The sequence below is a fragment of the Mastigoproctus giganteus genome, chromosome 4, assembly GCF_048544385.1.
Source record: "Mastigoproctus giganteus isolate SK-2022 chromosome 4, ASM4854438v1, whole genome shotgun sequence".
NCBI lineage: Eukaryota > Metazoa > Arthropoda > Arachnida > Uropygi > Thelyphonidae > Mastigoproctus > Mastigoproctus giganteus.
The window spans coordinates 12580773-13157488 of NC_143578.1; the positions used below are offsets into that span (position 1 = coordinate 12580773).

Below are 576716 nucleotides of genomic sequence, written 5' to 3' on the forward strand. Positions count from 1 at the left end.
TAAGAACGACGAGTTTAGCATATATAGAACCGTGACCAGTAAGTAAAAACGTTCTGTATAGGCTTGGCTAGAACCACGGTGTGGAGATTTATCGGACTTTGATAAGGACAGATTGTGGATGCTCGACCAGATGGTTCCTCGATTTTCCAAACTGCTGAACTGGTGGGGTTTTCGAAAGCCGCCGTAGTTAAAGTGTACCAGGACTGGCATCAAAATGGTCAAACAACGATCCGACAGCAAAACTGCAAAGGTCAGCAAAAGGTTTACGTTAGAGATGAGGGCCGGGTCCGACAACTCGTACCGGCGTAGCACTGTTGAAGAGATGACTACATAATACAACATGGGCCAACCCAGAACAATATCTGGCATGACCATGCGTCACACGCTCGCACGTATGAGCTATACCAGCAGACGATGCTTATGGCATCTTCTCCTGACCAAGGTTCATCGGAGTAAAAAATTCGCCTGGTGCGAAGAGCATGCAAGTTGGACGCTAGAAAACTAGAAGAAGGTGTGCTGGTCGGATGAGTCACTTTATTTACTCCACACCGTGGATGGTCGTGTACGGATTTGGCATCAACATGATCTCTTGATCCATCATGCATGGTATCAAAAGTTCAGGCCTGTGGAGGCGGTTGTATGGTGTGGGGAATATTTCACTGGCAGGAACTACAATCCCTGGTGCATATGGAACAACTTCTCAGTGGTCTCCACTATACTATTATTTTTAGGCCACCCGAATAATTAAATTCATCTGCCGTGCTGTGTGTCTTATGTCTGCTAATTACGCGTGTTCTACGGTCAATTTGCCTGTTTTGCTGGACAAAAAAACTCCAGATTCTGGTGAAAAAAAATCTTGCTATCTACACCTGAGACCGAATAACTCAGCCACGGAGTGAAAAAAAGCCCATTAAAGTTCCTCGCGTCATCGATGGGATTCGAACCCGGCCTTTTCCACCCGGTGTGGGGGAGGACGGTGACGATACCACTGTTCTACCCCCGCAGACAGTGGTCTCCACTATTGTCAACTGCTTGCTGACTGTGTACTGACAATGCGCCGAGTCATCGGGCACTTGTGCAGGAATGGTTTGAGGAACACAGTTCTGAATTTTAGCATATCGATTGGCCTCCGGACTCTCGCCGGTATGAATCCCAGAGAGCACTTGTTGGACACTATGGAAAGGCATATCAGGGGTTTGGATACACCAATCACATCCACACCTGTATTGCTGACTGCATTACACAAAGCTTAGTTGGCCGTACCTCCTGAAAGCCTCCGACTTCTTATTGAATCAATGTCACGTCGGATAGCTGCTTATTGAGGTCAAAATGAGGACCTACGAAGTAGGTAGTCGAAGTAGGTAGGTGGTCATAATTTAGTGATCACTCAGTGTTATATGTAAATTAAAATAGGTCAGCATAATGTAGGTTCTGCGAGAAGTGAAAACTACTATATAAACATAGAAACATTGATATTATTATTATTAACATTTATAATTATAAACATTAATATAAACATTTATGAATATAAATATTTATTATTATTTTATTTATTTATTTTTTTTCTTGTATTTTCAACAATTCGGGGAATGGTTTCGAAAATGTTGTGGCGCTGTTGGTTGTCTAGCGTTTGTTACCTGACGGCACCCGCATTTGTTAACTGTCTTTGCAACTGCTCACCTGTTGTATAGGTAGATTGTCAGGTGATTCGTAGTAACGAGTTAAATGTTGACGCTTGTTTTAAGGTTTTTAATATAAAATAAATAATTTCATGTAGTTGTCAAGTGCATCTTTTCCTCTAGCAACATAATATTATTAATAGGACAATCATTAGTCATGATACAAGGATTTCCGCCAATAATTCAGACATTTCTAGGGACGCTGGTTACTTGGGGTTTGACAGCTGCTGGGGCTGGATTGGTGTTTGTTTTTACTTCAAATCAGGTAATTTGGCTTTCTTACTTTCAAGTATGTGATGAAAAAAAAACAAGATGAGGTAAGTATCAGAACAGCATAATTGATGTAAAGGAAATTAAATATACATAATCGTAAATATTAGCCTGCATTTTAACCTATTAAACATACGTAATGTAATCATAAAGGTTATTCTCCAGATTATGGATACACTTCAAGAGGAAGTGGCTTCTTTTTCTTGAATTCGTCCCCGGTTACTGGCTGCAAAATGTAGGCAGTCTACGAACAAAAGTTTATTTTTGTTGTTGTTGTTTCTGCGTACTTACTCTACAATAGGAATTCGATGTTGAAAATTCTACGAATCTGTAAATACCAGTGATTAGAAGAATTTGAACCCACCGTGGGGGATATAAAACAGGCGGCTACGTTCAAATGGAAAGAGGCTGTCTCTTCCAAGAAGAGTCCATAGAATTTGTATCCGCAAAGAGCACCGAGATAACTTTCATCAAGTGAATTTTTTTTTTTTTTTACACTGTTAATGTTGCTAAAGCATCTTTTAACTTTTTATACTGAAGAAATATCCCGGTTAATTAAATAATAGAGAAAAATTTTATACGAATAATTTATTATTTTTTTTTTTTATAAATTAAAAAAAGTTACATTCTGGATTAAAGAAACGAAATTGTACATTGCTTCTTGAAAATTTATTCCAGCTATTTTATTTTATGTCAATATTTGGTAATACAAAATGCGAAAGTAATGGCATAATTTGAAGATATATATATATCTTCAAATTATGCTTATATATATATATATATGTAATGATTTACTTATTTTCATTGTATTAAAGATACTTTTTAACTTTTTCATCTCCGTTACAACCACAAAGTTCTAATTTTTTTTTTTTTTTTTTTGAGAATGATATTTAAAATATATATACATGTTGCAAAATCGATTATATATATATATATATATATATATATATATATATATATAGGGTGATTGAAAAAGAAATGAACACTTTCAAAAATGTATTACTCAGTAACTAGATTATATATGAACGTGTAGTCAAAATCAATTTGTGAAGGAACTATCACAGTTATTTCTATACTTTTACAAATGCCAAATATGCACCCCTCGTGTCACACGGCACACATCAATCCTGTAGTCTAATTCATCCCAGACCAATATTTGAAAGTGTTCAGTTCTTTTTTGAATCACCCTGTATGTATATTAAAGGCCTCCATAGCCAATTGATCAGGATTGGGAGTGCAGTAGCATGTGCTCTTTGAGTAGACTAGGGTTCAAGCCCCTGACTGCTAAATATGGTCGATTTGCCAACCTGCACTGGGCCAGTGTGGCTATGGGCCATTTCCCTCAAAATGACTTGTTGTTATTATTATTATTACTAGCCACATAGTACAAGGAAGCCTAAGGCTTATGCTGCACCAGCCAAAAAAAAATTTCTGAGTCACCCTGAGAGAGAGAGAGTGTCAGAAGTAGATGGGAATCACCAAGAAAGAGAAGAATGATGATATCCAGCTCAGAACCCTGGGTGTGCAAGCCCATACTCACCAGATGTGAGCCCCTGGGGGTGTTGAAGAGGTCTCCATCCTGAGTGTATTGGCTATGGCTGCAATTTATATATATACACATACACATTTTTTTTTTTTTTTTGTAAATATCATTCTCAGAAAACAATTTTAGGGAACAATATTACAACTGAGATTAAAGTTAAAAATATTCTCAAAGAAGTGCTCCTGGCAAACTATTTTTTTCAGTGGTTCCAGCATGCACCATATTTTGTAGTGTCAGAAATAAATATAATGTATCATAGCACTGTTTTAAGTATCACTTCAGTTCCCGTAACTTAAATTATATTAATGAAGTATATTCTTAATGTATTATGAAAAGGTCATTTTATTGTACTTCAAGAAATAGCATTTGAAGTTGGAGAAAATCACTAATTTGTTTTATAGAAAACAGTTGTATTTATAAATGTGAACCATTATGCCAGTACAATTTTTTTTTTTTTTTTTTTAAATATATCCATTGGGACTAATTATATGGCAGGAAATAAGACTGAAATTATTAAAATATTATGGCTGTTTAAACTTATAATATCACTGGGTTTACCCCTGAATTTTTACCTTTATTAGACAGTTACAGGTTTACACAGACAGATCTGACAAAATTGATGGTTCCTGCAAATTTGCCTATGTTGCAGTCCAAAACTGGCATATTTACAAAATATGCTGTTTCTTATTTTATTTTATTTTATAATTTTTTTTTTTTTGGATGCTGGAACCTTGTGTTTCTGACACAATTATGATCTGTTAAATGAAATCCTTGTTAATTCCATTATATATTTTTAATTTTATGCTATTATTTATCTTTTGATAGTTTATTTAACAAATTCAGCTTGAAAGCATGCCATAAAGGAGATAAACATTGTCTCAGAGAGTTTAGGTCACTTTTCTTATTTCAATCTGAAAATGAGTGTAGTGTTAAGGAATCTAACTGACGTTATCAGTTAGATTCCTTTCACTGTAATTTTTTTTTTTTTTTTTTTTTCATTTCAAATGATTTCCATAATCAATTTTTCTGATAATTGAAATAATTGATTATGGAAATCATCAGATTATGGCTATCACTCCATGTAATCAAAAAACTACCTGCTCTAAAATATAGATATTTTAGGTTATTTTTTTTTAACAAATTTAATCTACCTTGTATACTTGTCAACTATTGACATAATTGTACTTTTCCCATCTCCTATTAGGTAGAAAAGATTATTTTCAGCGATGTTGTAGTTGCAGTGGCAAATGATGGCAGAAAGCAAGCTTATATAGCATCAGCCAACACACACAAACACACACACCCCCTTACCCTCCAAGAATTTGCCTAAGTTTTTCATTGAATTTATTTAAACCATCCACTTCCACAACAGCAGATGGAAACCCATTCCAACGATCAACCACTCGCTGGTTGATTGTAGATAAGGCAAACTTCTCTCTACATCTATCCTGAGGCGCCTCCGTGGGCAGGAGCAGCAGTGCGTAGCACACACTTCTTGATTAGACTAGGGTTTGAGCCCGTGCCCACCAAATACGGAGGATGCGGAAAGGTCAGAGAATGACCACCGCATATCCCCAGAGCAATATGGCCTTAGTTGCTAATGCTCCTAAAAACCAAATAACAAACAAACAACAAACATCTATCCTGAAACCAACCTTCATCAACTTAAATTTATGCCCCTTCATGTGCATAGTCTCAACAGGAGGAAGAATGCCATTCACATTCAGCTTACTCTAAGAGTGAAGCTGAATGTGAATGGCATTCTTCCTTCTGTTGAAGCTGTTACTCTAAGGGTGGCTCTAAGAGTGAAGTGGGAAATTATCGACCTGTCAGTCTGACTTCAGTGGTAGGGAAAATCATGGAGGCAATGATCAAGGGTGGAATTCAGGATCATTTGGATCGAATTGAAATTCTCAAGGATACTCAGCATGGTTTTGTAAAGGGAAAATCATGTTTAACAAATCTGGTTCGCTATTTTGAAATGGTCACTCACGAGCTGGATTTAGGGAATAATTTCGACATTGTTTATTTAGATTTCAGCAAAGCTTTTGACTCAGTCCCACATGAGCAGTTGCTTTATAAGCTGGAACAGGTTGGAATCACTGGGAAAATCCTTAGATGGATAGCAGGATGGCTTCAGGGCAGGAGGCAGAGGGTTGTGATAAATGGCTATTCCTCAGATTGGGTTGATGTAAGAAGTGGGGTTCCCCAAGGATTGGCACCTCCGTAGCCAGGTGGGCAGGAGCAACAGTGCGTAGCACACACTTCTTGATCAGACCAGGGTTCGAGCCCGTGACCACCAAATACGGAGGATGCTGACAGGTCAGGGAATGACCACCGCATATTCCCGGAGCAATATGGTCTTAGTTGCTAATGCTCCTAAAAAACCAAATAACAACAACACTTCCAAAACTTCATGTATCTACTATGATCATCTTTACTTGATACCTGAAGAATTTAGTTTTTAAGGATGCCATTGATTTCTCTTCCAGGTGCAGTGAATACTAGATTTTGATAACCCAATTTCTCTATAAATGTGGCACAGAGATTTGTTTGGGTCAACTGCAAATCATCCAAGCAATGCTGTTATTATTGCTTCATCAGACTCTTTGTGATGGTTTACTGCATTTTGCTATGTGAAAGTCATAGTCAGTTAGAAGTTGGAAACATGTTCAATGCATATCATTCAAAATGGTCCCCACCAACCCCATATCCTTGAATTTTGTTGATATGGCTTTCATGCAGTGGAATTACCATGTACTTTTATTTCTTCAGTGCCATTCACAACAATGACAAAAAAAAAAAAAAAACTATAAACAAACTGTATAACCTTAAAAGCCAAACTCTATATTAAAATGGCAGTCTCAGTTCCAAGTTTATCGATATCAATAAAATTTGCTAATGTTCCTGTTTGTGGCTTAGGTAGAAATAGGAGCAATATGACATACTTAGTGAAGAACTGATACTTTTGCTTTTACACTTTAATGCAGTGGCATCTTCGGGGATTCAAGGTGCCGTTATTTCAATTTTTCTGTTATCTAGAAAGTTTTATTTTTAATATACAGGGTGTTTATAAATGGTGAGAACACTTTCAGTGACTTATTGCACAAATACTAGGACAGATATCAGTGTCATATACATACCTTGTGAAAGAGAAAATATCAGTTTTTTTTTTACATCACATCACTTCACAACGATTCAATGTGGGAACCATCTACGACACGGCAAATATCCACATGGTAATCGAACTCTTGACACACCCTGTACAGCATATCCTGTGTGACCATGGTGGTAGCTTCTTGAATTCTCTGTTTTAGTTCCTGTATGTCATGTGGCAAAGGTGGTACATAAACACAATCCTTTATGTAGCCCCACAAGAAGAAATCACATGGCATTAAGTCCTGTGGTCTCGGTGGCCATTTCAAGAAACATTCGTCCCTTTCTCTAGCATGTCCGATCCAGTGCTTGTGTAGCTCGGTGTTAAGGTAGGCCCTAACGTAATTATTAACGTAAATAACGTAAATAATTATTATTATTATTTATTTTTTTTATCATTGTTTTAATCGGTTTTTTTTTTTTTTTTTGGCTGGTGCAGCATAAGCCATAGGCTTTCTTACACCATGCGGCCATTACTAATATTAATGCAATTTTATTAATTGCACATAAAAAACATAAACATGTCGATGATCCAATGTTATATTCTGCCATTAATATGCCCCATTCTATTTTCTTTATTATATCAAGTTTAGTCTGTGCGGGTAGCACAGTGGTATCGTCACTGTCCTCCCCACACCTGACAGAAATGCTCCTGATTCAAATCCTGTCGGTGACATGAGGAAGTTGTATGGGCTTTTTTCACTCTGTGGTTGAGTTAGTCGGTCTCAGGAGTAGATAGCAAGGCTTTTTCCCCAGATACGGGTTTTTCATCCAACAAAACAGGCAAATCGACCCGAGAACACATGCAATTTACAGGCACAATACACATGGGTATATGAATTAACTTTCCGGGTGACCCTAATGAAATAGTTTGGATTATATCACATTTGTCACTAAGCTTTAATGTTATTCTTCTTTTCTGCTCTGTATGAGGTTTATTAATTTTAGGAGCCATAGCGAAGGGTTTTTAATTTAAAATAAAAATAAAACAACAGTATAATCCATGATATCACTACAGAATTCACTTTTAGAATGGCGAATATAAACAAATACAGTAATCACGGGCCGCCTCCGTAGCCAGGTGGGCAGGAGCAGCAGTGTGTAGCACACCCTTCTTGATTAGACTGGGGTTCGAGTTCGTGACCACCAAATATGGAGGATGCGGAAAGGTCAGGGAATGACCACCGCATATCCCTGGAGCAATATGGCCTTAGTTGCTAATGCTCCTAAAAACCAAATAACAACAGTAATCATGTGACTTGCCGTTGTCGTTTTTTCCGCACTGCAAGACATCTGCGCTGTATGTAAACATCTGATCTCAATGTGCCATTAACTCGAATGTTCTGTTATTTAGGGTGCAGTTATTTCAACAGTTTATTGTATAAAATAAAAACAAAACTATGTATCAAGTTTACCTGAGTTTACTGAAGTTTACTGATGTTTCTGGTGAGTTGCCCATTTTTCCTTGTACTTACTTTTCTTACTTTCCTCCTCACCTAATTTATCTAAATGATACAGCTATGTCTGGTTAGTTTAAGAAAATGGAGATCAGTTAATAAAATTATTTCTAATTTTCATTTAAAAGAGGACAGTTCAGGAAAATATTTCCTTCTATATTCTTTGATCATCTGTTTTGTGCTTTAAGAGTAATTGCCATTACCAATCTCTAAAATGCTGCAGTTTGAATTTAATCCCGCATGCCAAAATGAAATGGTTGTATAAATAACTGCATTGTTCATTGGCAGATTTCAATGTATGAAGCAGTGTTGACAGACAAATGGTATGTTATGTACTTGAAGGTATTGGTCATATTGTTCCTTTACTCAAAAGTGAAATTCTTATTTACATTTTTTATTCATAAAATGCTTCTTTATACATAATAAACATTAGAAATAAAATGTCACTGAAAATGCTCTACCAAAAAAAAAAAATAATGGCTGCTATTTTTTTAATATTTCAGAGACGAATTCTAGATGGAAGTTTGGGTTTTGCTGCTGGGGTAAGTTTAATGATATAATGTGCAGTTTCATTTTCTTAAAATTATTCTTTATGCAATTATAAGAGTTGGTCTAATGTCTTCTTCCCATTCATTATAATTAGTGAGTAATTTAACTACCATTATTTTATTATACAGATCGTATTTATTTTGTACATGCATATTGTATATGTAACTGATGTATACAAATAAAAATTTTAGAGTAAGGCATTTGTTTAAATTATTCAAAATCAATTCAAAAGAATTAAGATTGAATAATTTCAAGAAATTTAAAATGAACTTAATGGAATTTGAAAGAAATGTTTCATTTTGTGAAATAATTGAAGCTATATATAAAAATGAATTTACATAATTGATTGACATAAAGGTAACTGCACTTTTATCCATTTAGTAAAAATAGGCATGTTTGCAAGTCAGACTTACAATGAAATGGTCAAATACTTTTCATAGTTGCATAGACTTCTAATTATGAAATGCTAGTTATTTCATATGTAACACTTGGAGGTAACCAGCATTTTTTGAGACTAGCTAACGAAGTATAACTGACATTGATTTGTGATGTTAGACCCATCACCCTGAGAGCAATTTTGATTCTTTTGCTGAGAGTTTAGTTTTCTGACATTACTGTCGCACTTGGAAATTTAGTGGAAAATGAAGTTGAAAAATTAAATTAATTTTGTACAACTTTGTGCTTTTTCTCCCCCCCCCCCCCCAGAACAGTCACCACTCCTGATTTGTCTAAAAAAAATTGGGTTTCATGCATATTAATGCTTGTAATTTAATATTATGTTTATTTTATTTTAAAATAATGAAATGTATGCTAGATCAGAAATATTTCAAGTACTTGTGATATATACATGTATATATTGCTCTCCAGATAAAGTATTTGGACTTGCCATGATGGTGATGTATAAGTGAGGTAGGAAATACAATAGGTCTCTAACACTTCTCGTACAAAAGTGTGACATCTTAAACATTGATTGTTTTAAGTTGTCCATTTTTTGTTGCATTAATCATTAGAAAACTTTGCTCAAAATTTAACTTGGATTTTATTATTGAATCCTATTTGATGGCATTTAAGCATTGTTAATTTCAAGGATATTTGAACAAGTTAGTTTTGGAATATGGAGATGTTTTTGATATAACATGAGATGGTTAATTAGAGAAAGTGTCTGCAATTATTTTTGGAGCTTACTTGACTTATATAGAACGTCTACCTCATAATTATTTGATTCTAATTGGTGTGTTGGGCCTTATAATAACCAAATATATTGAAGTAAACGCTTCAAGGAGAAAACAGTACACATTATTAATATTATAGATTTGATGATATGTAATAAGTTGATGTTCCACTTGAAATATTAGGAAAGACAACTTCAGAAATTTGACCCAATGTATTTTCCACAACTAACAATTCTGTTTCATTTAAAATAAGAATTTAATAAAATATTTAGATCCTGTGAAAACACTGGCATTCAGACCTAGATTTGAAGAAATATCCATAAAGTATTTAAAATTTTTGTTTTTCCATATGATGTTGTTGGATGTATAGTATTTTCTGGAGATAACTGATCTGAAATACAGCTAAATTAAAATTAATTTTTTTGTCAAGAATGGAATATAATTCAATTATACACGAAATTCATTGAAAAATCATTTCTAATTGTGAGAAATAGTCCTATGAAAACAGTTGGTGCTTTTTTTATTCCCTAAGAATGAATGTCAAAGTTCTTTTGATATGAGTTAATTTTGATTTAGTTTTAAATATAGGAATTGCTTACACAAGAACTTGATGAAATAAGTCAGTCACAAAGAAAAGCAGATTTCTTATTAATATATTGAGCAGTTTCTTTGACCCCATTTTTAGGTGTTTGGTTATAGAGGTGTAAAGCACCTCTATAACCAAACACCTAAACATGCATAATTATGTGAAACCTCTCTAAACTTCACCATATATTCACACCCATCCATTTGTCTGCCTGCATATAATAAACACTCCTCCTAATGCAGCGGTTCCCAAAGTGTGTTCCGCGAACCCCAGTGTTCCATGATAAAATTCAGGGGTTCCGCGAGACAAGGTGCCCCTTATATCTTTCTTGTTTCATAAAAATGGGTAGCTATTTTAAAAAAATGAAAGAATTTAAGTTATGTAAAAAGTTACTCAAGAAAAATACAAAAAAATTACGTTATTCATTATTTAAATGCATGAAATACGTTTCGTTATGGAATCTGAAATATGTACTGCAAAATAAGTAAGATCAATTTTAATAAATTGAGAGGTAATGGAGAAAAATTTGACAAGACAGCTGAGGAAATGTGCGTAAATACATTAAAAATTATTGTAGGCGGCCCATCGTCTACTGACTGTGACGTCACTGTACCAGCAGCATGGTTGTAAAACATTTTTATCCAAATAATTTTTTTTTTTAATATAATAACTATATATATAGTTAGGGTTCCGTAATTTTTGAAACAGCGTATAGGGATTCCGCGACAAAAAAAGTTTGAGAACCACTGTCCTAATGAATGGAATGTCAAAAAAAATTTGTGCTCATTCATTAAGCTGTTACAAATTTCATTAAAACTGGGCAAGCAGAAATCTGATAATTAATCATAATTCTTCGTACATATCAAGGTTATTATTATTATTATTATTAGCTATATGGTGCAAGGAAGCCTGAGGCTTATGTTGCACCAGCCAAAAAATTTTTCTGAATTACCCTGAGAGAGAGAGAACAAGAATTAGAAGTAGAAAGGAATCACCAAGAAAGAGAAGAATGATGATACCCAGCTCAGGACCCTGGGTGTGCCAAGCCCATACTCACCAGATGTGAGCCCCTTGGGGTGTTGAAGAGGTCTCTATCCTGAGTGGATTGGCTATGGCTGCAATTTCCAACCCTCAAAAAAAAAAAAAAAGATTTGAAAGGACAGAAATTTGTCAGTGATAATGCTATAATGGCTGCAATAAACAATTGGTTTGAGTCAGGATCTTCTGAATTTTATTTAAGTGAGTTATTACAAAAGCTAGTTGATCATGTCAGAAAGTGTAAGGTAAGGTATGTTAGTGTCTAATGGCTACTGGGATTTCTCCCACCTCTGCGGATGTACACTGTATCGGGCCAGAGATTTGAAGGTGTGTAGGGGTCATGTGCCCTTTGTTCCTCCGGTCTATTAGCTGCCAAGCCCCTAGTGGGACCTGACATTACCAGACCGTGCCATGGGGAGGCTGACCAAGTGTACCACTGATGCTAGAGTACTCTGGTGGGTCCTGCCACCTACTTTCCTGGGATTTCAAGAAACAGCGATGTCCAGATGATCGCTGTTTCTTGAGCAATGGTAGTAATTTTAAGAGCGTAGGGTTGTTCTCTGATAACTTTTTTCTAGGGCCAAATAGGTCGGGCAATAATTTTGATGTATTAGCATTAGCATTAGCAGAGGCATATGATGCAAGAAAGCAAGCTTATTCAGCATCAGCCAAAAAAAAAAAAAAAAAAACACACACACCACTCCCATTTCACCCCTCCGTTCGTTCGAAATACCTGTCCAGTTGAGCTTTAAATTTGTTTAGGCTATCAACTTCAACAACAAGTGATGGAAGTCGGTTCCACCAACCAACCACCCGCTGGCCAAAGGCAAATTTCCGCACATCTATCCGACATCCGTCCTTCCTCAATTTGAATTTATGCCCTCTGAGGTGATTATTCTGAGCAAGATGAAGAATCCCATTGGCATTGAGCATGCTCAAACCATTCAAAGCCTTATACACCTCTATTAGATCACCTCGCCGGTGCCTAGTCTCCAGACTCTGTAATTTGCAAAACTTAAGCCTTTCTTCGTAAGAGCAACCCTTTGTTCCATTCACTAATCTTGTTGCCCTTCTCTGTACCCGTTCCAGCAGCTCTACATCCTTCTTGAAATGAGGCCTCCAGACCTGTATACAGTACTCAAGATGTGGCCTAACCATTGCCTTATACAAGGGAATAATCACCTCCTTATCCCTGCTAGAAAAATTCCTGTATATCATTGACAAGACACCATGAGCTACTCTTGCAGCTCGTCTGCACTGCTCAGAGAACTTCATATCTGCCTGCACAATTACCCCCAGGTCCTTTTCATTCTCCACCACTGTCAGTGTAGTACCGCAGAGTTGATACGTTGCTCTGGGGTTACTGTTTCCCATATGTAGTACTTTACATTTGTCAATGTTAAACTTCATTTGCCACCTCTCAGCCCATCTGTTCAACCTTTCCAGATCCTGTTGCAGCAGCATAGCGTCAGTAGTGTCCTTAACAACCCTGCCAACCTTTGTATCATCTGCAAACTTGGACATTAAACTTGATATCCCATCATCAATATCATTCATAAACACCGAAAACAACAACGGACCCAACACTGAACCCTGAGGAACTCCACTAATAACATTAGTCCACGTTGAGCAGTGTCCATTGATTACCACTCTCTGTCTTCTGCCACTCAACCATCCCCTTATCCATAGCAGCAATTTGCCTCCAATGCCACACTGCTCCAATTTGTGCAGCAGTCTTCCATGTGCAACAGTATCAAAAGCCTTTCTAAGATCCAAATATATAATATCAAAGTTATTCCCTGCATCCAGTTCTTTTGTGACTACATCATAGTATCCAATCAAATTGGTCAGGCAAGACCTGCCCTTAACAAAACCATGCTGCGTCTGAGCTATGTATTTAGATTTAGACCTGTGGGCCATATATACATATATATACATATATACATGTGTAAAAAAAAAAAAACCATTGTGTAAGAGAAAAGTAAGAAAAGTAATATATATGTATACATATATACACACATATATAAAAAAAAAAAACCCGTTGTGTAAGAGAAAAGTAAAGGAGGAAGGCAGAAGATTGGAAGGTAGGAAGCAGAAGGAAGGGGCCGACAGGGAAGATGGCCCCTACTAACAGTGTGGCATGCCCACTGCCTCACCAGAGGGAAGAGTGGGATGGATGAAAAACCACCCCCACATGAATCAAAAAAATATTAATAACAAAAAAAAAAAAAGCATTGTGTAAGAGAAAAATAAAGGGGGATAAAAGGCCAGATGGTAGGAAACAAGAGAAAGAGGCTGATAGAGAAGATTGACCCTGCTGACCATGTAGCATGCCCAATGCTTCACCAAAGGGAAGAGTGGGTTGGTGTGTGTGTGGGGGGGGGGGTTGAAGCCCACCCAAAAAAAAAAAAAAAGAGAGAGAGAGGGAGAGATACCCCGCAAGTGCAGGGTAGGTACAGCTAGCACAGCCAGTCAGTAATATCCGACAACTTGGTGGAAATCCGGCAGCGTGAGTGCTGCTATGGTGGATGGATCGTGTTAGCATTAGCATTGGTAGAGGCATTTGATGCAAGAAAGCAAGCTTATTCAGCATCAGCCAAAAAAAAATAAAAGTAAAATAAATAAATAAAAAATAACCACTTCCACTTCACCCCTCTGTTCGTTCGAAATACCTGTCCAGCTGAGCCTTAAACTTATTTAGGCTATCAACTTCCACGACAAGGGATGGAAGTCTGTTCCACCTACCAACCACCTGCTGGCTAAAGGCAAATTTCTGCACATCTATCCTACAGGGAAGATGGCCCCTACTGACAGTGTGGCATGCCCACTGCCTCACCAGAGGGAAGAGTGGGGTGGATGAAAAACCACCCCCACATGAATTAAAAAAATAATAATAACAAAAAAAAAGCATTGTGTAAGAGAAAAATAAAGGGGGATAAAAGGCCAGATGGTAGAAAACAAGAGAAAGAGGCTGATAGAGAAGATTGACCCTGCTGACCGTGTAGCATGCCCAATGCTTCACCAGAGGGAAGAGTGGGTTGGTGTTGGGGGGGGGTTGAAGACCACCCAAAAAAAAAAAAAAAAAAAGAGAGAGAGAGAGAGATACCCCGCAAGTGCAGGGTAGGTACAGCCAGTCAGTAATATCCGACAACTTGGTGGAAATCTGGCAGCGTGAGTGCTGCTATGGTGGATGGATCGTATTAGCATTAGTAGAGGCATTTGATGCAAGAAAGACCACCCAAAAAAAAAGAGAGAGAGAGAGATACCCCGCAAGTGCAGGGTAGGTACAGCCAGTCAGTAATATCCGACAACTTGGTGGAAATCCTGCAGCGTGAGTGCTGCTATGGTGGATGGATCGTATTAGCATTAGTAGAGGCATTTGATGCAAGAAAGCAAGCTTATGCAGCATCAGCCAAAAAAAAATAAAGTAAAACAAATAAATAAGAAATAACCACTTCCACTTCACCCCTCTGTTCATTCGAAATACCTGTCCAGCTGAGCCTTAAACTTATTTAGGCTATCAACTTCCACAACAAGGGATGGAAGTCTGTTCCACCTACCAACCACCTGCTGGCTAAAGGCAAATTTCCGCACATCTATCCTACATCTGTCTTTCCTCAATTTGAATTTATGCCCTCTCAGGTGATTATTCTGAGCAAGAGGAAGAATCCCATCAGCATTGAGCATGCTCAAACCATTCAAGGCTTTGTGTACACATCTATCAGATCACCTCGCTGGTGCCTAGTCTCCAGACACTGTAATTTGCAAAACTTAAGCCTTTCTTCGTAAGAGCACCCCTTTGTTCCATTCACTAATCTTGTTGCCCTTCTCTGTACTCGTTCCAGCAGCTCTACATCCTTCTTGAAATGAGGCCTCCATGCCTGTATACAGTACTCTAGGTGTTTCCTGACCATTGCCTTATACAAGGCGCCTCCGTAGCCAGGTGGGAAGGAGCAGCAGTGCGTAGCACACGCTTCTTGATTAGACCGGGGTTCGAGCCCGTCACCACCAAATACGGAGGATGCGGAAAGGTCAGGGAATGACCACCGCATATCCCGGAGCAATATGGCCTTAGTTGCTAATACTCCTAAAAAAAAAAAAAACCAAATAACAAATAACAAAGCCTTATACAAGGGAATAATCACCTCCTTGTCCCTGCTAGAAAAATTCCTATATATCATTGACAATACACCATGAGCTACTCTTGCAGCCCGTCTGCACTGATCAGAGAACTTCATATCTGCCTGCACAACCACCCCCAGGTCCCTTTCATTCTCTGCCACTGTCAGTGTAGTACCACGAAGTTGATACGTTGCTCTGGGGTTGCTGTTTCCCCATATGTAGTACTTTACATTTGTCAATGTTAAACTTCATTTGCCACCTCTCAGCCCATCTGCTCAACCTTTCCAGATCCTGTTGCAGCAGCATAGCGTCAGTAGTGTCCTTGACAACCCTGCCAACCTTTGTATCGTCTGCGAACTTGGACATTAAGCTTGATATACCATCATCAATATCATTTATAAATACAGAAAACAATAAAGGACCCAATACCGAACCCTGAGGGACTCCACTAATAACATTAGTCCACGATGAGCAGTGTCCATTGATTACCACTCTCTGTCTTCTCCCCCTCAACCACCCCTTTATCCATAGCAGCAATTTGCCTCCAATGCCACACTGCTCCAATTTGTGCAACAGTATCAAAAGCCTTTCTAAGATCCAAGTATATAATATCAAAGTTATTCCCTGCATCCAGTTCTTTTGTAACTGCATCATAGTATCCAATCAAATTGGTCAGGCAAGACTTCCCCTTAACAAAACCATGCTGTGTCCAAGCTATAACTGAAGTCTTGTCTAGATGATCCTGCAGTGCGCGCCTCCGTAGCCAGGTGGGAAGGAGCAGCAGTGCGTAGCACACGCTTCTTGATTAGACCGGGGTTCGAGCCTGTCACCACCAAATACGGAGCATGCGGAAAGGTCAGGGAATGACCACCGCACCGGAGCAATATGGCCTTAGTTGCTAATGCTCCTAAAAACCAAATAACAACAACAATCCTGCAGTGCTTCTTTAACCAGTGCCTCCATTAATTTTCCAGGAACAGAAGTTAAACTCGCAGGTCTATAATTACTTGTGTCCGCCTTTGATCCTCCTTTGTGAATTGGGGTCACATTTGCACATCTCCAGTCCATGGGTACCTCCCCTGAGTCCAAGGAAGCTCTCATAATTATGGCTAAGGGTTTGCTTACTTCCTTTGCTGCCTCCTTTAATATAACTGGATAGATCCCATCCACCCCAGGTGCCTTTCTTGTGTTTATCTTCAACAATTTCTCCTCCACTTTACTCTCAGTTATTACAAGATTCTCTAGCTTACTGCCAGAGTTGAATACACCTCTGGCATTCCCCTCGCTGAATAACTCCTCATGTGTGAATGTCGATGCAAAATATTCACTTAGTTTGTTAGCTACCTGAGCAGGATCATCAACAGTTGACCCATCGATATCAAGTGGACCAATCTGATTCATCCCCTTCCTTCTAGAGTTTACATAAGTAAAGAACTCTTTGCGGTTTTTCTTCGCATCCCTTGCCAAGGATTTCTCGTAATCTGCCTTCACCTGCCTAACCTCCTTTGTAACTTGGTTACAGATCAACTTGTATCTATCATAGGCTTCTGTGTCATGTGTTAATTTGTATGTAATCCCTTGCATTTTTCTTCTCTGCCATATGCCTCCTTAGTTCATCTGACATCCACTTAGCCCTAAACCTTGAACAATATTTCTTAGTTGGTATGTAAAGCCTAGTAGCTTCCAAGATAAGTTCTTTGAATGCTTCCCATTCTGAATTTGCTGTTGGTAACATCATCAGTTGGTCCCACTGTATAGAATTTAAATGCTGTCTCAGTCCATTGTAGTCGCCTTTACGAAAGGAATAACCCTTCCCTTTACCCCTAATGGTAGTTACCTCTTTGAGTAAATCCGATTTCAGCACACTGTGGTCACTGCCACCTTGTGGTTCATTTACCTGCAGATTCTTAATGCATGAAGAATCACTACTGATAATCAAATCAAGAGTATTACTCCCTCTAGTTGCCTCCCGAACATGCTGATGTAGAAAACAATCATCCAATAAATCCACAAAAGCCTTGCTAGTGTGTGAGTGACCAACCCACAAATTCCAGTCAATATTTTTACTGGCCCACTCTATTTCCCTGTACAGTTTCTTATTATACTCATCAGAGTCATTAGGCCTATAGCACACTCCTACTCTCAATTTTGATCTCCCAATGCTTATGTCACACCAAACTGACTCGACACTGCACTGTCCAGCAATGTCGACTGGCTTCACTTCCTTGGATTTTATGTATTTCTTAACTAATAGCATAACCCCTCCTCCCTTCCTATCCTGTCTATCCTTTCTGTAGACATTGTACTCCCCAAATTTCTGTTCTGCATTCCTTATATCTGTGTGACACCACGTCTCTGAAATCCCTACAATATCTGTCTTTGATGTTTTGAGCAATACCTCAAATTCATCAAATTTATTTACTAAACTCCTAGCATTGGTGTACACGCAAGTATACATGCAGCTGTTCTTTTTCTTAGCTACCCTAACACAACCTATGTGTTGATTTGTACCCCAATGATTCCCAGCAGTCTCTGGAATATCCTGCATCTTATTTTCCAGGCTTCGGCTCATTCCAATAGAAGCAGTGCAAGAATCACTTTCACCTCTGTCAGTGGCTACTGTTAATCTATTAGTCCTTGTACCCCCCCAATCTAGCAGTTTTCCGACCCACCTAACACTGCCTCGATAGGGGAGGCAGACCTTCCCGTGTTTGGGAAGGTCTAGTCCAGGTGTTGTCATTGGGACTCCATTTGGTGAGTCTGTGTCACATCCAGACTGAAGGCTGGTCCAGTATTCCATGATAGCGAATAGTGGGGAGGTCTAAGCTGGGAGTCCAAGATCGGATAGTCAAGTCCAGGGATCAATGTTAAGTCTCTTCTTGATGAGATGTGGCACGTCTGGTGGAGAGAAGTTGGTTCAGGAGTCAATAATGAGGAATTTGTCAAGGTATGTGTCTTTGATTACACCGCTAGTATTGTCACAAACAGGTGGGGAGATGACTACTCGAGATGTGAGAGATCAAGTTGGGTTATGTACTCCAGATGGTTTGTTGGTCAAGTCTTGTGTAAGTTGGTCCAAGGCATTAGCATCCATGGCTCAGCGATGCGCAGCAAAGTCGCCTCCGTAGCCAGGTGGGAAGGAGCACCAGTGCGTAGCACACACTCCTTGATTAGACTGGGGTTCGAGCCCGTCACCACCAAATGCGGAGGATGCCTAAAGGTCAGGGAATGACCACTGCATATCCCAGAGCAATATGGTCTTAGTTGCTAATGCTCCTAAAAACCAAATAACAAACAAACAATAACAACAAATGATGCGCAGCAACTGTTGGCAGCCATGGTTGTTTTGACCTATTGATTCGGATTCAATGGTGGTGGTAGCACTTTCTGCCTGGTAAATAGGTCCACTGCAAATTGAGCCAGGGCTCGGTAAGTTTCTTCATTCTGTAGGGTGAGGTGTTCTTGGTTTTGATAGTTGAATCGTAGTTTCGTTATTAGGATCCTCTTGAAGTCCTCGTAGATTTCACAGCTGTGGGCAAGGTGCTCCCATGTCTGATCCTCTCCACAGTGGCAACGGGGTGAGTCTGAAATTCCGAAGTCATGTAGTTTTTTCTGGAAGGAGCCATGTCCAGTGAGAAGGTAGGTAGCATAGAGTCCCGGTGAAAACCAGCCAGGTGTGTGGGGGCTAAGAGGCCCTGACATCTGGGAGGAATCTTTTGGTGACAGCGCCTTTAGTTGAGGCCTGCCATCTTTCTTGCCAAGTGTCTGTTAGATGTTCATCAAGTCTCTTCTTTTCAATGTTTCTATTATTTGCTGGGTCAGTGGTGAAATCGGCACAGGTAACTGTTCTGCCTTTGGCTAATTGGTAGAGCAGCCCATGACGAACAATCTCCAGATCCAGTGAGGACCTGGAGCACATGGGTGCTGGCAGTGTGACAGGCATGCGAGGAGAAGAGAGCACTGGATAGTTCCTAGTGCAATCTGTTTACAACTGTATTGGCCTTCTTGTACCAGCCTCCAGAGGCATAAGCGATAACCGGGATGAAGACTGCCTTATAGAAGAGGGAGAGCGTTCTCTTCTTCAAGCCCCAGTCCTTTTGGGCAACTCTTGAGACTTGGGCAGCATACTTCCTGATCGTAATCCTGCGTTGGTCTAGATGAGGGGTGAAGGAAAGGTTTTTGTCTAAGATCAAACCTAGATATTTAAGCTCTGTTTTTAGTTTGACTGTAACACCATTGACCTTGATTTGGTGTGTTCTTCTCAGATCAAGGGTACCTTTTAGTAGGATCGAATTGGTTTTCTCCGGGGAGATCTTTAGGTTGTTATGATCTACCCAAGCTTGAAGGATAGAGATGGGCTGTTTGGCAGTCATTTCCAGTTGGGCTCTGTTATTGGCAGAAAAGAGCATGACCAGGTCATCCGCATAGGCCTGGGTCTGTACATTGTTGAGTTTGGTGTTTAAAAAATCATCCAGCACCAGATTCCAGAGGAGAGGCCCCAGGACAGACCCCTGAGGGCATCCCCTGAAGACTGGTCATGAGACACTGCAGTGGGGAGCAGACACAACAACTCACTGGTCCTGGAGATAAGTCTTGATGCATCTATATAAGTTTACTGGGACTTGCACCCTCCGGAGCCTGTCCAGGACGCTGGGCCACCAGTTGGAATCGAAGGCACCAGCAAAGTCAAAGGAGATTAGTAGAAAGTATTTGGAGTTGCATTTGGTAGCAGCTTCAATGATTATTTCCAGTTCATCTACCATGGAGCGTCCTTTCTGGAAACCATAGTGGTTAGGCGAGGAGACACCAGTGTCATTGTAGTGGATTTCTATTCTATGGGAGATCATCCGTTCGAGAAGTTTGCTGAAAACTGGCAGTAGGTTTTTTTTTTTTTTTTTTATGTGAACCCCAAACACGAGAGGTATTAGAACCTATAGTACTTAGTAGCGTGCTTGGGTTGGAGGTTGAGAAGACGAAAGAAGATATTTGTGGACATTGAACTTGAACTTCTGTAGATTGTAATTTTCAGGAAATACGTATGAAGGAAGGTTGTTCCAGAAAACGGCAGTTGAATGAATAAATGAGGAAGATGAAAAGTTGGTTTTGTGGGTTTGAAGTTGGACAGTAAATGGATGTTGGCTGGTGGCGGCACGCGTTTGGACTGTTTTGAAAGAGAGAGCGGGAATTATAGAAGCCAATTCAGAAGAACAGTGCCCATGGAAGTATCTGTAGAAGAGGCATGCAGCAGAAACAGTACGTCTATGAGAAAGCAAGTGGAGAGACTCTGTTAGAGATGAATCATGAATTAACCTAACTGCCCTCTTCTGAATGGAATCAAGAAGCCTGAGAGAGGTTTTGGGGGCACCACCCCAGATGTGGGAACAATATTCCATGACAGGGCGGATTTGTGATTTATACAGAGTGAGCAGCTGTTTGGAAGAAAAGTAGTGCCGAGAGCGAAAGAGAAAACCAAGTTTTTTAGATGCAGAGGAAGCAATATTTGTAATGTGCTTGTGCCAAGAGAGATTAGAAGTCAGGGTAATCCCCAAAAGAGATATCATTTTGCCTAGAAATCGGAGTGTCACTAAAGATAAGCATAGGAGCAGAAGAATCCTTTTTGCGAGATATAAGACAAGACTGAGTTTTAGAAGGGTTGAAATCAACTAAGTTGTCTTTGCTCCACTGGAGAATGGCATTTAAGGAATTGGTAGCCGATTTTCGACAAGTTGAACTGATTGAGCAGGACAAGGTTTCTCAAAATGGAAAGTGGAATGCAATGTGCTATCATCGGCAAAACTATGGATAGGATTTCCAGTCAATGGAAGAAGGTCATTAATATACAAGAGGAAAAGAGTGGGGCAAAGAACTGAACCTTGGGGGACACCCGCATTAGTGGAGAAGTTAGAAGACAGAGAGCCATCTACCATCACCCTCAGTGAGCGATCGGAGAGAAAACTGGATAACCAATTACTAAAAACAGTTGGCAAACCATAAGATGGAAGCTTGTTTAGAAGCCTTTATGCCAAACACGATCAAAAGCCTTTGAGATGTCAAGAGCAACTACTTGCGTTTCACCGAACCTTTCCATTGAATTAGTCCATAAATGGGTAACATAAGCCAGAATATCACCAGTGGATCGACACTGACGGAATCCATACTGGTTTCTAGGTAGTTTAAGAGTTGGCAGTTAATTGATTTCTCCATTACTTTAGAAAGAGTAGAAGTAATTGCAATGGGACGATAATTGAATGGGAGGGATTTATCACCCTTTTTTGGAACTGGCTGGATATGAGCAAATTTCCAAGCAGAAGGAAAAACACCTTTGGAATAAGAAAGTGTAAAAAGGCGGCAAAGAATAGGAGTAAGTTCAGGAACACAGGTTTTGAGAACAAGTGGAGAAATACCATCAGGACCTGGAGCTTTCTTAGCATCAAGATTCTTCAAAATCCTTCTGATATCCTTTTGACGGAAGACCACAGGAGGCATTGAATGGAGCGTGTTTGGAATAGTGGGAGGTGTTTTTCCAAGATCATTAATACATGAGCTGGAAGAAAAATGGGATGCTAGCAGGTCAGCTTGGCTGAAGTGACAACAGAACCATCTGGTTTGGACAGAGTTGGGAGCAGAGATGGGCAAAAGTTGTGGCCAATAGCTTTCGCAAGAGACCAGAATGCTCGGCTACCATTAGGGCAAGAAGCAAGTTTTCTACTCTTAGCCTGTTCAAACTCTAGTTTGGACTGATTAATAACTGCTTTACAATTGTTGCGAGCTTTGGTGTAGGCAGAAAATGACACTGAAGAATTAGAAACAAGCCAATCACGATATGCAACATTCTTCTCTTGAACATCCTTAGCACATTTATTGGAAAACCAAAGTTTAGATAAAGGACGAGATTTTAAAGTGGAGTGTGGGATAAAGGATTCCATTCCTGCTAGAATAATTTCACTGACATGATCTGAGCAAAAGTTGACATCAGAAGTTTTGAAACAGTAATCCGACCAAGGAAAAGAAGAAAAGAAGTCTCGCAGATCATCCCATTTTGCATTCTTGTAATGCCAAACAACACGAGGTTGTGAATAGCCATGAGATAAAGGTTCCATTGGAGAAGAGACAATCACCAAGTGCCTGAAGGAGCTCTCACTTCAACCGTGTACTTAGAAGGATTGTTTGTGAGAAAAAGATCAAGCGTATTGGCTGTATGATTAGGATTGTCCGGTATTCTTGTAGGTAAATGAACAATCTGTGCTAAGTCATTAGTAATTGCAAAAGCCTCAGCATCACGACCTGCTGTGTCGGTGTGACTAGAAAATGGAAGCCAGCTGGAGTTGTGAACATTAAAATCATTAAGGAAAATTACCTCACTCTTAGAAAAGTTGGACTGGAGAAAGTCAAGTTGCAAAGAGAGGAAGCCAAAGAGCTCCAAGTGATTAGTGGAGTTGGGAGAACGGTAGAGACAACAGATGAATTTGACACAGTGAGGTAGAGAGATTTTAAGTCAGAGAAGATCAAAGAGAGGAGATTCCAAATTGCCAAGTCTCTGGCAGGGAATTTCAGAACAGACATATGCACAAGTACCACCTTTGAGGCGAAAGGAATCATACAGCGAATAATTTTGGCATCTGAGATGAGTAGTAGTTGAATCAACCGATAACTGAGATTCTGTCAGAAAAAGTACATGGGGTTTGGCAGACTGCAAGTGAAAATGGACATCGTTGAGATTAGAATTGAGACCACGTATATTTGTGAAATGAATTAGGAAGTGCTTGGGAGGTTTAGATCTTTTCGCCGATAAGCTTGCTCTATTAGTTTGACAATTCAATGGTAAGAAAAAGTGAGTGGGACATGCTGTATGAAGTAATGAAATTTTTGGATATGGCGTGTACGTGGTAAGTATATACCCAGATCCTCGACATAACATGGCCTCGACAATGCACCCTGCATACACTACTCGGACTCCCTCCAGTCACTATCTGGCAGAGTAGAGGTAGCAAGATTATACACTAGCTGATCCGGAAGCCTCCTAGAGAGTTACCAATAGGTTCGGTCCTATGTACTAACTAGCGGCCGGCCTGCGAACACCGTTTTAGAGCTGTACCCTCGAAATGTAAGGAATATTGGATCTCGCCACGACGTTCATCATAACCTCAAAAGTAATCAATCATACTGCATGATGGAAGAGATAGGGAAGGGTTGACCGGAACTTAGCTCTAGAGACTAAACATGGGTTCCACCACTTCAAGCCTCCAATAAGCAAAGTGGTGGTATTTCACCGGTTGATGAGAGTCATCTACCACCTAGTAACGTTGCACGGTTGAACCTTGCACGTTGATAGCGTTTTCGTTGGTAAATGACTTCACGTCTAAGAGGCTGGAGTTCTCGAGACCACCAGCGGACAGCACCAGGTGTGAATCTCTTCTTTTTGATAGCGTTGTTTGCAGCATTGATGCTGGTCTGGGCTCAGGCTGCTAGGATCGAAGCAGCTGGCTGCACTGGTCAATTCCTCTTTAAAAATGTTTCAGTCAGCCTTATTCAGGGCATATCTTCTTTGTTGAGTTTGGTTGAGTGACTAGTGAACGGTGTAGTTGGAAGGTTAGGAGTAGTAGTGGCATGTGATGCAAGAAAGCAAGTGTATGAGCTTATGCAGCATCAGCCAAAAAAAAAAAAATCACACCATTCCCTCCAAATGCCTGTCCAGTTCCTCCTTAAATTTATTCAACGTATCAACTTCCACAATGACAGATGGAAGTTTGTTCCAGCAATTAACTACCCGCTGGCTAAAGGCAAATTTCCACACATATATTTGACATCTGTCCTTTCTTAATTTGAATTTATACCCCCTTAGGTTCGTAATCTGAACAAGTGGAAGGATCCCATCAGAATTCAGCATGCTCAACCCATTCAAGGCCTTATATACCTCAATCAGATCACCGTGCAGGTGCCTAGTCTCCAGCCACTGCAATTTGCAGAACTTAAGCCTCTCTTGATAAGAGGATCCCTTCATTCCCCTCACCAATCTTGTCCTTCTCTGTACACGCTCAAGTAAATCTACATCTTTCCTAAAATGAGGCCTCCGCACCTGTACGCAGTACTCAAGGTGTGGCCTGACCATTGCCTTATACAGAGGGACAATCACCTCCTTTTCCCTGCTAGCAAAATTCTTATATATCATTGACAAAACCCCAAGACCTGCCCTGGCAGCCTGTCTGCATTGCTTAGAAAACTGCATATCTGACTGCACAATTACTCCCAAGTCTTTTTCATTTTCTACCACCTTAAGTGTAGTACCACACAGTTGGTACGTTTCTCTGGGATTACATCTACCCATATGCAGTACTTTGCATTTGTCAAGGTTAAACTTCAGTTGCCACTTCTCAGACCATCTGCCCAAATTATCTAGATCCTGTTGCAGTAGCACACTGCCATTACTGTCATTAACAACCCTACCAACCTTTGTATCATCTGCAAACTTCAACATTAAGCCTGATATACCTTCATTAATATCATTGATAAATATACAAAACAACAGTGGACCCAACACCAAACCCTGTGGAACTCCACTAATAACAATAGTCCACGAAGAGCAGCACCCATTGATTACCACCCTCTATCTTCTCCCACTTAACCATCCTTTTATCCATTGTAGCAACTTACCCTTAATACCATTCTGCTCCAATTTGTACAATAGTCTTCCATGCGCAAAAGTATCAAAAGCTTTCCTGAAATCCAAATATATGATATCAAAATTATTTTTTGCATCCAGTTCCTTTGTAACCACATCATAATATCCTATCAAATTTGTCAGACAAGACTTTCCCTTAACAAACCCATGCTGTGTCTGAATTATTGCTGCAGTCTTGTCTAGATGATCCTGCAATGCATCTTGAACCAGTGACTCCATTATTTTTCCCTGAACAGAAGTTAAACTAACTGGTCTGTAATTACTCGTGTCACCCTTCGATCCCCATTTGTGAATTGGGGATACATTTGCACATCTCCAGTCCATGGGAAACTCCCCTGAGTCCAAGGATGGTTTCATAATTATAGCTAAGGGTTTGCTTAGTTGCTTTGCCACCTCCTTTAATATAACTGGATAGATCCCATCCACCCCAGGTGCTTTTCTTATGTTTAACTTCAACAATTTCTCCTCCACTTTGCTCTCAGTTATTACAAAATCATTAAGTATCCTGCTACAATTTGATAATCTTCTGCCATTTTCAAACCTTAATAATTCCTCATGTGTGAATGTAGATGCAAAATACTCATTCAGTTTGTTTGCTATCTGAGCAGGATCATCAACAGTCGAACCAACGATGTCAAGTGGACCAATCAGATTGATCCCCTTCCTTTTAGAGTTTATATAAATCCTTGCTATTTTTCTTAGCATCTTTTGCTAAGGATTTCTCGTAATCTGCCTTCGCCTGCCTAATCTCCTTTGTGACCTGATTACAGACTAGCTTATATCTGCCATAGGCTTCTGTCACTTGATAATTTATATGCATCCCATGCATTTTTCTTCTTTGTTACGAGTCTCATTAGTTCATTAGATAACCATTTAGGCCTAAACCTTGAACAGTATTTCTTAATAGGTATGAAACTTTTAGTAGTATCCACGATTAATTCCTTGAATGCTTCCCACTTAGAATATACTGTTGGTAACATCGTCAGTTGATCCCACTGTACAGAATTTAAAAACTTTCTGAGACCACTGTACTCACCTTTACGGAAGCAAAAACCCTTTCCTTTACCCCTGATGGTAATCAAATCTTTAAGTAAATCTCACATCAGTACATTGTGATCATTGCCACCTAGTGGTTCCTTTATCTGCAAATTCTTAATACACGAATGATCACTGCTGATAACCAGATCAAGAGTATTACTCTCTCTGGTTGCCTCTCGAATATGCTTCTGCAGAAAACAATCATCCAATAAATTCACAAAAGTCTGACTAGCGCGTGAGTGACCAACCCACAAGTTCCAGTCAATATCTGGGAAGTTAAAATCCCCCATTATAAGATATTCTGATTTACTAGCTCACTCTATTTCTCTGTACAATTGTTCATTGTACTCATTCGAGTCATTAGGCCTATAACATACTCCTACTCTTATTTTTGTTTTCGCAGTGCTTATGTCTCACCAAACTGACTCAACAGTGCACTGTTCATCTATATAAACTGGGTACCACTGTGGTCAGAGGTGGTCCAGTCCTCGCGCACTATCCAGGCAGCAAGGTGCTGGGCAATGGAGCTTGAGGCTAAGTTCACATCTATGGTAGCTTCCCACAGGGTATTGGAGAAAGTGTAAGGTAAGGTGTATTTAGTGTCAGACGGCACCAGGGGTTTCCCCCATCTCCGCGTAGTTTTCATTGTGGGTGTACCAGTTCACTGGAAATGCCAGAGATTTAAAAGTGTATGGATATTGTATATGTGTAGTGCCATGTACCGTTGTTCATCTGGTCGTTTAGCCGCTGGACCCCTGCTGAGGCCCAACGTTGCCCCACCTTCGCCCCGTGGAGGCAGACCAGGAACCCAGTAGACTTAAGTTACTCTGGCAGGTCTTGCCACCTAATTTCCTGAGATTTCAGTGGCTAGGACCTTAAAAAGTAAATAAAGAAATAAAATAATAATAAAAAAAGATAAATAAATAAAATCATAATAAGAAAGATAAATAAATAAAATAAAATAAATAATAATAAAATAAAATAAAAAATAAAATAAAAAAATTTATATTGTATTTATATTGCATGCATACAAGCACATATATACTCACATGCACATATGTACACACAACATGCATACACATACCAACGTCAGTCATGGGGTTGATGTCGCTTGAGTTGGGCTAGAACGTGGGTGAAGATATTTTGGATGTATTTAAATTTAGGTGTGTGGGGCTTCGCTAGCGTGAAGATAGAGAGGGAGGGAGCTGAAGACTTGGGGGAGAAAGACAGAAGTATGGAGCCAATAGGGAAGACAGCCCCAAGTTTCAGTGTGGCATGCCCATGCCCCACCAGAGTAGAAATGAGGGGGGGATGAGAGAATCGTCTCCCCGGGGGAGTGGGGGGGAGAAAGTGTGTTGACATATGGGATTATGTTTTACAACATTCCAGAATTCCTTCTGTGAGAGGCTAGATACTTTTCAACCTCCCCTCGTAATTAGCCAAAGTGCTGGAAATTCCATTTATAGCAGTATGCTGATTGAAGGATTGAATGGGCCTTAGATGTGTAGAAAAGAAAAATTCTCAGTTCAACCACTGCATATATTCAAGTAGCTATTTTTTGAAATGTTTGTTTTTTGATATTAATGTACTGAATATAATGGTAATACTATTTACCATATAGTGCAAGAGAGCCGCAGTCTTTTGCTGCACTGGCAAAAAACAAACAAACAACCAAGTAGTAAGAAAACACAAATTATATGCTTCCCTTCTCACACAGGTCACTATCCAGTTGACCTTTGAATTTATTCAAAATTTCAGCCAACTACCTGTGAAGGCAACCTATTCCAGCAATCAATAACTCGCTGGCTAAAAGAAAACTTCCTACAATTTAGTCTAAACCTCTTCCCTGTAATTTTAATTTATACCCCCGAGTTCTCACCATTTGAGTTGCCTGTCTTTTGACCCTTTCCAGAAGTACAATATCTTTTTTCAGATGAGGTCTCCATACTTGGACACAGTATTCCAAATATGGTCTTACAATTGCCTTATACATTGGGATTATGACCTTCCTGTCTCTACAGGTGAGCATTTGATAAATCATCGATAGGACACCGTGGCTTTCTTGGCTGGCTGTTTACATTGTAACTCTCAGATCCATTTCCTTCCTCGCTGTTTTTAATTCAACCCCACCAAGTGTATACAGGCAGTTCTCGCTTTACGAGTTCCCGGGTTTACGAGTTTTTTTCACCAAGTATCAAGTATCAACAAAATTGAAAATATGAACATTAATTGCAAAAAATGAATGTTAAACATTCATAAATACCATATTCCAAACCATGTGCGTAGCTATGCAATACAGTGTACCCACTTTATGATATTAATCAGTTCCAGATGTCCACGTATCGTTAAAATATCTTAATGTGAACCAAATAACACATTGTTTTTTGGTAATTTGTTTCAAGATCTCGGAAGTTTTTTTTTTTTTTTTTTTTTTTTTTTTTTATGTGTACCCCAAACACGAGTTGAAATTTTCGCTGTATAACTAAGCTATTTATCTCTCTAAAATGCCATTTTGTGGTCACAAGCATGACCTTAAGGCCATATAAAAGGTTGTGAGCGTGGTTTGTAAATGGAATTAGTTACCAATTCAAATCATTAAAATGCACTACCCTTCCTCGTTATTATATGTTCCGTTATAAAAACCAATTTTGAGCGGCTTTGTGATATTTTCCTAAAGCACATTTCTGTAGGTCACAACCATAAAACAATAAAAACAATTTGCAATTTCCAGTTTATTGGTCTTTTCTGTTACTGCAAGCAATTGTAAATGGGTAGTAAACTGATATCTTCTTGCATTTGTGAAAATACCGACAGCTGGAATTGTGTGGTTTTTTACGTTATTATGGTGAAATGTGTTTCCCTTTACTGAAATCTTCAATCATATAAAAAACATAAATTTTCAGAATCTTCTCTTCATCCTTTTTTTTTTTTTTTTTTTTTTTTTTTTTTTTTTTAAGCTTCATAAACTTGTTACTACAGGCGAATTGTGTTAGTTGCAATTTGTGTATGCCGTTAAAAAATGCTTATGCATGCAATCGTGAAATTTATAATTAAAAGTTGGCCGACCGGGCTAGCCGAGTGGGTAAAGTACCTGCCCGGCAACCCAAAGGTCGCGGGTTCGATTCCCGCCTCGGGCTTGGATCAAAGTACTGCAAAAACCTTGGGAGGTGCAATATGGCCACAGAAGCCGATGCGCCAATAACTACCAAATCAAAAAAAAAAAAAAAAAAAAAAAAAAAATAATTAAAAGAGAAGATTATCTTGGAAACAAGCACCTCTTGAAGCATTTCTGAAGAAGACAACTCCTTGTGCAACAAACCAATGAGCGCCGAGCCAATAATGAGTGATCAACGAGTGTGCATTTAGTCGATGATGAAGAATAAATATTCTTTGACATTTGTAAGTTGTAAATAATTTCTCTATTATTATAATTTGCTTGATTTTACAGGCTACCTTTTCATTTCTTTCAAGAAATCAATCATTGTTTAAACATAAACTAATTAGCTAACTAATTTCATTGTTGAGAACATAACCCCTATTTTTAACCTTTTGTCTATGGGAAATAAATTCTCGCTTTACGAGCGCACGCTAGGAACAAATTAACTCGTAAAGTCAAGAACTACCTGTAATTTATTTGTGAGTTGCTGTTCCCCAAGTGTAAGACCTTGCATTTAGCAGCATTAAAACATAGCTGCCACTTCTCTGACCTTCTAGATTAGACCGGGGTTCGAGCCCGTCACCACCAAATATGGAGGATGCGGAAATGTCAGGGAATGACCACCGCATATCCCGGAGCAATATGGCCTTAGTTGCTAATGCTCCTAAAAACCAAACAACAACTTCTCTGACCATCTTTGAAATCTGTTCAAGTCATCCTGAAGGAGAGTCATCCCTCCCCCTCTCATATAGTACACAGTATATGAATAACCTTTGATATGTATGAAGAACTATGATTAATTATCAGATTTCTGCTTGGAACTGATCATTATCGACTCTGCCAATCTTTACATCATCTGCATATTTTGACATTACACCTTCTATTCCTTTGTCGATGTCATTTATGAAAATTAGAAACAACAGTTTTCCAAGAACTGACCCTTGAGGGACCCACTCCTGATGTTACACCAATCTGAAGAATACTCATTTATCACAAACCTCTGCAGGGCAGAAGGCAGAATAGTGTAGTAATGAATTACACTACTTTGCATTTAGAAAAAAAAAAAAATCAGTGATGTGTTCTCAGAAAGAGGTTTTTCTGAATCATTTTCTACTGCTGATTTCAAAAATGACTTTCATTTGTTTCCATCACATCAGGTTTCTTCAAAACTCATGAAGCAAATGATTTTTTACAAATATTTATTAATTTTGGCAGAATTTATGCACTGATATTATAATAAAATGCCAATGTTGCCAGACTTATATTACTTTTAGTAGAGGCATATGATGCAAGAAAGCAAACTTATAGAGCATCAGCCAAAAAAAAAAAAAAAAAAAAAAATTCTTATTTCACCCATCAATTCTCTACAAATGTTTGTCTAGCTATGCCTTGAATTTATTTAAGCTGCGAACTTTCACAACAACAGATGGAAGTTTGTTCCAGTGGTCAACTGCCCACTGGCTGAAGGCAAATTTCCGTATATCTATTCTACAACTGTCTTTCCTCAACGAAGTTATGCTCCCTCAGGTGTGCAATATGAGCAAGAGGAAGAATCCTATCAGTGTTGAGCTTGCTCAAACCATTTAAGGCCTTATACTCCTCAATCAGATCACCCCCCACAGGTTTCTAGTCTCCAGATGCTACAGTTTGCTGAACTTAAGCCATTCTTGGTAAGAGCAACCCTATGTTCTCCCTCACCAGTCTCATTGCCCTTCTTTGTACCTGTTCCAGTAGCTCTGCATCCTTCCTAAAATGAGGCCTCCAGACCTGTATGCAGTACTTGAAGATTACTTGTGCCACCCTTTGAACACATTGAATAGGTTGAACATGCTGAATTGTGATTGGATCCTTCCACTTGTTTAGATTACGAACCTAAGGGGGCATAAATTCAAATTAAGAAAAGACAGATGTAGAATAGATGTGCGGAAATTTGCCTTTAGCCAGCGGGTGGTTAATTGCTGGAACAAACTTCCATCCGTCATTGTGGAAGTTGATAGGTTAAATAAATTTAAGGAGGAACTGGACAGGCATTTGGAGGGAATGGTGGGATTTTTTTTTTTTTTTTGGCTGATGCTGCATAAGCTCATACACTTGCTTTTTTGCATTACATGCCACTACTACTACTACCTTTTGTGAATAGGGGATACATTTGCACATCTCCAGTCTGTGGGGGCCTCCCCTGAATCTAAGGATATTCTCATAATTGTGTCTTAAGGATTTGCTTACTTCTTTTGCTGCCTCCTTTAATATAACTTGATAGATCCCATCCATGCCTTTCTTATGTTTAACTTCAGTTTATCCTCCACTTTACGCTCAGTTATTACAAAATCCTTTAGCTCCCTGTTAGAGTTTGATAAAAGTTTGGTATTCCTCTCCCTAAATAATCCATCCTCCACTTTGCTGATTCATCCCTTTCCTTCTATAGTTTACACAAGTAAAGAAGTTTTTGCAGTTTTTCTTTGCATCCTTTGCCAAAGGTTTCTCGTAATCTGCCTTCACTTGCCTAACCTCCTCTCTGACTTGATTACAGACCAGCTTATTTCTACCATAAGTTTCTGTCTCCTGATACTTTATATGCATCACATTCGTTTTTCTTCTCTGCCATGAGTCTCGTTAGTTCATCTGACGTCCATTTTGGCCCAAACCATGAACAGTATTTCCTAGTTGGAACAAAAAAAAGTCGCCCCAGGGGCTCACATCTTGTGAGTATGGGTTTGGCACACCCAGGATCCTGAGCTGGATATCATCATTCTTCTCTTTCTTGGTGATTCCTTTCTTCTTTTCTCTCTCTCTCTCTCTCTCTCTCTCTCTCTCTCTCTCTCTCTCTCTCAGGGTAACTCAGAAATTTTTTTTGGCTGGTGCATAAGCCTCAGGCTTCCTTGCACCATGTGGCTAATAATAATAATAATAATAATAAAAAGCCTATTAGCTTCCAAGATTGATTCCCTGAATGCTTCGTTGGTAACATCATCAGTTGGTCCCACTGTATAGAATTTAAAAACTGTCTGAGACCACTGTAGTCACCTTTATGAAAGCAAAAACTCTTCCCTTTACCCCTGATGGTATGTACACCTTTAAGTAAATCCCTCGTCAGTATTCTGTGATCACTGCCACCAAGTGGTTCCTTTATTTGCAGATTCTTAATGCATGAGTAATCACTGCTGATAATCAGATCGAGTATTTCTTCCGCTTGTTTCCTCTCAAACATGCTGCTGTAGAAAACAGTCATCCAATATATCCACTAAAGTCTGGCTAGTGTGCGAGTGACCAACCCACAAGTTCCAGTCTATATCCGGGAAGTTAAGCATCATTTTAGTTCATAGTAAATCACCAAATTAGGTGAAATGGCATCATTTTTGTTATATTTTATATTTTAGATTTTTATATTTAAATACTTTATTTTATAAAATTTTAACTATATTAAAATTTTATATTTATAATTAATAGTTTTAATTTATTTAATTTATATTTAATTCAGACTTTTATATTTAAATACAGTTGAGAATACTATTAAAAAGGTAAAATGTGTGGTAAAAAGTCCACTAAACACACCCCTCATTTTAAAAACTGATCTGTGATGGGTCAAATTTTCGTTTCTTTTGATTTTCTTGCAGATCCTTCAACTTTACAGCTTCTTAACAACTTTACTTCAGAATCCAGCAATAGTCGGCCATCATTCCGACATTCCTGGTACATAATCTCCATGTCTTTAATGTCCTGGCAAAATCTCTCACTGTGTTCTTCACTAGCACTGCCTGAATTTTTTGGAAAGTAGTCAGTGTGGGAGTGTAAAAAATCCCTTGACACTCATGTTGCAGCCCAGCTTCTTGAAGTTTGCTAACATATTTTCAACTATATTCTTGTTGTCTGGGTCCTTGTTGTTCCCTAAGAAGTTCTCAGCAACAGACCTGAAGCTAATCCACGCTGTTTTTCTCTTTTATTTATAGGTCCCTTATCAATTTGTGAATTTGAGATCCAGCAAAAATACCTTGTTTCAGCTTCTCTTGGGTGAACAATAAGAAGGTAAAGCTTTCACAGACTATTTCATCAAACCAAGTTTGAAGTGCAAGGTGGGAGGAAGACAGTTTTGGGGTCTACCTGTGGTTTATGAACTAATTTTAATCCAAGCAACAAACTGTTCCCTTTGGCTAGATCTTGACAACCCAGTGCTTACCTCCTTGCCTGACTGCCCCACTCACACACAAAAACCCAAGGCATATCTGCGTAGCCAGATTACTGTCCAAGTAACATGCCTGTCACTTTAAAGTCAATAAAAGGCTCAACTGTGTAGGATTGTAACTAATTCCTAAATAAATAAAATTCATAAGTCATTTATATTACTGCATAAAACCAAAGAATCATCCTCAGAAAAATAGGGAACTAGTTCCCTCTCTCTCTCTCTCTGTCTGTACCACGAGAAAAACATCCCATGTGTTAGTTTTTTTGACTTAAGTCTGGAACCAAGGAGTTCTACAGATTCCTTTGGTAAATTTAAATCTCTTACCAGATCATTGACTTCAAGTTGTGAAAACAGTTAAGCACTGGACTCGGTGTCGCCATTCATGTAAACTTCATTTTCAGAACTCTACTGCTAGATCTTCAGGTAATTCTCCAGTGGGGCAAAGACAACTTAGTTGATTTCAACCCTTCTAAAACTCAGTCTTGTCTTATATCTCGCAAAAAGGATTCTTTTGCTCCTATGCTAATCTTTAGTGACACTCCAATTTCTAGACAAAATGATATATCTCTTTTGGGGATTACCCTGACTTCTAATCTCTCTTGGCACAAGCACATTACAAATATTGCTTCCTCTGCATCTAAAAAATTTGGTTTTCTCTTTCACTCTCGGCATTACTTTTCTTCCAAACAGCTGATCACTCTGTATAAATCGCAAATCCGCCCTGCTATGGAATATTGTTCCCACATCTGGGGTGGTGCCCCCAAAACCTCTCTCAGGCTTCTTGATTCCATTCAGAAGAGGGCAGTTAAGTTAATTAATGATTCATCTCTAACAGAGTCTCTCCACTCGCTGTCTCATAGACGTACTGTTTCTGCTGCATGCCTCTTCTACAGATACTTCCATGGGCACTGTTCTTTTGAATTGGCTTCTATAATTCCCACTCTCTCTTTCAAAACAGTCCAAACACGTGCCGCCACCAGCCAACATCCATTTACTGTCCAACTTCAAACCCACAGAACCAACTTTTCATCTTCCTCATTTATTCATTCAACTGCCGTTTTCTGGAACAACCTTCCTTCATACGTATTTCCTGAAAATTACAATCTACAGAAGTTCAAGTTCAATGTCCACAAATACCTTTTTTCATCTTCTCAACCCCCAACCCAAGCACGGTACTAAGTACTATAGGTTCTAATACCTCTCGTGTTTGGGGTTTACATAAAAAAAAAAAAAAAAATCTCCAATAAAAGTGGAGAGCATGGAATTGCAGATTATCTCCATGTCAGACTGGTCTAATGGTATATGGAATATTTTAAATACATAATGGCCTTATTATCCTTGCATTATATCTTGCTATATTAACTAAATAAAAGTAACAGTCATCACAGTGATTTGTAGGCTCCCACCAAATCATGGCAGTTGCAAAATAGCCTTCTTTTTACCATTTTTACACACTCTAAGTGCTTCAACATAGTTTCGGCAAATTTTATGTGGAGCCCATTTATCTTGGTTCCAGAGTTTCACCCAAAATAAACACAATACAAATTCTGTAATATGTTGTCTTTGCTTGATGATTGCATAACTTCCACAAATATCACAAAATAAGTTTGGATTATTCAGACTTAGGTGAAGAAATTTTGCTCACTTTTCAGCACAAGTTTGACACAATAACCTTAAAAATAAACTGAGCTCATATTGATAAACACTGCTGCATGGAACTTTCAATGTTAAGAAACAAATGACTAAAGGCAGTGTTGCCAATATGTGAAGATTTAAGTTAAAAATTTTCAGAATTTACTCCTAAAATAATACATTCAGTAATACAATTCATGACATCAACTTAAGTGATTTGTAAAAAACGCAATTTTAACACAATTTTTAATTGCGTTAAAATTGATTTTTAATTGTGTTCATTTGATTTTTAATTATTGTTAATTATTTTTAGTGTAATGTAAGATTTTCAATTATTTTTTTTTAATTGTTTTCATTTTAATTTCTGGAGAGTATCATATGGAAGTGTTCTATGTATGATATTGAGGTAAACTTCTCTTATTCTTTTACAAATATTGATATCAACATAGAAGGTATTAAGAAGCTCTGGTTCATGCTAACAACTGAGTTATAAACAGCTATTAGTTTACAAACATCAAAAACCATGCAGAGTGCTGTTATTATTTTTTCCTGTTTAATCAGAGATCACTGAAATCCAAGAGTAAATTTGCTTTTGCTTCTGTAAATTGCAGATAATGGAAATTTTCAAATTAATTCAGAAAGATATCAAATGGGCCTGAAATGCAATGCCATAAAATAAGTTACTTAACTTCACCTGAAAACCACTCTCTTCACTCATGAATAACTAACAGTACTTTCCAAGATAATTTTTGACAGTTTTTCTGTTGAAAATTCATGATGTCTCTATCGAGTGGGATAAAAATATTCTAGATCAGCGGTTCCTAACCAGTAGTTCACGAACCCCCAGGGGTTGACGAAAGTGTTTCAGGGGGTTTGCACTAAAAATTCTGTAATGATGTCTGCTTAGATTCACATAGATATATTTTTGTAAACTACAGAATAGTTTAATGCAGTTTTTTGCTGTTTGGTTCAAAATTTATATTTAGTTGTGGTTCAGGTCATGCACCCTTACATAGCGAGTATGCATGACAGGATGTTGGTGGAGGGGTTGAGTGTGAATGTGCTGATATCTGTCGCACCATTCAGCTGTGGTAAAAGAGTTATAAAAATTATAATTAATTATAAACAAAGATAGAATAAAGTAAAATAAAATTAAATATAAAGTAAAGAATTGTCAACAAAAGAAACCACATCTCCTACAGTTCCTTATAATTAGTTTACTATCTTACAGTATATCGTGTTAAATAAATGTTTTCCATACTAATTTTTTTTTTCATTCTCAAAGACCATTGTTATGTATTGGTATTTAATAATAATTTTATATTATTATGCAATATCACATATAAAAAGGTAGTACTGGAAATATTTTATAATAAAAATTCGGAACTATTATATGATTTCAGAGAATATAGGCTTAATGGTTCGCGATAAAAATATTATGTTGAAAGGGGTTCGTGAGTCAAAAAAGGTTAGGAACTGCTGTTCTAGGTGGTTGTCAGTATTTTGTATATTTCACTTGACTGCCAACAAGGTTAAATAAATATTTCTTTAAAAATCACAATTTTTGTGCTCTTGAAAAATTTTGCCTTTTTTGACTTTGATTTTAGAGAATAATTTTAGTAGCTGTCACCAACTTAAATTTTTTTCTTTTTATGTACTTTTTTAATTGTATTTGTGCTAAATCTAATCATAATCAATTCATGATATGATTTTTTTTTTTTTTTTTTTTTATTATACACAGGTGATGATAGCTGCTTCGTACTGGTCTCTTTTAAAGCCAGCTATTGAAATAGCTGAAGCCTCTGGGATTTATGGCAAAGAGGGGCAATTTGCAATTTTACCTGTAGCATTGGGGTTCTTTCTGGGAGCACTCTTTGTATATATCACAGATGTATTCTTACCTTACTTGGTAAGTTCTGTTTATTCACATATGGAAGTTGATATATGATCTTGAAAATATTTAGTTGCTGTTAATGTAACAGAGTAGTTTTTTCCCTCCCATGTCTGATATTCAGATTCAGAGTGAGCAAGAGTTGATAAAAGGAAGAAAATAAAATACTGTATTATGATTACTTAAATCTAAATAGACCCACTAGACTACTTCATTAGTACCAAAGTACTCTTCTGTGTTTTCTGCTGAAGGCACAGAAGATCACAGTTGAATTGAATGTACATTCTGAAGTGTCTTAAGCAAAGACTTGCATCTTTGTACCTAGGCCTCATTTTTAGAAGGATATAGATCTCTGGAATGCATGCATAGAATTGTAATGAGATTATTGTAGGGAACAAAAAGGTAGTCTTAACAAGAAAGGCATCAAATTACAGTGTCTGGAGACTTGGCACCTGCGAGGAGATCTGATTGTGGTGTTTTAAGGCTCTGAATTGAGTGAGCTCAATGTTGATGGCATTCTTCTTCTTGCTAAAACTAAGCACATGAGGGAGCGAAAATTCAGAGGAGGGATGGTTGCAGGATAGATATGCGACAGTTTGCATTCAGTCAATGGGTCGTTGATCGATGGATCACACTTCCATATGTTGTGGAAGTGGATAGTTTGAATAAATTCAAGTGAAGAGCCAGAGAAATTCTTGGAGGGAATGGACAGGTGAGGTGGGTAGCGTTTTTTTTTTTTTTTTTATGGCTGATGCTCTATAAGCTTGATTTCTTGCATCATTTGCCAGTACTAATAGTAATAATACATATAGTTATATTTCCTGAATATATTTCCATGTACTTGTCATACATTAATAGTTATTGGTTATTATGAACAGATTATAAATTAAACTTGACTTAATATTACTTCTATAACTGTACCAAACCTTATCTGTAGACAGTGTAATATTTTATTTATGAAAAAAAAAATTGTATAATGTATAAGACTTGCGCATCATTATACACAATGCGCAAAAAAATCAGCTTCCTTCATCTTTTAGCTTTACACAAATAATCCATTGCTAATCAGCATATCTTCTGTGTGAAGAGAATGCAAATTTAAAAGAGAAGAGTTATGGGTCTATTGCTTTTTTGCTAAGTATTGATCATTGCCCAAACCTAGTACACTGCAAGTTCCAAAGTTTGAAAATTTCTGTAGGAATGAATGTGTCCAGCATGTCACAAATGGACTGTGGAATCCTTACAGTATATAATAAATATTTAAATGCATTGTAACAACAACTTTATGTGACTTCATTTTGATTATAAACAACGTGGATGATTTCTAAAGTAAGCAATTTAAATTAAAGATGCAATCCTGCATTCTGGCTAAATTGAATATATTAATTTAGAATTTGAATATAATTTTTATGTAGCCTAATGTATTGGACACTAAATCCACTTTCTTCTTTAAAGAGGTGAAAATAAAGTTAACTTGAAACTGTTAACTATACTTGGTGACAAAATATAATCTACAATAAAAATAAAATACAATAATGTTTAGCCATGTCTGCTTACACACACACAGAGCCTCTGTAGCTGAGTGATCAGGAGCAATAGTGCAATAGCACACGCTCTGAGGGTTGAAGCAGCTGACTGCTAAATACGGTTGATCTGCCAACCTGCACTGAACCATCATGGCAGATCATGGTTCATTCCCTCAACCTGACTTGCTAAGGAGGCTTCCATCTTGCAGTGGATTGACAATGGCTGCAGATTTGTTTATTATTTATTTTTTATATATATATTCTATTATAATGGTGATCTTTAATTTTCTCCTTTAATATTTTTTGTTTTCTTTTAATGGCTGTTATTCTGATCTTTTTTGCTCAAAAATACTTTTTGTTTTAATATAAGTACAGGCTGTCCTCAGTTAACACGATTAATTCGTCCCACGAGTGCATCTCACAAAACGGAAATGCATTAATCGAATATAATAATCAATAGGATAGTGTATAGCAGTGCTACTCAAAGTGTGGTCCATGGACTGGTGTCGGTCTGCGAACTGTTTGTTACCACGACTAGATAAGTACATAAATTGAGAATAAGCATTTAGAAACTTTTATAGCAAATTTACATTGCTACAACATCTAGGCGCGTGATCAGTGGACTCATCTCGTCGTACAGGATATAAACCAGTTTGGGTGTGTCGAATTGGTGTGGTGAGTCACATGTGGTGTGACCTGCGGATAGGTCATGCACAGTAGGACCATGATGATCCGCAGTGGATTGTATCGGTCCGTGACGGATTGAAAATAAAAGAAACTGGTCCTTCGCCACAGATAGTTTGAGAAGCACTGGTGTATAGGAGCTTAAGAGAGGTTTTGGAGACACCATCTTAGAGGGAGAACAATATTCCATGATATGATACAGAGATAGTAGCTATTTAGAAGTAATTCTGAGAATGAAAAAGTTAACCCCCCTTTATTTTTTGATAGCAGAAAAAGCAATATTTGTGGTATGCTTATGTCAAAAGAGAATATAAGTCAGTAATCCCCAGTAGAGATAAGTGATCTTATCTATAAATCTGAGGGTTACTGAAGATGAGAATGGAAAAAGCAGACTGTTTTTTTTTTTTTTTTTGTGAGAAAAAAAAAAAAAAAAAAATTTAGAAGGAATGAAGGAAGTTCAGTAGCGGCATTGATAGAGGTGGGATATATCATAGAGGCAACAACTGAATTTGAAAGAATGTGGTAAAGAGAATTTCAGCCAGAGGAGATTCTGGATTAGGAATTCTCTGACAAGGAATTTTGGACCAAACAGAGTGAATAATAGCATAAATGTGGTGGTTGAAGTAGCCAGTAATTGAGCTACTGTCTGAAAAAGTAAGTAGCAGATTGTAGATGGAAATGGATAACATTGAAATCTGAAGTGATCAAACCATCTGAAGTCAGATGTATGTGATAGGAATTAGGAATTTTTGGGAAGGTTAATTGTTTTTGCAGATGACTTTGTTCCATTAGTTTGTTATTCATAAGGCATTGATATAGATCAGGTAAAAGTTTGAAGGGGATGCTACTGTAGTGCAGTGGCTAAAGGTTGCAATGAAGTGAATTTATTTTGCATTAGCCAGAAAAAATAAAAAAATTCCAAATCACTCATGTTCTCAATGTCAAAACATGTTCATATATTTCTATCTTGAATATTGATAAACTTTCTGCTTTGCCACCTTAAAAAAAAGATAATTTATTTCAATTAACTACAACACATCACCCAAAGTTCAAATCTCATGAAATTTATCTAATCTTCTATCTCCCTGGGACTGTACATGTGTACTCTGGTTCTGTGTCAATTTCCAGTGAGCTGATACATCCCTCATTAATTTTATTGATTCCCTTTATAGCCTTATACACCTGAGTCACATCCCCCTTCCTCCACGATATCTTATCAAACTTTGAAGAGACCACCCCTTCCTCCACGATATCTTATCAAACTTTGAAGAGACCAGTCTTGTAATCTTTCTTTGAATCTAGAACTTTAGAAGTTCTGTCTATTTTTGGAGGCAAAGTGTGATCTCACCCTCATACAAGTACAGTGGATTCCGGTTATTTGGGCCACCAGTTAATCGGGCAGCCATTTATTTGGGGCAAATCTTAAAAAAACAGAACCCAATCGAGAAAATAGCCAGAGTTACTTCGCTTAATTGGGACAAAATGCCGTTTAATCGGGGCAGGAGACCGCAGCACTGAAGATTACCCTACGATTATCTCCGACCATACCACGTAGTTCTGTCAGATTTCTGGAGGTCACAACCAAAAAACAATTAGCAGTCACCTGTTTATTGGGCTTTTCTGTTAATGCAATCTATCACAAATGGATAGTAAACTCGATCTTATTGAATTTGCGATAATACTGACAGCTGGAATACTGTGGGTTATTTATGGTAAAATGTGTTTACACTTCCATGAAATCTTCAATCATATAAAAAAATTAATTTTCAGATCTTCTCTTCATTCCTATTTTTAAAACTTTGTAACTCGTTACTCCGTTCCTATTTGCACATATTGTGTTACTTGCAATTTGTGTGTGACGTGTTTTTTGTTATTGATTGCTTATCTTTTTACTGTTTTAAATTTTAACCCCCACCCACAAATGTCAGTGAACAGAAATGTCAACTAATTTACTTAGTATGTACATATTACAGTACGTATTAATTATTCCGATTATCACGTATATTCTTCCGAATTTCACGTATCATTTAATTTTTTAAATGGTAAGGTAATAAAGGGTAAATTTGTGCTTAATATATCTTTACTTTTATAGCATGTGGATAATATTCCTCCTATTTTCGCTAATTAGAATCGCTGTTTAATAGAATTAAAATTCAATTCACAAACATGATCACAATGACTGGCGCTTACTGCACATCGTATAGTGAACGGTACTTTACTATGGTGAGTTCGTCGTAACGTGATTTGATTGTACAGTGAATCAATTGTAAAGGGGGGGTACATTGTATTTTTAACTATTTACATGAAACTTTGGATAATTGGGGCAGCCGCTTAATTGGGCCAAAATGCACTAGTCCTGATGTGTCCCAAATAACCGGAATCGACTGTATAGAGGATAACCTTCTTATTTGCAAGTAAAAAGAAAGATAACCTTCTTCTTACTTGCAAATATATGGTTATTTTTATACTATATGGAAAACTATTTATTTGCATTATAATCCTTTAGTCTTTCTTCTCCACGATCACCTTTATCTTTTCCCATCCACTCCCCTCACCTCCACAAACCAAAATTTATAGGTTGTGCTTGGGTTTTTGTTCCTTATGTGCAAGATCGTACATTTAATATCATTATAACTTAATTGCCATTTTTCATGCCATGTTTACATGTTGAAAAAATAGCAAAAAAAAAAGGAGACTGGTTAAAAACAACTGCTGCAAGTAATACTGCAGCAGCATAACCTGGTGTACCGGTTATCTGCCTTCCCAACCTTCAAATCATAAGAAAACTCCCCCATGTCACTGTCATGAAAGAAGATTAAATTCCAGTCCATGAGGAACCCCTTACTATACTGGTCTACCATGAAGTGTGCCCATTTATGACTACTGGCTCTGTCCTCTCCTTCAACATGCTCTAACATTCTTTCCTGTAATTTCGGCTCACTCCAGTTTATACAGTGATCTCTTGTGATGAGCCATATCGAAAGCTTTGCTTTACTTTACCTTAAAATCCAGGTATGTAATGTCATAGTCGTTTCTTGCATCCATCTATTTTATGATCTCATTTGAGTAAATAACCAGATTGGTCTGGTAAGATTGCCTCTTCTTGAACCTGTGCTGTAATCTCCCTAAAGACTATTCTTTTCAAAGTGGTTCTGCATTATGCTGTTAACCACAGACTTCGTGTAATTGCCCACTAAAATCAAACTTGCATATTTAAGATTGCTTATCACCTCCCTTATTGATTAGGAAGATATCAGTGCTGCTTCTCCAGTCCATGGGATCATCCTAGAATCTTCTAATGATCTCAGTAACATTCCAGGTGGTTTGATAACCACACATGCTAATTTTTTCATTATAACTGGGTGCATACCTTATGGGGAGAAACTCTTCCACAGCCCTGGTATTTGTTATAATAGACACTTCTCCATGATCACTATACTGTTTATTTTTGCATGCTTTGAATTGTAATAATTGTCACACTTGTGCAATTTGTCTGATACTTCAATTCATTCATTGCTTTCATCTTGTAAAGGGCTTGTCTAATTTATCCTGCTTTTTTTTTTTTTTTTTTTTAATCTATGTATAGGTATTTTTTTTCACTAATGAATTTTCTTACACTTAAATTTAGATTATTTCACTCCATGTGTGGTTTTGTTGCATATATCCTGCCCTTCTCTTGTCACCCATTTTGGCATTCTTTTTTGGTAGACCTCTCCCACTAGACAAATGTGTTTGTAGTGTCCATAATAATTTCCTTATTCTTATAATGCATTTGTATCCAAACATGTTTTATGAAATTTTTAATGATATAACCAACTCCCTAACATACTTGGATTTGGTAGTACCACTACCCAACATATACATTCAGACTATATAGACTACATAGTAGAGGGCATAAATTCAAATTGAGGTTGATTGCAGGATAAATGTGTGAATGTTTTCTTTCAGCCAGAAGTTGTTCAATTGTTGGAACAAACTTCAATCTGTTGTTGTGGAGGTATTCATAAGTAGTTTGAATAAATTCAAAGAACTAGACAAATTGTTTAAGGAGATGGATAGATGATAATGGAAGTTTTTTGTTTTTTGTGCTGATGCTTTATAAGCTTGTTTTCTTGTCTCGTTTGCCACCATTAATACTAATACTCCACCACTTGGCTGACAAACATACCACTTATGAACCAATGATAGGATGACCTTTAGTATACACTAACTGACCTTTCAACAGCATAACTCCTTGAAATATACTACTTTTAGGCAAATAATATTATTGAAAGATTATTGTGTTCACTAAAATATAAATTAAATGTGCTGTAATCAATAATGATTTACAAAGTTAAACACTATTATATCATAGTAAGGGAATTTGAAATTGTTGTGAACTGTAACAAGTAGTGGTAACTGCTGCCTTCATACCAGCAAAAATTAAATTAAAAATCTGACCACCAAATAAAAAAAAAATGGAGAATAGATAATCAGGAATCCATGTTCCTCTATGCAAGTGGTAGATGACACCTCTTCAGCACTGCTTGTTGCAGTTTATGCTTCCTTTAATGTGGTATAATAATATTTAATTTTGTAGGTTTTTCTGTTATTTGTTTAAACTGCCATGATAGCCTGTTTCGAGATTTGCACCTGCTGATGAAAGGTCAGTAATTTTTATTTGATTAATTTGCTAAATTTATTTCTGAGCTTGTATAGTTTTTGCTCTATTAGTTATTTAGTTTTAAGAATTGTTTTTTTTTCCCTGTCATTTCTGACTGGCTTCTAAGTGTGCGTGCGTGTGTGTGTGCGTAATTGATTAAACAAATCTATTTATACTTTGAGAGATAGAAAAAGAGGGCTTACTTCATCTACTCATAAATGTGGCAATAGTCTTTTAGTCTTTGTATTCTGTCTGTTTACCTTGTGAACTTCCCTGACCCTATGTGGCCATCTCAGAGTATAAATAGAAGTTCATTTATTTATCTTTCCTACACAGAAATAAAAATAATATATAAATAAATAATGATATGCATTAGTTCTGTTAATAATTATATATTATGTATACTATTCATATAATTTATTTCTTAACAGGGTATTAAATCACCAGAAATTCCTATAATTAGGCATGAGGAGTCACGAGCAGAGGTGAATAGTCATTATACTTATGAAATGAATGGTGACATAACAGAACTAAATTATACATCATTATCCTCTCATACAGGTGAGCGTGTTAATAGATCTGTTTTTATAGCCAGCTCTACTTTTTGAAGTGCTGTAGAAGGATAAATGCATGTTTTCCATTATATGTATATGAAATAACTAATTTGTTAATTTTCATATGAAATGTAATATGCTTCAGTTAGACAGTATTTTTGTAAAAAGTAGTACAGTAGTTTTCTACTTTAATCTAAAATGTGTGCATATTTGTAGGTGAATAGTATAAATAAAAAACAGAGCTATGATGCTGAATGAGTTCTATATTTGTACACTAATATATAGAAATAAAGAGGAATTAACCTCAATGCTTTTTGTAGAATACTTCAACACGATGCACTCCTGAATTCAATCGAACATAAAACTATTTTTTAATGGCTTCCTAACCTCAAAGACATATGAATGGCCCAACATATCTGTGATCAATAGCTAAGGTCCCCCAACCCAACCACCAACACACAACCTCGAGTGCCAGAAGACATCATATCTAATAATAAAATCAATAAAATGATTGCAGTATATGATAGTTTAAATAATTTAAACCAATTTTGAACAACTTCCTTCCCAAAGCGGACCGGGGCTTTTCAACGTTATGTCTTGGTCACAGGATAGAAGTAATGCAAAGTAAGTTAGTGGGACTTTTTTAAAATAGAGATTATTTAATATCTTGGTGCATGTGCACAAATGACTACAAATCCAAGATGAGATATGAGCAATGTACATTAATGGAATTTTTGTGTAATTTGATTTCCAGAGTTTCAGCGATTTAGTGTAGTTCCGCTGTATACTAAGTATTTTGGACTCATCAAATAAAAAGGTATGATTTTTTTGTTTAGGGCAAGAAAAGCTAATTCCAATGCACCTGCCCTAGAAGCACATACTGAGGCTAAATGTTGTTTCACACTCACTTACGTGGTACACCACATTGAGCCTTGATAAGGTGAATCACATTCCCTACATGGAATGTTACATACTATGTTACTATGTCATTTATCTGTGTCGAAAATGATGAAAGTATTGATTGATTGCTTAGTTCAGTATGTGATTTCCGTGTGGATCTAGACACAATTTTAAATTCCATATCCCCGATAAGCCTGTTAAGTTGTTTGTGCCATTGTTTCTATGTGCAGAATGGAAATAAAGTATTTCTTGGTATTATTGCTATTGACTAGATTCTCACTTGTAACTTATTTTTAGCCTGTATTTTAATTTGGTCAATGATGGAAAGAGGATAGCCTATATTTAAAAATCTATCAGTTAGTGTTTGGATATCAGTGGTTAATGATAAATCCGATGCTTGAGTGCCAGAAGATTGTCTTGTAGCACTCAAGGTTGTGGTTGGGTTGGGGGACCTTAGCTATTGATCACAGATATGTCGGATCATTCTTATGTCTTTGAGGAAAGGAAACCATTAAAAAATAGTTTTATGTTCAATTCAATTCAAGAGTGTGTCATGTTGAAGTATTCTACGAAAAACATTGAGGTAAATTCCTCTTTGTTTCTATATACACCGATGAGCCAAAACATTGTGACCAGCAAGTTGTTATGCAAATCGAAGCAACTGCAGGTGAACTACGGCGAGTGCGCGGGTTGGGACATGATACAAAAAACACCTGATACTGAGCTCTGTTAATCAGTGTTACTCTTGTTCTTTAGATGGGAAAGGCAGCGGACTTAAGCAAGCTTGACAAAGGCCAAATTGTAATGGCCAGACGACTGACTCAGAGCATATCCGAAACGGCACAGCCGGTGGTGTGCTCACTGTCAGCTGTGGTTAGTACCTACTGAAAGTGGTCAGAGGAGGGGTAACCTATGAACCGCCAGTGAGGTGTTGGACGACCACAGCTCATCGATGCTCGAGGTGAGCAAAGGCTCTCTTGGATGGTACGTGGCGACTGTGGCGCAACTCGCTGGTAATTGGAATGCTGGTGACGGGAGTAATGTGTCACAACACACAGTACATCGAACCCTGCTGAAAATGGGGCTGTGTAGCCGCAGGCTGCTCCATGCTATCCATGGTTCAACAGCGACAGCGCCTACAATGGGCATGCAAGCATTAAAACTGAACCTTGAGTGATTGGAAGAAGGTCGCCTGGTCCGATGAATCACGTTTCCTGTTGCACCATATGGACAGCTGGGTGTGTGTGTGTGTTGTTTACCTGGGGAAGTGATTGCGCCTGGATGCACCGTGGGATGAAAACAAGCCAGTGACGGCAGTGTCATGCTTTGGGCAATGTTCTGCTGGGATACCCTTGGTCTAGTCATCCATGTGCCGGGCACTCTGACATCTACCACTTACCTAAACATCATTGCTGACCAGGCGCACTCTTTCATGGCAACTTGGAAATTGGATCTTAGAAAGGCTTTTGATACTGTTGCACATGGAAGACTGCTGCACAAATTGGAGCAGTGTGGCATTGGAGGCAAATTGCTGCTATGGATAAAGGGGTGGTTGAGGGAGAGAAGACAGAGAGTGGTAAAACGGTCTTTCCCCCTCTCCGGTGGTTCTGTCTTTCAGCAGGATAATGCCACACTGCCTGGATTGTTCGAGACTGGTTCGTGGAACATGAGGAAGACTTCCAGGTATTGTCCTGGCCTCTAAATTCCCCAGACATCAATCGCATCGAGCATCTGTGGTTTGTGTTGGAACAGCAACTCCAATCTGCGGCATCTCAACCACAGACCTTACAGAAGTTAAAGGATCTGCTGGTTACTTGTTGGTACCAGATACCACAAGACATATTTAGAAATCCTGTAGCGTCCATGCCTCACCAGGTAAGAGCTGTATTGGCTGCACGTGGAGGACCAACATCATATTAGGTAGGTGGTCATAATGTTTTGGCTCATCGGTGTATATAGTAGGTGAATAATGGAATGAAAGTGAAAAATTCATGAAGAGGTGACAGAAGTCTTGAGCTTAATTAAAAAAAGTTAGGGTGTAGAATCCTTAAATACATTTTACTGTGAAAAAATATACATTACCAGACAATTTAAATTCTGTTCCAATTTTATGTAACTTTCCTTTTCAAAATTTCCTTGATTTAAGATATAGAAATCTTGTTCCTAAGACTAATCTTAAATGGTGATTCTACAGCATATTTGCCAGGAAAAAGGAAAGAAAACACAAATATTTGTTTACATTTATGCTTGAAGTTTGATATTGTGATGATTTATCCCACCCCCACTCTGCCATTTGGATTATTTTTTCAATTACTGTTGGACCTCTATATAACGAAATGGATCGTTCCCTTGAAAAAATTCATTATACAGAAATTTCTTTATAAAGAAATATGACCTTTCAACAATGAAAAATACTGTAAATTCAGAAATATAGTAAAAGGTGGGAATGAATAAATATTCTAACATTTTAAAACAATTTATTAATACATACATATTAAGCAATGCCTACTCACATGATGTCCACAATTTATTAGTACACTTTTAAGAATTACGTCATAAAATATTTGGTTATTTTTTGTTGTACACTGGATTCTACTGTATGCCATTCATAAAAATGTTCCCATTTGTTTAAACTTTAAACACTCAGATATATTTTGTTACATTTTATTCCCACTGAAGGCCTCAATGCAAAATTTCAAATGCTGCCAACATTTCTTGTTTGGAATGTTTAATATTGCCCTCATTTTCATCCAAATTATCGTCGATATTGTCACTAGTTCTTTAAATACGCTCCAAAATGTTGGAGTCACTCAGATATTCAGCTACTATGACATCATTATCTACTAAAAATTTGTCAAGAACAATTTCTCCACTAATCAAACCTTGCTTGGAACTCTTCCCAAGATTGCTCAATGTCTTCTAGTAGTTCAACCCTCTCATTTCTGTTAATTAGTGTTTTAGCAAAACCTGCTTTTGTGAAACAATACTTAATCACTGTTTCTGTCACATCTGGACCTCACACTTTTACCAACTTTGATATGCACATCCCCAAATCTATAATAGAATCTATAGGTTGGTTGGATTCTATTCTCAGTATAATTTTTTTCAGTATACACCTTTGGTAGTGCATTTTCAAATTCTTGATAATGCCTTGGTCCGTTGGCTACAGTTAAGACAAATTATGGCAAGAAAACAAGCTTTACACTTGCAAGTTTCGAAATTACCGAGTGAAGGTGGGTAGGGCAATTATCGACAATCAACACAGATTTTTCTGTTTTCATTCGTCATTTTTCTATTGAAATTTAAAATCCACTGCTCAAAAATTTCACTTGTCATTCATGGTTTTTTGTTGCAGTTGTAGTCCAAGTAACTCCTTTGAAACAGTGGGGTTATTTACTTTTGCCTATTACCAAAAGCTTCAGGTTTTCATTACCAGCCATATTTGCAACCAAGAGTGTAATTCTCTCCTTACTATTTTTACCACCTAAACATTTATCATCTTTAAAAGTCAGTGTCTTGTTCAGCAAACATTTAAAAAATAGATATGTTTCATCAATGTTTGTCTTTGGACTCGTAGCCCTCCATAATTTTTTTCAAGACTTTCTTTCCAATGGGTATAGTCTTCTTTGATTGCTTCTTTGACTGCATTTTTATCAGAGATAACTTTTTCGAGTAAGCCATGACGCTCTTTAAATTTGTCCAGCCAACCAGAACTGGTTGGAATGTTTTGTGCCCCAGAAAAGATGCATACTCCATAGCCTTTTCTTTTATTAATAGCACTGATATCGGCATGTTTTGGTCTCAAATCAACTTCATCCACTTAAAAACTGCTTCATCTACATCTTCCCAAAGGCATAATTTTGCATGCGTCCCGTTTCCTCAAACAGTTTAAGAATCAAAACAGGGTTTTTCAGAATGGTTGAGACACTACCTGGCAGAGACATCAAATTTTAAAGCAATTTCTTTTTTTTTTTTTTAATGCTGCAATCTACACTCTAAACACTTTCACTTTTTCACACTACACTCAAGGATTCTCTTAGACTTTGCAAGGTTACTTGCACAGCAGTTAAAACAAAGCTGAAATTAGGGACCACTTGTAGCTACCATGTAAACAGAGACAAGTGAAATTTAGTGAAAGTGTGGATGACTCATTTCTTCGAAACACCAGATGAATTTCTGCGATAAAGGAAAATCACTCTCTCCTAATTCTCTAATAGGATGCTTACAGTAGAAAATAGGTTGACCAGAGCCAATGCCCGCGTCAGGAATATGCCTTAATCTTTGCCAATGGCTATGGACAGTTGACCAATGGGACTTCTCGGCATAGTAGTGTATAAGTTGTATAGGTTTTACTTCTTTTTAGCCATTGCTGACCCGCTGTTGGGTCTCTCCCAAACGAGGTTGCCATCTTTTTCTATTCCGTGCCGTGGTTGGCCAGTTTCCTCCTGCAGGGAAACTGGCACCATTAAATTGTAAAATGTTTTAGCTCTTAATTAGTGGAATTAAAGCCTTCAGCTATTAAAAGCTAAAGGGATTAATGCTTAATCCTTTAGCTCTTAATTCGTGCTTTCTATAGCATTAATTTTATTGCCTAAAGGCCAGAGGTGTGAACAATGAGTACTCAGGTCTGTCCAAATCAGTTCATTATATCGAAATTTTCTGCATTATATAGAAACTATTTTCAATGTAATGACCAGGGGGAAATCAAAAAAGTTCACTACATAGAAAATTTTGCTATATGAAAGTTTGTTAAAGAGAGGTTCAACTGTAAATATTACCATGATAAACAGATAAGATGCAATTTTTATTGTCTGGATAGTAATGTGGTGAGGGATTAGATAGACCCTTTAATAAAACTTTTAAATAAACAAACGTAGTAAGTTGCATAGTACCCGTGTCAGTTTTTGTTGCATAGTTCATTCATATTTTCTATGGACTTATAATTTTCTAATTTATTATTGTTTGCAAAATGCTTTAAATTTAAATGGAAAAACTTTTCCTAGAAGATTTTTGGAAGTAGTCTTTTATGTTCTGTGGAAAATATAACAGTTATATTTATAGGTATTTTTCAAATACTTATAATTATATTTTCAGATATGGACCTACCAAATTTATCAGTGTGGACTCAACCTCTTTGTTAGATGACTGTGTTCATATTTAGAGTAGAGCTAAAAAAAAAAAAAAAATATATATATATATATATATACACACCAAATGCAAACACATGACATATTTCATGTGTGTTGTGCAGTATAAGCTGTGTGTTCTATTAGATAATAGTGGCAATCTTAACTCCATCTTTTCTGCAATTCATTTGTGCCCTTGGATGCTTGTCTAGTTTTTCTAAAATGTTTAAGTTAATATAAAATATGTACCCTATATATGATACCCAACATAATTTTCCTAATTGTTTGCTCATGAAAAATACTGAGAGAATGCAGATGACTTGAGGATTAATTTATTTTCTATGAGTGTTGTTTTCAACAAATGTAATAATTTCATCCACCTACTCCAGAATGAAATTTCTTTCATTTTATACATAAAGTTATTTTTAAATTCAATTCAGTTTTTCTTTGTCTATTACTCATTATAATTTAATAAAAAAAAAAAATAATAATAGTGAAAAAGCCAAATTCATTTTGGTTTCTTTTGATTGACCAAATATCCAAAATATCTCATTACAGACTTGCACAGTTGCATATTTCTGATAATATTTGTTCTTGTAAACTTTATTTATATTAATTATGCAATTTTGTGTCATTGTGATAAAGCAAGATCACCATTAAATTTTTTTTTTCAATCAACAATGAGTTAACAGAAGAAAGGTATGTACTATTTTCAAGAGTGGAATTCACTAGATCCTATTTTACCCTCTTTTGTGGCAACACCCAAACATAAAAGGCTATTAGTACTAATAATACTCAAGTACCACATGTAAGCTGAGAAGATAGGTACTATGATATTATGAACAGACTTTTAATGCAGATTTCCTGGAAAAAAAATTAAGAAAGCAACTATTATGCCTTTAACCCTTGTATACCGAATAGGGATAGAATATTGACCACAGCCAAATTTTTTTTCTTGTTGTAGTTTGGTTTTTTTCTAAATTTTCTTCATTTAGCTATGTCAGTTTCATGTTGACAGATATATCTGGTATTTGTTTTGAAACATATTTGGTTTTTGGTTATAAAATTATGAGGTTAGAGTCAGACCTGATCACGTTAATCAACTTGGGTCACTTGTGACCCCAGTCGATTTAACATGTTGCCAAAGAGAGTTTGTATGCAGGAGTAATAGTATTTAACATCACGTTAGTAGGTGAAGAAATGAATCTCATATTTTGCACATGCTTTCTAGGTAACATGTCAGCTTTTCAGGTAACAGGTGACAACTCAGCATTGTTATGGGCCTATATGAGAGATTGAAGGACAGGGTAGATGCCCACGAAGGATCTAAATTGAGGGACCCATCAAGCTCTCAGCTGCCCACATCAATGCTAGAGCTTGCACTTGAACATCATGTAACACAGTGGCAACCCCCAAGGCAGAAGGCGCTGGTCCCACAGGAACTAGTAGTTGTCGGTGACTATTGTCAGGAAAACAGGGAACATATTGTGCAAAAAGGATAGGTGCAACAGGACCAGGGTATGTCTGCCAGGGGGCAAAGGTTGATGATGTTGTAGAGCAGATATCATCTTTTAAAGGCAAAAAAGGTGATATTGTTGTACATGTTGGAATTAATGATATTAAGAGTAGGAGACCAGAAGAATTACTTAACAAGTACAGGTCACTGTTGAAAAAAAAACTGTGAATTAGGGTTGAATTTGAAAGTGTCTGCAATTCTGCCCAGACATGATAGGACAGAGTATATGATGAGAGCCTTGTCGATCAATTCGGCCCTGGAAAGATTGTGCAAGGCTCAAGGGGTAGAATTTTTCTTAGCCTGGTCTGTGCTTGCTAACAGGAGAGACTGCTTCTACAGCGATGGGATACATTTAAATAGAAAGGGTGGAAGAATATTTGCTTATGCTATCAAGGCAGTGTTAGGTGGGTCGGAAAACTGCTAGCTTGGGGGGGTTATAGGGACTAATAGATTAACAATAGCCGCTGGCAGAGGTGAAAGTGATTCTCACACTACTTCTATTGGAATGAGCAGCAGCCTGGAAAACAAGATGCAGGTGATTTCAGAGACTGCTGGGAGTTATTGCGGTACAAGTAAACACATGGGCTGTGTTGGGGTAGCTAAGAATAGGAACAGGTGCATGTATACTTGTGTATACACCAATGCTAGGAGTTTGGTAACTAAATTTGATGAATTTGAAGTATTGGTCAAAACATTGTTGGGATATCAGAGATGTGGTGTCACACAGATATAAGGAATGCAGAAATAGAATTTGGGGAGTACAATGTGTAGAGGAAGGATAGACAGGATAAGAAGGGAGGAGGGGTCATGCTATTAGTTAAGAAACACATAAAATCGAAGGAAGTACAGCCAGTCGACATGGCTGGATGGTGCAGTGTCGAGTCAGTTTGGTGTGACATAAGCACTGGGAGATCAAAATTGACATGAGGAGTGTGTTATAGGCCTAATGACTCTGATGAGTATAATAAGAAACTGTACAGGGAAATAGAGTTGGCCAGTAAATCAGAAAGTCTTATAATGGGAGATTTTAATTTCCCAGATATTGACTGGAATTTGTGGATTGCTCACTCACACACTAGCAAGGTTTTTGTGGATTTATTGGATGATTGTTTTCTTGAGCAGCATGTTTGGGAGGCAACTAGAGGGTGTAATACTCTTGATCTGATTATCAGTAGTGATTCTTCATGCATTATGAATCTACAGATAAAGGAACCACTAGGTGGCAGTGATCATAGTGTGCTGAAGTGAGATTTACTCAAAGAGGTAACTACCATCAGGGGTAAAGGGAAGGGTTTTTGGTTTCGTAAAGGTAACTACACAGGTCTGAGACAGTATTTAAATTCTATACGGTGGGTCCAAATAATGATGTTACCAACAGCAAATTCAAAATGGGAAGCATTCAAAAAAGAATTAATCTTGGCTTTTCATAACAACTAAGAAATATTGTTCAAGGTTAAGGCCTAAATGGATGTTTGATGAACTAATGAGACATGTGGCAGAGAAGAAAAATGCATGGGATAAATATAAATTACGGGTGACATGGAAGCCTGTGGTAGATATAAGCTGGTCTGTAACAAAGTCACAAAGGAGGTTAGGCAGGCAAAGGCAGATTACGAGAAATCATTGGCAAAGGATGCAAAGAAAAACAGCAAAGAGTTCTTTATTTATGTAAACTCTAAAAGGAAGGGGATGAATCAAATTGGTCCACTGGATATCGATGGTTCAACTGTTGATGATCCTGCTCAGGTAGCTAACAAACTAAATGAGTATTTTGCATCTACATTCACACACATGAGGAGTTATTCAGGGAGGGGAATGACAGAGGGGAATTAAACTCTGGCAGTAAGCTGGATGATGTAATAACTGAAAGCAAAGTGGAGGAGAAATTGTTGAAGATAAACATAAGAAAGGCACCTGGGGTGGATGAGATCTATCCAGTTATATTAACGGAGGCAGCAAAGGAAGTCAGCAAACCGTTCCTCAGCCATAATTATGTGAGCTTCCTTGGACTCGGGAGGTACCCATGGACTGGAGATGTGCAAATGTGACCCCAACCTACAAAGGAGGATCAAAGGGCAACACAAGTAATTACAGACCTGTTAGTTTAACTTCTGTTCCAGGGAAATTAATGGAGGCACTGATTAAAGAAGCACTGCAGGATCATCTAGACCAGACTTCAGTTATAGCTCAGACACAGCATGGTTTTGTTAAGGGGAAGTCTTGTCTGACCCTTTTGATTGGATACTATGATATGGCCACAAAGGAACTTGGATGCAGGGAATAACTTTGATATATATTTGGATCTTAGAAAGGCTTTTGATACTGTTGCACATGGAAGACTGCTGCACAAATTGGAGCAGTGTGGCATTGGAGGCAAATTGCTTCTATGGATAAATGGAGGGCTGAGTGGGAGAAGACAGAGAGTGGTAATCAATGGACACTGCTCATCGTGGACTAATGTTATTAGTGGAGTCCCTCAGGGTTCGGTGATGGGTCCATTGTTGCTTTCTGTATTAATGATACTGGAATTATTAATGATATTGATGATGGTATGTCAGGCTGAATGTCCAAGCTTGCAGACGATATGAAGGTTTGCAGGGTTGTTAATGACACTAATGACAGTACGCTGCTGCAAAAGGATCTAGAAAAGTTGAGCAGATGGGCTGAGAGGTGGCAACTGAAGTTTAATATTGACAAATGTAAAGTACTGCATATGGGAAGCAGTAACCCCAGAGTAATGTATCAATTGTGTGGTACTACACTGACAGTGGTAGAGAAAGAAAAGGACTTGGGGGTAATTGTGTATGCAGATATGAAGTTTTCTGAACAGTGCAGAATGCAAGAGTAGCTCATGGTATACTGGAATTTTTCTAGCTGGGATAAGGAGGTAATTGTCCCCTTGTATAAGACAATGGTCAGGCTACACCTTTGAGTATTGTATACAGGTCTGGAGGCCTCATTTTGGGAAGGATGTAGAGCTGCTGGAACGAGTGCTGAGAAGGGCAACAAGATTAGTGAATGGAACAAAGGGGTGCTCTTATGAAGAAAGGCTTACATTTTGCAAATTACCGTGTCTGGAGACTAAGCACCTGCGAGGTGATCTGATTGAGGTGTATAAATCCATCCCTTGTTGTGGAAGTTGATAGCCTAAATAAATTTAAGGCTCAGCTGGACAGGTATTTCAAACGAACGGACGGGTGAAATGGGAGTGGGTTTTTTTTTTTTTTTTTTGGCTGATGCTGCATAAGCTTGCTTTCTTGCATCATATGTCTCTACTAATGCTAATGCTAATAAAGCCTTGAATGGTTTGAGTATGCTCAATGCTGATGGGATTCTTCCTCTTGCTCAGAATAATCGCCTAGGTGGGCATAAATTCAAATTGAGGAAAGACAGTTGTAGGATAGATGTGCGGAAGAGTGCCTTTAGCCAGCATGTGGTTGATTGCTGGAACAAACTTCCATGTGTCTTAGTAGAAGTTGATAGCTTAAATAGATTCAAGGCAGAACGAGACACCTTTGGAGCGAGTGGATGGATGAAATTAGAAGTTTTTTTTTTTTTTTTTTGGCTGTTGCTATGTAAACTTGCTTTCTTGCAATGTTAATTAATCATTTTGGAGTATTTACATTCTGTGTGCAAATTGGCCATATATGAGTCGACTATTGACAGTGGAGATAAAAGTTTTGATAATCTACTGAGAAGTAAATAGATTAAATAATTTTAAATAATCTACTTCTCAGTAGATTATTTAAAATGGTTTTAACATTTCAATTTTAAGATTCCATAAATAACATCATATAAATGTGAAGTATAATATTGGTATTAATAGAATAATAGGACATGAAATTAACTTCAAGATTAAATTTTAAAAATTATTTCTCAGTAAACTGATGGGGCCCACTCTGTATATTTATAGAACTTTCATCCCATAATTGGGGGGGGGGGATGGTGTCTGAATGGAAAATTTTCATATCCAATTTATACTATGCAATTGAACAAATGGGAACCAAAAAAAAAAAAAAGTACTTTAGGACATAAACAAAGAAAATTTTAAAATGTAGCTTATTGTATTTCATGATTAACATGTTTAATTTTCCAGTTACATTCTGTGTTAATTTGGAGGAAATGTCACTGTTCTAGTATGTTCCAACTGGAAGACAGATCTGCATTAAAAGTTTTTTTGGATTCTGATTTCCAAAAGTTAGTAGGTATGAGTATGGCATTATGCCATCCCAGAAAGGGTTACATCAGTTGTGTTTCAAATACTCTGAGGCAACTCTTCATATATTGCAAGAAATGAGAAAAGAGATAATTTGTACTTCATAAATGAACAATATCATATTGAGCATTTCTGTGCTGTGTTAGTTGCAATGCTATGAAACATTTTAGCTAACAAAAGGCATCATAGATTGCACATGCAACTTTAAGATTGCCTTTTATAAAAGGTAGCATACAATAATATGTAAAATAAATACAATGTCATAAGCATTATTAAAAGGAAGATGATAAAAATATGAGTGAAATAGCTAAGGTTAAATTTCTCTATATACAGTGCAAAATATAAGAAATTCACCTTGAGAAAAGTCACCTCTGGTTCATTCTTGAACACTTTACCCACAATATAACATTGTCTATGGGACCTGATAGGAATATTTTAAGCAGACTAGTCTGTAGCACTTGGCCATGTTGAATGGGTAATTCATGTTTTGCTCCAGCACAGAAATGGAAGCAAAAAATGATCTTGACATGGGATTGGTAGTGGAAGGAAGAGAGAGAGAGAGAGAGAGAGAGAGAGAGACTACTTTGACATTATTGATAGATAGCAGCCAGTGAAAATTAGCAGATTTGAGGTAAAAATGGAGTGGAGGGAATCCAGCAACCCTAGTAAAGATGGTTCAAGGTTTTCGCAAAATGTTTCTGTCAGTGTCAAAAGATGCAAAAAAGCAAGTTTATACAGAATCAGCAAATAAAAATAAATCCCACATTACTTATCCATTCCTTCTAATAATTTGTTTAATCCTTCCTTTAATATATTCAAACTACCCACTTCCATAACACCAGATGGAAGTTTGTTTTGACTGGAATACCCTCTGGCCAAAAGCAAACTTCTGCACATTTATCCTCAACCATCCTTCCTCAGGTTAAATTTATTCCCCCTTATTTGTGTGTTGCCTGAACAAGAGTAAAGTTACCATCAACATTTAGCTTACTCAGTCCATTCAAAGCTTTAAATCTAAGTGATTTTTATCAGAAACTGAACTTTCTAAGTGATTTTTATCGGAAACTGATCTTTCTACCTGCCAAGGTCAAGGAACTTTATTTGAAGATTAATTTGAAAATTACGTTTTTTTCAAAAATGGTTTTACGATTTTGATGAAATTTTATATTTAGTTTTTTCCTTAAATAGTTGAGTTAATTGAAAAAAATGCTGACTGGCTTGTATGTAACTGGCCCCCTTATGCTTAAGGCAGTACAGTAGCAGGAAGGAGGTAGCCACGATCTTATCAACCAATCTTGACTGAATGTCCAAGCAGAACTTAGGTGCAGTGGAATAATTCAGCAGTTTATGATTTTAATGAGTGTAAGAAACATAAAAAATGAGTGTAAAAACATTAAATATTGAGTGACAGAAGAAGAACATGGAGAGCTGAATTAAGTTCAGCTCTCCGTGTTCTATCATTCAGTGGCTGTGCCAAGCCATTTTAGTGCCTGAGGCAAGAGTAAAAATTGCGCACTCCCCTAAAATATTTAAAAAAAATTTAATTAAAAAATATGACTTATTTAAAATACATTTCTGGTACAAGTTTTAATAAAAAAAATTAAAATTGAGGTTATAAAAATGACAAGCAGTGGTGCGACAACCATGGAGGCGCACCAGAAAGCGCTGGCGTGCAGAGCTCGGTATCTGTACAGTGGCACGACAAAGATTTTTGTCTTGCAAAAGCAAAATGATAAACGGATTTGAATAATCAAAACAAAATCAAAAACATTGCCAATTATTTAATCTTTCTTTTGCCACCCCTTTCAGCTTTTAACCTGAGGCAAGAGCCTCATTCGCCTCACACTCTGCACAACTCTGACTCAATATTTAATATTGATGGGTCCCCCAAATTCTATTTTGCTTTGGGGCCCATGAAGGTATAACGCACCTCTGCTTGTTGCTCTTCCCAACATCTGTTCCAGAAATCATTCCAGCTGAAATGATTACCTTCTTATTCCTGCTTACAAAAATTCTGTATATCATCGACAAAGCCCCATGAGTTTTCCTAGCACCTGTCTGCACTGCTCAGAGAATATGCCTGATGGTGCAATTATCCTTGAGGTTGTAGCAGACATTCTCTCAGATATGCCAGACAAGCTGTGCTTGCTACCTGAGAGTCTAAAACATTGACGAAACTGATTATTCGGGTGACACTCAAGTAAAATGGACCCAATTTCGGTGAAGTCCAGATGTGCTATAATAACCGAATCCTCTGTTTGCACCTTCGTGATGATGGGAATGTTAGTAATCCTGGGTATAACCCCCATGAGCAAGCACACTGGGGGTGACCACCAGGTGTGAACCAACATTCGCAGCAGGGGCTGAGGTGTAGCGCCCACACCACATGGAGGAGTGTGCCCCCCCACCCCCCGTGTTACCAGGCAATGCCTCCGCAGCCGAGTGGTCAGGAGTGGGAGTGCAGTAGCACACGCTCTTTGAGTAGACCGGGTTCAAGGCCCTGACTGCTAAATACTGTCGATCTGCCAACCTGCACTGGACCAGCAGGACAGATTATGGTCCATTTCCCTTAGCATGAATTGTTGAGGAGGCTTCCATCCTGCAGTGGGTTGATAATGGCTGCAGTTTACCTTTTTTTTTTACCAGGTGGTTGATGATTCAACCACTCTCGTTATCTTACATCAACCGGTGCAATATCACCACTTTGCTTATTGGAAGCTATGGCTTACACATGGTAAGAATATACTCAGATCCTAGACATAACGTGACCTCGACAATGCTCCTCACATGCACACTACTCGGACTCCCTCCAGTCACTGTCTGGCAGAGTAGAGGTAGCAAGATTATACACTAGCTGATCCGGAAGCCTCCTAGAGAACCAATAGGTTCGGTCCAGTGTACTAACTAGCTGCTGGCCTGCAAACACCATTTTAGAGCTGTACCCTCTAAAACGGTACCTAAATGTAAGGAAGATTGCACCTCACCATGGTGTACACCTTAACCTCAAAAGACATCAGTAATACTGCATGATGGAAGAGATGGGGAAGGGTTGACTGGAACTTAGCCATGTTTAATCTCCAGAGCTAAGTTCCAGTCAACCTTTCCCCATCTCTTAAATCATGCAGTATTATTGATGTCTTTTGAGGTTAAGGTGAACACCATGGTGAGGTGCAGTCTTCCTTACATTTCGAGGGTTCAGCTCTAAAACGGTGTTTGCAGGCCGGCCACTAGTTAGTACACCGGACCGAACCTATTGGTAACTCTCTAGGAGGCTTCCGGATCAACTTGCTATCTCTACTCTGCCAGATAGTGACTGGAGGGAGAGAGTCCGAGTAGTGTGTATATGAGGAGCATTGTCGAGGCCACGTTATGTCAAGGATCTGGGTATATTCTTACCATGTGTAAGCCATATCCAAAAATTTCATTACTTCATACAACATGTCCCCCTCACTCACTTTTTCTTACTGTTGAATATACCATAAATTGTCAAACTAATAGAGCAAACTTATCTGTGAAAAGATCTAAACATCCCAAACACTTCCTAGTTCATTTCACAAATATATGTGGCCTCAGCTCTAATCTCAACGATGTCCATTTACAGTCTGCCAAACCCCATATACTTTTTCTGACAAAATCTCATTTATCAGTTGATTCAACTACTGCTCATCTCAGTTGCCCAAATTATTCACTGTATGATTCCTTTTGCCTCAAAGGTGGTACTAGTGCATATGTCCGTTCCAATATTCCCTGTCAGAGACTTGGTAATTTGGAATCTTCTGTTTTCACTCTTCTCTGGCTTAAAATCTCTCTACCTCATTCTGTCCAATTCATCTGTTGTCTCTACCGTTCTCCCAACTCCACTAACCACTTGGAACTATTTGACTTAATTTCTTTGTAACTTGACTTTCTCCAGTCCAACTTTCCTAACAGTGAGGTAATGTTCACAACTCCAGCTGGCTTCCTTTTTCTAGTCACACAGACCCAGCTGCTAGTGATGATGAGGCTTTTGCGATTACTAATGAATTTCCCCAGATTGTTCATTTACCTACAAGAATACTGGACAATCCTAACCATACAGCCAACACTCTTGATCATTTTCTCACAAAGAGCACTTCTAAGTACACGGTTGAAATTAGTGGTCCTTTAGGCACCTCAGATCACAACTTGGTGATTGTCTCTTCTCCAGTGGAGTCTTTATCTCGTGACTATTCCCTCGTGTTGTTTGGCATTACAAGAATGCAAAATGGAATGACCCGTGAGATTTTTTTTTCTTGTTTTCCTTGATCAGATTACTGTTTCAAAACTTATGTCAACATTTACTCAGATCGTGTCGGTGAAATTATTCTTGTAGGAATGGAATCCTTTATTCCATACTAGACTTTAAAATCTCATCCTTTATCTAAACCTTGGTTATTCAATAAATGTGCTAAGGCTGTTCAAGAGAAGAATGTTGCATATCATAATTGGCTTGTTTCGAATTCTTCAGTTTCATTTTCTTCCTACACCAAATCTCGCAACAATTGTAAAGTAGTTATTAATCAGGCCAAAATAGATTTTGAACAGGCTGAGTAGAAAACTTGCTTCTTTCCCTGATAGTAGCTGAGCATTTTGGTTTCTTGCCAGAGATATTGGCCGCAACTTTTGCTCATCTCTGCTCTCACCTCTGTCAAAACCAGATGATTCTATTGTCACTTCACCCAAGGATAAAGCTGACCTGCTAACATCCCATTTTTCTTCCAAATCGTGTATTAATGATCTTGGAAAACACCTCCAACCATTCCCAAACCGCTCCATTTAATGCCTCTTCTGGTCTTCTGTCAAAAGGATGTCAGAAGGATTTTGACGAATCTTGATGCTAAGAAAGCTCCAGGTCCTGACAGTGTATCTCCACTTGTTCTCAAAACCTGTGCTCTTGAAGTTACTCCTGTTCCTTGCCGTCTTTTTTCACTTTTTATTCCAAAGGTGTTTTTCCTTCTGCTTGGAAATTTGCTCATATCCAGCCAGTTCCTAAAAAGGGTAACCAATTATCATCCCATTGCAATTACTTATACTCTTTCTAAAGTAATGGAGAAATCAATTAACCGCCAACTCTTAAACTACCTAGAAACCTTCCATCTGATCAGCGATCACCAGTATGGATTCAGTCAGTGTCGATCCAATGGTGATATTCTGGCTTATGTTACCCATTTATGGACAAATTCAGTGGAAAAGTTCGGTGAAATGCAAGCAGTTGCTCTTGACATCTCAAAGGCTATTTCATGTTTGGCATAAAGTTCTTCTAAACAAGCTTCCATCTTCTGGTTTACCAACTGTGTTTTGCAATTGGTTATTCAGTTTTCTCTCTGACCACTCATTATGGGTGATGGTAGACGGCTCTCTGTTCTAACTTCTCCACTAATGCTGATGTCCTGCAAGGTTCAGTTCTTTCCCCCCTCTTTTGCTCTTGTATATTAATGACCTTCTTCCATTGACCGTAAATCCTATTCATAGTTTTGCTGATGATAGTACATTGCATTCCACTTTCCAATTTGAGAAACCTCGCCCTGCTCAATCAGCTACAACTTCTTGAATATTTGCTACCAATTCCTTAAATGCCATCTCCCGGTAATTTTCCAGTGGGGCAAAGACATCTTAGTTGATTTTAATCCTTCTAAAACTCAGTCCTGTTTTATATCTCACAAAAAGGATTCTTCTGCTCCTATGCTTAGCTTTGGTGACACTCTGATTTTTAGGCAAGATGATATATCTCTTTTGGGGATTACCCTGACTTAATCTTTCTTGGCACAAGCACATTACAAATATTGCTTCCTCTGCATCTAAGAAACTTGGTTTTCTCTTTCACTCTTGGAATTACTTTTCTTCCAAACAGCTGTTCACTCTGTACAAATCGCAAATCTGTCCTACCATGGAATATTGTTCCCACATCTGGGGCGGTGTCCCCCAAAACCTTTCTCGGGCTTCTAGATTCCATTCTGAAGAGGACAGTTAGGTTAATTAATGAATCATCTCTAACAGAGTCTCTCTGTCTCATAGACTTTCTGTTTCTGCTGTGTGCCTTTTCTACGGATACTTCCATGGGAACTGATCTTCTGAATTGGCTTCTGTAATTCCCGCTGTATTTCAAAACAATCCGAACACGTGCCTCCACCAACCAACATCCATTTACTGTTCAACTTCAAACTCACACTACCAACTTTTCATCTTCCTCGTTTATTCATTCAAATGCCGTTTTCTGGAACAACCTTCCTTCATACGTATTTCCTGATAATCACAATCTACAGGAGTTCAAGTCTAATGTCAACAGATATCTTCTTTTGTCTTCTCAATCTCCAACCCATGCATGGTACTAAGTACTGTAGGTTCTAATACCTCTCTGAAAGTCAACAAATATCTTCTTTCATCTTCTCAACCTCTAACCCATGCACATTACTAAGTACTATAGGTTCTAATACCTCTCATGTTTGAGGTTTTCATTAAAAAAAAAAAAAAGTCCCCAGGTCTTTTTTTCCACTACCTTGGGTGTGATACAACAGAGTTGGTATGCAAAATTCGATTACTGCTACTTAAACTTTATTTTGTATTTTTCATTGTTAAACTTCAATTGCCACTTTTCAGCTCATGTGCCTAATATTTCTAGATATTGTTGCAGTAGCATACCTTGATTACTATCATTCCCCACCCTGCTTACCTCTGTTTTTTGAAGAACATTTACCATCCAACCCTTTGTGCTATCAAGTTCAATGCCTAGATAGAGTCAAACCTCGTAGAGGTTTGACTTTACCTTCTCCACTTCCTCCTGTTGAAGCTGGAGGTTAAAGGTTTTATCTAGGTGGTAAGTGAGTTGTAATGGTCTAGAATTTTGGATATTTTCACTACTAATGAGTAGTGAAAAGAACCAAAATGCAGACTGATTTACAGCTGTGTTCATATCTAAATCCATACTATTTCTCAATGGTTTTGAATGAAGAAATTTAGTAAACTGGCCTTTCACCAAATTCTGAAAATTTTCATGATTTCTTGGCATTGGAATATGCTAAGTCCATTAAAAAACTTATAATTAACATATATTTATGCTTTTCTGAAGTTCTAACCATTTCCCTTACACATTTCCTCAGAATTTGCTTGCATCACCTTCTTGTACTGCATGTACTTTGCAAGAGAAATAAAATAACTAACATGATTTTTGTAAATTACTTTTATATAATAATTTTTCTTGTGTAAAATTGTGTTTCCTGATTTAACTTGGAATAATTTGTTTCTATAAATTGCAAACCTGAGAAAACTTATGATGATTGGTGAGGTAGTTAATATACGTCAGATTCTACAAGGACACATTAAAGGATCTGTTCTATATGGAGTTGCAAATTGGTTAAAAGAAAATGTTGATTAATTTTGTGGTTATGATTACCAGAAGTAAAGGATTCCACAGCACCTTAGTTTTAAAATTCCATAACTTCTTAATAACTAAAGCCACACTAAATTACTCTTATAGGATTTTAATATTTTATCGCAATCCACTATATACTTATTGGCAATTAGACATAGGACGAAGGAGTAGACAGGATTGTAATAAAAAGTTAACAATAGTTTATGTATGTATGTCCTTTTGTCCTCTAAATAGAGCACATGAGAAGTAGGCTTTTCCTGTAAGCACAGCAATTTTGCTTAAATCACTAAGAAGTTATGAAGTTTCAGTATGACCCAGAATGTTGTGAATACCTTGAAGCATGTATAATTAACTCTAATAATAGAATTAATGATAATAACTTCTTAAAGATTTCTTTAGAAATCAGATATAAGAAAAATCTGAACACTAAAATTCTCTGTTTGTTTCATTGTATCTCTGCATTGAAAGAAGTGGTAATAGATCCATACTTGACACCCGGACTACCTAGAGATTCCTTTGAAACAGGGAAATGTGGCATTTGGGACCCCCTCCCCATCTCCATTGTGTGGCCCTCATCATACAGAAGAGGGTTCCCCCATAATTACCTTCTCTCATCATCTCAGCCTGATCCAGGTAAATCAACGAGTTTGTGTCAGAAAATAAAGAAAAAATACATTCTCTTGTGGAGTTTGTTTATGCACATACTATTCTTGCAGGAAATTTCCATGGGCGGGTAATGTTAGGTAATCTTGGGTAATGTTAGAATAGTAACCAAATAGTACTTAATAAATAAATAAATAAATTTAAAACCAAACCCTGTAATTCATTCTTAAGAATAATGGACCTTGGAGCTAATTAGTTAGTGAGGAAGCCAGCTGTAGTCATAGTGACAGTTTCTCAAGTCTTAATCCAACAAAAATAAAAAAAAAAAAAAGCTTACGTCTCTCTGCACTCTTTTTAAATTCAGATAGAAAATCTAGGTCTCAGAATTTAAAGTACATGTTTTCTATCTGAAATTAAAGTTTAACTTCCTTTTGACTGTACATTCAACATTAATTGGGACCACAGTCATGATAATTGCTTTCTGTAGCAGTATAAGTTCCAGCTTTCCCAGCCAAAGTTATGTAATATAGGAGGCGCCTCCGTAGCCAGGTGGGAAGGAGCAGCAGTGCATAGCACACGCTTCTTGATTAGACCGGGGTTCGAGCCCGTCGCCACCAAATATGAAGGATGCGGAAAGGTCAGGGAATGACCACCGCATATCCCGGAGCAATATGGCCTTAGTTGCTAATGCTCCTAAAAACCAAACAACAATGTAATATAGGAACATTTGCATGGGCAGATTTTCAAACAGTACTAAATGATGATGAGTAAAAAGGAGTCCTTGGACTTTTGGACTAATTTTGGTTCTTAGGTGAAGCATTGGGTGTATGAGTATGTGGCAGTAGTGATGATGGATGAGACAAGATGTGGAATGAATGTAAACTGTTAGTGGGTACCAACCTTTTTTTTTTTTTATCTTTTACAAGTGAACCACATTGAGTAGTCAAATGCATAGTGAGAGTTGTACCTTGAAAAAGAAATTTGAATACACTTAATTCCTAATGCAATTATCAAAATTAAATTATTACATGAATTTTGAAAAATTCAATATTAAGGGGGGAAAAATGTGTTAATCAAAAGCTTTTGACAACAGAAGTGAAGTGCATTTGACTTTTTTCATAGTGACATGTGAGTCAAGTTTTTCTTTCCATTAAAATAAAATAATCAGTTGTTCCTCTATCATTGCACACACAGTTCTTGTTTAAATTTAGCTAATAATAATACACTTATCATACCACAATAATTACCTTTAACTGTGTCACATTCTGAAGCCCTATTTTCAGTATACATGTGTATTTTGGAATTAGCTTTAAATAAAGCTGTTTCAGTTACTATGTGGAACACAAACTACTGCATTCTGTATTTCATTTTTTCTGGCATTTTGCCCATATACTTTTTGAAGTATCTGTAAAGGAGGACTGTTTAAAATGCTTTTCAGATAGAAAGCATAATGTAAAATTAAATTTGCTAATTTAGTCAGTTTCCTTAAAATTTAGTGTTAATATTTCCTTTCAGGAAAATTAGAAACCTGTAGCTGTAAGTACCAAATCATGTACAGCATAGCTACAAAGTTCTTTTGCAGTCAGATAATGGCATATCATATGTTGCTTTCTATTCTCCATATGTCTGATATGTTTCCATGTTCTGTTAAACATTTTTTCCACTCTGAAGGTTGAATATCGTAAAAGCATTCACTGATGGCTATGTTTAGATTTTGAGCAGTTGTTAGCCACAGTTCAGAAATATTTTGCTTTAGAATGCCATAAAGTGTATTGTGGCATGTTTGCAAGTCAAGACTTTGAGGTGACCGTGCTATGTTTGTTTTGGTCCAATCCATCATTCACTGAATGTGTTATTGAAATTTTTTGAAGCTGGGATTGTGCTACTGCTGCCACCCTGTGCTGTCCCCCCCCCCCCTCTCTCTCTCTGTCACACACACATACACACACACACCATGTACGGTTCCCTGAATTAGATTATATCCAATTTTTGCAATAGTGCTGTCATAATTACTGTAATCTTGGTGTTAATATTTTTACTGTTATTTTTTTAAGTCATCTTTAAAGCATAGTTTTATTAGTTATGTGAACATTTTAAAGCATATCTAGTTTTACTGGTATTTTCTGTAAAAGAAAAACAATTCTGTACTTTGCTTTTTGTTCTTTCAGCATCTTAAGCATTGAATGGCTTATTAAGTTGCTTCTTAAACGTCCTTAAAGCTCATAATAAAATTATTATGTTAATAATTTAAAATTATTAACAATAATTTTAAATAGTTCTACCGTCTGAAAGAACAGTTACAGGGCTATAAAAAATTCTGCAATTGAAGGAAATGCAGCTGCCTTATATAAGGATAGGATATATGAATTTCTAAGTGTGATGTTTGTTTATTTCAACTATGTTTTATTAGTGGTTTTAAAAAATTTAAATGGCTTCCTTGGCTTAATTTATTTGAAAGCACTTTTCTCACCCCAAACAAATGACAGAAACTTCTAAAATTATAAAATAGCAGTAACATGTCATATCTAATATTTTTTTCATTATTTAGACATGTAATTCATGTAAGACATGTAATTCATTTAAAATCAATTTTTCAAATGTGTTTTAAGGATAGTTAGAGCATATTCAAAAAAAAAAAATTCAAAAGGTTTATTTTGATAAGAATTTTAGCTTAGAAATATCTCAAGGATACATAATCTTATCAGAAAGAGAATCCACTCATCCAAAGTTCATGATGTCACTTGTTGATTTTTCACTTTTGTCGCTTTTGTAAATAAGAAGTTTTTTTTTTTTTTTTTTAAATTGTCTGAAGAGTCATTTTCTGTGTGTGTGTGTTGCTATATTATACTTGAAGTGTGCAGTTTCCCATTTTATAATGTGCTACTGTTAATACATTGCTAATAAAATTTAAAAAATCTATTAATAATAAATCGTGTATTTTAATCTAGTGATTATACATTATAAATTTCACTACTCAGAAATGGTTATAAAATGATAGATGCACCAGTAGATAACGTTTTTAATATTCCAAGAAACATTTTTTGTTTGGAGTTTATTATAAGCCTGAGGTTTATTTTAAAATGCTTGGGAAATAAAATGAATTTCATAAAAATTGTTTCCCCCCATAAATATCCTTGAAATATACACATATTGTATTATTTGTGTGAATGTATAAATTAAGGGAAAAAGTGAAGTGCATCAGATTACACTTACATAGCTGTTTGTAAGTGTAATCTGATTAGAATAGTGTAACCACATATTTGGAGAATAAAGATTAAAACAGCCAAAAGGAATTTTTATCACTGATGTATATAACAACCTTCTTGCGTGTAACATGTGGTTGTTACATAATAGAGTTCTGGATAAAGTTGTTTCTAATTATGAATGCATCATGTTAAAAGAGTGAAACTTAAATGAGAGAGTAAAGCTGAAATGTCTTTTGCAGTTGCTTGTTTTATAATTAAATGAGCAATTAATTCACACAATATCTATAGGATTTTCTTTAACCTCTTATAACTTTGATCATGCATTATGCAATTGATTTTCTCCTACATTTTTCCAACTTTAGTAAGGCTTTTATGGGGCTGTTTTCTTGAAGATTGTTTTGTTACAAATTGTGTTCTGAATTTAAACTTAAAATTCTTCATAGAGCTGCACATTGTTAAACAACCATCTTCACTTTATTTTAGAATAATTGAACTTCTATTAAATTATTTTGTAAATTTTATGTATGTTCTTATTATTACTAAAGTAATAGATAAGAAATGGCTGTTTTAAAATGTTGATTGATTTTTTAGTGTGGAATGTTAGTGTGGATTTTTACTGTGGAATGGTAGTCAAATTTTGTTGTAAAATTTCTACCCATAAGTTTCTCATTTGAAATATTTAAAATTAGTATTAATAAAAGAAAATTGATGCAGAGCAATCTTAGTAACAAAAAGGGAGTGGGGAGAGGCAGTTGGTTCAGTCTAGGTTATTTACATAAGTTTCTATTATTCTTCTACCTTTGGTGGTAACCCTTTGGCTAAAAGAGAATTTCTTATATCCAATCTAGAACTATCCTTTCTTAATTTATGTTCTTTAGTTCGTAAAACCAGGTTAAAAAAACAAAAAATCCTCATTATTTAATTTATTAAAGCCTTTCAAAGCTTTATATACTTAAGTCACCATGCAAACGTCTAGTATCCACGAGTTTGTAAACCACAAAACTGAAATCTCTTTAGTAAGTTTATGTTAGTAGCTTAGCTTATTGCTCTTCACTGTACCTTTTCCAGCAGATCCACATTCCCTCTTAAATTGGTGGGACGGGATCAAACTTTTATTTTGTAATTTTATTAGAAGAGACAGTGGTAATTATCCCATTGTATGAAACCTGGTCAAAGCTCAATATAATGGAATAATTACCACTTTGTCCATACTTGCAAATTCCTGTATGTCATAGAACAGGGGTGGGGAACCTTTTTACATTAGAAGGCCATATTTTATTTAACCAAGATACTATTAGGTTACATGCTGAGAATTAAATATATACAAAAAAAATTTATATTTTTGTAGGCATAGTTACAATTTTAATTACAGCCTGTTGTTGTATGAGGAATTTAAACAAAAAAATTAGCTAAGATATTTATTTGGTTTAGCAAATTGTGGTTTAGCAAAGATGATAAAACTAAAAATGGATGAAATTAGACAAACCATGTAATGACTTTTTTGCGATTGCTTAATGCCAGTCGCAAAAAAGTCATTAAATGGTTTGCGACTGCTTAATGCCAATCGCAAAAAAGTCATTAAATGGTTTGCGACTGCTTAATGCCAGTCAAACCAAATAGCAGTTAGTAGTTTGCTATTTAGTTCCAACATCCTTGAGCATAGTTTTAATTGGTCCTCCAAGTGAATATCTGTCATCTGAGATCTCAAGCTTGTTTTAATTTGTGTCATATATGAAAATGTTGATTACAACAGTAAGTTGTGCCAAAACAAGATAGCATTCAACGAGCATGTTGACGTAGACGTGGGTATTCAACAGCGTGGGTATTCCATATTTGAAGAGGATCCTTCTTTTTGTCAAATAGAGACTTCAACTTCAGAATATTATCTTCTGATAGCTCAATTAATTCCATCTGCAAGTCATCAGGAGGTTTGGAGACATCGGTCAGGTGTGGTTGAAAAGCTAGTTTCAATGTGGATCATGTTTCTCAAAATCAGCAAACTTTTCATTGTATTCATCAATCAGGGAGTCTAGAACAGTTGTGTATTCTTTCATGTTGTATTTCCTTAATGATTTGTTTGTATCCTGTTCATTAATTACTTTTGCCGGTTCAGGAAAGTGTTCAGCTGAAAGTTCTGATCGGGTAAGCAAGGTTTTGAAAAAGGTCAGCTTTTTCCGAAATGCCTGTATTTTAAGCCACATATCATATATAGATTTGGTTTTATCGTGCAAAAAATATTCAGTTCATTTTGCTTTGACATTACACACAAATATATCACACAAAAATGCAACATCTCTGCAGAATTCCACTTTTGACAATTCACGCTGTTGATTCAGTTCCTCAAAAAGTTTGTGATTTGTTTTCGCAAAGATAAACGTTTGACAAGTATTTGTCCTTGGGACAACCAGTGCACTTTAGAATGATATGGCAGATCCACACTGAATGTTTCATCATCAAGCTGAAGCACGTTGCGATGTATTTGCTCGAATGTGGTTTACAATACATATAACTTTATTTAATGTGTCACTTAAAACACTAGATCTGGCCCACAGATTCTGCTGATGAAGAATACAGTGAAAGGAAATCAAAGTATCTGGATCTGGCAGTTCTTTCTGTAGTAATGCAACAAATCCCCTTCATGTTTTCCTCTCATGGAAGGTATGCCATCTGTGCATACACTTACTAAATTGCATAAATTCAGTTTCACTTCACAGGATTTTTCTTTGAAGATGGTGAAAATGTTAATTTCACGTGTCCTGACATAAGGATACCCAAAGCCAGTAACTCCTTGTGATAATGAAAATCTGCTGTTATAACACAAATAAAAAATAACATCTGTGCTGAGTCAGTAATATTGGTGGATTCATCCAAGGTGATCGAATATTAAATGTCTTCACTTTGGCATATTGCATGAAGCTGTTTTGTTATATTACAGGCTAATTCATGTTGCTTGATCAGTTATGATCCTCCTTGAAATATTATCTTCTTATAGCTTATTGTTGCTGCTGCTGCTGCTTTCCATCTTTCATTTTCTTAAGTGCAATCTTTCGAGGTTCTCCATCTAGTTTAGCATATTTGTTGTCCTTATGAGTCGCATAATGCTGATATGCGACTGCTGATAATGCTGATATGCATTGTATTCCTTCACTGTTGCCAGTATGGCATCACAGAGCAAACACATCATTTTATTGTTCACTACAACAACATAATACTTCAATTCCCATTCTTCATTGAATACTTGTTTTTCTTATTTCTTGACATAATCGGGTTACCAGTAAAAATTAAAAATGAAATGCACAGATTGATTGAAGATTCAATTTTAAAGGAAACAAGCACTGGAAACCAATGGCACTGGGGAGAATGACCAGAATGTCAACTGATCCTGATAGCATCAGCAAGATAAGTCGTTGCCGATAAGAAAGGCAATGTGCCAAATGAAGTTCAGTTTCAAGTGGAAGTGATGGGAAACACTAATATTCTGTAAAGTGAATTAGAATAAATTAGTGAATTAGAATAAATGCTTTATTTTGTATTTACTTTAATATATAATTCACTATTATTTTCCTTAACTAGAAAAATCAATGCATACATTTTAGGCATGCATTTTCTTTAACATGTTACAGTTCTTTCTTAAGAAATTCACAAGCCTGTAATGCAAATCACTGAGTGGTTTCCAGTTCGCCAATTACCAAGGGAGCACTGACAGGCCTCTTGCTAACTACACAGTTCTCGATATAAATAATTTTGCCACTTCACTTTGTTTTGCATAGATCACTCTATTGATCTATGTAATATTTTTATGCCGTTTATGTTTCTTTTGGTAATGTATGGTGTAAATGTAAACTAATTTATATAAGGAGAATAACAATATATAAAAAAGAGAATAGATAAAATTTACCTTAAAAATATTTTGAGTTTGGTATTATTCATGAAATAAAAGGCAGATTTTGCATTTGAGCGAAATAGACAAAAGGCCACAACTGGTACCCCAAAAGACCGCAGGTTCCTCACCCCTGTCATAGAAGATAACACCATGAGCTGCTCCAGCAGCCATCTACACCGTTGAAAGAACTGCACAGATTGTACTCCTGTCTTTTTCAATAGCCATAAGTTTGTTGCATTTTAAAGTAATAAGATAATCTGGGAATACTATTACTTAAGTGTGGAGCTTTGCATTTCTCAGTATTTTCCTATGTAAAAATTATTTGCACCTCATTTTACAAACTCATAATAGCATATCAGATTATTATTATACATGATTTTCCCTTTAATAAACTTATGCTGTGTTTCTTGTATAATTCCATTCCTTACCTGATGATCCTGCAGTATAGCCATAATTATGAAAGCACCTTGGATTCAGGGAGGTCTCTATGGACTGGGGATGTGCAAATGTATCCCCAGTTCAAAGGGGGGAGGGAAATCAAAGGGTGACATGAATAATTACAGACCTGTTAGTTTCACTTCCGGTACCAGGGAAATAATGTAGTCACTGAATAAAGTAATGTAGGCCATATAGACAGGAATGTATTTATACTGCAATCACAGCATATAGGGGGCAGTCTTGGCTGAATTTGAATATGACGCTGACAAAGGAACTGGATAAAAAAAAAAACTGACATCATATACTTGGATTTCAGGAAAGCTTTTGATATTGTTGCATGTAAAAGGCTACTATACAAATTGTAACAGTGTAGCATTAAGAGCAAAGCAAGTTGCTAATATGGATAAAGCAGTGGTCGAGTGGGAGGAGACAGTTATCAATGGGCACTGCTCTCTTCTTGGATAAATGTTATGTCTCTCTCTCTCTCTCTCAAAGTTCAGTGCTTCGCTGATTGTTGTTTTCAGTATTTCTTAATGCTATTGATGAAGCCATATCAGGCCTAATGTATAAGTTTACAGATGATATGAAGGTTGGCAGACTAGCTAATCATAGTAATGAGGGTATCAGCTGCAACAAGATCTAGATAAATCAGACAGATAGGCTGAGAAGTGGCAGTTGAAGTTTAACATTGACTAATGTAAGGTACTTCATATTTTTAGCTGTAATCCCAAAGTAATATACCAAATGTGTGGTACTGCATTCATGGTAGTGGAGAATGAAAAAGACTTGGGATAATTGTGCCATCAGATATGAAGTTCTCTAAACTGTGCAGATGGAAGTTTTGCCAGTAGGGTAAGAAGGTGACTATGTCACTATATAAGACAATGATTAGGCCACATCTTGGGTATCTTGTAGAGGTCTTGGAAGCCTCATTTGAAGAAGGATGTGGATCTGTTGGAGCAGGTGCAGAAAAGAGCAACAAGATTAGTGAGGGGAACAAAGGGGTGTTCTTACCAGGAAAGCCTTTAGTTCTGTAAATTACAGCATCTGGAGACTGTACCTGATTAAGGTGTTAAGGCTCTAAGTGGATTGAGTAAGCTCATTGCTGATAGACTCTTCCTCCTACTCAAACTATGCACATGAAGGGACATGAATTCAAGCTGAGTAAATATGGTTGCCAGATAGATGTGTGGAAATTTGTCTTCAACCAGCAGGTTATTCATTGTTGGAACAAACTTCCATCTGACATTGTGAAAGAGGGTAGTGTGAATAAATTCAAGAAAGGACTAGACAGACTGTTAGAGGAGATGGACAGGTGGTATAGGAAGTGTTCTGAAACAGAACTTCCCATACTTCCACAGTCTGTTGGCTATTTTGTCTTTTACCCCTCCCCCCAATCTTTCATGATCTGCATTGGTTTGTTGTTGCACATGCATATATGTTGCACCTCTGAGGAATATAATGATGTACGTCCCTTGTCTTCAAAGTTGATAAAGTGGCACACCATTCAGAAAGCTACTTAATGAATGTATTTTGTTTTTATTCTTGTTGCTTTTTGTACTTCCATCACTTTTTGCATTTATTTATGTATGTTTTAGTGCTATTTTTAATAACTTTCCATACATTGTATTTTATTTTTACTGTATTTTTAATAAATATATTTTATTTTATTTTACATTTTATGTTTCATTGGTAGTGACAAGATTTGTTTCAGTATGCATTTTCCTGATGCCGAGGCCTTTTTGCTGATATGGGAGGCGTACATATATATATATATATATATTTTGATTTTTTTTAAATATTTTTTTGGCTGATGCTATTATAAGCTTGCTGTCTTGCATCATTTCGCACTAATAATACTAGATCATGGATTCCATAATTTTCCTTGCCACATTGGTGTTAACTTTACAGGTCTGTAATTCTATAATTACCCATTTCACCCCTTTGTAAACTGGAGAGATGTTTGTCTATTCCCAATCTCTTGGGAATTGGAGTGCAGCAATGATGGCTACAACAGATAGATAGGAATTTGGCAGCCTGCCTTGCTGCTTTTTCAATATGATGGAATTAATCCCATCAGCACCTTGGGCCTTTTCCACATTGAAGCAAGACAATTTTTCTACCAATCCGTTTTCAGTGATCACACAATCATAGAAGAAGACAAACTCTTTATTGTATATACGGAAGGCACGTTGCTGTTCACAACACCCTTCATGGCTACAAGCCAGAGGTTGTAGTTTCAATACCTGTTATCTGGCGAGTGGTACCGGCAAGCCAAAAAAAAGCCACATTTTGGTGCAAAAATTTTTTAGCTAATCAATATATCCATATAGGGTCATCAACCACATTACTAAAACTATTTTGTGGTCAACCAGAATGGTTCAGTCTCCCTTCTATCTAATATTCATGTGTGCAAAAAGTATATTTTTTGTAGTCTGATTTAGCATTTCCTGCTGCCTTCTTAGTTTTTTTTATTTAACAACAAACACCAAAGGTATTAGAACCTAAAGTACTTATGGGTTAAAGGCCAAGAAGATTGAGGATACTTGTTGTCATTAGACTTATATTTCTGTAGATTGCAATTTTCGAGAAATACATGAAGAAAAGTTTGTCCATGAAAGTGAAGTAGAAGGGATAAACGAGGAAAAATGTAAGGTACAGTAGGGCTCCGCTTTTTTTGGCATTCCGCTAATACAGCAGTTTTCAATTATATCCATGTTCTTTATGTTCGGTATTTTTCGCATGACACAGCAGCCAAGTCCAAAAAGGCATTCAGTCTGTTTACAGCATATGATAGTGTAAACATGGCATTTATATGCATAAATATTAGATGTTTATATGTGCATTCGTAAGTGAAAAAAGCTATATTCCACTTTTCGCTTTTCAACGGGGGTCTGGTGGGGCCTAACCCACCGTATGAGTGGGCCCTACTGTATATTGTATCTCTCATGATGACCAGGCTTATAATTATTAGTGCTGACTGCAGTCTTGATAATGGAAACATGTACAGATTGAGATTGAACTCTATTCACAGTCCATAACAAATGGGGACTGTGAATGTGGTTCAATCTTAATCTGTTTGCACTGGTTTATCTGTTGCATTAAAATAATGATAATGAAATTGTAAACTCCTCTGGCTGTGTGTCCATACAAAATATAAGTGGAAATTTTTTTTTATTTTTATTTATTTAGGGAATCTCAGTATATACACATTGACTTTTTGAATGGCTCTCCCTTTCTCTCTCTGTCATACATTTGGAATGATGCTACCAACACAAAAAGTGTTCCTTTAGTGCATTTACAGGGGGATGAATAAAAAATATCTATGACCTGGAACTGTAACCCCCCCCCACACACACAGGTTAAGAAATTCATAACAATGCCATTAACATAGAAGGGCAGCCATTTACAAGGGTGTTTCAAGAATTAGGTAATAAATACTTCTATGTGAAGGGGTTGATCTTACATAGATAAATGTGTGGTACATTAAAAGACTTTGCTATACATCACTTTTCTACAACCACCACATTTAAGCATTTGTTCCACTATGATACCAAGTCTTTCCTGATAAAGAAGAAATTTGTGTTTTGGCAACAGTGTTATGAGATCATAGCATGTGTTTTTTGTTAATTCCTTAACTGAGATGATGCTAAACCTTAACAGTGAGTTGCCATGTACATAATCAGTTATGGATGGCTGTTCATCACAAATAACCCAGTTGCTGCAGAATATCACCAGCCCACATTCAATATGAGCTGTTACAGCACCAGAATTCTGCGGTTTTTGAGCATGCATCACAGTCTCAATCTTGCAATAACTAATTTCTATCTTTGGACCCCAGAAGGAGCAGCTGACTGGTGAGTGATTTGCAACTGACATTGATGTGCAGCATGCTGTCATTGTTTCCTGGCTGAAGTTACTTGATATAGATTTCTTCCATGCTGGAATAGGCGTCTTGGCCGACTGGGCTAGCTGGGTGGATAAAGTGCCTGCCTGGCAACCCAAAGGTCGCGGGTTTTGAATCCCGCCTCTGGCTTGGATCAGAGTAGAAATTGCAAAACTTTGGGAAGTGCATTATGGCCATAGAAGCCAATGCGCCAACAACTAACAAAAAAAAAAAAAAAAAAAAAAAAAGGTGCCTCTGTATCATAGGGGCAAATGCTTGTCTCATTGTGATACCAAGGCACTATATGAAAGTCTTCTTGTGTATCATACATGTATCTATGTAAGATAAACTTTTTCACATAGAAGTATTTGTTATCTTTATTATTTTTTTAAACACCCTTGTAATTGTCAAAAGTTGTCAGCATGATTTATTTCAGAAATTCTTTTCATTATATTATTAAAGAAAGTTTTTAAGTTATTTCTGTTTTTAGAAAAGATCTTTAAATTACCTCACTGTTTCTTGTAATTGTGTGAATTGTTTTTGGTTTTTCAGGTAGTGCATTGCGTCGAAGAAGACTTTCTTCTACAAGCAAAGATATTTTGTATAATATAGAAAAAGCACCTAGTGCACAGTTTCAGCAGTGTTGGAAAAGAGTTTTACTCCTCATCTTTGCCATTACTGTACATAATATACCTGGTAAGTTTTCTCCATGTTAAATGAGTTTTATTATACTTTTTTTAACCGATAAATTTTAATTTTCTTCTCTAAAAAAATAGAAGAATCTTCACTATGAAAAGTTATGCATGTTATCTAAAAAAATGTTCTATTGCACAGCAATATCTCCTATTACATATTTCCATAGTATACATGTCACTGCATCTTTCCTTCTTTAATTTTTTATGTCTGCGACATTTGAATGCTTCATTGTATCTGCCATTAAACTTCTATTTTCTTATCTCATTAACTGTTCTACCACTCTATAAACCTTTAAATATTTCACACTTGAGGAATTCTTTAGGGAAGGGAATGCCAGAAGTTTATCAAGCTCTAACGAGGAGCTAAATGGTGTTGTGATAACTGAAAGGAAAGAGAATGAGAAATTGTTGAAGACGAACATAAAAAAAGCACCTAAGGTGGATGGAATCTATCCGATTATATTAAGGAAGGCAACGGAGGAGGTAAGCAAACCCTTAGCCATAATTATGAGAGCATCTTTGGACTCAGGAGAGTTCTCTATGGACAGGAGATGTGCAAATGTATCTCCAATTCACAAAGGGGGAATCAAAAGGTGACAAGTATTTACCGACCTGTTAGCTTAACCTCTGTTCCAGAGAATATAATTGAGCCTCTGGTGAAAGAAGTAATGTAGGACCATCTAGACAGGAATGCAATTATACTGCAGTCACAGCATCGATTTGTTAAGGGATGATCTTGTCTGACCAGTCTAATTGAATACTGTGATGTAGTAACAAAGGTAACTGGATGCAAAAAATAATTTTTGCATCATATATTTGGATTTCAGGAAGACTTTTGATACTGTTGCACATAAAATATAAAATAATGCTGTACAAACTGAATCAATGTGGCATTAAGGGCAAGTTATTGCTATGGATAAAGAGATGGTTAAGTGGAAGAAGACAAAGTAGTTATCAATGGGCACTGCTCTTCGTGAACTAATGTTATTAGTGGAATTCCCCAGAGTTTAGTGCTGTGCCTATTGTTGTTTTCAATATTTATTAATGATATTGATGAAAGTATATAAGGCTTAATGTCTCTGTTTGCAGATGATAAAAAGGCTGGCAGGGTGGTTAACCACAGTCATCAGGGTGAGCAACTGCAACAAGATCTAGGAAAACTGGCTTGAAGGGCTGAGAAATGGCAGTTGAAGTTTAACTTTGACAAATGCAAGGTAGTGTATATGGGTAGCAGTAACCCCAGAGTAACTTATCAGCTGTGTGGTACTACACTTAGGGTAGTGGACAATAAAAAAGACCTGTGGGTAACTGTGAAGTCAGACATGAAATTCTCTGACCAGTGCAGAAATGCTGCCAGGACAGCTCATGGGGTTTGTCAATGATATACAGAAACATTTCTTGCGGGGATAAGGAGGTGATTATACTTTTGTATAAGACCATGGTTAGGTCACATCATGAGTATGTATATACAGGTCTGGAGGTCTCACTTTGGGAGGGATGTAGATATGGTGGAATGGGTACAGAGAAGGGCAACCTGGTGAAGGGTACAAAACGGTGCTTGGCGAAGGTAAAGAAAGGCAACACAAGAATGATGAGAAACGTCGGATAACTTACATGGAAAATTAGTTTCCCAATACGGTACTCTAGCGCAGCTCGCTCGGTAAACAGACGTTAGGTGTTATCGGTCTGGAGCAAAGTTAAGAATGATATATTGATTGACAGGTAGGCATGGCAAACGATGTTCTGATTGGTGCGCGAACACAACACACGATAACATCGGTTTAGTAGCACTCAGAAGCACTAATGGTAACTTGCCGTAATGAACACTTTCCATAATGGTGAAAAAAGGTCAGGTTACCTCCACTTGAATCCCATGGGAGCTTGAATCCCTCTCGAAATGGAGGGATAACCTAACCTTTTTTATTTAGAATCATGGGTGGACTAGCACATAAATTGTTTATTAACAAAATATTAATTTTTTATTACTGTACAGCACTTTTATTTTTAAAGAGACACTCGTGCGGATACACACGTATCATAACGTCAATCGACACCTCAATAGCTATTCACTATATATATATATATATATATATATATATATATATAAAGAATCTTTCTTTCTTTTCCTATTATTTCCTAACCTAACGTTTAGGGTTAGGTCACAAAATATATAGAAACCTTTTCTGTTATTTCCTAACCTACCATTTAAGGTCAGGTTACGAAAAATAAAGAAACCTTTTCCTTTTTTCGTAACAAAACCTAAATCAACAGTATAGTAAAAACACTCATGAACTCCAAAAATCTGCTTTTAATAATGAGAAAAAACCTAACGAAGAACATAAAAATGAACAGAACGAAACTTTTATTAATTTAGTTTTCATCAAAAAATCAACCAACGTTTTATTTTCCTTACAAATTTCTTCCATCTTTAAAAGATTCATCACTACTATTACCTGTTTACCGTTCATCACAAAACTGTTATGCACTGTTCTTTACTCATAAATACACATTATAATGCCAACCAATGACTACGCAGTAGCTTGTCTTCTATCGCGCCCACCACCAATCATTTCATCATTTGCCACGCCTACCTGTCAATCAATATATCCTAATCGATTTCGGCTCCAGACCGATAACACTTACCATCTGTTTACCGATCGAGCGAGCAGCGCTAGAGTCCGGTGTTGGGAAACTAATTTTCCATGTAAGTTATCCGACTTTTCTCATCATTTTCATGTTGGCTTTCTTTACCTTAGCCAGGTGCTCTTACCTAGACAGGTTTCGCTCTTCAAATTGCAGCATATCAAGATTAGTTGAGGAAGGATGGTTGCAGGATAGATGTGCAGCCATTTGCCTTCAGCTAGTGGTGGTTGATTGTTGGAATAGGCTTCTATCTGTTGTTGTGGAAGTGGATGGGTTAAATAAATTCATGTAATAACTAGACATATTTTTGGAGGCTATGGAATGATAAACTGTGTAAGTTTTTTTTGGCTGATGCTATATAAACTTTCTTTCTTGCATCATTTGCCATTACTACTACTACTACTACCACCACCACTGCTACTACTACTACTACTACCACCACCACTGCTACTACTACTACTGCTACCAGTTTGTGCTATCAGACATCTACCTACTTTTTGTTAGGATAACAGTACTTTCAGAATTGCTGCTAGAGCAGTGATACCTTTTAAATAAATACTTATTTTTTGGAAAGGGCTGTTTGTTTGAGGTAGTGTATTACCAGGACAAATTGCACAAAAAGGTGAAATTGGCTTTAAGTGGGAGAACTGAGATCATGTCAAAAAGTTCCTTTACCCCCTCTTCTTTTCCCCCACAGCTTATAATAGAAAGATAAGGATATCAGAGTTTCCTTTTGTTTTACTAATTTCATGGTATTGACATCATCTGTATCACTGAACTTTAAATTTTGGAGTTGCAATTATACTATAACTGTTAACATATTAGGATAATATCAGTACTACATATTTGGATAATACCAGTACACATCTTCTCTGGGCTGTAAATCACATTTACTTCCATGACACAAACTTCCATCTGTTCTTGTGGAAGTGGATAGTTTGAATAAATTCAACAAAAAATTAAGACAAATTATTGGAGGGGATAGGCATGTTGATGTAGGAATTTTTTTTTTTGGCTGATGCTTTCTATGTTTGCTTTCTTGCATCATTTCCCAATACTAACACTAAATCAGATTTGGGGATGCACATACTGTAGATGACAGGGAAGATGATGTTATTACTGCTTCAGAGGAATCAAGAATTTGTGTTGACATTTGTGCAAGTAGTACATTAAAAACAGATGACTCTCTTCATAGATCTTTGCTATCGGAAAAAAAAAATCAAAAATGTGTAATCATTAAAAGGATGAAGGATCATTCTGTTTTTGTTCTTCCTCTTCTTATCATCCACAGCTTCAGGGGCCTACTGGAGTAATAGGTAAGATGGAACGGGGTCAACATCATGAGAGGATTGCAGATCTGCATGTCTGTGAACCAGGAGTTAAAACTTCTACAAAAATATGTCCTGCAGACATTTTTAAGAAGGTTGTAAACACTCTTAGTCAAATCGCTTTTAAAAATTAAAATTTTAATCAGGTGCTCTTTTCTCAATGCGAAAGTTTTCTCTGTCTTCGGTTTAATCTAAAACAGTGGTTCCCAACCCTTTTCGAGTCACAACCCCCTTTTGTAATAGCCAAATAACCTGTGACCCCCACCACATTTGCATAAAAAGGCATTTTTAATAGGGTAAAGAAAACACATTAAAAATAGATTTTTCAGAATATAATTCTAGCCTAATATTTAATGTGATGGTTGTACTTGCATGTGGGCAACCAGCTTCAAAATTTGCTGCTGAGTGTTTGTTAAAGCCAACCTCATGTCATCCTCAACATTCAGTCTGTTTCTTGCCTTTGTTTTGATATGAAGAAGTATTGAAAATCCACTCTTGCAGAGATGTGTAGTGGCAATTGGAAGTAAAACTCGAAACGCAAGCATGATGACATTTGAATATGACAGATACATAGCACGCCAGAACTAAGTCAGCAATTTTTCATAAAACAAATTACGTGCCGAGGAATCATTCTGGATCCAATAATTCATCAGGAATGCTGGCTACATTCAGGGAAGCAGAGAATGGGTTTTGTACCAGTGCAGCATCTTCTTCTGTAAGCTCAGGGAAGTACTGTTGAAATTCGTTTTCAAGGGATTCAAGGTGCCCAGTAATCTCTTCCTTCAGATTCTCATCCAGTTCGCCTTCAGATTCCTCTACCACACTGCAGATTTTTTCAAACATGGCAATGTTTCCAAGATTCACTTTCCGATGCCAGTTTTGCAGCTTTGACACAAATGCCTGAAGATTGTCTTGAAATTGGATAATGTGTGTTTCCTTTCCCTGAAGTTTCAGGTTCAGCTTATTTAGCTGGTCTAAAATGTCTGCTAAGTAAGCAAATCTTTTCTTCCAAGCGTCATTATTAAAGTAAGCCACAAGGTGATGTTTCCCTTGCACTTCCAGGAACAACTTGATTTCATCTTTCAACTCAAAGACACGATTGACATTTCCTTTTGACAACCAGCGTACAGTGTGTAGAAAAGAACCTCGTGATCAGATTTCATGTCTTTACAGAGTTCTTTAAACAGACTGGTGTTGAGGGCTCCAGATTTGATATAATTCACTTTTGATCAGAGAATCAAGTAAAATAATGGAGTCGCTGGTTAAAGATGCATTGCAGGATCATCTAGACAAGACTGCAGCAATAATTCAGACACAGCATGGGTTTGTTAAGGGAAAGTCTTGTCTGACAAATTTGATAGGATATTATGATGTGGTTACAAAGGAACTGGATGCAAAAAATAATTTTGATATCATATATTTGGATTTTAGGAAAGCTTTTGACACTGTTGCGCATGGAAGACTATTGTACAAATTGGAGCAGAATGGTATTAAGGGTAAGTTGCTACAACTGATAAAAGGATGGTTAAGTGCGAGAAGACAGAGGGTGGTAATCAATGGGTGCTGCTCTTCTTGGACTAATGTTATTAGTGGAGTTCCACAGGGTTCGGTGTTGGGTCCACTGTTGTTTTGTATATTTATCAATGATATTGATGAAGGTATATCAGGCTTAGTGCAGATGATACAAAGGTTGGCAGGGTTGTTAATGACATTAATGGCAGTGTGCTACTGCAACAGGATCTAGATAATTTGGGCAGATGGGCTAAGAAGTGGCAACCGAAGTTTAATCTTGACAAATGCAAAGCACTGCATATGGGTAGAAGTAACCCCAGAGAAACGTACCAACTGTGTGGGTGGTAGAAAATGAAAAAGACCTGGGAGTAATTGTGCAGGCAGATATGAAGTTTTCTGAGCAATGCAGATAGGCTGCCAGAGCAGGTCATGGGGTTTTGTCAATGATATATAGGAATTTTGCTAGCAGGGAAAAGGAGGTGATTATCCCTCTGTATAAGGCAATGGTCAGGCCACGCCTTGAGTACTGCGTACAGGTCTGGAGGCCTCATTTTAGGAAGGATGTAGATTTACTTGAGCATGTACAGAGAAGGGCAACAAGACTGGTGAGGGGAATGAAGGGATCCTCTTATCAAGAGAGGCTTAAGTTCTGCAAATTGCAGTGGCTGGAGACTAGGCACCTGCGCGGTGATCTGATTGAGGTGTATAAGGCCTTGAATGGGTTCAGCACGCTGAATTCTGATGGGATCCTTCCACTTGTTCAGATTACGAACCTAAGGGGGCATAAATTCAAATTAAGAAAGGACAGATGTAGAATAGATGTGCGGAAATTTGCCTTTAGCCAGCGGGTGGTTAATTGCTGGAACAAACTTCCATCTGTCATTGTGGAAGGTGATAGGTTGAATAAATTTAAGGAGGAACTGGACAGGCATTTGGAGGGAATGGTGTGATTTTTTTTTTTTTTTTTTTTTGGCTGATGCTGCATAAGCTCATACATTTGCTTTCTTGCATCACATGCCACTACTACTACCTCTTGCAGAGGAGCTGGAAGAGTCTTACTGGCAAGAGCATATCGGTGAATCATGCAGGGAATGTACTTTGCTTGGGGAGCAAGTTCTTTCGCTTTTGTCTGAAAGCCTGACTTTGACCCTATCATAGCTGGTGCTCCATTTGTACAAACCCCACAGACATTTCTCCACTATAGTCCTCCAGTTTCAAAAAAGGTATTTATCTTCTCCATAATATATTTTCACCTTTTGTGGTAGTTTCAAGTGCACTACAAAACAGGAACTCTTCTTTGGTGTCATCTGAATGAATATATTTCATGAAGCAAAGCAACTGAGAACACGACCTTACATCCGTTGATTCATCAATTGAAAATAAAATAATGGAGAAGCTTTGATTTCTTTCAAAACCTGCTCTTTCACGTCTACGGACATATCTGAAATTCCCCTCTGAATAGTGTTATTGGACAGATATTTGTTGCAACTTTATCTCGCTGGCTTCCCCAAGGATTAACTTCACCATCTTCAACATGCAGGGTTTGAATACTGTTTCTCCAATCATGTAAGGTTTTTTTTTTTTTTTTTTGGCAATTTCCAATGTGACTTCATATGATGCTTGCACTGCTGCTGTGCTCTGTTGCTAAAAACTTCCTGTAGGGTCAAGTCTCTGATGTCTGAGACCACCAGTTTCATGGCATCGAAAGAACTCCAAATCCTTTTTTAGTATGTTCTGAATGCTTTGTCTCTAAGTGACGTTTCAATTTTGAAGGTTTCATAGATTCAGCACTGAGAATGACATTGCACAAAATGCATTGTGGCTTCTCTATGCCATTGCTGATCAAGGTGGTAAAGCTAAATTTTAGATAGTCTTCTGAATATTTACGTTTTTTCTCCATGGGTACAGATTTAGCACAGACAGCATGAACTGATGATGACCTACTGACACTCTTTAGATTTTAGAAAGTGCAAGCAGTAGCTAACCCGTGCTCGACAGCGAGTGGCTGGTTTCTATCGTGGCACCAACTAAAGGCGGTTGACTATTGGCAAACTAAGTTCGCGCCAGTTTGCATTAGACAGCCCATTGCGGACATAGTTGAATTACATCATTGCAAACATGGCGGTGTCAGCAAAACATACAGGGTGATCTTCAACTGCGTTAAGAGAGCAACTCACCTTTATTCGATGGTCCGTATTCAACAGTCTGTTATTCACACACGAGACACCGATTAAAAATGAATCTTGATATTGAATTTTGCATCATAGTGAATATTTTTTTCAGTTTACTATTTGTAACATAGTATTTTATTCTAATGTAACACTGCATTTGTATATTTTATTTTTAGGGCAAAAATTTGAAAAAATATTAAAGGCCCACCATAGCAAATAATTAAAATAATATAAAATGTTTAATATGTATGAACACAGCGGGGTTTTAATATTTTTTAAGTATCCACTACGGTGGACCTTAAGTCACTTCCTTTCATTTATCAAAAATCAGTGTTACAACCACTAGTAGAATGTTGCAGTGTAGCCATATGCCATATTGAATAAGTGTTGAAAATAAATAAGTGTTGAAAACCTTCGTGGTGAAATTTCCTATAAAAATAATTGCAACTAAAAATAACCACAGCGACCCCCCAGAAAACATTTTGCAACCCTCTTGGGAGTTTGACCCACAGCTTGGAAACCTGAGCTCTTATACATCATAACCTGTACATTCTGAAATGAATGTAAACCAATGTTATTAGAATTACAATTTTTTTTTTTTTTTTTTATGTAAACCCCAAACACGAGAGGTATTAAAACCTATAGTACTTAGTACCATGCTTGGGCTGGAGGTTTAAAAGACGAAAGAAGATATTTGTTGACATTGGACTTGAACTTCTGTAGACTGCAATTTTCAGGAAATATGTATGAAAGAAGGTTGTTCCAGAAAACGGTAGGTGAATGATTAAACGAGGAAGATGAAAAGTTGGTTCTGTGAGTTTGAAGTCGGACAGTAAATGGATGTTGGCTGGTAGCAGCACGTGTTAGAACTGTTTTGAAAGAGACGGCGGGAATTATAGAAACCAATTCAGAAGAACAGTGCGCATGGAAATATCTGTAGAAGAGGCATGCAGCAGAAACAGTATATCTTTGAGACAGCGAGTGGAGAGACTCTGTTAGAGATGAATCATTAATTAACCTAACAGCCCTCTTCTGAACAGAATCAAGAAGACTGAGGGAGGTTTTAGGGACACCACCCCAGATGTGTGAGCAATATTCCATGGTAGGGCGGATTTGCGATTTGTACAGAGTGAACAGCTATTTGGAAGAAAAGTAATGCCCAAAGTGAAAGAGAAAACCAAGTTTTTTAGATGCAGAGGAAGCAATATTTGTAATGTGCTTGTGCCAAGAGAGATTAGAAGTCAGGGTAATCCCCAAAAGAGATATATCATTTTGCCTAGAAATCGGAGTGTCACTAAAGATAAGCATAGGAGCAGAAGAATCCTTTCTGCGAGATATAAGACAAGACTGAGTTTTAGAAGGATTGAAATCAACTAAGTTGTCTTTGCACGACTGGAGAATTACCTGGAGATCGGCATTTAAGGAATTGGTAGCTGATTTTCGAGAAGTTGAAGCTGAATTGAGCTGGGCAAGGTTTCTCAAAATGGAAAGCGGAATGCAATGTGCTATCATCGGCAAAACTATGGATAGGATTTCTAGTCAATGGAAGAAGGTCATTAATATACAAGAGGAAAAGAGTGGGGGAAAGAACTGAACCTTGGGGGACACCCGCATTAGTGGAGAAGTTAGAACACACAGAGCCATCTACCATCACCCTCAGTGAGCGATCAGAGAGAAAACTGGATAACCAATTACAAAAAACATTGCCAAACCATAAGATGGAAGCTTGTTTAGAAAACCTTTATGCCAAACGTGATTGAAAGCCTTTGAGATGTCAAGAGCAACTGCTTGTGAGTAGAAGTAATTACAATGGGATTATAAATGGTTAGGAGGGATTTGTCACATTTTTAAAAACTGGCTGGATATGAACAAATTTCCAAGCAGAAGGAAAAACACCTTTGGAATAAGAAAGTGAAAAAAGGCGGCAAAGAACAGGAGTAAGTTCAGGAGCACAGGTTTTGAGAACAAGTGGAGAAATACCATCAGGGCCTGGAGCTTTCTTAGCATCAAAATTTGTCAAAGTCCTTCTGACATCCTTTTGACGGAAGACCACAGGAGCATTGAATGGAGTGTGTTGGGATTAGTGGTAAGTGTTTTACCAAGATCATTAATACATGAGTTCGAAGAAAAATGGAATGCTAGCAGGTCAGCTTTATCCTTGGCTGAAGTGACAACAGAATCATTTGGTTTTGACAGAGGTGGGAGCAGAGATGGGCAAAAGTCGCGGCCAATAGCTTTGGCAAGAGACCAGAATGCTCGGCTACCATTAGGGCAAGAAGCAAGTTTTCTATTCTTAGCCTGTTCAAACTCTAGTTTGGACTGATTAATAACTGCTTTACAATTGTTGCGAGCTTTGGTGTAGGCAGAAAATGAAACTGAAGAATTAGAAACAAGCCAATTATGATATGCAACGTTCTTCTCTTGAACAGCCTTAGCACTTTTATTGGAAATCTAAGATTTAGATAAAGGATGAGATTTTAAAGTGGAGTGTGGGATAAAGGATTCCATTCCTGTAAGAATAATTTCACTGACACGATCTGAGCAAGCATTGACATCAGATGTTTTGAAACATTAATCCGACCAAGGAAAAGAAGAAAATAAATCTCTCAGGTCATCCCATTTTGCATTCTTGTAATGCCAAACAACACGAGGTTGGGAATAGCCATGAGATAAAGGCTCCATTGTAGAAGGGACAATCACCAAGTTGTGATCTGAGGTGCCTAAAGGGCCACTAATTTCAACCGTGTACTTAGAAGTGCTCTTTGTGAGAAAATGATCAAGCATGTCAGCTGTATGGTTAGGATTGTCCTGTATTCTTATAGGTAAATGAACAATCTGTTCAAGTTCATTAGTAATTGCAAAAGCCTCAGCATCTCGACCAGAAGAAGCCAGCTGGAGTTGTGAACATTAAAACCAAGAAAAATTAACTCACTGTTAGGAAAGTTGGACTGGAGAAAGTCAAGTTGCAAAGAGAGGAAGTCAAAGAGCTCCAAGTGGAGTCGGGAGATGAATTTGACAGAATGAGGTAGAGAGATTTTAAGCCAGAGAAGATCAAAAAGAGGAGATTCCAAATTATCAAGTCTCTGACAGGGAATATAGGAATCCACATATGCACAAGTACCACCTTTGAGGCGAAAGGAATCATACAGCAAATAATTTGGGCAGTTGAGATGGAAATGAGTAGTAGTTGAATCAACCTATAACTGAGATTCTGTCAGAAAAAGTACATGAGGTTTGGCAGACTGCAAGTGGAAATGGACATCGTTGAGATTAGAATTCAAACCGCATATATTTGCGAAATTAATTAGGAAGTGTTTGGGAGGTTTAGATCTTTTCGCAGATAAGCTTACTCTGTTAGTTTGACAATTCATGGTGTATTCAATAGTAAGAAAAAGTGAGTGGGGTGGACATGCTGTACGAAGTAATGAAATTTTTGGATATGGCGTACACGTGGTAAGAATATACCCAGATCCTTGACATAACGTTGTCTTGACAATGCCCCACGCATGCACACTACTCGGACTCCCTCCAGTCACTATCTGGCAGAGTAGAGGTAGCAAGATTATACACTAGCTGATCCAGAAACCTCCTAGAGAGTTACCACTAGGTTCGGTCTGGTGTACTAACTAGCGGCCGGCCTGCGAACACCGTTTTAGAGCTGTACCCTCAAAATGTAAGGAAGATTAGATCTCTCCACGATGTTCATCATAACCTCAAAAGTCATCAATCATACTGCATGATGGAAGAGATGGGGATGGGTTGACCGGAACTTAGCTCTGGAGACTAAACATTGGTTCCACCACTTCAAGCCTCCAATAAGCAAAGTGGTGGTATTGCACCGATTGATCAGAGTCATCTACTACCTAGTACTGCCTGGTAACACAGAGGGGCGGCATTCCTCCATGTGGTGTGGGTGCCACACCTCGACCCCTGCTTACGTTGGTTCACACCTGGGTGGTCACCCACCATGTGCTTGTGACCCACCATCGTGAAGGTGCAAGCAGAGGAGTTGGCCGACAGAGACTGTCTGGACTTTGCCAAAATTGGGTCCACTTGACTTGAATGTCACCCGAATATCAGTTCCATCAGCGTTTTAGACTCCCAGGTAGCAAGTACAGCTTGTCTGGCCTATCTGAGAGAATGTCTGTGACAACCTCAAGGACAAGAAGACAAATAGAACAAACACAAAGTTGTATATGAGTGACGTTCACGCTTCATATAACAAAATGATATCAAAAAGCCTAAACTTAAAAATAAATGAGATATGGTCCAATTATTATTTTTCGTGATATTTCACACAGTTTGGTCTTGGTGCCATCAAGGGGTGCTGCTAATATCATGTTACTTCGCATTTATTTAAAATTATTTTTAGAACATATTCCTTGCCATACTGATGACATTTTCTTAATTTACATATTTTATTTGCTTTATATTCTGGCAACATGTGGTAATGCTTTGCTGCTGCTGTTTGTCTTACTTTCCTTTTGTGTTTTTTCTTTTTCTTTACCATTTATTTAAGTTAAAATTATTTTGTGTGTATACAGAAATATATATGTTATTATATATTCTTTTATGAATATATGCGGCACCTCCGTAGCCAGGTGGGAAGGAGCAGCAGTGCGTAGCACACGCTTCTTGATTAGAGTGGGGTTTGAGCCCGTCACCACCAAATACGGAGGATGCGGAAAGGTCAGGGAATGACCACCACATATTCCCGGAGCAATATGGCCTTAGTTGCTAATGCTCCTAAAAAAAAAAAAAAAACAAATAAATAAATGAATATATGCAGTTCTGTATAATAACAACACTACTTTGCTGGTCTTAATGAGTTTATTATTCTGTATATCATCATGATATGTTCTCTACCATGTGGTGAGCTCATAACAGCCAGAATTCCATGTTTCTATCATCTCCTCCTTTCTGTCATCTCAGCTCAGCCATCAGCCTTTATCAGTTTCTATTTCTCCATCTTTTTAGTTTCTTGCTCAATTTTTTCTTTGAACTACATCTATTAGCAAACTCTTCGCCCTTTGTACATGCCCAGTCCAATTCCTCTTTTTTTGCCTTATAGCCTTTATCATACTTCTGTTTTCTCCTATTCATTACCTCCTCATTTTTAACCCTATCTGTCTATTTTACCCTTTCAGTCCTCCTCCTCCTCCTCTTTTTCCCATGTCTCAGTGCCACAAAGGGGATCATATCCATTCATCCTATAAATAGCTGCTTCCTCTTGCAAATCTCATTCCATTTCTCCATCACTCGTCAGCAGACTGCTTAGATAGATCTGTATTTATCCACTTGTAACATCTTTTTATCATCCATTTTAATAGTTTTCCTTTTCATCCTTTCTCATCTTCATAAATTTAATCTAATCATAATATATTCTCAATCCATATTCTTCACCGCTTTCCCAAAATCTGTAATCCCTCTTCTGTATCAGATGTCAACAATATATGAGCTGCAGACCACAGTCTCTTACAGTTTTATCTTTTACCTTTACACTCTCTTTCTCCATCTTTACTTCCATCACCACCGTCTCTCTTACTATTACTTCTACACAGGGCTTTTTTGTGACGGTACGCAATGGTACGGCGTACCGGCACCTTTTTTACAGCGTGCAAGCACGGGGTGACACGGCTGGCATGCAGTGGGTGTCAGCCATGCCAGCTGCTTCCGTCTATTAAGGAGATCACGTGACAATGGGCGGAGTCAGCACCCGTCAATCACAGCCGTATTGCTAGCAGTCTGGAAGGGGTACCCGTTTCTGAATCTCTACCAAAATTTCATTATGAAATAATTTTTACTTATTTTTTTACTTGGTACTTATTTTTACATTTTACTTATTATTTTTTATTTATAAATAAGACTCACCTTTGACTTATTTTTTATATACTTGTACAATAAATTTATGCTTAATAAACTGTGTGTTAATAAAATTAGTGGTCGAGATTCAGTATTAGATACAGCGTTCCGACTGCTAGCGATACGGCCGTGATTGATGGGTGCTGACTCCGCCCAGTGTCACATGATCTCCTTAACATACGGAAGCAGCTGGCATGGCTGACACCCACTGCATGCCAACCGTGTCACCCGTGCCGGCACAGAATTTTTCCTAATAGCAAAGAATGAGTACCAGCACCTATTTTTTTTTTTTTTTTTTTTTTACAAAAAAAGCACTGCTTCTACATATATATTGAACGGAGTTGGGGAGAGGCAATATACCCTTGTCTCATTTCTCTGTGTATTTCCATTTTCCTTGTATTATTATTCTCACCCATTCTCAATGTAACCTTTGATCCCAATATAATTATTCTATCACTCTTCTAGCTCTCCAGTTGATTCCTATATCCTTCAATACCTTGAACTTTTTTTAAATTTATCCCGTTAAATACTTTTTTCAAAGCCATAAACCAACCAAACAAACGTTATTCATCTCTATATTTTTTTTTCCATTAAAATTTTTATATTGCATTATTTGTTGTTTTGTACCCTTTATGGAATCCATATTGTTCCTTTCCTATCGTTTCCCTTCAATCTTCTGTTCATTAAATCATAAATCTGAACAATTAAATCATAATATTCTTTGTTTCCATACTGTATATTTCTCTGCTGATTTCATAACCATACCTCTCTTGATTCATATATTCAGATTTCTTAAAAATCTTCTAAGCTGTGTTTTGATGCAGCAGAATGTAAGGTCTTACACTTTTGGGGGGGGAATAGCAACCCCAAAATAACTTGTACACTTGGTGGAGCTGTATTAAAAACCACGAAGAAAGGAACCTGGCAGTTACCATTATAATGGATATGAAGTTCTCTGAGCAGTGTAGACCACCATCAGGGAAGCCCCACGATAACATGTAGAGTGATATATTGAATGTTTGCTTGTAGAAATAGGGAGGTCACTATTTCCCTCTACAGGCAGTCATAAGCACCCCTGGAATAATGTGTTCAAGTATTGAGACTGGACCAAAAAAAAAAGAAAAGACATTTGCGCTTCTTGAAGAGAGGACACCTGCTTGGATGAGACCTGCAAAAAAGTGCCCTTATAAGGAAAGAATTCAAATATGGAGACTACAGAACTTGGTAACCAGGTACCTCTAAGGGACCTTATTGAGGTCTATAAGGTTCTGAGAGGGGATAGTAAAATGAATGAAGGCAAGAATTTTTACTGTTATAAATGATTACAGAAATAAAGACCATATATTCAAATTATGGGGAAAAATATTTAGACCGGATTGTAGAAAATTTTCTTTTAGCATAGACCAGCGTTTCCAAAACTGGGGTCCATAAACCAGTTCCAAGAGGTCTGCGAAATGTTCAGAAGGTATCAAGTAATATGTGTTTATTTTCTTAAAAAATATACTGACAGAATCGCAATGAACTTTGTCATAGAACATTACTTATTTTCATTTTCGATATGATTAGTTTATATAATTGTATCCATATTTCAAATTATTTGTTCTATGTATAGCAAATTGATGATAAAGTTATTATTATGTATTTGTATAAAAATAAGAATAAAGTTGAGTTGTTTCACACATTAAACTTAATTTTCTTTTCAGAAAACCCAGTGTTTTCTTTTTTGAAGGGGGTCTGCAAACTTGTTTTCATTTTTGTAGGGGTCTGTAGATCTTAGTAGTTTGAGAACCGCTGGCATAGACAATTAACTTTTCAACAGAGTTGTCAATTATTGGAATAAGTTACCTCACTGGGTATTTTGTATAGTTGAGACTGATAGTGTGGAAATTCAAAGGAAGGAGGAAACATGTCTTGTTTGTGTTCTTTTATTTTTTATAAAATTATTTTTATTTTTTATTATTATTATGTTTTTTTGACCAGTGCAGCAGATGCCTATGGCTCTCTTGTACTAATAGCTAATACAACTTTCAGCAAAGTTATAATTGCTGAAAGCAAAATTATTAGCCATATCATACAAGATATAATCCCTATATATCTATATGTCCTTTTGTCCTCTTAATTTATTTGCTTATTATTTAATTAACAGTGTAAATTAAATAATAAGGTATTACAATCTGTTAAGAGTAATAACAGATTGATAATACCTTGTATTTAAAAAATATGCGTTACCTAGAGCACTTAAAGAACATCCACATTTATATTCTCATTTAGTTCGTTTTCTTTAAAAAAAGATTCTTAGTCATTAAATATATTTTAAGGGTAGCAATGTTAAGCAGGACTACCCTGTAAGTTAAGTATTTCTACCACCTGTGACTGTATTGTTGTTGCTGTTGTTGTTGTTGTCTTGTCTACTGTATCTATTTAACATAGGTTAAGAGATATCGACACCTTAATTTCAACAGAGGCACTTTAATTTTTCATTAAAAATGGAAGTGCCTCTTTTGAAATTATTTCTGTCAACCATATAATATAGTATTATATACGGTTGATTATATTAAAATATAATATAATGGTTGGTAGAAATGAAATAAATATTCATCTTATGAAAAAGAATAGTTAAGCTTTATTTATTTAAAATTTAAGTTTTTAGTAAATTTATTTAACATTCTCAGTAACATTTCAATATTTAATACACATTTTTTAGCATTAGCATTAGTAGAGGCATATGATGCAAGAAAGCAAGCTTATGCAGCATCAGCCAAGAAAAAAAAAAAAAAACACTTCAATTTCACCCTTCCGTACGTTCAAAATACCTGTCCAGCTGAGCCTTAAATTTATTTAGGCTATCAACTTCCACAACAAGGGATGGAAGTCTGTTCCACCAACCAACTACCCGCTGGCTAAACGCAAATTTCCGCACATCTATCCTACATCTGTCTTTCCTCAATCTGAATTTATGCCCTCTCAGGTGATTATTCTGGGCAAGAATCCCATCGGCTTTGAGCATGCTCAAACCATTCAAGGCTTTATACACCTCTATCATATCATCTCGCCGGTGCCTAGTCTCCTGACACTGTAATTTGCAAAACTTAAGCCTTTCTTCGTAAGAGCAACCCTTTGTTCCATTCACTAATCTTGTTGCCCTTCTCTGTACTCGTTCCAGCAGCTCTACATCCTTCTTGAAGGGAGACCTCCAGACCTGTATACAGTACTCAAGGTGTGGCCTGACCAATGCCTTATACAAGGGAATAATCACATCCTTATCCCTGCCAGAAAAATTACTGTATATCATTGACACGACACCATTAGCTACTCTTGCAGCACGTCTGCACTGCTCAGAGAACTTCATATCTGCCTGCACAATTACCCCCATGTCCTTTTCATTCTCTAACACTGTCAGTGTAGTACCAAAGAGTTGATACGTTGCTCTGGGGTTACTGTTTCCCATATGTAGTACTTTACATTTGTCAATGTTAAACTTCATTTGCCACCTCTCAGCCCATCTGCTCAACCTTTCCAGATCCTGTTGCAGCAGCAGCAGCATAGCGTCAGTAGTGTCCTTAACAACCCTGCCAACCTTTGTATCGTCTGTAAACTTGGACATTAAGCTTGATATACCATCATCAATATCATTTATAAATACAGAAAACAATAATGGACCCAACACTAAACCCTGAGGGACTCCACTAATAACATTAGTCCAAGATGAGCAGTGTCCATTGATTTCCATTCTGTCTTCTCTCCTTCAACCATTCCTTTATCTTTATCCATAGCAGCAATTTGCCTCCAATGCCACACTGCTCCAATTTGTGCAGCAGTCTTCCATGTGCAACAGTATCAAAAGCCTTTCTAAGATCCAAATATTTTTGGATATTTTATACTTTCTAATATCAAAGTTATTCCCTGCATCCAGTTCTTTTGTAACTGCATCATAGTATCCAATCAAATTGGTCAGGCAAGACTTTCCCTTAACAAATCCATGCTGTGTCTGAGCTATAACTGAAGTCTTGTCTAGATGATCCTGCAGTACTTCTTTAACCATTGCCTCCATTAATTTTCCTGGAACAGAAGTTAAACTCACAGGTCTATAATTACGTGTGTCAGCCTTTGATCCTCCTTTGTGAATTGGGGTCACATTTGCACATTTCCAGTCTATGGGTACCTCCCCTGAGTCCAAGGAAGCTCTCATAATTATGGCTAAGGATTTGCTTACTTCCTTTGCTGCCTCCTTTAATATAACTGGATAGACCCCATCCAATCCACCCCAGGTGTCTTTCATGTGTTTATCTTCAATAATTTCTCCTCCACTTTACTCTCAGTTATTACAAGATTATCTAGCTTACTGCAAAGTGGAATACACCTCTGGCATTCCCATCGCTGAATAACTCCTCATGTGTGAATGCTGATGCAAAATATTCATTTAGTTTGTTAGCTACCTCAGCAGGATCATCAACAGTTGAACCATCGATATCAAGTGGACCAATCTGATTCATCCCCTTCCTTCTAGAGTTTACTTAACTAAAGAACTCTTTGCTGTTTTTCTTTGCATCCTTTGCCAAAGATTTCTCGTAATCTGCCTTCGCCTGCCTAACCTCCTTTGTAACTTGGTTACAGATCAGCTTATATCTATCATAGGCTTCTGTGTCGCATGTTAATTTATATGTATCCCATGCATTTTTCTTCTCTGCCATATGTCTCATTAGTTCATGTGACATCCGTTTAGGCCTAAACTTTGAACAATATTTCTTAGTTGGTATGTAAAGCCTAGTAGCTTCCAAGGTAAGTTCTTTGAATGCTTCCCATTTTGAATTTGCTGTTGGTAACATCATCAGTTGGTTCCACCGTATAGAATTTAAATACTGTCTCAGACCATCATAGTCGCCTTTATGAAAGCAAAAACCCTTCCCTTTACCCCTGATGGTAGTTACCTCTTTGAGTAAATCCCACTTCAGCACACTGTGATCACTGCCACCTAGTGGTTCCTTTATCTGCAGATTCTTAATGAATGAAGAATCATTGCTGATAATCAGATCAAGAGTATAATAGTCTCTGGTTGCCTCCCGAACATGCTGATGTAGAAAACAATCATCCAATAAATCCACAAAAGCCTTGCTAGTGTGTGAGTGATCAACCCACAAATTCCAGTCAATATCTGGGAAATTAAAATCCCCCATTATAAGACTCTGTGATTTACTGGCTCACTCTATTTCCCTGTACAGTTTCTTATTATACTCATCAGAGTCATTAGGCCTATAACACACTCCTCATGTCAATTTTGATCTCCCAATGCTTATGTCACACCAAACTGACTCGACACTGCACTGTCCAGCGATGTCGACTGGCTTCACGTCCTTGAATTTTATGTGTTTCTTACCTAATAGCATAACCCCTCCTCCCTTCCTATCCTGTCTATCCTTCCTGTACACATTGTACTCCATAAATTCCAGTTCTGCTTTCCTTATATCTGTGTGATACCATGTCTCTGATATCCCAACAATATCTGCCTTTGATGTTGTGAGCAATACCTCAAATTCATCAAATTTATTTACCAAACTCCTAGCATTGGTGTACACGCAAGTATACATGCACCTGTTCTTAGCTACCCTAACACATGTGTTTACTTGTACCGCAATGAATCCCAGCAGTCTCTGAAATATCCTGCATCTTGTTTTCTAGGCTGCTGCTCATTCCAATAGAAGCAGTGCAAGAATCACTTTCACCTCTGCCAGTGGCTACTGTTAATCTATTAGTCCTTGTACCCCCCAAACTAGCAGTTTTCCCACCCACCTAACATTGCCTTGATAGCATCAGCAAATATTCTTGCACCTTTTCTATTTAAGTGCATCCCTTCCCTGTAGAAGCAGTCTCTCCTGTTAACAAGTACAGACCAGGCTGAAAAAAATTCTACCCATTGAGCCTTGCACAATCTTTCCAGGGCTGAATTGATCGACAAGGCTCTCATCATATACTCCCTCCTATCGTGTCTGGGCAGAATTGCAGACACATTTTAAAATTCAACCCTAATTCACGGCTTTTTTCAACAGTAATCTGTACTTGTTAAGTAATTCTGCCGGTCTCCTACTCTTAATATCGTTAGTGCCAACATGTACAACTGTATCACCTTTTGTGCCCTTAAAAGATGATATCCGCTGTACAATGTTATCAACCTTTGCCCCTGGCAGACATACCCTGGTTCTGTTCCACCTATCCTTTTTACAAAGCATGTTCCCCGTTTCCCTGACAATAGTCACCAACAACTACTAGTTCCTGTGGGACCAGCACATTCTGCCTTGGGGGTTGCCACTGTGTTGCATGATGATCAAGTGCAAGCTGTGGAGTTGATGTTGGCAGCTGAGAGCTTGATGGGTCCCTCAATTTAGATCCTTCTTGGGCATCCACCCTGTCCTTCAAGCTCTCATATAGGCCCATAACAACGCTGAGTTGTCGCCTGATTTCGTTACTCTTTGCTTCGCGCGCACACAAAAACATCCCCCCATGGCAATATCATGTCCTGTACCCGATTGCTCCACAAACATCATGCAAGCAGTGAATTTTAAAAGGCTGTGATTTAGAGGGCAACTGTGCCCCTCAGTTCTCCCCTGAGCCACAGCACTCCCGTTAGCTTGAGCCTTTTGCTTTGCTGATCTGGTCTGAGTCATGATTTCGATTTAATTTCAATAAAATATCAATTTCAGTACAAAATTAAAACCCTAAACTTGTATCCCAACACGGTTATAATGCTATATATATTTTTCAGTATCGAATATTATCTATGCGTTCCATTTATATAACTTCCATATCAAGTTATGTATTAATTAATTATGTTACGTTTGTAATCTAAGTCGTTATATGTATTTAGTTATAAGTACAATTTAATTGACAACGAATTTGAACAAAATTAATAGATTTTTCTGATTAATTGACAATATTATATTATATACTGTACTATACTAAGCTTACGCTATCTAGTTTGGGATAATGTTGTATCGTATAACAATGGTGGCAAGTTATGAACGGTAAATCTACGGACACTTAAGTATTAATTAACTTCCAAATCTCGCTGTCTCAATTCAGAATAAACTCTGGATTCTGACTAGGTCTATAAGCTACTTTAGAAAATAATTTGTAACAGTTGGTCCAGAAAGCAGCTAAATATGGCTAAAAAACTTCTCGTTCAGCAGACCTGCAACTTGTAACACATGGATTTGATACCCTTACCGATACTTTTATGCAATTACAAGGCCGAGTAAAGAATAAATACACCAGATTAATCAGAAAATCACAAAATAATGCTATACTACTAAATTTAAATCAAAAGTTTTAGAAAAACAATAATTTCAAATCAATCAATAATAAAATCCACTTAGCGGTTTTGAAAACTTCTGACTCCCACTAGCTTCGTCAGTAGATCGTCAGTAATATCTACTGACGATCTACTGATGAAAGTTTGTCCAGTTCTTCCTTGAATTTATGTATCAACTTCCACAACAACTGATGGAAGTCTGTTCCAGCAATCAACAATTTAGTGCAATTTAGTGCTATAGTGGCAAGTTATGCAGGAAAGCAGGCTCATACAGCATCAGACAAAAAAATAATAATAAGAATAAAATTAATTCAAATTACCAAATTCCACAACACCACATCGAAATTTTTTTTTACTAACAATCGACTACCCACTTGCTGAAAGCAAAATTTCCTCACATCTCTCCTGCGACCATCCATCCTCAATTCAAATTTATGTCATGTTCCTTCATGCCTGTATTATCTGGGAAAGAGAAAAGATCCTGTCAGCATTTGGCTTAATCAGTCAATTCAAAACCTTAAACACTTTCAGTTGCCTAGTTTCCAAGCATTGCAATATGTAGAACCCAAGTTTTTTGTGATAAGAATTACCCTTTCCGTTCTTGACTAATCCTGACAAATCTTCCCTAATCATGTTGTTCTTCTCTATACCTGTTCCAAGAGATCAACACCTTTCTTAAAATGAGGCTTCCAGACCTGTGTACAGTACACAAGATATGGCCTGACCATTGCCTTATAAAATAGGATAATCACCTCCTTATTCCTATTGGCAAAATTCCTGTCTCTCATTGAAAAAACCCATGAGCTGTCCGGTAGCCTGTCTGCAGTGTTATTTTGTGAATTGGGAATACATTTGCATATCTCTGGTCTATAGGTACTTCCCCAAACATTTTGCCATAATTATTAGAGAACCAAAGGATACTCTGATAATTATCGCTAAAGGTTTGCTGACTCTCTCAATATCCTTGAGGTTATCACAGACATTCTCTCAGATATGCCAGACAAGCTGTACTTGCTACCTGGGAGTCTAAAACGCTGATGGAACTGATATTCGGGTGACACTCAAGTCAAGTGGACCCAATTTCGGCGAAGTCCGGACGGTCTGTGTCAGCCAAATCCTCTGCTTGCACCTTCACGATGGTGGGACTGTTAGTAATCCTGGGTATAACCTCCATGCACAAGTACATGGTGGGTGACCACCTAGGTGTGAACCAACGTAAGCAGGGGTCGAGGTGTGGCGCCCACACCACATGGAGGACCGCCGCCCCTCTATGTTACCAGGCAGTACTAGGTGGTAGATGACTCTTATCAACCGGTGAAATACCACCACTTTGCTTATTGGAGGCTTGAAGTGGTGGAACCCATGTATAGTCTCTAGAGCTAAGTTCTGGTCAACCCTTCCCTATCTCTTCCATCATGCAGTATGATTGATGACTTTTTAGGTTATGATGAACACCGTGGCGAGATCCAATATTCCTTACATTTCGAGGGTACAGCTCTAAAACGGTGTTCGCAGGCCGGCCGCTAGTTAGTACACCGGACCGAACCTATTGGTAACTCTCTAGGAGGCTTCCGGATCAGCTAGTGTATAATCTTGCTACCTCTACTGTGCCAGATAGTGACTGGAGGGAGTCCGAGTAATGTGTATGCGGGGAGCATTGTCGACGCCACGTTATGTCAAGGATCTGGGTATATTCTTACCACATGTATGCCATATCCAAAAATTTCATTACTTCATACAGCATGTCCCACCACTTTTTCTTACTATTGAATACACAATGAATTGTCAAACTAATAGAGCAAGCTTATCTGCGAAAAGATCTAAACCTCCCAAGGACTTCCTAATTCATTTCACAAATATACGTGGTCTCAATTCTAATCTCAACGATGTCCATTTCCACTTGCAGTCTGCCAAACCCTATGTACTTTTTCTGACAGAATCTCAGTTATCGGTTGATTCAACTACTGCTCATCTCAGATGCCCAAATTATTCGCTGTACGATTCCTTTCGCCTCAAAGGTGGTACTTGTGCATATGTCCGTTCTGATATTCCCTGTCAGAGACTTGGCAATTTGGAATCTCCTCTCTTTGATCTTCTCTGGCTTAAAATCTCTCTACTTCATTGTGTCAAATTCATCTGTTGTCTCTACCGTTCTCCCAACTCCGCTAATCACTTGGAGCTCTTTGATTTCCTCTCTTTGCAACTTGACTTTCTCCAGTCCAACTTTCCTAACAGTGAGGTATTTTCCTTGGTGATTTTAATGTTCACAACTCCAGCTGGCTTCCGTTTTCTAGTCACACGGACCCAGCAGGTCGAGATGCTGAGGCTTTTGCAATTACTAATGACCTAGCCCAGATTGTTCATTTACCTACAAGAATACCGGACAATCCTAATCATACAGCCAATACGCTTGATCTTTTTCTCACAAACAACCCTTCTAAGTACACAGTCGAAGTGAGAGGTCCTTTAGGCACTTTAGATCACAACTTGGTGATTGTCTCTTCTCCAATGGAACCTTTATCTCATGGCTATTCCCAACCTCGTGTTGTTTGGCATTACAAGAATGCAAAATGGGATGACCTGCGAGACTTCTTTTCTTCTTTTCCTTGGTCGGATTACTGTTTCAAAACTTGTGATGTCAACGTTTGCTCAGATCGTGTCAGTGAAATTATTCTTGAAGGAATGGAATCCTTTATCCCACACTCCACTTTAAAATCTCGCCCTTTATCTAAACCTTGGTTTTCCAATAAATGTGCTAAGACTGTCCAAGAGAAGAACGTTGCATATCGTAATTGGCTTGTTTCTAATTCTTCAGATTCATTTTCTGCCTACACCAAAGCTCGCAACAATTGTAAAGCAGTTGTTAATCAGTCCAAACTAGAGTTTGAACAGGCTAAGAGTAGAAAACTTGCTTCTTGCCCTAATGGTAGCCGAGCATTCTGGTCTTTTGCTAAAGCTATTGGCCGCAACTTTTGCTCATCTCTGCTCCCACCTCTGTCCAAACCAGATGGTTCTGTTGTCACTTCAGCCAAGGATAAAGCTGACCTGCTAGCATCCCATTTTTCTTCCAGCTCATGTATTAATGATCTTGGTAAAACACCTCCCACCATTCCCAACACGCTCCATTCAATGCCTCCTGTGGTCTTCTGTTAAAAGGATATTAGAAGGATTTTGATGAATCTTGATGCTAAGAAAGCTCCAGGTCCCGATGGTATTTCTCCACTTGTTCTCAAAACCTGTGCTCCTGAACTTACTCCTATTCTTTGCCGCCTTTTTTCACTTTCTTATTCCAAAGGTGTTTTTCCTTCTGCTTGGAAATTTGCTCATATCCAGCCAGTTCCTAAAAAGGGTGACAAATCCTTCCCATCCAATTATCGTCCCATTGCAATTACTTCTACTCTTTCTAAAGTAATGGAGAAATCAATTAACCGCCAACTCTTAAACCACCTAGAAACCGTCCGTATGATCAACAATCGCCAGTATGGATTCCGTCAGTGTCGATCCACTGGTGATATTCTGGCTTATGTTACCCATTTATGGACTAATTCAATATAAAGGTTCGGTGAAACACAAGTAGTTGCTCTTGACATCTCAAAGGCTTTTGATCGTGTTTGGCATAAAGGTCTTCTAAACAAGCTTCCATCTTATGGTTTGCCAACTGTTTTTAGTAATTGGTTATCCAGTTTTCTCACTGATCGCTCACTGAGGGTGATGGTAGATGGCTCTCTGTGTTCTAACTTCTCCACTAATGCGGGTGTCCCCCAAGGTTCAGTTCTTTCCCCCACTCTTTTCCTCTTGTATATCAATGACCTTCTTCCATTGACTGGAAATCCTATCCATAGTTTTGCCGATGATAGCACATTGCATTCAACTTTCCATTTTGAGAAACCTTGTCCTGCTCAATCAGCTTTAACTTCTCGAAAATCTGCTACCAATTCCTTAAATGCCGATCTTCAGGTAATTCTCCAGTGGGGCAAAGACAACTTAGTTGATTTCAGCCCTTCTAAAACTCAGTCTTGTCTTATATCTCGCAAAAAGGATTCTTCTGCTCCTATGCTTATGTTTAGTGACACTCCGATTTCTAGGCAAAATGATATATCTCTTTTGGGGATTACCCCAACTTCTAATCTCTCTTGGCACAAGCACATTACAAATATTGCTTCCTCTGCATCTAAAAAACTTGGTTTTCTCTTTCGCTCTCGGCGTTATTTTTCTTCCAAACAGTTGCTCACTCTGTATAAATCGCAAATCCGCCCTGCCATGGAATATTGTTCCCACATCTGGGGTGGTGCCCCCAAAACCTCTCTCAGGCTTCTTGATTCCATTCAGAAGAGGGCAGTTAGGTTAATTAATGATTCATCTCTAACAGAGTTTCTCCACTCGCTTTTGCATAGACGCACTGTTTCTGCTGCATGCCTCTTCTACAGATACTTCCATGGGCACTGTTCTTCTGAATTGGCTTCTATAATTCCCGCTCTCTCTTTCAAAACAATCCGAACACGTGCCGCCACCAGCCAACATCCATTTACTGTCCAACTTCAAACCCACAGAACCAACTTTTCATCTTCGTCATTTATTCATTCAACTGCCATTTTCTGGAACAACCTTCCTTCATATGTATTTCCTGAAAATTACAATCTACAGAAGTTCAAGTCCAATGTCAACAAATATCTTCTTTCGTCTTCTCAACCTTCAACCCAAGCACGGTACTAAGTACTATAGGTTCTAATACCTCTCGTGTTTGGGGTTCACATAAAAAAAAAAAAAAAATATATATATAATTGGATAGATCTCTTCTGTCCCAGATGCTTTATTTATGTTTAGCTTCAGTTTCTTTTCCAATTTACTCTTGGTTATAACAAAAACATATTGCTTCTGTAGTTTAATATACAGTGGCGGACAAAAAAACTGCATCACCTTAAAAAAGGAACATTTATAGTGAAACGTATAAGCTATTCTTTGATTACAGTAATTTTGTTTGTCGCAAAGCAAAGGTATTGCGTTAGATAATGCTTCTGTTGCATCAGACTGTAATTGCGAGGTATTGCATCAACTGTTTCTATAAATACAGCATTGGAAGGGTATACTTGCTCATTAGTATCCTGTTTTGCAGAGGTGTAAGCATGGCTCCATATGTTCAGTTGACAGCAAGAAAAAAAAGTGTACCTGTTGCACTGTCCCAGGAAGGGCTTTCTACACGTGCTATCGCTGATAAAATAGGCTGCCACCAGTCAACAATGTCCCAGGTGCTGAAATTAAAGCAGGAAACTGGTGATGGGAAGAGAAGACCTGGATCAGGCCATAAGAGAGTTACTATGCCTTCCCAAGATTGATTTATGCCTTTGTAATCGCCATGCTAGTGCTCCTGACTTTGAGATGGCCTCTGGCATTGAAACAAGTGCACAACCTATCCAAAGATGACTTTCAGAATGTGGTCTGCATGCCTATCGGCCCAAGAAGAAGCCTTTGTTGACCCAACAAATGAGGAAGAAGCGACTTGCTTGGGCTAAAATGCATATTTCATGGACAAAAGAGCAATGGGACACCGTCATCTTTTCTGATGAATCGAAATTCAACCTGCATGGCTTGGATGGGAAGTGATATGTCAAAAGACAATCGGAGGCATACCATCTTGACTGCATAACACTGGCTGTAAAGTTCCCCACTGATCAGATGGTCTGGGGATGCATAACAAGCAAAGAGGTGGGGCAGATTAAGTTTATTAACGAAATGGTGAATGCAGAAACCTACACTGCTATCTTGGAGGAGTGCCTGAAACCCGTTATTAGGGATCACCACACAGATGTCCAAAACTGCATTTTTCAACAGGACTCAGCACCTTGGCACACAGCAAAATTGGTAGGTTTTATGCTATTTAGATTTAATGATGAGTTTGTCTTCTTGTCTCATAAGGTTAAAAATATACATACACCAATGTTTTCCCTTGTGTTTCTCCCTTAAGGTGCAGTCATACATTAGCATTAGTAGAGGCATATGATGCAAGAAAGCAAGCTTATGCAGCATCAGCCAAAAAAAAAAAAAATGCACCCATTTCACCCCTCCATTCGTTCCAAATACCTGTCCAGCTCAGCCTTAAATTTATTTAGGCTATCAACTTCCACACAAAGGATGGAAGTCTGTTCCACCAACCAACTATCCGCTGACTAAAGGCAAACTTCTGCTTATCTATCCTACATCTGTCTTTCCTCAATTTGAATTTATGCCCTCTCAGGTGATTATTCTGAGCAAGAGGAAGAATCCCATCATCACTGAGCATGCTCAAACCATTCAAGGCTTTATACACCTCAATCAGATCACCTCGCAGGTGCCTAGTCTCCAGACACTAATTTGCAAACTTAAGCCTTCCTTCGTAAGAGCATCCCTTTGTTCCATTCACTAATCTTGTTGCCCTTCTCTGTACTCATTGAAACAGCTCTACATCCTTCTTAAAATGAGGCTTCCAGACCTGTATACAGTACTCAAGGTGTGGCCTGACCATTGCCTTATGCAAGGAGAATCACCACCTTATCTCTGTGGCGCCTCCATAGCCAGGTGGGCAAGAGCAACAATGCGTAGCACACGCTTCTTGATTAGACCAGGGTTCGAGCCCGTGACCACCAAATACGGAGGATGCAGAAAGGTCGGAATGACCACCGCATATCCCCGGAACAATATGGCCTAAAAACCAAATAACAAAAACCTTATCTCTGCTAGAAAAATTTCTGTATATCGTTGACAAGACACCATGAGCTACTCTTGCAGACCATCTGCCCTGCTCAGAAAAGGATCTGGGGTTAATTTTCAGGCTTCTTACCAATACCCATCATCTGATGATGGGTATTGGTAAGAAGCCTGAAATGTCACTTTATGTATAGTAATTTAGGCAAATAGCTTAATAAACTATATTATTAATTTCACTTGGTATATGAATGGTGTTAAATGTAGTAATAATCTTAATGGAAAACAATCAAGTAACGTACTTCCCCAACTATATGCAAGACGTTTATCAAACTAACAGGGAGCTAAATAATTTTTTAATAACTGAGAGGAAAGTGGAAGAGAAATTGTTGAAGCTAAATACAAAAAAGACACCTTGAGCTGGATTGGATCTATACAGTTAGCATTAGCAGAGGCATATGATGCAAGAAAGTAAGCTTATGCAGCATCAGCCAAAATTCATACCAAATGACTGTCCAGCCATTCATACCAAATGACTGTCCAGCTCAGCCTTAAATTTATTTAGGCTATCAACTTCCACAACAGCAAAAATGAAAGTCTGTTCCACCAATCAACTACCCGCTGGCTAAAGGCAAATTTCCGCACATCTATTCTACAACTGTCTTTCCTCAATTTGAAACTGTGTCCTCTCAGGTTCTTAATCTGAGCAAGAGGAAGAATCCCATCAGCATTCAGCTTGCTCAACCCATTCAAGGCCTTAAACACCTCAATCAGATCACCTTGCAGGTGCTGCAATTTGCAGAACTTAAGCCTTTCTTGGTAAGAGCACCCCTTTGTTTCCCTCACCAATCTTGTTGCCCTTCTTTGTACTCATTCTAGAAATTCTACATCCTTCCTAAAATGAGGCCTCCAGACCTGTACACAGTACTCTAGGTGTGGCCTGACCATTGCCTTGAACAATGGGATAATCACCTCCTTGTCCCTGCTATTTATCATTGATAAGACTCCATGACCTGCCCTGGCAGCCCGTCTGCTTCACTGAACTTCATATCTGACTGCACAATTATCCCCAGGTCTCTTTCACTTTCCACTTCCCTAAGTATAGTACCACACAGTTGGTATGTTTCTCTTGGGTTATTCAGTAGTTTGCAGTACTTTGTATTTGTCAATGTTAAACTTCAGTTGCCACTTCTCAGCCCATTTTCCCAACTTATCTAGATCCAGTTGGAGTAGCATACTGTCTTTATTGTCAACAACCCTGACAACCTTTGTATCATCTGCAAACTTAGACATTATGCCTGATATACCTTCATCAATATCATTGATAAATACACAAAACAACAATGGGCTGAGCACCAAACCCTGGGGAGCACCACTAATAACATTTTTCCACGAAGAGCAGTGTCCATTGATTACCACACTCTGTCGTCTGCCACTCAACCATCCCTTTATCCATTGTAGCAACTTATCCTTAATGCCATACCACTCCAATTTGTACAGCAGTCTTCCATGTGCAACGGTATCAAAAGCTTTCCTGAAATCCAAGTATATGATATCAAAATTATTTTTTGCATCCAGTTCCTTTGTGACCACATCATTGTATCCATTAAAGTTGGTCATACAAGGCTTCCCCCTTAACAAACCCATGCTGTGTCTGAACTGTTACTGCAGACTTGTCTAGGCGATCCTGCATCACTTCTTTAACTGGTGACTCCATTATTTTCTCTGGAACAGAAGTTAAACTAACAGGTCTATAGTTACTTGTGACACCTTTTGAACCCACTTTGAATTGGTGATACATTTGCACTCCTACAGTCCATGGGGACCTTCCCTGAGTCAAAGGAAACTCTCATAATTATGGCTAAGGGTTTGCTTACTTCTTTTGCTGCCTCCTTTAATATAACTGGATAGATCCCGTCCACCCCAGGTGCCTTCCTTAGGTTTAACTTCAACAATTTCTCCTCCACATTGCTCTCAGTTATTACAAAATCAGTTACTCAGCATGATCATTAATAGTCAACCCACCTACATTAAGCATTCCAGTCTGATTCATCTCTTTCCTTCTAGAGTTCACATAAGTAAAGAACTCTTTGCTGTTTTTCTTTGCACCCTTTGCCAAAGGTTTCTCATAATCTGCCTTCGCCTTCCTAACCTCCTTTGTGACTTGATTACAGACATATTTTATATGTGCCATAGGCTTCTGCGTCACCTGATAATTTATATGCATTCCATACATTTTTCCTCTCTACCACGAGCTTCATTAATTCATCTGACATCCATTTAGGCCTAAACCTTGAACAGTATTTCTTAGTTGGTATGAAAAACCTAGTAGCCTCCAAAATTAAGTCCCTGAAGGCTTCCCATTTAGAATTCAACACTCGTAACATCATCAGTTGATACCACTGTATTGATTTTAAAACTGTCTGAGACCCTAGTAGTCACCTTTACGAAAGAAAAACCCCTTCCCTTTATGCTTGATGATAGTTATATCTTTAAGTAAAGGCGCCTCGGTAGCCAGGTGGGAAGGAGCAGCAGTGCGTAGACCTGCTTCTTGATTAGACCGGGGTTCGAGCCCGTCACCACCAAATACGGAGGATGCGGAAAGGTCAGGGAATGACCACCGCATATCCCGGAGCAATATGGCCTTAGTTGCTAATGCTCCTAAAAAATCCAAATAACAAAATAATCTTTAAGTAAATCCCACGTCAGTACATTGTGATCACTGTCACCCAGTGGTTCCTTTATCTGCAAATTCTTAATGCCAGAATAATCACTGCTGATTATCAGATCAAGAGTATTACTCTCTCTGGTTGCCTTTCGAACATGTTGCTTTAGAAAACAGCTGTCCAATAAATCCACAAAAGGCTTGCTAGTGTGCAAGTGACCATCCCACAAGTTCCACTCAATATCTGGACAGTTAATATCCCCAATTATAAGACATTCTAATTTACTGGCCCACTCTGTTTCTCTGCACAATTGCTTATTATACTCATCAGTTTCATTAGGCCTATAACACACACATACTCACATTTTCCCTTTCCCAGTGCTTATGTCACACCAAACTGACTCAACAGTGCATTGTCCACCAATGTCAATTGTATGCACTTCCTTAGATTTGAAGTGTTTCTTTACTAACAGCATAATCCCTCCTCCCTTCCTGTCCTGTCTATCCTTTCTGTACACATTGTACTCACCAAATTCCAATTCTGCACTGCTTATATCTGTTTGACACCTTGTCTCTGATATCCCATCAATATCCACCTTTGATGTCTTGAACAGCCCTTCAAACTCATCAAATACATTAACTATACTCCTCTCATTGGTATACATGCACCTGTTTCTACTTTGTTTCCCTAACACAGCCCATGTATTTACTTGTTCCACAATCACTCCCAGCAGTCCTGGAAATCTCCAGCACTTTGCTTTCCACGTTGCTGCTCATTCTAATAGACGCAGTGCAAGAATCACTTTTGCCTCTTCCTGCGGCCACTGTTAATCTTTTAGTCTGTGTATCTCTCCAAGACTTGCGCTTACATTCAACTCGAGACAAATACCATCATCCACAATTCCAGCAGTATTATTCTGTTTGCATCATGTTGAAAGCTGCACACACACACACACACACACACACACACACACACACACACACACACACACACACACACACACACACACACACACACACACACACACACACCATTAAAAATAAAAGCATTTAAAATCAAGCACTCACTAGCTGAGTGCAGATAAATAACAGGATTGTGTTAGACTTTGTATGTTATTGGGTTCAGCATATTAATTGCAGAAATTTTGAAATAATGTCGCCAAACCTCAAACAAATAGTACCATCTGCTTTAATTTTGATTGCAATTTTTTTACATTATGGCAGTAGGTAAAAACATTCTATTATATATTGTAGTCTGGTAAGTAAATACATTAGAGCAATCAAAGCATTCTCTAAAATAATAATATAAAACCATGATGTACATTGAGAACTGCAAATTAAACAGTTTATTGAAATATAATAGGAGGAATTATTCCAATGCATCCAATACACTGAATTAATTTGCTATTTAATGACATTTTCAGATCCAGTTTTGGTATCTGTTATCAAATCTATATTAGGAAACAAAGAAAAGGAAATTATAGTTTAACAAGAATATTTTCACTTTATATTTTCAAAATAACTCTAGTGTATAAGGCAGAATTTGTAAAGTAACTAAATAGAGAAAACCTAGATTTTTACCTGAAAAGAAACTAGTTATAAAGTTTGATTTTGAATTAACTATAGAAATATTTGCTCTAGATGATCAGTAACACTTTAATTAATTAAAAGTACATTAGAGTGGTATTGATATTACATTTAAAAAAATTTTTAAGGTTGATGTTAGGGATGAATCTGGAAAGGGTCCAAAATAAATATAGGAATTGGTTTCCTGTATTAGGAAGAAATTTCATGATTGTACCATCACCTAAAGGAAATCATCTAGCCAACAGGAAATAAATAGTGGCCATTGGCGGGTACAGGTTTCTATCAATTGGCTTTTATCCAGAAACATTAATTAGGAAGATTGCTACTGTAATTTAGTAAATAGAGTATTTAAGGTATTTGCAATACTATAATTCTATGGAAAGTGGATTAGTTTCATTGCAGTATTTTCAGTAATATTAAATATAAGTTTTAATTCTGTATGGTACAAGGTTATCATTTTCATTATTTCAGAGGGACTTGCTGTAGGAGTAGGATTTGGTGCTATTAATAAAACAGAATCAGCAACTTTTGAAAATGCAAGGTAAGATTTTTTTTAAATTTATTAATTTAATAAAATAATAAAAATAATAAAAGATAAATACAGAAATTTTCTTTAATAGATATATATAGCAATCTTCTTTAATAAATATATATATAGCAATCTTCTTTAATAGATATATATAGCAATTTTCTTTTGGATAGTATTTTATTTTAAAGTAATTTGTTTATTTTATATAACATAGATGTATAATTTGTTTATTAACAAGTTAATGATTAAAGAGCAGCTTAAAATATAAAAATTATTTCAAATTACTCCCTAACTAAATTAGTATTAGAACCAGCAAAATGATGCAAAGAAACTAGACTTATGGACCATTATAAAAATGAAATACTGCTTGAAATAAAAAAAATTATCACTTGAGGTTCTTTTGTATTATAAGAGATTATTTTTAATGAAATGCAGGGAACTCTCTTGGATTGTTTTGAAAGTAGTAAGCAATATAACTTTTTTTTAACGTTTTCATCTTAAGGGAAGCATCTTAATTGGATGGGCATTTTTTTCTTTTCCTGTTTTATGACCAAATAATTTTGAAATTTTTAGGGCAGAGCATAGAATATACTCTTGTTGAAAGTGTCACTAGTTATATGCTCCCACATCAATCGACAATATTTCTTATTATATATATTTTTTTGGATTTACAACAAAACTGTATTGCAGATGAATATTGAAATGAGAAACCTTTCTTTTTGATTTTGTCTCTCTGGATTAATTATATGTTTATTCGAAAATTGTAGATCTCTTAAAGTACCATTTATAACTGACACAATATAATAGCGTAGCTTAATTTGTTTATTTGTTTTTTTAATATGTTTATTATTTAAAAAGTATATAATATTTTTTTAATAAAATTAACTCTTCATGATTGATTGCAGTAGCAAAACTACCATATTGTCAGGTTTCCTGTTGTGTAGGGACAGGCGGAATCAGGGGCTATGTAGCTGTTATGGTATAGTATAGATGTTGAACAGCATGGCATGGGGCTTTCAAAAATCTAGTTGAGGATTTAGTTTCACTTGCAAAGTTTGATCGTCTGGTATCATTGTCCTAATTTCCTCATCTTAAAATGATGTACAGCTTAGAAAAAATAAGAAACAAAGCATCTAGTGTGGATTTCATTAACCCTTTCATGAGCTATTTGTTCAATTTGATTATGATGGACTCTGCAGGCTGAGTTTCTTCATGAAATTTGAAGTTTTGTAAATATAAAAGTTTTGTACATAAATTTTAAATAATTCTTTGGTTTGGCTTTGGTTGCCCATCATTAGAATAAAATTATTGTTAAAAATCAAACTAGAGAAAAGCAAAGAAAAGTTAATAATAAATAAATAAAATAACCTTATTGTTACTTTTTATATCCTCTTTATCCATTTATGTACCATTTGATTTAATTTCCTCTATTTGTTCATCGGAATTCCTGAACATTTCTTCAGTTCCAGCTTTTTTTGCCCAAATCAGATTGATGTCCTCCTCCAATTTTCACAGTTATTTTCTTACTGCCATTGCTTATCTTTGTTTTCAACTATAGTAGACAATTGTTAATAATTTTAACAGATTTTAGAATTCCAGAAAACAGAGTTAAGAAATATAAGGGGTGGGGGGGAATGTAAGTTAACTGAAAGCCATATTCAAGTGGAGAATTAAATATCAGATACATTCAAATTGAGCACTGGTAAACATGAATTTTAGCTAGACAGTAGTAGTTGTAGCTCCCAGCAATTTCTATTAACGTGTATTTTCTAAGTGAAATGTCTATGGTCTAAACCTGGTATAAACCTAATAAAGAGTTTTATATGGCATTAGTTTATGGGCAACAGCCATTATGGCATTTATGGTACATTGATATTTTCCATAATGCAAACTTAGCTTAAACTAATTACCATGTTTATATGTTAATATCCTACCCATTGGACTGTTTTATGTTTGATACATAGTAGCCCCTCTCTCTCTCAGGGGGGGGAGAGTAGTTATCAGTGACCAATCCACCTCCCTAGTTAGTTTGGAAATAATGCTTTATACAGTTCTGTCATAAATATTCCAAGGCATTAGTTAAAAGGAGCCAGATACACCATTGTTAAATAAACAGTAATTTATTATCATTGACAGTATTAGAAATAATAATGCAACCCTATTCTCAGAATGGCTGAAGGGTATTCAGGATTACAATTTGCCTTTATAAAGTAGCATCACAGCTTCATCCTAAAAACATATGGGAAAGCAAGAAATCACTTTGCAGTTTGTGTTTTGAATGCCTTGAAAATTGTTTTGTTAAAAGGAGAAGGGAATGTGTAACATTAAACTTCAAGTGTATCTGTAATGCAAAATTCAGAGGGAATTAATAGTGTTTTGAGACTTATGTGGAGGGAGGGAAAAACACTAACAGATACTAGGTGATATTTAAAAATCCCTAACATATATGCTAAAAATGACAATTGAAGGAAGACATGCTACTTTACACAAACCGTTATATACAGAAATGACTACAAATGAATGAGGGGAATTACCTCGGTACTGGAATGCTTCGATGCTAACTTCTCCTTAGTTTACATGAATTTAAAATTAATTTAAACAAATTCTCCACACTCGGAGAGGAAACATTAATGATCAAATGTACCCAGAATCAGTGGTTCAAGCGCTCTAAACCCGACTTCAAAACACATCAAACCATCAACCAATATCAGCAAGCAAAAGGAGATATTATGTCTATATTATAAAAATGAATACGAATAAGTTAAAAAAAATTATTTACTTTCCTTAAGTGGACTAAACTTTTCGATGTATGTCTTGATCACAGGATAGTAAAGCACAAAATTAATGAATGACAGAATTTTAAAGCAGAGAGATCAGTTGTCTTACACGCGCATGTAAAAAAACAAAAAATCTGAAGTAGGATAGGAGCGATGCACATTGATGGAATTCCGGGGCAATTTAATTTCAAGGGTTTCCACTATTAATAATTAAAGATTTTGAATATTAAGAATTTTGGCCTTGTTAAACAAGAAAAGGTGCCCATTGCTAACAGCGTGGAAGCTAATTCTGAAGCTGCAGAACGGGAAGCAAGGACAGAAGCCATGTGTTGTTTAACCCTCGTATTCAAATTACAACATGTTCATTCCTGATATGATGAGTCACAGTCTCTGCAAGATATGTTGTAAACTAAATCATTTGTTTGAAACGTAAAGGAAGATTGGATAGAATGATTATTTAGGACTGCCTTTAATTTCCTCATGGGTTTTTGAAACTATTTTGAATTCTGTGTCTTTGAAATTTTGATTCAACTGTTTATGCCATTGTTCAATGTATGGAAAAGAAATAAAATATATTTTTTTACCATATTATTATTATTAGCTGGTATGGTTTGTTGTAACTGATTTTTTGCTTGTACTTTTATATGGTTAGGGTATCCTCAGTTTTGAAATCTGTTTGTTAATATTTGTATTTCAGTATTTAAAGCAGATATAGACTGGAACTTGTGGTTTGGCCACTCACACACTAGCAAGGCTTTTGTAGATTTATTGGATGATTGTTTTCTACAGCAGCATGTTTGGGAGTCAACCGGGAAGGAGGGGAGTAATACTCTTGATCTGATTATCGGCAGTGATTATTCATTCATTAAGAATCTGCAGGTAAAGGAACCACTAGGTGGCAATGATCACAGTCTACTGATGTGGGATTTACTCAAAGATGTGACTACCATCGGGGGGTAAAGGGAAGGGATTTTGCTTTCATAGAAGTGACTATGGTGGTCTCAGACAGTTTAAATTCTATATAGTGGGACAAACTGATGATACCAACAGCAAATTCTAAATGGGAAGCATTCAAGGAAGTTATCTTGGAAGCTACCAGGCTTTTCATACCAACTAAGAAATACTTTTCAAAGTTTAGGTTTAAATGGATGTCAGATGAACTAATGAGACCCTTGGCAGAGAAGAAAAATTCATGGAATGCATATAAATTATCAGGTAACAGAGAAGCCTATAGCAGATATAAGCTTGTCTGTATAGTAAGTCACAAAAGAGGTTAGGCAAGCAAAGGCTGATTATGAAACATCCTTGGCAAAGGATGCAAAGAGTAATGGCAAAGACTTCTTTACTTATGTAAACTTTAGCAGGAAGGGGATGAATCAGATTGGTTCACTTGATATCGATGGTTCAGCTGTTGGTGATCTTACTCAGGTGGCTGACAAACTGATGAGTATTTTGCATCTGCATTCATACATGAGGAGTTATTAATGGAGGAGAATGCAGAAGTTTATCAAACTGTAACAGGGAGCTAAAGAATTTTGTAATAACTGAGAGCAAAGTGGAGTAGAAATTGTTGAAGTTAAACATAAGAAAGACACGTGTGGTGGATGAAATCCCTCCAGTTATATTAGAGGAGGCAGCAAAGAAAGTAAGCAAACCCTTAGCCATGATTATGAGAGCATTGTTGGACTCAGGGGAGGTCCCCACAGACTGGAGATTTGTTGTTAAAGTATCCCCAATTCACAAAGGGGGATCAAAGGGTGACACTAGTAATAGTAATTACAGACCTATTAGTTTAACTTCTGTTCTGGGGGAAATAATGGAGTCATTGATTAAAGAAGCACTGCTGTTCGTGGACTAATATTAGTGGCCCCGGATGCCAAGCGTTTTCCGTGGCCAAGCGATTTTCTGAGCTCTATAAAGCGATTCAAAGCGTTCTCCTTTAAAGGAATCACTCTTCTTTTAAGTTCCCCGTTAGTTTCTCTTAAGGTCTTAAAAAAAGCACTGTAGACTTCATCTTACAAGTTGTAAGTTAAGTCAGGAAAGAAAAGACAACTTTCCTTTTAATTTTATTAGAGTTACTAACCCAACTAACCTAACAACCGCTTGGCCACTCGTGGCATTACTCCTGCCTCCCTGTGGCGGGGCCGGTAACCTGAGTGGGAAAGCCAACCCTCAGGGCCAAAAGGAGTATAAAATGGACAAAGAAACCTTTCCCTCACTTGATCAGTTGAGATCACCTACTGATCAAGACCAACCCGATCATGACTCTTATCAAAATAAAAGAAAAAAAACAGATCTATGTCAACAAGATCACCCAGCCTTTCTCCTTATTCATTCTGTATCAGATTCTCCTGTTAGCAAATTATCCCCATTTCTAATCCAGAAATGCTTGGAAAATGCTGCAGGATCACCGAAGATGGTAAAGCGATTACAGTCTGGAGATCTGCTGGTAGAGACAATGAAGCCAAAACACTCAGAATTATTATTGAAACTGACTACTTTTGGTGGAATTCCCGTGAAAATAACGCCCCATGCCACTCTGAATACATCAAAAGGAGTTATAGCAGAGTGGGATCTGATTAACATCTCAGAGGATGAAATTGTACAAGAATTGACAGATCAAAGAGTAATACATGCAAAAGAATATTAATCTGGAAAGATGGAGAATTAAAGCCAACAAGGAACATAATACTGACCTTTAGTACCCCAAACTTACCAACAATGGTTAAAGCAGGGTATCTGAATTGTCGTATACGTCCATATATACCGAATCCCATCAGGTGTTACAAATGCCAGAAATATGGACACTCCCAGGTAGCATGCCGTGGCACTATGATTTGCCCAAACTGTGGTTCAACAGAACACACTCAAGCTGATTGTACCGTAACCTCCTTCACCTGTCCCAATTGCAAAGGTAACCATCCGACATATTCAAAAAATTGTGAAATGTGGAAAGTGGGGAAAGAAATACAGAAATGCAAAACAGGAAACAAAGTAACATATCAGAAAGCCAAAAAGCACATCATGCAGTTTATGCCGAAACGCACGTATGCACAAGCAACCCAACACAATCATTCTATTGCTACTCAAACTGACATTGCAGTCCCTCCAAACATTTCTTTTGCAGATTGGGCCAGGTCCGTGCTTAATGCTAAGCCACAACCTGCCAAACACAAGCAACTGGAATAAGGAATTAATACTTCAATTTCAGTTCCGCCTAAGATGCCTGAAACTACAAAAAAAGCAGAAAAAACAGTACCTACAGATCATGCTCAGACCAAGAAACAATTCCCTATACATATGGATGTTGACAACAAAACTGACCAAGAAGAAACTATATTAGAACTTCATGCAGAAGAACACATGGATACAGAGAGACCGGTTTTCCCCAAAAAAGACATAAATAAATCAGATCGTTACAAACAAACTGCTTCAAAAAAACAGACAGATCAAAACATAACTCCTAAAAGCAAGTAATGCAGCACATACTTCAATGGAATTGCAGAGGCATACAAGCCAATATTGATGATATATGACCTGATTAATAAGTACAATCCAGGGAGTGTTTGTCTGCAAGAAACAAATTTAACACCACAGGTAACTCTCTCAGTTAGAAACTTCACAATGTACAGAAAAGACAGGAATTCTGCAAAATCCGCACATGGAGGAGTAGCAATACTAGTTAACTCTAAAATCCCAGTTCGACATATCTCTCTACAGACTAACTTAGAAGCTGTTGCTGTGCGTATTGCGCTTGGAATAACACTAACTCTTGTTTCAATATACCTCCCACCAAACAGACTTTTCATGCTTAAAGAACTAGAAGATCTTATAGCACAATTGCCAAAACCTTTCTGCCTTTTTTGAGATTTCAATGGGCATCACTCGTTGTGGGGATCTTCAAGCATGGATAAAAGAGGACATATGATAGAGACATTACTGAATCAACAGCAGTTAACCTTGCTAAATACTGGCCATCACACTTATGTCCATCTACCCACAGGCTCCACTTCAGCAATTGATCTGTCAATCTGTTCTCCCATACTGTTCCCCAGTATGGAGTGGTCAACCTTATATGATCCACACAACAGCAATCATTTTCCAATTATATGTAAAATACAAACAAAACAATCCCACTCTCCAGATTACAGAGTAAAATGGAAATTCACAAAAGCGAACTGGACAAAATATTCATTCTGTGTTTATTTTGATGATCAATTTATTAAAACACAACCAATAGATAAAGTTCACAGAGCACATCACCGCACAAATTTTGGCAGCAGCTTCTGAGGCAATTCCTCAATCCTCTGAAAACCAAAAAAGACATGCAAAAAACACTGGTGGAATGAGGCCTGTAACAGTGCAAAACGAGAAAAAAATAAAGCTTGGAACCTATTTCGTAGATTTCCTACAACAGCCAACCTCATTTTATATAAAAAACAAAAGGCAAGGGCACGACAAATCAGGAAACAAGCCAAAAAAGAAGCGTGGATAACATTTGCTAGTACCATCACGAAGGACACTAGCAGTCGGGTAATATGGAAGAAAATCCAACAATTAAATAATAAGTACATTCCCTTTTCTGCTCTAATCTTGATTAAGAATGGACGAGAACTGTCCTCCCCAAAGGAAATAGGCGATTTCCTTGGAGAGACGTTCAGTCAAATATCATCAGCTTCTGCATACGACAATCCTTTCCTGAAAATCAAAACCTCTGCAGAAAAATATAAATTAAATTTCAACACCACCCAATCCCTTCCTTATAATCAACCATTCATTCTAGCTGAACTTCAAGAAGCTCTGAACAGATCAGCAAACAGCTCAGCAGGACCGGACGGAATCTACTATATAATGCTTAAACACCTAAATAATACAGCATTAAGATTATTACTAGTATTCTACAACCGGATATTTCTTGAATGTGTTTATCCTTCCTCATGGCATCATTCTGTAATTCTTGCCTTTCCAAAACCAGGAAAGGATCAATCGCTTCCACAAAACTACCGACCAATTTCCTTAACCAGCTGTTTGAGTAAAACACTAGAAAAAATGATACATAGGAGATTAAAATGGATACTAGAAAGCAAAATGCTACCAAATATCAACCAATATGGTTTCCGACAAAACAGATCCTGCTTGGACCTTATGGTAAGAGCCGAAACTAACATTCGGAATGCATATGTTAAAAATGAACATTTGGTAATGGTGAGTTTAGATATTGAAAAGGCATTCGATACCACGTGGAGGTATGGAATTCTTCGAGAGCTGTATACCCTAGGGTTGAGAGGACACATACCTCAATTCATCCAGAACTTTCTCAAGTGCAGAACTTTTCAAGTTCATTACCAGAATGTACTTTCACAATATTTTATTGAAGAAGAAGGGGTGCCTCAAGGGTCCATATTTAGTCCTACCCTCTTCGCAATTAGACTAAATACCATGATGCAGAATATTCCCAAAACCGTAGAAATATATATGTATGTCGACGATCTTGCTATATCATGCCATTCACCAACCATTAACAGCATAGAGAGACAGTTACAACTTTCCATAAATAAGTTAGAGACATGGACTGTACAAAGTGCAGAACTTTTCAAGTTCATTACCAGAATGTACTTTCACAATATTTTATTGAAGAAGAAGGGGTGCCTCAAGGGTCCATATTTAGTCCTACCCTCTTCGCAATTAGACTAAATACCATGATGCAGAATATTCCCAAAACCGTAGAAATATATATGTATGTCGACGATCTTGCTATATCATGCCATTCACCAACCATTAACAGCATAGAGAGACAGTTACAACTTTCCATAAATAAGTTAGAGACATGGACTGTACAAAATGGTTATCGCCTGTCAAAACAAAAGACAATTGCAGTTCATTTCTGTAAAAAGTGCATATTACATCCAGAGCCTGAACTTAAATTAAAAAACCAACCAATCCCTCTTGCCAACAATATCCGCTTTTTAGGTTTAATTTTAGATACTAAACTTAATTTTTCCATGCACATAACTTATCTCAGAAACTCTCTGCTTGAAAAAACTCAATATACTCATAGCCATCTCTGCCATGGCATGGGGTGCAGATAGATGCACTCTCCTGCATTTGTATCGTTCGCTCATCAGGTCCCGTCTAGATTATGGTTCAATAGTATACGACTCAGCTAGGAAAACTGTACTTACAAGACTGAATACAATACAGCACAGTGCTCTTCGCACTGCTCTTGGAGCTTTTCGAACATCTCCGGTCCAAAGTCTCTATATAGAGGCAAATGAACCACCACTCCACCTCAGAAGGAAAATGTTACTCACCTATGCAGCCAGGATTAAAAGCCTTCCGGATCATCCTAATCAACCGCTACTTTTCAATCGTGAAAGGGTAACATTCTATAACAATAAACCCACTGAAAATAGACCAACTAGTATTAGACTACAAGATTTGATGCATTGCTGGAATGTTCATTTTGAAAACATGCTCAAAGAAACCAAAATATCTGATCTGTCTTGGTCCTCAAACCCACCTTACTGTGATACCTATTTCCAACAATGGGGAAAAAAGTCCATGGAAAGCTGTTACATCAAGCAACTGCATGAAGGACATGCCGCTAGCAATGTGCAGAGCTGCTTAATATATACTGATGGCATCAAAATCAGATGATGCCGTAGGTGCTGCAGCAGTCTTTCCCACATTTACAGTATCTGTATCTCTCCTGACTGAATGTAACGGTTATACTGCAGAACTTTATGCAATCCACCTAGCTATATACAATATCAATATCTGTCTCAACACTAATAGTTTAATATATACAGGCTCCATGAGTGCACTTTCCGCATTAAGTAACAATTTCTCAACCCCACATCCCTTAGTAAAAGAAATCCGGTCTCGTCTAAATCATTTGAGGAATCTGAATCATACCGTAAGTTTCTGTTGGATTCCAGGGCATGCTGGAATCACAGGTAACGAAACAGCAGACCAGGCAGCCAAGCACCCAAGCACCCAAAGAGCAACGCACCTCCATCTTACCAAGTACCCTATATAGATTTATTAAAACATATCCAACGTATCTGTAGGGACCAATGGTTAAACATTTGGAAGACACAGACAAACAATAAATTATTTGAAATTAAACAAGAACCACAAATATGGAGCTCGAGCTTGAGGAAAGACAGGCACGAAGAAGTAATACTGGCAAGATTGCGCATAGGGCACACACACCTGACTCACTTGTTCCTGCTCATGGGCGATGACCCTCCTGTATGCATGCATTGCTCATCACAACTTACAGTTCGACATATTCTGTTAGATTGTTCGTATTATTCCCATATCAGAAATACTACCTTCCTTTCTCTGACACAAATGCAAGAACCTTTATCACTAACCCACCTATTGGGAAACAATGCCAATCTGGATGAGCTTTGCGCTTATCTCAAACAAATTAGACTTTATGAATATATCTAATAACAAATAAGGCAAACTACAGTACCATTCCAAATATTTGAATAGGCACATTTTGGCCTCAGTTGCCCTTGTGCCGAAAAACCTCTACACCAACAACTAATATTAGTGGAATACCTCAGGGTTCACTGTTATGCCCATTTTTGTTTTCTGTATTTATTAATGATATTGATGAAGACTATATCGGGCTTAATATCCAAGTTTTCAGATAATACGAAGTTCGGCGGGGTTGTTAATGACAGTAATGACAGTACGCTACTGCAAAAGGATCTACAAAAGTTGGGAAAATGGGCTGATAGGTGGCAACTGAAGTTTAACATTGACAAATGCAAAGTACTACATATAGGTTGCAGTAACCCCAGGGTAACATACCAACTGTTCATTACTACACACAGGGAAGTGTAGAATGAAAAAGACTTGGGGGGTAATTGTGCAGTCAGATATGAAGTTTTCTGAGCAGTGCAGACAGGCTGCAAGTAGCTCATGGGGGTCTTGCCAATGATATACAGGGATTGTGCTAGCAGGAATAAGGAGGTGATTATCTCCTTGTATAAGGCAATGGTCAGGGTACACCTTGAGTACTGCATACAGGTCCTTCCTAAAATGAGGCCTCCAGACCTCATTTTAGGAAGGATGTAGAGCTGCTGGAACGAGTACAGAGTAGGGCAACGAGATTGTTGAGTGGAACAAAGGTTTTCTCTTACTGAGAAAGGTAAGGCACATGCACTAGGCACATGCAAGGTGATCTGCTTGAGGTGTACAAGTGGTTTGAGCAACCTGAATGCTGATGGGATTCTTCCTCTTGCTCAGAATATACACCTGAGGGAGCATAAATTCAAATTGAGGAAAGACATTTGTAGAATAAATGTGTGGAAATTTGCGTTTAGCCAGTGGGTGGTTGATTGCTGGAACAAGCTTCCATCTGTTGTTGTGGATGTTGACAGCTTAAATGAATTGAAGGCAGAACTAGACAAACTTTTGGAGTGATTGGGTGGGTGAAATTGGAAGGGTTTGTGTTTTTTTTTTTTTGGCTGATGCTGTATAAGCTTTCTTTCTTTCATCATATGCCTCTACTAATTCTACTGCTAAGAATATTTAAATGTATTGAGGAACTGGTTTAAAATATCGACCTTTTATAAGTAAAAGGTGGTAGCTATTGTAATGTAAAAACATGCCATCATATCTGTCCATTCTGTAATTAATTTTAATTAAGTACAGAAAAAACGTATGGAGGGGGAAGATTGCTACTTGTTTGGTTAAGCACATAGATTCTAAAATAGTAAAGTCAGTAGATGTGGTATGTCAGTATAATAATGGAATCAGTTTAGTGACTTTATTATATATGAGATCATGCATGACTAGTCTGATTAATCACCATGGTGTGGTTATAGAAGAACTGGATGCAAAGAATAATTTTGGCTTCATATACTTATATTTTAGTAGAAATTTTTGATACTGTGTTGCATGAACAATTATATAAATTGGAGCACATTGTGACATTAGGGACAACTTACTGCCATGGATAAAGGGATTATTAAGTGGTAGAAGACAAAGAGTAGTTATAAATGCATGTTTCTTGTGTGAGATCCTGTATGATTCATTGTTACAGTCCCCCCCTTACTGTTTTTACTATTTATTTATCATTTGATGTAGGTTATTTCGATTTTAATGGCTATGTTTGCTGATAATACAAAGGTGGGCACTTTAATTAATCAGAATAGTTATTGTACCCACAGGGTGGTATCAACATGATTAATGACATTAATCAGTTGTTTTAATGGTTTGATAGTAATAGCCATATAGTGTAAGGAAGGCACCAGCTTTTGCTGCACTGGCTGAGGATGAAAAAATATAAAGTAAAGTTTAAAGTATGTGTCTGATGAATTGTGGCAGTTGGAACATCAGTTCAACTTTGCAGTGTTTTGCTGTAGTGATAGAGGATATGCCTGTAGGTAGAAAAACAGAACTAAACATGAAAGAAACCATTTCAGGTGAAATCAGGGATTCAAATTGAAGTAAATTTTGTTTGGAGTTAGAATTTTAAAATGGGGGAAACATTTAGAGATAGATAACCTGAAAAATAGTTGACCACTCAACTGTTTGCAAGAAAAGGAATTATACAGAAAATTACACAATCTTAAATAGTTACACAAACTGTTTGCATCAAAAGATATTATACAGAAAATTTACAAAATTATACAAACATACAAAAATGTACAGATTATACAAATATACAAATAATCATACAAAGAAATTATGTATTCTGAGAGGCACCTCAAATTATGTATTCTGTCTTTTAGGCACCGCAGATCACAACTTAGTGATTGTCTCTTCTCCAATGGAGCCTTTATCTCATGGCTATTCACAACCTTGTATTGTTTGGCATTACAAGAATGCAAAATGGGATGACCTGTGAAATTTATTTTCTTCTTTTCCTTGGTCGGATTAATGTTTCAAAACATCTGATGTCAACATTTGCTCAGATCGTGTCAGTGAAATTATTCTTACAGGAATGGAATCCTTTATCCCACACTCCACTTTAAAATCTCATTCTTTATTTAAACCTTGGGTTTCTAATAATAGTGCTAAGGCTGTTCAAGAGAAGAACGTTGCATATCGTAATTGGCTTGTTTCTAATTCTTCAGTTTCATTTTCTGCCTACACCAAAGCTCGCAACAATTGTAAAGCAGTTATTAATCAGTCCAAACTAGAGTTTGAACAGGCTAAGAGTAGAAAACTTGCTTCTTGCCCTAATGGTAGCCGAGCATTCTGGTCTCTTGCCAAAGCTATTGGCCGCAACTTTTGCCCATCTCTGCTCCCACCTCTGTCAAAACCAAATGGTTCTGCTGTCACTTCAGCCAAGGATAAAGCTGACCTGCTAGCATTCCATTTTTCTTCGAACTCGTGTATTAATGATCTTGGAAAAACACCTCCCACCATTCCCAACACGTTCCATTCAATTCCTCCTGTGGTCTTCTGTCAAAAGGATGTCAGAAGGACTTTGACAGATTTTGATGCTAAGAAAGCTCCAGGTCCCCAGAATATTGTTCCCAAATCTGGGGTGGAGCCACCAAAACCTCCCTCAGTCTTCTTGATTCTGTTCAGAAGAGGGCTGTTAGGTTAATTAATGATTCATCTCTAACAGAGTCTCTACACTCGCTGTCTCATAGACGTACTGTTCCTGCTGCATGTCTCTTCTACAGATATTTCCATAGGCACTGTTCTTCCGAATTGGCTTCTATAATTCCCGCTCTCTCTTTCAACATGTACCGCCATCAGCCAACATCCATTTACTGTCCAACTTAAAACTCACAGAACCAGCTTTTCATCTTCCTCGTTTATTCATCCAACTGCCGTTTTCTGGAACAATATTCCTTCATACGTATTTCCTGAAAATTACAGTCTACAGAAGTTCAAGTCCAATGTCAACAAATATCTTTTTTTGTCTTCTCAACCTCCAAACCAAGCACAGTACTAAAGTACTATAGGTTCTAATACCTCTCATGTTTGGGGTTTACATAAAAAAAAAAAAAAAAAATTCAGAAAAAAAATGTAAGGAATTAACCATTAAAGATAATAAGTGTCCAATCAATTCAAGACATGAACAGGTGTTCAAACAATAAATTTTACAAGATAATGACATAAATTATGTTATTGTCCATGAGATTTCATAATGTTCAAGTTGTGATTAGAATCAAGTAAGCAATGACAAATTTCAGGATAAAAGATATGGAGGAAATAGTTGAGGTGAATGTTATAGCTTATACAATTTATGTTACCAGGCAACAAGTAAGTTTTTGGATATTTAAAATATATCCAAATAATTTAACAAATTTAGGGTAGGAGCTTGGTGAAGTTTTGAAAGAATTTGGGAATTATGAATGAATTTAAGAAAGTTAAATATAGATCGATAAATGCAAAACGGGTTTATAATTCGGACAATAACTGCATATAGGCATACCCCATAGTTACAACAGGTTTGGTTCCTGGCCTTTGCCATAAAGCGGAAATCATCATAAAGTTGATCACTACCTTTTTTCACTCTCAGATGCCTGTGATGCTCGAAAGTCACAAAAAATTAAACATAGCACTTACCGTTAATACGCCAATTAAATATTAATGCAACCACTTACAAAATTGTGAAAGAAAGTCCTTCCACTCTGCATTTACATAAAGGCTTGTGACCTTCAAACATAAAATGTAAAATGTAAACACTTCATGTTTGGCAGTGTTAATGGGATGAAAAAATTAATAATAGTAAAAGATAGGAAAATTTAAACAGTAGGAGGTTGCAGATACGATTAGAGGGGATTGATCATTTTAAAACCCTTATTTTGACAAAATAAATGATAAAAACCTGCTTCTGCATGAAGCAGGTTTTTATCATTTATCTTTGATTCACTTTGTCTGTACACCTTACTAGGAGTACACTAAAAATTTATTGAAGGAAATTTGAAGTGGATGGCACAAATTCTACATTCCCCCAGGAGCTCACATCTGGTGAGTATGGGCTTGGCACACCCAGGGTACTGAGCTTTATATCATTATTCTTCTTTCTTGGTGATTCCTTTCTACTTCTCTCTCTCTCTCTCTCTCTCTCTCTCTCTCTCTCTCTCTCTCTCTCTCTCTCAGGGTAACCTGGGAAATTTTTTGGCTGGTGCAGCATAAGCCTCAGGTTTCCTTGCACCATATGGCTAATAATAATAATAATAATAATCTACAGCTACCACTTAAACATCCCTTTATCTATAATAGTAACTTCTCTCTAATGCAACCTTGCTCCAATTTATTCAACAATCATATATGAGGTACAGCATCAAAGACTGAAATGAAATCTAAGTAGATTATATCAAAATTATTTTTGCATCTAGTTCATTTGTGACAACCTCATAATAGCTAATCAGATCAGATTTTTGAGGCATGGTCTGCCTTTAACAAGCCTGTACTATGATTGTCTTATGACTCACTCCTATCAAAATTATACTGCATTACTTCTTTAACAAATTCCATTATTTTCCCTGGCACAGAGGTCAGACTGGCAAGTGTGTTACCCACTTCACTCTTTTAGCCACTCAAAAGGCAAAGTGGGTATCCCTTGTAAATAGGATATACATTTGCACATTTCCAATATACAGGTACTTCCCCTGAATCTAAGAATGTTCTCATTACAGTAGGTTTTCAGAATAGTGGCACTTTTGTGGATTGAAAGTGCCATTATTTTGATTTTTCCATTATCTAGAAAGTTTTATTTTTAATATATTTAATACAGAAATAATGAGGCTAAATAAGAAATAGAGAGGTTAAGAATACAAGTTTATTAACTGCACATAAAAAACATAAACATCCTGTAATATGTAAACATAGAAAAACTAACATAAAAAACATAAATGTACTGAAGTACGTTTATGTTTTTCTATGTTTACATGTTAAATTTTTAGGAAAAAATTTTCTATTCTATCTGATCCCCTTTGAATATAGCTTTAGATATAGAGGGTGCCATTTATTCTAATAGTAACTGCTTTTTCCAAAAATTTTCTTATATCACTTTGTTTTATTGATGCTTATTTTCACGGCGTTTCACAGCATAGGTGCTTGTATTACTTCTTCTTCCATAGTGAAGCTTGGATTTTGTTCAAAAATATTAAGAATGTTTTCCATGCTTGATTCTGCAACAGCTCAAGTTATCTTTTCAGTTGTGTCAATGTCCTCTTCTTCTACATCTTGAACAAAGTGCATTATGTAGTTTCTCAGGAGTAATGACACTAGCAATGATTTCTTCATTTGAGAATGATTGTGATAATTCAACCTCAATATCAACAGAAAGTCAAGCATCAGTATCTCCAACTTCAAGAGTATGTAAAGGATTTTCTGTTGTGGTGGATTGAACTGTTTGCATTATTTCTTCAATATTGCTTTGCCTTGTCCTTATGTTAAAACCATCAATATCATCTTCATCAGATAGTAAGTCAGCAGATGTGAAATTTTGCCATAATTTTTTTCCACGCTCTCACAAGAGTGACAGGTTTCACAGTATTCCAAGCAATTACTATAGATTATATTGCATCTTTAATTGTGAAGCCCTGTTGAAAGTTGAGAATTGAGATATCCTTGCTGATCATTTTTTTCATAAAATCACACTTCTGTAATGGCATTTAAAATTTTGATAACTCCTTAATCCATGGGTTGAATGAGAGAAGTGACACTGGATGGTAAATAGCAGGAGAAAATATTTCCACAATCAGAAACTAATTTGGATTCATAAGGATAAGCCCTGCAGTTATCAAGAAGTAAGACACATTTAGAATTTGGACTCTTCCCCACATCACGTAAATTCTTTCAAACTTCTGGAACAAATTTATGAGTGACCCAATGTTGAAAAATTTCCTTATCCATCTAAGCATTTTTGGGCCTTATAAGTCGCCGGTAAATGCATAATTGCCTTTAAAGCTTGTGGACGATGATATTTACCAATTACTAAAGACTAAATTCTGTGCTGGCCCGATACATAAGAACTGTCGCTCTTTCTTTATTTTGCTTGAACCACTTCACTTTTTTCTTTGCAATCTGCCAATGTTTTTTGTGGCAAACATTTCTAATAGAGACCAGTTTTGTCAGCATTGTATATTTGGTTAGGTGTAAGGTTGTCATTAGCATTAGTTATGGCATATGTGATGCAAGAAAGAAAGCTTATAGAGCATCAACCAAAAAAAAAAAAAAAAAAACCTTCCTATTTCACCCAACTGTCACTCCAAATGTTTGTCTAGTTTAGCTTTAAATTTATTTAAACTATCAACTTCCGCAACAACAGATGGAAGTCTGTTCCAGCAATTAACTACCTGCTGGCTAAAGGTAAGCTTCTGCACATCTATTCTACAACTTTCTTTCCTCAATTTGAATCTATGCCCCCTCAGGTTCTTAATCTGAGCAAGCAGAACTATCCCATCAGCATTGAGCCTGTTCAAACCATTCAAGGCCTTATACACCTCAATCAGATTACCTCACAGGTGCCTAGTCTCCAAATGCTGCAACTTGCAGAATTTAAGCCTCTCTTGGTAAGAGAACCCCTTTGTTCCTCTCACCAATCTTGTTGCCCTTCTCTGTAATCATTCCAGAAACTCTACATCCATCCTAAAATGAGACCTCCAGATCTGTACACAGTACTCAACGTGTGACCTGACCATTGCCTTATATAAAGGTATAATCACCACCGTGTCTCTGCTAGCAAAATTCCTATATATCATTGACAAATCTCAATGACCTGCCCTAGATGCCCATCTGCACTGCTCAGAGAACTTCATAACCAACTACACAATTACCCCAAGGTCTTTTTCATTCTCCACCTCCCTGAGTGTAGTACCACACAGTTGGTACATTTCTCTTGGGTTACTGCTACCCATATGCAGTACTTTGCATTTGTCAATATTAGACTTCAGTTGCCACTTCTCAATCCATCTGCCTAACTTTTCTAGATCCTGTTGCAGTAGCATACTATCTTTACTGTCATTAACAACCTTGCCAACCTTTGTATTGTCTGCAAACTTGGACGTTAAGCCTGATATACCTTCATCAATATCATCAATAAGTACACAAAACAACAGTGGGCCCAGCACTGAAACCTGGGGACTCCACTAATAACATTAGTCCACATAGAGCAGTATCCATTTATTACCACTCTCTGGCATTTCCCACTCAACCATCCCTTTATCCATTGCAGCAACTTGTCCTTAATGCCATACCACTCCAATTTATATAGCAGTCTTCCATGTGCAACAGTATCAAAAGCTTTTCTAAAATCCAAGTATATGATATCAAAATTATTTTTTTCATCCTGTTCCTTTGTGACCACATCGTAATATCCAATTAAATTGGTCAAACAAGACTTCCTCTTAACAAACCCATGCTGTGTCTGAACTATTACTTCAGTCTTGTGTAGGTGATCCTGCATCACTACTTTAACTAAGGACTCCATTGTTTTCCCCGGAACAGAAGGTGTCACCCTTGGAACCCCCTTTGTGAATTGGGGATACATTTGCACATTCCCTCGCCGCCTCCTTCAATATAACTGGATAGATTCCATCTGCCCCAGGTGCCCTTTGTGTGTTTAATTCAACAATTTCTCCTCCACTTTGCTTTCCGTTATTACAAAATCATTTAGCTACCTGTTAGAGTTTTTTAAACTTCTGTTCCCCCCTTCCTGACAGAATTCTTCATGTGTGAATGTAGATGCAAAACACTTATTCAGTTTGTCAGCTATCTGATCTGAGCAGGATCATCAGCAGTTGAACCACCAACATCAAGTGGACGAATCTTATTCATCCCCTTCCTTCTAGAGTTTACATAAGTAAAGAAGTCTTTGTTGTTTTTCTTTGCATCCTTTGTCAAGGATTTCTCATAATCAGCCTTCACTTGCCTAACCTCCTTTGTGACTTGATTACAGCCAAGCTTATATCTGCTGTAGGCTTCTTCTGTGTCACCTGATAATTTAAATGCATCCCACACATTTTTCTTCTCTGCCATGAGCCTCATTAGTTCATCCAACATCCATTTAGGTCTAAATCTTGAACAATATTTCTTAGTTGGTATGAAAAGCCTAGTAGCTTCCCAGATTAATTCCTTGAAAGTATCCCATTTAGACTTTGCTGTTTTTAACATCAGTTGATCTCACTATAGCAAACTTCTTTATAGCAATTTTTTAAAAAATTCCCCTTGGTAATTGCATTTAAAATAGTTTCCGTAGAACCAACGGATTACGACAGACAACTTTATATGCATTGTTCTCACCTCTGGCCTTTAAGCAATTTAGGTAATTAGAAAGTGCAAATTAAGGGTGAAAGGGATTGCTGTTCCACAATGTTAGTGGTATCCGTAAAACCTATGCAGCCCCATTCCGAGAAGTCTCACTAGTTAATATGCTTTCCATATCCAGTCAGAGGATTAAGAGGATTCCTGACACGGATAATAGCCTCTGGTCAACCTGTGTTGTGGTTCCCCTTTACTCCGATAAAAAGTCATCTGTTTTTGGAAAAGTGAGTAATCCACACCTTCCGTTAAATTTCTCCTGTCTCCTGTTTATGTGGTCACAGTAGCTGAATATCCGAGTGATTTTGATATTTTGCACAGTATTCAAAGAACTAGTGATGGTAGAGATGTCGGGGGAGGGGGGGGGGATGAGGCAACTAAGATATTAAGTAAACTTTCTGGAGATGAAACGTTGGCAGATTTGGAAACTGTGTTGAGGCTTTCACTGTGAAGGAAACGTTACAAAATATAATGGCATACAGGCAATAATTAAAAAAATAAAACTGTGTGCATTATATCGCTAATCTCCAAAAAACCAGTGCGAATTAAAGATGATTTCTAAAGAACTTGATGTGGAAACAAACTATAAAGATTGGTTGTGTATTCGGGCCACGATGTGCAGCTTGTAGCTTGTGGACGGCAATTGAGGGTTGGAGGAATTATCCTGCTTTTGTGCAAAACATTTTGAATCAGAAGTTAAATATTCTGGATTATTAAACTGACTTTTCAGTCTGGAATTTCTTAACGATTTAGCACTAATGATCGACATCCTGCTGGAGCTTTCTTACCTTTCAGAAGATTTACAAAGTCAGCATCACTGTAGTGAAAGCAGATAAATTAATTATTCTATCTATCAATGTTATTGCTAATATGTAAAATTCTGAAGGAAATTAGGAAGCTAAAATTGAGAGCATGTTGAAGGAATCAAAATCGAAAGTAAGAACACATTTAACTTATCCTTGATAAGGATAAGTTATTAATGCAATTGAGTAATTTTAAATTAAATAAAGAAAATAATGATACCATTAACAATGAGGAATTGAAAGAAATTTTAAACATGTGCTACCCGGAATCGTGGAATATGAAAGAACTTTCGTCTCCGTGGCAAAACGATGAAAAACGAATAAGAAATGTGTTTTCTGATAATGAAATAAAAATTAATGATTTTAGAGAATTGGTCAAAGACAGTTTATCTTTAAAATCGAGTGAAATTCCCTCTTCAATTAAGAAAGCCAGAAATATCTTTGAAACCATTGCGATTAGCAGTTCCAAAGCTGAGCGAGCTTTCAGCATAATGAATAATATTGTGACTATTAAACACGTTGCAAATTATGATGACGATACATCTAAATGGAAAACTATTGCTTCAATTTGAACCGGATCGTTCAAATCATCCCTCTGTAATCATCACTCAGCTGTTGAGCAAAGCAGATCAACAACAAATATTAATAAAGAAGTAAATTCTATATGGAAATTTTTAGAATAAATTTTTCTTGAATATTTGTATAATAATTTTTGTGTACCTTTTCTAAAGGAATTTGTTTTTTATGTAATATTCGTTTTTATATTGTAGAATGTTTTGTGATAGTTTTTGTTATTTGTGATATGGGAAATATTTTGTGTTATTTTTTATTCGCAATATTAAAATTTTATCATGAAAAAAAAGGTATCAATTATATTCCCCTTGTTGTTAAAAAAAGAAAAGAAAGACAAATAAAAAAGTGGCACCTGTGCCGATCACGTGCAGTAGATGGTTTTATGTGAATCCTTCGTGTTTCTTTTAGGTATTTTGATAAATAAACGAAATGAAAGAGCTTTTGTGTTGTAAATATTTTATTGAACATTCGCAAATATTTATAATTTCTGGAAGACAAGATACAATGGATTTATGATAACTAAAGTAAGAGATGTATATTTGCAATTGCAATGTATCTAAATGTCTCTAGAAAACAGCATCAATTGAAGTACCGATCTTGTAGGTGAAACGACAAGTGCAGCTGCTAGAGACACCTAACAATGGAATGTAATGAAAATGTGAGACGAAAAAATAAATTGTTGACAAATATTTCTATTGTTGCAGTCATATGACAAATACTTGTATTGTTGCAATCATACTTACTTCAGGAAGTAAGTATGATTGCAACACTTCTGTGACAGATCAGATTTACTTGGCAGGAATCCCTAAGGATGTTTCACATCAAAGTCTGCAGAACTGCAAGCCCATTGTTAAAATATTCACAGCTCACCACTGGTTACATCTTTAAGTCGTTTGTTTGTTATTTGGTTTTTTAGGAGCATTAGCAACTAAGGCCATATTGCTTTGGGGATATGTGGTGGTCATTCCCTGACCTTTCCACATCCTCCGTATTTGGCGGTCATAGGCTCAAACCCCGGTCTAATCAAGAAGCGTGTGCTACGCACTGCTGCTCCTGTCCACCTGGCTACGGAGGCACCTACATCTTTAAGTAAATCCCACATCAGTAGACTGTGATCACTGTCACTTGGTGGTTCCTTTATCTGCAAATTCCTAATTCATGAATCATCACTGCTGATAATCAGATCAAGTGTATTATTCCCTCTGGTTGCCCCTCGAACATGTTGCTGTAGAAAACAATCCTCCAGTAAATCCACAAATGTTTTGCTAGCATGCTAGTGACCAACCCACAAGTTCCAGTCAATATCTGGAAAGTTGAAATCCTCCATTACAAGACATTCTGATTTACTGACCCATTCTATTTCTCTGCACAATTGTTCTTTGTGCTCATCAGAGTCATTAGGCCTATAACACACTCCTACTCTCATTTTCCCTTTTATCGGTGTTTATGTCACACCAAACTGATTCAACACTGCTTGTATTGTAATGGCAACTGGATGCACTTCCTTAGATTTTATGTGTTTCTTAACTAATAGCATAATCCCTCCTCACTTCCTACCCTGTCTATCCTTTCTGCATACTACTTCCCAAATTCCAATTCTGCACTGCTTATATCTGTGTGACACCATGTCTCTGATATCTGCCTTTGATGCCTTGATCAGCACTTCAAATTCATCAAATTTATTTACTATACTTCTAGCATTGGTGTACATGCAAGTATACATGCACTTGTTCTTGCTCTTAGTTACTCTAACACAGCCCATGTATTTACTTGTTCCATGACGACTCCCAGCAGCTCTTGAAATCCCTAGCAACTTGCTCTCTAGGCTGCTGCTCATTACAGTAGAAGCAGTGCAAGAATCTCTTTCGCCTCTGCCTGCGGCTACTGTTGATCTTTTAGTCTGTGAATCCGACCCACCTAACTCTGCTTCAGTAGCATCAGCAAATATTCTTGCACCATTTCTATTTAAGTGTATCCCATCCCTGTAGAAGCAAGCATTAAACAAACTTCTCAAAATGTCACACTGTATTCTTTAGCTGCCTGTGTGAAATGTGTGCCAGCAGACTGTTTTTCTCCCATAATGTTTAATTTTCTAATTTTGTGTCTTATCTTAAATTTAGTTAACCATCTATCAGTAAAAGCAATTGTTATATCAATGCCCATTTTTTCTTTGGCAATAATTATTGAACGCTTTAATAAAACCGCTCATGCAGCATTTTCTAATTAGAAAGTTTTTCGATTTTGGCTTGTGTAAATTTTTTCTATCTGCTATCTTGTTGTTAGGTTCTGAACATGCAGTAAATTCTAAAAGTTTGTGCTTTAAATGTTTAATATTCTACAATGTTGACAATCCAATGTTATATTCTGCCATTAATACACTCCTACTTGTTACGCCCCTTTCTATTTTCTTTATTATATCAAGTTTGTCACTAAGCTTTAATGTTGTTCTTTTTTTCTTCTCTGTATGAGATTTATAACTTTAGGAGCCATAGTGAGGGGTTTTTAATTTAAAATAAATATAAAACAATGGTATAATCCATGATATTAGTACAGAATTCACTTTCAAAATGGTGAACGTAAACAAATACAGTAATCATGTGACTTGCCGTTTTCTTTTTTCGCCACTGCATGACATCTGTGCTATATGAAAACATTCGATCTGAATGTGCCGTTACCTTTAAACCTTGAATGTTCCATTATTTGGGATGCTGTTATTTTGACAGTTTACTGTATTATGGTGAAAGGTGAAATTCTGTTAGCCCAAGTGTTTTGTTTACTTTTAGCTACAGCAACTTCTCTACAACCTTACTTTCTGTTATTATAAAATTATTTAAATCCAAGTGAGTATTTGATAGATTGTTACTAACCTCCTCTAAACTTCATATGTGAATATAGATGCTGAGTATATATTCAGTGTCACCAGTGCTTTACTCTTCTAGCCAAGAACTTATCATAACTTGCCTTAGGCTGCCTATTCCCCGCTGCCTCCGTAGCCAGGTGGGAAGGAGCAGCAGTGCGCAGTACACGCTTCTTGATTAGACCGGGGTTCGCGCCCGTCACCACCAAATACGGAGGATGCGGAAAGGTCAAGGAATGACCACCGCATATCCCGGAGCAATATGGCCTTAGTTGCTAATGCTCCTAAAAACCAACAAAACAAACAAACAAACAAGCCTATTCCCCCCACCCTAAATAACTTGGTTACAGATTAGTTTGTACTTATTGTAGAAACTCTGGTCATCATCATCATCAGCCATTATCAATCCACTACAGGATGAAGGCCTCTCCAGCAACTTTTCAGTTCCTTCTGTTTTGTGCAATGGCCATCCATTTACTACCCACAAACTCATGAATTTCATCTGTCCATCTCCGTCTCATTGTCTTCCAGGTTTTCTTCTAGCTCCTCTTGGGTACCATTCTGTTATGCTCTTAGTTCATCTGTCATCATGTCTTCGAGCTACGTGTCCTGCCCAAGACCATTTTAGTTCTATAGTTTTGATAAGAATGTCCTTTACTTAAGTTTGCTGCCTAATCCATGTGTTTCTCTTCTTATCTAACAGTCTGATTCCCAACATAATTTGTTCCATTCTTCGCTGTATCATTCTCAGCTTTTCTTCCATTCTTTTGGTGAGTGCCCAAGTTTCACTTCCATAAGTCATGGTGGGTAGTATACATTGGTTCATTATTTTACATTTCAGACAAATTGGGATATTGCTCCTCAGTATGTGACTATATTTCCTGAATGGTATCCATCCAAAATTTATTCTTCTCTTGACTTCCAGCCATTTATCATTATTACAGCTGATGACTTGTCCCTGATAAGTATATGACTCCACCTTTTCAATTACTGCTCCTTTAATCATTATATCCCCTTCTATGGCATACTTGTTCATCATTACTTTTGTTTTAGCCATATTCATCTTTTGTCCAAAATCCTTACTAACTCTGCATAATTGATTAAGATTTTCCTCTAATTCTTTTGGATCATGGCTTATGACCACAATGTCATCTGCAAATCGTAAATGGTTTAGGTACTCTCCATTCACATCAACTCCTTTCTGCGATCAGCCTAATCCTGAAGGGAAGCAGTAAATAACTTTGGAGATATTGTGTTTCCTTGTCGAACATCTTTCTCAATTTTAAATTTGCTACTATCTTTGTCTAGTCTAATAAAGGAGGTAGCATTCTCATATATTTTCTTCAAAATCATAATATATGGGTTATCTGTGCCTTGTATTTCCAATGCCCGAAACATTGCCTTATGCTGTATGGAGTCAAATGCCTTTTCATAATCCACAAATGCCAGGCATAGTGGTGTTTTATATTCATTTGCTTTCTCCATTAGCTGTAATATTACATGAAGGTGATCCATAATTGAGAATCCTGTCCTAAAGCCAGCTTGCTCTTTCGGTTGATTCTCATCAAGTATTCTTTCTAATCTGTTAGTAATGACCCTTGTGAACAACTAGTAGATGTGGGATAACAAGCTAATTGGTCTATAATTTCCAATTTCTGATTTATCTCCTTTCTTATGCAGCAAAACTATGGTTGCATTATTCCACTCCTTAGGCATCATACCTTTTCTAATCCATTTTGTGAAGAGTCTTGCCAGTTTTTGTGCCATGTCTCTTCCTCCCAATTTTAACAACTGTACAGTAACTCCATCTTTCCCCGGGGCTTTCTGATTCTTCATTTTCTTCAACGTATGTTCTATCTCATCAAAAGGATATCGGGTATGTCGTATGTGTTACAAATATTCGATCCATCTTCTCCACTGCTGGCATCATTCCCTTGCTCCTTGTATAATTCTCTATAGTAGTCTTCTGCTATTTGAATTATGCCTTCTCTGCTATTTATAAGTATAGTCAGTCCTCATATAACACGTGTTTACACTACACAAATTCGATTATACACGATTTATAAATAGGTGAACGATATCGTGTATAGCACGAACCGAATTCGCTTATGCACTATTCACCTTTGTCTTTACAAGAAATGGCAGTTGAACGCGGAATCACCCCAACTGAACGCAACACGATAGGAATGAAGAGAAGATTCTGAAAATTATTTGTTTTTTATATCAGTGAAGGGGGAAACACATTTCACCATAATAACGTAAAAACCCGCACAATTCCAGCTATCAGTATTATCGCAAATGCAATTAGATCGAGTTTACTACCCATTTATAGCAGATTCCACTAGCAGGAACACAACTGGAAATTGTTTTTATTGTTTTATGGTAATAACCCAAGAAATGTACTTTAGTAAAATGTGAACTAGTGAGGCGTTAATAGTGTGTTTCTGCCTTTTTGGTGTTGTTTATTGAGTTGCTACACATGCTCAGCTTTGTTTATGTGTATCAAGCATGCCTCCTCATTTTGTAATTGTGCTTTGTTCCCTAAAAATGAGTAAAATTCTTAAAAGGTGTGAAAAGGAAACATCCTGGTGAAGACACTACAGATTCAGAGAGAAAAAGTAAAATTCTTAAAAGGTGTGAAAAGGAAACATCCTGGTGAAGACACTACAGATTCAGAGAGAAAAAGAAAAGCCATACCGATAGACGGACTGAGTCAAAAATTCTTACCCGGGAAAATTTGTAGTGGCCTCATACTAGTGTTTATGGCCAAAATCACACTGGCCTCCAGCCCACCGGGATTTCCTCGGTAAGGCTTATGACCAGTCCGGCTCTGTCGATAGAAAAAAAAAATGAAATTGTGAAACACCTTGAGCGAAATGAAAGACCATGTGATATTGCAAGTGCTACAGGCCTAAATGAGAAACGCCGAGAATTAGAAAGAATGCAGAGAAAATAAAAACAGTTTTCATAGCAGAAACAATTCAAAGTGTAATAAAATCCGTTAGATCAAGACACACAAAGAATTGAAATGGCTGTCATCTGTTTGGATAGAAAATCAAACAAAGAACAAGTTTGCTTACGATAAAAGCAAAAGCATTAGCAATATTTTATTACGTAATAGTCGTAATAAAATACGTATTTTATTACGAATTTGTTCTACTTTTCTTGTGTTAAATCTTCTTATGTCCTCTCTGAGTCTCTTTCTAATGGCTTTGCATGACTCTGTATACTCAATTTTCTCCTTGTCGGTGTTTATCTTGCTCTTCATTTATCGTCGCCGACCGGGCTAGCAAGGTGGGTAAAGTGCCTGCCTGCCTGGCAACCCCAAGGTCGTGGGTTCGAATCCCGCCTTGGGCTTGGATCAAAGTACTACAAAAACTTTGGGAGGTGCACTATGGCCACAGAAGCTGATGCGCCAACAACTACCAAAAAAAAAAAAAAAAAAAAAATCATTTATCGTCTTCGGTTCATCATGATAAGTGTTTCTTGACTAATTTTTTCTTCTTTGGATTTCTTTTTACCTATAGGTTTCTTAGGCTTTATCACTACAGAAAGTTGTAATATTCCTCATCGATATCTTGGTCCTGAGCAGTCTGCAGAAGCTCAGACTTGTTCTTAAGTTCCAGTGCATACTGCTTTTTCTTCTCTTCTGTTATCTCAAAGACCTTCGTATTTTTACTCAAGTCAGTTTTTTCCTTTCTTTTCTTACATCTACAAATGTGCATCTTACCATTCTGTGATCACTTCCAACATTTACCTTGTTCAGGACAGTAACATTATTCCCAATATATCTTCTGTTAGTGTGGTTGAAGTTGATTTCATTAGTTGTTAATCCATTTAGACTCTTCCATGTCCACTTTCTGTTCACCCTTTACTTGAAAAAAGTGTTCATTACTGACAATCCTCTAGATTCTGCAAATTCCACAAGTCTTTCACCTCTTTCAATACTTTCACCAATTCCAAAATTTCATATAGTTCCCCTTTCTGCACTGTCTTGTCTCTTTCCAACCTTAGCATTGAAGTCCCCCATAATGATAGTGTAGTGGGTTTTCTGCTCATCTAGAAGACTCAATTTCAGTGTACATTTCTTCAACCTCTTCATCATCATGGCTCGATGTTGGTGCATAAATCATTATGACCTTTAGCTTGTACCTCTTAGAAATCCTGAGTGGTAGTCTTGACACCCTTGGTGATGTACTTTTGAATTCCAAAATGTTGTTTTTTTATATCTTTATGGACCAGAAAGCCAACTCCACCTTCGCTCCTTTCACTGTTTCCATTGGTGTACAGAAGATTTACACTTGATAAACTTATAAGTGATTCATTTCTTCTTGTTTCAGCCAAACCGATGATATTCCAATTCACATTTTCTAATTCCTTTTCCAGCTCTAATATCCTGTCTTCATCGATGAGCGATCTTATGTTGTAACAGGCCAAGTTCAGTTTCCGTGCATGGCAGCCTGGTCGTACCCAGAGATTCTTAGCACCCTCTGCTTACACTCTGATCCTCTCACTGCCGTAAGAGGGGGAGTGAAAGCTGCTGGGGACTGAGGGCCATTTGTTTCGTTGTGCTGTCATGTGCTGGAGGGTTTGGTCTTTTCCTCTTCATGCTGACCAGGCGTCTTGAAGAGAACCACTCTACACGTTCATTGCCACCTAAGTGACATAACAGGGCTTATCCTCGAGAAGGTGTGCGTGAGTGGATTTTAAGGAGGCAGGCCAACCGGACTTCTAAATCTTCTGAGATAGAAAGATATATTGGATCCATAAGTGTTTTAGACTGAGTGTCAGATAACACACAGAATGCCTCTTTCCCTCTAAGCCCCTAGTAAACTCTGGTATCTCCTGACAATTTTTAATTGTCCCATGCATTTTTTAGGCACATTTGCATATATATGCTAAGTGCTTATTGTCTTCACCATGCCCATCCCCAATGTAATGACTCAACTCTCAGTGGATAGATTTTCATGAAATTTTATATTTGGGCCTTTTGAAATTATTTGTTGAGCCATTCCAAATTTAATTAAAATCAGACAAATAGAAATCTGGCAATTTCTTTTTTCCACATACACTTTGCATGTGGAAAAAAAAAAATTCATAGATTAAATGTAGTTTGAATTCAGTACAGGTAACCCTCTTATAACACTGTAGTTAGGTTCCTATAAAATGTCATGTTATGTGAAACAGTGTTATACGGGACTAAAAAAAAGTACAAAAAGGGGAGTTATGTTCCAAAAGATAATAAAAATGCTATATTTCGTTAACAAAAATACACCATTCTAGATTTCATGTATCTTCTATTCTCTATAAAAAAATCAGTAATCTGAGTTTGTTTGCTTTTGCTTGATAAATCTTTATGATTTTCATTGTATGGAACTAAGTATTTTTTGAAGCTCCTTTCATTCAAGAATCAATCTGCATTCAAAAAATAAGATTCTAATTGCTTGGCTAACTTTATGCCTTCCTGTATGCTTTTTAGTGTAAAATTTGGAAGTTTAGAATTTTCATCTGCACTATCATCCTCTGAATTGATTTGGTTTTATCTCCGATGCCATTTCCACCAAATCTGCTTTGCCAGTCTCTTTTTCTACCAGTAATTCTTGAAAATCTTCGGTAATGATATCTTATGTTTTAATTTTTTTAGGAGCATAGGCGACTAAGGCCATGTAGGCTCTGTGTACATTTTATATTTAAAATGTCCCGAGGTCGATTTTCTGTTTTGCTGGATGAAAAACCTGAGATTCCGGGAGAAAAAACCATGCTACCCTTGCCTGAGCTCGACTAACTCGTCCAAGTTGTGAAAAAGACCCATAAAAATTCCTCCCATCATCGACAGATTTGAACTTTTCCAACCGGTGTGGGGAGGAGGGAGATTCTATCAAGTGTGCTACCCACGAGGGCTTCAGTAGTCATATCATTAAAACCTTCCCCCTCCTACCGACATAGCAAGTTCTACTATTGCACCGATTCCATTTTCTGCCTTTTCGACCATATTTCCTGAATGAACTGACTCTGGCTATACATTTTTCCAACACGTACCTGTTGACAGTTTTACTTCTTTCAGCGATAAAACTATGATTCTGATACTGTCCACAATTGAGAAATGTTTCCATGCCTCCATTACTTCAATAGATTTGGAATAAGTTTTTTTTCCAAAATCCATTGTAACAATTTTCTGATGGAATGAGTTTTAAAGATGGATTAATGCCTTGATCTAATGGCTGAATGAAAGAAGTTGTATTAACCTAGTGAAACTGTGGTAGTAGGAACAAAACTCCAATATTTGGATGATTTAAGTCTTTTGGATGGCCAGATGTGCTATCCAATAGTGATAAAACTTTTAAATCTAGATTTTTCCACACGTTCAATAGCACACAGAACATAAAATGGGGATTTCTCAATATTTTTTTTTTTTGACTAATGAGTCAACAATAGGGATTCAAAAAGAGTGGAAATGTTGAAAAATTGCATCCAACATAATAGCAGGGTTTCCCCCACTCAAAATCTTAAAAATACCTTGTTGTGCGAGATTTACCGAAATCCTCTAATCATGTTGTGCGAGGACTGCTGCAATTTATCAATCATGTTAGAGCGAAACCATGTTGTAGATGTACCGTATTATATGGGGGTTGCCTGTATTATTGGATTTAGAGAGTCTGTGCATGCTTCACATACACTGTGCTGCCACTTTATTAGGTACACCTACCTAGTAGTGTGTTGAACCTCCTTTAGCCTTCAAAACAGCCTGAATTCGTCTAGGCATGGATTGAACAAGATGTTGAAAATGTTGTGCAGGAATGGGGCACCATGCAGACATGAGCGTGTCACGCAGTTCCTTGAGATTCGACGGAGGTGTAGGCCTGCAGCGAACAGTCCTTTCCAGTTCATCCCAAAGATGTTCAATAGGATTGAGATCCGTTTATTGAGCGAGCCATTGCACCAAAGAAAAGAGATTGTCATGTTCCTGGAACCATTCCATAATGATTCAGGCTTTGTGCATTGGCACATTATCCTGCTGGAATTAACCATCTGACTGAGGATAAACTGTCAACATGAACGGATGCACTTGGTCAGCAATGATGTTTAGGTACGATGTGGTATTCAGACGTGAATCTGTGGGTATCAATGGACCCAACATGTGCCAAGAAAACATTTCCCACACCATAACACTGCCCCCACTACCTTTCTCAGTAGTTGTCAGGAGACATGATGGGTCCATCAATTCATGTTGTTTTCGCCAAATTCTGAGCCTTCCATCAACATGATGCACCAGGAACTTCAACTCTTCAGACCAAGAAACTGTTTTCCAATCCTCGATAGTCCAGTGCTGGTGTTGCTGTGCCCACACGAGGTGTGCTCTCTTGTTCTTCATTGATAACAAAGGTACGCGATGTGGCCGTTGGTTGTTGTAGCCCATTTGCAACAAAGTGAATAGTGGTCCGTTACAATATTTTGTTCTGCACACCAAGGTTGTATTCTGACGTGATGTGCAACATTGTGGCCCGTCTGTTTGCTTGCACAATTCTAGCCATCCTCCTCTGACCTCTCTCATCAACAAGCTGCACAGTGCCCTCCCCCTTGACCTGGAGATTGTCTGGACAGGCCTAATGTATAACCTCAAAAAAGGCAGAACAGTAACCTGCCTTGCCTATACCACGGACCCAACAAACACCCTCACGATAGAGAAAAGATGACTTGATACTCACCTAATGCAGATATGGCAGGACCGCTGGACCAATTCCACCAAGGGAAACATCACCAGGAAATTCATACCCAATGTTGAAAGGACCTACCCAAAGTCGCCACATTGGTTTTTCACGGGTCTACATGCTACCTTCCTGCTAACAGACACGGATCCATTAGGGAGAAACTCTCCATCCCAGGCATCACTAACAATCCACTATGTCACTGTGGACTCCCTGAAAGTTGGGAGCACCTAATGTACAGATTGGAACTATATGAAGATCTCAGCTGCCAACTAATAACAAAAATATATTACCTGCTGTTAGACCAGGAACATCACATTCTGAGTGATGAAAGTCACTACGATGCCTTCAAGATATTTGCCCACGATCTCTTCGAGAGATGAAAAACCTTCCCGCTCAGTTAAGACATAATTCTGACGTTGAATGTCCCTCCAGTAGCAGCCGAGGTATACATTCACCCACAACCAAACTAAGCCTGGCAACAAAACTGATAGTACAACCTGGACGTGACCTGTGTGCCAGGAACGATGTCTTCACCAGATACAACACTTACGTGATCTGGACCCTGCAGCTCTGCCACCAGCGCCATCTGGCAATTTGTATCATGCTCCATTGCTTGGTACCTGTAACCCCTCCCCCCGCCAGGGGTGAATTGACTGATCGAGGTCACCTTCCCTAACGAACCCATACTTCTGTCTTTTCTCCCCAGTCTTCAGTCTACCTCCCCACTCTATCTATGTGCAAGCGAATGCCCCACACGTCTAAATTTAAACATGTCAAATTAACCACGAACTCCAGTTTTTGGCTTTTCTAACTTCAGCGTTCCCCTATGTTTTTTTTTTTTTTTTTTTTTTGTCCTTGCCACTGAAATCTCAGGAAATTAGGTGGCAAGACCTGCCAGAGTAAATAACTATAATAATGGTGTACCTGGTCGGCCTCCACGGGGCAGAGTGGGGCAACGTTGGGTCACATTAGGGGCCCAGTGGCTAAATGACCAGAGGAACAACGGTACACGACACTACACATTTACAATATCCATAGACTTTTAAACCTCTGACATTGACAGTGTTGTTTCATACCCACAATGTATAGTACGCGGAGATGGGGGTAACCCCTGGTGCTGTTTGACACTAAACACACTACACTCTCTCTCATCAACAAGCAATTTTCTTCCACAGGAGTGCCGTTGTGAGGATGTTTTCTGTTGTTTGCACCATTCTCAATACACCCTTGAAACTGTGGTGCATGAAAAGTTCAGGAGAATTGCCATTTCAGAGATGCTATGCCCAGCATGACTTGCACTTACTACCATGCCACGTTTGAAGTCTGTTAGATCACTCCTTTTCCCCATTCTTGTTACGGTTTATACCCTTAACTGATACTAGATAGGTTGTTCTGCTGCATTTATATCCATAACTGTGGTCATGTGACTTACAATGTTGTGGGACAAACCATTTGTGTGCACAGCAGCAGTGTACCTAAGAAAGTGGCAGCACAGTGTATATTGTTATTTAAGACTTGTGAAGAATATATAAACAGAAAGGGAAAAGCAATTATAATAAAGGGGTCAGTTTAGAGAACAGAAACACTGTAATATAGTTTATTAAGTGTTCTGTAACGTTATGATCTTAGTAATTAATTGATTAAAAAATAACACTATTTGCTTTTCACTTTTAATCACAGAAAAAGAAAAAAAATCAAATGCACCCTGAAATATTAATGCACTGCTACATTAACTAACTTTTTTTTTTTTTCTGCTGCTAAGCTCAGTTCATCAGTTCAGTGGGACCAACTGATGTTGGTCCCACTGAACACTGAACACTTTTCAGTGGTCCAACATCAGTTGGTCCCACTGAAAAGAACCATTATAATCACCTTTGTGAAAACAAAATCCCTTTCTTCTACCCTTGACTGTAGTTATTTCTCATATTAATGTGCAGTGAACATTGCCATTTTTTAACCTGAAGGTTCATAATGCATGATGAATCATTATTATTATTATTAGCCATATGGTGCAAGGAAGCCTGAGGCTTATGCTGCACCAGCCAAAAGAAATTTCTGAGTTACCCTGTGTGTGTGTGTGTGTGTGAGAGAGAGAGAGAGAGAGAGAGAGAGAGGTAGAAGGAAATCACCAAGAAAAGAGAAGACTGATGATATACAGTTGAGGACCCTGGGTGTGCCAAGCCCATACTCAGCAGATGTAGCCCCTGGGGTTAAATCACTGTTGGTAACCAGATCAAGAATATTGCTTTCCCTTGTTACCTTTCTAACATGTTGGTGGAGAAAGCAGTTGTTCGACAAATTGAGAAATCATTATTATTAATAGTAGTAGTACTGGCAAATGATGCAAGGAAGCAAGTTTATATAGCATCAACCAAAAAAAAAAAAAAAAAAAAAAGAAACATCTCATTTGTACCCCTCTAATAATATGACTAATTCTTCTTTAAATTTGTTCAAACTACCCACTTCCACAATACCAGATGATAATTTGTCCCATCAATCAATTACTCTCTGGCTAAGAGCAAATTTTCACATATCTGTCCTGTAGCCAGCCTTTTTCAGTTTAAATTTATGTCCCCTTGTAAGTGTTGTCTGAGAAAGAGTTAAAAGAATACCATCATCAATAAGTTTACTCAATCCATTTAAAGCCTTGAAAAACAAAGCTTTAAATGGATTGAGCAAACTAGTATGGAAGTTTATGTTGTAAGAGTCTACCTTTGCATCTTCACCAATCTCGTTGCTCTTCTCTGTAGCCCTTTTAAGAGATTCACAAAATGAGGCTTTCAGACTTATATGCAGTATTAAAGATTTTGGCTAACCACTGCCTTACTACAATGGGATAATCCTCTCCCTGCTGAACAAGTTCCTGTACATCATTGACAGAACCCCATGAATTGTTCTAGTAGCCTCTCTGCACTGCTCAGAAAACTTCATGTCAGACTGTACAGCTAGCCCCCTTGCCTCTTTCATTCTTCACCAGCTTGAGTGTGGTACCACCTAATTGTTATGGTAATCTGGGATTACTGATGCCCATACCTTGCATTTACAAATATTAAACCTCAGTTGCCACTTCTCGCTTATCTACCCTCTTTTCCAAGGTCTTGCTGCAATAGTATGCCTTGATTCTTATCATTAACCACCCTGACAACATTTGTATCATCTTCAAAATTATAAGAGTATCCATGTGCTAGTCAAAGAATTTTCAGCTCCAGGAAATGGATGTCTTTTTAAAAATTTTGGCATTTTATTGACCATACTATCATATTAAAACGTACTGTATAAGTAGCTTTTGTCCTAGTCACGCATGTTAGTTTATTTTTTAATTTAGCTAGAGATTTTGTAGGTTACTACTGAATATACATAGAACCTTTATATCATTCGAATCTTGCTGCCATTGTTATAGCTATAGAGTGAGTGGTAGAGGAATTTTAATTTTTTAATAGTAAATAGGTAGCCCTAAAGTTTGAATCATGTAGGTTGGCATTAGTTGAATAATTTCGTTATATTATAATTAACTTATATCTGTGAAGCATAAAAGTAGAGCCTAATACAGAGGTTCCCAACCTTTCTCGGCTCACGGCACCCCTAGCGTCCCAGTAATTTTTTCACGGCACCCCTAGGCCAAAAGAAATACCTAACGCAGTGGTTTTCGACCTTTTAATATATACCTATATAATAATTTTATTCTTTATATAGAGGTACTAAATAAAGATCAATTAATATATCACCAATGTAATTAATGTAACCCCAATTCACAAAGGAGGATCAAAGGCTGACACAAGTAATTATAGACCTGTTAGTTTAACTTCTGTTCCAGGAAAATTAATGGAGGCACTGGTTAAAGATGCACTGCAGGATCATCTAGACAAGAATTCAGTTATAGCTCAGATGCAGCATGGTTTTGTTAAGGGCAGGTCTTGCCTGACCAATTTGATTGGATACTATGATGTAGTCACAAAAGAACTGGATGCAGGGAATAACTTTGATATTATATATTTGGATCTTAGAAAGGCTTTTGATACTGTTGCACATGGAAGACTGCTGCACAAATTGGAGCAGTGTGGCATTGGAGGCAAATTGCTGCTATGGATAAGGGGATGGTTGAGTGGCAGAAGACAGAGAGTGGTAATCAATGGACACTGCTCAACGTGGACTAATGTTATTAGTGGAGTTCCTCAGGGTTCAGTGTTGGGTCCGTTGTTGTTTTCGGTGTTTATGAATGATATTGATGATGGTATATCAAGTTTAATGTCCAAGTTTGCAGATGATACAAAGGTAGGCAGGGTTGTTAAGGACACTACTGACGCTATGCTGCTGCAACAGGATCTGGAAAGGTTGAACAGATTGGCTGAGAGGTGGCAAATGAAGTTTAACATTGACAAATGTAAAGTACTACATATGGGAAACAGTAACCCCAGAGCAATGTATCAACTCTGCGGTACTACACTGACAGTGTTGGAGAATGAAAAGGACCTGGGGGTAATTGTGCAGGCAGATATGAAGTTCTCTGAGCAGTGCAGATGAGCTGCAAGAGTAGCTCATGGTGTCTTGTCAATGATATACAGGAATTTTTCTAGCAGGGATAAGGAGGTGATTATTCCCTTGTATAAAGCAATGGTTAGGCCACATCTCGAGTACTGTATACAGGTCTGGAAGCCTAATTTCAAGAAGGATGTAGAGCTGCTGGAACGGGTACAGAGAAGGGCAACAAGATTAGTGAATGGAACAAAGGGTTGCTCTTACGAAGAAAGGCTTAAGTTTTGCAAATTACAGAGTCTGGAGACTAGGCACCGGCGAGGTGATCTGATAGAGGTGTATAAGGCTTTGAATGGTTTGAGCATGCTCAATGCCAATGGGATTCTTCCTCTTGCTCAGAATAATCACCTCAGAGGGCATAAATTCAAATTGAGGAAGGACAGATGTCGGATAGATGTGCGGAAATTTGCCTTTGGCCAGCGGGTGGTTGGTTGGTGGAACCGACTTCCATCATTTGTTGTTGAAGTTGATAGCCTAAACAAATTTAAGGCTCAACTGGACAGGTATTTCGAACGAACGGAGGGGTGAAATGGGAGTGGTGTGTTTTTTTGGTTTTTTTTGGCTGATGCTGAATAAGCTTGCATCATATGCCTCTACTAATGCTAATGCTAATATCACCACAAAATTAAAAAGATACGGTACAATGGATATTGTACCGTATATTTTGTACCCTTTTATAATGAAATAAATATATAAATTTCAAAATAATAATAATAACTTTAAGTAACTTAAACCCAAATTACACGGCACCCCAGTTGAAAACCACTGGCCTAATACATATATTATGCAAACTTGGTAACATGGTAGTATTGCTGCATAACTAGTGAATTGGAGTAGGATTGTTATGGCATATAACTTTTCATTTAGAATTAGAAGTGTAGTTATTATTTGTGATTCTCTGATTGAGTTGGTGAATTTGTTTGTTACTTATCATTTATTAATTACTTAAGGAACCACAGTTGACTTCTGCTGCTGTTTTTTTGTATCGATAAGAATATTAGAATTTTAATTATATATAATTAATAATGTAAACTTCATAGCAAAACCATTGCATAGTGTTATTACTGCATTAGCATTAGTAGAGGCATGTGATGCAAGAAAGCAAGCTTATGCAGCATCAGCCAAAAAAAAACCGCTCCCTTTTCACCCATCCGTTCGTTCGAAGTACCTGTCCAGCTCAGCCTTAAATTTATTTAGGCTATCAACTTCCACAACAAAGAATGGAAGTCTGTTCCACCAACCTACTACACGCCGGGTGAAGGCATATACAGTATAGTGTTATATATATGCCGCAGAAGTTTGCCTAAAGGCATATATAGTGTTACAACTGCGTTGGGATACAAGCTTAGGGTTATAATTTTGTACTGAAATTGAATCGAAATCATGACTCAGACCAAAGGCTCAAGCTAAAAGGAGTGCTATGGCTCAGGGGGGTAACTGGGGGAGGGGGAGTTGCCCTCTGAATCACAGCCTTTTAAAATGCACTGCTTGCTTGATGTTTGTGGGGTAATCAGGTACGGGACATGATATTGCCAAGGGGGATGTCTTTGTGTGTGTGTGCGCGATGCAAGGAGTGTGAGGAAATGAGGCAACAACTCAGCGTTGTTATGGCATATATGAGAGCTTGAAGGACAGGGTGGATGCCCTGGAAGGCTGTGATTCAGGAGGCAGTTGCCCTCTGAATCACAGCCTTTTAAAATGCACTGCTTGCTTGATGTTTGTGGAGCAATCAGGTGCGGGACATGATATTGCCAAGGGGGATGTCTTTGTGTGTGTGTGATGTAAGGAGTGTGAGGAAATGAGGCAACAACTCAGCGTTGTTATGAGCCTATATGAGAGCTTGAAGGACAGGGTGGATGCCCTCGAAGTATCAAAATTGAGGGCCCATCAAGCTCTCAGCTGCCCACATCAACTCCACAGCTTGCACTTGGTCATCATGCAACAGAGCAGCAACCCCCAAGGCAGAATGCGCTGGTCCCACAGGAACTAGTAGTTGTTGGTGACTCTATTGTCAGGGAGATGGGGAACATGCTATGTAAAAAGGATAGGTGGAACAGGACCAGGGTATGTCTGCCAGGGGCAACAGTTGATGGCGTCGTAGAGTGGTTATCATCTTTTAAGGGCACAAAAGGTGATATTGTTGTACATGTTGCCACTAATGATATTAAGAGTAGGAGACTGGCAGAATTACTTAACAAGTATAGGTCACTGTTGAAAAAAAGCCGTGAATTAGGGTTGAATTTGAAAGTGTCTGCAATTCTGCCCAGACACGATAGGAGGGAGTGTATGATTAGAGCCTTGTCGATCAATTCGGCCCTGAAAATATTGCGCAAGGCTCAGGGGGTAGAATTTTTTTCAGTCGGGTCTGTACTTGTTAACAGGAGAGACTGCTTCTACAGGGATAGTATACACTTAAATAGAAAGGGTGCAAGAATATTTGCGGATGCTATCAAGGCAGTGTTAGGTGGGTCGGAAAACTGATAGCTTGTGGGGATACAAGGACGAATAGATTAACAGCAGCCACTGGCAGAGGTGAAAGTGATTCTTGCACCGCTTCTATTGGAATGAGTAGCAGCCTGGAAAACAAGATGCAGGGTATTTCAGAGACTGCTGGGAGTCATTGTGGTACAAGTAAACACATGGGTTGTGTTAGGGTAGCTAACAATAGGAACAGGTGCATGTATACTTGCATGTACACCAATGCTAGGAGTTTGGTAAATAAATTTGATGAATTTGAGGTATTACTCAGAACATCAAAGGCAGATATTGTTGGGATATCAGAGACATGGTATCACACAGATATAAGGAAAGCAGAACTGGAATTTATGGAGTACAATGTGTACAGGAAGGATAGACAGGATAGGAAGGGAGGAGGGGTTATGCTATTAGGTAAGAAACGCATAAAATCCAAGGACGTGAAGCCAGTCGACATCGCTGGACAGTGCAGTGTCGAGTCAGTTTGGTGTGACATAAGCACTGGGAGATCAAAATTGAGAGTAGGAGTGTGTTATAGGCCCAATGACTCTGATGAGTATAATAAGAAACTGTACAGGGAAATAGAGTGGGCCAGTAAATCAGAGAGTCTTATAATAGTTGATTTTAATTTCCCAGATATTGACTGGAATTTGTGGGTTGGTCACACACAAACTAGCAAGGCTTTTGTGGATTTATTGGATGATTGTTTTCTACATCAGCATATTTGGGAGGCAACTAGAGGGAGTAGTACTCTTGATCTCATTATCAGTAGTGATTCCTCATGCATTAAGAATCTGCGATAAAGGAACCACTAGGTGGCAGTGATCACAGTGTGCCAAAGTGGGATCTACTCAAAGAGGTAACTACCATCAGGGATAAAGGGAAGGGTTTTTGTTTTCGTAAAGGCGACTACGGTGGTCTGAGACCGTATTTAAATTCTATACGGTGGAACCAACTGATGATGTTTCCAACAGCAATTTCAAAATGCGAAGCATTCAAAGAACTTACCTTGGAAGCTACTAGGCTTTACATACCAACTAAGAAATATTGTTCAAGGTTTAGGCCTAAATGGATGTCAGATGAACTAATGAAACGTATGGCAGAGAAGAAAAATGCATGGGATACATATAAATTAATGGGTGACATGGAAGCCTATGATAGATATAAGCTGGTCTGTAACCAAGTCACAAAGGAGGTTAGGCAGGCAAAGGCAGGTTATGAGAAATCCTTGGAAAAGGATGCAAAGAAAAACAACAAAGAGTTTTTTACCTATGTAAACTCTAGAAGGAAAGGGATGAATCAGATTGGTCCACTGGATATTGATGGTTCAACTGTTGATGATCCTGCTCAGGTCGCTAACAAACTAAATGAGTATTTTGCATCTACATTCACCCGTGAGGAGTTATTCAGAGAGGGGAATGCCAGTGGTGAGTTAAACTCTGGCAGTGAGCTAGATGATTTTGTAATAACTGAGAGGAAAGTGGAGGAGAAATTGTTGAAGATAAACATAAAAAAGGCACCCGGAGTGGATGGGATATATCCAGTTATATTAAAGGAGGCAGCAAAGGAAGTAAGCTAACCCTTAGCCATAATTATGAGAGCTTCTTTGGCCATAATTATGAGAGCATCTCCAGTCCATGGGCACCTCCCCTGGAGGTACCCATGGACTGGAGATGTGCAAATGTGACCCCATTTCACAAAGGAGGATCAAAGGGTGACACAAGTAATTATAGACCTGTTAGTTTAACTTCTGTTCCAGGAAAATTAATGGATGCACTGGTTAAAGAAGCACTGCAGGATCATCTACACAAGACTTCAGTTATAGCTCGGACACAGCATGTTTTTGTTAAGGGAAAGTCTTGCCTGACCAATTTGATTGGGTACTATGATGTGGTCACAAAGGAACTGGATGCAGGGAATAATTTGATATCATATATTTGGATCTTAGAAAGGATTTTGATACCGTTGCACATGGAAGACTGCTGCACAAATTGGAGCAGTGTAGCATTGGAGGCAAATTGCTGCTATGAATAAAGGGGTGGTTGAGGGTGAGAAGACAGATAGTGGTAATCAATGGACACTGCTCATCGTGGACTAATGTTATTAGTGGAGTCCCTCAGGGTTCAGTGTTGGGTCCATTATTGTTTTCGGTATTTATAAATGATATTGATGATGGTATATCAAGCGTAATGTCCAAGTTTGCAGACAATACAAAGGTTGGCAGGGTTGTTAAGGACAGTAATGACAGTACACTGCTGCAACAGGATCTAGAAAAATTTGAGCAGATGGGCTGAGAGGTAGCAAATGAAGTTTAACATTGACAAATGTAAAGTGCTACATATGGGAAGCAGCAACCCCAGAGTGACTTATAAACTCTGTGGTACTACACTGACGGTGGTAGAGAACAAAAAGGACCTGGGGTAATTGTGCAGGCAGATATGAAGTTTTCTGACCAGTTCAGACGGTCTGCAAGAGTAGCTCATAGTGTCTTGTCAATGATATATACAGGAATTTTTCTCCTTATCTCTCCTTATAGCAGGGATAAGGAGGTGCTTATCCCCTTGTATACTATATACGGGTCTGGAGGCCTCATTTTAAGAAGGATGTAGAGCTTTTGGAATGAGTAGAGAAGGGCAACAAGATTAGTGAATGGAACAAAGGGTTGCTCTTATGAAGAAAGGCTTAAATTTTGCAAATTACAGTGTCTGGAGACTAGGCACCTGAGCGGTGATCTGCTTGAGGTGTATAAAGCCTTGAATTGTTTGAGCATGCTCAATGCAGATGGATTTCTACCTCTTGCTCAGAATAATCATCTGTGAGGGCATAAATTCAAATTGAGGAAAGACAGATGTAGGATAGATGTGCAGAAGTTATAAGAGCTTGAAGAGCAGGGTGGATGCCCTCTAAGGAATTAAATTGTGGAAGCCTATAAAGCTCTCAGCTGCCCTCATCAATGCTAGAGCAATTAGATATATTTTAGTGTAGTATTTTTAATTAGATTGAATTTTAACGAAAATCATGCCTCAGACCAGAGCAGCAAAGCAAACTGTGCAAACTAGTGGGAGAACTGAGGGAACAGTTTTTCCCATGGGCTTATGAAATGTATGGCTTGTTTGTGCTCGATGTAAGGAGTGTGAGAATATTAGGTGCCAACCCAGTGTGATTATGAGCCTTTATAAGAACTTGAAGAACATGGTGGATGCCCTCTAAGGAATTAAATTGTGGAAGCCCATAAAGCTCTCAGCTGCCAACATCAATGCTAGAGCTTGCGCTTCATCTGGCAACTCCCAAGGCAGAATGCACTGGTCCAACAGGAGCTGTTGATGCCTCTATTGTCAGGGAAATGGGAAATACATTGTGCAAAAAGGATAGGGGGAATAGGACATGTTATGTCTGCCACTGGCAGATATACCCTTGTTGATGGTGTTGCAGAGCAGATATCTTTTAAGGGCACAAAAGGTGATGTTCTTGTACATGTTGGCACTAATGACATTAGGAGTAGATCTGCAGATGTACTTAAAAAGTGCAGGCAATATTGAAAAAAAAAGTTGCAAGTTAAGGTTAAATTTTAAATATATATCTGTAATTATGATAGGAGTGAGTACATGATGAGAGCCTTGTCAATCAGATCAGCCCCGGATAGGTTGTGCAAGGCTCATTGGGTAGAATTTTTCTCAGTGTGGTCTTTGCTTGTTACCAGGAGAGACAGGGATGGGATACACTTAAATAGAAAAGGATGGAAGATTATTTGCTGATACTATCAAGGCAGTGTTAGGTGGGTTGGAAAACTGCTAGCTTTGGGGGGGGGGGAGACACACAAACTAATAGATAAACACTAGCTTCAGGCAGAAATGAGAGCGATTCTTTCATTGCTTCTATTAAAATGAGTAGCAGCCTGAAAGTAAGGTGCTGGGGATTTCAAGGACTGCTGAAGATCATCATGAAACAAGTAAATACATGGCCGTATTAGGGTAATTAAGAGTAAGAAGAGGTGCATGTATATTTGCATGTACACCAATGTGTACATGCAAATATACATGCATAGTAAATAAATTTGAAGTGCTCGTCAAGATATCAAATGCAGACATTGAGATATCAGACATGTGCCGTCACTCAGATATAAAGGATGAAGAATTTCAATATGGGGGAAGTACAATGTATACAGAAAGGACATACAGGGTAGAGGCAGATATGCTCTTAGTTAAGATGCACATAAAATCTAAGGCAGTGCAGCCAGTTGACATGGTTGGCCAGTGCAATGTTCAGTCAGTGTTGTGTGACATAAGCACTGGAAAAGTAAAAATGAGAGTAGGAGTGTGCTATAGGCCTGATGAGTGCAACAAACAACTGTACAGAGGAGTAGTGGACCAGTAAGTCAGAATGTTTTATAATGGGGGATTTTAAATTTCCAGATATTGAATGGAACTTGTGGTCCAGTCACTCACAGACAAACAAGACTGTTGTAGATTTATTGGATGACTGTTTTCTACAGAAGCATATAGAGGCAACAGGAGGGAGTAATAGTATTGATCTGATTATTAGCAGTGATTATTTGTGCATTAAGAATCTGCAGATAAAAGAGCCATTAGGTGGTAGTGATCAGCGTATTGATCTAGAATTTACTTAAAGATGTTAACTATCAGCAAGGTTAAGGGAAGAGTTTTTGCTTTTGTAAAGGTGACTTCACTTGTCTCAGACAGTTTTTAAATTGTATACAGTGGGAACAATTGAAGATGTTACAATCGGCAAATTCTAAATGGGAAGCATTCAAGGAATTAATCAAAGAAGCTACTAGGCTTTTCATACTAACTAAGGAATACTCTTCAAAGTATAGGCTTAAATGGATACCATATGATGAGATTCGTGGCAGAGAAGAAAAATGCATGGGATGCATAAAATTTATCAAGAAACACAGAAACCTATGGTAGATATAAACTAGTGTGTAATCAAGTCACAAAAGAGGTTAGGCAAGTGAAGGTAGATTATGGGAAATCTTTGGTGAAGGAAGTAAAGAAAAACAGCAAAGACTTCTTTATTTATGTAAACACTAGAAGGAAGCATATGAATCAAATTGATCCACTTGATATCAATGATTTTACTGTTAATGATCCTAATCAGGTTGAGAAACTGAATAAGTATTTTGCATCTACATTTGCACATGAAGAATTCTTCAGGGAAGGGGATGCCAGAAGTTTATCAAACTCTAATAGAAAGCTAAATGATTTTGTAATAACTGAGAGGAAAGTGGAAGAGAAATTGTTGAAGTTGAACATAAGAAACATAAGACAGCTGGGGTGGATGAGATCTATCCAATTATATTAAGGGAAGCAGCAAAGGAAGTAAAACTCTTAGCCATAATTATGAGAATATCTGTGGATTCGGAGGTTCCTGCAGACTGGAGATGTGCAAATGTATCCCCTATTCACAAGGGGGGGGGGAGAGATCAAAGGGCGAGACTAATAATTACAGACCTATTAGTTTAACTTCTGTTCCAGGGAAAGTAATGGAGTTACTGGTAAAAGTAGTAATGCAGGTTCATCTAGACAAGACTGCAATTATAATTCAGACACAGCCTGGGTTTGTTAAGGAGAAATCTTGTCTGACCTATTTGATTGGATAGTATGATGTGGTCACAAAGGAACTGGATGCAAAAAAATAATTTTGATTTCATATACTTGGATTTCATCAAAGCTTTTGATACTGTTGCACATACATCTGCAGTACAAGTTTGAGCTATGTGGCATTAAGGGCAGGTTGCTGCTATGGATAAAGGGATGGTTGAGTGGGAGAAGACAGGATGGTAATCAATGGATGCTGCTCTTCATGGACCAATGCTAGGAGTTTGGTAAATGAATTTGAGGTATTGCTCAAAGCATCAAAGGCAGATATTGTTGGGATATCAGCGACGTGGTGTCACACAGATATAAGGAATGCAGAAATAGAATTTGGGGAGTACAGTGTGTACTGGAAGGATAGACAGGATAAGAAGGGAGGAGGAGGGGTCATGCTATTAGTTAAGAAACACATAAAATCCAAGGAAGTACAGCCAGTCAACATGGCTGGATGGTGCAGTGTCGAGTCAGTTTGGGGTGACATAAGCACTGGGAGATCAAAATTGACATGAGGAGTGTGTTATAGGCCTAATGACTCTGATGAGTATAATAAGAAACTGTACAGGGAAATAGAGTTGGCCAGTAAATCAGAAAGTCTTATAATGGGAGATTTTAATTTCCCAGATATTGACTGGAATTTGTGGATTGCTCACTCACACACTAGCAAGGCTTTTGTGGATTTATTGGATGATTGTTTTCTTGAGCAGCATGTTTGGGAGGCAACTAGAGGGAGTAATACTCTTGATTTGATTATCAGTAGTGATTCTTCATGCATTAAGAATCTGCAGATAAAGGAACCACTAGATGGCAGTGATCACAGTGTTCTGAAGTGGGATTTACTCAAAGAGGTAACTACCATCAGGGGTAGAGGGAAGAGTTATTACTTTCATAAAGGCGACTACGATGGTTTGAGACAGTATTCAAATTCTATACAGTGGGACCAACTGAAGATGTTACCAACAGCAAATTCAAAATGGGAAGCATTCAAAGAACTTATTTTGGAAGCTACTAGGCTTTACATACCAACTAAGAAATATTGTTCATGTCAGATGAACTAATGAGACATATGACAGAGAAGAAAAATGCATGGGATACATATAAATTAACACATGACACAGAAGCCTATGATAGATACAAGTTGATCTGTAACCAAGTTACAAAGGAGGTTAGGCAGGCGAAGGCAGATTACGAGAAATCCTTGGCAAGGGATGCAAAGAAAAACAGCAAAGAGTTTTTTACTTATGTAAACTCTAGAAGGAAGGGGATGAATCAGATTGGTCCACTTGATATTGATGGGTCAACTGTTGATGATCCTGCTCAGGTAGCTAACAAACTAAATGAATATTTTGCATCGACATTCACACATGAGGAGTTATTCAGCAAGGGGAATGCCAGAGGTGTATTCAACTCTAGCAGTAAGCTACAGAATCTTGAAATAACTGGGAGTAAAGTGGAGGAGAAACTGTTGAAGATAAACACAAGAAAGGCACCCGGGGTGGATGGGATCTATCCAGTTATATTAAAGGAAGCAGCAAAGGAAGTAAGCAAACCCTTAGCCATAATTATGAGAGCTTCCTTGGACTCAGAGGAGGTACCCATAGACTGGAAATGTGCAAATGTGACCCCAATTCACAAAGGAGGATCAAAGGCTGACACAAGTAATTATAGACCTGTGAGCTTAACTTCTGTTCCAGGAAAATTAATGGAGGCACTAGTTAAAGAAGCACTGCAGGATCATTTAGACAAGACTTCAGTTATAGCTTGGACACAGCATGGTTTTGTTAAGGGGAAGTCTTGCCTGACCAATTTGATTGGATACTATGATGCAGTCACAAAAGAACTGGATGCAGGGAATAACTTTGATATTATATACTTGGATCTTAGAAAGGCTTTTGATATACTGTTGCACATGGAAGACTGCTGCACAAATTGGAGCAGTGTGGCATTGGAGGCAAATTGCTGCTATGGATAAAGGGGTGGTTGAGGGGAAGAAGACAGATTGGTAATCAATGGACACCGCTCATCGTGGACTAATGTTGTTAGTGGAGTCCCTCAGGGTTCAGTGTTGGGTCCATTATTGTTTTCTGTATTTATAAATGATATTGATGATGGTATATCAAGCTTAATGTCCAAGTTTGCAGACGATACAAAGGTTGGCAGGGTTGTTAAGGACACTATGCTGCTGCAACAGGATCTGGAAAGGTTGAGCAGATGGGCTGAGAGGTGGCAAATGAAGTTTAACATTGACAAATGTAAAGTGTTACATATGAGGAAACAGCAACCCCAGAGCAACGTAGTACCAACTCTGTGGTACTACACTGACAATGGTAGAGAATGAAAAGGAACTAGGGATAATTGTGCAGGCAGATATGAAGTTCTCTGAGCAGTGCAGATGGGCTGCAAGTGTAGCTCATGGTGTATTGTCAATGATATATAGGAATTTTTCTAGCAGAGATAAGGAGGTGATTATTCCCTTGTATAAGGCAATGGTCAGGCCACACCTTGAGTACTGTATACAAGTCTGGAGGCCTCATTTCAAGAAGGATGTAGAGCTGCTGGAACGAGTACAGAGAAGGGCAACAAGATTAGTGAATGGAACAAAGTTGTACTCTTACAAAGAAAGGCTTAAGTTTTGCAAATTACAGTGTCTGGAGACTAGGCACCTGTGAGGTTATCTGATTGAGGTGTATAAAGCCTTGAATGATTTGAGCAAGCTCAATGCTGATGGAATTCTTCCTCTTGCTTAGATTATACACCTGAGGGCATATAAATTGATATGGAGGAAAGACAGTTGTAGAATATGCAGAAATTTAGCCAGTGTGTGGTTGATTGCTGGAACAAACTGCCATCTGTCATTATGTTAGTTGGTAGCTTAAATAAATTCTAGGAAGAACTGGAAAAACCTTTGGAGCGAATGGATGGATAAAATGGTAATTTTTTTTTCACTGATGCTGTATAAGCTTGCTTTCTTGCATCATATGCTTCTCCTAATGCTATTAATTTTCATAATTTTTACTTGTCTGATGGTTAATACAAGATTGAGCTCTAATACTGCAACACAGATGTTTAAACAGGTTTCCAAAGAAGCTGTGCAAAAATTCAGTTCAAAATATAGTATGCTTGAGGCACCAGCACCTTTTTTGTGGAGATCACTTGTGTTATGCAGAGCAAATCACAAAAAAATTTCAAAGTTTTAAGTGTTACTGTTGTACAACATTGAGAGGTTGTGCTCTGAAACTTGGTATACCTGGTTAACTTTTGGCAGAGAATGCAAAACTTTTGGTGTCCACACTCAAAAACCTTCATTTTTTACAATGCGGTCTAAAACTGGCACCAAAAATTTAAGCAAGAGTTTTGAAAATCATAACTTTGAAAAAAAAAAAAAAAAAAAAAACCCTTTGGTACCTTCTTCTTTGGACATTCCATTTAACATCTGCATGAATTCAGCCTAACTAAATATGATCTCTTAAACTTGTTTGCTGGCTGAGATATTTTCCTTCAAAGATAGAATCAAAATTTGACTTATCTTTATGGGCAAATATCATAACGTGGGATACCTTCAATTCTCTCATTTTCCACCATTGGAAAGAGCAGGTTTTAAGCAACAAGAATCGTGGGTTTTCAGTTTTGTATCTTGCTACTTAAGGCCTAAGAAATGGCCTTAAACATTTTATGTTTTCCACCTAATATTTGTATACTTATTTGATGGTGAAGTTTCACATCTCAATGAGGACAGAACTGTTATATTTACAAGAGTAAAATTTTCTGCAATTACTCTGCCCTTTGGTTTAAGGAGAAAGGATGGTGGGGGAACCAAACTTCGGGTCATCACATTGGGGCTTAGAGGGGGGGGGAACAGGCATTGTGTGTGTTATCAGGATTCCAAGCATAAAGATGATGTTCTATTGGTTTCTAAGCTTGAAAGAAGTTAACTATAACAAAATTTATTTAAAACACAATACAATTTGAAATAAGCAAGCGAGTGTGAAGATATTGAATCACTGCTTCATAATGGACTGGAATTTTTCATTGATAGTTGATATTACTTCCTGAGGCAATCTATATTGTCATCCCATTGTTGTTTTTGGAGCTGGAAGATTGGCAATAATTTGTTGTTCAAGAATCCAGCAGACATCTTGTCTAGCAGACCAGTGAAATGAGCGAGCTGCTCCATGAGGATGCACGAAATTTACCAATACATCATGTTCTTCAAATGAAATTTCACAAATATTTCCAATCCACCAATTATTGTATTGGCCAGGTTGTAAATTAACAATTGGCACATACTGAATATCAGTTTCACTAGTCTGATCTACATGAGCTACAAATGATGATGGTGTGTCATTTGATACTCTGTAAACACAAATCTGTCTTGCATCAATAGGAATGAAGTGATGATTTTCTCTTGTTCCAGAAATAGTATGACCATCTATGAATCTTTTCTCTTGAAATGGCGGTACTTGCTCAATTTCCTCTTTAGAAACAAAACAGAATTTTATTCCAGTCACATGCTTGTCACAAAATTCAAACATGTTTCTTGGTGTCAGGATTTGGTTTTCAGTTGGGCATTGGAGACTTGCATGTGCTGCCAATCGTTTTATTGTTCCACCAATTCCATCACATGGTGACTTGCCATGACTAGTGCCAAAGAAATTCCATTCAGCACTGATATCAAAATCCATCTGATGATGACACAAGTTAATGAAATTCTTGTATTGAGCTGCAGAACCATCACTGAAGTAGTTAATGTGCCTGATTTCTGTCATGAAATTCTTCAAATATTCAATTAAGTTGGTTAGAAAAACATGCACTGCAATTGTTATGTTGAAGGCAGTCACTGATTATACAGAAACTTATATTCTTAAGTTTAACATCCTTGTAATAAATGACACATGGATGCAATGTAGCCTGGCTATTCTCCCAGTGGAACCCTTGAACAGCATCTTGCACAACGAATGAATAATTTTCTGCAAAATACATCAAGATGACCAATTCTCCCGTCATTAGGCTTTCCTTTGTTGACTTCAAATGGTAGCTTTGATGTTTAGCAATGTAGTGATGACAGGAAAGGTTAAATATCTTTGTACTCAACTCTTCAATAAAATCTTCTGTTGTTAATTGCTTTGTGTCCAGTGTACTCTGTCAGTGTGTGTATCCATTGCTTGAATTCAATAATATCTTCTGGTTCATTGTTTTCAAAAATATTCTCTAGAAACTTTTTTAATTCATCTATTCCCGGACATTTTTCACACCGATGAAGCATACAATCTTTTGACTCCAAATCACAGACTGTTTTACCAATGAGAACCTTGTAATCACATTCAACAGGACTTGCTGCTAGCATTAACTTGACATTTTGATGGATTGTGCATACACATACAGAATGTGTTCCTGGTGCACCAACTGTGACACACCACTCGGGTCGAAGTTTGGTAGGGAAACCAAACTTTGGGTCATCACATTGGGGCTTGGAGGGGGAACAGGCATTGTGTGCGTTATCAGACACTCAGTCCAAAACAGTGATGGATCCAATATCTTTCTATTTCAGAAGATTTAGGAGAAGTCCGGGTTGGCCTTCCTCCCTAAAATCCACTCATGCACACCTCGATGGTAAGCCCTGTTACATTAGCATTGGCACGTGATGCAAGAAAGCAAGCTTATACTGCATCAGCCAGAAAAAAACTCCCTTCCCATTTCACTGATCCGTTCATTCCAAATGTTTGTCTAGTTCTGCCTTGAATTTATTTAAGCTATCAACTTCCACAAAAACAGATAGAAGTTTGTTCCAGCAATCAACTACCCGCTAGCTAAAGGCAAACTTCTGCACATCTATTCTACAACTGTCTCTCCTCAATTTGAATCTATGCCCCCCTCAGGTTCTTAATCTGAGCAAGTGGAAGTATCCCATCAGCATTGAGCCTGCTCAAATCATTCAAGGCCTTATACACCTTGATCAGATCATTGTAAATAAATTTGAATAATTTGGGCATTGTAAATAAATTTGAATAATATGGGCATTGTAAATAAATTTGAATAATTTGGGCATTGTAAATAAATTTGATGAATTTGAAATACTGATTAAATCATCGAATGTAGACATTATAGGAATAGTGGATACATGCTGTCACTCAGACATAAATGAAGCTGAATTTGAATATGGGAGTACAATGTATATAGGAAGGACAGTACAGATGGAGGGGTTATGCTCTTAGCTAAGAAGAATATTAAATCTAAGAGAAGTGGCATTCAGTTGACATGGTTGAGAAGTGAAACGCTGAGTCAGTTTGGTGTGATATAAGCACTGGAAAAACAAAATTGAGAGTAGGAGTGTATTATAGGCCCAATGACTGTGATGAGTATATCGAACAGCTATACAGGGAAATAGAGTGGGCCAGCAAATCAGAATGTCTCATAATGGGGGATTTTAACTTTCTAGATGTTGAGTGAAATTTGTGGGTTGGTCACTCATGAACTAGCAAGACATTTTGGATTTCTTGATTGACTGTTTCCTACAGCAGCATGTTAGAAAAGTAACAAGAGGAATCAATACTTCTGATCTGGTTATCAGCAGTGATTCCTCATGCATTAAGAATCCGCAGGTAAAGGCCCAGTAGGTGGCAGCGATCATAGTGTACTGATATAGAATTTAATTAAAAATATAACTACTGGCAAGGGTAAAGGGAAAGGCTTTCGTAAGAGTGACTACAGAGGTCTCAGCAGTTTTTAAATTGTGTGCAGTGGGATCAACTGATGATGTTACCAACAGCAAATTCTAAATGGGAAGTGTTCAGAGAAATACCGTATTTGTCGGCTTATAAGACGTACTTTTTCCTTATAAATACCTTAAAAAATCGCCCTACGTCTTAGAAGCCGAAAGTGGCGATAAAGCACATGCACAAAACTGAGAGTTAACGGTTAGTTAACTACTGTATGTTAGTACACTTTTCAGTAATCACCTGGCTCTTTTTGGAGTAACAAGTGAATTCCAGTTATACACTTAAGCCCTAATCAATAGCAGGCTCATCAAGAAGGCAAAATTATACTATTGGGTTTAAGCTAAAAGTAGTACAATATGCCAAAGAACATGGGAGCAGAACGAAATTTCAGAGCACCACCTACTGAGAAGATGATTTGTCAATGAGGAAGCAGGAAGTTTTATTACAAGAAGCTGATAAAACAAAGCACAGCTTTCGTCAAATTCCTCCTAAATGACCAAATTTGGAAGAAAACTTGTGCAGTTAGATAAGTGTAAAGTATTTAGGGTCTAACGGCACCAGGGATTCCCCCATCTCTGCGTTGTATGCATTGTTTGTGAAACACAGTACTCTGCAGAGGCCAGAGATTTAAAAAGTATATGGGTATTGTTCTGTAGTGTAATGTCGTAGTGAGTTATATCTTCTGACCTTTTAGCCGTTGGGCCCCTAATGGGACCCACCAATGCCCAGTGTAGTTGGATAATGGAACTTAGAGCCGTCGGTATTGCAGTGATTACTAAAATGATAATAGTAGAACAGGGAAACGAGCAGCTGATATTGAGATACACTCAATGGCAGATCCAGAAAAAAATGACAGGAGTGGCACTGTTTTGTGCACTAAAATGGTGATCACATTAGCATCAGTGTTGAAAATAGCTGAGCCAAAATGCAAAAATAGATAAAATCCTATGTTAACAATGAAAAAAAAAAAAAAAAAAAAAATGTAGCTAAAGGGAATTTAAACGATTGGTATATATTTTCCAAAAAACGAAAGGGGGCACGTGCCCCTACCCTGAATCTGCTATTGGATATACGACTTTAAAGGAACTGAATCTTGGTGTTATCACATCATGAAAAGAACGAGTTAAGTTTACGCACAAGAACTAGAATTACCCAGAGAATGCCTGCTGAATACGAACAGAAAATATTAGATTTCCATAAATTTGTCCTTAATTCTAGAAAACGAAGAAACTAAGAACTTAGCGAAATCAGGAATATGATGAAATTCCATTCTTTTGATGTGTCATCCAATAAAACCTTAAATCTGAGAAGGCAAAAATCTATTAACTATTAAAACCACTGGACATGAAAAGACACGCTGCACCGCAGTTTTAACTTGTTGTGCTGATGGAACCAAACTTCCGTTAATGTTAATTTTTAAAAGAAAAACTTTACTGAAAGATAATCTACCAAATGGAATTCACGTACTTGTACAACTGAAGAGATGGATGGATGAAGAATGTATCAAGGATTGGTTTGTAAAAGTTTGGTCCAAGGTGGACTACTGCATAAAAATGCACTACTAGTATGGGATCAGTTAAGAGCACATAGGACTGGAAACATCAAACAACTGGCTGAAATAATGAATACAGAATTGACGCTAATTCTGGACGGCTCAACTTTCCAGTTAGATGGCAGTATAAATAAGCCATTCAAGAATAACATGCGCGAGCAATGGAATAAATAAATGGATGGTGGGGGAAACCATGATACGACACCTAGGGGAAGGATGAAACCTCCGTCAATAGCCCAAGTGTGTGAATGGGTGCTGAAGTCATGGCATGATGTAAGACTGAAATTGTGGTCAAGTACTTTAAATATTGGTATAAGTAATGCAGTGGATTGCACTGAAGATCATTTGTTGTATGAGTGTGACAGTGATACTAGTGATGATGATCAAGTTAGTAATGAATCTGAAGTTGAATAATACTAAAATATTAAGGGTAATAATCCTTTACCTTTCTTTATTGGGTTTTATTGAATTTTAAATTTCCATTGTATTAACAATAATTTGTTTTTTCTTAAATTTACCGTTCCAAAATTAGGGTGCATCTTCCTCACCTCAGCGTCTTATAAGCCGACAAATATGGTAATTAAAGAAGCTACTAGGCTTTCCATACCAACAAAGAAATACTGTTCAAGGCTTAGACCTAAATGGATGTCAGATGAACTACTGAGACATGTGGCAGAGAAGAAAAGTGCATGTGATGCATATAAATTGTCAGGTCATACAGAAGCCAATGGTAAATATAAATTAGTCTATAATCAAGTCACAAACGAGGTTAGGCAAACTAAGGCAGCTTATGAGACATCTTTGGCAAAGAATACAAAGAAAAACGGCAAAGACTTCTATGCTTATATTACCACTAGAAGGAAGGGTTTGAATCACATTGGGCCACTTCATATTCATTGGTTAAATGTTGATGACCCTGCTCAGGTTGCAGACAAATTGAATAGGTATTTTGCATCTACATTCACACAAGGAACATCTTTATACTCTTCCACCATGTCCTCTATGCGAGAGTAATGTTACATTATTTATTTAGACAGTGATTACAATTAGTATCCATATTTAGCAGTCACACGATGTTGAACCATTGTCCACTCAAAGCAGGTGCTTCTGCCCTCCTTTGACTCAGATACAGTGTGTCAGAAACCTTGTGAAATGGATTGTGTCACATTGATGACATGGAATTTACCAGTCATAATTTACTGGCACACTCTGTCTGTACAGTTGTCAGTGTTCATTATACTGTTCATAGTCGTTACACCTATAACACCCTCCTCTCATTTTTGTTTTCCCAATGTTTGCACCAAACATTGCATTGGCCGCCCATGTTAGCTGGATGCACTGCCTTAGATTTTGTGTTTTGTAGCTAAGCACAACTCCTCTACCAAGTGCTGTAGTCAGAAAATTAGCAGAAGCTATACTCTGTGCATGTTACGTATGCAGAGAGTATACTGTGCTTATTAATCGAATTCCAGAGAGTATACAACGTATACCTCTGCGTGTGTAAAAAAATCCAGAAGGTATACCCTCCACTACAGCCCTGCCTCTATCACTCCTGTCTTGTCCTTCCTTTCTGTACACATCCCTTATCTCTTGAGTGACACGAAGTCTCTGAGTTCACTATAATAAACACATTCTGTGGCTTAAGTACTTCATTCATCGAATTTATCTGCTGTACATGTAAGTACGTATGTATGCACCTGTTTTCACTCGTATTAACACTAACAGAGCCCATATATTTGCATAATCACAAGATCAGATTTTGCTGGATCTCAGGCCATACAGGAATAACTGGAAATGAAAGAGCAGACAAAGCGGCAAGAGAAGCTGCTGCCTCTGACTATGTCTTTCCCTCAATACCATATACCGATAGCCCTCTCTGCTTCTGTGGAGAGGCAGGGACCTGGCATCATTTGATGCATAGATGCGAATACCACGAGGATCTACGATGCCACCTAATTACCAGGATTAGACATACGCTGCAGGACCAGGAGATATATCTCCTAGACACGGAGGAGGAATACAGGGCACTTTCGAAGTGATTTGCCCAGGACTTACTTGTTCTCCAGAAGAAGAACACTTCTTGCGATTCACGGACCAGACTAATTAAAACAAGACAGTCAACACCTCATAACTTGGATGCTGGGTTGACTTCATCCTTAGATCTCCCACGACTTGAGACTGCAGCTCTGCTGCCACCACCAAAGAACCAAGAACATCATCTCCTGGACACAGAAGATGAGCATACATCATTCAGCCAATATGCACAAAATGCCTACAGCTGAAGAAGAACTGAACTTGCCTTCCACAACGACCGACAAACCAGGACATTGACTTTACCCGACCAAAACTGAAAGGAACAGGAGAAAACCCAAATTAATGAGGAAAACATACCCACTTAAATGGACCAAGAACGAGCGAGACTGAAAACCCACTAGGACAAGAGCGAACGGAGGATATCCCAAATGATGTTGGATGGAGTGCAAACTCCAACCCTGTGTCTCAGAGTCCGATTGCACCCTGGGACACAGGGTTCGACTTGGGCTCATATCTAGAACTGAGATAACCAGACTTGATCCTGAAACTGACTGAAATAACCTTTAAAAAAACAAAACATAAGCCAACCAAGTGGATTGGAAACCCAAACGTCACAACTGAACGTTCAGCAACAATTGCTGCCACATACCCTATTGGCAACCTATGCTGGGCTCTAGCCTAACACACTTTCATTCCCTTCCCTGGAGGGGGGAGGCTGCTGTCCCCTCCTCTCCCCACCACCCTCTATTGCTTTTCCTGGTGGGGCACGGGCATGCCCCACTATTCTGCCTTGGGAACTTAGGTCGCAGGACCTGCCAAGTAAATCTTAGTCGACTGGTGTTTCCTGGTCTGCCTCAACGGTGCGAAAGTGGGGCAACGTTGGGCCTCAGTAGGGGTCCAGTGGCTAAATGACCAGGTGAACAACCGTACACGACATTACACATGTACAATATCCATACATGTTTGAATCTGTGGCATTTCCAGTAAACTGGCACACCCATCACAATACAAGCAACGCAGAGATGGAGGAAACCCCTGGTGCCGCTTGACACCAAACACACTTTACACTTTATTCTGCCTTGCCCTTTATTCTGCCTTTACTCTAGCCCCCTTCACCTTTATACCTACTTCCTTGGGGGGACGTTTTCGTCCTCCCCTCTTCTCCATCCCATATCTTCTACTCTGGTGGGCAGGGGCATGCCCCACTGAAAACTGGGGCTACCTACTCTATTGGCCCCGTATTTCTGTCTTCCTCCCCCCTCTACCTATACGCTAGCGAAAGCCCTACACACCAAAAACTTAACATGTCTAAATTACCTTACGCTCATAACTTGGCCTATCAAAACTAAGCGATTCTACCCCTACGTCGACGCGTTTCTTTTCTCTCTCTCTCTCTTTTTTTTTTTTTTTTTTTTTTTTTTTTAGAGGGCCTAGCCGCCGAAATCTCAGGAAATTAAGCGGCAGAGTGAAACAGACTACTGGGTTCCTGGTCTGCCTCCACGGGCGTAAGTGGGGCAACGTTGGGCCTCAGTAGGGGCCCAGCGGCTAATTGACCAGATGAACAACGGTACAAGGCATCACACATATACAAAGTCCATACACTTTTAAATCTCTGGCTTTTCCAGTCAACTGGTTCCCCCACAATGTAAACTACGCGGAGATGGGGGAAACCCCTGGTGTAAAGTGTGTTTAACCCTAAACACACTTTACACTTTATTCTGCCTTGGGGTCGCCTTCTCTATCGTTCCCACACTTCTGTCTCCCCCAGTCTTCAGTCTCCCTCCCTACTCTGCCTATATTGCCAGCGAACGCCCCACACAATGAAAAATTTTTAAGTGTTCAAATTCTCACCGTACATGAACCCCTTTCGGCCTAACTAGATTCTAGCGTCCATTACCCCCTATGTTTTTTTTATTATTTATTATTTTTTTCCATAGGTCCTAGCCACTGTAATCTCAGGAAACTAGGCAGGGCCTGCCAGAGTAAATAATTTCTTAATACTGGTGTACCTGGTCTGCCTCCATTGGGGCCAAGTGTGGGCAACGTTGGGCTCCAGCAGGGGTCTAGCCGCTAAATGGCCAGAAGAACACAACACTACACTCATACAATATCCATACACTTTTAAATCGCTGGCCTTCCCTGTGAACTACAATGAAAGCAAAGCGGATATGGGGGGGGGAAGACCCTGGTGCCATTTGACACTAAATACACTTTACGCTTTACTATACTGATTACCAGTCATTAATCCACCAAAGCAGTTCAAAACAATGGCAACAACACTGGCAAGATCAAACTAACAACAAACTTCGTGTAATTAAACAAACACTTCGACCATGGACTACTAGCAGCCGATCCAACAGACACGAAGAAGTGATCCTTGCTCGATTGCGAATCGGGCATACCCATATGACTCATTTTTACCTACTCAGAGGTGAAGACCCTCCTCAATGCCAAAACTGTCAAGTTCGCTCACTGTACATTAATTCATAGTGAACTGTCCAAGATTTAACAGAGAACGTATAAGAGCCTTTCAAACAATAGTGAATGCACAAAACAACCTAATGCTTAAAACAATTTTAGATGACCGGCCAAATATTAACGACGTTTTCTTTTTCCTTAAGTTAATCGGACACCACCAGAACATATAAAACTAATAGTATAACATTTACGAAAATGCTACATAATTATAAAACAAAATCTTGGCTTCCTTCTAAACAACATCAAGAAAAATGTCGAAATATGAAACTCCCAAACCTAGACTAGGCGCATTATAGCCTAAGCTGCTCTTGCGTCAATAGCTCTCAAACAACAACAGCCCATATATTTGCATGGGGATCTTCTGCAAGCATTGAAATACCTGACACCTTACTTTCTAGGCTACTGCATGTTCTAATAGAAGCAGTGCAAGAATCATTTACGCCTTTGTCTGCATCTGCTTTTAATGTATTAGTCCGTGTATTACCCCCCACACACTAGTAGTTTCTTACCCACCGAACACTACATTAGTGTCATCAAATAATCTTGCACCCCTTCTATTTAACTGTTTCATCTCAGTACAAACAGTCTCTTCCATTAACATGCATAGACCGTGCTGTGAAAAATTCTACCCCATGAGCCTTGCATCCTCTCCAGCACTGAATTGATTGGAAAGGCTTATTAAGTACTGTTACAATTATGTTTGTGCAGAATTGTAGACAATTTCAAATTTAATCCTGACTTGTCACTTTTTCTCAACATTGCCTTAGACTTAAGTAAATTACTATCTTAATATCATTATTTAGCAATAGCTTTTGATTGCAGTGCTTGCCTCTAAATCTGTAAATTAAGAAATTGAATTCATAGAAGGTGAAAAGAATGAAAATTAAACTATTTAAAACAAAGGAAGAAAAGAAGTTCTTGCCTTCTTTTAAATAGTTTAATTTTAATTCTTTTCACCTTTCACCTTCTATGAATTCAATTTCTGAATTTACGGATTTAGAGGTGAGTACTGCAATGATAAGCTATTGCTAAATAATTTAATGGAAAACTTACAGTACTTCAAGCTGTAGCTAAACAATTCAATTATCTTAATATCATTTGTTCTAACGTGCATAACGAAACTCATCTTTTATAAGAGAGAAAATTGAAATTAAAAGAGAGAAATTAGAATTAGAAAAGTGTCTGTCCGTACGATTGGGGGCCGGGAGATACGTTTCTTTTTGAAAGTCGTAGAAACATGCTGTTCGTATTCAAACGGAGAAAGGAATATTGAAGTTCTGTGCGTACCTTTTCTACTAGATTTTGACAGACTGAAAGATGGATGAAAAATTGTTTGAATATATATTGCCCTACCAGCTATAGGACAGTCACATAAACATGTATAGTTATGAACAACATGTTCATAACTATACATGTTATTCAAAGAATCATGTTTGCGCTTGATCACTGTTTAAGTGCATAATACTTTCAATTAATCTGTTAAAGCTAGGGATACCGTGCTCCGCTTCTTCTTTAAAGCATTCGTGAACTTCACTAACGAAGTTGTTGTCTTGGCTTTGCCTGAATTTTGCATTCCAGGTCGTCGAAAGGATGTTAGTTTTGTTTGAGGTTGTGCTGACCACAGCGAGCACAACTTTGTTATAAAAACCACGCTCTGTGACATGGAGTGTTTGAATACCAACATGTTATATACATGTTATACCAACATGATGATGTTACCAACAGCAAATTCAAAATGGGAAGCATTCAAAGAACTTATCTTGGAAGCTACTAGGCTTTACATACCAACTAAGAGATATTGTTCAAGGTTTAGGCCAAAATGGATGTCAGATGAACTAATGAGGCATATGGCAGAGAAGAAAAATGCATGGGATACTTACAAATTAACACATGACACAGAAGCCTATGATAGATACAAGTTGATATGCAACCAAGTTACAAAGGAGGTTAGGCAGGCGAAGGCAGATTACGAGAAATCCTTGGCAAGGGATGCAAAGAAAAACAGCAAAGAGTTCTTTACTTATGTAAACTCTAGAAGGAAGGGGATGAATCAGATTGGTCCACTTGATATTGATGGGTCAACTGTTGATGATCCTGCTCAGGTAGCTAACAAACTAAATGAATATTTTGCATCGACATTCACACATGAGGAGTTATTTAGCAAGGGGAATGCCAGAGGTGTATTCAACTCTAGCAGTAAGCTACAGAATCTTGAAATAACTGGGAGTAAAGTGGAGGAGAAACTGTTGAAGATAAACACAAGAAAGGCACCCGGGGTGGATGGGATCTATCCAGTTATATTAAAGGAGGCAGCAAAGGAAGTAAGCAAACCCTTAGCCATAATTATGAGAGCTTCCTTGGACTCAGGGGAGGTACCCATAGACTGGAAATGTGCAAATGTGACCCCAATTCACAGAGGAGGATCAAAGGCTGACACAAGTAATTATAGACCTGTGAGCTTAACTTCTGTTCCAGGAAAATTAATGGAGGCACTGGTTAAAGAAGCACTGCAGGATCATTTAGACAAGACTTCAGTTATAGCTCAGACACAGCATGGTTTTGTTAAGGGGAAGTCTTGCCTGACCAACTTGATTGGATACTATGATGCAGTCACAAAAGAACTGGATGCAGGGAATAACTTTGACATTATATACTTGGATCTTAGAAAGGCTTTTGATACTGTTGCACATGGAAGACTGCTACACAAATTGGAGCAGTGTGACATTGGAGGCAAATTGCTGCTATGGATAAAGGGGTGGTTGAGGGGGAGAAGACAGAGAGTGGTAATCAATGGACACTGCTCATCGTGGACTAATGTTATTAGTGGAGTCCCTCAGGGCTCAGTGTTGGGTCCATTATTGTTTTCTGTATTTATAAATGATATTGATGATGGTATATCAAGCTTAATGTCCAAGTTTGCAGACGATACAAAGGTTGGCAGGGTTGTCAAGGACACTACTGACACTATGCTGCTGCAACAGGATCTGGAAAGGTTGAGCAGATGGGCTGAGAGGTGGCAAATGAAGTTTAACATTGACAAATGTAAAGTACTACACATGGGAAACAGCAACCCCAGAGCAACGTATCAACTCTGTGGTACTACACTGACAGTGGTAGAGAATGAAAGGGACTTGGGGGTGGTTGTGCAGGCAGATATGAAGTTCTCTGAGCAGTCAGACGGGCTGCAAGAGTAGCTCATGGTGTATTGTCAATGATATACAGGAATTTTTCCAGCAGGGATAAGGAGGTGATTATTCCATTGTATAAGGCAATGGTCAGGCCACACCTAGAGTACTGTATACAGGTCTGGAGGCCTCATTTCATGTAGAGCTGCTGGAACGAGTACAGAGAAGGGCAACAAGATTAGTGAATGGAACAAAGGGGTGCTCTTACGAAGAAAGGCTTAAGTTTTGCAAATTACAGTGTCTGGAGACTAGGCACCAGCGAGGTGATCTGATAGAGGTGTATAAAGCCTTGAATGGTTTGAGCATGCTCAATGCTGATGGGATTCTTCCTCTAGCTCAGAAAAATCACCTGAGAGGGCATAAATTCAAATTGAGGAAAGACAGATGTAGGATAGACGTGCGGAAATTTGCCTTTAGCCAGCGGGTGGTTGGTTGGTGGAACAGACTTCCATCCCTTGTGGTGGAGGTTGATAGCCTAAATAAGTTTAAGGCTCAGCTGACACAGGTATTTTGAATGAACAGAGGGGTGAAGTGGAAGTGGGTTTTTTTTTTTTTTTTTTTTGGCTGATGCTGCATAAGCTCGCTTTCTTGCATCAAATGCCTCTACTAATGCTAATGCTAATACTGTTCCCTAAAGTTTCGACGGTATAGGCCACACAGAATTGTCAGAACATCAACGCAGGATGCAGCATTTATGGTTCTATGCCCTGCAGCCAGACCTAGTCCATACCACAAGGTACACCTCACCCCTTCTGAAAGTTAGGACAACGTACTCAAATCTTCTGGCTTCCACCATACGTTGATTAAACTGAAAAGAGCTTCTGTAGCGTGACTTGCTGCTCCTTGGGATCTATTTGTTGTTTCACGGTTCAGGTTCGGTTGTACCTGGCTGATTTGTTTTTATTTTGAAGGGCTTGCGGGTAACAGCCTTCCTAAAATTCATGGCGTGAAACTCTCTGCGTATCGTGAAAATACTTGGGTTCGTCTATGGCGTTTGCATCTGCAGACTTAGATTATCTGGGGTCTTATGGTGAGATAAGATTACCAGCCATCTCAAGGCACCTCGGCACTTGTGAGTCAACATTTTACGCCTGATCGTTTTTTGGGTCCTGTATCACCTCTACTTAGTCTTAGCATGTTGCCAGTTATTGGCTTGGGAACATTTAATTCCTAAGCAATAGCGCTCACATTTTTTCTATATGGCATCCAACTATCAATTCTCTATGAGACTGTTAGCTCATTCTCCGTGCCCATCGTTCGGTGTACACTTTTAAAATGAATTTAGGGCTATTTCGTAGTCACAAATAATTTTCTGCAATTAGAGGGGCGTCTTCCTTGACTTTTGGTATGACAATATAGCATAAGTAGAAGAAGGTGGAAACTCGGTTTTTGCACCATTACACGGTTATATCAACGCATCTAGCCTTATTTGCTTTGGCGTTTAACAAACACCACCACCATGTGTGCGTGTTCATGACGTGCATTGCTCTAGACCCGCGTTTCCCAAACTGGGGTCCGCGAAACGTTCAGATGGGTGTATCAATATGTGTGTGTATATATAGGGGTCCGCAGATCTCAGTAGTTTGGGAGCCGCTGCCCTAGACAATTACTTAGCGGATTCAGTAAAGCGGACACTTGTCATTGAGATAAAATTCGAGAAAAATACTGGGTATTAACCGTGAATAATTGGCTGAATATATAAAGTGCGCAAACACGGTGAGATTGGAAATAGTGAATGTTTTAGGAAGAAAGCTGCATTGGCGACGATAAAAGGATGACGTAAGCAATAGATTTTTGGATTTTTTCCCCCTTAATCTGGAACATAAAATTTGTAAAAGGGCTCATCTTATGCTAAAATAATTCTGAAAAATGTATTCTGTTGCAGTTGGTCGTAAGTAATTGTACGTACAGTACCTTACTGGCCACGAAGACATTTAACTGTTCTTGGTTTTTGAGGATGTTGCATTTTCTGAAACTATCCAGTACGTAATGTCAGTGGTGTGGTCTTTACCCAATGCAGTGCAAAACTGTATAATTGTATTTTCCAAAATTTTAAGTAAGGCTGGTTTGTAGTAATTAGCCAAATTTAATGGCGTGGGATTTTGAGAATTAATTCCTACCCTTCTGTTCTTAAGACACTGGTTACAGAACCATAGGAATTCTTTTATCGGCATCAATAATCCCAATAAACACTTGTTTATTGGGAAGATTAATACCTTTATAAGATGCTGCGTAATAATCTGTGATTTCAAACAATCCTTTCTTTTCTGTTTATAAAGAAAATGGGTGTAGTCTGATATTACTTTATTTTGTTAAATGTAAACAGTGGCGTATCCAGGTATCAGCGAGGGGGGGGGGGGTGGAACATGGCGACAAGGCTTTTTTTTTTTTGTAGAACCCCTTCTGCGTTCTTTTTCTTTCATTTCAAAATTTTGGTTAAGGTAGGGCATATTCCCCCTCTGCCCACCCCTGAATACGCCCCTGAAAATGTAATTAATGTGTATTGTGTGATGCAGTTGTTTTCGACAACGAAATTTAATTCCTCGAACAATTAGTAACGAAGGCAGATTTTTTTCTGCACGTTGGCAGGTTAGATTATAGAGTAAAATCAAAAAAATAGTCGAACAGACTTTCTTTTTTTTTTTTTTTTCTTTTTTTTTAAACTGAGTTGCCCGAGTTAGCTAACTTCTTATTAACAGTCGCCTTCTTTACCTTTCCATGTCATACTTTCTCTTTACCTTTGTTTCCTTTTCTTGTGCACGCACCTTTTCTGTTTATTTTGCCAATTTCTAATTGTCACATGTTTGCATTTTTCTGTTCTTCCATTCCCTACCCACCCTCTTACTTTTTTTTTTTTTCCCCTGCATTTATATATTTCTTCTCATCTGTATTTTGCTGTAAAAGTCACGGCCATGCCAATTTGTGGAAACCACCTGGTTAACCTGTTGGTCACAATTGAACGAAGGTTGCTGTTGAAGAGCGAAAAGAGACAGACAGACACCTGTTAACGTTTCAGGGAAACCTTTCTGTAATGACCGGTAGGTGGCGGGACAAGAAGTTTTTTAAAACAGATATAGTGCGCTGACCGCGTCCGTGAACTTGGCCGAATCACCAGGCCAAGAATGCGCAGTTCCTGGACGACTGGCACGTGAAGAATGCGGGCTTACGGCGGAGAAATGTGAGTCTTCACGTGGGGTCCGTGGACCGAGCATCGACCTGGCCCGGCTGCCACCATTTGCCGTATGTAACCTGCTGGCGCGGCTTTGTCTTTGATGTCGGAGGAGGTTGATGTTGACTGTTAGGTAGGTTGCCATCTGATCAGGATGCTGACCCTCCCCTCATTCCCAGGAAGCCTGCTACCAAGTGCCCCAAGAGCTGTGGGACGCCGTAACTGTCGCTGTCGCGTGGGCCTTGGCTGGGATTTAATTAAGGAGATGAAGGGTTTTGTTCCCAGCTGTTTCTTCTCACTTTTTTTTTTCTCTCTCTCGCCTTCTAAGGAATGTGCCTGTTTTAACACCTCAAGTCTCACTGTGTTCTGTATTTTCAGTCCCTCCTCCTCGAGCATTTAAAATGCCTGCAGCTTGACCTGAGTGGGAAGTGCTTAGTAATGCAACAGGTCCTCCACCACCACCTTTGCAAATGTGAATGAAGCCGGCAAACCAAAACAGCTTGAAATCTTTAGGAACGCTGGACTTATTTGCTCTACCCTTTCGTAAACATCACGGCGAACATTTTAGTGTAGTATACACTAAAGTTTCAAAACTAGGGGGGGGGGGGAGAACGCATCCTTAAGTTGCATAAGGAGCGAGCGTGCTATTTCCAACAAGTCTGAAAAACTAAACCGATCCTATTAATCTAGACCAGAAGTTCAAAAAATCAATAGTATCAAAAAATCAATAGTATCAAAAAATATACTATTGATTTTTTTTTCTTGCTAGCTAAAGTACCAGATTTCGCACCAGTTGCACTAATCAAAATTATGTGTATTTATTTAATTACCCTTTTACCTGTGCGACGCAGTTCTGTGTGTCAACGCAGTTCTGTATCACACAGAACTGCTTGTCTTTAGTTTTATGTTGATCATAATTTTATTCTTTTATTTAAATTTTATTACCTGTTTATGTAAATTTAAGCTCCATTTTTAACTACTAATTCTTGAATTAAAATTTTTATTCTTTTATTGAATAGAAAAGGATTTGTATTCTAATCAGCATATGAGTTTTGTAATTAGTATATTTATGACAGTTGTCTTACACCTTGTAAAAGGGACAAACTGTAATGTGTGATGATAATAATAAAATACAATGAATAATAAAAGATTGAGCAAAATTATTATTATTTTTTTTTTATTTGTTTGTTTTTGTACCAAAGTTGCTCAGTATGAGGCGTCTGTGTGTTTTGCCTTTAAATGGCTTGTATTCTTTCTTCAGTTTTCTTATTTTGTTGAAGGAAAGGCCCGAGTTTCCTTGCTCCTGGCAGGATTCAAACTCTGGTGTTTTTTTTCCTCACGGTGCGGGAACCTCCAGTTATAACCGTTGTGCTGCCCACGAGGGTAACTTATCACTCCACGTTTTATTAGTGTCTGATAATATTTTATTAATGTATAAAATCTGCAAAGGCAGTGCTGCATGGTTTACCATTTGAGACCAAGATGAAAAGGTTTTTGCCGTTACCATAGCCTTGCACTTGAGGAAACCATTGTATCTGCTGGTTGAGACTAACATTTTTGAATGTTTGTCACTGTGCCTTGTTGATGCATATGGAAAAATTATGCGCACAGGGAATTGGAATACGTAGAATGAATAGTTGTAGCTTGCTGTGTGGCCAGTTATGGTGTGGTGAATTCAGTGATATGCGGAATGAGCCTCTTGACAGCTGTTCGTGTTGGTGAGTCTAAATTCCTATGAAACATGATGAGAGCATCAATCTTGAGCTTCAGGTTATGCGAAGGCATGCCCTAGTAGCTCAGAAATTCTGTTGGGTGGTTTTGTTTCATTGATGTTTTGGTGCAGTGTGTAATTCTGCAGCGCAACTGAGAAAGCGCTGTGGTAAAGTGTCGATGTCAAGCGGCACCGGGGGTTTCCCCCATCTCCCCGTTGCTTTCATTGTGGGTTTGCCAGTTTGACTGGGAATGACAGAGATTTAAGTGTGGGAATTGTATTTGTGTTGTTCATCTGGTCATTCAGCCGCTGGACCCCTGCTGAGGTCCAACGTTGCGCCACTTTCTCCCCGTGGAGGCAGACCAGGAACCCAAGTAGACTTACGGTAAGTTACTCTGGCAGGTCCTGCCGCTTAATTTCCTGAGATTTCGGCGACTAGGACCTATAAAAAAAAAAAAAAAAAAAAGTTGAAAATATACATATATAAGTATATATATCCATGCAGTTGTAATTACTTTGAATGTTTGCATACAGCGCGTAGTGTGCATGCATTCATACGGCAGGAGTGTAATAGTTTATATTATATATCATACTGCGTGTAATAGTTTATTATTATTATTAGTTGTATGGTGCGAGGAAGCCTGAGGCTTATGCTGCACCAACCAAAAAAAAAAAACATCCCGAGTTATCCTGAGAGAGAGAGAGAGAAAGAGAGTCAAAAGTAGAAGGGAATCACCAAGAAATGATGATATCCAGCTCAGGACCCAGGGTGTGCCAAGCCCATACTCACCAGATGTGAGCCCTAGGCCGAAACTGAGCGAAGATTATTTTTGGACTAGATTAAATTTAGTGTGTAGGGCGTTCGCGTCATGTATAGTATAGTAGAGTGGGGGAGGGGAGGCAGAAGGCTGGGGTTAAAAGTAGAAGTATGGGAGCGGCAGAGTAGATGTCTCCAGGTGGTCAGTGAGGCATGCCCATACCTCACCAGAAGGAAAAGGAGGGTCGGCGGTGAGACAGGGTGTCTCCCGCCTGGTTTTGGGTTAAAACCAATCAGGCGCTCGATTTTGTTCGTCAATATGGCTTGGTGGCAGCGAAGCTGCACAGTCCAGGTCGGTGTGTTCTTTTGACAAGGCCAGGGTTGAGGTCATTCATACGGTTGTAAGCCGTTCCTTTATTCTTAGTAAAGTCGGTTTCCTTGTAGGTTCCACCGATGCAGCGGTCATAATACCTAGTCGTTATTAGTTCTGTTGCATACTCAGCTTGAATTTGGCCTGTCTTCGAAGGTTTCTTCCGTTTTGTTTTATTGCTGTTGGTCAAGGTTTGGTTGTTATACGATGAGGGTATGTCTCCTCTTATAGAGGTCTTCTGCGAATTTGAAGAATGCAATGTATTCCTCTTTACTGTCGAGTATGTGCTTTTCCCTGTCTCTGGGCATGAAGGTGATCCTGGAGATGAGCCGGCAGCGAAGGTCATCGTAGAGCTGGCAATCATGGATGAGGTGCTGCCAGCTCTCAGACTCTCCACAGCAGCAGGCAGGGTCCTCTGTGATGCCCATGGCTGTGAGTTTTGCCTGGAATGCTCCGCGTCCAGTAAGTATAAAGGTTGTATAGAGGCCCGGGTGAGAACCACAGCAGGGTCTTCGGGTGTAATTTCTCTACGTTGGGGAGGAATTTCCTAGTGATCTCACCCTTGGGAGAGTTGTCCCACCTAGATTGCCATATTTGCGTGAGGTGGACAGTGAGTCTTTTCTGCTCGGTTAGCAGTGAGATCTGCATTGAAGCCCATGAAGGTGCGGGCGTTCCCCATAGATAATTCGTAGAGGATTCCGATTCTGGCCAATTCCAGGTCGAGTGGAAGGGTTCTAGCCAGCGTATGTGTGCTCACTGTGCTGCGGGCCCGTGTGACGGCTAATGGCTCTGTGGATGGAGTCGAGTAACCTGTGGTTAACTGCCATGGTGACTTTAGAGTACCGTGCTCCCGAAGCATAGGTTGCTATCGGTATAAAGGATGTTTTGTATACAAGCTTGAGGTTTTACTGTTTAGCAAGCGCTGTGGTATTGACTATCATTGCTAGCTCTTTGACAAAGCCACTTTTGTCCATGGAAGTGATAGGTAACATCTGTAAATACTGCTTTCACTCCGCGAAAGCAGTATTTTCAAATGTATTTATTTTAACACATTAAGTGTTTTCTCAGAAATTTTAAATATATTAGACTTTTGATTGACTTGGTTACTTTGGTTACAAGTAATCAAGGGTCTAAGATTTGATGGAAAAAAAAAAAAAAAGAAATACTTGGAATCTGTTGTTAGGTGTTCTTTGTTTATATTTTGTACTGTTCTTGTAGACAAGACCCTTGGCTTTTTCAGGCACTTCATTCCACTTTTGAGTGCATATTTCAGTAATTAGATGACTCTCATCAACCGGTGCAATACCACCACTTTGCTTATTGGAGGCTTGAAGTGGTGGAACCCATGTTTAGTCTCTAGAGCTAAGTTCAGGTCAACCCTTCCCCATCTCTTCTATCATGCAGTATGATTGACAACCTTTGAGGTTATGATGAACATCGTGGCGAGATCCAATGTTCCTTACATTTCGAGGGTAGAGCTCTAAAATGATTGTTCGCAAGCCGTTAGTACACCGGACCGAACCTATTGGTAACTCTCTAGGAAACTTCCGGATCAGCTAGTGTATAATTTTGCTACCTCTGCTCTGCCAGATAGTGACTGGAGAGAGTCCGAGTAGTGTGTATGCGGGGAGCATTGTTGAGGCCACGTTATGTCAAGGATCTGGGTATACTCTTACCATGTGTACGCCATATCCAAAAATTTCATTACTTCATACAGCACGTCCCATCCACTTTTTCTTACTATTGAATACACCATGAATTGTCAGACTAATAGAGCAAGCTTATCTGCGAAAAGATCTAAACCTCCCAAACACTTCCTAATTCATTTCACAAATATACGTGGACTCAATTCTAATCTCAACGATGTCCATTTCCACTTGCAGTCTGCCAAACCCCATGTACTTTTTCTGACAGAATCTCAGTTATCGTTTGATTCAACTCCTGCTCAAATCAGATCCCCAAATTATTCACTGTATGATTCCTTTCGCCTCAAAGGTGGTACTTGTGCATATGTCCGTTCTGGTATTACCTGTCAGAGACTTGGTGATTTGGAATCTCCTCTCTTTGATCTTCTTTGGCATAAAATCTCTCTCTACCTCATTGTGTCAAATTCATCTGTCGTCTCTAACGTTCTTTCAAATCCACTAATCACTGGGAGCTCTTTGACTCCTCTTTTTGCAACTTGACTTTCTCCAGTCAAACTTTCCTAACAGTGAGGTAAAATTCCTTGGTGATTTTAATGTTCACAACTCCAGCTGGCTTCCATTTTCTAGTCACACCGACCCAGCTGGTCGAGATGCTGAGGCTTTTGCAATTACTAATGACCTTGCACAGATTGTTCATTTACCTACAAGAATACCCGACAATCCTAACCATACAGCCAACACACTTTATCTTTTTCTCACAAACAACCCTTTTAGGTACACGGTCGAAGTGAGAGGTCCTTTAGGCACTTCAGATCACAATTTGGTGATTGTCTCTTCTCCTATGGAGCCTTTATCTCATGGCTATTCACAACGTCGTATTGTTTGGCATTACAAGAATGCAAAATGGGATGCCCTGCGAGATTTCTTTTCCTTGGTCGGATTATTGTTTCAAATAATCCGACGAAGATCGTGTCAGTGAAATTATTCTTGCAGGAATGGAATTCTTTATCCCACACTCCACTTTAAAATCTCGTCTTTTATCTAAACCTTGGTTTTCCAATAAATGTGCTAAGGTTGTTCAAGAGAAGAACGTTGCATATCGTAATTGGCTTGATTCTAATTCTTCAGTTTTATTTTCTGCCTACACCAAAGTTCGCAACAATTGTAAAGCAGTTATTAATCAGTCTAAACTAGAGTTTGAACAGGCTAAGAGTAGAAAACTTGCTTCTTGCCCTAATAATAGCCGAGCATTCTGATCTCTTGCCAAAGCTGTTGTCTGCAACTTTTGCCCATCTCTGCTCCCACCTCTGTCCAAACCAGATGGTTCTGTTGTCACTTCAGCCAAGGATAAAGCTGACCTGCTAACATCCCATTTTTCTTTCAACTCATGTATTAATGATCTTGGTAAAACACCTCCCACAATTCCCAACACGGTCCATTCAATGCTTCCTGTGGTTTTCCATCAAAAGGATGTCAGAAGGACTTTGACAAATTTTGATGCTAAGAAAGCTCCAAGTCCTGATGGTATTTCTCCACTTGTTCTCAAAACCTGTGCTCCTGAATTTACTCCTATTCTTTGCCGCCTTTTTCCACTTTCTTATTCCAAAGGTGTTTTTCCTTCTGCTTGGAAATTTGCTCATATCCAGCCAGTTCCTAAAAAGGGTGACAAATCCCTCCCAACCAATTATCGTCCCATTGCAATTACTTCTACTCTTTCTAAAGTAATGGAGAAATCAATTAACCGCCAACTCTTAAACTACCTAGAAACCTTCCGTCTGATCAACGATCGCCAGTATGGATTCCGTCAGTGTCGATCCACTGGTGATATTCTGGCTTATGTTACCCATTTATGGACTAATTCAATGGAAAGGTTCGGTGAAACACAAGTAGCTGCTCTTGACATCTCAAAGGCTTTCGATCGTATTTGGCATAAAGGTCTTCTAAACAATTTTCCATCTTATGGTTTTTCCAACTGTTTTTTTGTAATTGGTTATCCAGTTTTCTCTCTGATCGCTCACTGAGGGTGATGGTAGACGGCTCTCTGTCTTCTAACTTCTCCACTAATGCCGGTGTCTCCCAAGGTTCAGTTCTTTCCCCCACTCTTTTCCTCTTGTATATTAATGACCTTCTTCCATTGACTGGAAATCCTATCCATAGTTTTGCTGATGATAGCACAGTGCATTCCACTTTCCATTTTGAGAAACCTTGCGCTGCTCAATCAACTTCAACTTCTCGAAAATCTGCTACCAATTCCTTAAATGCCGATCTTCAGGTAATTCTCCAGTGGGGCAAAGACAACTCAGTTGATTTCAATCCTTCTAAAGCTCAGTCCTGTCTTATATCTCGCAAAAAGGATTCTTCTGCTGCTATGCTTATCTTTGGTGACAGTCCGATTTCTAGGCAAAATGATATATCTCTTTTGGGGATTACCCTGATTTCTAATCTCCCTTGACACAAGCACATTATAAATATTGCTTCCTCTACATCTAAAAAACTTGGTTTTCTCTTTCGGCGTTACTTTTCTTCCAAACATCTGCTCACTCTGTGTAAGTCGCAAATCCGCCCTATCATGGAATATTGTTCCCCCATCTGGGGTGATGCGCCCAACACCTCTCTCAAGCTTCTTGATTCCATTCAGAAGAGGGCAGTTAGGTTAATTAATGATTCATCTCTAACAGAGTCTCTCCACTCGCTGTCTCATCGACGTACTGTTTCTGCTGCATGCCTTTTTTTCTACAGATACTTCCATGGGCACTGTTATTCTGAATTGGCTTCTATAATTCCTGCTCTGTCTTTCAAAACAGTCCGAACACGTGCAGCCACCAGCCAACATCCATTTACTGTCCAGCTTCAAGCTCACAGAACCAACTTTTCATCTTCCTCGTTTATTCATTCAACTGCCGTTTTCTGAAACAACCTTCCTTCGTACGTATTTCCTGAAAATTACAGTCTACAGAAGTTCAAGTCCAATGTCAACAAATATCTTTTTTCATCTTCTCAACCTCTAACCCCAGCACGGTGCTAAGTACTATAGGTTCTAATACCTCTCGTGTTTGGAGTTTACATAAAAAAAAAAAAAAATTCTTAAGATTTACTACTGTACAGTTAATTTTTACCTTCTCGGAGTCCTGAGTCCGTGCGCGTACATCATGGAACACACACGCGAATATCATTATTCTTTCTATTAAACAAAAACGTCGGTTAATTAATAAACATGAGAAGGTGCTAATGTGTACTTTAATGAGTTTCTATATGGAGCAACAAGGACTCGCTATTCTCCTTGACCAAATGATGCTTTGAAATTAATGTGGTTCCATTCGCCGGGAGGCAAACCAAGGGAAAAAACAAACTTCATTGTTCTTTACCTTCCAGATTTAAGAGTAACTTGACTGATTAAGCTGTTGTATATTACCTCCTGTTAGCCATGCGACAGTAATGCCAAATTATGCCACTCCAATGGTAATTATTTTTCTAGCACTTTGATTTAAGACAGGGAAGTGCAACCCCTCAAACTTAAAATTGACGTTCCGCAGTGTGCAGTTTCACATTGAATTTAAAATATCCGTTTTGGTAATATTCGATTTTTTGTTTTGTTTTCTTATGATGTTTTTTGTGTCTTCATCAATATTTAAAAATCTTTATTACAACCAGAGGTTCTTAACCTTTTGCTTTAAGCAAAATCTCGCTTAAAGCAAGATTTTGCAGCTTACAATACGTGCGAGCATCATATATTAAAATATAAATTTAACGATTAAAAATGCATTTTTTAAATTAATTTTTAGCTGTATTTACGCATACAAGAATTATATTTCGCAATTAAAATTTTTGGTTGCTAATATTTATTACCTTATCAGTGTGAACCTTGAGTTTGAAGGGATGATGCCAAACCTTTGAAATTAATTTCGCCATTGTGAAGAGATAATCGCAAATTTTCTTTCAAGTGTGATGTTCATATTCAAATCTTTTTTTGGAATTGGTCACTAAGGTCTTTGGTTACATTCATTACAAGTGATGGGCACTCCCCAGCAGTTTCGTCCAGACATTTTTTAAGAGTAGGAAAAGGAAACAAATTTCCTTTTAAAACTTGATTCTGAAACACTTGAAGTTTTTTTCTCAAATGAAATAATCTCCTCGTATAAAACTACCACAAATTTATCTTTTCCCTGTAGCCTCAAATTTAACTAATTTAAATGGCTGAAGATGTCAACCATGAACCAAAGTGAAATCTTCAGTAAAAATTTCATTAAAACGGTTTTCTTTATTGCTTTTTATCAGAAAAGCTTTTACCTCTTCAAACACCTCCTAAATTCTCTCTCTCTCTCTCTCTCTCTCTCTCTCTCTCTCTCTCTCTCTCTCTCTCTCTCAGGGTAATTCAGAATTTTTTTTTTTTTACTGGTGCAGCATACGCCTCAGGCTTCCTTGCACCATATGGCTAATAATAATAATTCTGGAGAGCGCCTTTCCATGACTGAGCCAGTGAACCTTTGTATGGGTAATAAAATCAGAATGCGGTACTTGAAGATCTTCCAAAAATATTTTTAGAAGTCGCTTATTTAGGGATTTAGCAATAAAATAGTTGATAACTTTAACAATGGCTTTAAGACATCCTATAATTTCTTTTTGATCTTTCATTCGTGAACACCAGGCCTCATGCACAGTACCTAGTGCATTAGAATACCTAATGCACAAAATTAAGTATCCTTTCATCTCTATTAAGATAAGCTATAAGGTCTTTGTTTTTACCTATCATGGAAGGCGCGCCATCGGTAACAATTGATACAAGTTTACTCAGATCAATTTTGTGCACTGTTAAGAATTTCATAAGTGCGTCATATACATCTTTTCCAGTTGTATGACTAAGCGGCAAAATAGCCAAAAAATCTTCACAGCCGCCATCATATTGAATCAAACGAACAAAGCACATGGGTTGTGATATGCTCGAAACATCAATCCACTCATCAAGTGCCAGTGAAAAAAATACACAACTTTCGATTCTACCTAATAATTCACTGAATATTATATCTGCCATTTTATGAACTCGATTTGAAACTGTATCATTACTCAAAGGAATATTTTTGGTGGAGCTAATCAAGGTAACTTTCGGTTTTTCTAGTAAGACGCTAGTGTAAGGCAATGAATTCTTTGCAATTATATTTGATAAATGAAAAATAAAATAAATGAAACTTCATTCGCTAACACTTTACTACTGTTAGCGTGACCCAAATTTAAAATATTATTTTGTCTTTCAAGTTTATTTTTTTTCTTCTTGAAGTTTAGCTTTTCTAATACTGTATCACTAAATTTGAGAAAAGCTTCATGAAAATTCCTATGGCATCTTTCACAGTTCGTCTTCCGATAGTCAGCCAAACATGCCCGACATAATGAGCAAATAACACCAGTTCCACTACTATTATCTATTACCAAATAATCATATTTTCAAGAGGACTAAAGTGCATATGTTTTAATTTTGTGTTTCTCTGCATTTGAAACGTATAGGTCTAAATCAGACTACTGCGACGGTAGTGTTAATGCATCATATATTTTCTCATCATGTTCGTTTCGGTTTCTTTTTTGAAAACTTATCCATTTTGAAGGGAGTTAGTAACTTTAGTTAAATCTCTTAAAAGAAAATACATTTTACCATTTGTATATAAAATCAAAAGATTTTCTCCTATAACACTTAGTGATTAAAGTCAGCACTATACATATACGGTGCCTATTGCAGAAACCTGTTCAAACCAGAAACTGAGAATCGCATGAGGCAGTATCTTCGGTCTTTAGCGACACTACGGCAACAATAATCGTACTCTCAACAAAGTATTTTGTAAAAAATTTTCTTACTGAATAAATGTCAAATTAACAATAATTAATAAGAAAAAATTAAGAATACAATCAGTGTCAAACTTTTTTGACCTGTTTTGAGATTAAAACGTCGCGAAATATATAATTTTTCTTTAATCAAAAGAAAGGATTTTCTAGCGAAGATTGGCATGGATTTTTGTAGAATATTGCAGAAAGTTGAGAAATAGAAAGAACCTTTTTTAAATACAAAGATTTATATATAATTTTTTTAGATTAACGAAGGTGCTTGCGAGCACCAGGTTAAGAACCCCTGATTACAACCATATAATAAGAATGTTATTGGTGTTATCTCTCTGTACATTAAAAAAGTTTTCCCCCTAGTGATATTTATTTGAGCCAATGGGAGAAGAGAGCGAGGCAACTATGTCACTACAAATGCAATTAATTATTGACAACTGCCTTCAATAACGTTCACCAACCTCGTGCACGTGCTTTGCTGTCTAACATTTGATGTTCCATTGTAACGTTTTTTTTTTGAATATTAGTGAATATTGTATATTTGTAAATAGCTTATATTACAAATATTTTAAATATTTGTATAGTTTGTAAATATTTTAGGCCTGCTTTTTCGGATGCAACAATACGCCCCACGTATTGTTGGACAGGCATTTGGAGGGAATAGTGTGATTTTTTTTTTTTTTTTTTTTGGCTGATGCTGCATAAGCTCATACATTTGCTTTCTTGCATCACATGCCACTACTACTACTACTACGTATTATGGAAACCCGAAGCAAAAGGCCTTTTCCTAAGTGACCTATGTAAATGCAGGTAAAAAATTTAAAAAAAAATCATTTCCTGATTAGATATCGATCATAGTGACATAGTATTTTTTTTTGTCTGGTGACAATGGGGGTCTCCCCCAACTCTGCGCTTTTACTCTGTGTAGAATACAATACTCTGAATAAGGCCAGGGTGTGTGTTTTGTGAAGTGTTAGTGTGGGTTGTGTTGTTCCTCTGGCCACTTAGCCTGGTGGCCTGTGGAGGGCCGACCGGGCTAGCCGAGTGGGTAAAGTACCTGCCCGGCAACCCAAAGGTCGCGGGTTCGATTCCCGCCTTGGGCTTGGATCAAAGTACTGCAAAAACCTTGGGAGGTGCAATATGGCCACAGAAGCCGATGCGCCAACAACTACCAAATCAAAATCAAAATCAATCAACCTGTGGAGAGCCACTATGACCCCCAGTTTCTGTAACCACCCCGGAGAGGCGGGCCAGGACACATTAGAAGAAAGCTCTGGTGGGGTGAACCCTAGGGTAGCCTAGGCCTCCAAGGAGAGCCAAAAATATTATTATTATTATTATTAGCCATATGGGCAAGGAAGCCTGGGGCTTATGCTGCACCAGCAAAAAAAAAAAATTCTCGAGTTACCGAGAGAGAGAGAGAGAGAGAGAAGTAGAAAGGAATCACCAAGAAAGAGAAGAATGTTATCCAGCTCAGGACCCTGGGTTTGCCAAGCTCTTACTCACCAGATGTAAGCCCCTGGGGTTGAATAATATTACAGAAAGTTGAGAAATAGAAAGCATCTTTTTTTTAAATACAAAGATTTATATACAGGGTGTTTCAGTTAAACGTTTCAGAACTTCTAAGAGGGGTAGGGTACATCCTGACAACTCGAAATCATATAGCAATGTGGGGTCGGAAATGCTTTCCTGAAGCGGTGTTGTACACAGAAGCACCATAAAAAGAAAAGAGACCGTAAGTGAGAAATCATTTTAATAATACATGAAAAGAAGCAAAAGGTACATGGATTAAAGTAAGTGTTCGAAGTTTCTTCAACCTCGTATTGCTTTCGCACAGTGGTACCTTGGAAAATGTGCTACAAATCCCCCTTTTCCTGCTGAAGTGTTGTTTTCCGATGAGGCATCCTTCACAAGGGAAGGAATTTTCAACACGCATAACGACCATATCTGGGCGGTCGAGAACCCGCATGCAATACGACGTCGTGCAGCACAGATTCGATTTTCGGTCAATGTATGGGCCGGTATTATGGGAGATCACCTCATCGGACCTTACCTGTTACCGTGTCGTCTAACCGGACCTATCTACTTGATCTTTCTGCAGCAAGTATTGCCACAACTTTTGAGAGATGAACAGATTTCTGCATCGACGCAACAGACAATGTGGTTCCAACACGATGGAGCCCCTGCCCATTATAGCGGAGATGTTCGTAACTACCTGGATGTCACATTTGGTCAACAGTGGATCGGACGTGGTGGTCCCGTGCGTTGGCCTGCTCGGTCACCCGACCTATCATGTCTTGATTTTTATTTCTGGGGTCATATGAAATCGCTAGTTTATGACACCCCTGTTGACAATGCTGAGGAGCTGGTTGCAAGAATCGCAGTAGCTGCCGAAGAAATTCGAAATTCGCCTGGAGTATTCCAGAATGTTCGGATGTCCATGCGTCGGAGATGTGAGGTGTGCATTGTAGCCCGTGGAAGAAACTTCGAACACTTACTTTAATCCATGTACCTTTTGCTTCTTTTCATGTATTATTAAAATGATTTCTCACTTACGGTCTCTTTTCTTTTTATGGTGCTTCTGTGTACAACACCGCTTCAGGAAAGCATTTCCGACCCCACATTGCTATATGATTTCGAGTTGTCAGGATGTACCCTACCCCTCTTAGAAGTTCTGAAACGTTTAACTGAAACACCCTGTATAAATTTTTTAGATTAAGCAAAGGTGCTCGCAAACACCCATTTCACGATTGGTCACGAGCAAAATTTATTTTTTAAAGGGCACAATGGTGCTCCCCATTATCTCCTTACCAATTTTTTATTGAAAAGGAGATAATGGGGAGATAGGAAGAGAGTTGGATAAAAGAGGTAGAGAACAGAGGAGGAAGTAGTTGACACACTCGCCTGATTTAAATGGGGAGACAGGGGACCCCTGGTACAGATTGCCCATCCTGGTCCAGAGGGTGGGAGTTGAAAGTGGGTGGTGCTGTGAACCACCAGGCAAAAGGGGGTAGGGCCACACATGGGGAGAAGGGGATTGGGAGAAGGAGACTGAACCACCCCAGGTGGTAGGAATAAAAGAATATAGGGAAAGAGATTCCTATGGTGGTGCATGCTTTTTGCAGCTCTGTCCCACACTCACCTGGGAGTTACCCTAATGGCCAATGTCAGCATCCCACACCATGCTAGCTAGGAAAAGCTACAGCATGGTGTCAGCTTGGATAACCCTGAGGGCCTGCATAGCCATCAGTCTGTCTGGTGAAGAGGCTACGGTAGAACATGCGATTAATAATAACTTTCATTCATTCAACATTCACACAATTATACTTTTTATAGTTTTTCTTACACTTTCTATTTTCTTTTACATATTAGATTAGATATCGATCAGTGCAGTTCAACAGTGGGTTGGGGATCTCTAGTATGGCCTTGGGTTCGTACTTGAAATGCAGTACACTTTCTTTGATCAACTGATCAGTCTTTTACATAGAAAATATTTGACTTACTCCATCATACCTCTACATATTATGTAGAAAAGCGTGCGCAGATTGGCGAGCAGAGGGCAGAGCCTCCTAGTGTAATATTAATTTTGGATTTTCGTATCTATGTAATAATTTACTTAAGTCTCCTTCGGGAACTCTCTTTGAACTTGAATAACGCAAAGACTAAACAGGATTTTGACCTGATTCCTTTTTTGCATTAGGTTTTATCCAGTAATAATTTATACAATATTATTTTTTGTCCTGGCTCTTTTAGAGTTGAGAGGATCACACCAAATTATTTAATGCTCTTACATTCCTTTAACTCTTGTAGCTCCTTTTCTGTTTGCATCTCCAATACCATACAATTATTCCTAACCTTCCAAAGCCTCCTAATCCTAATTTTCGTTAAGCTGCTTTTTAGCTCTTTAGTTACTTTTAAATGCAACTCATCATTATTTTTCAATCTTGATCCACCAGCTGCTTTCACTATCAGAATATGTCCTCCTGTCACTATTAGTATCTTTATAGTTCTTCAATTATGTGTTTGTATTTCTCCAATTTCACCTCCAGGGAATGTAATGCTATCCTTTAAGCATTTATTTTCTGCTCCCACCAAGGAAGCATTAAACAATTCCTTAGTAAGCCAGTCTTCGTTGATCTGCAGCTTCCTCAGTTGTTTCACATTGATATCTAGTACCCTCTCTAAGCCACTGACCTCCTTTAGGCATTCATTTTCAATGCCAACATCATGTAGGGCACTTTCAAGTATGCACCATCGTTAAATCCCATCCTCATACCCACACCTTTTTTCTCCTGAAAAAGAAATTCTTCCAAGTCCTTGTGCAGGCAGAAAGAAAGCTCACTAAACATTTTTAAAAGATATTTTCTCAGCTAAATCTACAGGTTCTCTCGCATGATACAGATAAAATTCCTCTTGATCTAGCACACTCTGTGTTCCATCGCATGGAGACACACCAAGGGAAACAAGTGGTATTCATTTCATTGACTTCTCCAAATTCCTATTTGCCTTGGCTAAGTCAAGATCCTTCTTAAGGCACCAGTTTTGATGAGCCCTGCAGTGGTTTGGGGTTAGAAATGTTTTCACCTGTGGTCACAGCAACCTCAAGAAACATTAGCATTAGTAAAGGGATATGATGTAAGAAAGAAAGCTTATACAGCATCAGCCAAAAAAGAAAAAAAAAAAGCAAAAAACATTCTCATTTTACCCATCCACTCACTCCAAATGTTTGTCTAGTTCTGCCTTGAATCTATTTAAGCTATCAACTTCTACAACTACAGATGGAAGTTTGTTCCAGCAATCAACCACTCGCTGGCTAAAGGCAGCGAGTGGTTGATTGCTGGAACAACCACTCGCTGGCTAACGGCAAACTTCTGCACATCTATCCTACAACTGTCTTTTGTCAATTTGAATTTATGCTGTCTGAGGCAATTATTCTGAGCAAGAGGAAGAATCCCATCAGCATTGAGCATGCTCAATCCATTCAAGGCCTTATACACCTCAATCAGATCACCTTGCAGGTGCCTAGTCTTCAGACACTGTAATTTGCAAAACTTAAGCCTTTCTTCATAAGAGCAACCCTTTGTTTCATTCATTAATCTTGTTGCCCTTCTCTGTACTCGTTCAGCAGCTCTACATCCTTCTTGAAACGAGGCCTCTAGATCTGTATACCTTGGTCAGGCCTCAAGGTGTGGCCTGACCATTGCCTTATATAAGGGGATAATCACCTCCTTATACTTACTTACTTACTCCACAGCACTACGGTCCTTGTAGAACCTTGGCCTCCTCAATGATTTTTCTCCAGCTGTCTCTTTCCTTGGCCATTGTTGTCCATCATCTCACCCTAAGCTGTCGTAGGTCGTTCTCTATGTCGTCCACCCACCTCCTTCTCAGTCTTCCTCCCAGTTGCCCTTCTATTGCTTTCCATGGCCATCTGTTTCCCTCCATTCGTATCACTTGGCCTGCCCATTTAAGTCGAGTTCTTTATCACTCCCACGGTATCTGGTTTGCCACACAATTCCTTCAGCTCTTAGTTTGTCCTTATTTTCCACTCTTTCCCGGCTTTTACCGGGCCAGAGATTTTCCTTAATATCTTTCTTTCATTTAAAGATTTTTCGTCCTTTTTATAAAGCACCCAAGTTTCACTAGCATAAATCACAATAAGTTTTACCACTGTTTTATATAACACTAATTTTGTTCTTCTAGAGAGCAGCTTTGATTGAAAGTGTTTCTGCAGGGAAAAGTAGCATCTATTACCAGCATTAAGATGAGTCTGGATTTCTGGGGTGTTACTACTGTCAGGTTGAATCATAGCTCCCAGATATTTGAAGGATTCTGTTCTGTTGAAATTATGCTTTGCTGTTTGCCAGATCTGTTGGGTACTCTGGCTCTCCTTCCTACTTGTAATCATAAACCCTTTCTGCTTCTTTCTCAAACCCTTCAAAAGCTGTCCTCAGAATACGTGGATTTCTTTAAGTCATCACTACATCATCTGCATAGGCTAAGTGCTGGTAGAGTCTGTTATATATGATCCCATTGGAGGTGGCTGATACTTTCCTCATAATCCTCTCCAACACCAAGTTAAAAAGGACAGGTGATAAAGGGTCCCCCCATCTCAGCCCTCTCCTCACTTCGAAGGACTCAGAGAGATTCCTTACACCTTGCACTTGCTTCCAGCATGACGAAGATCATGCTGGAAGCAAGTGCCATGCTGAAATCAATCAAGAGATGGTGCAGATCTACATTATATTCGTAGCACTTCTCCAAGATCTGTCTGAAGGTGGAGATATGGTCAACAGTCGACCTCTCTGCACAGAACCACTTTAATATTCACCAACTATACCTTCTGCTAGACTTGCTATTCTTCTAGTCAGGATGAAGGATAAAATCTTATATGTTGTACTAAGTAGGGCAACTCCTTTGTAGTTTCCGCACATTAGTTTATCTCACTTCTTGTGGATTGGGATGATTATCACTGTCTTCCAGTCATTTGGCAATTCTTCTCTTTCCCATATGTCCGATATAAGCTGATGTAATTTTTGGATCAGTTTCTCGCCACCTACCTTTATGCATTCTGCTGGGATGTTATCTTCTCCGGATGCTTTGTTATTTTTTAGCCTTTTGGACTGCATCCTATACCTCTTCTATTGTTGGGTCCAAGATACCTTCAACATTATCTGTTTCTTCTTTCTCTTCTACAGTTTCTTCTGGGCATGCCTGTTCTTTATCAAGTAAGGAATTAAAATGCTCCTTCCAAACTTCTGTGATCTCCACTATTTCTCCTTTCTTATTCTTACACAGGTTAAGATGAGGCTGGAAACCTTTTTTTACGTTTACTACTTCTTTATAGAATTTCTTGATCTGCCCTCTGTTGTATTCTTCTTGCATTTTTTCTATTCTCTTCTTTTCCCATTCTCTTTTCTTTTGTCTACATACTGACGTTGCTTCGGCTCTTTTGACCCTGTAATCCTCAGTATTCTTTCTAGTTCCTCTCTGTAACATTTTCTTCCAGGATCTTCTCACAGTCGTGATCGATCCAGTCATTTCTCACTCTTTTTTTGTTCCACTCCAAGTGCTTCTCCTGCTGCTACACTCAGTGCTTCCTTAATATCTTCCCATTTTTTTATTGATGTGTTCACCATCCTGTTGTTGGTGTTTCTCCAGTTGTTCCTTCACTTTCATTCTAAATCTTTCTCTAGTATCTTCATCTTCTTTAAGCTTATCTTATTGATATCTTTTCTTTGTTGTCTCTCCTTTCCCTCTTATATACCTTTTGAAGCCTATTTTTCAGACGGCACCATACCATAAAATGGTCTGAATCGCAATTCCCCCTCCTCCGTAACTCGTCACGTCCATTACATCTGTAGCATGATGGGTATTAATGAGGATGTGATCTATTTGATTACATGCGACACCATCAGGTGCTATCCAAGTTTCTTTGTGGATATTCTTATATGAAAAATTTGTGCTACCAATGCTCAAGCCTTGCCCTCTTGCAAAGTCTATCCCCGTTTTCATTACTTGTTTCATGTAAGCTGTTTCTTCCTGTAGTTGGTATGTGCACTTCCTCTCTCCCTACTTTGGCATTCAAATTTCCAAGGATGAGTTTAATATCGTGTCTTGGGGCCTCATCTAATGTTCTCCCCTGTGCTTGTAAAAGGCATCCTTTGCTTCATCCTCTGCATCTTGTGTCGGAGCATGTACACTGATCATGAATGTGTTAAAAAAAGACCCCTCTAAGACTTAGAGTTTTTTTTTTTTTTTTTATGTGAACCCCAAACACGAGAGGTATTAGAACCTATAGTACTTAGTACCGTGCTTGGGTTGGAGATTGAGAAGACGAAAGAAGATATTTGTTGACATTGGACTTGAACTTCTGTAGATTGTAATTTTCAGGAAATACATATGAAGGAAGGTTGTTCCAGAAAACGGCAGTTGAATGAATAAATGAGGAAGATGAAAAGTTGGTTCTGTGGGTTTGAAGTTGGACAGTAAATGGATGTTGGCTGGTGGCGGCACGTGTTCGGACTGTTTTGAAAGAGAGAGCGGGAATTATAGAAGCTAATTCAGAAGAACAGTGCCCATGGAAGTATCTGTAGAAGAGGCATGCAGCAGAAACAGTGCGTCTATGAGACAGCGAATGGAGAGACTCTGTTAGAGATGAATCATTAATTAACCTAACTGCCCTCTTCTGAATGGAATCAAGAAGCCTGAGAGAGGTTTTGGGGGCACCACCCCAGATGTGGGAACAATATTCCATGGCAGGGCGGATTTGCGATTTATACAGAGTGAGCAGCTGTTTGGAAGAAAAGTAACGCCGAGAGCGAAAGAGAAAACCAAGTTTTTTAGATGCAGAGGAAGCAATATTTGTAATGTGCTTGTGCCAAGAGAGATTAGAAGTCAGGGTAATCCCCAAAAGAGATATATCCTTTTGCCTAGAAATTGGAGTGTCACTAAAGATAAGCATAGGAGCAGAAGAATCCTTTTTTGCGAGATATGAGACAAGACTGAGTTTTAGAAGGGTTGAAATCAACTAAGTTGTCTTTGCCCCACTGGAGAATTACCTGAAGATCGGGATTTAAGGAATTGGTAGCAGATTTTCGAGAGGTTGAAGCTGATTGAGCAGGACAAGGTTTCTCAAAATGGAAAGTTGAATGCAATGTGCTATCATCGGCAAAACTATGGATAGGATTTCCAGTCAATGGAAGAAGGTCATTGATATACAAGAGGAAAAGAGTGGGGGAAAGAACTGAACCTTGGGGGACACCGGCATTAGTGGAGAAGTTAGAAGACAGAGAGCCATCAACCATCACCCTCAGTGAGCTATCAGAGAGAAAACTGGATAACCAATTACTAAAAACAGTTGGCAAACCATAAGATGGAAGCTTGTTTAGAAGACCTTTATGCCAAACACGATCAAAAGCCTTTGAGATGTCAAGAGCAACTACTTGTGTTTCACCGAACCTTTCCTTTGAATTAGTCTATAAATCGGTAACATAAGCCAGAATATCACCAGTGGATCGACACTGACGGAATCCATACTGGTGATCGTTGATCAGACGGAAGGTTTCTAGGTAGTTTAAGAGTTGGCGGTTAATTGATTTCTCCATTACTTTAGAAAGAGTAGAAGTAATTGCAATGGGACGATAATTGGATGGGAGGGATTTGTCACCCTTTTTAGGAACTGGCTGGATATGAGCAAATTTCCAAGCAGAAGGAAAAACACCTTTAGAATAAGAAAGTGAAAAAAGGCGGCAAAGAATAGGAGTAAGTTCAGGAGCACAGGTTTTGAGAACAAGTGGAGAAATACCATCAGGACCTGGAGCTTTCTTAGCATCGAGATTCATCAAAATCCTTCTGATATCCTTTTGACGGAAGACCACAGGAGGCATTGAATGGAGTGTGTTGGGAATGGTGGGAGGTGTTTTACCAAGATCATTAATACATGAGCTGGAAGAAAAATGGGATGCTAGCAGGTCAGCTTTATCCTTGGCTGAAGTGACAACAGAACCATCTGGTTTGGACAGAGGTGGGAGCAGAGATGGGCAAAAGTTGCGGCCAATAGCTTTGGCAAGAGACCAGAATGCTCAGCTACCATTAGGGCAAGAAGCAAGTTTTCTACTCTTAGCCTGTTCAAACTCTAGTTTGGACTGATTAATAACTGCTTTACAATTGTTGCGAGCTTTGGTGTAAGCAGAAAATGAAACTGAAGAATTAGAAACAAGCCAATTACGATATGCAACATTCTTCTCTTGGACAGCCTTAGCACATTTATTGGAAAACCAAGGTTTAGATAAAGGACGAGATTTTAAAGTGGAGTGTGGGATAAAGGATTCCATTCCTGCAAGAATAATTTCACTGACACGATCTGAGCAAACGTTGACATCAGAACTTTTGAAACAGTAATCTGACCAAGGAAAAGAAGAAAAGAAGTCTCGCAGGTCATCCCATTTTGCATTCTTGTAATGCCAAACAACACGAGGTTGGGAATAGCCATGAGATAAAGGTTCCATTGGAGAAGAGACAATCACCAAGTTGTGATCTGAAGTGCCTAAAGGAGCTCTCACTTCGACCGTGTACTTAGAAGGGTTGTTTGTGAGAAAAAGATCAAGCGTATTGGCTGTATGATTAGGATTGTCCGGTATTCTTGTAGGTAAATGAACAATCTGTGCTAGGTCATTAGTAATTGCAAAAGCCTCAGCATCTCGACCTGCTGGGTCGGTGTTACTAGAAAACCGAAGCCAGCTGGGGTTGTGAACATTAAAATCACCAAGGAAAATTACCTCACTGTTAGGAGAGTTGGACTGGACAAAGTCAAGTTGCAACGAGAGGAAGTCAAAGAGCTCCAAGTGATTAGTCGAATTGGGAGAACGGTAGAGACAACAGATGAATTTGTCACAATGAGGTAGAGAGATTTTAAGCCAGAAAAGATCAAAGAGAGGAGATTCCAAATTGCCAAGTCTCTGACAGGGAATATCAGAACGGACATATGCACAAGTACCACCTTTGAGGCGAAAGGAATCGTACAGCGAATAATTTGGGCATCTGAGATGAGCAGTAGTTGAATCAACCGATAACTGAGATTCTGTCAGAAAAAGTACATGAGGTTTGGCAGACTGCAAGTGGAAATGGACATCATTGAGATTAGAATTGAGACCACGTATATTTGTGAAATGAATTAGGAAGTCCTTTGGAGGTTTAGATCTTTTTGCAGATAAGCTTGCTCTATTAGTTTGACAATTCATGGTGTATTCAATAGTAAGAAAAAGTGGGTGGGACATGCTGTATGAAGTAATGAAATTTTTGGATATGGCGTACATGTGGTAAGAATATACCCAGATCCTTGACATAACGTGGCCTCGACAATGCTCCCCGCATACACACTACTCGGACTCCCTCCAGTCACTATCTGGCAGAGTAGAGGTAGCAAGATTATACACTAGCTGATCCGGAAGCCTCCTAGAGAGTTACCAATAGGTCCGGTCCGGTGTACTAACTAGCGGCCGGCCTGCGAAAACCGTTTTAGAGCTGTACCCTCGAAATGTAAGGAATATTGGATCTCGCCACAACGTTCATCATAACCTCAAAAGTCATCAATCATACTGCATGATGGAAGAGATAGGGAAGGGTTGACTGGAACTTAGCTCTAGAGACTAAACATGGGTTCCACCACTTCAAGCCTCCAATAAGCAAAGAGGTGGTATTTCACCGGTTGATAAGAGTCATCTTCCACCTAGTACTGCCTGGTAACATAGAGGGGCTGCGTTCCTCCATGTGGTGTGGGCGCCAGGTTCACACCTGGGTGGTCACCCACCATGTACCCACCATGTCACCCAGGATTACTAACAGTCCCACCATCGTGAAGGTGCAAGCAGAGGATTTGGCTGTCACAGACCGTCCGGACTTCGCCGAAATTGGGTCCACTTGACTTGAGTGTCACCCGAATATCAGTTCCATCAGCGTTTTAGACTCCCAGGTAGCAAGTACAGCTTGTCTGGCATATCTGAGAGAATGTCTGTGACAACCTCAAGGACCAGAGTACATATTCTTTCATTGATTACACTGTAAGTTATCATTCGTGCTTTAGTGTCCTTCTTAATCATAAAGCTTGTTTTCAAAATGTTGTCTCTGCTTCCACCATTTAATAGGGTGTAGTCTTGGAGGACTATAATTTCTAAGTTTCCCCATCTTACCTCTTATAATGCTGCTACACCTATAACTCTTCAATTCTTTCTCCAATTTCCTGCTTGTTCCTGGTTGGTACAAACTTCGGACGTTCCACATAGCTAAAAAAATCTCTTTAATCCTTTTGGCATGCTTGGGTTGAATTCCATTTGAGACAGTCCAGCTATTTCTTTGAGGTTTCGTAACATTATGTTTATTTTCTGGGGTTGGTTTGTTAGCCCCACCCAAACCTCCAACCTGGAGGACCAGGATATCTCTCTTAGTCTGAGTCATCACCTGTAACCTATCCGGCATGGAACACCCTGGTGGTAGTAAGGATACTTCCATTTTAGCTGACAGGATCATTTGGCCTCACAAGCCCCACTACTACGACAAAGAGGAGATACCTTCGGGAGGGGGATCACCTCCTTATCCCTGCTAGAAAAGTTCCTGTGTATCATTGACAACACACCGTGAGCTACTCTTGCAGACTGTCTGCACTGCTAAGAAAATTTCATATCTGCCTGCACAATTATACCCAGGTCCTTTTCATTCTCTACTATTGTCAGCGTAGTACCACAGAGTTGATACGTTGCTCTGGGGTTGCTGTTTCCCATATGCAGTACTTTACATTTGTCCATGTTAAACTTCAGTTGCCACCTCTCAGCCCATCTGCTCAACTTTTCTAGATCCTGTTGCATCACCATACTGTCATTAGTGTCATTGACAACCTTGCCGACCTTCATATTGTCTGCAAACTTGGACATTAAGCCTGATATACCATCATCAGTATCATTAATAAATACAGAAAACAACAATGGACCCAGCAATGAACCCTTGTGGACTCCACTAATAACATTAGTCCACAAAGAGCAGTGTCCATTGATTACCACTCTCTGTCTTCTCCCAATCAACTGTCCCTTTATCATAGCAGCAATTGCCTCCAGTGCCACACTGCTCCAATTTGTGTAGCAGCCTTCCATGTGCAACAGTATCAAAAGCCTTTCTAAGATTCAAATATAGGATATCAAAATTATTCTTTGCATTCAATTCCTTTGTGACCACATCATAGTATCCAATCAAATTGGTCAAACAAGACTTCCCCTTAACAAACCCATGCTGAATCTGAGCTATAACTGAAGTCTTGTCTAGATGATTCTGTAGTGCTTTTTTAACCAGTGCTTCCATTAATTTCCCTGGAACAGATGTTAAACTAACAGGTCTGTAATTACTTGTCGCCCTTTGATCCTCCTTTGTGAATTAATGTCAGGTTTGCACATCCCTAGTCCATGGGTACCTCCACCGAGTCCTAGGAAGCTCTCATAGTTATGGCTAAGGATTTGCTTACTTCCTTTGCTGCCTCCTTTAATATAACTGGATAGACCCATCCACCCAGATGCCTTTCTTATGTTTATCTTCAACGATTTCTCCTCCACTTTACTCCCAGTTATTTCAAGATTCTGTAGCTTACTGCTAGAGTTGAATACACCTCTGGCATTCCCCTCGCTGAATAACTCCTCATGTGTGAATGTCGATGCAAAATATTCATTTAGTTTGTTAGCTACTGAGCAGGATCATCAACAGATGAACCATCGATATCAAGTGGACCAATCTGATTCATCCCCTTCCTTCTAGAGTTTACATAAATAAAGAACTCTTTCCTGTTTTTCTTTGCATCCCTTGCCAAAGATTTCTCATAATCTGCCTTCGCCTGCCTAACCTCCTTTGTAACTTGGTTACAGATCAACTTATGTCTATCATAGGCTTCTGTGTCATGTGTTAATTTATTTGTATCCCATGCATTTTTCTTCTCTGCCATATGTCTCATTAGTTCATCTGACATCCATTTAGGCCTAAACCTTGAACAATATTTCTTAGTTGGTATGTAAAGCCTTGTAGCTTTCAAGATAAGATCTTTGAATGCTTCCCATTTTGAATTTGTTGTTGGTAACATCATCAGTTGGTCCCACTGTATAGAATTTAAATACTGTCTCAGACCATCGTAGTCGCCTTTACGAAAACAATAACCCTTCCCTTTACCCCTGATCGTAGTTACCTCTTTGAGTAAATCCCACTTCAGCCCACTGTGATCACTTCCACCTAGTGGTTCCTTTATCTGCAGATTCTTAATGCACGAAGAATCACTACTGATAATCAAATCAAGAGTATTACTCCCTCTAGTTGCCTCCCGAACATGCTGATGTAGAAAACAATCATCCACTAAATCCACAAAAACCTTGCTAGTGTGTGAGTGGCCAACCCACAAATTCCAGTCATTATCTGGGAAATTAAAATCCCCTATTATAAGACATGGAACAGGTGACATGGAAGCCTATGATACATATAAGCTGGTCTGTAACCAAGTCGCAAATGTAAATTATGAGAAATCTTTGGCAAAGGAAGCAAAGAAAAACAGCAAAGAGTTCTTTAGTTATGTAAACCTTAAAAGGAAGGGGATGAATCAGATTGGTCCACTTGATATCAGTAATTCAGCTGTTGATGATCCTGTTCAGGAAGCTAACAAACTAAATGAGTATTTTGCAGCTACATTTACACATGAGGAGTTATTCAGGAAGCAGAATGCCAGAGGTAAATTAAACTCTGGCGGTGAGCTATACGATTTCGTAATAACTAAGATTCAGAAGGAGGAGAAATTGGTGAAGATATATCTAAGAAAAGCACCTGGGGTGGATGGGCCTATCCAGTTATATTAAAGGAGGCAGCAAAGGAAGTAAGCAAACCCCTAGCCATAATGCTGAGAGCTTCCTTGGACTCGGGACGGTACCCATAGACTGGAGATGTGCAAATGTGACCCCAATTCACAAAGGACAATTAAAGGGCTACACAAGTAATTACAGACCTGTTAGTTTAACTTCTCTTCCAGGGAAATTAATGGAGACACTGGTTAATGAAGCATTGTAGGATTATCATGGCAAGCCTTCTGTTATAGCTCGGACACAGCATAGGTTTGTTAAGGGCAAGTCTTGTCTGACCAATTTAATTGGATACTATGATGTCGTCACAAAGGAACTGGATGCAAAGAATAATTTTGATATCATAATATTTGGATCTTATAAACGCTTTTGATACTGTTGCACATGGAAGGCTGCTGCTATAGATATAGGGCTGGTTGAGTGGGAGAAGACAGAGAGTGGTAATCAATGGACACTGCTCTTAGTGGACTAATTTTGTTAGTGGAGTCTCCCAGGGTTCCCAGTTGGGTCCATTGTTGTTTTCTGTATTTATAAATGATACTGATGATAGTATATCAAGCTTAATGTCTAATTTGCAGACGATACGAAGGTCGGAAGGGTTGTTAATGACACTAATGACAGTACACTGCTGCAAGAGGATCTAGAAAGGTTGAGTGTTGGCGACTGAAGGTTAACATTGAAAAATGTAAAGTACAGTACTGCATATGGGAAGCAGTAACCCCAGAGTAACATATCAACTGTGTGGTGCTACACTGACAGTGGTAGAGAATGAAAAGGACTTTGGGATAATTGTGCAGGCAGATATGAAATTTTCTGAGCAGTGCAGACAGTCTGCAAGAGTACTCATGGTGTCTTGTCAGTGATATGCAGGAATTTTTCTAGCAGGGATAAGGAGGTGATTATCCCCTTGTATAAGGGAATGGTCAGGCCACACCTTGAGTACTGTATACAGGTCTGGAGGCCTCATTTTAAGAAGGATGTAGAGCTGCTGGAATGAGTGCAGAGAAGGGCAGGAAGATTAGTGAATGAAACAAAGGGTTCCTCTTACGAAGAAAAGCTTAAGTTTTGCAAATTAGTTTCTGGAGACTTGTGCACCTGCGAAGTAATCTGATAGAGGTGTATAAACCCTTGAATGGTTTGAGCATGCTCAATGCTGGAGGGATTCTTTCTCAGAATAATCACCTCAGAGGGCATAAATTCAAATTGAGGAAAGACAGTTGTAGGATAGAGATGCGGAAGTTTTAGCCAGTGAGTTGTTGATTGCTGGAACAAACTTCCATTTGTCGTAGAATTTGATGGCTTGAATAGACTCGAGGCAGAACTAGACAAACATTTGGAGCGAGTGGATGGGTGAAATGAGAAGGGATTTTTTTTTTTTTTTTTTTTGGCTGATGCTATATAAGCTTGCTTTCTTGCATCATCTGCCTTTACTAATGCTAATGTCCATCATCAAGGTCATTCTGTACAATCATTTCATGCTTTCAGTCACCCCCTGCTCCATTGGTTGTACCAGTGGTGTGACGTTGGGTGGAAGATAAATGGTGACAATATCACCATTTTCTACAGATAGTTTTTCCAATGGAGGATGGATTGAAGTGTTATCTAATAACAAAATTGCTTTGTGGGGGAGACATTTATGAGGCATAAATTTTTTAATGAGTGGAAAGAATTTATATGTCTACCACTTTTCGAATTTATCCCTAGTTATCCATGCAGATCGGTGATTATAATAATCTGTTGGAATATTAGTCGTGTCCTTTAAACTAGGAGATTTTGAGTTTCCCACTACGATTAATTTTAATTTTTCATCCCCTGAAGCGTTTGCACATCATAAAGTTATTATCCTGTCTTTGCTAAGTTTTTTCCCTGGTGCATTTCTTTCTTCTACAGATGCCAACGTGCGATTGGGCATTGCTCACCAATAAAGTCCCGTCTCATCTGTGTTGTAAATTTGCGATGGAACAAGACCCTTTTCTTTAATAATCATAGCTAATTCATCACATAATAAAGTTGCTCCCACGTTATCTGCACTGCACTTTTCACCCTATATCTCTAACTCGCTTATACCATGCCTGTCTTTAAATCATTTCAATCAGCCAGATGAAAATGTAGGTGTTCCAGGCATTTCTAATTTGTCAAAAAAATATTTTTCCTTGCTTAAAATTCAGTCCAGATATTGGAGTTCCTTCAGCTCTTTGTTGTGAGAAACACTTTATCATTACACTTTCGTGTTGTCATTTGTAGCAACTTTGAGCAATTTTCTTTGTGAAACACAATCAGATGTTGCATTTAGAAACCAATTTATCTATATTGGACTGGTTTTTAATGATGTCCTGTACAGTTTACTGGCCAGTTCCAAATTCGTCTGCAAGCTTTGAAATACCTTTTTCACCTTTTTCACGTCTTTTCAATTTCAAGTTTCTTTTCCACTGTAAAAACAACTCATTTTCGTTTACCTGACATTTTTAGTGGTTGAAGTGTGAGATAAATATTATGTACAAACATAGCAAGCACAGGAACAATTACACCACGTGTTTAGTAGACAAATGCAAATAGATTACATTTGTATGTTATTTGGCGTTAGAAATGCAGCAGGTGTTTCAAGACACTTGACTGCGGATCTGTGGTGTAAAAACATCTGATGTGATTTACCACGTGGCAAAATGAGAGATGCAACAGTGACTTCTTATATATACTTTACGAATCCACTCACACAGATAAATAATATTCTTTAAATGTCTGTTAAAAATAAAACTGCATACATACAGAGGACCACGGTTAATCTGACACTACAGATAATTGAACCCCAGGTAACTGACAATTTTACTGTACTCAAAATTTATTTTCAAAAATTTTAGAAGTTGTCTGTTTAATTATATGTGCTGGATTCAGATTTTCTTTCTACATCATGACCCTTTTAAAAGCATTGCACTTGAGCAGATTTAATTCTGCACAGTTTTCTAGTGTTCCTATTGCAATGAAAGGCAACTAAATATTCTGAAATTTTTTTACAGTAAAAAAAAATAATAAGTGGTGGAATGATCAAAACAAAACCAAATGAAGACAACCACGTGACATTGCACTTATATAAGTAGCTTTGTTTATCCGAGCATATTTTTGTCTCTGTTTAGGGTACTATAGTGTACATTGGTTTTTCTAGTAGCGTGTGTGTTCACTATAAGAAACTGACAACTGTTTAATTTTGTTTTACAAACCCAGAAGTGAAATATTTCTGTTTCCATTTTGGATTTTTCTACTCTTCACTCGGGATGCCTGCCTACTCACCAACTGAAGAGGGGACAATTAACCTTGAAATGGTGCCATTGGTGGCCCTCTGCTGAATATAGGCAACAGTAGTCTTCTCTATTTGGGAAGCATTGCTTATTCCAATTTGCAAAGTTAGGCAACTTTTTGTGAAGGATTTCACAATGTGTATTATATTACATTGCTTTGAATCATAATGATGCTGTCTTTTTTTTTTAGCTTTAAACTTTTTATGATGTTTAGCACATGGAAGGAACTAGAGGAAAATTAATGCAAATCCAAAGTTGCGGTGGAAGAATATACATTTATGACTTTCAGTTTGACTTCCAGCAGTAATATGGCATATATCCTAATAATGATAAGCCTTTTACCAGATGTGTGGTAAAGTGTATGTGTATCATTGGCGAATCTTCTCTTCAATTCATTCGCTTTGATTAGTGGTGGGGTTGGGGGGCTTGCACATCTGTTTCTCAATGTAACTTCGTCAAAAGAGGTCTCTGGTTGTGAGAGGTCCTGCAAATGAGCTAACCACAAAATTGGGCGTATGTACCCTACCCATTGACCTGGAAAGTGGAGTTTCAAAAAACCTTTAAATACCCTTATGGAAGTGAGAGTACTGCACCTTTTTATTGGAACAGCGGATTATTGCTGGGATCATCCTGAGCAATTTGTAGATCTTGTAATTCTCTAGCATGTCTTTGATGCACAGGGCTGGTGATTGTGCTTTGTGTGAAGGATGGACCATACACCATTCTGCAACTTGCAGCACAAGATATGTTAACTTTGGAACTCTCTCTCAGATGTTTTTCAAAACTATGTTGGGTTTTTCACTTTCCCACACTCACATTCCACATCACTGTGCCTGTGATGTGCAATGCCCAACACAAAATGTTTCAGCAATTCTTCATGTTCTGCCATCTTAAGGAAATATGTCCACACAGATTGTGTGATGTGTCATCTTGTCATTAGTCATAATGGCTTTTACCATTTTCTACTGTTGTGGTTTTAGATGCAGCCGCTTACACAGCACTCTTCACACTATTTGATGTGGCGCAGAGTTTTATGCTGGGTTGATTTGTTGATTTTTGTGAACTATAGATGAAACTCCTTACTTACAGTAGGCCTGCTGGTATTCTCACCATAGCACACAGAATATCTGGTAGTTACAGTCTTATGCCAATTGTAGAATGAATGTCTGTTTGGAATTTTTGCTGAGTCTTATAGGAAATTTTCATTTGACTTGCATTGTAGGTATGTTCCTTTCATCCAGAAAATAAAAATGCATTGTAGAAAACGTTTTGCATTTGTAATTATAATTGTACTTTCATGTGGTAAGCGTTTTTTTTTTCTTTCATTTCCTTTTCTTTTTTTGGAATGTATAGTCATCAAAAAAACAAATTTCTGGGTGCATCACTGATTTGGTTTCCATAATGTGTAGTACGATTGAAATATTAGAAACTATAATGTGAAAGCCTTCTCTAGTGGTATGTCTTCATTATTAATATTGCATAAGCAGAATAAAGACTTACTTGGCATTGTCTATATGAAGCAAGAAAGAAAGAATGAATGAATGTAAGCGTTTACTGTTCACTAAAAATGGAAAATAATTATGAACACTAGTATGTACCTAGCTTGGTTTCCTTAGGCATTAAAACTAAGTTCAGACTGTGTAAACAAAGAGTAGGAAATCAGACTGACTTCATCTGTTAGTGATATTTTAAGATGAAACAAAGTATAAATATCTGTGATCAGTGGTGTAACTAGAATTTTTTATCAGCAGGTACATTCACAAAAAAAATGCTAATCTATTATTTTTGTTCTTGTGTTATTTTTGGTTTTAAATAAGATGTGCCCGAATATGATTGTATTACAACAAAATTATATTAAACATGTAAATAACAACAACAAACTATTTTATAAATGATTATTTTATTAATATATTTAGTAGGTAAGTTTAATAATATATTTAGTAGGTAAGTTTAAGTTTTTTTATTCATTACATACATATGATATCATATGTATAAAATATAAGTAATACTTATATAATTACGAAAATAAACGCGTGAAAACAAAAACTGCAAAAATGATACTTAAATAAAATATTACAAGAAAAAAAAACAGTAGATATACAAAAAGTTTTAAAACAGGAAGTTTTAAAGAAATAATTATTTAAAATTTTTATCTTTTTTTCATACTTGAACTTTTCCAGAATTTTATCTTAATTTAACTCTAATGATAAATCTTGCTCAATGCTTAAATGAGCTAAAAAAGATAATCTCTCTTCTCCCATTGTGCTTCAAAGATAATTTTTAATAATTTTCAATTTGTTGAAACTTCTTTCAGCTGATGCACTTATAACAGGGATTGTTAGAAAAATTTTATATAATATTAATAAATTATTATATACTACATTAAAATTATTTACCAAAAGTTAATAAATATAAAACTTAATATTTTTAAAAACATTGAATAAATACTTAAGTAAGTTGTACACTGTATATCGTGGTATTACTTTTTGAAAAATGCATCACAATACTAGATTTTGGCATCAGGGTTACAGCGTACCTACTGAGCTACCAAATCCTGGCTATGCCACTGTCTGTGTTCCATTATTATAGCAAGTAATATTCCATGAAATCAAGTCATAAATGAAGAAGGAAAATCCTGGTTGTTCCTTTGGAACATGTAAACAGAGAAGACACTGATATTATAACAGATTCTTTCAGTGGCAGATGGTTATTTGAAAATAGATGAAGCTGCCAATGATATACTGATAATTGTTAATAAGAAAACAAGAGGAATGATAGTAAACAACATTTTACAAAGGAAACATTTTACAGAATTTGTAGTCAGTTTTTCCCTGATATACTTAAGGCCAAATGATATTTGACCTTGAGTATATTATATTAGGGAATTATCATCTGTGTGGTATTTTTGCCAGTCTTCAGTGATATCATGGGATCAGTGATTCAAGATGAAAAAGACTTTAGGAGTTCCATAACTCCTATGTTTTTTTTTAGAATGTTGTATTTTGAATATTTTTACATTTGGAATATTGTATTCAAATCTGGAAGACACAGCACCTCCAGAGAGTTTTCAGAGGACTGCAAAAGGACTTCATATGGACACCTATTGGTAAGAAGCACTAGTTGCTGTCCATATGGAGAATGTTTTAGATGATGTGGAATGTAAGCTTGGAAACCATTTATCATATGGGGTGTAAGGCACTTAAACAGGGGATTAGGAAAATACATGAGAGCAGTACATTTTTGTTGTTAGGAGAGACAAGGAGCCAGGAGGCACAAATATAAAATCATCAGGACTAAAGTAGTCTGGATCTTACAGGTTTATCTTCTAGTAGCATGTTGATCTCTGGAATAAATTACTTACCCAAGGTCAAGAGTTTTATAACGTTCAACGAAGATTATATGGCCACTTTTTAGTGATGAGGAAAAGGGTGAATGACTAGGGAGGTGGTTTTTTTTTGTTTCTTTTTTTGTTTCTTTTTTTTTTTTTTTTTTTTTTTTTGACAGATAAACTAAAAGTTTGCTTCATTACATCATTATTTAGCCATTCTAATACTAACAATCATTCCGATATTTTAATCTGTTAAATCATTTCTTTTATAGTGTATTTTTTTATTATGATTTCATAACTGACTTATTTATTTTGATGAGGTCAACCCTCAGATACTTAAAAATGAATTAAAAATAAACCTCCTACAAACAAAGGTGATACAATTTTATGGAATTATTATTTTCATCTTTAGGAATTTGGCAATAGGTATTGCAATCCAGAACTTTCCCGAAGGCCTTGCTGTTAGTCTTCCATTGAGGGGTGCTGGAGTGTCAAAATGGAAGAGCTTCTGGTAAGTTTTATTCATTTTGTAATTTATAATAATGAGGTGAAAATATCATGCATATGCATGAAAATGATGAACATATAGTACAAGTATTGTAGGCGAAGGTAAAGAAAGCCTGCACGAGAAGCAAGCAAAAGTTCAATGAAATTTACCGGTAAAAATACTTTACCGTAACGGCATTTGTATTGTTGCTCGCTCAGTAAACATACAGTGGGTGTTATCAGTCAGGAGTAGAAATTGAATCCCATGGGAGATTGAAACCCTCCCAAAAGTGGAGGGGGTAACCTGACCTTTTTTCTTTAGAATCACTAGTGGGTAAATTGTTTATTAAGGGGGAAAAAAAAGGCAAAGGAGAAGCCCACATGAGAAGCATGGCAAACTTCGAAAACGTTTACCGATGAAACTACATTGCGAAAATTTTTTCCGATGCCAGAACTTCCAATATGATTCTGTTCGTGATTCAATTAGGGATTCTAAAGAAAAAAAGGTCAGGTTACACCCCTCCACTTCCGGAGGGTTTCAAGTTCCCATGGGATTCAACTTCTACTCCAGACCGATAACACACACCGTCTATTTACCGAGCAAGCAACAATACAAATGCCATTACGGAAAAGTACTTTTACTGGTAAATTTCATCGAACTTTTGCATGCTTCTCGTGCACGCTTTCTTTACCTTAGCCGTATTGTACTATATACAGGATGTCTTTTTAAAGTTGAATAGTATTATCTTGATTATCAGTTAGGGATCTCACTATATAACCATTCCATGAAAGTATAGCCAACTTTAGATTGTTTAGGTGGTTTTTAAGTTAAATCTTTTATGAATATAGATCAAATTCTCAAGTGTTACAGAGCTGTGATCATTTAAATTTAAGCTTAGGATCACTGCTGAAAGATAAATAAATCAAAGAGATATCATAGTAATTCAAAATAAAAATCATGGAATAAGAGAAAACTTTTGCATTGAACCACAAATGCTGCTGCTTATACGTATGGGGAAATACCGAAAGCCTGGAAATGCACAAGGCAAGTCTTTGCAGCATTTAAAAAATCATGAAATTAATTTTCAGTTCGACTTATTCACAGAGTATAAAAAAATCCTAAAATTGAATTAAAGGCTTGGGGAAAGGGGGTTAGAAAGATATGAATTAATATTGATATATTTACAATTTGTTACAATACATATTTTTACACAAATATGCATTGTTTTTCATTTGTTAATACTCCAGGATTCATTTCTTATTAAACGAAAACAGTGTCTGGAATTAGTCAATAGTTATGTTTGCAGGTTTTAATTTTTGAGCTCTTGAAAAGTACACTTTTGAGATTGTACAATTTTGTGATTGCATTACAGTACCAAACAGGCAACAAGGAATGACCCGGGTACATAGTCAAAGTATCCCATGTACACACAGTATCAATAATGAAGTAACATCATCTATGCCTATGGGTTTGGTTTTATAACCATTTATATAGGAGAGTACTGTATATGCTTAGTTTTCTTTATAGTTTACGGCAACATAATAAAATGTCACAATATAAACTTTTAAAAAGTTTGATTGTAAATGTTGAGAAATCATTACCAATTACCAATGTGCAACACTCCAAATGATTTCAGAAGATCTGTGCATTATTAAGGAAACCATTCAACAAATAATAACCCAGGATTTGAAGAAAACGAAAGTCTGTGCACTGTTTGTTCCACATTTATTAACAGATGATCAATGGCAGGTGCAAGCTGAACTCTATTGAGGCTGCTGAAAGAAAACAACTTCCTGAATTCAGTTGTTACGTGTGATGAGATGTGTTGTTTTCAGTACAACCCTTCAATGAAGTGACTGAGTGCAGAATGGAAGTTGGCAAACTCTCCCAAAGCCAAAAAAGTTCATCATGAAAGGTCAAAAATCAAAACCATGCTTATCACTTTCTACGATAGCAAGAAAATTGTGCACAAAGGGTTTGTGCCCAGTGCCCAAAGTGTTACTGCTGCCTACTATTTGGATGTTTGAAACATTTGTTGCAGCGAATCCATTGTATGCAATCTCAGTATGGAGAAGACAGCAGTTGGTTCCCCTTGCACAACAATGCACCAAGTCACAAGGCTCTCATTGTTTGGAAGTTTTCGGCTAGCAAAAAATTCTGCATAGTGATGCACCCACCGTATTCATCAGACTTAGCCCTGTGCAACTTCTTTTTGTTCTTGAAACTCAAGCACCACTGAAAGGCTGTTATTTTTATGATGTTGACACCATTCAAAGAGTTGTGACAAGAACATTGAACAGTATACCAGTCATGGCTTTCCACCAGGCATTCCAGTCACTTCACGATCATTGCATGCAGTGTGTGGATGTGGGAGGAAGTTACTTTGAATTATCCAAGGTTAATTTCTCATACATGGGGTCATTATTTTTTCTAGCATCAGTCTCATTTTTCAGTTGCCATACTGTACTGTGTAGAACACTGTATATGACAACAATATATATATATTTATCAAAATTTATCCAACATGTTTATCCATAAACCATCAAAACACATATACAGTTTGATGGTTTATGGCCAGAAGTTATATCTTATTTTAACGTATCAAATTATAATTGTGAATAAGGACAAAAAATTACTTAGTTTTGAACAGTTCTCATTGATCCTGCCATTCAGATGCAATAATTAATTATAAATATGTTTGAATTACTAATAGACAATGTTCATCTGAAATTTTCAAGTTAACTTGAACATTTGGCTATTTTAGAAAAGTAAACTTATGAACTGGAAGTGTTGCCGAATTAAAGTGCTGGATATATGTATTTAACATTTTTTTGATACAAAAATCACCTAATTAACAAAATTGTGAAGTTTGGTCATTGTTTTGTGGAACTTCCTATTGCAATCACACACACACCAAAAAAAAAAAAAAAAACTTCATTGAGAAATACCACTGAAAAGCATAGTAATCAATTGATGCTATTATTAACATCTGGTACTGAGCTCCATTAATTAGTGTTACCCTTGTTCTTCAGATGGGAAAGGCAGCGGATTTATGTGAGTTTGACAAAGGCCAAATTGTAATGGCCAGACAACTGGGTCAGAGCATATCCAAAATGGCACAGCTAGTGGGGTGCTCACAGTCAGCCGTGGTTGATACCTACTGAAAGTGGTCCAAGGAGGGGAAACCCACAAACCGCCGCTGGCAAAGTGTTGGATGACTCCAGCTCATCAATGCTTGAGGTGAGTGAAGGCTCTCTTGGATGGTATGTGGCAACAGAAGGGCGACTGGGGCGCAACTTGCCAGTAATTGGAATGCTGGTGCTGGGCGTAATGTGTCACAACACGCAGTACATCGAACCCTGCTGAAAATGGGGCTGCGTAGCCACAGGCCACTCCAAGTGCCCATTCTAACCATGGTTCACTGGCAACAGCACCTACAATGGGCACGCGAGCATCGAAACTGGACCTTGAGTGATTGGAAGAAGGTTGTCTGGTCTGATGAATCACATTTCCTGTTGCACCATGTGGACAGCTGGGTACGTGTGCATCGTTTACCTTTGGAAGTGATGGTACCTGGATGCACTGTGGGACGAAAACAAGCTGGTGGTAGCGGTGTCATGCTTTGGGCGATGTTCTGCTGAGATACCTTGGGTCCAGTCATCCACGTGCCAGGCACTCTGACATCTACCACCTACCTAAGCATCATTGCTGACCAGCTACACCCTTTCATGGCAACAGTCTTCCCCTCTGGCAGTGCCATCTTTCAGCAGGATAATGCATCATGCCACACTACCCAGATTGTTCGAAACTGGTTCGCAGAACATGAGGAAGACTTCCAGGTATTGCCCTGGCCTCCAAATTCCCCAGACATCAATCCCCTCTGCACTGTCTCAACTGCGATCACTCCGATCTGCACTGTCTCAACCATGGACTTTACAGGAGTTAAAGGATCTGCTGGATACGTGTTGGTACCAGATACCACAAGATACATTTAGAAATCCTGTAGCGTCATCCATGCCTTGCCGGGTACAAGCTGTTTTGGCTGCACATGGAGGACCAACATCATGTTAGGTAGGTGGTCATATTATTTTGGCTCATCGGTGTATATGAGCAAATTAATATGTCTTATGGTATCATATGATCCCAAATTTCCATTCTTTGAACAATCGTTCTCATGTCCCAATTTGTGGTATGCAAAGGAATCCATAAATCAATTAGAACATGTTTACTGAAATTAAATGTTTCCTGTCAGAAATTATTTGCTCTTTGACAAAATATTCAAAAAGTAAATCAGAGTGCTTCTTTGCCTTTATGTAGAGAATCCTGTGTCCAAAGATTCACTATGGACAAGGGTAAAATATTACTTAGTTTTAAACAGTTGTTTAACCCTCGATTGAGAGTGCTTCAGATTAAGTATGCTAGTAGAGCTGTTTTTTTTTTTTTTTTTTTTTTTTTTCTCTCTCTCTAATTTAAACAAAATCTATATGAGTGACATCAGCACCAATTGATGTCAATAATATAGATTTTATTGATCAACAAAACAGTTACTGTTTTTCTGATCATATGCATCATTAATAGTTTTGTTATAAAAAAAATTTAGCCATAAAAATAAAATAAAAACCATGCAATTTCTTAAGTCTGTTCATGCATATTAATTATCTCATGCTGAAAAAATGAGAATTTAAAACTGTCTATCTCGTCCAATTACCAACCCATGCTATTGTCATGTTCGATCCATGCATTTCCCAACAGAAGCTTTTATTTTCTTCAGATGTTGTTCACACCTCTCAGTGGCAGAGCATTCACTGCAGCACACATGATATTTGATTTTAGTTTCTTTCAAGACACTAACACTGACAGCAAAGGTATTGCCGAAATGTGGAGTTTTTTAATGTGAGATAAATGTCCAAAGCATCGTGGAGGGGCTTATTTAAAAAAAAATAATTAAAAATATATGTTTTTAATATAAAAAATTGATTTTTCATAATCATATTCATAATAGATAAAATAAAGGATGGCATCAAAAAAGTGCACAATTTAAAATTTTTTTCATGCTGATTTTAAGGTTATAAAATGGGATACCTGACCTGATCCCAAGGTACATCAATTAATTAGAAGGAAATTTGCATGCCCTTCTGAGGGTTAATATATAGGTTAGTTTCTGTATTGGATTTTTAAAAAAAAAAAATTTATTTTCACAGTGATTATAGTACTGTTGACCATTAACAAAAAAAAAAAAAAAAAATCAGAAATATTTGTGTGTGGTAGTATTATATGCTTCTGATTACGAAGGTTGTATTGTAAAATCAGACCAACCAACTAACTATTTAAGACTGGAAGGTTGTTTTTCATTCTCAACTGGACATTCCATTTTTCATAACACTACTTTTTGGAATAGGAAAGAAATAGTTTTGAATTATGTACTCTGTAATGTCACTTTTTATTGACATTATAAGGCGTATAAGTATAAACAAATTTTTTAAAATTGCAAACTTAGATTTTTAAATAAATTTTAAAATTAAAGGAGCCTCTACCATACTTTGTATAGGGCATACCCATGCATTAACCCTCTTTAATTAAAGCTTAATTCAGTGGGCATACAAGATATTTTGTGTGGCATTCAATATTTTTGGAATAAATCCAAATAGTCTAAAATTGTGACTTTGATATTCTTCTTTCTTTTGAAAAATAATAGATACAAATACACACTAGAAGTGAAACAAAGACTAAAGGAGTGAGAGAAAGCAGTGCTCTTGATCTGATTATTAGCAGCAACCCTTTATGCATTAAGAATTGGAGATAAAAGATCCACTAGTGGCAGTGATCATGGTGTATTGATATGAGATTTACTTAAAGGTGTAGTTACTGTCAAATGCAAAAGGAAGGGCTTGTGATTTTGTAAAGGTGACTGCAGTGGGACAAACTAATGAAGTTACCATCAGCAAATTCTGAATGGGAAGCTTTCTAATTGTAATGTCTAGCATTCAGAGATGAAATCATAGAAGCTACTAGGTGTTTTATACCAACTGATAGATATTGACACATTCTGAGATATTATCATAGAAGCTATTAGGCTTTTATACCAACACTTAGATGCTTAAATGGATGTCAGATGAACTGATGAGGCTCATGCTAGATAAGAAAAATGCATGGGGTGCATATAAGTTATCAGGCGATACAGAAGCCTACAATAGATATATACTAGTCTGCAATCAAGTCAGGAAGGATGTTAGACATGCAAAGGCAGATTATGAGACATCTCTGGCAAAGAATGCAAAGATAATTAGCAAATACTTTATGTGAACGGAGATGAATCATTTTCTGATATGGAAATATTCATATCAAGTAGCACAGTCCACTAGATATGAACAAGTTAACTATTGATGATCCTGCTCAGGTTGCTGACAAACTGAATAGGTATTTTGCATCTACATTCCACATAAGAAATTTTTTATGGTTGGGGAAGCCAGAAGTATATCAAATTCTAACAGACAGCTGAATCATTTTTTGATAACTAAGAGAAAAGTGAAAGAGAGATTGTTGAAACTAAACATAAGGTACTTGGCTGATGGAATGGAATCTATCCAATTGTATTAAAAGAAGCAGAAAAAGAGAGGTTAGTAAACTTTTAGCCATAATTGTGAGAACACCCTTGGATTCACAGATGGTCCCTATGGAATATAGATTGAAAATGTTTTGTCCATTCATAAAGGACAAAACATTCCATTCCAGGAAAAATAATGGAGTCAGTGATCAAAAAAGTAATACAGGACCATCTTAACAGGAAAGCAACTATACTGGTCACAGCATGGATTTGTTAAGTGGGTAGGTAGTCTTGTCTGACTGGTTTGGTTGTATACTCAGAAAAACTTTTGACACTGTTGCACATAAAAGACTGCCATACAAATTGGAGAGTGTGGCATTAAAGCCAAGTTACTGTTATGGATAAAGGGATAGCTGAATGGGAAAAGGCAGAGTGGTTATCAATGGGCACTGCTCTTTTTGGATTAATGTTATTAGTGGAGTCCTTCAGGGCTGGGCCCATTGTTTTCAATATTTATTAATGATATTGATGAAAGCATATCAGACTTAATGCCTAAGTTTGTAGGTGATACTTCCTAGTTGGTAGATGATGCTGCAACCGGTGAAATACAACCGCTTTGGAATAGAAGAGGAGGCTTGAAGTGGTGAAACCCATGTTTGGTCTCCAAAGCAAAGTTCCAGCAACCTTAAATCCTTCATCATGCAGAATGATTGATGTCTTTTGAAGTTATGATGGGTGTTATGACGAGATCCAATCTTCTTTACATTTTGAGGTTACAAGTCTAAAATGATGTTCACAGGTTGGCCTCTAGATAGTCCATCAGACCAAACCTTTTGATAACTCTCTAGAAAATATCTGGATCAGCTAGTGTATATTTCGCTACTTTCTACTCTGCAAGATAGTGACTGGTGGGAATCCAAGTAATGTGTATACTGGGTGGGCAGGGGCATTGTCAAGACCATGCTATGTCAAGGAGCTGGACATATTCTTGCTGTGTGTATGCCATATCCAGAAATTGCGTTACCTTCAAACATGTCCCCCTCCTTTTCATTTCTACTGAATACATCATGAATAGTTCAACTAATAGAACAAAACGGCCTCTGTAGCCGAGTGGGCAGGAGCGGGAGTGCAGTAGCACACGCTCTTTGAGTAGACCGGGGTTCAAGCCCCTGACTGCTGAATACGGTCGATCTGCCAACCCGCACTGGACCAGCGTGGCAGATTATGGTCCATTTCCCTCAGCATGAATTGTTGAGGAGGCTTCCACCCTGCAGTGGGTTGATAATGGCTGCACTTTACTTTTTTTTTAATAGAACAAACTTATCTGCAGAAAGATCTAAACCTCCCAAACACTTTTCCTTGTTCATTTCACAAATATACGTGGTCTCAATTCCAATCTCAGTGGTGTCCATTTCCACTTGGTCTGTCAAACCCCATTACTTTTTCTGACAGATACCCAGTTATTGGTTGATTCAACCACTGCTCATCTCAATTGTCCTAATTATTCACTGTATGATTCCTTTCGTTTCAAAGGTGGTACTTCTTCATATGTCCACTCTGATATTCCCTCTTAGAGACCTAGTGATTTGGGATCTTTTTGATCTTCTCTGGCTTAAAATCTTTCTGTCCCATTTTGATCTGTTGCCTATATTGATCTCCCAATTAGACTAATAACTTGTAACTCTTTGACTTCCTTTCTTTGAAACTACTTTCTCCAATCTAAATTTCCTAACAGTAAACTAATTTTCCTTGGCAATTTTAATGTTCACAACTCCATCTACTTCAGTTTTCCAGTCATATGGACCGATGGTGAGGCTTTTGCAATTACTAGTGACCTCGCATAGATTGTATATATACCTATCAGATACCAGACAATCCTAACCACACAGCCAACACTCTTGACCTTTTTCTCATGAACAACTGTTCAAAGTACATGGTTGAGGCAAATGGTCCTCAAAGCACTGCAGATCACAACTTGTGGTGGTGGTCTCTTCTCCACTGGAACCATTCTCTTGTAGCCTTTCTCAGCCTCATGTTGTTTGGCATTAGAGGAATATAAAATATGATGATCTGTGAGATTTTTATTCTTCTTTTCCTTGTTGGATTACTATTTTAAATCTTCTGATAACAATGTTTGCTCAGATCGTGTCAGTGAAATTATTCTTGTACAGATGAAAACATTTATTCCCCACTCCCCCATAAAATCGTGTCATTTATCAAAACCTTGGTTTTCAGATAAATGTGCTAAGGCTGTTCAAGATAAAAATGTTTCAAATTGCAATTGGCATGCATCCTAATCCCCATGTTCATTTTTTGTTTACACTATAAAGCTCACAACAATTGTAAAGCAGTTATTAATATGTTCAAACTGATTTTGAACAAGCTAAGAGTAGAAAACTTGCTTCTTATCCAAATAGTAATCAATCATTCTCGTCTTTTGCTAAAGCTAATAGCTGCAACTTTTGCCCATCTCTCTTATACCACCATCTGTTAAAACCTGATGGTTCTGTTGCCTCCTCAGCTAAAGATAAAGACTACTTACTACCAGTGCTTTTTTTGGGACGGTACGGCGTACCGGCACCTTTATTAACAGTGACATGTGACATTTGGATGCAGTGCGCTTCGAAATTTGTAATATTCCGTAAATTTTTTTCACATGTTTACCTACTATTCAAATAAGCTTAAAATGATTTAACTAAATTTACATTTTTCACTGTCTATTGTTAAGATATTTTCTACATAAAGCTGTATAACCATTTTTATAATTCTAAATTATTCAGTCAGACCTCTGTTTAATGATGTCCTTTTATAGTGAATTATTTTGAATTCCCCTTGGAAGTTACATTTAAAATACTTTCCGTTGAGCAAAGAAAATTTTCATATAGTGAACGGACAATTAACTCGGTACGCACTGTTCGCATTTCTGGCCTTCAGGCAATTAGTGCTGCGAATTACCATTGTGATCATTAGTGCTGTGATTACCATTCTACAACTTAGTGGTACCTGGTAAAACCTATCCGACCACCTGTCCCACATATGGAGAAGTCGCGCTGGTCAACAGTGAGCAGATCAAGGGGTATTCCCAATGGGCTCTGGTCCACCTTCTACTGGCACCTCCATAGCCAGGTGGGCAGGAGCAACAGTGCACACGCTTTTTTCTTGATTAGACCGGGGTTCCAGCCCGTGACCACCAAATACGGGGATGCAAAAAGGTCAGGGAATGACCACCTCATATCCTTGGAGCAATATGGCCTTAGTTGCTAATGCTCCTAAAAACCAAAATAACAACACCTACTGCAGTGGTGTCCAAACTTTTCCCATACAGGGACCATTTTCAAAAAAAATTCAAAGTTAGATTTCTTTATGCTGTTTTAGTTGACTTTCCGGGCGGGCCGTAAGTTGGACACCGCTGTGAATCAACTGTAAGTGCCCCGTTCGAGAATTAGGAGAGTGATTTTCTTTTACCCCGAAAAATAATCATCTGTTCTTTTGCGGAAGTGCGTTATCGACATTTTTCTGTAAATTTTCCCTATGTCTGTTTACATGGTCACAGTACCTGAATATCCGAATGACACTGACATTTTGGACAGTTTCAAAAAAAAAAAAAAAAAAGAAAGAAAGAAAGAAAGAAAAAAGAAAAAATTCAAATTTAAGAACTAATGACAACATTGACAAGAGAAGGAAAACGAGGACAATGAAGATATTAAACCTTCTAAATATGAATTGTTGCCATTTGGTGAAAATGAAATTAGAAAATTGTCAATTACAGTTAAATGAAAGAGATGCAATTCGTGGATTTTGGGAATACCTAATTGAAAAGATGGTTTCAGAAGAATTGAAGCATTTGATGGACGCTCTGAGTACGATACCAATTTGATCGAGTCAATGTGAACGAGGATTTTCACAAATGAATCTGATCGCCAGCCCAACAAGAGCTTTATGACAAAAACAGTTTCTTCGCTACTGTTTCTTAAAATTGTAGGCTGCCACTGACCCGCTTCGATTCAGCAAATATGTCGATTCGTGGCTGCTTTGGACAACAACCGACACACACAAAGAGGAAGAAAAGAAGTCGGAATAGGGTGTCGGATGAGAACTTAATAAAAATTTGAATATTCTACAAAAAAACTTTATTATGGAATTATTTTTACTTATTATTTTTAGAGTCCGTAGTCTAACGAAGGACTCTTATAATGTCACTCGGTTGTCTGTCTGTCTGTCCGTCTGTCACAGCATTGTATCTCTGGAACCACTCAGCCTATTCACTCGAAATTTTGCATGGGTTTGTACATCATGTGGGCCAACATAACGCTATATTGATTGTTGTTGACAAAAATTTGTCTGAGAAATGGAGGGGTAAAATGTGGGGGGATAAAAAATGTCGACAACCTACAGCTTATTATACACCGTTGGAAAGAGCTCAACGAGTAGGTTTAAAACATGATTTTAAAATAATTTTAAAATTAAAAATGGCGGTACCAGACAGGGAAATGTGACCAATTTTCTTGTCCCCCCCCCATTTCCGTCGCTAATGGAGCTAAAAATTTAAAAATCAGATTAGCTATGTGTTATTCGATGCTTATCAAGGGAAAACTATTCCCATTGAAATCCATCATTTACTTTTTATGTTAAAAAAAATTTATTGTACTTCGATAGCACGCTTCTTTGTACTAAGTAACTCTCCTTTTCGTGACAAAAAGGTTTCTAAATAGTTAGCTAATAAATGGCCTCCATAGCCGAATGGTCAGGAGCGGGAGTAGCACACGCTCCTTGAGTAGACCGGGGCTCAAGCCCCTGACTGCTAAATATGGTTGAACTGCCAACCAGCGTGGCAGATTATGGTCCATTTCCCTCAACATGAATTGTTGAGGAAGCTTCCATCCTGCAGTGGGTTGATAATGGCTGCAGTTTTTTATTTTAGTTAATAAATGATCTTTATAGGTCATTTATAAATTTTGCGACGAGAAGTATTTTTTAACCACGTAGGGGAGGAAGATGTTAAAAATTTTCGAAGCTGGAGTTGTCCCAGCAAGGAGGTACTCAGAGAGCCAGTGTTGAGGTGCCGGTGGTGGGTAGGCACCTGAGCGGAGTATTGCATGGCCCTCACCTGCCAGTCACTTCTCCCACCCTTGTCATTCACAACAACTGGAAAGACTCAAATAGACAACATTTTCATTAATTCCTCAGTTTTAGGTCACGCCAGGGGGTACTAGAAACTTTTTTCAGTTACCATAAAGCTCTCTAATTGAGATATTATGCTAACGACCTTTAGTGACTACAACCCTTCATCCTGAGTGTCCAGAACTCAGTAGTTGACCGATTTATTTACTTATTTTACTCACATTTTACTTATTTTTTTATATACCTGAATAATAAATTTATGCTTAATAAACTTAATGTACTAAATTTGTTGTTCTTAATCCAAATTACCACTAAAGTAACAATATCAGAGAAAAAAAAAATTTTAGAGTACTTTTCATATCCTTTTAATTTTCAATTTTTCCTGATAGCAAAGAATGAGCACCGGCAACTATTCTTTTACAAAAAAAGCACTGCCTACTACCATCCTGCTTTTCTTCTAACTCTTGTATTGGTGATCTTGGAAAATTACCTCCTACCATTCCAGTATACTGGACTCAATATTTCCCATGTTCTTCCATCAAAAAGGAAGTCAGAAGAATTTTGAACAGTCATGATGCCAAGAAAGCTCTAGGTGCTGATGGTATTTTTCCACTTGTTCTCAAAACCTGTGCTCCTGAGCTTACTCCTGTTCTGTGTTGCCTTTTTACCCTTTATTTATTCCACTGCTGTTTTCCTTCTGCTTGGAAATTTGCTCATTTTCGGTCAGTTGCTATAAAGGAGACAAATCCTTCCCATCCAGTTATCATCCCATTGCACTTAGCTCCTAAAAACTGTCAGGATAGCAGTATTCTGCACCCTGACAGAAACCTGACATGACAAACCTCCCCAGGACTACCCTGCCATGTGTAGGAACCTGGGGGCCCCATGCCAAATAAGTAACCACGTAGGGGAGGAAGATGTACAGGGAGCAGATTAGCTGAAAAATATCAGTAGGCTAGTAGCAAAGGGGTGTAATGTAGAATGAATGAATGAGAATGAAAGACAATGAACAGGCTGGGAACTGAGTGAACTAGGAATTATAAATGGCAGTTTTGGTGAAAGAAAGAGTGACCTAGCATGAGGGAAAGAGAGAGTGAATGGGAATGAGTGGAAGAGCAAATGTAATTGGCCGAAAGACTACAAAGTTAAAAATAACTTAAATCACTTTATATATACTGTACTAACAAACATTTACTAACCACATAAACACTATCACTGCATTCTCCCCTGGCCTGCAAAAAAAAAAAAAAAAAAAAACTTGTGCCTAGGCCTGCACCACAACTGAAGAATAACAGTAAGTTGAGGTGCCCAGAGAGTGTAGTGCAGAAAGTAAGAGTCAAATAAATGAGATGAGAGCTAGAAGAATGAATAAAAGTGTAAGCGTGTGAGAAAAAGAACACAAACCATAAATGCTACAGTTAAGTACACACTAACCCTAGTTTTAATTAGTATTTAAATTTACACTACACATCATTGCATCCCCTCCTGGTGTGTGAGAAAAAGATGAATGAGTTGAGTAAAAAAAAAATAAAAAATAAATATATATATATATATATATAAAAAACTTGGAAAAAAATTATAAAATAAGAAAAAAGTATTTAAAAAAATAATAATAAAAATAAATAAATAAATAAATAAAAAAAAGAATGCAAGTAGAGTGAGAATGCAGATTATGAATGAAGTAAATGTGTGTCTCATCCCCTTGCCTGGTGGGATGGGCAGCTTAACCTTCATACCGGATTCGACACTCCTTGGACATGACACCGACGAAGACATTCTGCGGCTTTGCTGCCAACGGCGATCTGAATTGGGTACTCTAACCTGGTTCCCTTTAAAACCCCATCCCCAGACAGGGGAGGGAGGAGACGGATCTCTGTCTCCTCTCCTCCCTGCCTACCCCCCATACTTTGCCTGGTGGGGCTCGTCTCCACTGACCTCTTTGGGGATGCCTACTCTATCGTCCCTATTCTTCTATATGTTTTCCCCCCAGTCTTCAGTCTCCCTCCCTCTCTCACTAAATCAACCGAGTACACATTTAACAATGCCCCCAAATTCTAATCAAGGTCTAAATTCTACTGGTTTCCTGTAAATCTCTAAGACAACTAACACTATTAGCTAGCGTATAGCCTCACATGTCTAAATTTAATAACATCAAAATTTTGCCTGACCTATTTGGCCTTTAACACATCTCTTTAGCATTCAACACCAACCAGCGATTTCCTAACAGCAAAATTCCATTAAGCATTAATGTCAAACGCAATTTTTTTTTTCTTTTCTTTTTTTTTTTTTTTAATAGGTCCTAGCCACTGAAATCCCAGAAAACTAGGTGGCAGGACCTGCCAGAGTAATTTGTTGTGATACTGGATACACCCGGCTAGCCTCCATGTGGCAGGGTATGGGCAACGTCGGGCCCCACTAGGGGCCTGGCGGCCAATAAGCCGGATAAACAATGGGTACAACATATCACACTGCACAGACACGGCCCACACACTTTCAAGTCTCTGGCTTGAGAGTGTACTGTCCTCGATACAGTGAAACACACGCGGAGATGGGAGAAATCCCAGGTGCCGTCTGACACGACCATACCTTATACCTTAGGCACTTAGCTCCACTCTTTCTAATGTAATGGAGAAATCCATTAGCTGGCAACTTCTAAACTGTCGTGAAACCTTCCATCTGATCAATGATTGCCAATATGGATTCCATTAGTGTCAATCCACTGGTGATATTTTAATTTGTTATCTATCTATGAACAAATTCAAAGGAGAACTTTGATGAAATTCAAACAGTTTTTCTTTACATTTAAAAGGATTTTAATCATTTTTGGCATAAAAGTCTTATAAATAATCTTTCATCTTGTGGTTTTTTGCAATTGGACAAGTTTTCTCTCTGATCGCTCATTGTGGTGATGGTAGATGGCTCTCTTCTAACTTCTCCACTAATGTTGGGTTTTAGCATTAGCATTAGTAGAGGCATATGATGCAAGAAAGCAAGCTTATTCAGCATCAGCCAAAAAAAAAAAAAAAAAACACACCACTCCCATTTCACCCCTCCGTTCGTTCGAAATACCTGTCCAGTTGAGCCTTAAATTTGTTTAGGCTATCAAATTCAACAACAAATGATGGAAGTCGGTTCCACCAACCAACCACCCGCTGGCCAAAGGCAAATTTCCGCACATCTATCCGACATCCGTCCTTCCTCAATTTGAATTTATGCCCTCTGAGGTGATTATTCTGAGCAAGAGGAAGAATCCCATTGGCATTGAGCATGCTCAAACCATTCAAAGCCTTATACACCTCTATCAGATCACCTCGCCGGTGCCTAGTCTCCAGACTCTGTAATTTGCAAAACTTAAGCCTTTTTTCGTAAGAGCAACCCTTTGTTCCATTCACTAATCTTGTTGCCCTTCTCTGTATCCGTTCCAGCAGCTCTACATCCTTCTTGAAATGAGGCTTCCAGACCTGTATACAGTACTCAAGATGTGGCCTAACCATTGCCTCATACAAGGGAATAATCACCTCCTTATCCCTGCTAGAAAAATTCCTGTATATCATTGACAAGACACCATGAGCTACTCTTGCAGCTCGTCTGCACTGTTCAGAGAACTTCATATCTGCCTGCACAATTACCCCCAGGTCCTTTTCATTCTCCACCACTGTCAGTGTAGTACCGCAGAGTTGATACGTTGCTCTGGGGTTACTGTTTCCCATATGTAGTACTTTACATTTGTCAATGTTAAACTTCATTTGTCACCTCTCAGCCCATCTGTTCAACCTTTCCAGATCCTGTTGCAGCAGCATAGCGTCAGTAGTGTCCTTAACAACCCTGCCAAACTTTGTATCATCTGCAAACTTGGACATTAAACTTGATATACCATCATCAATATCATTCATAAACACCGAAAACAACAACGGACCCAACACTGAACCCTGAGGAACTCCACTAATAACATTAGTCCACGTTGAGCAGTGTCCATTGATTACCACTCTCTGTCTTCTGCCACTCAACCATCCCCTTATCCATAGCAGCAATTTGCCTCCAATGCCACACTGCTCCAATTTATGCAGCAGTCTTCCATGTGCAACAGTATCAAAAGCCTTTCTAAGATCCAAATATATAATATCAAAGTTATTCCCTGCATCCAGTTCTTTTGTGACTACATCATAGTATCCAATCAAATTGGTCAGGCAAGACCTGCCCTTAACAAAACCATGCTGTGTCTGAGCTATAACTGAATTCTTGTCTAGATGATCCTGCAGTGCTTCTTTAACCAGTGCCTCCATTAATTTTCCTGGAACAGAAGTTAAACTAACAGGTCTATAATTACTTGTGTCAGCCTTTGATCCTCCTTTGTGAATTGGGGTTACATTTGCACATCTCCAGTCTATGGGTACCTCCCCTGAGTCCAAAGAAGCTCTCATAATTATGGCTAGGGGTTTGCTTACTTCCTTTGCTGCCTACTTTAATATAACTGGATAGATCCCATCCACCCCAGGTGCCTTTTTTATGTTTATCCTCAACAATCTCTCCTCCACTTTCCTCTCAGTTATTACAAAATCATCTAGCTCACTGCCAATGTCTACTTTACCTACGTCATTCTCCTTCCTGAATAACTCCTCATGCGTGAATGTAGATGCAAAATACTCGTTTAGATTGTTAGCCACCTGAGCAGGATCCTCAACTGTTGAACCATCAATATCCAGTGGACCAATCTGATTCATCCCTTTCCTTCTTGAGTTTAAATAGGTAAAGAACTCTTTTCTGTTTTTCTTTGCATCCTTTGCCAAAGATTTTTCGTAGTCTGCCTTTGCCCTCCTAATCTCCTTTGTGACTTGGTTACAGACCAACTTATATCTATCATAGGCTTCCATGTCGCCCATTAATTTGTATGTATTCCATGCATTTTTCTTCTCTGCCACATGTCTCATTAGTTCATCTGACAACCATTTAGGCCTAAACCTTGAACAATATTTCTTAGTTGGTATGTAAAGCCTGGTAGCTTCCAAGATTAGTTCCTTGAATGTTTCCCATTTTGAGTTTGCTGTTGGTAACATCATCAGTTGGTCCCACTGTATAGAATTTAAATACTGTCTCAGACCATCATAGTCGCCTTTACGAAAACAAAAACACTTCCCTTTACCTCCGATGGTAGTTACCTCCTTGAGTAAATCCCACTTCAACACACTGTGATCACTGCCACCTAGTGGTTCATTTATCTGCAGATTCTTAATGCATGAAGAATCACTACTGATAATCAGATCAAGAGTATTGCTCCCTCTTGTTGCCTCACGAACATGCTGATGTAGAAAACAATCATCCAATAAATCCACAAAAGCCTGGCTAGTGTGTGAGTGACCAACCCACAAATTCCAGTCAATATCTGGGAAATTAAAATCCCCCATTATAAGACTCTCTGATTTACTGGCCCACTCCATTTCCCTGTACAATATCTTATTATACTCATCAGAGTCATTAGGCCTATAGCACACTCCTACTCTCAATTTTGATTTCCCTATGCTTATGTCACACCAAACTGACTCGACACTGCCCTGTCCATCGATGTCGACTGGCTTCACTTCCTTGGATTTTGTGTGTTTCTTAACTAATAGCATAACCCCTCCTCCCCTCCTGTCCTGTCTATCCTTTCTATACACATTGTATTTCCCAAATTCCAGTTCCGCATTCCTTATATCTGTGTGACACCACGTCTCTGATATCCCAACAATATCTGCCTTTGATGTTTTGAGCAATACCTCAAATTCATCAAATTTATTTACCAAACTCCTAGCATTGGTGTACACGCAAGTATGCATGCACCTGTTTCTATTCTTAGCTACCCTAACACAACCCATGTGTTTACTTGTACCACAATGACTCCCAGCATCTCTGAAATATCCTGCATCTTGTTTTTCAGGCTTCTGCTCATTTCAATAGAAGCAGTGCAAGAATCACTTCCACCTCTGCCAGTGGCTACTGTTAATCTATTAGTCCTTGTATCCTCCCCAACTAGCAGTTTTCCGACCCACCTAACACTGCCTCGACAGCATCAGCAAAAATTCTTGTACCCTTTCTATTTAAGTGTATCCCATCCCTGTAGAAGCAATCTCTCCTGTTAACAAGTACAGACCAGGCTGAAAAAAATTCTACCCCTTGAGCCTTGCACAATCCCTCCAGGGCCGAATTGATCGACAAGGCTCTCATCATATACTCCCTCCTATCGTGTCTGGGCAGTATTGCAGACACTTTCAAATTCAACCCTAATTCACGGCTTTTTTTCAACAGTGACCTGTACTTGCTAAGTAATTCCGCCGGTCTCCTACTCTTAATATCATTAGTGCCAACGTGTACAACTATATCACCTTTTGTGCCCTTAAAAGATGATATCCGCTCTACAACGTCATCAACCTTTGCCCCTGGCAGACATACCCTGGTCCTATTCCACCTATCCTTTTTACAAAGGATAGGTGGAATAGGACCAGGGTGGAATAGGTGGAATATTTTCCCAGGGTTCAGTGCTTTCTTTTGCACGTGTATATTAATGACCTTCTTTCACTGACTGGAAATGCTACCCATAGTTTTTCTGATGATTGGACATTGCATTCCACCTTCCTGTTTGAGAAACCTTGCCCTGCACAAACAACTTAAAGTTATGGAATATCCACTACCAGCTCCTACATCTGTCTTTCCTCAATTTGAATTTATGCCCTCTCAGGTGATTATTCTGAGCAAGAGGAAGAATCCCATCAGCATTGAGCATGCTCAAACCATTCAAGGCTTTATACACTTCTACCAGATCACCTCACTGGTGCCTAGTCTCCAGACACTATAATTTGCAAAACTTAGCCTTTCTTCGTAACAGTACCGGTTTGTTCCATTCACTAATCTTGTTGACCTTCTCTGTACTCGTTCCAGCAGCTATACATCCTTCTTGAAATGAGGTCTCCAGACCTGTATACAGTACTCAAGGTGTGGCCTGACCATGGCCTTATACAAGGGAATAATTGCCTCCTTATCCCTGCTAGAAAAATTCCTGTATATCATTGACAAGACACCATGAGCTACTCTTGCAGCCCGTCTGCACTGCTCAGAGAACTTCATATCTGCCTGAACAATTACCCCCGGGTCCTTTTCATTCTCTACCACTGTCAGTGTCGTACCACAGAGTTGATACGTTGCTCTGGGATTGCTGTTTCCCATATGTAGTACTTTACATTTGTCAATGTTAAATTTCATTTGCCACCTCTCAGCCCATCTGCTCAACCTTTCCAGATCCTGTTGCAGCAGCATAGTGTCAGTAGTGTCCTTGACAACCCTGCAACCTGTGTATCGTCTGCAAACTTGGACATTAAGCTTGATATACCATCATCAATATCATTTATAAATACCGAAAACAATAATGGACCCAACACTGAACCCTGAGGGACTCCACTAATAACATTAGTCCACGATGAGCAGTGTCCATTGATTACCACTCTCTGTCTTCCCCCACCTCAACCACCCCTTTATTCATAGCAGCAATTTGCCTCCAATGCCACACTGCTCCAATTTGTGCAACAGTCTTCCATGTGCAACAGTATCAAAAGCCTTTCTAAGATCCAAACATTAAATATCAAAGTTATTCTCTGCATCCAGTTCTTTTGTGACTGCATCATAGTATCCAATCAAATTGGTCAGGCAAGACTTTCTCTAAACAAAACCATGCTGTGTCCAAGCTATAACTGAAGTCTTGTCTAGATGATCCTGCAGTGCTTCTTTAACCAGTGCCTCGATTAATTTTCCTGGAACAGAAGTTAAACTAACAGGTCTATAATTACTTGTGTCGGCCTTTGATCCTCCTTTGTGAATTGGGGTCACATTTGCACGTCTCCAGTCTGTGGGTACCTCCCCTGAGTCCAAGAAAGTTCTCATAATTATGGCTAAGGGTTTGCCTACTTCCTTTGCTGCCTCCTTTAATATAACTAGATAGATCCCATCCACCCCAGGTGCCTTTCTTGTGTTTATCTTCAACAATTTCTTCGATGCAAAATATTCATTTAGTTTGTTAGCTACCTGAGCAGGATCATCAACGGTTGACCCATCGATATCAAGTGGACCAATCTGATTCATCCAATTCCTTCTAGAGTTTACATAAGTAAAGAACTCTTTGCTGTTTTTCTTTGCATCCCTTGCCAAAGATTTCTCATAATCTGCCTTTGCCTGCCTAACCTCCTTTGTAACTTGGTTACAGATCAACTTGTATCTATCATAGGCTTCTGTGTCACTTGTTAATTTATATGTATCCCATGCATTTTTCTTCTCTGTCATATGTCTCATTAGTTCATCTGACATCCATATAGGCCTAAACTTTGAACAATATTTCTTAATTGGTATAAAGCCTAGTAGCTTCCAAGATAAGTTCTTTGAATGCTTCCCATTTTGAATTTGCTTTTGGTAACATCTTCAGTTGGTCCCACTGTATAGTATTTAAATACTCTCTCAGACCATTGTAGTCGCCTTTACGAAGCATAACCCTTCCCTTTACCCCTGATGGTAGTTACCTCTTTGAGTAAATCCCACTTCAGCACATTGTGATCACTGCCACCTAGTGATTCCTTTATCTGCAGATTCTTAATGCATGAAGAATCACTACTGATAATCAAATCAAGAGTATTACTCCCTCTACTTGCCTCCCGAACATGCTGATTTAGAAAACAATCATCCAATAAATCCACCAAAGCCTTGCTAGTGTGTGAGTGACCAACCCACAAATTCCAGTTAATATTTGGGAAATTAAAATCCCCCATTATAAGACTCTCTGAAGTACTGGCCCACTCTATTTCCCTGTATAGTTTCTTATTATACTCATCAGAGTCATTAGGCCTATAGCACACTCCTACCCTCAATTTTGATCTCCCAATGCTTATGTCACACCAAACTGACTCGACACTGCACTGTCCAGCGATGTCGACTGGCTTCACTTCCTTGGATTTTGTGTGTTTCTTAACTAATAGCATAACCCCTCCTCCCTTCCTATCCTGTCTATCCTTTCTGTAGACGTACTCCCCAAATTCCAGTTCTGCATTCCTTATATCTGTGTGACACCACGTGTCTGATATCCCAACAATATTGCCTTTGATGCTTTAAGCAATACCTGAAATTCATCAAATTTATTTACCAAACTCCTAGCATTGGTGTACATGCAAGTATACATGCACCTGTTTCTATTCTTAGCAACCCTAACACAACCCATGTGTTTACTTGTACCGCAATGACTCCCAGCAGTCTCTGAAATATCCGCATCTTGTTTTCCAGGCTTCTGCTCATTCCAATAGAAGCAGTGCAAGAATCACTTTCACCTCTGCCAGTGGCTACTGTTAATCTATTAGTCTTTGTATCCCACCCAAGCTAGCAATTTTTCGAACCACCTAACACTGCCTCGATAGCATCAGTAAATACTCTTGCACCCTTTCTATTTAAGTGTATCCCATCCCTGTAGAAGCAGTCTCTCCTGTTAACAAGTACAGTCCAGGCTGAAAAAAATTCTACCACTTGAGCTTTGCACAATCTTTCCAGGGCCGAATTGATATGTGTGGGGTTTTAATAAATAAATAAAAAAAAGAGATATGAAGGTTGGCAGGGTAGTTAATGAAGATATTAGGATATGCTACTGAAACAAGATTAGGTTTTCTGCCCTCACTAATGATATTAGTATTAGTAGTGGTAAATAATGCAAGAAAGCAAGCTTGTACAGCATCACCCAAAATTAGTGAGGGGAACACAAAAGTGCTCTTACAGAAAAGGCTTTATTTGTGCAAATTTTAGAAACTAGACATTAAAGGGATGTTTAAAGCATTGAATGAATTGAAAAGCTCAGTGCCAATGTAATACTTCTTCCTCGGACTAAGCACGAGGGCCATAAATACTACCCTCAGAATAGTGTAAAGTGTTTAGTGTCAAGCGGCACCAGGGGTTTCCCCCATTTCCGCATTGCTTGCATTGTGATGGGTGTGCCAGTTTACTGGAAATGCCAGAGATTCAAAAGTGTATGGATATTGTACATGTGTAGTGTCGTGTACCGTTGTTCATCCGGTCATTTAGCCGCTGGACCCCTACTGAGGCCCAACGTTGCCGTTGCCCCACTTTCGCCCTGTGGAGGCAGACCAGGAAACACCAGTAGGCTAAGATTTACTCTGGCAGGTCCTGCCACCTAATTTCCTGAGATTTCAGTGGCTATATATATATATATATATATACCCTTTATGCGCTTGCATGGAAGGGAGGTGCTAGGAATGAGAGGCCGAAAGTAGTGGGCGAAGGTGATTTTAGATAGTTTAATTTAGATTGTGTGGGCATTCGCTTGCGTACAGGTAGAGTGGGGGGTGAATAGATTGAAGACTGGGGGGAAAGGCAGAGATATGGAGCCGATAGAGAAGACAGCTGCAGTTTACAGTGGGCATGCCCATGCCCCACCAGAGAGTAAGAATGGGGGTGACACGTGGGGGGACGGTGGAACTGTCACACTCCCCCACCTGCCGGGGAGGGGTGGAAAAGGTGAGCCAGACAAGAGAGCTGGCTCAGGTCGCCAATACGGTGCTGCGTGCAGAGACTGCGATTTGTCCATGTGGCATTTGGTATAGACCAGTAGGATTGAGTCTCTTCTAGGATTTAACTCCTCTTCTCTGATGTCTGTGTGTGTGTGCCAAGTTTTGCCGCCAATTTGGAGGTCGCTCATTGGAACTGGGACCCGTCCAGTTAAATCATATTTTAGCATCAAAAGGATAATGTATAGAGAGCTGCTTGCCGTTTTTGGTGCATACTCCGTCTGAAAGTCAGGATTGAGTATTCTAGATGCAAGTCTAGGTCCATTTGATGCTGGAAATGTAGGATCAATAAATCCAAGTCAATACAGTACAGTTTATGCAGCAATTTATGTTGCTGAGACTAAATTCAAATTGAGGAAGGGTGGTTGTGTCGGATAGATGAGCAGAAATTGGCCTTCAGCGTGTGGGTAGTTGATTGTTGGAGCAAACTTCCATCTGTTGTTATAGAGGTAGCTGGTTTGAATAAATTTAAGGAAGAATAGACAGACTGTTAGAGGGAATGGACAGATGATGCAGGGTTTTCTTTTTTTTTTTTTCTCATGCTGTATAACCTTGTTGTTTTGTCTCATTTTTCTCTATTAATAGTAATACCAATGTTGATTTCCCTCTAGCTTGCCAGGATTTGTGTGAAATTCTGAAATATGTCATATACAAACAGTGCATCTTAATTGTGTAGCCATCATGTCAGTTGCTTTTTTTTCAGTAAGCAGTCTCATACTGGGGGGGGGGGGCATTTTATAACCTGCAATATCAGCAAGCAATAATTTAAAATTGTTTACTTTTTAAAAATTCCACCCGGATTTTCATTCTGTTATAAACCAACCTGAAAAAAATCCTCTTTTCTTTTGTTCTTTTTTTTTTTTTTTTTTTTTTTTAAATAAAAACCCTTTGTCACACTCTGACATGTACATATGCTAATATTCTTATATGACCACCTGCATTTCGGTGTTTTCTTCACTGTTGCTGTCTGGAAAATAAATGTATTGCTATAGCTATGTTGCCCCCACTAGCCGAGAGTGAAAAATGCCAGCCAGATGCTACAGTAAAATGTGAAGACAGCACACTTCAACAGTTAGACACAGGAGATGCCATAAATTTAAAGTTTTGTTTTTGAACATTTGCATGTAATTACCATTTAATTATTTGTGTATATATTTCATATTTTATTTTATGCTATTTTATATTTTGTGGCCAAACTTCTATTAAAAAACAGTGATGCAGATCAGTATCCAGACCAATGATGATGGAATACAAAATTCACATTTGTGTCACTTTAATAGATGTTTTACTTTTTAAATTTAACTTTTTTGGTGAATTAAATTCACTAAGCATGTTCAGTAGATGGTTAAAATCCTTGATCTCACTGAAGGATTTTCTCTCTCTCTCTCATCATTATAATGCTTTGATCTATGTAACATTAAAATATCATAATGGCAGTACATTTGTTTAAACCTATGTTCTGATTTTCACATCATTCTCCACAAAGCTTTTGAAGCTGCCATCTGTAAAAATTTTTTCCCTAGTATTCAATAAGTTAAAAAAATAATAATAATTAATTCTCCAATGTGCAGTAGGCTATCAATAACTTGATTGTAAATAATTCAAAACCTTCAAACTCTATCGGCCTCTGTCTATCTCAATAGGAATAATGCTTTAAAATTCTTGTTAACTCAAACTGCATTTAATGTATTTCTTGATAACTCACTGGTGATTTGATCTATAAAACTAGGATAAAATAATGTTTCTGTGCTAAATCTAAGTTTCTTACTTCCCAAACAGTATTTTCAGTGTGACAAAGTTCTGCTTGGGAGAACTGCTTAATTAGGTTCTGACTGGGTGTTGTGTACGATCAAAGTTACAGTACCATACATATGTACTAGAAGTGACATAATTTTGTTATGTGAACTGGTGCAGTGAGTGTTGTTAGCATATTTTCTATTTATCCTGTTTTGGTTTTGATTTCATTTTGATGGTAAATGTATGTAGTGGTAACTTTTAGTATTGTACAGGATGGCACACCAAAGAGAAAACTGAAGATGCTGTTAACTGCTGTCAAAATTAAATAATTTAATCTGTAAAAAAGATTTAAGCCTGCTGATGAATTCAGGATTTCTCCTCTTTTAAACAAAGGAGGTAAGCAAACCCTTAGCCATAATTATGAGAGCTTCCTTGGACTCAGGGGAGGTACCCATTGACTGGAGATGTGCAAATGTGACCCCAATTCACAAAGGGGGATCAAAGGCTGACACAAGTAATTATAGACCTGTGAGTTTAACTTCTGTTCCCGGAAAATTAATGGAGGCACTGGTGAAAGAAGCACTGCAGGATCATCTAGACAAGACTTCAGTTATAGCTAGGACACAGCATGGTTTTGTTAAGGGGAAGTCTTGCCTGACCAATTTGATTGGATACTATGATGCAGTCACAAAAGAACTGGATGCAGGGAATAACTTTGATATTATATACTTGGATCTTAGAAAGGCTTTTGATACTGTTGCACATGGAAGACTGCTGCACAAATTGGAGCAGTGTGGCATTGGAGGCAAGTTGCTGCTATGGATAAAGGGGTGGTTGAGGGGGAGAAGACAGAGAGTGGTAATCAATGGACACTGCTCATCGTGGACTAATGTTATTAGTGGAGTCCCTCAGGGTTCAGTATTGGGGCCTTTATTGTTTTCTGTATTTATAAATGATATTGATGATGGTATATCAGGCTTAATGTCCAAGTTTGCAGACGATACGAAGGTTGGCAGGGTTGTCAAGGACACTACTGACACTATGCTGCTGCAACAGGATTTGGAAAGGTTGAGCAGATGGGCTTCGAGGTGGCAAATGAAGTTTAACATTGACAAATGTAAAGTACTACATATGGGAAACAGCAACCCCAGAGCAACGTATCAACTCTGTGGTACTACACTGACAGTGGTAGAGAATGAAAGGGACCTGGGGGTGGTGGTGCAGGCAGATATGAAGTTCTCTGAGCAGTGCAGACGAGCTGCAAGAGTAGCTCATGGTGTATTGTCAATGATATATAGGAATTTTTCTAGCAGGGATAAGGAGGTGATTATTCCCTTGTATAAGGCAATGGTCAGGCCACACCTAGAGTACTGTATACAGGCCTGGAGGCCTCATTTCAGGAAGGATGTAGAGCTGCTGGAACGAGTACAGAGAAGGGCAACTAGATTGGTGAATGGGACAAAGGGGTTCTCTTACGAAGAAAGGCTTAAGTTTTGCAAATTACAGTGTCTGGAAACTAGGCACCAGCGGGGTGATCTGATAGAGGTGTACAAAGCCTTGAATGGTTTGAGCATGCTCAATGCTGATGGGATTCTTCCTCTAGCTCAGAAAAATCACCTGAGAGGGCATAAATTCAAATTGAGGAAAGACAGATGTAGGATAGATGTGCGGAAATTTGCCTTTAGCCAGCGGGTGGTTGGTGGGTGGAACAGACTTCCATCCCTTGTCGTGGAAGTTGATAGCCTAAATAAGTTTAAGGCTCAGCTGGACAGGTATTTCGAACGAACAGAGGGGTGAAGTGGAAGTGGTTATTTTTATTTATTTATGTTACTTTTTTTTTTTTTTTTTTTTTTTTTGGCTGATGCTGCATAAGCTTGCTTTCTTGCATCAAATGCCTCTACTAATGCTAATGCTAATGCTAATTAAAGCAGCTTATGAAGCAGGTAGAACATGCCCAATTACTTAGAATAGACCAATTCCTTGTGTTTGTTCCTTATGAACATTGTATGATGAACATTTAATATGGTGGTTATGAAATGCAGCATGTAACATGACATACATTTTTTTTATCCCTCGCTCACTAAAATGGATTTAATTTAGATTTTAGCTATATTTACTAATAATTATATACTGTATAAGTTTAATGACCATCTGAATCTGAATGGGAAAGTCGGCAATGTTATTATGTAGGAGTTGAGTAGTTTTACATTCATAGGAGTACAGCAGTGCCATATTGTCTAAGTTTTTTTTTTTTTTTTGAATTAAAAAAAAAAAAAAATTGTGGCTCCACAAATTTGGGCCACAAATTTTTTTACAATTCTCTAACCACCCTAACAGGAGAGACTGCTTCTACAGGGATGGGATACACTTAAATAGAAAGGGTGCAAAAATATTTGCTGATGCAATCGAGGCAGTGTTAGATGGGTCGGAAAACTGCTAGCTTGGGGGGAGACAAAGACTAATAGATTAACAGTAGCCACTGGCAGAGGTGAAAGTGATTCTTGCACTGCTTCTGTTGGAATGAGCAGAAGCCTGAAAAACAAGATGCAGGATATTTCGGCGCCTCCGTAGCCAGGTGGGAAGGAGCAGCAGTGCATAGCACACGCTTCTTGATTAGACCGGGGTTCGAGCCCATCACCACCAAATACGGAGGATGCGGAAAGGTCAGGGAATGACCACCACATATCCCGGAGCAATATGGCCTTAGTTGCTAATGCTCCTAAAAACCAAATAAAAAGCAAACAACAACAGGCAAGCAGTATATTTCAGATACTGCTGGGAGTCATTGCGGTACAAGTAAACACATGGGTTGTGTTAGGGTAGCTAAGAATAGAAACAGGTGCATGCATACTTGCAGGTACACCAATGCTAGGAGTTTAGTAAATAAATTTGATGAATTTGAGGTATTGTTCAAAACATCAAAGGCAGATATTGTTGGGATATCAGAGACATGGTGTCACACAGATATAAGGAAGGCAGAACTGGAATTTTGGGAGTACAATATCTACAGAAAGGACAGACAGGATAGGAAGGGAGGAGGAGTTATGCTATTAGTTAAGAAACACATAAAATCCAAGGAAGTGAAGCCAGTCGACATCGTTGGACAGTTCAGTGTCGAGTCAGTTTGGTGTGACATAAGCATTGGGAGATCAAAATTGAGAGTAGGAGTGTGCTTTAGGCCTAATGACTCTGATGAGTATTATAAGAATCTGTACAGGGAAATAGAGTGGGCCAGTAAATCAGAGAGTCTTATAATGGGGGATTTTAATTTCCCACATATTGACTGGAATTTGTGGGCTGGTCACCCACACACTAGCAAGGCTTTTGTGGATTTATTGGATGATTATTTTCTACATCAGCATGTTCGGGAGGCAACTAGAGGGAGTAATACTCTTGATTTGATTATCAGTAGTGATTCTTCATGCATTAAGAATCTGCAGATAAATGAACCACTAGGTGGCAGTGATCACAGTGTGCTGAAGTTGGATTTACTCAAAGAGGTAACTACTATTAGGGGTAAAGGGAAGGGTTATTGCTTTCGTAAAGGCGACTATGATGGACTGAGACAGTATTTAAATTCTATACAGTGGGACCAACTGATGATGTTACCAACAGCAAATTCAAAATGGGAAGCATTCAAAGAACTTATCTTGGAAGCTACTAGGCTTTACATACCAACTAAGAAATATTGTTCAAGGTTTAGGCCTAAATGGATGTCAGATGAACTAATGAGACATATGACAGAGAAGAAAAATGCATGGGATACATACAAATTAACACATGACACAGAAGCCTGTGATAGATACAAGTTGATCTGTAACCAAGTTACAAAGGAGGTTAGGCAGGCGAAGGCAGATTACGAGAAATCTTTGGCAAGGGATGCAAAGAAAAACATCAAAGAGTTCTTTATTTATGTAAACTCTAGAAGGAAGGGGATCAATCAAATTGGTCCACTTGATATCGATGGGTCAACTGTTGATGATCCTTCTCAGGTAGCTAACAAACTAAGTGAATATTTTGCATCGACATTCACGCATGAGGAGTTATTCAGCATGGGGAATGCCAGAGGTGTATTCAACTCTGGCAGTAAGCTAGAGAATCTTGTAATAACTGAGAGTAAAGTGGAGGAGAAATTGTTGAAGATAAACACAAGAAAGGTACCTGGGGGTGGATGGGATCTATTCAGTTATATTAGTGGAGGCAGCAAAGTTAGTAAGCAAACCCTTAGCCATAATTATGAGAGCTTCCTTGGACTCAGGGGAGGTACCCACAGATTGGAGATGTGCAATTGTGACCCCAATTCACAAAGGAGGATCAAAGGCTGACACAAGTAATTATAGACCTGTGAGTTTAACTTCTGTTCCAGGAAAATTAATGGAGCCACTGGTTAAAGAAGCACTGCAGGATCATCTTGACAAGAATTCAGTTATAGCTCAGACACAGCATGGTTTTGTTAAGGGGAAGTCTTGCCTGACCAATTTGATTGGATACTGTGATGCAGTCACAAAAGAACTGGATGCAGGGAATAACTTTGATATTATATACTTGGATCTTAGAAAGGCTTTTGATACTGTTGCACATGGAAGACTGCTGCACAAATTGGATCAGTGTGGCATTGGAGGCAAATTTCTGCTATGGATAAAAGGGGTGGTTGAGGGGGAGAAGACAGAGAGTGGTAATCAATGGACACTGCTCATCGTGGACTAACGTTATTAGTGGAGTCCCTCAGGGTCAGTGTTTGGTCCATTATTGTTTTCTGTATTTATAAATTATATTGTTAATGCTATATCAAGCTTAATGTCCAAGTTTGCAGACGATATGAAGGTTGGAAGGGTTGTCACTATGCTGCTGCAACAGGATCTGGAAAGGTTGAGCAGATGGGCTGAGAGGTGGCGAATGAAGTTTAACATTGACAAATGTAAAGTACTACATATGGGAAACAGAAACCCCAGAGCAACGTATCAACTCTGTGTTACTACACTGACAGTGGTAGAGAATGAAAGGGACCTGGGGGTGGTTGTGCAGGCAGATATGAAGTTCTCTGAGCAGTGCAGATGGGCTGCAGGAGTAGCTCGTGGTGTATTGTCAATGATATATAGGAATTTTTCTAGCAGAGATAAGGATGTGATTATTCCCTTGTTTAAGGCAATGGTCAGGCCACACCTAGAGTACTGTATACAGGTCTGGAGGCCTCATTTCAAGAAAGATGTAGAGCTGCTGGTACAAGTACAGAGAAGGGCAACAAGATTAGTGAATGGAACAAAGTGGTGTTCTTACGAAGAAAGGCTTAAATTTTGCAAATTACAGTGTCTGGAGACTAGGCACCAGTGAGGTGATCTGGTGGAGGTGTATAAAGCCTTGAATGGTTTGAGCATGCTCAATGCTGATGGGATTCTTCCTCTTGCTCAGAATAATCACCTGAGAGGGCAAAAATTCAAATTTAGGAAAGACAGATGTGTAGGATAGATGTGCGGAAATTTGCCTTTAGCCAGCGGGTGGTTGGTTGGTGGAACAGACTTCCATCCCTTGTCATGGAAGTTGATAGCCTAAATAAGTTTAAGGCTCAGCTGGACAGGTATTTCGAACAAACAGAGTGAAGTGGAAGTGGTTTTTTTTTTTTTTTTTGGCTGATGCTGCATAAGCTTGCTTTCTTGCATCAGATGCCTCTACTAATGCTAACGTTAGTATTAGGCTGAAGTCCCTGAACGCTAAACATATAGTCAGTCTCACGTGTTTTAAAATGAAATCTTAACACATTTGCTTCCAGAATGCAAAGTTGTGTCCAAATGAACTGCAAGTTTTATACCTTAAGGCAAATATGTGTCTGTTCAATTGCAATGAATAAATGAGCACTGTAAAAGGAAAGGCACATGGAATGAACAGCTGAGCGATATTGCCACACTGATTGAACCATGGACTATTGCAATAACGGCTGGGATTTTGCTTAGTGTCAATTGCACTGTTTAGAGAGCACTATAAAAGTTGCATACTTTGTTCACAGTTTCATATGTTCTTTACTTACGTTGAAGTTATTTTATCTAGTTTGGTATTTTCCACAAGAAGAAAGGTAAAATTTTTATGAAGATTATGCTTGCTGAATTTTAATTTTTTAGTTTGTGAAAAACAAAATATCATCCTTAGTGTATGCCTAGTAATAAAATAATGTGTAAAAAGCATTTTCCTATAAAATTTTATCCTAAAGGGTAAAATTTTATAATGGCTCCACAGCCTTGGTCATCAGGAATGAAAAGGAACAGGGATGGACAGTATGTTGAAGCTGATGACATTGAATCAACTCTTTATAATGTCTGATACTGAAACAGAATCCTGTTCAAGTGATGTGGATTCTTTTGAATCCCGTTCAAATACATTTGTTGATGTTAGAAGGCTACAACAGATGTCAGCATTATTTGGAGTGATGATTCTTCACAAATAAAATGAAACTTTCTAACTGAACCATTTACTAAAAGTACTGCCTACTTGTTCCAGCATTGCAGAGAGGTGCTCCACAGAAGCACCCCAGGGCACAGATAAAGGACCCTTACATGTAGTTGGTTTAATTAACTTGAACTAATATTATCAGGCAGTTATATTACAAAAACTGCACATGCTAGAAAAACACAAAAATGAGAACATATTTGAAATCAGTGTGCAGAACTGTTGTAGAAAAGTGGGTTTACATCTTTGATGCCAAAAACATTTCATTTTCTTGACCAGCGTAATTTATCTAATCTTTTGTTAAATTATTCAAACTACCCACCTTTCACAATACCAGATAGAAGTTTGATTTCAACAATCAGTTATTCTCTGGCTGAAAGCAAATTTTTGCACCCTATTTTGTAACCAACCCCTTTTCAATTTAAATCTATATCCCTTTATGTTTGTCATTCAAGACAGAATAAGGATGCTTCCAGCATTTAGTTTACTCAATCCATTTAAAGCCTTAAACACTTCCACCAGGTCTCCGTAGGCAGGAGCAGCACTGCATAGCACACGCTTCTTGATTAGACCAGGGTTCAAGCACATGACCACCGCATATCCCCGGAGCAATATGGCCTTAGTTGCTAATGCTCCTAAAAACCAAATAACAAACAAAACAAACAATCCTTGCAGGTGCCTAGTTTTCAGGTTCTGCAATTTACAGAATCAAAGTTTTTCTTAGTGAGAGTACCCTTTGCACCCCGATTAATTACGTTGCTCTTTTCTGCAGCCATTCCCACAGATCCATATCCTTCACAAAATGAAGCATCCAGACTTGGATGCCTCATTTGAATAATCTTCATTTATTTTTGTTTTCACCAGCTAGCAGATTTTTGTTACTGAACACCCAGATAATCAAATCCTACTGTATTTATTTGTTCTAACTCTTCTTATTGCTTGCTTAAAACAATAACTTCACATAAAATGAGTAGCTCACACAGTCTTCTCTAAAAGAAATCAAAAGGAAAATTAAACTTTTTCAGTAGCCAAGTTGAGTGTTTTGCTGTGAAAGAAACCAAAAATACCCATGGTTTTATGTCGTATTTATCCTTGCGAGAGATCCCCATTTCGGTTGGAAACTGAGCATCTTTGTTGCAAATGATATACTGCACTGTGAGAAGTAACCAAACCTGTTTGCTGTAGTCAAGTGCCATATTTCACTTAAGTGACCGGGCCTGCTTATTAAGTGCCAGAGATTGAAAGACAGTTTCAGTATTAAAAGCAGGTGATGTGGGTAATTGCCTGGGGCACAAATGTGTCAGAGCACCACTGCTGGCCTTGGTGAGAGAATTAATTTACATGTAATCAGTACATATAAAACTCAAGAAAATTAACACTGGTCATCATCACAAAGTATGAGATCCCAGTTCAGCCCTGATTTCATAATACGGAAGAAATCTCAGGCCATTGGAAATATCATAATCCAGTTACAATATGTTAATATGGTATGAATTATATGTGTCAACAAAGGGAATTATTGGGAAAATCCATCACATAAGCAAATAAAAAGTATCAACAAATTCTCTTAAAAATCTGCAGACATCCTACCATCTATCAATTGTGTTTACAAGTAATAATAGTCATTCTGTATTTACAATAGTTTAGAAAATTGGTGGAGGTATACATATCCTTTCATCATGATTTGAAATGGTGTGGACTTACACAAGTCAAAATTGAAGAAATTCTCTGATACGGTAGGAATTAATTAAATTGCATCAAATTGATGTAATTTAATCAATATGATTTAACTGAAATTAAATCAAATAATATATATATATATATAAACATAGAATATTATTGCAAAAAAAAAAGTAATGATTGGTTTCTCGTTTCTATTATTTTTTATGATTTTTTAAATAATGTTTTATAATTAAAAAATCTTTTATATATACAAAATTTTGATTTATAAAAAGAAATTACAGTAATCCTATTATAATGTCTGGATATAAAGTCAAAATTTTTACAAAGAATTTATGTACCTAATTTTTCAATTTTTATACACTTCCAAATTCCTCAAAAAATTTCACTCTGAGTTGTCATGTGCATACATTCCTGAAATCCTCTCACATAAGTTTAAGTTAATTTGATTGTTTATTCCTAGGGGAATAAACAGTCAAACAAAATAAACAATCCCCCACCCAGGAGGCTTGGGTAACCATGGAGACAATGTACAATATAAAGATCATATTATAATATTATTATTATTATTAAGTTATGAATTGCCACACACCCTGTTTTTCAACAAAGGGATAACTTTAATTCCTGCACTGAAAAAAACATTTGTAATTTCATAACAGATAATCAAATTTGACATTTGGGACAAATTATGATGTTATTTGCGCAGTTGTGGAATGGTTAAAGGTTCAAGACAATAGATCCCACATAAGAAGTTTGGACTCTTCCTATTGCAGATACAGGCTTTCAAATTGCTTACACCAATTAAAATTGAGTTAAGTTGGGATTAATTTCTTTTGCACTGTATCAACATTTCAATCTAGTTATTGAATTTATCTTTGCAAACCAGATGAGACAAAATGCTTTTTCCAGTAAAGAAGCTATTTTAACATGTGCCCCCCTGTCAGCCATGACAGAAATTACATTTCTATCAGGAATTTAAGGGGAAAAAAAATTCAGTTTTTCTAACATTTGGTATTTGAGAATTTACTATTATTTTAAATCACTCTGTTGATAACTGTAAAAATAATTGATCCAGAATGTTCATTGATAGCTTCCTTGTAAGTACCTAAAAATGTAACTAAAATTAGGCAGTATTTCATTTGTATGAAATTTTCAAAGAATTAGAAATGAGTGGTAGATTTTTTAAAATAAGAGAGTAAGTGCTGCAGTCATATGTTTTAATGTTTACAGGTATGGCCAATTAAGTGGTATGGTAGAGCCTTTAGCAGGACTTGTGGGGTGTGCAGCTGTCACAAAGGCTGAATCTATACTTCCATATGCCTTGGCCTTTGCTGCTGGAGCAATGATTTATGTTGTGGTAGATGATATCATTCCAGAGGCTCAGACTCAGTAAGCTCTGCATGCTTATTTGTTAGAGATGTCTGTGTTGTTTTTGTACTGTTTTTCACAATAATTGTAATCTTAAAGTTTCCTTTCAAGGTTGACTATGGTGCATAGTATATGTATTAATAAAATTGAAAGTTTATCTGTCAGATTAAATTGGAAGATACTTTACTTTAAGAAGTTTAAACAAAATAAAATAAAATAGGCACTGTTCCAAAATTCAGTGAAGAAAAAATTAGAAAAACTCCAAAGTTTTGAGTTTGTGATCTCAACAAATTTGTTAATTTTAAGACCACATGTAATTTAAGCAGCAATACGAAACAATTTAAATAATGGGCCAAAAATAAGCCCATAGTCAATCACTAAAAGTTGCTAGTGTCAATTTACATGTACGTTGCTTTTCTTGTGTTAAGTGGTATGGTAGAGCCTTTAGTTTAAAATGTTCTCAAGGGTCAGTAACTGGAATAATTTGTATATTCTTTTACTATGCGACAAGGCCTCAAATAAAATTTCAGTACAGTAAGTTGGTAAGTTTTTTGTATTTTTTTTTTTGAAAGTTGCCGACATATGTAAGCCTGAGTTGTGTAATCTCTGACTTACGTATTTTTTTTTTTTTTTTAAGGATTGTAAAATTTAAAACAGTAAAAAAAAATAATAATAATAAAAAATAAGCAATCAATAACGATGAACACGGAATGCACAAGTGAGATACGGAGTAACAAGTATACGAAGCTTAAAAAATAGAAATGAACAGAAAATTTCAGTGAAGGGGACATATTTCACCATAGTAACCTAAAAACTCACAGATGTCCAGGTATCCGTATTATTGCATATGCAATAAGATCGAGTTTACTACCTGTTTATAATAGATTACATTAACAGGAAAGCCCAGTAAACCAGAAACTGCAAATTGTTTTATGGTCCTCCTGAAATGTGCTTTAGTAAAATGTGAGCTCACGTGAGGTGATAATTGTGTTTCCGCCTTAAACCCATGATGTTCTTTACAGAAAATTTCATTTTGACCATTATCATGGTGTGGACTAAGAGAATAATTGACAGCAGTACTAGTAAATCTACCAAGAAAAGGAAAGTGATCAATTTGAATCAGAAAATTAAAATAATAAGGATGTATGAAAATGGTTAAACATTAACAAGTATTGCGCGGAATTTAGGTTTGTCGGTGTCAACCGTGAACACAATAATAAAGGACAAAGACAGAATACGAGAAGTGGTGAAGGGATCGACACCAATGAAATCAACTATAATAACCAAGCTATGAAATACATATCAGTTTTTATTGTACAACAACGTGTTTTTTTCTTCCTTTTATGTTTTCTTTTCTTATGTGCCACTCCGGCTACTTCACTGCTGTTCCCACATAGTTTTTAATTGAACTAATTAAAAATTGAATTTAATTGAAATATACATAGAAAAATATAACTATTTTTCTATGTATATAACTAATATATAAAAAATATATAATAATTAATTGAAAAATATATATCTATTTTTCTTCATTCTTCTGAGAATATTATGTGGTTTTTGTAATTTTGGTATATCAGGGATATAGTAGCAATATTTTATTAGTCATTCCCGAGTTACGTAAAACTCTACTTATTCAAGAAGTCCTGGAACGTATCCCTTACGCAAATCGGAGACTTACTGTATTTTTTTCAAACTCATGTGGGTTTTAATAACAGTTAATACTATGTAATAACAGTAATAAATAATTGAGCAAGATGAAATATATCTGACTAGTTAGGTTTGGTAATAAAACCTCTTGGTTCAATAAAATATTAAAGATAGCTGATGGTTGGCTAAACTGAATTAATAATGTAATGGTAAAAATTCCAGTGGGAGAATGCAGGGGTTTAAAATCCATGCTTTCCTCATGGTGTTTTGACCATTTCCTCCACCTTGGGGATGGGTGGGGGGGATTGGTCAGTTTTCAAAAAACGATAAAATAATGGTAATAAATATATACTCACATATAAACATACCTTTATAGTGATACTTTATGTATTTAGTATAAGAGATGTTAGAAGTTTTCACAGGTTGCACTAGTGTGTACACAATAAACATATATAATATCGGTGTAAATACACCATAGTTAACCCATATATTTGAGCTACGATTGTAGCGTAGAAGGCATAGTTTTAATTGTATCTCATAATGTGGTTGCCTTCACAACAAGATATTGAATTACTTCAAATAAATAACGCTTCTCTAGTAGAGAAGACTACTGTTATTTATTTTCAGCGTACCACCACCCAGACGATCGTTTCGAAGCTTTTTGGCTTCGTCATCAGTGGGCGGGTAGGTAATACAATATGCCATCTCAGTTGCGAAGTTATATCCACATTATGAGAGATGCCAGAAGAGTGTGGTGGTAATGTATTTGGAAAATTAAATGCACTAGGCATAATCCTTATGGGTTTTGATAATTAACTATATAATATCGGTGTAAATACACCATAGTTAACCCATATATTTGAGCTACGATTGTAGCGTAGAAGGCATCGTTTTAATTGTATCTCATAATGTGGTTGCCTTCACAACAAGATAGCTACTATTAAATTACTTCAAATAAATAACGCTTCTCTAGTAGAGAAGACTACTGTTATTTATTTTCAGCATACCACCACCCAGACGATCGTTTCAAAGCTTTTTGGCTTCGTCATCAGTGGGCGGGTAGGTAATACAATATGCCATCTCAGTTGCGAAGTTATATCCACATTATAAGAGATGCCAGAAGGGGGTGGTGGTAATGTATTTGGAAAATTAAATGCACTAGGCATAATCCTTATGGGTTTTGATAATTAACTATATAATATCGGTGTAAATACACCATAGTTAACCCATATATTTGAGCTACGATTGTAGCGTAGAAGGCATCGTTTTAATTGTATCTCATAATGTGGTTGCCTTCACAACAAGATAGCTACTATTGAATTACTTCAAATAAATAACGCTTCTCTAGTAGAGAAGACTACTGTTATTTATTTTCAGCGTACCACCACCCAGACGATCGTTTCGAAGCTTTTTGGCTTCGTCATCAGTGGGCGGGTAGGTAATACAATATGCCATCTCAGTTGCGAAGTTATATCCACATTATGAGAGATGCCAGAAGGGTGTGGTGGTAATGTATTTGGAAAAGTAAATGCACTAGGCATAATCCTTATGGGTTTTGATAATTAACTATACTGACATAAGACTATAATGACATAAGCATTGGGAGATCAAAATTGAGAGTAGGAGTGTGCTATAGGCCTAATGACTCTGATGAGTATAATAAGAAACTGTACAGGGAAATAGAGTGGGCCAGTAAATCAGAGAGTCTTATAATGGGAGATTTTAATTTCCCAGATATTGACTGGAATTTGGGGGCTGGTCACTCACACACTAGCAGGGCTTTTGTGGATTTATTGGATGATTGTTTTCTACATCAGCATGTTCGGGAGGCAACTAGAGGGAGTAATACTCTTGATTTGATTATCAGCAGTGATTCTTCATGCATTAAGAATCTGCAGATAAATGAACCACTAGGTGGCAGTGATCACAGTGTGCTGAAGTGGGATTTACTCAAAGAGGTAACTACCATTAGGGGTAAAGGGAAGGGTTATTGCTTCCGTAAAGGCGACTACGATGGACTGAGACAGTATTTAAATTCTATACAGTGGGACCAACTGATGATGTTACCAACAGCAAATTCAAAATGGGAAGCATTCAAAGAACTTATCTTGGAAGCTACTAGGCTTTACATACCAACTAAGAAATATTGTTCAAGGTTTAGGCCAAAATGGATGTCAGATGAACTAATGAGGCATATGGCAGAGAAGAAAAATGCATGGGATACTTACAAATTAACACATGACACAGAAGCCTATGATAGATACAAGTTGATATGCAACCAAGTTACAAAGGAGGTTAGGCAGGCGAAGGCAGATTACGAGAAATCCTTGGCAAGGGATGCAAAGAAAAACAGCAAAGAGTTCTTTACTTATGTAAACTCTAGAAGGAAGGGGATGAATCAGATTGGTCCACTTGATATTGATGGGTCAACTGTTGATGATCCTGCTCAGGTAGCTAACAAACTAAATGAATATTTTGCATCGACATTCACACATGAGGAGTTATTCAGCAAGGGGAATGCCAGAGGTGTATTCAACTCTAGCAGTAAGCTACAGAATCTTGAAATAACTGGGAGTAAAGTGGAGGAGAAACTGTTGAAGATAAACACAAGAAAGGCACCCGGGGTGGATGGGATCTATCCAGTTATATTAAAGGAAGCAGCAAAGGAAGTAAGCAAACCCTTAGCCATAATTATGAGAGCTTCCTTGGACTCAGAGGAGGTACCCATAGACTGGAAATGTGCAAATGTGACCCCAATTCACAAAGGAGGATCAAAGGCTGACACAAGTAATTATAGACCTGTGAGCTTAACTTCTGTTCCAGGAAAATTAATGGAGGCACTAGTTAAAGAAGCACTGCAGGATCATTTAGACAAGACTTCAGTTATAGTTCGGACACAGCATGGTTTTGTTAAGGGGAAGTCTTGCCTGACCAATTTGATTGGATACTATGATGCAGTCACAAAAGAACTGGATGCAGGAAATAGCTTTGATATTATATACTTGGATCTTAGAAAGGCTTTTGATACTGTTGCACATGGAAGACTGCTACACAAATTGGAGCAGTGTGACATTGGAGGCAAATTGCTGCTATGGATAAAGGGGTGGTTGAGGGGGAGAAGACAGAGAGTGTAATCAATGGACACTGCTCATCGTGGACTAATTTTATTAGTGGAGTCCCTCAGGGCTCAGTGTTGGGTCCATTATTGTTTTCTGTATTTATAAATGATATTGATGATGGTATATCAAGCTTAATGTCCAAGTTTGCAGACGATACAAAGGTTGGCAGGGTTGTCAAGGACACTACTGACACTATGCTGCTGCAACAGGATCTGGAAAGGTTGAGCAGATGGGCTGAGAGGTGGCAAATGAGGTTTAACATTGACAAATGTAAAGTACTACACATGGGAAACAGCAACCCCAGATCAACGTATCAACTCTGTGGTACTACACTGACAGAGGTAGAGAATGAAAGGGACTTGGGGGTGGTTGTGCAGGCAGATATGAAGTTCTCTGAGCAGTGCAGACGGGTTGCAAGAGTAGCTCATGGAGTATTGTCAATGATATACAGGAATTTTTCCAGCAGGGATAAGGAGGTGATTATTCCCTTGTATAAGGCAATGGTCAGGCCACACCTAGAGTACTGTATACAGGTCTGGAGGCCTCATTTCAAGAAGGATGTAGAGCTGCTGGAACGAGTACAGAGAAGGGCAACAAGATTAGTGAATGGAACAAAGGGGTGCTCTTACGAAGAAAGGCTTAAGTTTTGCAAATTACAGTGTCTGGAGACTAGGCACCAGCGAGGTGATCTGATAGAGGTGTATAAAGCCTTGAATGGTTTGAGCATGCTCAATGCTGATGGGATTCTTCCTCTAGCTCAGAAAAATCACCTGAGAGGGTATAAATTCAAATTGAGGAAAGACAGATGTAGGATAGATGTGCAGAAATTTGCCTTTAGCCAGCGGGTGGTTGGTTGGTGGAACAGACTTCCATCCCTTGTGGTGGAGGTTGATAGCCTAAATAAGTTTAAGGCTCAGCTGGACAGGTATTTTGAACGAACAGAGGGGTGAAGTGGAAGTGGGTTTTTTTTTTTTTTTTGGCTGATGCTGCATGAGCTTGCTTTCTTGCATCAAATGCCTCTACTAATGCTAATGCTAAAAAAAAAAAAAAAACAAATAAATAAATAAATAAATAGAAAATAACCACTTCCACGTCACCCCTCTGTTCGTTTGAAATACCTGTCCAGCTGAGCCTTAAACTTATTTAGGCTATCAACTTCCACGACAAGGGATGCAAGTCTATTCCAGCAACCAACCACCCGCTGGCTAAAGGAAAATTTCCTCACGTCTATCCTACATCTGTCTTTCCTCAATTTGAATTTATGCCCTCTCGGGTGATTATTCTTCGTATTCTGAGCAAGAGGAAGAATCTCATCAGCATTGAGCATGCTCAAACCATTCAAGGCTTTATACACCTCTATCAGATCACCTCGCCGGTGCCTAGTCTCTAGAGACTGTAATTTGCAAAACGTAAGCCTTTCTTCGTAAGAGCACCCCTTTGTTCCATTCACTAATCTTGTTGCCCTTCTCTGTACTCGTTCCAGCAGCTCTACATCCTTCTTGAAATGAGGCCTCCAGACCAGTATACAGTACTCTAGGTGCGGTCTGACCATTGCCTTATACAAGGGAATAATTGCCTCCTTATCCCTGCTAGAAAAATTCCTATATATCATCAACAATACACCATGAGCTACTCTTGCAGCTCGTCTGCACTGCTCAGAAAACTTCATATCTGCCTGCACAACCATCCCCAGGTCCCTTTCATTCTCTACCACTGTCAGTGTAGTACCACAGAGTTGATACGCTGCTCTGGGGTTGCTGTTTCCCATAGGTAGTACTTTACATTTGTCAATGTTAAACTTCATTTGCCACCTCTCAGCCCATCTGCTCAACCTTTCCAGATCCTGTTGCAGTAGCATAGGGTCAGTAGTGTCCTTGACAACCCTGCCAACCTTCGTATTGTCTGCAAACTTGGACATTAAGCTTGATATACCATCATCAATATCATTTATAAATACAGAGAACAATAATGGACCCAATACTGAACCCTGAGGGACTCCAATAATAACATTAGCCCACGATGAGCAGTGTCCATTGATTACCTCTCTCTGTCTTCTCCCCCTCAACCACCCCTTTTATCCATAGCAGCAATTTGCCTCCAATGCCAAACTGCTCCAATTTGTGCAGCAGTCTTCCATGTGCAACAGTATCAAAAGCCTTTCTAAGATCCAAGTATATAATATCAAAGTTATTCCCTGCATCCAGTTCTTTTGTGACTGCATCATAGTATCCAATCAAATTGGCCAGGCAAGACTTCCCCTTAACAAAACCATGCTGTGTCTGAGCTATAACTGAAGTCTTGTCTAGATGATCCTGCAGTGCTTCTTTAACCAGTGCCTCCATTAATTTTCCAGGAACAGAAGTTAAACTAACAGGTCTATAATTACTTGTGTCGCCCTTTGATCCTCCTTTGTGAATTGGGGTCAAATTTGCATATTTCCAGTCTATGGGTACCTCCCCTGAGTCCAAGGAAGCTCTCATAATTATGGCTAAGGGTTTGCTTGCTTCCTTTAATATAACTGGATAGATCCCATCCACCCCAGGTGCCTTTCTTGTATTTATCTTCAACAATTTCTCCTCCACTTTACTCTCAGTTATTACAAGATTCTCTAGCTTACTGCCAGAGTTGAATACACCTCTGGCATTACCCTCGCTGAATAATTCCTCATGTGTGAATGTCGGTGCAAAATATTCATTCAGTTTGTTAGCTACCTGAGCAGGATCATCAACAGTTAACCCATCGATATCAAGTGGACCAATCTGATTCATCCCTTCCTTCTAGAGTTTACGTAAGTTGAGAACTCTTTGCTGTTTTTCTTTGCATCCCTTGCCAAAGATTTCTCATAATCTGCCTTCGCCTGCCTAACCTCCTTTGTAACTTGGTTACAGATCAACTTATATCTATCATATTCTTCTGTGTCATGTGTTAATTTGTATGTATCCCATGCATTTTTCTTCTCTGCCATATGTCTCATTAGTTCATCTGACATCCACTTAGGCCTAAACCTTGAACAATATTTCTTAGTTGGTATGTAAAGCCTAGTAGCTTCCAAGATAAGTTCTTTGAATGCTTCCCATTTTGAATTTGCTGTTGGTAACATCATCAGTTGGTCCCACTGTATAGAATTTAAATACTGTCTCAGTCCATCGTAGTCGCCTTTACGAAAGCAATAACCCTTCCCTTTATCCCTAATTGTAGTTACCTCTTTGAGTAAATCCCACTTCAGAACACTGTGATCACTGCCACCTAGTGGTTCATTTATCTGCAGATTCTTAATGCATGAAGAATCACTACTGATAATCAAATCAAGAGTATTACTCCCTCTAGTTGCCTCCTGAACATGCTGATGTAGAAAACAATCATCCAATAAATCCACAAAAGTCTTGCTAGTGTGTGAGTGACCAGCCCTCAAAGGTTGGCAGGGTTGTTAAGGACACTACTGATGCTATGCTGCTGCTGCTGCTGCTGCTGCTGCTGCTGCAGCAGGATCTGGAAAGGTTGAGCAGATGGGCTGAGAGGTAGCAAATGAAGTTTAACATTGACAAATGTAAAGTAGAGTCAGTCCTCGTATAGCACGATAGTTGTGTTCCTAGAAACCCTCGTGCAATGCAAAATCGTGCAAAATAAACAACAGGCCCTATGGAAAAATAGGGTTAGGTGCCGACCACCCAAGATTGAACAAACATTTGTAACGAAATGATTACCAAACACAATAAATAATGGTAATAAAATACTTGCGTATTTTATTACGACTATTACGTAATAAAATATTGCTGATGCTTTTGCGTCTATCGTAAGCAAACTTGTTTTTTTGTTTGATTTTCTGTCGAAACAGATGACAGTCGTTCCATCTCTTCCAATTCTTTGTGTATTAATCTGATGCATTTTAATTACACTTTGAGTTGTTCCTGCTATGAAAGTTGTTTTTATGCATCTTTCTAATTCTCGGTATTGCCTCATTTAGGCCTGTAGCATGTGCAATATCACACGGTCTCTCATTTCGCTCAAAGCATTTCACAATTTCATATTTTTCTCTATCGACAGAGGCGGACTGGCCATAAGCCTTACCGGGGAAACCTTGGTGGGCCGAAGGCCGCTGTGATTTTGGCCATAAACGCTGGTATCAGGCCACTACATATTTTCCCGGGTAAGAATTTTTGACCCAGTCCGCCTCTGTTTATCGATATTGCTTTTCTTTTTCTCTCTGAATCTGTAGGGTCTTCACCACGACGCTTCCTTTTCACATCTTTTAAGTATTTTACTCATTTTTAGGGAATAAAGCACAATTACAAAATGAGGAGGCATGCTTGATACACATAAAGCTGCGTGCGTGTAGCAACTGAATAAACAACACCGTAAAGGCAGAGACACACTATTAACACCTCACATTTTACTAAAGCACATTTCTGCGGGTTACTACCATAAAACAATAAAAATAATTTGCAGTTGCAATTCTGCTAGTGGAATCTGTTATAAACTGATAATAAACTCGATCTAATTGAATTTGCGATAATACCGATAGCTGGAATTGTGTGGGTTTTTACGTTATTATGGTTAAATGTGTTTCCCCTTCACTGATATAAAAAACATAAATACATTTTCAGAATCTTCTCTTCATTCCTATCGTGTTGCGTTCAGTTGGGGTGATTCCGTGTTCGACTGCCATTTCTTGTAAACACAAAGGCGAATCGTGCATAAGCTAATTCGGTTCGTGTTATATAAGATATCGTTCCCCTATTTATAAATCGTGTATGATCGAATTCATGTAGTGTAAACACGTGTTATACAAGGACTGACTGTACTACATATGGGAAACAGTAACCCCAGAGCAACGTATCAACTCTGTGTTACTACACTGACAGTGGTAGAGAATGAAAAGGACTTGGGGGTTATTATGCAGGCAGATATGACGTTTTCTGAGCAGTGCAGACGGGTGCAAGAGTAGCTCATGGTGTCTTGTCAATGATATACAGGAATATTTCTAGCAGGGATAAGGAGTTGATTATTCCCTTGTATAAGGTAATGGTCAGGCCACGCCTTGAGTACTGTATACAGGTCTGGAGGTCTCATTTCAAGAAGGATGTAGAGTTGCTGGAACGAGTACAGAGAAGGACAACAAGATTAGTGAATGGAACAAAGGGTTGCTCTTATGAAGAAAGGCTGAAGTTTTGCAAATTATAGTGTCTGGAGGTTAGGCACTGGCGAGGTGATACAGGTGTATAAAGCCTTGAATGGTTTGAGTATGTTCAATGCCGATGGGATTCTTCCTCTTGCTCAGAATAATCACCTGAGAGGGTATAAATTCAAATTGAGGAAAGACAGATGTAGGATAGATGTGCAGAAATTTGCCTTTAGCCAGCGGATAGTTGGTTGGTGGAATAGACTTCCTTCCCTTGTTGTGGAAGTTGATAGCCTAAATAAATTTAAGGCTCAGCTGGACAGGTATTTCAAATGAGCGGAGGGGTGAAATTGGAGTGGGTTTTTTTTTTTTTTTTTTTTGGCTGATGCTGCATAAGCTTGCTTTCTTGCATCGTATGCCTCTACTATTGATAATGCTATATATATATATATATATAATGAAAAGAAGAACATAGGTGAAAATATAAATCAAAGAATATATAGATGAAACTATTATAATATTTGAAACATTTTTTAAACTTTATGGGGAATGTCTTCTCCCTTCTTCAAACCAAGTAAGAAAAGTTAAAAAGGGTGCAGTTATTCTCTTGCATTCCCTCTCATGTGGGCCACTTCTGTATATATAAAGTTTGCTATATCTAGAGGGAGAGTTAGACCCTTGGTATTCAGCTCCATTAGTATGCTGCGTCTGTCAATGATACATGATAACTGAATCCACGAGATTCAGTGTAACTTAACTGGCATGTTCTTGGTAACTCAGACATCATACCAGTATCTTGAAGTTATGCTGGAATATTTTTCACATGATAAATCTTTTTACTTAGTTGGTTCCACATGCAGCTTATAGGTTTTTTTCACTGAGTTCTTGTTTGGTTACATATCTATTAGCACTGAAGGCAACCAAGGTGCGAGTACAATAGAAGATATTTTATTTTTATCTGAAGTTCGGAACCACAAAAATGTTCAAACAAGAAAAGAAACTGAGCACAGTGGTTATGGTCCCAGAAAATGCCACTGTAGCAAGTAGTTCTGCTGCTGCTCTTATATTTTGTAAATTTTGTGAGTTCATGAAATAGTTCACCATTTACTATTTGAGGAAATCCATGATAATTATATTCATATTAATATATTAGTTTATATTAATAATTAATATATTAGTTTATATTAATAATTAATATTAATATTTTATATTAAATAACTTACCTGATTTATGGTAAATTTTGTTAATAAAAGGTTGAAATAAGTATCCATATACAAGTTAAATATAATATTCTTATTATTATATTTTTTTGACAGGATGTAGTATAAATATTTATAAAAAATAAAAAGGTATATGATAACCATGCACACCACACACCCACGCACTTATTGTACATAACATAACTGCAACTTGTGAGAAGTTAGCCACTGCACTGTTTTGGCATGTGAGAATGCTGCAAGTTTGACATTTTATGATAACTAACAGCTGAGTTACCCAGCCTTTGGAAGTATTCATAACATTGGTGAACAGAGGACTCTGAAATATAGAGTTTAACATCAGAACATAGAACATTAGGAGAATTTTTAATACAGTAATACTTTTAACTGAAAAATGGGGGAACCTGTGGGTGGGGGGAAGAACTGTATAGAGAGAGAGAGAGAGAGAGAGGTTAATTTTTAAGTTCCCCACCAGCACATTTACACTATATTGTTTATTAATACCATGATGTCATATATTTTTGATAAATAAAAAATTCACCATGCTTATTTCATTTATAAAAGCATTTGTTTTTGCTATTATATGGATTAAAAAAAAAGAAAGAAAGAAAAGTTATAGTTGTGCATTTTGAGACTTTTTTTTTTGGTTACATTTAAAATCATCTGGATTATAAATTTCTGTTCTCAGTATACCATTCTATAACAGTCTTTTGGTTTATGAAGTGCAACCTTGTGCTCATTCATGATCCAATCACAATATAGAAATAATTTGCCATCTTTTATTCTACTTTTTTTTCTCTATGCATCACTAATCTGGTTTTTTCATCTCAAAATCCACCCTTCAGTCTGTTCATGTTAGCCAAATATTTTCTCATCAGGTGGTTGAGTGCATGGATACAGAAGCACATGTGCTTTGAGTGGACTGTGGTTAAAGACAGTGTGACTGCTAAGTACAGTTATTGATTGTATTAGTTGCAAAATAATTAATATAAACTCCTCTGACCTATTGCCAGGTATAAACAAGAAAATTTTTTTTGAATACCGAACATTCATGAAATCTCTTACCATTTGCTAGCCAAAGTGAGACAACTCTGGGATCTTCCTCATTGGCAGATTCCATCCAACATCTTAGATGGAATCTGCCACTGAAGAATCTCGATGTTGATGAATGAAAGACGAGCCTCTCTGTTCCTTCATTCATCAACATCTTGGTTATGGTAGCCACTCATTTTGATTTTGTCCCTGATTTCTGGCTCCATAGAGTGTAGAAAATCATTTTAGATCCAGTAATATCAAACTTCTGACTCTACCAGATCTGTTATTATTGCCAATTTCAGTGAGATTTTTTATTTTATTTTATTTCTTTGCCTGTTGCCTGTTTTATGTTATTATTAGGTGTTTATCCAAATTGGTTTTTTGCCCTTACTTTTTTTTTTTTTGGTAGGTAATACATGATTTTATATATATCTGTAAATTTCATGTGTATTGTTGAAAACACTTGAAAATGTAAAAAAATTATACTGCTTACTCCAGACCAGCTGACTTTTGAAAAGGGGTTTAGCAAGTTTCTCATATAATTATTGGAATTATTAACTGAACCTTTCCAAATGGGTAAATAACAAATTGACTATGAAATCCCTTTTTTTTATGGGAAATCCTAATGACTTTACCTACAAAAACAACCTTTACATCATATTACTATGGAAATGGTTCAGATAATGACAAATCCTGACTTTATTGTTCTTTGTGCTGGTATAATTAATCAGCTAATGAATATAAATATACAAATGAAATTATTGTCATGGTCTTTGAGTAAGTATAACAATGTTGGTTCATTTTGTTAGTTGAGAATTTTTTAATGAGTTGACTATTTTGGCTATAGTGTGCCAGTTTATACGATTTATCACAGGAGTGATATGCCTCCCAATTTGATAAAAAAAGAAATGTAAAAAAATTATACAACTGATTTGCAAATCAGAAATGAAGCCAACCACATTCCACTTTTATTGCCAGAAATTATGACACTAGTTTCAACATGGTGGGAACCTATGGTTCATATTTATTGCCTTTTATCGTTAATTAAGCACAGATAAGTAGGGGCACTGGTGATCTCACGACTTTAATTCTATAAAGAAGGACATTCATTTGTCAACCTATTGCCCTTACTTTTTTTTTTTCTTTTCTTTTTTTGATAGGCAATAAATGATTTTATATATATATGTAAATTTCATGTGTATTGTTGGGCCCAAATTTACTTTATAAACTTGTTTTATTATTTTTTTATTACAAGCCTTAGCTTAAAAAATTCCTTTTCACAGTCAGTAAAAACATTTGGCAGCACTAGATGCAAATCTGTTGGGGATATTGATTCTGGTAGCCTCTGGATCTGCCCATAGGTAGAACATAATGCATTTCCAATGTTACATATGGAAAGCTGCTGGAAAATGTTGGTCACCCCAAGTTTATTATGTAGGATTTTTGTAACAGCATGTATTTATAATCAGGTTTCATTTTGTGCAAGCTAAATAACCTGAATACTTCATTGGAGGAACACTACTCCCACAGTCTGACTAGGCATTAGTAGTGGGAAATGATATGAGAAAGCAGGCTTATACAGCATCAGCCAAAAAAAAAAAAAACACGCAGCACCTCCTATTTCACCTATATCAGCATTGAGCTTGCTATCCGTTCAAAGCTTTAAACGACTCAATCAGATCACTTTCAGGAACCTAGTCTCCAGATGCTGCAATTTGCAGAACTGAAGCCTTTCTTGGGAAGAGCAACCTTTGTTTCTCTCACCAATTGCATTGCCCTTCTCTGTACTTGCTCCAGCAGCTTTACATCCTTCCTAAAATGAGGCTTCCACGCCTGTATGCAGTACTAAAGATGTAGCCTGACCATTGCTTTATACAATGGGATAATCATCTCCTTATCCCTGCTGGCAAAATTCCTGTATATCATTGACAAAACCCCATGAGCTGTCCTGGTAGCCTGTCAGTATTGCTCAGAGAACTTCATTTCCAAGTGTACAATTTCTCCCAGGTATTTTTCATTTTCCACTACCCTGAGTGTAGTACAACACAGTTGGTACATTACTCTGGGGTTATTGCTACCCATACACAGTACTTTTCATTTGCCAATGTTAAACTTCAATTACCATTTCTCAGACCATCTGCCTAATTTTTCTAGATCCTGTTGCAGTAGCATACCATCATTACTGTCATTAATCACCTTGCCAACCTTTGTATCATCTGTGCAAACTTGGATATTAAGCCTGATATGCCTTCATCAATATTATTATTACTATTATTATTATTGTTGTTGTTGCTGCTGCTCTTATATTATTTCTCCCTGATTGGGGGATTCCACTCCATGACGGGTACTGCTACCAAGTACACAAGGTGGTTGTAAAGTCTGACGTTACTGTTGGTCGAGGAACTCTCTGACTATCCTACAGGTGCTCAGGATTGCAACTTTCTGGAGTTAAGGTAAGCAGCAGCCATTATCAATGCACTGCAGGATGGAGGCCTCCTCAACAATTCATGTTGAGGGAAATGGACCATAATTTTCCACGCTAGTCCAGTGCAGGTTGGTATATTGACCATATTTAGCAGTCAGGGGCATGAACCCCAGTCCACTCAAAGAGCATGTGCTACTGCACTCTCGCTTCTGACCACTCAGCTACTAAGGGGGCATAAATTCAAATTGAGGAAAGACTGTTGTAGAATAGATGTGCAAACGTTTGCCTTTAGTGAGCGGGTAGTTGATTGCTGGAGCAAACGTCCATCTGTTGTACTGGAATTTGAAAGCTTAAATAAATTCAAGGAAGAACTGGAAAATTTTAGAGTAAATGGATGTGTGAAATGTGATTTTTTTTTTTTTTTTTTAATTTTCTTTCTTTGTTTTTTTGTTTTTTTTTAATTTATTTTCTTTCTTTCTTTCTTTATTTATTTTATTTTTTTGGCTGATTCTCTATAAGCTTGCTGTCTTGCATCATATGCCTCTGCAAATGCTAATGTCCCATTCCTTATAGGTGTGTAAACATGAAATAAGTTGTACATTGGCTGACTGCAGTGCCGATTGACAGTGGCATATACTTGTGTGTGATCATACTGTCCTTGAGTGACTTTGTATTTGTGATGCTATTTCATCCTAGAAGGGTATTTCTTATAATCATCTCCAATGGAGCCTTTATTTCATGGCTATTCCCAATCTCGTGTTGTTTGGCATTACAAGAATGCAAAATGGGATGACCTGCGAGATTTCTTTTCTACTTTTCTTTGGTCGGATTACTGTTTCAAATCTTCTGATGTCAACATATGCTCAGATTATGTCAGTGAAATTATTCTTGTAGGAATGGAATCCTTTATTTCACACTCCTCGTTAAAATCTCATCTTTTATCTAAACCTTGGTTTTCCAATAAATGTGCTAAGGCTGTTCAAGAGAAGAATGTTGCATATCGTAATCGGCTTCTTTCCAATTCTTCAGTTTCATTTTCTGCCTACACCAAAGCTCACAAAAATTGTAAAGCAGTTATTAATCAGTCCAAACTAGATTTTGAACAGGCTAAGAGTAGAAAACTCGCTTCTTGCCCTAATGGTACCTGAGCATTCTGGTCTCTTGCCAAAGCTATTGGCCACAACTATTGCCCATCTCTGCTCCCACCTCTGTCAAAATCAGATGGTTCTATTGTCACTTCAGCCAAAGATAAAGCTGACCTACTAGCATCCAATTTTAATTCCAACTCATGTATTAATGATCTTGGTAAAACACCTCCCACCATTCCCAGCACACTCCATTCAATGCCTTCCATGGTCTTCCATCAAAAGGATGTCAGAAGGAGTTTGATGAATCTTGATGCTAAGAAAGCTCCAGGTCCTGATAGTATTTCTCCACTTGTTCTCAAAACCTGTGCTCCTGAACTTACTCCTGTTCTTTGCCGCCTTTTTTCACTTTCCTATTCCAAAAGTGTTTTTCCTTCTGCTTAGAAATTTGCTCATATCCAGCCATTTCCTAAAAAGGGTGACAAATCCCTCCCATTCATTTATCGTCCTATTGCAATTACTTCTACTCTTTCTAAAGTAATGGAGAAATCAATTAATCGCCAACTCTTAAACTATCTAGAAACCTTCTGTTTAATCAGCAATCACCAGTATGGATTCCATCAGTGTCAATCCACTGGTGATATTCTGGCTTATGTTACCCATTTACCTACAAATTCAATGGAAAAGTTCGGTGAAACACAAGCAGTTGCTCTTGACACCTCAAAGGCTGTCAGTTGTGTTTGGCATAAAGGTCTGTTAAACAAGCTTCCGTCTTTTGGTTTGCCAACTATTTTTTGTAATTGTTTATCCAGTTTTTTCTCTGACTGCTCACTGAGGATGATGGTAGATGGCTCTCTGTCTTGTAACTTCTCCGTTAATGCTAGTGTCCCCCAAGGTTCAGTTCTTTCCCACACTCTTTTCCTCTTGTATATTAATGACCTTCTTTCATTGACCGGAAATCCTATCTATAGTTTTGCTGATGATAGCACATTGCATTCCACTTTCCAGTTTGAGAAATCAAACTGGAAAGTGGAATGCAATCAGCTTCAACTTCTCAAATATCCTCTACAAATTCCTTAAATGCTGATCTCTAGGTAATTCTCCAGCAGGGCAAAGACAACTTAGTAGATTTCAATCCTTCTAAAACTTAATCCTGTCTTATATCTTGCAAAAAGATTCTTCTGCTCCTATGCTTATCTTTGGCGATACTCCAATTTCTAGGCATGATGATATATCTCTTTTGGGGATTACTCCAACTTCTAATCTCTCTTGGCACAAGCACATTACAAATATTGCTTCCTCTGCATCTAAAAAACTTGGTTTTCTCTTTCGCTCTTGTTGTTACTTTTCTTCCAAACAGCTGTTCACTTTGTACAAATCGCAAATCTGCCCTACCATGGAATATTGTTCCCAAATCTGAGGCAGTGCCCCCAAAACCTCTCTCATTCCATTCAGAAGAGGGCAGTTAGGCTAATTAATGACTCACCTCTAACAGAGTCTCTCCACTCTGTCTCATAGACATACTGTTTCTGCTGCATGCCTTTTCTACAGATACTTCCATGGGCACTGTTCCTCTGAATTGGCTTCTATAATTCCTGCTCTCTCTTTCAAAACAGTCCAGACCTGCCACAACCAGCCAACATCCATTTACTGTCCATCTTCAAACTCACAGAACCAACTTTTCATCTTCTCATTTATTCATTCAACTTCCGTTTTCTGGAACAACCTTCTTTCATACATATTTCTTGAAAATTACAGTCAACAGATGTTTAAGTCTAATGTCAACAAATAACTTCTTTCGTCTTCTCAACCTCCAAATCAAGCACAGTACTAAATACTATTGGTTCTATTACCTCTTGTGTTTGGGGTTTTCATATTAAAAAAGAAATCGCATTCCAATTAGTAGTTTTTGCAGTGGTACTGAGTATGTGATGCCATTATAGTTAAGTTGGGATGAGTGTTGTATCTGTTAAATGCATGGGTTCTAAGGCCAGTTTGTGTGTTATAAAGTAATAAAAAAATGAATAAATGGGAGAAAATTTGTATACGTATATTTTTTTACGTATTTGTATACGTATAAATCTGAATTCTTCAGAGAGTTGAAACTCTTAGATTCGAAAATGAATTTTAGAGTGAATTAAAAATACCATCTGTTTTGGGAAAAATTATCTGTTTAATTGGAAATAGCTTTTGTAATTTAAATTGCAAGGGCACATTGAAAAATATGTGGACTGGCAGTGCTCTTCTGTTGCTGTAGTTACAAACAGTTTCGCCAACCGGGCTAGCCAGGTGGGTAAAGTGCCTGCCTAGCAACCAAAAGGTCGCGCGTTCGAATCCCGCCTCGGATCAAAGTACTGCAAAAAGCTTGGGAAGTGCATTATGGCTACAGAAGCCAATGCGCCAACAACTACCAAAAAAAACCAAACAGTTTCGTCAACTGTGCAGTATGATAGAGTAACCATTCTTTAGTTGGCACCCATATTATAATCATTACATCTTGTTTCATTGTTATGCAGTGAATTGTTGTTTGACAAAGTATCTTTTTTTGTGTTAAATTTGGCACATTGCATTTAAAAGGTCAGAAGTTTTAAGTGGTGGTTACATTTTAACGTTTACAGGAAGGACTGGCAAAGAAGTAGCAAAGAAGTTACAGCATTGCTGTAACAGATGCAGATATTGCAAGAGCAAAACAGTTGTTAAAGGAAGCCTTAAGACTATCACTATTAGCATTTCCTTTGAATACATGGTTACTGTCAGAATATTGTAGCTGTGTTATTAAATAAGTCTTGTGTTTCCACCAAATGAGTTCCGCATGACCATACAGAGAAACATAAAAAGAAAAGCAAGTTTAAATTTGCCAACAATTTTTTGACACAGGTAGAATAAATCAATTAATAGTTTAATGGCAGCCACAAACAGAGGTGAAATTGATTCTCACACTGGTTCTGTTTGGACATGCAGCAGCCTGAAAAACAAAGTGTGGGGAATTACAAGGCCTCCTAGGGGTTTTCATGGGACAAGCATATATATCAACTATGTTACAGTTACTAAGGATATATACTTGCTTGTTATTGAATTCTAGGAATATAAATGTGGGGATATCGGAAAGTGCTACTCAGTTTTAGTATGATGGGTGCAATGTGTACAGAAAGGATAGGATGGGAGGGTTATGCTCTTAGTTAAGAAATACACAGAATCTAAGGCAGTGCACCCAATTCACTTAGGTGGCCATTGTAATGTTAATCAGTTTGGCATGACATAAGTTCTAGAAAAACTAAATTGAAAATTGAAATGTGTTATAGACCAAATGACTGTGGTGGGTATGATGAACATCTGTACGGACAAATGAAATGGACCAGTAGATCAAAATGTCCTTTAATTGTGGATTTTGACCTTGCATACGTTGATGGGTTGGTTGCTTACAGTAGAGGCTTTGTGGATTTATTGGATGACTTTTTTTTTTCAACACCAGAATGTTAGAGAGGACAAGGGAAAGCAATACTTTTGTTATGATTACAGTGTGGCCCCCAGGAATATACTGGCCAACAAAAAAAAAAAATTAATAATAAAAATAAATCATTTCGGACCTCCAGAACAAAAGTTTCATATTCTGAAGGAAATTGATCTGCCAATTTCAAAAATACCAAAATTATATCTCTGTCACATTTCCATTGAAAGATATACTGAAATTTTAGTAACTTAATGAATGACTAATTTCAATTATCATGCAATAATACATATGCTATCTTAAAAATTAGTCTTATTCACTTTAAAATACTTTAAGGAAACATATAATGTGCCACATACATTCTTTTTTCTGAGGAATGTTTACCATTCAGAGTTTTTCTAATAGGTCATTATGCTTTTCCTCTTAATAAACCAGCAGTAATCTCCTATCATCATTGTGTCACATTGACTTTACTGCTTTTCCAACGTAGTTGTGTCCTGGTGAAACCATTCCCCTTGCCCATCACTTAGTGATGAGCAAGGGGAGAGGTTGCATCTCCCAAATTTTGAAAATAAAAACTGATTGGGAATGAATAAAATTAATTTTCAAAGACATTGCAGTAAAGTTGATCCAAGAGATTCGGAGTTATCTTCTTTCCAAATCATTGCACAATTTCTTTAAATGATCATCAAGCTGCTAGTTCGGTATCCAATCACTTTGTTCAGATACATCATCTTTGAGGGGTTTCTTTAGTTGAGGCACAGTGAAAATTCCTCCTTTCAGTTTTGCGTAGCACATGCTTCTTGATTAGACTGGGGTTCGAGCCCATGACCACCAACTACGGAGGATGCGGAAAGGTCAGGGAAGGACCACCGCATATCCTCGGAGCAATATGGCGTTAGTTGCTAATGCTCCTAAAAACCAAAAAATAACAATAACAATAACTTCATTCGAAATTCTTCGTTAATCCAGTCTTTATATATGAATATGGAAGAAGCTTTTTCAGTTCAACCAGGGAAAGGTAATATTAAATTTGTTCCAAAAGTAGAAATAATATATGCATTTAGTATACTGTAGATTTTTTGTTGTAAACAGTTCACACACGTGCACACGCACACACACACACACACACGCACGCACACACAGCAGAAATTATCAGGGTGGTTCAGGCATCTTTGCTTTTGCTTAAACATTTTAAGAATACTGCAGTGACAAACAAAACAGAATAAAACTAACAAAGAAGCATTGCAGGATCATCTAGACAAGACTGCAGTTATTATTATTATAATTAGCCATATGGTGCAAGGAAGCCTGAGGTTTTTGCTGCACCAGCCAAAAAAAAAAAAAAAATTTGAGTTACCACTAAGAGAGAGAGAGAGAGAGAGAGAGAGAGAGAGAGAGAGAGAGAGAGAGAGAGAGAGAGTCAGAAATAGAAGGGATCACCAGAAAAGAGAATGATGATGATATCCAGCTCAGAACCCTGGGTGTGCCAAGCCCATAACTCACCAGATGTGAGCCTCTGGGGGTGTTATAGTTCAAATACAGCATGGGTTTGTTAAGGGAAAGTCTTGTTTTACCGATATGATTGGATACTATGATTTGGTTACAAAGGAACTGGATGCACAAAATGATTTTGATATTATATACTTCGATTTCAGGAAAGCTTTTGATACACATAGAAGCTGCTGTACAAATTGGAGCAGTGCGGCATTAAGGGCAAGTTTCTGCTATGGATAAAGCAATGGTTAAGTGGGAGAAGACAGAGAGTTGGTAATCAATGGACACTTCTCTTAGTGGACTAATGTTGTTAGTGGAGTCCCCCAGGGTTTGCTGTTGGGCCCATTGTTGTTTTCTATATTTCATCAATGGTATTGAAGGTATATCAGGCTTAATGTCCAATTTTGCAGATGACAGGGTTGACAGGGTTGTTAGTGACAGTAATGACAACACACTACTACAAGATCTAGAAAAGTTATGGGCTGAGAGATGGCGACTGAAGTTTAACATTGACAAATACAAAGTACTGCATATGGGTAGCAGTAACCCCAGAGTAACTTACCAACTGTCTGGTACTACATTCAGGGTAGTGGAGAATGAAAAGGACCTGGGAGTAATTGTGCAGTCAGATATGAAGTTTTCTGAGAAGTGCAGACAGGCTGCCAGAGCAGGTCATGGGGTCTCATCAATGATATATGGGAATTTTGCTAACAGGGATAAGGAGGTGATTATCCCCTTGTATAAGACAATGGTCAGGCCATACCTTGAGTACTGTATACAGGTCCAGAGGTCTCATTTTAAAAAGGATGCAGAACTACTGGAATGAGTACAGAGAAGGGCAATGAGATTAGTGAGGGGAACAAAGGGTTTCTCTTACTAAGAGTGACTTAAGTTCTGCAGATTCCAGCATCTGGAGACTAGGCACCTGTGAGGTGATCTGATTGAAGTGTGTATAAGAACTTGAATGGTTTGAGCAAGTGCAGTGCTGATGGGATTCTTCCTCTTTCTCAGATTGCTCACCTGAGGGGACATAAATTCAAGTTGAGGAAAGAAAGTTGTATAGAATAGATGTGCAGAAATTTGTCTTTAGCCCGAGAGTAGTTGATTACCAGAACAAACTTCCATAGGTTGTTGTTGAAGTTGATAGCTTAAATAAATTCAGGGAACTGGACAAACTTTTGGAGTGAATGGATGGGTGAAATGGGAAGTTTTTTTTTTTTTTTTTTTTTTTTGGCCGATGCTGTATAAGCTTGCTTTCTTGCATCATATGCCTCTCCTAATGCTAATGTCCAATAGATAAACTGCATGTACTGGTATTACAGCTGTTTCTTTATTACTGATAGAGAGGCAGACAGACAAGCTTGAACATACTAACCCTCCCCAGCATTACTGCTATCTATAAGCAAACAACAACATTATTTGCTGGTAACACAACAGATAAGTGTCATATCTACTTCACTGAATTGCAGTAAGATATATGTGTTATAGGTAAAAACAAAAACCTGTATATATGGAAATTTTGAAGTGTTATAAAAATTTAAGAATTACTTTCAAATTCTGCACATAAACAATTGACTGCAGCAGCTGATATATTAGTGGAGGTAAAAATTATGTTGGCCAACAGAAACTCTTCATGCATTAAAAATAGCCATATAAAAGAACCAATAGACTAATTTGATCGCATGTATTGATGTAGCATTTACTTAAAATACATCTACTGTCGAGGGAAATGGGAAGGGCTTTTGCTTTTGTAAAAGTGATTACAATGATTTTAGACAGTATTTAAATTCTTTTCAGTGAGATTAGACAATGATGTTTGCTTCATGGAAAATTCTAAATGGAAAGCAATGCATTTGGGAAAGTAATAATAGAAACTACTAGAAATTCATCTAAAAATACATCTGCCCCCTCTCCTCAAGGAGGGCAGGCCAGATGTTTATCTGGCCCGCTCTCCTTGAGGAGAGGGGGCTTCCTGTTTAACTCTAACAGGAAGTTAAATGATTTTGTGATAACTGAGAGCAAAGTGGAGGAGAAATTGTTGAAGTTAAACCTAAGAAAGGCAACTGGCGTAGATGGGATCTATCCAGTTATATTGAAGGAGGCAGCAAAGGAAGTAAGCAAACGCTTAGCCATAATTATGAGAGCATCCTTGGACTCAGGGGAAGTCCCCACGGACTGGAGATGTTCAAATGTCTCTCCAGTTCACAAAGGGGATTAAAGGGTGATACGAGTAATTATAGATCTGTTAGTTTGACTTCTGTCCCAGGGAAAATAATGTAGTCACTGGTTAAAGAAGCATTGCAGGATCATTTAGACAAGACTTGTCAGATGAACTAATGAGACATGTGGCAGAGAAGAAAAATGCATGGGATACATATAAATTAATGGGTGACATGGAAGCCTATGATAGATATAAGCTGCTCTGTAACCAAGTCACAAAGGAGATTAGGCAGGCAAAGGCAGATTATGAGAAATCTTTGGCAAAGGATGCAAATAAAAACAACAAAAAGTTCCTATGTAAACTCTAGAAGGAAAGGGATGAATCAGATTGGTCCACTGGATATTGATGGTTCAACTGTTGATGATCCTGCTCAGGTAGCTAACAAACTAAATGAGTATTTTGCATCTACATTCACCCATGAGGAGTTATTCAGGGAGGGGAATGCCAGAGGTGAGTTAAATCTGGCAGTAAGCTGGATGATTTTGTAATAACAGAGGAAAGTGGAGGAGAAATTGTTGAAGATAAACATAAAAAAGGCACCCGGAGTGGATGGGATCTATCCAGTTATATTAAAGGAGGCAGCAAAGGAAGTAAGCAAACCCTTAGCCATAATTATGAGAGCTTCTTTGGACTCGGGGGAAGTACCCATGGACTGGAGATGTGCAAATGTGACACCAATTCACAAAGGAGGATTAAAGGGCAACACAAGTAATTATAGACCTGTTAGTTTAACTTCTGTTCCAGGAAAATTAATGTAGGCACTGGTTAAAGAAGCACTGCAGGATCATTTAGACAAGACTTCAGTTATAGCTCGGACACAGCATGGTTTTGTTAAGGGAAAATCTTGCCTGACCAATTTGATTGGATACTATGATGTGGTCACAAAGGAACTGGATGCAGGGAATAACTTTGATATCATATATTTGTATCTTAGAAAGACTTTTGTTACTGTTGCACATGGAAGACTGCTGCACAAATTGAAGCAGTGCGGCATTGGAGGCAAATTGCTGCTATGGATAAAGGGATGGTTGAGTGGAAGAAGACAGAGAGTGGTAATCAATGGACACTGCTCATCGTGGACTAATGTTAATAGTGGAGTCCCTCAGGGTTCAGTATTGGGTCCATTGTTGTTTTCTGTATTTATAAATGATATTGATGATGGTATATCAAGCTTAATGTCCAAAGTCTGCAGACGATACGAAAGTTGGCAGGGTTGTTAAGGACACTAATGACAGTACGCTGCTGCAACAGGATCTAGAAAAGTTGAGCAGATCGGCTGAGAGGTGACAAATGAAGTTTAACATTGACAAATGTAAAGTACTACATATGGGAAACAGCAACCCCAGAGCAACGTATCAACTCTGTGGTACTACACTGACAGTGGTAGAGAATGAAAGGGACCTGGGGATGGTTGTGCAGGCAGATATGAAGTTTTCTGAGCAGTGCAGATGGGCTGCAAGAGTAGCTCATGGTGTATTGTTGATGATATATAGGAATTTTTCTAGCAGGGATAAGGAGGTGATTATCCCCTTATATAAGGCAATGGTCAGGCCACACCTTGACTACTGTATACAGGTCTGGAGGCCTCATTTTAAGAAGGATGTAGAGCTGTTGGAACGAGTACAGAGAAGGGCAACAAGATTAGTGAATGGAGCAAAGGGTTGATCTTACGAAGAAAGGCTTAAATTTTGCAAATTACAGTGTCTGGAAACTAGGCACCTGCGAGGTGATCTGATTGAGGTGTATAAAGCCTTGAATGGTTTGAGCATGCTCAATGCTGATGGGATTCTTCCTCTAGCTCAGAAAAATCACCTGAGAGGGCATAAATTCAAATTGAGGAAAGACAGATGTAGGATAGATGAGCGGAAGTTTGCCTTTAGCCAGCGGGTGGTTGGTTGGTGGAAAAGACTTCCATCCTATGTTGTGGAAGTTGATAGCCTAAATTAATATAAGGCTGAGCTGGACAGGTACTTGGAACGAACGGAGGGGTGAAATGGGAGAGTTTTTTTTTTTTTTTTTTTTTTTTGGCTGATGCTGCATAAGCATACTTTCTTGCATCATATGCCTCTACTAATGCTAAAGCCAGCAGTAATAATTCAGACACAGCATGGGTTTGTCAAGGGTTTGACCAATTTGAATGGATACTATGATGTGGTCACGAAAATTGCAAAAAATTATTTTCATATCATATACTTGGATTTTAGGAAACTTTTGATACTGTTGCACATGGAAGAGTACTGTACAAATTGGAGCAGTATGGTGTTATGGGCAAATTCCTACAATGGATAAAGAGATGGTTGAGTGGGAGAACACAGAGTGCTGATCAATGGGTGCTGCTCTACGTGGACTAATGTATTAGTGATGTCCCTATGGGTTCAGTGTTGGGCCCATTGTTGTTTTGTATATTTATCAATGATATTGATGAAGGTATATTGAACTTAATGTCAAAGTTTGCAGATGATACAAAGGTTGGCAGTGTTGTTAATAACAGTAATGATAGTATGCTGCTGCAACAGGATCTGGAAGAGTTGGGTAGTTGGGCTGAAAAGTGGCAACTGAAGTTTAACATTGACAAATGCACAGTACTGCATGTGGGTAGCAGTAACCCCAGAGAAATGTACCAACTATGTGGTGTTACATTCAGGGTAGTGGAGAATGAAAGAGACCTGGAGGTAATTGTGCAGTCAGATATGAAGTTTTCTAAGTAGTGGAGACAGGCTTCCAGAGTAGGTCAATGGTATACAAGAATTTTGTGAGCAGGGATAAGGAAGTGATTATCCCCTTGTATAAGACAATGGTCAGGCCACATCTTGAGTACTGTGTACAGGTCTGGAAGCCTTATTTTAGGAAGGATGTAGAGTTGATAGAACGAGTACAGAGAAGGGCAACAAGACTTGTGAAAGGAAGAAAGGCTTAAGTCCTGCAAGTTGCAGCTTCTGGAGACTAGGCTCCTGCGAGGTGATGTGATTGAGGTGTATAAGACCTTGAATGGATTGAGCAGGCTCAATGCTGATGGGATTCTTCTTGTTGCTCAGATTACAAACCTGAGGGGGGGCATAGATTCAAACTGAGGAAAGACAGTTCTAGAATAGATGTGTGGAAGTTTGCTTTTAGCCAGCGTGTAGTTGATTTGTGGAACAAACTTCCATGTGTTGTGGAAGTTGATAGCTTAAATAAATTCAAAGCAGAATAGACAAACATTTGGAATGAATGGATCAATGAAATGGGAGGTTTTTTTTTTTTTTTTGGCTGTGTATAAACTTGCTTTCTTGCATCATGTGCCTCTGCTAATGCCAAAATCAGTGAAATTTGTGCGGAATTTCAAAACTTCAAAAATTGATTAGTTGGCCTTTGGTTATGGTTTTAGTTTTTTTCATATGATTCTCTAGATTTTTCTTTTGTTAAATGCCAGGCTAAGAATGCCCATGATATATCCTGGGAAACACAGCAACAAGGTATCCTGTGAATAGTATTGGCACAACTGTTGCTTAAAATTACACGAGGAAATCCCCCTACTTCACCAACCTGAAGAGTGAGTGCAGATGCCTACTAAGAAAGAAAAAAGTAACCAAAAGAAAGTTAAGGGGAGCATAAAGATCAATTTCTTTGTCAAGGAAGAAATTATCATGTGGAAATTGCCAAATACTTTCATTTCTTCAACGTTATATCTTGCAGTTTGCAATTATTCTTTTATGTGCTACTTACAGTGTGTTTCAAAATGATGGTCAATAATTTAAAGGTGAAAGTACAAACTAAAATAAGTAAAAAAGTCTCAGTGAAGATTGGACCACAAATGAACCGTTTTTGAGATAATGCACATTTTCTGTTAAGATCCGCCACTGTCTATGGGAGCATTAGTTTAGCAAAAAGCTGTGAATCCTTTGCTAAGGGTGGTTTTATTAAACATAAGATAATACATTTTTAATTTTTGGTTTCAACACCACAGGATTTTACTTATGTTACATGTTACAGGATGTTCTTTCTAACACCATTTCCTCAACGTCAGCTGCTCACGCCCATGTTCTCTAAGGCGTTGATGTACCCTGATGAATGTACGCCTGTTGGGCTGCCTTCGGCAGGGAAATGCTTCTTGGTACAAATGTGCAGCCTCGAGTGCACTGCCGTTGGCTTTACCATACATGAAATGCGTGTCCGCATACTCTTCGTTGCTGTAACCTCTTTCCGTGTTGACTATCCTTTGACAAGTACTAGTATGCCTGCTACGTCTCAGAGCATTGAGAGAGGGAAAACGGAGAGAATGAGCATAACATAACATAACCTAACCTAAACAAACAAGTCAGTGGTGGATCCCAACTAGAAATGTGCGATATCTCGAAAACAATTCACTTTTAAGGACCCATGTTTAATAGGCTTTTTTTGCATATACACTATATAGTGCCACATAAAAGAATAATTTTATAAATTACTATTACCACACTTTGTAAATTATTATAACCAAATGATGTCTTTGTAAAATGTTTGTTGGAGCTCTGGATGTTTATAGAAGTATCTGTAAGTACCTCAGTGGTCCATAGGGAACTTCACAGTAGAATACAGCTCACAAGCTTCACATCACACCAGTAAATGTCAGATTTTGTGGGCGTGCCTAAACTATTGTTCTTGGTTCATGGAACAGTGAAAATGTACCCTACAGAGTGATGGTTGCATTAGTCTTCCATTCTGGTGGCCATGCAGTGGCATGTCATCGTGTGGTGTAGGGGATGCATTTGCACCAGGATTCTGAGTTCGGGGTGGGGGAGTCCAGAAGGAAAAGAGAAGAAAAAGAAAAAAGAAAGTAAAATTAATTTTCACTAAGACCTAAGTTCATAATAATATGCCACTATAGTTAAGTGTGAATTATCTCTAGGAAAAGTATTTTTTGCAATCCCATAGTCTATCTGCAATTGTTGTGAAGTACAACTAGTACATATGCAATTACCAAACTGGATCATTATAATAGCGCAATGTTCAGCTTCAAAAACTGTCACAGTTGCCTCCCATTCCAGAGCATGGTGGACACCCCCATCCCATCTTGACAAGTACTTTCAATTCAAGCAGTAACTCCGCAAAAACTGGAAACTCAGTAATAGAATTTTCTATTCAAGAGCCAGTGTCGTTTTTAACCAACAGAAATCCCTAGCAGTCAATAATTATTTCAGTTACATACTTGTGGTTGGAAACACTCAAATTCAAAAGTATTTCATAGATTCTAGATTAACTTGATCCCCAGAGTTGGATAGACTAGACTTCTTAATACAACTTGATGGCACTATATCAACTCAGTTAATTTCTGTTGCCTTCCTAGTCACAATGGACATGATCTGTTTACGTCAGTATCACCCATGTGGGTAGGCATAGTACGGATAAATCCCAAGTTCGATTTTCGTCAATTACGTGAGGAATTTTTATGAACTTTTCTCACAGTGTTTGAGTTTCTCAGACGAGGGTTGTATGATTTTCAACCGGAACTTGGGTTTTTCGTCCAGCAAACAGGCAGATTGACCACAGAGCACATGCAATTTACAGAGATTATATATATATATATATATATATATATATATATATATATATATATATACACACACACACACACACACGGTACAATGTGGTGTAGTCACTGGTGCACCTAAAACCTTACAACTTCAACATCCATATCTAAGCAATACTCATAGCAGCCTTGAACTCAATCAACCTCTGTAGAAATATGTGCAGGTGGAACGCCTGATTTCATGTCGCGATCCCTTGGACCATGCATCGTGTAGCTTCTGATTCTTCAATCTTCAATTCTGTGCTCTCAAACATTTTCCTCTCCTGAATGGAATATCTATCTGGCGAGATCAAATGCTTGAAAAGACCTGTAGACCATATCAATGCCTTCTGAAATTACTTGACAGATTCTTCTTCCTGTTTTCGCCAAGCAGATTCTTCTTCCTGTTGTCTCCAAGCAGATTCTTCCAGTCCCCCCCCCCCCCAAATTCATTACTCATTAACAAATAGAACACAGTTGCCATTCTCCTGGCCGCCACCCATAACATCCCACCAGCATTTGAGTGGAAAGGACTCGCCATAACATACATTGACGTCGAAATAACTTTTGATGCCATTTGAGTACCTTCACTTGCTTGATGATCACAGCAACACTGCACTTCTATTTAGCCCTCCTCTTTGATTGCTCAATAGCACTTAACGCTCAGGAGAAAAATTTTGTCAAAAGGATAGTCACAGGTGTCCCACAATTCCTCTCTCTGGCCTCTTCTTTACTGCTATAATTTCCCCATTTGCGCCCTCGTGGGCAGCAAGGTTGGTAGAATCGATGTCCTCCCCACACCGGGTGGAAAAAATCTGAGTTAGAATCCCATCAATGACGCGAGAAATTTATAACGGCATTTATCACAACCTGCTGAGTTAGTCGACTTCAGGTGAGAGCAGCATAGTTTTTCTTCCAGAAACTCGAGTTTTTCGTCAAGCAAACACTAAATATAAATCGGACACAGAATATATACTAAGTTTCTGATGCTCCTAAAACCCTAAGACAAAACCCAATTTGTATTCCAAAGATGATGATATGCCAACATTGCTGATGATTTGAAAAGTCTTTAACATTTTCCCTGTCAAAACCAATGCAGGACTTGTTGGTATCACAGAGGATATCAACAATGTATTCTTTCACTTGCTGCTTATCTTGGACAGTTTGGCCTAAACATTAATCCAACCAAGTCAGAAGACATGCTCTACTTCCTGAAGAACAACCCAACTACCATCTCACCCATGCTTGGAGAATCCTCAATTCCATCCGTATTCAATTATGCGATACCAAACTAGAGTACAGTCATCACATCGAAAAAATCCTCAGTCGGATTGCATGCCTCAAGTGGAAAGCAAAAGGACTCCCCTGCATTATTTTTCAGATAAGACAACAGTGAAATACATAGTCTATTGTATAACCCCACCGCTTTGGGCTGCAGAGATGTGGGCATTGGCTGCACCGACGATTATCAAACAGATTTTTCAGCAGAATTCTGGGTCCACAAGTGGGCAATCTCCAAGCCTAGGATCCCATCACAGCTCTGTACTATAACGAAGTCACTGGTCCTAGGCTCTCCTCACTTATAGACGAAAGGAGACTCCTTATTACAATAAAATTGATCATTGGACTCATCACATTTCCCTCTTTCTGAGATCCACATGGCTGGAAGGTTTGCTTCTTCAACTTAGAGGCATTCCTCACAATTTGCTCTTTCCAGTCCTCTTCTGTATCTATTGGATCGCTTCGTTTCTCACCAGATGCTTAAATAAGTACAGGAAATTGATGCTGACTTTAAAAAATTTTCTACCAATCGCCCTTACAGGAAGCACATTCTCCGGATCGCATATTCCCATACCCTCCCAATCATGCATGGAAAACAACCCTACACTGCCTGCAACCACCATCCGTGACGGATTCTAAGCAGGACCTGGTGATTCTCAGTGTGACATCCTTCATTCGATGGCGACACCCAACATACCCTGTCTACCTTCAGTCATCTTGATATCAAATCGAGCGGTGGATTTCTCACGATAATAATTCATCGTAAATAGCTCATTGTGCACATCTCATACTGTTTGGTCAGACATTACTGACACCATGAAATTTCTGTTACCCTGGAAAACCGTTTATAAACGCTTACACAGAGCGTGAGCTATAAGCTCTGGCGGCACTCGACCTCAGATCGTCCTGGATGATCTCAATAACCCACTCCGAATTTAAACGTTATATCTCTATTAACCTTACTTTTTTTTTTAAGTTCCTGTTTAGTCCACAATGTCTTTGTTAATCCGTATAATCCCTATTCGTGAACCCCGAGCCGTGTGTAGGGATAATTACCATTTTATGTGAACGGTTTGTAAAAAGATCTCTCTCTCTCTCGCAAAGAGGACAGCGGTTTGGAACTGTATTTGGGGTTCAGACTCGGATGGTTTCGTGTACTGCCAAAAGTCATCAATGCCTATTTATATTGGCATCTTGGACAATTTCGTAGTGACCACATCCTGGAAATTGGGTCTTCCATTTTCCAGCACGATAATGCTCGGCCCCATACGAGTATATCATAAAAATGGTTTGAGATAAACAGGAAATGCTACCATTCCACTGCCGAAGGGCCGAACGGCTTATTTGGCATAATTGTTAAAAGATTATGTGGAGCCAGTTCACCAAACTGGCAGGGGTGGGGGATCAGAAGTTCTGCAGCTAGTCTGATCGAGAATCTAAAGCTGAATGCTGCCCCATACACCTTCACATTCTACAGCCGAACTCGCTACTGCACTGAAGGAGGAACGAAGACAAATTACTGCTGCCTGCTACAAGAAACTGATCAGAGGTGTTCCGATTGATGTTGTCACTGGGTCAAAGGTGGGCCTACACCATGTTAATTTGTTCACTAAAACTCCTTTTTTGGGGCTGAATACTTTAGATAGGTTGGTGGGGGGGGAGACCGACCGGACCTACCTATGGTGTTCATCCCGCTTGTGTTTTGATGTTCAGGATTGAGTCCATGGGCATGAAATGAACACAACGTCGATCCTCGAAATATTAACCTCGTTTTCTGGATTCGAGTGGAGGACTCTAAATAATTGCTGTTAGGGGGAGGGAGCACAATAGTTCTTCTTCATCGTTGTTATTGTTGGCTCTAAATGTAGATACTATTTTTCGGGCAGTTTTCTTTTCGTGAAGAGGAAGAAATGCTGAGTTTGAACGGTTTTTTTTTTTTTTGTTGTTGTTGTTGTTGTTCAGGAGAGAGCGTGCAGTGGACTGTTTCGCACATTCAGCGTCATTCTTGTTGACATCGAAAATTTTGGCTCTTCGCATCTCATTCATTCCAGTGCGCCAGCCGTGTCTCACCCTATCGTGCCTAAGTTACTTATCTTACGGTTGGAAATGTTCGCAAGTACTGTGTGTTCTTAGCGACGATGAGGTCAGGTCACATGCAGAGGTCAAGAAGACGAGGATGCTGTACAAGGTCGTTGTCATTTCGAAGGGGAACAGAGAGAGGGGGGGGGTTGGCAAGGATGAATGAAGTGACGGCGGCGTCGGTGGCGGAATGTTTGAATGGAGCGGCCCGCGGGAACATTCCACCACGTGTCCCCCTCGGTTCCCCCGTCCATCCTCTGCGATCTGTGGGAAGTTTGTAAACACGAGACCCCTTGCGGCCTAGAGGGGAGTTCTTGTCCTCACGCGGGGGGAGAGGTGCGAGAACGTGCGTTGGGTTGGCAGATTTATAGAATGTTGGCAAGGAGGGAGCCATTTTTAACAGATTAACGAGACTGCCCCAGGGCCGGGGTGTGGCGGCTCACTCCACACCTCCTGCGCCGAGATTCTTGGAACGCGCCCTGTGGACCCGCGAGTTCCACCGGTTTGTCGGAATTACGGCTGTGTTCGTGCCTCCCCCCTCCTTCCTTCCCCTCCCTTTTCTCGATTGTACAGTAGTGATGAAGCTGCTGGAAATGGTTAGCGGATCGTACAAAGGAACACGGACGCAGGGAGATGACCTGGGACTGTACGCAGATGAAAGGTTAGATAAAGAAGGTGCGTATTTTGGTGGGTGTTTGTGAATTGTGTATCTAGGTCCTGGTAGCACGGGCTGTCGTAAGGAAGAGATCCCCAACAGGGAAAGTGAGCGAGCTACACATGGCGTTATTGATCAACACAATCACCATTAGGTGAGGTGAGATTATTCCCGAGCATTTAAGCTGCATGCTAATTGTGGACATTTTGTGCACCCCAAAGTATCCATGGGTGATAATGATACATCTGTTTGAATAGACAGCTCTTTCAAGACGACTGAAGTTTACTTTCGATTTCAGTTACAGTATTTCTTCAATGATTTACTTTCCAGGATTCTCTTCAACTGACCTTCCTGTGTTGAAGCGATTTGGAAAAATATGTAGTCGAATCTCATCGATATTGTGGAGAACTTATTGAAACCAGTATTAACAGAATCTCAATAAATGCGTCACCGGGCGACTCCCCGTCCCGCCCCACCTTTAAAAAAAAAAAAACCTCACCTTCTCAGCTGCTTTTATGCTGAACCATCAACCCAACTGTTCGGATGACTGAAATCTTGCACCATAGAAATCCATTGCATTCAAGAATACAGTTAATGCCGAATTTGCTAGGCTCCCCTCATTTATAAACGAAAGGAAACTCCCTAGTACAGCACAGTTTATTATTATTATGATTATTATTATTATTATTACCCATATAGTGCAAGGAAGCGTGAGGCTTATGCTGCACCAGCCAAAAAAAAAAAAAAAAAATCCGAGTTACCCTAAGAGAGAGGAGGGGGGGGGTGGAATCACCGAGAAAGAAGAATGATGATATCCAGCTCAGGACCCTGGGTGTGCCAAGTGCATTCTCACCAAATGTGAGCTCCTGGGGTTATCACTGGACTCATCGCATCTACTTACTTGGAGTGCAATGGTGGGGAAACTGAATATACTATATTGTCTTTTTCGTTCGATTGTAGTTCAGTTGTGTTCTACTGAATTCGAGACATGTAACAAATCTAGCTAACGACAAAACTGAAATTTAAACTCACTTTTGTTGTTTTCCTTATTACATTAGGAAACGGTCTGAGTTCGATTCCCGGGCTGGAGGACCTTCTGTAGCCAGTTTCAGCTGGAGCTGTAGAGTTCTTTGGTAAGCAGTGTTCATCGAGTTAAGTATGTGGGGAAGGATATCCATCGATGGGTAAATGAACTTCAAGAAATTCTGCTTTCAAACAATTCAGCAGATTGATCATCTCATTAGATAAAGTAGTAATGAAGATGGGTTTCCCCAAACCCATGCAATTGCTTATATTTCCGGTCACACTTGTGGGAACAACCGTATAATTTGTTTGACGTGGACCTGTTGAATAAAATCTCATTTCGTTAAGAGATCTTGGAAATGTCCGCCATTCTTCTAAATGGCAACAGTTAACTCGGTAAAAAAAAATAAATAAATAAAAAATGAATAATCCATAGGAAAAAATCTGGAGATGTAAAAGTCTCTTAGAGATCATGCAATATCCAAACAGATGTGAAATTTTATAACCAACTCCATGTGGTAATAACCTGCGTGTTTTGGCATTTTATCTGCATATGTAACTTCTTCAATGAAAGTGGGTTTAAAATATCGTTCAAAAATAAAGCATCTTGTTTATAGGGTTCACGCCATAGTTAAATTAGGCAGTGAATGGCGTTTCTGTGAGAGTGACTTCTCATGCTTGCGATGTTTACTGCCATCTGTCGTTAAGTTTCAGATCTACATGTCATCGAAATTATATGATGTTCCTGCAAGTACAACCGGAAATGTATGCGGTTGTACTGGTTCGGCGGTTTTATAAACACTTTGTACTCGTATCTCTTAGTAAAGTATTGTTCAGTAACTTCGGATGATTTTGAATGTGGTCCATAGAGCGGGACAAAAGCAATTGCTAAGTTATGCTACTTAACGAACACCATTTTTTTTTTAATGCGAAGAAACTACTGCTGTAAGAGTTGCGGAAAAGGAATACAGAATTGTTTTTCTAAATTTTTTTTTTTTTTTTTTTTTTTGTTTCCACCTCGGGAATATGTCTGGTTTCCACATCAGCTACAGGAGCGAGAGTGCATAGCACGCGTTCCTTGACTGGACCGGGGTTCAAGCTCGTGACTACTAAATACGATAAATATTTGTATTGACGATTTATTGTAAACTCTACTGACTTGGTTGTCGTGCCGGAGTATAAACAGAAAATTTATTTACTTGGTCATGATATGCTGGTTCAAATAAATTCTTTACTCACGTAAAGAAAAACAGTAAATAAAAGAAAACATTTCTGTTGATAGCAGTTAGTGTATGTTAATGTGTCCTTAAAACTTTCGCATGCAGGAGGGATCAGTAGTGTGAGAACATGAAAGGAGTGTCGATTGTATTATTCCTGTAAATGGCTTTCTAAGTTAAGGTCACTTCCTCATATCTCCAAAAATGACACGTTTACATTTTCTCCCCAGTTTTGTATTGGTGGCTGTATTATTTCTAATTATTTCATATAACTCCTGACATGTAGCAATAAAACTTTTCAGCTGACTCGTTGGATGCAATAACACCACGTTAGATAGATAAAATAACGCCATCCGCATTTCCTAAGTTTAAAAATACGTTTCATGCATGCCAATTTTACAAATTCACAGTACGTATTTACAAACCAATTACATCAAATCTCCCCGCAAACACATGTTTTTTATTCCTCTAAAAACGCAAAACGACCGCAGAATACATGCAATACGTGTAAAATATTTCGGATATACAAGACAACCTTTCCACAGGTATCCTCTGGGATCATCACTAGGACCGCTACTTTTAATATTTTATAAAACATGATATTTCATAAAATAATTGGCTCTATTTTATAAATATTTTTTAGTTATTCGTAAATCTAGAGAAGTTAAATATTAAATATTTGTTACTCTGGTGTTTAACCAAAAGTATCAAACTTTTTGCTATAAGGAATTTCTCTGTAATGTATGTGAATAAAATTTCTCGATTGTTTATTCCAAGATTTGAAGGCTTCTACAAATGCACCTTTGTATGAATATTTTCTTACTGTGTAGAAACTTTATGGTTTGTTTTATGATTTGCGATTCGACAGGCATACATTTGGCCCTCTTCGGGGCCGAATTTATGCTTGTCTAGGATCTAATTGAGAATGGCCCATGACAAGTTCTTTTTAAATTGAGTTGCTCCTGAAATTCACGTTTCTGGAGGATCTGGTAATCATCTTCAAATAATCCCTTTTTTTTTTTTTTTTTTTTTTTTTTGATAATTCACACAACTACGAGAGAGAGAGAGACCTATTTTAAATTCACAATTTTTATTTCATGAATTTGAAATTAACATTCATAGTGTGGGCAATGCTCACTAAGAATCATTTTCACAAATGTTTAGTCTTGCGAGCTAAGATTTGGAAGGTGAGTTTGAGAAAATCCATTTCTTTTGGAAATACTTCGTTCCTACTACCTTATCACGTATATAATATATACAGTATAGTAAATACAGAAGGTGTCGAAGCTTTATCATGATCTCCCTGAGAATCTTTGAAAGTTTGGCAAGTTTTAAAAGTTTCACTTGAGGCAAAATTTTGAGGTTACTTCAAAGAAACAGGTAAATGGCGTTGTCCAGGTTTCATCTTCCGACTGTTCACCTTTCTTGAGTTATTATTATAGGGTCATTAATGTGCGTTCCTGGAATGGCTTCTTCGTGCTTGTATTTTCGGGGGTACGTTTGGAGACAGAGGGATGCGCGGAATTCCACGAACTGTTTAATGGGCGTGGAATAGGAGACTGATGGGTTCTCCCCCCCCACTCTCACTTCCCTCCAGAGTTTTAGAGACTACCATTTGGTTTTTATTTCGAATGCTATCCCATTTCGGTTAGGGAGTCGGAAGAGACTTGTTTTCCGATATCTAACAGTTACTTCTTATCTTATGTAAACTTCGTCGGAAGTTCATTTTACTTTTAGTATTAATGTCAGTACTAAACCACATGTTCACGCAAATCTATAAAACGTACATAGAAATTTGAATGGGAGAGGATAATTAATAAAAATATTCTTTCTAAATTTCAGGGGTCGGAGATTTAAATGTTTCTCTTAAAACTGAATTAAAAGTTTTCTGTTTAACAATCTTTACAGTCCTGCAAACAAAATAAACTGTAAATGAGGTCTTTTTCAAAATTGGGGAAATTCATCCTCTCAATTTTTTTTTTTTTTTTTTTCCTTTCATTTCGGCGATTTTGGTAATTTCTCTGCAATTAGCAAAGCATAACGATTACATCAATTTCAATTACACACTCAAAACATTCGACAATTGCCGCACTTTGTTGGATGTATCTTCCCAAATGGCTGTAGTTTCGGGAAGTGGCCAAGGACTGCTCCGACCAAATCCGGCAGTTAAGACGGTCAGAAGTGCCTGCGTGTTCTTAGCATGCTTGTAACATTAACTAGTTCTCCAGCATATCCATATAAGCGACTCCAGAAGTTGGGCATTCCGCAAAAGAAGAATGGACCTTCCTCACTGAAATAGCAAAGGGCACGTTCTCTTGTGATTATATACTTTCTTGAATAACGGAAAAATTTCTTTTGTCACTAAACCTTCCGTCGCAGGCCGGCCGCTAGTTATGACACCGGACGGAACCTATTGGTAACCCTTTAGGAGGCTTCCGGATCTTGCTACCTCTACTCTACCAGTTAGTGACTGGAGGGAATCCGAGCAGTGTATATGCGGGGGGAATTGTCGAGCCCACGTTATGTCAAGGATCTGGTTATATTCTCACCATGTGTACGCCATATCCAAAAATTTCATTATTTTATACAGCATGTCCCCCCCCCCCCACTTTTTCTTACTATTGAATACACCATGAAGTGTCAAACTAATAGCATATCTGCGAAAAGATCTAAACCTCCCAAACACTTCCTAGTTTATTTCACAAATATACGTGGTCTCAATTTTAATCTCAACGATGTCCATTTCCACTTGCAGTCCGCCAAACCCCATGTACTTTTTCTGACAAAATCTCAGTTATCGGTTGATTCAACCACTGCTCATCTCAGTTGTCCAAATTATTCGCTGTATGATTCCTTTCGTCTCAAAGGTGGTACTTGTGCATATGTTCGTTCCGATATTCCCTGTCAGAGACATGGTAATTTGGAATCTCCTATTTTCGATCTTCTCTGGTTTAAAATCTCTCTACCTCATTGTGTCAAATTGGTTTGTTTTCTCTACCGTTCTCCCAACTCCACTAATTACTTGGAGCACTTTGACTTGCAACTTGACTTTCTCCAGTCCAGCTTTCCTAACAATGAGGTAATTTTCCTTGGTGATTTTAATGTTCACAACTACAGCTAGTTTCCGTTTTCTAGTCACACCGACCCAGCTGGTCGAGGTGCTGAGGCTTTTGCAATTACTAATGACCTTGCACAGATTGTTCATTTACCTACAAGAATACCGGACAATCCTAACCATACAGCCAACACGCTTGACCTTTTTCTAACAAACAACCCTTCTAAGCACACGGTCGAAGTCAGTGGTCCTTTAGGCACCTCAGATCACAACTTGATGATTTGTCTCTTCTCCAGTGGAGCCTTGATCGGATTACTGTTTCAAAACTTCTGATGTCAACGTTTGCTCAGATCGTGTCAGGGAAATAATTCTTGCAGGAAAAGGAATCCTTTCCACACTCCACTTTAAAATCTCATCCTTTATTTAAACATTGGTTTTCCAATAAATGTGCTAGGGCTGTTCAAGAGAAGAACGTTACATATTGTAACTGACTTGTTTCCAATTCTTCACTTTCATATTCTGCTTACACCAAAGCTCGCAACAATTGTAATGCAGTTATTAATCAGCCCAAATTAGATTTTGAACAGGCTAAGAGTATAAAACTTGCTTCTTGCCCTAATGGTAGCCGAGCATTCTGGTCTCTTGCCAAAGCTATTGGCCGCAACTTTTGCCCATCTGTGCTCCCACCTCTGTCCAAACCAGATGGTTCTGTTGGCACTTCAGCCAAGGATAAAGCTTACCTTCTAGCATCCCATATTTCTTCCATCTCATGTATTAATGATCTTGGTAAAACACTTCCCACCATTCCCAACATACTCGGTAGGCCGCCGTAGCCTAATAGTCAGGCGCGCGGGTGCCTAAGTACACGTGCCTTGAGTGACCGGGGTTCAAGCCCGTGACTACTGAATACGGTGCTGTTTCTTGTATTCAATCTATCATGCGAACTCCTCTGACCGTTTGGTCCTCCCGGAGTATAAACAGAAAATTTATTATTTATTTACTCCATTCAATGCCTCCTGTGGTCTTCCGTCAAAAGGATGTCAAAAGGATTTTGACGAATCTTGATGCTATAAAAGTTTCAGGTCCTGATGGTATTTCTCCACTTGTTCTCAAAACTTGTGCTCCTGAACTTACTCCTGTTCTTTGCCGCCTTTTTTCACTTTCTTATTCCAAAGGAGTTTTTCCTTCTGCTTGGAAATTTGCTCACATCCAGTCAGTTTCTAAAAAAGTTGACAAATACCTCCCATCCAATTATCGTTCCATTGCAATTACTTCTACTGTTTCTAACGTAATGGAGAAATGAATTAACTGTCAACTCTTATGCTACCTAGAAACCTTCCGTCTAATGAACGATCACCAGTATGAATTCCGTAAGTTTCGATTCACTGGTGATATTCTTACTTAGGTGACCCATTGTTTGAGAAATTCAATGGTAAAATTCGGTAAAACACAAGCAGTTGCTCTTGACATGTCAAATCATTTCGATCATGTTTGTCATAACGGTCTTCTAAACAAGCTTTTATCTTTTGATTTGCCAGCTGTTTTTGGTAATTGGTTATCCAGTTTTCTCCCTGATCGCTCACTGAGGGTGATGTTAGATAGCTCTCTGTCTTCTAACTTTTCCACTAATGCTGGTTTCCCCCAAGGTTCAGTTTTTTTCCCCACTTTATTTCCTCTTGTATATTAATGACCTTCTTCCATTGACTGGAAATCCTATCCATAGTTTTGCCGATGATAGCACATTTCAATCCACTGTCCATTTTGAGAAACCTCACCCTGCTCAATCAGCTTAAACTTCTCGAATATTCCCTACCAGATCCTTAAATGCCGATCTCCAGATAATTCTCCAGTTTTTTTTTTTTTTTTTTATGTGAACCCCAAATACGAGAGGTATTAGAACCTATAGTACTTAGTACCGTGCTTGGGTTGACGGTTGGGAAGACAAAAGAAGATATTTGTTGACATTGGACTTGAACTTCTGTAGATTGTAATTTTCAGGAAACACGTATGAAGGAAGGTTGTTCCAGAAAACGGCAGATAAATGAGGAAGATGAAAAGTTGGTTCTGTGGGTTTGAAGTTGGACAGTAAATGGATGTTGGCTGGTGGCGGCACGTGTTCGGACTGTTTTGAAAGAGAGAGCAGGAATTATAGAAGCCAATTCAGAAGAACAGTGCCCATGGAAGTATCTGTAGAAGAGGCATGCAGCAGAAACAGTGCGTCTATGAGAAGGCGAGTGGAGAGACTCTGTTAGAGATGAATAAAAAATAAATTTTTCTGTTTATACTCCGGCACGACAACCAAGTCAGTAGAGTTTACAATAAATTGTCAATACAAATATTTATCGTATTTAGTAGTCACGGGCTTGAACCCCGGTCCACTCAAGGAACGCGTGCTATGCACTCTCGCTCCTGACCACTGGGCTACGTCAGGCCCGGGAATCATTAATTAACCTAACTGCCCTCTTCTGAATGGAATCAAGAAGCCTGAGAGAGGTTTTGGGGGTACCACCCCAGATGTGGGAACAATATTCCATGGCAGAGCGGATTTGCGATTTATACAGAGTGAGCAGCTGTTTGGAAAAAAAGTAACGCCGAGAGCGAAAGAGAAAACCAAGTTTTTTAGATGCAGAGGAAGCAATATTTGTAATGTGCTTGTGCCAAGAGAGATTAGAAGTCAGGGTAACCCCCAAAAGAGATATATCATTTTGCCTAGAAATCGGAGTGTCACTAAAGATAAGCATAGGAGCAGAAGAATCCTTTTTGCGAGATATAAGACAAGACTGAGTTTTAGAAGGGTTGAAATCAACTAAGTTGTCTTTGCCCCACTGAAGAATTACCTGAAGATCGGCATTTAAGGAATTGGTAGCAGATTGTCGAGAAGTTAGGAAGCTGATTGAGCAGCGCAAGGTTTCTCAAAATGGAAAGTTGAATGCAATGTGCTATCATCGGCAAAACTATGGATAGGATTTCCAGTCAATGGAAGAAGGTCATTGATATACAAGAGGAAAAAGAGTGGGGGAAAGAACTGAACCTTGGGGGACACCGGCATTAGTGGAGAAGTTAGAAGACAGAGAGCCGGCAAAGACAACTTAGTTTATTTCAATCCTTCTAAAACTCAGTCTTGTCTTATATCTCGCAAAAAGGATTATTTTACTCGTATGCTTATCTTTGCTGACACTCCGATTTCTAGATAGAATCGCAAATCCGCCCTACCATGGAACATTGTTCCCACATCTGGGGCGGTGCCCCCAAAACCTCTCACAGCTTCTAGATTCCATTTAGAAGCGTGCAGTTAAGTTAATTAATGACTCCTCTCTAACATAGTCTCTCCACTCACTGTCTCAGACGTACTGTTTCTGCTGCATGCCTTTTCTACAGATACTTCCATGAGCACTGTTCTTCTGAATTGGCTTTTATAATTCCCGCTCTCTCTTTCAAAACAGTTCAAACACATGCCGCCACCAGCCAACATCCATTTACTGTCCAACTTCAAACTCACAGAACCAACTTTTCATCTTCCTCGTTTATTCGTTCAACTGTCGTTTTCTGGAACAACCTTCCTTCATACGTATTTCCTGAAAATTACAGTGTACAGAAGTTCAAGTCTAATGTCAACAAATATCTTCTTTCGTCGTCTCAACCTCCAACCCAAGCACGGTACAAAGTACTATAGGTTCTAATACCTCTGGTGTTTGGGGTTTTAATAAAAAAACAAAAAAAAACGCATCGTTTAAGACGAAATCATTTTGTCTTAAATTATTCAGTTTGCAAAACTGGTAGTGATTCTTATGATTGCTGTCCATATTCTTTGGAACAGTTGAAATGATTACGATTGCGGTGAAATAATGCATCTTCACTCACAGTTGGCCTTCCTGAATTCTTGCTTAAACACCTATCTTAAACTTTACATAATACAAGAAAATTTCCTTACGAATTGGTAGCTCCGTCTTGATTTTACTAAATTGGTGTTGGCAAATCGCAAAGCACACATTGCGATATTTCTCTCGCCTGAGTGATTAAACAGCTGCAGTTATATGATCATTCTAGAGTTTAATAATGATCTCATCAACATTATTAACGTTTTTATATATTCAGCTGTTTTTAGTCTAACTGGATATACACCGTTCATCCTTTGGGGCTATATCCTCCATCCAACTCAGTAACTCTTCAACAGACGCTTCTTAGAGATCGTTGTCTCGTATGCGGACAACTTAACCTATTTATCTCATCTCGAAATAGTTTAGACGTTATCCCAGAGAGCCACAAAACAAGTAACAGAGTATCTGAAAGGTTTAGGATTACAGCTGAACTCATGCAAAACAGCTCAAATGACATTCACTTATAAAAAAAAAATAATAATAATGTATACATTGATCTACACGGAGCATCATTTAGTGAAGTAAGGAACCAGAATGATAGCGTTATTTCGGATGAGCATCGCGCTTTCGGTCAGCATTTCGCAGCAACAAAGAAAAGGACCTCAGCTGCCTTTTCGAGAGTACATCAAGAACTTGAGGGTGTGACAAATCCAAAACTCGTTACCAAGTATATTTCTAGGTAGACCTCTCCAGTTATGCACTGTTTGGATCTATCATCTGGTCATCAGCCCGTAAACATACATCAGCAACTTCCTTAACATTGAACTGGCTGTTACATTGGTTGAGCAAAGTATTTCACCATGGAAGCTGATTTTAAAGAAACCTAATATTGTAATAATTGTATAAACTCCTTACTACCAAACTAGACTCGCCAGACATCATTAATCGCCGCACCTTCACACAGCAAAAGAAGAATGTGGCTATAACACTCTATTTTCAGCAGCGAAGTATACAGAAAATATTTCCCCAGCACCATCGGCTTTTTATACGGTCTTGCAATTGGCTGGGAGACTCTCTGAAGTGACAAAACCTACAGGACTAACATGCTAAGAGAACTATATCATATCACTTTATCTGGTGTTGACCTCAATAAACTTTCAAAAGATGTGTAATCTAATCACTTCAATGAAGGACTTGCGTTTAAAGATATCTAAAGATACATACTCTCACTTTGAGATATTCTCATTTCCTCCTGTAATCATAATAATGTCACAGCCAGCTGACTCTTGTTCTCTGTTTGTAAAGATTTGTAAAAATCATGCAATGCACTTGTTCAGGTCATATGCGTTATGTATAATTTCCCACTACCTTACTGCCTGGAAAAGGGACATCTGATTTACCCTATTTTTCTCTATACCCATAAGGATTGTTTCCGTCCTTAGATCTTTGCCAGTTGTTTCTCACATTTAGTGTTCGTCTCTGTTACCCCATCAATGGCTGCTATAAATATGCTTATAATTTCATAGAACATTTGTTAAAGAGGTTTGCTACCTTTTTAATGCTTTTAATTTTTCATCTTTAAAAGCAGCACACTGGTAACAGAAGAGGAATAGGAAGTGGAATTAGATAGCAACATGGAACTGCGAGTTCGATTTGGAGGAAAGGGGAAAATCGGAAACCTTTCAATAGAAGATTAATGCAGACGATTAAGGAATTAAGTTAAAGGAGGCGACAAAGGAACTAAGAAAGCCTTAGCCATAATTATGAGAGTATCCTTGGACTCAGGGGAAGTCCCCAAGGACGGGATATGTGCAAATGTATCTCCAATTCACAAAGGGGGATATTTTCAGAAGATGCTTATGAAACTGTTGATGTCATTCAGGCGGTCACCATTTGGTTACGCATAAAAATCTTCAGGTATCGTACAGAGTTAATAGAGGGGTACTTCATGGAATGTACCTGTCGGCGATTCTATTTGGGCAGGGCTGGAACCTTTCTTGGCGCTATCCCCGTATTTCATATCTGACGTGAGGAATTTTTATGGAGATTTTTTTCACAACTTTGACTGAGTTAGTCGGTCTGAAGCGAGGGTAGTATTGTTTTTTTAACGCAGAAAACAGCAAATCGACTACATGTTTGTTTGTTTGGTTAGTTGTTCGCATCGGCTTCTGTGGCCATAATGCACCTCCCAAGGTTTTTGTAGTACTCTGATCTAAGCCCAAGGCGGGATTCGAACCCGCGACCTTTGGGTTACCAGGCAGGCACTTTACCCACCCGGCCAGCCCGGTCGGCTAAATCGACTACAGAACAATTTACAGACATTATGTACAGCGCATATAGCCTAAGTTGCTGATGTCACTAAAATCCTACAGTAACCAACGTTAATAATCCATTGCATACAGCGAGAAGTTTAACATCTTGGTTTGAGGAAAACAGTCCAATTCGCCTGGACGATCTGAAGTCCAAACCCGAATTCGGGACGAACTGGAATGTCAGATCAGGGCATGGTTGATTGTTATTTTGGTTTTTAGGAGCATTAGCAACTAAGGCTATATTGCTCCGGGGATATGCGGTGGTCATTTTCTGACCTTTCCGCATCCTCCATATTTGGTGGTGACAGGCTTGAACCCCGGTCTAATCAAGAAGCATATGCTACGCACTACTGCTCCTTCCCACCTGGCTACGGAGGCGCCAGGCATGGTTGATGTACTCCTTTTCTACAGTTTGAACTGGCCACTGCATTTGCATGTGTATCGTAATTTTGAAAAAGAACCTCAAAACTAGAAATAACTTTAGGTTATTTATTAATAATGCAAGAAAAAAGGTACTTCAAAGCATTAAGATATGTTTTAAGCTAGCGAAATCGGATAAGGATATCTGGTGGAATACGTTTGAAAGTTTTTTTTTTTTTTTTTTTTAAGTGATATAGTTACTTCCCAAAATAAATGGAGCTTTCACCCTTTATCTCGACATGTTTCGGCTATAGTGTGTGCTCGTCAGGAAATTTGCTAAGGAAAGCCACCCCGCATATGTAAGATGCTTGTATAAAAACCACAACCTGTAGTAAAAACTAACTGGTTTTAATACTACAGCACCATGCAGTGATTATTATCATTCGAGACTTTTTTTTTTCTTTACACATCAAGGTCTTCATAAAACTGCATTATAAGCTTGCTTTATAAAGCAGGTTTTAGATTTTTTATAAGCCTGCTTTCTTGCATCATTTGCTACTATTAATACTAAAAAAAAAAAAAAAAAAGCGTCCACATAAAGTAATATCTCAGTTTTTAATTTGCTGAGCAGAAAGAAACATTTGAAGGCTGTCATCTTAAAATTTTTACCCCAGAGATTTTTACTGCCACCGCTAGTGACGACAGAATTTGAAGTAGCATCATAGCAGAAGGTCATTTGTGTGCCGTGACTAGCGGAACTTGCTAAAGCAGTTTAATTCCTTTAAGAAGAAAGCCTTGAAATAATTTTAACAAAGAATTCATGTATGATCCTGTCTTCTTAAATCTCTCATTAATGGCTTGGCTGGGTTTTCCTAATTGGAAAAGTCCTAAAGAAATGTACGCCTTTTTCTGTACAATGCTTTAAAAAGTGCAAAGTGAGCAGGACTTCAAGGACCTGAAAATGAATTCTCTTTAGCGTGACTTTGGTCATCTTGTAATATCGTATTTCATCCAAGGATAGTTTTGATGCCTACTTAAAAAAAATCATGCAGATTTACTTAAGGAACGAAGTTTGTGGAGTGGATATAATCACCGTCCTTCCACACGGGATTTATAAGACCTCAGTTCGAATCCCGTCAGTGAAGCGAGGAATTTTTATTGGCTTGCGTTTTTCAAAACGCGGTTCAGTTAGTCGGTCTCACGAGGGTCGCATAGTTTTTTGCAATAACGTACATAATGTACTGACGCCTGAAAACCTTGTTGTATTGGCGCTTAACACACACACATACACAGAATCTACAGACTTCAGGCCAATCCGTTGAGCAGTATTTAGTGGCAAATGATGCAAGGAAGCAAGCTTATACAGCATCAGCAAAAAAATAAAATGACCATCCCCTTTAATAATTTTGTCTATTCTTTCCCTAAATTTCTTCAGACTACCAGCTTCCACAATACCAAATGGAAGTTTGTTCCAACAATCAATTACACTCTGGCTGAAAGCAAATTTTTGCATATCTTTTAGCAAAATAAAGTCCCGTAATATGGGTTTATTTAAGTTTTCCCCATGATCCACCTATTGGCCAATTCTTCTTCGCAGTTTTTTTTTTTTTTTTCCCCACTCAATTTTCTCTTTAGCGACATTGTTAAAATCTCACTTTTCCATACTTTTATTTTTTCTTCTATCTTTACAAAAGAAATACCCTTCATAGTGAGGAGATGCTGTGCGTGTGAGACCGAGCAGTATGAAATTACAACAGATTTTTTGTTAGATGCACTTTCCGGTCTAAAAACATATACCCACTAATTAATTAAAGATTCTATTCTATACTATAATTTTAAGGAGATAGCGACGGTGTGCATTGAGCTATTATGTTATGAGGGCATCTTTGGATTTTGTAGTGATTCCTTTAGAAGACTGGAGAAGTGGTTAACTATAGGCTGATCCAGTGGCGTATCCAGGTATCATTGTAACGGGGAGCATAACGACCAAGTTCAGGTGTCATCGTGAGGGAGCATGGCGACCAGTGAGTTTTTTAGAACGCAGGAGGCGTTCTAAAAAAATTTCGGGTTAAGGAGGGGTATATGCCCCTGAATACGCCCCTGGGCTGATCAGTATGACTTCACTGGTATGGAAAATCATGGTGGTAATGATAAAGAGTTCAATAGGACATTTAGATAGAAATGTAATTCTAATGCAACATGGTTTTGTTAATGGAAAATCGTGTTTAATTAACCTGGTTAGTTATTTTGATAAGAGTTATTTTGATCAGAGTTTCAAAAGCTGGATGTAAGAAATAATTTCGACATTTTTTGTTCGGATTTTAGCTAAAGATTTTACTCAATCTCTCATGAGTGATCACTGTAGATAAATATCTTTATTGGAAATAGTATAAATAATAAGGTTTTGCATAGAGGACTTATGCAATACCAATAATAGCAAAAAAGGTAGAAGTTATATAAACTGGAACTTGTTGGGATCATGGGTAAGAGCCTGAGATGGATCTCACAGTGGCTGCAGGTTAGGAGGCAGAAAGTTGTGGTTAATGAGAATGTGGTTCTTGAGATTAGCCCTTGCGGATAGCACAGTTGACATGAGGAATTTTTATGGGCCTTTTTCACAACGTGGCTGAGTTAGTCGGTCTCAGGCGAAGGTAGCATGGTTTTTCGTCCAGAAACACAAAATTGACCACAGGGCATACGCAATTACAGACAGTATACACGGAGCAATATGGCCTTAGTTTCCGATGTTACTAAAAATCCTGCTACAACAACTCTTGAGACTGATATAACGTTAGAAGTGTTGCTCCCAAATGATCGATTCTGAGACCACTGTTTCTGATTTTCATAAATGACATCGACGAAGTACTACAAGACGCAATGTCAAAATTTGCATGGATGTAAATATCGGGAGGATGGTTAATGATAAGCGCCAAGCAGCGCTCCTTCAGAAAGAGTCAGGTAGGCTCCGAGGATGGTCCGTAAGTGACAACTATTAATTTTAATGTTTAAATTTTATTTTTAGTGTAGCAAAATGCAAGATATTACACCTATGTAATAGCAGTCTCAGAAATAGCTTATACACCTGATGTGGTTAAATTAAAAACAGCAGAGGAAGAAAAGAAGTTGGGAGTTTACGATACGGTCGAACTTGAAGCTCTCTGAACAGTATAGACAGTTTGGAAGGTAGGTCCATATGTCCTATCCATAATTTATCTAACGTTTTCTTGTAGATGGGGAGATGATAATCCCACTGTACAAGGTAATAGTAAGACCGCACTCAGAACAGTGTAATCAAGTATGGAGACCTCGCCTTAAAAAAAAAAAAAAAAAAAAAATCGAGCTTCTTAAAAGGGTCCAAAGGTCTGCAACCCTTGTGGTAAAATCTGCAAAAGGGCGTTCGTATGAAGAAAGACTTCGAATATGTGGGCTTACGGAGCTTTGGCAACCACGCACCTTAGAGGGGACTTGCGGTCTGTAAGATCGAGAGGGGATTGTGAAATAAATGAAAGCGAAATTTTCACCTTTGTAATTGTAGAACTAGGGACCATAAAATTCAAATTATGGGGAAAGAATTTTAGACAGGACTGTAGGAAATTTCTTTTAGCCAGCAAATTACTGGAATAAGTTGCTTCCGTGAGTAATTGAGGTTGACAGCCTTGGGGAAATGCAGTGAACACAAAACTCGAATCACGTTCATTGCATTACGAGCGCTCTTGTCATCAGTCAGGTGCAGCGAATGGTGACTACTCGATGCGGCGGTATTCTTTGACCTCTTGGCTTCCGCAGCATTAAAGATTTGAATGGCAAAACGCAAATAAGAATATACATACACAAACCTAGCACGAGTAAACAGTCTATTAGACGCATGTCTGCTTAAACTTATTCAATCATTTTTACTCAAGGTGGAGTATAAGACCTTCAAATTCTGGATGTTCTCTTTAGCTCTCTCCTCGGCATTTTCAATTTTTATTATTATTATCATCAGTTTATTTCTCTTAGGAGAACACCCGGTTACAGCCACTGGCTAGAGGGTGATCATACATATACAACTATGTTACAAAATATACATCTATGTTACAATTATAAAATACATGAAATACAAGATATCTGATTTATAAGTACACTTTATCTGGAATATAGAATATTTGAGTTATTAATTACTCGTAAAGGCTTTTACTACTGTAAACTGGTAAGAACACAATACCATGACAATTGAAGCATACCTTCTGCTTAAACACACACAAGTGGGAGTTTCACCATATTTACATAAACACAAATATTTACAGCCAAACAACGTACAGCATATGAAACAACAGGAATGGCCGCGATACAGCAAAATAAAAATTTGAAAGTTCTATTTTCCAGCAGTCGTCTTCTTCTGTGGGGATTAGAGTGGGGTAGGTAGGACAATCCTGACACCTATTTCTTGATGAGGTCGGGTTTCCTAAAGCCCAGTTACTCGTGCCTGGCCGAACAAGGTGCTGAAACTGTATCCTTACATCTGTATTTGCAAGTAAGAGTTTCTGAGAACTTCCTTTCTGTAGGATTTGCAATTGCAGAGCTTTTCGGGATTGATATTGAGGTTGTTGAATAGCTGGATGGTGTTTGCTGGAAAGAATCTTCCGAGGCTATCCAACTGCGTAAATGCCGCTTTCAGTTGTGGTTCCTTATCTGCAACTCATCTTGGTTTTTCGCCCGGTATTATTATCCACTCTCGGGCTTTACTGTTCTCCTTTTCATTTTCTCCTTTACTGTTCTCCATTTCATTTTCGATATACCCTTTTCCCTTGAGGATTTCGCTGTAGTTCTTGTCCTAGCAATTTATCAGTCTGCTTATTCTTATTTTTTATGATTTTTTTACATTTTTTTTTTTAACTCTACATTACGTATCATAATTTTTGCACATACATTAACGAAACTTCAGGTGGCCTGACAGATATTTCTGAAAGACCCAAATATAAAATTTTAGGAAGAACGAAGATGGAAGTGCACTGGGAGTCGAGTTATTACATGCGTACAGACGGACGAACTGTCGTGATAAAGACAATAGGAGTTTTACGCATATGAGAACGTGCCAAAAAAAAATGCCTGACTCACTGTTAATTGAGACGCTGGTATATCAACTGTCTTAATTAAGCAGTTAAAACGAAGCAGGCCGCTGATGGTTGTATGAAAAGTATAAACATAAATTTATTTATATATTTATTATTAAATTATTCTTTTGGAATTTAGCCAGTGATTCGTGGCCCTGAAAGTTTGAAAATTTTTACTCTAGGCGATATCATTGATACTTATGCTAATCACGTTTATCTCCACGAGAACGCACGTGAGTTTGACATATTTAAATGGCGTGTTACTGCCCTCTACTGGCCGGAATTTGTGAAACCTCTATCATTTCTGTATGGTGTAACACAGAAGGCCTTCGGAAGAAGGAACTGATTGATTTATAAGGGACAGCAAGGTCATGAAGGAATGGTTGTTTTACGTAATAACTTATTTTGTTTTTTTTCCCCGAGGGCATTGATTAAAAGAAGGGTTTTCTGCTTTTCACTTTAATTGCCAAACACTAAAAAAAAAAAAAAAAAAAAAAGTTAGGCTTGATTTCTTCTGTGCGGGGGCAGCCGTCATTGATATGCAAAAGACAACCGTCTTTCTAAAGCAGTAATTATAATATTAGCCAATTTTATTTCTCCTTTTCCGATATTTCTTTTTCTGTCTTTTCAAACCCCCCCCCCCTTTCTCCACACTTCGCATTCCGTATCTGAACCATTTCACTGAAGTCTCGAATTCGAGAGTTCCTCGTGCCAAAATTCTTAGCCATTGGAACATGTCTGACTATCCCATCATTACCTGCAGCTGACCTCGGAGTCTTGGGTCAGTTGAGTGTCACAGAACTGGTTCTTGCAGTCACCAAGCTGTCTGCCACATCCCGCTTACCCAGGTGGGGTGGACCAATAGTCGGCAACCTGATTCTCGAAGTGTGGTTTCTTTGGTTGCGCCACCTCTCGACTTACTGAGGGCGGGGGGGGGCATGGAGAGTTGGGGGAAGAGAAAGAGAATGAGCGCGCCACGAAAACAGTTCTACTAGCGGCTGTTACATGTTAGCTATTGACGGCTTGTTAGTACAGGTGGCTGGGCTGTTACGGCCTTGTTTCATGTATCCGTGACGGAGGCGGATTGATTTATTCTTTTTAATTGCCGATTGAGGTGTGTTTTTGATTCAAGGCTGCTATTCGAGGTATTTAATTCCGCAAACCTTGCGTTCACTAGATGGAATGTGTGCGCACGTGAGGGGACTGCCTTCCTGGTTAACATTTCTCTTGGGAGTGTTGAGTAGCTTTTAAATTCATCAACCTGCCGAATACTTCGGTTATTGCTGCTCCGAATACGCCACGGAATCTTTCACTAGCTCCACTTTCTGATTGATTCATTCTATAGACCCCTCCCTCCAGTGTTTATTTCTCACCGTTTAATATTCCTGATGTTTCCGCAATACATTTTGGACTGTTCCAGACTTTGCTCCACTTCTGTCACGTTACTTGTTCCAGTCATTTATTTATCTTCGATTTTATTGCAATATGTTATCAACTGTTTTACAGTAAAATATGCAAATATAGTCGGGTAATTTACACGCGGATGCAAAATATCACACCTCCGCGTGAAATATTTGGTTGTCTTAGCAAAACTTTGTGATGGACCTCCGAGAACCTCTGTGTGTCCCTAGGATACTGTAAACACAGATTTACAGTATTCAAGTAGTCAAGGGTACAGTAATACACGCATTATCGCGGTTCTAGCTTATGTCACTGTTCTTATATCCGTATAGAGGAGAGAAGAGTATCCTGAATGGGAGGAGGGCATTTGATCCGCCATCTTTAAACTGTCTTTAAAGAATGGAAAGTGGTTTCCCTTAGTTCTGTAGTTCCCCGTTCTTAATTTAATGTTTTTTTTTTTTTAAATTTTGTGTAAATTTATTTTATTTTATTTATTTATTTATTTTTTGAAATTTTTGCCCTTCTAAATGAAAGTGTTCTCACACCATAAATTTTGCAAACCCTTGGGCCAAATACATGCAGTGCTCTCTCCATAAGGCATTACCTCGTCCGGTCGTTAGCAAGTATAATTATGCACACCGTGGTTCTCTAACCACGTGATACTACCTTTCCCATCTGGTCGTTCTGGCTTCTGAACTAGAGATAGTTCTGAGTTTTTTAATGATAATCTTACACGCGAAACGATAGTATAGATTCTGATCCGAACCTTTGCATTATCCAACAGCGACATGGATATGGAGACCAAACCTATAAAAGACAGCTTCTTGAAAGAGTCCAAAGACGGGCAATCCGGATCTGCAAAAGACACCGGTATGAGGGAAGGCTTCGAATATGGGGCTACACAGATTGGCAAAGGCACCTTAGAGGAGAAACTGATTCACACCTATACGGCTCTCTAAGGTAGTAATAAAATTAATGAAGAGAAATTTTCACTGTTATGAGCGATTCCACAACTAGGGCTGGATTGTAGGTAGTTCTCTTTTAACTCGCGAGTTGTTAATTATTGGAATCGGATACCTCCGCGGGTAGTTGAAGCTGACAATTAGGGAAATTTAGTGGTCAGCTGAATAGTAGTAGTGGCATGTGATGCAAGAAAGCAAGTGTATGAGCTTATGCAGCATCAGCCAAAAAAAAAGAAAAACACCATTCCCTTCAAATGCCTATCCAGTTTCTCCTTAAATTTATTCAACCTATCAACTTCCACAACGACAGATGGAAGTTTGTTCCAGCAATTAACCACCTGCTGGCTAAAGGCAAATTTCCGCACATCTATTCTACATCTGTCTTTTCTTAATTTGAATTTATGCCCCCTTAGGTTCGTAATCTGAACAAGTGGAAAGATCCCATTAGAATTCAGCGTGCTCAACCCATTCAAGGCCTTATTCACCTCAATCAGATCACCGCGCAGGTGCCTAGTCTCCAGCCACTGCTTGCAGAACTTTAGCCTCTCTTGGTAAGAGGATCCCTTCATTCCCCTCACCAATCTTGTTGCCCTTCTCTGTACACGCTCAAGCAAATCGACATCCTTCCTAAAATGAGGCCTCCAGACCTGTACGCAGTACTCAAGGCGTGGCCTGACCATTGCCTTATACAGAGAGACAATCACCTCCTTTCCCTGCTAGCAAAATTCCTATATATCATTGACAAAACCCCATGACCTGCCCTCGCAGCCTGTTTGCATTGCTCAGAAAACTTCATATCTGACTGCACAATTACTCCCAGGTCTTTTCATTTTCTACCACCTTAAGTGTAGTACCACACAGTTTGTATTTTTCTGTCAGGTTAGTAGTAGTAGTAGATCAGTTACCAACTTGAGTAGAGAGGAAACTCATAAGTTGTTGATGTATTTATATTTTTATTTATTTTTATGTTGGTTAATGCAACAAAAGTCTTTGACTTGTATGGTTAATACTAATAAGAGACTAAGAGAAATTTTCCAAAATTTATAAATGTAATTTTTTTTTAGAATTAAAAAAAAAAATGGTTAAATTTTTACTAGGTAGAGTAAAAGGTTTTACGACAACATACTTTATCTCAACATAGCAATATTCTTTTCCAAGGATTCACCAGTGAAATGATGCTACGTGAAAAAACTTATATTTTTTTCCCATCGCACATGCACTTCGTGGCCAGTATGACTTGCTGAAATTGCTTGATGAAAAAACTCGTGTATAGCGAGTATTTAGTGGTATGACTTTCATAGATGGAGACTTATTCAAGAAACTGAATACCGAATACCTTTCACTGCTCAATGGGGACTATTTCTAGAGACCTGTCACTATAATGCTGTAATGGAAAACAGTTAACATTACCTTTCCAGATGATGGCTGTTTTAAACTTTATGGTTAACAAACTCGGATGCAATCTTCAGACAAGCACACGAGTCTGCAGATGGTTCATTCTGTTATACGAGCTACATGCTAAGTAACACCTTGCATATTCTTAGTGCATGACTCCATTCGTGCCGTCATTTTGAAACTGTGACGTAATGAAATCCGAGTTCGAATTTTGTCTGGTTAGAAAGTTGCACTGTGATTGAATTTGTAAAGGTAGCGGGGTTTGGCCTGAAAAAGATTCAAAAGTGTTGCTACATGGGAATTATTTCCATGGGAACTGGCCATGGAAATCACCCATGGAATTCTTTCCTGGGTGATTTTCAAACAGTTCGGGCTTAATATCTGAGATAAAGTTTAAAAAATCACTTCTTTGAGTTATCTACTTTGATAATAAACAAACAACGCACTCTTCCCCCCCTTCTCAATAATTCCTTCATTTGTTACAAATCTGTGAGCTTTAAACTGGGAAGGAAAAAAAAAATCATATAGAGCTAAAGCCGGTGAGTATGGCGGATGGGGGGACCACGGTGATTGAATGCTTATCCAAATATACTTGAATAGAAAGCGGCTGACGTACATGGCCGTTATCAAGATGCCAGCGCCAATTCCCTACGTTCCACTTTTCCTGCTGTAAAACTGTTTTCTAGTATTCGTGGTTCACTGTTTAACCGTGCGATAAGCGTAATACGAATATTTGATCGAGATTGTCTTGCTTTTTTTTTGAGCCTTGGAGACAACCGAGTCTTCCATTAAGAGGACTGCATCTGTTTCCAGGTAATACACCCAGGGGTCAGCGGCAACACAAGATCGCGGTTATTATATGTCAATTGAATTGACATCTGGTAATTGCGGACGCCACCGCACCTAGCGGTTTCTGTAACTGGTTCTACAGTTCTGGTCTTGTGACATGCGCATTATTCTACTGGAAGAAGCTTTTCGCAGATGAACACACGACAGCCATGAACCACGACATCCTATTCGAAAACAGTTTCACATAATCTGGGGTCGAAACCTTGCCCACTGCTATCAAGGAGGCCCAGTATTCACCACAAAACAATCCCCATGCCATTATACTGCCACCACCAGCCTGTATTGTTGATATCTGACAGGCTGGATCCTCCCACCAGCGTTAGATAGCAGGATCCGGGATTCGTCGGACTAGGCAATGTTTTTCCACTGTAACTCTAACCGTACCGTTTTTTTTTTTTTTTCTCTTCTTCTCCTGACAGGTGTTGAAGTCAAATAACCCAGTAAAACGGTGGTTACCACTGTTTTACTGGGCTTTTACTATCTGACTAACTGTAGCGTTTCTGTTACCCTGCACAAGCCTTGTTGGCATCCTTTTCCATCAGTTTCCAACTACAGATTTGCTATTTGCCGGATGTTATTAAAGTGGTTAGTGTAAAATGCCTTTGAGTATTGCATCGGTACTTTTTCTTTTCCAGTTCCCTACAGCCCATTTTCGTGACTCCTTTTCCCAAGCTGTTCAATACAAGTGTGACAGACTGCGTCAATCGTAGAGTTTATTTTGGTGGAAGAGCTTCATCCTGAAATGTTCTAATATGCCTTTTTATTATATTCTGTAATGTTTTACACGATAGCCACAATTGTAGAAATTATTCTGTGCAAATTAAAACGGCACTAGCATTCTTTGGACCACTTAAGTATACTTGCCCAATCTTTTCCTGTTCGCTCGCAAAACTTCTGGGAGGTTCTGTGTTCGCGATCAAACTAGAAAAAGGATTTTGCAGAAGTTAAAAAAATAAAATAAATAAAATCGTGACCTGATGAAGATTGTCCTCTCATAGGCCTCCTGTACCCCGTATCCATTATCTCATTATTTGGCATTATAGTGCCAGTTGGATTGGTCTGCGCGATTTCTTCTTATTTTGACTTCCATTTTAAATGATCTGTTCATTCTTTTTTATTTAATCGTTTATTTCACGCTCCATTCTGAACTTCGGTTCATTAACTATCTTGATTTTTTTTTTCCAACTATACTACTTCTACTTGAATGAAGAATACAACATTGTACCTGACTTCCATCCATCTAAATCTACAATTCTATTTTATACTTAATTAATGCAAGCAGTGTTTGCAAACAAAATTTTAATGCTTCTAAAGGCGACTTCGAAATGCTCAAGAATGCGAAACTTTTGAACACCCGGAGTCACCTTTGTATACTGTATTGCCATTTAAAATGGCAGTCCAGATTTCTAACTTCTTGGTAAAGCTATTGGCCGGCGCAACTTCTGTCCATCCTTACTTTTAGCTGTGTCATATCCTGATGATTCTGTATCTTGCTTTTCCTTCAACTTGCGATTATGATCAATTATGGCCTGACACTCCAGACATACTTCCTATTCAATTGGCTCCTTTATTTGTCTTTTATTATGTGGTTTGAGGCGCATCACCGACTTATACCATATTGCGCCGTATTTATTATGTTTGTATCGGTTTGCCTCTTTACTGGCAGAAAACACGCTACTCTGACCTGCGACCAACTAATTCAGCCACGTTGGAAAAAAATGCCCATAAAAATTCCTCGCGTCATTGACGGGATTCGAATTCAAATCTTTTTAGCCGGGTGTTGGGAGGATGGTATTATTTAAACTGTACTATCCGTGAGGGCTGCCTCCCGTGATATTTTCAATAGAAAGAAGTGAAAAATTACAGGCTATTATTCGAAACTTTCCATATGATCAATGATTAATTTTGCCGATTCAAGAGGACTTCTTAACTTATCCTCTCATCCTTTGGCGAATTCGATGGAAAAGTTTGAAGACATTCCAGTAGTTTTTCGGAACATTTCAAGGGCTTCAATCAAGTTTGGAGTAAAGCATTCTAAGCATATTCCCATCGCTTGATATTAAGGAAAAGGAAACGGTCACCATTTCCTTTTTTAGTTGATCTCAAGGAGTGATGGTGCTCTGATTTTGAACTTCACCAGCAATGTGGGGAACCTGAAAGTTCTGATTTCTCTTACTGTCTCGGTCGGCATTTTCATCCCTTCACAGAAATTCTGGTTTTGGATCTAGAAAACCAGACAAACACGATACACTGAAGCCTCGTGATCCACTTTAGCAAAAATAAAATACATTGATCAGCGACTACTTGTCAAGTCACCTTATTTTAGGTTTTTCATCTGGCAAGCAGAGAAGACAGTTTCAGAATACTCGGATGTGCAAATCCAATGCACTTATATATTCACCTGAGTTACTGTTTACCATTATCCAAATTGCCCAACACATTACGGAACAAGGGAGGGGGGTGGGTGTTCTGTGTACACCCCATCCACCAACTATATTTTATTCACTTTAACTTTAATCCTAGCATGAAACCAAATATGGTAATCGAGAATGAAGTTCTCATTGGTTAGTTTTTAAACATTTAATACAGTTGTACTGCACAACTCTCCAGTGGAGAACTTTACCAAATTATATATATTTCGCTATGTCAGGATTAAAGCGAACAGAGTTTAGTCATTTTAACGATGAGTATAAATTGTCTTTATTGTTGCTAAGTGCGGTACAGGTACTAGAAATAATATTACTCATCATGGCGACATGACCAGGAATATTACATTTAGGAAAATATGATAAATGTGATTAAATAAAATTGGGAAAAGCATAGCAGAAAAGTTACACAGTGTGATTAAATTGCATATAAGATAAAAGTAAAGTTATAAGGAGAACCAATATTTACATCGTTGCACATTATGGCAGGAAAAGTGAATCAAAAATCCAAACCAAGGATTGGATTTATGTTGCAGCTCAATGTTACAGCGCAGTATGAACAGGCGATGTGGATGGCAAATTTCATCATTTGATAATACAGTTTATACCACAAAATTTAGGAAGAGCTATTCCAGTCGTACAGATGTGATCCACTCTGGGAGAATGCAACGTATTTCTTATTGGAAGTTATCTTCTGCCGGTCAATTCCAAGTCGCCTGTATTTTTGGAAGTGCTTGGGCAGGTAAGAAACGATCACATAGTTTCAGACGATTGCGTTTCAGGATAAGTGTGTAGACCCCAAGGATGGCAGATGGTTGTGCCACTGACAGATATCCTAAATGTTCACGGCATTTGTCACTTTTGTGAACATTTTTATATTACATTAATAATTAAGCGTCTGATGTTAATTAACTTTATGAGCCTGGATACATTTAGCTTCTCAGCTATTTCAGTGGTTCTCAGTTAAAGAGGTCGACGATGCCTTATCAGTGGCCCATTTCAGAGTCCAGTATTAACATACCGAGTGGTCAGATGCGGGAGTGCAGTAGCACACGCTCCTTGAGTAGACTGGGATTCAAGCCCCTGACTGCTAAATACGGTTGATCTGCCAACCCGCACTGGACCAGCGTGGCAGATTATGGTCTGTTTCCCTCAACATGAATTGCTGAGGAGGCATCCATTCTGCAGTGGGTTGATAATAGCTGCAGTTTACCTTTTTTTTATTATTATTAACATACGTATACCGGTTTCTGAAGTGAGGTAGCAGATGACCAAATTTCAGTAGTAGATTATAATATTACCGGATAAACTGTGGTTTGTAAATATATGATAATGGTTGCAGCATCGTTGATATGGAGCAAATGCTGTTTCGCTCTCCAACGGGCCTTTTTCAGCTACGCTTAGGGAGGTATTCTGTATGAGCATCAAAACAGACGCCGAGGTCCTTATGGTTGGTAACAACTGGGATGAGAGTACTACAAACGATGACTGAATCATTGTTGGCCGCTGTTTGAGTGAATAAATCATTATTGCAGAATTCTTTGGGCTAAGATTTAACCCGAAATTCTGCAAGTAAGTTGAAAGTGCGGTAAAACTCTTAAGTGATTAATTAAGCTATTCCAATTGGATTTGCTGTAGGTGTGATTAAAGCAAATAACTTTATATATCATCGGAATATATTACTACATCGTCACGTATTATAGGAGTATATGTACGAGTATTATTATTAAGAGTATTTAGTAGTCATGTGGGCTCAACCACAGTCAACTACTTTTATAAGTTGCCTGCGTGTTAAAGTACCAAAGAAACTAAGGCTATGAAGCATCAGTATATTTTGTCTGTAAATTGTGATGGATTTTGCCTGATTCTGGGAGAAAAACCATGCACCCCTCGCCTAAGACCGACTAACTCAACCACATTGTGAAAAAGTTCAAGGCCCACAAAAATTCTTCCCGTCGTTAACGGGATTTGATACTATGAAAGTTTAATGGTAGAGGGCTACTGTGGCCAAATTGTGCTTATAGTCAGTATGTACAGATGCGCTCCACAGACATACCCAATGCCGTTCACTTCGATGAGCCGTATTGAAACTCATTTTTCTCGCGACCTCCTCTAGCTATATTCGAGGTGGTGGTCCTGTTGAAATAATCGCAGGAGAAACCGAATGCATCTGGCGACGCTACTGCCTCTACCTCTGCAATGAAAACTGTCTCACTTGAAATCCAATGTTTGTTTGTTTATTTTTTTATCGTGGCGGAAGGGACAAGCAAAGATGAAAGTATGTAAGTGCGATGTTATGGTGTTAAGTTTGAGTGGTGGAGATTCTTCTGCAGTTGAGTGTTTTTTTTTTTTTTTTTTGGTAGTTGTTGGCGCATCGGCTTCTGTGGCCATAATGCACCTCCCAAAGTTTTTGCAGTACTTTGATCCAAGCCTGAAGCGGGATTCGAACCCGCGACCTTTGGGTCGCCAGGCAAGTACTTTACCCACCCGGCTAGCCCGGTCAGCGCAGTTGAGTGTGGCAGAGAGCCTACAGTGGGATCGTAGAGTTTAATCACTAGGACGAAGAACGCCCTTCTCTAAATTCTCTAACATACTTGGTAAAGGATAACAAGGTGCATAATCGATATTTACAATTATCGTCCCCCAGGGCTGTTTATTTTTATTTACCAAAAAAATAAAATATATATAATCTATTATGAAATATTGGAATAGCTGTAAAGATTATGTCAGATCAGATTAATGCCAACAATTGTAGATTGAACATTACATCATTCTGTAATCTAATTGGTACACTATATAGGTATTCAAAGTGTATTAAAACATTGCTATACCATTATATGTTTATTTCTAGGGTATAGCAATGTAAACCAACACGGGCTGTCTTGTTCTTTATAGGTCCTTTTGGCCGTATGGCCCGCTGAGTACTTTTATGCCAATGTTTTAATACACTTTGAATACCTATACTTCAGGAATCTGTTCCTCATATGTAGACAATAAATATATTTTATATCAACATAGTTCCGGAAATGCTTGGTTCCCGAGTTATTAACCGGAATATCTTATCTCCCGCAGGTGATTTCCTTCATCACAAAGTACTGACAGAATCTGGTGGTTTTCCATTCCGGCCATGTACTCAAATCAGGAGCAAGCGGATATGCACTTTATGTACGGTTTAGCGGACGGCAATGCTCCGGAGGCTCGTGGTTGTACCACGAAAGGTTCCCAGAACGAAGATGTCCAGACAGGAAAACGTTTGAAGGCATCCATCGCCGCCTTTGTGAACGTGGGACCTTTACACCTCGTGCTGCCGACAGAGGACGACCAAGATCTACGACTCCCGAAGTAGAGGAAAATATTTTTGATGTTGTACATGCCACTCCTGGAATCAGCACACGCAGAATACCATTTAAAGTAATTGGTGTATTCGACTCCGGTAGCTGATGTGGAAACTCTCCGCAATCGAATTGTGGCAGGTTGTGAGACAATACGAAACATGCAGGAATTTGGCATCCTCTTCGCGAGTCCATAAGGCGTCGATGTGAGGCCTGTATTCAGGCAGAAGGTGGACATTTTGAACAATTACTATAAGGTGATGTGAACAGTTAAGTGTCATAGACAGACCTTCAAAACTCGGAAACCAAGCATTTCCGGAACTATGTTGATATAAAATATTTTTATTGTTTTATACATATGAGGAACTCATTCCTGAAGTTATGTATTTTTGAGACATCTTGTATATATCTCAAATGAAAAAAATACAAAACGTCGTCGTGGTAGAGCAGTGGATAATCGCCATCCTGCCCACACAGGGAGGAAAATGCCTGGGTTCGAATCCCATCAGTAACGCAAGGAACTTGGCTGTGTTAGTCGGTCTCAGTCGAGGGATGTACTTTTATTTTATTATTATTTTTTTAACCCTCTCTCTCCGACACTCGATTGTTGTACGGATTTAGGTGCATCAGCCACTTATACCATATTGAGCCGTATATATAGTGTGTGTGTGTGGAGTGGGGGGGGGGTTGATTTGTCGTTTTTCTGGACGAAAAACCTGGGAGTTTCTAGGAGAAAAAACTATGCAGTTGATGGGATTAGAACTTTGGGCTTTTCTACCAGTGGAGAAGATAGTGATTCTGTCAAGTAATTTGGCATAAGTACATCACAAATTTTGTTTACTCTCTATCTAAAAAATTGGGTTTTCTTTTTCGCTCTCGGCGTTACTTGTCTTCTAAAGAACTCCTCACTCTGTGTACAAATCACAAATGCGCCCTACAATGAATATTGTTCCCACATCTGAGGTGGTGCTCCCAAAACAGGACAGTCGAGTTAATTAATGACCCATCTCTTAGAAAGTCTCTCCACTCTCCGTCTCGTAGATGTTCTGTTTCTGCTGCATGCCTTTTCTATAGATACCTTCATGAGCACTGTTCTTAATTGGCATCTATAATTCGTCCCCCCCCCTCTCTCTCTCTCTCTTCCAAATCAGACCAAACACTTGTAGCTAGTCAGCATCCATTCTCTGTTCACATCTTCAGTCTTCTCGACCTTCAACCCATGTACCTAAATAGGTTCCGATACCTCTCGTGCTTGTTATTTCCATTTACCCCCCCCCCCTTTGCTATCGGGTTTTTCATCCAGCAAAGAGGAAAATCGATATTGTATCTGTAAATACTCAATTTACACATACAATATGTCACCTCATACCCTCAGTTGCCTTGGCGCTTAATACACTCATTTGGAGGATTTGTTTATTTCCTAATTCATTGCCCATCAGACTGTCCTGTAAACTTACCAAAAGTAACAGTGCCAGTGGGTGGGGGGGGCCTCTTGTCATTACTTTGTAATCCTCATGTTTAAACTGTTGTCATTAGTGGGCAGATACCAGTAGTATTGCTGACGCAATCCAGAATAAATATGCACACCGATCTGGGAGAAATTACTGAAAACACGACTCAGTAAAAATTATTGGTTAACGTCTTGAGTATGTTTAATAATCTCTCAACTCATGCTATGCGACGTCTCTCTCTCTCTCTCTCTCTCTCTCGCGTTAAGTTACCTTTCGGCGCTGCACTTTCAAAACAGAATTATTATTCTTTCAGCGAAACAGTTAGACTTTTGGACTGTGCATCATGGCCTTAGTTGCCAATGCGCCATTAAAATGAAATCAGTCAATCAGCGAAACGTAACTTAATCTATAACTTGAGGTAATAAATCTAACACCTAACATCAGATTCTACGAAGTGTGAGCCACGTCATATTACGTACCACCAATAAACGAACATTTATAGCATAATCGACAAACGCTAAGATTACTGCATGCTCATTCCCGGGCCTTGTCACATTCTGATATGTAAATAAGTAATTTTTATTTCTGCCACATTATTTTAATTTTTGGCAATAATACCCTTCACAACTTCGATGGTTGGGGGTTTTACATTTTTATTAGTCTGCTAACATCAGATTCAGTCCTCTGATACAACGTTAGTTTTACTATACATATTGGTATTAATCAGATGTCAAAATACAGAGTTCAGTTAAAAAGCAAACCCAAAAAGGATGAAAGGAAAATGCAATTAATATCAGAATAATTAACAAATAGGTTACTCGTAAACAGTGCCGAACGCAATTTCAATGCCCTCTTAAGCTTTAAAATAACCCTCATAAAAAAGAAGGCTGGGGATATTAAATCAGGAGACCTAGATGGCCACTTTGGCCATCTAGGTCTCCTGATTTAATATCCTTGTGATTATGATTCGATACCAAAAAACCTCTTGGAACATTTCAGTGGTTGAGCATGCCAGGTTTGAAGCGGGTAGCAACCTCAATGTCTGCTTCATTTTCCTCTAGCCCAACTATCAAAATAAAAGTATGGGCCAATTATCCTTCTTCGAGATATGCCATACCAAACACTGATTTTTTTGGACCTCTGGGGATTTCGCAGAAAATATATTGATTTTGACTAAAACTGGAGAACATTGACTTAAACACTAAGATATCCTTTAAAGTAACATTCCGTCTTTCATGTTCTTTATTGCCAACTGATCCACACTTAAGAAACTTCTTTATTATCAAGTAAGAGTTCACTAAATGAAGAACCGTTCGATGGAATACGGTATGACGCTTATCCACCAGTAAGGCTGTGCGACTTCAAAAACGGATTGTAACAAATTGAAAACATGAACTGCAAAACTGCCACTTTTTCCCGTTAACATCCTCCACTAGCGCCCTCGCACAATCATATCAACGATTGTTACCTGTTGTACTTAATAGAAATAACATAGATTTACTTTTAAAATGAACATCCTACATAAATTAAAATATGAATAGTATGAAAGGATTTACCGTACGAGTTTTATTTATATTAGCATATACAGTGTCAACAAACCTCCTTTACAAATAGGTTTGTTACTGTCTGAATTGGGTACATGATACAAACCTGAAACGACTTTCAGGTGATAGAGGATACCTTCAAATTTCTACACCAATTGGAAAATGTGCGCCCTGCAGTAGATGGTAGCATTTTTTTTTTTTATTTATTTATTATTATTATTTTATGAAAATCTAAAACACGAGAGGTATTAGAACCTATAGTACTTAGTACCGTACATGGGTTGAAGGTTGAGAAGACGAAAGAAGATATTTGTTGACATTAGACTTGAACTTCTGTAGATTGTAATTTGCAGAAAATACGTATGAAGGAAGGTTGTTCCAGAAAAAGGCAGTTCAATGAATAAACGAAGAAGATGAAAAATTGGTTCTCTGAGTATGAAGTTGGACAGTACATGGATGTTGGCTGGTGACGGCACGTGTTCGGACTGTTTTGAAAGAGAGAGCGGAAATTATAGAATCCAATTCAGAAGAACAGTGCCCATGGAAGTAGAATCTGTAGAAAAGGCATGCAGCAGCAGCAACAGAACGTCTATGAGACAGAGTGGAGAGACTCAGTTAGAGATGAGTCATTAATTAACTTAACTGCCCTCTTCTGAATGGAATCTAGGAGCCTGAGAGAGGTTTTGGGGCTCCACCCCAGATGTGCGAACAATGTTCCATGGTAGGGCGGATTTGCGATTTGTACAGAGTGAATAGCTGTTTGGAAGAAAAGTAACGCCGAGAGCGAACGAGAAAACCAAGTTTTTTAGATGTGGAGGAAGCAATATTTGTAATGTGCATGTGCCAAGAGAGGTTAGAAGTCAGGGTAATCCCCAAAAGAGATATATCATTTTGCCTAGAAATCGGAGTGTCAGCAGAGATAAGCATACGAGTAAAAGAATCTTTTTTGCGAGATATAAGACAAGACTGAGTTTTAGAAGGATTGAAATCAACTAAGTTGTCTTTGCCCCACTGGAGAATTACCGGGAGATCGGCATTTAAGGAATTGGTAGCGGATATTCAGAAGTTGAAGCTGATTGAGCAGGGCGAGATTTCTCAAACTGGAATGCAGTATGCTGTTATCTGCAAAACTATGGATAGGATTGGCGGTCAATGGAAGAAAGTCATTAATATACAAGAGTTAAATAGTGGAAGGAAGAACTGAACCGTCGGGAACACGAGCATTAGTGGAAAAGTTAGAAGACAAAGTCATCTACCATCACCCTCAGTGAGCGGTCAGTGAGAAAACTGGATAACCAATTACAAAAAAAAAATAGTTGGCAAACCATACGACGGAAGCTTTTTAAGACCTTTATGCCAAACACGATCGAAAGGCTTTGAGATGTCAAGAGCAACTGCTTGTGTTTCACCGAACTTTTCCATTGAATTTGTCCATAAATGAGTAACATAAGCCAGGATATCACCAGTGGATCGACTCTGACGGAATCCATACTTTCAATCATTGATCAGACGGATGTTTTCTAGATAGTTTGAGTTGGCGATTAATTGATTTCTCATTACCTTAGAAAGAGTAGAAGTAATTGCGATGGGACGATAATTGGATGGGAGGGCTTTGTCACCCTTTTTAGGAACTGGCTGCATTTGAGCAAATTTCCAAGCAGAAGGAAAAACACCTTTGGAATAAAAAGTGAAAAAAGGCGGCAAAGAATAGGAGTAAGTTCAGGAACGCAGGTTTTGAGAACACGTGGAGAAATACCATCAGGACCTAGAGCCTTCTTAGCATAAGATTCGTCAAAGTCCTTCTGGCATCCTTTTGACGGAATATCACAGAGGCATTGAACGGAGTATGGTGGGAAGTGTTTTACCAAGATCATTAATACATGAGTTGGAAGAAAAATTGCATGCTAACAGGTCAGCTTTATCCTTGGCTGAAGTGACAATAAAACCATCTGGTTTTGACAGAGGTAGGAGCAGAGATGGGCTATAGTTGTGGCCAATAGCTTTGGCAAGAGACCAAAATGCTCGGCTATCATTAGGGAAAGAAGCTAATTTTCTACCCTTAGTCTGTTCAAAATCTAGTTTGGACTGATTAATAACTGCTTTACAATTGTTGCGAGCTTTGGTGTAGGTAGAAAGTGAAACTGAAGAATTGGAAACAAGCCAATTACGATATGCAATATCCTTCTCTTGAACAGCCTTAGCACATTTATTGGAAAACCAAGGTTTAGATAAAGAACGAGATTTTAAAGTGGAGTATGGAATAAAGGATTCCATTCCTACAAGAATAATTTCACTGACAGGATCTGAGAAACGTTGACATCAGAAGTTTTGAAACAGTAATCCGACCAAGGAAAAGAAGAAAAGAAATCTCGCAGGTCATCCCATTTTGCATTCTTGTAATGCGAAACACGAGGTTCGGAATAGCCATGAGATAAAGGCTCCATTGTAGAAGGAACAATCACCAAGTTGTGAACGGAGGTGCCTAAAGGACGACTCACTTCGACCGTGTACTTAGAAGGGTTGCCTGTGAGAAAAAGATCAAGCGTTGTTGGCTGTATGGTTAAAATTGTCCTGCGTACGTAAATGAACATTCTGTGCGATGTCATTAGTAATTGCAAAAGCCTCGGCCTCTCGACCAGTTGGGTCTGTGTGTCTAGAAAACGGAAGCTAGCTGGAGGTGTGAATATTAAAATCACCAAGGAAAATTTCCTTTCTGTTAGGAAAGTTGGACTGGAGAAAGTGAAGTTGCAAAAAGTGGAAGTCAGAGAGTTCCAAGCGATTATTGGAGTTGGGAGAACGGTAGAGACAACAGATGAATTTGACAGAATGAGGTAGAGAGATTGTAAGCCAGAGAAGATCGAAAAGAGGAGATTCAAAATTACCAAGTCTCTGACAGGGAATATTGGAACGGACATATGCACAAGTACCACTTTTGAGACGAAAGGAATCATACAGCGAATAATTTGGGTAACTGAGATGAGCAGTGGTTGAATCAACCGATAACTGAGATTCTGTCAGAAAAAGTACATGCGGTTTGGCAGAGACTGTAAGTGGAGATGGACATCATTGAGATTAGAACTAAGACCACATATATTTGTGAAATGAACCACGAAGTGTTTAGGAGGTTTAGATCTTTTCGCAGATAAGTTTGTACCATTAGTTTGACAATTCATTGTGTATTCAATAGTAATAAATGTGTAGGGGTAAACATGCTGTATGAAGTAATGAAATTTATTATGGTAAGAATATACCCAGATCCTTGACATAACGTGGCCTCGACAATGTCCCCCGCGTACACTACTCGGACTCCCTCCAATCACTATCTGGCAGAGTAGAGGAAGCAAGCAGCTGATCGAGAAGCAGCTTCCGGATCAGCACTACCGATCCGGAAGCCGCCTAGAGTTACCAATAGGTTCTGTCCAGTGTACTAGCTAGCGGCCGGCCTTCGAACACCGTTTTTAGAGCTGTACCCTTGAAATGTGAGGAATATAGAATATAATCGCAAAACTGTACTTATTCGTTTTTTTACTATTGGAAACCATGATATTTTAAGCTGGGCCTACCATGTAGATGGTTGTTATTTGTGTAGCCCAAGAGGGACTTGTGAGCTGTCCATTTTAGAAGCCATTTCGATGTGTGAATTTTTATTCACCAATCTTGAACATATTCATCAAATTTTCTCTTAAATATTACATACGTAAGGATATTTTTATCTTTTTTATTATATATATATATCTATTATTCTTATACATCATTTCTGATTTGCCCACGAGGTTGCGAGAATCTGTGTCCACTGACCCAACGGACATCTTTAAATCATGCTCCATTTGTAGAATGCGTTGCTTCAATATTTTAGTGCTTGTTTGATTTTTTTGGGATGGGAGAACTAAAGGGAACTATACACTTGGTATATTAAGTTGACCCCACTCTTTAAGCATGTGTAGACTACTTGCCTGGATTGATATCAAAAAACATTGGAATTGGATTGAGTTCAAAATTTTAAAGTAAAGGATTGTAATATTTGCTGTTTTAATCATTTTAAATCTACATTTTAAAACACAGTAGTTCAGTTTCATTCCACCACTTCTTAATTTTGAAACTCGACAATGTTATGCTGCAATCGAAATAGGAACATATCCATTTTTAGCTGTGAGGACAACTCATTACACTATTTATGAGATTCTGATGGTAAAAAAATGCCCTCCCACTGATGAGGCCAACAGAGCAGGTTGATGTCATGGCTTCACAAGATTATTGTGGTGTCGTGAGATCATTACTAATAATATAACTTTTTAAGTAAACTGACTTCTCTTTCTTAATTTGATTCGGTGACGTTTTCGAGCATGGATTCCCCCCCCCCCTGCAGTTATTGAATAATTAAAACATGTAGCGCGAAATTGTCTCTCAGAAGCTCTAGAAACTGGCGAAGGGGATCAAAACAATAGTTTTCATACTCCCCATTGTCACCTTTGCATCATTGGAACAATCATACAAATAAATCTTCGTTGGCAGTGCAGCCTCGGAAGACGTTCTGATAAAGCGGCCTTGTTTAAAAGGATTTTTCCAGGACATTTACCTCCATTAGCTCACTTTGGTGCATTGTTTAACGGTCCAAAAGTTTCCGAGCTGACGTCATCCCTCGCAGCCCTCGGCTGACGTGTGATCATTGATTCATCTTTATTCAGGTCAACCGGAAGCTTGTGAAACCCCTGCTTCTTATGTTGCTTCAGTCGGCGAGCGGTTGGTTTTCACGTGGGAAGATCTGCCCTTGCCACATACCAGCAGCATAAAAAGATCCCGGAAACTGAGGGAAAGGAAAGAAAAAAGAAAGCAGTTCAATTACGGTTTTGAACTCAAATTTACACCTTTAACCTTCCATTGTCCGCTGTTCTTAAGTTGTAGTCGTATTACTCGCCCCCAATTCTCCTTTCCCCTTCCAACCAACGGGACGTGTTCAACTTCGCTGTAGCTCTTGTAAGTCGAGTTTTCGCGACGCATAGAAGTAAAAGTGAAACGCATACCTAGAGCGGCCCCACCCCACCGTAGCCACACCTCTCACGATTGGAATTCTGTAAATATTCTGGACTGAATGTCACGTTTCCTTACTCACCACCAGGATGTCGTGAGCAAACTTTACTCACCGCTACTGAGTCCCGTACCTCATGTAGAATTATTCGTCGTGTGGGTGGACTGTGTCAGTAGTGACTCCAAACCGTCCTTCGTTCTTACTCACGTCCGTAGCCGTAATTTATAACCCCTTCACCTTCCCACCGCATTCTAATATGAACGTTATTGGCGTGATGCGTACAGATGAGCACACATTGTATCGAAATACGAAACTGTGTTGAATACAGTTTTCAGTTAATCAATTACTTTGCCATGCTGATTGAATGATTTCGTTAGTCAGACATTATTTTCTGATCTTGCTCATGAAAGGCATTCATTAGCCAAATAGCCGATAATCCTATGCAAGGAGTGCACTGTATTTTAATAATGCCAATACATCACTCTCTCTCTCTCTCTCTCTCTCTCTCTCTCTCTCTTGGGATGGTGGGGAATAGTCAAAAAGGCCGTGTTTGAGATATATCGTTGCTGTGGATTCACTAGGGTCATGTCTCTGCCATGGGTGGATATCCGAGCATAATTTGCTCGGTTCACTCTAGTGAATTCATGACGATAACACTCATTTTTTATCATGCTATTTGGCATACTTTGCATTTCGCCAAGACAGAGATCTTTATTATATTGTATACTAAATCAAGAATATACACTGAATGGCCACTTTATGAGGGAAACTTACCCTTTTCATGAAATCGGGTGCTTGTACAGTAACAGTGTCACGTGTTAGTATACCATGCGATATAGAGCAGGTGGGTAGATAAGTAGGGGTATTATATGCGTGCAATTCAGTGGACAAGGTGAAAAGTTTAAGCGACTTCGAGCGTGGAAATGGTTTGTGCCAGATGCATTCGTTTTAATATTTTTAAACTGCAACACTTCCGTGATTTTTATTTACATCTGTGTCTCGGTGTATCGAGATTGTTCCAATAACTAACATCCAGCCACTGGCGTTGATGTGAGAGAACAAGATGCCGACAAGACTTGATCAGGGTAACAGAAAGGCTACAGTCAGTCAAATAACAACCGAGTATTACAGTGGTAATCAAAGTGGCATTTCAGAACGCACTACTAATTGTACCTTTCCAATGAGGGATGAAGTGGAACGACGAGCTCTTCGGAGTAGAGATTCGCAACCATCCAATTTGCAATAGCTGTTGGAAAGCACTTGAATTAATATGGACCAGCATCCCTGTGGCACGCCCTCAACATCTTATGTATTCAACATGCCACGACAAATCCAAGCTCTTCTGAGGAACGAAGGGAAATCTACTCGTAAGAGTACTTAATAATATGTATTCCATATTCTCTTCAGCTAAAGGCCAGGGGATTCACATATAAACAAAGAATATTGTAAGGCCACTGATATTACAAACCCTCAATGTCCAGATTCTTAATTTCTTTGGATATGGTGGAATAAAATAGTTCAAAATATTAAAACACGATAAAAAAAAAGTTGCAACTATTCATAACTATATAGGGAATATTGTTTTGAAATTGTCTTTGGTGAAAATATCTATCCCGTTTTTTTTTTTTTTTGTTGTTGTTTTTTTTTTTTTGTTGGTTTTTTTTTTTTTTTAATTATTATTTATTCATCTTGTTACTGCCCAAGACATTAACCCGTCATGTGGCATCTTAGTCTGCACGTTATATCGCCGCTGGCACTCGTTTGAAGAGGTCTGGGTTCGATTGCCATCGATAATTCGAGGAATTTTTAAACTCTTCAATTTTGGCTATGGTTGGCTAACTCAGGGGGAGGAGGGAGTAGGTTCAGGGAGGACCCATGAACACACTCGTACCGACAGACAGACACAAAACGGATATGAACGACAAATTCCTGTAACCTTAAAATAATCATTTGAATTTGTCCAAGCACTGTCGCTTCATAGAAAATTATGAATGAGGAGAATTTGGTGCTAGCTTTCATATGAGGAGTGTGTTTTGGCACTCGACAATACGAATTTAGCATGCTTTTAAGTGTCCTAACACTTCAGTTATATATTTAGGCATTACTTGCTTATTGGAGGACTAGCGCTGCACGTTTGATGTAAGCTAAGTGGCAATATTTCAATTTCACTAACTCCTAATCAAGTTACCTTCAAGTACTTACTGTGCGAAGCTCGATAAAGGATTCATTAGTGTTGGGATATAAATATAGAAGTATTTATACGCGTGTGCTTTTTCTGCGATCTCTTAAAAATGATGTTGGCGAGCTTGCGATGCCCTCTGATGATGACTCTCCAAATCTATTTCTGTCGAGCGAAAACGAAGCCGGTCTGGAAGGCGCGAAGTTCTTTTAACCTACTAGTCCTTTCTCCAACCTGTGCACTCGCTGTCCTTTCCAATTCAGATAGTCAACTGAAACAAATAAGAACGCAGAGATAGCGTATGACTCATCGACGCTTGTGTCCTCCGTTTCTTTGCCGTAACATTTCTGTTAGGAGTATGAAGATTAAATGGGCTATTTCTGGTAAATACAGAGCAAAGTCGCATATGGCTGGCACATTGTTGAACTGGTGTGGGCGAGCAAAGTAACCTCACGCACTTTTTACTATCGTATTCTCGTAGATTCGCTGTGGGCTATATTTTGGGATTTTCTATCTTGATCACTCTTGAAGCGACGCAGATGTTTAGTACAAAAATGGCCGACAGCGGCGGTTAGATGACGAGAATTGGGGGAGGGGTGGGGGGTTTCTAAAAACTGACGAGGGGATGATCGGACTGCACCACACCTCAAGATTTACAGACAGGGGATGGAATAAATGTTTACAAAAAGAGTTCTCAGAAATTTATTAAAATCCTTTGAGCATAAAAAGTAGTCCCACAGTTGTGGGACTACTTTTTATGCGCAAATGCAAATCCTAGAAACAGATTAGTAGATTTTTCCTCCAACAGATTAAAGGGAACTCGCAAAGTGATGCAAGATGGGTGTACAGGTTGCCTTGGTAATCGTACTTCTTGGTATGTGTGGGATATGCATAAATATTAAGGAGAAAAGGTAGACAAAAGCGGCAGGCTCGTGCTCATAGGACTATTCGGAAATAAATTCCAAGTGGACAGTAAATGCATTATGAAGAAAACAGGTGGCAGGCAGTGCAAATATGCCCTTGTCTCGACAGTTCTCTTAATTAATCGAGTTGGCTTAGATATAAATTAAATTGCTAACAGTTGTCAGTTTTAAAAACTTTATTTTAATTAGGTTTTATTTTTATTTTAGTGGCTACGGTAAACTTACTTCCTGGACTTCCATATTTGGATTCATACTCATGATGGCTCTGGATGTTGGACTCGGTTAGTGGATCTCTCTCACTTGCTCATCAGGATAAAATCGTAATTGAAAAGTGGTGCTTACAGCAAAGCCGTACCAACCTTTGTCTTTTTGTTTATGCATAAACAACTGAGAAGAAATTGTTATCCACCGAGTTTTTATTAAAAAGAAGAAAAAACTTTATAAATCCTCCGTTTTTCTAGGTGATAACTGTCCATTTTAACCCTAATGGACATTTTAAAAAAAAAAAAATCTTGTCGCCTGCCAATTTCAATTGGTGAAAGTTGGCAGTTTGTTTGATGGCCAAGGTGTGCAATACAGTTGTGAAGGGCTGTTCTTACATCATTCTCTCCTTCTTATTTTTATTTGTATTTGATAATTTTCAGTTATCGGTTATGCAAAACTGAAAGGAAATGTTTGGTTAGGAAAAATTGAAAATGCATCTAAGTTAACATACAAGTATGTATTCGTAACACATGGCATTTATTCTCTGTCACGCGATCAATTCCCAAATATCGATGTTGGGATGAATTTCGTTTTGTAAATAATGCTGAAGAGATCAGCATTATTGAGAAGGATTATCGTTTAAATTTTGATTATTATTCCTGAAAAATGCAGTTATTGTTTTTTATTCCCTTCAATAAGGAATTTTAAAAAAACATTTTTAGTCATTTAATTCCAAATTAAAACGATGTGTACTAATCACAGTTAAAGTTTTCCTTCGCATCCTTCATCAGATATTTTTTATCCTTATTGAAACTGTTGACAAGTTGATCATATTTATTTTTGAAATAAAGGTTCAGTATTACCGTGTTACTTAATATTTTGATTTGTTTCGTATAACTTAGCTTTTCTTTTTTACTTTACTTTATTGTAATTTGTACAGTATTATGATTGCAGTTTGTTGGACGTAGCGATGAGCGTAATGGAACGATTAATTGTGGATAATATGCAAATTAGTAAATTTTGAAATCGATAGTTTGGATGGTATCGGATCCGACTCCCTCCACTCCTCTTTATTATTTTTTCTTTCAAATTTCTTGTTATGGATTTCATAATCAACTAATTTGCATTTAATCGACTATATGCAACTTCGATTATATGTCTGTCACTAAGTTGGATGTATATAAATTGAACTGTTTTTAGGTAGCGTACCTATTGATTAAAACTCAGTCAAAATTTGATTTAATTTGTTATTAGATTGAATGACCCCCCCCCCCCGCCTCTCCCATAGGTATGAGCCGTCTCCTGCGCTAAAATCCACCTTGGACTAATATTCCTGCACGACAAGGGAAATGTCCTGATTTGAGTTGCTTGTCAGTGATGGCAGGGATTTTTCAAGGACCTTTCAAGCGATGTTATTATGGAAAAACTAATAAACTTAAATAATATTAAGAACAACCTCAATTTTTTTTTTTTTTTTTTTTTTTTTTTCCAGGCCATAAACTGTTGCACCTTGAAAAAAACAGCGTGCGAACAGCGCCTTTTACCTTTGCACGTGAAGTGCCCATTTGGCGGATCTTTTTCTTATCTTCTACAAAACTTATATGAAATTGTTGCTTTTCCCATAATAAAATTTTAAAATTGCGAACCTCATTTGTAATGGTCCTGTATGATGAATCCCTTAAAATATGGTGGACGTATTTTAAAAGATCTCATATCAATAAACAGGTAAATGGTCCAGATGACAGGGTCGATATCTTTGCACCTTAAAGATAGCTCTAAAATGCACGAAATTAATGTAGCTGTAACTATTAAAAATAAAACTATTGAAAGACTACATTATTCCCAGAGGGTAACGGAGGTCCAAGGCAAAGGGCAAATTTCAGCAACATGGTCCTTTCACGGCCAATTTGGAACTGTGAGTTTAAACCATCAGGTGCCCTGCTTAAAAGATGCCAACTGATCTAAAATGTTCATCAATAATTCTAAAAGGTCATCAATAATTAAAAAAAACATTCCACTGATGGAATGTTTTTTTTAATTATTGATGACCTTCTTAAAAATGGTTATACCAATATGGATGTATTTTGTATCTGATTTCGATATAACGGGGGAGAAACAGTTATTAAAAAAACCAATGACGGTCCCTGGATTTTCTGAAGGGGGAGGACTTGAGCTTTACCCATTTGTAGAAAAGATCGTATCTGGGACCGCCACTGCTTATAACCAGTATGACGACGAAGATGCCACTAGGTAAGAATGATAGACTTTGCACTGTTCTTGTTATGGTTATCCTTTTTTTTTTTTTTTATACTTTATTTTAGTTTACCTTTGAAATACATTTGCTTTCACCGTCAAGTTTATTGTGTGTTGTTTTACAGAGGGCATATATGAAAATAAAAACTTTAGCAATAGGAAGTCTTTGTAAATGATTTCATGAAAAAAATCATCCGTCCAGTAAATTTTTGTTAAATATGATCATTTGTTTCAAATGTTATTGCTGTAACCTGCAAATAAATTGTTTTCAGATAGCTCCTGAATTTGTCACTCGGATCACGTTCCATTTTCCCCCCACCTCGTTGTACTTAAAGCTGGTTTCTTTCTCAAAACGACTTTCTCCTTTCATCTGTTTTCTTCCGCTTTTCTGCAGCGTTTTCCTTGATGTTTGTCTCTAGCTACAACAGGAGCAGATTATAGCCTGATCTACATAAAATGATGCCGAGGGGCCGAAAATTTTCTTAAACAGCCAGTATACTATTAATTTTTAATTATTAACCGGCAGTGGTGATACTCCCCATTTATAGCAAAAATTGTGGCGAGGCACCTAACGGGTGCCCATTTTCTTTTTAATATTTGGAAAACGTTTTGGGATTTTTTTTTTAATTCTGTTTGAACAGCAATGCCAGTATATCATCTTAATGGATTGCAATGCTTATTGTGTGTAACTTTTAAAGATATATTAATATTTAAAACAAGCTGTATGTTTTTACGCCTTTTATTTTATAAAAAAATAATAAGCAAAAAAATGCAAAAAATGACAGAAAAACTATTAGACATAAAATAGAAGCAACGTAGTCTTTTACATTTTCTAATTTAAGAGACTTAAGTGCATAAAATTTCGAACTGTGCATGTGCATTTTTCTGCTTAATATTAGCAGTGGAAAATGATGCTTTTAATTTAACCTATTTATTACCTTCAATAGTTTGTCTAGTTCTTGAATTTATTTAAACTTCCACAACAGATGGAAGCTTGATTCCAACAATCAACCACCCGCCGCTAGATAAAGACAAATTTTGCACATCTATTGTACAACTGGCTTTCCTCAATTTGAATTTAAGCCCCCTCAGGTGTGTAATTTTAACAAGACGAAGAATCCCATCGGCATTGAACTTGTTCAATACATTCAGAGCCTTAAGCACCTAAATCAAATCACTTCGCAAGTGCCTGGTCTCCAGACGCTTCAATTTGCAGAACTGAAGCCTTTCTTGGTAAGAGCATCCCTTTGCTCCCCTCACCAATCTCGTTGCCCTTCTCTGTACTCGTCCAGCAGCTCCACACCCTTCCTAAAATGAGGCTTCCACACCTATATGCAGTACTCAAAGTGTGGACTGACCATTGCCTTATACAATAGGATAATCACCTCCTTGTCCCTGCTAGAAAAATTACTGTGCCCCATGAGCTGTCCTGGCAACATGTCTACATTGCTCAGTAAACTTCATACCTGACTGCAGAATTACCCCAGATTTTTTTTTTTTTTTTGTTGTTTTTCCCATTACTTTAAGTGTAATACCACACAGTTGGTACGTTACTCAGGGGTTACTGATACCCATATGCAATACTTTGCATACTTCATATCTCAGCCCATCTAAATTTTCTAGACCCTGTTGCAGTAGCATACTATCATTAACTACTCTGCCAACCTCTGTATCATATGAAAACCTTGTCATTAAGCTTGATATGCCTTAATCAAATCAATATCACTGATAAATATACAAAACAACAGTGGGCCCAACACCGAACCCTGGGGAACTTCACTAATAACATTAGTCCACGAAGAGCAGTGTCCATTGATTACCACTCTGTCTTTTCCCACTCACCCACCGCTTTATCCATAGCAGCAACTTGCCCTTAATGCCACACTGCTCCAATTTGTAGAGCAGTCTTCTGTGTGCAGCAGTATCAAAAGCTTTCCTGAAATCCAAGAACTATATATATCAAAATTATTTTTTGCATCCAGTTGCTTTGTGATTTCATCATAGTAACCAATGAGATTAGTCCAGAAGCCATTAAAAATCTATTGCTGTGACTGCAGTGTAATTGCATTCCTGTCTGGATGGTCCTGCATTACTTCTTTTGCCAGTAACTCCTTTATTTTCCTGGCGCAGAAGTTAAACTAACAAATCTGTAATTACTAACGTTACCTTTGATCCCCCCTTTGCAAATTGGGATACATTCGCACATCTCCAGTCAACAGGAACCTTCCCTGACTCCAACATTAGTAACGAAGAGCAATGTCCATTGATTACCATTCTGTCTTCTCCCACTCAACCACCGCTTTATGCTCTAATTATGGCTAAGGCTTTGTTTACTTCCTTCATTGCCTTTAATATAATTGGATCGATCTCATCCACCGTAGGTGCCTTTCTTATATTGAACTTCAACAATTTCTCTTCTAATTTCCTCTCACTTATCACAAAATAATTTTGCTCCTTGTTAGAGTTTGAAAACTGGCAACCCCTTCCCTAAAGAATTCCTCATGTGCAAATGTAAATGCAAAACAAAATACTCATTCAGTTTGTCAGCCATCTGAGCAGGATCATCAACAATCGAACCATGGATATCAAGTGAACCAATCTGATTCATCTCCTAGAGTTTATATAAATAACGAAGTCTCTGCTGCTTTTCTTTGAATCTTTGCTAAAGATTTCTATTAATCTTAACGAAGTCTCTGCTGCTTTTCTTTGAATCTTTGCTAAAGATTTCTATTAATCTACCTGCGCTTGCCCGACCTCCTTTGTGACGTTAATCACAGGCTAACTTATATCCACCGCAGGCTTCTGTCGCCCGATAATTTATATGCATCCCATGCACTTTCCGTTTCGGCCACGAGTTTCATGAGTTCATCTGACATCCATTTAGTCTTGTACCTTGAAGGGTATTTCTTAGTTTGTATGAAAAGCCTTATAAATATTAAAACATTTAAAGAAATGTATATTTGATACTGTTAGTTACTTCCATTTTCAGGCTTATTTCAAATTTACTGTGCTCCAAATTTGAAATTATGTATGTTGCTTCTCGAGGCCATTTTGGGAGAATACCGGCTTCATTATTTTGAAAACAATAATAAAAATTTGAAAAACAACTAGGGTAAGACGGTAGCAGAATGAGGTAAAACAAGTAACCTAAAAGTTCAAATAAATGGCATTTGCCCGTTATCATGACAGTCGAGGGGCACCTGCAAGGGGGGGCACCTACAACTTTAACTTGGCAGTCGAGGGGCACCTTGCAGGTGCCCCTCGACTGCCAAGTTAAAGTTCAAGTTGATGTTCCTCCCTCGCATGGCGATGCCGCCCTTCAACGCATCTTCTCAAACTGTCCCGTAAAAGAAATCCTGACTATAACCGATAACTTCCTCCCGTCAGATCACATCCGATCACTGCAGGCACCTACGGAGGAACGTTCGCCAGTACAAAATACAAACGCTGTCAGGAGTGTGTACAATCCTAAATACATCAACATTGAAAAAGTTACCACCCTTTTTCAACTTTACCTGTGGAACATACTGACAGAGCTTAACATCAGTGAGGCTGCCTACTGGCTTTCGAGATGGATGGAATTCATTGCAAGGTCTGCAGTGTCCAAACTTGCATCCTTAGCCCCTACTCGAAGCCATGGTGGAATGACTTGCTTACTAAGGCCTTCAAGGAAAAACAGGCAGTCCACGCCTCCTACAAGAAGTCGCCTTCAGAAGTGTCATATGCCAAATTCTCCAAAGCAAGGATGAATTTCCAGAATATCAAACAATCAGCTATTGGCACTTTCATGAACAGCCGGCTGTCCAGAGGCAAACAAGTCATACCTGCATCCCCATAGCTTTGGATGTCCAGGAATGGTGTGACCACGTGCTGCGTTTTAAGAGAGATCACAGAGTGTCTGAAGATATCCTTGGAATGAAGCACTCAACGTTTATTCAACTACCGGCAACATCTAAATTTCAGAAGAACAGCTAATGAAAATAATAAACTCACTACCTGACAAGTTCACCATAGGAGCTGACGCAATACCTCTTTTTAGTCTCAAAATTGCTTGCTATTTCATCAGCAGAGAGCTCACCCACCTCTACAACAAAATAGTGGAATAGGGACAGGCGCCTGCAAGCTGGTTGACTTACAGAGTCGTGGCAGTTCCAAAAAAAGCCTCAATCGCCTCTCCCTGAAATGCCTCGATAAATGCATCTATAATGACGTTGCACTCGCAGTGTTTGCGCATAGGCCAGATCATACCCATTATGCCATGCCGAATAGATATACTATAACCTGTCTACAGTCCTTATCGCAGAAAATACTTCACGCTTGGAATGACAATGAGCACCTACACACCATTTTTCTGGACATGAAATATGCATTCGACTCAGTTCAAATCACGCCCCTACTTGCATTACTTAATAGTTTCTACAGGATATCCGGCAATACACTCAAGCTCCTCAAAAGTCTTTTACTTAGGAGAACGCTTCGCTTCACATGTAATAACAGCACAGTCTGTAAAAGTGCAGAAGTAGGAATCCCACAAAGTGGTTCTCTCTGCGCTCTGCTATTCGCTGCAATATTCATTCCACTTACGGATCAAGTTTCAGCGTTCTTGTCGTATGCTGATAATATTGTGTTACTTGCCATGCAAACGCCAGGTTGTTAATCCACAAGAAAGACAAACCTTCTCAGAAACTTTAAACAACTACCTTAATCATCATCATCAGCCATTTTCAATCCACTGCAGGATGAAGGCCTCTCCAGCAACTTTCCAGTTCCTTCTGTTTTGAGCACTGGCCATATATTTACTACCCACAAACTCATGAATTTCATCTATCCATCTCCGCCTTTGTCTTCCAGGTTTTCTTCTAGCTCCTCTTGGGTACCATTCTGTTATTTTCTTAGTCCATCTGCCATCATGTCTCCGAGCTATGCGTCCTGCCCAAGACCATTTTAGTTCTTTAGTTTTGATAAGAATGTCCTTTACTTGACTTTGCTACCTAATCCATGTGTTTCTCTTCTTATCTAACAGTCTGATTCCCAATATAATTCGTTCCATTCTTCGCTGTGTAGTTCTCAGCTTCTCTTCCATTCTTTTGGTGAGTGCCCAAGTTTCACTTCCATAAGTCATGGTGGGGAGTATACATTAGTTCATTATTTTACGTTTCAGACAAACTGGGATATTGCTCTTCTATATTTCCTGTGACTATATGTGACTATATTTCCTGAATGCTATCCATCCAAAATTTATTCTTCTCTTGACTTCCAGCCATTTATCATTATTACAGCTAATAACTTGTCCCAGATAAGTATATGACTCCACCTTTTCAATTGCTGCTCCTTCAGTCATAATTTTCCTTTCTGTGGCATACTTGTTCATCATTACTTTTGTTTTAGCCATATTCATCTTTAGTCCAAAATCCTTACTGTGCGTAACTGATTAAGATTTTCCTCTAATTCTTTGGGATCGTGGCTTATGACCACAATGTCATCTGCAAATCGTAAATGGTTTAGGTACTCTCCGTTCACATTGACTCCTTTCTGCGACCAGTCCAATCTTCTGAAAGCTTCCTCAAGGGCAGCAGTAAACAGCTTCGGAGATATTGTGTCTCCTTGTCGAACTCCTTTCTCGCTTTTAAATTTCCTACTGTCTTTGTCTAGTCTAATAAAGGAGGTAGCATTCTCATATATTTTCTTCAAAATCATAATATGTGGGATATCTATGCCTTGTCTTTCCAGAGCCTGAAACATTGCCTTATGTTGTATGGAATCAAATGCCTTTTCATAATCCACAAATGCCAGGCATAATGGTGTTTTATATTCATTTGCTTTCTCCATTAGCTGTGATATTACGTGAAGGTGATCCATAGTTGAGAATCCTGTCCTAAAGCCAGCTTGCTCTTTCGGTTGATTCTCATCAAGTATTCTTTCTAATCTGTTAGTAATGACCCTTGTGAACAACTTGTAGATGTGGGATAACAAGCTAATTGGTGTATAATTTCCAATTTCTGATTTATCTCCTTTCTTATGCAGCAAAACTATGATTGCATTATTCCATTGCTTAGGCGTCACACCTTTTCTAATGCACTTTGTGAAGAGGCTTGCCAGTTTTTGTGTTATGTCTCTTCCTCCCAATTTTAACAACTCTACAGTAACTTCATCTTCCCCCGGGGCTTTCTGATTCTTCATTTTCTTCAATGCATGTTCTACCTCATCAGGAAGAATATCGAGTATGTCGTATGTGTTGCTACTTTGCAATACTACCTTAATACTTTATGCCAGTGTGCCAGGTTTTTTGTCTTTCAGTTAAATTCCCAGAAGTCAAGCTATCTCGTCTTTTCTGCAAGTCGCATGATAATCGCTGATACCGTACTTCAGGAATTAGCAGGAAAGATTCTGACTCCCACAGACAGTGTCAAGTTCCTAGGGGTAATCCTAGACGCGAATCACACTTTTAAACAACAAATCCAAGCCCAGCATTCCGAGTCTTGCGAGCCTTCTGGGGAATGAAAATAGATTTATGCACGCAGTAAACAAATAATCAGGAAATACCTCGAAACGTACTTCAGTAGCGTGATCCATGCCGTGGAAGTTTGGTCGGCCGCACCTCCCACCAGCCTCAAGAAACTATGGGGTCTAGAATTCTGGGTGCTGAAGTGGACCAACAGGTGGTCGCACCAGATCTACACGACATCCAAATCTGTACTATGCTCCAATCTGCAATACACGCCTGCAGTCCACAGAGCCCACGTGCGGAAAATAAAGGCCTTCCTTCATCTGTGTTCATCCAAACATGATCATATGAACATGTGAAACACGGTTGGTTGGCGTTTTCCAGGAAGACACCTTCGCAATAACCCCTCTTTGTGCTGAAGGCTCCAGAGGCCACAGAGTTTCAGTAGACACTTCCCAAATGTGACTTTGGGCACTCTCAACTCGCCCAACATGACTTGCACCTATGGTCGATTGACAAATCATTAGCATTAGCATTAGTAGAGGCATTTGATGCAAGAAAGCAAGCTTATGCAGCATCAGCCAAAAAAAAAAAATAAAAAAACCCACTTCCACTTCACCCCTCTGTTCGTTCAAAATACCTGTCCAGCTGAGCCTTAAACTTATTTAGGCTATCAACCTCCACGACAAGGGATGGAAGTCTGTGCCACCAACCAACCACCCGCTGGCTAAAGGCAAATTTCCGCACGTCTATCCTACATCTGTCTTTCCTCAATTTGAATTTATGCCCTCTCAGGTGATTATTCTGAGCTAGAGGAAGAATCCCATCAGCATTGAGCATGCTCAAACCATTCAAGGCTTTATACACCTCTATCAGATCACCTCGCTGGTGCCTAGTCTCCAGACACTGTAATTTGCAAAACTTAAGTCTTTCTTCGTAAGAGCACCCCTTTGTTCCATTCGCTAATCTTGTTGCCCTTCTCTGTACTCGTTCCAGCAGCTCTACATCCTTCTTGAAATGAGGCCTCCAGAGCTGTATACAGTACTCTAGGCGTGGCCTGACCATTGCCTTATAGAAGGGAATAATCACCTCCTTATCCCTGCTGGAAAAATTCCTGTATATCATTGACAATACTCCATGAGCTACTCTTGCAGCCCGTCGGCACTGCTCAGAGAACTTCATATCTGCCTGCACAACCACCCCCAAGTCCCTTTCATTCTCTACCACTGTCAGTGTAGTACCACAGAGTTGATAGGTTGCTCTGGGGTTGCTGTTTCCCATGTGTAGTACTTTACATTTGTCAATGTTAAACTTCATTTGCCACCTCTCAGGCCATCTGCTCAACCTTTCCAGCATAGTGTTGCAGCAGCATAGTGTCCTTGACAGTAGTGTCCTTGACAACCCTGCCAACCTTTGTATCGTCTGCAAACTTGGGCATTAAGCTTGATATACCATCATCAATATCATTTATAAATACAGAAAACAATAACGGACCCAACACTGAGCCCTGAGGGACTCCACTAATAACATTAGTCCACGATGAGCAGTGTCCATTGATTACCACTCTCTGTCTTCTCCCCCTCAACCACCCCTTTATCCATAGCAGCAATTTGCCTCCAATGTCACACTGCTCCAATTTGTGTAGCAGTCTTCCATGTGCAACAGTATCAAAAGCCTTTCTAAGATCCAATTATATAATATCAAAGCTATTCCCTGCATCCAGTTCTTTTGTGACTGCATCATAGTATGCAATCAAATTGGTCAGGCAAGACTTCCCCTTAACAAAACCATGCTGTGTCCGAGCTATAACTGAAGTCTTGTCTAAATGATCCTGCAGTGCTACTTTAACCAGTGCCTCCATTAATTTTTCTGGTACAGAAGTTAAGCTCACAGGTCTGTAATTACTTGTGTCAGCGTTTGATCCTCCTTTGTGAATTGGGGTCACATTTGCACATTTCCAGTCTATGGGTACCTCCCCTGAGTCCAAGGAAGCTCTCATAATTATGGCTAAGGGTTTGCTTACTTCCTTTGCTGCCTCCTTTAATATAACTGGATAGATCCCATCCACCCCGCGTGCCTTTCTTGTGTTTATCTTCAACAATTTCTCCTCCACTTTACTCCCAGTTATTTCAAGATTCTGTAGCTTACTGCTAAAGTTAAATACACCTCTGGCATTCCCCTCGCTGAATAACTTCTCATGTGTGAATGTCGATGCAAAATATTCATTTAGTTTGTTAGCTACCCGAGCAGGATCATCAACAGTTGACCCATCAATATCAAGTGTACCAATCTGATTCATCCCCTTCCTTCTAGAGTTTACATAAGTAAAGAACTCTTTGCTGTTTTTCTTTGCATCCCTTGCCAAGGATTTCTCGTAATCTTCCTTCGCCTGCCTAACCTCCTTTGTAACTTGGTTGCATATCAACTTGTATCTATCATAGGCTTCTGTGTCATGTGTTAATTTGTAAGTATCCCATGCATTTTTCTTCTCTGTGTGATCTCTTCATGTCATCATATCGAGATGACATCTCTGGCTATCTTACTGTATATACAGGTCAGGTTTGCAAGTGCCGGTCCTAGTATCCCGATGTCATTTTATATTATGCTTAATTTGTGGTCTTGTTTTTTATTAAGATTAATTCCCTGTTCAGGTTTTTTGTCTTTAATGGTTACTCTGTAGCTGAACTTGGTATTTTTGTGATTGGTCACTTGTATAGTGAATGTTTTGTAAGATTCCTCTGGTTTTCTGTGCAGGGAATCAAAAATGTACACCAGTTAATTTATTAAAGAATTTTATTATTATTATCTTCAATCTGGGTATTGTAGGTGCATGGTCTCCCTCCCTCCCACCAATTTGATATTATTACTTTCGAAACAGCACAACTTGACCTTGAGCGTAGCGCCCATTTCTCACGTTTAATATTTGGATTTGATCAAAACGTTATTTTTTAAATTTATTATAGTCTTTGGTGGCCCCTAGACATTTGTCCAAATCCACCTAATATCACTGACTTTATTATACTTAAACAATCTTGGTAAATAAAATTTTTTTTTTTTTAAATAAGTGTGAGTTTGTTATATACAGGGCACCCAGACACCACCCAGGATAACTGCTACCCGATGCCCGTCTTTATGAACGTGGAGCCGGGCCTGGGTTTACTGTGCTATCTGTGCTGCCCACACCCTCCTGTAGAAGTGCTAGACCAGAGGGTGCCAGCAATCCAGCCCCCAAGTTGCCCAATAATAATAATAATAATAATTTTAAAAAAAATATATATATATACACACATATATAAATATATACATATATAAATAAAATAAATAATAAAAACACACAAAAGTAAATAATAATAAAAATAATAAATATATATATATATATATATATTAAAAGTAAAATAATAAATCTCTCCTCCACGCACAGGCATTCAGGAATCAGTCTCCTACTCTTGTGGGCAGAGAAAAAAAAAAGAGAGAGGGCAAAAAAAAAAACGCCATCCTAGTCTACAATCCCGCACTCAGTTACGTACATAGTGCCAGCAAACACAAAAAAAAAAGGAAGGAAAAAAAAATAATAATAAATAAATACTAAAAAAAAAAAACCAAAAAAACGAAGACCAGGATGGTTAGGGGAAAAAAAAAAACCCTCTACCCCTACCCAACTCTCACCCTGGCCTGGCAATTTTTCCCGCAGTAGGTTAATTTCCACAGTGCCAGCAAACAAAAAAAAAATAAAAATAAAAAAAAACAGGACAAAAATAGGATGGGGGAGAGAAAAAAAAATCTATACAGTGAACAGTTATTAGTTTACAAATATTATTAGTTTACAAATATCCAGGCTGATAGCTGTCTTCCTTTTAGAAATACAGAAATAGCAAACCTTTGAAAAGCAACAAACAGATTAAAATATAACAAGTACCGGTAGTTATTTTCATTTCCATACCTCAAATCACTAATTACATTCTTTAATTCGGCTCTTTAATTCTCATACAACAAACAATCATATAATACATGGCACCAAGTTTCATCACCACCTACACAGTAAGGGTTTCACTTAAAGCCAAAACAATATAATTTACTATTCAAAAAACCATTTTTTTCATAGGAAAAAACCACTTATTCAGTTTAAAACATCCAAAAGAAACATTTGGAATAAAATGTCTAGTGACCGCACCAGTAATACTATCCGTCCATCTGGCTTGCCAGATTTCTATTAACTTAGCATATATTCTTTTCTTTTCAACCTCAGGGTCAATGTTAAGGTCACACAATATTTAAACTCGTGAAATTATTCTGCTTCCTAATATGGTAACAGAAAGCTCTATATATTATAAAAAGATCTAACGGCATATGGCCCGCTAATACCTGCAGGGCATTTGTTGACACAGTTCTGCAAACCCTCTGAATTGCCAACAGCAATTCTTTAAATTCTTTGCACAGCATTTAACTTGGCTTTAAACTTAATCTTATTGACACAAGTTACCAACACTGATGATACATAAGTCACTATTGGCAGAAATATAATAAAGATTTAAAACTGATCTACGTAACCCCCATTCTGATCTAAAAATCCGTATTACTGCTGCACTAAAACGCTTAATTTTATTCATCAAATAATGCAAATGTTGAACAAAACTTAACCTAGCATCGAATAAAACACCTAGATACTTAGTGTGGGTAACAAATTCAATTTGCTTACAATTTAACAAACTTTTTGGTGGTCGATTGATATCAAGGTGACCTTTAACTAACATCGTAACTGTTTTTTCTTCTGAAACTGTTAATTTATTTACAATTGCCCATGATGTTAGACTCTGAAGAACCATTGCAGCCTTCTCTTCAATATCCCTTCTTGAGTTACCAGGCACACAGATAAGAAGATCATCTGCAAATGCTATTTTATGGCAAACTGTTTATCTCAATTTAAGCCGTTGGTTCAGAACCAAATCCAGAATAGGGGACCCAACACAGATCCCTGTGGGCACCCCCTAGACACTAATTTCCTGTAAGTTAAATGCTGTGCCCTTACAATTATCTGCCTTGAAGTTAAATAGCTTATTACAACCCGGTATATTTTCACTGGACAATGGAGCTGTCTTAACGATTAAAGAATACTCTCGTGCTAGACTGCATCAAAAGCTCCTGCAAAGTCAATGAACAGAGCAAGAACATATTTACTATCTGCATTTTTAAACATAAAGCACCAAATCATTAATGGCGTCCTCAGTAGATTTGGATTTTCTAAAACCATACTGAAATGGCAACTCAATATGGTGTAAATTCATAAAGTCACTTAATCGCTGGAAAAATCAATCTCTCAAACAACTTGCCTAGGTAACAGCGATATTGGTCGAAAGCTCTTGGGGCTTGTTTTTTCTTCACCTGGTTTTTGCAACCATTTGAGAAGCGCACATTTCCAGAAAACAGGAAATGTGCCTTGCAGAACTGGAGGATATGTCTCTAATAACTTACTGATACTGTTGTTCTCAATTAAATCAGTCCCCGGAGTTTTATCAACATTCATCTGTTTACTGACTACAAGTAAGTCCTCTGCTGTAAAAAGAGAGATATTCTCATCGTTGACTTAATCTCTATTATCTGTTCTCATCTCACGCTGTTCAAGAGTATCATTACTTACACAATCCTCAGGAAACAGTTTGTCTATGACAACTTTAATAGTTGTCTCCCAACTAACTGTTTCCCTACCATCTACTATTACTGTGTGAAATACATCCTGCTTTATCTTTTTTATAAATACTGTAGTCAACTTATACAGTAGTCCCAAGGGTTACTGTTTCCTGCAGTTCTTACCAAATTCTTAACTTATGGTGATAAATAGCCCTATGATATTCCCTCCTTTTACACCTATATATTTCCTTATAATAGTTAGCCTTTTCTATATCACGAGACCTATATCTTTGAAATTGCTTCCTGGCTGAAAAAACATCTCGCCTTAAAATTTTCAGTTGTTCAGATTCAGTTGATCAAAACGTTGCTCAGTTTCCTTATTCGCGAAACATCAGACATTAATTGAATTTGCCTTTAAATTAAAAAAAAAAAAAAAGTAGTAGTCATAGCTCCGCCATTAGAGAACCTCACGTCTCTCATCCAAGGTCCATTAAATCAAATCCTCAATTTCTCAGACATTTTTCGTCAGCAATCATTGCCCTCTTGGTGAAGGTATTTATCTGCTTCCAGGGGTCAGTTCCTTTATTTTCTATTTTCATTATCTTGGTCTAACTAGTTCCATTCACATTTTCATTAACATTCCAACCCTAACTTGATGCGCCTTTTCTGTGATGTTTCCTCTTCCCGAAAGCTTTCTTCTTCCCATTGTCATCCATCCAGCTTAGAGTAATGACAGCATCAAACTGGCTATTTCTTTTTTCCATCTCGCCTGCAATTATTATTTTTCCAATTATCTTATTCGTTATATTATTATTATTATTTTTTTTAATTTCACTGGTACGATATTCCATATCAAGATGAAAGGAAGACAAAGGACAGCAGGTATTTGTTTCCTACTTGATGATTCATCGTAATTTCTCTGTGAGTTCCGCTTAATTAGCCCTTTTCTTAATTAGTTCAAGAAACCAAACCATTTAGGACCGGTGTTCGATGAACTTTTTACGAGGAGTATATCTAATCTTAATTTTGTTGTATATTTAGGGTTCTAGTTAATATTTTAATTTCATTTGTTAGTTATACACACATTGATTTATGTTTCGACGATTATGGGACTTGAAAGACTTTTATAAACAGATCTTGTTGCACGTTGCCAACAAGTTGCACATCAGGCGCGTGCAACTTTTTTTTTTAATTAATTGAATTTTAATTTTCTGTAATTAACAGCAGTAAAAAGTATCTATCAGTTAATTACTGATTAATAAACTAGTAATATATAAAAGTAACTGTTTTCACTTTATTGAACACAAATCAAGGTTAAGTGAACGTAATATTTATTCAATGTTTTGTAACACGTTAAAATTAAGAATTTTCTTTTAACAAATCTTTCTAAAAGAGCCAAACAAAATTTTATGAACAGTCCAATACGAGTTGTAGAAAAAATTATTACATGCGGACGGACGGACAATAGGTAAAGGCAATAGGTGCTTTACGCATATTGCGCTATAAGTAAGTGGCAGTAATTCGCTCATTCAGGGTGCTGGTAGGACCTAAAGAATACGAAGATTGAAAAAAAATGAAGATTCATTCGTCTGAAAATATGATGTTACCAATCATCAGGTGTCCAGTTTTTATGCTCCTTCCACCGTTGCATCTTCTTTCTAGCATTGCCACCAGTAACGAGTGGCTTGGCAACAGCAGCTCTGCCATAAATTTCAGTTTTATGAAATTCTTGTTGAACTGTTTTACTAGAAACTGGTCTGTTGAGACATTAAGTTCTTCAGTTAGTTTTGAAACAACAGTTTTATGCTGGGCTAAATTCTTTTCGGGGTCTGGAGGTCTCTTTCAGTGAGCTTTAATTTTCTGTCACAATTCATCTTTCAGATTTTGTTTTTCCATAGTTGCTGAATGCAGACATCCCTTTCGATACAGTTCCTCTGGATACATTAAACAAATAGATTTTGTCAAATCATTTACCGATGCTCCTGCAAAACGTGCATCAACAATTTGAGCTTTTTGAAATTGAGACAGGTCGGTTCATTTCCTCCACGAACGTTTTCATATCACCTTTAAATTAACAACCTCTTTTATCGTCTTTCTTTCGCAATACTACGTACAAGAAAAAAAAAAAAAAAAATCGCTGGGTGTTCATAAATATGTCATACAACCATACAAAATTTACTACTTTCATATTAGGTGCCTCCATTATTTTGTTCACCTCCTGTATTTATTATTATTTGTTGCGGACCATGTGCTGTCTAATCGGTAGACGCCGTCTGTAGGTCTTTCCTGAAATTAAAACCCATACCTTTGCCTTTAACAATTGTGCCCTCTCTCCTCATTGTTCTACTGAGAACTCCATGATCAGTCTTTGCTAATGGTTTCTGGCGTGGCTGAGTTAGTCGGTCTCAAGCGAAGGTAGCATGGTTTTTCCTCCCAGAAACTCGGATTTTTCGTTCAGCAAACAGAAATCGACCGCAGAACACGTAATTTACAGACAGTATATACAGAGCAATGTGACCTTAGTCGCTGATATTACTTTTTTTTTTTTTTTTTTTTTTGTTAGTTGTTGGCGCATCGGCTTCTGTGGCCATAATGCACCTCCCAAAGTTTTTGCATTTTCCGCTGATCCAAGCCCGAGGCGGGATTCGAACCCGCAATCTTTGGGTTTTCATTGATACAGAAGACGAATACAGAGCACTTTCTCAATATGCTCAGGTCCTCTTCGAGAGGAGAAAACTGCTAATTACAATAAATCGTGTCTGACGAAAGACCACCACAGGTTAAACTGTACAAGACCATAAAATACTATCCAATGGAGCTACTACAGAGAAAAACCCTGAGACAAGAAAGTGAAAAACACAAGGACGGGGTTTACCCCATGAGCGACTGGACTGAAATCGACTCGACATTGAAGAAAAGAGACTTAACGCAGCACAGCTGCCAAACGCCATTTGGTGACTTGGAGAGGGTGCCCTAGCCTCCTTCATCTTTAATAACCCTATCCCCGGTTGGGGGGAGGAGGTGATCTTACTGTCTCCTCCCCTTCTCGCCGTTCCCACTTTCCCTTCTGGTGGGGCATGGGCATGCCCCACTGTGTCTTGGGGTTGCCTTGTCTCTCGACTCCATTCTTCTGTCTTTTCTCCCCCCAGGCTTAAGTCTCCCCACCCACTCTACCTGCACATACGCAAGCGAATGCCCTACACGTCGGAATTGATTTAATCATCTCCAAATTACGTTTTTCGCCCATACACTCGGCCTTTCAAAAATTTAGCGTTATTCCGCACCAAATTTACGAAATATATATATATATATATATTTTTTTTTTTTTTTTTTTTTTTTTTTTTAAGGTCCTAGCCGCCGAAATCTCAGGAAATTAAGCGGCAGGACCTGCCGGAGTAAATCTTAGTCTACTGGTGTTTCCTGGTCTGCCTCCACGGGGCGAAAGTGGGGCAACGTTGGGTCCAGCGGCTAAACGACCAGATGAACAACGGTACATGACACTACACATGTACAATATCCATACACTTTTAAATCTCTGGCATTTCCCAGAGAACTGGTTCAACCACAATGAAAGCAATGCGGAGATGGGCGAAACCCCTGGTGGCGTTTTACCCTAAACACACTTTTCTGATTTGGGGCATGGGCATGCCCCACATCAGTAAAGGCAGACCTGGCTAGCCCGGTCGACCTGAAACTTCTAAAAACCCTAATACAACAATAACTTTCCCTGAATAAATATAAATCACGTCCAGTTGATTTAAAAATTTTCTTCTGGTATATCCTTCCCACTTCTGGAAAGGATGACTCCCCTCACTTCATTTACCAATGACTGTAACACATCGGGCAGACAATCCCGACCTCTTGCCGCCGGTCCACACCAATGGCTCAAAGTCGGTCATCTGTGAGATCGGGTGACCGACTTTGAGCCTTTTCTGCTGTTCCTTATACAAGTGTGCAAAATTCAAGGACCAGTCAGGTTTTCACATGTAGCTTATCATAGGAGTGGCCTGGATATGGGAAAAGCATACCAAAGGAACCTCGTGAGGTACAGAAATGAAGGAAACAACACCGACACAACAACGGAAGCAAAACGGTACAGAGGGACTTTATTCAAAAATTGCAACATAGCACTGGCTGCCATGATACAGATGCATCACTGCCAAAGATGGAACAATGGGAAGAGGTGGTCCTCAGTAGGTATGGCCACCCCTAAGTCGATGCAGGCGTAGCACCGCCTGTCCATACTTAGAACAATATTGTTGATAAGTTCTTGCGGTACCATCGTCCATTCCTCTGTCAGCGCCATCTTCAGCTGGTGAACATTTTCTGGTGGGTATGGACGTGCCTACACTCACTACATTCCCCAGAGCGTCCCATATATGTTCGATGGAAACGGGCAGGCCAATCCATACGAACAAATGTCCTCACTTTTTAAAAGCATATCAACAGCTGCAGTGCGATGGGGTTTGGCATTATCATCCATAAATACGAACTCAGGGCCGATGGCACCTCGGAACAGACGCACAAGGGGAAGGATTACCTCAGTACAGTAGCATGCACCGGTTACAGTACCGCCTTCCAGTATCTGGAATTGTGTACGTCCAGACGAGAACACCTCGACCGCCATATTGATCTCTTTCAGTGATGTTTGCGGGGTGATACCGTGTGCCAATCTCTCGCCAGAATCGCTGCTGAGACTGAATCTACTCTCATCAGTAAAGAGTACCTTAAGTAAAGATTTTGTGGTTGTAAGCTTTAGAAATGGAGCTGGTCCTTAGGTTTTGCACACCAGTGTAGTATCCAACCAGTTCCGACCCGGAAAGGCAACGTATGTGGCACAGTTGCATGCGCTAGATATACCATTGGATTACATTAAAATTCGCTGTTACCATGGGTGTATATCAGTTAAGTGCATTAGATGCTTTTTCACCAGTAAGGTACAGTCTTCACCCAGTCCTGTCCCAGGTTCGGCAGATTGTACATTCTCTTAGTGAGTCCAAACTTTACAGCTACTCTGATGGATTCCAGGCCACATTGGGGTGTGGCCTGGAACCCGTCTTTCCACCTTAACAACGTATTATTTTATTATTTATTTATTATTATTATTTATTATTTTTTTGGCTGGTGCAGCATAAGCCATAGGTTTCCTTGCACCATGTGGCCATTACTAATGCTAACGTTGTGAAAAAAGACAATAAAAATGCTTCGCGTCATTGATGGGATTCGAACCCGGGCCTTTACCAACTGGTGTGAGAACTGATTATAGTCATTGTGCTATCCGCGAGGGCTTACGTGCCACACAAACGAAAATTCAGTTTTCATTTATTTGCGAGAGCACATTTACATGGTATTGCTTTCGTTCTTTTGAATAATTGAAGGATTTATTTTTTTTTCGTCTTTGGTTGTCTGTTAATCTGGGTAATTATATACAGTTTATACACTTAAATTGTCCATCTTCACTCATTTCAAAGTGGGTTATTTTAAATTTGTCCCTGCACATCAACAGCCATGAGAAATTACTTAATTTTCTGTAAGTTGCATTTATTCTATTGATGTGCTCGTTTTATGGGATGAAAAACACGTGCAACTCCCTGAGACCGATTAACCTGTCTTATGGTGTAAAAGAATAAAATCATCTTAGTTGTGTTGCCATTTTCAAATAGCTAACAAAACGATTAGCAGAATTTAATCAATGCTGCCACCTGGTGATACCCACAGGCTATTTATGGTTTTTACAAGTAGTTCATCTGGCTGACGTCTTTTCTTTAAAATTCGGAAAGGTTATTTGAGAGGATACTCAATAATATCTCCTTATAAATAAAACATATTATTCATTTAATTTATAAAAATACAATTAATTTAATCTACAAAAACCGTTTGGAACTAAGTTTATCTCAGTATGTACGCTGAGACTACATTGCATCAGGAGTGTTATCACACGCTGAGACTACATTGCATCAATGCTATCAGCAGCATTATTGCGCTCTGGTGATTTCAAGATAGTGTTAAGAATTGGCGGTTGATGATTTCTCCGTTAGTTGGAAAGAGTTGAGGCATATGTGATGGGACGAAATATATAAGAAGGAATGGATTTTTCGCCTTTTTTAGGAACTGATGGATTCATACGAGTGCCCTCGTGGGTAGCTCAGTTGGTAGAATCACTGTCCTTCCCACACTGGGCGGAAAAGACCCGAGTTCGAGTCCCGTCGATGACGTGAGCAATATCCATGGGCTTTTTTCACGTGGTTGAGTCGGTCTCAGGCAAGGGCAACTTTGGTTTTTCATCCAGCAAACAAAATCGACCTCCACGCAATTTAGACGGTATATACTGAATAATATGGCCTTAGTCACCAACGCTCCTAAAACCCCACTAAAACAATCTGTACGAGTCACTCAGGCGCTCCCATCCAAACTTTCAGACCGTTGTGCTGTCATTGCCTCCCTGTACAGTCAGTCCTCTTCATGCAGTGAGATTCAAGAGATTCGTATTAAGTAGGCTGCACCCTTCGTTCCCACTCTCTGTGGTCTCTGCTTCAATGCCCACTGTAGGCCCATTTGCTTGTGAGGGGCTGCAGCAGGAGTACTTGGGTGGACCATTGGCAGTATGCAGTTTAATATCATTAAGATACGATTCATTAGAAATGAAAATGCTATTGGTTCAGCTGTAACAATTTGAAAGGGAGGTTCATCAAAAATGATTCAGCTTACAAAATGTCCAGTGTCAACAGGACGGTGCTACAGCACATTCAGCAAGGCTTTCCAAGGATACTTTAAAGGAAATGTTCCCAAATCACATGGTCTCGTTTTGGTATATTGACCACCACTATCACCAGCCTTATTGTTTGCGATTTATTTTTATGGTCTTTTTTAAAATCCAACGTCTTACATGAGCCATCCACGGATACTTGATCAATTGAAGAAAAAAAAAAATTTTAATGTTTGAAAGAATGGCACCAGAAACAATAAAGAACAATGATGAGGGGAGAATACAAGTAGAGTTATGTTCGCGAAGCGGTGCCATTTAAGGAACAATTTTCACACACTGAGGAGTGTAATATGAATGCATTGATGCACATTCGTGAACCAAAACATGATCACGCTTCTGTGGGATGCATCCACTCCATGAGTGGACGCGTCCTACAGCACTTGGAGTGATGTCACCGGCAGCCCAGCCTTATAGTGATGGCACGTTAGTGTCTGTCAATTCGTCAGTAGGAAGCCCATGCATAGTCGCATAGTATTTAGGGTCAGGCGCCATCGGTGGTTTCCAACATCTGCGCCGTATGCATTCTGTGATGGAATGCAGAACAACTGCAAAAGCCAGGAAAAAGTGTCATGTCTGGTTTATGTAGTTTTGTGTTTTGTGCTGTTGTTATGTCTAACTGCTTGGCTGCAGGGCCCTTAGTGAAAACCTACGTTGCCCACCACCACCACTGGGAGGTGAGCCAGGCAGTCCCTTAGTTCTCTGGCTGGCCTATGCCAGGGTCACCTGCGCTTCCTGACAGAGGCCAAGGGGGAAAAAATGTTGAAGACAGCACACTGAAATAGAGTAGAAAAGTGGGACAGAATGTGAAGTAAAGAACAAGAGTGGAAAGGTGAAGGGGTACACCCGGTGATTTAATGCGAAGTGGGACGAAGGTATAGGGAATTAAAGTCAGGGGCAAGTGCCCCGTGTGAATGCCATTGGCCTTGCGCTCTGTTGGGACATTATTATTATTATTAAAATTAGTTTATTTCCCAAGAAACCTCGGGTCACCCCGGGACGGCTCTGTGCCAGAAGGGTGTGAATATTTACAGACTAAGGTGCGAGGAACACATGTACAAGAGTACATGCGTACAACAAGAATACAAGCGTGCTCGATACGAGACATTTACAGGATTAAATATACAACTGCATGAAGACAAAACAATCTTTGTCAAATTATTATTATTATTATTGTTGTTGTTGTTGTTAACAGCTACAAAACAGCAATCAAACGTTCCTGAAGGTGCAGCTACAAAGCGTTATTACACAGCTTCAAAGCAGAAGCTTGGAGTATACATTTCCAAAGTAAAGAGAGAAGTAAATGTACATAAGAAGACTACTGAATTAAAATGTACAGATAAAATAAAACTAAATAAGTAAAAGTAGGATTCATCCGTCCTATTTAAGTGAACAGGTAGGAGTAAGGCAGAGCACTGGTATTTCTTCACAATCACATTACACAATCAGAGGCTTAGAACTTGCAAGAAGCGTACATTTTAAGGTCAGGTAACGGATGAGGTTAGCAATTTCAGTTACCTCTTGAAGTGTCCGGGGGTATCAAATATCTCCACATTTGCTTTGTTCATTGATCTTGCAGTCCTGTTGTAGAAGTTGTAGTATCCATAATTTGTTCTTGCATAGGATGGTTTCTTAACGCTCTTGTTGGTGCGCTGAAATTTATTTGTGAGACGAGATGAGGGCAATTCAGGCTACCATTTAACAGCTGGTTAAGAAGTAGGTCGGCTTTATCTCTTCTTTTTTCCAGCGTTTCGAGTCCTAAGAATGCACACCACTCTTGGTAGGATTTCTCATTGTATTCAAGGCCACTTTTAAACAAACGTACTGGATTGCTGTTTTTTGAATATTTTCAATTTCTAATTTTTGGTAAGCAACATGTGGGGACCAAACCTGTGAGGCAAATTCTAGAGCTGACCTAACATAGATTTTGTAGAGAAAGATGAAAAGTGCTAACTGATTGAAGTCTCGGTTAATCCTTTTCAGGAAACCTAGTTTTTTGCTAGCTGCCTTCACAATGTTAGAAACATGAACATCAAAGGAAAATGATTCTTTAATAAAGATACCCAAATTGGCTGTACTAACTTTTTTAATTGCCTTGTAGTTGATACAATAAGAAAAATTAAGTTTGTTTTTCTTGTGTGCATTAGCAAAGCTCATCAGCTCACTTATTTTCATTGACTGCCATTTTGTTCTCCTTCAGCCACTGGAAAACTCGCAGAAGAGCTTCGTTTAAGACGATGCAGTAATTAGTACTGCGAATTGCTTTATAGATTTTTATGTCGTCTGCAAATATGTTGATTTTGATTTGGTAGTCTCCAAGGGTACTTGGTACGTCCTTGATATAGATAAGAAATAATAGCGGGCCTAAGGGTGAACCCTGTGGGACACCAATTTCAGGCTTAAAAGGATATGAGGTTTTACCTTTAAATGTCACCGACAAATAGGCAAGTTAAAAAAAAAAACAGTCTGTCGTGTCCAGGACCAAATGAGTGTAATAGATTCATTATCTGGTAGCAGTTCTTGAGGATTTCCTTCCTGTAGAGTGTGTCTTCACAGAACCTAACAGGGTGGATCCTAAATTTATTGAAGATTCAAAGATAATTGGCTGGAAACATGTTCCTCGGGGAATCAATGCTTGACAGCGTAAGACGCAGAGGGAGACAGGAGTCAAGGTGCTCCCCTCTTGCCCTCCTCGGGCCCGAGATTAATGTGGATGCCGATGGAGCATCAATTCGCGCCGTTAGAAACCGTGCAAGCGTGAGGACATTTTTTGTCATGATGATATGTCTCCAGGAGGGAGTGGTGCCCAGATTTCCTGTAGGATCGATCTGGAGATGGCCTACCACCCTGTTCATCCATCTAAGCAATCAGTACTCTAAACTGAGATACTTGTGAAACTATGAGGCAGGGTCAGATGACCAAATTTCTGATGCATAGAGAGGGATCAACGTAATAGACCTCAGGATGGGCCGAGCAAGCAGTGCTGGCTGATGCACACCAACGAGCTCTTGACGCACTGCCCAAAGAGCCGCGTACGCCTTCTGCTTCATCCTGACAAAGTGAAGCTGAAAGGCGAGCCCATCCCAGGTGAGGCCAAGGTCAGTAAAGTGTTAAGTGTGTTTAGGGTCAAACGGCACCAGGGGTTTCCCCCATCTCCATGTTGTTTTCATTGTGGGTGAACCAGTTCGCTGGGAAATGACAGAGATTTAAAAGTGTATGGATATTGTATATGTGTAGTGTCATGTACCATTGTTCATCTGGTCGTTTAGCCGCTGGACCCCTACTGAGGCCCAACGTTGTCCCACTTTCGCCCCGTGGAGGCAGACCAGGAAACACCAGTAGACTAAGATTTACTCTGGCAGGTCCTGCCGCTTAATTTCCTGAGATTTCGTCGGCTAGGACCTTAAAAAAAAAATATATATATATATATATATATTTGGTAAATTCGATGAGGAATAACGCTAAATTTTTGAAAGGCCGAGTGCATGGGCGAAAAACGTAATTTGGAGATGATTAAATCAATTCCGACGTGCAGGGCATTCGCTTGCGTATGTGCAGGTAGAGTGGGTGGGGAGACTGAAGCCTGGGGGGAGAAAAGACAGAAGTATGGAGTCGAGAGAGAAGGCAACCCCAAGTCACAGTGGGGCATGCCCATGCCCCACCAGAAGAGAAAGTGGGAACGGCGAGGAGGGGAGGAGACAGTAAGACCACTCCTTCCCCCCCGCTGGGGATAGGGGTATTAAAGATGAAGGAGGCTAGGGCGCCCTCTTCAGTCGCCAAATGGCGTTTGGCAGCTGTGCTGCGTTAAGTCTCTTTTCTTCAGTGTCGAGTCGATTTCAGTCCAGTTGCTCATGGGGTAAGGCCAAGATCAGTATGGGAAGTCACTTTTTGCATCGGCTCCCCACTAACAAAGATTTGGATATCATTTTTGACTCTCTTCTTGGTTATCGGCAGTTGCGCTGATTTGGAAGGGCTCAGATGCAGCCCAGTTGTGGCAAGGTAATTTTCCAAGCTCAATATCTGCTTAGAAGCTTGTTGGTTGTTGGTTGATATCATGAATTTGATGATTATGATCTGAGCTCACGTAGAACGTCAGATAGTCGGCGTAAGAGACAAAGTTAGAATTCTGAGCTAGGAAAGGCTCCAAAACTGCTGCAAACAAGATGGCTGACAGCACGCCTCCTTGCAGGATGCCTTTTGAGACGTTAATAGTTACCTGGAAGTCGCTGTGGGTCACAGACAGGTGTCTAGAAAGTAAAATTGACTTCAAAAATTGAAGTAAGGTATCAGCGAGGCCGAAGTAGTGTTTCAGAATGGTAAAAAGAGCCGGGAGGTGTATTCCGTCATAAGCCAATTTAATGTCCAGGAATATATCAATCTGTAATTTGCTGTTAAGGGTCCGCTGAATTCTGAAGAGGGTATCAAGAAGATTGGTAGTTGGCGATCTCCTGTGCAGAACGGTATGCAAGTACTTGGGCCTGTGTCCAAAGCAATGCTGGGAACTGGCTGAATTACTTTTTCAAAAAATTTGAGTAAAGAACAACTGATGGAGATTGATCGCAGGTCTTTAGGAGATTTGGGTTTCTTGATCATTGGAATGGGCTTAACATGGTAAGTTCTCCAAACTGAAGGAACTATTCCAGATTGCAGGATTTGTCTGAAAAGGTGAAGGAGAAGATCAACTATATATGGGCTGTAAATTTTGATAATAAAGATTGGGAAACCATCCCGACCCACCGTAGCTTTGTTGGGTAGTTTATTAATGACATCAATTAGGGTCTCTCTAGTTATTTCGATGTCAGTAAAGTGTGTCCTAGGTAACCAGTGCTCCTTTGAGCGAGAGGAATCAGAATCAGGAAAATCTGCCTGCAGAAAGCTGAACTGTGCCCATTCCTGGACAAGCTTTTGGTCAATGGCTAAATGATGATGATGCGAAAGAATTCTTCTACCCATCTTAAACCTAACCAGAACAGCTTGGTTAAGGACTTGCCTTTTATTTTTCAAAAAGCATGCTCTTTCTTTCTTAAAGATGGAAAGGTCTGAGGGAAGTTGGGTTTTCTGCCATTTCCGGTAGGCCTCGTGCTTCCTGATGAAAGCCGTCTTATTTTCCTTATAAAAACCCCAATTTGACCTGTTACCAGTCCTGGTGATTCTGGCTACACCACATAGTGCAATTAACTTCAATTGTTCGGACAAGAGCATAATGGCATCCTCTAACGGCTCAGAATAGAGACTTCCCCAGATATCCCGCACTCAGAGTGCCAGCAGTGTAGATCCCACCCACAAGAGGGTGCCAGCATAATCGTACTCCAGAGTGGGGTGTTCATGACAGCTTGGTTACAACAATTTCCTGCACTTTGTGGGTGCTAACGTTTATTCTGTCCCTATTGGCGATTGCAATGGTGGTGGAACGTTTTGGACAAGCCTGTCATGGGTGTGATAAACCCATCTGGTGGTAAGATCTGTCTGTGAAAATCCTTTGAAGTCCGTATAAGATGTTTCATTGTTTAGGAGTACATGCTCCTATTGGCGGGAGTTGGATTGTATCTCGGTGAAAAGTCGTAGGCGGTGATCATCACAGGAGGGGTACTTGTACATCATGTGGGCCCAGGACTCCATATCTCCACAGTGGCAGTAAGGGTTTTTGATACCGAGCGCTGTTAACTTTTGATGGAGTGGACCATGTCCACTAACCAGAAAGGTTGCCTGCAGTTCAGCTGATTACTAGGGAGGAAGCATGGGATAGGTAAGGCCGATTGTGGGGAAGAACTTCTTAGTTATTTCTCCTTTTTTCCACACCACGGGAAGGTGGGCCAGTCCCAGTAAAACACGTACTTCTCAAAAGAGACGCTGATCCACCTAGTGTTGCCAGAATGTGGGCCAGGATCCTCTGGGGGCCCATTCCAGAGAGGGGAAAGGGAAAGGGAAAAAAGTCACCCGTGGTGCAGGTTATGAAGAAAAAAATAAATTAAATAAAATAAAAAAGGGAAAAAAAATAATAAATAAATTAAAGGGAAAAAAATAATGAAATAAGAAAAGAAATAAATAAAAAAAAACTAGTGATACTGTTTAAAAAAAAAAGATTAATTAATAAAAATAAGCAGACAATAAATTTCAGTAAGGCCATATCTAAATGGCAAATTAAGCAGAAAAAATAATAAATAATAATAATAATAATAAATTATTTGGTGCGTTTGAGAAAAAAAAAAACCAGCTGCACCGGATAACTAACTCCAAGCAGAACGCGACGAAAAAAAAAATAAATAATAAATAAATAGATAAATAAATAAAAAATAAGAAAATCAAAAAAAAAAGTTTTTCACTGTGGACTTTCAGTTCGCTGCATGAGTATTTCTAATGCGTCTTGCTTCAGCCTGGGTTCGCCTTCTACGATCGAAGACTTGCGCAGAATAAGTCTGCAGCGCTGAGAGATTTTCTGGTGTTCGGAGTAGGAGATCCGGTTGATGCTCAGTGATGTTTGGTACTGCCTGTGTAAGAGTTCTTATGTCTTCATACAGCGGACATTCAAGTAGGAGATGCTTCCAGTTCTCATTTTCTCCGCAGAAACAGCTATCTGTTGCAGACAGTCCTATCTGAAAAAGCTTCTCGTTGAGGGAGCCATGTCCAGTGACCAAGAAGGGGATTCCAAGGTCAGCGACAGCCCGAACTTAACAGTTTTCGTTTCAGTAAACGAGATCTCTGGAAGGAATTTTCTAGTGACGGCGCCTGTTACAGAGGTATCCCATCTGGTCTGCCAAATGTTTATTAGTTCATTGTAGCACCTGAGTCTTTCGGCTTTGGGGTTGCTGTTTAGATCCAGTTCAATTTCAAGGATTTTAGCTGGAATTTTCTTCTTGATCCTGAAGTTTAGACCTCGATAGATAACGTACAAATCCAGTGATAATGTTCCGGTGATCACTTGAATGGCAGCTGTGGACACTGTCCGGCAAATTCTATTAGTAGACAAAAGCATGCTTCGCTGGATGGAGTTAGGTTGAAAGTTCATTACGACGCGACCTCTAACCCATGATCGTTACATTTAACAATAAGTTACAGCTGTACACATACCCACTCATGAATGGTCTACTCCGCCGAGCTTTTATTCCCGTGCTCCCATTAGGGTAGGTAGGTGGCCTACTTCAATGATCATTTGTTGTGTATACCAATCAGGGTGTGAGATGGCGCGTAAATCAGCCGAAGAATTGGAATCTGAAAAACAAGAAGACAAGATTTTCTAAAAAACCAAAACTTTCACCTGAAACTCTTACGCAGACGAACCTGGCGTGGAAGCAGAACTATCGGCATTCACCTGTCGTTCTATCAGTGTCACCTGCTATCAAAATTGCAAATCTGACTAGTATATCTCAAGCAACAATTCAGTACTTTATTTAGTCTTCGAAATTAAAGATAGAACACGAGGTATGTAACATCAAATCATTGGTTAAGGAATTTGTGCAACAAACAAGGAAACCTCCATTTCACCAACGGAAGATTTTGCTGCATGTCTGGTGGGATACAGCTGATATGGTCCATTATGAGCTTCTGCCCTCTGGCCGAACAATAACAGGGGAACAGAGAAAGAGAAAGCTGAAACTCCTATTTATTGGTCATTTAACACAGTAACCAGCCAGAAAAAGACATTTCAATGACCGATGCGAGCACCTTCGGAGACATACCATTGATGCAGACATCTTTAATTGCCCTTAAAAGCATGACGCAATCTCCGATATCATTGCATCATCGTAAGGAAAATTCTTTTCACGCAAAAAAATACTTCCGGGATGGAAGATGGACGCATTCATATTCTCCAATGTGAGAGCAGTTGTTAGGGCGCCATACAGTATCTGTATCCTGAATACTAACGCCATCCAACATGAATTCATGAAAATGTTTCCCGTCCTGTAGATAAAAAAATGTGTCAGCTAAAAGAAGAACGGTGTCATACACTGAGTGTTCTTTGCATTATGAACATCTACCTAATACCTCGTGGGCTACTTTTTGCCCTTAATACAGCCTGTACATGTCTTGGCATGGACTCCACAATATGTTGCACGGTGTCCTGTGGTTATTTGCGTTGCACTCTATCCAGTAAAACCAGCACATTATCAGGTGGATGGTCATAGTATCAATGTCTTTTTCTAGTAGTTCCCAAACATACTCAATAGGTTCAGATCGGCTGAGTTCGGCAGCCATGGGAAGACAGATTTAATTGTAGTGTTTCTGAAACCAGTTGACTATCTGCCTGGCCTTATGGCTTAGCGTGTTGTCTTCTTTATGGACGCCGGAGTTGTTTGGATACACTGTCTTCATAATGGAGAAAAGTATGCATTTCCATTGCGCCATTGATTAATGGTGGTCGAAGGACTCAGGGAACGGCACGAAGGCAGTCCCCAAACCATAACACCACTCCTCCAGCCTGCCGAACACCAACAGTGAATCCAAGTGCCATGGCCTCATGTTTCCCAATGCCGATGTCCCTATCAACATGATAGAGCTCGAAACGGGATTCAGCAGACCAGGCAACAGATTGTGGTCCAGTATTGCTGCTGACATGACCACGTAAGGCATAGTTTCTTGTGTTTTGCAGTGAGCATGAGTACCCTTCACCACTGTCGATTAGCTTGTTAGGCTATGGCTATGCCAATGTTTGGACGTAGTCCATGTGGATACTGGTCTTGCTACTCCCAAGTTGTGCTAGATGGTTGGCTGCACAACTGTGCTGTATACACGACTCTCAACAAGGACGTCGACCACGCGGGAGTCTACCGTGGCTGTCTACCGTGGCCACCCGCGGTAGACTCGACAGGAGCTTTTATCCGTATTGGCTCTTGTCGAGTTACACCTGCACGTCTTGCGCCATAATTATTCATGTTCGAAGACGGAAAGGTCTCGATGCTAACCCATTCTTCCTTGCAGACACTCGAAAGCTAGTCGCCACATGTGCGAACTACAATCTTTTATCAGCTGTTACCGATCATGAGACTTCACCAACGTCACAGTCCAGTCTATTCATACACAGGCAGGGGGGGATTTGCTAGTACAAAGCCAACTCTGTGCAGTTATTCTTTATAAATGAATATGGATCTGCATTGCAAGTGAGAATCTTCGAGCTTTCATTAATATCGATCAAAACTGATGTTTGAGATGAACTACAAGACTATTTAAGTATTTACTAGTGGGAAGTGTGATATTTTTACACATTATACGCATCATTACAAACCTTAACTTTTGTTAATGCGTATAATGGTTATACCCAATGGATGCATACACATTTAAATCTCTGCATGCTTTATTATTTTCATTTTTGAAATTAATAAAGTTATTTATTTAAATTATTGCACCTGCTAAAAACAATACACGATAAAAGCATTTGCACGTCAAATTTCCTTTCAGAAAGGAGCATTGTATGCCATTTTGTATAGGGGTTATTTATTAGTGCTTGGCACTGTTGAGTATGCCCGCGTGGATAGCACAGTTGGTAGGATCGCCGTTCTTACCAGGTCAGGTGGAAAATACCTGAGTTCGAATCCCATCGATCACGAGAGGAATTTTTATGGGTATTTTTCACAACGTGGCTGAGTTAGTCGGTCTCAAGCAAGAGTGGTCTTTTCTCCCGGAAAATCTGGTGAAAAACCCGATTTTCCGGGAGAAAAGTCCAGCAAAACAGAAAATCGACCTCAGAACACATGCAGTTTACAGACAAATACACGGAGCAATATGGCCTTAGTCGCAATATGGCGATGCTCCTAAACTCAATAACAACTGTTGAGCATAACTCGCCTCTCCCAAGTTAATTTATTAGTCATGTGGAAGAACGAAAACCTGGGATCGTTTTTTTTTTTTTTTTTTGCATTTACTTCTACATTATATTGCCAACGTATCCGGACAATAGGATTTTGCGAAGAATAAGTCATATTGGGTATTGGGTATGTTGAGGGTCTAACGGCTTCTGGGATTTCTCCCATCTCCGTGTACGTTCTCTAAGTCATACCAGCCATCCACCTATTGGAATAGGCACTAGGGCTTTCAAGCTTAAAGTAAGCAGATCAATGAAATACAGTAGATGGGTTGGTACGTCGAGAATCGAAGCTGCCAACGGGTGTCAAAAAAGAGAAATACAATGAATGGAGAGAAATCATGGGATACCTACCTAGTAACGGATAGGCCTCACCTTTCGCCCGGATAAGGGCAGTCACACATATCTATCTATCTGTGTATGTTCTTTTCTGGTGGCCCCAAGACTCTCGTCCAAATCCACCCCCAATCCTATCTACAACAAACTCTGAGTAGAGGCCCGAATACATGCCATGCATGCTGCACCCAAGCCACCCCGCCACCATGAAGCAGCCAACACCCAGGCAGCTGTCTCCCAGTGACCGTCCCCAAAAAGCAGAGCCAGACCTGGGTCCACTATAAGCCTCACTGTGCAAATTAGCACCAACTCCACACCCACCTGAGGCATCGCCCTGTTTTGCTGCCTTGACACGTTTTTTGTGAGCTCCTTTATAAAAGTGTTATTTTACAGCGAAATCGTGGGATTTTGAATCGGCAACGGTCTTAAATGATAGAGAGAAGTAAACTGGACTTACAAGTGACTTTCCATGAGCTTTTGACCATTATTTTAAGAACTATGGACTTTTTTAAGTTTTCATATGTAAAGCTCTATATAGTAACATGCTAGCCGTATGTGTATCACTAGGCATACCTATATGTGATTTTCATTAGAGTGGACCAAGCACTTGGGGAGCCCTAATAGTAAATTTAAATAGTTTCATTCTATCACTCCCATAACCTCTTGTTGCTCATATGCATGGAAATGCTGTTTATGTATAGTATAGTTTCTCGCTGTGCTCATTTCTCGCGTTCCCGATCGGTCGCTCTGAAAAAAAAATAGCGACGCCATATTGGCCGCCATCTTAGATCGGTACCGAGAGGGACAGCATAAAGCCGTTTAATATTGACAGTTTGGTACTACAAAGTGTTAATTATTGTCGATGCTAACTGTATATAGACAGAGGAACAATATTTTAATTGCCAGTTAACTGTAACATGGAGTACATACTGAAATTGGAAATGCATTCGTGCCACGTGGACGCAACGAACGCCTAGCGCTGACGAAAAGAGAAAAACGAGGGTTTTTCGGGGAAAAATTTAGAAAGGAAATGCTAATCGGATACTCGATCAATATATATCACTAAAACGAGGAAGGCCCGCTCTATTTAAGAAACCACCCCGAAAAATTTCTGGACAAGTTGAATAAAAGCTACAAGCGTCCGAATATGGCTCATTATCGACCACGTGGTATTCCTGTTTGCGGTTATTAACTCCTGTGATCAGAGTATGACACTGGTATAAATTGTATTTTATTATACTGATTGGGATTACCGATGTTATCTCTATATGTGGGACAGTCAAAAACTTAATCTGGGCATAAATCAAGATCATTAACTGCATGAACATGTGTCAGGTACCAAACACCTTCGTTCTCTTCTCCCCCCCCCCAAGAATATAACAATCTCGTTAATCCGAACATCTCGGAAATCCGACATTGTCCAAAATGCCAGCAGAAATCGCCTCTCAAACTGAGGACTCTGCGGGACAAGAGACTGAGACCATTAATAATGATGACCCCAAAGAAGTTGCATATAATCAGAAACCACCGCCCTCATCAAAGAAAAGAAACAAGCTACACGAAGCCCCAAAGCATAAACGAGAGACCAGATCTCAGACTGACCCCAACAAGACCGAACCTGAGCTACAAACCCAAACAATAAAGCCGCTGGAAGAGGTTCGACTCATTGATCCTACCCTGCCAGAAGAACCGGTCCCAGAACAAATCCTGTTTCTCAGAACTGAGCTTGAAAACTTGCTGAAGAAACAGAACAACCGAATTACTACATGGCTACGAGCAGATATTGTGTCCCTATAGACTAAGATGGAAACTCTTCTTTTCAAGTCTAATATCGAGTCCGAAAAAGCCAACGCTAAATTGGAAGCGTTCCTTCAAGGCGGGGAAAATGAATTGCCACAACGCTCCCCGACCTATTCTGAAGCGTTGAGGACAAATGCCTCCCGGGCAGACACATCAGCGACAAACCGCCACCGAGAATGACGTTACTCCGCAAACTACACTTAGTGGTGCTCAAGCCCACTACGCCAGATACACACAAATCAAGCGAAGATGTTAAGAAAGCTGTAATGGACTCTCTCACAGAAGACCTAAAGAGCACAAGAATAAAGTCCATCAGGAAAACCCGAAACAGGGAGTGATAATTGAAACTGTGACCAGCGATGACGCTAAATGCATCTTAGAAAATGCCAAAATACCCACCCTTGGATTGGTAGCTCAACCACCAGGGCAGAAGGACCAATCCATTGTGATGGACACAACAAAAGGACACAACATCAACCAACATTATAGAAGAGATTTACAGACGAAACCTGCAACAAGACCTACCAGAGGTTGACCCAGCAACAGCGGTATGGCCAAAATATCAGACAAAAAGCAGGAACGGTAGCACCATAAATTGGGTGATTGAACTAAGCCCAGACGCCTGGAGAATCATAACGAGGTACCCCCGAATATACATTAAATTGGGGAGCACATCGATACAGGGAGCATATAACAGTCCCAAAGTGCTTCCGCTGCTGCCGACTTGGGCATGCAACACATACATGTTCCCAAACTGTGACCTGCGGCCACTGCGGGGAAAAGGGACAGAGTTTCAACTCCTGCCCAAACAAGGGTAAAGACCCAGTTTGTGTGAACTGCAGGGACCTGAAGATGCCGCATACACACTCCCTTCGTGATACAAACTGTCCCACTTACCTGAAACCAAGAGCATCCACCAGGAAAGAATCAATTATGGGAACTCTGAATAAAGGATATAACAACAAGAGTCTAAAATGTATGCAAATAAACGCCCAAAGAGCGTGTGCAGTCGCAGGCCAAATCAAAAAAAAAGGCAGAAGAAAACTGCGATGTTCTACTAATTCAGGAACCCTACACAGTTGCAAATAAAGTCCGGGGACATCCCTTAAGGTACAAAATTGTACAGGCAGATGGTGTAACCCCTTGGGCAGCCATCATTTTGCGGAACCTGGACCTAACAATCACCAAAGTCACTCACCTCTGTTCACCTTGGGCTGCCTGCGCCCACATTGTGTCGCCTCTGAGAGGGTTGTTCCTCATCTCCCTCTATTGCCGTCCAGGAGAGGACATAATACCAGCAACTCAGTACCTCAACCAAGCGCTAACCGAGCTCTCACAAGACAAAGTACTCATCTCAGCCGAAGTAAACTGTCGTTCCCCCCTTTGGTTCAGCTGCACCCAGGAGCGCAGGGGGTTCAGGAACGGAGTGCGCTTGGAAGAATACATCACTGTCAGTGGACTAATAGTCCTGAATCGCCCCAACAACTTACCAACTTTTGTCTTAACCCTCTGGGAGGCAACACTGGATGTGACATTAGCTACCAGGTCACTCGCCAATTACGTCGCGTACTGGGTGGTTCACAAGGAATGGACCACATCAGACCATCGTGCAATTACCTTCACCATTCGGCGAGCCTTGCTGCAGCCACTGATAGCCAACTTCAAGCAGCACAGGTTTGCGGTGGATCATGCCAGATGGGATCAGTTCAGAGAGCAAATCATACTAAATACGCAGAATGGTACTCGGACAAAAAATCCTGACACTCATCAGCGTGCAGTAACCAAAGAGATTATAAATGCGGCCAACCAAGCCATAAAAAAGAAAAACCCGAAACCAGGAGCAGTGCTATGGTGGTCGAGAGAGTTAAACGCTCTACGCAACCAAGTGCAAAGGAGAAGAAGAGTCTTCCAGTGGGCAAGGTGTACAGGGCCCCCTCAGGATATTGAAACGTTTAAGCAGCAATACCGGGAGATAAGAAACGCCTACACTGCAATGATCAGGCAGCAGAAGAAGCTGCCCTGGAAGCATCTTGTCTCCTCGGTGGGAAACTAAGATCCATGGGGCACCGTGTACAGGATTACAATGGATAAGATACCACGGGGTGAGGTTATTATCTCGGCGAGGACACCCCAAGGACATATGACCACCAACTGGAGAGACACGGTTGGAACCATTTTGGACGCCATATTCACTCCCCCAAATGACCAAAATACCACTGAACAGGAAAACTCTGCAGCAACCATAATGAGTACAGGCCACGAGGCGCCCTTCACAATGCTGGATTTGCACCTAGCCATCAGCAAACTGAGAAATAGGAAAATGCCGGGAGAAGACATGATTGAACCTGAGATTGCTAAAAAGGTAGTCGAGTTTGCTCCAGACCTTTTGCTAAACTTCTATAATCACAGTTTCGCAACGGGACAATTCCCAACGGATTAGAAGAAAGTTGTTATTAAGTTTCTAATAAAAAAACCCAGCAAACCACCGCACCTACCAGAGTCATATCGAACCATTGCCTTGCTCTCGGTGTTGAGCAAGGTCTTCGAGCAACTCCTCCGTGAAAGAAAAGAAAAGTATTACAACTTGGCAAAACTTCCAGCGCCAAACCAATATGGTTTTTGGGCACAAAGAAGCACAACCGACGCACTAGAAAACATTGTTCTGGCACTTCAAAACTGTCAGCAAATATTTGCTGCTTATCTCAGTTGATTTCGCTGGGGCGTTCGACACCCTTTGATGGCAGAACTGCCCCAAAACCTATATTCTTGCATCAAAAGCTACCTCTCAAATAGAAGAATTGTTGTTAAGACACCATTTGCCGAACTTGAACGACAAATACATAGGGGTTACTCGCAGGGCTCTGTGCTTGGACCTCTCCTCTGGAACTATGTGCTGGATGTATTTCTGGCCATGGATACAGGACAAAATACAGGACAAAACCATTAAACTAATAACTGAGCTAAAATACTTGGGCATCACACTGGACAGAAGCCTTACATTCCTACTACACCTAAAAAATCTACAGAAGAAAATGAAAACATACGCAGCGATGATTAATAGAGTGGCAAGAAAAGACTGGGGGCTGAAGAGGCGCACCCTTGCACTCTTATACAAAGCTGTATTCATCCCTGCGGTGACTTATGCCTCTGGAGTCTGGTACAACAAACCCTCACTGCAGTAAATTCTAGAAAGCCTCTCACCATCCGAAGACTGCCACTACTCACCATGACAGTCTGCGTGGGTAGCACAGTGGTATCGTCACCGTCCTCCCCATACCGGGTGGAAAAGTCCCGGGTTCGAATCCCGTCGATGACGCGAGGAACTTTAGTGGGCTTTTTTCACTCCGTGGCTGAGTTAGTCGGTCTCAGGCGTAGATAGCAAGGTTTTTTTCCCTCAGAAACTGGGGTTTTTTTCGTCCAGCAAAACAGGCAAATCGACCAGAGAATACACGCAATTTACAGACACGAATACGGGTTAATGTAATCATTTACGGGTAACCCTAATATAGTAATATAGTACTCACCATGACAAGAGCTTGCCACACAGTCTCCACCCCTACGCTACAAGTGATAACAGGAAGCCTGCCCCTTGACCTGGAGGTGGTTCGAGCTGGGATGAATTTCCAGCTTGGTCAGGGCAAAAGCACCACATACAAAGAGTTCACCACAGATCTTGCAAGCAACAGAGCAAATGAAAATAAGCGGCTTCTAGCTTACCTCCATTGGATATGGCAACAACGCTGGTCCCAAACAACAAAGGGACAAATAACAAAAAAAAATTGATCCCTGAGATAAATACAGTCTACCCAACACTACTGACCTGGATTTCCCCAGGTCTTCATGTTACATATCTGATGACAGGACATGGCGCCAACAAAAGTAAACTGGCCACCTTCCGACTAGTGGACAACCACCTGTGTGCCTGCGGGTCCCCTGAGACCTGGGATCACATGGTGCACGAATGCCAACACTACGAGGACCTCAGATTAGTATTAATCACCAAGATTCAATTCATCCCGAGAAATGATGAACACCACCTTCTGGAGAGTGCTAAGACTTTCAGAGCCTTCTCAGACTTTGCCCAGGCCGAATATGCCAAGCGACAAACTTTACCACAACCATCAAATCCCCCCCCAACTAGGAAAGAGGCCAGATAAATTACAACAAAAGGAATTACCAACATAGGAGAAAGTGCAAGCAAAATGACACAACCACATTAGGGGAAGAATGAATTGGTACCCTAAGATCTTATCACCCCCACAAGTCAAGAAAACCTAAGCTCTCAATAAAGTGACCACCTTCTGCGACAAACAGGAAAACCGCAAGTTTGTGATCTCGAAACACCTAGAGAAACAGCGACCACAAACAGCTTCCTCCCAACCGAACAACCACAACTGACCACAAGAATTAGTGACAATCGGCACTGCACACCTGATTAAACCAGAGATGAGACAAAAGAAATTGATCCCAAGGAAAGGACAATCATACTTGACCAAATACATGGATGTGAAAAAGTGACCGGCACCACAAGGAAAGGACAACCAAGATATTGGAACGAAGACCAGGACAGCAGCTGATCGCTGCCTAAGCTATACGGCGACCCAGGTTGGACACCTAGCCCAGCCTTCTTCCAGCCCCTATCCCTGGCAGGGGGAGAAACTTTTTGGCATCTCCCCTACCTGCCATCCAAATTTCCCTCTGGGCCGCACTGCCTAGCAGGCGTCATCTCTTCTATCTAGCCCCTTACTTCTACTTCTATCTCCCAGTCTTCAGCCTCCCCTCCCACCCACTATTATGTTTCATCTAGCGTATAGCCTCAAATATCTAAATTTAAAAACATCAAAATTTTGCCCGACCTATTAGGCCTTTTAACACGTTTCTCTAGCGTTCAACCCCAACCAGCGATTTCCTAACACCAATCTCATTAAGCAATTTACGTCAAACGTGAATTTTTATATTTTTTTAGCTCCTAGCCACTGAAATCCCAGGAAACTAGGTGGCAGAACTTGCCAGAGCAACTTGTGATACTGGACACACCCGGCTAGCCTCCACGTGGCGAGGTATGGGCAACGTCAGGCTCCTATAGGGGCCTGGCAGCCAATAAGCCAGCCAAACAATGGGCACAACAGATCACACTGCACAGACATGGCCCACACACTTTCAAGTCTCTAGCTTGACAGTGTACTGTCCTTGATACAGCGAACACACGCGGAGATGGGAGAAATCCCGGGTGCCGTCTCATACGAACATACCTTATACTCACCTGAGGCAGTGCTAGACAGGCTGGTGCCAACATCCCGCACTCAGGCTGCCCATACCTAAGTGCCAGCAAAAAAAAAAAAAAAAAAAATCACCCTGCCACCACTTAAATTTTAAATTTTCTGTTTATACTCCGGGACGACCAAACGGTCAGAGGAGTTTACAAGATAGACAGAATACAAGAAACAGAACTTGGGAATAAATACAGGGCAATCCCGCACAAGACAATAAATCAAAATGCCTGGCGCCAGCATCCCGCGCTCTGGCGACCCACCAGAACGCCTGCAAAAAAAAAATTATAAAATAAAAATAAATAAAATAATAATAATAAATAAATAAATAAATAATAAAAAATAATAAATAAATAAATAAATAATAAAAAATAATAAATATATACAGTATATAAAAATAAAAGAAATAAATAAATTAATTAATTAATTAATTAATAAATCATAATTTAAATTTAAATTATGATTTAATAATAATAATAAAAATAAAATAAATAAAATTCATCCTTTCTCTGCCTGTCTTTGTTATGCCAAGACAGGGAGAGAGAAGAAGAGAAAAACAAAATAAATAAAATAAAAAAAGTCAAAAAAGAGAAATACAGAGTGGAGAGAAATCATGGGATACCTACCTAGTAACGGATAGACCCCACATTTCACCCGGATAACGGCAGTCACAGAGGAGGCATTAAGTCCTCTAGTGCACGAAAGCGTTCCACGGGTATTTCCATCCACGCTTGCTGCACCGTTGTCCATAATTACCGTCGCCTTCCTGGGTGGAGGATCCAAAGCTCGAACGGGCCTTTCCACAGCATCCCAAAGATGCTCCACAGGATTCATGTTCGGTAAATGGGGCTTACGGTGGTGAAGGGACAGTTACGGTGGAGACGGTATTCTCGTCTGGGGCGGAATAGTGATCAAGTGCCGCGCCCCTTCTTCATGTTTTTCATAGGGGAATCGTAAATGCGCAGAGGTACCCGGAAAAGATCCTCGATGGTGGAGAAATCTCTTGAAACTGAAGATATCCAACGACTGCCAGCATGTTCACTCAGTTAAATCCGATCGAACTATCATATCAGAACAATGAAATATTTGTCGTCCATGTTCTAGTCTGCCAGCATTGAGAAGCAGCTGTTCGTAGATGATTTTGAGCTTTGCAAAATGGTTAATTCATCCCTCTGAAAAATATCTTTCAAATTAAAATAAGTCTATAAGCACATCAGTGTATGCAACATAAACATCGATAGGATCAACTGCAACGTGTTATCGACATTCAACTCTGAAATGTTAAAGCAGTCCCCAAGACGCCATTACTGCCTAAACATCGCTCTATACCAAAGGTTCTCAAACGTTTTTGCGCCTTGTGTCCTCCTTAAAACATTTCGTATATTTCACGCAACGCCCTCTCCCATCTTACAGAACAAGTGCAAATAAAAAAAATTGATATAAACTTATAGAGAGAGAGAGAGAGAGAGAGAGAGAGAGAGAGAGAGAGAGAGAGAGAGAATTATGACGAAAGGGCCTGGTGTACTGGGATCCATGGTTAAGAAAAATTCAATATAATCCAGTGAATGTATTTAATAACACAATAAATACAATTAGATACAGTAGAAGCTTTCGAGACTGTCGAGTCTCTTTATCAACTAATTGACTGAAATTTGAATACAACGAATATAGTTATGCGTGCAGTGAGCTGACAGTGAAGTCACGTTATTCATTCAAGCTGGTTTCCTATTGTTGTCGCACGGACATGCGCTGTTTTACTCCAGCATTTGTCGAGGTGTGAAATGGTTGTCTCCAGGATGGGGTGCATTCTCATGCCTTTGCAGCGGTTTATGGCCTTCGGATTGTTCAATATATTAAGTGACTCTAGCCATGCGCGGTGGCGAAAGTGTCGTGTGTGGTCCACTATTTCGAAGTCACGTTTGGGATCGAGATCGTGGTTGATGGCCCAAAAATGCTCCACGACTGCGGACTGGTCAGTTTCGGCAAGCCGGATTGCTCTGTCATGCTCCGTAAGGCGATCTTGAAGACGTCTTGATGTCTCACCTATGTAGCAGCTGTCACGGTCTCTGCAGGTGATGGGGTATATTACATTGCTGCGTAAGAGAGGTGTGACAGGGGTCTTCACACTGGAGACAGGAGAACGTAGGTTTCTGCAGGGTAACTGTACGCATTTGATGTAATTTCTGAGGATTTTTTGAGATCCGACCTGACACGCCTGGACAGTAAGGAATTGTAGGCGGATTGTATACTGTCTTGGTTCGGGGGTCTTGGGTGGGATGCGAGTTCTTGTGCTTGTAATAGGCATCTCTCTAGCACATGGGATGGATATCCACATTTGGTCAGGTCTGTCCTCACACGGGAAATCTCGTTGCGTCTGATTGCATCTGTGCTGGAATGGCCCCAAGCCCTGGAGAATAGGGTGCGGGCGGTGTTGTTGAGATGACTGGGTGCATGGCCGGATCTGTAGTTTGTAAATTGTCCGCACCACATAGGTTTACGGTATACCGAAGTCTCTAGACGTGGGCCTACGCGTTGCACTAAGACATCCAGGAACGGGAGCGCCTCGTTGACTTCTAACTCTAGAGTAAACTGTATGAAATTAGACAGGGAATTAAGGTATTCTAGTAATGCTGTTTCAAAGCCACGTGGTATGAATTCGCCGCTATTTTTGACGGTGTGTGTGGTATTTCCAACAAGAGGTGAGAGGAGGCGCGCAATATGCTTGGATAATTCATACGTTGGGGCATTGCAGCACGATGCTATAAGTCTGAGGCGAATACCCGGTTTGTGGATCTTTGGCAATCCATAGAATTGCGGCAATTGGCAGCCGGTGGCATGTAGAAGACACTGAGTTGTAGTCGAGATTTTCTTATCTTTAAACCATGTGTTGACGAGTTTATTAACGTCTGTCTCTAGACGTTTCAAGTCCTTAATGGGTGGATCAGACAGAGGTTCATATACATTTGAGTTAAGTAGTAGGTCCAGGGCTTTCTCTCGGTAGGCTGACCGGTCTAATATAACGGTCCGGCGCCCTTTGTCAGCAGGAAGTACGACGATGGTGTTGTCTTTTCTTATAGATGATAGGGCGCATGTTGGCGATGGTTAAGGTTTGAATAAGTTTGCCGAGTGCTGCGGAGGATTGCGGCAGTCCTGAAACGGATCTCGTTGGCAGTTTCTTCGGGAAGGTTGATAATACTGGCTGCTATACCCACAGCGAGCTGTGTGACTGGAGGTTTAGATGGTACGACGGCGAACTTCATGCCGTTGGATAAGACATTGAGCTGTTCAGTGGACAGTTGTTTGCTGCTTAGGTTCAAGACGAAGGAAGTTGAGTCATTTGAACGTGTGCTCGCCCTTGAGGAGTTAGCTTCTCTGTCTAAGTTAATGAATTTCCGCTGTTGGCGTAAACGGTAGGTATCAGAGATCTGGTTAGCTGACAGATGGTATGTACAAGGTTCGTAAATATGATAGGCGAGATCTTACCTTGCAGTTGTTGTAAGAGTCTGGATTTGTTGTAGTCAGCGCTCTTGATTTCACAGTGGAGATGGGTTATCCACAATTTTAATGTTTGTAGACTGAAGTTGAAACAGGCATGTTCCATACGAGAGTTGTGCAACGGGCTCTGTAGCGGAAGAGAGAGAGAGAGAGAGAATCTTTTATTGCACCACCTTCAATTGTAACAGTTACAAGATTGGACAGTGATGCAATGTCCCTTCACGACCAAAAGGCCAGGGGTTGACACTTACAGAGATGATGACAACTATATAAAATAGAGAAATAAATAAATTGACATTAAGTGATATAGTGACATTAAACAATTAAATAAAATGATATAAGGCATTAAATGAAATAAGATGATACAATGACGTACATAACGACATTAGGTTACATAAAACATTAAGATGACATTAAACAAATTTACATTAAATAAAAACTGGCGTAACGTAATCTAACATTAATTAAATAAACAAAATGATACTTGATACACTTAAAAACACTTCAATATACTTCAACACTTGATACACTTCAATAATTAACAGGTGCATTAAAATGGTGTTTGAAAGGCATGCTGGCTTGGATGCGATGAAGAGAAGGCTTTTCATTTTGCAGACTGTCCGGACCTTCGTTTACTATTTCTTACTGGAGGGAACCTGGGGTGAATTTGCATCTGACTAGATGTTTTCGACAATGCCCTCTGTCTCAGCTGAGTAATTGGGGGCCATGGGATGGGTGTGGGGCCCAGAATCCCATGTCTATAGCGTCAGTTAACAACAAATTTCTTTAGGTCGGCATCGATGTCCTGGATTCGTCCGAGCATCTGGTAGAGTAGAAAGCAAAAACAACCCCCAAATCTAAATTATATGAAACAGGAGGTAAGGAAACTCCGTTGATCTTTGGCGAGATGGTTGTTGGCTCTTTCTTCAAGGAGTAGAGCATGCACTCAGACTTTGCTGGATTAAGGCCAAATTGTTTGAGGTAGCCTACTAGTGCGAGGAGCACACTATTAATTTCCTCTGTGATTATATTGGGGTTTGCATTTGTTTCAATGGAGGTCAGTATTTTTAAATCGTCAGCATAAGACAATATATTTGGTCTCTGGATTATAAAAGGGCAGATGATGGCAGTAAAGAGGAGGTTGGAGAGGACTCCGCGTTGTGGTACTCCTGTAGATATTTGCTTAGGGCGCCTCCGTAGCCAGGTGGGCAGGAGCAGCAGTGCGTAGCACACGCTTCTTGTTTAGGCCGGGGTTCGAGCCCGTGACCACCTAATACGGAGAATGCGGAAAGGTCAGGAAATGGCAACCGCATATCCCCGGAGCAACATGGCCTTAGTTGCTAATGCTAAAAACCAAACAACAACAATATTTGCTTAGTATAGCTTTTGTCGGAAATATGGAGTATGATTTTACGGTTCTGAAGGAGTGCATCCTCCCATATTGGGGATGCACTGTGCTGAGTAAACATACTTGAGCTATGACTAAACATAATTTTATAAATTAATACATTTAATCTTAAAGATTGAAATAACATACGTTTCATACCTGGATTAGCGAACTGCTTTGTCCATATTTCATTAAAAAATGCTTCATAAAAACAACATCCCCCCTCCCCCAACAACTGAGTGAACCCCAGGGGGGGGCGCCTCACACTTTGGAAAGCCCTGGACTTTTTACAGGGTTCTGTATCATCACAGTGTACCAGTTGAACCGGCTTTCAAGGTTGGCCTATATAAGACAAAACACATGCCCACATAACTGGCAAAATACTTTTTAACGTTAGAGCCACAAAATAAAATGAATTTAAACTGATAAGTATTAAAACGGGTATAAATTGATAAATTTGAGATAATTTTCAATGGTGACGTAATAGACCTGCTTCTACAGTATACACCAATAAAAATAATCCAATAAAACAAAATTTTATTTTGTGGTTGGAAAATACTTTATAACGTACACAGCACACAACTTGCAACTGAATGCGAATCTTTCCTTTTCATATGTATGCTGCCAGAGCCGAGTGGTTACGCAAAAGGGTCAGTAAATACATGTGCTTGGTATTTAGTAGTCACAGGAGCTCGCGTGACTACTAAATACGGGGATGTTTCTTGCATTCTCTTTATCTTGTGAACTCTTCTGATTGTGTGGTCGTCCTGGAGAAAATTTATAATGGCCTATTACTCCAACTTCTCTTGGTCTTTATAGCAACCGAAGCAGTCGAGAATTTCATTAGGCAGAAAGATTTCAGATTTTGAAGTTATTTATTGTGCTCTGCAAAAGAAAATGTAAGAGCCATCTGATGATAACCATGCCTCGTAAGAGAAAAGAACCATACATTTCTTGTGAAATTGTTCTACGATGGGTGGTCAACAAGTATTTACACTCACCTAGAAATCTGAAACTTGGCTGGCAATTTCATCCTTCTCTATGCAGCTACACATCTTTTTCCATCTGTGGGTAAGCTCTTTCAAGCCTCCTGAATCCTCACAATGCACAGAAAACCAAGTATCCATTTCATTAATTACCTCCTCGTCAGTCTGAAATATGTAGTCCCGTAATGGTTTCTTCATTTTAGGGAAGAGGAAGAAGACTGAAGGTGAGATATCAGAAGAATAAGGTGAATGCTTCAGAATTTCAAAGCCACAACTAATTGCCAAGTCCACTGTGAGAGCAGTCTTGTGAGTAGGAGCATTGTTGGCTAGGAAGCAAAACACCTTTTGATAGGTTCCCGAGTTCTTCAACTTAATAGACTATCTCTATGCGTTTCAAAGAGTTTTCTGTGGTATCCCCAGTGATGTCGCTGCTGCCTTTTGGGAGGCAAACTGTAGGGATAATACTTTTAATGTCCCAGAAGACTGACGACATTACCTTGTTGGCAGGCAATTGAACCTCTGCTTTTTTGAGTATTGGTGAAGATGAATGTTTCTATTGTTTGCTCATCTGTTTTGTTTCGGGTCATTTTCCCTGCAAAGTTCCGACAATTGTGTGGAACGCTCTTTCCTCTGGAGTTTTTGAGGTGTCAACAGTCTCGGAACCCATCGGGCTGCCACCTTAGACATGTGCAAGTACATATGCATTACGGTGCAAACAGACCCATGCCTGACGTTCACTCCATCTGCTATAAAATTTATAGTCACTTGTTTGTCTTCAAGGACTAGCTGTTCCACTTTAGCCAAAATAGCAGAGTCTCTGTCTGAAATGGATCCTCCTTCTCTTGGGTCGTCCCTGCTTTTCCCAAATCTGAACTTTCTTTTTCCAATTTTTCAGTCTCATATGATGGACAACCTTCCCCATATACAGCTTCCATCTCCTTGTGGATTGTTTTGCTTTTTTGCCTTGCCAATGAAGAAATTTTATAATGAATCTGACCGCAACCTTTTCCAGCATGCCACCTTTCTCTGTATTCATGGCTCTAGTTCAATAACCGACGGGTCTAGAAAAAAAAATAAATACACATTAACTTATGAGACTTAGTAGTAGAGATATACATATCAAATCCCTAACTGAAATATTTCTGTTGAGAGTAAATACAGTACTTATTGACCGCCCTTCGTGTAAAGGTCGAAACGAGATCCTACCAGTATAGCATCCCGGTGTCTAAGAAAGAGAGGGCGGATTTAAAGACACAAGAGGGCTAGAGATAACCATCAGGCAGAATGAAATAGGTGAAACTCGCCATCCAAGAAAAAAATTATAAAAATATGAATGACGAAAAAAGAAAAAGAAAAAAAACAACAAAACATTCTCATAACAGTCCCGGTACATAACAGATGCATTAATAAAACTTTTCAATAAATATAATCTAAAACGAACATATTATATTAAGCTTAGATTTCAACTACATTAAATCCTGCTATTATACTGTACTTACTATTTAATTATATACTCAGTGGCAAAAAAATTCGAACCCGTTTGCAATTGACGTCAACAGATAAGTAATAAGCGTATGTTAGTTATCACATGGTATGGCCGCAAGTTCCTTGGTAACTATACCCGTTCCTGGGGCTTCTTAGTCAACCGGTCATGGGGAAGACAGTTGATCTTTCCGATTTTCAGAAAGCTGTTCTTGTCGGAACAGCTTAGTACGAACCACAATTGAGAAAACAAAGGAAATCTCTTGCGTTGAAAGCAACCATCTAAAATGAATACATTGAGTAGCAAAAGCAGAATTCGGGTTCTTGTGGGTGGCACAGTTGGTATAATTAGTGTACTCCCACACCGGTGGGATCTCAGTTGGAAAAAGACCTGGGTTGGAATACCGTGAATGACGCGAGGAAGTTTTATGGGTCTTTTCTAAACGGGGCTGAGTTAGTCGGTCTCAGGCGAGGGTAGCATGGTTTATTCTCCCGGAAACTCGGATTTTTTGTCCAGAAAACAGCAAATCGACGGAGAACACACGCAATGTACAGACATATTATTCGGCGCAATACGGCCTAAGTTGGTGATGCACCTAAAACCCTACAAAAGCTAACTAAAGGAGAACGTTGTTCTAAAGGGATGAAATGTGGCAGAAAGTCCGTACTACAAGAACGAATTTAAAAAGAACTGTGAGTCAGAATAGGAGATCCAGTGTGCAGAAATGACTGAAAAGTTCGACTTAGGAAAAGAAAGACCCATTTACAACCGGTGGGAGTTGAAGAATCTAGGATTTGGTAGAAGCGCGCCTATACGAAAGCAACACTGGACAAAAATATCATGTGATCTGATGTCTCGATTTACACTTTTTTTGCACCAATACTAGCTGTTTTGTTGTTGTTGTTGTTCAGCTGGGTTTCAGAAGCATTAACCACTAAGGCCATATTATATTATACTGGCCACAGAACACACGCAATTATACTGTCTGTAAATTGCGTGTGTTCTGTGGTCGAATTTTTGTTTTCTGGACGAAAAACCCGAGTTTTCGGGAGAAAAACCATGCTACCCTCGCATAAGACTGACTAACTCATCCACGTTGTGAAAAAGGTCCATAAAAATTCCTCGACGGGATTCGAACTCAGGTCTTTTCCACCCGGTGTGGGGAGAACGGCGATTCTACCAACTGTGATACCCACGAGGGCCCAATGCTAGCGTGAAAGTTCGGCGCGAACCATGAAACCATACATCCAGACTGTCTTGTGTGTCCACTACTCAAACGAATGGAGGCTGGGTCTGGTATGGGGTATATGTTTTGTTGGTACGTGCGGAATCCGTATGAACGGACCCAGCACGTACCAACAAAATGGTACGTACTGAGTCCGTTCATACGAACCCAGTACGTACCAACAACTCGAACAGATCTGAATGGTTCGAGGAATGTTCCGAAGATTTTCATCCTCTACTCTGACCGCCTAATTCTCCAGATCTGAATCCTAGTATATCTAGGATATATTGGAAAGGAGAGTTAGGCTTCGCAGTTCTCTCCACAGTACAGCAGTTGAGAAATATCCTAATGAAACCGGTCAGATCTGGAGCTAGACTCCATCCGACACCTATTGGAATTCCTGCTATGACGTATATGAACTAATTCGAGCTAAAGGTTTCTGATTTTTTGGGCAGTGAGTGTGCATTCTAAGTTGATTACAGGAAAGCAGTGGAACAGTTTTTACAGTGCAGCATATCATAATACACTCACAAAAGGGGGTAATACTAACACTGAAAGATGTTCTGCCCTAGACGTGTGGTTAGTGCGCACCGTTTGAATCTTACGTCTCGTGTTTACATACCGCATATTATATTGGTAATTTTTTTCCCGCATATATAAATCGCGCCGTTTTTTCCACTACATTACAGAACGCATAATTAATGTTTAATCTGTTTTTTAAACTACACAGAAAGGTACCTCCTGATAATCGGCTGCGCATGCTCAGTAATAAACGACCTTGATGTTAGCAGCAGTTTGTTCGTTCTTCGCGAGATTTTTGTCTAGTCTTGTTAATTTGATTACTCATTATCGTGTGTCACTTTTCCGGTATGGATTATGAGGTAGTAAGAATGTCTCAACAAGTAGAGACTTGTAGGTGTAGCTGTCGGTACAGACAGGTCACAAGCAAGTCTGCATTGGCAAAGCTAAGTCGCATATTTATTGGAATTTATCACAGCGTTATAAGGATAGTGGAAACTTTGGATACATATCTCGCCTTCAACTTCTTCAGATATCCACAGGATACGCGAATGCATCAGCTGTTTTAGTGTGTTCACTGATCTGTTCGAAAAGCCACTCAAGAGATAAGAATTAATTACGGATTTCTCAACTGGATAAACTAAAATTCCTAGGTAAGTACATTTGAACCATCAGGAAGAAATGATGTATAAACCAAGGAGATTTAAAAAGTAGAAATTTATTTCTACTTTTAAAATTTTTAATTTACATTTATATTATTGGTATATATGTTTCAATTGCATCCATTCATACGTTGTTAAAAGGAAATAGTTAACTTCCCTTCCACTACCACATTTTAGGTGCGTTCGCATATACAGGGATGCGGTGGGTAGAAAAATGATATTTGTAAACTGCTGTATTACTCAGAAATAATTTTTCTGAGTAATATTTTTTTTCTGACTCACAATTCCCTTTAAATGCGTCATACAGCCATTAAAAAACTATTACTTTCATATCACGTGTTACCATTGCTTTATCCACCCCCTTGTATATGCATATATCGCCATTTGTCTTCGTGTCCATCCAACTATCTGTCCGTCCGTCCACATGTAACAACTCGGCTCTAATGGAAGATTTTTATGAAATTTTATATTTGATTTTTTAAGAAAGATATATTAATCTACCCCAAATTTAATTAAAATTGGACAAACAGAAATCTTAAACTGATTATTATTTTTCATACATAACGCAGGTTATCTATATACCGTATACTGTACCTGAAGAAATGCAATAAATTTATTGGTGAAGTGAATCAGCAATATGGCAGATGTCCAAGAACAAAATGTTGACTATCAGCTGACTAAAGATATAAATCATGAATTATTACCCACTCACTAGCCAAAAAATTAAAAACTTTTATTCACTATCTGATCGGCCATGTTTGCCCGAATTGTACATCCCGTACATGTCGTGGCATCGATTCCATTATGTGTCTGGGGGAGTCTAACTTCATTCTGCCATCATGATATTTGTAAACTGCTGTATCGTGGTTGGTAAGGAACTTCTGACCTATCCACCATATCCCATTCTCAATTGAATTCAAATATGGGGAATAAGGTAGCCAGAGTAGATGTTGGAAAATTTGGGAATGTCCCTCGAACCATTCAGGCGCATTTGCACGGTGGATAGTTGCTTTGTCGTCTTGAAAGAGTCCATCGATTCAGAATAAACATGTAACACCGCAGGAAGCAAACATGTATCACACCAAAAATGTAAGGAACTTGTGAACATACCATGTGACAACTTACATTTGCATACAATACGTTTAATTATCTGTTGGTGCCAACTGCAAAGGTTTCTAATGTTTTGGCCAGATAGTATTTTAATCACAGCATAAACGTTAAATACGTGTTATATTTCAATTTTTATTAAAATTTAGGAATCAATAAGTAAACTGCATTACGAAAGTGTTGACAGCATGCCATCATCAGAGGTGCTTTTTAGTAGCTATTTGTTTAATCTTAAATCACAGAACCTGGTAAACTTGTTGTATTTCAATTTTTATTAAAATTAACTGACAAAAAGTTAGTTACTCGCTTTGCACGTCTATTAATTACAGAAAATAATTTAAAAATTATCTCATTAATGAAGGTATCTCCTCTGATGATATACCGATATATTACCATAAAACGTGCAGAAGGAGAGAGTTAAAATGAATGCCAACTTCCACGCTGTTACCTTGGTAACATCCGGTTGATGTGAGCAATCAGCGTCACTTCAATATTTTGGCAAGCATGACTGAAGCATCTGTCACTCAATCCAGTAATCAGTTGGTATAGAATAGAACTTAATATGCAAATTAGCTACAGTTTCTATTTGGTTGCGGCAAACCAGAAATAAAAACGTGCGTACAATTTGAATGAGAATAATTCGATGCCGAATTACACGCTTGTGTAATTCGGCTTCTCTTCATAAATTCACTGCGGAAGACATGGGAGGGAGGGGGAGGAGATTATATCATGAGCGTAAAAAATTGAAATCGTTATCGACTTATCTGAATCTTCGACTTTTATTGAGGAAACAATATAGGAGGGGGGGAAGGAAGTTGACACAAACATCAGGTGAAATTGCTTCGGAGAATATTCTTAGTACACACACTGCTAAATGGTGCAGAAGCTAGCGAAACTAAACGCCAAGATAATTGTATCATCTATACAAACAGCATTCGTCCGCGTCACGTGCGGCTAGACGGACGCAACGCTGTGCTCCGGTGCTCAACAATTCGATAAGTGGCCGATGGCATGCGTCGTGGTTTAAATATGCAACATCTCAAATATCTCGGACCGGTAATGATTTTGCTTCGTCTGTCTGACATCTTCCCAACCTCCTTGTTCTTTGTAGAAGCAAGAAATCTCGCTGAAGAAGACGTACAGGTATGCAAGTATCCCTAAGGGGTTAAACACGACAGGGATTCGGATGGGAGACAGCAGTAATGCAGTTATGAGCTCTCACGCATGCAGCAGAAACGTCTATGGGACAGAGAGTGGAGAGAGTTTGTAAGACACGGGTCATTAATTAACCTGACTCTCCTCCTTTGCAGGGGTGCGCAACTCGGGGCTCGTCAGTTAAGGGACATTGAAAAAGAAATAATACCCAAACATAATACTTTTATCATATTATTATTATTATTATAATTATTATTATTCAGTTTATTAAACTTGATTTGATTTCACCCATGTAGAGCTGCTTGGCTAGTTGGCATAGAACTGAAAAATACCTACATTAAGAGGACAATAGATAATGTTTGACAATACACTTGCAACAGGGAGAAAACTTAGAATTAATTAAGTTTACAATCTAATAAAAAGACAGCCTTGAAAAAGTTTTGAAATACAGTATTTTATGCGTCTGTCGATGGCATGTGATGGATTGGTAAATGGAGTGACTTCATCGTGTTAGTTAAGATTCACTGGAAGTCGGTGCTTTGAGGCAAGTCTTCCAGGATCTTCTTCCTATATTTGTTTTCATCCAATACTTTGTTGGGGGTCAATTTTCAGGTTGCTGAACTGTTCCATAATGTTTGCTGGGAACATATCTCTAAGGAAGACAAGGTTGGTAAGAGTCGACCTATAACGTTGTTTATGTCGCTCTCTTGGATGGGTACTTGAGGCTAAGATGATTTCTTGCACGTTGGGAGAATCAATCCTATTAGTTAATAATTTGGCCAAAGTGATGAGGTCCTTTACCATAATTCTGATTTTCCATGGTGTCATGTTCATGTTTGCATGTAAAATAGATCTAGGGATGGTGAACTGGTTTCCATGAATCCTGTTCGACCACCTCAGAACTCAATATTCAAAGGCCAGGAATTTCTTTACAATACTTGATGGGGCTGAGGACCATAACTCATACGCGTATAAAGCGATGGGCATGAGACATCTTGCTTTTATCATAAAGCGTGAGACATCATGCTATATGATAAAAATATTATATTTAGGTCTTGTTTCTAAAATTCTTTAATTGATGATGCTCCCTCGTGACCCCACTGTAGTCCCTGCAGTGCTACGCGATATGATACAATGAATAAAACAGTTGAACAATCGGGATGTTATCCTCCATCTCCGATGACTGTTATTGTACTTGTTGCTGAATCTTGTTAGTCTGCTTCGTGGATGTGACATCCTTCATTAAATGCGCAGACAGTGAAGTGTGAAAGATAGTTTTTCTGTTCTTTATACTGTACCATCTTCATTGTATACATATAATAAATACTATTCAAAAGAGCATCCCTGCTCTTTTGAATGGAGTGTAGAAGCCTGAGAGAGGTTATGGAGGCACTGCCCCAGATGTGGAAACAATATTCCATGATAGAGCGGATTTGAGAATTTTTATTTGGAAGAAAGTAACACCGAAGACGAACGAGAATCCAGCTTTTTAGATGCAGAGGAAACAATATTAGTGATGTGCTTATTCAAGACAAATTATCAGTCAGGGTAATCCCTAATAGAGATATGTGATCTTTCTAGAAATCTGAATGTCATCGAAGATAAGCACAGGAGCAGAAGAATCCTTTTTGCGAGTTATAAGACAGGATGAGGTTTAGAAGGATTGGAATCAATTAAGTTTTCTTTTCTCCATTGGAGAAATACCTAGTCGCAAATTGGATGGTGGAAAGTAGGGTGCTATCATCAGAAAAATTATGGATAGGATTTCCAGTCAGTGGAAGAAGGCCATTAATATACAATAGGAAAAAGAGAGAGAAAGAACTGAACTGAATGAGTTTTTTATAAAATTCTCAGTTCTCAAAATTTATTTTCAGGTTTTATAACTGGGGGACAAATCAAGGACTTTTTCCCCGTTATTCTTCTTGAACTCTAAATATAAGAGAGCCCAGCGGAGACTCCTAATGTATTCCTGAATCCACTGAAGACGGGTTAGCATTTTCCATTGATCATAACTACTTGAAATTTGCTTCAGAAAAACAATTCCAAAAGTTTCATCACATACTGACCTAGGGCTAACGTGAGATGAAGACTTAAATTTCAAAGATCACTTCTTAAAGACAAAGAAGAAGTTAAGCAAGAAATTGTGGGCTTTTTTATGGTGGGATTTTTTTCTGCTGGAAACGCTGGTTCATTTTTTTTATTTTTTTTTATTACGGTTTGAAGTTCTGAAGGGTATATTTAAAAACTTTTATACACTGCTTGCCAAAATATTATAAGTCCATCCTACTCCATTTGCATTATCATGGCACAAAGAAATATATTCAATTCAGGGAAGAGGAGGGGGGTCACACTATATAGTCAGAAATTCCAAAAACGGGAATTTTCCGGAGAACACAATGGAAAATTCACTTCGTATTAAATTGTAAAACTACAGTAGAAAATCTACGAAATTAAACCATGAAATAGATGTCTCTTATAAGTTTTCGATTAAAGGCAAAACTTTGTACATTTGCGACATCCTAGAGTGTTTTAATCCGGATGGTGTTTCTCATTTTTAAACGCCTGCGGCACATCAAGATGTCGCGACACCCTATCGAGAATCATAGCATTAAAAAGTGCTACCAAACAGAAACATGTTTCAAAGTGTAAATTGGCATTAATAGAACATCACAGAACGCTGATTCCCCCACATTAAAACAAGATTAATAATGGCTAAACTAGCTTTCGGTGGGCTGCTCCTCCAAATTTGCATTGACATATTCTCGTGAACATAAAGCAGCCTTTTCATACGGACTACGAAAGGCTGATCTCTTTACGTAAGAAGCTGACGTGACGTAACGCAACCATGGAAACTATAACTAATAAATAGTTTGCTGTATACGTAATCTGTAAATATGTTTTAGGGGGGAAAAAGTAAAGGGTGAATAGAAGGAAGAGAGAGAGAGAGAGAGAGAGAGGAGAAATCGTTTGAGAATGTTGAACCACCCTTAGCGAGTTCGCATTCCTGGAGAAGCTACGCAGAAAGTACGCAACAAAACGAACGACCTTCGAGTCTTTCAACTACGATGGGGGAGAAAAGGGGGGGAACGTCAAGGTACTGCGGGGAGATGCATGCACAAATTACACCTAACCCTGTGGCAGGGGTAGCCGGCTAAGAGGAATGTTCCCACGGTCAAGTTGTTCGTCTGCCTTATTACACATCTCCTTGTGTGCCAAGTATCCTCTAGCACATTTCCTTGGCACTCCTTACGGAACAGTGTCGGCTCCGTAAGTGGCTGGTGGCCACTGGAAGACGGCAATCAGCAGTACCAGACGATAGGGCGCCCCCTGGTGCCTCGGGACATAAGGGGCAGAGTTGTTATCGGCATTCATGTCTCCGTTAGTTTTTCTCTTCGCTTGACGGCTGAACATCCCGCCACTCATTCACAGTGACGGAACTCTGACGAAGGGAACGTTTTTGGGATGTGGTCATGTGATCCTCGAAGTTTGCGAGTCAGGGGTCAAGGTGAATGGGATAAAGCCGATACATAGGTAGATAGATTGATAAAATAGTAGACAGAAAGAATAGCACCGAGAAATGGTATTTGTCTGTGGAATAAGAACCGAATCTCTACAATAGTAGATAGCCGGGTGGATAGAAGACAGAAAGAAAGAGGGAGAAAGAGAGAGAGAGAATATAGTGCAAATTCTCTATTAACCACTCTTTCCATTGTAAACAGATAAACAAAAATGGAGTATGCTATTAAGAAAGATGTAATGGACACTTTCTATATCAAATATTTTAATTAGTTTATTGGTATGCAAAGGATAACTGGTACATTAGATCCCAAACAATGTCAACTGAACCGAAAATAATGCCGATTAGAACCCAAAATAATCCCAATTATTAAATAAAACTGACTACGTTTCGGACTTCGATATCGAAATCCGTTTTCGGGCCTGCATTTGGAAGGAGTCCTATAACTTGATCATGGAAGTCCAAACTGGAATGGCCAAATTTTACCTGAAACGAATTCCGATTCTGAAATCCGAAACGTAGATTATTTAGCTGGGATTGTTTGGGATACAATTGTACCAACTGTCCTTTCTATACCAATAATTAAAATATTTAAAATTAAAATACGTCGTGTGAAAAAGTGTCTAATTAAATCTCTTATTTTAAAGGAATATTAAGATGCCAAAATATATTTTATGTATACTGTATATCTTTTGTCTCAGAAGATGAGTTAGAAATCATTATTGCATACTAAGAATGGACAACATAAATCGAAGTATTGTATAGACTTAATATTTACAATACTTGGTGCTAAAGAGGTTCACATCTAAATTTTGAGTCTCAAATCGTGGTGGGTGGGAGGTTTAATGCGTGAAAACTATCCATCAGAAGTTAAGAATCTCTTCTCATTTCCTTGGTTATTAACAGCTTTCTCTGTTTATCGTTCGTTCTAGGCGTATACAAGTTACTCGTGCCATTTGAATTCAGTGATAGATGTGTGAAAGCTTAGGATCTCAAGTGCTGGCACGCTATAACAGGTAGAAGTTGTGTTTCACCACTGCCCACCAAACTAACTGGTATACTCAAAAACATACAGGTTTGAATGCGCATCAGAGGCCCAGGTCTAGCCTTAAACGATTTTATGTATTTGTTGTTGTTTGGAAGAACCTTAACATGAAGGAAATGCTCTTTGAACTGCCATCGAAGCTGACTAACCAAATTCTTCTTCTGGGCCAAACAGAAACACTGCAAGGATTGCGCATGGACTTGAGGAAAATTGTCATTTGTACAGATTTAGCTCGTTTGGTCTTGAGCCCAAACGAAAACGGGAAACGGACGTGGGCATGAAAAGTCAGGGCGTGCTTGTAGAATGATATTAACCCGTCGACAGAACTTTAAGTTTCTCTGAATCTGTGGTTCCCGACTGTTTATCACTGGGGGCCTGAAGGAATTATAAGCGCCACCTTCCAGGAGTCCACAAAGAGTGTCTGAATTAAGTTTGTCGTAATTTCGCGGAACTTCTTCAAGAAATTCTATCTCCAGTTGAAAATTACTGCTTTAAGATTATGTTCAACTCCAACCCACAGTTCTGCAGTGAACAAAATTCAGATAGAAATTATAGTTATTATATTCGCTCTCATCGCCACTTCAATTGCGGTGACTAGCAAACCTTCGAAAGGTCTTTAAGTCTTCACACTAGTGATGGTTCTGATATCAATTTCACAACTTAACAAATACCAATAATATTACCAGCAAAGCGTACAATCACTTGGGTACTCAAACACCTTTGAATTCACTTCTCCAAAATCTGGACTGAAAGAGTACTCACATCGACGCAACGGAAAACATTTCAGCCAACACACTCGGGAATGTCAAAGATGACAAAATCCGCTTTCATCACTCCTACTTATAAGATTATCTTCATAACAACCTTCAGCCTGTGCTTTTATGAAATACTTCATAGCCCGTGCTATCAAAGATGACCTTTTATCGCATATTAATATCCACGTACCTGCCGAAAACCCTCGTACGAAAAAAACTTCCATCGAACCAAAAATACCTCGCGAAATTCCTAATATCTTCTTACTCACTGAATTATTGATTTGTTCGTAATTTAGACTTTAGAATGTATATCAGTTTATAGGACAAAACGCAGTATTAAAAACATTCACAATGGCCTCCCATGCTAAACACATTATTGCTTATAATTATTATGTTATTAGTTTCCCGATTAAAGAGGTTTTTAAGAATAAGTTGTTTAAATTGTTAAAGCAATCACAGGGCGAGAGACAGAGTGTAGGATATTTCTGTTTTATCACCCAGCTCAACATGCAAATCGCTCCGGGAATATATGCTCCTTCAGACGCAAAAGGATAATTTGAAAAATCCGGTATATCCTAGGATTTAAACAATTTCCTTGCCCGAAATCCTAACTTTTGCACTCTGATATGGTAAAGTCTACGATTTGCCAATTCATATTGGTAAAGGTCCGAAGTATCAAAAAGCTTTCCTGGTTCATCCATTTTTCTATTTTTAAACAAAGGCATTGGGGAGGGGGGGGCAATATATCTCCTATTCCCGCAAGATTGTCATCCAAATATAGTAACACATTCACTAAATTCACTAGGTAACACAGACGATCCCCCCATGTCCTTGGTTAAAAATCAGAAAAGTGATTTCTTTCATTGCTTTCCTTTTTGCACTGTCACCAACGATGTTTCGGGGTCAGGGAATATATATCCTCCCTATCATCGTGTTTAAAAATTGGAAAAACAAATGGGTGACACCTTGCTGTCCATCCCTGAGACCGACTAACTCAGCCAGGTTTTGAAAAAAGCCGACAAAAGTTCCTCGCGTCATTGAGGGGATTCGAACCCCGATCTTTTCTACCCAATATAGGAAGGACGATGATTATAATCTACCCGCGCGAACTTTAAAAATCGGAAAAGTGATGAGCAATGATTTTTTCCTGCTTAATTTACTCTTTTGATTTTTAAACAAGGGCATGGAAGGGATTTTTCTCCTATCCTCGCAAAGTTGCCCGGGTAAAATATTCAGTATATTCGGAGACCCTAATATACAGTACTTCAGTATATGAGTGACAGTTTCACAATAAATTCTTGTGCTGTCTATATCACCAATATGAAACAAGATGTCATCTATTTTAACCCTTCATAAATACACACACTGTCAAAAAAAAATTACGAACCTTTATTCAGTATCGAATTGGGCAGCCTTTGTTTTGAATAACAGCAAGTTTGCGGCGCGGTATGGATTCTATAAAGGTGTTTAGTCTAATTGTAACCATTAACGCAAGCTGCACGAGTTACACCACGTTTTCTACTTGTTCTGTTAATTTTGTCAAGGGGTGTATATAAAATATCGCGTGGCTGAGACAAAGTTGAAGAAAGAGGACTTCGTTGTCGAGTAGCTCTCTCCAGCATATCACACACATTCTCTATAGGATTGAGATCAGATGAATATGGGGGCAAGGAAAGATGGTCAAAATCGGTGTCATATTCTCCGAACCATTCTTGCACGATGCTCTGTTGCATTATCATCCATAAAATGGTCATCACCTTCGGGATAAAAGTACAACATTGCAGGATGCAGTATATCTGATACAAAATTTAGGTACTCTCTGAGTGACATTAGACCTTCCACCGATATCAACGGATCCAGTCAGTTCCAACAAAACATTCTCCATGTCATGATACCACCTCCAGATGCTTGGATTGTCTTAAAAAGTCAATCACGGTGTTCTCGACACCACTGCGAGTAGATTTTTCTGTTTAAATTCGATGAAACATGTGAAAAGCCCTTGGGCGTCGCATTGCGCCGATGGAATGGTGAGCTAAGATCTCAGCTGGTAGAAGAATGGGATTTGTTGTCACAGAATCTTATAGATACTCTTATATCCAGCATAGTTCATTGTTATCAGGCCTGTTTAGATGTTGGAGGGGATCATACGTCGTACTGATGTCATGTGACCCTATTTTCGAGTATCTTATATCGACGTCTGTAATGGTATATTTTTGGTAATTGTTATGCAACTCCTATAAATGTCTCTTATACCTTTATGAAGTTTCTCGCTGTCCCCTCATTTCATCGTTATTCTATGGTTCAAATTTTGTCCCTTTTCATCGCAAACTGCACGAGTTACACTACGTTTTCTACGTGTTTGTTCTGTTAATTTTGTCGAACGGTGCATATAAAGCGCAATATAGCCTAAGTTGTGATGCACCTAAAACTCTATAACATAACTTAAAATAACATGTATAAAATTCCTGTTCTTCACTGTTGCATTCAGAGGCTTCAAGATCATTGCGCAATCTTAATTATATCTTTTATCATAATTAAGATTATACCAAGAATATTTCTTACCTTCTCAATTTCTTAAAAAACTTTTTCGGCAATTAATTTTTAATTTCTGAAAGCCACCACGACGGAAGTATTCTAGATAATCAATTTTTGGGATCAGAAATTTGCATTTTCATATCTTTAATTACAGGTGGGAATATGATAACCTTGGTGAAACATCCTCAAGTAGTTCTTTATGCTCTTTCAGAGTGGAGGAGTAAACAAAAATGTCATCGTGAATCATATAAATCATGGATCAAATTGAGTTCATAAGAAACGGAAAAGAAGCAGCTGAATGAGGCACTCTTTGCTGTTTGTTACTTACCAAAAGGTGTTCTGAAAGAAAATTATTTTTTATGAGAAGGATGGAGTGGAATCTATTAATAACCGGAATTTGAATTTTTAATTGTGAGCGATAAACAGCACCATCTAAACAGCTTAATTTCTAAAAATGCTTAGCGTTGCAAAATCAGTGGGTAAGATTATCTGATTTATTTTCTTGAGATTGAAGAGTACTTTTATTACTACATCTGTCAAAAATCACTTCAGACTGTGATTTTTATCTTATTGCTTTCTCCATTTCAATTCTGAGTTCTTCCACTTAATTCGAGCACTACTCGTGGCGAGGCCACTTAACCATGGGGGGAAAAGTAAACCTCCAGGGCTAAAGGGAGCAAAATGCGCGCTAACAAATATTGCCTTAAAGAAACTGAATTGTCAACACTTAACCACAAAATAGAGACTACATTAATGGTGCTCGGTGTTGGGATTTTGCGCATCAGCATCTTAGGCCATACTGCGCCTAAGATGCTGATGATACATGCAATTTACAGATATATCTGTAAATTGCATGTGTCCTGTGGTCCATTGCTGTTTGCTGGACGAAACACCCGAGTTTACGGGAGAAACACCATGCTACCTTCGCCTCAGACCGACTAACTCAGTCACTTCGACCTCAGACCAGTTGTGAGGTGGAAGATTTTTATGTTCGTGGGAGCCGATAAGTTATTTGGAAATAAATTTGTACCGTATTTTTGATTAACATATTAAATTGTGTTTGTTAAATAGTTTAACACGTTACGATCGCAGTTTAAATTTTAAACTGCGATCGTAACGTGTGCATTCTTGAACTTGATAGCGTAATACATGTCACTACATTTAATGATTATTAGCTTAGTGTAGTATTGTCAATTAATTGATTAATTTTATTAAATTTCATTGTTAATTAATTGATTAATTTTATTAAATTTCATTGTTAATTAATTAAAATTTAAACTAAAATCATGCCCCAGACTAGAGCAGAAAAGCAACGGGCACAAAGTAGCGGGAGTGCTGTGGCTTGGGGGAGAACCGAAGGGGTCGATTCTCCTACGAATCACAGCTAAATTGTGCAATTTCTTCAAGGCTTGTCGAACTTTCTGGAACAGGACAGGATACAGCCAAGAAGGGATGTCTTTGTGTGTGTTCGGTGCAGAGACTGTGAAGAAATTAGGCGCCAGGTCAGCATTCTGACAGGAGTTTATGAGAGTTTGAAAACTTGGATAGATGCCCCCGAAGGAATTAAAATGAGAGCCCACCAAGCTCTCAGCTGCCCAACTGATCGTTAGAGCTCACACTTGTGCATCAGGCAAAGCAGAATGAGTTGGTCCCACAGGAGCTAGTTATTGTGGTGACTCTATTATAAGGAAAAAAAAAATAAGTTGTACAAAAAGGATAGTCTGCGCGGTATGCTTCAATTTCAATTGTCACAGTATTATGTTCTTACCAGTTTACGGTAGTTCCGTAGTAAAAGCTTTTGCGAGTAATTAATAACTCAAATATTTTATATTCCAGATAAAATGTACTTATAAATCAGATATCATGTATTTCATGTATTTTATAATTGTATGACATTTTGTAACATAGTTGTATACGTATGACCACCCCCTAGCCAGTGGCTGTAACCGGGTGTTCTCCTAAGAGAAATAAACTGATGATAATAATAATAAAATACAGGGCAATATTGGGAAAAAAATTGAATTTGAAAGTGGCTGCAATTCTGGCCAGACACGAAAGATTGTGCAAGGTTCATGGGTAGAAATGTTCTCAGGAATGATCTGTGCTTGTTAACAAGAAAGACCGTTTACAGAGGGATGGGATACACTTAAATAGAAGAGGTGCAAGAATATCACTGAACAACAAATTTTGGGTCATATCTTGTTACGGGCATGAAAGTAAGTTTCATGTAAAAAACCAGTCGAAACATTTCGAAAGGCTTTCCACGCTGATTTCTCGCTAACACTAAGGACACATTCGAACTGTTCACCTTTGAAAAGTTCATATTTTGAAAAATTTGTGGACCTATGAAAACGCCTGCCTTAATCTTCTCTACTAATTCTTGGGAATTTCTCTTGCAAATATGTGAATACAGGACCGTTCACTTCCAAAGCCTTCACGAAATTTTTCATAAGCTCCAGTTTGATGTGGAGTGGTAGAAGCAAAACTTTATTTGGATCTACCAGAGGTTGAAATGCTACGTTCTTCATTCCAGGTATTAATGATTTTCGTTGAAGCCAACTCCTCTTCTCGTAGTGAAGCACGACTAACCCACTGACAGAGAAAGCAACAATACTTAGTGTAACCCTTTTTAAGTCCTAATAAAATAGCGGCTACCTTTAAATCACCACATATCTACCACTCATACTTCTGATAGTGTACACCTAAGAGGATGTTCTCTATGTTTGCATACGTTTCTTTTTTGTGGACGGCATACGCAAGAGGTATTGAAGTCAGCATATTTCCATTGTGTAATCTTAAGGGTAACCTTAGAAGCGTATATAAATATAGACGCTTCTAAGGTTAGCCTTCACTGCTGCCATTAGACCATCAACATACTTACAAACAGTGAATTCACCTTTTGTTTGATGGAATTTATCATAATCTTTATTTATTTCGAGTACGAAATGTTGTCACTTTCACAAAATGACCTAGAAGATTCCACTGTTGTAGCCTCGAGGCCAAAAGCTCTGCCTTATTCTTCGGCAGTTCGAAATCCCTGATGAGGTCATTAAGCTCACTTTTTGTGATCTTAAGTGGTTCAGAAGGATAAAGGTTTGGACAAAACGGTGGATCCCTTGACATAGACGGCTGCTGTACTTCTTCATGTATATCAAGTTGATGTTCATCAGTGTCTTCATCTTCAGAGTGTACAGAAAAACGGTCGGGTGGTTCAGGAATAGGTAGTACGTCACCGTGAGGTGATGGACGAATCGCAAATGGTATATTTGGTTTCGATTTACCCACGCGTTGAGTTTTGATGAACTGTAGTGCAGAAAAAGTTTGGAGCCCAGTTCTTGTCCTGGTCATCTACTTTATACCCAAAGTACAAGAAGTAGGCATTTTTTATGGCTCGAGTTAAGGGACGCTTCCTCGGAGCTAATATGACTTCTCCACATACGTACCAGAAGTCATCCGGACTATTCACACAATTAGTAATGGCTGCATGGTGTAAGAAAGCCTATGGCTTATGCTGCAGTAGCCAAAAAAAAAAAAAAAAAAAAAACCAGAATAAAAAATGATAAAAAAAAAAACAACTAATTATTAATAAAAGAAAAGGAAATTAAACCTATCATCCTATACGTTTCCCTTAACCCGAAGGTACTATCCAGATGTTCGATGTTCTTTGAATTTCCCCAAACTGTCAGCCTCTACCACCCATATAGGCAACTTATTCCAGTAATTTATAACTCGCTGGCTAAAATAAAACTTCCTGCAGTCCAATCTAAACATTTCCCCCCACTCCGTAACTTGAATTTATGTCCCCTAGTTCTAGCGTCATTTATAATCTTGAAAATTTCGTCCTCATTCATTTTACTGATGCTCAGAGAATTTCATGTCTTACCGTATCGTAACACCCAAGTCCCTTTCCTCCAGTACTGGGTTTAGTTGAACTCCACCAAGTGAATAAGTTATTTTGGGATTACTGTTTCCCAGGTGTAATACCTTACACTTTGTTGGATTAAAGCATAGCTGCCATTTTTCTGACCATTCCTGAAGTCTATCTAGGTCTCTCTGAAGAAGCTCAGCTTGACAGTGAGCATTAACTGCTCTACCAATTTTAACATCATCTGCAAATTTAGACATCACGCCCTCTATCCCTTCATCAATGTCGTTTATGAAAATTAAAAACAACAGTGGTCCTAATACTGATCCTTGGGGAATCCCACTTCTTACATCAACCCAATCTGAAGCCATTTACCGCAACCCTCTGTCTCCTGCCCTGAAGCCATCCTGGTACATATTAATCTTACACGACACAAATGCTGCGCAAAAAGTAGGAATCTCACAGAGAACAACCGTTATCTGAGAACAAATCGCCCAGCACTTAGCCGTATTCAAGGATTACTGAAACAGAGTTGAAGACGCATTTGAGGTGACAACAACTTGTCACGTGACGCAACAGTTGCCGGTCACGTGATAAGAGCGTTGTGGTGCTGAAACTGCGGTGCTGCCATGCGTTTTGCCGAAACCCGTAGTTGATAATGTAGAATATAATGTACATAATGTTTTACCACAGAATCTTCTACCGGAATCTCTGTTCCTACTTCAAGCTTCAATCTCTGGAAACTCGGCGAACTGTTCTTGATTTAAAACTGTTGTACCAGATCTTCGCTGGTTCAACCTACCTGCCGGATCTTCTATGCCATATTGACCTTCACGCTCCAGCCGTGGCTACTAGACAGAAGACTACATTCCACATCGGTAATTCTAGATTAGAGATATCCAGGAACTCCTTCTTCAAAAGAACATTGGCACTCATGAACAAGTTTGACTTGGATATGGCTGTGAACAAGAAACAATTTCACAGAACTATTTGGAGTAGGTTGACCGATTGACGGATGAGTTCTGGGCTAAAGATGTCCTTATTAATTCGTGTGTGTGTGATGATGTCTCCTGCAGCAAACTGCTTTCTGCGAGTTTACATAGCGCTGGACTTGACGTCATGAATATCTTTTTTATTTTTGTGAATTGGACTTTTCCAGTTTGAATTAACTTTCATTGTACAAAACAACATACACAACACATTACACACACTAATGACAATTATAAATAGTAACCGCGATAGATAACTTAAATTCCGTAAAGGCTCGCGTACTTATCACTCACTAAATACTTACTATAATTATAAATCACACTCAAATCTTAAATCTTACATTCAACCTAAACTTAAACTAAAATTAAATTAAACCTAACTCTACCTCAAACCCGACTTAACTTCAGCTTAACTTAAAACTAAATTAAATTAGGAAACATCAACCATAAATTAAACTTATAACTTTAATTAAACAGTAACTCAAATCTAAGCTTAAACTTAAACCTAAACTACAACCTAAACTTAAACTCATCTATAACTTAAATTTAAACCTAAACCGAACCTACACTAATGTCAAAACCAGCTTCATAATTACTTAACTCAAACCCAAACTTGCCCACTAAATTAACTAACACTCAACTTAAACACACAACAGAACTTAAACTTTACTCAAACTTAACTTAACCCTAACCTAAAACTAAACACTAAACATTAACTTAAATTAACTAAAACACATTCAAACGATTTGATCTAAACTTCAACTTTAAACTTAACTTTAAACTTAAATTTTAATTAGATGAACTAAAAAAACGATTCTGCTGGCACACAATTAAGCTTAACGAACGGCGGACATAGGGGACACCCTGGAAACCGCCAGTAAACTACAAAAAAATACTTTGACTTTGTACAAAGTATATTATGTTTTGTACAACCTTTGCTCTGTTATACACTTTAACTGGGCTAATGCCTGTTGTGTATATTATATGTTAAAAATAAAAATAAATAAAATTAGTCGAGATTGGGTATTTTCTCTTTCGTGTTGACCAGTGTATTTGCTGATGCTGTCGAGGCAGTGATAGATGGGTCGCATGGGTTGCATAAGGGTAACTAAGAGTAAGAACATGCATGTATACTTGCATGTACACTAATGCTAGAAGTAATCAGAGGGAAGTAATTGAGGGAAGTAATCAGAGAAGCTTTTCATACCAGTTATTAAATACTGTTCAATGTTTAGGTCTAAATGGATGTCAGATGAAATGATGAGGCTCGTGGCAGAGAAGAAAACTGCATAGGATGCATATAAATTACCAGGCGACTCAGAAGCATATGGTAGATATAAACTACTCTGTAATGAAGTCCCAAAGGAGGTTAGGCAAGCAAAGGCAGATTAGGAGAAATATTTGGCGAAGGATGCAGAGAAAAACAGCAAATATTTCTTTACTTATTATGTAAACAGTAGAAGGAAAGGGGTGAATCAAATTGGTCACTTGATATAGGTGGTTCGAATGTTGATGATACTGCTCAGTTGCTATACAAATTGAATAGGTATTTTGCATCTACATTCGCGCATGAGGAATTCTGTAGGGGACGGAATTCGAGAAGTTCATCAAACTTCAACGGAGAGCTAAATGACTGTGATAATTGAAAGGAAGATGGAAGAGAAATCGTTGTAGCTTAACGTAAAAAAGGCACCTCGGATGGATGGGATCTATCCAGTCATTTTAAGGGAGGCAGGAAAGGAGATGAGCAAATCCTTAGCCATAATTATGAGAGCATTCTTGGATTCAAGGGAGGTCCCCATGGACTGGAGACGTGCGAATGTATCCCCAGCTCATAAAGGGGGATCAAAAGTTGCCAAGAGTAATTACAGACCTGTTAGCTTAATATCTGTTCCAGGGAAAATAATGGGGTCATTGGTTAAAGAAATAATGCAAGACTATCTGCGAATGAGCAAGGAGCTGGATGCAAAAAATAATTTTGATATCACATACCGTGTATGGATTTCAGGAAAGCTTTTGATACTGTTGCACATAAAAAAAGCTGCTGTATAAACTGGAGAAATGTGGCATTAATGGCAAGTTACTGTATCAATAAAGGGATGCTTAAGTGCAAGACAGAGTGGTTATCAAGGAGCACTGCTTTTCGTGGACTAATGTCATTAATGCAGTCCCCCAAGGTTCAGTGTTGGGTCCATTGTTGTTTTCAATATTTATTAATGATACTGACGAAGGTATATGAGGCTTATATCAGAGTTTTCAGATATAGAAAGGTTGCCAGGGTTGTTAATGACTGTAATGACAGCATGCCACTGCAACAAGATCTAGAAAAATTAGTTCGATGTGCTTAGAAATGGCAGTTGAAGTTTAACATTGACAAAAGCAAGGTACTGCACATGGGCAGCAATAATCTTAGAGTAACTTGTCAACTCAGGGTAGTGGAAAATGAAAAAGACCTGGGGATAATTTTGTATTCAAATGTGAAATTTTCTGGGCAGTGCAGACAGGCTGCTAGGACAGATCGTGGTATTTTGTCAATGATGTACAGGAATTTTGTTATAAGTGATAAGGAGGTAATTATACCATTGTATAAGGCAATGGCCAGACCACATCTTCAATACTGGACTGGTCCGGACGCCTCACTTTAGGAAGGCTGTAGATCTTCTGGAACGGGTGCAGGGAAGGGCAGCCAGATTGGTGAAGGAAACAGAAGGGTGATTTTACCTGCAAATTGCAGCGTCTGGAGACTAGGCACCTGCGGTGTGATCTGATTGAGGTGTTTAATAAGGCCTTGAATGGATTGAGTAAGCTGAATGTGAATGGCATTCTTCCTTTTTCTGAGACTACACACATGGCATTGTCTGCGCGGGTAGCACAGTGGTATCGTCACCGTCCTCCCCACACCGGGTGGAAAAGGCCTGGGTTCGAATCCCGTCGATGACGCGAGGAACTTTAATGGGCTTTTTTCACTCCGTGGCTGAGTTAGTTGGTCTTAGGCGTAGATAGCAAGGTTTTTCTCCCCAGTAACTGGGGTTTTTTCGTCCAGCAAAACAGGCAAATCAACCATAAAACATACGCAATTTACAGACACAAATACGGGTTTTTGTATTTAATTACGGGCAACCCTAAAATAATAATAATAATAATAATAATAATAATAAAATACACACATGGCATTTGCGGAAGTTTGACTGCAGCAAGCAAGTGGTTTATTCTTGTAGAAGTGGATGGCTTGAATAACTTCAAGGAAGAACCAGACAAAAGACAAATTTTTGGTGTGTGTGTGTGTGTGTGTGTGTGTGTGTGTGTGTGTGTGTGTGTGTGTGTGTGTGTGTGTTTCTTAGCTGATACTATATAAGTTTGCTTATAAGTATACCCGTTTAACTAGTTACGGCATACTTAAAGTGGCTGGTTTTAGTGGAATGAACATTGGAAGAAAGATACAACAATATAAAATCGAAAATAAAGTATCATATCATGAAGCTAAAAATCGACCACAGAACACAATTCACAGACAGTATACACGGAGCAATATGGCCTTAGTCGCTGATGCCCCTAAAACCCTTCAACAACAATAACAGATGTTTCTGTCCCACACTATCTCCATATCCACGTTGGCCAGATCCATTCTGACAACCTCTCATTACTACTACTACTAAGTTGTAAAAAAGGCCCATAAAAATTTCTCGCATTCATTGATGGGATTCGAATTCAAATCTTTTCCACCGGGTGTGGGGTACATTAATGGTGCGAAAAGACAGACGGCTGAGGCAGTTAAACTGAGACGTGCCCAATCTTTAACATCAGGGCAGCTTATTAGTAACTTATCACCTACATATAAGGATGTTTGAAGAATACATTGCTCTTCCAAACTACGGCGACTGTATTCGAAAGATCTCCTTGTGGATGCTAGACCCGTTTAACTAGTTACGGCATACTTAAAGTGGCTGGTTTTAGTGGAATGAACACTGGAAGAAAGATACAATATAAAATCGAAAATAAAGTATCATATCATGAAGCTAAAAATCGACCACAGAACACAATTCACAGACAGTATACACGGAGCAATATGGCCTTAGTCGCTGATGCCCCTAAAACCCTTCAACAACAATAACAGATGTTTCTGTCCCACACTATCTCCATATCCACGTTGGCCAGATCCATTCTGACAACCTCTGAGCAGAAGGATATACTACTTAATACTGGAATCCACACATATATTCGCTTACCATTGGGACTTCATCTACAACTGACTTATCCATATGTTCACATCTGCTATATTCAATAATTGAATTGATTGGTATATACTGATCCTCTTAAAGGTAATCACTTCCTAAAAAATTGGACGAGGTAAACCAAAGAAAACAATTCTGAAGAGCTACCAGAGAGAGAGAGAGATTTCGGAACACCCCATATCACAACCAACCTGATATAAAGCAAATAACTTTGAGCCATAGCTAGAATCATGAAGCAAGCTAAGAAAGAGTCCTGGATACGATTTCCCTCATTAATTACAAAGGATACAGGAGCTAAAATCAACTGGAAAGAGATCAGAATGCTGAATTGTAAAATTTCCTCAGTACTGCATCTTCTTCAACTCTAAACTGGAAGTGAGAAAGAAATAAGCTCTTTCCCAAAGAAATCGCCCAACCTTTATACAATCTTCTTGTTCAGTTGCCTATGCAAAACTCTCGAAAGAATGGTGGATTCGCGTTTAATGCATAGAATTTCAACACGTATTAAGCAATGATCAATTTGTTCGGCAAAAACAAATCTGTAGACCTTATGATCGCAGCGGGGCTAATATACGTAGTCTTTTTCTTTTCTAGTGACATAGCTTCCTGAAGAGCTGTTGTGGCCACCAACAAATTCCTCCAACTGCATCGATCATGTGCTATACGAGCAGCATCACAAAATGTCAGGCCCAAAATTTCAGTAATCCCATCCTTCCACCTAGTTGCAAGTCTTCCTCCGCACCTCTTCCCCTCGATATTTCTTTCCATTATATTCTCCAACAGAAAGTTCTCTCCTTACTGTGTGTGCAAAAAATGTAAGTTTTCTTCTGTTAATGCTATGAAGAAGAATTTTAGGCTTGCCAATTTTATTCGATACCCACTCATTTGTTCTTCGATCAAGGTAAGAAATAAGCAGTATTCTCCTGTAACACCACATTTCAAACGCTTCAATTTTCTTCCTGTCAACTCTCTTCAAATTCCATCCTTCACATCCATAAGTGGCAACTGGAAAAATTAACGAATCAATGATTCTCAGTTTAGACTTTAGGGAAAGATCTTGATCTCGCCATAATTTTCTCAGATCAGTAACCAACGTTTTAGCAGTTGCCTGTCGTCTCTTTACATCATTTGAGCAGTCACCATTTTTATTTATTCTTGACCCTAATTAATCAAATTCATTCATCAACTTCTTCGACATCTTGTCCGTTAACCATCACTTTAATGGAACCGTGATTATCACCGATCACCATAATTTTAGTTTTACACACATTCAGAAACTTTTTTCTCACTTGCTTCACATACTCTACTCAGAGTTTCTTTAAGATGATTCTTGGAATTGTAAATTAGAACAGTATCATCTGCATAACGAAGATTGTTTATCTTCAGTCCAATTTTGATGCCAGTCTAAATCTTCCAAAGCTTCACGCATAATATCTTCGGCGTAAAGATTAAAAAGGCAAAATACATCCCTGCCTGACACCGTTAGCGATTTTGATAAAGTCAGTGTTTCTTCCAGTACTTTCCTGTTCCTGTTACAGTATTTCCCAATTCATATAATCAGCTGAATTATGTGAATTGGGAATCCCATAATAGTAATCGATTCCAATAGTTTCTCATTTTGAACACAATCAAACGCTTTTGAATAATCTATAAAACATAGAACGACTGGAACATTGAATACTTTGCATTTTTCAATAATTAGTCGTAGACTTAAGGTTTGTTCTCCGGTTCCTCTGCCCCTTCTGAAACCTGCTTGCTCTTCTTGCATTTCTTCAAATTTTCTGTTTTGCTGGACGGAAAAACCCCCGTTTCTTGTGGAAAAAACCTTGCTATCTACGCCTGAGAACGACAAACTCAGCCACGGAGCAAAAAACGACCACTAAAGTTCTTCGCGTCATAGACGGGATTCGAACCCAGGCCTTTTCCACCCAATGTGGGGAGGACAGTGACGATAATGCTTGCTATCCACCCGCGCAGACCTTTATTTGGTAAGAGAATGAAAATTGATTTCTTCCAGTCTGTTCACCACCGTCCCGTTTCCCAAATCTTTACAATAATTTTATGAAAAGACTCGGCGCCCTTCACGCCTGTAGCTGTAATCAATTCCGCTGGGATTTCAATTCCAGGTGATTTGCCACACGTCAGTTCTCTGATGGCTTTTTTTCGACTTCTTCCTTCAATGGAATTGTTTCATGATCACACTCTTGAAAACCGGGTGGCAGATCATTAGTGTCAGCAAGTGCTCTGAAGCTGTTCACATTACTCCTTCCACCTTCCTTTTATTGCGTTCTCCTCTTGGAGTCCTTAATTACATTAAGTTTTGGATGAAAGTTTTGTCTTAAGGACTTAATAACATCATACATTTTCGTAGTGTTGTTTCGTTTGTTGTGATATTCAATCTCTTTATACTTTCGATTGATATAATCCTGTTTTTCCTGGCTTAAACAGCGTTTGATGACCATTTTGTCATCTGAACAGCCATTCTGTCATCTGAACAGTCTTGTCATATGTAACACCTGCTTTCAGCAACACTCGAGAAGACTACACATGGAAATCTCCTTATCATAAAATAAGTAATCAGATTGATAACATCCTTATTCAGCCTTATTGATTACATCCTTATCCTTATTAAGATTACATCCTTATCCGTATTATCGTTTGGAATACAGTTATAGTCATTCCAGGATAGATATACAGAAGGTATTGGATACAACTTATGGAGTTTTGGAACACTGCATGATTTTCTTTGTCTTCGCGGAAATCTTCCCCTCTTTACACAGTATTTCTACAGTATTTTCTACAGAATCTGCATCACATTTGGTTACAGTTATCACTTCTTCATTGGGTAAAAAAAAACATGGTTACTGCCTATCTGAACAAAAAAAGCAACTGCAATTCATTTCTGTAGAAAACGCCAGTTACACTCTGACCCTGAACTACACCTCGATCACCTGGCTTAAACTTGACTATGGCAATCAAATTCGCTTCGTGGATTGATTCTTGATATAAAGCTTAATTTCCAGGAACATATATAACAAACAAAAATTACACATTTGAAGAAAACAAACACCTTCCGGATGATTTCTGCCATGGCATGGGGAGTAAATAGAACTGTATCATTATATCTGTACCGATCTCTAATTAGATCGCGCAAAGATCATGGTGCTCCAGTATCTAACTTTTCCAGATGGTGTAATAAAACAACTTCACCCTGTATATCATATCATGTGCATTAAAAACAGCCATAGCAGCTGCTCATGAGCATTCGCATCTCCGAAGAAAACAAGTACTTTTAAAGTAAGTAGCTAAAATTTGGAAACTACCTATATGTGCTCCAGAAAAATTAAACAGAAATAAGCCAGCCACATGGGAACAAACTGGCAGGTCTTCGACTAAGTGAAGTCACAGAAAACTGAAACCTTTCACCACATAATATCCACCACAAGTACTATCCTTTCGCAAGTAATATCCACAAAGGGATTATCGGTCTCCACTCCTATAATTTTTGATGATTACTTCTACAAGTGAGGAAAAGACTGTCTACTGAATTAATATTAAACAGTTACAAGAAACACATTTATATAATTAGGGTATGTTCGTTTTTCCTCAGATTATCTTTAGCATTAGTGGAGGTATATGAAGCAAGAAAACAAGCTTATAAGAAATAATTGATCCCCTGGAAATTATTACTGCTTCAGTTACACCGTTTGAAACGCTTTCGGCCATGACCATATATATGAGACAAACTTTCAGCCACATAAAGTACAGATAAAGAACATAATTTGAATTTTAATACTACACGCCATCTTCCATATAATGTACTTCTCACACTGAACGAGCTAGGCAGTGCACTTACACGGTCAAAGGACAGCGCTACAGCCCTGACGGAATTTATTTCTTGGTTGATCATTTGATTTCAAAGCTGCTTGTTTAGAATTCTTCAATAGGATTTTCGGTAGGGACCACAACTCTGATAGCTGGCGCCATTCGATTGTTTAAGTTTCCTTGAAATCCATGAAAAAACAACACTGATTCGACAAATACCATTCTGTCGCTCTACTTGTTCCGCAAAAAACACTGGAAAAAAATAATTAATACCAGACTGACGGTTCATAGAAACTCAAAACATTCTTAGCCAAAATTAATTTTAACTATCAAAGGTATTGACCTAGCTCTTCGAAAGTCATATTAAAGTTCAATTATGATACCAGCTCAATGGCCAAAAAATTAAAAACCTTTATTCAACATCTAGTAGGGTCACCTTTTGTCCGAATTACAGCCGGTACACGTCATGGCATCTATTCCAATAGTTTTCTGAGGGAGCCAGCCTAGCTCCAGATTTGAACGCGACAGATTTCATCGCGACATTTCTCCGCTGCTATGTTGTGGCCGGTAGAAAACTATGAAGCACAACTGTCCTTTCCAACCTATTTCAGACATTCTCAGTTAGATTCAGATCTGGAGAATTAAGTGGCCAGGTTAGATGTTGGAAACCTTGGGAATGTTCCTGGAACCATTCAGATTCAATATTTGGAGCGGATAGTTTTACAAAGGAAATCAGTGATGGATACCACTGATTTTCTTTGTTTTTCTCAATTGTGGCTCCAGCTACACATGCTCCAACACCACCTTTCCTAAAATCGGAAAGACCACGTGTCTTTTCCATGACCGGATAGACTAAAATTCCCAGGAAAACGCAATGTTTATCTGATACCATGGGATGATCACAAGATCATGGGATAATGTTGGGATCATCCCATGTGACAAATTATATTTGTATATGGTACGTTTATCTGTTTACGTCAATTTCTGAAGGTTTCTAATTTCTTCGCCAGTAAGTGTATCCAAAAAATGATGTCTAAAGAAATCAAATCTACTCAGGGCAGTCTCTGCCACGATAGCGGCATGTGTAACGATTCATCCCATGAATTGGTACAAGCCGCTACACTACGGTTCCCTATATAAGCCAGACTAAGCGTAAAGTGGCTTAATCTCCTGTACATCACAATTATCTATAAATTGAGCTAGGGGCTTTTTGTATGTCACTAGTTCAGAGACTTTGAATGGAAACCTCCCCTACACCATCATCGATATACTCTTCCATTAATTGTGCGGCTAAAATCAGAGTTTCCCAAGCAATATCCGAAATAATCTCCCATATTGCCATGTGGGAGATGAGCTGGAGAATAATTTAATCATAATTTAATGATTCTTCCATCAAAACAACTCCACCATGGCAAATATCCTTGGTACACGATGATGACCATTCCATTAATGGGGAAAGAATATTCTTTAAAGTATCAGCACTAAGCAATTCCATACAGTTCACTTTTTAGTTCTCCAATTTTACCCAAGTATATACTGATGGTTCCAAGACAGATAGCTAGGTTGTTGCAACTGTAGTTCCATCGTACACTACGACCTCCAAATATCTCCCACTGAAAGGCGGTCTGAAACTGTAGAATTGCATGCCATCCTACTAGTTTTAGACAATATAAAACGGCCATTATACCCTTAAACCATTATCTATACTGAGCCTTTAAACCCCGCGTATACACTTTAGTACGGAACAAATTCGAACAGCGTTAGAATTCCAACAAATGACCAATGAATAATCTTCTTTTAGATCCTTGGGCATGTTGTGATCCCGGGAAACGAGCAGATTCTGCTGCTAAGACGGCTTCCAGTCTGATGTAACCAGTCTTCCAGATACCGTACACTGATTACAAATCCATCATACGACGGGACATCGATGACCTCTTTACTTGTCTGAAAACGATAAAGAAATACCACCTCATCTGAATTCTCGTATTTAATACGCACTCTCTTCACTCTGAAACAGGTGCTTTAATGGTGAAACCATTGAGCACATAGCCACTTTCCAACAAATACTTACCAACTTTGTACAAGGATTAGTCAATCAAAACACGTCCGAAGCATGACAGTTCGCTTAAACCACAGCGTCAATATGCCAGTTAATAACAAAACCTGCTTCGTTTTGTATGTCCTTTGTTACAGTTGTGTGTGTGCGCGCACGAGTTCAGATTGTGCGGTCCAAACGGATCAGCGTGCAGTGATTCAATTTTCTGTTGTTGAAGGCAAGAACCAAAAGAAATTCACGAGCATGCTGGCTGTATGTGGTAAGGATTGCAAATCAAAAACCGCTGCCAAGTATCTCCAGTCTCCAAGAGAGAAAAAATTGTCGATCCCAGATTTTCCCTTTATACAGGAAAAGTTATGATAATCATCTTCGACCACAGTAGTCTTTTGCTGTTAGACTTGAAAGAACATGATGCCAACTAGGAAAGTGGTACTGGAAGAACTTTGAACCGTCTGCTCCTTAGCATCAAACGCTGGAGACCAGAAAAACTTACAGAAAGGATAATTTTGTTTCATTATAACACACATCCACACGTTGCCAATCTGATTCAAGCCTTGTTTCAAAAGATATGCTGGATAGACTTAAAAAAACATCTTGCAATCAGACGTTTTACTCTTTCAGTTTGGACGCTGCATCACCATCAACTGTTTTAATACAAATGAAAATTCTTCTCCTAAAAGAAATGCAATGGTATTTATTTGAAATCCTGTGCCACAACACCCGACATTAGTCCAATCTGTGGTTATTGGCATGTCATCAGCGGAAGAATACAATCACACGGTAGCTCGTCGTAAGACAACATGGCGACCCGAAAGACCAAGGCGCTTGGTCCATTATTTTTCTTTATTAATTTTTTTCACAAACACATTATTTTGCACAAATGGCTTGTAGTTTAGAAAAGTTCGTTTTGACTTACTGACAAAAAAAAAAAAAAAAAAAAATCCATTTTATGTTAATGCATTCCGAAGTTATTCGGAATGCATTAACATAAATTCGACTAAATTAATTCGACATAAATTAACATAAATAGCATTCGACTGTTGCTCATATTTTGGACACCAGTGTATATATTTTATGTTAATATTTTTTAATTCGGTTGCACAAAAAAAGAAATTATATAAAAAATAGCTTATTTAAAATATCCTAAAATGCACGATCACAATTATTAAATGCAATACTGTATTATTATACCTGCTTAAGTTTATGAAATTAAAATTACTTCAACTTGATCAAGTATCGGTAACAGAGAAAGGTGGGTCTACAGCCACCCCATCGTGGTTTCCTCCCAATAAAAAAGAGGAGGGGGAAAACACTTTAACACCCACTTGCACAGTGAATTACGGTGAAAGCCCCGTTGACCCTTGACCTGTAGGTACCGGTTTCGCCTTTGGAAAGAGATCGAATATTACTTGAGTTTTGGAGTGCCTTATTTGTACCTCACCGTCCCCTTTAAGAGCGATTAATCACTACGATACGGTTAAACCACACTCAACACTGCTAACAGAGCTATCATCGAGGTGACGTCATACAGGTATTAGCAGACGACAGCAAAGAGCAGTGAAATACGTCTGCGGTTTATTTTAACTGTTTCCAAAGTCAGTCTTTTCTGTATAATGGTACACTTAATGTACAGAAAGACAAAGGGTGAAGAGGGGAGGGGAAGAAAGATGAAAAGGGGCTATGAAGAATGCGGAAGAAATAATGACTCCCCTGTTTGTTTTTCTTCTAAATGCCTGATTTCTAGTCGATTAGTAACGACCTGTTCTTTCTTTTTACATCACAACTAGTTTTCTAAATATCCTTTGGGACCATCTGCCTCCCCTCCTTCCTAAGCTTATCTGGAGACAGGGGTACATAGAGCGGAATGTGGCTCGGGACGTGTGATAGCCAACCTTTCATTCATAAGATCACGAGGCCTGGTGAGGAACACGAGACGACGGAGCTGGTACCAGTTCTGTGGTATGTATGGAATGTAGAGTCTCAGTACCACTAGCGTGCTGGCCAATCGCTGCTCAGGTCGGAGCGCGGAAGATTGCCTGGGAGGCGGTGCAGCGTTATCGGCTCCGACACTAGTTGGACGCTGCTAAAGGTTTTTCAGTTGATGGTGGGCCCTCCAAGAGGCTTCGTGTTTTCGAGTCAAAAAAGTGCGCGACAAATTCGTTTCTTTGAAACTCACGTTGAGTCTGTGCGTTGCTCAAAGGGACAGTTTTTCGAGGAGAGAGCCCAACGGGGGAGAAAAAAAAGGGGTATGAATTCGTTTGGACTCTGATGCGCAGGCGCAGACAGGTTTACAGTCATGATGACGCCTACGGGAAAACGCCACCTTTCCCCCCGAATGCTACTAAGAGTCCGCGTAAATGCCTGCCGAAAGAGAATTTGTCTCGAGTGTTGGTATGTCAGGTTTAACAAAACTTGCGTTGCTTCGGCCGTGTTTTGTGTCCCAGCAAGGAATTGCACGTGAACAAGGTAAGTCATTCTTGTCGAATAACTTTTCTTGGGATGTGAGAAACGGAAAACGTTTTCCCAACCACCACCCCTTTTGTCTCTGACACTCTACGTAATATTCTATACAAAAAAAGGAGAAAAAGAAAGTATAATTTAAAATAAAAAAAGAGATTTGCGCAGCTTAGCCACAAATTGAATTTGAGTCGAATTATTATTCTACCAACACTTAAATTTTACTTCTGTGACGTCATCTGGGATTCTCATGTGACGGTTAAGTCTGTCCCAGAATAATTCTGTCGAAGTAAGCAAGCTTGCTGAGAATCAAACTGATTCTGCATTCCTTTGCCAGTTTATAGAAAGTTGTAGAATCTACCAGGACAATAGCAATACGATTTCTCCTGCGAAATTCTCTTCCACCATGCATATACTTCTTTTATTTATTTATTTTTATCTTCCTTTCTATCGATACTTTGTTCTTTCAAACTTCGTTTTCTGTTTCCCATCTGCCCTTTTTAGTGGAGATGATCCTCACAAATCTCAACCTTAAAAGTTCAGTTAATTTGGGTGATGGAATTTGTTATGTTGTTTCATTTAGATGGTAGAAATGAAGAATAACAGCTGATAATTAATTTTTAAAATTGTCATATTGAAAATAAAAAGGAGGATGTATATACTGATACGAGAGAGAGAGAGAGAGAGAGAGAGAGAGAGAGAGGAGTAAGTGGGTAAAATATCGATAACAAATGTATACTAATATTTTGGAGTTAGCCATTTTTTCTTAACTTATCTTAAAATGATGTAATTAAGTGGTGTATTTGGTGGGAACATTCATTTTGGAAAATGGATGTTCCCACAAAATACGTGACCAAACGGATGTAGCTGACGGATGACTTGATTAAATCCAACCTAATGAGTCACCCGTTTGAATGAGAAAAGGAGGATGCACCCAATAGGATATTCCTTGACATCCGCGCTGTCATATGAAATTCCTCCCCCTAGTTGCAGTAATGTGCAAGAATGAAAGTATAAAAAAAATAAATCCCTCGTGCTCTAAGCTTTCCTAAGCATAGTAATTATGCCCCTCCATCAGAGAGAGAGAAAAATATTCAAAAGATAACGTTTATTCTAATTTTAAAAGTGCCATTTCATTTTTATAATTAAAAGTGTATTTTTTATCCCAAGTTCATATCCAACTTTTCCCCCTACCTCCGGATAAATCCACATAATAAATTTAAAAAATATATATATAAAAAAAAAGAAAAAAAGTCCTGTTTATAATTTTAAGAACAATTATAAAACTTAATTATTTTTAATATTAATCTATTAAATTAAAAGCTATCAATTAGTACTTTTAAATTGGATAGCAGCTGATCAATGGTGATAGACAACACCGCCCCCTGGATATAAGCCTAATTTTTCCCGGAAGTGTTTCGGCCCACCAATCTATTCACGTGACAGAACTTACTCTTATCACCGGCCAAACTGACAAGCAATCGACCACGAACTGAACACAAATCCTAAACAACCCAACTAAATCCTCCTTCAGTTCATCTAACTTTCAATGACGTCTGTAGTCCATATTGCAACCTAAGCACACCCCGCCCCCTCCCGAAAAAATATATCTCGTAGTATTTTATTTTTAAAGATCATTAATACCCTTACTTGCACAATTTTTCATCAGAATACCAGGGTATATTGAACTTTACGATAAGATATATTGTAATATTATACTGGCATGGTACGCATTAGGAAACATAACATACACATAAGAAAGCACAGGATGACTTCCCTAAACGTCTTGTAAAAAAATAAAAGTAATTTGTAGGCATGTTTTCCCTCTGTGGTAAACCATAAGTGGATGTTTGATGTTTCAGAGAGCTGTAGATCCACACACTCAGTGATTTACTGACTCATTCATTCACTTCTTCATCCATTCATTCTCTCTCTCTCTCCAGCTGTGGGCTGGGCAAGCAACAGATATTTCATTCGGCTTATACCTACGTTTCCCATACTTTGTTTCCATATACCGCTGTTCTATTTACTCTCCTCCCTCCCCGACTGTGTACAAATTGGAGACCCGAAATTCCACAATCGTGTGTTTCCGTGGGTGGGGTGGAATGCGGTTTGTTGGCACAGCACACTGAATTACCCTTTATTGGCCAGAGCAGACATCCGGCCGGCCTTGAGACTATGAGGCCATTGACTCGTGCACGCTGCAAGCCCACTTCCTGCCGACAGACGAATGACACAGGGGGGAGGGGGGAGAAATGGGGAGGAAAAATAGTAAACCGTTCTATCGGTTGGTGGGGGAATGGGTTCATCCGCTCTGGCAATTGTCTGTAGAAGTGGATTGTGAGACTATGGTAGTCTGACCTGACCTGCCCGTAAAGGATGTCGGTAAGTGAGGGGGAGGGAGGGAGGCGCGATCTGGGGTCGAAAGTTAGATAAAGTCGTCGGAGATTTTTTTTTTTTTTTCTACGACTTTTCCCTTTTTTTTTTTTATTTATGAGGTTCACTATGAATTCTGACATTGAAGAAATCTTTTTTTTTTCGCTTTTTGTTTTACCCCTATAAGACCGTGCTTTTATTTTTTAAGTTTACCCATTTCTCCTCCTCCTCCCCTCGTTTCTTGAAACGAATGCCACGAGCTCTAACATCACTGATGAATATCTCGCTTAAACGGCATCCCATATTTTGTTCTAACATCTAAAAATGAGTCGTACTCGTATTTACGCCTTTACACGCGAACGCCCATGCAATCCCAACACTTAATGGGTTCACCTGGTAAACACCCTCATAAGACTTAATGGGGAGTTGACTTTTACAAGATATGTGGGTTTTCCCATTCATTAACTATTACGAAGCCTCCATAGCAGCTTAGTGGTTAGGCTACTCCAAAAAAAGTCCAGATTTCCTTCCTTTTGCACTGGGGTTGAGTTGGTTGGTCCGAGTAGAAGGAGCTGGACAGTTTTTCCATCCCGAAAGCTGGTATACATTTCATGTATGTTAGTTAGCTTTCGAGATGAACTGATTTTTTTTTTTAAATATTATGGAAAAACCTATTAAACTTGGCAGATTCATTATTTTTTTCTTTCTTAAGAATTTATACATACATTTATCACTAAATTAGAAACACAAAACGCAGATTATAAAACTTGTCAACATACAGGTCATTTTTAGGTTAGAAAAACTAATCTGCTATTTGGAGACTGAAAGCAGTCCATCTTCCAATTTCGTCTTTAACTTTGCATTAACTTTTTTCTCTCCCTTCATCCATAAAAGTACAGTAATGTTTTTGGAATGTTTCGGGTAATTTCCCGCCTTCTTTTATTCTAAAGGGGTCAAATAGTTTTCTGTAATGTCATAGGCCGAGTAGCGTAAATTACCATGAGGCGTCAGTCTACTATCTCTAATAGTTTCTTTTTAGGTCATGGGTGTTGAACAAACTTGCTGTAGTAAGAAATATTTGACATTCATTTGCGGTACAGTCTCTTGTGATACACCTTGTGCTCAGAAGCTGTAGCGGGTGAAGAGACCATCACAAAAACGTCTTAAGGAAATTTCAGATGAAGAATGTAATTGTATGTGAACATAGCTATTTTTTGTTTTGTTTTTGAATACTGCAAGGTTCATCCTGTCCAAGATTTCAAACGATGTTCATACTAAGTTTATTTTCCATTAATACAATTTCTATTTATTTATTTTTTAAGTTGGTGGACTTAATTCTTTTAAAAGATTGATTTTCATCAATCAAAACTAAATAATTTATAAGTTGTAGGGTACATCGAGTTACATCCAAAATGCCATCAGATATAAACATTTAGTCCAGAGAGGGAGGGTCTTTAGCTTCTAGCTGAGAGAGAGAGAGAGGCTCGGTTTTCAGGCGAGATGCCAGCACTACCAGGATACACCAGGGAGGTCCAGCGGTGGTAGGGGCAGACACTGACCTCTGAACAACACAGCTAACGAAAGGTAGGGAGTGGGACCCGCTGCTACGGTATTATGTGACCTTCGCGAGACGAAGTATTATTGAGCAAGGCGAGGCAACTGCACTATAAAAAACAGAGAGGAAGACGAAAAAAAAAAGTTCTTTGGCTGCTAGTCGAGGGTGGGAATAGTTCAGGGGGCGTCATAATTCCGGAAACTCTTTTCTTTTTTGGTTATTGGCACTGGAGAAGGCGGCACCGATGGGAGGTCGTCGGAGTTGGAGTAAGGATAGATAGACAGATACAGAAGAGGTCTCCGAACCTCATTTAAAAGGTTAATCAGCTTACAGATAGTGGACGTGTGCGGCTAATTACGCCACCAGATTGGTGATGAGTCAGTGGTGGCAATCGAAACTAAACGCAGTCTTCAATAAAATGGGTTTCTCATGGCAAAGGAAATGACTCACAAGGCTACATGCAGTGAGAAAAACGAAACCAAAAGTAAATGCCCATTTCCTGTTTGGCAAGTGTAGGTGGCTCTCTTTTTCTACAGTTCATACAAACGAGAATGTCAAGAATCCCAACAGGTATCTTCTAAGCCCCCTACTGAATATTGGGTGGACCGTGTCTCACTAGCCCACGCGATTTTCGTCTTTGTTAAATGTACGCTTTTGGCTGTGGTGACAGGTTGGGCGACAGGTGGATTCTACTTTACGTGATCAGTTCAGCGAGTTCTTCATTATCCTAGGATACAGTAAGTAGCATTATTCGACTGTATTATTTAATCATGGTTATATTCACTTTAAGCTCGAATTTACGCTAGGGGGATCACAAATATAAAGTCTCAGGGAATTGCAAAAGGTTGGATCTCCATGAAGTTATTTAGTGAGTGATCTTTTTTTTTTTTTTTCTTTCTTTCTTTTTTCTTTTTGTTGAAGAAGGTCCACTTCTTTGCATTATTTGGTTTCCTACTGTGAGCTACTATTGGATTTTTCAGCTCGCACAACATGTATTCCGCTCGCGAACACGTTTCTACAGACAGAATACACAGTGGTGCAACATGGCCTAAGTTGCCCAACTCAACAACAATGAAGCATCTTTTAGCCATTCTAATGATAATTCCACCCGTTCCCCCAAACCACTGGTGAGGTCAATTCAGCATTGAATTAGGATTAACTTTAATTAAACGATTTTAATCATTGTTCGGATGAAGCAAACTTTCAACATGAACATTTATAAAAGGCATCTGGTTAAGAGTAAACACTTGGCACCGCGTTCATATCATGACTACAAGAAAGATACTCTCAGCATAGAACGTTGCTGGCTGTTGTTGAAAATGTGTGATCTGTTTCACTCCATCATCTCCCTAAAAGAGATGACATTTGAGCGTCTTCTTCTAGGAGACCGAAAATGTGGTGATCGGAAGGCGACAGGTGAGGGCTGTAGGGTGAACGTCGTAGTACTCCACCGACATTGACTGTGTCACAGTTGCCTTCCACATAAAATAGATCGAGGTTAGAAGTAATCAAAAACTAAAAGAACTATTAATGAGTTTTGGATATAAAAAGGATTACAAGGGATGTCTGGAACCGGTTATCTGGATTGTGGGTTGTACCTAATTCAAGCTGTTTTCATGTATCCATGATTAGTGAAGTCTCTTCGTATTGAACCGATATCCTGATAGATCACAGAAATATTGCATTTTTAATTTTATGTGCTGTGCTTATTAATTTGACCTGTAAGAGAGAGAAAAAAAGTCATGATATAACCATGTTTCATCCATCCAGCAACCTTACCAATGTTTCAAGAAGCTTTGCATCCAAACTGTACTTCATCTAATGTTCTTTTCAAGATTTTCTCTAACGGCGTCCCTAAGGATGGAATTAAGTCTGACTTGCTGTTTACTACGGCACTCCTGCCTTTTTTTGACAACCGTTTATTGTATTAGTTATTCGTGCGATTTAAAACTCCTTGCCATTATGACACCTGAAAATACTCTACTCAGGGACTTTTAACATCTTTCTGAGCGAAGACTGAGTTCACGCTGTCAAGTGGCTTATTTCTGGGATATTTTCCAGTGGCCTATACCATATTCCAATTTAGCAATTAAACCAATGATATTATGAACTGCTCCTTGGGAACTGCAAATTGTAGAGAGGTTCTCACCCTTCTACGTGCTAAATTCTTTTAACAGTCAGAAGACTTCATCCTCAACTTAATTTTCCAGCCAACTTTCCAGAGCTCAATTCCAACGAACATTGCTTGGTTGAGATGACATGGATTGTACAAAAAGTATGAATCCACCACAGTCCAGTTTGGACAAACAGCATGGTTGATAGGCCTTATCGGCGAGTGTCTTTTGTAATTTTGTGACATCCACATAACGTAATGTTCAAGCAGTTATTCATATCCGGGGAGGTCCAAAAAGATATTAGGTGGGTAGTCACATTTCATTGGTCACCAAGTGTATTTACCCATTTGAATTAAATGACTAATCCATCTGGAAATACAATACTGGTTTACGTTAATTAACAACGTACTTCTGGGGGGGGGGGAACTTTTTCCCATTGTATCCAATACCTGGCTTTCAAACCGCTTTTGAACAGCCCAGAAAGTCTGTTAACTAAAAATAAATATATACTTTGTATGGATAATTGCCTATCATTAAATGATAATGGCAATTTTACACACACATATTCTGACTAAGGAGGAACTAGAAATGAATATCAAAGGCGGATTTCCTTATTTCGCCTATCGTCATTCACCAGATTTGTCTCTTCTTTCGTTTCTTGTGGGTCACAATGTTTTTTTTTTTTTTTTTTTTGTCTGTCTGTCTGTCTAGAGCTGCCCTGTTGGAGACGTTCTACTCTTCCTCAATCCGTTCCTACAGCAACGGATTCTGACACACAAAATATATACAGGCGGGAAAAAAAGGGGGGTTGCTATTTATAAGAATTTCAACCTGCCTTCTGTGGCAGGTTTTCTGTCTGGCGACCTCAAATACTTAGACCCAAATGTGTTTCGCCGCTGGCTCGCCTCCAAGCTGCAGAGTGTAAACATCTCCGTGTCTGAAATCCAGAGAGACTGCACCGAGATGTTTATAAAGACAGTGTTTACTGTGTCCTATGCCATGCAGTTGTCTTATGAAACTGTGAAAATACTTAGGTAGGTCATGTTTGGAATTTCCAACCAATCAGCCCTTGTTTCTTATGTTACTTGAAGTAATATATTACGCTACACTTAACTGCTGGCACGGGGTTCAATGGAATTAAAAGGACGACGATTTGGCAGGTCATCTTGGTCAATATGTTCACTGGTTTCTAAGCCTAATGTCCGACTTTAGGCCTAACTACCTACAGATAGCGGATCGTTTCATTACTTTGTGTACTTCCCTGTACTAATTAATAAGCTACAAGGTTATTAAAGTAAAGAAGTTTCAATGGACTGCAAAACTTTCCAAAAAAAAAAAAAAATAGTTGGTTTTTTTGGAGCGTGGAAATCCCTAAATTTACCAAGAGTTGTCACGCAACGTTACTTTTAATCTCGAAAATGGATTCATCGTCAGTACATCCAAAAGAGCCAGATCAAACACTACAAGAGGAATCTTCTGATTTAAAATTCAAGTTTTTCAGTGATTTTACGGGTCACAAAAGACATAGGGCTCTCCTGATGCAATAAAATCCTTTTGATAAACATTTGTAAATTTTTCTCGGCAATTCGTTCTTCTACAGTTTGTCCCTTCAACATCAAACAAATGCAATATTTTTGTAATGCATTTTACTTTTATATCTCTTTGATTTTTTAATAAAAACTGAAACCTGCATTTCACATTTCTGCTATGATTTCACAGCAATTAAAACGATAAAAAAACTGATTGAAAAAAAAAAAAAAACGACATTCATATACTTATTCTTTTCTACGCATCTGCCATATTGCGCCTTCGTGGATAGCACAGTTGGTAGGATCGCCATCTTCCCCACACTGGTTGGAAAAGACCAGAGTTCGAGTCCCGTCGATGACGTGAGGTATTTTTATGGGCCTTTTTCACAACGTGGTTGAGTTAGTCGGTCTCAGGCGAGGGTAGCGTGGTTCTTTCTCCCGGAAAGTCGAGTTTTTCAAACAGAAGATCGACTACAGAAAACACGCAATTTACAGACAATACACACGAAACAATATGGCCTTAGTCGCTGATAATCCCAAAACCCAACAACAAACGCCAATATTGCCTATTCATTCCTCCAATCAGCACACGGCATCAAAGTAATATCCAGTGCTTTAGATACGAATTTAGATAGCCTATGCGATATGCATGAAAAGAAATAGCTGCCAGCCTTTTATTAGACCAATGTTAAAGAAATTTAAGATGGCTCGATAAATCATTCTAAAACAGCAAAATAGAAAATTTCATGAAACTCATCCACTGGGAGGCAGGATTTCACAGACGGACGGACGGACATCGCGAAGAAAACTCGCCTAAAAATGGCTGCAAAACATTGTTACGAGATATTTAGATATTGAATTGAAATAAAATATATGCTTTTAAAATATCATGCATTTTAACTATAAATTAATGGGAGAAATCCATCAAGCCGCTGTTTTTTATTTTTTTGCTCAAGAGCTCTTCTGGTTTATTATTAGCACAACGCTACCTATATAGTAATTTAGAGAAAGAACAGTTCACCACGTAACACTTGTATGTATAGACATACCCAAGTACGAGATGATACCGATTATGTGATATGTATTGTACCTCACCAAGAGTATTCGAACGCCATGTTTGGAAACGTACGAATCTTAATGAACAAATTAATAGGGCATTTTGGTACAATGATAGTGTCATTTGTCTGGCAGCACTGGAGTCCTCCAACTCAGCAATATTATTGCTGTGACGCATACAATACTCTGTAAAGGCAAGAATATAGGTGTGGGCATCGATCCATTGCGGGATACTTTCGAATGGTTCCTTGTAGCAAGCAGCTCGAATCTGTTTCCATCTCTCCTTCAGTTCAGTCGCCAGTTGGAGGGCCCAATTCCATACAACTGACAAAGTGTGGGCGTAATTGGCTAACTGGGAATTGATGGTTCTTTGGCACTTAGGCCTGACGTAGCCGAGTGGTCAGGAGCCAGAGTGCATAGCACGCGTCCCTTGAGTGGACCGGGGTTCAAGCCCGTGACTACTAAATACGATAAATATTTGTATTGACGATTTATTGTAAACTCTACTGACTTGGTTGTCGTGCCGGAGTATAACAAGAAAATTTATTTATTATAGTCCAAGTTCTATTTTCGTCCACTACGACTAAGAAAATCTCCACACATGCCACCTGGTGACATGTGTGCATGGTGTAGCCGATGTCGAATTAAACCCTTCCAAAACAAATTCTCAGAGCTTCTTTTCTTAAGTTCCAAACTTTGCTTTCTTTCAGATTTTATGGGAATTCTTTCGTTATATTCTCTCCTACAAGTTCCAGATGTCTGAAATACAAGGTCTACTAGGTTTTGGTAGATTGCCCACTGTTCCCACTTCGTCTAACTTCTTAACGATTTGCTTTATGTTCTTAATAGGTAGTTGAAATCCAAAGACCTTCTCGAGCTAGCATGCAACTTCTGCAGCATTTTTATATTTTACATACCACATTACAACTTCAATCCTCTCCTTCCTTGTAAGGCTCGTGGTTCTTTCCCTACATTCAAAATATTCTGAAACCATATAAAAAAAGATTATAAACTGCTTTTTAAATATATTTTAAACATGGCATTTCCAGCGTGTGTTACTGTAATATCCAACATAAATACTGCCCCTTCCACAGTTTCTAAATCTATCTATTTTAAAGTGACATTCAGTTTGTACCATTTAATTAAGTCTCTAATTCAGAAATTGAGTTTGGTGCTAAAGTACCAAACAACGACACTTAGCAACAAGCTTAATTTTCCTGCTGAAAACTCTGTGGAGTTTCTCAACATCGTTAAGCCTAATGTCGCAGTTAAAAATTGTACACTGATTGCTAACTTTTCTTATTTTAAGTGTGACCGAAGTGTTAAAAGTTCATTAATACATTCATTTGTCAAACTAATGGTCGTGTTTATTTCTGTTTTTTATTAGTAGGTCGGTTAATTAGATACGAGACAGAGAGAGAGAGAGAAAGAGAAAGTTGTTTGCTATTGCAGATGTTACGATGTTGCGACTTTAGGCTTAGAGTTTGCGTAGGTTGACCTGTTGAGTAAATGTTTTTTAACCACGAGTTGAATTATTTTGGCGTTGCTTTCAAACTTCCGGTGAATCATAACTAGTATTTTTTATTTTTTTTTTTTTAGAAAAGGCCACAACCTTGACGCACCCCTAAAAAATTGGTTTAAGAAGCATATGATTTCTACAAACACGTATTTGTAGTCAAGTGAAAAAAAAATTATTTCAATGTACCATCGATTGAATGCCATTTATTATATAGTCAGACTCAAGGGAAAGGGGATAGGAACAAGGACTCCTGTCCTCCCCTCCAAAAAAAAAAATCCTAATTACCTCTAAATTCGTTTTAGATAACAATAAATACTCGTCATCGGGACCCTCTGACTCTTCGGAGGTCCCGCGGTGGCGGACCTTGTAATAGAGATTAGTTTATTAATCTCTATTACAAGGTCCGCCCCTGCGGGGGCTCCGAAGAGTCAGAGGGGGGCGGTTGCTAGTTTTTATTGTTGTCAAAGAGCACAAGAGGACACGTTTGAGAATTTTGCCCAATGGACCCCTCCAGATTTGTAGTTTCGTCACTGTCTGGAATAATGTGGTCTAGGCTTAACATTTTTTTCATAAGCGTAACCGATTCCGAAAAAAAAGGAGGCAGACATGTTTCCCAGTGACTGAGTTAGCTGATTTTAGAGAAAGATGTAGAGGGATTGTTTTCTTTTTCTAACAAATTTAGTTTTTCTCCTCACAAAAACAGGTACTACGCATAATTTACAGATATGCTTTACTGGCGTTATTTCAGTCTGCTGTTATCGGAAAACAACTCTTCAGGAGTATCTTTTCTAGTTTCCCAGTTTCCCAACATGTCTTTGAAAATGTTACCAAATATAGCACCATTTCGGTAGAAGTCATAGAGAAACAAAACGACCAGGCAGAAAGTATTTAATCATTTGTTTATTCTACTGGATTGGATCCTGAGAAACTACTGAATATAACTGCACCATCAACCCGTGTAAGTCCATCTGAACAATATTGATTATCCTGTAATGGGCTTGAACCACTGATATCAGGGCAGTAGTTGGATGCATGCAGGCCTCAGTAGGCGAGGATCAAGAGCGGGAGTGCAGTAGCACATGCTCTTTGAGTAGACCGGGGTTCACTCCTCTGACTGCTGCCGCACTATGGCTATAGATGTTGATGCGCCACATAAATCCCCAACGAACCAATCAACCAAACCAACCAACCTCTGACTACTAAATACGGTCGATCTGCCAATCCTCACTGGACCAGCGTGGCAGATTATGATCCATTTCCCTCAACATGAACCGTTAAGGAGGCTTCCACCTTGCATTGAATTGATAATGGCTGCAGTTTACCTTTTTTTTTTCTTTTTTTTTTTTTTATGCATGTGTTGGGGTGGGGTCGTCTGCTGCTGAGAGATTTAAGCGATACATCCCATGACCAGGTAGAATCACTGATTTTACTTCATTTCGGTAAGTAATTAGACATATAGTAACGCATTTTGAAGTCATCTTAAATTTCCCACAGTTACTTCGTGTAATTTATTTATAAAGATGGCGTCTGCCATACAAGATTGTACTAAGATCGGTTGCGCTGGGTAATTCGTTTTAGAAATGCTGATTGTGTTAATTAAAAACATATTTACCAGTACCTACAAGAGCCAAAACAAACGGCAAAGAATACAATCGTATTGATTACTGGAATTACTGACATTCAGCTTTATTGTAGAAGGAGATGGGCACAGAGTGATTACTACCACTGCCAAATTTCTAGATCATTCATTACACATACTCTATCAGACAGCCACTTAAAACTAGTGTCAAAGGTGACACCAAGAATGACTAGTCACTTTACCCCATTTTAAGAAGCAATAAGGGACCAGCTGGGTGTTTTCATGAGGGATGACCCTGACAACACAAAAACATCTTAGATCCATAGGGATGGGGTTTATAGTAGAAAGACTTGCCGCCAGACTGGGGCGGTGTTCCGACACACGAGAATCTTCGGGGTGGGTCCCCACTTCTAGGAAGAGTGTGGTGGGTCCAGTACACTCTCTGTGCGTCTGGTGAAATATTTTTCCCGATTATTCGGACGAGAAGGCCTACGAACACTGCTCGCTCTTCCCTGTCGAAAGCAGGAAGAGGAGGGTGGGCGCGGCGTTTGGGGGAACGGTAGAGGGAGGGGCAGTGGGTGGTTGTCAGATACGCTATGGTTCTTTGTACTCAGGGTAGGAGGCACCGCACGAGGTGAAACCACTGAATCTGTAGTGAAGGAATATTTCTCCCGACCTGACAGGGTTTGTCTAAGAATCCGTTAGATTTACGGTCGGTCACGGTAATCGATCTTAAGGGGGTTTTGCGGTCTTTGTAATGTTACGGAGGAGGTGCTGGGTTCTAGGCGGAAGTCGTTAGAGTGGGGAGAAAGTCTGTAGTGGCACATATCAACAGTTTTTGAGGCCAATTTTCCGTCAGTCCCTCTTCAATGGGTAGTTCGTGTCATCGCTGCCATCAGAGGGTTTTATGTTCGAGGCATGCGCAGTGGCACGCCTATCTATTATCGCAATTAAAATGTCTCATTGTACACCTATCAACCGCGAGAGTATTAACACAAAATGCGAGTCAGTAAAGAGTGTCGATGTGTTCGGAGTCGGTAAATAACTTTAAGCCAAGTTCTGGGCTGTTTCTTTACTTCTTATTTTATTTATTTATTTATTATTTATTTTTTTTCGGAAATGGATTCAGTTATGCATGTCACATTTCCATTTCCAACAGGTTTCATTATTCAGTATCCCAAGTGATTTTTATTTCCTCCAGGTAGCTGTGCACCTCGGCTTACCTTTCACATTGCATCATGGGAGTCAAAGAAATTCAGGGTCAAATACAGATAAATGTCGCGGTTGCTAATGTAAACTTGTATAAAAAAAAAAAAACAAAAAAAAAATCACTTTAAGGAACGAACATAGAGGTGGGTGCGAAAAGTATGAGGTAAGATGCGTTTTAAATATGCATGTACAGTTTATTTAGAGAATCGATGTCACTTATTTCGCTGGATTTTTTTTTTTTTTTTTTTTTTAAGAACTGAGACAGACTATATTTTTGAAAGTAATGAATTCAAATCTCGGAAACATATTCAAAGGAATATTACTGATTGAAGACTAATTAATCCAATTAGGATTCGTTTAATAAGGAGTTGAGACCATTATGAAATAACTAAATTTATCTAAAACTAAGAGAATTAAGTACACTGTACGTCGCATTTCGTATTTTTTACAGCAAACAACAAGTGGTTTCATACTACAAGCCACAAAAGAGATAAGATAGTCTGTTTAGAAAAAAAGCCAAGGCAACGAAAATCGCGAGGTACAGCAAGTACTGTACTGGATATCGAATTAAAAAACTGAACTTATTCTAGGACCAAAATGCTTGTTTTCGAGGAGTGAAAAGCCCGATTAAATGAAGGGAATGGTTGGATTAATCTTCATCCAAGACAGGCTAGCGTCCTCGAGGTGTTAAAGCCCTAAAAGTCCCTACATTACAAAAATATGTAATAAAATAATATGTAATAAGATTTTAGGTGCTAGAATTTACAAAACTATCAAATTGTATGTAAGAACTTTAATAATCTGATCCACTTCGCCCAAAATATTGAAAATGCCCACATTCTCATAATTCAACAACAAGCTGCTAAGGGGATAAAAATATGCAAGGTTACCAACCTATTAAATAGCGTTGAGATTGAAAGAAATTATTTTTAGAAGCGCTGCGAATGGGTTAAGTATCCTGAGTTTTTTTTTTTTTTTTTTTACATATTACTCTTACAAATAAATTTGTGTCAAACACTGCCTTAATCAGTCTCTGACATGATAATAAACTTCATAAGTTAAAACTAATCTCTAATAGTCTGTATCCAGTTGATTCTTCAATTTTTTGTCTCCTTAAATTACTGCTTTAGCTTTATAGTATTAGAGGAGAACATCTGCTTCACATGTACTAATTTTAATTTGAAATCCATAACAAAGTCGATAATTATAGTCACGGGCTTGACCGGGGTTCAAGCCCGTGACTGCTGAATACGGTGCTGTTTCTTGTATTCTGTCTATCTTGTGAACTCCTCTGACCGTTTGGTCGTCCCGGAGTATAAACAGAAAAATTATTATTATATATAGAAGACTCCGTAGCCGAGTGGTCAGGGGCGGGAGTGAAGTAGCACACGCTCTTTGAGTAGATCGGGGTTACCCTGAGTACTAAATGCGGTCGATCTGCCAACTCGCACTGGACCAGCGTGGCAGATTATGGTCCATTTCCCTCAACATGAATTGTTGAGGAGACTTCCATCCTGCAGTGGGTTGATAATGGTTGTAGTTTACTTTTTTTTTAGCAGAACCATTACGTAAAAGAAGCTTTAAAATAAAAAATAAGTATTCTGTTCATACTTTGGAATGGCCAATGAGGTCAGAAGAGTTTACTATATTTGGGAGACGTATCAAGATCATCAAAATTATCAATTTTGGGAAGCACAAGGTACAAAATTGTATAATTTAGATGTGCCTCTATTTTAACTTTTAGGGCTCCTCAGATATCGGGCTCTAGGAGCGTCCCTATTGCGCCTATGCGTAAACATGCCAATGGCATTTTTATGCATAATATACATTAATGATAAATTAAATACTAAAAATTTAACGTGATCCTTCTTCCCCTTCTTACTCTACATAACATCCTTCTCAGTTTTTTATATCTACTTAAATTTGTATTCAAGAATCGGAGAAGTTCTTTGAGTCTCTTTCAATCTTTCCCAATCCTTGGACATATCTTCTAATCTCGTCTGTCATTCTCATATCAAAGAAGTTGATGTAGTTGTAAAGGGCCTTAATGGGCTTCTATTACCAACTAGTAGTAATATAAGACCCAAATGCTCTCTCTTTCTCTCATAGGCAATAATATTAACAATTTATAAAAAGAGTAATCTTTACCGCCACATTCACCACTTAAACCAATTTGTGTATTTAATCCATCATAGACATAGCAATGCGAAATAAATTTGCCCGAATAATCCGCAAAATCAAAAACTCTTAAATATGACAAATAAATTTATTTCCATACATGTTATTAATGTTTATAAAATTATTCTACACCGTGAGAAAATTTTATATAAAATCTAATACGAATATATAATTTTTCGAGAAAGGAAAACAACAGAGTTCAGTTTCTCTTGATTTACCTTCTTGAGTATATATTTCGAAGAATCATCTTGTCATTATAACTGGAATTTTACCACCTTTTCATGTTTATTAATGAGCCGAAGTGTCTGTTCAATAGAGAGAGAACAACCCTTTTCCGTTTTAATACGTAAATTAACTGTACAGTACAAAATGAAAACAGAAAACGTCTATAACGGATTCCACTTATGTTTAAGTCGCATCCCTGATAATCCGTCTCCAGATAATCGAGAGTCTACTGTACATACATGTCGGAGAAATTAAACTATGATTTGATTCATTCTCCAAGAAAGAAAGTATTAAAATTGATAAATTCGCTGCTTTTGGCTACAGAGAATTCTTTTACTTTTTCAAAGCTAGTTTTCTGATGACGGTCAAGATCAGCAGAGCTATCTAATAATATATGTTCTAATAATATATGCTGTTTTTCCAAATTACACTTTGGAGTTCATAATCTGCTGGGATTATACGATTTATAGTTGCGCATATACCGACTTTAGGCTTAGCACGAACAAAGTACGCAGTTACACGAAGAAACCTAAAGACAACTTCATAGAGGACAGGGGGAAATATAACTTTTCAATGAATTATAAACTGGATGCGATTAGCCATCCAATTTATGTGCTTCATTAAGAAGTATAAATTGTGGCTTCTCAACCGATATAATCCGCTTGAGTATACACTGGCCCATCCATACATGCCAATATGATGGAATGGGCACTCTTAAGCATTATTCTGTAAATTTTATTACATTGTCGAACAGAAAGGCACTGGCTTTCATCGAACAAGTTGTTATTCGGTAATATTAACTCGATTTTTTTCAACTCAAGCATGAGAGAGTAATAGCATTTATAGTTATGCATGTGTTTGTTTGATACTGTTCAAAATAGCTGACACAAGGTAATTACAGATTTTACATAAAATATATAGATATTAATTTCTCAATAATTTGGAAAACAATGTCAACCATTTTGAGCAGTATCTAAGAGCTGCATTGCAACATTTAGATATTATTTTTCTAAGAAATTACTCAAATTGCGTAGTGCGAGATATGTTACCTGCAAAAAATTATCATTTATTCACTAATAGTCACGTGCGTAATTTTTAACATGTTCGTATCCTCTAGTAACGCTTTGGAGTAAAATATTATAGATGTTTATATAATATTTTTAGACTAAAAAATCGGCATAACAATCTCTGGAAGTTTGTCTATCGTTTCGTGAAACAGCTTGTATAGTTGCTGTAGGTTTTGAAACTTTCAAGATTTGATTCTTGGACATATATTTCAATTCTGATACCGAAATTTTTCGTTTGATCAAAAAGTACAGATTAAAGTTCGCCCAGTCTTTCGACTTCCATAGTGATTGCATTTAGAAAATAATGACTTTTCAAATGCATTTTATGTATTGAATATGGTTATGCTTTATGCTAAAGGCCGGCTCACTCATTAAACCATTTCAAATCGAACTCAAAGTAATATGGTTACTATTACCATTAGTAATAGTAGAGGCATACGATGCAAGAAAGAAAGCTTATGCAGCACCAACCAAAAAAAAAAAAAAAAAATCCCTCCCACTTCACTCCTCCATTCGTTCCAAATGCCTGTCCAGCTCAGCCTTAAATTTACTTAGGCTATCAACTTCCACAACAAAAGATGGAAGTCTGTTCCACCAATCAACTACCCTCTGGCTAAAGGAAAATTTCCGCACATCCACTCCACAACTGTCCTGCCTCAATTTGAATCTATGCCCCCTCAGGTTCTTAATCCGAGCAAGAGGAAGAATCCCATCAGCATTCAGCTTGCTCATCCCATTCAAGACCTTATACACCTCAATCAGATCACATCGCAGGTGCCTACTCTGCAGGCGCTGCAGTTTGCAGAACTTAAGCCTTTCTTGGTAAGAGCACCCCTTTGTTCCCCTCACCAATCTTGTTGCCCTTCTCTGTACTCGTTCTAGCAACTCTACATCCTTCCTAAAATGAGGCCTCCAGACCTGTACACTAGGTACTCTAGGTGCTGCCTGACCATTGCCTTATATAAAGGGATAATCACCTCCCTGTCCCTGCTAGCAAAATTCCTATATATCATTGACAAGACTCTATGATCTGCTGTGGCAGCCCCTCTGCACTGCTCAGCGAACTTCATATTTGACTGCACAATTACCCCCAGGTCTTTTTCACTTTCCACTTCCCTGTGTGTAGTACCACACAGTTGGTACGTTTTACTTCGGTTATTGCTACCCATATGTAGTACTTTGCATTTGTCAATGTTAAACTTCAGTTGCCACTTCTCAGCTCATTTGCCTAACTTATCTAGATCCTGTTTGAGTAGCATACTGTCGTTAACAACGCTGCCAACCTTTGTATCATCTGCAAACTTGGACATTACGCTTGATATATCTTCATCAATATCATTAAGAAATACACAAAACAAAAATTGGCCCAACACCGAACCCTGGGCAACTCCACTAATAACATTTGTCCACGAAGAGCAGTGTACATTGATTACCACTCTCTGTCGTCTCCCACTCAACCATCCCTTTATCCATTGTAGCAACTTACCCTTAATGCCGTACCTCTCCAAATTGTACAGCAGTCTTCCATGTGCAACAGTATCGTAATATTAGTTTTCTGCCGTTCCAGAATACTTGTGTAATTCACCGCACATCTTGAATTGAGGAAACTAAACATAATTGACATAGATAACTCATAGAAAAATAAAATTTTCCACATAATACTTTGTAAAGTACCAGCTACCCGTGTTCTAATTCAATTCTGAAGGTATTTCAACTCGAGCACGTAATTGGAGTACAGCTTTAGGCTTACGAGGGTTGAATAAAACTGATATCTTACACTTTGTGCTAAATTCACTTCGTATTTAATCAATCAAGAACTATATTTGCATGCAAAACTGCGATTTTTCAGGCTTAGTAATCATCCATACGTCATGCGAATAATATTTAGTAAAGTATTATGCACCACCTGAATGATATTTAATAAGCAATAAATTAGACTTAATTGTATTCAAGATTGCGACTTTAGGCTTAACGATTCAGCACAGTGCCTCTTTAATATTTAATAATAATGCGCCACCTGCGGATTTTTTTTAACTAATTCAAAATATAAACAACAAACTTAGCAGTCATTCAGTTTCGTGCGTAATAATAATTAGCAATGTATTATATACCAGCTTGTAATAACTTTGAATAAATTAAAAATATATACCAGGTATATTTTTATTGGAAAAGATATTTCATATACTTTAAAACTGCGCCTTTGAGCTTGGCAATTATGCACAGTTCGTGCTAATAATATTTAGCAAAGTACTGTGTTCCACGTGTGGTTTTTAGTTAATTTAATAAATATTTAATCAAATAATAATTTGGATTTATAATAATAAATAAATAAATAACTTTCCATTTATTCTCTAGACGGTCGAGGGCAGAAGTTTATAAATTGATTGTGACTAGATACGTGTTTTATTATTTAAGGGCAGCCGGATTTTCAGCGCCCATCACAATGGACCGTATATTTCTTATGGCACCGTGAGGGCTCGAACCCGCAACCCCCTTACTTTTGGCCGCGCTAACCACTGGATCGCGGCCAGCCCAAGTTGTCTGTCTATTCGCGATTGGCGCAAACTCCCACTGGAACCAGTGTAAGCAAACTTTGCTTCGCCTCCTCTTTCATCCAGGGGAAGGTCAAGGGCTGTGTCGAGGCCAAAGTTTTATTCCCTTGGGGTGGAATTGGGGGAGTTGCCGAATAATTTAGCTAGATTACTATCCATTGCGATGATCTACTAATTCTATTACTCAAATAGCCTCCTCTTCCAACCGGGGAAGGTACAAGCTAATTTTGATTTTCAAATTCTGACTCTTCCCCTAGGGGACATTTATCCCTTCGAAATTTCATAACGTTAGTTAGTGATCCATCAATTTTTTTTAATGTTTGCAATGCGATAGAAACATTTTACCTAGTACCTTTCTAACTTGAAAATAATTTAGAAATTATTCAGAGCGTTAATCAAAGCGATTTTTCAGAGCGCGTTACAAAAGGAAATTTATTCTATAGACTACAAAAATTTTAACTTTAGCTTGGCAATTATACAGTAACACTTTATTTCATTTGATGACTATAGTAAATAACCGTAGCAGTGAGAAAAACAACATGTAGTACAAGGACACCCATTCTTCCAATGTAGGGAATGGGAATGAAAACGAGTGACTTTGAACCACTAATTGTTTTCCTCTCCATAGAAACATTTTACCTAGTACCTTTCTAACTTGAAAATAATTTAGAAATTATTCAGAGCGTTAATCAAAGCGATTTTTCAGAGCGCGTTACAAAAGGAAATTTATTCTATAGACTACAAAAATTTTAACTTTAGCTTGGCAATTATACAGTAACACTTTATTTCATTTGATGACTATAGTAAATAACCGTAGCAGTGAGAAAAACAACATGTAGTACAAGGACACCCATTCTTCCAATGTAGGGAATGGGAATGAAAACGAGTGACTTTGAACCACTAATTGTTTTCCTCTCCATAGAAACATTTTACCTAGTACCTTTCTAACTTGAAAATAATTTAGAAATTATTCAGAGCGTTAATCAAAGCGATTTTTCAGAGCGCGTTACAAAAGGAAATTTATTCTATAGACTACAAAAATTTTAACTTTAGCTTGGCAATTATACAGTAACACTTTATTTCATTTGATGACTATAGTAAATAACCGTAGCAGTGAGAAAAACAACATGTAGTACAAGGACACCCATTCTTCCAATGTAGGGAATGGGAATGAAAACGAGTGACTTTGAACCACTAATTGTTTTCCTCTCCACTTTATTAAAGCTTCTATTTTTGATGTTTATAGATACCGGTTACACTGAATTATGATAAAAGAAATACAGAATTGAAATAAAGTAAAAATTTTAAAAGTAAAGAGAAAATGTTAATATTAAAATAGAATCATCACATTAAGCCGAAACTATTCCAGCTTCTTGTCTAGAAAATGGCAAAGTTGGATAATACCTGAACAGTGATTTTTATTTATTTATTTTTTTTTTTTTCAATATTATTATATTAATACTCTAGCATCTCCCTATTACGAAGTTCATACTGTCATTTGTTTAAAATATATAATAAGAAGGAGCAATATGAGTTTTTTTTTTTTTTTTTAAATGGGATGCTAACTGGTATCATTATGCAACAATAAGGAATAAATCTAAAACAATGTATAATAAATATTAGTTTTTTCTTTTTTTTTAATGAAAACCCCAAGCATGAAAGGTATTAGAATATATAGTACTTAGTACCGTACGTAGATTGACGGTTGAGAAGATGAAAGAAGATATATGTTGACATTGAACTTGAACTTCTGTAGATTGTAATTTTCAGGAAATACGTATGAAGGAAGGTGGTGGTTCCAGAAAATGAAAGATGAAGAAATAAACGAAGAAGAAGAAAAGTTGGTTCTATGAGTTTGAAGTTGGATAGTAAAAGGATGTTGACTGGTTGCGGCACATGTTCTGAGTGGTTTGGAAGCGAGAGGAGGAAGTGTAGAAGCCAATTCAGAAGAACAGTGCCCATGGAAGTATCTATAGAAGAGTCATGCAGCAGAAACAGAACGTCTATGAGACAGAGTGGAGAGACTCTGTTAGATATGAGTCATTAATTAATCTAACTGCCCTCTTTTGAATGGAATTTAGAAGCCTGAGAGAGGTTTTAGGGGGCACCACCCCAGATGTGGGAACAATATTCCATGATAGGGCGGATTTAAGATTTGTACAGAGTGAACAGCTATTTGGAAGAAAAGTAACGCCGAGAGCGAAAGAGAAACCTAAGTTTTTTAGATGCAGGAGAAGCAATATTTGTAACGTGCTTTAGCCAAGAGAGATTAAAAGTCAGGGTAATCCCTAATATTGATATATGAGCTTGTCTAGAAATCTGAGTGTCATCGAAGATAAGCACAGAAGAATCCTAGTTTAATAGACAGAAGTCCAATCACAATATACAAAGCAATACTAATGATAAGCATAACTGTACTGACCTACAATGATCGAGACCCGAGGAGGATGGCCGTTATACCGAAATCAACACTTGTACTGCAGATTTCATTTCTGTGTTGAATGTTGGTTCCCATTCGGTCAGTGAATGGGAACCAACGTTCAGTACAACTACAGTGCAAGTGCTGATAAGCTGAAAGAAAGGACAAAACAAAAAATCATCAGGACAAAGAACCCTATTTCATAAAGCAAGAAGAGAAGTACAGAATGAGATATTATTTCAGATGATAGGAGTTAAACAGCACAGAAAGATAAAAGAGATTTAACCAACACCATCCTGGAGCTGCGGGTAGTTTCAGATTCTCATATATTGAGGGACCAGGGGTGGGGGGAGAATTTGAAAGCCACAGTTCGATTTAGTACGTCGAAAAACCTGATAGTCCATCGAAAGATAAACTTGAAGATTAGACTGTGGCAACCACTAGCCAGATTCCAACTCTAACACAACACGAACGATATAAGATACAAATTAATATACCTAATGAGAATCTCTCGGTCAGAGATGTAAATCCTGTTCTGACATAGGAACTGCAATTTTCGAAAAGGTATTATTTAAGGTCTTTCAATCTGAACGAAACCAAGAATGAGTTTTGCCTATCTATTAATTTGAGAAGCAAATGGGAAAGGCACAATATTGTAGAGTGCAAATTGCAAAACCAAAATCTACATCTCAAACATGCGACTTTAGGCTTAGCGTTACATAGAAATTAAGTAGTGTATTACCACTATCTGTGGATTTTAATTAATTCAAAAGACATTTAATATTAGCACGTATATTAATATTAGAATGGAAAAATGATGCAATGAAGCGAACATTTTCTGCATCTGAAAAAGGAAAAAAACAGAAAAGGATTTCACCAGTCACTCATTCTTTCTCCATCGCTAGAAACTGACTATCGAATTCCACCAAACTCTGTTTCGACCACAGCATGAAGGCAATTTATTATTTCAGTAATTTATGACAGGCTCTCAGAAGGTAAACTTCATCAGATCAGCTTTCTGTTACTTTCCAAAATTCTATATTTCTACCCATTTCTTCTTCTCCTCTCTCTTCAACTAATGAAAATATACTTCCCACAATCACTTTACCTTCCTTCAGGGTCATACATACCTCAATCAGGTTAAAAAAGATATCTAGTTGACAAGATATTCAGTCTGCAGCTTCTAAGCCATTCTTCATATGGACACATTAAAACCCGTCACCAATCTGGCTGCCTTCCTTTGAACCCTTGCTAGAAGATTTATTTTCGGTTATAGCCTGCAGACCAGAACACTATTCGAAATGCGATTTTACCACCGTAAACATAGAAATACTATTTTCCGTCTGTATAAGACGGACAATGGCATCCCTTTTTCTACTTCCGAAGGTCCTATAAATCATAGAAAGTACACCGTGTGCCCCTACAAGCTGCCTGTTTACACTACATGATAAATTTCATATCCGATTTGTACCATAAACCACAAAGTCTTTTTCTAATCACTTCTAATTCTTTCCCCCTAACTTTAAATAACTCCTAATTTTTGTTCCCCAGCTGCAAGACCTTACATTCAGAAGCATTATATTTCAGTTGCCATTTTTTCAGACCATATCTGCCCGGTATACTGTGACATGACAAAAAACTAAAAATAGCAGAAAAGTTAAGAAAATAAACAATTTGCCCTATCATGAAATCTTATTCCCACATCTAGGGTGGGTTCCCCTAAACCTCTCAAACTCCTGGACTCTATCTAAAACAGAACAGTCAGATTAATCAATGATTATTCACTTAATTCCTCTATCACACGGACGTTTAAATTTTATTACATAGATTTTTTACAGATAATTCCATGGGCACTGTTATTCTGAATTCACATTTAATTCCATCTTTCTTCCATACCAGTCACAGAAGTGTCAGCACACATTCACTAATTATTAAAATCTACAGAAATTCAAGTTCAATATCAATGAATAATTTGTAAACCCACATCAAGTACTAAACTATGAAGATTCCAATAACTTTTCTGACTTTGGGGATCAAATCAAAATCAATGTAAAATGAAATCATAGCAGGAATTGCACAGTCTTACTTTAATCAAAAACAGTTAATTTAATTAGAAATCAGTATCTAATAATAATAATTAAGCAAGGTGTACGTACCAAATTAAAAATATTATATAAACTGAAACTGCGACTTTAGGCTTAGCGATTATGGCCCCTGTATATTTTAATTGAAAAGACATTCTTTAAGTAACAACAACTGCCAAAAAGAAACACCTATTTAAAAAGATAAAAAAAGTAAATAGAAACGGTTTCCTCTTTTATCAACAATTTATTAATTATTGAAAGCTCATGTAACATTTGTTATAAAATTGAATGCACAAAATTTGAGATATACCAAAACTTCGCAGTTACAAAGTTCATGTCATATTACCATTTAACAACGTTCATATTTTGTAACTACTATCTAGTATATTAATGAATATACTAGTTTGTATTAATGAATTTTATGAACAGATATTTATTCCTAGAAAAATTTGACTATTGCTTAAGTTTTGATTCCGTCTTAAAAACCAATCTTTTTAAAACGGAATCCAAGGTGAACCTTTATGTTTCTTATCCTTTCTTATGATCCTATTCTTACAAAAACTTTATCAAACTAATCTAACAAAAATCGACAAGTATATTTATCATTTTTGAAGTTATTCTTCAGAAGTTATTACGATATCTGTAGAGCAGTGGGCAGGAAAAAAAAAATATATATAATATTTTTAATTAAAAACTACATTGACTTCAAAATTGCGACTTTAGGCTTAGCGACTATCTAGAGAGATTGTTTAATTAACATTTAGTAAAGTATTATGCACTATCTGTGGTACTTAAAATATACTTAAATAGAATAAAGACATCGCATAGACTTCAAAATTGCGACTTTAGGCTTAGCAATCACCTGACTTTGCTTACGGTAAATTTATCTCCAATTTTGTCCGTAAAACAATCCTAATGCAAACATAAATTCCTCAATCATGGTTCCCCTCTATTAATCTAATTTTTTTAAAGATTAACATGACAATTGATAACAAAAGTTAAGACCTAGTAACCACCACCAAAATATTATACGCCATCTGTAATTTGTAATAAATTCCCCAAAATAATTAAATAAGTTCTAATTCCTTATTATTAAACCAATTGGTTCTTCCCTATAAACAGCCATCAAGGCAAAGCAGTTACACCCAATACCACCAGAGAAACATCACAAAACAAAGTAACCACTAAAATAAATCACGAGCACATTTTTAAAGCTGATTTTTAAATAAAGTTGAAAGTTAAATTATAGTTTTTATCCCTGGAAGTTAAAATGAAGAGTTCTCGTGACAAAGCAAATAATCAAATACACTGTGAAGCCAAATACTAAATATGAATTATATTCAAAGTTTCAAATTTTAAATAACGCAAAAATAATTTTGTGTACATTAGAGGAACATTTGTTGTTGTTTATTAAAATGGAGTGCAGTTTACGAAAACCTTTTAAGGTGGAAACAAATCTATAAGAATAAACCCATTCCAAGGAAACTGTAATCGAATATATTCGAAACTCATTCAAAACAAGCTGTGGTGTCGAATCTATCTTACATCCCTGTAATGGCTGCAACTTTTAATATCGTTCAACAACTGGGATATAAAGTTTAATTCAGAATTGCCATTAAACTGGTTACAGCCTCTCAAATAAGTTTATTATTACCTCTACTACCCAAACTTTTTTTTTTTTCCATTAAATGCTTTTTATATAAAGTGGGCAATTTGATCTTCGCTGTTTACTTGCAATATGAAACATATGTTGCGTTCAACAGAACTGCCCGAAAGTCCTGGAAGATCCTGAATTTTTATTATTTTTTGCGGACATTATTTTGTAAAACGGTGTATCAAGAACAAAAAAAAAGTAAATGAGAAATGCACGAATAGAAAATTTAATAATAAATCGATAGTTTTTAGTTGTAAAATTTACACAGAATGTTCTCCCTTCTATTCATATCTTGCCAATTTTTTCTTGCTTTTTCTTTTTTTTTTTCTTTTTTTGTACACGTGCGACATCCCATCCCTTTCAAGTCGTAAACGACATGAAACGCATGCTAAAACCGAGTGGGTATTGTAATGAGAAAATTATGGGACACATCATCCTCCCCCCCAGATATAGATATTTGTCTTCCCCGAATTTGCGACTATAAATCCCCTACCTCGGTATAACATGGTCAGTAATGTCCCTTTATAAAGCTAACCTTTCAAAATGGCGACACCAACTTTTCAAGGTCGGAGAGGCTCAGCATCGGTGTCTATCTGTGGCGCTCCAAGTCACTCAAAATTACGAGAATTAAAGGGACGAGATAAGGGGCATGCGTCGCGTAGAAGGGATGTCGTTAAAGCCAGAAGGAAAGAAAAATATTTGAAGATGCTTAAAACGGATGCTGTTACGAATAAGTAAACAGTTTTTCTTGTGGTTTAAATGGAAATGAAAATGTTGATGCAGTTTTTGTTTTCTATTTAACTAATTTCGTGGCATCGAATCCCTCAGCTGAGCAGCAGGTTGTATATATTGTGCTTCGCAGTTTTGAATATCTAATGCGCATTTCTAAAATTTAAAGAGAAATATTTCACCCCGTGCCAATAACGCAGGGATGGGGCCGATGGGGAGAATGGAAAACGGATTTATTAAAAAATAGGAACTTTTTCCCCTCAAGGGATGCACCTGTTGTCTTGCCTAATCCCCTGGGGGTGTCCTATATGGACCTATCATAGTGTATGCTCTCCGACCGATCTCACACGGGCCTCTGTGTCCCGCCCCATGGTCCGCCATGTTTGTTCCGCTGACCATCTCCGGAGCTCTGCCCATTTAAACTGCGCAGTATTGTAAGCTGCTTTAATTGCAAGATCCTTTCGCTCGCGTCAAACGGCTGTTGCGACCTTGGTCTACTGAACACCTGCAGGTAAGATTTGTCAAATATTTGTGCTTTTTTTTGAAGTTTTCGTTTCGATTGCTTTCTTGGGTGTTAAAGGGTTAAAGGGATGTTGAAAGCGCATGTGCAACAAGTGAAGTAGACAGCCTGCCCACCAGTCTGAGAGAGAGAGAGAAAGAGAGAGAGTGAGAGAGAGTGTGTCTCTTCTTTAGTAGTTATGTCTGTGGGGATGCATTCTTACATTTACTTTCGATGAGTATCGAACTTTTGTCGGTGATCTGTCTGACCTCCGTCTCTTCTAATGGACCGTCAAGTCAACGGTATGCAGCTTGGCGACAAGGGTTGACGGTAAGTCGAAGAATGTGAAACTATGTAGAGGTATTGGAGTACACGTTGCTCTGTCTGGCTGAGAAAGCCCTTTCCTCGCCCGCCATTCGTCGTAGCCGGAAAAACGCGCGCGTCTCAGGCACCTCGCCCGGACCCAGTTTAGAGACTGAAATGTTAAACCGTTCGCAGGTCATAGGCAAATCGCGGTAACATATTGGCATTGGTTTTCTATATGGGCATGTTCTACATACTTGCGCCTCGCGATCTGAGTCATTTTCAGGCATCTGATCCCGCTGGGAAAAACACTGCGAGGACAATTTGCACCCTATGTCATCTCTCTCTAGGACGACTGAAAATGATGGTGACCAGTACTATAGAGGATGTTTTGTTGGCAAAATCGCTCGGTGACACCAGATTTTTCACTACAAAAGGCAAAAACTTTATATTTTATGTGTAGTTTTAATGATTTATTAATTTGATAATTTAAAAAAAAAATGGACCCTTCTATTTCCATTCTTTGCGCTGTGCAAGTACTCCGGTTGGGTATCTGACTAGTTGATCAAAGTCAATTTTCAGAGGGAAATGACCACAGTTGCCAATTATTTTTATTTTAACCTTCTTAACACATTTCCTTCCCCACTTTCGCAACCCATTCTGAAACGATGTAGTCAAAAAATCTGTTTCAAATGGGGTAAAAGTTATTTAAGGTTAAATGGTTTCTCGAAAAATGAAATGAGCCCCAGAGACACTACCCAATTTAAAATTAATATTTTAACAATAAGTAGCCCCTTATTATTACGCCCCCCCCCTAAAATTTCCAGTAACTGATAGACCGTCGAGAATTTTCGGCAGGAAACGCGACTAGTACAGGTTCACGTGACTTCTGACGTCACACTATTGCAATTTATTTGAATCATCTTTCAGCTATGGGGAACTATATGGTTTGGCGATTTACATGATTCACAGTGAAATTATCTCTTATGGTTGTTTGATTTTCATGTGCATGAATGTGCAAAGAATTCATTCACATTCTTTGCACATTCATGCACAAAGAATGTGCATGAATGTTGCACATTCTTGTTTCAGAACTTTGGGTTGGTGTGGGGGAGGGAAGCTAGTTACAAGAATGTTACTTTTCTGCATTGTCCGACATCAATGTCTTTTCTGCTCTATGAAAAACTTTTTTCTAATTTGAATTGCCAAAGTTTTGTTCTCAATATCTTTAAATTTGATTTGCCATTGCTAAGAATCGATTCTGTTTTCTCGATGTTCGATTTCGAGAAACATGCGTTATCTTGCGACACTATCCATAACCAGCCATAAAAAGCGTCCAAACAATCTAGAGTAGCACTTTTTAAACTAACAAATAATCAACTTCCCTCCTCCAAGCCATGAAATCGCCTAAGAGGGAGGTCGGAGGCAACATCTGACTTCAAAGTAAAGAATAGGTAAATATCAAGGAGTGGCTGTACTTTAAATTCCCGTATTCTCCATCCGAACCCCCTTAGGGTTCAGAGATAACCAAAAACTGCTGAACCCACAACTTCGCGCTTCCACACGCTTGTCTCAAGAATTTCAACAAGGTATTAAGGGTTCTGAAACCGCCTTCCGGCCAGTACTGCAAAATAGAGCACAGAAGAGTTAAATTGGGAGCAATTTTAAGAGGTGCTTCGTCATCTTCTAGGAGTAACTTAGAAACTAAGCATTAATTGTTATCGATAAGCTATTTATGGACACTAAGTTTCCGACCTAAATTTTTTTTTAAAAAATCTTTTACTGGGAAGAGAAATTTGATGAAAAATTGGCCCATTTAATTTTAATTCCGGATGTAAAATCAGCTCGTAAATTCGCTCTTTTTTTAATTTTTTTTTTTTTTTTTGAGCTAAGAGAAACCTCCGATTAAAAGTCCACATATTAGACTTGTTTTCTAGCTTTTAAATACTACTTTATAAATTCCGATTATAAACCGGGGAAGATCAGGAGGAAGAAATTCTAAAACAGAAACCAATCTACTTCATTACAGGAGAAGTTATCATAGAATTTACACCATAAAAATTTGCCAAAATTAGATCACATTTGGTTACAAATGGTAAACAAAAGTTTTGAAGTATCAGAAAGCATTGTAAAGTGTTCCAGAACTGGAGATCTGAGATCGCTAGGTATATTCCAACATCCATGATTGAACTGAGTCAGAACTGTTTCGCATCGTTTAAAGATAAATTCCAGATTCGGAAATTTCGCATATAAATCAATGGATTTATTCAAGGGGTTTGGAAAAACAAATATTTTTCTTCCATTTTGATCCTATTTCAAAAGAGAAATTGTACAGCTCTTTGGTGCTAAAATTTTGCTCAACTCTCAATATTAATGCAAGTTGAGACTATACTTAAATTCTTTCATTAAATATTCAATACCCCACCCTCTTTTTTTAAACATTTCTGGGTCACAACGTAGTTAATTAAATGCAATCCACTTCTAGTTCGACTACACGTATTCGGGCCAAAATTTTCAGTCGTATTCAACAACAGCAGGTTAGCGACTTAGAATGGTTAACTTGCAAGATCGATTTCGTTAAATAAAATAAAATAATTAACCTTAAATCAGCACTTATCAACGCTTAATTATTTATAATTTGTAGATAATTTTATTATAGTGGTATAAGTTTCTTATTTCTCAATATTTTATTTCTTTAAATAGACGACAAGGATTCACGCTAAGCCTAACTTCGGCGAGCTTTAAAAATGCGCATAACTATTAATATTTGTACATTTTACTAAGAAATTTTTCTAAAATACACTGATGTGAATAATTCAACAGTTTATTTTCTTTATTTATTCCCTTGTTTATATTTTTTAGTATAATGTTCTATGTGATAACTTAATTTAGTATAACTTCTGTGTGTGATTTTTTTTTTTTTTTTTTTTTTTTTTTATAACATGGTTGCCAACGTTTCTTTATTATAGGGGTGCGCTGCCCTCAGGATTTAATTAAATAATTAAAAGTTTTACAATGCTACTGTAGTTCCCCCCCCTCCGGTCCCTACACTATTAGGGACTCAAAATGCTTATGATTTACATATTACTTATGTAGTACTGTATCTGATATGGGCTTAAAATTTATCGCATTTTTCATTTGTGATATTGCGATGTTTGGACTATATATTTAAATATATTTTGCTAAGAAAATACTGTTCCAAAGAACTGCGTTACATGTTCTAGTAATTTTCCTGCTTAGAGGATGGAGGGGGGAAAAAGGAGAGAAAAAAAAGGTGGAAAAAAAAATTACGAAGCTTATTGGCTGTTTGTGCGCATGCGTGCTTTGAAGTTCTTTTGTAAGACGTCACGAATTTTAAAAGATTAGAATTTTTTATTATTTTTTTATTTCCCTTTCGCAGTCTAATTAACTAATTTTTGTCGCATTCATAAAATGGTAATCATTATTAAGAAAGAAGCTTTGATTTCAGATTGCAATAATGATTTATATATTTGTGCATAAATAATTTTGATATTTCCAAATTTTAAGGATTTTTTTAATTTTTTTACTTTGTTTTCGCTTTCATGTAGGAGAGAAAGCATGAAAAAATACTATGTGACTAGTATTTTGTCGGTTAAATACCAACGATTTAGCGAAATGTATTTAGCGAAACACTTCAAACACTTCATATTAAAAAAAAAAAAATTGAAGAGGTAAGGGGAAAAAAAAAAGTTAACATCTAACTTGGGACCGACAATCTTACTACTTGGTAAAAAAAAAAAAAAAAAAAAAAAACATATGTAGGAATTCTTGGACGGTTGGCTATGATTTCTAATTCTTGACCCTTAGGAGATATGCGTGACAGTCGCTAAACAAACCAACGAGTTTGAAATCGTGTGTCTGGCCACCCTTCCAAGTGTGTAGAGACAACAAAATAAGAAAATTAGCTTGATTTAAACGTTAATTCTATTTTCGGGGCGGGAAGCAGGATTCAAGTATTCTTGAATTTCTTCGTAAATTAATTATTTTTTTTCTCTCTTTTGGATGGGATTTGCAACCTTGGAGACGGGCCCGGACCAAGGCATTTCTGCGCCCCGGGCAGAAACATTTTTCTAACCCCCTTTACTAAGGATATGTATATAATTTGTTTTTCATCATTTGTAAAATTTAGAGTCCTTCAAAGAATGGCACCCCGCGCAAGGGCTCTGCTAGCTCGTACCTTAATCCGGCACTGCCTGGAGAATCCTGGATAGCAAATATCACTTAAAACACGAGAGTGACTTCTGGTCTGCATGGACCTCACCTTAACAGACTGTTTTTACGATGAGACCCAAAGGACCATCAGCGTATGGTCCTTTGGGTCTCATCGTAACTAATCTCAACTTCGTCCACCATCCAGGAACTAAGTGAGACTTGTTGATGCCAAGCACAGGCAATTCTGGAGGTGAACAGAGTACCTACACAGTAAAAGTGCCTGTCGTGTGCCTGATAAATTCTACCCACAATGCATACAATGCTTACACCAATTGGGGGGGGGAGGTCTTTAATCTGAAATACCAGTTTAGACTTCAGTGAAGCAACATTTCCAGTTGCTCGATGGCAAACTGAAAAATAGTTTGCTGTTCCACGCATACCCTCCCATTTTAAGATTCTACTTATGACTATTTTTCGAAAAAACTGATACTCTGTAATGAATTAATCAATAGGTAAGCGCTCTTTTTATGTTTATTAGCGCAAGTTTAACAATTGAACAGAAGTCTGGAAGGGCCGGCCATCTTAGAAAAACATAATACAGCAATATTGCCAGCAGTTAATGTCTGAAAATTAAAGTCGAAAATCAACAGTCAAATTATATTTCAAATGAAAAATATTTTGTGTTTAGACACTTACCGGCAGTAGTTCGAGCGGTAAGGTGTCTGATAGTTCGTCTAAAAGTAGTTTCGCTCTGGACGATCACTATTCGTAGAATAGTGAAAATTCGTATTTATGTGTTCTAACTTTCATTTGGATACCATAGAAGGAAAAGCGCATGATTTTGCGTGCAAAATCCCCCGCTTTCATAGGTTGTAAGGCCACGTGGTATTTTGCGTAGAAAAGTTAGAAGAAAGTGGAGCAGTGCGTCATCAAATATAGAACAGGGAGACCAAGCACATCTGATGACGTATAGGGCACAAAATACCACAGTAGTCAGAAAAAATTTCACGAAGGTTATCAATTTATGTGAATGTAACCGTTGCACGAGCTACGGACTTGTTTGTAAACAACTAAATGCGTTCCCACTACGGATGTGTTTTTTTTCTTCTTTCATTTATTTATTATTATTTTTATTTACTTTCTTTTTAAGGTAAGGGTTGCTGAACTTAATAGTACTGCAATACCACAGATGGATTGAGGGCTGAAAAGGCTACATAGAACATGTTTAAAAGTGGATTCAAAAATCTGCGAGGTTAATTTTTGGAAAATATACATATTAGGAAGGTCATTCATCCCTTCTACTTTCATTCTTTAGAAGTTTAGAAAGGATGAATGAGGAAGAAAAGCTAGTTCGGTGAGTTTGCAGCCGAAACGTGAATAGACAGTGCTACCGCACGTGTTCCTACAGGTTTTGAAGAAAGAAAAAGGTCTGCTTACCAAGTGTTTGAATGAAGTATACATTCAAAGACCTGCATCATTTTATTCAACTTGAAGAAATGCAAGCACGTTCACTATACATGGATAGCAACTCTGGTACATCCTGCCTCATTGAACAAATCACTCTTCAGCTTGACTGGAAGCTGTACTCTTCAGTTGTGCAGTCGGTACAACTTTTTTGAAAGCCAACCTTTTTGAAGGATGGCTGATCGTAATGAACAGATCCTTTGAAGATCAACTGTGAAATCCATTTGACTGTCACTGGATTTCTCCAGTACTTTGTAACTGAAAGTTAATATTTATTTACCTTCTGAGATGAACGTATCTCACAGATAGGTTCCTCGGTAGGTACAACAACGTGGAATAAGCCAGCGTAAAATGAGATTCGCCAGTGCCAAGATTCTTCTGATCTCTCCCTGGAGAAAACTCCAGGGAGAGATCAGAAGAAAGGAGTTCGCTGTTTATACAAATTTACTTTTATCGCCTGACACATTTAAGACGCGATGTATATCGCTAGGGAACTGCAGTAGTGAAAATTTAAAATGGTCATTTTTACAGGTGAAGAAAGAGCACAGTGTGTTTTCAATTTGAAGAAACCAAATTCAGAGTAAATTCAGGTCGCATTGCAGTAATAATCCTTTCATGGTTGAGCGTTGCGAAAGTTTTCTTTTAACGCTTTCATTAATGCTCGTTAGTGAAAGCATTAAAACTGCCAGAGAACATTCGTAAATTTACTCATTGCACAGATTGAGATTTAGGAATGCCGCAGACAACTGGAAAGTGTCAATGAAACGTTTGTCCTCCAATCCGTATAGACCACAAATGTTGAATAAGTGTCTCATTTTCAATGATAAATATATCTTCGACGTTTTTTTTTTTTTTTTTTTTTGATTTGGTAGTTGTTGGCGCATCGGCTTCCGTGGCCATATTGCACCTCCCAAGGTTTTTGCAGTACTTTGATCCAAGCCCGAGGCGAGAATCGAACCCGCGACCTTTGGGTTGCCGGGCAGGTACTTTACCCACTCGTCTAGCCCGGTCGGCATCTTCGACGTGACGGGCAAAGTTAATACTGTGTAAGGTTTAGAGCCTCTGAGAAACTGCACGTGATTGTGGATCATGCACATGACAGTCCTAAAATCAGTGCATTTTGTGCACGAAGGAAACGCTGTGATGCGAATTTTTTTTTTTTGTTGTTGTTGTTGTTTTAGTTTTTAGGAGCATTAGCAACTAAGGCCATATTGCTCCGGGGATATGCGATGGTCTTTCCCTGACCTTTCCGCATCCTCCGTATTTGGTAGTCACGGGCTTGAACCCCGGTCTAATCAAGAAGCGTGTGCTACGCACTGCTGCTCCTGACCACCTGGCTACGGAGGCGACCCTCTTCTTCTTCTTCTTCTTTTTTTTTTTTTTTGTCGAAAGTACTGTTATGAGTATCATGTACTTTGATATATGATGGAGAAGTTTGATTCCCAGAATTTTCTGATTTTCATAAACGATATCGATAAATGGCGTGATGTCAAAACTTGCAGAGGACGTAAAGATTGGGAGAGTTGTTAATGATCAATGCCAAGCAGTGCTCCTTAAGAATGATTTAAACAGGCTTCCAGAATACTCAGAAAAGGGGCAGCTATGTATTAATGCAGCAAAGTGTAAGGTCTTACACGTGCAACCCCAAAATAACTTATTTGTATAATTGGTGGAGTTGAATTAAAAACAGTAGAGGAAGAAAGGGATCTTGGAGTGATGATACGGGCAAATATGAAGTTCTCTGAGCAGCGTAAACAGGCGACCAGGAAGGCCCATGGTGCCCTATCGATGATTTATCGAACAATATTCTGTAGAGATATGTAAGTCACAATTCGCCTGCATAAGGCAAATTATAAGGCTGCATTTAGGATACTGTGTCCAAGTATGGAGACCTCATCTGAAAAAAAAACATTGAGCTTCTTACAAGGGTCCAAAGATGGGCAAGTCATATGGTGACATCGGCAAAAGGGCGGCCGTATGAGGAAAGAATTAGATTATGTGGGCTACAGAGCATGGCAACCAGCACCTTAGAGGGTGATCTGATTGAGGTTTATAAGGCTCTGAGAGAGGTTAGTAAAATGAATAAAGGCATAATTTTCACTGTTATAAAGAATTCCAGAACTAGGGGCCATAAATTCAAATTGCAGGGGAAGAAGTTTAGACTAGATTGCAAGTTTCTTTTAACCAGCGAGTCGTAGATTACTGGAACAGGTTGCCTCCGCAGGTAGTTGAGACTGAGACAGTTTGAAGAAATTCAAAGCTCAACTGAATAGTTACCTACAGGAGGAGTGTGTGTGTTCTTATATCGGGGTGACTCCTAGGCGTTAGCCAATCTCCACCTTTGTACTCTGTTATGGTGCAGAAACTCTGCATAACGGGCCTGAAAAGTGTCAGTGTATGTGTGTAAATATTAACGTGTATTGTTTGGTTTATGTCAGGCTATTATGCCACCAGGGTGCAGCCAACGTATGGGTCGCTGCTGCCTGGTGCCCATCCCTAGCACCGGGCCTGTGTCAATAATCATTCTGTACCGGTGTAATTACCACCGAAAATCTCGCACCCGCCAGAGGTAGTGCAATACCGGCGGGTACACCTACAGGAGGTGGGAAGCGGTGCAGCAAAGCCTGCGGCTTCCGTGCACTATATAGAATTGTATTCTAATAAGATGGAGCGCCTCTTCATTTTGCGAAACTAAACTGAACTTTCTGGCTATGTGGACAGGGCGAGGTGGTTGACTGGCTGGCCACCTCATTCTCTGGACCTCGGACATATTGCAGGCGGTTTTTTTTTTTTTTTTGTGGGAATTATAAAAGGGTTCTATGTACAACCCGCCACTTGCAACAAAGAATTGAACTTTAAAATCACGATCAACGATGGTGTTTTAATATTTTATTCAAACTAAGTTTTCCGGTTCCAGACGCTGTATTTTATTTTCGTATTGAAAACAATACGAAAATAAAATACAAATAAAAAAATCAATCCTTTTATTTATCTTAAACTTACTTTAGTGTGCTAATTTTCTCAATTATAAAGCGCATAGTAACAAGTACAGTCCTGTAGAGACTTCTTAAGGGCCATTCAAAAATTACATAAAGGCGAAGGGGAGGGTTATTAAATATTACGAGTTACTGGTGGAGGCGACGGTTGAACGAATATTACATAACAAGCTTTTTATTATAAAAATGACTCAGAGGTACGATGCCGTTCTAGTTCAAATGACAGAAACTGAGTCAAGATAGCGGTGGATCAAAAGCACGTGGTCTTTAGACTAGCGCCCACACGTTGTAACTGGGATTGGTTCCGTTGAGTATGTTAATCATAGCTGGTTAAGAATATTGTAAGTGGTATTAATGATAACGCTGTTGAAGGTGGGCCCTTTCATCGTAGGACGCACGTGTTCTTAGGTTGGTGGGGTTCTCTGCTACTTCTTAGGAGATGGCATTCTGGTTTGGTTAACTCACTGCGCCACATACTACAAAGTTTTTTATTAAGGCGATGACGATTAATAGAGGTTCAGTGGTTATGCAGGTAGAAAATTCCACATGTCGCGCGTTCGAATCTGCTCGATTCTACAAAATGTTTTCTGTTGTTAACAAGTGAGACAGACTTTGGCGGTTTCAATTACTATATTTGCGAAGTGCACTGCCCTTGTAAGGATGGTACTGGAGCATAAGACGATTATCGAATCTAAGAAGAATTTTTTTTTTTATAATAAGTTATGAATTGGGATTCATATGACTATGGTGGATCAACATAGAGAACGGACAATATCAAAGGACATGAAACTGAATAATATAAGATTTAGTAAAAATATATACGAATAACGCAACTTAACTTAATAATAAAATTCTATTATTGAACTTCTATTGATAATGTCCGGTTCAGTTTCTCCTCAAGAGATGGGTTTAAGAATCATTTTATTTAGAAGTGATCGCAATAATGAAAGGGAGATGATTTCGTGATCTTTGTTAATGAAAGAGGGGACTAAAAACGCAAAGTCTGAGATGAGATTTTATAAGATGAATATTTCTTAATTCATATTAAATATAATATGAATTAAGAAATATCCAAGATTGAGAACTACCTAGAGTAAGAGTTTATAAAGTGTGTTCCGCAGAACCCTGGGATTCCACAAAGGAATCCCAGAGATTGTTCTGGTAATTTATCATTCACGTGCATTCTTGTTTTAAAATCATAAGGGTTCCGCGGAAGATTTAGAGGGTACCATGGCCAGAAAACGTTAAAAACGCTGCTTTGAACACCATAAGTTTCCGGTCACGGGTAGTTTTGATTACTGAAAACCGAAGACTCCTTTCTGACTTAAAACTTCTCGAAATCCATTTCTTAAACAAGAAGCATTCAATAAGTCAGATTTATTTGAAAAGATTTTCTCAAGTGGTCCAACCAATGTGGAAATGTACTCTTCTTCAGTGGCAAGTTGAGTACACTGAGTAACTTGTTGGTTGCGTTAGAAGCATTCAATAAGTCAGATTTATTTGAAATGATTTTCTCAAGTGGTCCAACCAATGTGGAAATGTACTCTTCTTCAGTGGCAAGTTGAGTACACTGAGTAACTTGTTGGTTGCGTACATGCATCTATGCATTTAAGTGCATAGATTTCTAGAAGTACATTTCTTCCAATAGCTGTGATGCATATTCTCAAGGAGTTTTATATACAGTCAGCCCACCTGGGTGCTCAACTCTATGACAAGTAAAATTTCAAGAAGCTTGAAACTTGTCACTTCGATTAACGACTAGACACTTTCCATATCCAGTACGGCTCTGTATATATGATCTGGATGAAGACATCTAAAACGTTCTAACCCATTTCTTGTTCAATAGTTAATTTCTGTTCAGCAAATTAAAATCTTAAATACTATCAGATACTATATTTTTAATCTTTCATTCCTTTGCTCATCTTAATTTTCAGTTTTTTTATTAAAATAAAAGTAACTTGTTTACCAATTTTTATTAAAATATTTTCTGTTATGTATAAAAATCAAAAAACTTAAATGATAATTTAGAAAATATTTAAGACATTTCTAGACTATTCGAGAATGTTCCAAAATGGTAGAAGACTTCTGAGTGGAGTAGAACTGGTAGAAGGTTCCAGACTGATAGAACGTTTGGATAATTCTAGAATATTCTGGAAAGTTGGAGTATTGTTTCAATATTATAAAAGATTGTAGATGATTCTAAGCGCTTTACGAAAATATAAATTGAGGAGTTAAGAACTTATAAAACCAAACACCTTCAGAAAGAGTGTTTGGTGTAAGTTTTGTGTTTCGTGATAAACGGCAAGAAATAAGGAACTGAGTGTTGAAAAAAGAAGTGCTATAATCTGTATAAAGAAAGTTATTCCATGATAAGTATTGGCAAAATACTGGTTGATTCATTTAAAGTAGTGCAAACTACCATTTGATCATTGAAGACTGGCAATTTAAAGGGAAAACCATGATCAGAACGACCGCACGTAACGACGGAAGCACAATATAAGACCATAACACTGATTTCTAAACGCAATCGAAGACTTACTGCACCTGAAATCCAGGCAGAGTTCAATAGGAACAGAGAAACTCCCGTGTCCACAACCACTGTAAAATTTCGACTTAAACACGCTGGACTTCATGGTCGTGTTGCAGTCCGAAAACTCTTATTAAAATCAGAAAATCGAAAGAAGCAGTTGACTTGAGCTAAGAGCCATCGACACGAACAATTGAAGAGTGGAAAAATGCACCAATCAACTGAAGAAGAAATGATTCCACATTGTTCTGTGCCTACAGTCAAGCACTGAAGGAAAAAATGGTGCCACTTTCCATCATGAACTGGGGTTGCTTCTGTTTTTCTAGAGTGTGTGACATCGTCAGAATTGGAGGAATTTTAAGAAAACAATCTTGAACATAATGCAATATCCTCTGGACTTCGACTTTGTGGAATAAACTTTATATTACAATAAGACAACGACTCGAAGGACAGCTCTAAGATGTGCAAGGACTTTCTAGCAACTAAACAACAGGAGGGGGTATTGCAAATTATGGCGTGACCAACCCGAATCACATGACTTAAACCAAATCGAGCTTTTATGGGATCATTCAGACCGTCAAGTCCGTGAAAACCATTAGGATCACCCAGAAAGTTATTTCATCTACCCATATCTATTGGGTCTGTAAATTGCGTGTGTTCTCTGATCGATTTGACTGCTTTGGTGGACGAAAACCCCCGGATTCCGGGGAAAAAATATTGCTGTCTACGCTTGAGACCGACAAACTCAGCCACGGAGTGAAAAATATCCATAAAAGTTCCTCGCGTCATCGACGGGATTCGAACCCGGGCCTTTTCCACCCGGGGTCGGGAGGACGGTGACGGTATCACTGTGCTTCCAGCACAGACGACAAGTTCGTGCAGTCTGCCCATCTTCAAAAAAATTAAGGGGAACTTTGCAGTTCGCTTGGAATAATGTTATTCAAGGCACTGGTATAAAATTAATAGCCAGAATGTCACGTCTATGTAATGCAGTGATAGAATCTTAAAATACTTTGTAGTGTTATTTTTTTATATTAAACCTTATGGCTAATTTCAAAAAAAAAAAAAAAAAAAAAAAAAAGGAAGAAAGAGAAAACTGTTTTCATACGCTTACTCTCCCTTCTCAGCAACACACTCTCCAGCACAGTGTATACGAATACAGGTTGCGAATGGATGTATAGTCTCACCCTATGTAGATTGTGTTTTTCACCAATAATTATTTTATGGAAGTATTTTGGACTTATTTTCGTATTCCTTTGAAGGTTACTGTGCTTGCTGTTAACTGCCATATATTTTAAACTTTATAAATGCCTATAAGTGTTCGATAACTGCTGAAAGTGAATGTGTGAAAAGGCAAGTAATGACACTGAACAGAAGACAAAATTATTTCATAGACATGATTTTTTTTGTCATGTATTTTATTGGCATATTCATTTGTTTTTCCTCTAAGCTCATTTTCCCTAGTGGAACTTAAGTCTTTCCAATCACAGTAATTTTTAGGAACATACCCTCCTTAATTATGGCATGTGATAGCATTACATTTTTTTTGCTATTTTTCGATCTGTACTTGTCGGTCCAAATCCGTTTGGAGCATCATAGCCTGGTTGTGATCATTAGCTACGCTTTCAAACCTTAAGTTATTGGCAAATGTTGACAACTTTCCCTATATTCCCTCATCAATAGAAAGATAGGGAACAAGAAGTCTGAGAAATGATCTCTGAGGACTCCCACTTGCTGCTCTAGTCCGTTCTGAAGAATGCCCATTTATGATCACCTTCTGTCTCCTTTCCTACAACCGACCGCTAATCCACTGATGGATCATCCGTGTTATCGCTATCTGCTATCTCGTGAGTAGCACAGTTGGTATAATCACTGTCCTTCCCACGCCGGGTGGAAAAGACCAGAGTTCGAATCCCATCAACGACGCAAGGAATTTTTATGGGTCTTTTTGACAACATAGCTGAATTAGTTGGTATCTGGCGAGGGTAGCATGGTTTTTTTTTTCTTTTCCCTCACGAAAACTCTGGTTTTTCGCCCAGCAAATAGCACACCCGCAATTTATAGACGTTATATATAGGGCGTAATATGGCCTAAGTTGCTAATTCGCCTAGAACTCCATAACAACCAGACGTACTCTGATTTATAAAATAATCTCTAATGAGGAACCGCATCAAAAGCCATACTAAAATCCAAATATATAATGTCAAAGATGTTTACTGCAACTGTTTTATAATCTCATTACATCTTGCGTCTTTAACCATAATTCACTAATCTTATCAACCACAGAAGTCACTCGCTGGTCTAAAATTGCCCATCATTTCTTCAGCTCCTCCCTTAAGGACTGGAGAGGCATTGGCATGTTATGAAGTCCGAAAATGCTGAAGTAACTCGAGGAGGAAAAGGAGAAGTCCTGTTCCATCCAAAACCCTGTTAACCAATTCTGATTGAAGAGGCCAATTAAGGGGGGATTCGAAACCGGAATTTCCCAATTAAACACCAGACGGTAAAACCCTTGTATTGTCAGAGTAAATTTCAAAGAAAGATCTTTCATTAATCCAAATCATTTGTTGCAGTCGGCTTGAATTGAAGTTCAGAGGACACTCCCTTGTGCATTAGTTAAAGGTATACACATTGTAGGCTCCCTTGCTTAAAAAAAAAAAAAAAAAAAAAGCACTAATTTCTTACGTTCTATAAACAGTCAGCCTCGAAACAAACCCTTCATTGCCATTATCTATTTCATGGTTAATTTATAATACATGTTAATGTACAATAAAATTTAGATAGGCTATTACAGTAATGGAATGCAACATTCTTCCAGGTGACAGCTACGGCTCTAAAATGCTAATGGAACTGATATTCGGATCCCACATGTGAATCAGGGGACAACCAAATTCTCTGCTTGTACCTTCACTATGATGGGACTGTTAATAATCCTGGGTATATCCCCATATGCAAGGTCAGCAACACTGCACCTAATGTTGCTGACCTTGCATATGGAGGCCGGACCAAGTGTGAACCAAGGAAAGCAAGAGTCCAGGTATGCCGTCCTCATCACTCAGGAACGCTGCCCCATTGTCTCACCAGGCAATAGGTGGAAGATGACTCATCATCCAGTGCAGTACCACTACTTTGCTTATTGCAAGCTTGACGTGGTGAAACACACGAGCCAAGTTCTGGAAATCATCTCTTCTATTATGTATTACTAGGGTCTATTGAAGAGCATTATGCTAAAGACAAAGCCGACTTACTAGCATCCTACTTTTCATCTATGTATAGATGTTCATGGTAAACCACCTCCTGCCATACTCAGTACACTCTAGTCAACCCCTCCCGTAGTCTCCACTTTTAACGTGTTCGTACCTTTCTTATACTCTTAATTTGCTGGTGTTTTTTTTTTATTATTCTGCATGGACATTTGTTCACATTAAGCCAGTTCCTAAAAACGGTGACAAATCCTTCTCTTCTGCTTATTGTCCCATTGAACTGATGACTGCTCTTGCAGAAAGTGATCAAAGTCGCTCTTTTTCCAATAGGCTTTTTTTCATGCTGTTTGTAGCGGGCGAAGTTGTTTCTCCCTGAAACTTTTTTTTTTTTTTTTTTATATATCAAGCACACAGGTAAACCAACCACACGCAATTTACAATGACGCCTCATGACTTTAAATGTCTTAACAAAAATACTAACCCTTAGTCTTCTATATTTGGTTTATAAATATAGCTTTCGTTCCAAAATCAAGAGCCCTCCTCAAAACTTCTTATACAGTTCCCGGTTTGCATATTCTAAAGAACTGGTTTCAGCGACAAATTTAACTAACAGTTTTCACTTATTTATTTTAACTCATATTGGAATTACTAATAAATAGAGTCCACATCCTTGTTCCCAAACTTGTGAACACTATTGTCTTCATGGATTATGTCTTCTACGAAGACATAATCCATGAATAATAGTTGGAAAACAAAATAAAATAAGTAGGTATTTCTTGAAGACTGCCAATATTTTTCGATATTTAACCCTAGAAGCTAAACTCTAGAAATCTGCAGAAGTTAAGAATATTTCTGCACAGGGTGTATACAACGAGACTTAGAATGACCAGGAACTAGTTGGACAGAGAATGAATGATTAGGTAATTTTGAATTGCAAAAATTGTTTCGTTTTTCATGTGGAAAAACATTCCACAAACCATCTGCTGCCGTTCTGAAAAGTAGGTCACCGCTTGTTGTGTTGGACTTGCTTCTTGGTGCCTGTTTACAGGTCGAAGTACAACGTTTGAGGGCCCCATTCACATCTACACATGAAGGTTACTTGAATGGAGCAAGCGCATGCGTCCTCAGCTCTGCCTGTGACATCAGGTGGCCATGGTATGACGCAGTTGATTTTTCGTTCGGCGCATTGTCATCTGGGAAAAGAAATGTGCGTTCTTTCCTTTGTTAAACGCTCGAGGTAATCTGGTCCGATATTGCAGAACGCACACTAAACACTTTCATTTCCTAAAATGTCAATCGTTGTCAAGCCATTGTACAATGCACAAAACTCACAACGGTTCAATTATTCGCAATTAATTTTTATGTTGGTATTAAAGAGCATCGTGATTGGTATTGCTGATTGATTTATATCGGAGGTACTTGAAATTCTTCCAAATAACAAACATTTACAAAACCTTAGAGAAGTGACTTTGCAAACTCTGTTATCTTTATGGAAGAACGGCATATCACCGTATTAGATTCAAAATGCACTCAAATACATACATATTATCTCTTTTTTCAGATGATACCAAGAGGGGTCGCTAGTAGTAGTACTGCAATATGGTACAAAAGTACTCGATCGGCGCATATCCGTTTTCCTTTGTAGTGCGTGTTATCTGAACTTTTTTCACTACTTTTTATCTTTCATCCACGTGTGTGGCCTCCCACAAACGATTTTTTTCTTTTCCTGCTTTTTGAACTGACTATCCTTCTCGAAAAATTTTAAAAATTTAAGAAGCACTGAGAAACAACTTGGCACTTCCATCTCTGTCATTACGCTGAGTTACGATTAAACTAGTCTGGCCGTGCCTGCTATCATCCACCTTTTTTAACTATAAACTATATTTAATGTTGAAAAAGGTTGTTTATGCATGGGTAATGCACTTCCATCATTTCTACTACCTAGGCAATATGCACGCATCGTTTAATTATATGTATCTCATACTGTGAATACCTTCGCAACAAGTTGCCGAGGTATTGCATTGCTTTGAATAAGTACCGCTTCACCAGTGGAGAAGACTAATGTTGTTACCTATTCTCGGCGGGTACCACCACCTAGACGGTACCGGTTCGAGGCTTGTTGGCTTACTCATCGGTGGGTGGGCAGGTACTCTGTTGTTGCAATAGTGACAACCCGATTATGAAGTATAACTTCATGATGGAAGCGCACAAACATTTTTTTCATATTCTTAGACATTTAGTCAAGAAATATTTTTAGATTAAACCACACACACCATCAAGCATCTCTCATATGTGGAGTTATACTTCATAACCGGGCTGTCACTATTGCAATAACAGGGTATCTGCCCACCCACCGATGATAAGCCAACAAGCTTTGAAACGGTGCTGTCTGGGTGGTGGTATCCGCCGAGAATAAGTAATATTAGTCTTCTCCACTGGTGAAGCGTTACTTATTCAAAGCAGTGCAATACCTTGACAACTCATAACGATGCATACATACTACCTGGGTAGCAGAAATGATAGAAGTGCATTTTATCCATGCATAAACGACCTTTTTCATACTCTTAGACATTTAGTCAAGAAATTTTATATTTAATGTTATTTAAATTATAAATCTGTAATTTCATAACCGGATCATGTGGTAATAAATTTGCTTTTAATTTTGATATTTTTAAAAGCAAATATATACAGACTCCATTTTCTTCTCTGATTTTACATTATATATAAAGTAAAAAAGCAAAGTAAAATTGCCAAAAAAAACACATTAATATAGAATCACATTTGCGTGTGTGTGTGTGTGTATAAGCTTTTGTAACCCAGATCCATTTAGGGTGTGGAAGAAAGGGTCTCCCCCTTAAGGCGGCATTTAATTTCTGTGGGTGGTTTTACCATTCAGCTATCTGCTTATTACATGCCACTTAACCTGCCGTTCTCTGAACCATGACGAATATCCACTTCCTGGTCAACGGGGCAGGTGTGTTTTGTTTCCTGACATGTTAGCAGCAAACAATAGGACACTAACCGCCATTGCAAAGGAAGTTTTTATTTTTTCTTCAAGGGCTAAGAGATCTTCAGTTGCGTTCTTAATGAAGCATTTCATAGAGGTACTTTTCAAGCACAATAATTGAGATGGCGCTCAACCTCGTTCACTTTAAAAGACAAATCGACGCGTTCTTACTGATAAAGCTAAGACTTCCTTTTGTATTCACAAGCAGACCTGGCCATAGGCTAGTAGTTCCAGATTAAAGATGGCAAAAAACCTAAAGACCTTTGTGAATTAGGATATTATGTTTAAGTTAATAGGTTTTAGGTTTAATAATTTGTACTCTAGTGTACGGTGTATAAGTTGAGGGTTGGGACGGTTGAGAAACTTGTTAACATTCTACTTGTATATTTGAAGTTCGTAATTTTTATGAATACAGATGGAGCAAGACATCCAAAGAACAGAAAGAGAAAATTTTAATTTTATTTTTCTGTTCCACTAAATTTCAAGTTCAAGAGTAAAACCTTATTTGGTGGACAGTTTACTTTGCAAAGATGGTGATCAATTCAACAGGTGGGGAAAGAGCTTTTGTTAATGCCATTGAGAAGGTGTTAAGGGTTAAAGACAGTATACCACATTGAGATGAAGAATTTCACTTCGGTGAATGTTGTGCTAAGAAGAGATAAAGGAGACCTCTGTAGCCGAGTGGTCAGCAGTGGGGTACAGTAGCACACGCTCTTTGAGTAGACTGGGATTCAAGCACCTGAATTCTAAACATGGTCGATCTGCCAACCCACACTGAATCAGCTTGGCTGATTATGGTCTATTTCCCTCAACATGAATCGTTGAGGAGACTTCCATCCTGCAGTGGATTGATAATGGCTGCAGTTCACATTTTTACCTTTTAGGGCAGGTCGAAGGAGTAGGAGAGTGATGCTTCTGATCAAAAAATGCCTGAAGGTAACCAGAACCTTCTCTGATATTTTGTCAATGAGGTGTGAAATGACTTGCCATAAGGGGGATATGAGAGTTGGGGTTCGTTACAGGCCAAATGGCTCTGAGGAATATAACAAAAAACCTCTTTAAGGTAGACTGAACAGACTATTAAGTACGATTGTTCCATTATGGGCGACTTCAACCCACCTCTTATAGGCTGGAACATGTGGACCGCAAATATCCTGCATGGTAATAGTTTTTTGAACAAACTGGATGATTGCTACCTATCCAAGCATGTTCGACAGTGTACAAGGAGTCCTAATATTCTAAATCTGGTTCTCGCTAAGGAGATGTAACTGTATCAAAAACTAAACAGTAAGAGAACTAATTGCAGTCTGTATATATCTAGACTCTTGAAAATCTTTTGATACGATCCCTAAAGGAAGGCTGCTATATAAACTGGAAGAAGTTGGAATTATTAATATGATCGTAGCCTGGCTAAAAGATGGATGAATTGTCAGTCTCCAGAACGAACCATAATAACAACTGAGGTTCCACAGGGCTTGGCGTTGATTCCCTCACATTTCTAATTTTCATAAACGATATTGATGATGGTCAATATCATTTATGAAGAGCACGGGAAGCTGTATGCAAGTCTGCTAATGATTTGAAGGTGAGAAAGGTAGTTAACAATCCAACCAGGGCCATGTTGCTTCAAACACTTCGATCGTTCCAATAAAAAAAGGAACCAAAGTTAAATGCTTCTAAATGATTGGTTTGGGGAAACAAAAACTGGAGTCAGGTGGAAGCAAGGGACAGGGCGGCTAAAAGTGGTGAAAAACCTGTGTAAGTCTTTTTCAAGTCAAGGTGAAAAAGACTTACACTGTGCTGCCACTTTATTAGGTACACCCCTGCTGTGCACACAAATGGTTGTCCCAGAACGTTGCAAGTCACATGACCACAGTTGTGGATAAAAATGCAACCGAACAACCTTTCTAGCATCAGTTAAGCGTACAAACCGTAGCAAGAATGGGAAAAAGTAATGATCTAACGGACTTCGAACGTGGCATGGTAGTAGGTGCAAGATGTGCTGGACAAAGCATCTCTGAAATGGCAGTTCTGCTGAACTTTTCACGCACCAGTTTCAAGGGTGTATCGAGAATGGTGCAACGAACAGAAAACACCCTCTCAACGGCACTCCTCTGGAAGAAAATCGCTTGTTGATGAGAGAGGTCAGAGGAGGATGGCTAGAATTGTGCAAGTAAACAGACGGGCCATAATGTCGCACATCACGTCAGAATACAACCTTGGTACGCAGAACAAAATATCGCAACGGACCACTATCGCACTTTGTCGCGAATGGGCTACAACAGCCGACGGCCACATCGCGTACCTTTGTTATCAATGAAGAACAAGAGAGCGCGCCTCCTGTGGGCACAGCAGCACCAGCACTGGACTATCGAGGATTGGAAAACAGTTGCTTGGTCTGACGAGTCGAAGTTCCTGGTGAATCATGTTGATGGAAGGCTCAGAATTTGGCGAAAACGACATGAATCCATGGACCCGCCATGTCTTCTGACGACTACTGTGCAAGGTGGTGGGGGCAGTGTTATGGTGTGGGGAATGTTTTCTTGGCACATGTTGGGTCCATTGATACCCATAGATTCACGTCTGAATGCCACATCGTACCTAAACATCTTTGCTGACCAAGTGCATCCGTTCATGCTGACACTTTATCCTCAGTCAGGTGGTTACTTCCACCAGGATAATGCGCCGGTACACAAAGTCCGAATCATTATAGAATGGTTCCAAGAACATGACAATGACTCCCTGGAATTTATCAAAAAATGAATAGCATAGACCAGAACTTCTGTGTATCGACAGTGAAGAAATTATACTGATGATCAATAAGTGGAGTTCTCCTTTACTTTAGAATTGGCCAATACCTGCATATGAGGGTGGATATAGAAGAGTATTTGAAGCAAAAGGGGAAAAAAAAAACACCAAAAGCCGACATAAAAGAGGGGTTAATGATGGTTATGTGTCTGTTAAGCTCCAAAGAAACTAAATAAAGAGAATTTCTAGAGGAGGGTAAAGGTCATTCGTAAGATATACAGTGACCCTTTCGTGGTACAGTTCCACCCCTTCTCAACAACAAATTATTGGTATGTGAAACGTGCTTCATTATTCGTGCTGTCGACTCCTTAGGGTTTTCAAAAGAAAGATTACAATTATCTCGAATAATCTTGATATCAGAAAGTTCGGATCCTGGTGCCCTCATGGGTAGCACAGTTGTTAGAATTGTCGTCTTCCCACACCGCTCAAAAAAGGTTCGAGTCTCGTCGATGACGTGAGGAATTTTTATGAGCCTTTTTCACAACGTGGCTGAGTTAGTTGGTCTCCGGCGAGTGTTTCATGGTTTTGTCTTCTGGAAACTCGGGTCCAGCAATCGGAAATTAGATCACAAAACACACGCAAACAGACATTATATACGAAGCAACATGGCCTTAGTCGCTGATGCTCCTGAAACCCTACACCAACGTCAGAGCCCGGTAGCATTCCTCCAGTTTTAAACCCTGCAAGGTGTAAAAGACCTGGATTCGAATCCCAATCAGATTCAAGGAATATTTGTGGGTTTCTTTTTTTTTTTTTATACCGTTGTTGAGATAGTTGATCTCAGTTGAACATTGCATGCTCCCCACATTACGAAAATGTTGAATAGTAGGGGGAAATTGGATAATATTCAATGAATGATAACCAGCATCAATGACTTGCTGTTCAACTTGTCAAAAGAGTAGTTTCAAACAAAGGAGGTGTCTCCTTTGTTTGAACTAATGTGAGAGAGGAGACAGCTAGCATTTCGGTCATCTACTTTACGTGATAAGTTGATAATAAGGAAAAGATCGAATTGTTGGGCAAGGGTTTAGAATTATCTGGAATTTTAGTATAAGAATTATAGCATATTTTTGTATAAGTCAAAAAGGTAATTGCATGGCTTTATCTCTTAGAAAAGTCAGTTAGTCTGAGCCAGAATTGACTGATCTGATTTTTCATCCCGGATAATAGGCAAATTGATCAATCTAAACAACCAAATGGAACCTTTGGGAATGTCAGATTGAAAAATTATACTTTTTGGTAAAGGAAATCAATGAGGTTTAGAATTAGACAGAAACAAAGACAAATGAATTTGCTGGAACAGATTAAAGAGATTTTTCCGCGACAAAGTTCTGTGCAATTGTGACAAACAAATTCCGAATACGCATATAAAAAAATCTTATGTGCGTATTCATGAGCCGATTTGCATATTGTGCGGATGGAAAATCCAAAACTTTCGTACAGAATCCAATTTCGCTCAGAGTCATTTCTAGAATCGGATATTTTTTGGCAATACTGCCAAATATTATCATCGAAACTTCTGGAAAGACCATCTTACATATTAATCCAAAACAAACTGAATACTGTACATCGTAATAGTTGCCCAGGCTTTGACTGTAGTAGAAGATTGGTTCTGTAATTCAGGACTACGAAAATGTCTGATTTTCTTCCACTTAGAGAAGTTGATGTCACCATGTAGCCTGCATGTGACGTGTTATTTTCGGATATAATTTGGGCCAGAGATGGTGATCTCTTTCCTATATTCAAAAAAATAAATAAATGAAAATAAATAGGATAAACTTTTCTCTCGAAGCGATCCCTCTCCTCTCATTAATTCTATATCAATATTCCAACTTCTTGCGTAGTCTTGCCATCACTGAAGCCTAACTTGTTGGCATTAAGTTTGAATTTCTGTAGATTGTAATTTTCGGGAAATAAATGTTCTACTAGAAAACAAAAATAGGAGGGACAAATAAGGAAGAAGAAAAGTTGGTTCTTCGTGAATAAATCCCTCATGGGTAGTACAGTTGGTGGGATCGCCGTCCTCCTCCCACCAGGTGGAAAAAACTTGAGTTCGATTCCCGTCGATGATGGGAGGAATTTTTATGGGCCTTTTTCACAATGTGACTGAGTTATTCGGTCTCAGGTGAGGGTAGAATGGTCCCCGGAAACCCGGGTTTTTCGTCCGGCAAACAGAAAAATCGACATCAGAACAGACGCAATTTACAGACAATATACACGGCGTAACATGGCCTTAGTTGCTTCTAAAAAAACCCAACAACAACATCGAAGTCGATAAATCCACCTCACAATTTCCGAGTCTGTTCTCTACATGTGGACAGCGCTCCAACGTGCCAACAAATAGTGGCAAAGAATTTACACACCAAGGGTGGGCACTGAAGAGCAGAAATGGTCGCCTGGTCCAAAGAATCCTAGTTTCAGTTGTTCCATGCTGACAGGAAGAGCAGGGTATGGAGACAGTAGCATGGATCAATGGATGTATTGTGCCAGGTGGCAAAAACTGCAGACTGTTGGTGGAAGCGTTAATGTCAGTATTAGTCCTAATACTGACATTTCAATGTATGGATGCCAGAGCCTACTTGAACGTTGTTGCCAGACACATGCCTTCATCCTCACAGTTTATCCGCCTGACAACGGTTACTTCCAGAAGGTATCTCGGTGTTTTGACATGAGTCAAAGCACCATGATGGTTAGAAGAGTGAAGTTTACCATACTTCACTCGTCTGCAATCACCGGAGCTCAACTGGTTGAACATATGGGTGTGGGGTGGGGAGAAGGAGGAATAAATAGAACGATTTATTCCCCGCAAAAATCCACCGCCGTCCAGTGAAGCAACTGGGGGATGTGGAAGATTTGACGCTTTTCTCAGTGCAATTGGCCTCCTTAATAAACTGGCTACCCAGTATATCTCTCTACACATTAAAAAAGTTTTCCTCCTAGTGATATTTATTCGAGCCAACGGGAGGGGCAATTAAGTCACTTATTCGAGCCATAACTCCCTCAAGAACGTTCACCAAACTCATGCACATGCTTCACTGTCTAATACATGACCACCACGCCGGCATCATTTGATGTTCCATTGTACCTGGCGCCTCCGTAGCCAGGTGGGAAGGAGCAGCAGTGCGTAGCACACGCTTCTTGATTAGACCTGGGTTCGAGCCCGTCACCACCAAATACGGAGGATGCAGAAAGGTCAGGGAATGACCATCGCATATCCCGGAGCAATATGGCCTTAGTTGCTAATGCTCCTAAAACCCAAAATAACATAACATAACAGATGTTCCATTGTAATGTTAGCTGATGAAGGGACCCGATATAGTTTGTATATTTGTAAATAGTTTAGTTTTTTGTGAAAAGTTTAATATTTGTATGCTTTGTAAATATTTTAGTTAAATATTTTGGTCCTGCTCTTTCCGATGCAACAATATTCTTCATGCATTATGGAACCCGAAGCAAAACGCCATTGCCTAAGTGTAGATGCAGGTCAATGATTACATAGTGATATTTATTCAACCTTGAGAATGCCGCGTGGTGGGGGTGGAGTATCTAATGGGAGAAGAGGGATGAGGGTCACGTGGTACAAGTGGACAGGGCAATTACGCCACTACAAATGCACATGTCAATAATTACAATAGGTCTTTTCCTGGTTAGATATCGATCAGTGCGTTTTGACAGGTAGAAAGATTTGACTTACTCCGTCATACCTCTACATTAAGTCATACCTCTACATTTTATGTAGAAAAGCGTGCTCGCGGGCTTGCGAACAAGGGACAAAGCCTCCCCCCCTAGTAATTATTATAATAGTTAAGAACGAGTAGCAGTTTATACAATCACAGTTCTCCCCAAACTGGGTAGAAAAGATCTGATTTCGAATCCGTTAGTGACGCGAAGAATTTTCATGGGCTTTTTTTTTCCCCCCTCCGTGGTTAGTCGGTATGATTTTTTTCTCCCAGAAACTTCGGTTTTTCTAAGTGGCTGTTGCACCTTACTACTACAAGAAAGAGTAATTATCGGTGATTATCATAGTTTTGTAGGTATTTCAGAAAATAAGAAAAAATATTAAATATCATTAATTGTGCTTTGATATAAAATGCTATTTTATATATATATATATATACTGTATTTTTTTATTTTAACTACGTTACAGATGATAAAAAATAAAATAAATAAAAAACATTAATTGTCAAGTTTTAAAATCTTTATAACATTTAAATGATTAATTTAGAAAACAGAATACTTTAATTAAAATTATAAACATAACTTTCTTTAAACCAGTATTTTAATATTTTTCATGAAATTAAAAAGACATGCGCATTCCAGTCAGAAACTGAATTATAATGCGCATTCACTTCGAATCATCCGAAATATCGATAGTTTTTCTTATTTTTTTTTTTTTACAATCTTCAGTTTTAAAATTTTCAGTATTTAAATGCACTAGTTTAGAAAACATAATACTTTATTTACTAATTAAAATTATAAACTTTCTTTAAACCACTCTTTTTTAATATTTTCCGTGAAATTAAACAGAAGTGCGCATTCTAGCCAGAAATTGAATTACAATGCGCATTCACTTCGAATCATCCAAAATATCGATATTTTTCATAATACACCAAAAAATTAATAATTATACCTTATACTAAATAATAATAACATGATTATTAATAAATTAAAAACCCAGGTATACTTATAAATATAAAACTGATAGGAAATATCCACTAGTTTGAAAATTAAAATTAAACCGATAATAACAAATCAACGTTTGCTATAAGAATTTAACTATTCAGAAAAATAAAAATACCTGAAAATCTCGTTGTCTGAGTAAATCATTCCCGTTTCTGGTATGTAAAATAAATAAATTTATGCTTGTTAACATGTAAGCACGGTTCAGGCCCCAGTTAATTAACGAATAGTTATGCGTCATAAGTCAACATTCCAGCGTTCTTCTAGTGGAAAGAATGTCACGTCACGTTCTGAACGCAGCGCGAGAAATGCCAGAAGCTCTTGTCGTTTGGAGATCAGTCAGCTATTAAAAGCAGTAATTTTCATAGCAATGTTTATTTATAACGAAAAAATAGCAAAAAATTAGCCCAATTACAAGATATTGAGTGTAAGAAGTCTATATTTTCTGCCAGCACTTTGGTTCCAGTCTGATGAATATTAACAATGAGTTTTTCATAAAATGTTAATATATTCAGTAAATAACCCGATATTGGTGTTTATTTAAAGATCTGTGATTTGGATATGCCAAATATAACAGTGGCCATTAATCGTATTACTGATATAAGACTATCGACAATGAAACCACCTTAAAATATTGTTTTATCAGTTCGTCAGCTGTTCAGTGAGTGAATTATGCTGACGTCATAAAAGTGCAGCTCGAGGCCACCCCTGGAGGCGCCTTCCTGGCTTTTTTTTTTTTTTCCTTAATTTCTTCGTACGCACTTCAAACAGTGTGCGTCAGCGTTGAGTGACGTCAGTTCGAGGCATTTTAAATACGTTGAAGGAAAGGGGCGAAGACTTCTCCGTTGAACACTGAACAAGGTGGTTATGTGAAAGCGTGCGCTCCATCCCACTGTTTCCGGTTCATTTAAGTCCTCCCCCAGGTCACTGCTTGGTCAAGGCCGGGGTTACCAGCAAGGATCGTGGATGAACCTTGATGGACAGCAAGGGTTGTGTTGCTATGGGGCCCTGCTTGTTTACTTGAGTTGCGGTGATGCCTTCCATCGAGATCACCAAGAGACCGACAGTGACGTAAAGGTCAATATACGGTCAAGGACTTAGAATAAATAGTTCGCATTCCACAAGGATGAGGATGAGAATGCTGTAATCAGCCGAGTGTGATTCATGCCTCGTCATGTGTCCAGCAGCATGAATAATTTTCAAGTGTTCCGCTTTTGGAACAAATAGCTACTTGTTTCCTTGGTCTCCACACAACGGATGACATAACGACACGTGTCGCCATCTTTCGAGACAAGGTAGAAGCTTGATTTTTATTAATTTCACATTGCAACTGTTTAATTTTACAAGTGTTTAATCAAATTATAGATTGAAGCATATCCTTATATACTAGTAGCTAAGATGCCTGCCGTGTTTATCAACCTGTATATTGTTTCTGGATGACAGTTAACTACATTATTATTTAGCGAGATTTCTCCGATTTTCTGTTTCTCTTCCTTTTCTTTTCTTTTTTATATTAGAGAAATATCAGTGTCATAACTTTTGGGGTAGTTAAGTCACTGAACTTATAAAAAAAAGAAACAGGAAACACTTTGGACAGGGTACACCATGAGACATATAGCTATTGATCATTCTAACTAGTCTAGTAGCTTGTTAGAACGATATCAGGGTTGAAACTATCATTTAGAAGAGAAATAGACACTTAGGTCTTATAACGAGTAACTGGAATCTTTCTGTGTTCTGTCATTACTGCTTTTTTTGCAATTAAACTACTGCTAAGGACCACATCCAGTATATAGTAGATGTACTAAATCAATAAAGATAATTTCAAATAACTTTTCAAATAAAACATAATTAGTGTAATAACCACTGACTCTTTATTTTAAAATCGTGTACGCGAAAAGGCAAATTCAGTATGAAGTACATAACAAATTAGCTAATAGATATAACAGTAAGAGGATTAAAAAAAAAATGATAATAATGAAATTGGATGAAACGGTGATTTCAGTTGGGACAACGAGATAGACTTAAACAGAAGAAATGCAATCACTGCAAGTAGTCAAAGTCGTTGATTAACTTTCAGAATAAAAGGACCAAGAGATGATCCCTGCGGGGCACCTTGAAGTGGAGTAAATTCGAGGGAGTTTTATTCTTTTTTTTTTTAATTGGAGATATAGATTTATATAGCATTTTGAAGAGATTAATAATATATATATTTAATTCAATTTTGAGAATACTGTGAATTCGTGTTGTGCGCATATATACATTCTTTCGGGAATATATATATGCCCAGAAGACAGCCGCCGTAGCCTAGTGGTCAGGCGCGCGGGTGCATAAGTACACGTGCCTTGAGTGACCGGGGTTCAAGCCCGTGACTACTGAATACGGTGCTGTTTCTTGTATTCTGTCTATCTTGTGAACTCCTCTGACCGTTTGGTCGTCCCGGAGTATAAACAGAAAATTTATTTATTTATTATTATTATTACTGATGATGATATTTTTTTTCTTCTATAAACTATGCTCGTTCTGGATGAATAAAGAGAACTAAGAAATTTATTCTCTGATATTTTCTTAAAATATACGTTTTATTCAGTATTAATATTTTATATGAAAGTTTCCAAAATAATTATTTATGGCGACTAAGTATGTAAATGAATAAAATACCCAATTGGACTTCTGTTGGACTACAGAATTTTTAATGGACTTCCATTTTTCCCCCTTTTGTCTAACGAATCATGTCGGTATTAGGTAGCAAGAGGGAGCTATGCTAAAATAGTTAAATTCTGGAGAATTGATTGAGAAATAATTAAATTCCATTAATATCTTCATAGGATAATTTAATCTTTCATGCCTTCTGAACCCGTTTTCACTTTATCTGTTATAAAAATGAGTGTAAGCCCTTAGGTAGTCAATGACATAATGGATCAAAAAATCATGTCCCTAAAACTTTACAAACATTTAAACTTATTTTATTTGAATGATTTCATTGCAAAGATAACAACGGCAGTTGCTTTATTTGCATATTTTGATGTCAATAATTGAGCAAGAATTGCCCGCCATTTCACAAATAGATTTGCACAAGGAGCGCTTTGCACAATCTTGAACTCCACTTTCAAATTCGCTTGCAAGACCTTCGGACGTTTTCATTTGCTCTGACACTTCTTAGTGTTATAGGGGGAGTTGGTTTAGCCTTGTTAGTCAGTTATGATACTGTCCGTACCTTAGATTTTTTTTTTTGAGTAGCATATTAGCGCCTGATGGTTAGTTATTGGTATAAATTCTATCAAATTAAATGTTCCCTATACGGATTGAAGTCAAAACATGGAAACAAGAAAGGAATTTGGGGTTGAGATAGTGCTAATGTATGCTATAAAAATTCTCCTGTAGATTGAGTGGGAAAAGATCTTTGCAGTTTCCCTGAATGCTTCTAGCACACTCTTGCGTACTCCCATACCATATTTTACACAAATAAATAGCGGTCTCCCCCAATGTAGTTTGGCTGCCTGAGAAATCACAAATTCTACAACCCAGCTGATATAAGGTCAGTTGGGGCACTGGTTTGTGCACTGATAACCGATAATTAAGTAAATGTATGGGGTTTCTGTTATTTATGAAAAAATCCTTATATGTCTTCGTGGAGTTCCAGAAAAGAACTCTTTGCTTTGGGAAACAAACTTGTAAATACCTGACTAAGTTCGGCATACTGTTGTACTGTATTGTGTTTCGAAGGCTGCAATAAAATTCACAGTTCCTTGTAATCGTGTACTGTGAAAAAATTAAATCTTTTGTTAATTGTGAATAATGAAATATAATTTTAATAATTAGTAGGTGCTCAACAAAGTAGCATCGTAAATATATATACAGTATTTCTCAATGAATTCGGTTTTCTGAGCTATAGAATTATTGCCATTTTATGTTTATTCAGTGCTCAAAAGAGGGAGTAAACTTCGGGCGCAAGGTTGAAATTAGTGTGGAGATTCATATGATATTTAGTTGGGGATAGACAGGGGAGTTCTTCTGAAGAAATGCCACATGCGCAGAAGGCTGCGCATTTGTATAGCTACCTCGTGCGGAGTGGAGTCACAGGTGTATAGTGAGAAAGGCAGCCAACATTAGCGAGAGGAATGATCAAAGGAGCTCATGCAGCAGAACATTGTTATGAGCAACAGTGCGTGCACCGACACAGACGGTGAGAATCATTGGGTACTGTGGGACAAAACACCAGCAACGAAAATAAAATCTGAACAAAAGAAGATAATCCATGAACAGACCTCAGATGTTTGGCCCGCCATTTACTTAGAAATCAGAAGGCAACGTTGCAGACAATCGACTTCAACATCGGACGCAAGGAATTTGCCAGCTATATGAAGCATCTGCCATGTCCATATAGCCACCGGACATGAGTCCTTGGGAGAATTTGTGTGATCGCACAAATATTCACAATGCACGCGAAATAGACTTTGGAAGCAAACAGGTTTGGTCTAAAGATCACTCTCGAAGGGAACTGGAATAACATTACCACAAACGACTAGTGGAATTCGTGCTACGCAGTACTGCCACACCGCTAAAGGTACGTTCTCTAATATTTTGGGAGGATAGTGTATATCTTGACTCAAATCTTTAATATTTGAGGAGAATAAATAGATGCCATTTTAAAATAACTAAGTTGACAACATATTCAAGGATTAATTGCCTTCCGAGTATAAAAACAAAGGGGGAAGGGGTAGATATGGCTCGCACTCCACCAATTCTTATCAATGATTTAGACAAAGTATTCTCAAAATAACATTCGCAAGTGCACCTGATAAAATTTACTATTTTATTATTTTTATTGTTAAAATTTTCGTTTTTATTATTCAAAATTTATTATTGTCATTAGTCAAAATTTATTATTTTTTATTATTAAAATTTATTTTAGAATTATTTAAAAATTAAATTGCCAAAATCACCTAAATGCCGATGTGTTTATTTAATTAAAAGTTATTTAAATACTGCTAGAATAATTTTTCAGTATTGTAAAATAATACAAATAAATAAATAATATAATTTTTACAGTTTATTTAAAAGTAAATCCATATGAAGCTTGAATCATATTTCTGAATTTTATAAAATTAGTATTTTGCGTGAGCATCATAAAAAAAAATAGTTATTTGACTTCCTTTTTTTTTTTTTTTTTTTCTGTAGGTGAAGTGCATCCGGTATGCGTCGCTAGATGGCGTGGAGAGTCACTAAAGAAATGTAGTACCATAGACGGTAAGTATAATCACCTGCTCCTATGATCTTGTTAAGAGTCTGCCAGTTTGCTCCTGTGTGATCGTAGCTCCACCCAGAGGGCGTGCATGAGAACTGTGATGAGATGACGTTGACCTCCTAGGTAAAAGGAGAAGCAGTTGGCATTCTTTACTAGAGATGGCAGCACTGTCCAATTCGCTATGTTAATACTGATCGTCCACGCTTACTTGCAGAAAAGTTAATAGGGAAAGGGGGGAAAGCAAAAAAAAATCAAAAAAAATCTGAATACTAAGGTAGCACGGCAGTAATTTTACAGAGGTTAGGTTAAACAAACTAAAAAGGAAAGTGGAGGGACACGCATTTCTATTCCAAAAATGGAGTGTTTTACTCCTTTGTTGAAAAACAAAGTTTATAATTTAATTAGTGATTCAAAGATCTCACCGCCTTGATCACAGAGATTCTCTTTTCATAATTAATTAATTTTATAGGTGATTATTTAATTAAATTATTAGCAATTATTTAATTATATTGGTTAAATAAATATTTAATTATATTGAGTATAAATAAATATTTAAATCATATTTCATATAATGAAATTGCAAGCTTTAATTTCCCATAATTCGTAGTACACGATTATTAAAAAAATCGTGATAATTTTAAAACTTGGACAACTTCAAGAATTTTGAATAAATAAAATATTAATAGTTAACGTGCTTTCGGATAGATGGCAGCATGGTGAAACTCCCAAAGAACGCTAAGTAATATTAATTTGTACATTTTGTACGGGATGAACACTTCAAACATTTCTTTAGCTGTTACATCTATTAAACTGATTTATTTTAATTGAACAACGGTGGTTTTTACATTCTCTCTCTTTTTTCCCCCTAATGACTAAGAAACTTATTTCTGAAGTTTTGTTACTTTAATGCGTAGTTGGTCTTATAACTGATAGATGGCAGTACTGTACCTCCACAACCGATCTTTCCTTGGAAATTTTACTTATGGATAAAACAGACCATTTCGAAATATGCAAATTAGCTCTAATGATTGTCCAATAGAGAAGATTTTGGGCTGCAGCAGTTTTTATGATTATCACTGATGTTGGTACGTTCATTGATGAGTGTTCAGCTTTTCCAGTTGAAGTGTAAAAATTTCCATCTGTCACTTAAATTGAGTGAAAGAAGCAGAGTGGTAGTTTTAATTGAATGCATGAGTCTCGTGGAGTATTCGTTCACTTGTACGTAGGTGTAACTTTCATTTATCTTTCTCTATTTCAGTTTTTCTTTTTTTGTTTTGTTTTATTTCTTTCCTTTTTCTCTCTTCAGTTTTTTATTTTTATCTTTATTTTCTTTGGTTCTCTCTCTTGCCTTCGTTCGCTTTTTCTTTTATCTTTCTTTTTCCTATTTTTCGTTATTTGTTTTTTCCATTTCTTTTCTCTATTTCCATTTTTTTTCTTACGTTTTTTTCTTTATTCCCCACGTTTCCTTTTTTTTCCATTTTCCTTTTCTCCTTTTTTTCCCTTTCTTTCCGTTTATCCTTCTCTTTTATTTTCATTTTTCTCATCTGCTTTCTATTTTCTCTGCTTATCGTTTTTTTTCTTCTTTCTTCCCTTTCTTTTTCTCTCTCGTCTGTATTTTTTATTTCCTATCTTAACTTTTCCTTTTATTCCTTTTTTCTGTTTTATTTCGTTTTTTTGTTTTTTATATTTTATTTCTTTCTATCTTTCCTTCTTTTTATATCTTTATATTTTTTACTCCTATCTGTATTTTTTATTTCCTATCTTAACTTTTCCTTTTATTCCTTTTTTCTGTTTTATTTCGTTTTTTCGTTTTTTATATTTTATTTCTTTCTATCTTTCCTTCTTTTTATATCTTTATATTTTTTACTCCTATCTCAACTTTTCTTTCCCTTTTTTTCCCCTCTCTATTTATTTCCATGTTTTCTTTTCTTTTCTCTTCCTCTCTTTTTCGTTCCTTTTCTCTTTCCTCTCTTGTTTCTTTTTCTTCCATTCCATTTTTCTTTTATTTTCTATCCTTCCTTTATTTCTTTCGCGTTTTTCTTTGTCTTTTCTTCTGTTTCTCTCTTTCTCCAAGTTTTAATCTGCACCTTAGTCGAATGGTCAAGCGCGTACACCTGTTTTGAGGGGCCGGGGTTCAAGCCAGTGATTTCTAAATACGGCGCTGTCCTTGTTTTTTCTCTATCTTGTGATCTCCTTTGACCACATGGTCAAAGGAGATCACAAGATAGAGAGAATACAAGGTCGTCCCGCAGTGCAAGAAAAAAAATTAATTAATTATCTTCGATCAACTTAATTATATCTTTAAACACACAATCTCTGTGTTTTTATATGAAATAATAAATTCATTATAAACTCTCCTGAGTGTCTCGGGGTGTCAGTAGATGGCGCTACCGTCACAATTGCCTCAACCGATGAAGGAGTCATATGATGTCACGAAATGACCTTCGGAGCTGTTTCGTTCCTGTAGAGCGTGTCTCTGGGCGTCGGGTCGACCTGAAAGATGAGAGGAGAGAGAGAGAGAGAGAGAGAGCGTGTAGTCCCTTTCCCCCTTCCGACGTGTTTGTCTGGGGTCATCGTAAAACGAGAAACGGCTCGTTTTATGCCGAGTTATAAAACTCTTTAAAGCACACTCGAAAACAGCGATTCTCGCATGCCTTCGGCGCGCGTGTGTACATAAAACGTCCGTCAGTCGGGCCGTAATGTGTTCGCAAAGCAGCTGACGCAGCTGTCGGCAGTGAAACGCTATCCACCGACGATGTTTATCAGTTTTCTCTGATTACTGCGTCCGTGGCGTGGCTCTCTTTAATTCCTCGCGCCGATAATTGCCCTCGAACGCGCAGGCCCTACCCCCGTACACGGAAATCGCCACTTCAAAAGCCCTGCCTGGCAGTCTGGAGCCACCGGCGCGCGCCGGCGCCCTCTAGCGGCGGCAAAATAGTAAAGCCACGCTTTTCGAGAAGCGTGCGCGATCTAGGTGTAAAGTGGGAGGCCGTAGCTGACCTTTGAACCCCGCAGAGTTTTATTTATCGAGACATTCCGGATGACCAATTCGGGACGAGCTGTCGTCCCTAAGAGGCTTCGTATTGAATTACGTAAACAGTTGGGCCGTATCGGGCGTACTTGACCCCGCTCGCTCCACGTGGGTCCACCCGAGGCCGGTCACGGAACCGTTTCGGTGCGCGGTCAGTCGCAGTTTGGCGCCAGATCTGCGAGCGGACAAAGGGTACGGCTCCAAGCGATGATGGGTTGCGAGGGCCTTTGTTTATGCGGTGGCAGATTGTTCCCTGACAACCGCAGTAAACAGGGCGTGCCCGCCGCCCCTCTCAATGACTCAGTGATCGCTGTCAAAACACCCTCCTTACCACTTGGCAAATCTGTGGCTAATCGAACTCGCTGTTGAGTAACTTGGAGTGGTTCCTATTATTCTGGCAAGGGCGTGTATACGTTTGGTGGATGTTTTTAATTCTTGGTAGCGCGTATTTTTCTTTTGTAGAGCTTCTAATATTTTGGCCAGGCAGTGTACACAGTCTCGGTATTTGTGCGCCTGTCTGTAGCGATCCGCCGGGCTCATGAAAGGCGGAGCACCTTGCCGTTGGACACGTGAATTATTCGTCCGCCCTGGAGACACCGTCTAATTTTAGGCGGATAAAAAATAGAGCGGTTCTTGGCTCGCTTCCGCGGGGCTAATCCGGGCGATAATTTATTGCGGTAATGGTGTGGAGAAACGGTGCCGCTCGCTTTCTAATTCGGTCGTCTAATTGCCGCGTGTTCAACCCAGTGCGAGAGAAATGCCGATGACAGAGTTAGCTCCGCTGCTTTCCTCAACACCACCCCGTCCAATTTCTTAAAGAGAAATCTGTTCAATCCACGCTTTTACGATTAACTCCGAGCTTTGGCCGGTGCGAGTGGCGGGTGTGGCTCGAGCCTTTACACATTCCCTCATTTCTAATTTGTGTCGGTGGATCTGCTGCATGCGCATGCGGGAAATCTGCTGAAAACGCAAATGTAAAGCGGGGGGGGGGGAGTGGAACAGAATGAGAGAAAAGCAGAGATGGAAAAAGTAAAGAAAAATGACAGAAAAAGACAGAGCAGAGAGAGAAAGAGAAAAGTGAAAAAAGAGAGAGAGAGAGAGAGAGAGAGAGAGAGAGAAGGAAAGGGAAAAAGAAACAGAGAAAGACTGAAAGAGAGAAGGAAAGAGAGAAAAGAAAATAAAGACAGCAAACAGGAAAAATAAAGATCAAAAGAGAACAGAGAGAAAAATGGAGAGAGAGAACAAAGAGTTAGGAGAGACGGAAAGGAAGATTGGAAGATAGAGAGAAGGAAGTAGGCAATAAAATAGAAAAAAATTGAAAGAGTACGCAAAAGAAAAAGAAAGGAAACAGACTGACAGAAAACAAAAAAAAAAAAAAAAAAGAGCAGAAAGGGAGAAGGAAAGAATGACAAGAAAACAGAGGAAGATTGAAAGAGAGCAGAGAGAGAGAAGGAAAAAGAAGGAAAACAGAAGGAAACACAGAAAGTTTGAAAGAGAGAAAAGAAAACAAAGAAAACAGAAAGACAGAAGAGGAAAAATAAAGTTCAAAAGAGAACATAGAGAAAGAGGGAGAGAGAAAAGAAAGGAGAGAGAGAGAGAGAGAGAGAGAGAGAGAGAGAGAGAGAACACAAAGAGTTAGGAGAGACGGTAAGGAAGATTGAAAGATAGAGAGAAGGAAGTAGGCAGTAAAACAGAGAAAAATTGAGAGTACGAGAAAGAAAGAGAAAAGGAAACAGATTGACAGAAAACAAAAAAAAAAAAAAAAAAAAGAACAGAAAGAGAGAAGGAAAGAAAGACAAGAAAACAGAGAAAGATTGAAAGAGAGCAGAGAGAGAAGGAAAACGGAGAGAGAGAGAGAGAGAGAGAGAGAGAGGGGAAAGAGTGCTAGAGAATAAAGAATGAGCGAAAAGCAGTGGAAAATGGTGAGAGGAAAGAAAAATGACACAGTGAAAGACAGAGAGAGAGAGATAGAAGGAAAGAGCGAGAATTTGAAAGCATGAAAGAGAGCGAACGAAAGAAAAAAATGACAGAAAGAAAGTGAGAGAGCATGAGAAAATATGGCAGGGAGACAGAAAAATGGGGAGATGATGAAAGGAAAAGGAAAGGGGCGGAAGTCGAGGGGACAACAGGGATCTTGCTTTTTCTTTTTTTTTTTCTGCTGTGGTTTCGCGTTTGCGACAGTGCTAATGACTTGGCCTTACCAGGAGCGGATGGAGTTGGGTGCAGAGATGGGGAGGCTCAGATGAGGGGGGGGCGCAAAAAGATTAATGAAGGTCTAATGCGGTTTGCTTTCCACGCCTCCCAAACTCCCGAAGCATGTGGCGTCCAAAACCGCATTCTTACAACGAATGAACGAAGAGAAAAAAACGGACAATTTTGGAGAAGGAAGCGCTAATGACGAGGGACCTAATTAGCCACCGGTTGCGGCTCAACTTCGCGCACGCTCCAATGTCACTTAACGACGCCAGAGGGCGGCACCAGTCTCTCAAAATGACCACGCGGGCAGCCTGCAATCCCTCGTGGAAAAAGATGCAGACGTCTTTTATTCTTCATTATTATTCCTTTCAAGGATCGCGAAGAGAATGTGCGCATGCGCAGAGAAGCCATCTGGTGACAGACTGAATCTGAGTCGAACTCGCGACGAGAAAAGTCCACGAGGGAGAACTCATAAAAAAAAATGAGGGACGAGAGAGAGTTATGTCCCAGGGAGTGTCATTTGAGATTCAGATGCAGAAATCTTTCACGGCGGCCATCCATAAGTGGAGGGGCCTCTCCCCAGGGATCTGCGTCTCAAATGGAGATGCGTTTAAACGCGCATGCGCCTCTCTTGTGCGCAGGACGAGTGATAATAAGTTAGATTTACTGCTGTCGCCAATGAGCAGTAATAAGCGGAACATATTGCGTTCGCTGCTACATGTCAAGGCGTCCCTTCGAAGACGTGTCACCCTCGTGTCGGTGACCCCCTCCGCTGTCGTCCGGAACACGAAAATGTCAGGAAATTCTCCGACTTGTTTTTGGGCTCGGAGAAATTATTTGACCCGTTACGGCCATTTATCCTTTTGAAACGACAGGGGTTGTCAGATTCGTTGGAAGTCTTTGTTATCATCTGCGCAGTCCTCAGTATAAGCACGTGATGCCACAGTAATCACGTGGTTAGAAGTTCTACTCTGTTAGAGGTCGAATTAACTTGAAAAGCTTCAGTTCCTCTGAACAGTTGCAGTTCGATTTTAACTGAGTAGAATGGAAGAAATGAGGGTCTAATGTAGAACCTTGTGGGGCTCAGTGAGATACAGCAAAAAAAACGGAAGCCGCCCTTTCAGTGACAACAGATGAACAGAATCAAAGCATGAAATCTATTTACAGATTTTAAATCAAAGCATGAAATCTATTTACAGATTTTTAAGAAGACATTCGCGTGCTGACGTAATTCTTCTGCAACATTTGCATAATCCTCTGTAGATTAAAAGTTATACAAATATCAGTTGGTATATGTGGGGAACGGGAGACCCTCGTGGGTTTTCTGTATCCCACGGAGAAACACTATTCTTCCTTCCCAGACCATGCTAACTACAATTGCACTCTTTAATGAATCCTCTTTGGGATTGGACTCCACATCTACCATCAAGGTCATTATACGTTCAAGAAGGTCATTGATCGTTTGAAAATCCATGATTTTTTTTGAACGTTTAATGATCTCTTCAACCATTCAATGACTTTTATGTTAACTTTTGACACGGTTGTATCAAATCCTGTTTAAATCTTACAACCTGATATGAAATGCTGGATTCATCTTATTTTCTATTGCAAGTGGCATCTGCATTGTTATGCCATCATAACAATGCAGATGGCACTGTAGCGCAGTATCATGACTTTCTTTTTTATATTTGAAACATCCGGTCAGATTCAGCAGGTCTGTATGCTTCTTTCCATGCGTCTGTGTCCTGTCAAAGTGGCGGTACCATTCTAAAAAAAAAAAAAAAAAATGGAACACCGTGTCGGGCACGTGATCTCTGACAGCTTCGTCATCAGATGTGCCCGCAGTCCTACGAAGAAGTCTGTCGTTGCTTTCCTGGAAGTGTGATGGCCAGGAGGCCCACCCACCCACCCAGGACAGCACCCCCACTTACTGAGGAATTCGGCCGATTTTTATGTACGTGACGTCATACCCAACAAGTGGCTTAGCCATCATTAAAAAATTACACTTTTGGACTTTCTTTCCCAATAAACATTCATGGAACCTTCACCCCCTCCTCCCCCATCAAGGTATGGACAATTGGTTTCGATGTTTGAATTTTATATTGAAAAATGGCAGAAGACTACAGAAAGCTCGCAGTACTATTTTTTGTTTTTTTTTGTTCCAGAATCTTCTGTTTCAAATGTGGACTCATTATCTCCATCAGTAGTTCCTTCTTAACCAAAACTACTTTTTAATTCTGTCCGGCTAGCGATCCCCCTGTTTATTAAATCGCCGACTGTTAAAAAAGTACGCCCCCTGCTGGCCCCATCAAAGTTGCCGACGATGCCATCAATTTCGCTCAAATGATTTCTTATGCCGCCAGAGGACTCGACTTGCCAAGGGGGGCGTTCTTCACTGGACATTCTCGTCAAGTCCGGTAAGGGGTTACATACCCTGATTTATTTGTACGGGTGAGGGGAGAAATCGTGGAGATGCGTAGCGAACCAGGAAAATCTAAGACACATGATATATTTAATTGGATCTTAAATTTAAGGCAGTCATACCATCCCCGGATCACGTGATATGAAATAAGAGGGAACTCTTTGGTACCTTCTCATTTCTAGGGACGTAATGGCCCAGACGATTTTTTTTAAGCTCGATTTTTCATTTATCATAATTGTGCAAATTATAGAGGGCTTTGACCAATTAAAACTGAAATACATAAACACAAAATTACGTCACCAGAAGAAGAAACCTTCAACCACTAGACGGCGCTTATTTCTTATAATCCCAAATTCTATATTTTCATTTATCATAATTCTGCAAATTATAGAGGGCGCTGACCAAATAAAACTGAAATATATAAACACAAACGTCAGGAAAATGAAGACACATACATCACCACAAGTGGAGATGTATGGTAGCTGCTTATTTTGATATCAGCTCACATTTTATATAGGAACATTATTTATGAAAATAAAAGGCTTTGTTTAAAAATAATATTAATCAGAAAAAATTTAAGATTATATGAATACTTTTTAAAAATAAATAGAAATATATAAATAATTCTTTAAGTTTATTTATATTTCTCTTATAAGTTTGTATTATTTACCAATAAAATTGTTCTCAATTCAGTTACAATTATCTTAATTACTGAAACACTCGCTAGATGTGTTAGAATTATCTTAATTACTGAAACTCTCCCTAGATGTGTTAGATATTTATGAAATCCACTTCTTTTTATTGATTATTATCACCAATAATCCTGTAAATAATAATAATTATTATTATATAATTTTAAACTTTCTGTAGATGCATAGAGACCGAGTTCCAAGTCTGATTAAAAATGAGATTATAAATAGATGTAAACACGAGGCACAAAGAACAATTGTGTTTGGTTGCATTGAATTATTTATTAAGGAATTTTTTTCATATGACAAGTGGCTCCGCCTACTGTCATTTTTGGATACCAACATTCATCCATTCTGGTGTGGTGTGCGTTAATATTTTGCCGTAGGTGTCCACATTGTCTTTCTTCTCCTCCTCCCACGACAACTACGTTTGTTAAGAACACCGCAATTCTGGGAACTCGTTAGGACCGTCCGACCATCCATCTTGAAGCGACCTACACTCCGTGCAATCGTGCAAAACGTTCCGTGTGGTCCAGGGCAGCGTTGACAAGCTGAGAGTTGGTTAGTTGAAGATGATGCACTTTACGATCGCTGTACTGGAAGCAGGTGCGGGGGAGGGAAAGAGAAAGAGAGAGGATTTGGGAGAAGAGACGGAACCTGCGCATATCCTAGTGTAGACTCTGGTGCAAAGTAAACTGTGGGGCGATTAAATGCTGTCAGAAATAACAGGACACTCTTGTAGCTGATGGCAGTGACGGATGAGGCCCTTCGCGCAGAAATATATAAATAACCTTCGAGACATTTATTGCCTCCTCTGCGCATCCAGCGATAGTGGGCGAGGTTGTTTCTCTGTAGGACCTGTACACGTATGATCATTTTTTTCCCTTTCTTTCTATAGTGACTTCTGCTTCGCAGGCGCCATCTAGTGGAGATAACAATTGTTTCTAGCAGGAACTGATCGTTTCCGTGTAGATTAGACAATTGTCAGGACAACTGGCCTATCGAGTAATTTGACGTTGATTTGGTTTTTATTTGAAATATGTCTGTTCTATAGGGCATATCGGTAGGGAAAAACTGTTCTATAGGGCTTATCGGTTATCAGGGTCGTCTTTATACAACAGCTAACTGAATCCCTTGAGGCTTTCTTTAATAATATTGGTACAGATCAATATTTGAGGACCTCTGGCACGTGCCTAGTGGGCCCTTGTAATAAGACGGCCCTACTGATTTTTTCTCTATTAGGACGGGCTACTTATTTATTTATGGGTAGGGCGAGAGCAATGAGAAGAACCAGCAATAAATTTATGAATCCACATTCAAATCCGCCCAGGATATTCATTCAAGATGTGGATTTGCCAAATGTAATGGTTTGATTTTGGGGACTTTTCAGTCCTTGATGAATTTGTTATGTCTAGGATCTGATCAAGTACTGTGACGTTGATAGATTTTCAGACTTATCTACTAGCACCATCTGGTGACATTCTTGTTTATAAGCTAGAATGCCTGACGATTGAGTTTCTACTTGGAGGAGGAGAAAAAGATATTTCCTCCTGCTCGGAGTCAGTTTGAATGGTAACCGTCCTGTTAGGTACTGTGGCTTTGATAGATTTCGTTTCTCCCCAAAACTGCTAGTAGTAATGGTAAGCAAGGTGACACAAGGGGTCACTCAAAGCGGAGCAAGTCTCTCTTCGTGGGCAGTTAGCTCGGAGGATCGTAAGCCTCCGGGGGCCCAGCTCCTCCCATCGCCAACCTCCCGCCCTTAGCCGCAACATGTGGACGCCGCACGTGAATAATAGGGACATTAGCGCAACTTAAGCACTCTAATCAATTTGTGCTAGCTGCTGGAGGTTCATCTAATTACGTTTGAGTATCCGCCTTCTCTCTGTAGGGTGCACATCCTTAGGGAGGGGGAAGAGGAGCTAGGGGAGTAGTAACAGGGGGTGTGTGCCGAGGGGGAGGAATAAAGAACCGCCGTCACTACTCCGAATTGCATCAGTTCCTTTTCGTGCTAATTGCAAGTGTAATGTTAGCTATGGGGAGGAACCACACTAGAAAGTGAATTAGTGATTGATAGTCGGTACAGCAGCAGCAGGGGAAGACATCAGGTGATGCTCTGAAGTACAAAGCCTTGGTTTTACCAAGGACGGCAAAAGGGATTTTCGAAAAATCGATCCCTTCCTTCATACGGATTCAAGATGACTCGAATCCTATTTCAATTCGTCCTTGAAGTGAATATATAGATGTATATTCAATTAAGGGTGAGGAAAAAGATGGAAATTGAGGGCCCATATATTTATGATTGCTAAATCAGAACTATTTGGGAGATTGTGTAAAAATTGATAGCTGACTGCTCCATCAAGTCCGATATCATTTGTGCAGATAATGCATTGTCGTATAAGGTGACGGCTCCATCATTAAAAAGGTTCAAATTGTTTGTTTGTGGCGTTCCTCTATGCTTGTAGAATCTCTTCGTCGAGGAATCCAACTTATTAAAAGAGTAGCGTTAAAAAGCCAAGCAGCTCTCGTGAGTAGCACAGTTGGTAGCACCATGGTCCTCCTCACAACGGGTGGGAATCCCTTGGATGAAGGGAGCAATTTTAATAGGCATTTTTCCCAACGTGGCTGAATTAGTCGGTCTGAGGAGAGGGTAGCATGGTTTTCCTCCCTGAAATTCAGGTTTTTCATCCAGCAAACAGAACATCGACCTAAGAACACACGCATTTTGCAGGCAATATACGCTGAGCAACATGGCCTTAGTCGCTGATGCTCCTAAAACTCAAGAACAACAACACTAAAAGTCAAGCCGTTTTTCATCCTTTAAGTATAATAATAAATGTTACAAAAGCTAGACTTTCCTCATGGTTGTTTATGGTTACAATTTAAAACTTATATCAAGTAATTATGTTACAAAACGATTGGATTGGCACTTGCATAAAAAAAATCAAATGCTTGTTTTAAATTTTATTCCTTCAATTGAATAATTGTTTAATTAATAAAATTTAATATTGAAGGAAAAATAAAAATAATTTGTTTCGCTAATTAAACATTTATTAACAAACAAACAATCTGTACACTAGCGCCATCTCACCGATTCTGTTTGAACTAAAGCATGTATCATTGAAAACGCCTACCCAAACTAGTTGTAGATACTATCTTAAGAAAAATAAGGTGTTTAAAAAAATTACCATTTAATTAAAAAAATTTTTAAGAAAATAAACTTACTCTTCATTATTTGTAAATAATATAAAGCGTATAATTATTTTTTATTAATATTTTTTTGTTGCGTCAGCCACTGTTTAGAAAAGTGCGAAAATGCGAAGTGACAGAAATCGTTCCTTGTTAGCGAGTAATCAGACACGGAAGGGATTTCGGAAATGGCGAAGTAAACGCGTTTTTTCTTCGATCGAAACACAACGTAGTTACACACGCGCTATCTTCGCCAGATCAGTATTTTATTACCGTGTGAGTATTGTTTTTGTCTCGGTGGCTCCGGGTTCATGTCATTTGTCGCCAGCAAAATTTCGTAGGGTGTGTTCCCGTCGTTTGCTTTGCTACGTTTCTGTTCGCGTCCAATAAAAGTTCATTGTGCGATTGCTAAACGTGGAACACGCACTTTGACACTCGACACCGTCTTCTCTGTACGCCGATTTTAAATGTTCATCACGTGAGGAACGAATAAATCAACTGCGATGGAGAAAAACATCTTTTATTGCCGTTATTGGTAACGGGAGACGATCATTTCGGAAATTTATTAAACTACGACGTTTGGAAAAGTCGTCTGTGAAGGGGGGGATTAAAATCGAAGAACTGTAGTACTACGCATTTACCTTCGTTCGTTCCACAAGTGTTGGAAGGTTGTGTAAGTATCAGAGAGCTCGTTAGGAAGCATCCCTCCCACAAGAGTCCCTGTTTCCCTGGTCCACGTGTGTTTCCACTGCCCTTTGCCATTTGGCCAGCACGTTCCACGTTCTCTATCCCCCTGCATCCACTTTGTTTTCCACCATATTCTTTGCAATAAACAATTATAATAAATTTCCTATTTTTACTGCTGCATGAGGATAAAGATGTTTGAAGATAGGAAGTATCTGAATATCATCGTTTGAGATCACGTGGATTCAAAAGTGCGCGTGTGCACATTACGTGGTGTGAGAAGGCACGGTCGTGTCTATAAGTGGTTATTTTCTTATAGAGAGTAAGAAAGAAAGGACAGGGACAAGACAGGAAGAGAAAATTCATGAAACAAGTATTTTTAAGGGGAGAGAGAGAGAGAGAGAGAGAGAGAGCGAAGGGGACGAAAAGATAGAAATGAGAGGAGCAAAACAGCCAGAAAAGACAACTGGAAAGAAAAAAAAAAAAAATGAAATGGGAAGAACAGGAAGGCAGAAAGGAAGAAAAGAGAAAGAAAGAAAGATAATTAATGAAAAACGCCTTTTTCGGAAAGAAAGAAGAGATAGAAACCAGAGAGAGAGAGAGAGAGAGAGAGAGAGAGAGAGAGAGAAGAAAAAAAGAAAAACAGAGAAAGAAAGAAAAGAGGGAAGAAAGAGAAAAAATAACAGAACGAGAAAGAAAGGAGAGACATGGTAAAGGGAGAGATAAGGAAAGAAAATAAAGCGAGAGAAAGAAAATAGAAAAAAGAGAGGGTGCAAGAGAGAGGAAAATGATAAAGAGACAGAAAGAAAGAAAAGAGAGGGAGCAAGAGAGACAGAGAGAGAAAGGAAAGAGAAAGGAAGAAAAGACAGTGAGAAAGAGATTGAGACGGAGAGAGAGAGAGAGAGAGAGAGAGAGAGAGAGAGAGAGAGAAGAGACAGAGAGGAAGAGATAAAGGAAGAAAAGACAGAGACAAAGAAAGAGATTGAGAGAGAGAGGCGGGGGAAGAAAAGAGACAGAGAGAGAGAGAGAGAGAGAGAGGGAGAAAGAAGAGTGAGAGAGAGAAAGAAGAGTGAGAGAGAGAAAGAAAAGAGAATGAAAGAAAAGAGAATGAAAGAAAAGAGAATGAAGAGAAAGAGAAAGAGATTGAGACGGAGAGAGAGACAGAGAGAAAAAGAAAAGAGACAGAGAGGAAGAGATAAAGAAAGAAAAGACAGAGACAAAGAAAGAGATTGAGAGAGGCGGGGGAAGAAAAGAAAGAGAGAGAGAGTGAGAGAGAGAAAGAAAAGAGAATGAAAGAAAAGTGAATGAAGGAAAAGAGAAAGAAAGTGATACAAAGTGTGAGAAAGAAAGGAAAGAGTGAGAGAAAAAGAGAGAGAGAGAGAGAGAGAAAGAAAGAAAGAAAGAAGAGAGAGAGAAAGAAAGAAAGAAAGAAGAGACAGAGAAAGAAAGAAAGAAGGGGAGAGAGAGAAAGAGAGACAAAGAAAAAAAAGGAGGGAAAGAGACAGAGAAAAGGAAGAAAAAATATTGATAAAAGACTATTTTGCGAAAGAGAGAATGAGAACTTAAAAATGAAAAAGAGAAGGAGAAAAAGTGCGGAATAAAAGAAAGTGAATGAAGAGAGAGAGAGAGAGAGAGAGAGAGAGAGAGAGAGAGAGAGAGAGACGTGGAGCACTCGTATTATTTCTGGCACCAATAACCCTTTCAAACTGTGGCTGATCACGCAGTTCCATGTTCGGCACCCGGGCAAGAAACTAGTTTGGACTCGTAACAACCCCCACCGGTGTATTATTATTATTATTATTGTTAACAGCTACAAAACAGCAAACAAACGTGCCTGAGGGTGCAGCTGCGAAGCATTATTACACAAAGCAGAAGCTAGGAGTATACATTTCCAAAGTAAAGAGAGAAGTAAATGTACATAAGAAGACTAGTGAATTGAAATGTACAGATAAAATAAAACTAAATAAATAAAATTAGGACTCATCCGTCCTATTTAAGTGAACAGGTAGGAGTAAGGCAGAGCACTGGTATTTCTTCACACACATTACACAATCAGAGTCTTAGAACTTGCAAGAAGAGTCATACCAGTAGTAACGGATGAGGTTAGCAATTTCGGTTGCCTCTTGAAGTGTCCGGGGGTGTCAAATATCTCCATATTTGCTTTGTTCATTGATCTTGCAGTCCTGTTGTAGAAGTTGTAGTATCCATAATTTGTTCTCGCATAGGATGGTTTCAGCAGTGGATGGTTTCTTACCGCTCTTGTCGGAGCATTGAAATTTATTTGTGAGACGAGATGAGGGCAATTCAGGGTACCATTTAACAGCTGGTTAAGAAGGAGTAAGTCGGCTTTAACTCTTCTTTTTTCCAGCGTTTCGAGTCCAAAGAATACACACCACTCTTGGTAGGATTTCTCATTGTATTCAAGGCCACTTTTAACGCAAACGTATGGGATTGCTCTTTTTTGAATATTTTCAATTTCTAATTTTTGGTAAGCAACATGTGAGGACCAGACCTGTGAGGAAAATTCTAGGGCTGGCCTAACATAGATTTTGTAAAGAAAGATGAAAAGTGCTAACTGATTGAAGTCTCGGTTAATTCTTTTCAGGAAACCTAGTTTTTTGCTAGCTGCCTTCACAATGTTAGAGACATGGACATCAAAGGAAAATGATTCTTTAATAAAGATACCTAAATTTTTGGCTGTACTGACTTTTTTGATTGCTTTGTTGTTGATACAATAAGAAAAATTAAGTTTGTTTTTCTTGTGTGCATTAGCAAAGCTCATCAGCTCACACTTGTTTTCATTGACTGCCATTTTGTTCTCCTTCAGCCACTGAATAACTCGTTGAAGAGCTTCGTTTAGGATGATGCACTCATTGGTACTGCGAATTGCTATATAGATTTTTATGTGGTCGGCAAATATGTTGATTTTGATTTGGTAGTCTCCAATGGTGCTTGGCAGGTCGTTGATGTAGATAAGAAATAATAGCTGGCCTAAGGATGAACCCTGTGGGACACCAATTTCAGGCTTGAAAGGATATGAGTTTTACCTTTAAATGTCACGGACATTTCTCTACCTTCCAAGTAGATTTCAACCCAGTTTAGTGCCTGTCCTCTGAGACCATAGTGATGCAGTTTGTTGATTAGTCTCTGATGGACTACCTTGTAGAAGGCTTTGCTTAAATCAAGGAAGATGGAGTAGACTTGTTTTCCTTCGTCAAGCGCCTGGGATATATTCGAAACAAACGAAATCATATCTGTGCAGGTGGAACGACCCTTGATAAATCCGTGGGAGTAATCTGACAAATTAAGTTTCATAAAGTTAAATAGCTGCTTCATTACAATGGATTCAATTATCTTTGAGAGTGTATTCAATTGACAAACTGGTCTGTAATTGTTGGGTGAGGATGGGTCTCCTTTTTTGTAAAGAGGGGTAACAAAGGCCTCTTTCAGGCCTTTGTTACCCCTGTTACCTTTGTTTGTGTACGAGTCCAAAGTAGCCGCATGCCCATCAGATCCATCAAATTTCTGGAGCGGATCGGCGCCAGTCCCAGTCGTCCACCGTTTGGACACCTACGGCTTGGGGGGAGTTTATTTGGGGACCCGATTTACGAGGGGTTCTGCGCTAAAATAACGCGGAAGTATTCATCCTCTAAAAGGCGAAATGGCGTCAATTTGGAGAAAGTCCCTCGCAAGCAGCGAAACTCTCTCGTATTTTGCGAATCCGCCTTAATTTGTCCCTCGAAAAAGAGCAAAATAGTGGGGGGTTGTTTCCACCACACGCAGTTCCGAATGCAGCCTTAATTACAAGTGCGTTGCTTACCGAGAGTGTCGGCTATCTACATCCGTCTGCGTTGATAAAGCCACGATCTGCGGATAATTAGAGTCAGTAGCTGGAACCGTGACTGGCGGAAATTATAATCATGTCTGGACCACCAAAGAGCCTCCGGCAGATCCTGCGATGTCCTGGAAATCACAGAGGCCGTACAAGGTGAAGTCAAAAAGGGTTAAGAAATTTAAAAAGAAATTCCTCTTCATTTCGATTAAAAATACTGGTTCTTCTTAAATATTGGTTCCATTAGAAATTTTAGTTCTATTAATCGATTAAAAATATTAGTTCCATTTATCGATTAAAATATCAGTTCCATTTATCGATTAAAAATATTAGTTCTATTAAAAATATTAGTTCCATTAATCGATTAAAATATTAGTTCCATTCATCGATTAAAATATTAGTTCTATTAAAAATATTAGCTCTAGTAATCGATTAAAAAATATTGGTTCGATTAAAAATATTAGTTCCATTAATCGATTAAAATATCAAGTTCATTAAAACATTAGTTCCATTAATCGATTAAAATATCAGTTCCATTGAAAATATTAGTTCCGTTAATCGATAAAAATTATTCGTTCCATTAAAAATATTCGTTCCATTAATCGATTAAAAATTGGTTCCATTAAAAGTATTAGTTCCGTTAATCGATTTAAAATATTAGTTCCATTAAAAATATTAGTTCCAGTAATGGATTAAAAACATTGGTGCCATTAAATATGTTAGTTCCATTAATCGATTAAATATATTAGTTCCATTAAGCTATTAAAAATACTAGTTCCAGTCACCGTGATTTTGCTCTTAGAACGGAATTAGAAAAAGGTCAGGATTTTGAGCAGAATTATCGGAAAAATCTGCATTTAGAGCAGAATTATCAAAAATAATAGTATTTAGAGGAGAATTGGAAACAGAATAAAATTGCGTATATTTTAAACTGGAACATCTTTTGGTGTTTCTTTACCAGTACAATATAAAATGTGATCTTTGACCCGACACGAGGGGTGGTTTACTCAACGAGTGTAGGGATGGCACGACCTGCGGTAAGTAGTTTTGGTGTATACATTGTAATCTCGCGGAACAAGACAAGATTATGTGGTAACATTACCCCAGCGCAGATATCAAATTTTTCCAACATGTGTCACGAAGGAATAAACATTTTCGGACTAAAAATAAATACGGTACGAGATGGCGCCAAAGAGAGAAAGATGGGTGGGTTTGGGGTGGGGGGAGGGACAGCAGAAGTAATCACTAATAATTAGCGAAAAGGGTGCCATTCAAGGCACAACGAACAGAGGGGTCATTGTGGGCGTAATACGGTAGTCGTAGATTGTGCTCACTAATAGTATTCTGTGACGTCAAATTGGTGACCTTGCCCCGTTTGGTGAACTGGATTGAGGCTGAACAAGAGGAAGTGCAACTCCCCGATTGCATAAATAATTCGGGGGTTTCATCCTCCCCCCTTCTCGTGCAACATTTCCCGAATTTGAGGTAAGTGAGCTCGCTGATTTCCTCTTGACCCGGACGCCGACGAATGTTCGGTTGAGATGCGGAACAGCTCCGTCACTCGACGCCGATTTTTCTCATTTGCCTTCAGCCCCTTTCTGGCCGGGTGCCTTACTTGCACGCACCACAATTCCCAGTCAGCTTTTGCCGCAATCAGGTAGGCGGGTCGTGATAGATAGCGGCGCGAGCAGGCGTAACAAAGGTGGGCTAGTGTCGTAACGTGGTGCTAATCGCTAGCGGACTTCCATGTCACGACGGGTAGAGAGTGGAAGCGCGAGCGCTTTGCCTGGCGGCCACCAAAAACATGCGAACTTCGGAGTAAACAGATTTCGTCTGTGGTCGTGTTGGTTCCGGTGGATTGTCATTACGAATCTCCCCCTCTCCACACTTTCTACTTCTCGTTGGGGGGTAGTTCAGCTATCCTTCTACTCCCCCCCCCTTCAACGAGCAGTGCGGCCCACCCCAAAATCGCTCCTCCTGATTTCAATTGTTGGTTCTGGTTGGGTGTGCGAAGCTCAGAAAGTTTTATGGCCCGCAAGAAGCTGTGGATAGGTCGCAAAATAGTTACGAGAGGAAGCAATTAATTATTGACCTGGCCCGCTGCCATGACCGACGGTAGATAGTTTTTTTTTTTTTTATACATTTGCGTCTCCTGAGTCATCAGTTTCTGATTCTGCCTACTCCATTTAGACTTTCATGTTTGCCCTGACAGCCAAATGATGGAGAGCCACTCGACTCAAAGCATCCACCCAATCCGTGTCGGTATTTTCGTTAAAATGTAGTCAGGGTGTTGCTAGGTACGGTGTCTGTGCGTCTGTCTGCGCGCTTATGAAAACTCTGCGATGTGTTTACTTTTATACGAATTACAGACATCATTTCAAAATGGAGGCTTTCCCCTGTAGAAACAACTTCACCGCACAACACAATTATTTAATGTATTCAGATGATTGAATTTTTCACTTAAACCGGCTAATTTTCCCCTTATTTCCCCGAATTTTCCCTTATTTTTTCGCAATTTCGAGATGATTCTAATTTCATCTTGAAAACACCAGGAGAGGCAGCCAACTTTCTGAAACTAAAAATAGCTCTTCTTCTATAATTATTTCTAGAGTTGATATATATACACCGCAATCACTTACCTTGATGGTATTTCTAGAATACTCCATCTTCCAGTGCCCAAATTAGCTGCAGATTCAGGTATGGTGCGTCGCAGTTCTAATACGCGTCAATTATTTGATTAATGAATTAATTAAGGGGGTTTGCGCATGTAGGGCCGGCAAATCATGTCGGTAGATCATAATTTAAAGCTGGTTCGGTAATTTTTCATCGCTCGTGCATTTATTAGCTAGCAAAGGATCCTTACTTCGCCCATACATCATATGTTAACCGGAAATGGTTTTGGGCTACATCCGGTTCGAAACGGTTGTGTATTTCCCTCGAGTGACGAACCAGCTGTTGCACCAGGTGCCACACTCACGACAGCCGTGGTCACCTCTGCCCCCTACTGCCCCTGCAAAGTCGTTTTCGCCTTCTTGCTTCTACTAACACGGGTGAACAAAACGTGATGGAGGAGATTTGCACGAACTGGCTGTAATTGTTTTGAGGGGCCCCGCAGCTAACCACAGCCTGCGGATAGATGCAGGGGGGGAGTGGTTAAGGTTATGAGTCATGGCAAAACGCTCGTGCCCTAATGTGGCAGTCGTGAACTACGGTGGTTGTTGCCAGGTGATGGGTAAACAGTAGCGAACGGGATGTCTAGAGTGATGAACGTGATAAAGATGCTTTGGTTTTCAATGGAGAGAAATTTCCTTCTGCTCCACAGCCTCTAAAATCCCTTTGTGCTGTAAACGTGGGATGGACTGGACTCTACTAGCTATAGTAGAGCTAGTAGAGTCCAGCCTCAAAACTATAATCTGAAAATTGATTATGTCTACACTATATGGCCAAAGAATTAGATACGCATTGGCTGAGACATGCCAAATGGGTTGGAACCTAGACTTTCAACGGGGTTTAGTGGTTTGATGGACCATTGGGAATTCTTTCTGAGCCCACAATCGGGACTTGTCTGACCCCTTTAAAAAAGAGATTCAGATGGCCTCAGAAACTCGTGTTGGACGACAATAAAGAGGATGATTGGTGCCTTACGCTTGTCGTTGGAAAACAGTAGGTCCAAGGAGCCACAGCAATATTTGTTGGTACATCAACCATCCTTAGAAAGCTGCGCATTTACCCAATTCCACAATCGTAGAATGTTTTCTGTTGGTATCTGTTTCCAAGTTCAGGTAGTCTGATGGAACAAAGGCTTTCAACTGGTTGGGATTTGATCCGTGCGAACCAAGAGGATTTATATTTCAATTAATTTCTAAACTGGACGAAAATTTCTAAATCCTCGCCCACATAACAAGCGCAATGGATATGCCCCTTTCCTCTTCTGATTACTTACTGTTTAGGAATGTTGTGAAGGCGTGCGTTATTCACTTTGAGGTAGAGCCCCCTAATGGCCCCGAATTTTCGGCGTCTGAGAAGATAAGAGTTAATTGCGATGGTACAGGATGCTCCAAGGGTTAAGATTGTTTCTGTGGCGATCTCTGGACATCTTCATTCGCCTTCGGATCGTCACACTGTACTGCAGAGCGAGCCGTTGCAAATTCCTACGTTTTTGCGCATCTCGTGCCTGCCACAAGACCCTCCTGGTGACAATCAAGAGAAGGGTGGTGAGTGTGTCACTTCCGGCAGGATTATCGCTTTGCATGCGTTTTTATGGTTTTCGCTATCAGCTCCTACGACTGCCCGTCACGATCAATGACTGTAACGAAGCGCAGATCCCCGACAAACGAGACGGGGGCCGGCAACCGACCCCCTCCGCAATGAATATTTATGTGGAACCACTGCGAAGAGCTGTGTTGCTGATTTGTTCGCGACTTCTGCCGACATCCGCGCTGTCATCGGTCTCGTGACGGGAATGCACGCTGATCTTTCGTCAAGTGTCACTCATTATTTAGGGCTGTCTGCAGACGAAAGAGAAACGCCGACCATGCTCATTTTCTCCTCGTGCGTTTCATTTTCCACCTCAAGCGACAGATCTTTCTGCGCGCGACTGAGGTTATCCGCGATCCGCAATCTGTACGTTTCCTTTCCACCTATATTGAAGTTTTCCAGCAAGAATCCTTTCGTTCTATCTTTTAGAAGACTGAATGTAGAAGACTCTTGTGGAAAATTAATCACCTTTAGAATTAGTGGTTAATTGGCTCTGGCTTAAAGCTTTTTATGTTTGATTGACTTTTAGATATGCAATTTGACTATGGATCAGATTTGGCTCATGCGATTTCTTGTTTTTTCTTAAATGGAAGAACTCAATTAGTCGAAGGGGATAAAATTGGTCGCTGTTTACCAATCGAGGTGCGTTTGCTATAAATTAGCCTCGATGAAGGAAACTTGCGTACATACTTATTTGATAAAAATCTTCGATTGCCCCTTTTTGGGGGGAGGGATGGGGGTAGCGTTTCCACTTGACAGTTTTAAAAATGACGTATCCGCATTCGCAATGAAAACGTAGAATTTATTTCGGGCTGTGATTTCTATAAGGCGCAGACCGTTAAGTTTCCCAGAAGTAACCGAACACCAGTGAGCTCTTCTTAGAGAAGATTAATTTCTTCTTGCTTTTCTTACATCAGTAATAAGCTCTTAAGAAGTTATTAATAGCCTTCAGATTTTGTTCTCATCCCATGTTTGGTGTCCGAGAGGTGGTGGATGGACAGGGTGTGGCTCGGCTGATGATGGGATCGGGAAATGTGAGCGGCAAGGACCGGCGCACATGAGCCAGTTGGAGTCTCTCTGATGACGTCATTGCGTGGCAGGGGTTTGCTCCGGTCAAGGGTCATTAGCCAGTCGGAGATGCAATCCGATCCGCTTGTGTACATGCGAGGTGTACTTTGGGTGCGGTCGGAAGAGATGTTTTTTTTTTTTTTATTTTTTACAGCAGCTCCCTCTAGGTTTTCAGTGCTGATAGGGAATCCATCTGCCGATAGGGAAAAGGTGCCCGGGGAGGTCTCGTTGGACGCTGCCGCCGTCTAGAGCAATTTGACGGGAGCCATGTGACTTATCAGTAACATCGCGGGCGAGGATATTTGTTCGCTGCCCCCCCCCCCTCCCCCAGTGCCCTGTTTCGCCCAATCAAAGAGCGCGAGCAGATCTCTTACCCTTTGGTGTCGTAGCGGTCAAGGTTAAGAGAAACAGTAGCGACCCCGCCCTTCTCAAACAGAAGGGCACTGTCGGACGCCAATGTGAACGGGGGGGGGCAGTTCGCTGGCGAGAAAAGAAAATTAATTAAGAAGGCGAGATAAGGAGCAAATGAGGAGCGAGCACAATAAACGGTATTGTGCGGTGGGGCCCCCACTCGAGGCCCCTCCGATGGTGAGTTTTGTTTGTAAATAATCTCGGTTGGACTCGCAGTCTCCACGAGCGAGGGCGTTCATTTAGCGGTCATTCTTTTCCCGTCCCCTCCCCCCACGACCTTTTGGAGACACGCGATGACTTATCGAAGAAGAGAAAAAGGAAAAGGGGCGAAATCCGTGTCCTTAAGTGACGCCACAGCGAGCCCGCGTCATTGGCGGTGTCAGATGATGCCGTGATTTTGTTGATTCCGGGATGAACAATCGCCTCGTGTTTGCATTATCTGTCGAAGGCCGTGTGCGATCCGATGTTATTCATTTTCCATCTCTTTCTCTCTCTCTCTCTCCATTTGTTCATAATTAAAACCTTCGGCCAAAGAGAGTCCCCCCTTCCCCCGTTAAAGCAAACCTTCCCAAACAACTGAAGGCAGCGGAAGTTTCGTCATAATGTCCCCGAAGTTTCGCTGATGCAGTTCAAAATTGAAGGTCGATCTTCTGCCATCGATGAAGTGTGAAAGGTCATTGTTTTGCTGGTGTCCTCAAGCTTAATTCAAACGTGAAACCTGCCTCTCTCGCTTCCTTTTTCTTCACATCTCTCTCGCTTTCTGTCTCTTTCCCTTCCTATCGCTCTCTCTGTCTCTCTTTCTCTCCTGTTTTGTCTTTTTGTCTCTCTCTTTCTGTCTGTCTCTCTCTCTCTCTCTGTGTCTCTTTCTGTTTCTCACTCTTTTGTCCGCCTCTGTCTCTTTTCCTCTCTTTGTCTCTCTGTCTGTGTCTGTCTCTTTCTATTCCTTATTTTTTGTTTGTCTCTCTCTCTCTGTCCCTGCCTGCGTCTCTGTGTGTTTGCCTGCAGCATGTCTCTCTCTCTCTCTCTCTCTCTCTCTCTCTCTTTGTAATTTTCTGTCTCACTCTTTGTCTCTCGCTGTCTGTCTCTTTCTATCTCTCACTTTTTGTTTGTTCCTTTTTCTGCGTCTTGCTCTTGCTGTGTCTCTTTCTTCCTCTATTCCTCTCGGTTGCTGTCTCTTTCTCTGTGTCTATCTCGCCGTCTCCCTCTATTCCTCTTTGTTCATCTTCCTCTATCTGTTTTTCTTTGTTTCACTTTATTTCTACTTCTTTCTCTCGCTCTTCCTCTCATTTTATGTTTCTCTGTCTGTTCATTCTTTCTCTTTTTATGTGTCTTTTTTGCTTCTCTTGTTTGTTCTGGATTTCGCTCTTTGTTTGTTCATTTCTAACTTCTCTCTCTCTCTCTCTCTCTCTCTCTCTCTCTCTCTCTCTCTCTCTCTCTCTCTCTTTCCGTCATATGTTCCCTCTTTCTCTCCTTCCTCTGTCTGCTTTGCTGTCTCTTTCTGTCTCATTTTTTGCCATTTGTTTTTTGCGTTTAATTTTGTTTCTCTTTCTTTCCCACGTTCCCCCTCTCTTTCTCTGTCTTCATTTTATTTGTCTCTCATTCTTCCCGTCTCTCTTTATCTGTCCCGTTACTTGTTCATCATATCTTTCACTCCCCTCCTGTTTCTTTCTTTGTCTACCTCTTGCTATATATCTATTTTCTCTCTCTCTCTCTCTCTCTCTCAATCTTGCTTTCTCTCTGATATTGAATGCACGATTGTAGATTAAGACGCCACCGCTCTCTTGAACAGAGCACGAGGTCGACACCCAGCACAACTCCCCGCCCCCCATTAAAACCCGATATCGCGGACTCGGTGAACTTAATTTCTCATTTAAAGCCGCAGTCTTCTCCGGTGTCCATCTTTCTGACGTCACACGAACGGACCGCTGCCCGGATGGCGATGGTATGGGGGAAGAGAGGATGTTGTGGGATGCTGCCTGTGTGTCGCGACGCTAAATGAGTCAACTCTAACTGGGTCCAAACGATTCTTCAAGTGGCGGACATAAAAGTCGCAGTTCGGCAGTATTTCACGGGTCCTGACCCGGATCTCGTAAACAGAGGTCGGGGAAAACAACAAAAGTTGTCCTCCCCACCCATAGCAACTTGACCTTTTGACGGCGGCGGGCAGTACAATTGCCCCCGGACCCCCCGGACGTGAGCCATACATTTGTGTGACCTCAATCGTTCCGGGGGTGCGCAAACAGCGACGCTACTAAAGCGCGGATTTAATGGAGTTGTAACGGCGAGCATTTCCGCCGTCACCCTGTTCAGTGGCTGTCGCTACGGCCGTTACGATCCCCCCCTCGCGCTCACTGCAGCACGCGGATATAAACACAGACTTGGACATTGGCATTTCTCGCTCTTTGCCACTTCCTAAATCAGAGATGTTTCGTCAGAGCGCCCCGAGAATGCTCGACACGTGTTCTATTCTCACGCAGGTGCACTCCCATGACCCCTCGGTTGAGCATTCCTCAGCCTCGTCTTATCAACGGTCAAAAATCTCTGTTGTCTCCTGCGAGGAAGCGGCACTTCGCTGTGTGTCTTGTTGGTGTTTAACGAGGTCAACATTTCTGAAGGAGCCTCTCGAGAGGCTTCGCTGGAAACGCCTACCGGCCACTTGTATCAACGCGAGAGAGAGAGAGAGAGAGAGAGAGAGAAAAAAAAAAAAAGTTTTGAATTTGAATTTTGCCGCTTTCAACTGAATTTTTAGTTTGTGTCCTTCCTGAAGGACACAAAGTAAAAAAATTTCGTGTCTTTAAAACATTAAATAATAAATGGGGAGTTCTGTCAGCACGGATGAATCGTGGATGCTTTTCAATAACCCCCCTGTTCCCCTAACTTCATTTTTTTAATCATTGAACCCTGTTATGTACAAACAAATCGTCTTAACACCCAAATACTGCAAAGTTAGAGAAAAAAATCAGCAAACGTACGAACTTTTGCCAACAGTAAATGTGATGTAATGTTAAAGGCCAAAGGGTAATACAGCATGAGTTTTCCAGCTATTGAGAAATGTATGGTCAGATTTGCCAACGCTTCAATGCATCATAAAGATAAAAACCACTTTTGCCAACAATAATTAATGCACCGTAAAGATAAAGGCCAATTTGCCAACGTGATTAATCCACCATAAATAGAAAAGTTAGTTTTGGCAACAATGATTAATGCACTATAAATACAAAGGCCAGTTTTTCCAACAATAATTAATGCACCAAAAAGAAAAAGGCCAGTTTTGCCAACAATGATTAATGCACCAAAAAAGAAAAAGGCCAGTTTTAGCAACAATGATCAATGTACCACAAACGTAAAGGCCAGTTTTCGAACAATGATTAATGCTCCAAAAATAAAAAGACCAGTTATGGCAACAATGATAAATGCCTTTGTAAAGGCGCCTCCTTAGCCAGGTGGGCAGGAGCAGCACACGCTTCTTGATTAGACCAGGGTTCGAGCCCGTGACCATCAAATACGGAGGATGCTGAAAGATCAGGGAATGACCACCGCATATCCCCGGAGCAATATGGCCTTAGTTGGTAATGCTCCTAAAAAACAAAATAACAAATAACAGTCTTTGTAAAGACAAAGGCCAGTTTTGGCAATAATGATTCATACACCAAAAAAGAAAAAGGCCAGTTTTGGCAGCAATGATAAATGCTTTGTAAAGACAGAGACCAGTTTTGCCAACAATGATCAATGCACCACAAACTCAAAGGCCAGTTTTCGAACAATGATTAATGCATCAAAGAGAAAAAGGCCAGTTATGCAACAGTGATAAATGCTTTGTAAAGACAAAGGCCAGCTTTGCCAACAAGGATCAATGCACCACAAACGCAAAGGCCAGTTTTGACAACAATGGTAAATGCTTCGTAAAGGCAAAGGCCAATTATAGCAACAATGATAAATGCTTCTTGTACACAAAGGTCAGTTTCCCAACAATGATTAATCATCAAAAAAGAAAAAGGCCAGTTTTACCAACAATTATCAATGCACCATAAACACAAAGGCCAGTTTTCGAACAATGATTAATGCATCAAAAAGAAAAAGGCCAATTATAGCAACAATGTTAAATGCTTCTTAAAGGCAAAGGCCAGTTTGCCAAAGATGATCAATGCTCCATAAAGTGAAAAGCCAGTTTTGCAAAGAATGATTAACGCACCGTAAAGACAAAGGCCACTTTTGCCAACAATAATTAATGCGCTTTAAAGACAAAAGCCAGCTTTGCCAACAATAGTTAATGCACTGTAAAGACAAAGACCAGTTTTGCGTTGTAAACATAAGGGTTGGTTTTATAGGCCAACAATTAACGCAGTTTAAATAATACAATTTACACAAAAATAAAGGCCAGTTTTCCAATAATTAATGCAATATAAGGTTAAAAGTGAAAGAAAAAAAAAAAAGGCCAATTATAAATTAAGGATTTGCCAAACTATTAAATGAAAGAGAAGTTAGTTTGTTTTGCCAAAAATTAATGAAAGTATCAATTAAATCTGAAGATAATGGTCAAATAAATTTTGCCAATTATTAATTTCCTGCGAGGTTAAAAGTCAGAGTTTACCAATCAATTTGCCAAATGTTAATGAGGCTGAAGGTCAGTGTTTTTTTGCCGATATCATACCGTAGTTCGGTAAAAGCTAGTTTTGCCAACATTAATGCAATTTAGGGAAAAAGGGCCAGAAAACAGATGAAATGGGATGTACTGGTTTTCCAATTATTGATGAAATGATTCATTTTGTTAATATTGGAAGGTGAAAGGCCAACGTTTTGCCAACTGTCAATGTAATATGAATTAAACGGACAAAGTTTTGGCAAATGTTAATGCAGGATAATGTAACAGTGGCTCAAGGTTAAGCACAAGTCTTGAACTTGGACTTGTTCTGAAGATCGGCGTACTACTTTTGAACTCTTTAGTGATGTCGGAGATCTGCTGCATTCGTACAGGTTGGATTAAAGGAAATAACCCTTAAATGTTCTCCCCTTCGAGCTTGTAACCCTGAATTTTCTGTGCATCGCGGAGGCACCAACTGGTGCCCGGGGAGGGGGGGGGATGCTCGTGTCTGTTGTGCCGAAGCCAAGAAAGTGGGTTAAGCGGAATCCAAAATCATAATCGAGGAACGCGAACAAAATCGGCGTAAATGGACGCAAATCATTGAGTGAGTGAAGAACTGCGCGTTCGCGACCCCTCCCAGCTCTCGGCCAGCGCATCTATCACAACAGTCCACGAGTTTTTATGTTGCCCCGGGATTGTTTTCCAGCGTCCTCCATTAATCTCCGTCTGCCGTAATGATGATGTAACTGGAGTGAGGATTACTCGCACGATGGCTCATCTGGGAATTTTCGGACATGAGTAATGACAACGCATCGCCGAGTAATTCCACCCTCCCGTTGACACAAATACACGGAATCTGCCTCTCCCAGACTGTCCTCCCGTCGACCACCGTCTGTCCCTCGGACGTAAATTACTAATTACTGGAAAGTACAGCATATCTGGCGTACCGCTCAACGCGGGAGGCCTTTGACCCCGGGTCGGACCTCTGGAGACGGCCCATCCATCTCGTCTTCCGATCTAGACAGAGCTGCAGGTGTTGGCGAACATGTGCGGCGGTACCGAATCCGTCTGCCCGCTGCCGACAACTGCCCATCACCCGTAACTTCAGATCTGAACTCTCCCTGGTGATCCCCTCCGCCCGTCGCTGTCCCTTTCCCGACTGTCTTTGAAGTCGTTTTAGGTCATCGGATGCTGTCGCGTCGAATGAAGTCGCGCTGCAAACGGATTGAGGCTTCTTCCTCCGCTCTCAGAGACGTCTCGGTCCTCTGCTTGGCGAATGCAGTTCCAGTAATTCGAGCCCCCGCAACGGGACGGGGTCGTTCTCCAGCGGGCCTTCCTTTCTTTTCTTCAACCAATTTGTACTCGTAGCTCTCAATGGTGGTTTTCAGCCCGGTTTGTTTCATTACATTTGAATAATTGCGCGGAAGGGCAACGTGCGAAAGCCACCAGGACAACTTCGCTGGCGAGGATTCATTTGAACCAAATTTATATTTTGTTAATTAATATAAATTAATTAATTGGCAGTTTTTCAAGAATTTGTACGATGCACTTTCATAAAGATGGAGGGTTACTTTTAAAATAACGCAGAGTTGCTTTTTCTCTTTCAGATTCGTCTCGGGTGGAGATCGAAGTGCCCAACACGTCACATCCGGATTTCTGATGATCCACAGTTGGCCACCAGTTTCCTAGAAATCAGAAGAGAGATGAAAAAATGAGAGAGAGATAAAGAGAAAGAGAGATAGATATATAAAGAGAAAGAGAAAGATAATAGCGAGAGAGAGAAAGATAGTTTGGAGAGAGAGAGAGAGAGATAATAGTGAGAGAGAGAAAGATATTTAGAGAGAGTAAGAGGAGGATAGATAGCGAGAGAGATAGTTAGAGATAGAATGAGAAAGAGAGAAAGAGAGATAGATATATAAAGAGAAAGAGGGATAGAGAGAGAGAGAAAGAGAGATAGATATATAAAGAGAAAGAGGGATATATAAAGAGAAAGAGAAAGATAGATAGATATATAAAGAGAAAGAGAAAGATAATAGCGAGAGAGAGAAAGATAGTTTGCGGGGGGAGAAAGAAGAGAGAGAGAGAGATAATAGCCAGAGAAAGAAAGATAGTTAGAGAGAGAAAGAGGAGGAGCTATAGCGAGAGAGAGAGAGATAGAAAGAGAATGGAAGAGAGAGAGAGAGAGAGAGAGAGAGAGAGATACATAAAGAGAGAAAGAGGATAGAGAGAGAGAGAAAGAGAAAGATAGATAGATACATAAAGAGAAAGAGAGATAGAGAGAAAGAGAGATAGAGAGAAAGAGAAAGATAGATAGATACATAAAGAGAGAAAGAGAGATAGAGAGAGAGAGAAAGAGAAAGATAGATAGATACATAAAGAGAAAGAGAGAAAGAGAGATAGAGAGAGAGAGAAAGAGAAAGATAGATAGATACATAAAGAGAAAGAGAGATAGAGAGAAAGAGAGATAGAGAGAGAGAGAAAGAGAAAGATAGATAGATACATAAAGAGAAAGATAATAGCGAGAGAGAGAAAGATACTTAGAGAGAGAACGATGGATAGAGAGATAGAAAGATAAACAGAGAACAGAAAGAAAGAGAGACGAATAAGAAAACATGAGAGAGAACGATAGATAGAGAGAAAGATAAATAGAGAGAGAAACAGAAAGACGAATAAGAAAATGTGTGTGAGAGAGAGAGAGAATAAGATAGAGAAAGATAGATAACGAGAGAGAGAGAGAGAGAGAGAGAGAGAGAGAGAGAGACGAATAAGAAAATATGACACATAAATAGAGGGAAAGAGAGAAAAATAGAGACACACACACACACACACACAGACATGGATAAAGAGATTGACGAATAAGAAAACGAGAGAGAGAGAGAGAGAGAGAGGGAAGGAAGGAAGGAAGCAGAAGAGGGGGAGACTGAGTGTGTGTGTGCATCCATTTTTGAGGATTCGCCTCGTAAGGACCGGCCCCAACAGCGTCGGCTGTTTTTGAACGTTCGTAAGCAGAGATGCGGAGTAATCGCAGACAAAATGTTTTATCACCTTCCAGCAAGAGCGATCTCGTGCATGCTCCGAGTGTTCGCAGCAAATATTTTATTTGTTGTGTTGTGGCGGGGCGGAAGGCAAGCTAAACACCCCCTAAGTTCCCTATTATCGCGTTCTCTTCTCTCGAGGGATGTGTCCGTCACAGTCGGCTACACCCAAGATGAAAAGGGACATCCGACACTGCCACGTGTTCGCATCCCTGCCCCCTTATTCCGCCCAGTGTCATCGCTACGGTGGGTGGAGCCAGCGCCCTCTTGTGATGTAACGCGATCCTCGCTGTGGCCGTAGTCTCGGTTTAATTAGCTTAAAAAACGGCTTTGACCCCTCGATGTCAAGGGCGAAGGAGCGGGGAAACACTCCATCGTTCTTGGCGAAAGTGCGAGAGGAAGAAACGAAGAAGGAAAAAACCGCACAAAGCCGACGCCAGCCGATCCGGAGGTTCGACGGATGTCGCCAAAGTTCCAGTCGACGGCCCGAGACGAAACTGGTTTTCACAATGATTATCCAGATGTATCTGAAATCTGAGATCATTGTGAAAGCTGATTTCGTTGCCCTGGCAACGTTACACGACTCGACGAAGCCCTCCTCTCCAAGGATGCAGCGACACACGAAGATTTATTCGAAGACAAGCCGAGACGGCACCACAGCTCGAGTCAAGGTTCAACCATTGTGACGTCATCGCCAGCAACAACAACATCTTCGACAATGGTCATTTTGTCCGCAGATCGAAGCCACCACCCGGATATACTTGGATTTGGTTACGACACCCCCCCTCTGAATCAGTCTGATCGCTCTGCAAACGCGGATTCTCTGTCGTGAGAGTTGTGTGCAGGCGACCCTACAATGAGAATTTCGCAAATATTTTTAAAATTTTAATTTGCATATTTGGATAATTTTTAAAATATTTGTGTTCAATTTGCAAATGTCTTCACTATTAAAAATAAACACGTTGTTGTAATGTTTATTTGATTATAGTTGTTATACACTCACTGGCCAAAAAATGAGAAACCTTTATTCAATATCTAGGAAAGCGCCACCTTTCGTCCGAATTTAGACTAGTTGCTGTATTGTAGTCTGTAGAGAACTGCGAAGCCAAAATGCTGTTCCAGACATTCTCACTGGATTCAAATCTTGAGAATTAGGGGACCAGGTTAGACGTTGGAAATCTGGGGTATTTTCTTCAAAACATCCACAGTTTTTTTACCATGGATCGTTGCGTTGTCGTCTTCAAAGAATCCATCGCAATCCTGGTAAGAATGAAGCTTTGCAGGACGAAGTTTTTACTAGAGAAAGATATTTATTGGAGTTGTGACCTTCTAACTTTGAGTGGACAAAGTCCATACCAACTGAACATACCCCATACCACCTCTAACCACATTGGTGCCAAAAATCTAGACCCGTCAGATCACGTGATCTTTTTTGATTGTTCCACCGTCCATTTTTGGCGTTGCCGCCACCACTTCAGTCGAATCTTTCAATTTTTCACAGACATATTCGACAGAAGTGATGTCGAATCTTTTGGAAGATTCGACACCATCTGGAAGAGAACTGATAGTCTTGTACCGTCTGTTGAATCTTCTACAAGATTCAACAGAAATTACAAGACTATCAGTTTCATATTTCGGTTGGAAATGGGTCTTTCCCTAAATAGAAATTTTCAGTCATTTGCTGGACCATCTATCCTGGTACACAAGGAATTCAAAAATTCCTCGATATCAATTATCTACCAACTTAATTTGCAACCAGTTGTTTGACGCCAATTGCAAAAGTATTCTAATTTTTTGCTCAGTGAGTGTATGTTTGTTAATTCATGGTACCTGCTTGTATATCGATGGAACTTTCAATAAAGATAATTTTATTTTCATTTGGATGTTAATGGAGATATATTCAACACCAACACTCAGAGCGTCGTGAGTTCGGGATGAAAATTTAGTCCACACACCCCCGTGGGTTTGTGACCACATGTCAACAAATCAGGGTGGAGCTCCCTGTCGGTATTTGGAGGAGAAAAAAGCTCCCATCCGCTGTCACTTTAATTTTTTTTTCTTCATTTAGGAATCCGTTGTGAACGAGTTGGTTTATGAGTTCCCCTCTTGAAACAAAGCAGACTTCAGACATTTGTAAGAAATCAAAAAGTCTGCACCCAAACCGCGTGTACGTCTGTGTGTATATTTATGTGTGTTTGTGCGCACGCGTGCGATTTAAGGAAGGAATGAAAGGGACTTTGTTAGTGGGCGCATTTTTCTTTCTGAGCTAATGGCCGGAAATACGTCACTAACTCAGATACCACTTCAAACGTATTGTTACAATAGTCACATATGACTAATGACTTCCTTGTTTTCTTTCTTTTAAATTATTATTTTTTATTTTTTTTCTACCGTTTGTGAGCAGGAAGAGCAACACAGGTCATGTGATCAAGTGTCAAAGTAATTTTCGGGATTCGAGAATATTATTCACATTTTGTTTTTAAAATTATTCAATTTTAAAAACACAATACTCTGTTAGCGAGGAGACTGATCAACAGTTATGCAGAAACAAATTATGAAATAGTTCTAAAAGCCACCACCAGGTGAAAATCACTGTCCAATTGATATTTACACGAACAGACCTTAGTTCCATAAAGCGCCGCTAGGGGATGAATAATATAAAATTCCAGATTTTTGAAATGGCAGAGGCAGACTTAATTGAAATAATAATAATGAACAATATTAATTTGAGAATATTAATCAGAAAGTTTTGTTTTTAAAATTATTCAATTTTAAAAACAAAATACTTTGTTTTGTTAGGAAACTTACGCAGAAGCAAATTATGAATTAGTTCTAAAAGTCACACCAGGTGATATACGAACAGACCTTAGTTCCATAAAGTGCCGCTAGGTGATAAATAATATAATACAGTATTCCAGATTTTGAAATGGCAAGAGGAAGACTTGCAAAAGTTTAATAATAATAATAATTAACAATATTAATTATTAATAAATTATATATTTATTTTTATAAATAATTCCTTTAAATCCAAATAGTGTTTTATGAATATTATTAAGTAAAAATATTAATTTTGCCATTTTAAAATTCGTATTTGTATATTTGCTGTCCTGGATATGCGTGGTAATTTGGAATATCTTCGTAGAACTGAACTAGTTCGGTCAGATGGATAAAGGAGGTTCATGTGTGCATGTTTTTATTACTTCGGGTATACGTGATCGAAACCAGACACAGGCCTTTTGAATGATTCTTCCCCCTAAGTAATCCTTGATTATTTTGACCGATTAAATAAACTAGCCACAGAAGGTGGCTAGTTTATTTAACCTTTATTTTTTGACTTTTTTAACCAACCTCCATGGCTTCCATTTGGAGAATACTCTGCATTCTCCAACGCAGTAATGTTTATCAAACTCAACATTAAGATTATACACACGACCAAATGGGAAAACGTTTTGAGAGTAGCTAATAACACACCGGGAAATGCTGTTTATGTGAATTGGTTGAATACCGAGGCAACTCGTTGCGAAGATGGTAAGTTGATCTGTGTGTTTATCAGTAGAACAGAAACAAATTTCTTTAACAACGTTTCTTATGTTGCAGTTAAGACGAAATCGTTTCTCCTTTGCTTATAAAGAAATGGAAAAGTTTTACAATAAAAATCATATCAAATAAGAAAAAAATATATTTTACGTTTTTTTTTGTAGTTTATTTTCGTTTAGTAAATAACACAAAACAATTTCCTTCTAAATATCTTCAAGAGTTCAGATAAGGCAAATCATATAGTAATAAGGGACACAATAAGAGATAATAGGTGTTGATTACTTGGCATGCAACGTAGTGGTATAAAAAGAAGGCGTATTTATTAGGTATATGTCAAGCGCAAAAGTAACTAAGGCCACGAGGCTTCAGTATGCTGCGCCTGCAATTCTGTACTTATTTGGTCTGTTTATTAGTCCATTCACTGATAACTTGTAAATTACCTGCGTTCTGTGATCGGTTTTCTGGACGTAAAAACCGTTACCCTCGCCTGAGACCGACTAACTCAGCCATCTGTGAAAAACACCAATAAAAATTCCTCACATCATTGACGGGGTTAAAATTCGGGTCATTTCCATCCGGTGTGGTGAGGGCGGCGATTTTACCTACTGTACTACCACGAGGGCGTATGGGGGCATGAATTCCACTATATATCTGAGGGAGTCTTGTTTCGGATTTGACCATTCTTCCATCAGGATATTTGTCCAAAATACCAGACATTCTCAATTATATTCAGATGTGGAGAATTAAGCGTACTGGGTGGATGTTGAAAATCTTTGGATCATTCCTCGATCCAGTTGGATACTACTTTTGCGCGATGGATAGGCGCGTTGTCCTCATGAAAGAATCTATCGCAATATGGGAAAAATGCAGCATTGCACAGTGAAGTTTGTCGGATACGACTGAAAGACATTCATTGAAGGTAACACGACCTTCTAACAGAATGAGCGGACCCAGTCCGTACCATCAGAACATATATCCCATATCACGATACCATCTCTAGATTGCTACATTCCAGATTATTCAACTCCCGCAGCACAGTTCCGTTGGAGATTAATCTTTCTTCGACTAAATTGAATTCTTCAGTCAATTTTCTGCACACAGGACCTATTTTTATGCACAATTCGCTTTAAGCTGCTGCAGTCCCATTCTTGGACGAATATCTGTAATATTTCTTCCTTTTAGAGTTGCATTCTCCTTTCGTCTTTAACTCATTGTATCATTTTGAGATGGTTACTTTCGACAGACCACCGATTTCCTTTGCTTCTTCAACTGTAGTTTCTGTTAAAGGTGCCCCAACGGTAACACCTTTCTGAAAATCGGAAAGGCCACCCGTCTTCTTAATGACCGCACCGGTTAAGAAGACCCAGGAACCTATTTATCTGATACCTCAAATAACTGGTGACTATAACGCGTTAACTCGTGCAGCTTGCGATGACGTAGGACAAAATTTAGTATGGTGGTGTACCATAGAATAACGATGAAATTCAGAGATAGAGAGAAACTTCTGACAGGTATAACGGACATTTATAGGGGAGTTGTATAAGAATTACCAAAAAGGTCGCATTACAGAAGTTCATTGAAGATTCTCGAAAATATGGTCACATGATATCAGTACAGCGTATTATCCCTCGAACGTCTAAACAGTCCTGACAGTGGTGAACCATGCTCGATATAAGGGTGTCTACAAGATTCACTGACAACAAATCCCATTCTTCCACCAGCGCAGACCATAGCTCACCAAGTGACCGAAGGGTTGGCTTTCGCGTGTACCGCGACGTTCAAGGGCGTCCCACACATGTTCGATCGGATTGGAGTCGGTGATCGTGCTGGCCACGGCAGTCGTTCGATATATTCAGTTTCAAGATATTCCTCCACCACTTTGGATCTGTGTGCAGTGGAGTTGTCGTGCGTGAAAAGAACATCTGGATCAACTGTGCCCCTAAAAAGTCTCACATAGGGTTCGTGGATCTGTTCTTGGTACCGCTGACTTTCCTGCATAGAGCCCACTTGAACTGAGCCTTCTTAACACAGTCGGTTACTGTACTTCTGAGGTTACTCTTGTTTTTTTTCCGCCTTTTTCCAGTTTCTTATTCCGCCGTTGTTTTCCCTTCTGGAAATTCGCTCATATTCATTCAGTTCCTAAAAAGGGTGACAAATCCTTCCCATCCAGTTATCGTCCATTGTCTCTACTTCTATTCTTTTCAAAGTAATGGAGAAATCCATTAGCACCAATTTCTAAACTATCTAGAAACCATCTGATTGATGTTCACCACTATGCATTCCGTGAGTGTCAATCCACTGATGATATACTCACTCATGCTATCCATCTATAGACAAATTCAATTGAAACTTCTGATGAAAATCAAGCAGTTGCTCTTGATTTTAAAGGCTTTTGATCTTGTGACATAAAGATTTTCTATGATATAAAGATTTTCCATCTTATGGTTTACCAACTATATTTTGTAATTCGGTTTCCAGTTTTCTCTCTGACCGCTCACTGCAGATGATGGTAGAAGATCTGTCTCTCTGTCTTCTAATTTCTCCACTAATGCTGGTGTTCCCCAAGGTTCAGTTCTTTTTTCTTCTTTCTCTTTTCTTATTGTATATTAAAGACTTTTCTCCATCTTCCAGTTTCCACCTTCCAAGTTAAGAAACCGTGCCCTGCACAAACGGCTGCAAATTCTCATACTATCAATTCCTTAAATGCTGATCTCCAGGCAATTCTCTAGTGGAACAAAGATAACTTAGTTGATTTAATCCTTCTAAAACCCTGTCTTGTCTTATATCCTGCAAAAAGTTTTCTTCTGCTCCTGTGCCTATCTTCGACGATGCTCAGAATTCCATACAAGATCAGTGTCCCGCACAATCAACTTGCTCAAAAACTAAGCCACTAGTGAATACTTGACCCTTTAATATCCTAGTTGATGAGTTATATTTCATATCGAAAACATAGGGTGATCATCGGCCTCTTGGGCCTCTTTTATTCACCATCTTTGTCAACAATCTACCGTAATTTATTGAAAGAAATAGTATTAAGATACTAATTTTTGCCGATGATGTGAAACTATATTCACGTATCAGCAGTCAAGATGATGCAGTTAACCTTCAGGCTGCTCTCAACTCTTTTGCTGATTGGGTTGCTTTGAATGGTTTGGAGCTTAATACTAGGAAATGCAGTTCTATTTCCTTTGCAGCTTCGAGGAAAACTAAGACTTTAGTTAATGAATATTACATCCAGGAGATGCCGATTTCCAGAGTTAACGAAGTTAAAGATCTGGGAGTTACTTTTACTGCTACATGTGCGTTTGATAAACATGTTAGGAATACATTAAACAGCAGACGTACAGATTTCAAGATCCTCACTTCTCTGTGCTCCTATTCAAGACAACTATACTCCCTATACTGGAGTTTGCTTCTCCTATATGGAACCCACACTCTGCATACTTGATACAGCAAATAGAATCGCTCCAGATGAAATTTATCCACTATCTTTCCAGATGTAACCCCATGTTTTACCACAGAATCTTCTACCGGAATTTCTGTTCCTGCTTCAATCTCTGGAAACTCGGCGAACTGTTCTTGATTTAAAACTGTTGTACCACATCTTCGCTGGTTCAACCTACCTGCCGGATCTTCTGTGCCATATGGACCTTCACGCTCCAGTGGTGGCTACTAGACAGAAGACTACATTCCACATCGGTAACTCTAGATTAGAGATATCCGGGAACTCCTTCTTCAAAAGAACATTGGCACTCATGAACAAGTTTGACTTGGATATGGCTGTGAACAAGAAACAGTTTCACAAACTATTTGGAGTAAGTTGACCGATTGACGGATGAATTCTGGTCTAAAGATGTCCTCATTAATTCGTGTGTGTGTGTGTGTGTGATGATGTCTCCTGCAGCATACTGCTTTCTGCGAGTTTGCTTGGCGCTGGACTTGACGTAATGAATATCTTTTTATTTTCGTGAATTGGACTTTTCCCGTTTGAATTAACTTTCATTGTACAAAGTGTATTAGTCTACTATTTATTATTATGTTTTGTACAACCTTTGCTCTGTTTAGGCCCACTTTAACTGGGCGAAAGCCTGTTGTGTATATTATATGTTAAAAATAAAAAATAAAAAATAAATAAAACAACTGTGACAACATCTACAAGAACTGACAAATATTGTTAAAGGATCTAAAAAATCTCTGATTTAATCACTTAATGGAAAATGGAAATCTTTATTCAGTAGAGCCACTTTTCACCGCACACGTCTTGGAATGAATTCCACTGGGAGTTTGAAGGAGTTCAGCTCTAGATCTGAACATTCTTCCGTTAGAATATTTTTTCAGTTGATGTGTGGTGACTGGTAGAGAATTGAGACACCAAAGTATCCTTACCAGCAGACTCCCCGGAAATTCTCAATTATAATTAAATTATAACTGAGTTTTAATTGTAATTAGAACTGGTTTACCAAGTTATTTTAATTATGAGAACCCTGGCTAACGAAATTTGCAGTCCAAAGTATCAAAAGCTGCGAGTCGTGGAGTGTCAGATGAACTTCCTTCCTGAACTAAATCCCGGAAATGTTTTACAAATGATCAGTCATTATTATGTACAACACCCCACGTATAAATTATACCATCATGAACTAAGCGGATTGCTTGAAGTCACTGACCCAAACACCACTTCTTAAAAAGTCTGATTTGTTTCAAGCATATCCTTATCTTAATCGATATATCTCATAAATCGTTTGAATTTATAAAAGACACGTGGATTTCCATACTGATGAAGATATCAGTTTGCTCTACAACTCAAGATTAGGCCAGAGTTCCCTTGCGAACGTTGATATTCGACATAGATGTACTCAAAGTAATACATAATATACAACAAACCATGTACCATTCAAAAACAGGAGAATAGGAGAAGCATTTTCGATCGAAGTTTTGAATGATAACATAAAATGAAATCGTTAGGGGTGTCCATGGCCGGTTTGCTTTCCTCAAGCAAGCCATGTTAGAAATATGCCCGCTTGGGAAATCATAGTAGCTGGTGTCCTCCTGAGGAGGTAGTTACTTTAGACCTCACACTTTATTATCCATTGTTATTCATCTTGGAGTGCTTGTCATATTTTCTTTTCAGGTTTATGCACAAATGGGCATTCTTTGCACTATATCGGGGTACAGTAGCGCAATTAAAAGTGGTCTCAGACAGTTTTTAAATTCTGTACAGTGGGATCAACTGACGATGTTACCAACAGTAAATTCTAAGTGGGAAGCATTCAAGGAATTGATCGTGGATGCTACTAAAAGTTTCATACCTATTAAGAAATATTGTTCAAGGTTTAGGCCTAAATGGTTATCTAATGAACTAATGAGCCTCGTGACAGAGAAGAAAACTGCATGGGATGCATAAAATTATCAAGCGACTCAGAAGCCTATGGCAGATATAAGCTAGTCTGTAATCAGGTCACAAAGGAGGTTAGGCACGCGAAGGCATATTACGAGAAATCCTTGGCAAAAGATGCTAAGAAAAACAACAACAAGGATTTCTTTACTTATATAAACTCTAAAAGGAAGGGGATGAATCTGATTGGTCCACTTGATATCGATGGTTCGACTGTTGATGATCCTGCTCAGATAGCAAACAAACTGAATGAGTATTTTGCATCTACATTCACACATTTGAAAATGCCAGAAGGTTATCAAATTGTAGCGGGGTGCTTAATGATTTTGTAATAACTGAAAGCAACGTGGAGGAGAAATTGTTGAAGTTAAACATAAGAAAGGCACCTGGGGTGGATGGGATCTATCCAGTTATATTAAAGGAGGCGGCAAAGCAACTAAGCAAACCCTTAGCCATAATTATAAGAGCATCCTTGGACTCAGGGGAGGTTCCCACGGACTGGAGATGTGCAAATGTATCCCCAATTCACAAAGGGGGATCGAAGGGTGACACGAGTAATTACAGACCAGTTAGTTTAACTTATGTTCCAGATAAAATAATGGAGTCACTTGTTAAAGATGCATTGCAGGATCATCTATACAAGACTGCAGCAATAATTTAGACACAGCATGGGTTTGTTAAGGGAAAGTCTTCTCTGACAAATTCAATTGGTTATTATGATGTGGTTACAAAGGAACTGGATGCAAAAAATAATTTTGATATCATATATTTGGATTTCAGGAAAGCTTTTGACACTGTTGCGCATGGAAGACTATTGTACAAATTGGAGCAGAATGGTATTAAGGGTAAGTTGCTACAATGGATAAAAGGATGGTTAAGTGCGAGAAGACAGAGGGTGGTAATCAATGGGTGCTGCTCTTCTTGGACTAATGTTATTAGTGGAGTCCCACAGGGTTCGGTGTCGGGTCCTCTGTTGTTTTGTATATTTATCAATGATATTGATGAAGATATATCAGGCTAAGTGTCGAAGTTTGCAGATGATACAAAGTTGGCAGGGTTGTTAATGACAGTAATGGCAGTGTGCTACTGCAACAGGATCTAGATAATTTGGGCAGATGGGCTAAGAAGTGGCAACTGAAGTTTAACCTTGACAAATGCAAAGTACTGCATATGGGTAGAAGTAACCCCAGAGAAACGTACCAACTGTGTGGTACTACACTTAAGGTGGTAGAAAATGAAAAAGACCTGGAAGTAATTGTGCAGTCAGATATGAAGTTTTCTGAGCAATGCAGACAGGCTGCCAGGGCAGGTCATGGGGTTTTGTCAATGATATATAGGAATTTTGCTAGCAGGAAGAAGTAGGTGATTGTCCCTCTGTATAAGGCAATGGTCAAGCCACGCCTTGAGTACTGCGTACAGGTCTGGAGGTCTCATTTTAGGAAGGATGTAGATTTGCTTGAGCGTGTACAGAGAAGGAAAACAAGATTGGTGAGGGGAATGAAGGGATCCTCTTTTCAAGAGAGGCTTAAGTTCTGCAAATTGCAGTGGCTGGAGACTAGGCACCTACGCGGTGATCTGTTTGAGGTGTATAAGGCCTTGAATGGGTTGAGCACGCTGAATTCTGATGGGATCCTTCCACTTGTTCAGATTACGAACCTAAAGTGCAGCCATTATCAACCGACTGCAGGATGGAAGACTCCTCAACAATTCATGCTGAGGGAAATGGACCATAATCTGCCAGGCTGGTCCAGTGCGGGTTGACAGATCGACCGTATTCAGCATTGAGGGGCTTGAACCCCGGTCTACTCGAAGAGCGTGTGCTACCGCACTCCCGCTCCTTCCCACTCGGCTACGGACGAACCTAAGGGGGCATAAATTCAAATTAAGAAAGGACAGATGTAGATTAGATGTGCGGAAATTTGCCTTTAGCCAGCGGGTGGTTAATTGCTGGAACAAACTTCCATCTGTCGTTGTGGAAGTTGATAGGTTGAATAAATTTAAGGAGGAACTGGACAGGCATTTGGAGGGAATGGTGTGATTTTTTTTTTTGGCTGATGCTGCACAAGCTGATACATTTGCTTTCTTGCATCACATGCCACTACTACTACTACTATATCTTTGCAGGATTCCATATAGTATTTCCACTGGTGAGTATCGGCTCTATATGGTCCAGCTTCTGCATCACAGGAAATATTGAATCCTCCATGATAGTAGGTTGGTTAATGGGATGGAATTTGACCCATGGCTGAAGGAGTTCTTCAATGGAGGGCCTCACAAATCAGGATGCTGCTTAGCTTATCCCAGATGGACGTCGTAACGCTCTTCTATGTTTCCCATAATACAATGCCAGGCCCCATACGGCTAATATTGTGCAGGCAGTGATCACTGCCATAGATACCGAGGTTCTACTACGTCGCCCTTATTTACTGGACTTTTCTCCGTGTGATTTCTTCCTGTTTCCACGTCTGAAGAAAGCTCTGAAAGGCAAGCGTTCTGACAGAACGATGTTCACTGAGCCAAACGGAAGCACTTCGCAGTCTTTCGAAAAATGACTTGCGCGAAGCATTTAATGCGTGGGTACGACGGTGGCGAAAGTGCGTGAAGTTCAATGGAGAGTATTTCGAGAAGGAGAAATCCACAGAAGATTCAGATGATGAAAATTAAGATAAGATCTCGCACCAGTCCGCGAATTAAATGATCATTACTTGTAACACTAAGTTAACACAGGTTTACAATAGAAGATTATTACAAATATGGCCTGCCTTCGGAGCAATGATCCTCCCTTATTCTTCAATTCTTCTAACGTGCACAATAAGTCCTACCTCTTTGACGTAATGGTAAACATCGTATTCAGATTCGAAAAGTGCTTTAGGGTAAAATTTCTTAACCAGAGAGGCTAATTGAGAGGAATCCGCGGCCATCCATAAGATCATGTGTTCTTACCATTAGACATAAAACTGGTGAGTGGCAGGATTGGTGAACGTGGTATGGTAGTCAGCGCCATTATGAATATCTCAGAAACTGAAATCCTGCTGGGTTATTATGTATAATTGTCTCTGGTTGGCCTCTCTCATCAACGAGCTGTATTGGCTGGATTTTGTCTAGTTATTGGAATAATCTTGACAACCCGAGACATGTATACATGCACACATATATGTCTCGGGTTGTCAATTGATCCGATAACTAAACATCATCCAACTAACACAGATAGATTGCTGGTGAGAGAGGCCAACACAGGCTGTTAGAACTTGTGTAGGGCAACAAGGTCACAAAAAAGCAACTCAGTAAAACAGGGGACAACCAAGGGGGTAATTATAATTCCACAATTCGTCGAACATTTTCATGGATGGTGTATGGCAGTCGAAGATAGAACCAGATTCCACTCCTGTTAGCAAAAAGCAAAATGTTACGGTTAGGGTCAGGAACGCTTTCAGCAAAAGATTGGAAAAACTTTGTTTTTTTTGGTGAGGAATCCCGGTTCCTGTTATTTCAAGCTGATGTGAAGACCAGAACATGACGAAAACAGCAGAAGTCGTAATAAAATGCCGTAATAAAGTCCATGATTGGACCTTTCCAAAGCCTTTTACAGAGTTGTTCACCACCGACTTGATGCCAAACTTGCACAATTCGATAACCAGCTACCTTATTAACCGAAAGAACTGTCTCTCCATCCAATGTAATGCTTCCAGTTCGCCATGGTGGGTAGCACAGTTGATAGAATCGCCGTCCTGGAAAAGACCAGAGTTGCGAGTCTCGTCGATGACATGACGATTTTTATTTGCCTTTTTCACAACGTGGCTCAGCTTGTCGGTCTCAAGCAAGGGTAACATGATTTTTTCTCCCGGAAACTCGGGATTTTCGTCCAGAAAACAGAAAATCTACCACAGATGCTTGTCAAGGAAACAGGAAATATGTTGTGCAAGAAGGAATAGAACCAGGGTATGTTTGCCATAGGCAAAAGTAAATGACGTTGTAGAGCAGATATCTTTTAAGAGCACAAAAGATGATATTGTTCTACACGTTGGCACTAATCTCATTAAGGGTAAGAGATCTCAGGGCTTAACAAGTACAAGGGAATGTTGGCAAAAAGTTGAGAGTTTGGCGAAATTTGCAGGCAGAAAACTGCAGAATTTTTCTCATCTTGGTCGGTGCTTGCTAACAGGATAGACTGCTTCTAAAGGGATGGGATACACTTAAATAGAAAGGGTTCAAGAATATTTGCGGATGCTATCGAGGCAGTGTTAGGTGGGTCAGAAAACTTCTAGATTGTGGGGGGGATTCACAGACTAATAGTTTAATTAGAGCCGCAGGCAAAGGGGAAAGTGATTCTTGCACTGCTTCTATTGGAATGAGCAGCTGCCTGGAAAGCAAGGTGTCTGGGATTTAAGGCAAGGCCTTAAATAGATGGGCTGTGTTAGGATAACTAAAAGCAAGGATAGGTGCATATATACACCACTGAGGAATATAATAAATAAAATTGATGAATTTGAAGTGCTGATCAAGGCATCAAAGGCAGATATTGTTGGGATGTCACAGACATGGTGCCACACTGACATAAGCAGTGCAGAATTGGAATTTAATTTAGGGAATACGATGTGTACAGAAATTATAGACAGGACAGGAGTGGTGGGGGAGGGGGTTATGCTCTTAGTTAAGAAGAATATTAAATCTAAGATAGTGCCTCCACTTCACTTGGGTGACAAGTGCAATATTGAGTCAGTTTGGGGTGATATGGGAAGACAAAATTGAGAGTAGCGGTGTGCTATAGGCCCAATGACTGTGATGAGTATATCAAACAGCCTATACAGAGAAACAGAGTAGGCCAGCAAATCAGAAAGTCACGTGATGGGGGATTTAACTTTCCAGATATTGACTGGAACTTGTGGTTGGTCACTCATACATTAACAAGACTTTTGTGGATTTATTGGATGATTGTTTTCTATGGCAACGTATTAGAGCGGCAACCAGAGGAAAGCAATACTCTTGATCTGGTTATCAACAAAGATTCTTCATGCATTAAGAATCTGCTGGTAAAAGATCCACTGGATGGTGGCGATAACAGCGTACTAAAGTGGAATTTGATTAAAGACATAACTAATGTCAAGGATAAAAGGAAAGGCTTTTACTTTCATAAGGATGACTACAGATGGTCTCAGACAGTTTTAAATTGTGTGCAGTGGAACTAACGGTTGTTGTTAGCATCAGAAAATTCTAAATGGGAAGTAATCAAAGAAGCTACTAGACTTTCCATATCAACAAAGAAATACTGTTTAAGGCTTAGACCTAAATGGATGTCAAATGACCTAACGAGGCTCGTGGCAGAGAAGAAAAGTACACGGGACGAATATAAATTATCAGGTGAAACAGAAGACTATGGTAGTTATAACTTAGTCTGTAATCAAGTCACAAAGGAGGTTAGGCAAGCTAAGATAGATTATGAGAAATCTTTGGCAGAGGATGCAGTTAATTGGGTTTTAGGAGCATTGGCAACTAAGGCCATGTTGCTCCATGTATATTATCGATCAATTGAATGTGTTCTGAGGTCGAGTTTCTGTTTGCTGGACGAAAAACCAGAGTTTCCTGGAGAAAAAAAAAACATTCTACCCTCGCTTGAGACCAACTAACTCAGCCACCTTGTGAAAAAGACCCATAAAAGTTCTCCCTTCATCGACGGAATTTGAACTCAGGTCTTTTCCACTCAGTGTCATGATTACTGCGATTCTTCCACCTGTGCTACCCACGAGGGCAGCAATTTGGCGTGTTAAGAGCAAGTTACTGGTTGCAGGACAGATTTGTGGAGGTTTGCCTTCAGCCAGCGGTTGATTGATTGTTGGAACAGGCTTCCATCTGTTGTTGTTGTGGAAGTAAATGGGTTGAATAAATTCAAGGGAGAACTGGACAAATTTTTGGATGGTACGGATGGGTGAACTGCATTTTTTTGTTAGTAGCTGATGCTAATAATCTTGCTTTCTTGCATCATTTGCCATTACTACCGCCAATAGTACTTCTGTTCCGTCCACATGGAACAACTTTCTTACAGTGGACAGATATTCATGAAATTTTATATCCTGGCTTTTTAAAAATATTTGTTTAGCCTTCCCAAGTTTCATTAAAATCGGACCAATAGAAATTCGGTAATTATTATTTCTTTGTCCGCCCGTTCGTCTGTGCGCATGTAATAACTCAACTTCCAGTGGATGCACATTCATGAAATTTTAAATTTGGGCGTTTTACAAATATTATCTGTAATTATTTAAAGTATTTTAAAATAAAAATTTGAATTAATATTTGGTTTTATACACATTTTAAGCTTAAATAGTTTTTATTAGAATTTTATAATACATTAGTGTTGAAATTATCTGCTGTAAAGATTGTCACTTGTGTTATGTTTGAATAAAGTTATTTTTTATACATTTGTACAGTCAAAACAAACTTTTGGCTAAAAGAAACAAAAATCTATGAAAAAGAAAAAAACACAAAAATATGGAACAGAAAAAAGCGACTTTATTTACATATTGCGTGAGGAAGTATTACAGTTTGGCACACATACATGGGCTTAATGTACACACAGATCTGTGACAGAACATTTGAGTATTATTTCAAGGAGCTGTTACTCCAAATACATTTTTTCGCTTTAGTTTCTTCTTAAATAGTTTATTGATAAGAAAATAACATTTATTATATATATTACTTGCCTTTATAAGCTTATACATGTATAATACAGCAGAACTGTTGCTAAACACTAATAAAAAAACAGAAAAAAAAAATAGTAATGGATATTAAAAGAATCTTCTTATTGGTGTATCTGATTCACCACACTGATTTCATTTTATAATCTATTAATTTGAGTTTAGCAACTAGAACGTTGCGTGCATTCAAAAATTAGATTATTTTATTCGGATTTTTGAAAGATAAATCTCTCTCTCTCTCTCTCTCTCTCTCTTATCCATTTTCTTTTAATAATCTCAATTGTAAAAATAAACTCGATAAATTTTAACTCTGAAATTTTAACTGGACGGATACCCTTTGTAGAGTCAAATACAACCATTTTTTTTTAAATTTTAAATATCCTATTAAAAATAATTAAGATTTAACCCATTTTTAAAAGACACTTGGGCACTATAGAAATATAATATATGCTAAAACACTCATACAGAAAATATTTCTTTTATGTTCACAGAGTGATACAAAGAATATGTATTTACACTTTTAACTCAATATGAGGGATACATCAATTCGCCGTTACCATGGCGACAAAATGCAAATTTCTGAAGTGTGGTTTCTTTTTAATGAGAACTGTGCTATGTTCTATAGATTCATTAAAAGCAGATTTAATGTCCAGTTACTTAACAATGTGAGTTTCTGCCTGCAGGGCCACCATTGTTTTAGAGTACACTGATAAATGGACAGTTATCTGATTTTTGAGACCTTTTATCAGTAACTGGATTTGGTGTCTTAAGAGAGTATTTCTGTTACCGACTTCCAGGGGCGAAGTATGTACAATGTCTGTACAGAGATGCATATGACCTATGGTCAGTCATCACGTATCATAGTATGATGACTGATCATATGACCCGATGAATGTATATAATAAAGGTAGACAATGTGCAGCGGTGGAATGAAGTCCAACATGTAAAGGTGACTGAGCTGCTCAAGAATACGTTGACCATTGTTCGTCCGAGAGCCCTCGATAAGTTATCTTTCCATTCTGCAAAGAATACTGATAGGACTGTCCTCCATAGTAATTATACGATGCAGATCCAGCCGGTAGATAACCTCCTTGGAAAACTGGTTCGTAGCTGAATCCATATGATCCACGCTGTGGACTGTTTAGCAAAGATGGCCTTTGTTCCGACTTGACGGCCGGCGTCAATTCTTGGTACTTACAAGGCTCCTGCCCACCGATCTCCTGGAAACTATGGTTGCTGTTACTGTTTTGCCGATCCAGAGTTTCTGGATCTGGCTGGACGGCAGTTGCTGGATTGGGCAGTCGGTAGGAAGAAGCAATTCCATTTCCACTGTTGACAAGGGATGTTAAGTATCTCGAGGACCAGTCTGAGCAGTAGCCGGTCGATCCGCAAGCTGAAGTCGATTGTGCAGGGACTCCTGAGTAGTTGGCTTTAAAGGGACCCACACCACAAGTCTGATTTGGCAAATACTGATCCAATTCAGATTCATCAAAATTCTCGATGGCTTCTGTGGTCAGTTGTCCAACGTCCACGTGGCTGAAATCTATCGGCTGACCTTGTTCTCCTACACCTGTAAGATCAAAGACATATAATGTACTTTCTTAAATATTTGTTTCCCATTTTAATTTTTCTTTAATAAAATGTGCCAATTATTAAAAATAACTAGAATTTATTTATTTACAAATTTTGAAATTGTATTATTGATTCTTTTATCTAATTTTTTAGGCCTCATGGTCCAAATTTCGATAATCAAATAAGATTGAAATTAACTGAAATAGTTCCTCTTTAAAGTGGCTAAATTTAACATTTATAAATTCGATGATTATAATTAAATTATTATAATTGATCTCCTTTTATCTAACTTTAAAATTTTTGAAAATAGTGAATTGCTAAAGCATTTTCTGACTTAACAGAAAATTTTAATTAAATTTATAAATAAAGTAGTGTTTATAAAATAACTTAGCCTACCAACCTTGTCTGGTCCCTTTCGGAAATGGATGCCCTGCTTTTGAAGAAATTTCTGCCCGGTTTGGTGTTGAAGGAGGCGTTGGAGGGCCATGAGCTCCATGTGGAGATCCTTGTTGATGTGGACTAGGAACTGACTGAAGGGGTTGTTCATCTTGAGAAAGCGGCTTTAGAGACCTACAGAAGGAAAGATGAGATCAACTTCGTGGAAGTCTCTTATTTTGATTATAAAATATGAAAAAGCAACATTTCAAAATTCCAACTTATGCATTTACAATGCTTTTATGAAACGATAAAATTCATATTCACTGTAAATTATACCGATGAAGGAGTCATTGCTTTCTCATGGACGACTTGGATATTTGCCCAGGGTCTTGCCTTTTCAGTTTTTTAAGGGACATTCAATGCTAAGAGCTACTGGTGTTTTTCACGTAAAAACAAAAGGTGAATCAGCTGTTCAGAATACGTGACTTCATTGCTTTTGGGGAGAGCGATGAATTTCCCTGAAAATAACGCCAGAAACCAGGGACGGAACTGATTTTTTGTATGTTTGATTAGGACTGACAGAATGGATTTCATGTTTGCTATTAGCTATATTCAAGCATTTAATAAGCAGCAATTAACTATGAAAGTTCTCGTGATTTGCAGCGGTAGCAAAGTTTACCCCACGAGCACTTGATGGGACAACATCTAACAGAGCAGGCGTCGTGAAAATAGCTACAGAATTTAGATAATTGGTATAATTAAGTAATTAGCTACATGATAAAGAGGGCGGGGTCTTAGGTATAGCAACTGAGTATTATGTATAAAAAAAAGTACCTCCAAACGTGCTCCCTACGTACACACACATGTATGTCCCTGAAGAAGGAATTTCCAACCTCTCATTTCGGAAGTTCTTTGAAAAACAAAATCTTATCGTTGAAGATAATACATTAAACATTTCGTCTGTTTAGATCACACACACATGCACGCGACAAATAAATAAATAAATTTCACCAAAATTGTTTCACAGAAGTAGTAAACCTATTGCAAAAGGAAGCAGGTCAAGTTAAAAGCTTGACCTGCTTGTTTATTCTTTGAGTTATTCAAGTCCAAAAGCATTCCGGACAGAGGGACATAATCACATTATTATACAGATACTTTAACAAACTTTTTTAAAAAAAATCGGGCATAGAACACTTTGTTAAAATGAGTTGAAGTATTGGGAACTAAAAATATCAAGTAATAAAGTGAGTATAAGGACTGACATGACGTCAAGTCTTGGGATGGGATTCCACTAATTCCCACTTGTATCCGGTAGCTAGTGTGCAATTCAACTCATCCGCACTGTCACATGACAACTCACTCTAAAGAAACTGCGCAAATTTAGCGTCGGCAGAACTTCCAGTGACAGCCTGTTCATTTTCATCACGTTGCTAAGTCCTTGATGCTGGCCAGAATACTCGACCAGTTCTACTGCGGATGGAAACCCACGAACTTCCTCCCACCCAGGGCCAAGATCGGATGGAAGATCAATCTTGCCGACTGAGGAAAGACAGATGGCTTCGTCTGTTGTATTGGGGTGTTGGTGGTTGCTGTATTTTATCAGGCGCGAGTTATTACGTCTTCCTTGCATGCTGGGTAGGTACCGAGTCTGATGTTCGTTATGGGGATTTATGAGTGTTTGCAGTCATCAATACGGTCACTGGGACATCTGAATGTCAACATGGGGCCAGGCGACGCTCGTGTTACTGAGCAACCCGAAGCACATCTCAGGCAATATTGGTGTCACCCGAAGTCTCCTGCAAAAGAAATATTTCCTCCTCTGTTTCTTGACTTTAACAAACCTGACGTTCTTTGGTTTTTTGAATACAAAATATTTATATATGAATTTAAAAATGAAAATTATGAATACTAAGAACTGTTTATTTTATCAAATAAGATTGAATGTAATATTGGAAGATTATTTTTTAGCTTAATTTTAAAACATCGCATAAAGGTTTATGGGATCACATCATGTCTGTGGAATTGATGCTACTAATAGCTTTACAACACATAAGAAACTTTTATTAGGACTCGCCATTTTGAAACAAGATTGCAACCATTGAAGTTAAGCAACCCATTTATAATCCGTGTTTGTATAATCTAATAACACCAAATTTACAGCATGTGAGAGGCCATGATTGACCATCCAAGTATTATGGAAATTGGTCCAAGACGCAACAATTTCGTTATTAAGCCAATAGAAAATAATTTGTTCTCCAGAGAGGGATCTATTATCCTTTATCTTTTTTCACGCTAGTGTCTATTAGATACTGTTAGTCCGCCATTCGTACAATATCCTGATAGTTTATTGTGAAAATAATCAGTTGCTTATAATGTTATGATAGCTTTGAGTGAAGAGGTGTGCCCGTATCTTTTGATAAGACCAAGTAACTTGTAAGATTGTGAGGTGATAATAGACATGGGGGGTAAAATGTCAGCTTGATTTGAGATGCAACATTTTTGAGAAGAAAGCATATTAAATTGAATTGTTTTTAAGTTGCTGTCTTATACTGAAGAGTACAAACGCAAATCAGACTAAGACTAAGAGTCATAATTTTATCCTACCATCTGGGTTCGAATCCAGAGACCTTGGAGATACGCCTGTGTGTGGAACAATAAAATATAAGATAAGCATCTAAAAACATTAAAGATGTTTATGAAGAAAAAATGACGCCAAACATTTCTTTCTGAGAACGTTGAGTCATATGTCGACAACAACATGGGATAGAATAACTTGGCTATGAAACAGGAAGGTCACTGGTGTACTTTGACCGGGCTTTCTCCCTGTTCTGAGATATCCACGAAAAACCTTGTATTTCTAAGAAATGTTTAGACTATTGAAAGAAGTAGGTTCACGGGCTTGTATTTCTCACCCCTTTGGGTTTTTTGCTTGCATGTGGGGATATTTGCCTTGCGCAGAAATTTATAATCGCAGAGTCTGCTTCGTGACCTTTTATGTTACCGCCGCACTTTAACGAACATTATCTATGTGACTTCCAGCGCATGAGGGCCGTCCGTCACACGATAGCGTGGCGTCTAGTGGTGCTACAGGGAGGGAGGAATGATGTAGGATATTTACTCTTCCCCCTTGCAATTATAATTACAAAATGATCGTTATGATTTAAAGTCATCTGCAAAGCTCTATGAGGAAGTGAAAGTTCATGTCAGGAGGTCATTTCATCAAGCAAGAAGGGTGCAGAAGGGGGATGCGGAGGTGCTTCGACTCGAAAGATTGAATTTTTTTTTTTTTAATTTGATGAATAATTATCTAAATTTTGAAAATATTGTCATCCGAACGATATTTAAAAGACGAAATTAGAATTTTCAAATGAAAGTTCCCTTAAAATTATCCGTTATTTTAGGGAAGGGCATTCTTCAAAGCCCCTCCTCTTCCTTGTGATCTATGGAGGTAAATAATGAGGCCCACATAATCCGAACCCTCAGGCCTCAGCCTCTTTCGTCACACTGAAGCTAAGAATACCTAAATTCAGGAAAGGAATGTTGGTTAAGGCGCCAGCTAAGGTAGATTTAAACTGAGAAATAGAACCTAGTAACGAGCAACTGAGATTATCAGAAGTCTACGATGTGATCTACAGGAACTAAGTGACTTGATGTATGCAGACAGCGCCGGTTTAGAATTCGGCAACAGGCATCCCTGATGAATATCTATTGAGCATCACGTGATTTAAATGCTAAGGAATTATACCAGCTAAACGAAATGTTTGAGGATGTTAACCCTAAATTTGCATTCTTTACGCCGTTTTTTCTTAGACTGTAATAGCCCGGATGTACCAATTTCCAGAGGTTACCGGGAGGTTAAACGTCTAAAGATGTGTGTACACATGCTACACGTAATCCTGATTCATATTAGACGTCCCTCTTAATGTACTACCGTCCTTAGGAGTTCTACTCATTAATCCTAGCAAGCAATTACCGACAATTAAGAGCTGCATGAAAATTTCATGACCCAAACGTAAGGCAGTCAATAGCATCCAACAGGTTGATCATTACTTTTAGAATCGTGATTTTGGGTTCTCTTTAGCAGTAATTACATTTGAATTATACTCACGCTTTTTTTGTTTTTTTTTGTCAACTATCTTCCAGCAAGCTCTTTTAATGTCGAGTTAATAAACTGATTAAAAATAAGCTAATTCTATGGTCACACTCGCACGATTCTTTCAGAATTCTAACTGCTGTCCTTGGAAAAAAGGAGTTTAAAAATGAGTCGGCGGTTATTTTTGTTCTGAAGATCTTCCAAGAAACTTTTTAGGCAGCAAGCTCTTTGAAAATATTTAAAAAATATATATTTCTATTCTATAACAAACAGTTTTCATTATGAAATTGTTAAAGAAATCTAGACAAAATAAAGACGCATTTAATGACAATCTGAAATATATTTTTAAGAATTTTATCCTAATAACGTGCATACAAAGCACCATCTATAGTTCACACCGTTATAAGGATTCAGAACTTGATTTTTATTGTAGGTGTTTACAGCTAAAATGTGCTATCTTAACTACAAGTGTTAAGAGATCCCCAAAAAAGCAGGAAAACTGATATCCCCATTCTGTTGCCCTCTATTAGAAATAAAAATCAGAGTAGGGAACAGCTACAAAGCCCGAAATTTAACCTTTGACCTCGACCGGTGGTTTTGAGTTTCGGAGAACTGGTGATATGTCGTTTTATCGTCTTGTGGGGGATCGAAGAACGTCAACAAAGAGGTCACCCTTTCTTGCCCGTAATATTGCAAGCTCTTGTGAATGCGTTCACCCTTCGCCCTGTGTTCTCAAGGCATCCCTACAGTGTCGAGGTATGGAAAATTGCGAGAGCAATTATCGGCGAGAGCGTAAAAAACTTGCGAATATCCAGCTGTTATGAAAGGCTCAGGTTCGGGGCTTTGACCGGACGCTGCGTTTCGGTTGCACATGTGTACCTTTGCCGTCTTGGGGTGCGGCACCCATGCACGAGAATTTCCGACAGTAGCAGACGTCACGCTGACGTTGGAAAGCTGTTAGTAATTACTACTTCAGATGAAAAATAAAAACGACTGTTTGTGTTTTTCGGAATAATCCTTCATTTGGGTGATATGAATCTTTCCTATTGTACGAAATTCCATCAATCCTGAATTCTATGTCATCAATATGGAAGATATACGAGACAAAACCATGAAAAAAATCGAATGTTTTTATGCAGTAGTATAAAGAAAGTAACTGTCTTTTTATTTATCCACAGTTTAGTATAACCAAACTCTTATTACGAGCATGTGTGTTCCAAGACATCAGGCACTAGAACTTGATGGATTAAGATAAACAGTAAACACTACGTTAGTAATATAAAACTACTTATCAAGGCTGATGTGATGGTTTCAAGAATTATTGCATATTACAGTAATCAGAGAATTATTTGAAGATTTTGAAGTACTACCTTGAAAATCCTCTGATGTCACTTTCATCCAGTTGGTTGGTCGGTTGTTGTAGGATTTTAGACGCATCAGCAACTTAGGCCATATCGCACAGTATATATATTATGTCTGTAAATTTCCTGTGTTCTGTGGTTAATTTGCTGTTTGCCAGAAGAAAAACCCGAGTTTCCGGAAGAAAAACCACGTTACCCACGTTTGAGACATTAACTCAGCCATGTTGTGAAAAAGACCCATAGAAATTCCTCGCGTCATTGATGGGATTCGAAATGAGGCCTTTTCCACTCGGTTTTAGAATCTTTACAGTACGGGCATAGGGCAAACCAATGATATCTGCAAATGAAATCCACGGTTATTCATTTATCTCAATCTATTGGTCAACGGTTTGTACCAAGGTAACTGTGATAACACAGCACCTGATATCACTGGATATGGAGTCAGATATTTTATGCAGGTGGCAAAAGACAATGATATTCAAGGAGTAGTAACAGCGTTTATCAGTAATGCGTATAATATAAGTTTTTCTTTAATCAGACGCGGAGCGCTCAGCTGTGCTAGGACATTCTTTTACAGCTCATCCGTATGTCTCAAATGGATGAATAACACCGCTGGATCTATGAATCTAATAACGAAGTTCTTTGATGACCTCCTTATTTCGGGGGGCTTATTTCCTCCCCGGCTGCCTCATCTGCACCTCTGGATTTTTATAATAAGATTTGGGCAAATAAATCACACCCACTGGATGAACAGAAACAAAACAAAATGGCTTGTTTCAGTTGAATATGGACATATTATTTGTTGATTTGCATCACACACACACACTGTCTATAAAGAGTGAATGCATGCCTACAAGGTGGGAACTTCCAGTCGATACCATAACCGTGTTAAGTAGATTCTGTATTCGTTTTTAACAAAATTTTGCTGTACTTCAAACTGGTTTGCATTTTAATTCGATTTTTGCAAACTTGAGTAGCGTTTCTATTGGATAACTTTGCATGAGGGTCTTTAAAATATGAAACTTTTTTATATATTTTATTGATACAAACATTAATAATATAAACATTTATTATTTCCAAGACAGCTTTCCTCTTTATTTACACACTTCTATCTTTATTCTAATTCTAACATCGGATTTTTTTTTTAAGTCGCTTTGTGCTTTTGTCTCCTTATAACTCCTTTAATGGTCAAAAAAAAAAATAAATAAATAAAAAATCAGTAGGTGCTAGGTTCGAACCATGGGAGAGGGACTGTCCAGCAGCAGAGGAGTAATAGCTTTGAAAATTGTTTTTATAAATACAAATACCTTAGGTCATATTCCGACAGTGTACTATGTCTGCGTTCATCGGTAGATTTGCATGTTGTACGGGCTGAAAAATCCGGAATAATTCACGGCCCTCCGCTAAGATCGGCCACTAAATAGCAGGGCTTCTTGGAGCTGTCTTATAGAAGCCTATCAGCTGGACTGGAACGTTTGCTGTTGCATCTCAACTAGTGGAGGGAACCCTGAATAGTCTTGGAGGAAATGGTTCCTCTACCCCTAAGTCATATTTCATATTTAACAGAGTGTTTGCCATAGGTATACGTTTCCATTGCCACCGCCTATCGAGGGAGTACTGTTGGTTTCGCATCCGTCTGAATGGGAGAAACGTTTATGGAGTGTTTTAATTAGTCGGTTTCAATCAACAGAAACTCATTTTTAATATCTGCAATTTATAATAATGAATTGATTCTTCATTGCGTTATTCTAATTAACCCAAACAAATGCCAGTCAATAACGTATTATTATTATATACAGTAAACGGCGTGCTGTTTTGTATGATATTTAGTTTTATATTTTATTTTATTTTTAAAATACAGTACTTTCCGTTATACATTATACATTGATGTATAACGGAAAGTACTGTATACTTGTAATATATAAAATATACATTTGATATTTTATAAATACTGTACATAAACTATACTATATTATTCAATTGTATTCAATAAAATAATATTTATGTTGATCTAATGAATATTTTAAACACACAGACACACACACACACACACACGCTGATTTAGAAATATTAGTAATATTAAATATTGCCAGAAGAAAATATTGATTAAATTATCAAGGTGAAGTCTAATTTTTTAATTATTGATAATTTTTTTTGTAAAACTGAAGTAAAATCAAATAGTTTATAGGTACGCTCGCTGCAGGCATAGCAGAAGAGGAAGTTAATATTCTGATTTATTATTTATTATTTTTTTATTTAATATAAAAATATTTTATATAATTTGTAATATAAGTTCAAAATAAGCAGATTGCTTCAAAGATAATCAGAAAAAAAAATTGTGAAGTATTCAAGGAAAAGTGCAATCATTTTATATTTATATTTTATTATTATTATTATATTTTATAAATTTTGATCAAACGTCGAAATTGCAGCTATTAACTCAGGAGGCGCTGCTAGCAGTACTCTAGCAGAAGTTAAAAGTTTTGCGTAGTTGAGTTAATGAAGGAAAAGCAATAATAATTATAAATTGTAGTCTATTATTCATTATGAACAAGAAATAACTGTCCCAAACTAGGTATAATTATCCCAAAAAAGTAAGTTGTTTATTCTCAACTATTTCCCATTTCATAAATAACAATTAATAGTTCAGCAATGATTGTAAAAGATTTAGGCTTAATGATATACGAGTATATGTCAACCTAATATTAGCATTGGAATATTAATATAGTGATAGAATTTATTTAGCTGAGCGATACGATGAAAGATAAAATATTGATTATGCTTTAAATCGGTTTTAAATTTTTTTAAAGAAATTTAAAAAGCATGCTGACATAACCAAGCTATTTATAAGATAGCTTAAAATATTTTACCATACTTAACGGAGATAGATCAGAGTAATGAAAGATCTCATCGCAAACTTCTGAATTTTTATAAATATTTCTAGCGACCATTACTTTCTTCCCCTTTCTGCTATCTCATTGAAATAAAAAATAATAAATAAATAAAAAATAATAATAATACAAAAATAAGTAAAAATTGAAACTTTGGGTATGAAGACTCATCCCACTCAGTTGATTTAAATTCTCTTTTATACCTTTTACTTTTTAGGTATAACTGATTCATTTTAAATCTTATATCACTATTTCACTTATTATTTGCATAGCATTTGCTGTTTATAAGGTGGCATTTCTGGTCTATAGAGGGTGTTCGTCAAGTCCACTAAGCCATCATCTTTATAACTTCATAACTTTAGAACTAATTATTTAAAATTTGATTTTTTACTCATTATAACTAAATATTTTAACACTTCTAATACTGATGTTTCTTATTAAAGAACAAATATGAAAAAAAGCTTATCAACTATCAAAGCTGTGGAGATCATAAGAAGTTACTAGTGGTGTTGACTGTTAAATAAAAAAAAAATATGATATTTAAGTGGAATTGTGATTTAATTTCTCTTCGAATTAACTTATTTATTTATTTTCTCTAAGATATAGATCCAGTATAGAATCTGATTTTCTTTATTAATATTCATGTGTTTAACTGATTTTGGTTGGAGGAGGTTAACAGAAAATAAGTAAAATGTAAATTCGCCTTAAGGCACTGATGGGATTCGAACCAACAATCTCCTGTTTACTAGACAGGTGCTTTAGCAATCTAAGCCACGATGCCTGTGTTTATTAATTCCCTTAATTTTTTTTTATGGTCAATTAAGGAATACATTGATTATCTTGAATATAAGAATATAAAGTTTGGTTTGATTTCTCACAGAACAGGAGGCACTTTAATGGATTTATTTTTCATCCTGGTGTTGGTCAATCCGGTATGGAATAGTTTAAACATGTTTTCCCCCCTCCAGGAAACTTGGGATTTTTTTTTTTTTTTTATCTCAAAGCAGCAAAAGTGACCAGAGAATGCACATATTTGTTTTAAATATTTCATATCACTGTCTAATATGGTACATCTACAGAAAGAAATAATTATTAACAAGAACTACAGGAACTGAGGGGACAAACATTTTTCAATACCAGGAGTAATGTTTTTATCGTGGGTGGAGGGCGGGACGGGGTTTATGTACCAGTCTGGGAACCACTAGGCTAAAGCAACGGCTTCCATGAAAGATCTTGCTATTAGGCAGACACCACCAGACATTTTATCTTTGATTCGTAACTTATCTCCTGTATTGTTTTCATGTTGCCTAGGTTACCGATTAAAGTTAAACTTTTCGTTTTTATTATTATTTTTTTATTTATTTATTTTTTATTTTTTTGTTTTATGGCGACATTAGAAGGTGGGTATCATTGATTGCGAAGCGAGTTGAAACCAAGATAAAAGAAGTCTCATGTCTCGATAACTAGCTACGAGACTCATAATCGACGTTTGGTAAAGATGTTTCGCTTTCGGCTTGGAGATACACCCTTTTGCAGAATGTTTAGCTTCTTCGGAATGACTATCATTAGCAGAACAAAAGGTGTCCCAAAAAAAAAAAAAAAAAAAAAAATCTTTATTATTGGAAAAACTGAGAACTTTGAACACATATAGAGAAATGGAGCTTTCACTGTTTATAAATTTAAACTCAAAAAGATATTTTTTGTCAATAGATCTGAACGCGATTTTAATGGTTTTAGAATGTCCACAATATGTATTTGGGATGAACATGATTTCAGGGTGTCCACAATGTGTCTTATAGTATATCTGTTGAAATGTAAGCAACAACTTAGATTTTCTGATGTTCGCAAATCAGGAAATTGTCTTTGTGTAGTTTTTTAATATACTCCTTCCCCAAATAAAGACTCAAATGGAGTTAGAGTGGTGTGGTGGTCAAGTAATTAGTTTATCGGGCAATCCAACGATCTACGGAAGCAGCGTCAAGTCTTTTACATGATTCAAATGAGGTGTGGACTCTACGCTGTTGAAAAATAGGTTATACGGCAGCTGCAGAGACAAAATTCTCAAAAACATCAGTTGAATTGTCCCCTTCATTGAAAAGGGGACAATTTCAATAAAAAAGGTAAGCATGAAAAAAAAAAAAAAAAAAATATATATATATATATATATATATGAGCCAATAAGTAGGGCCAGCCTTGAAATTTTAAAATTCGATCACTATTTGAATCTTGAATCAAACAACCTGAAATATTCGAATCGAATTGAGTCTGGAATAGAATTATGCATTTTGTAACAGGTTATTTCAACACATGATTCTTGAGATTATAAGGAAATGTACGCTGAGCTGGGCGTTAATAATGCGTACCTAATACCTCGTGGGGCCACTTTATCCGTGATAGAGCCCGCACACGTCTTGGCATGGAGTCCACAAAGTGTTGCAGGCTGTCCTGTGGTAGTTCTTTGTCAGTTGGGTGGTTTTAGCATCGAGTGTTCTTTTCCAGTAGATCTCAAACATGCTCAGTTTGGTCGAGATCGGATGAGTTGGGCGTCCATCGGAGGACGGAGAATTCATTGTCATGTTCTCAAAACTAGTTAGCAACTTTCCGGGCTTAGTGGCATGTTGGCTTGCCTTGTTGATAGATGCCGGAGTTGTCTGGATACACTGTCATCATGAAGGGGTGTACTTGGTTGGTGACGATAGAAAAATTGGTGAGTTGTTGATTAACGGTGATCAGAGGACCCAGGGTTTGCCACGAAAACAGTACCAAAACCATTAGTCCACCGCCTCCAGCCTGTGCAATACCAAGAGTGCATTCAGCTGCCATGGCCTCATGTTGCTTTCTCCAAATGCCAATACGCCCATCACCATGATAGAATCGTTAAATGGGATTCATCAGACTAGGTAACAGTTTCCATATGTCGGTGGTCCAGTGTTGGTGCTGACATGTCCGTAAAAAAGCCCAGTTTCTTGTGTCTCATAGTGAGCATGGGTTACTGTGTGACAGCCTCGACTATAGGAGCCATAGCTTATATGAGCTATATGGGCGCATAGTTCATGTGGATATTGGTCTCGTTATTCCTACGTTATATTGGCTGGCTGGGCTACTGTGCTTCTTCGCTGCTGCGTTATGAGACAGGACACGCGACGCTCACCACTGGCGTGGACTACACGAGTCTGTTCCACGTGTGACCTTTAGCTGGTTGTTCGACTGCTGGTGTGGTGGAACAACCCCGTTCTGGGGTGACACCACAGAACGGGGACACTTAATTATATTGGATATTGTTTAGATAGAGGACCTAGATGTCTTGCCCCAAAATCACTCAATGTTCGAATTTGGATGTCGACGCTGATCCATTCTTCCTCGCATACCCTCAAAAACTGATCGCAGCTTGTGCGAACTATAATCTTATATCAACTGTTCACAGCTTAGAGCCTGCGCCAGCTTCACAGTCCAGTCCATTCCTACACAAGGGGGTGTTGCTAATGTAAAACCAATTCAGCGTAAACTGATAGTTCTTTTTTTGTTTTTTTTTTTAAAGTAGCTGTAGCATTTTCCTGGTTTTATGTCAATTGTATAACTGCTTATTATACTGATTCTACCACTATGAATTGTCTTCTCGAAGCTGAAAAGAATTTCAAACTTCCACAGGGCTGTAGTTTGGAGCTCGTAACGAACATATTCAATAAATTGAAGCATCATGGCATAAAAATAAAAGAATCAAATATTTTAATAAATGACTAGTATAGATTTGAAATTCATACAAATCGTCAGATTAACTTTCCTGAGTTTCGCTAGAATATCCCATTAACTTATGGGATTAACATTAACTTATGAAAGTTTCTTTCATAAGTTAATGTTCGTGGCTGTTCGTTGCTTTCAGTATGTGAAAGTATACTGAAATTTGAGCATCCTTGGAAGAATTTTGAAAACACCCCTTGGATCTTTTTCATACAACTTACAATTACTACGCCAATCTTGAATCGATGTATTTGTAGAAGAAATCCAAAAAAAAAGACTCTTCGACCTGCATACAAGGTTTTAAGGATAAAGAAATGGCTTATTCCCCACATAATTAATGTATAACTAGGGGAATAACTGTCCTCTAACAATGTAACAATAATACACTTGCTTTGTAGTCCGTCCTTACCTGAATATGACTGTAGCCCCATGAGGATGTGATGCGGGTTCCGGAGATTGACCACTGCTGACACCTTTTGGGGGTTTCCTCCTTCTGGGCTGATATTTGTAGTCAGGATGTTCCTTTTTATGAATTACTCTCAACCTCTCAGCTTCTTCTACGAATGGCTTCTTTTCTTCATCACTGAGAAGCCTGAAAAGAAATGAATTTTCTCAGTATTTATGGGATTCAATGAAATAAATTAGTAATTTTTAATCTATTTTTCAAGTAATGTACTGTATCTAAAATTTTAAATTTATATAATGTATGTAAATTATTCAAGTTGTCCACGTGAATCTGTTTCTGAAGTGAGGCAATGTTTGAACTTTCATTTGCTAGGAAGTTACGAACTGTGGGCTTCTGACACTATGAAATTGCTCTGGAATTTAAAACCAGTAATTCAATGTCGTTATTTCAGTCTGCTCTCCACATCTGTCTGGCAGACTGCAGATATTTTGCTTTGAAGATGTCTGATCATCCGACACTGATGTGTGCAGTCACGTGTCTGTAATTCAGTTACTTTGTGACAATGAACGCTGACTTTCGAAGCGTGCAAAAACAGTTGTGGGTGGTGAAAGTCAACAAACAACATTCGTTCTTCTGATAACGTCGTTCGTTACAAAATATGCGGCCCCGATTACAGTCAAAGTTAATCGCAGCTGTGAGCAGAAATTCGACGCTAGAAACAGAGACGACAGGGAGCACTAAAAAGCGAAAGGCATCCTGCATCTTCTTCATCCCACGTCTAGGTTGTTGATGACCTAATTGACGCACGTTTGGCAAACCCTCAGCAACTTGGAAGATAAAGTGCTCTTTTTTTTATATCCTTCTCTCTTCATCTTCTGTGCAACATAATTCTACTGGATAGCCGTATCGTAGACGATCATCACCATTTGAATTCCTAAGAGCATCCCATCATAGGAGACACCTTTTTTACTCTGTTATTCCAAACTATCTTTTCACTTTTCATGCTTTCTATGCTCGTTTTACTTCAATATCAGGATATCCTTCAAGTAGGATTTCTTCCAGTCTTTTTTCATTCCACGGATCTTTAAGATTTCGGAACTTTCGCTGACCATATGGCACGCGACTTTAGAGTGGAGTTTGGAGTAAATGATTTCACCTTCGTCTGTTAAATAAAAGTCCACGTTTTTCGATGGGATAAAAACAAAAAACAAAACAAAACACGGTTTATACTGTTGTAAAGAATGAACATCAAACAGGTTAAAACCAGTTTTCTTTGTGAACAGTATAAACAAGGATGGATTCTTAATTTTTTGTTGTACGAGGGCTGTTCAATAAAGAATGGTCATAATTTTTCACGAAAACAACCATACTACTTGCTATTTATAGCTGAGCTGTGGAATTTAAAACCAAACCAAGATGCATCACAGTATGCTGCTATCAAATTTTGTTTCCGTTTCAAGAAAACAGCTGAAGCGTATGAAATGATAAAAGAGGTTTATGGTCAATCTACGTTTCCATGTAGCACAGCTCGCAGGTGGTCTAGAAAGTTTAAAAATGAATGTGATTCAATGACAAAAATCGTTGGTCTTGGAGCTGCTCCTGCAACTGCTATCACCACAGAAATCATAAACACTGCTTTTGTAATAGAGAGAGAAGATCGTCTCTTAACAGTAAGGCAACTGGCAGAGATGTTGAGAATATCAGTAGGAAGCACGCATAGTATTCTCCATGACCATTTGCATATGACATGTGTTTGTGCACTCTGGATTCCAAGACTACTCACAAGTGAGCAACAGCAAGTTCGCATGGAGATTTTTTTCAGGAGGTGCAACAGATGGTTACTGAAGATGGTGAGGTTTTGACTAAGGTGATAACGGCGGATGAGATATGGCTTCATCATTTCCACCCAAAGAGTAAGCAACAATGCTCTGTTTGGAAGTCTACGTCATCGTCAACACCGAAAAAAAAAAAAAAAAAAAAAAAACAATAGCTGTGGCTTCTGGAAAGGTTTGGCCATCTTTTTTTTTTTTTTTTTTTTGACATTCAAAAAATGATTATATGACTGTTACGGAATCTTAAAACAGAACTGTACTGATACTTTGCGGAATCACATTCATCGCAAACGACTACAACTGTACGCAGGTGGGTGGAACTCGCATCACGACAGTGCTCATACTGTCACATTGCTCACACTGTCATCGAGTACTTAGCCAACATTAATGTTAAATGTGTTCTTTATTCGTCCTGCAGACCTGATCTTGTACCCTGCGATTTTTTTATTTCTAAAGTTAAAGAAGAATCTGCGAGGAAATCGTTTCCATGCGTCAGAAGAAGTTGTAAAGACATTGGAGGCGATCTCAAACACATGTAAAAAAATGGCTTCACGATGTTTTGGAAGAATGGCAGAAAGGTTGGAGTAAGTGCATTTCATCAAAAGGGAACCGCTTTTAAAAGGTCCATAAAAATATGGTTGATTGAAAAAGGCATGATGTTAAAAAAAATTATGACCATTCTTTACTGAACAGCACTCGTATTTATACCAGTAGATGATTGTAAAATTATAATAACGAATATAAAAATAGGAAGTATTTCAAATCCCTTTCATTAAAAATAAAAAGTTCTTGCCTCGCCGCCAAGACTTTATAAATGAAAAGAGCAGTAAAACGTGTTTATTCTTCTCGAACCGATAATTTTCTCAAGTTAGAGAAATAGTAATGCATGGAGGAATGTGATGTTGCTTTTCCAGTTTAGGCAGCTGTCTGCCTTGACTTATAATCATTCGATGTTGTTGATGCTTTATTTTGAGAACAGCTATTATGCTATGCATTGCGCCTTCTGGGAATATAGTTTCAAAAGGGGATGTTTACGTTTTCGAAAGGGAAAGTTTCAAAAGAGAATGTTCTTGAGAATGTTTCTTTTAGCATTAGTTATGTTCAGAGATAGTATTAATATTGAACGATGCAAGGAAACAAAGCCAATGTGGTCTAAAAATGAGATACAATGTCTTCTAAGTTTTAAATGTTTTCTGTTTCTTCCAAATATTTATCCAATCCCTTTTTAAATCTACATGAGCTCTCTTCCTTTATACCCCTGGGTGGTAATTTGTTCCAGTGTTTGCTTACTCTTTGATTTGAACTGCGGATTGGGGAATAGCGATCCCAAAATAGCTTATACACTTAGTAGGGTTGAATTAAAAACAACAGAGAAAGAAAAAGTTTTGGGAGCCACGATACGGTCGGACATGAAGTTCTTCAGCCAGGAAAGCCAATGGTATTCTATCGATGATTTATAGAATTTGGCATCGAGTTTCTTGAAAGGATCCAAAGATGGGCATGAAGGAGAAAGTGCATGAGGAAAGACTTCGAATATGGATTACAGAGCTTGGTAACTGACACCTTACAGGATTTACTTGAGGTGTATAGGGCTCTGAGAGGGGAAAATATAATTAAAGAGGTATTAAATGATTCCGGAACTAGGGACCATAAATTTAAATTATGGGGGAAGAGGTTTAGACTGGATTGTAGGAAGTTTTCTTTTAATAATCTAGTTTTAATTACTAGAATAAATTTCCTCTATGGTTGGTAGAGGCTGATAGCTTGAGGAAATTAAAGTTCAGCTGGATAGGTAGCCTACGTGAGGAGGGAGTCAAATAGAGTATTTCATTATATTTTATATTTTTTGTTTTGATTGAACCAGCAAAAACAACAACACAAAAAAAATCGAACTTCTTTGCACCATATGGCTAATAATAGTGATACTAATTGGTTCTCGCTAGTTATAGATTACGATTCAGATAAACATTGCCTGCTCATGGAAATATCTCTAGAAAAAGCATGCAGCAGGAAGGGGATACATGTCTGTGTGATATGAAGGGGAGTGTACCTGTTTGAGTGGGAGAAAGCAAAGTTATCTTTGGAACTGTTTGTAGTGTCTTGACTCTTTTGCTCGTTTTGTCACTTTGTTTCAACCTGTTTCTAGCGTTGGAAAATTCTGATAATGTCCACCAATTTCTCTTGTAATATTAGATTATAATATAATGTGAAAGGCTAAGCCTTGGACTATAAAACACAAGGCAGTTTTAGGCTTTTTTTTTTTTTTTTTTTTTTTTCCCAAGGAAAAAGTATATCTTATAGTCAAAAAATACGGTATATTAAATTTGGTAAGTGCCAAATTCCTAAAGTTATTCTTAACTATTTCGTTAACAATAACTTAAAGAATTTAAAATGTCTTTTGAAAATTTGATTCCGAAAAAATATTGCAAAGCTTTCTTTCTCAACGACTGCTGCGTTTTTTTTTTCATTCAACTGGAAGGTTCTGAAGTGTTCTTAAGAACAGGAAATGTTCGAGATTATAAACATGTTGAGGGCCTTCACTTTTTAATTCGCTGGCAGTTGTATCAATTGACCTTTGACTCCCCAAAACCTGCTTTTAATAAATATCCTAATTATTAAGGCCGTGCAGCACCCCATCGTTATATTCCCGTGAGAGGGGTGGAAAAAAACAAACAGACAACAACAACAAAACAAAATGAGTGTAGAAATCAAATAGGGTTTAAATCCCACATGGAAAATATGAAGTGTGAATAAGGAAGTTTTTGTTTTTTGTCTTCTCCCAGCATCATTAATTCCCGCGCGTGGAATTAATGATAAGCATCGATAATATGAATTTTTTCCAGTTTACTAGCAAAGGGTCATTTAAATGCACGTTCTTATGGAGTTTTATGATGATCAGAATAATGTTGCTGATGAATGGTGTTAATTTGAGACCTAGGGGTCGGGTGCGTGCTCTATCGTTATGTCGGTTCACCGATCTTGTAATTGCTTTGTGTTCAGCCGCTTAACGTCGTCGGAATACCTGGTAGTCATGGTAACCGCCAGAATAGCTCTTCTTGTTCTCTTTTTGTTTCTAATAATCCGTCCCCCCCCCCTCTTGCTGAATTTTATGCATTCCATGGTATATTTTCTTAAGTCGAGCACAATGCATGGATCTTTGTGAATTTTCCGGGACCGCGACGTATGGTCAGAAGAGCTTACAAGATATAAATAGAGAGAATACAAGAACATCACCGTATTTAGAAATCGTGTGAGCCATACTACATTTCGGAGACATTTTTCTGAATCTTTCGTTAAGCATACAATTTTGGCATGAAATCAGCAGTTTATTACACGTACAGTATGTTACTATCTTGAAATCTAGAGCCCACAGATCCAAGGAGCTGGATTAGGGTCATAGATTGTCATGATTTTGCATCAAGGGCAGATTCGGTAATAAAGTGTTATTAAGACATTATTTCATTTTGCTGTTCTACGTCTATATTTTCTGATTGCAGTTGCTAGTAACCTCATACAACTAGGCTAACACTTAAACAAATAATTTGAATTTCAACTATGAAATGTGGGTGCTTGAAGAATATAAATCGCTGTAATTAATTACTCTTGCAGAGTTATGAGGTCTGGTTAGGAGTCGGCTTATTTTATAGTCAGCAGGACGTAATCGGGCCATACTTGACGTGCCTGATCTAGATTCTGATAGGCGTGGTATATTTTGCACTGAATGCTATCTGGACTGTAGCGATACATTTTCATGTATTTTTCTGTAAGTCTCAAGGCTATTTATCATGTGTTCGTATGTTTTTATAGAGGTGTTCAAAAGAGAATACTTAACATTTTTCAACGATTTCCTCAATTAGAAGGTGGTGTAACCCGATTTTACACTATACCACTGGAAGTTTTCACGCTTTTAAATCGAACTGCATTCAAACGCCGAGGTATTTATAATTTACTTTTCGTATATTTCGAAACATTGTGGATTGTCCATGGACAATCATGGATTGTCATGGATTGTCCATCCATGAAAAGGCACTCTATAGCCGTGATCGAAAAAATTATGGAAAAAAAATTGTAGGCTTCTATTGGAAACTTACTAATGGATATGATCTGAATTTCAAAGGATACTGTTTGATCGTAAATGCATTTGGTAGAAAAGCATTTAATTTATATTTATTGACTTTAGACACGATGACGATTTTATAATCGGCAAAGTGTGCTCTTCTACGAGATAACCTTTACATATGTGTCTGAAAGGGTCAGAAGCGAGGGCAACAAAAAGACCTAGTTTTAGGCATGTACGCATGCACTCCCGGTTGCCAGGTTGTAAAAATGAACAACAGCAAAATAAAGAAGGTTTATGGTGTCTTTAGTGTCAGACCGTAAACATTGCCATCAAGTAATGGCCACATAAAAATCTCTTCAAAGAAAGACTGTCTTAAGATGGAAAAATAGCTTTCTTCAGAAACTTAATGGTTCTTCCATTGATGTTTACCGCACTGAAGATTTAATCAGTCCCAGTTAACTCTGAATTTTAACTTTTTTTTTAATTTTCATTTTAATGAAATAAAAAATGGGATGTTTGTAATTACGTGACCAAGTATTTAAAGACGTAGGATTAAATGACAGAAAAATAAAGTCAATTCAAACAAAATAACTCCCTCTTTCCTTACATTCGACAACACAACGCATTTGATTACAATTACATGCGTTCATGATGGAAGAATGATAGCGCATTTGCCATATTTTTAGTCTGCAGCAATAACTGCATTGGATTTATCATTGGAAAGTTTCTACTTGATTGGTGAAATCTAAAGGTGTAAGTCATTACTTCATTTGGTCTAATCCAAATCATGCTCATTACTTTTTAATGCCCATGATTCTTATGGTATTGGTGTGCTTTGCAGTGAGTGGAATCTAAAAGTTGACGGACATTATTGATGTGTTACAATTGGTGGCAGTTTATACCGATTTTATAAATAAGCCAAATGATCATTAAAGTTATAATATAGCAAAAACTCTATATCCTTAGAGAAATTGTAAGAAGTTCGATAATATATGTCAATTATATGAGTGTCTCTTTCAGACCTTTCTAGTCTGAAATAATTGACAATCGATACAACTGCCAATTTGAGATCGCCTACTGTGAGGGACCGGTACGTCTCGGAAGAGGTTATCATAGCAGTGTCTCTCCGTAGCGGAGTGAGCGGGAGTGCAGTAGCACACGCTCTTTGAGTAGACCGGGGTTCAAGTCCGTGTCTGCTGAATACGGTCGATCTGCCAACCCGCACTGGACCAGCGTGGCAGATTATGGTCCATTTCCCTCAGCATGAATTGTTGAGGAGGCTTCCATCCTGCAGTGGGTTGATAATCGGGCCGCCGTAGCCTAGTGGTCAGGCGCGCGGGTGCATAAGTACACGTGCCTTGAGTGACCGGGGTTCAATCCCGTGACTACTGAATACGGTGCTGTTTCTTGTATTCTGTCTATCTTGTGAACTCCTCTGACCGTTTGGTCGTCCCGGAGTATAAACAGAAAATTTATTTATTTATTTATTTATAATGGCTGCACTTTACTTTTTTTTTTTTTTTTTTTTTACCTAAAGTTGCCAAAGATTTTAGACACATTTCTTCTAAAGATTTTCGAGAAAGCGATCCTTTCCAGACTTGTTGATCACTGTTTTCGTCATAAGCCACCATACCTTAACATGTTATCCAAGGTCATCCGAGTACCATAAACCTCCTGACTACTCTATTTAAGATTCAGAATGCCATCAGCTGCAAAGCCTAACGGTATAATCTTAGATGTCAAGCCAAATTACGATGGCATCCTGGCACTCCTGCATATCCTCAAAACCTATTTTGGGATATCTATGGGGTTTTGCTGTTTTTAGAGGCATTATCACTAATAGGAAATTGATACATTACCACACAATTGATTTTAAACACAATAGCCTACACCAAGAGCCACATTAAACAACTTTCTGTGCTATGCTGATGACGTGAAGCTTTTCCTGTTGGTCTATGACTCAACAAAGGACCCAAAGCGAACACTAGAGATGGTTACTTTTGGTCCATCGGCTTAAAGCTCAACCACATAAAATCAATTACAAGTTTCAAAAAAGAAATCAGTGAATGAAGTTCAACTGTTCATCGGAGGCTCCAGAATAAATCCATCGAAAACTGGACTCAGGGCTTGTCCGGAATGACAGCCTGACCTTCTCCCAGTGCTTTCTTCATAGCAAAGCAAAGCAAAGACTTACGCAGCATTATGGACCATTAAACAGGTAATATGATGGCATATTACGACCCAAATGTGATCGTACACTGAAAGAAGTGTGTCTCAATCGTCTTTTTGGTCCTCTGGACATGACAGACAATTGAAGAAATACCTTAGCAGTAAATATTGGACCACTGATGAATGAATTAAGTCAGAAGAAAGCTAGCCCTTCACCATCTAGCGCGCTATTCTTCATACCAACTTGGGCACACAATCCCAAGGAAACAGGAGGTCATGACCAGGAACCTGCATATCATCGCACAGTTGCTTACGAGAAAAGCAGCTTAAGAAACCTAACGACCCTAAACCGGATATCCCTCAGCAATATTCTGAAGATCTTTATTGCACTAAGCTTAGGCGGGATCACTCTTGATCCAATACTGATTTAAAATTTTTTTAAAAAATTAAAACATAGCGCTTGGTTTGGATTTTTATGGCTCATAAAGAACTGTGGTTATAATGCGCCACGTCGCACAAAATAAAGGAAAATTTTCTTTTCCTTTATTTTTTAAATGTTAAATGTTTATTGTTTATTTCATTATTATGATTTAAAAAGGTTACGTTGTGTTTGTATTATCTGTAGATATGCACCATTGTGGATGAAATAATATCTTATTTTGTTTCTTTAAGAAACAAAACAAGAAATGTGCAGCGTTTAAGCCAAGATAATTGATGAGCAAAATGCTAATAAATAATAGAATTGTATCCAACCATCTTTTCATTCAATCACCAACCGCACTGTTCCAAGGGAATGGGCAGTTCTTTCACCTAGACAGGAAGCTATTTATCCAAACATAAACAGTGGTTTTGTTCATGACCCTTGACCCATGTTATCTGCTGCTGATAACCGATGGCGTGTATCACAGTCCTTCTGTCGCCTCAGTTTTCTTTGAAGCCTTGTTATCTCGTCTCTGCTAACAAAACTGAAAGGTGTTAGGAGCCGTAAGCCACTTCCCGACATCTCGTGTCTCGATACCCTTAGTTCCTCCGCGCTCCTTGCTTACCTTCTCCTGTCACGTGTCATCCGACGCGTTTTCTGAAAGAATCTCTCCACATCCATCTTTTTTTTAGTAATGAACATAGGGTAGTCAGCAAATGATTAGACGAATTACCTATTTGCCGTAATGATCACGCAACGCCTTGAAGGCCTTATTTATCTTGCTTACCCGAATTACCAAAGAAAGAAAGAAAATGCTTGTAATAGAACACGTCGTAAGAGTTTACTTAAGGATTGCGCTCATTTCTATCTTTTGAAAAATGCAAAACGCGCGCTAGTGAATTCAATATTTCTAAGATCATAACAGTCATTTTGTTTCTGCTCCTTATATATTTGCACATTATTACGTGTAAACTTAAAGTAGTGTGGAGACGCCAATTCCGAACACGGATTATTTTTAACTACGATTTCCGAAACTTCGATTATCCGAAACCAGCAAGAAGCAGGCAGATGGAGACACCCACATACACTGTTCGTATATTACTTTTATGTCAGTTGATATATTTTAAGAGTAAATCAGATTTAAATTACAACTGAATTAACTTTTGTTGTTCTTAAATGATTGTGGATTTGTTATATACACTCAGCGTCTGTTTGATGAAACACATGCTAATTACCACAGTACCGATCATCTTCTTCAAAAGAAATCAAATCCACGCATCTGGATGAAATTCCTTGAACAGAAGTGCTTAAGTAGGCCACCTAAGGAAATAAAACTCTCTTAATAAATTCCCTTGTGTTGGAGGAGGAAGGAGGGGGGGGTTCATCGGTACGCGAGTTACCTCGCAGCCCAACTCCACATCCTTTTATCACTAACGTATGACGGATCCGCGTTAGACTTCACCGTAGAATCGTCCGCCCGCCACACCTCAGCCACCTCTACGTAAATCAACGTGATTAGTAGTCCTGTCGCTAGAGGGTGCTCCCGGTGTACCTCCGTGTTTGACCCCACACAGGCAGGACCTCTGTGACATCGTAACCCACCCTTTGTTGGCTTTGATTTACGCCTTCATCTGCAGCGACCCCCTCCCCACTACACTGCCCCTCCAAAGCGTACTGCGTCTGTTGTACGATTTCGTGTGTTCCGTTTAGTAGCGCCGTCGACCATTAGGAAGGAAATGCCGCCTTGTTACGGCAAACTGGTCAGACGGTGTCACCAGACACGTCTCAGTGATAAAAAAAAAAAACCTTTTTTGTGCCTAACGATGCATTTAAACTGACTTAACTCCCGATTGTTCAAATGAAACTTTCTACAACTGTACACAATAAGGCATTTCTTCTTCCTTACTGTAGGAATGACGTCATTCAGACACACCCTACCCTCCGATAGGCATCTTGCAGTGACACTGGTAACCTCCGCCAGTATGCGGTTTCATCCGCCAAACATAAAGTCTGTGTTGTGTTGTAGTAACTCTACCCTGGTTTATAGCTACCTGCGTCATTCTTAGCTCCCCCTTCAGATTTTTTTTTTATTTTTTTGTGGGGGAAGGGGGTAATGGTGGAACGTATCACTGCCGACGCCCTCTTCGCGGTCTCTTTCCGAAAATTCCTAGAAGACGGAAATTCCCAAATAATGGACGTCATATGTTCAATTTCTAAATGTTTAGTAAGTTGTCCAACTGAAAATGTAAGATTCGAAGTAAATATATTTGTGTGTAAAGTATGGTCCAAATAGATCATTGCACCGAGTTCGAGGCCCATATAATATGACTGAACTCTTTATTTCAAAAGTACCTCCTCGATAACAAAAATAGACGCGAATCGTTGGTGAGATTATTAGGGATGAAGTGGTATGAGAGGATGTCTAAAAGTAAACACGGGACGTACGTGGAATTCAAAGATGAGGGATGAGGAGAGTTGTGTAAACACAGTGCATATAAATCACTCTTAGGACGTGTGTTGTGCGAACACAAACAAACACAAAAATATCACCCAAATCTTAAGTTGGCGATTTTCTTAAAATCTTCCTCAGCCAATCTCAAGATGTATCGCATCTTGAGAAATGAATTTACACCGCTTCAGGATATAGAGGACTAGTGGAAGTTTTTTTGAACGGCAGTTGGTGGTAATATGAGGGTGGAGTGATCTTGGTTTGGTTTTCTAAACGGTCCCTAATGGATAAGTTATTCTTAAACTAAAGACCCCACACGATGGCCATCAATGCGGTCTCCATGTATCTAATACTTCGACGTAAATCAGTGCGCGTTATGCATAATGCATGATTCCTTAAAATTTACACAGCGGGTGTCCAAAAGGGCATCCTTTTCACCATCTCGAAATACAGCCATATAATACGATAACTGCGTGGGACTTACTTTGAGGTCCCACAAGGTTTATTCTGATTTTATGTCATTTTTAATTTCGGAAGGATCACATATATCAAATAAGGAAAATCCCCCAGTTTTCGTAATGGTTTCTTCCAGCTGAGGTTAGCACTAAATATGAATAACTAAATCTTCAGGAAATTTAGAACGGAAAACGTTCCAGATCAGGGAAAATCAGTTGCATTGGTTTCTTTTATAATATTGAAATCATTTGTAAAAATGTAGTAAATTTGGAAAAACAAACCTAAATAAACTTTTTCAACAAAGGGAGCTTTATAACAAAATTCATATGATAAAAATAATTATGTATTCTGATAAATTGTGAAAAGCTGAATCACGCTGAAGACCGCTGTGAATAAATTTTTCGTTAAGCTTTTTGATATGAGTTATATGTGAAGGAACAAATGAAATTTGTCTGTTAGAGAAATTTCTAATTAAAACTACAAAAGGAGGAAGTTATTTAGACACGTGCACTGCCCTTTTCTCTCCTTTCTAGGCTTTAAATATTAATAATGCAGTATCCTGACGAGAGGAGACAGATGTTTACGGATGTAGAAAACCTAAAAGAGGACTCCTGGGGCGCCGCAGGTGTTGATGACATCCAGAATCCCAACAGACACACGGGATTATAAAAACAGCTTGGGTCCATTAACTGGCTTCACCTAAAACAAACCCGGATGATGATGATTTTATTCAATTGAATTAAATGGACTACAGACGTCACCTTACAACTCTGAGAGGTAAAAATTAGAGACAGATTTCTCAGAAACGCTTCAGATAGAGAGATGAAGCATGTGCATTATATTGCAGTGCCCACCCCGCTTATGACAAGCATGCGTACAAAAAAAGCAGTCATATTCAAGCAGCTGTTTAAATTCAGTAGATCCACTTCTCTTATATTGCACCATGCGATTTTCAACTTCCTTGAAATACAAAGCGCTATAAATTTGGATAGAATAGAAATAAATCAAATTACGGTAATATTTGTTTATTATTATATTGAAATGATGAGTTGTTAATCATCAGGCCACTAGGTGGCGCATCCTACATCGTTTTTATTTTGATTTCATATGCAGATTAAAGCGCTTCAGATGTTTTATCTTCAAGTGGACAATTCGAAATATCTGAAAGCAAACAGTAACACTGGCCTTGATGTAAAATTCGAGTTCGCCACTCTTAGACTTCGGCATCGCAATAGTGCCCTCGTAAATCAGTTACACCAGAACGGAGAGAAATTAAGAACGAAGGCCTGCTAAACTCCATCCAGACAGAAAGATTCTCTGACGTGTCAGATTACAAGATCAAAAGATAAAATTCTTCAAACGAGCTTTCTGTCTACAACTGAGCGTTGCATAGGGAATGTAGGCATGCATCGAGGCTGCTACATAGAGCGATGCACGTGGCCCTTTTCCTTTTTTTACGGGAAATGACAGTGAAGCTCAGCGAAGTGAGGCAGAAGAGTTGAAACAGCATACTGGAGAGGTCTGCCAGAAAAGTGTTTGCCAAGGTATGCCACGAGTGACTAATCGCTCGTCCTCTGTCTTGATCCTGACAATGGAACGATGTTGTTGCATAGGTTGTAGGCCTCGGGGCTCATTTGCTTCGAAATTTTAAGTGGAACTTCTTGATAAAGGTCGGAAGTAGATTTATGTACTGAGACTAATTGAGTTGGCACGTAACACGACCATCATTAAATAAATGCAGAATTGGAGAAAGAGAGAGCGAAGAGGGGAGGAGATAGAGAGAAAATATACAACGACATTTACGGGGAGTTTAAGAAACTTCAGACACATTAGTGAAAGTTCCCCCTTACAAATTTATTTTATGTAAATGGAGTTCACACTGAATTGAATTCGGTGCATCTGAATAGCGATCCATTCAGATGCAAACTTGCATTCTTTATCCCGGGGAGATTGAGGGTCTCATCTACGATCAGCTCCTAGAGGCACGCTGTTACCGGACAATATTACGCCGATGTTCTGAGCAGAAAACCAAGGACAAAACATTGGATTACGTGGGACCATCCTGGACTGCGTAATTCGACGAACTAACGTAAATATCTCGTCCCTTTATTTGCAGATTTTGCAGGCATTGTAGAAATGGGCCACCTAACCGATTCACTAGATCTCGCTCTGTTGGACTTATTTAATTTTTTCTGAGATAAAAATATTACTGACATGATTTTGGTTATAATGTTGAGCCTAATAACTTAGTTATCGGTATTCTTAAGGTCTCTAAGCCAGCTACTAGGTACTAGGTCTGTGAAATGACAAATGACTGTCGAATATTGTAATTATGAATATTCAGTTTTAGGTTTCACAAATTAATTCTTCAACCAATAATCCTTTATATTTTAAAGAAAAAATGGAGAGACGCCTATTAGCTTCAACATGTGCGTCCGATGTCCCGCCACATGTACGAACTCGACCCAGTTTCATAAAATTTTATTGTATAGCGGAGAGAAATTCTATAGGTGGTTGAAGATTATGTTAGTTGCCTCTTCTCTCTCATTCTGAATACCTCTCACCAACATAATTTGTGATATCAGCTGCTTACGTAAGCAGTGCGTTTCTTGTACCAACAGTTGGTTGATGAGAGGAGGGTAGAACTGTAGCGCGAATACACTGCGGATTAGATAGCAAATGACCTTGGCCTGCCTGTAGAAATTCTCTCTGCTATAGTGTAGTGGCAAATTATGCAAGGAAGCAAGCTTATACAGCTACAGCCAAAAAAACCAAAAACTCACCCTCATCATTTGCCCTCCATTTTAATAATTTGTTTACTTTTCCTTAAATTTATTCAAACTTCTGACTTCCGGAATACCAGCTGGAAGTTTGTTCTAACATTCAATCAATCTCTGACTGAAAGCAAATTTTCGCACTCACATCTATGCTACCACCATCCTTTTTCAATTTAAATTTCATATTGTGTATTGTCCGAGAAAGAATAGGGATGCCATCAAAATTTGGTTTACTCAATACATTTAAATCCTTAACCACTTTAATCAGGTCTCGCAAGTGCCTAATTTTCAGACATTACAATTTACAGAAATCAAGTTTAGTAAGAATGCTTAGTAATACTCTTGCTTGGTAAGAATATCCTTTTGTGCCTACGACTAATCCTGTTTCTCTTCTCTGCACCCGTAGCTACAGATGCACATTCTTAATAAAACGAGTCTTCCAGACCTATCTCCAGTGTTCAAGTTGAGGCCTGAACGTTGTCTTATACAACAGGATATCACTTCTAGTCTCTTCTGAAAAAAATTACTAAATATTGACAAAATCCTAGCAGCCTATTTGCACTGCTCAGAGAAATTCATATCTACTGCACAATTACCATCCTAGGTCTTTTCATTCTCTACTGTCCTGAGTGTGACACCACGTAGTTGGTATATTTATCTGGAATTTTACTACCCATATGAAGTACCCTGCATTTTTAAATATTAAACTTCATTTTTCCACATCTCAACCCAGTTCCTGTTTCCCTTGTTCTTGTTGCAGTAGCATATCATGATTACTGCCATTTATCATATTGTGCACCTTTGTGTCATCAGCAAACTTTAACATTAAACTTGATATGCCTTGATCAATTGAAAACAGTAATCGGCCCAGCACTGAACGCTGACAGCACTAATAACAGTCCATGAAGAGCAGTTATTACGTTTCAATCAACAATATTTGCATAATTTATCATGAAATTCTTTGTCAGCATGCTCAGTGGAACCAGAAGCTCTGGCAATCGATGCTTCTAGTTGCTTTAAACATAATATCGGATATTGTTTTCTGAAAATCCATAAACGATGGATTAGCATTAGCATTAGCATTAGTAGAGGCATATGATGCAAGAAAGCAAACTTATGCAGCATCAGCCAAAAAAAAAAAAAAAAAAACTTCTACTTCACCCCACCGTTCGTTCGAAATACCTGTCCAGCTGAGCCTTAAATTTATTTAGGCTATCAACTTCCACAACAAGGGATGGAAGTCTGTTCCACCAACCAAATACCCGCTGTCTAGAGGCAAATTTCCGCACATTTATCCTACATCTGTCTTTCCTCAATTTGAATTTATGCCCTCTCAGGCGATTATTCTGAGCAAGAGGAAGAATCCCATCAGCATTGAGCATGCTCAAACCATTCAAGGCTTTATACACCTCTATCAGATCACCTCGCCGGTGTCTAGTCTCCAGACACTGTAATTTGCAAAACTTAAGTCTTTCTTCGTAAGAGCAACCCTTTGTTCCATTCACTAATCTTGTTGCCCTTCTCTGTACTCGTTCCAGCAGCTCTACATCCTTCTTGAAATGAGGCCTCCAGACCTGTATACAGTACTCAAGGTGTGGCCTGACCATGGCCTTATACAAGGGAATAATCCTCCCTATCCTTGCTAGAAAACTTCTTGTATATCATTGACAAGACACCATGAGCTACTCTTGCAGCCCGTCTGCGCTGTCAGAGAACTTCATATCTGCCTGAAAAATTACTCCCAGGTCCCGTTCATTCTCTACCATTGTCAGTGTAGTACCACAGAGTTGATACGTTGCTCTAGAGTTGCTGTTTCCCATATGTAGTACTTTACATTTGTCAATGTTAAACTTCATTTGCCACCTCGCAGCCCATCTGCTCAACCTTTCCAGATCCTGTTGCAGCAGCATAGTGTCAGTAGTGTCCTTAACAACCCTGTCAACCTTTGTATCGTTTTCAAAGTTGGACATTAAGCTTGATATACCATCAGCAATATTATTTATAAATACAGAAAACAATAATGGACCCAACACTGAACCCTGAGGGGCTCCACTAATAACATTAGTCCACGATGAGCAGTGTCCATTGATTACCACTCTCTGTCTTCTCCCCCTCAACCACCCTTTTATCCATAGCAGCAATTTGCCTCCAAATTCCACACTGCTCCAATTTGTGCAGCAGTCTTCCAAGTGCAACAGTATCAAAAACCTTTCTAACATCCAAGTATATAATATCAAAGTTATTCCCTGCATCCAGTTCTTTTGCGACTGCATCATAGTATCCAATCAGATTGGTCAGGTAAGTCTTCCCCTTAACAAAACCATGCTGTGTCCGAGCTATAACCGAAGTCTTGTCTAGATGATCCTGCAGTGCTTCTTTAACCAGTGCCTTCATTAATTTTCCTGGAAGAGAAGTTAAACTCACAGGTCTATAATTACTTGTGTCAGCCTTTGATCCTCCTTTGTGAATTGAGGTCACATTCGCACATCTCCCGTCTATGGACAACTCCTCTGAGTCCAAAGAAGCTCTCATAATTATGGCTAAGGGTTTGCTTACTTCCTTTGCTGCCTCCTTTAATATAACTGGATAGATCCCATCCACCCCAGGTGTCTTTCTTGTGTTTATCTTCAACAATTTCTTCTCCACTTTACTCTCAGTTATTACAAGATTATCTAGCTTACTGCCAGAGTTGAATACACCTCTGCCATTCCCCTCGCTGAATAACTCCTCATGTGTGAATGTCGATGCAAAATATTGATTTAGTTTGTTAGCTACCTGAGCAGGATCATCAACATTTGACCCATCGATATCAAGTGGGCCAATCTGATTCATCCCCTTCCTTCTAGAGTTTACATAAATAAAGAACTCTTTGATGTTTTTCTTTGCATCCCTTGCCAAAAATTTCTCATAATCTGACTTTGCCTGCCTAACCTCCTTTGTGACTTGGTTACAGACCGGCTTATATCTATCATAGGCGTCTGTGTCACATGTTAATTCATACGTATCCCATGCATTTTTCTTCTCTGCCATATGTCTCATTAGTTCATCTGACATTTATTTAGGCCTAAACCTTGAACAATATTTCTTAGTTGGTATGTAAAGCCTAGTAGCTTCCAAGTTAAGTTCTTTGAATGCTTCCCATTTTGAATTTGCTGTTGGTAACATCATCAATTGGTCCCACTGTATAGAATTTAAATACTGTCTCACACCATCGTAGTCGCCTTTACGAAAGCAATAACCCTTCCCTTTACCCCTGATGGTAGTTACCTCTTTGAGTAAATCCCACTTCAGCACACTGTGATCACTGCCACCTAGTGGTTCCTTTATCTGCAGATTCTTAATGCATGAAGAATCACTACTGATAATCAGATCAAGAGTATTACTCCCTCCAGTTGCCTCCCGAACACGCTGATGTAGAAAACAATCATCCAATAAATCCACAAAAGCCTTGCTAGTGTGTTAGTGACCAACTTACAAATTCCAGTCAATATCTGGGAAATTAAATTTCCCCATTATAAGATTCTTTGATTTACTGGCCAACGCTATTTCCCTGTATACAGTTTCTTATCATACTCATCAGAGTCATTAGGCCTATAGCAGACTCGTACTCTCAATTTTGATCTCCCAATGCTTATGTCACACCAAACTGACTCGACACTGCACTGTCCAGCGATGTCGACTGGCTTCACTTCCTTGGGTTTTATGTGTTTCTTAACTAATAGCATAACCCCTCCCTTCCTATCCTGTTTGTCCTTTCTGTAGACGTTGTACTCCCCAAATTCCAGTTCTGCATTCCTTATATCTGTGTGACACCACGTCTCTGATATCTCAACAATATCCGCCTTTGATGTTTTGAGCAATACCTCAAATTCATCAAATTTATTTACCAAACTCCTAGCATTGGTGTACATGCAAGTATACATGCACCTGTTCCTATTGTTAGCTACCCTAACACAACCCATGTGTTTACTTGTACCGCAGTGACTCCCAGCAGTCTCTGAAATACACTGCATCTTGTTTTCAAGGCTTCTGATCATTCTAATAAAATAAATTTTCTGTTTATACTCCGGGACGACCAAACGGTCAGAGGAGTTCACAAGATAGACAGATTACAAGAAACAGCACCGTATTCAGTAGTCACGGGCTTGAACCCCGGTCACTCAAGGCACGTGTACTTATGCACCCGCGCGCCTGACCACTAGGCTACGGCGGCCTTATTAGAAGCAGTGCAAGAATCGCTTTCACCTCTGCCAGTGGCTACTGTTAATCTATTAGTCCTTGTATCCCCCCCCCAAGCTAGCAGTTTTCTGACCCACCTAACACTGCCCCGATAGCATCAGCAAATATTCTTGTACCCTTTCTATTTAAGTATATCCCATCCGCCGACCGGGCTAGCCGGATGGGTAAAGTGCCTGCCTGGCAACCCAAAGGTCGCGGGTTCGAATCCTGCCTCGGCTTGGATCAAAGTACTGCAAAAACCTTGGGAGGTGCACTATGGCCACAGAAGCCGATGCGCCAACAACTACAAATAAAAAAAAAAAAAAAAAAAATATATATATATATATATTCCATCCCTGTAGAAGCAGTCTCTCCTGTTAACATTTCAAACTGATTCAAACTCCTGATTCAAAGCGAAAAAAAAGATTATGGATTCACGAATCCATGAATCCATAATCTTTCGTAGCTTTCTGATTCATTAAAATGATGAAAGATTAATTCATTTGGTAACCGCTGAAGAGTGTAAATCTATTTTGCACCTTACAGATTCTTTCGGTTTCATAACATATTTTGCTAATTCCTCTGTCTCATTAGACAAATCATTAAAAAGTTTCTCATAAATTTATTTTCATCAATTGTAAAATTACAGAAAGCGACAGAGGGATTGAGTGAACCATTTCTGCATTGAAACCTGGGTTGTCTTCATATTTACGTGAAGAGAGCGGAAAAAAGACTTCATTTTCTAATTTTTCATAATAAAATTAAAATACAAATAAATTTCTTGTAAATTAAACTTGCACTTTGTTTTACTTTCCAAGTTGTGTCTAGACGGATATTTTCGATCATCGTTGCAACTCTGAGGGCTAAGTATGTTACATGCCACCTGGTGGATATATGACTGTTACCGTCACTAGAGAGACACCTGGTGACTGTTCATATCAAGTTCGCGAGAACGTGGTGGAAATGGAAAATCTTAAAGCATTAAATTAACTTATTGCCTTATATTTAATTTAATTTGGAGAATTTCTTCACGTTAGGTGCACGGAACATTCAAGTTAAGATGCATTATATTTGGACTGTGTGTACTTTGTCTCAATCTCTCTCAAATCCCTAACCGCTCTGAAGCGCAGTATTTCTTTCCTTTTCTTTCCTTTGACTGACAGCAAACTGTACCCGATCTGTAGCTGGCCAGATACCAAATAGCCCACCCCACTAGGTCACATTCTCACTAACTGCTTCCGAGGATCAAACAATCTCTGGCAAACCTCCAGCCCGGCTTCTAGAATGTTTTTTCTTTATTTTATTTTTTTTTTTTAGTGGTGTATTCGGGTGGCGGGATAGCAGGTGTTTTGACGGCTGCCAAATGCTCTTTTTTTTTCTCTTTCTTCATTTCTGCCTTAATGCGGACATGTGAGTTATAACTCCTAACTAGAGCACATTTCTGTGGTTTTCCAGACTAATTAATAACATGAAATCTTTGTTTCACTTGTTCATACTAACGCTCATACTTGCGTACTAATTAATAACGGGCTTTGGAAATCTTGCGTTCAGATGTCTTCCTTCAACGTGAATGGATTATAAAGTTTTATAATCAACCTCCCACAAAAAAAAAAAAAAAAAGTCTTGTTCCAAAAGCATCATCCAGCACACTTTCTTTCATTAATTCGTATGTGCTATTGTGGGTTGGTTGGTTCGCAATTCTCCCACACAGTGTGGAAAAAAGCTGAGTTCGAGTCCCGTCTATGAGGAATTTTTATGGTCCTTTTTCGCAGCTTGGCTGAGTTAGTCCTTCTCAGGCGAGAGTAGCATGGTTTTTTTCCTCCATGAAACTCGGGTTTATCGTCCAGCAAATTCCGAGTTTCCGGGAGAAAAAACCACACTACCCTCGCCTGAGACCGTCTAATTCAGCCACGTTGTGAAAAAGACCCAATAAAAATTCCTGCCGTCATCTACGGGACTCGAAATCAGGTTTTTTCCACTCGGCGATCCTTCCAACGCGCTACTCACTATAGAGCAAATTTCGAAGATATTAGGAGTTAACTGGAAGAGACACGATAGATGGTTTGTAATCATTAATGAAAATTAAAGAAAGAACTATTACATAATTTTTTGGATTGAGATATACGATGGGCTGATAAAACGATCCTTTTTCTGTATTTCATTCACCCTTCAGCCTTTTAATAACGGAAACTGAAATACTTGTTACATCTTCAGCTAAAACAATTATTTTGTTATGCTAAATAATTACTATAGGTTTACCTAAATGATTAAAAAAAGTTCTACGTAAACTCCGGTACGACCATAAAGTCAGAGAAGTTTGCAGCTAATAGTTTTACTAGAATATAATCATATCCATATTTGGCAATCAAGTGGGCTCGAACTACGGTCAACTCAAACTCAACCCTCGCTTATATTACTGTATAAGCCATATTACGATTTCTTTGATAGAAATTCGTAAATGTCCATAGTGGGTCGCTCAGGAAATTCTTATAAGAAATATACGATGTATCTACCAAAATATACTTGCAATTTACAAGTATTTGCCTATTTGAAAACTGTTGTTTACTTGCATATTCCTCCACATTCCACAGTATATAAATATTTCATTTATTTGCACAACTTGCCAATCAAAAGCAAGCTGTGGACTGATGACCAGGATCAATGGTGGAATCTGCATCACAAAGATTCATCATCAGTTTGATCAATAGTCAATGGTGGAAGACAGTTAAACACTTCGCCGACATTCACTAAGTGGCTACGGAGCAATATGGCCTTAGTTGCTAATGCTCCTAAAAACCAAATAACAACAACTAAGTGGCTACGTTATTACGTGCATCTATCTAATAGCGAGTAGCTCTCTGTAGCCTTTAGAACAGTCCAGATTCGTGGTGGCATGGACCCGACGAAGTGTTGAAAGCCGGCCACAGGGTTACTGGTCCATGTTGACTCAGTTGCTTCCCATGCTTGTTTTAAATTAAATGGATGCGGATCTCTACAACGAAGGGCTCGTTCTGCGTCATCCCACAGGTACCTAAATGGAATCAGATCTAATGAATGGGGAGGCCACACAGTAGGCTGAATTCGCTCTCTTATTTCTGGAACCAGTTTTATGCAAATTTGGCTTTGTGATATGGTGTATTATCCTGTTGGAAGAATTCATTCGCAGGTGGATAAACTGCAGCCCAGTGGCAAACAATTTCAAAATGTTCTGTTGCATTCAAATATTGTTCTACTGAAATCAAGGACCCCAGTTTAATGCAAATTTGGCTTTGTGTTATGGTGTATTATCCTGTTGGAAGAATTCATTCGCAGGTGGATAAACTGCAGCCCAGTGGGAAACAATTTCAAAATATTCTGTTGCATTCAAATATTGTTCTACTGAAATAAAGGGGCCCAGTTTACACTGCCACACTCTCTACTTTATTACACCGCTACCACCAGCCTGTATTGTTGATATATTGTTGATATACCAGCTGTTCTGCTGAAACAGAACATCAGCTGGTCAGAAGAATAATCCCATTTCTTGCTGGGATTCTTTTCGTCCTGAAAACAGGCAAATCAATCGTAGAATATATATGCAATTTATGAGGAGTCAGTGTATTGTTGACACAATCACTGAGGCATCATAACCTTAGTTGTATTGGTGCTTCATACACATACATACATATAAGAATAAATATCAAAAATATTTATTCAAATTATTCTTTTATCATGTTTTAATGAGTATGTATTGTCTGTTTTTCTTGATGATCGTACATTGGTCATGGAACTAATTTATGTGCTTCATTTGGATCCTTACTGGCTGCCTTCACCCAAATGTTTGTGAAATTAAAGAATTTTATTTAATGGGACAGCAACGTCTCAAGCGGACTTAAAATTTCCACAAGTTTCCTTAAAACGGACTTAAAAACTTAAAATAATTTCCACATGTGGTGTTGCTGGTCAAGCTGGGTTATTCAGAATTTGTTCAAAGACAGCAAATTCTAAAGGCATCAATACATGTACACTGTATCTGTAAATGGCATGTATTTTTTTGTCAGTTTACATGTTTTGCGGATCGAAAACCTGAGCTTCTGTAAAGCAAAAATCATCTCGGCCGTGACTAACTCAACTATGGTGTTAAAACAGTTTTTAAGAACTTTCATGCTTAACTTTATCATAAGTGGTTGACAAGGAGATTCCTATAATTAGTAATAGAATTGAGCATTATTTATGGAAGTTTAGGCATAATTTAAAAGTTTCTATTATCTTTAGAAAATTAAAAGAAATACATAAAATACAGGTCTGAACCGTGGAGCTCTAGAGTTGTGGAGCAAGTTAGAAAACAATGGTTTTTGTGGGTGGCTCATATGTTGGAATCACGCATTAAAGCGATTAATTGAGTAGCAAATCATCGACAAATTAATTTACATATAAGCAAAATGTGTATTCTCTGTGTATAAAGTTCATGTATTCTGGGGCTGGTTTGCCTGTTTTTCTGGATAGAAAACCCTAATTATCCGGTCGACTAACTCGATCAACTTATGAAAAAGCTAAAAAAAAAATTCCTCCCGTTTTGACAGGATTGCAGCCTGCTGCCTCTAAAAATTCGTGGGATCTTTATAAAGTTTTATTTATTTTCAAAATAATTAACTTCTCCATCAAAATAAGCCATTTAGTTCGGCAAAATGATTCCAACATCCCTTGAATAAATGCTATGTTGTCATCTCGCAATTCAAAATTGATTTTTTTTGCATTAAAGGCTCCTGATACGATATTTAATCAGTCATTTGTTTTGAAAGAGAATAGTTACAAAACTGCTCTTTTTATATAGTCATCCGAGCACACCAGGGCAACTGTTAGTAACTGTAATTTGTTGAAATCTTCTTTGCAAACAAAATAGCGATAGACAGGGAATAGCCGAGCGAGTGGTCAGGACGCGAATGCAGTAACACACGCTCTTTGAGTGGACTGGGATTCAAGCCCGTGACTGCTAAATACGATTAACATTTGTATTGATTGATTTATTGTAAACTCTCCACTGACTTGGTGGTCGTGCCGGACTATAAACAAAAACGTTTAAAAAGAAATAATCTTGACTCGCTGCTGGAATATCGAGCCAAGATTAATTAAACCATACTTGGGATGCAAACATTCCTTGAAAAGAACAGGAGAAACGTTAAACTCTTTGTGTAAAATAAATTAAAATCCTTGTTAGAGCAATGTTATCACAGATCTGCATTTCTGTACACAAGGAGTTAAAAACTTCTGCAAAAGCGAACCTTGAAGATATTTTGAAAAGGCTGTAAAAGCCTTTTAACCAAACCGTGTTGTTCCATGGATTCCATTGGATCTTTTAGGATTCATTCATTTTCTAATAGAATTAATTTCCTAATAGTCCTCGTGGACAGCACAATTGGTATAATCACCGTTCTCTCCACACCAGATGGAAAAAAACCTGAGTTTGAATCCCATGAATAACGCGAGGAATTATTATGGGTCTTTTTCACAACGTGGCTGAGTTAAGTCTGTCTCAGGCGAGGGTACCATTTCTCCCGGAAACTTTGGTTTTTCGCTCAGCAAATAGCAAATCGACCACAGGGCACACGCAATTTATAAACATACTATATACGGCGCAATATGGCCTATGTTGCTGATGTGCTTAAAGCGCTACAACAACAACAACAACAAAGAAAGAACATCTGATCATAAGGCAAAGACATCACGAGCATAGATTTAGAATCATGTTCTTAATTGGATCACGTGCTTGGAGAAGGCTTCTCTCAAACTAGACCTCAAATTGCAAGGCTACAGATTATTGTCAGAATTTGAGCTCAGGCGTAGAACAAAAAAGAGCTCCTAGTATTGAAGCGATCACCGCTAACAGCAGAGTCAATATTTTAATGGACACTGCTTCTAGAAATAACGGGCTTTGTAGATTAAAATTCTGTATAAAGGTAAGGGATGACCATTTCGAATGACATTATAGTATTTATTTACTAGCATATCAATAATATGCAGTATGTAGAGTTCTTTTACGATAGTTTTTACCAAAATCTTTGTAACAGTATTTATGGCGAAACCGTGTATAGTGCCTCGCAGTTAGTGCAGTAATTATAATCACTGTCCTTCCATATCGTGTGGAAAAGTATTGGGTTTGAATCTTTTTTCTATGGAAAGAGCTTTTACAGGCTTTCTTTTATCAACTTATCTAAGTAGGCCGTTTCAGGCGAGTGTTGCATGGTTTTATCTCTTTTAAAATCGATTTTTCATCCTGAAACAGGTAAACCAACAGAATTAAAAACGATTGGCAAAAATTAGCAGTCTATTAGCAGATAACGTCAACTTGGATAAGTTGACTAAATCTGATTTAGAAAATTGATTTGGCACCGATTTAGAAAATTTTATTAAAGAGATTTAATTTTAATAGTCAATTATGGTATGTGATGCATTTGTGTATTTTCTGATGGAAACAAACAAAAGGAATTCGAAGATTCGGCATTTTTACTCGCTGGAACTGGTGTTATCACATTCGTACTTGCAGAAGTTCCATCAGTTTCCGAAATTTTAATTTGATGTGACATGTGAGGAAAGTTCTCGTGCAGAATTTAGCGATCTGAAGGAGGTGTCTTTTTTTTGTGTATGTGTAGGCTGCACCGGTGTATTTCTTGACTTCTCTTTTGGCTGTTTCTATTTGGATCGCTAAGAAACGATACTGCAAGGACAAGCCTAGTGAATGCACAGCTGACGACAACACAGCTAAAAACAAAATTTAAGTCAAGTGAGGAAGAGGTATTTGTTTTCTATGTTTATTCTCTGACACGAGATACGCCGTGCCTATAATAGCTACTTGCTGGGGAGAGAGAGAGAGACAAACACATAGGCATTCCAGTAGTTTCAGTGAAATATTAGGCAGTTGTGAATTAAGGGATTTAAATGGGGTTCGTAGTCTTGGGTACATAAGCTGGAACAATAAATCCTTCTTGCTTCAGTCATTGATCCTTGGAAAAATCCAACTTTTACAACACAATCAATTCATTCATGTGCTAGAGTACTATGGGTTCCAAAAAAGGTTATCCTCTTTGACCATTCTTTCGTATCCGAATGAACCCATAAAACTGCAGACAGAATCTTTTTAAAATGTTGGAAACTCGATTACTTCAGTTAAACTGAAATGTATTTTTACTAGCGTCGTTAGTAACTTTAGATTTTTTGATGACACGATAGATTTTATCACTTTGGAAGTTCAAATTCTTTTTATATTAGTATCTTCGTCTACATCAGCACTGTTTTTTTTTTCAGTTGGACGAAAAAAAAAAGTAAAATATTCATTTTCGTATCATGTATGACAGCCGTTCTTGAAGTATACTGTTTGTACACGTGTTCTTTCTGTAGGGTAGATCACAACCGATAATGGTACGCATTTATTTTAGGAGTATACTAGAATTGCAGTTATCCGAAAAAGTTTTTCGAAGTTTTTTTTTGCTTTTATATTTTTTTCTCAATGAAAATGGCATATTTAATATTTTATATGTAAGAAATAGATCTGTTGCACGAATATAATAAATTTGTAATAAGGTGTTTCAAAAAACTAGGATTTTATGTGTCTATGGAAGGTTAATCTACCTTCCCGGCTTGGCTAGGTAGATTATACTTTTATAGGCGTATCAAACTTTCTAGTTTATTTGATACGTTTTGTTCTTTAAATTTTTACTTGTATCCTCGATTTAACTTTCCATAAACAAGCACTTTCTCTGTATAGTTCGAGTAACTCAATATTAAATTCTTTGGAAATTTTATTTAACGCACAAAACTAGAGATAATATGAACTGATAAGCTGAAGGTTCAGGTTCTTTGCGTAAAGATTCAGGCTTTCTGACAGCTGAGAAAATAGTTTTACCATTTAATCCCAATTATAAGACCTTAAAAAGATGGACATCCTTCAAGCAGTAAGACATAGGCAATTATTTTAAAGTTATATAAATACGTACATATGAAAATATTACCCTATGATGCAACTGTGGTCAGGGAAACAATTCAGCTTCCTTTCGTAATCATATCCCAATTCATATTCCTTTTTGCCATATGAATTTCCCAATTCATATCCCTTTCTGCCATAAGTGTTTGGTGTCAAGCGGCACCAGGGGTTCCCCCCATCTCCGCGCCCTTTCTGCCATAGTGTGTGAACCCGAAATCGTTCTCAGGGGAAAAGCTTGCACCCTCTGCCTGATATCGGCTAATTACAGCCTCCAATAAAGATAGCTAAAGAATTCCACTAGTCGCAGACGGAAATTGAACACACACACCATCCTCAAATTAGTGACAGACGGTTATGTATCGCGCAGATTAAGTTTCTACGGAGGACGTACTGCAAACACTGAGTTGCCGCTTTATTGTGTACACCCACCTATTAGATGTAAGCTATTCGAATAGGTCTCCCTTCAGTTCTCAGAACAGAGTGGATTTGTTGTGGCATAGACCCAACGAGGTGTCGAAAGAGTGTCACAGGGATGCCGGTCTAATTGCTTCCTACAGCTTTTGTGGATCCCTACTGCGAAGAAGAGCTTGTGACTATGAGGCTACCGAAGTTAAATTCAAACTTTTGTTCCTAGATACAGTTGTTTGCAGTTATGGCTTTGTGACGTGGTGCATTATTCTGTCGGATGAACCCATTAACATGTGGATATACTGCCCTCCCCATCCCCAAAATCCAAATGTTGCTGCACTGGTATCAAGGAGCCCAATGTGCACTACAGAAACACCCCACACACCATTATACCGTCACCACCACCGTCCTGCATTGTTGACACCTGTCTAGTTGGATCCATGAGCTCGTCTCGTGCTACTTTCGCCACATTCTAGCCCTCTCATCAGCATGAAACAACAGGAACCGATTTCGTCTGACCAGCTGGTGCGGCCGCCTCCGTAGCCAGGTGGGAAGGAGCAGCAGTGGGTAGCACACGCTTCTTGATTAGACCGCGGTTCGAGCCCGTCACCACCAAATATGGAGTATGCGGAAAGGTCAGGGAATGACCACCGCATATCCCGGAGCAATATGGCCTTAGTTGCTAATGCTCCTAAAAAACAAATAACAACAACCAGCTGATGTGTTTCCAATTCTCCACTCTCCGGTTTGGTGTTTTTGATCCCACTGTAACAGTAACTTCTTGTTTTTGCTGACACTAGTGGAATCTGGTTCGGCGGTTGGCTGTAATGCTCCCATCGGTGACAAGGTACGACTAGATGTGTGTTTTGAAATGCCTCTTTGCTTACTACTGTTATGCCCTCATGGATAGCACAATTAGTAAGATCGCAGTCCTCCCCACACCGGTGTAAAAGGCTTGAATTCGAGTCATAATGTGGCTGAATTAGTCGGTCTCAGGCAGGTCAGCATGGTTTGTTCTCCCGGAAACTTGGGTTTTTGGTCCAGTAGACAGAAAATCGACGTCAGAACACACTCAATTTACAGACAGTATTCACGGAGCAATATGGCCTTAGTCGCTGATGCTCCTAAACCTTACTGCTGCTGCTCTACTACCATTGTTATATTGGGTTGTTATCTGATTGTAGCCTTTCATGTTACCCTGAACAAATCTTCAACCTCCGTTTTCTTGGATCAACGAGCTGTTTCAAACTTCAAAATCACCATTGGCTGGGTGTTATTTGATTACTGGACCAATCTAGATATTCGATACACAATCCTATGTGAAATACGTCAGCGTACAATACATAAATAATAAATACAAATTACTGAAATTTGCTGTCATTAATTTTTTTCTGCTTTCCCTTTACATGTAGGCATTGTAGTCGATTATCCGAAAACATTGACTATCCGAAATACTCTCGGTCCCAATTGTTACTAAAAAGCAGCGATATCTATTTTGTATTAGAACCAAAATATATGGTTTTCTTTGATATTTGCGAATTTTGTTGCCCACCGTTTGCTGGCTACTGACATTTACATCTGTTTCTAGCATTTTTTTTGATTCATTAGCTTTAAAATGTAATTTACAATGAGTAAGCAAAGAAGAACACAAAACACAAATATTTTGTAAACAAATTAATAAATATTGATTTGTTGCTAATTTACAACAAGCCCATCATGACTTAAAGGTGTGTGTGGTTTGGAATAAGCTCCCTATCCATGATGTTCAAGAGTTTTAAGCGCATCAGCGACTTAGATCATATCGTGCCGTACATATTATTGCTTGTTGGCTGAATGAAAAATCCGATTTTCCGGGGAGAAAGCCACCCTCGCCTGCGACTGACTAACTCAGCCACGTTGTAAAAAGGGCTCGCGAGGGCCCTATCAGTGAGGCATCTATACATCATATCCGTGTATTGCTTACATTCTGTAGTTCGTTAACCTATTTAACGATATGAAATCCAGCTTTCCTAGAGGCCTATTATATCTTCAAGAAGGGAGTTAAGCAATGCACATTCGTAAAGCAGCATAATTATTATATTAATTGCACGTTTTTAGTTACATAGTTAAAGAGAGCAGTTTGAATTACAGATTCTTATCTCGGTTTTGTGGAGTTAAAGTCAAAATTGTACAAAATTTGTATAATGGTAATTTTGTACGCTCTCCACTAGGTTAGTTAATTCAAGCAGTGCCTCCAGAGGTTTGATTTGGTAGTTGTTGGCGCATCGGCTTCTGTGGCCATATTGCACCTCCCAAAGTTTTTGCCGTACTTTGATCCAAGCCCGAGTCGGGAATCGAACCCGCGACCTTTGGGTTGCCAGGCAGGTACTTTACCCACTCGGCTAGCCCGGTCGGTACCCATCCAGAGGAGGGGAACTATTATTTTGCGTATTGCAAATGTAAATTCCAAATCTGTATTTTAGATAAAAACAAAGAAACAAATCAATGGTGTATTTCCAGCTCAGGAACTTTGAATTGTTCAAAGGGACCAAATAAACTTCGAAAATTTGAATATATCCGACTGAATATATAGATTTCGTATTGATACTATGAAAAAAAAAAAAGAAGAAAATTATTGATTTATTATACTTGAAAGGATAAACAGAGCATGAACAGATTACTTTCAGGAGACAGATTTTATCATGTCAAAGCCATAACGTATTATCGAGATCAAACAGAAATCATTGTCAGTTTTCCCAATGGGCCATTACCTCCAAAGCAACCCATCATCCGAGGAGAGTATTCCATAAAACACTTTATTTAGAATGTCACAGAAATTCCCAGTAAACTGATGTTATTTTCCTTCTTTGGAAGAAAATTCATCTTATGGAATCAGTATTTATTTTTATGGTATGTTTATTAAACTATTTAATCAGTTGTGCTAAATACGAGTCTTATATAGGAAAAAAATAAAGAAACCAAAAGGGTTTAATATATGTGATACAAAATATGCAGAGAATTTTGTGAAAATGTGAATGTAGTTTAAAACTTTCTCAATAGATGGCACAGTGTGTCTCGATTGAATATCGACAACAAAGAGTAATTGATGTTGCAGGTTGTTTTTCAAAAAGACTTGCGGCTTCTACGATTTTCTAATTCCAGATCTTCATACTGATCCTATAGTATATCGAGAAATATGTTTATGAAACCAATGCGCAATCTGTGGAGGAACATAAAATGAATGTTACTAACTTTATTAAAATCATTACTTGTGGGATCTATATCAGGTTTCTGACAATGCTTCACGGAATGAGTGTGTGCGGACGTCAGCGATCTTCAAGATAAGTCTCCTGTGACTGTGACTTATGTTCCTTGCGCAAGTTTTTTTTGCATTTCTCATTTTCTTGAAATTGTTTATAGCTTACGTGTACGCCTTTTTACGTTTACAGAAAATATCCTCTTTATGTTCCGGCAACTACTACCTAAGCTAGAATACAACTGATCATTTAAAAATAATACAATCAATATCGTATTTAGGAATTACATCAGCTTGGACCAGAGTCAACCTTTTATTTTATGACATGTTTGTTACCTGGAGACTACCTCTTTGCTTATGTGTCCGACTTGAGTTCCAAGGAGACAAATCGTTTTTCTAATGTTAGTAGTTAGTTTGGATAAGGGTACTTACAGTTGAATAGTTCTCCGTTCTTGGAGCAGATTCTTCTAGCTGAAAGTCAGCTAAGTCAAAGTAGGAAAAACACAAGGATAAGAAGGAAATATAGAATTTATTGGATTGAATCGGAAATCATGGTTCCACTAATTTCAACTCGAATCTAAACTTTCATCACTGCGGTAGAAGCATCCTGGTCCGATTCTGCTTCCATTAAAGAAGTTTAAGGCTGTGTTTTATGCGACTATCGTGGCAGTCTTCTTGCACAGTTTTTAAAGCCTGGAAATGTGAATGCAGCACTCCAGCTTTTATGTGCTTCTTTGTCGTGCACCATCAACAATAACTTGCAACGTATTTTTGCAACATGCACAGTGACAAAGAAAAACTTAGAATCCCATAAAACTATGAAATTCACTTGGACAAGAGAGGCAAGTGTTCTGAGAACTACAAGGCCTTAAGGGACCACTAATGACCAATTATGGACAAAGAGAAAAAGCAGATATACAAGTATGATTTACTTAACACAACACAACTCTTTTAAAGATTGTACGAATATGTACTCTGTTTCGAGTGGCACTCGTGCTGTTTTTATCCCTTTCTGTATTTATATACCTATTGCTGTTAGAATATCGCAGAAAAAAGAAAGAGTAACATAGGAAGGTAATCTCATTAGCCATATAACAAAAAATGTTTTTCTTGGACTCCAACACATCGTAAATCCATCAGCGTGGCCGTAAACTTAAAATTTAGCTGCTCGCGTTTGAAGATTTCTTGGTAGCCTCGTAATCTTATCCCATCGAAGTGAGAACAGTGACCCCCCAAGCCTGCAGCCATTTATTTCTCTCCTGCTTTTCGAGTAAATTGCAGTTTGTTTTTTTTTTTTTTTTCTTTTTAATTTCCCCATCACTTCTCTTTAGGTTTCTTCAGTACTTCGTAAGTGTTTGTTCTTGGGAAATAAGTAGTTGCTATCTTTAGAAACTCTTCCCCCTCCCCCCTTGTGTTTCTTTTAAAGACGTCCAGGATTTGCCGATGCTGACAACCACTTTTTCCTCATTCCCTTCCTTCCTTTCGAGTTTGTCAATTCTGTAGCAGATATTTAGAAGTGCGTCCTCAGCAAACCATTCATTCCAGGTTGATCGATGGTCGCTTTCTTTTTTTTTTTTTTAACTCTCTTCCTCTGTTGCAAATTATTTTTAGATCTCTATTACTGTTATTAGAAAGAATTTACCGATGTGTTTATTCCCACTGTTCCAATTTCATTATGGGTACACGCATAACAGTTTTGTTGGCATTAACTGACCCTTCAGGTTATTTATCGAGGGGGGTCAAAGGTAAGTAATCCACTGACCACGCAAAACATAACGTTTGTCCTAAGTGCTAGAGTAATGTATTTAAAAATGCAGCTTGTAATTTATCTAACGTAATTTTGCGTCATGGTCCTTTGTGTACTTGGGACATGACGTCTGCGCAGTAGCATAGCGGTTATTATCACCTTCCTCACCACACGGATAGAAAAGGGCTGGGTTCGAATGTTAATGATGCGAGGAATTTTTGTTTACTTTTTTTTCAATCCGTGGCCGAGTTAGTCGGTCCCAGACGTGGATTAGAAGATTCACCTCTCCCGAGAACTCGGATTTTTGTCCAGCAAGACGGGAAAATTGACCAGAGAACAGACGAAATTTATGGACATAATACACATGGCCAGATAAAGATAAACTAGCTCTTGGGTGGTCTAATATGATAGTGTTTTTTTTTTTTTTTTTTGTCCTTTGAATTTAAGTATATCGAGTACAATGATTCTACCATCATCAGAAACAGCGCTGAAACCTTTTTCGTCATGCTATAAAGTATCTCTTATTCAATTTTTTTAAATACATATGGTGCTGAAGCAGAACATGGTAGAACATAATTCTGAAATTAATCTTAGGCGAAGGATCAAAGGTTAAACCTTCTGACTACACATCTGTGCTTTATGTTGAATCTTTAATCATTTCAATATCTGAGTTTTAAATATCCCCTTTGAAGTTCATTTCCATAGCTGAAACCACCTGAGCTTTAAAAACCGCTTTGAGGTTCATTTTCATCTTTGAAAATGAACTGTGGTCTCGTAGGAGATCACAAGCATTTGGTTCTTGGCTAGGAACTATTAGACAAACAGGGCTGTGTGAGCTGGCATTGAATATTGAGAAAACCACCTGTTCGTTTGTGCTTTTGGTAAAGAATGTTTCCAGACTATAATATGTTACTGTTGTTGTTTCACTAAGCATATGTTACTGAAGTTGTGTCACTAAGTCTGTCACAAAATTTATTTCAGGCTTTTACTTCGTGAGGAATATTTTGGGCTTTTTTCACAGTGTGGCTGAGTTAGTCGGTCTCAGGCGAAGGTAGCATGGTTTTAACTCCCGGAAATTCGGGGTTTTTTTGCCCAGTAAATAGAAAATCTATTATAAAACACTCAATTTACAGATATATTTACAATATATACAGCGCAATATGCCCTTAATCGCTGATGAGCCTAAAACCCCCCATAACAAATACATTCTCTCACCAACTAACTGGAAAAATTCTTGCTGTTTTTATTAGCATTGTTATATGACAGTTTTCATAATTCCTCTTAGCAGAGATGAGGACGATTTTGATTATTATAAACCAAAAAAATTACGATAATGAATTAAAAGGAACAGTATCGAAAATGGTTATAATGGTTATCTATTCCTGAACGGTGTAACTTGCAGCTTAATAGTTGCAGATTTGAAAATAGTATCACAAGCTCAGAAAGCTAAGTTACGTGCTGTGATTACTTGTGACTTATGAAAAAAAGATCCTTCATGTGAAAATTCTGATCATAGCGGTGGAGTGTCTGAAGAGCTTTGTTTGCAATTCTGGAGTTAAAAGAGTTCTAGGAAAATCCAATCGCAAGGTTTCTCCACAATTGAACATGCCACTTTTAACTGTTTCCAAAAGCTAATTTTCTATGAGCAATTGATACTGAAATGGGGAAATTACAGATTCTTGAGAACGTGGTAGGCAATGACAAAAGGCTCTGCTGCACATTTTTTGTGAGGTAGTCCTTTTCTGGCCTTGCAACTAATGAAGTTTTAGATCAAATGTTGTCTTCAATAATGGAATCACCTTTCGCTTATTGGTGAAGATAAATCACCATGATTTATGATGCTCAAGAAGTCGGAATCCATTGTTGAAGCAGTAATCCTCCTGGCTACTTCGCAAGAAGAAGGTCTCAAGAAAGTGGTGTTTCAGGAAGGCAGAGCATCTTCACATTTTCATGGCACAGCGAAGGAGTTCTTACATAACAATTTTCCAGGAAAATAAGATACACTGATTTCAGATATTCTGAAATACTCCGAAACTCATATGCTCCAAACTCTTGCTGGCACCCTTCTCCCTTGATCTTCATTTAATCTCTAGGGGACTTTTATTCTACATTCGGAAGGGTTATTGAATTTTTTCAGTTTTTGGAGATGCTTCATGATCAATCCAAATACCATCGAATTCAATTCGATGTTATTCGATTATTATGATCTCTCGATGGCAGGAACGATGGTCCTCTTACTCTAAAGGCAGAGTCACTTATCAATTCGATCCTACAGCTTCCGTTTTTAGTAAAGCAACTTTAAAATGGCCAACCCCACATCTCATCACTTGTTATTTACTTTCAGCCCATAGTTCTATTAATACGAAGCTTTTTTATTTAAATTTCTCTACAACTCCACTCTGTTTCTTTGGTTTTCTTGAAGATGTTGCCCATATTTTTTTTAGTTGTCCTGCATATGAATGGAAATTGACTACAGATACGATATTTTGGTTTTATAAATGAAAGCTGCGTTTTTCTGCTTTTCAAGAAATGGATGTAAGTTTCTGCAACAGAGAATCAACATTACAATTTTAGAGAAACTACAGGAAAACACCAGCACTATATAAAATGCTGAAAACCATTTCGATATTGTATATCTAAATTTTAGTAAAGCTTTTGATTTGGTTCCCCATGAGAAGCTCTTGGACAAAATGGAGTGGTCTGGGATTACTTGGAAGATCTTGAAGTGGATAAAGAGCTAATTAAATGAAAGCAGATAAATAATGAGCATTATTCAGAGTGTACTAGCGAATGGGGTTCTTACAGTTCAGCATTGGATCCCCCTCTTGCTTCAGATTTTCCTCAATGATATTGATGGGAAGCACCGTCAAAGTTTGCTGATGATTTAAAGATAGTAAGATGGTTAACAATTGGACCAGGCTATGCTGCTTCAGAATGACTTAGATCGGTTACACAATATGGTCTGAAAGATGGTAGGCGACGTATAGTTCTGCTAAATGTAAGGTTTTGCATGTGGAGAAAAAATCTAGGGGTGACATACAGACTAGGGGATGCCGAATTAATGAAAGTTGGGTTAGCGGGTTTGATACAAGCAGATACGAATTTTTTCTTAGATTGTAAGGTCAAGAAGGCTCCAGGTGTATTATAAATGATCAATAGGACCTTTGCCGGCAGGGAGAAGGATGTTATTATTCACCTTTATAAAACGATGATGAAACCTTTATTTGGAATATTGTATTCGGGTCTGGAGACCTCACCTAAAAATGGTCATAGAATTTGTAGAGATGGTTCAAAGAAAGGCAATTTGGTTGCGAGTGCTCAGAGTTTCCTGTGTGGAACTTCTTAGAAGGAAGTTGTACTGCAGAGTCTGGAGACCAGACACCTCAGGAGTGACCTGATAGAGGTGTTTAGGTCCTTAAAGAAAGAAGTAGAATGCATGAGGGAGGGGAGGTCTTGTTTCGCCTGCCAACATGAAAATGTTGGCAGGCGAATCAAGAACAAGAGGACACCATATAAATTTTTGGGAAGTGCTGAAAGATTAGATCTCGTGAATTCCAGGCAGCGTGTTGTCATTGAAATAAGTTGCTTTCCAAGATAGAGTCTGGCAAAGTTGAAGATTGAATTAGCACGTTACTTTAGAAATGTAGTAAATTATAATTGATTGAAGATTTTTTTTTTTTTTTTTTGGTTGATAAGAATAAACTTTCTTCCTTGCGTCATTTGACCTGGCTAATACTAAAGGATTTCAAGAAGAAAATAAGACATTAAAGTTGATTGATTGACAGTCCAGTCGACTGGAATCTTCAAGGAAAGATGAATATTGTCAATGGGCTGTTCGCGGTATTCAGATCTTTAATTTTTACCAAAGATCTGAATATGAAAACTTCGGTGACAACATGATGCTGAAAATGTCAGCTACGAGCAGACAGCTTATTATCCACAACTGAAAACCCCTCCTTGAAAATGATCTCATTTTGCATCAGTTGAAGATATTAGAGCAGTGTAATGGCGCTATTAAAATGACTTTAAGGAATATTTTCAGAAACACTGGGATGGTTACAGAGTCAGAAGGAGAATACGTTAAAGGTGACCACATCCATGTTAGTGATGATTTAATATTAGTATTATAATGGCTAAATGACGCAAGGTAAAGGACTTTTTCTGCATCTGCATCTGCCAGAACAAAAGATAAAAAAAAAAAAAAAAAAAAATCTCAACTCATACTTCCTCTGTTGCCAAAAAGTGGCTATTCAATTCTGCTTTGAAGTTTACGAACTCTCCTCAACCACCATGGTAGGTAATTTATTCCAGTGATCTATAACACGCTGCCCGGAAGTAAACTTCCTGAAGTCCAGCCTTCCATTATTCTCCAAAATTGTGTATTTGCCCCCCTGGTTCTTCTCTCTTCTGCCAGTGAATACCTCATTTTTTCTATACTTCCTTTAGGACCGATCCCCTTAGCACCCCTCACGAATCTATTTCCGTTTCTCTGAACTCTTTCCAGAAGTTCCAGGTCTTTCTTCAAGTATGGTCTCCAGTCATTAACATCATGGTATTCTAAATGCGGTCTCACCATTTATTTAACATCACACATTGCAGTTTTACCCTCTAATAATGTATAAGAAAACTCATATAATACAATGCAGAACATAAATATGCAAATATAACTGTTAAGTAAGATAAATTTCACAATAATAACATATTCAAATAACTATATAAGACACAAACTCATATGTTTGAAACTCAATGATAACAACTGAAGTTTAAAATAAAAAAATGGTTTAAAAACTATTTATTTTTACAATTATAAAACACAAGTAACTGCAGTTATTTAAAATATTTTCAAATAGACAAGTTTAATAAAAGAAATCGGATTATTGTCATTGAGCTGCTAAAGAATGGAGATGGGCTGAATGAACCAACTAAATGAAATGTAGTAAAAAAGAAAAAAAAAAATTCTTGTTTATAGTCCGGCACGACCACCAGGTCAGTGGAGTTTACAATAAATCAATCAATACAAATGTTAATCGTATTTAGTAGTCACGGGGTTGAACACCTCTGTCAATTCAAAGAGCGTACGCTACTACACTCGCGTTCCTGACCACTCGGCTACGTTAAACCGAGTTTAAGAGGAGAATCAGCAATTAAGGCCATAATGCGCCGTGTGTATCGCGTGTGTTCAGAGTTCGGTTTTCTGTTTGATGGACGAAAAGCCTGAGTTTTCGGGAGAAAAATTATACTACCAACGTCTGAGACCGACTAACTCGGCCAGGTTGTGAAGAAGACCCATGAAAACTCCTCCTGTCATCGATGGGACTCGAACTCCACCCGTTGTGGGGAGAACGGCGATCCTACAAACTGTGCTAGCCACGTGATCAAAAAACTAAATGAAATGAAAGGATCGTAACTGTTTATATTTAAAATAATCAATAAATAGAAAATTGGGTTATATTTTCCACAGTCGGTTCGATACTTGAAAAATAAATAATTGTTTCTGTAATAAAAACAGGAGAATAGAAGGAAATGTATTGCAACAGCGAGTTCATAAATTTTCCTTTATGCCAATTTTAGTGCTAGTTGCGTTCTTCTTTTCTGAAAGTTGTTTAATTGATTGGTCAGTATCATGTCTGCCTAAGTTTCTTTCTTCCTTAACCACTTTGAACCATTTTTAATTTTTTTTTTTATTACAGCGTGATTAGTTTATTGTGAGACCTCTTAAATGGGCCGTTAATAAGTAGATACTGTGAATGGAGTCATAAGGAGAAGTGTGCTCAACAGGATGGAACTTTTTTTAGCACTTGTATAGTTGCATTAAATATTGAGTCATTTTTTCATGTCTTTTGGGCTCCATATTATAAAAACTTGCTGCCTTTCACTTCCATTCTTATGTGCTACACAAGTACTTGTGAATTACTCCACGCCCCTGCTCCCCACCACTGTTGAAGCGTGTGGTGTCTCCTTCTGCAGTGGATCCCGTCGATCATCTTGTGTTTGTAGTCACTGCCTCGACAGAAGTGTCGGTAGATAACTAGTGGACCACTAATCATTCGGCAACCACTGTCCCCTTACTAGTGCCCGCACGCCTTCCAAAAAAGGAGGAATGTCCCGTGGTCACGTGGCAAACGAGGTCTGCCGGAGAGGAGAGTGTGCCGACAACTTCGATAACGTCTAGGCCGCCGCCGTCTTGCCGACCCCTACTCTGTTTACTGAGTCGATAACAGGCGACAGTTTTCCTCCCGCTGTTTGGGCGACGATTTTTGCAAAGTTGCACATCGACGGCCGCAAACTGCGATGGCGCCTGGCGGAGGTGGGTGATGATGCTCTGACATCGCGGTAAAAACCCTCTTCACTACAGAATGGGCGGCTAACAGGGGAGTTTAGTGTGCATGTTTACATTAGGAGCAAGGGTTACGAGAGGGGGGTGATAATAGCAAACAGTGTTCATACTTCTTTTTTTTTTATCATTTTTCTTTTTAGGGCGTGGACTGTATCAATGACCTTGGGTCACCGATAGTACCAACAGCAGGCCAGTTCCGTAATATCGTGTTACGGTTTAGGTGGCCGAAGTCCAGAACAGTAGAGGCGTTGTTTGAATGTATTGGAGTCGTCCGGGCTGTTGTCCCACCTTTGCTCAGACTCCTTTGTTAATTCTGTCTGTTGCTTAATGACGGTGGGGAAAAACGGGAAGATTCTTATTCGGCCCCTTTTGCGGCCATGACTTGCATCGGTAGCGGTAAATGTGCCGGCAACGGAGACGGCAACTGCCGCCAAACTTTCAGGATGCTTTCCTCCTCATTTCCTTTCCTCCCCTCGTCTACGTAATTGCTCCCTTTTTTTGGAAGCAGAGTAGGGTAGCCTAATAACAGTTAAAACTTTCTTTCCCCACACCCATTTTTTAAAATTTGTTTAGCAATGTTTCGTCTTATTGCGCAAGGTTCTGTCTGGCGTCGGCTAGCAAAATGATTCTTCAAGCTTCTATGTTTACTTGGTTGGCTAATCAACAGGCTTCCAGCATTATTTCCTTAAAATATTCACCTAACAAGCTATTCAAGAGGTTCAGCGCGAGAAACTGCTGACGTCACAGTCTCAGCGTGCGGATGGTGTAGTAAAGCCGATTTTTATGGCATATTTGCATTTATTCTCATTTCATTCGCGTTTAATGGATGCAGCAGTCGACTTCCATTTCCTCTGAGGATGACGCACAACGTACTTGGCTGGAACCCCGTCACCTTCAGATTCTAGAATTAGATCCGAAAGTTTCGCCAAACTCAGAATTAAAAAAAAAGTAAAAAAAAAAGAAGAAGAAATGAACGAACCGCCATAACCCACAGCCCTGACATCGGATGGGGCCGGCGTGTGTGTTAGAATCCTTGCCTTTCCCCTTCTACTTTCATCGCATATAGTTAACGTTTTGCTGCGAGTCTACACAGCCATCATCGCAAAGTGTCGTATCTTAGCATGTAGTATTTGACCTCAGCGACAGTGACGGATCTCACAGTGTTGGAGTACGGTTTAGCACACTCTCAATCTTTGAGGCGCTCCGTCACTGTCACATGGAGATGATTCAGCCTAAAGCGTCTGCTGATGTCCTTTAGTCCTCCCCTTTCTCCCCTCCGTGTAAAGTTGCAACACGAAGTATCCCATTTAATAGGCAACGTTTGTTTTTGCTATCTTAATGACATGGTTCGCTCCTTAAGTGTAACTCCAGGATGGAAATAATCTGGTTAGACCACTCCCATCTCAGTCAATAGTCATTAAAATATGAAAGCAGATGGCTCTGCTCTGTTCTGTCACGAAGTTTTATTTACGGCAAAAAAAAAATCTTACTTTTGTCTTCTTCACAGATATCAGTTTCTTCAAATGGATCGAGTTGAGTTGGCTTGTTTGGATTACCTCCCTGGAAATAATATACAGGAAGAATAAGACCAGAAGTACACTGTGAAGGTACTTAAATTATGCGAATAGACAGAGATAATTTTGCATTGTATTATAAAATACTACGACATCTGCAGTAATCCCTCGATGTTAGCACAGCGGTTATGACCACTATCCTTCCAAACCCTGTGCAAAAGGACTGAGTTCTCATTCCGTCTAACGGGTTATTGGGTTGTGGGTTTTAGGCGCATCAGTAACTTAGGCCATATTGCGCGGTATATGATATGTCTGTAAATTGCACGTGTTCTGTAGTTGATTTGCCTATTTGCTGGACGAAAAACCCGAGTTTCAGGGAGAAAACACCATGCAACCCTCGCCTGAGATCTACTGACTCAGCCATGATTTTAAAAAAAAAGGTTCATAAAATTCCTCGCGTCATTGACAGGATTCCAACTCACGTCTTTTCCGTATGGCCTCCCTGTCCGGTGTGGGTTGTATATCCGGTTTTGATTTAATCACATTGCACCACATCGGCAGCACTATTAATAGCATTAGTAAATCATTTACATACTTACGGAGGACAAAAAATTAGGCACTTGTGGTATCACTGAAATTAGAGTATAAGATTAACCTTAAGGTTTTCTTATTTACAGGTACACCAAAGAAGCTAGGGTTTTCACCACTTAAGATAAGGCACAGAAAAGATGTTAGTGAGTGGCAAAAAAGGAGTGATAGCATATGGCAAGCCTAAAAGACACTGTTAAAATTAGCTGAATTTTTTGGGTGTTTCAAGGCGAACAGTAATGAGGCTTATAAGGAATGCTGTGCATCGAAATCAATCAGAATTGTGGTCTAACGTCTGTGCTAAGTTATCGTGATCAGAAATCAGTGGTGACAAATATCGTGCCTAGTAAAAGAGAATGATTTCAAAGAAGACAAGAATTAACCAAGGACCTTCAATCAATTTCTGATAGAACACTGTGGAGAGATTTGCCTAATATGGATAACTGGGGTAAGGTTCCCTGAAAGAGAGCAATATTAACAGCTGCATATAAAAAAGCCCGGCTAATATGTCTGAAAGGCATAAAGACTGGGCTGTTGATGACTGGAAAGTTGTAATGCTCTCTGACGAATACAAGTTTTGCCTATATTGTAGGCCATATTGCACCGTATTGCACCATGTCTGTATTGCACCATGACCGTATTGAACCATGTCTGTAAACTGTGATATGTGTACTGTTCTGTTGGTCGATTTACTACTTGCTGGATGAAAAACCTGAGTTTTCGGGAGAAAAAACCATGCTACCCTCGTGTGAGACCGATTAACTCAGCCAAGTTGTGAAAAAGGCTCATAAAATTTCCTCGCGTCATTGACGGGATTCGAACTCAGGTCTGTATCACCCGGTGTGGAGAGGACAGTGATGGATCGGTGATGCTCTAGGTGATGTTTTTGCTACTGTCAAATGGGTCTTCTACTTAAATACCAACAGAGATGGATTAGGCTGACTATAAGAATATTCTTGATGTCCAGGTTGTATCTTGTGCTGAACGTTTGAGGGATAATCGTGATTTCGATACTGGTGTATTTCAGGATGACAACTGTCCAGTTCGGGGCCCCTACTGTAGTAAGTTGACAAGAGTAACATAAAGGAATGGTAGGGCGTTTAAATTGGTCAGCCAAGTCAGATTTAAATTATAAAGAGAACATATTGATCTCTCTTGAACAGAAAGCGAAAACATAACAACAGCTTCCAAGCTACCTTAATGATGAAATGCCTAGTTATTTTAAAAATGGACTAATATAGTTATACACTATTTACAGTAAATGCTGTAGATAAATCCCTAAAAATGAGAGAATTCATGAACTGATTCTTGCTAAAAGAGTGGTTACATATTAATTTAAAAATTTCAAAGATGACTAAATTTTTGTTCGTTGTCTGTATCTGCAAATGATTTATTAGTGTTATGGCTAAAACAAGATTTCAGTCTGCTGTACTTTGATGGAGTGAACATTTAGTTAAACTTAAAATTCTATTTTTCACTGCATTCAACAAACTAATCTTCTGCTGGACATTAGCTACCGTCTCTACCATCAATTTCGTTCTGATCAATCTCACAGTCATAATTTTAAATGGACATTGTCCCAAAAAAAATTCAGATTACAATCTTGATTTTTTTTTTTTTGACTTTATGGTAATATGATCCTCATCGGTAATAATTTTTTAATTTGTCAGAAATAGTGCAGTTTCGAGTTACAGGCTTTCTATGATATTGGAACGTGTGCCAGATTTGTAAAGTCCAATTAAAATTCTATTTGCAACGAATTTGTTTTCTACTCCTTTAAGATTTTACCATGATAGTGAGTTTATTTCTAAACTAATTGTTCATTAACTGATCATATGGATCGAATATAACTATTATAAAAAAAAAAAAAATTAGGACTGCCCTGAAAACCAGATCGGAACCAAGAATATTTCCATTGAAGTGATTTATTTGGCATTCGGAACGAGTCAATTTGTTTTTAAACAGATGATGGCTCTAAATACTACGTAAATGAAATTGGTATTTTTATTCATTATTTTAAAAGATGTGCTCATTGAAGAAATGATGAAAAACAGAGGTTGTATGTTGGAAGAAGAGAAAAATTTTCTTTAAATATCCTTCCATATTTACAGATGTTGTAGCTTTGAAAGACAAATGTTGGTAGCAAAGTAGTAGTTGGATCGGTGTATGTGAGAGACAGGATCAAAATACAAAAATGGACTCAGGAAGAATAGTGAGATGCGATTAGAAAGAACGAAAATCAGAATGAGACTAACCTTTGGGAATTTGAAGATATTAAAATGTCAGCGGAAATCGACTAAGGTAAATAGAATGATAGTTTGTTGAATCATACAAACAGCGGAATGAATGAGGAAGGAGAGGAAATATCTATAGGAAGGACTACATGCAATTTCCCAAGCTCTCTTCTCTGGCTTGCAGCTGAAATTTTGTATATCTTTCCTTATGTTTAATCTTCCACGTTTCTCTTTTGGTTCCTCATGGTCATTTACTTCCTCCGCAGTAGAAGATGCTTTACTGTTTCAGACTCTAGCCCTCCAGGATCCAATAATTTAAGGGATTCCCCATCTTCTCTCTGGGAATGCCTTATGAATTGCTTAGTTAGAACTTGATTTGGTTTCTTCCTTAGTCATTATTTTACAGAGGATCTTCCCATTAGTTAGCATTTTCGATTCTTCCTTCTGTCACGTTTTGAAGCTGACAAAAAGAAGTCTTACCATCATCCCATTTGACATCGAAGCACGTGTTTATCTTGGGAATTATTACATGCTCTGAGGGATTATAAAAAAAAGTTGCTATTTCGGTAGATTGATAATTCTTTCCTCCTGCTGGTCATAAGGCCAATGACTTAGTCATTAAAATCACTTGCATGCAGGAAGAATACATCCTCAAGGATTTAGTGTTCGCTGAAGAAAGTTCAGTGTCATCGTCAGCTATTTCACTTTGCGATAGTTGTTCATCTTTGGAATGTGCTATATGAAATCTATTTTGAGAGGCCCCTTAAATTCCTATTCTTTAAAAACAACTTAGTTTATAGCAAATGAATTGGTTCATTCCTTCTGACAGTTTTCACTTAGAACGTGAAAAAATTCTGGGTGATTATTTCCCCCTCTCTATTAACATGGCCGATGCCGTTTCATTATGTTTCTGTTTACATGGAAATGTCGAGATAATTTTACAACTCCCAATTTCAGGATCCACTTGATTGCAAAACCTAACTTTAATTTTTACTTTTCCTGATGAAGGATTCGAATTCAGAACTTTCCATCCGGTGTGGGAGGACGGTGATTATAACTACTGCGTAACTTCAAGGACAATATTCAACAAGTAATCGGATTTTTTTTTTATTTCTGTAATTGAACTATCTAGTAACAATTTTCATAGTGAATTTTAAAACTGTCCACCAGTGGCGCGAGTAGTTTGTTTATAAACATGGCGTCTCCCTTACAAGATTGTTCCAAAGATTGAGGAGAGCTCAGTAATTTACGCTTTTAAATTCCGAAGGAGTGAAAATTAAATAAATCTGTAGAATGATGATGATGCAGTAATCTAATGAAGCGTGTTTTTCCTAATAGAAAGTTAATGAATAGTTGCAAATATTTAGTGAATTAGTCAGCACGGCCCAAGAAAATGCGAAGTCGTTCAAGAATGTATATTGAAAGTTGGATCCAAGAAGATAACATTCAATAAAAAAAATATATTCTACTCTATCTCAGAGGGACCATTTTTTGCAAAATTTGGAGTTGTGAAACCTTAGAACATTCCTCATATGGCTCCTTTGGATTTTCGAACATTCGAATTATTATAGTAAAAATCCGCTTACTCTGAATCATTTTTGTACATTCTTTTTTTAATCATTTAAAATAATTGAGATAATCTCTATGAAGACAGTAAATAGTATGAACCAGAGCTGTAATGCTCAGTAAATACAGTATATATAATTGCGTGCTTTTAATCTACACAAGTAAACCATTTTGGGTTCTTGAGTTTTTAAAAAGGATGATATTGGTGGTTTTTCTTGGAGACTGCATTTGGAGCTTAGAGGGTCATGACCTTAAGAGACCTCACCGCACTTTGTTTCGAGAGTATTTGATTTAACCTTTACTCTCAGAGGAACGGTATTTGTATTCAGTATTATCTTTATGAGGCCATGCTTTCTTTGTTTTTGTAATGAGGATATTTTCAGTTTCATTGTCTTAAGCTCGGCTTGTTAATAGGCTGAGGAGGAGGAGTGGTAAGTTCACAGATACTTAAAAGGACAGTGTGAAGAGGCAGAGAGAGAGAGAGAGAGAGTGTGCTTACCTCCATAACTTTCCCAACGTCTTGCTGAGCTCGGCGTTGTGCAGGTGAGGGTACTGGTCAGCTAGCTTTCGACGGGCAGCCTGCGCCCACACCATAAATGCGTTCATGGGCCGCTTCACGTGCGGCTTTCTCTTGTCCGAGTTCGCAGGTCGACTTGGGGTGGGGATGAGAGTCCAGTCGTAGCCCTTAAGCACTCGTGAGACAGCCTCCCTGATGGACGGTGGGAAGCGGGAGCCTTCGGATCCCGACTCCTGTCCACTGTCGGTCGTGTCGTCGCTCTCCGTACATCCTCTGTCCCTTTCGCCATCCGATTCGTGACCTTGGTCGCTGATCGGGCTGCGGATGATTTGCGAAAAAGGCTTCATGTCCCGATCCGCACTGCAGGTGTCGGACATGCCAACAACAAACGCTCTGGTCAATGACTTGCTTTGCACACTCACGCGGGACACACAATGCGCTCGTGCAGTTCGTACAACGGACGTCGTCCCATGTAGTCTCCGCCTCCTGTGTCTCCTCATCTAACTGCTGTAAGCATAAGCATCGTGCGTTTCTCCCGGACTGTAGGTCACGCCCTCGCGTGACGTAGAAGCCCCACCCCCTCTGTGGCAAACCATAACGAGTCAAGTGGCTGAACGGAAGGAAGGAAGGAGTCGATAATTCGGTAGAGCCGCGTTAATCAACTGATTGCGTTTTACGACTTTTTTTTGTACCTGTTGTGCGTGTGTGTGTGTGTGTACATCTCTGTGGCGCGCACGCGCCACTGAACGCCACTGAAGCTATATAGGTGTAAAGGAATCTGGTTGCTTGATAAGCGGTCATCTGAAATAATAATAAAAATAAAAAAAAGATCTGACTTCAACTATTAATGACAGATTCCTTTACTCCCTGAAACTAAATATAATATGCTAAACAGCAACTTCATCTCATGTAAATAATTTCACTGCCAAGATTAAAAATTATATGGTATGTTAATTAAAATGTCCCGTGATGAATGGTGACTCAACAGAAAATCTCTAATAACATATTACAAGGTTTCTTTGTATCTATGGTGCTGGTGAGTGGTCCTTAGGAAAAACAAGTTGAAATTCCAAACCTTAACACCTCACGAGATTTATGCTTTTTATCATTTTGAGGGTCTGTAGAACAGCTACTTCTGCTCAACAGGTGCTAGGCTGGTGTTCCCAACCCTAAATTTTCACCTGCTTAGTAGTAAACTGTTTTCGGATTGAACATAACATTTGTACAGAATTTCTTGGAATCACTACCAACATAAATGATGAAGTTAAAGTGGAGGAATCGCGCATGCGGAAAGAGCTTATCAGTAAATGGTAAACTAGATGGGACACTAAACAAATTAATCCCGAAATGATTTTCTCCTCTGTATGTAAATAAGCAATGGTTATTCCCCAGTTTATGTACTATCTATTAGTTATCTGCCCACGGTTATATGAAGGCAAAAGCTTTTCGACTTCAGACTGACATGTGTTCCTGGCACACCAAAGAACACACTGCATAAACTGACATGTGTTCTTGGGGAGCTAAAGAAGATTTGATGCGTGTTACATTCACTTGCTCATTCGCAGTGATCTCAGAATTCTTTTTCTTTCTTGCTTTAACCCTTCAATTCCTTTGAATAAAACTCACTTTAGTGCAAATAAAGAATCCGTTTACATCTTTTAACAATTTGCACACCAAGTATTTGCAAGAAGGGGAAATTCTACAACCTACACCATTCTTTTTTCACTTGGATAGAGCAGCTACTCAACGAACAATCTCTACTTCAATTCCTTTGAATAAAACTCACTTTAGTGCAAATAAAGAATCCGTTTACATCTTTTAACAATTTGCACACCAAGTATTTGCAAGAAGGGGAAATTCTACAACCTACACCATTCTTTTTTCACTTGGATAGAGCAGCTACTCAACGAACAATCTCTACTTCTCACCGAGGGAAGAAGTAGAGATTCATGTTCTCTTGAATCATTTAACTTCTAATCGATACTTGTATTTTAAGAATATAAATCAGATTATGAACTGGAAACTATGTATTATCGCTCTGCATCTCCAGGATCTCCATCTGTTAAAACTTTAGCAGGACTTTATTTTGCCAAATAAAGCTTCAAAATAAAATTTCAAAATTTTTTTTTGTTGAGTCTTATGACACACTACCCGTAATTTCTAATTTTCTTATGTTCACTCTCACATCTTTAACTGAATGGAGATTCTGAGTAAAAGAGTTTTGTACTGTACTTCTGATGTCATCTGTGACACTGGTAGGACCTCGCTGTTCAGATCCTATGATGGCATAAAATTCTATGAACTTTTAGCTTTCGATCAGCTGTGGACTAATTGACTTGGACTCCTTATACTGACTAGACTTTTACAGCACTTTACTCATCTAGAATACTCAATGTGGTATTCTTGATCAGCGGACTGGCAGTGATTTACTGCATTGATTTATTTCTCACACAGAGAAAATAAATTTTCTCTGTGTGAGAGGAGACCTAGACTTTTCTCGACTCTTGGATTTAACCACTTAAATACGCTCACTGTTGTACTGGACCTATTCTGGACAGGTTTTAGCTTTTGTTCTCCTGTGGATGCAGGATCTTTTTCCGTCTTATCCCTCCGAAGAGAATGGATAAGACGATGGACAGAGAACACACGCAGTTTAGACATATTATATATGCATTATAGTCTAAGTCACTAAAACCATACAACTAGCAAACCTAGAAACTCACATTTGGACTTTGTACACAGTTCTTGTATCATACAAAGTAACAGTGCCGAGCTGAACTCGCATTCAGGAGCCGCCTTATATAAAATGTCCCTGCACATATACATACATGTAATAAAAAAAGAGCTTTTCCCGCTTATGGCTGATATTTCAGAGAGCAATTATATCTGCAGCAAAATTACCCGAAAAAAATTAGTATCATCAGCATGTTGGGTAGCCGAATGTTTCAGATAATCGATTTTGATTGCATATAAAATATCTATTTACACTGAGTGGACAGAAATCAATGGATACCTACCTAGTAACAGGTAGGCCCACCTTTCGCCCGGATAAGGGCAGTCACGCGGCGAGGCATTGCGTCCACTAGTTCACGAAAGCATGCCACAGTTATTTACATCCACGCTTGCTGCACTGTTGTCCATAATTCCGTCGTATTCCTGGGTGGAAGATCCAAAGCTCGAACGGACCTTTCCGCAGTATCCCAAAGGTACATGATGGGCGAATGGAGAGGCCATTCCATGGTGGTAAAATCTCCGGAACGCTCTTTGAACTATGTTCTGATCACTACGGCTCTGTGGGGAGGCGCATTGTCCTGCTGGAACATCCCATTGCCCTGTGGGTGCATGGTGACCACGAAGGGATGGAGATGGTCTGCAAGGATGGACACGTAACCTGAACCGTTCAGTGATGCGTCTAGACGTACCAGAGGTTTTAAGGTGTGCCAGTTGAACACGCCCAGAAAATCGAAAGAAAATTAATCTTTTCCCTCAATTTAGTAAACAGTAATTTGAATTTATTATTTAAGCATTATACTGTATATTGCACACCGCTTTATTTGGTACACTGATTTTTCATGAAATGAGCACTCCTTCAGTAACAGCTTCACATATTCAATACAATGAGGTATAAAGCAGGTGAGCGTATAGAGGTGAGCAAAGGGAGGAAGAAAGAGTTAAGTGACTTTGAACTTAGCATAGTAGCCTGCATCAGAAGCGCCGTATGAGTATCTCGGAAACTGCAATCCTGCTGGAGTTTCAGGTATGACTGTCTCGGATGTATCCCGATTGGTACAATAATCTGATAATATCCAGCTAATGGCGAGTCTGTGGTCGAAAACAGCTCGTTGATGTGTGAAACTAAAACAAGATTTGTGCAGGATAACAGAAAACCTGCTGTTGTTATTGTGGTAGGACTTTGTCTGCGCGGGGTAGCACAGTGGTATCATCACCGTCCTCCCCACACCAGGTGGAAAAGGCCCGGGTTCCAATCCCGTCGATGACGCGAGGAACTTTAGTGGTTTTTTTTTTTTACTCCTTGGCTGAGTTAGTCGATCTCAGGCGTAGATATCGAGGTTTTTCCCCCAGAAACTGGGATTTTTTCGTCCAGCAAAACAGGCAAATCGACCAGAGAACATACGCAATTTACAGACACGAATACGGACCTTAATATAATAATTTTTGTAGTAGGACTGTAGGAGCATCAGCGACTAAGGCCATATTGGTTCGTATATACTGTCTGTAAATTGCATGTGTTCTGTGGTCGATTTTCTGTTTTATGGATGAAAAACCCGAGTTTCTGAGAGAAAAAACTATGCTACCCTTGCCTGAGATTGTCTAACTTATCCACGTTGCGAAAAGGCCCCCGTAAAAATTCTTCACGCCATCGACGGTACCCGAACTCGTGTCTTTTCCACCAAGTTGGGGGGAGGATGACGATTCTACCAACTGTGCTACCCATCAGGGCAGAAAACTTGCAGTCAATCGAATAGCAATTCATACTGTTCATAGTTTTAGGGGAAAGGCACCTCCTATGGTTTCCCATATAAATTCTGTGGAGATAAATAGTGTCACTGTGATAGCCAGAAAGTGTTGTGTGTTGTATATGACATATTGTGTTCGGTTCTGTTGTCAGTTCTGGCTTTTGGCAAAACCAAAAAAAAAAAAAAAAACTAAACCAAACTATTAAAATTAGGCCACCCGAATAATTAAATTCATCTGCCGTGCTGTGTCTTATGTCTGTTAATTGCGTGTGTTCTATGGTAGATTTGTCTGTTTGCTGGACGATCTGGTTTTTGGCAGCAGGGCCCATGGTGGGACCCCACGTTGCCTTTCACGCCACTAGAAGGTAGCCAGGCTGGTCTCCGCCAGGGTCGCCTGAGCTTCCTGGAAAGAGCCCAAGTAAAAAAAAAATATATAGAGTACATGGAATATAGGATGTACTGAAGAGAGTAAAGGACAGGAGGTATAGATAGAGCGGCGGAGGATGTAAGGGAAAACATCCTCTATATGTTGAGTGGGAATTCTCCCACCTAGGCGGAAAGTGGAAGAAGAGGATCCTCGAGAGGGTGGAATTCAAGCGACCTGAGTGTCAAGTGCAGTAGGTGGAAGTGGCCACAATCTCGGTGAAGATGTTCACAGTCGGGTTAAGACAGTCGAATCTGGTGGAAATGTTCAATATCTGAGACGAGGGTGTCGATCAGTGTGCATTGGTTCCAGGACGCTGTACCAGTGATCTTCTGGTGAACAGATCATGGGCGAAGGCAGAGAAAGCGTGGTGGTATTGGTCTTCCTCATTGACCAAAAGATGTTCATTTCCTCGAGACAAGGCATGTATTTTTGTGATGAGCAATGTTCGCAGGTCCTCGTAGATCGGGCAAACATAGAATAGGCGATCCCATTCTTTCGTTTTCACCACAAAGACAGCGAGGGTCATCCACGATATTCATAAAGGCAAGTTTTTGATTCGTGGATCCATGGTCTATAATCAGGAAAGTGGTGTATAAACCTGGGCTGTACCATGCCGGAGCTTTAGGGCTTTAGATCTGGGCTATTTCGGGTAAGAATTTTTAGATTTTTAGTGATGGAGCCTTTGAGGATTGTATTCCATCTGTTTTTTCAGGCGTTAAGAAGGCGGACTTCAAGGTAATAGTAACTGGAAAACACTGGACAACGGGGAATAGCAAAAATGTTGCCTAATCTGACGAATCTTAGTTCCTGGAGTATCACGCCAATGGAAGGTTCATAATATGGCGAAAACAGCATGAGTTCCTGTACGTATCCTATAAAGTGTGAACAATGCAGTACCAGTGAAGCAACTTTTGGAATCCACAGGTTATCTGGAAATTGTTTCCGACTTGTGCCTTTAAGGGTAGCACAGTGAATATAATCACCGTCCTCCGCGCACTGGATTGCCCTTGTGGGTAGCATAGTTTGTAGGATCGTCGTCCTCCCCACACCAGGCGGAAATTACCTCAGCTCGAGTCCCTTCGATGACGGGTGGATTATTTTATGGGCTTTTTTTTTTTTAACGTCGTGGCTGAGTTAATCGGTCTTAGGCGAAGGTAGCATGGTTTTTCCTCCCGGGCACTCGGGTTTTTCGTCCAGCAACCAGAAAAGCGACATCAAAATACATGCAATTTACAGACAATATACACGAAGCAATATGGTTTTAGGCACGGATGTTCCTGAAAGCCAACAACAACTCTACAGGAAAGGAAAAGACCAGAGTTCGAAACTGTCAATGACGCGAGGAATTTTTTTTATTAATCTTTTTCACAAAGTGGCTGAATTATTGGGGCTCAGGTAAGGGTTGCATGTTTTTTTTTTTTTTTTTTGTTCTTCCGGATACTCTGTTTTTCGTCGTCGGGTGAAAAAAATCCACAGAATACACGCTATTTACCTAATATACTGACGCCTCATCCTTAGTTGCTTTGGCGCTTATCACACATACGCAAAACATCCGACACAGTGCATACCTTCACGGCTGCAGTGGTGAACCCAGTCTCTAAGCCAGAATTGTACAGAACTGGTTCCAGGAACATGAGAGTGAATTGAGGTACTACTGCTCCCAAATCACCAGATCTCAATAAAATTGGGCATCTGTGTGATGAAACGGAACAAGCTAATGGAACGAATAAAATGGAATTCGCAAACAGCCGATTTTTCATATTTGCCCACGCTTTCGACACCTAATTGAGTATTTACCACGACGAATCATGTCTGTTCTGATTAAAGAGGGACATACTCAATACTAGGTAAGTGTACATAATAGAATGGCCATTCAGTGTATATCCAAATACAGATTTAAAACAATTAGTATTATATGGTGCAAGGAAAAATGGTGTAAAAATTAAGCAATTAATTAATAAATAAAATGAACTAGCTATTTGACTCCCTCCTCACATAGCTACCCATCCAGCTGAGCTTTGAATTTCCCCATGGAATCAACTCGTTCCAGCAATCAACAACTCGTTGACTAAAAGAAAAACTTCCTGCAATCCAGTCCAAACCTTTAACCTCCTTAATTCTAATTTGTGGCGTGTAATTCTGGAAGAATTTATATCAATTAAAATTTCATTCTTATATATGTTTCTTTCCTTTTCTTAGTGCCTCTCACCTCAATCAAATCTCCTCTAAAGTGCCTAGTTTCCATGCTCTGTAGCACATACTATATATTCGAAGTCTTTCATCATATGGACGCTCTTTTGCTGATTTCACCGGGCGCTTTGCTCATCTTTGGACCCTTTCAAGAAGGTGGTTTTTTTTTTTTTTTTTTTTTTTCGGTGCATTATTCTATAGATGAACGTAGTATTCCAAGTGCAATCTTACATTTGCTTTGGAATTCCGACAATGGTCTTCTTCCTGAAAGATGTTGCTCTTTTTTTTCTTTGTTCTTGCTGCAGTGTTCTGTATTTTTATTATTTTTATCAAACACGTTGGTTTTCATTCATTTTTTCTTGGGATTCTGGCCGTCTAGTAGTGATGTGAATGGTGTTACACCATTAGCTGTTGGTTTCCATGATATACCTACATCATAATGCCCCTCTGTTTTTCAATTGATGCCTGATTCGGATTAGTATTTAACATTGAAACTCCTTCCTCATCTGTCAAAAACATAAAATGGATTATTGTGAAACAAACCTACAATAAATGTACAATTCATGCTTGGTTTCCTTTTTTAGTCATTGCTGTTAAAACCATGACGACTGCTACTTTTGTATGGTGGATTTGAGAAGATTTAAAAAGTCCGCGGATGGAAAGGATGTAGCGCATCCCAACGTACCATCTTCTATTACTCCTATGCCACACAATGAAAATCTAAGAGTTCACAATTTGATGATAAATCTGGTGAACAGGATAACTGAGTTTTAAGAATTCCATAAAAATAACCCTTAGTTACTGTCTTTGCAGTCACTGAAGAAGTAGTAAGAAAATACACTGCCCTACCATTAATATATCCGGACACCTGCCTTTAGACAAAAAAAAGAGAGATTTTATTGTGTCATTTAATATTTTGTGCTGAAACCTTTTGCTTTTATGACAGCCTTCAATTACCATCAAATACCATTTGATGGCATACCATCAAACAGCTTTTATAAATGTCAGGTAATATGTTCCTCCACTCGGCCTTTAACGCAGCCACCAATTCGGCCTTGTTCTTTGGGCGATCTCAACGTGCACGTACCTGACGATCCAATACATCTCAAAGATGCTAGATAGAGTTCAGATCAGCAGTCTGGGTTAGCCAATCCAACTTTTCCATACCCATGTCCTCAAACCACTCTGTTACCACCCGAGCAGTATGGCATGGCGCGTTGTCTTGCTGATACAGGTATGGGCCTTCTCCGAAGTTTTGCCATAATATTCGAAGTGCATAATTGTCCAGGCTGTCCGGGTATTTCACAGTATTCATAGTTTTGTCGATAACGACTAATGGGCCTAAGCCCAACGATGAAAAGCAGCCCCATACCATGACACTGCCTCTACCAAACTTCATTGTTGGGCCGATACAATCAGGAAGGAACTGTTCCCATGGCATTCGTCACACCCAGGAACGGCCATCAGACGGGTTAAGTATGAATCTCGACTCCTCTGTCCATAGGACTGTTTTCCACTCTGCAGTCCAGGATTCGCGCTTCTTACACCGTGTTAATCAGCGTCTAGCATTTATTGAGGTGAACACTGGCTTGTGAACAGCTGCACGACCATTGTAACCCATATCATGGAGTGTCCTTCTTATTGTATTAGTGCTGAGATTAGTCCCAATACTCTCAAAGAGGGTTTGTGTGACTTGAGATAATGGTAAATTACGATTTTCGCGCACAGATCTTCGCAGAATTATCTTGTCCCATTCTGTTAGTTTTCGGGGTTTACCAGGCTTTGGCAGATTCAGTCCCATTCCTCTTCCATTTGCATAGGATGTCACTAACCGTTGACCTAGGGATCCCCAGAGTGAATGTGATGTCTCGTACAGAATGCTACTATCATTCCACGTTGGAAGTCTGTTAATTCTGTTTTTGAACGTGTCATCTTGCATGCCCACTTTTGCAATCGTCTGCTGGAAGTCCAGTGTGCATATTTATAACAGGTTCTGTGACGTATTGCGCGCATAGGACCTGTTTCCCCATCCATGGAGGAGTGTCCGGATATTAATGGTGTAGAACGAAATGTTTGACTCCATTGTGTGCATATTTCCAAATCGGAAATAAACATAATTAAACCAACGTGGGTTTGAGTGCTTTATTATCTTCAAGAGATTTCACCAGGATATACAATCAATGGAAAGTGCCACCAACGAATGTGAGACGAAGTTGTGATGGGCAACTGGATCTAGTTTTTGTTGCGAGATGGTGATGATGATGACACTGACCACCAAAGAAGTTGAAAGCTTCATTTTTAAGATTTTTTTTTTGATTAACCCGAGGAGAATATTTATACATTTTAATTTGTGATTTTTTAAGCTTGTTTACTTATAGCAAAGATTCATACTGCAATCTGCACAGAAGTTAAGTATTTGTAATAAATTTGTTATAAAATTAATGCTTATTTACTTTTCTTTCATTCTTGCACAAAACCATTGATAGTATGCAAAAACTAAGCCACATTCGGCCATCAAGAAATGCAGATAAACAGAACCTTTTCTTTAATAACTTGTTACACAGTGTAATCGAAATTTCAGATAACTGGAATTCTATTTTACAAACTGCATTGTCCAGGTAGAATAGAGAAAAACAAATCGTTGAAGATACACACGATTCTGGAGAATCCGGCCACAAATTTACCTGTTTGTATTAATTTATTGTTTAAATAATTTTACGTATAACATTGTGTTCATGCTAAGGGTGAATACATTTGTATGGATTAGTACTTTCAATCATTTTAATTAAAATTATTGTATCCCATTTTAGACTATTAATTTAATAATTTAATTTAAACATAAAATAATTAGCCAACTTCTTTTTCCTCTTTTAAAATTATTTTTTTAAAAACCCCATTGAAAGTTCCATTTGGACTGAATTCATTATTTACGAGTGTGTCTTTTTATTTTGGCTGATATAATAGTTTACTATATAATAGATTGCTCAACAGACCGTACTTGGACTTATCTTGAAAAATCTTTAAATTGGGGAATGCATGAAAAGTGAAACTGATGGAAAAACACTTACATTCGGGAAGAATTAAACCTCCCAAAAATCTCTTAATTCGTTTCTCAAATATATGGGATCTCATTGATGCCATCTCCAGCTACAAACCTAAGCCTAATTTGCATTTTCTTACAGAATCTCAGTTATTGATTTCCTCGATCGATTGTTCGTTCTATGATTCCTCCACTTTAGAGCCCCTGCATGTGAATACGTCCGCCCTGATATTCTATTTCTTGTCAAAGGCTTCTTATCTGGAATCTCCACTTTTTGGTCATCTTTGGTTCAAAATTTCTGTACACTATTCTGTAAAATTCACTCGGAAATTTATGGTTTTCTTTTCTCCCAAAACGTTACTTTCTCCAATGCAACTTTCCCAAAGTGGAAATAATAATAATTCTTGGTGATCTTAATGTTCACCACTCCAGCTGAATCTTTTCGTCTTCCTCATCACTAACCCTTCAGGGTACACAGTTAGTTGGCCTCTACATATACTTCGTGGGTAACGCAGTTGGTAGAGTTGCCGTCCACCCCACACCGGGTGCAAAAGATCTGCATTCGAGTCCCGTCGATGACGTGAGGAATTTTTCTGGTCCTTTTTCACAACGTGGCTGAGTTCGTCGATCTAAGGCGGAGGTAGCATGAATTTTCTCCCTGAAACCCGAGTTTTTCGTTCAGAAAACAGAAAATCGACCACAAAACTCACCTAATTTACAGACAATATTATTATTATTAAAATCAGTTTATTTCCCAAGAAACCTTGGGTCACCCCGGGACGGCTCTGTGCCAGAAGGGTGTAAATATTTACAGACTAAGGAGCGAGGAACACAATGTGCAATAAACAAGAGTACATGCGTGCTCAACCCGAGACTTTTACAGGATTAAATATACACGGAACAATATGGCCTTAATCGCTGGTGCTTCTAAAATGACAATAAAACTGCATCACTTGTGAATTTTGCAAATAATGTTTTGCGATGCATTGTGGGTTGTATAAATGTTCGAAATGCATTTGTTAGATGGGATATATATCTCTGTGAATGAAATCCAATAAAAAGACTCCACCTGATATACCTAATTGCCATAAATATCTTCCCAAAGGGTAAAATGCGTAATTAATGGAAATATGAGAAATCATGACAACCAAACATACATTTTATTGCATTTGCATATACAAACTGAAATGACAAGTTAACGTAATAGTATTATGTACTGTAAAACAGTAAAATAAGTCCTCAATATTTTATTGTTCCTCCTCGAGCTGCAATTACAGCCTTGCAACGATCTGGCATAGAGTTAATCAACTTCTGGATATACGGTTGCCCAATTTCGTGTTACCACACCCTCACAATGCTCTCCTGCAGCTGAATCTTACTTGTTGGCTTCTGAGCAATTTTAGACTACATTATGTACCAGAAATTTTCAATAGGATTCAAATGTGGACTGTGAAATCCGGGCCAGTCCAACACTGTAATGCCAGCATTCCTGAGGTATAACTGCATCTTAAGGGAGAAAAACGATGGAAAACATTGGTGTAAGTATGTTTTAAGCCTTGTGAGACAAGAAGACAATCGGCGCCTCCGTAGCCAGGTGGGCAGGAGCAGCAGTGCGTAGCACACGCTTCTTAATTAGACCGGGGTTCGAGCCCATGACCACCAAATACGGAGGATGCGGAAAGGTCAGGGAATGGCCACCGCATGTCCCCATAGCAATATGGCCTTAGTTGATAATGCTCCTAAAAAAAAAACCAAAACAAGAAGACAAACTCATCATTAAATCCAAATAGCATAAAAGCTACCAATTTTGCTGTGTGGCAAGGTGCTGAGTCCTGTTGAAAAATGCAGTTTTGGACGTCTGTGTGGTGATGATCCCTAATAACGGGTTTCAGGCACTCCTCCAAGATAGCAGTATAGGTTTCTGCATTCACCGTTCCGTTAATAAACTTAATTCGCCCCACCCCTTTGCTTGTTATGCATCCCCATACCATCTGACCTACGGGGAACTTTACAGTCGGCGTTATGTAGTCATGATGGTATGCCTCCGATTTTCGTCTTCTGATATATCGCTTCCCATCCAAGCCATGCAGGTTGAATTCGATTCGTCAGAAAAGATGACGGTGTCTCATTGCTCTTTTGTTCATGAAACATGCGTTTTAGCCTAAGCAAGTCGCTTCTTCCTCATTTGTTTGGTCAACAAAGGCTTCTTCTTGGGCCGATAGGCATGCAGACCACATTCCAAAAGCCGTCTTTGGATAGTTCATGCACTTGTTTCAACGCCATGGGCAATCTCAAAGTCCAGTTTTAGATCAGGAGCTCTAGTATGGCGATTACGTTTCAAATATCCATCTTGGGAAGGTATAGTTACTCTCTTATGGCCTGATCCAGGACTTCTCTTCACATCAGCAGTTTCACGCTTTAATTTCAGCACCCGGGATACTGTTGACTGGTGGGAGTTTATTTTATCAGCGATAGCACGCGTAGAAAGCCCTTCCTGGGACAGAGCAACAGCTACAGTCTTTTTTCTTGGTGTCAACTGAACACATAGAGCCATACTTACACGTCCGCAAAACAGGATACTAATGAGCGTGTATACCCTTCCAACACCGCATTTATAGAAACGGCTGATGCAATACCTTGCAATTACTGTATGATGCAATAGAAGCTTTATCTGACGCAATACCTTTGCTTTGCGACAAACAAAATGACTGTAATCAAACAATATCTCATACGTTTCACTACAAATGTTACTTTTTTTTAAGGTGATGCAGTTTTTTTGTCCGCCGCTGTATACTTCAGCTAATAAACCTCTGGCTTGTAGCTGTGAAGGTATTGTGTACGGCGTGTGCCTTGTGTATGCAATAAAGAGTTCTTCTATAATGAAGAGTTCTTCTTCTATAATGAAGAGAATACACGCAGTTTGCTTACGTAACATATTGACGCCTCATAGCTTTAGTTGCTTTGAACCAAAACAAGATCTCAACAACAATCAGAACGTTAATGACCATGGAGGAAATTAGTCATGTGCGATATTTTAGATAAAGGTATCTAAAATTTTATCGAGGATAAAAAAAAATTATCAAATATTATTAAATAGTAATAAAATGGACAGGGGGCGCTTTTATGATTTGACATACGAGATATCATATATGAATTTTAAATGAGAGTGTATGTTAGGTTATAATTTCTTTGGTTTAATCCACAGACATGAATGATTCTAATTTCTTTTTTTAAACAGTGACATACGGTGGAAAATTGTTTAGATTCATTACAATATGGTTAACTATTGTATTCACTGTCGAAATGATTAAATGAAAAATTATTTTAAATTCTTATTCTCGAATAAATAGAACTATTATTAAACTCTGAAAATAAAATCCAAATATTCTTAAGTACATTCCCAAACTGGGTCTCTGATTGAATGATTGTGCTACCTGATATGATTCTGTAATTTATTTCTTTATCTGGAAGTGCTTTCATTCAGCATATATGCTCCCGACTAAAAGTTTGGAATCACAGAGTATGACAACAGTTTTCTTTTATTTATTTATTTTTTAAATTAGCTATGACAATGTAAGGTTTAATATATAAAAAAACACACTACAAAGTATTTAAGTTTTTTTTTTATTAAACATTGAAAATTTACATAAAAATATTGATATGATTAATATTAATAACTATAATGATTTTTTTATCAAAATATCCTCCACGAGATTTTATCACTGCCTTATCCAGCCGTGGTATTCTGGCGATTAATTTTATAATAATGTCTTGACTAACGTTATTCCAAGCGATCTGCAAGGTTTCCCATAAATTTTGTGAAGATGGGCAGACATCACGGACCTGAAGGTTTAGATGATCCTGTAGAAGCTCTATTGGGTTTAAGTCAGGTGATTGGGTGGCCACATCGAAATTTGCAATGCCCCCCCCCCGCTGTTGTTTTGTTTGTAGAAATTTGCTGCACAGCTTAGAGCTGTGCTCCAGATCATTGTCTTGTAATATAAAATTTCTTCCACGAAGTCGAAGTTCAGAGGATATTGCATTAGTTTTAAGAATGTTTTTATAGCTATCTTTATTAAAATTCATTCAATTCTGGCGATGTAACTCACTCCAGAAAAACAGAAGCAACTCCCAAATCATGACGGAACTACCATCACGATTTGGGGATTGCTTGATTGCAGGCACTAAACAATGTGGGCACTTGGACCCAAAAATTTCAAATTTGGATTCATCTGTCCACAGGACGTTTTATAACTCCTCAGTTGACTAACATTATTGCTAAACACTGGAATCATCAGTCTTCTATAATATTGAAACAACACTCACTTTCTAGAATATTTTACAATCATTTACAATGTTCAAACACATTTAGGAATCTTCTGCAATGTTTTACCACATTCAGGAATCTTCTGCGATGTTTTATCACATTCCGGAGTCCTCTACACTTGTCTGGAACAGTCACGAATATCATAGAAATTTCTGGAATATTATTTAACTGTTTTGATTTTTATACACAATAGAAAATATTTTAATAAAAATTGGCAAATATATTGGTCCTATTTGAATAAAAACTTTGAAAATTAAGAAAAATTAAACGTGAGTCCCAACTTTTATGTGGGAGTGCAGAAGAAACTCTTCCTTGCGGTTACTCAATGAAAAACAAATGATTCGCAAATAGCGTGCATTTAATTCCTATCGGACTGCCTATCTTTATCTCCCACACTCACTTTTGCTCTACCAGTGACGAGTCCAGGTACTGTACTTTATTATCCAGACGACTATACGAAGCGTCAGGAGGAAGATGTGGGTAGCAGAAAATCTCGTACAGTAGAAGTAAATAACCCCTTCAAATGACTTCGCCTCCATCAAACATAACTTCAGCAGGCGTCGCTGACATGTAGTCACATTGATGTGTGAATCTTGATTTTTTACAACAAAGATTTTATTATTTTTAAACTGTACAGAATCAAAGCCTTTGTGTTGCTTCTACTGGCTGGCAAGATCTGCAAATTCCTGTAATACTTGTTAAGTGCTGACACATAAACTGAAACGGTGGAACGCGCCTCCAAGATGGCAACGGTTGGTCTTTTCACTTAGCGACTTCCTGAGACTGATCTGTTCTATCAACATCTGTGATCTCGCTGCTTTGGTAGAAACAACAGAATTAAAGATGCTTTTCTTAATATCATTTCAATCTTCAATTAAAATCCTACATTAAGAAATTTTAAATACTGTATCATTGCATATACTCATTGCATCTCTTTAAGAGTCGTTTTGTTAGTACACCATGGTCAGTGAGCCAGGTTTGAGACAAAGATATGGGTGTTTTTATACTGAAAACAGACAAGCTGGCCTTAGAACACACACAACATCGCACATCTGTTATGCAGCACATTTCTGCATAATAGATGCTGCATATTAACATTTCAGGCAGTCTGAACAATAAAGGAATGAAGAATACCAAATATGCATCAAAATCAAATTACTTTCCAAAGAACCCTTTCCCCCAGGATTCTGTACAATCCTTGCATGCTTTGCAAGTCTGGTTTGCATCAGACAGATAAGAATTCTGAATGTGTGTTTATAATTTGAGTAGAGCATCTTTGTTTTAAGATCGCGACTTGATTTTTTTTATGTTATTTAGTATTTGCCTTAATCAAATTAAGGATATTAGATGGCAGTGTATTGAGTATGTTGTTTTGTTTCTCAGTCAAAGCAGATGGTGATGCGGAATTTGGAATATTATATTCGGATTTTGAGTCAGCGAAAAAAGCATGCAGCTTCCAGAGAGGGTTCAGAGAAAGGGCACCCAGATTGGAGAGTACGCTAAACGATGCATATATGTAGAACAACTTAAAAGGTGTTCCTGCACAGGTTGGCTACTCGACATCTTATGTGAGACCTGATTCAGGCATACAGCGGAGGGGGATCAGTAATATGAATTAAGAAGGAAGTGTAGTTTGCTGCTAAGAGAAACGATAACCAATGAATTTAGCACAACTTGGCTGAGTTAGTTGATCTCAGGCGAGGGTAGCATGGTTTTTTATCCAAAAAAAAAAGGATTTTTTATTCAGAAACAGCAAATAGACCACAGAGAACACGCAATTTATAGGCATTATTAACATTGGTAAAGGCACATGATGCAAGAAAGCAAGCTTAAATAGCACCAGACAAAAAAAAAAATCTTCTAATTTCAACCATCCACTCGATTCAAATGTTTGTCTAGTTCTGGCTTGAATCTATTTAAGCTATAAATTTCTACAACGACATATGGAAGTTTGTTCCAGCAATCAACCACACGCTGGCTAAAGGCAAACTTCCGCACATCTATTCTACAACTGTCTTTCCTCAATTTGAATTTATGCTCTCACAGGCAATTATTCTGAGCAAGAGGAAGAATCCCATCAGCACTGAGCATGCTCAAATCATTCAAGGCTTTATACACCTCAATCAGATCACCTCGCAGGTGCCTAGTCTCCAGATGCTGAAATTTTCAAAACGTAAGCCTTTCTTCGTAAGAGCAACCCTTTGTTCCGTTCACTAATCGTGTTGCGGTTCTCTGCACTCGCTCCAGCAGCTACACATCCTTCATAAAATGAGGCCTCCAGACCTGTATACAGTACTCAAGGTGTGGCCTGACCATTGCCTCCTTATCCCTTCTAGAAAAATTCCTGTATATCATTGAGAAGACACCATGAGCTACTCTTGCAGACCGTCTGCACTGCTCAGAAATTTTCATATCTGCCTGCACAATTACCCCCAGGTCCTTTTCATTCTCTACCACTGTCAGTGTCGTACCACAGAGTTGATACGTTACTCTGGGGTTACTGCTTCCCATATGCAGTACTTTACATTTGTCAATGTTAAACTTCAGTTGCCACCTCTCAGCCCATCTCCTCAACTTTTCTAGATCCTGTTTCAGCATCGTACTGTGATTAGTGTCCTTAACAACCTTGCCAACCTTCGTATCGTCTGCAAACTTGGACATTAAGCCTGATTTACCATCCTCAATATCATTAATAAATACAGAAAACAGCAATGGAGCCAACACTGAACCTTGAGGGACTCCACTAATAACATATTACGTGCGGTGCAATATGGCCTAATTTGCTAATGTACCTAAAACCAACACAACAACCAACCATTTGCAATGTAGCCAATTTTGTATAAATAGGACAGTTATCCTTCACCGTTCTTCTTTACACGGGGTGGAAAAGGTCTTGGTCCGAATCCAGTCAGTGATGACAGCAGCGATCAAAAAATCTTTTTTTTTTTTTTTTTTTTTTTCACTTCGTAGCTAAATTAGTATGTCTCAGGTTGAGTTGTTATCCTCAGTCACTTAGCTACTCGATGACGGCAAGATTTGTTTTCCTCTCAGGTTTTTCATCCAGCAAAACAGAGAACTCGAGCAGACAACATACGCAATTTATGGACTTAACACATTGGGTGTATCAGATTGTACTTGGGTATCCCTAAGATGACAGTTTAACTGTGTAAACGGTAGACAGTTTGAATAAAATGCACTACTTAACAAAATTAACAGAACAAAAGGTTTTTCATCAAAATTTCATTTTGAATAATATCACCAAAAGCAAATATTATATATAATAGGCATTCTGGCATGCAAATTACGGTATCCAATAGAAATCGATCTATCACCTTACAGAGCCGTACATTATGTAAATTATTCATGCCTATAAGAACATGGTTTGCGACTACCTCACTTCATTCCCGTTTTTTGGCTTGCTCAGTTAGCCACATCTCCAGTACTCAGGATGGCAAGTCATCGTCGTTTAGATGATTCTTTGAAATGACGGGCCGTTGGACGACTTGAAGCTGAGCAGTCGCAGGTGGAGGTGGCACGTTGGCTTAACCCAGTGTCGTCTCGGCACTATGGAAGCAGTTTGTGGTATTTTCACCGTCCTCTCCACACCGGGTGGAAAAGGCGCGGGTTCAAATCTCGTCGATGACGCGAGAAACTTTTATGGAGTTTTTTCACTCAGTGGCTGAGTTAGTTGGTCTCAGGCTTAGATAGCAAGGTTTTTCTGCCAGAACAAGGGATTTTTTGTCCAGAAAAACAAATTCCCATTTATCAAATTATTAAATCCCAATAAGCGCGTCTGCACGTGTAGCACAGTGGTATCGTCTCCGTCCTCCTCACACCGGGTGGAAAAGGCCCGTGTTCGAAACCCGTCGATGATGCGAGGAACTTCAGTCGACTTTTTTCACTTTATTGCTGAGTTAGTCGGTCTCAGGCGTAGATAGCAAGGTTTTTTATCCAACAACTGGGGTTTTTTCTTCCAGCAAAACAGGCAAATCGACCAAAGAACACACGCAATTTACAGTCATAACACATATGGGTATATGTAAGAGATTACGGGTGGCCCTAAAATAATAATTTGAATTTGAATCCCATTAAGAGCGGCGTATAGGGGAACCCCGGAGGCCGCAACAAAGTACAAAAATCCCATTAAGCACAAATCATCGCAGAGCTTGTCCAAATTGGTGCACGGAACATATGACTTGGAGTCTTAACAAATGGAGTACAGTGCTGTGTTCTAATGAGTACCGTTTTAGCCTACAAACGGATTCTAAACGTTATTTCATCTGGAGACACGAGGAATGTGGTACCATCGCTCAAACGTAACAGAAGGGGACACTTACTGTGGAAACGGTGTTCTCGTGTGGGGCAGAATAATGATCAACAGCCGCACCCCCTCTTCATGTTCTTGGTAGAGGTAACGTAATTGCGCAGAGGTACTGACAGCAGATCCTCGAACCGCATGTGCGACTTTTTGGCGGTGCGGTTGGCCCAGATTTTCTTTTAATGCATGACAACGCCATTTATATTTACCTATGAGCACATAGAACTCAAGTGGTGGAGAAATATCTTGAAACTGACTGAAGATATCCAACAACCGCTGTGTCCAGCACGATTACTAAATGTAAAACCCAACCACGTTGTGAAAAGATCCATAAAATTTCTCTCGTCATCGACGGAATTCGAACACAGGTTTTTTCCACCCGCTGTAGGGAGGAAGGCGATCCTACCAACTGTGCTACCCACGAGGGTAGGGTTGTTGTTGTAGGGTTTTAGGCGCATTGCTCTGTGTGTAGTATAATATGTCTGTAAATTGCGTGTGTTCTGTGGTCGATTTGCTGTTTTGCTGGACGAAAAATCTTGTTACTAGGAGAAAATCCAAGTTCCCTCCACTGAGATCGACCAAGTAAGCCAAAAAAGTGAAAAGGTCCATTAAAATTCCTCGCGTTATTGATGGGATTTTAAATCAAGTCTTTTCCAAAGGTTTCGGCACATATTCAAGAAACGTGAGTGGGTTGAAGGTTAAGAAGACATGACAGCAGAGATACGTTATTTTGTATCTTTGTATTTTGTATTGTCTGCTATTGGTTTCACGATTCAGCAGCTAAAACATCAGAAACAAAATAGCGATACTTTTTTCCACTGGGTTCAGAAAGATGCCTGTGAGAAAGCAGTATCTATTCAATTTGGGTTGGGCTTCGGTTCCTGACAGCCTCAGTCCGATTCTGCAAATATTGATGCAATCAGGAATAATCTGAATCAGTTTTATAGATCGTTATTGAATTTTCTGAATATGTATCGCGTAGACGTGCTGAGGAGATTTTCATTAGTTGTATTAAAATGGAAGAAGCAATAAGGAGAAAAGAATCGAATGGAGAAGACTTCGATTAATATAACGAGCCAAAATAAAAAGAAAATAGACAAGGAAGTTCTTTGGTAAATATAAATGCGTGAAAACTGATGTCGATTTTTCAGGAAACTTGTATTCTGCTTAGCGTGTAAAAACGTGTCTCAAAATGTGTCCGCCTTCCTGTAAGATAAACAAAATTTCACAGTTCAGTTTGTTGAAATTTATGGATTAAATGATTATGAAAACTGTTTTTAAAATCAATATAATTTAATTTATATAAAGATATACACTGAGTAGTCACTGAATTATGACCACCCCTATGAAAACTGAATGCGACCTGTTGACTACGTGAGGTACGAGAGTGCGGTGTTAGTCGACCTACGTAGCACAGATAAGGTGTCAGTGGTTCAGTAGGTAGTAAAATTCCAAGCGGGTTAGGTAAAAGGAAGGATATATCGGATTTTGATAAAGGACAGATTGTGGGTGCTTGACGAGCTGGTGCCTCGATTTCCAAAACGGCTGAACTGGTGGGTGTTCGAGAGCTGCCGTAGTTAAAGTGTACCAGGACTGGCGTCAAAATGGTCAAACAACGACCCTACGGCAAAACTGCAAAGGTCAGCGAAAGGTTGATGTTAGAGGTGAGTCCCGGGTCCGACGACTAGTACAGACGAACAGGCGCAGCACTGTTGAAGAGTTGACTACCCAATAAAACATGGGTCAACCCGCAACAATATCTGGCATGACCATGCGTCGCACGCTCGTACGTTTGGGCTATAACAGCAGACGACTCCAACGGCATCCTCTCCTGACCAAGGTTCATCGACGTTAAATACTAGCCTGGTGCAAAGAGCATGCAAGTTGGACGTTAGAAGACTGGAAGAAGGTGTGCTGGTCGGATGAGTCACGTTATTTACTCCACACCATGGATGGTAGTGTACGGATTTGGCGTCAACAACATGAGGCTCTTCATCCATCATGCATGATATCAAAAGTGCAGGCCGGTGGAGGCGGTTGTATGGTGTGGGGCATGTTTCACTGGCAGGAACTTGGCCCCTGGTGCATGGAACAACGTATCACTGGTCTCCGCTATCGTCAACTGCTTGCTGACTGTGTACACCCCGCTATGTTACACATTTTTCCGGATGGCGATGGCGATGGCGTCTTCCAAGATGACAATGCACCGAGAAATCGGGCACTTGTTGTGCAGGAATGGTTTGAGGAACACAATTCTGACTTCCAGCATATCAATTGGCCACCGAACTCCACCGATATCAATCCCATAGATCACTTGTAGGACACTATGGAAAGGCATATTAGGCGTCTGGATACACCAATCACCTCCATACCTGCATTGCTGACCGCATTACACATAGCTTGGTGGTCACTCAGTGTATATTACCGTTTCAAGTTGATAAATCTGACTTCATTGCACCACCATGCCGTGGGTAATTTATTTTTATATATCTTATACTGCAGTTAAAGATTCTGTTCTATAAATCATGATTTAGGCATGTTAGCATGTATTGCGTAAAGCGCATATTGTCTTCGCTATTGTTTGTCTGTCTACATGTAATAATTCTACTCCTAGTGGATAGAATTCCATAAAACTGTATATTTTGGTTCTTTTAGAAAGATTTGTTCGGTAATCCTAAATTTTATTAAAATCGGACCAATAGAAATACGCAATTATTATTTCTTTTTCCGTCTGTCCCGTCCATCAGCAAGTTATAATTCAACTCCCGTGAATGGTTTCATGAAATTTTATATTTCCTCTGTTAGAACGATTTGTTGACTCTTCTCAAATTTCATTTAAAGCGGACTAATGCTCCTGAACACTTTTTGAGTAGTAAATGGATGGCCAGTGCTCAAAACAAGAGGAACTGGAAAGTTGCTGGAGAGGCCTTCATCCTGCAGTGGATTGAAAATGGCTGATGATGATGATGATGATGAATGCTCCTGAAATGTAACTCACAGTACATTAACTAATTTGTTAAAATATTATTTCTGCTGCTACATGAACCATCCTTCTAAGTTACTTCTACTTCTGATGGCCATGCTGAAGTTGTACAGTTTTTCTCCTATTGTGTGTTTTTTCTTTTCTTGAACCGACATGCCCATCTAAACTTGAAAATGCCCTAAATCATTATTTTCACATCTTTTTTATTTATTTTATTTTGCTTCAGTCTTACAGAGAAACTTAAGCATCAAATCAAGTAGACAAGTTGATATATAGTTTAACAATAAAATTCAATGATATACTAATTGTGGCATGGTCTGTTACAATTGATCGATAGACGATTGGTTGGCAGTACGAAGGGCATTTTGAAAAGTTTGTATATTGAGGGGTCTGGTAACATAACCCCCTTTGGAGTCAATACACTTTTGTCACCGATGCTGTAATGCGTTGATTTTAACTCCAGAGAAAGTTTTCTCTTGCACCTCCAGGGATGCATCCACTGCAGTTATGACGTCATTGTCGATGGGAAATGGATGCCAGCCAAGCCGATGGTGCTAGATCTGAAAATATGAGGGATGGTCTCAGATGTTCAAAGCCGCCCTCACGCAGTGCAGCCTTGGCAATGACAGACTTGTGAGGGGACGCCTTGCCCTGGTAGAAAAAGACTCCTCTGCTGAGTTTTCCTTCGCGTTTGTCTTTTATGTTTTCCTCACAAGATCTGTGTATTATGTCCCCTCTGACTGGTTGGCCTCTCTGAAGGTACTCCACTAGCAAAACTCCATAAGCATCCCAAAAACCGATGCCATCACCTTGCTAGCAGTAGGAATCGACTTGGCTTTCTTTGTAGGGAGAGAGAGCTGTGTTCCACTGTTTGGACACTGTTTGGACTGCTTTGTCTCTGGCTGAAAGTGATGGATCCACATCTCATCTATGATCACAAACCTTGCAGGGACATTTGTTGGATTTTCTTGAAAAAGATGCAAATGTTTACTTGATTTGACAATTCTTGTGGTTTTTGATCTGCTGTCAACAACTTTGGGACCCATCGTGTTAACACATTTTTCATAACGAGAACTTCTGTTATTATATGGTACACAGGTTCAGATGAGATGCCCAAGATGCTGGCAATGTATCGAACTGTCACTTGTCGATCACTGACCACCAGGTCATGCACACTGTCAGCAAATTCTGGAGTGATGGACGTTGCAAGTCTTTCGCAGCATGGGTCATCTTCCAGGCTTTTCCTCTCTCGTTTAAATTCTGCTGCCCACTTCTTAACCATGGAATAGAAATGTTGCAATCATATCGTTATGAATTGCCTTTAGCATTAGTTCCTTTCCCCCCCCCAAATATTAGATGAATGCATGGTATTTTATTTCGTACATCTTTGACTTCAGTACTTGTAATTAAAAAGGACTTTATTAAAACTGCATGAAACTTGGTGTATTACTAATTGAAGTATTTTGCATTAAGTACAGAAGTTTTTAACACTGTGCCACTACTCTTTCACACTGAGGCCGAACTTTTTAAACGACCCTCATGCAGTTGAGAGGACAGTTAGTCGACAGGAGAATTGGTAGACATAATTCGTTTCAATTCTCATCCAATTTCGAAAAATATTACTTATGTTAGCAGCAGAAAAAAGGTTTGCGAACCTACCATTACTTCTCCTTGAAGGAACACTCATTTTTATTCTGTGACAGGAAGGATTTTTTTTAGCATTAGCAGTAGTAGAGGCATATGATGCAAGAAAGCAAGCTTATGCAGCATCAGCCAAAAAAAACAAAAAAAAAAAAAACCGCTCCCATTTCACCCCTCCGTTCGTTCCAAATACCTGTCCAGCTGAGCCTTAAATTTATTTAGGTTATCAACTTCCACAACAAAGGATGGAAGCCTGTTCCACCAACCAACTACCGGCTGGCTAAAGGCAAACTTCCGCACATCTATCCTACACCTGTCTTTCCTCAATTTGAATTTATGCCCTCTCAAATGATTATTCTGAGCAAGAGGAATAATTCCATCAGCATTGAGCATGCTCAAACCATTCAAGGCTTTATACACCTCAATCAGATCACCTCGCAGATGCCTAGTCTCTAGACACTGTAATTTGCAAAATTTAAGCCTTTCTTCCTAAGAGCAACCCTTTGTTCCATTCACTAATCTTATTGCCCTTCTCTGTACTCGTTCCAACAGCTCTACATCCTTCATTACGCGTTAACAATTTGGAAGTTACTTAAAGGATGGGCAGAGACGACTCATTGCATCGGTTTTTCTTTTTCTTCTTCTAAGCTGCTTTAAAAACGACTGTTTTAGATGAATTAGCTGAATTTGAACCTTCAATCTTTTGATATCGGAAGCCAAAACCTTGCTAAACTCCAGCTAGAAAAAATTATTTTATTATGTGATTGACCTGGATCAATCCAGGTCGCAATTTAGGTCAATCGCATATTTAAAAGCTTGTCAGTTAAAAACTGTCTACTGGTAATAGCTTTGATAGGCGAGTTTTGAAAGGATCAATACTAGCCTGCCCAATATATGAATAAAAGTTAGTGGTTATGGGAAATCCCGAAATATCCCTATGGCCGTCCCAAGGTATAGCTTAACCACTTCATTAAAATTTCACTTTCGTCAAAGAGTACAAATTCAATTTTGCTAAACTTTATAGCACGTAAGGAATAGCACATATTTTTAGTACAGTAAGCTTAAAAACATACTATACACTGAGTAGGCACTTTAATAGATACACCTACCGAAGAACGAGCAGATCTTCCTCACAGTTAGTCCTCAGAACAGTCTGGACGAATCCAGGCTGTTCTGCGCACATGCTATGGACTCAAAGAGGTGTCGGAAGTGTGCTTCAGAGATGCTTCTCACAGTCGTTACAAATTGGGTAGATCTCTACGTATCTGCCCGATTGATTAATCACTGTTTTTTATGGTATTTAGGACAAGCTGTTGGCTTCATGTAAGTGAAGTTAGAAGTCTCCCTGTCTTCTAAATTCTCCACTAATGCCAATTTTCCCCAAGGTGCGGTTTCCCCATATTTTGCTCTTATATGTTAATGACCTTCTTCCACTTAGAGGCAGTCCCATCCATAGTTTTGCTGATGACAGCACACCACATTTCACCTTCCAGTTGGAGGAGAAACCTGCATTTTGGGGCGAAGAATATTTATTTAATTTCAGTCCTCCTAAAACTCATTCCTGTTTATTTCTCGCAAAAAGGAGTTTAATACGCCTATGCTAATTTTCAATGGAATTCATATTTCTAGACAAGATCACATATCTCTATTGAGGATCATCCTGACTTTTTATCTGTGATGGCATAAGCACATCAAATATTGCTTCCTATCACTCCCTACAAATCACAAATCCGCCCTGCCATGGAATATTGTTCCCACATCCAACCAAAAGAGGGCAGTCAGGTTAATTAGTGACGAGTGTCTTCAAAGTTTCTACACCATCTCTCATAGATGTTCAGTTTCTGTTGCATGCCTTTTTTATTGACGCTTCCATGAGCACTGTTTTTCTTCTGAATTCACTTCTGTAATTCCCCCATTCCTTCCAAACCCGTCCGAACATACATAGCGTTCCGCAGCCCGTTCAGCATTCATTCACTGTCCAACTTCAAACTCACAGAACTAAATTTATCTCTTCCTCATTTGTCCCTTCAACTTCCGTTTTTGGGACAACCTTCCCTCATATATATTTCCCGAAAATTACAATCTACAGAGATTCTAGTCTAATGTCAGCAAGTATCTTCTGTCGTCTCAATCTACAATCCATACACGATGCTTATACGAAAGGTTATAATATACCTTTCGTATTTATGGTTTCCATAAAACAATTTTTTCCTTAATTGCATGCTCAGACACAAGACACAATCCCTCACTATCTGACCGTATATAGCGTTTAAGGAAAATGTGACACCGTCTCAATGAGCGGTCGATTTCTTGGACGATTGGGGTCTACCTAATAAAGTGGCCACTCAGTGTACTTTGGAGTGTAGAATGGAAAGACTGTATCATGCATGGAAATGAAGAAAGAAAGTAATTAAAGTAAGCGATATGGAGTAATTAAAGGGGTGTTATAGCGGTACAACACCCCTTTAAATATGTACAGCGTATTTGTGTCTACTTCCCAAACCTCAATTTACTTTAATCCTTTCCTTATATGTTATTTTCTTGTTCATTTTCGCATTTTCTTTGGCAAAAAATTAAAAACATACTAAAAGAGTTTGCGTTTCGTACTTTTCAGCACATCCAACAAGTTCCTATTTTGTGTAGTTTAGCATATTTTTAAATCTACGTCAGTTTGAGGTTAAATACCATCACCGTATTTCCTTATGTCTGTCTCATATGAATGTGGACTCTTTAAGATGAAAAGCAAGAATCCAGACAATTCCCAAGGTTTTCCTTATATTTATACGTACAGAGATATGGGGATAGTAGCTACTAATTCAGAATCATCTTAATTATCTGAAAGACAAGACAGATCATGGCAACTGCAAAGTTTAGATAATATGAAACAAGGTCCGAGGGATATTTTATTGACCACAACAAACATCAATTTAAAGTGTGTGTATCGTAAAGTGTACTAAAAACCAAAAAAGGAGAAAGGAAAATATCTTGTTGTTAGATGGAGAGACCAGGGGCGGAGTTTCGACTAGGACAACAATGGTGCTGCAGATTACCTCTGAAGAACGGTCTGTTTACTGGACTGAATTTACTAATGTCAGTATTACAAGGCTTGGCGTGAAAAGTTTTACCTCTAGAAACCACAGAAAGAATGTGGAAATGGAAAAATTGGATGAGGTAAGGAACATCATAATGCCCGGAGAAAGAGAGAGCAAACACATGTATTAACATTCGTTTCACATCTAGTGGTAAAAGTTGAAAGTAAGTCGAAAGAGGCCAAAAGAATTCAGTATGATAAAACAAATAGGATTTCTGATTGCGCTGTATCTGATGAAGTTCCATCGCAAGCTTCGATTTTGTTTTAGTAGGTTATAAACTTTGGGTGTAGATGAAAGAGGCACAGTTAGGTCGGGGAAGAGCAGTAACTTTGTAGGGTAGGACAGTACATCTGAAACCTTTTAAACGATATATATTCCTCATGATGAATTCGATTGCTCTGTAGGCCTGATTGGTGATGCAAGAAATATGCTTAAGAAGTTGGAGGGTGATGGTTGTAAGATCTGAAAATCTTACAAAAATAAAATATTTTTTTTGACTTCTGAAGTTAGTTTTCCTTTTTGGATTCTTGCCGTTGGGAGAAATGTTAATAGCGTCAGTTTCAATAAACAAGAATTATCCAGTAAGGATTGTAAAACTTAAAAGGTAGGAAGAACGAAAAACAGGAAAATTAGCTTTGCATCCGTCAAAACAGAAAACTGACGGAGAATACTATGACAAACCCAGCAGGGGGTCCGGCGCTGCAAAAACAACTTAAGTTTTATGAGGGGTCACGCACCGGAAACGCATACGGCAAAACGCACACTAGTTTCTAAAAATAGATGCTATAGTAGCTAGTGTCACAATTTGTGGTTTTTCTGAAGTGCTATAGAGACAAGCTGTGATGACACAGGAGGAGGTGTTTTGATGCATTCGGCCTACATGAAAGAGCTCAACGGATGTTAACAGGTAGGAAATAAAAAAGGAGAGGGGTATTGTGAATCACGTGCCACTAGGCTGGCTGACCTGCCAACAAATGAAAGGATAAAAATGAATATAGGAAAGAGGTGATTGGAAGAAACCCACTGTGGGGAGGCGTGGAAAATTCAGGAGTAAGAGATTGTTTTTGGTCGGGTGAGTGGGAGAAGAAGTGCGGAGGGCAGGAAGAAGAGAGTGAGAGAGTGTCAGTGAGTTGGGCAGGAAGAAAAGAGTGAGAGAGTGTCAGTGAGTTGGGCAGTAAGATGAGAGTGGGTCAGTGTCAGTGAGTTGGGCAGTAAGATGAGAGTTGGAGAAGAAAAGAAAGGAATGAGTTTTTTTAGATAGAGTAGCCGGTGGAGAAAAGTGGCTAAGTTCTAATGTGTAGTGAGTATGAGGGGTAGATAAGCTTTAAGTGAACAGTTAAGTCAGTGATCTAATAAGTAGTGAGAGAAGCAGTCGAGTAAGTGGGAAGATGAAGTTGGAGCGCCGAAGTCGGTCAGACAGTCAGTCAAAGTAGACTGAGTTTCGAAGTGAGAGACGAACACGTGCCATAGAAAAGAGGGAAAAGTTTTCAAGATCCTTAAAGTAGATGAGAAGGAGTCAACTCCATTATGAAGGAACGATATTGCCTGATATTCTGAGAGCAAGTACGCTGGAGCTGATGAAATCCGAAGCCGGACAAAAAGAGTACAGCCATTCTGATCAGATGAAATTAATGCGTCCATAAAGAAATACAAAGGTACCCAGGAAGGAATCCAGTATCTTATATCGAACTCCCCCAGTGATTGTGAGATGCGACCCAGATAGAAAGAATCCCCTACTCGCTTAGAGAAGGATGTACCGTGAAGTCTGCCAAGTTATGTCAGTAAGTGATTAGTTTGTTTAAGTACTCTCACCATCACATCGATTATAGACACTTGATAACCAGTTTATCAGAACTTTTGATTGAACACATATGTATAAGTAGTACTTTATTGTAATGAATAAGTTAGTGAATGTTATGGACTGAAGGACATTACCCAGGGCAAGTCAATATACATATAGATAAATTTTGGAAGGGAATAGATATAAAATTTTTGATGTGATTGATACTTGTTAATATTTGGTTAAATAAGTGAATGACTAAGTATGAATTTTGGAAGGGGATAGACTGATGTCAGTAACCCCCGAATGTGCAAGTAGTTAATTGTAGAAATTTGATAGTAATAATAATTACCTAGATTAGAGAAGATTGTAGGCTATAATCTGTTAGAAAACAGAGTAATGATTTATACTGAAATTAAGAGTATCGGAGCTTTATCAATTTGGAGTAGGAATTGTTTTGTAATGAAAGAAGAATGTTAATAGATTCTTTTGAAAGTCAATTGAACTCAGGAGTAAGGAAGTAGAAACATTTTGTTAGTTTAAAAGAGGAGATAGTTGTTTATGATTTATGTAAAGGAAATAGCCCTCCTTGAGTTTGCTCAATAGGCAAATTACTTTGCTCATTTACATTCTGTTATAAGAAGATGAAATTAAATCTATTTGGTCATGAGTTTAATAAATTTCTTTTGTTTGATGTATCTATGTAAAAGTGTCCAATAAACTGTATTTTTATTATACAACATTTGTGTGTCTCTTTGTTATTCTGAGAAAAAGCCTATCCAAAGGGAATTAAACTCATCAAGGAGATTTTCCCCTAGAACTTGGAATTTTCTGAAGTAAAATAGTCAGATTGCGCAAGTGGGGAGTTATTATAAAGGGGAGTTTGTTAAAAGGGGAAATAACCAAATATATAAAATAACATTTTCTAAATCCCCCCCCCCCCCCACAATTGGCGAGCCAGCCAGGATATAATTCCCAAACGGAAGGCAGTGTACCAGAATAGCAAGGAAATAAGTTAAGCCCAGTTGCTGAAACTGAGAAAAAAATTCAGCTGGCGAGCCAGAATACATATCATATCGATTTAGAATTATTGTTTAATATAAAATTGATTATTGGTTGAAAAATATTAAGGTAAATAATGGTGGAGATAAAAAGTTAAGTATTGAGTTTGATTATTTATGTGGTATTGAATTGATCATCAGATAAATTTGCTATGATAAGAAATTTATAGATTTAAAGTGTTAAACTTTGAAACATGTTTAATTATGTATTAGTGAATTGATCACAGATTGAACTTGGATTGAGTAGATAAAGGTGAATATAAAGAAAGGAATATTGAAGTATTAGGAGTAATTAAGTGTATAGGAATTCATTATTAGGCTAAGAGATAAGCATTTAGGACAGATTAAACTTAAAAAGGGCAATTATATTACTGTTAATTAATTTGTCAATTAAATTAAAGATGGCTACAAGAAGGGCACATAGCAGTAGGGACAGGGAAAGAACAGAAAATAATGGAAGGGAAGAATCAGTGGAAACAAGTTCTAGCATAGTGAGTAACAATAATGGATCCCTTAGATTAAGTAAGTTCTTAAAAGTTTTTAGGGGCGAACCATCGGAAAGTGTAGACTATTTCCTGCGTAAACTGATAATGATAAAAGAAAAGGAAGGGCTAACAGAATTAGAGGTAGTCACTATGGCCGAGTTTAAATTAGAAGGCGCAGCACAGAGAAAATATTTAGAAACTACGCAGTCCACAGAAGTTGAAACTCTCGAACAATTCGAGAAAATTTTAAGAAAGCTATTCTCTGAGAAAATTACCTTCCTGGAAGGAATCAATAGGCTAAGCAACATAACACAAAACAGTCGCGAAACCGTGGAAGAATACTATAAGAAGTTTAGAACAATTAAACTAAACACAGAAGTTTCCGAAAATGAAAATGGCGTCTTCGATAAAATTCTAATGGACCAGTTTTTATCGGGAATTAGAGAAAGATATAGGCGAGAAATACTTAGGAGTAAGCCAAAATCCTTAGCAGAGGCAGTACAATTGGCTGTCGAAGAGGAGAAACTAGATTCTCATGGTGGGGGGAACACTAGAGAGGACGTTAACATATTAATATCCGAAGGGGAAACAAAACCCGAAAACAGTAGGGATAAGGGAGGTGAGAGAAGGTTAGAAGGTTTAGAGAAACAGATCGCAGGGGTGGAAGCCAAATTAAACAAGTTATTAGAAGAATTTAATACCAAGAAACAAATAAAGAAAGAGGAAGTCAAAGAAGTTAGGCAAGAAAGATATGGAAAGAAATGCTACATATGCGGGCGAAGCAATCACTGGGCGAGGGAGTGCTGGTACAGAAATAGGCATCACGAGAGCAGAAATGAATACTGTCACGACAGGGGCACAAATCAAAGGGAGCATATAAGCATGAATGCTCTGCATCTTAGATGCTGGAAAAATAATTCATGTGAAAAAAGGAGCAATAAATCAGGCAGCACAAGGAGGAAGCCACACACACATAGAAGTGAGTTTATAAATAGAGAACCTATAGTTGTGGCCACCCTAGGACATAAATGGAATCATCCAAGTCTAGTCAAGTGTTATAGGTGTAACAGATATGGGCATATCGCTAGATTTTGCCCAGCAAGAAGAGTACATCACAGAGATGAATATAAAGCTGATGACCCAAGAAATGAATGGAAACTGAAGAGGGGTCGGTTCTATCCATGGCGACCAACAAACCTGAAATCCGGGCCAAGCGAAAACGAAAGTAGATCCCATAGGATCAAAGTTGGTTATCAGCTGAGAGAAAATGATGATAAATGTAAGACACCGACTGCAGTGGTGGAAGCGAAAGGAAACATAAGGAAAGGCAATGAGAGGCAAGTGCAAAGAACGAGTCAAAAGTTACCGCAAAGAAAAAAAGATGTTGATAAAGTTCTGATTGCGCAGGAAGAATTAAGAAGATTAAGGAGAAAGAGAAGAATTAGAGAAAATGACGAAACAAGGCAACAAGCAGAAAACAAAATAGTGAATGTGGAATTAGTAGAATTAACAGAGAAGGTTAGGCAAAATTCAGGGCAAATAATATCTCAAAGGGAAGGGAGACTAGAAAATAAAAATAGGAAACCTCAAACGGGAGTAGCAGGACAGTGGAAAGAAGGACTTGCGAATCAAAGTGGAGAAAGGGCAATTAAACTGAAAGAATCAAACAGACTCCAGCAATTATATTTAGTGGGAGGATTAATTGATGAGTACATGGGATGGGAATAGTTTTAGGAAAGCCCAAAATATACATTTAATTAATGTACTTGTATATAATTGTAAATATTTGGCATCAGAAGGTAGTATAAAATAAGTGGTTGTATATTAGAGAGATGTAAATAGATGTAGGCGGTTAAATTCCAGGGAAGGTGAAGGAGTATAGAAAAAAAAAAAAAAATGAGAAAAAAAAATTCTACACAGGTATAATTTTTTTGGGAGAGGAGCGGCAATTGTAAGATCTGAAAATCTTACAAAAATAAAATATTTTTTTTGACTTCTGAAGTTAGTTTTCCTTTTTGGATTCTTGCCGTTGGGAGAAATGTTAATAGCGTCAGTTTCAATAAACAAGAATTATCCAGTAAGGATTGTAAAACTTAAAAGGTAGGAAGAACGAAAAACAGGAAAATTAGCTTTGCATCCGTCAAAACAGAAAACTGACGGAGAATACTATGACAAACCCAGCAGGGGGTCCGGCGCTGCAAAAACAACTTAAGTTTTATGAGGGGTCACGCACCGGAAACGCATACGGCAAAACGCACACTAGTTTCTAAAAATAGATGCTATAGTAGCTAGTGTCACAATTTGTGGTTTTTCTGAAGTGCTATAGAGACAAGCTGTGATGACACAGGAGGAGGTGTTTTGATGCATTCGGCCTACATGAAAGAGCTCAACGGATGTTAACAGGTAGGAAATAAAAAAGGAGAGGGGTATTGTGAATCACGTGCCACTAGGCTGGCTGACCTGCCAACAAATGAAAGGATAAAAATGAATATAGGAAAGAGGTGATTGGAAGAAACCCACTGTGGGGAGGCGTGGAAAATTCAGGAGTAAGAGATTGTTTTTGGTCGGGTGAGTGGGAGAAGAAGTGCGGAGGGCAGGAAGAAGAGAGTGAGAGAGTGTCAGTGAGTTGGGCAGGAAGAAAAGAGTGAGAGAGTGTCAGTGAGTTGGGCAGTAAGATGAGAGTGGGTCAGTGTCAGTGAGTTGGGCAGTAAGATGAGAGTTGGAGAAGAAAAGAAAGGAATGAGTTTTTTTAGATAGAGTAGCCGGTGGAGAAAAGTGGCTAAGTTCTAATGTGTAGTGAGTATGAGGGGTAGATAAGCTTTAAGTGAACAGTTAAGTCAGTGATCTAATAAGTAGTGAGAGAAGCAGTCGAGTAAGTGGGAAGATGAAGTTGGAGCGCCGAAGTCGGTCAGACAGTCAGTCAAAGTAGACTGAGTTTCGAAGTGAGAGACGAACACGTGCCATAGAAAAGAGGGAAAAGTTTTCAAGATCCTTAAAGTAGATGAGAAGGAGTCAACTCCATTATGA

At 38.6% G+C, this 576716-nt stretch overlaps 2 protein-coding genes and 1 long non-coding RNA gene across 4 annotated transcripts; 2 read left to right on the top strand and 1 right to left on the bottom strand.

Annotated features, from left to right (window-relative positions):
• The first annotated feature begins 1673 nt into the window (after nt 1–1673).
• On the top strand, nt 1674–308247 carry Zip48C (Zinc/iron regulated transporter-related protein 48C). Of its 2 annotated transcripts, XM_090371366.1 has the most exons (10): nt 1674–1944; nt 8609–8647; nt 37000–37167; nt 44433–44562; nt 64169–64333; nt 76269–76412; nt 108632–108701; nt 203129–203227; nt 236534–236692; nt 307600–308247. In XM_090371366.1, the coding sequence occupies exons 1-10, from the start codon at nt 1837–1839 to the stop codon at nt 307676–307678; spliced, it is 1161 nt and encodes a 386-aa protein (XP_090227492.1). In that variant the 5' UTR covers nt 1674–1836; the 3' UTR covers nt 307679–308247. The 2 variants fall into 2 exon arrangements, with proteins under 2 accessions (XP_090227492.1, XP_090227494.1); XM_090371368.1 differs by lacking the exon at nt 64169–64333.
• Nucleotides 308248–383086: 74839 nt separating this feature from the next.
• LOC150086417 (uncharacterized) lies at nt 383087–468224 on the top strand. The gene is made up of 3 exons (XR_016546852.1): nt 383087–383188; nt 439866–439934; nt 467898–468224. It is a non-coding gene; the product is annotated as an uncharacterized LOC150086417 (long non-coding RNA).
• Nucleotides 468225–485465: 17241 nt separating this feature from the next.
• On the bottom strand, nt 485466–544349 carry LOC150086418 (transcription factor Sox-9-B-like). The gene is made up of 4 exons (XM_090371369.1): nt 543850–544349; nt 499386–499568; nt 486916–487085; nt 485466–486513 (listed from the first exon to the last, which is right to left on the bottom strand). The coding sequence occupies exons 1-4, from the start codon at nt 544242–544244 to the stop codon at nt 485906–485908; spliced, it is 1356 nt and encodes a 451-aa protein (XP_090227495.1). The 5' UTR covers nt 544245–544349; the 3' UTR covers nt 485466–485905.
• Between the last annotated feature and the right edge of the window lie 32367 nt (nt 544350–576716).

Coding starts and splice junctions, on each gene's coding strand:
- Zip48C (XM_090371366.1), top strand. CDS start 1,837: ATGATACAAGGATTTCCGCCAATAATTCAGACATTTCTAGGGACGCTG. Junction 1,945..8,608: donor TTGTTTTTACTTCAAATCAG/GTAATTTGGCTT, acceptor TTAATATTTCAG/AGACGAATTCTAGATGGAAG. Junction 203,228..236,533: donor TCAAAATGGAAGAGCTTCTG/GTAAGTTTTATT, acceptor TAATGTTTACAG/GTATGGCCAATTAAGTGGTA.
- LOC150086418 (XM_090371369.1), bottom strand. CDS start 544,244: ATGTCCGACACCTGCAGTGCGGATCGGGACATGAAGCCTTTTTCGCAA. Junction 487,086..499,385: donor GGGGCTACAGTCATATTCAG/GTAAGGACGGAC, acceptor TTCCTTCTGTAG/GTCTCTAAAGCCGCTTTCTC. Junction 486,514..486,915: donor TCCGAAAGGGACCAGACAAG/GTTGGTAGGCTA, acceptor TTGATCTTACAG/GTGTAGGAGAACAAGGTCAG.